Source organism: Rhinolophus hipposideros (assembly GCF_964194185.1).
Source record: "Rhinolophus hipposideros genome assembly, chromosome: 1".
Lineage (NCBI taxonomy): Eukaryota > Metazoa > Chordata > Mammalia > Chiroptera > Rhinolophidae > Rhinolophus > Rhinolophus hipposideros.
Genome location: NC_138047.1, coordinates 70188396 through 70631375, shown reverse-complemented (window position 1 = coordinate 70631375; position 442980 = coordinate 70188396). Strand labels below are relative to the sequence as shown.

At 36.0% G+C, this 442980-nt stretch overlaps 1 protein-coding gene and 1 pseudogene across 5 annotated transcripts; both read right to left on the bottom strand.

The window, feature by feature from the left end:
- Positions 1 to 447: 447 nt before the first annotated feature.
- Positions 448 to 368692, bottom strand: BMPR1B (bone morphogenetic protein receptor type 1B). 4 transcript variants are annotated; one of them, XM_081056909.1, is made up of 13 exons: positions 368507 to 368692; positions 203078 to 203179; positions 152270 to 152364; positions 49773 to 49932; positions 39274 to 39376; positions 38634 to 38736; positions 26631 to 26727; positions 25409 to 25547; positions 19460 to 19652; positions 18392 to 18689; positions 7992 to 8167; positions 3982 to 4112; positions 448 to 2478 (listed from the first exon to the last, which is right to left on the bottom strand). In XM_081056909.1, the coding sequence occupies exons 4-13, from the start codon at positions 49913 to 49915 to the stop codon at positions 2353 to 2355; spliced, it is 1509 nt and encodes a 502-aa protein (XP_080913035.1). In that variant the 5' UTR covers positions 49916 to 49932; positions 152270 to 152364; positions 203078 to 203179; positions 368507 to 368692; the 3' UTR covers positions 448 to 2352. The 4 variants fall into 4 exon arrangements, with proteins under 4 accessions (XP_080913035.1, XP_080913034.1, XP_080913036.1 ...); XM_081056908.1 differs by lacking the exon at positions 152270 to 152364 and having other exon boundaries at positions 2034 to 2478; positions 368507 to 368651; XM_081056910.1 differs by lacking the exons at positions 203078 to 203179; positions 368507 to 368692 and having other exon boundaries at positions 2034 to 2478; positions 39274 to 39371; positions 152270 to 152481.
- Positions 368693 to 409993: 41301 nt separating this feature from the next.
- LOC308499384 (pre-mRNA-splicing factor 38A-like) lies at positions 409994 to 428836 on the bottom strand (annotated as a pseudogene). The gene is made up of 3 exons: positions 428677 to 428836; positions 414547 to 414673; positions 409994 to 410804 (listed from the first exon to the last, which is right to left on the bottom strand). The product of its transcript is annotated as a pre-mRNA-splicing factor 38A-like (transcript).
- Positions 428837 to 442980: the final 14144 nt, after the last annotated feature.

Sequence of the window (442980 nt, the reverse complement as noted above, 5' to 3'; positions counted from 1 at the left end):
AATCATCACCTGGCCACAAAATATTCTGATTTGAAATTATCCATGTATAAAACTTACCAAAAAAGAACATACATTTTTATCTAAGAGATAAGTCCAATCTCTCTTAAATTTAGAGAAAGTCAAGGAACAAAAACATGTGCCCACTTAACCCGCATAAATGTTCACTTATTTGTTTGTAGATGATCTGATTAGAAACAATGAAGTTTCTCTCCACGGCTCAGATGATCATCACACTTAGTTCCAGCCACATATTCTTTCTAAGTTATCATAAAGAACACAATTTCACACAAGAGAAAAGGAACCTTTACACTGCTATTTTGGTTATTTAAATATCACCAAAAGCAGTATTCTGATTACAATCGTATTTGGAAACAACTGTTTTTAATCTTTGAGAAAAACAGAAATTGTATTCGTATTTAGGAATTAAGAAAATCTTCTTTCTTTGTTGCAAACAAAATGTGGCTATGAAGCATTGGGAAGTGAATGCTGAATATAGAACACTATTTCTTCTTATGATTTCCCCAAATGTAAGCACAGCTCACAACCACTCTCTGCTCTAGGATGTTTTCTGAATGAATAAGTCACCAGCTGCAAGCCTATTTCAGAAGTGAGGAAAACATTTTCTCATTTTTCATGCAGCTGTCAAATTTTCAAAAAACTTCCCTCCTTCAGTTACAAAGTGGTGAAAATGTGTTATAAAACACTGCCCCCTGGAGTGCCGTGGAAGGAACGCCTTCCTTAAAAAGGCCAAAGGGTAGTACTTCTGAATTCTTTATTGAACTCTACAGAATTTCTAAGAAGCAAAAGAAAACCGTAGTAAGGAAATGTAAATGAATAAAGGTGAGAGGGATGTGTACAATTTTAAATTATATGTTCCTGTTGCTAAGGCATATTGGCTCTCTGAACAATTTGACATATGTTGTTCAAAAGTTAAAACCCCATAGAAATGAGTAGGTGAAGAGATGTTTTGCACAAGTGCCTCAAAATATATAAAAATAATAAATTAAAAAGTGAATTGAACATCATGAGAATAAAATAAAATAGAGTTAGCATTCCTAAGATGTGAAATTATCACTTAAGATGTCCATACTCGATTCATATCTATTCTAGAATAATATATCACAGCAGCCATACGTAATATTTTGGGGCCTCCACTGAGTCTCCTCTGTTGTCGCATTTGGAGGTTATATTTATCTATTTTAAAATTAAAATTTAGTTAGATTAACCTCACATATGCTTCCTTCCATTAATTCAGACAAAAAAGAGACAATAACAAATGAAACCAGCTTTATCTATACAAAGTAAAGTGTGCATACTTTTCCCCTTGTGCTTCTGAGATTGGCTCTTCTGAATATATAAGAAACAAGCCACCCACCTTCATCCTCTTCTTTACAGATAGTCTTCTTACAACATGCGAGCAAATTATATCTATTTTAAAATGTCTTGTGTTCAACACAACTGATGGCAATTTTATTTAATGCTGACCCTTACATTTAAGAGATCAAAAGCATGCATGGGTCAGTTCTCTGCACATAAAAAAAGAGCTTTGTTTGTGTTTAATGAATAAAAGAAGGGATTTTACCATGAAAGATATGCCTAACAGAAACACAAAGTATTCCGAAGAATAACATGGACACTTAACTTCTAACATGGTCACATAAAATCTTCATTTGTTCCATATCATCTGAAGCTGCAAAAGGTCTCCTGCAGGAACCCCAAAATGTGGTCCCAGACAGGTGGTGTTTGTATCCAGGTGCATTCACATTGCTGTGGCAGCCAGCCCCCAGAGCAGGGCTGGCCAAAGTGGTCTGAGGAGGCAGGGGCAGGGGTTTTTCAGATTAGTTTCATTCTGTGTTCTCCAACTTCACAGACTGTCTTTTGGTTCGTAGAGTGCAACAGGATTTTACCAATGAAGACACACATATCTTAATTTATCTTCCAGCAGAATTTCTGGGAAGAATTTTCTTTGTTATTATTTAAACTATAATAGTATAAACCTTAAAAACATCTAAATTATTTTGTTTTTTTATTTTGGCAAAACTAAAGCATCTCTTGAAAAGAAAAAAAAAGGCAATCCCAAAATACAGGGCTTTCTTAGAAAGCAACATGCATCATATCTTGAACAAGTTACCCGAGCGGTTTCTCCCTCCTACAAACAGACACGATGACTGTGTTTCTGGGAACTTCTCTGTCTTTGTCCAGGCTGCTCCCTGAGAGGTGAGGTTGGACCCACTGGGAAGCAGGACTACGTTCAAGGATTGTACTGTGGATGCTTCTGGAACATCTTTAGCTCTGCCCACAAACAGGTTATCTACTGGCTTTCTCCAGTGGTGCTGATTTTTCCCCCTCAAATCACAGTTTAATATCCTGGGACTCTGACATTTTGGCAAGTGTTTTCTTAACACGCAGGGCTGTCAGTCTCGATGCAGGATTGTGAGCCCAGCATTCCGTCATGAGCTTCCCCATCTGCCTTAGACACTGCAGGAAGAGAAGGGAAAATCGAGGGTAACGTTAGAGAAACTGTATTTATTATCTGCAAGGCTGGCACTTGATATCTGGCTTTTAGTTTGCGGTTTCTGAGGTTTGAATATATTTTTTAAAGATACTTTTTAAACCATGTAGATAAAAGTTCATAAATTTTCTTTGTCACGCAAATGTTAGATGACTAAAACAGATTTTCACAGCTTCCTTCTGATGGGACCAAGCAGGTGGTTTTGCAGATTGTAGAAGAGTGTCTTTGAAGTCAGTATTAAACAAATACAAAAATACCTAGGGAGTCTGTATTCCAGTCCACACTCCCAGATTGTTTCTAACACTTGATAAGCTTATATTTTTTAAATCTAATTTAATACTATTCAGACAAACATTGTTATTCCTAAATCACAGGTATCTGCTACAATAACAGCATCACACTGCCACATTTAACAAGATTAATGACCTGTGCAGAGCCTTGCTAAACTTTCTCCTGTGTTCTCCCGTGGTACATCAATTATTGGTCTTTATGTTGAAAAGCATAATTTCACTTCACTAGAAATCCTCAGTGAAGGAACGTGGGGTAATACCAGTGCCCATAACCACCTTCAAAATAATGTAACTCCAGCATCAGATAAAGTTTTCTGCACAGCTCATTGGAAAACATGCATTATTTAGAATGAACCAAAGGTTATTTTTAAATGTATTTAACACTGAAGAATTAGTTTATAAACAGTTCTCTGTCCATTTGTTTGCAGTGGCTTTGGTACATGTTTGATGAGTCTTCCCCCTTCCCCCTGGTATGCTTCAAACTCATCGCTGAATGTTCCAGCCTGTCAGAGCACTCCTGGATTTGGGTGAGTTTACAAGCTTCTGGGATGGATGGACAGAATGTGGAGCAGACGAAGCAGGAAAGGCCTGCCCCACTCATTTCCTCCATCTGAACAGCTCCTTTGCAGACGTAGTTAGGTTTTACGATCATGTCATGAGAACCTAGCTGCATGTGGATTCGTGCTAATGGTATCTCATCATCGTATTAACAAACATGCACAGTCCAGTCAGGCATCGCGACCAGTATCACTTCTGTGCATAGACAACTGGATTTTTCAGAAACCTATTTTTTCTTTCATTGAAATGAGAGAATGTTGTATGTGCATTTGTCGTGAAGAAAATTCATGATGTTTTAGAAACGCATACACAGAAAAATAATAGCCTTTATGAAAATGTCAGGACATCACAAATAAATGCAACAATGTTATTTGTTAATGCAGGCTAAATGTTAAGCCACTTCAATATATTTCGGACGTGGCCAAATCAAATTAGAAAAAAAGGGACAAGTAATTTATCATACTACACTTTGCTCCATGTAAATCACTGGAGTGAGGCACCATGACCATCACCATCCAAACAAAGAAGAAAAAGAATTCTGTAATGAGTATTTGGAGTTTGGGCAAAAAAGAGAAAAGTCTATTTTGAGGTTGGTTATCACATAGTTACTTCAAGCCTTACCTCATCGCTACTCCACCGGTTGGGGAATGACGGACGTAACTTCTTGATACACACAATCTCTCTCATGTCCTCATAGGAGGGATCACTGGGCACGAGATCATGATAGGGGAGCTGGTATTCTTCCACTATACCTGAAAATAGGGTGTCAGTATTACCTTTTTTCCGTGAAGTAAAAAAAAAAATCTAGCATACAAACTGTTCTCAAAGAAAAGTTCCGTCAGTACTAAAGACAAATTCAGGATGAAAAATTGCAAACTAAATCTTGAAAAACTGTGCCCAACTGATAATTTAATTTTCAAAATGACTAGGAAGCCTAACGAAGCATCTTATTGTAGGTCTTCAAGCCTTTTTTCTAATTTCCAAAAGCTAAGTAAGACAAGCATCTCCACTTGATTTCCAATTGTATAAAAGCTCTTGCGTGCTAAATTAAAAACAAATCTATATTAAATCTCAACGCAAATTTGGCAGACACGGCCCCAACTCATACTGCATAATGTGTGATTGTTTCTATTACTGCAGTATGAGATTGTGAATTTCATAATAAATTTGGCAGTGTATTCTACTTGAACAAAATGTCAGATTTACATTTTTTTCTGCTTAATCATTAAGAATGTGTTTTTGCACATTTAAAATTTGGAAAATTACACACACCTAAAAATATTAACCATGATTTTTGAGGCATGAAGACTGTCTGTCTAATTTTTATTTTCTTCTTTAAATTTTGTGTACTTATCCGAACTTTCTACAAGGAGTACATGACTCTTAGAAAAAAATATATATATTTATTGTTAAACGAAGGGTTATGAAACACAAATCTATGTCATTTTTAGGGAAATGGCACTTATCACGCTAAATGTTATCTCATTTTTCCTGTACTTAATTTCTACCCTTTTCCTATTGTCCTTAAAACACAGGCTACTTGTGTCTTTGTTCTTCAGAGGATGCTGCTCCGAGCAGTCTCACTGGAGTACCCTTACTCCCTAAATCACCTTTTATAGAAATGTCACTGCTTTTTACCTGAACAAAATGACACCACCAGGTTGGCAGATTATCCAAGTATCAGTGGGGATAAATTCCTTGGGGATCTACTCTGACAAAATCTGGCATCTGTAGTACGCCCTCCAAAAAGTAAACATGTATACATGTTACATAAAACATGTATAATCAGAAAGGACCAGAAGGTTCAACAGTTTTCTTAGACCACTCCAACTCACCATGTAGTCTGTCCCCTGCTGAGATCGTACAGCATAAATTACATGTATTATCTACATTAACATTTCCTTCCACTGTGTTTCCTCTCTATATGAGATAACAGAAGCACAGGGTCTGACACACGGGAGATGCTCACTTCGTTTCAGTTCTTCCTCCCTTTCTGATTCTCAAGACAATGGTTCTGCACACATCTTGAGGGCAAGAACTATGTCTATCTTGCTCACCTCATATTTTCTCAGTGCCTAATGTGGGTGCCACTGCTGAGCTGGATTGATGAATGTACACTGGGATAGGTGTATATACACAAAAGACACAGAGCCAATTACATAAAACTATGACTTAATCAAAGTCTATGTTCAAACTATAGGCCTTATTCCTTTCTCCTTATCATGCAACTGCGATATCAGAATGTCCATATTAGCTGCCATTTAATTGTTTCCGAAACCTCAAAACTTTCTCTCTTTTCCTTCCCAAGTCTGAAAGGCCTATCTGGATGTGTCCAATTCACTCCAAAGTACCAGGACTAGAAAGACTAGCCTCAAACTTCCAACATCTTCATAAAGGAAAATATTGGAGAATAGAATTTTGTGTGCTTTGCCACTTGGGGAAAAACAAACAAAAACAAAACAAACAAAAAAACAAAACAAAACTCATTTGTTGAGAGTCTACGCTACACCAGGCATGAAGGTAGGTGTGCTATATATCCTTTTTACATTACTATTATTAAAGCATGGTTGACATACAATATTACATTAGTTTCAGGTATACATAGTGATTTTATATATATATACCTTATTAAATTCTTACAAGCACATTTATGAGACAGCATTACAGATGAGGAAATGGTTTTGAGAGATTAAGGAACTAGCCCAAGGCCACACGGTTTGTAGGGGTAGAGCTGGGAATCTCCCATCTCTGATAAATACATGACAATTTCATAGAGATAAGGTAACAGTTTAGTGCCTTTCAAGTCCCCAGAGGCAAAGATAGCCCTAGTAATACCTCAGCTTGGTTTTAAGCTGAGAATCATTTCTCCTATATTCTGGCTCACAGGCTTTCAAATATAGGCTTCTTGTGGTCCTATTTGCTTTAGATATCGAGAAAAAAATAATTAGAAAAAGAAATCTTGTACTCTCCTGCTCTATAAACCTATCTTAAATAGGTGTAAATATACTATTCAAAGAAAGGTCATCTACTGTTTATAAAACATGAAATCAAGGCATAGGCAATTAATTTATACCTTGGCTACTTCTTTTCTTTTTCATAATCATGATGGGAGATATATTCAATATCTGGCTATGAAAAATTTCCTACATTAACTTTCCTTTTGGACAAAAAGAGTTGTCTCACTTTAGAGAGAATATGTTCTATTTTAAATGAAACTTATTAGAGGCTCAAAATTCCCAGAGTGATTAGAAAGCACATTGTTATCACTGAAGATGATTTTCCTACAAAGTGTGAATGCCTATTGATTAGCTGTTTCTCCTTATGTTTAAATAAGTTAAGGCTCTACCAACCAAAATGAAAATTTAGAATAACAGCTAACATGTACTGAGTGCTACTTATGGTCAGACAGTTTTAATTCTTTTTACAGTCATTGAAACTTCACAATTGTCTTAGGTCGATATAATTTACCTCCTTCTTAAGGATGAGAAAACCGCACAAAGAAAAGTTTAATAACTTGTGAAAGGTTCATAGATAATAAACGGCAGGTCCAAAAACAAATGCCAGCCCTAGTTAAGTTTCCAGGAAAGTGAGTTTAACTGGCCATCATGAGGAGCAGCAGCAGCATCAGGGTTTCTTAACAAGCACAACCAGCAGTAGAACCATAAACAGTGTACTTGATACGAAAGAACCTAGAGTCTACTCAAAGACAGATTACATAGCAATAAGCAAATACTACAAGCAATACGACCTCTGAATACAGAGGGTGCCGAACAAAGTATAAACATTTTAAGGAAGGAAAAAACTATTAAAATTGTAATACTTAATATATACTGAAAACAAAAGATGAATACAAGTCACGCTTGACTTCTGCAATTACAAGAGGTACTCAAAGTGGTTACCATCAGCGTCCAGACACTTCTGATTATGGCAAAATACTGCTTGAGCAACGTTGACCAAAGTGTCCACTTGTATACACAAATTTTTGGCACCCTCTGGTATTTAAGGATGTCTTCTTATTTAGTTAGTCTTATTAGGGAATCCTTATGTTTGTAGAAAAATTATCATGACCAATAATAATATTCTTATGTTTTAATTTCCTTTTGATATAAACTGATGTTTCCAAACTGCTTTATGAGGAAGTTTTAAAGAAAGTCAAAGAAGTGGGTAAATTAAAAAAATGGGTGTCCCAGTCCACATGTACGTCTCTGACGTTACTTGCACAGAGAAGACACAGGAAATAGGGGATTGGAGTTGGGGATGGGGCCCAGAAGGTTGGTAATAAGAAGCTGGAAGGGGTGGGAAAGGGGGTTGACCTGATGGAGCAACTGCTAGAGAAAGAGATCAAGGGAGAAATGAAAGAATACATATAGTAGAAGGGGGAGAGCTTTGAAAAGCCAAAAGAAGTTGACAATGTGTCTAAAAGAGATTCCTCAGTAGAAGGCAGAGGGAAGGAGGCTATTCAAGATCATTCTAGGATGTGAAATATCATTTCCTGGGAGGATTGTGGCTGCATCAATAAAAAATACAGGGGAAAAGAAAAGAAAATCTGCTTGTGTGGACAACCTGATAACTTTGACTTCTGACCAGAACAAAGGATTGGTAGCAGCTTCAGCAGTATCATTGTTACTTACCTCCTGATACACATCTCCTAGCAACCTCCCAAAGGATGAGTCCAAAACTGTACATGTCAGCCATGATGTAAGACTGGAAGTGATTTCTATTCAAGCTCTCATCCAACACTTCTGGAGGCATATAGCGTTTGGTGCCAACTCGAGTGTTGGGTGGTATGTCAACTTCATTTGTATCACTAAGAAAAAAGTAAAACAGAGCACTATCAGCATTAAAGAGGACCAAGAAATGACAAATCAATGGGATTGATTCCTGAACCAAGGCTTTAGTGAAAGGCAGAGAAGGATATCTCCCTTCAGGGAATAACATTCCCTTGAAAAAGATGTCTTGCTAGAAGTTATACTAAATATTCACAAGCAAAAACCCAATGAGGATGATGTGAAATCAGAATGAAGCTGCAACATACAAGACTGCATGACCACTAGATTAAATGTAAACTCAAAATAATTGCTAAATATCTATTAAACGTGCACAGACCAATTTAGATTGTTTGAGACAATATTTTTTAAGCCAAGTGTTGTGAGGCTTTAAGATTTACAAACACATAAAAAGGGTGGGGAGGAGGACCAACAGATTTGCAAACATTTTACTTTGATAAGCAGGGGCCTATAAATAAAGCTTTCTACTATCACTATTATTTTGTAAATCAACAAATATTTTTAATAAAAGGAGGAAAGGAATGATTGAATACAATATCTTTAGCTTTATGAAAATTCCACAACAGGATCCATTTGTTATTACTTCCCATAGACTGGGAGGAAATTCATGATGGATGGACACCAGTCTGCAGATTGGCACTTGAGAACCACTGCCTTGGTGCCGTGAGCGGAAGCTGGAGTTCCAAAGCCATGTCTCAAAAAGGGTGAACTACTATCACTTGATAGGTTGACAATTAAAGATGAGATGTGTAAAATCGCTGCCAGCACAGAACTAAGCACAGTTGAAGTTGAATGAGAACTCCCACAATAGAAACTAGTGGAATTAAGAAGAGCAATAAACCTCAGTTTTGATGGATGAAGAAACTATGAAACAGAAAAGGTACAAAAACTCCATTATTAAACTGACTTTTGTGGAAAATCTTGCATAAACCTTCCTATCTCCTGATTCCTAAGAAAGTGTCTGTCTTTCTTCTCATCACACTCATTGACTCTCAAGTATTTACAAGCTTTTTCGTCCTCAACATTGAAAAGAGTCAGGCAGATAGACAATCACCTTTTATCATGCTGAGTCATAGACAAATACTGAATTTACCAAAACACTGGTGGCTTGTAGGGGAAAAAACAAACAAACAAACAAACAAAAACGCTGGGTTTGATCTTATTGCCTCAATCTCTATCTTCTAAAACATAAAATATGTAGCGTCATTTGGGAAAACTTAAAGGGCAGCAAATGTCCCTCTATATCTCAAAACTGTTTACATTTACTAAAACTTACAAATATAAAGCATCTTTCTTAGAACCTTTTAAAATTCATTTCTGGTTAAAATCCTTAATCTAACCTAAAGCTATTGTAGTAGAGGAGTCACCAGTGTACTCATTAGTCTCCTTGTGATCTTCTAGGAGCTACGACTTTGAAGGAGCCTATTTTCTTAAAATAAAAGTTAACATGTAAATTTTTTTAAATGAAAAACACTAAACAGCTGGTATTCCTTACCATCTGCAAATGTAAGTCTTAGTATTCTGGGCTCTTTTCTGACTAGGAAAAGAGGTTAAAACATGACTTCTTAATATTTATCCACATGGTATAATGAAAAATGTCATTTGTGTACCTAAATCGCAAATTGTAAGAAAGGAAAAGGAGCTATGAAGAGGCTTAATGATAAACTGGAAAATATCAGATTTAAAAAACGCTACAAAAGCTCCCCCTTCAAATATAAAGTAAGTTCTCTCCTCCTCTTCTACCAACTGAGGACACCTCTCCTGTGAACACACAGTGGCTATTTCATTAATGTGTTGCATGCATGTTAGAATTTATAATTTTGAGTCATTAGAGAAAGACAGTGGTGTCCCCAGGTAGAGGGTCTGCAGGTGGCAAGAAGCTGGTAAAGAGGCTAAATTATATTTCAGAACATGTAGTGGGGAAGGAAATCAAGAACAGTCTTAGCATGGGCCTTACAGGAGCGTATTTAGATCAAAGAGATAGCAACTGATCACAGTTGATAAAGATTTTAGGCAATTCCTTTCCATTTTTACTCTTAGCTCCTTAATGTTTTGTTTGGATGTGGGAGGTCAGAGAGAGCTAATGGAATATGTAATATCAAAATATCTTTTGGAAAACTGAAAGGTAACTGTTACCTAATGATAGAATTATGATTTGTGATGGCCAAACTATATATATATATATATATGTATATATATATACACACACACACACTATATATATACTATATATACTATATATATATATATATATATATATATATATATACACAGTTCATGTCTATACTCTCATTTTCTCAAACACTGAAAAACACACAATCAAGAATTTTTATTTTGTCCATCAAACTCCCCCAACACAGCTTCTTACACAAGCCAAGAATACTCAGCACTGCTGTCCCTGTCCATCTTGCTCTCCGCCCGCTAGGTGTTTTACCTCACAGTACCTGAATAAATATCCTCATCTTGTAGTATTTGAATAAATGTCTGTCTTCCTGCCTAAGGTTGTAATTTCTTCTCAGCCCTGAATATCTGTCATGACCATGTTGTATATCCCTGAAGAGTACAGCCCCAGTCTGTCTCCACTAATAGCGCTTTGCACATGGTAGGTAAATAATACACAAATAATACACTTTAAGTGAAAAAAAGGAAAATAATCTGTTTACAGTAAACTTCACTTTGGATAATTTAAAGAGAAATGTAAAACTCTATTAGGTATAGCTCATAAAATGAGACATTACTAATATTGAGAATAAATAGAATTTTGTTAGGCAAATTAACTTTGCAAAAGATGACTATTAACCTAATGGCAAACACTTTAGCACTACATTTAAACAGCAAACATGCTAATTATAAGTAATTTATATCTGATATTATAAAGTGTCTGATCCTCCAACACACAGAGCTCTGCCCCTTCTTCCCTTGGGAGTGTTTCTATACTTGAAAGGAATTAAACTACATTTCTCTCTCAGCTTTTCAGAAACATCATCTTACCTGTCCCAAATAAGGGCAGAGAAAAATTGAGGTCGGTAGTCTTCAAAACCACAAACAGAAATTAAAGTGAATGAATGCCGGGGCACCAAAAATAAAGGAAGAAAAAGAGAAAGGAAGTAGAGTCCGACGGCGCAGAACATGTAAGAATAGGGTATGGAGTAAGGAAGAAAACCACCAAGGAGAAATAAGGAAGCAGAAAAGGTCAGAGCGACTTCAGCTTTCTCCGGCTTTCTTTTCCATGGAGAGGCAAGGTGGAGTGAGAAATAAGGTTGGCAAAAAAAGATGGATACACACAAAGGGCAGAGTCGGGAAAAAGAACTCCAAACCCACAACATAGCCACTGCATTGGCTACTATATGTATATATATATGAATATATGTAGTCAAATTATAAAATCATATACAGGAAAGATAAATACCAACTTCAGGGTACTGGTTACTTCTGGAGGAATACAGGGGGATGAAAAAAAGGAGAAGAATGTAACAGGGCTATCTTGGACATTGTATTTATTTTAAAAAGAAAGACCAGATAAAATAAGGCAAATTGGTAACATTTGTTATAATGTTAAAGTATTAGGAGTGCCTCAATATTTTTATACTTTTCTGTATGTTTAAAATATAATTAAATACATTAAAAATAAAAAGAACTCAGCAGGATAAGTAACAAGGACAATGTACATTTCAACGACAAACGCATAAGACTATGAAAATTAGAAATCGTCTAAATAAACTAGACAAAATTACAAAGGTGAGTGTCCACCAAGGAGAACTGAAAATATTCCATCAAAACTGTGGGTGCTGTATTCACTACAGATGAAATGTGATCTCTCTTCTCCCTTCTCATGGAAAAGTACTGGAAATATTTGCACACAGGGGTCCTGATTGAAGAACTGAGTTTAGAGAATTACAGGGCTATTTGTATCCATTTGAGTTTTTATAATTAGTGCTTCCACTTGTCCCTGTTAATATGAGTACCACAGACTTAAGTAGAACTGGAAGAAAATAAACATGTAACTTGAACAAAATAAAATCAATTGAGGGATGTCAAGTAAATTCTTCCCAAGGAAAATAAAAAAAAATTATTTTGTTTTAGAATCACACTTTAATGGGTAATTTTCTTTGAGAACTTTAGCGACAGGAGAGCGGGAACAAATAAAACAAAAATGTCTAGAATTTTCTGAGTAAAAAAGAAAGAGCAACTTGGGAGGTTGAGATTTAAGGGCCAAGTCAACTAGGGAAAAGGGCGGGGGTAGGGGGGTTTCCCGTCTGGCCTAGAGTCATGACAAGATGTTAACCCTCTGCAGAGAAAACAAAAAAAAATCAGGAAACACATTCTGGTAACACAAAGTCTGTAACTAAATTTTATGCAATAGCCTGTAACACATCCTAGTAAAGATGTCTTCGACCTCGAGCTGCTGGTGCTTTGGGGCGAAAAGGGCCAGCAGCTACATCACGTGGAAAAGGTATAAGAGATATAGGAGCTATACGGCTGATAAGGCAGAGAGAAAAACAAATTCTTTCGGACGCACAGATTCGCTGTGAATAACGCTGAGCTCCCTACTGTATTAGGCAGGAGTGAGGATGACAACGTCTACATCTATTTGGGTTTTAAAATGCAAGGTGCCCTCAGCTAGGATTGCATAAAGAGGCATGAATACAAAGTTCATATTTCAGACCAAAGCCCCCTGGAAGACAGCAGTGTGATACAGGAACGCCAGGTGGTGCAGTAAGAGGTCTGTACTGGCGACCCAAAGGCCTCCAAGGTGTGTGCACACTTTGAGAGGCGCTTCTCACCAAGGACAACACACAGGTGAGAGCTCTCCAGGCAGCTGCTTCAGGCAGGGGGAAGGGAACAAAGACTTGGGCTCTATGAAACAGAGAGAGGTGCAGGGGAGGAAAAGATACAAAACCAAGATATTTCTCTTCTTTTCTGCAGGTGCCAGGGAGGGTCTGAGAGCAAAGGGGATGGAGAAGGCAATGCACCCACTGGGAGATGTATGTTCGCACTGACATTGTTTATACTTGTGTATACGGTGCTCACTGCAGTCGAGTTTCATGGCCACAGACAGTGCACCACCTAACTGCCTGCGAGGTCCCCTTCCATCCGGTACTGGGGCCTGGAGAGGTGGGTGCACCATTGGTTTCACAGTCATGGAGGGAGGGAATCAGAGAACTCCTGTTGATGCAGAGAGGCTGCAAGTGAAGCCTCCAGCTAGGATCCTGAATGTGCTGGCCTCAGGGGAGCAGGGTATGCCTTACACCCTCAGCGCCATGCACTGGATGACGGGCAGGCAAAAGACTTTTATACTGGTGGTAGAGAATGAAAGGGGGTTTCAAAAATACAGTATCCGTCTTAACCTTGTTTTATATTCAATATTTTCCATGTTAGTTAAGCTTCTTAATTATATATCCATAGCAGGAATTCTTACAAGTATTATGTAAAGAAAAAAGCCACTGCGTGGTTCAGCACAGTGGACATTCCCATCGGACCACCAACTGAAGGGAGAGGAGACTTTCTGAAAGTCACATGCAGAGCCCGCTGTGGCCATGACAGCCAGCATGGAGATGGCACTGCCGGCCCCAACAAGGTGGCTCTACCTCACTGAGCCTTTGGGCACTTGCGGGGGTCTTCTGCTGGATGCCTAAACCAGAGAGGAATGGGGAGAGAGGGAGAAGGGGGATAAAAAGGTAACAGAAAAAGAGGAGAAGCAAACATTTTTACACCCTTAATAATCGAAAAGCTTTTTAAAAAGTAGGAACTGAACTTTTAGGAACAGTGAAAGAAGGAGGGGGCATAAGGCATGTGAGGGAGGCCATTGGTTTGCTAGAGGTTTACAACTTGTATTTGAAATCAACCACACACGATATAGACTGGAGAATATTGACTCAGTTCCTAGAAAGACTACCAAAGCAAACAATTCCCATGAGTCTTTAGAAGAAGGGGCTATGCAGGTTTCTTTGTGTTTCCTGCAGCATCTTATAAGTAGCTATGGAAGTGATTTGCTGCACTGAGCTCTGCCTAGTCAGATGTTAACCAAAAAAGAGAGTTTCCTGCTGCACTTTTCAACAGGATTCACTGCTTTTATGATTAAATCCTGAAAAATCTCAGGCTTTCTTAGACACAAAACTTCAGAACTGAAAACTCTTCAACAGAAAGTGGATGTGGCTGCAGAAACCTTGACGGGGAGGGCTGACTCAGTCACTAATTAGCTTAGTTCTGTGACTTTGGCAAGTCATTTAGCCATGTCACTTTTCTCAAAAAAAAAACAAAACAAAACAAAAAACACTAAGTATACAAATCAGACATGGTGCTAAAAATAGCAACATCTGAGGAAATTTAGTGCCCTCTGGGCTAGGCCACTCTGTCTCCTTTGCACTCGGGCAATTTTGCACTTGACAATCACCAATTGGGAGATCTGGGTTATAGCCCACTCTTCATTGTAAGATTTCTATTTAAAATTTAATACCTGAGAGACCTAAGACAGGATTTATTTTCCCCCTAAGAAAACAGGGAACATTCATTATTCTGACACTGAAGTACCAGAGGGTTTGCTTGATCTTCTAGAGTAAAAAGTGAAAAGCTTTGTTAAGTTCCTTCAAGGGATTTCACATGTTATTGTTTTCTCCTCCCAAAGAGAGATTTGGGGTAATGATAATGTGTGCCACGACATCGCCCGGATTAAACCTCTGTTGGGCAGGAAATGCATCAGCAATTACACCATTTTCCAGAGAGTGTGTGAAGAAACCAATACAGGATAAAAAAAAAAAAAGAAAAAAGAAAAAAAGAAAAAAGAAAAAGTATGTGAGCAGGAAATCTCTAAAGCATAGTCTGCTATCTCCGTGCCTCTCAACTTCCCTGGGAACCTCCCACAGATGACTTAAGAGCCTGAGAGAACACTTACCATGTAGAAACCATGGCAAAGATTAAGTTCTCACAGGAAGGTCACATAAGAAGTCTGAGAACTCAAGACTGGGTTAGCTATGACCCCATTTGTAACAAAAGGCTCTAACTATTTGCATGTGTGCACATGTAGACACACCGCCCCAAAATACGAAAGTCAGGAAGAGAGTAGAAGCCAAAGAAACATAAAGCAAGGTTTTAAAGTGAGGCTCAAAAATTGAGAAGAACAAAGTTCCTTTGAAACATAGAAAATAAAAATATGAGAAAGACATCTGAAATTAACAAACACAACCTCCGTTTAACGGAAGAGAAAACTGAGGCCCAGAACAGTAAACGGTTCCAGAGTTACTCTTTAGCCATATGAAATCTGTGTATCCCACAGCCATCAGATGTACATCTGAGCCAGTGTCCTCGGATCTTTACTCGCTTGATGAACTAGTCTTTTTTGCCCAATAAATCTCCGCATTATCCCTTAAAGTACTCCCCTCCATTTCCCAGAATCAGGGTTTGCATGAAATTTAAGAGGTCCTTCAGTTCATTCCCCATATATTAAGCAGACTAAGCTTCAGAAATGTTATACTCACTTTCCTTGTTTGTTTTAAGGTCTATAAAGAAAATGAGTTCTCAATTACTTTTATATAGCCAACATTTATTGATTCAAAACCATGTTAGAATACCTATTATGGGTAAGTCACAATGGCATGTCAAATGGTAAATACATTAATTAATTTGGCATGGATCCTGCTCTGAAGCTGCCCAATGACTAGTAAAAACGATGAGGCATGTACTAAAATAAATATAATATCATCAGACAAGGGCCAGGAAATTACTACAGGAGTAGAAAACATGATGTCATTATTCCTAGCTGGGGGATGAGTAAAGTGACTGAAAGGCAACTTTGAGATTGGATTTATGTACATGGAGAAACAAGGGGCTTCCAATTAGAGCTGTGTAATCAACAGCAAGGCAATAGAAACATGTCTATGGAGGAAAAACACAAGTAGCTCAGTTTTCTTTCTTGCAGAAGAAAGCATACAAGTTGGAGAGTCTGTAGGATATAAAACTGGAAAGGTAGATTTAATCCAGAGTATGTAGGCTCTCTGGAGCTAAGAAAAGGTGCATTTTTTCCTTCACTCTGCAGTCCGTATGGAACCATTCCTTTATCCATTATACAAGATTTTACAGAAATACCTAAGTAATGGGCACCAAGGAAAGGGACTACAGATGCACATTTGAGAAAAACATGGTATCTATCTTCACAGAGCTTAGTCTTCAATGCAAATGATGGATAAGTAGTCAATGATTACTGTGCAACACTGAGAAATGTCATGAGAGCATGCATGGGTCACATGGGAGCATGCAAGACGACTAACTTAAAGTCAGACTTGTAAGGGAATAATAGGCTCCCCAAGGAAGAAACTGTGCAGATTAGTAGTAGTTATCTAAATAGAAGAGGGGATGTTGGGTATTCAGATAAAGATAAAAGTATGTTAAAAACACTTGAAGGTATGACAAAGTATAAATTACTCAGAATAGAAACTGAGTAATATAGAAAGTTATAGGAAACTATGAAATTATGATGTCTAAAAGTATGCTTTAAGAAAATAAAGTTGGCAGCATATAGAAAAAATAGAAATAGGCAAGACAAAGAGGAAGTAACTACAAAATACTTTACTCAGAATCTAGAAAAATGGTAGACAGGATCCACACTAGCCCAGTTCAAGTGAGAATATCATGGAGACAGAATTCATTCAAATGAGCTAACCAAAAATTAAAGAACAAAGGAAATGTTGGACACCTCACATTTTAGAATGGATCAACCAAAACTGGGAACTAGGAAGTGAAAGCAGATGTGGCAGAAAATCTAGCAGTGGGAAAATATTTAAAAAGTAGACAGAGAGTAGAATCTCCAGAAAGAAAGAAGGTGAACCTGGGATACAAAGGCACATCACGCAAACAGAAGGAAGAGAGGCTTAGGTGCTGTGTAAAGTGGAGTAACAATGAGAAAGCCTTATGGCCAAGATCAATGGTGTCCCTTCAGGTGAGAAAGGAACAGAAACCAAATTACAAGATATTATGAATTTCTGGATTGTGAAAGCAGATTACTTTTTAGAACTCTTGAGAAATTTAAAAGGGGAGGAAAGGAGAGAGGGTGGTAATTTGAGAAGCAAAAATGGAATTTTTTTGTGTAAAGGAGACTTGAAAACAGTTGGGGGTCAAAAAAATAAAAGGAATTCAGAAGAGAGAGAGGATTTAATCATCTTTATGGGCAGGGGGTTCACATTTCTAACTTAAGTCTACAGTCCAAACCATTTCCTTCTGCTTTGTTTTTAAAGATCAAGAACTTCAATTTGCCATCCTCGAAATGATGAAGACCTTCCTATACTTGGGGCCTATTTTTAAATCACACCTCAGTCTTCACTTCTAGGTGAAAATATGACTCCAGTAGTCTTTTCTCGTGAATTTTATTTTCCAAACTTTTAATCATCTCCATGGCTTTCCCTTGGAACCATTTTCCTACCCTTTCAAAAAAATTCCACGAGAGGGTCCAATAATTTAAAAAAGGCTAAGACTAAATTGAGTTTTGGAAAAGATAGTTATATGATGATCCCTCCCTGCCTGTGGTTTGCAAACTGACTTTGTTTTATTTTCAAAGCAGAGGAACCATTTTCCCAAATTAAATCACATGCAAGATAAAAGGTGCTGCTCTGATGAGAATGAGTGTAAGCAAAAGAGTCCCAACTATCCCACATTCCATCTCCCCATTCTGTGGAAGCTACTGATGTCACTTCAAGGAGCCCCAGGGTCTGAAAAGCACTATTTTACAGCATGTACTGATTTATGGGTCCAGGTGTTATAGTCACTTTTCACGTTACAATATAATAGTGTTGAATACTGGTTGTGTTTGGTTTATTAGTTTCTAACATTTCTCATAGAACACTTGTGCAAGTTATCTTTCTTTTATCATATAAAAACATTGCCTTTATCACCACATAATCTACAGATCCTTCCTAAAAGCTTTTCCTACTTTCAAGTGTTATTTAGAATTCTGGCCACATAATCCAAGACATTAGCTACCTCTTTCCTCAATACCGTAGCTTCATGGCAGCTATGAGCCTGATAATCTAACACTGCCTCAAAGCCAGGACACCAATGAGCACAGAAACAGTAGAACCCACAGAAACACTATGCATTGCAAATAAAATACCTTTTTCCCCTCCCAAGAAAAGTCAAAATTAATAAAATTCCTCCTCTACTAAATACCCTAGAAGCACTGAACTACAAAATGTATAATCTATAAAAAGTGATAAAAAAGAATCATTAAAAGCATACTTGTTCACCTTGATACTAACCTAATAAATTTAACAGCCAGGCCCAGGTCGGCTATACAGCAAGTTCCATTTTTCTTCACCAGGATGTTCTTACTTTTCAGATCTCGATGGGCAATTGCTGGTTTGCCTTGAGTACTAAAGATTTCAGTGTGTAAATGACATAGGCCACTGACAGAAGAATAGGCTAACTTCAGCATTGATTTGGTATCTAGGGTGGTGGACTTCAGATAATCATAGAGGGAACCATTTTCATGATAATCTGTGATTAGGTACAACTGGGTCCAGGACCCTGTCCCTTTGATATCTGCTGCAATGAACCCTAAAAGAAAAAAAGACAAAAAAAGTTTGGAGCTAAGTGTTTTCTGAATATTATCAGGCGTAATTCATATTCTCAACTATTATTCTCTGTCAGAGGTATCTTTTGTTTAGCATTTCGTTCGGTTTTCTGATTATGTCTATGACAATATGAAATTACTAAGACCAATCAGAGGCAATCAAAACAGTAGAGAAACATTAAGTTTGTAGGAGAAATGGGAAATTTCAGTTGTTGATATTCAAATTAAGTTTAAGTTAACGGTAAATAGCTCATGGCATTATAGTTACACTTAAGACACTGTTTACAAAGCATACACATCTGATTAGCTTACACTTCTTTCACCTGCATGATCTAGCTAGATAATTTCTAATTTGGGACAATAAAAAGGAAATCAATTATCCATATAAACTCTGGATATAAATAAACCCTGCAGATAAATTCGCGTAAATTTTCACAACATTTAAAGAAAAATGTGCTCCTTCAAATCCCTAAGAAACCCTAAGAAATATTGGTATTATACATTTCCTGTTCCTCAAGAAAAAAAAAAAATTGGAGAGGATTCCATTTCCAGCCCTCCATTCATTCATTGAAGTGTCGTACTCATTCCTCCTGTGATGTCTCCCATTTAGAAGTGTATGATGTTCTTGGACTCACGCCAAGAAGAAAATGTCTATATATTTCATAATGGGGCTAAACAGAGGAGTTAATATGCAGATGTTAACAGAAAACTAGAAGAAAGCTAGGAAACCCTGAACATTGCTATCCAGACTCACCCAAAATGTTTTCATGCCTCATCAACACTGTCTGATATATTTCGGTCTCTCGGAACCAGCTGGCTTCCTCTGTGGTGAAGAACACTTTCACAGCTACCTTTTCGCCACGCCACTTTCCCATCCAAACTTCCCCATAGCGACCTTTTCCAATCTGTTTCACCATCTGAATCTGCTTGGCTATGGTCCTTTGAACCTGTTAAACCCCAAAACACACTGTTAGTATCTTCACAGCACTACAGATGTGTTTAATCTTTTTTTTTCTCCAGAGATGAACTAATTACAGCATGTCAAACATAATCAGCCAGTAGTTTTCCTTTATGTAGGGAAGTTATTTGTATTTATTTATGAATTTGTGCGTCCTCTTTTAAGATTTGAGATTTGAAATTGAGTGTGGATTCTGAATGTTTGAAATATCGCTTCCAAATTATTACTGACCATTTCATTCTACCTGTTATGCTCATAGAGAAAAAAACCTAAATGGGTTCACACTGTTTGGTAGATCAAAGTACTTTTCACTTCTACCACTATGGTGAGATACTAGATACTCTGAAGGGACTCATGCCACACTTGGATAAAACAGAAGACAAAATTGTAATGCATTGTTGGGCACATAAAAGATAATAATAAAGGAAATCTTCAAGCAGGGAGGGATGAAGGAAGGAGAGAGGGAGAGAGGGAGAAAAGACAAGAGGGAGGAAAAGAGGAAGGAAAGAGTTGAGACCATAGCAGGGAACGATGACCATTAAGCACATACAAAAGCCAGGTTGCTGTCCGGGCTAAGAATACCAACACTGGGATCCAGAATGTAAATGTCAATCCCTTTAAAAGTAAAGAAACTGAACCTACTCAGTAGGTTCAGCATTAAGCTGGGACCACTGAATGGTGCTAAATTTGTCCTAGTTGGTAGCACCCCATGGCTTCCAGCAAAATCAAATACAAATCCTCTCTTGAGGAAATCATTTGCATAATACTTCACATGCCACCACTGCAGTAACTTACTAGGTACTTTGAAGGAATTCTTGCTACCATATAAGCTGATCAAGGGTAAAATATATGAAATAAAAAACTATAATGTATTGTTGGGCTCACAAGTATGTTCAAAAAAAGGGGTTCTAAGGAAATAACCTCACAGAATGATCTGATCATAAATTCCTAACAGAGCAGGTCATGGTGGGCAGCCATGCCACAGGCATACAACTTCTTTAGTAAAAGGTTTATCTTTGCCTTAAGAAAGCCCTGTCTATTGTTTCAGTGCATCTGGGTTAACACACCTTTGAAATGCCTCTTTTCAGGCCCCTCAGAATCTAAACCGCCAGCAACAGAGCACATAATCTTGTTAACTATCCTGTAATCCAATCTCACCTTGCTTTCTCCCACCTTTATGTACTTTCCCTCCTTAATTTCAAATGCATAAAAGAAGCTGCAAACTTCCAATCTGAGAAGCATTTTTCTCAGTCTGTTGAGATCTTGCTTCAGGTGTATCCTCTGTTTGGTTCCATTACATTTTTATAAAAATTCTTTACAGGTTTGGATGTTCTTATGTCAACACAAGCAAATAAAGGAAATCCCCAAGGGGAGGCAGAGAGGAGAAGAGGGAGGGAGAGAAGAAAGGGAAAAAAGAGAAGATCCCACAGAATAAATTCCTCAAAACAAAAGGAAATCGCCACTATAAATGAGTCAAGAGAAACAACCTCGATATATTTAACCCCTCCAGAGTACAGATATTGGAATTTTCAGATATAGAATGCTGAGGAATGCTACATGAAATATATAAAGAAAGAAGATGGAATGAAAAGTAAGCAAGCAATAAGAAACTAATGAAAATTATACTTTGAAATGGACAGTTAATTGTCCCAATCAAAACTGTAAAATGGATAGGTAAAACAACAGATTAGAGCTGGAGAAAGCTCTGAAATATTAGAGTGCAGTAGAGACAAAGAAAAAGAAAATAGGAGAGCTAAGTGGCATAGAGGTTAAATGTCACTTTATACATAATCTTTATCCCATCTGTGTTTACAAGATAATATTTTAAGAACACTATAACTGAAGGGGCCAAGTATAGGTGACAATTTATATAATTGGGGACTCACATAGAAAGAACTCTTATAAGATCTGATCAGAAAACTGAAATAAATTGTAGGTAGAGACATGCTTTGCATCAAATACACTTAAAACATATTTTTTTCACATTTAAGGACCATTTCACATTTGTCTACCCAGATAATCCAGAATAATCTCTTCTCAAATCTCCTTGGCCAGGTAAAATAACAGATTCTACAGATTAGGACATGGACATGTGGGGGGCCATCATTCTGTTTACCACTGATATCTACCAACTAGGATTAGTTCTGTTTTTTGCATATGGAGGATTCAAGAGATAATGCTATCCATTACCATAACTATTAACAGTAATAATATTATCAGATTAAAAGCTTTTGGGGGAAAAGTAGTCTTTTTTAAATTTTCTAAAAGCAGGATTGAAAAATAAAAGCACTGCCGACATGCCATTAAGCCCCTCAGACTGAAGGAAATAAGGAACGGAGTAGGTGCTAAGCAGCTTTCCTCCCTTAGGAACCAAACATACTATGCGAGGATGTATTTCCAGTACACTCCCATTCCCACGTGAGGGAACAGAAGCATCATGAGCACTAAGCAGCTGAGAGCCTAAAACACAAGTACATAGTTAAATTATTGACTTGAGAGGAAACTTCACACATTTATTAAAGGAATATTATACTTAATTTACAGATGTTACAAAGCATTGCTATGTAAATCTATGGAATATTTCCTAATGAACAGTTTTGCATCCTTTTTTTTCCTAATGCTAATATATCTTATAATTTCATTAAAGTACTGATGGAATTGGCAGTGCTTGAAAGAACAGGAACAACTTATTTCAAAGACAAAAAGTATCAATAAATTATATTGAAAAATTAAAAATATACTTGTACTTTGAGGTTTATTATAATATCTGAGGACCTGAAAAGGAACTTGACAAATGTAAAAACTATGTGATTTATTTTTTTTATTTAATTTAGTGAATGTTTCTGCTCTTTCTCTACCTAAACTATTAATCTATATTACATTCCTAGATATCTATTTTGAAAGTTTATTGTTCACATAAAATACCTGTAAGATACAATCACTTATAATTTGATTCCAAAAAAAATTGTTTCCTGTAAAATGGGTACAATTAGGTATATAAATATCATATATCTATATCGATATCTAGATCTATATCTAGGTCTATATATGATACACACACACAGTATCTTAATTCTTACAACCACCCTGTGATATTCCTTCCTTAAAGGAAGAGAGACAGAGACAGAGACAATTGGCAAATATAAATGTATACACTTTTTTAGCACCCCCAGTACACATAAGGCATGAATTTTCCCCTTATGTTAATGAAATAAATAACAAATTGGTATTTAAGGTCGATACTCACATTATAATATATTGTACACTTTGCATTATCTTACAATAGGATCTTAAATCTGTACTACTGAGATTTTTTTCTTCACTGAACTGGGTTTTATGGGATCCCCCTTCCCACGTGCCCCTATCAAATGCATTTCTTTGTTTTATTTAACCAGTATTTGGTTCACATCTCATAAACGTTAAGAACACAGAATCTAGAGGCACATCATCTGGATTTGAATCCTGGCTTCTCCACGTAAGTGCTAGTTGACCTATCTGGGCTCTATTTCTAGAACTATCTCACATGGATGATATGAGGATTAAATGAGATCATATTTGTAAAGGCCAGTCCATCCAGGATTGGTATCCTGGCAGTCTAGCTACTCAACCATTTTTTTGATAGAAGCCAAATTCTATTTTTTGGTATTTAGATTATAGAAATAGCAAAATATTTTCACAGATGTTAAAAATTGGAGTTGAAAGCTTTTAAAACAAATTATTTAACAACGCTTTTAACCAATCAGAGGGATACAAAAGTGAACAAAATGTAATCTCCACCCCTAAAGAATAAGAGTCCACTTAAAGATACAGAAATACTAATATCCATTATAACAGTTATTTTAAACTGCTGTATTGATACTATAAGCAAAATGTTATGATAGAAGACTATAAATACACTGGCTCAGCCTGGGGTAAGCTGTCTCAGAGATAAAACATGAGATAGACCATTAGCCATAAGTTTGAAAAACTCTCCATAAAGATATTACATTTACAAAGAGACATGGACTTTAAAAAGATATTTTGTACAGCAGGTCCTCAAAAAACGTTGTTTTGTGCAATGTCAGTTCATTATAAGCCTGACAAGATGTTATAGGAACCTAATTCCTGTTTATGTCAATTAGCTTAGGGTAAAATTGGTTTTGTTAGAAGTTGTTTCACTTAAAGTCAGAGAACCAATCAACAATGTTAAGTGAGGACTTAACCGTATTTAAGAAACCATTAGGCTTCTCAAGGCTGACAGAGCAGAGCGCAGGAAGTAGGTGGAGGTGAGCTGGGAGAAAAGGAATGCCATACAGACCGAGCTAAGAAACAAGACCCAGAAAGGCTACTGGATAGTAGAATGTTTTATACAGGGAAGTAACATAGTAAGGCCAAAGATTTTGGAGAGATACCACCACAGTAATAAGAAAGATGGATTAGAAGGAGAAAGCAAATCATTTTCAATTCCAAGAGCATGAGTATCTGATTCATAAATATCAAAGGGGATTTTAATATTTGTACTTTTTAAATAGTATAAGATTTTTAAATATAAAATTTGTATTGCTATATATTAATTAAATTCTAAGAATTAAAAAATCAAGCAATTTGATAAGAACTTTTACATAAGAAAAATGTATATCCTAAGTAGCATCAGTTTGGTCACAATGACTCCTCCTTTGCCAGTGGTTTTCTGCTGCTTTCTTACCTCCAGGGGAGGTATTAGTCAAAAGAGTACAGAGTTTCAGTTATGCAAGATGAGTAAATCCTAGATATCTATAGTGTCTACAGTTATAAACGGTGTAGTGTATTCAAAAAATTGCTACAAGAGTAAATCCTGTGTTGTAATCATAAAATAATAATGATAAAGAGGGCAGGAGAAAACTTTTGGAGGTGTTAAATATGTATAAGGCACAGATTGTGGTGATGGTTTCTCAAATATATACACATCTCCAAATTCTTCAAGTTCTATACTTTAAATATATACATTTTTTGTATGTCCAAAAAAATGTTATAAAATAAATTCTTGGCTTGAGACTTTTTTTAAAAGTTATTTTTAGTACTAAAAATAAAGGAATTTCACTAAAGGAATAAAGTAAACAAGATATCCAAGTCAGAACCAGACAATAAAGATTAGGAAAATTATTCTTAGGAGTTATAAAAGAAAATATTTCTCATTAAAATTGGTATTTCCATCCAGAGTCCCAACAATCTTTTTGAATGGTCCATAAAGGAACCAACTGTTTTTCTCATTAGAGCAAGTGCCTTGGATTCAGTATATATTTTCTTCAAGGTTGGCAGTGTTGACCATCAGAAAATTAAACCTCTCTTGAATGGAAAAGCCAGGACTTCACTCTGAAACATAAACCCTCCAGCTGAAATGCAGCCTTCTTCCTTTGTAAAAGCACTCAGATCCCAGTTGGTTGTAATACTTTTGCCTTCAAAAGCCAGGCCAAAGTGCAGTAATGCAATCCTTACTGAAAACAGAGGGAAGATGGCACCAGTTTAATGTTTTCTAATCTGCTCTTGATCAGAATGTCTGAGGGTTTGGATTGTAACCATACACTGACATTAAAAAACAATCACCTCACCCCCAATATGTCACAATGTTACCATGAAGCCCTGCATCTGAGATCTGATATCTCACTGATTGCACAGAACGTTCTCTTTGTCTTGCCATATCTGTTTCAGGAAAATGAAACCCTGTATTTATTGACATTTCCTCTCAGAAGACATTTCCTTTAAATACAAGGTATGTTCTTCTCATACCAGCAGAGGGAGGCCTGATCCACTTCCTGAGCTTTGAGACTGCTCAATTAAGTCTCTCAGGGATTCTCCAGGAGGAATGTAAGTTTCATCCTGTTCTAACCCAATGCTGTACCGAGGTCTGGTTTCTTGTCTTTTATACCTAAAGATACATAAAGGAAGAACATTTTAGACACTCGATTGCAATATAGGCAAAACTCTACAGATAAAACATTAATCCTGGCAGGTTTTATTTTAGCACATAAATATGAGATAAAATGCACAGTATTTATTACCTTCAGTTATGATTTCTAAAATACAAATCATAATTATTTTCCTAACCTATTTTTTTAAAGTAAACTACATGTTTTTACTTAGTGTCAACCATCTACAATTTTTCTTCTCTATTCCCTTCCATTGACTATTTCCCAGCAGGTTATACTCTGCTAATGTTTACATATAGCTCCAATATTCATTTCCTAAAATCTTTCCCTTTAAGTTCCTAATTAATTATAGATGAATGCAAACTTTTGGTTTCCAAAAGACATTACAGCTAACTCTCATCTAAGGTAATATATAGACCAATATTATAGATAAATGAAATAAATTTAAACTTTAAAAACTTTTTGTCAGTAAATTATATCTCCAATTAGAAATCAATTTATTTGACTGAACTCCCATTTATAGAATAGTATTATAAATAAGTGTTACAAAAGGGAAGTGACATGTATTGAAAGGTCTTTGTATTTCACAAACTACAAAATAAGTTCTTAGTGACTAAAAATAATTTGTAATCACCATACTTAACTTTAATACAGTAACTGAACTTGTTTTAATAATTAATCTCTAAATTATCTTTCAAATCTTTCAATACTAAGGGGAAATTGTTAACTCAGGAAATAGGGAATTACTAGAGTGATTCTAAGTTCAACATGCTAATTTCTCTGCTTAGAATCAAACTCAACAGTAACTAGTTCCTTAATTTCCTAACTACTCTAATTTCGCTAGGGGTGAAATTTGTCTGGTTACTTTAGATGTCTGAAGCAGAAATGAGATAGGTATCTATTAACAGCTTCATTAGAACAAATATCCATCTTATCAATAGTAACTGATATTATCAGCGAAATCTAAGATCTAGTTAGGTCAAAGAAAGCTGTGTGAAAAAAGAAAACATCAGCAGGTAATATAGTAGTATGAGAAAGATATTATAAACTCAAAATTCTACATCTATATGTTGGAAACTTACCTGAAGTAACAGAATAAAATGATAAGGACCAAGAGCAAACTACAGACAGTCACAGATATAAGTAAGGCTTTGTGGTGTATAGGTCCGTCAACAAAATCTGAAATTAAAAAGAAAGTAAAGAGAACCATAATACAGAGAACATTTTCACTTAAAAATTAAGAAGCAACTCTTTCCTAAAAGTGCTTGCTAAGCTCCATTTGCAAGATGTGACAGATACTTTTAACCTGCATTTTGATAAGAAAATAATATATATGTACACACTCCAAATTAAATAATTTTGACCAACATGAATCATTGTTCATATAGGCACTCAATTCAAGAGCATGCATTTCTTCCCATCTGTAAGGAATAGGCTTGACATTGGATAGATAAAAGCACAGAAAATGAACAAATGTAGTAAAATGGATCAGTGCCCCTAAAATACAAGCAGGTAGTTCATTTCTATTTCAGATCCAACTCATGGGTTTACAGGCTTCTCTCATGCAGTTTCTAGAGCGCTTTATGTCATGAATTTGGATTAAAAAACTAACCTATATTTATTGTACATAACACACAAAGTCATCTTATGATAGATTCAAAGGGACAGGATTCCTTGACTATTGCCAAACATGTATAGAAAATAGGGATACGCATCACTTTAAACAAAAATGCGCTTCTAAAATACATACATTTTTCATTAATTGCATTTACATTTTTTAAATGGGTATGTTCTACTCAAAGAATACATAGTGTGATCCTTTTATAGAAAAAATTGTGAAATGTTATTCATGTTATTCTAACTCCAGTTAACACATCAGATTTACGTACAACATGATTTCTCCAACTTCATATAAATAAGAATGACTTGGAGAACTTTATGCAAGTGCATATTTATTGACTTCAACTCCAGAGATTTTTATTCAAAGTACTTTATTATTATTTTTTTTTATATATAATCATCAGGGCTGATTTATATGCAGGTCGTCGCTGGAACATATTTTGAGAAAACTGACCTAAAACCAGGTGCACTTATATAGTATTAGCACAGTTCTTATTAAGGGGACCATATGTCTTTGAGAGTGGGATTACTGCTATTGAATTTTAAATAGTATTACCATCACTTATAACTATGGCTACTATGAAGGAGAGGTTTTCCAACTGTGCTGTGTCCATTTAACTGGAGAGCTACCTAAACACTTGCGCTGCAGATCTTTTCCCACCCAATGTACCTGTTTTATCAACCCCAAAGTATTATATGTTCCATGAAAAGCACCAACTAAGTTAAAATAAAGAGAATCGCCACTACTTAGGAAAATTACTACCAACATTTTATAGTATGCCTTTGCAGTATCATTTCAATGAACAAAAAAGTTCATGAGCAAAATACTTCCTAAAAAGGCATTACATACAACCATATCCACAGCAGCATCGTCCATAACAGCAAAAACATGGACGGAATCCAAGTGTCCATTGACAGATGAATGGATAAACAAAATGTGGTGTATACACACATGGAATACTATTCAGCCCTAAAAAGGAAGGAAATCGTGACATATGCTATGACATGGATGAATCTTGAGGACATTACGCTAGTGAAATAAGCCAATCCTAAAAAGACAGATACTGCATGACTCCACTCATATGAGGTACTTAGAGTAGTCAAAATCCTAAAGACAAAAAAGTAGAATGGTGGTTGACAGGGGCTGAAGAGAGGGGGAAATGGGGAAGCTATTGCTCAATGGGTACAAAATTTCAGTTTTGCGAGATGAAAAGAATTCTGGAAATGGATGGTGGTGATCGTTGTACAACATTATGAACATATTTACTACATTGAACTGTACACTTAAAATGGTTAAAATAGTAAATTTTATGTTATGTGTATTTTACCAACACAAAAAAAAATGGAAAAAGAAATCATTGTGATTGCTTTATAACTAGATTGTTTTCATTTTTAATATTCTGGATGTTTCCAAAACAATAAATTCTTTTCCTGCAGCATGAGTTCTAAAGACTACAGAGTACATATACAGACACATCCAGAAAGTCAATCTCCTGATGATATATATTTAGGAGACTACAAAGATTTTACAATAACACATCTTTGTAATACATAAAATTCTGTGATGAACACTTTATACATAAATCATTATACACGTCAATGACTATTTCCTTAATCTTGACTCTTGGAAATAGAATTATTAGTTTAAAAGTATAGAATCTAAGGCTTTTTATACATACTATCAAAATATCCTTTAAAAAAAAGATTACCCAGTTTCTATTGCACCATCAATGTGAACATATGATTTAATTATTTTGAAATAATGTAAGCCTTATGAAAACCTGTAAGGATAAAGAACTCCAATATGTCCTTTACAGCGATTTCCCATTTAAAAAATGTTGCCGTATTTGCTTCATAATTCTCTTCTCTCAGTATCTCTCCTTCTCTCTCTCTCTCACTATATATATATATATATATATATATATATATATATATATGCTCGTACACACACGTGTATATACAGTCATGCACTGCACAATGACGTTTCAGCATGTGATCACTGTCAAGTGTAATGATTCTGAAAAATTCCTATTGCCTAGTGTTGTTGTAGCCATCCTAAACGGGCACAGGCAATGCATTATAATTACATGCAGTATTCAGTACAGTGACCTGCTGTACAGGCTTGTAACCCAGGGGCAATAGGCTGTGCCCTTGAGCCTAGGTGTGCAGTAGTCTAGCTCACCTAGGTTTGTGTAAGTGCACTCTACGATGCTCACACAAGGAAATCGCCTAATGACGCATTTCTCAGAATGTATCCCGATCACTGAGTGATGCACGACTGGATATATCTGTGTTCATATTTCTGTTTATTTATTTGTACGTATGCATAATTCGTAGATCGTCTGATGTTACAGACATAATATCCCTACCCATAAACACTTCTGAGTGTGCTTCCTAAGAACTGGACATTGTCTTATCAAATGGTAATATAATTATCAAAATCAGGAAATTAACATGAACATACACATTGAAAATCCATCTTCCTTTGAAATATTTCAGAGAAAATTTATTTATAATAAACTAAAATCCACAGATCTTTATACTAATTTCTTGTCTGAATATTGTGATAGTTAATGTTAGAATTTACTCATCAGTCTAAAATATATGTTTAACAATTATTTATGATCTACACTACTAGCCAAATATGATTGGAAACAATCTGCATTTTAAAAGACTAAATGAGGGACCATTCAATATAAGCAATTTTATAGTAACAATTTCAGAAACATTGCCAATGGTTCAGAAAAAAAGGAGTTCAGGAATTTGACCCACTATAGTACGTATTCAAAAAGCCACTGAGGCTTTAACACCGACAGAAGTCATATATAACTAGCACATGCATTGTCTGAAAAGTGTTGCTTAGAAAGTCTTGAAAATAATTTGTAGGCTCTTAAAATTAAGTAGGCTAAGATTTTACTCAATGAATTGTCTCAGTCAATTTTCCCTCTATCCCTTCTTTCCTTAATTATAGGCAAAGTTAGCAATAAACCGAAAGCGAGCACAATTCACAATGTTTACATATGAGTATGCAGGGGTACAAATACCATGGGACATAGATGTGCAAATACTATCTCTGGCAACTTAGCTTAAAATGTATTTCAATATCAAAAGCAAAGAGCCTGAATTTGCTGAAAACCAAAGAGCACACTGGATATTCAACACTAGGGGAACTCACTACACAAGCAAGACGTGTCAGTATCTGAATACAGAATACTTTTCATTCAAGTGATATAATTTTACTAAGACTCTCAGGCCCACTGCGCTTTACTTTTGCAGGTAAATGCAGAATACCTTCTGAACTGTAAGCACACTATATTTATTACTCATCTTATTATATATCTGATTTATGAGAGGAATGAGACCAGCAAGGATCTAAGGGATTCTTTCCTTACCATCAAGCACTTTTTTTAAGTCTAGTATTACCTTCCCATTTTCCTTTCCTTTGTCCCCAAAACTCTATCCCCTGCAGCCTCATCTCTGCCTCCTTGTCTTCTGTCATGAATAAGTGATCTTCATCAATAAACCTTTTGTTTCTGTTGGTCGTGCTGGTCATGTTTTAATCCGCCATTACCTGTGCTCAGAGCATGAACAATGTAAACATTCAAGTCCCTGCCAGAGTCTTGGAAAGCCAACACTTCCAGATACCTATCAGGAAAAGAACGAGGCCGGGAGTTCTCGCTAGGGTAGCAGATTTCTCCCTGCCCTGTCACTCCAAAGGCTCAGGGAAGTAAAAAGGAGAACTCTTCAGGGAAATCTGGTCCACCCTCAGAGGCAAGTAAGAACCACCAGTGGTTTCCTAACAGAATAGCATTCTGTGGCTACTTGTCTCCTCTTTGATAATTAGGTGGTTTGTAAGAGCTCAAACTGATAGGACTGTTTTTATAAGGTTAGACAATGGTTTACAATTGCAATAGGAAATTTAATAAGCAATTTCCTGGAAACAAAGGAGGTTAAGACAAAATTTTTATATCCAGATTATTACATTCTAGGAGAAATAAAAAGACTATTTCTAAATTCCTTCCTTTTGTCCCAAATACAAAATTAACCAGAAATTCCAAAACAGTTGCTGAACATTTCAAGAAATGGTAGAACTACTCCCTGGCAAAGAATTTAGCTCAAATTCACGTATTGGTTTATATTGCCATGGTGTAATATAGGTATGAGAGGCAAATTATGGCATGTACCTTTGCATTCTGGACACTATCATATATTTGATCTGTGTTGTGGAGAATAAGGGAGGTGTTTCAATGTTACCTATATAGTTTCATTTGTAATCTTGTAATCGGCAATATCTAACCTAAGCAATAGCATTTTAAAACAAATCTAAACTGCTCAGAATATATTTTTAATGGAGTATGAAAAATAAGATACATTTTAACTTTGGAAATCCTGTACTACAATTTGCCTTAAATGACACTGAAATTACCATATTTCAAGGCAGAATATTATTTTTGATACATTTTCTATGAAGTATATATGTAATACATATGAGTAATTCCCATACTTAAACACAAACATGCCTATTTCAAAAAATTATATAGACTTTTATTCTGTAAAAACCAAATTAAAGGATCCCATTAAATAAAGCAAGGGCTTCTGTTCATTTCATCTTAACACCGGTCCTTCACTTCAAGGGTTCTTTTAGAAAAAAAATAATTAAATAAAAATAAGTGATTAAAATAAGTAATTTGATGGAAGGGGAAAAAGAATCTTATCAAATTCTCCAGCCTACAAGGACATTTTGCTCACAGTTTCTTGGTCAAACCATCTGATGCTGAGAGTCTGGGCATACATCATCCCTCCCAGCGTCCCGCTGTCCCTTCATCACTAATTCTGAAGGCAGAGAGAGACCAGTCACCAGGCACCACGACTTCTTCCTTTCAGCCTCTCCATCAAAATAGACATCTCTTCCTACTCTTAGCACCAGCTGCAGTGTCAGTGGGCTTCCCAGATCATATTTTATTGTTTATGATGAAGGTGCTGCATCTGATCCAATTATTTTTTCATATTTCCACCTCAAAAGAGAAAGACTATTATCCTAGGGTATTCTGTTTTGCTGATGCTGAAATGGAATAAGCAAAGCAAAAGAAAAACGAGTATTTAATAAAATAATTTAAGCTGCATTCTGGCCTCCTTTTATCTTCTTTTTTTTGGAAACAGAAGATGACAAATAAAATTTCAAGGACATTGATAAATATTCATTGAATGCAATTGTGCATCTCTAATTTCCTACTAAATCCCCTTAAGTTTTTTTTAAAAAGGAGTTTGAGGAAACTCTAGATCAGTAGAAAAGGTTTTCTGATTTATTTGTTTTTAGTAGGACAATTTATTGGTAGCGATTTACCTCTACACTTGGTACTTGTCTGATCTCTAATAATAGAATCTCACCAAAGCCTATTATTATTTAGCACCTAGTAACAAATATTTTGCCGTGATATTAATCATTTAAATTTTGGGGGACAGCAATTATTAAATAACTAGAATGACACCGAAAGTTGGTAAGCTGGACTTTTTCCCCCCCATTCTTTTAACAAAACTGTCTCTATTTTATAGTAATTTGATATATAGATTTTAATAAATCTATAATAATCTATAATAATACCTATAACAATCTATAATAATATGTAATAATCGACTAGGTGATGCCTACTACAGGTTCTCAAGGTACGATCACTGGGTTAACAGCATCAGCATTATCTGGGAACTCCTTAAAATGAAAATTACTGGGGCCCACTCAGATCTACTAAATTGGAAAATAGGTGGAAGCCAGTTATCCATGATCTAACAAGCCCTCCAGGCAATTCTGATGCACCTAAAGCTTGAAAGCCACTGGCCTAATACACAACTGGGACTTAATAAATGTTAAATTGGAAGAAGAGGAGGGAGGAAGACAGAGAGAGAGAGCACACACACTTGCAAGGAGCAGAGCAAGCAACCCTCTAACACCATATTCTAAAAATGGTAACTAATGTGTACCTGAGAATGGTCTAAGTGGGCAAGGCAAATATAATAAATAGAATACTTTGAAAATAATCTATTAATTGTTTATCAATTGTTATGTAAAATGGCTCACAACTATTAAGAGTTTTCTGACTCATATAGGTTAAAGCATTGTGTATTTTTTTGTGTGTTTTTTTTTCAGAAATGTCATTCAGAGGTTTCTATAAAAGATTTAGTGAGATGACATCAGTGGCCCGTTTCTGATCTCCACTACTTACTCTAGCTATGTACACTTTGCACAGTACTTAATCGCCAGATTCCTCAGCTTTCATGTCTATGAAATGGGGATAATATAGTGCCTTCTTCCTTGGGTTGTTACGAGGATTAAATGTTAAAGAAAAGAGCCACAGTAAGTAAGGACTCCATTCACATAAGCAAATATCACAATTAATATGATGATTTCCATTGTTCTGAGTCCAGAAAATTGGCCTAGGCTCTGAGCTTCAGAGGGTCCTGGTCTGGCTCCCTCCAACCATGACCCATCCCACTGAGCAATGGATCTGCAGGAACCAGGAAAATGTGTTCAGCCAGAAGCTGTCCCCTCCCATTCTCCATTGCCCAGAATTCTGGAGTTCCTTGCCTACACATCCCATGTCTGTGTTCAGGAACTGTGAGGCCCTCCTTCTGTACCCCTGTCCTCCTGGGGGTGGACCAAGGAGCTGGTGCAGGTACCTGAAGGCCTGAGGGGTGGCCACAGGTGGCACAGCATGTGAGTGGAGTATAAACCAGAGAGCTGGAGTATTCTAGTGTAAGTATCTGATATTAAGCTTTTTGATTATAACATAAGTGCCTTACATTAAGCTTCTGATTGCTGAGGCATCATTCAAAGACATCCGTCTCAAATAACCATAACTAGATAAGAAACCAGGCTGCCCTACACTAAAGTTTCCTTTTAGAAAGCCTTGGGTAACCTAGATAGCCGGCTACTTGAGTAACTCTTCCCTAACTGTAGCCTAATTCCTGCTTTTATGTTTTAAATCCTTCAATAAAGAGTGAACTCACAAAACACAAGGTACGCTACCCTCAACCCCAATAAATGCAGAGCCCCACACCTAAGCTCACTTTTGCTCTCTCCCTCTCTTACCCATGACCTTGCTGTGTTGCCCTTGGGCATACCCTGTACCCTCAGAACCTATGAATAAGAAATCTGGTTTTTCAAAATTCCCTGAGGGTTGTTGCTGAGGTGAGTCTTAAAATCATAATAAAAACTATAAGGGACGATCCAGCCACAAAACTGGTCCAGTCTGGGAAATGTCTATAGGGGTTTGTATAGGGGTTGCCACCAGTAGTAGGGACCCAGGTGAGTGATTCAGGCATTTCTAGCCACAGTATCACTCTCCACAGTCTGAGACCAACAGACTGTGGATATAAGAGGCCCCTCATGGTGTATGGTGTCGGACAAAAACAAGAATGAAGCTGTTCCCATCACTCACACTCCCATGTCGGAGAGAATAAGTCTCAGTAGTTCAAGCATTCTAAATGCCAAGCTGGTGTTGCCCATCATTATGAAAATGTATTTGTTAAGTTAATAGAATGTATTTTATTCTCCAGTATTCTATATTGGTTTTTGAGTGTTGAATACATAGGTAAATGGTATGTAGACCTCTATTTATATTACTGTCCCAACCCCACAAAGTTTAGGGCTAGTCTTGAGTGTGTGTGTGTGTGTGTGTGTGTGTGTGTGTGTGTGGCAATTAAAATTAAAAATATCAAAAGAAGATGGTTCCATGTCTCTTTAACATAATCCCTATTCTTTATTTTGAGTTTATACTGAAACACATGCACACATATCTCCAATAGGAATTGTAAATAACGATATAAACAGAGCCACTTCAAAATGGAGTTGGAACTGCCAAAACGGAGAGGAATGACATTGCAAGTCTCACTCCTCCTCTCAAACCTTTAGAAAGTTAAAACTGGGCAAAATAACCTTTGGATTAGGCCTAAAACAGCACTGTATTCCAAACAATTCTTTGCAAAGAAAACAAGAAATCAGATATGAAAATGAAAGGCATTTTTTAGAATTAGCATAACTATGTTAGCTTAGCTCCACCCATAGAAATTCCATCCTTCTATTCATGCAATTGTTCCTCTTCCCTTTCTAATAAATACCCCTTGCCTTCATCTCCTACTGGAAACACAAATTGGGTTTCTGCCTGAATGAGTGCTTCCTGAAGAGCTATTCTTTTGGATTTCAAATAAGGACTTGTTGCCTTTCGCACTGGCCTTTTATTTTTAGGTTAACTTTACCACAAATAGATATACATCCAATATGGCTACAACGCTCACGTTTCTGACCAAGGCATTGCTGATATACAGTAAAGATATATATAGTACACTTCCAAAGAACAAAAGTGCTGTACATGCTGGAGGCAAGAAGCAAACAAACAAAAAACCCTGCAGCTCTGTGGGATAGCTATGTACAAAACACTAGTTCTCTCAGACCACAGTGCAGTGACTTTTATTGCACCCCAAAATGAATGATCCAGAGGGTGAGGTAGGATTGTAGAGATCTTGTCTAGATACTCCCTGGGATCCTCAGAGTTCAAAGCAGTAAACCCTAATGCCACTAAACTCCACCCAAGCCTATCACCTTGTTTAATCTTCAGTATAATCCACTTGCATCCTTCTTCTTAATGCCCTGAACCAAGGACTTGTCTTCTCATTGCTGCTGCCCTTCTTTTCAAAGCATTTTCACTCAGTTCTCTAGAGACTTATTCCACTATTTTTCAGTCCCTACATGCTCAGCCTCAGAGAATACTCCCTCACCTGCCTAGTCCTACCTAGAATCTGGCTCCATCTACAGGATAATGAATGCATTGCAGACCTTTCAGCATGTGATAGAAAGTCTAGATTTTCTTAAACCCTACTGTTACTTCTAGGACACATGCCGTGTATTTGCATGTGAAAAACCTTTTCTTTTTCATGGAAGAGATTCTGAAATCTAGCCCTTGGGCATGGACTTCTGTCTTCATTTCCAGCCACCCCTCCCCCTCCCCCATCCCGCTCCTAGCACAGAAGTCCCTATACCAGTGCTATACAAAATGTTGTCCATAGATCACCTACTTTTTGAAACCGGTTCACAAGAAAATAACTACACATATTGAAAGTAAACCTTCAGAATTTTACAAGTTGACATAAGTGGTTTTTCTCTGAGAACAAAGAGTTGTCGGACTCACATGGTGAGACACAGTGGCGCTGGCTATATCCACATATGGATGGGTCTTGCCTTTGTCTATCAAAAGCTTTGCCCAAACTAACGTGCATATAAATATGTTGGGGGAATCTTGTTCAAAATTCAGGTTTAGGGATGTGGCCTGAGGTTCTGTGTTTCTAATGAGCTCCAAGTGATAATGATGCTATTGGTCCATAGGCCCACTGTGAATAGTGAGGCTTCAAACAACTTAATTAGGAGATTTTCTCCAACCAGCCACACTATTTCATATGCCTATATTTTGCAAATGTGTCTCAAATACCACAAACCAAACCTCAGCACGTACTATTGCCTGTTTGAGTCACGGCTACTGTGGATGATAAAGGGCCACGTACTAAACCTGAGAAAGTCAGGGGAGGCCCGCGTGGCAGGGACAACGCGGAGACCAAAATTAACCACATGGGATGGTCTGAACATAAAAATCCCTAACTGAAAGTAGGTCATGGCGGGTAGTCACATCCTGGGCCTATAGCTTTCTTGACAAAGGAAGTAAGTCTGCCTATTGTCTTTTGCATCTAAGATAAAATATCCTTGGGAGGTCAGAATAATCCCCTTTTTCCAGACCCCTCAGGGCACAACCCACTGCACCAGACCACAGAATCCCTCACTGTTATCTTGTTCCTCGAAAATTATTAACTATCATGTACTCACCAATGTAGAAGAAGTATGGGTCTCTCCATTTTACTTTTTATCCAATCCCAGAGATTTCCCCATTTTGCTTTCTGCTGCCCCCTTAATCTACCACCAATGTATTTCATGTAACTCTGTTTGGGTCTCCTTTGTAGATTCTAATGTATAAAATAAGCTGCAAAACTGCCATTCTCCAGAGCATTTTGTTAATCTGTTGAGATTTTGCTTCCTGGCAATTGTTATCAGCTTGGATCAAATAAACTCATTAAAATTCTCTACAGGTTTGGATGTTTCTTACGTCAACACAACTCACAACTGTGCAACCTTGACAAAGTGAATTAACCTCACTGTGCTGCAATTTAAATGGTGAATAATAATTCTAGGTACCTCAGAGGATTGTTGTGAGGCTCAAGCAGGTTAATTAATGTAATACTTGGCACAATGTTTAGTTATGTTAGCCATTTAATTTTTTTATTATTATTATTATTTTTATTCCTGCCTTCTCCACTTGGCAAACTCCTGCTCATCCTTAAAGTCTTGTTCAAGTATCATTTCTTTCAAGCTATTTTGACATTCTCCCACCCCACGTAGAGTATGCACTCAGTCTTCTGTGTCCATAACCACACTTTATAATCTAACTCTACTACAGGGATATTTCTGACAGAATATAATTATTTACATATTTCTCTTTCATATCCTACTGTGCACATCTTGAGTGCAAACATTTCCTTCATCCATTTCTGTATCCTTAACACACAGCATGTTGATTGGCAAAATTAAAAAAAAAAACTGAATTTTTTATGTGAATTATCTTACAGAGCTTTCGAGGCTATAGTAGTAGCAAATGTCGTAAAATGTTATCATGCAAACCATGAAATGTCATATTTTGTTGGAAAGATTTTCCCTTCTCAAGAAATAAAATTAATCAGTAAAAATCATTTTAAACCACTAATCTAAGACTTAGGACTTGGGACTCTATGACAATTAGAAATCATTGATTTTTGTGGTGAGAGCAAGTAGGGGAAAGGAAAAGTGGAAGCTGTTTTTAACAAGAAGTCTCTGGGGGTGATAATTTGTCATTTTAAATGTGCAACATTTAAATATATAAGTCTTCCAATTAAATTCTTTAGATATTTTCTCCATTCTATCAATATATATAATTTGACTAAAAAGTAATTACTCTAGATAAAAAGAAATGTCATCCAGCAAGTAATCTAATTAAGTCATTTGTAAGGTCCTTATTTTTAAAACGAATGCAGATAAACATTTTTGGAGTTAAGTACACCTTCTGAATAATATTTAGGGGTAAGCATAAAACACTGTTTTCCTCCTCTACCCTCCTGAAACACACTGCATGCTCTAGAAACCGTAGTTTTCTGAGGGGAAATGAAGCGAGGTTAAATAAATAAGATAAACTGGAGTGAAGCCATGTAAGACTATTTTCCCAAGAACTACTTGTACGTGTCTTTAAATGAAAGTTTCATTATATCATCTTGCCTTGTCCTCTGTCCCAGCAATGGAAATGGTACAGGTAGATTCATTTAGAAAAGAGAATTCATTCAAGTTTTTATTTTCTTTATGCCTAAAGTTTTTTATGCCTGGAACTCCTTCCTCTACTTACCTTTGTTTTTCAGTGGAGGCAGTGTAGGGTGTAAATCTTTATTACATTCATTCCGTTCTGTGCAGCATTCAATTGATCTTCTCTGATGTGGAATGGGGGTGTCCTGAAATTGAACCCAAAGAGCTTTTAGTGGGTTTCCCCTAAATTCCATAATCACGTAATCTAAAACGTAAGAAATTGACACCATTTGAAGAACTCACTGAAAATTCTTACTCAAACACGTTGAAAATACTGTTTTCTATTAGGTAATTTCTTTCAAATTACCATGTATTATCCTACTGCAAGGTCTCCATTTCAACGAAATCACTACTACACTTGTAATAACAAGTGTGCACCGTATAAACTGAGGAAGAAGGCCTGACTTAATGCAATTAACTAAACTGGAATTTGAGCAAGATCTAATGGGCCACTAAGCCAAAAGTTAACAGCAAAAGTAAAAATATTTAATTTCAAAATGGAGATAGAATTGGCCCAATGAGAATGTTCAAATTATTTTCCAAATTACAAAAAACAGGCTAGTTAGTAAAACAAACAAATAATAACAACAAAAAAACCCAATTATTTTATCTTGTTTGAAACTTGACCATTTGAAATCTAGCCAAGGAAAGGTTACAAGGTGGAATCAAGTTATCTTCCTTACCCGACACTGAAAATCTGAGCCTTCCAGTCCTAGACATCCAGAAGTGACCACAGGCATCCCAGAATCATCTTCTTCGATCATTGTGAAACAATATCCATCTGTGCTAAAGACCAAACAGGCAAAGTAAGAGTGAATGAGTGAGTGAGTGAGTGAGTGAGTGAGTGTGTGTGTGTGTGTGTGTGTGTGTGTGTGTGTGTCTAGGGGAAAAGGAAATTAAGATGTTTGTCATTTGTTTCATTAGAAACAAGGAGAAGGTCAATGATCATGACAGGTTACAATCTGTTAAGAGAATCTCAAAACTTCCTGTTATAAAAGATGATTTAATTATCATAAAACATTTGGTAGTATCTCCTCTGTCCAGAAACTTGCAAGAAAGAAGGATCCACACTTTCCTTATAGCATATACCATTAGTAACCATATATGCTAATTACTAAGCACTTACTTTGGTCCTTTGCAGGGATCTCTTTCAGAAATCCAGAAAAACAACTCTGTGAGGAAGATGGTAGTATTCTTACCTTCTTTTTTTTTTTTTTTTTTTTTTTTAGGGGAGTCAAACCAATATATTCTCATTGGCAGCTGGGCTGGAGACACAGGAAGCAGGATCTACATAATCTGCCTAACAGCAGTCTGCGCTTGCCAGCCACCATCTTCTTGCTAGCCCCCATTCCTTTCCTGCTAGCATAGCCACAGCCGTTATATGTGGAAACTGAGGCTCAGAGAACTTGAGTAATTTCCAAAGGCCATATAGCTAGTGAGAGATATAACAGGGGTTTGAATCCATGCAGGTGGACGCGGTTCTACTTGCTCTGACATAGTGAAATAAACTTATCTCTTACTGAGGCATGCAAACTAAAGAGGGGTAGGAATCAGCACACCATAAGTGAGGTAACTAAGATTCTGCCTTTTGGTACCTTTGTTTCTGGGCTGGCCTGTCATATGAAAACATCAAGCTTTGTTGCAAGTAGTCTGGACTGAAATTGAGTGTGGGGTAAAGACAGACAATGGAAAGAAGAGGTTTTAATGAGACCACAGAAGGTCAAGTAACAGTATTTTAAATGTCTGTATGGGTTTTTAGATTACAAAGAACTTTCCCTTATTCTAACACATTTAATCCTCTCAAGAATGATGGAAAGTAATATTATTTCTATTTTACATGTGAGAAATTAAAGTTATGAGAGTATAATAAACTTGTACAAGATCACAAAACAAACAGTTACAGAATCAGGCCTTGAATCAAGGACCTCTTGCTTCTTTCCCACACATTTTCCACTATCTCCTCCTGGGACTGAAAATGAAAAACAAGAACTATTATATGTAGAACTATTTGTAAACAGACTTTACTGTCTTCCCAAGTTTGTGTGATAAATGCCATCAGACTCCCAATGTAAGTCATAAACCCCTACTGTATGTGCTAAGAAAATAAAGTACTAAACTATGTCTCCATCTTTTCCATATACACTCAGCATTCAAGACAGATATCACAATGCCGTCCTAAAAAGTCAGGGAAGAAAGCTCTGAATGGTATTAGCTATGATTTGTGGTTGGTCTGTTCTGTATTAGGGGAAACAGCATTCTGCCATACATTAGTCCTTCAGTTATCATCAACACCCTTAGAATTGTTTACTTGGTTTATAAGCCTCAAGTGATCCAAAATACCTCAGTTTATAAGAACTAGCACCACAAAGTTCAAACATACTGATGAATGGCTGGCTGGGAAGGGCCAGTGATAAATCTCTTTGTTAGACTAAGGTCAAATGCATGAACATGGTTGTGGAAGAAAGAATGCTTCTGAACAGGCCATGCTCTGAATTCTTTGGGGCTTCTTAGCCAATATACTGAAATTGCTATGAAAATCTAAAGCATGTAAACAACTGAAGGCAATAAATAAAAAAGCTGTCCCTTAGAAATTTACTTCAAATAATATAAGCAAACAATACCCACGTGGGTTTTTTTTTTTTATTCCTTCCCTACACATTTAGACTATATGTGTAATTTATATTTCTCTTCAAAAATAAAATTCAGGAAATATCAGAAATAAAGTCATCTTAATTTTCTGACATTAGGAATTCGCAGAGGCTAGAAAAGTTGATACAATATATTAAATCCCAAAAGATTAATTTCTCCTTAATCATGAGCTCCTCTTGCTCAAAATATGAGCATATGAAAATATCATTTTAGGCAACTTACAAGAATCAAAAAAGGGAATAAAAAAAGCTGGTAAAGCTGTTGGCAAGTTACCGTTCCAATGTCCTAGGAAATATAAAGAGACATCAGGGAGAGTAAATACAAGTTTTAAAATATACTCCCTTGTCTGCAAAGAGGATGGAGATAAAATTATAAAGAGGGGATGGAGAGGGAGAGAGACCTGGAAGAAAAGAGTTGGTGTCCCAGAAGTCATACAATCAGATAGGAATCAAATATTTAGATGGAGGACAAGCAAGAGGGTGAGAAAATCATTTCAAGAGCACTTAATCTGCAAGAAAGCAAAAATACTTTATATGTTCCTCATTGAAACTGCTATCTAGTAAGGGACAGTAACTGGAAAGTAGCAGAACAATTACAAAGGCTTAAGAATTACTTGAGAACTTTCAACAACTCTCAAGCAAGCACAAATGTAAACAAAGCTAGTCTCCAGAGTTAGAACTGAAAACTCCACCCACCACCATGAGATGGCGGCTAAATGCCACAAAAGGCAATTAACTCTTACCATAGGCTTATCTGGGGCATTCTGCTGCCTGGTTGCCATGTTCAGCCTAATTTTGAAATGTTTTGTATAGATTATTGCCCTATCATTTCCAGAGTGTTGAAAGTGATAAGAAGAGATGAAGAATAATGAAGAAAACAAAAGTAGAAATCACTGTAGACAAAATTGAAAGTAGTGATATGTATAGGAAATGTAGGATCAATCATGTAATTCCTGTAATGATTACGAATTAAAAAAAGACAACTGTGAACATGCAATGAAATATACAGATGAAGTATTACAGAAATGTACGCTTGAAACCTATATAATTTTACTAACCAATGTCACCCCATTGAATTTAATAAAAATTAAAGAAAGACACAACAGTCACATTTCAAAAATGCTACCCTTATGTTACAGGCAAAGAAAAGTAAGTGACAAAATAGAACAACAGCTGTGTACCAAGATGATCGGCCATCAACACTGAAATGCCTCTTAACATAATGTGAATTCATGAAAAAGCAAAGCACTTGAGAATTTAAAGTCACATAAGGTCAAAGTAGTGATAATAAAACTTTTGTTACAACCCTTGGATGATGCTACAGCTTCAAGTCTTCTTGAATCTGCTCAAAATTCCACAAGCAAATGAGTGTCTGGAACATCGAAGAAAGATCATCAGGGAATCAACTGCCTCAAGAGATTTTCGGCACGCCTAAGTGAACATTTTCTAGCAAGTAAAAAAAGGGGTACACCTTAAAGCTTTGAGGGACCAAGTAATATTCTTTTAAGGTGGATGTGGGTCCACAGCCTGCGAGGTTTGACTCTTCTCACTTGTGGTCAAATGCGTTTATATACAAACTTTTGGATCCCAATCTGTGCATTAGTTCTTACAGGATGTTTGGAAACCAATTTCATAATATGTCTAAAATTGTACTGACAGCATCCTCTTTTAAGATGCTCTACTTATTTTATTTTAGTGAGTATGGTGTTTATAAGGTTGACCCAAATCTTGGTCCCTTTAACTCTATTCTTCCACTAAGATCTCATGTTTCTCTGTAGCAAACTCCAGGACTATTCAAAAACATCACCAACACAGTGGAGAAGGGATTGCAGAACTTTTTTTTTAACAAGTTTAGATCTTTATAAAGATTAATTGAATTATAAAATATAAGTTTTAAAATATGAGTTTTAAAGATTTATCTGCTCTGCTCAATCAGGGTGAGAAGAAATTTTAAAGCATTATCAAAATTAAAAATTATTAAATCACTTAAAAAGTATTACTTAATTATAAATCGTTTAAAATTTTGCTCTTGAGAAAAATTAATTATAGAAATGAATATCTTCTGAAGTTCCTGTGCCCATCAGGAGTAAAAGCTCTCTTGACTGATCAATGTATATTCCATTTTTTATTTTTTTTTAGTATGTGAGGTATTGGAAGTCTTAAACGTCTTTCAAATCTCTTTTAAGTTTCAGTCAAAATAGATTTGAAAAGTCTGCTTGATTTTAGGTCATTTGTAAATAGGTCCTTGGAAACAATCTGTATTCTTTTTTGTTGTTGTTTTTAATTAAAGTTTACTGGGGAGACAATGGTTAGTAAAGTTACATAGGTTTCAAGTGTACAATTCTGTAATAACATCGTCTACATTCTGTCTTCTAAAATATCCATTTCACTTTCAAGGGAATAAAGACAGTTTTCAAAGTTTTCTGTCCTAAGTAAACTCAAAAGATACATACCACTTTCAGAGATGCTATTTAAATCATGCAGATGTTAGTCAATTAATTGAAAGAGCTGAAAACTTCTTAGAGCTCTGTTAACAGTTCATTTTCCAAACATTTATTGCGCATACAATGATTCAGGCAGTTAGATGCTGAGAAGGCAAGGCTGAGGGAGATGCAGCCTTTGCTTTGGTGGAGCTGCTCATCTATCAACAAACACCACTGATCCTAGGAGAGACAAAATAACTCATCTTCAAGGGGCAAGGATAGAAATCCTAAGCTAGTCAAGTATTTTATATGGGGAACAAAAGCAAAGAAGAATGATGGGCAGCAGTAATTACCAAAGTAATAGAATCCTAAGGTTTATGGTGTTTTTTTGATTGTTTGTTTTCTCCTTATCATCTTAGATGGGTGGATTCCAGAGTGGTAGAGGAAAAGAGGGTGAAATGTACATGGCTACTACTACTGTCCCCCTTCTCCGGCTTTTCCTCTGAGTGGTCATAGAATTGGGGAAAGGTGAAGTTATAATATTAAAGTACCAATGTGAGAAATGCTTTTTTATTACTTTATCCTTGAGAAAGCATAACTATCATACATCCTCCTCTGGCAGTCATGCTAAGGGATTTAGCATTTTGTTCATTTTTTTCAATGAGGTACACAATTATTTAAAATTAGTCTCAATTTTTACATTCAGCAAGCTTTTGCATGTTCTCACTCTTCCCCGGCCTCCCCAGTGGAGGTACCCTCACTACCTCTTACCCAGACTGCTCTGAGAGCCTTCTAGCGGGACTTCTCTCCTCTCTCTAGATTCTACCCATACTGTACAGCACTGCCTAATACATCTTACATTTTCCTTCTCTGCTCAAAAATCTCCAATGGTTCCTTCTCTATGTACAATTTTAAAGAGCCCTATAGTACTCACTTTCTATATGAAGTCCAGCAACAAATGGCCCCATTTAACATTCTCACTTATGACTAATGAGAAGCAAAAAGGGACAGTCATTCCTTGCAAAAGACTTCATCAGTGAATTTGAAATCAAAGCCTCTTCCAACTAAATGACAAGTTCTGGGGCGGGACCTGCCATTGTCATAAGTGCTACATCTTCTGAAAAAAAAGATCTTAACGCTCAGTGTTCAGACGGCCTGGGCAACAGCAGAATAAACTGGATGCAATGGAAGATGAATAAACAAATGAGAACAACACTTTAAACTCTCTGAGACTGTGGGTCAGGAGCTCCGGTTTGAATACTCATACCACCACATTCAACAAGAGGTTTCAACACCCCAGGTTAATATAAACTGTAAAAAGGCTCACAGCCCCTAAGCTTTTCCTTCTACCCTCTGTGACTCTTCAAAGCACTGCTGAAGGCTTATCTAATTCCTCATGTAGGCAGCCTGGTGTCATTTGCAAATCCTTTGTGCAAACATCCCATGCAATTTATTATACCTGCAAACCCTAAACACTGCCCAGGCAGGAGAATTGTTGGTCAGAACCTAATAAGTTAAATGAGGACATACTTAAAATTATCTCCGAAAAAGAGTAAAAAAAAAAAAAAAAAAAATTAGAAATGGATAGATTTGTGTGAGGGAGTGGAAGAACCTGAGAGAGGTGGTGAGATAGGGACAAAAATGACTATCACAGATAAAGTCAAGTACAACACGTAGGGATAAAGCAGGACGAGATTCTATGGAGAAAAAAATAAACAAACAAGGCTGAGATTCCACTTGGTAGGTCGGGAAAATAAGACAGAACAGTGACATGATGAAACGCATACAAAAAGAGTGGTTCAAAGAAACTGCAGTATTCCAGGCATGCAGTCTGAGGTCCCAGGAATAGAAGAATCTGGAAATGGAATGGGAAGGATTAACAATGCAAAGCAACATCTGGAAAGATATTTAGAAGACGTATTATCTTCAGGGAGAAAGACAAGGGTTTCACCCCTCACGTTGAATCACGGATATTAAAAAGGCTCTTATACTGTGTTCAGCATGACATATTTACACTGCATCCTCTAACACACATGCCAGTAGGCTATGGAAACAGCATGGATTTTGGAAGCAGACACATCTATCTGCACCTGATAGGAAACAAGGCCAAGAGTGACTCTGGCCTTGGTGTTGGCGGGTAAAGTGACTGCAGATACTCAGGAAGAGTTTTAACTCTCTAAACTTTGCACATGTTCTCTGAACTATCATGTGAGTTTTCAGAATCTCTTTTAAGTATGACGCACTCTTGATTTGGGCCACTTTTTGGATTATTTTCTCCAGGAAAGTGGGAGTGGTAATGAGCGTGAGCTCTAGGTAGGACACCTCGTTTGACTAAGATCTGCCTCTACAAGGCCTCAGGCCAGACAGCTTAGACTAGCCCGTATCTAAGTCTCAAGCAAACATACTTGTCTTTAGAACTGTTTTATCCAGGAATATAAGACTAGTGCAGCACCGCTCAAAATGTGTTCCCTTGTATCAGCAAACTGCTTGTTAGTGGTCTACAGGAGGTTAATACAGAAGTTGAAATTTGTATAGCAATAAATTTAGCTCTGTTGAATCTAAATAATAGAAATGAGAAAAAGGGAGCATGTAATTTGTAAGTATTTTTAAATGTATTTTTCTATCAACCTGTAATTCATTTTTATCGTACTTCAATGCACAACTTATCAAAGAGGAAAACTATCTTTCAACAGAGATAGCTTGAAAAGTACTGATTTGGAGGTCAAAGAGTAGAGTGTGGACTCACAGGAATGAAGGCACAAAGATCTGGATTTAGGAATGAAGGCAGAAAGATCTTGGTCTTAAGGCACAGGAACAGAAGTCTCCTCTGTGACTCATCATGATGGATCTCAGTGCTCAGGAGACTCAACTGGAGTCAATACCTCATTAGCAAAATGGATGTGAATTTTATTCAAGAGTGAATATTTGTTTCTTTGAGAGCCAGTGTAAAGGGTTGGCTGCTGGTCAAGAATTCAGGACTTTGGAATCTTGGCAACAATCTTTTTCATATCGGCGTGAACAGTAACTTAGTGAAAATTACTTAACCTCTTAGAGCCTCAGATTTCTCACCTGAAAAATGTAGATAAGGTTGCATTCTTTATAGGAGTGCCATGATGATTAAAGATAGGTGAAAGTAAACATGGCAGTATTTATAAGAAGCTCGATAAATATTAGTTTTCTGTTGACTTCTACAACTTAATTGATTCATGTTGCCTGTGATGGTAGACCCATTGTTTTTGATGGGTTCCAATGTTATTGGTGTTGACTTTGTTGCATTTTTGTTTTCTTTTTCTTTGCTATCATAAATCATATAATTCACAATCCATTCCTATCTGGCTTCCATCTCTACTATCACATTAAGTATTTCTCAACTACAGTTATTAAGGTCAATACATCCGAGTGCCGTATTTCAGTTCTTACCCTATTTGACCTTGAACAACATCTAGAACAATGAGCTTATTTCTTCCCTCTGGAAATGTGGCTTCAATGACACCATACTCACTGCTTTATTGCTAATTCTGAGTATCCTGGGGGGAGCCTCTACTACCCAAGCATTAAGTGTCTCAAGGCTCAGTCCTCCTCTGGTGGACTGGATTGTTCTATTTTCATTCTCAATCCTTCATACCACACCCTAGCCACAGTTTCCCCTTGACTTTGAACTTGACTATGACACTTGATTTGGTAAATGGAATACTAGAGGGCATGACACAAATGGAAGCTTTAAGACGTTGCTCCCTCCTACTTATGTACAAGAGAATATGCCCTGGCTAGAGCTGCTGGTCAAGAAGAATGAAGACACACGTGGAGAAGAGCTAAATTCAGGAGGCAGCCTGAAGCCAAGCCCAATTCATCAAAGCCCAATTCAGCTGCAGCCCATTTGTAGATCCAGAAATGAAAACAATAAATGTCTTTAGTTGTAAGCCACAGTGATTTTGAGGTTGTCTGTTTCACAGCAAAAACTGACTCATGGTTTACTCACTCTATACTCTCTCCTCAACCTTTTACCTGAGCCCCAAATCTATATCTGATTGCGTACTCTTCGGTATCTCTGCTTGCATGTGTCCAAAGCCTTAAACTCAGCACATCCAAATTGGAACTTGATTATATTCCTCTGTCCTCCTTTATTAAAAAGCTACACTATACATCTAAATGTACATTCAGAAACTTGTGAAACCCCTCTTGGCTCCCTCTCATATCCAATTCATCAACATAAAACTTCCCTTCTAACTATTTCTCCCATACATCCAACTCTCTCCTGCACTAGCAACAGCCTAGTCCAAGCCCATTTTCTCTCATATGAATCTACTTTTCAATTTCTCTTACCTCCCTGTTGTTGTTTTTTAATTCACTTTTGACTCCCCCTCTAATATATTCAATATTCTGCAACAATTTTTCAAAACAGCAAATCAAATCACATTAATCTCTACTGCTACTCCTGCTTAAACATCCCCCTCAATGGCTTCCTAGTGCTCTTAGAAATTAAGACCAACATTGTAATATAGACAGAGGTAATCTTTCCTCTGTCTTCAGGTGCAATTCCTTCCACACCTCCTCCTACTCTCTGTACCCTAGGAAAACCAGTCTTCTTTGAAACTGCCAAGCTTCTCCTTTCTACTACAGAAAATTTGCATTGCAGTTAACCCTGCCAAAACACTTTCTTCAAAATCAATTGAGGACACTTCAATGGCCTGTAAGGAAAACAGGACAAATTATTTGAAATTGGGATAATGTTGTAAAGTCTGAACATAGGACCACCAGGACTATGGTTGAAATGACACACACAGATTTATTCTTACTTAGTATAGACTCAGAAAAAGTAGTAAAATATCCCCCTAATATGCTTCTTACTGTTAGCTTTTTTCAGAAACTTTGTAGAATGCCTGATACTTTTTTTTTCTGTTTACTACAAAGAAGCAGTGTTTCTGAGGAACTACTATCTGAGCTTTGGAATCATTTTGCTTTCAAGACTCTGTGATCTCAACCTTGTTCTATCCTACAAGAGCCAAATTCCCAGATCTCTCTGGGTCCTGAATCCCTTACGTCTGATAGTAAGAAATAAGCATTCCCTACCATGCTGAGCTGTTTTGCTGAGTAAGTGAGATATGTATTTATGAATACACACAACTTTCCTCCCCATGTCATTTAGTGAATATATATTTCTTGGGCTACATATTGCATTATAGACTGGTACACTTATATCAGATCACACTTCATAGGAAACATAATAAAATAAAATAATAAAATAAAATAAAAAGGTTTCAGAAAGAAAAAAAGCATTCAACTCAGCTTCATCCTCCTTCCTGGATAATGAGGCCCCAAATGGCTGCCAGGATATTATGCCTGGACTTCAAACCTGGCAACCCATCTCCTCATTTGGGTCCATTAGCCTTCTTGAAGCAGATTCTGCTTCTCTGATATTTTAACTTCTGAGATCTGCATTTGTTTGGTTAACTCAGCCATTTCTCCCTGGGCACACTCTGGCCTCAGGCTATGCCACTATTGTCCTCACCCTGGGAGTAAATGCAGCTTTAGACCAACAAAATGGATGTTGCTGCATGAAAATGTATAAGGAAGAAAGAGGCCAGTAGTCCAGTTTCAAATACTAGAAAGCATACAAACATGACTATCTACTAAGAAGCTTATTCTCTGGTACTCTGACGATATCTTTCCTACCATCAGACGGACTCACGCAAGCTCTGTCATTAGACTGCTTCCCACAGTCAGTTCATGATTATTCCTAGCAGCTAAGGGGCTCTTTCCAAAATAATAACACTATCAAGCATGATGAATGGTTAAAAAAAAATGCTGATACTCTCTATTGAATTTATTGTGGAGACCAGGTCTTTTCAAAGAAAATAACTGGTTTTTGCTCCAGGAGCCTGGGACCTGTGTTCTGTGTTTATGTATATGTGTGATGTTTAGAAGAAGGAAGAAAAATCTCAGAGAACCATTTCAGGGCAAAACACATATCAATACAGGTACAGGTCTGAGTGTTAGTGGCATTAGGCACTATTCCCCCAAACATGCTCTCGGAAACACTAGCCTACAGTTGTACAGTTAAAAAAGTATGAGTTTCTGTTAAAACTACTTTTAAATAATTATATGACCAACCTGCAAATATTGTTGACGGAGTCTTCTGGACAGTGATGGTGGCATTTACAACGCAAGATCTTTGGACGAGGGGTGGGGGCTGTACTCTCACCGTCCTCTTTCTTAGTGCCCACATTTAATTTTCCTGAACTTCGCAAAAGCATGTTACCAAGGAAGTTTGCTGAAAAGAACAAAGAGTAAGAGTTTATTTGCCCAAAGTCTTTTTTTCTGAAGAACAGTGTGACATCAAATAAAATATTAAATAATGATAATTAAAGATTTAAACAAAACAGGTTCTCATTTTCTTACCCATAAAACGAAGCACCTACCTCATGTCCAGAGCTTAGAATGTGTATGTTACACAGTAATATTTGATAAATGTTAGCTAATATTATTAGAACATAATATTTTTTTTACACTTTACATAGTAAGACCATGTTTCATTAGCATAGGGTGCCATAGCACTAAGATAGTTTTCATATTTTCCTTCTTTACTACTACTTTTAGAAAATATTGATGCCTGAGAGCGGGGCATGCATTGATACCTATTGTATTACTGGCATTAGGGTAAAAGCTCTCATACCTGTCACTGCACAAATTGTCACCCTGAGCACAATGTTTGATTTAAAGCCTTTCTCACAACATCCAGATTGCCTATAATTAAATAAAATTTCAACAAAAATATTACCGAAAAGATTGTGGGGCTAAAAAATTCTTGGTCACAGTGCAATAGACACAATAGATGTGTACCTTGTGCATGTGTTACTTTATGCAAATAGATGTCTCCAGGCACTGGTTACATCAGACAGTGATACTTTTAGAAAAAGAGCTGTGATGATTTTTTTGTGATTTTTCTCTATGTTAAGCTAATAAGTTGAATTCTGGTTCTCAATATTACTAACCTTATGACCTGAATTACCTCAACGTAACACAAAGTAATGAAAATAAGATATTTAAAACTTATTTCTTGCATCCTTCCATACCACATCCTTTCTCTTTGAAGTTTTAAACAATAAAAATTGATTTATTATGCATGTCTACTTAGCAAATATGTATTGGGTGCCTACCCTGTTCCAGGCACAGCCTGTAAATAGGATAAATTAAACATATACAGAATTTACCATCTGATGGGAAAAGTTATTAATTGAAATGTTTACACAGAATGGTCTACACGAGAAAGGAAACATCCTCATACTATTAGAAATAGGATGCCATTTTGTAGGAAACCTTTTAAGGGAGCCATGATTTTTTCACATTTTAAATTTATTTCAATTACAAAATATAAAATTCAGCTGTAAGAATGTTCTTTGTAATATTGCTTATAACAACCCATGTTTAAAACAATAGGAGATAAGTTAGATCTCTAAAATGAGATTCCTATGAAGCCATTAAAATGCTGATGTAGAAATATATTTATTGACAAGCAAGAATACTGAAATGTAAATTTTGTTGAAAAGGGTACATTTACATGGTATCTTAATTATGAAATCCCACTCAATAACAGGAAAAGGAGCTAAAAAATGAACTTAAAATATAAAAGAGATCAAGAGAAGACCCAGCAATAAAAACCTGGAAAGCAGAGGGCATTAAGAAACTGAAGGAACAAAGCCAAGTATGCTGATCCTAAGCCAAAGGTGGAGAGAAGCCAAGAAGCAAAATCATTTTGCCACTCAAACCCAAAAGGCTCCAGAGTGGTACCAAAAGTTACTTTTAAAAGTAAGAGTGAAGGGAGTATTGAAAACAGAAGGAGGCTCAAATCTATTTTAGAAGACATGAGAACTTCAGCTACCCTTTCACAGTCCCTACAAGCTAGTAAACCTCCCTTTCCCACCCTGCATAAGACTGGAAGGATAAATCTGATACATACATTACAGAGATATTTTCCTTGTTTACCTTTTTTACCATCATTTTGAAGGACTACAGGAAACGAAGCATAGAGGTGGGCAGGGGTACCATCTTCCTGCAAACACTCAGTGAATATTTACAGTGGATGTTGACTCCTTCCATCCCCCCCCCTTCAGGGCTTCCAGAACTCAATGTAGCCTGGCTTATGCTTTCTTTACTCAGGAATCTGACAAGGTCATGAAAACTAAAATATTTAAAGAATATTTAAAGAATACTGAGAATATTTAATTTTTTAATATTTAAAGAATACTGAGAATTTGTCAGTGAAACAGCCCTGCAATATTATCCTACCATGAGGCCCACTGGTGAAAAGTTCTACCTATGTGCACAGAGCTTCCAATCAACTTTCATAGTGCTTCATTCTCTTATACATAAGCCACTAATTCAGGGTCAATAGATATATGAAGAAAGCCTCAGATATCAAAGACCAAGAACAAAACACATACACAGACAAAAGTCTCTTGAAAGAAACATTTTATGAAAGTAAATAAACCTTAGAAACTCTCAGCTTTATAAAAATATATTACATCAATGAAACAAATGTGTTGCTATAAAGAAGGTAATGACAAATAAGGAAATCTAAAAATATGACTGCGTAAATGAAAATCTCAGCAGGTAAATTGAAAGATAAAGATTAGGTAATCTCTCATAATGTAGGGAGAAACAGACATGAAAAAGTTAAATAAATTAAAGCGTCAATCCAGGAAATTTAATATCTGAAAAACAATAGTTCTAGAAAGAGAGACTTGATGAAACAGAAGAAAAATCATCAAATAAATCATGCAAGCTTCCCATACCAAAAATTATGATTTTCTAGTTTGAAAGAACCCATAGAGTACAAGAATAGACCCATACCAAGGTATGTATGCAAAATGTTATAAGGCGATAAAGGAGACCCTAAGTTTTTATATATAGAGAGATCAAGAGCGAGAGAGAAAGCAATATCTGGGCAAATTATAAATCAAATATGAGGATAGGAAAAAAGCATTTTAAGATTTTTAAGTTATCAAAAATTTACCTCCCATGTACCTTTCTCAGAAAGTTATTGGGGGAAATGCCCCACCCAAAGGAAAGTACGAATGAAAAAATCAAATACATTCCTGCTAATGGAGACCCAACTCAAGAGAAAGGTGAAGTATGCTCTCAAGATAATGGTACAGGTGGATTAATAAGGTGAGAACTATGCATTGGACCTAAGGAACAACCAGGCCTGGTTGAAGGCAAGTCAAAAGCCTTTAGGAGAGAGATCTCCAACAAGTTGAAATGAATAGAATAACTCATATATATTTTACATTTAAACCAATTGAAAGTTCAGAAATGAATTAGTGATGGGAACATAGAAAACCAAGGAAACAAATAACATTGAAATGCCTAATATATAAAGGATGGAGGATAGAAATATTAATATATGTGTATGTAGTGGGGTGAAGGCCGTAAAAGAAAGCTAAATCTTCATCTTCAATAGTAGAAGGTCAAAAGTGATGTCTAACACTGAATTATCAAGAGGTAGCAATACAATTATTTATTTAGAGATATGGAGGAAAATACCAAAAGAAAGAATATAAGAGGCGTTGATATAGTTGCTATTGGAGAGAGACAAGTTGGGAGAACACTTTTTTATTTTATTTTAAATAAGCCTCTTTAGATATGTTAAAACAAAAAATAGCAAGTTATAAAATATTATCTCATGATGATCCCACTGTAGCTTGTGTGTGCTTGTATGCGTGTGTGTGTGTGTGTGTGTTAAATGTCTAGAAGAATTCACATCTATAAGGATATTGATGAAATATATAAAGTCCATACTTCTTGTAGAAAAATATAATTATCTCTGTCAGGGAATATTAAATTTTGCATCATGAAATGTTCACTTTGCCATAATAAGGGCCATAATAAGGGCCATAATTCCTGTTTCTACATCAGCAGGAATCTATGGAGTAACAACAGATCGTAGCTGGAGCTATTTAAAAACATCTGCAAATTGCTTCTCAGTTTAAAATAGGGAAGTAATTACTCTCATATCCTGATGTGGAATGAAGAGTATTAATGAATAAAGAACTAGGGGAAAAAAATCAACCAAGGAAAATGATCTTTCCTACCCAATCTTCATTTTGATATTCATCACTGGACCAATAAACAGGGCTTGGTATTAACACTAAATCCATATTTGGTTTACCATGTTGCATGTGTTTCACGCATGTGTACTTTAGAGTGTGGTAAATCTACACACCTCATTCTGTATTGGAAGTTGTCAACAATCCATTTTCTGGTATTTTGTAGAATTAATTACTTCAGTTATTATTAAGGAAAAATACCTGAGTCTGATAGCTACAAGAAACCTTTACAGACAAATCCTGGCTCTCAAACACTAGACAAGTCAAGTAAGAGCCATTCTTTCTATAAAGATTGTAAACATGAAATATTGCTGCATAATCTTTCTAAAATTACTTAACACTTTAGCATGTAGTCAAAACATATGTTATTTTACCAGACCCATATACAAGAACAAAAAGATAAGAAAAGCATTGCTAGCTCATAATAGAGAAAGGATTTCTATAAGCTGAGTTAGATGACATCCTGAATGAGCACGTAAAGTTGCCTTCAGACAATGTGACCTGAACAAGTAGAAGTAATAAGATGAGAAAATGATTGCTTTTAATTAGTGTTATCAAATAAGTGGATGATTAAATGCAAATAAATCTGAGATGCTGTGGAGAGTTCTTCATTTGCTTTTGTCAAAATAATCAAATCAAGGGAATAACATGTAAAATTGTGCAATTGTATTTAAGAGTCAATTAATCTATGTGTGTTTAATTCCCTGTGAAATGAAAATCATTATCACCTAGCTCACAATATTTCCAATCACCAGATAAAATTAGAGTAATTGAGTGATAATTTGGAGATTAACAGACAAAGGGGAAGAGAAGCAGCAGTAGCAGAATGAAACGAACTGATCAGACTCACCTTAAAAATTGAGAACATTGTTAAAAAGAAAGATTGTAAGATCTTATTAAGGGCTAGTCCACATTTGAAAAACGGGGACTGGACTGTCTTTATCTAATATTATAATAATGAAAAGGGATTTATAAAATGATCACTTTAATATAAAGTAATACTGCATGTGAGGCATTTTGGATAAAAAACAAGACAGAACACATCAGCGAAGGCATGAAGAAAGCCAATTTACATGCATAAAAGTATACAAAGAATAATCATTTTATAAAAACATGAACTTAGCCAGATAATAATGATGCTGAAATAAGAGCAAGAAGGAAAGACAAAGATAAATATTTATGACAAATGTGACCATCCATAGCAGCAATAATGAAGATATATCCTCAATATCAGCTGTCTGATTAAAATAATTATTAAAATGCATTTTTCACATTTTATTGTATTTTTAGTATCCTTCCATTTGAAATAGGAGAAAAGCATACTTTAAGAGATAATAAAGTCTGATTTAGTCAGCCATTTAAATAATGTAACATCTTGATTTTTATTAATTAGATCCTCATGTTATTTGATTTTGTGTTAAATTTTATATGAAAGAAACTAATTATGGAAAACAATTGGAAGATGACTAACCATTAAAGAAACATTAAGTATAATTTAGTATACTGTATTTTCTAAATCAGTAAGTTAAATCTTAAAAAAAATGTTTATACCAAGGAAAGCTAAATAGTGACTGGTTTCTACTTAATTAAGTTGAATTTCAACAAAATTGATTATTTTTCCCAATAGCATTTTAGGCAATTTTGTTTTGTTTTTTTACATATTTAATGACAGAATTATAAATAAACCTGACAGAAAATATGTAGGGGAAATCAACTGAGAAAAATCACTGTGTAGAAATTTCTTAGGAATAAATACTATACTGGATAAATCACTCTTTAGGGGCTCATTCCATATTTCAGTTTCCTTCCTCTTTCCTACTCTCCCTTCTCCCTCTGTCTCTCTGCCTTTCTCTGTCTCTCTGTTTCTCTCTATCTCATGACCAATCTTGAGCTTAATAGTATGAATCCCGACACTTCAGATGCTGCCTGGTTAGCTTAGCTGGTTACATTATAGTTAACCCGGATAGTTTACTATCCACATTACCAAGGGAAAAAAGCATATAGCATGTGGAAGCTAATCTAAAACTGGTTCTCATTTTTTCAGAGGACAACCAACCATGTATTTAGGGAACAAATGAACCACAAAATTATTTCCAGACATGTGTATGTATGTGTATGTGCCCTTAATAAATTACAACTAAATTATATTCCTTATGATTTTCAGACATTAGAGATAGATTTATAGATTTCCAGGCAAATTAATCAAATTTCATGAAATAACCTAATGATCAGCATGCAATAATGTAACTTCCATTCAACTATAAAGGTTAAATAAAAAGTTAATTTTCTTGAATATCTTGAATATTTTTTCTTGGATTTATGTCACAATTTTATACGTGTTTTCAGTTATTTTGTATATATTTATATATAGTTATATATGTTTTCTAAGGCATATCTTCTTGTATAAGTTAGGAACTAAGGCAGAGTTTCTTTAAACTGCTTATTTGGAACTAGTGGACAATTACTAGCTGCAAGCCTGGTATAAACACCATCAATTTTATACGAAAAAAATTTTATATGTGTTAAATTTTATATGAAAGAACTGGAAATAACTCATTTTGATGTATATACTTCATAAATGAGTTTATTTTTAAAACATTTCTATATTTTTATATTAATATGGACTCTCCCATATGATTTTTACAGAACAATCAGAAAACAGGGAAGAACAAAAGTGAAATGTAAAAAAAAATTACAGTACGACTACAACTCTGCAACAAATGAATTTTAACTTCCATATTCATCCTAAAGTATGTTTCAGCTACATTTAATTTTAATTACTTTTTCTCAGTAACATCCTAATCACTTCAAAATACCATAAATAAAACGTTTAAACTTTTTGGTATAAAATGTTGTTTTATATGTCATACTGAAGAGAATATCAGAATCCACTGCCACATTAAACCACATAGAGAAAATATGAATACAGGTAATTTAAGGAAAATTAAATAGCAATACACAATGTGCTTAGAAATGAACAAATGTTCAAAATTCATTGAAAAAAGACAATTATTTTGTACCACAGGATCTATTAGTTATCTATTTTCCTTTTTGCAGCTTTCTGAATATCTCAAAAGTTAACAAAATTTTGAGTATCTTCACTATTCTACCCCTCTACACCAGAGGGCAGGCAAGCAGCAAGAAGAGAAATTGAAATTTTTATCACATTAGTTTGCACTTAAGTATTTTGGGTAGAAAGATTAGTGGAAGAAAATTTGGAAGTACTGAACTGGCCAGCAATGCATTGGGAATGATCCATTCTACACTTATCCATATTGTCATGATTAATAAATAATGTGAATCAATGCCCATGTCCTTTCTCAACCAAAACTGGTTTAAATACCTTGGTTAAAAACAAGTCTATAATACACAGGAATAAAACTTGAATCAGAGCTTAAAAACAATATTAATTTTTAAAATAACTTTTAGTGACTTTAAATAGTGGGCTCAAATAATTTTTATTTTCATCACTTAAACCCTGAATCATTCAACTCAGTGTAATGATTTAATTTACTGTCTATTGAGTTTACTCAGTTTTCATTACCCAACCCTCTTTAATTTCACTTAGACATTTTGAAATAAATTTTCTATGTTTTTTCCAACAAAAACTTACACACACACACACACACACACACACACACACACACACGAACAACATAAAACCAAATGATTAATAAAAAGTTGGGATATGTGCCTAAATTCTTTTGAACAGCAAGAAAATAAAAATACAATTTTGATTCAAAAATACCAAAGCAAAAATCACATGTATTAAAAGGGAGGAATAGAGCTTACATTATTAACTCTGATGTTACCTGCACAGAAATCTATCTCCTTCGAGAATTTCAGGAGTCAGAGGAGAGAGGACAAGGGAAGGTGCTGGTGGTAAGTTTCTGGGCATGCTATGGAGGGGGATACAATATCAGGTGAGGAACCAAGATCAGGTATGGTCACCGAGCAGTGGACCCAGACTTGACCAAAACATAGGGTAAAACAGAAAAAAACAGTTCAAACCCTAGCTCAGCTACTTCCCTTCTCTGTGGTCTTAGCAAGTCACTTAAACTTCCTTACAGAGGATGTGGAGAGTGGCAGCACTCATTGGTTTGCTTTGAGAACTGATGAACTGTTCCAAGGAAAGCACTAACCACACAGTTCCTTGCACACAGTAAGAGTGAATAACAGTAAATTGTTGTTTTCTGGTCTGCTGAAGTTTACTACTCATTTTTTTTCCCATTCTTTAGGTTTTTTTCTTCCTACCACAATTTTTTTTTGTTCCTTTAGTCCCTCCTTCTTCATCTCCTATACATTTCTACTTCTTTTCCTTTTCTTCTTTCCCGATACTCTTTCTCTCTTCCTGATTCTCTCTTCCTCTTCAATTCCCTTTTCTATTGCTTCATTTTACTTTTACTTTCCCTTTTCTTTCTATTAGGTTGGTACAAAAGTAATTGCATTTTTTGCGTTTTTTTTCCACCTTTTAAACCACAACTAATTTTGCACCAACCTAATAGATTCATCACTGTGCACAAAAAGTCTATGAAAAAATAGAGCCTTTTCGTTTCAAAAAACACTGAAAGTTTGTTCAAGGCCGACTAATATACTTAGTTTTCTTTTTCCTCATAGTACATTCATTTATTTAGCCAATAATCATTAAATCCATTCCATCTACATAACACAATGGCCTAGAGCACTTGACGTACCCTCAATAAAATAACAATCTTGCTGGTGAGACAAATCATCTACATGTGGAACATGGTGAGACAAATCAACTACATATGGAAAACCAAAAATTGTACATGAAAACAATAAAATAGATGTCACAATGCCACACATAATTGTCAAATATAAGCAAGTCCTAGGTGGGAGTCCATGGAAGGAAAGATTACTATGGGTGGCAGTAATCAACCATAATTTTTTATGGAAAACATAAGCACCCAAACCAGGGAGACAGACTGTTTTTCATTTCAGTGGCTCATTGTTGACACTATTGAGTAGCTTAAGAAAAACACATTCAGTTTTAAAATGTTGGAGATGTGCTGGCTCTCTATAGAAACTAGGGCTTTTATCACAACATATTTCTACATGTTTCCATTTACAGACAATTGTTTCTCTTTTCACCATACTCACACATCTACATTACCACATCACTCAAGTTCGGCAGGATAATCATGTTTTCAACATTTTACATCATAAAAGCCCTTCCAAGAGACCCTAAAACACCTGGATAAAAAGTGGAAGCAGCAATCATTCAAGTGCTTTATTGTATGAGATAGTAGAACATGACTTGAGCAAACCACGAAAAGATTATATATTACATACATGTGAACAGACAAACTATACATTTATATTTATTTCTTTTGTAGATAGAACAGAATTATGAGCCTGAGTAAGCATAATAATTGATTATGATAGTAAATATAGTTCTTTGGACATCACATTTATACTCTTTAAAGGTATACCAAACAGCAGTGAGCCTTTCCCTCAGGTTTTAATATGCTTTTGAATTTGGAGAAACGCAACCAAAATGTTCAAATAAATTTAAAATCCTTGAAAATACTCTAAACACAACATGGATATAAGTAGTTTAATAAAAGCATCAATATAAGAGATAAGAAACTTGACAAGCAAGTAGCCACGATGTTTAAAGATAATTTAACATCAAACTGAATCTATATTCATAAAATAGCATAATCACTGCTGATAGAATGATTAACAATTAAAAATTTCTCAGTATGTTAAAATACTTAATGTGTCTGTTTAAATCCACATTGTTCGAAAAGAAACTGAACTATGGTCTCTGACAATCATGTCAGAGACTCAACTAGAACTTGGCAGCCGGCCAAGCCAGGAGCTGTGGTTTTACTCAGTGACGTTTCTATCAAGGCTTTGCTTCACAGAGTTCTGAAGCTAATCAAAGCCGATGTTCAACTTGCCCCCACACCAAAACTTACTCGAGGGTTTTGCAAAGCACTCCCAAGACAGCTTGATGTGTAAATCTACTTTGAACACTCATATATGTGAAGAAGAGAAATGACAATGAAGCCAGACAGATCAGAAACCAAATCATCACATCCATGCTATTCTTTTTCCCTAAAGAAAAAACCTGAACAGCATTTAGGATCTCTCTGTTTCTAAACCTTTCTGTATCTTCCAATTGGAGAATCGTTAAAGGCTACCTTAGTAAAAGTGTGTATTGACCTAAAAACGCAAATACTGGGGGTGCCAAAAAAACATATACACATGACTTGTATTCATCTTTTGTTATCAGTATATATTGAGCATTACAATTTTAATACAGATTTTTCCTTTCTTAAACTGTGTATATATATTTTTGGCACCCTTTGTATATTGCTATTTCAAATGTTTGAGGCATAAAATACATAGAACATACATATATTTTTAAAACAACTTAGAATGTACTATTATCAACTACTATCATCACCAATAAACTTAAAGGTCTATCTCTGATTAAACAATTTGGAATAATGATAACCAGCAACAAAATGAATTAAAACAAAACCTGATATTCGAAAGCCATTATAGAGTTTTAAGAAAAAAAAACATAAACTAAATAAACAACTGTTCAAAACCTGCAGTGTTATCTACATGGCTCTGTTTACATTTATATGTTATGCTTCATAGAAAAGTTTTCTAAGACAGATAACCAAAAATGACTTACTAAATTTTTAAATTATTTAGTGAATTTTTAAAATACATTTGCCTTCGTTTCTGAGTGTAGACTTTACCTTGCTAAAACAATTTATAACCTTCTTGATCAAAAGTGAATGACTATTTTCAAAACATTCATTTGTTCTAATATTTGAATCATTAATTTATATTTTTAAATATTTTTTGTAGTTTTCAAAACCACATTTGCAAGAAAGCAACCTTGACTTTTCTCATCTGTGAATTTAGAGTTCTATGTCAGAGATAGCAGAAGAATTCAAAAAATCACAACTACAAATGATTAAATTATACCACAAGGCCTTTACGCAGCCACAACACTCTATTTGAACCATGACAGTGCTGGGAAGTGTGCAGAGGCAAGCACACATACCTACCTACCTCAACACATGTAAACGCAAAAGATAAAACCATGTATGTAAAAATTTTAGTAGTCTAAAAGTAGCTTTAATTATACACTGCTGGGACAGCGAGGCTAAACTACATTTTCTTGCCATGTGACGGTTGTGCCTAAAATGTTTGATTCCTCTTGAATTGTTCTATTTCACCCTCTATGCCAAGAAAGACTAAGTTCTATCATTTTTGTGTGTGTGTGCCAGAATTGGCTTAACTGATCTGCTTACATTTTCTAGACAGGGGTAAAACAGCCTCTGTAAGATAGAAAGCTTCTCCCACTGCTCACTTTTGATTTCTGTCTGCTTGATAGATCTTTGCCAGGTTCCCTTGGATGAGACAGGAGGAGGAGGCACAGAATTGCTAGGGGTTTCCACTAAAAAGACCAGCACCATAGGCAGCACTAATCCTGCACCTGTGATGTGTTATTCAGCAGTTAAGAAATGCAGTCCAGACTGCGGTTGCCTAATACAGCTCAGCTGTTTTTCTCAGTACTCCCTTTGATTATAAACTGGCAAGAAAGATTATTCTGGTCAGGCATTGAGCTATGTTCAGGATACATGGCATATGACAGTGGAAAGGTAAAAGAGAAAGGAAACTTTAGAATCAAAAAAATAAATAAAAAGAAAGAACAGAAAAAAAGTCACTGACCACAGTGTATTATGTAACATTTCCAGATGGTTAAAAGCTGCTTCTGATTATATGCAAGGCAGACAAATATATGACATTTAAATATCTAGAAACCTATTTTTTTATATTACCCTTTGACATTCAGAATGGTATTTTCAACATGCAATTTTTAAGTTCATTTCAAAATAAGCACGATTTCACAAAGTGATCAGCTACATAAACATTTAAAAATATTTCTTTAAAGAGGTTTACCTATACTAAATGTCAAACTCCTTTTATAATGTGGAACCTTTCAAAATGTTGCGAAAACTGAAAACCAAATGATTACCATTCATTTTATTTTTTTATTATATCCACCATATCACTTGACTCATTAAATTTTTTATGTAAAGTTTATATTTCAAACCCAACTATCCTATTAACCATGTGTGGTTAAATCAGCATAAAATATTTATTTTAACCTAGCATAAAATTGCTAGCAAGTCCAAAATGATTTAAGAAATATTTATCATATACAAGGCTGTCTACAAAGCACTTTGGTTTCACGGAGATGAAGAAGAAATGACCATTACATTCACAAAGCTTAAGATCGAACTGGGGAGAGTGGAATAGAAGTTACCTTCTCGTTGTTCTTTTCTCATAAAAGGGCCGACCATTCCCTCACACCAAAACTTTCCCTCTCTTTAACACTCTCTATAAACACAAAACCATCTGTCTCCCAGGCTCGTACCCATGCCACTGCAAATAAATAATCTAAAACATTATCCAAAAAAAAAAGATACCCTTTCCTAACAGATGGTTAAAAAACAACAAAAATTTCATTTATATAAACAAAAAGAGCTGAAATGAAGAGAACGTATCAATTTCAAAATATAAATATAATTTAAATGTATAAAGGAAATGTTTACTATTTTAAGATTTTTTGTTTTGATTAGATACTAATTATTGGTTAAGCTGAGTACTCTATAAAAAATGTTAGAAAATATCCATATGACATATGTTAGGAACAATAGGTGCAAAAGAAATTACTATATCCATAAAAACATTCTCCCTCATCAGAATTTGACAAGTCTTATAGCTTTCCCATATATTCAGACATCCTTACGGACATTAGTATTAGAGATAATACTGTATTCAAAGTTTCAAATAACACTCTGAGGCCAAATAAAAGAGGACACAGATTTAGAAAGTATGCCACAAAATGTTACGTTAATATTCTATTTCCATGATCTCGTTTGTGCATCCAAAGTAAAACAGAATGATTGAATTAGGTCCTGGGTATGTAATTCGCAATAATAATACACTCTTGATAATTTAAGACAAAACAATTATTTTTCTGAAATTATACTTAATTGGCCATTAAAATAGTGCTGAGACTCAGAACCACCATCTACTTTGCTTTGATTTATAGGAATAAGGTTGCCAAAGGACAGTCTTACTAATTTTTGGGCAGAAACACTGAAGAAAGGTCTGAATTGAGACTGCTATTATAATGATTGTGTTATCTGAAATCTGTGTCTGACACACTTTAGAACATTCTGGCCCGATGCTGCTCAGTGTCCCTTTTTGATTAACAAATGGCTTCATTTTTAAAACGTTCTCTAAAGCAATCTTATTTTTAATTTTTAATTGTATAAAGCCTAGTAGACTCAGTGACCCAGGCTCTGAACAGCCTTATTGATTTTACCTTTAAATTTTCCTTCTTTATTTACCTTACCCAATTTATATATCCTTATTTATGCCAATAATGTACCCACCCATATTCTTAGGTCAAAATGTTTCCTTCCTCCTCTTTTTAATAAATATTGGGCCTCACAATAAACACCAAAAAAAAAACAACAAAAAAACCTGAATCAAAGATTCTACATGAAAAATAATTACCTCTCATAAACCCTTTTCTCACATGTTTCTGTGTTTTGAGCCATATCAACATAAGATATCTTATGTTATATTGTTATATTGATATATTTTTGTATGTTACATTTTTTATGTTATATTTTTTATATTTTTTCACTCCGAAATATTTTGATAAGTTGGGTATATGATCTTGAATTTCAATATCAAAGCAAGAATACATACATACTTAAATCACATTCCATTTAAATAACCAAAGTGCTCCCAAACAATAATAATACTAGTATGGGATAAAGGAGAATGCTATCTTAAGTGGCCATTTCAGTTAGAAAGTCTTCCACACTCATCAAGAACATAGGACATCAAACAAAATATTTTACCAAAATGTTAGAGTTGGTACTTGAGCTATAAAGAAACCATTCTCTACGTTTACCTTCAAAATTCCCTATTCTCTACCTAAAATACCAGAAAATAATTTGGTATGGGAGGCAAGAACTCTTATTATTTCATGAATTACAGATTGTCCGCTTTAACTATTATGGTCACCAGGCCCGTTGATCCTCATTATGAACAAAGTCTCCTAGTTGTTTTTTGTTTTGTTTTGTTTGTTTTGTTTTCCCTAAGGAAAGAGCACGATGATCTTTCAGAATGAATAAGCCCAATGTATGATAAATGATTAGTTAACAAAATTATTTTCTCTCCATCTTTCCTGGCAGGTAAAAATATATGCTTTCATCATTAAAACCATAGTTCCTGTTTGGTACTAGTATGAAAATTTCCTAGTGGCTCCCTGTCTCCATCATGACATCAAAGAGCTTGACTGGAGAAGTATTACATTTGTGCTGATTATTAATTCGACAGATAATCTGGAATCAAACAAATAACTCTAACAGCTATTTCTAAAACCTTTTCACCCAGCCCTTAGAATATAGCACTGTGTGACAGCTTTTGTGCACGCCAAAATCGTGGTAAAGGACAAACTTGTCTTCCCATTTCATACCAATAAGGGAAAAAAAGCCAATAGGCGCCATCCTGAACACCACCTCCCAACTGTGCTAGGTTCCTGCCTTTGTAGAATTCAGTGTCTCCTCACTAGAAAGCAAGTACAAGCAGAGGGATCATTAGTTATGACACGTAGACGCTAGCAGATAATGTTGACTCACTTTAGGAACTATTAAACTATAAACAGTGTGCTGAAAGCCATTTATCTACATTTTAGGATAAACAGCAGAAGCCACTCAATTAAATAGATTGCAAAGAATAAGTTTCTGATGCCAAACCAAGTGAAACTTAATTTTGAAAAGAAAAATCTGTGAACTCAGTAAAAATCGATCTAGGATCCCAAGGGCTGAACTATGAAAACATTAAACATTTTATTTTATATTAATATAACAATAACATATACATATATATTATAACCTATATTTTAAAAGGCCAAAAAGTTATCAAAGTTTTTGGCAGAGTAGTGTGAGTTCAGAGGAAATTTACCCATACTTGATATTTTCTCTTATATGACAACATTTACAGTAATACCGATGCTGAGCAAATGTGTGTTATCATGGAAAGCTTTATTATCTATCAATACGTAAAAGGAAAAGTTGAATTAGGTCAGTTTTCTTTATCAGCACTATTTCGTGTATATATATATATATATATACTTCTATCTCTAGCATGTTAAAATGTTTTAAGAAAAACGCCAATCTATCATAGAACCCTGGAGATTTTATTACACAGTTGATTGGAAGGATATAAGATGTTCTTATTTCAAGTACCATACATAGGTAAAACACTAAATTTAGAACTTATTTTTCCTACTTGTCAGAAAACAAATCAAAACCTGCTCTTTTTTCACACTTCCAGATGTCAGAAGCTTTTCAAAACAACTTTGAGGTCAGAGAAGAGAACACACAGGTGTGTGTTATGTCAACTGCTGAAAGCCACTGAAGGTTAGCCTGGAATCTGATCCCTCTACCAACACATTCTTGTGGGCATTACAAACGCTCCCTGATACACTAATGCTGACTACTTTGAAAAAACATCCCAAATCTCATTAGATCTATTTTTTTTTTTTTAGCAGTATTGTTCAAAAGCATCTCTGCTAGTAACATCAACCTCACTGCTACCTCTGAGTAAACCTTTAATGTTTCTCCAATATCACCTCTCATGTTCTGTTCCACTGATAATATATCAGGTTGAACAACAATAAAATATTCAATATCAACATACATAAGTTTTTGTCACATCATGAAAACTATGACAACCCACAAAGAAATTAAATGTCAGGCTATCAGTCACAATTGCTAAGAGTAACTGGTTCACAGTAACGTCCACTTGGTCATGGGAAAACCATTATATATTTTCACTGTTTGTGTAACAAGCCTGGAACAGAAAGATGGCAGTAGCATATCAAATCTGAAATTACCAGTGCTTACCCTAAAAAAACGGTGTACTCCTTCAAAATCTCTATTAAACACAAACAACAACTTAAAAGTGACATGTTCTTAACTTATAAAAACAATAATGACTGGAAGGAAAGTCTTGCCATTAAATAACTGGGTTTCCAAACAAGACTAGAAAAATTTTGCCTACCAGCAAAATGATCCAATATTGATAGATTTCTTATGTTTATTAATGATCCATCATAATCACATTAACAATGTGATTCAGTATTTATATAATCCTTTCTTTTTACACATATACACACCCCACAAATATGACCACAGTGAGGATCCACAAGGAACAAATTATTCCCAGAAACCCTGTCTCTTCTCACCAAACGTTCCTGGTATTTTCCAAACCTAAAAAATGTCTCACTACTGAATAACCCGCCAGCTAACAATAAAAACAACTGAATCTTTAAAAACATTTTTCTTTTCTCTTCTTCTCAGTCCATCACCCAGTGCCTGAATGCTCATGCCTAGCACAGCAAGCTACTTCTCAGAGCAGGACATACTGCGGCACTCTGAGCACAGTACTGGTAGAGGCTGATAAATTTACTTGTAGATTTTATATCTACACGTCATGTTCCTCAGCTTTACTTTTCTCGTCAGTAGGCAACAACCCAGAGACCTTCACCACCAATGTTCCACAATGCATGGTAGGCTTTTTCTCTACTGGAGTAGATGAGCATAATATGCTTTTTGGATCTGATATTCTTCTCTGCCTTCCTTCTTCATTTGTTTTCCAGCCCCCAATAACTTCTCAAAAACCTCAATATTCCTGAATAACCAGATGTTCCCTTTCTTTCTGCCCACTCCCACTGAGAAGACAGAAAACACAGGTGTGGCATGTCCTTGTTTGTCCCGCTCCACTCAACACACACTTCCTAACTGTGAGCGTTTATCCTTGCTTGTCATCTTAGTGGTGCTCCCCTGCCATTTGTCTGCTGGATCCCATCTCTTATCACACACACAGGACTACAGTCTCTCTCACAGAGAATGGTTTGCCTTCATGGGTTATGAACAGAGAGTAGTTTTCCCAGCCTAGATCAGCCCATCTGAAGAAGGTTTTAGGACAAACAGAAAAGGAGTGTACTAGGAAGAAAGGGAAAAGGAACCTTGAAAGGAAAACCTGGGATGTTTACACTTGTGCCTTTTTATCATAATGTAGTAACTTGAAAAAAATGTAGTAACACATACAAAACACATAACCAAGCACCAATTCTTATAATAGGCCAAGTCACATGTGTAACAGGATAACTCCAAACACGTGTGGGAATCATGATTTCTAGCCTTCGCTATGCTACTGACTTGGAAATCTCCAGAATGCTTTGTTTGGAAAACCAGCATACCGCTGATTTACCAAATAAGGCTTGGGCAGTAAACATAGGTTCTCAGGATATGTTTGTGGAAGGAATACCGATGAATCAATTAGCTCACTAGAAAAGACTCAGCCAAACATACCTGTCCAGATTAGAAATGGAGTGTGAAGGAAATGACCCTGAGTCAACACCATGATCTCGTAGTGCCACACAGTGATACTTTTCCCATGACCACATTCCCTGGATGGGTAACAAAGAGAGTGATAATGGTGTTTCTAAAGAAAGGATTCGTGTGCAGAAAGTAGTGGCTGCTCCGGTAACCAAAACATTTCAAAACTCTGTAACATGTGAGACCTCTAACAACTTCCAACTACTTCCCTGACCTAATAAAGAATTTGGGAAAAGAACATCTAACCTCGTATTTCCCAAGACCATACATAACCACTCATGGACAGGAGGAATAAAAATAAATGCAAGCCTGCCGGGCTACAAACACAGGAAATCATTCACAACTAAGTATGTATGTCTTTATATATTAGATGTGGATGTGTATATGGGTAGCCTGACTTTATCCACCTAATTTCAAGCAGATTTTAAGCCTGACATCTACATTTACATATTTAGGGAATATTACACACATAGAATCATTTATGCTTTTGAGTTGCATTAATGAGTTTACTGGGAAAGAGATTTGACTAGACCATGTTAAATTAGAGAAAGGAAAAAAATAGAGAAAAGAAAAAAAATTAACAGGATAAAAAGCCAAAAATGAACAGCAGCTGTGAATTTCCAAAATTAAACTAACATAATTAAGTAGTCTGTAAATAACTTTCATTTCCCTTGAGCTTAGTATTTACACAAACTATAGTAAATAAATATTGAATTTTACTCTGATACAGCATATTAACTCAATCGATTAAGTTTGTTTTTAATTCTTCTCAGTAATAGTAAAATGGGAAGAAATTATGAAGAAACACAAAAAGAATAAACATCGTAGAATGGTGGTACCAAAACCATAATTCCATCCTCCATAAGGAATCTTAGGATTGTGGGTGAAGAGAGGTAGCATCAGCATGCATAAGATAGTACTATGCCCTCCTCTCTAGAAACCACCCAAAAATAGTTATCCTGAAATCTGATTAGAGGAGATGTGTTGTCTGATCCAGATTATCCCATGAATTTTCCTGTTTCAAACACTTCCAGTTCCTTTTGCTTTTTTTCTAACAGTATTAAGTGTCCCCGACACCCCCTTTTTAAATCACTTCAACTAAATTTCAGAGTACTGAGTTCCTAAGGCCTGAAAAAAAAATCTTTTAGTAATTTCGTTACTAACAAAGTTAATGAAAATCAGCCAGTAATCATAGAAGGTTATGGCTATTTACCATAATCTTTCATTTTTCTTTCTCATTTGCTTTTTGTGTTTTTGTTTTCATTGGCATCTGTGTGGGTTAAGTATTGTTCTTGCCAAAGATACTTGAGTTCTCTTAGACTGGCCAAGCAAAGAAGAATCGAAGGAGGCCAAGAAAGGATGAGAACAATTATGTGAAGAATGCTGCCAGGTTCAAAGCAATTTAGGGGTCACAATAGTATATTTGTGTATCTTAAATTACCATATCAGTGAAAATGAGATGGTAGGAAGATATGCTCTCTAACCTCCCTTTGACTTCAAACACATGATGGTTCTACAGAACTTCTACTTTTTTTGATACATTCTTTCTTCATATCTATAGCATGAAAGGAGGGTATTGAATATTATATTTATAAACTATGAGAATCCCAGTTCCGTCATTTATTAATCACATTACCTTGGGCAAGTTCTTAAATTTCTTTGGTCTAAAACATTTCATAGTAATAGTACTCACACTTCAAGCAGTTTTTCAGAGGATTAAATAAGATGTAATCATTGATCTATCCCCTATTCTGTGTTTATAAATCTTATATAATACAATCCTCAAAACACACATTTTATAGATGAAGGGATTAGGGCTGGGAGAGGCTATTTGCCTGATGACAACAAGTGAGCAACAGGCAAAGGTGGGATGCAAACTCTTGTGTCTGTGACGTAAGAGAAATGACTCCTCTAGAAAGCAGTTCTCAAAAATATTTTGTTCACAGGACCCTTTTGCAAAAATTAAAAATTATTGAGGACACCTAATTTTTGTTTGTATTTATTACAGTTATTAATATTTACCATGTTAGAAATTAAAACTAAACTCTTTTCAAATATGTATAATTTGTTAATAAATAATAATGAACCAGAAAAGTGGCACTGTTTTACGTTTTTACAAATCTATTTAATGTCTAACTTAGTAAATTAGATATCTGCTTCTGCATTAAATCTATTGCAACATGTTGTTGTGGTTGACATGTATGAAGAATATATGGCCACATGTATGTAGCTGGAAAAGAGGAATATTTTAATAGCCTTTTCATATAATAGTGATAATTTTTGATACTACATAAGAACTAAACAAGTAGGAGTGTCTTCAAGGTTCAATACAATGTAGAATCTGAAATCCTATCAATGAAATTTTCATTTTCTGATACATTAAAATCTACTGTGTATCACGTACTTTGAATGGATTTTTTACATCGAAATGCTTATGAAACGACGGGCAACGATCATCTGGAAAAAAAATATTGGTTCACTCAGTTATACAGATCAGTTCTGTGATTATAAGCTTTCCAAAATCCTAATTTTTTTTTAAAGTTTGAGTTTTACCACTCGCAATAAATACTGTCAGCTATCTTCCTTCAAGTGACAGACCCACTTCATTCATTTTTGAGAATATGTCTGCTAATACCCACATCTGAATAAATATAGTTTGTCAGTCATTCCCTCTAGTAAAAATTGTATTTCATGAAAAAATTCTTAAGGTAACCATTAATTTTCAGTATGCTGAAGAATTTCATTACGTACGTTTCACATTTTGTCACACAGAATATTAAAAAGACGTTTACTCAGAGGTTGGTATTTAATAAAATTAATAATTTTTACCGTTTCATTCACGATGTTATTAAATAAAGCTAGCTTTTTTTTGTTTGGTGTTTTGTTGGTCATTTTTTACTCTGAGTACTTGGCAGTGAAGAATATGGACGCAGTTTGGTGTTCTGTCTTGATTTGTACTAAGGTTCCATCAGCAGTTCTATCCACTATTTCTTTTGTACCATCAGTGCAAATGGTAATAATATATCATTAGTATTAAGCTTACAAATCATAGTTTGAGAACTGTCACACTAGTTGAACGACGACTGGTCATTAGAGAATACAATTTATATATTCTTTTAAAATAAGTTAAGAAATGTTGCAATGATGGAAGAAAAGGGAAAATAAGAGGTGATATTTGAAAGAAAAAAATGAAGAAATATATGTAATTATTGAAACCTTTTGAGATTTAAAGAGAGATTTTCACTTAGAAACACTAGATTGCTTACAAAAGTAGGTGTGCCAAATACATGAGAATGCAATTAGTAATGTAAATTTATGTTTTAATACTTTTAATCAGACTTTAAATGTCACAATTAAAGTACAGAACTGTAATTAAGCTAGCACCACTTAAATGCTACCAGTTATGAAATGTTGACAAACACATGAGAAAAAAAGAAATAAGCCATTAACATGAGGGTAAAACAAACAGATAATAACAGTTCACATTCTCACAAAAGTAATTAAAAAGAGAAAAATCGTTTGTCAAATATGGCACTAATCAATCCTGGTTGACTTCCTGTTTGTTTGTTTCTCTGATTTTTGGTCATAAGCTATCATAGGCAGTATTTTTTGTTTCTTTTGTGTGTTTTCTTTCCTTTTTCATATCTGAACACTGAAATGTTGACCATAGTGACAAGCTTTTCTCTAACTCTATGCAAAAATGCAGCTCAATTTTTCTGATACCCCTTTTGCCCCCCAGCCATATAATTTTCTACCTTAAGAAAGACTTTGACATAAAACTGAAAACAACAAAGGAACAAGAGAAAGAAATGAAGAAACAAAATCTCATAGACACAGATAATAGTTTAGTGGTTACCAGAGAGGAGTGGGGGAAAAGGGTGGTGATGAGGGTAAAGGGGGTCAAATATATGGTGATGGCAGGAGAACTGACTCTGGGTGGTGAACACACAATGTGATATATAGATGATGTATTACAGAACTGTATACCTAAACTATGTAACTTGACTAACAATTGTCACCCCAATAAACTTTAAAGAAAGGAGGAGATAGAAAAGGTAAAATTATCTTGAAGAAAGAAAAGAAAGAAAGAAAGAAAGAGAGAGAGAGAGAGAGAGAGAGAGAGAGAGAGAGAGAGAGAGAAAGAAAGAAAGAAAGAAAGAAAGAAAGAAAGAAAGAAAGAAAGAAAGAAAGAAAGAAAGAAAGAAAGAAAAGAAAGAAAGCCAATTCAATTAAATTATATTTTCTGTTAATATGGAGTGGAACATTGGAACATGGAGTGAGAGGAAGGTCCTAAACATTGTCTTTAACATCAATGTAACCTGGATAGCATTTACAAAAGAGATCACAGGGCTGGAGGTCATGCCCAGCTCCACTAATTAGCTGTATGCCTTTGGGCAAATTCATTAGTTTCTCTAGATCACCATTCCTCCATTTTGAAAACAGGAATAATAATGTCTACTTCTGATATAGTTGTTGCTAAGATTAAAAGAAGTCCCAGAAAAGCACTTAGCACAGGGCCCAGTGACTAAGGTAGAATAAAGGCCCAATAAATATTAGTCCCCTTCTTTTTTCAGAACTCCATGTGTTAAAACTTGACAGTAAATATTGTGAGGTTTATAACACAGAAAAGGATACACCTTTCACTCCACCTACATAAGGTTTTATAAAGTCACTACCAGAATCCAGAATCAATTTAAAGACATACCCAGTTTAAAAACACACACACACACACACACAAAAAAAAAAAACAAAACAAAAAAAAACACACAAAAAAACTTACACACACAGGTTTATTTTCAACAGCACAATAAATGACCTACTGGTATTTATACTGGTGATACCTATTGGTAAAAATTCATATTTCCAATTTCCAGTCAATTTTAGCCTCTTTCTAATTTGTTTTATAAAATGATTTCACTATTAGGAAGAAAAGACATGTAGACATTCCGTTATCATGGCTCTTGCTAGGGCTGATAAATAAATGTGGCACTGTTCAAAGAAATAACAGTACAGAAGATTATGCATCACCAATATTATCTACTCGTATTAGAGCTGTTCAGTATGTTATATTAACTTTGCTTCATATCAACTTTGCTGTTTAGTATGTCATATCGACTTTGCTTCAAAACACTTTACCTGAGTGTATTTTAAAAATAGTATGGCTTGTATGCCATATTCAATTCACTTTACAAGTTATTACCAACTGCTAGGTAATATTAGCTACTATTTTTAACAATATTGTATATCTTCACAGCATCTTACATTTTGCAAGATACTTACATGAGCATGTACACGTTTAACAAATTCAAAAATTATAACGTTGCATTCTATCACATCCACATAAAGTGTTAACAAAGTTTCATAATTAGCCTACATTTAATCATTTACCTCAGATCTCCAATGATATATAATCATGTAAAGTTAGTTATAATATTTACCATGTTTCCCCGAAAATAAGACCAAGCCGGACAATCAGCTCTAATACATCTTTCGGAGCAAAAATTAATAAAAGACCCAGTATTATATATTATATTATATGTTATGTTATGTTATGTTAATTACATTATATTATATTATACCTGGTCTTATAGTAAAATAAGACCAGGTCTTATATTAATTTTTACTCCAAAAGACGCATTAGAGCTTATGGTCCGGCTAGGTCTTATTTTTGGGGAAACACAGTAACTTCACTGAACTCTAATGTCCTATTTTTAATAGGAAGAGCATATACAGGTAATAGAGACACTCACTTTAAAATGTAAGAAGACAACCTCCAAGTGGTATGTAGAAAGTGGCTTGTCAATTAACCTTTTACTGTATACGAAGGCTATCACAGTGTGCTATATATGCTTTAGGCAAGTAAGTAACAACTGCTGAAATGATCCACAAATAAAAGAAAGAAAACTACTATTTACTGAGTACTTACCACAGGTAAAACAGTTCTAAGAGCTTTCACAAATTTTCATAAAATTTTTACCAGAGCCCAGCAAGATGGGTACAATTTTTCCCATTTTTATAAATGACTGAGGCTCAATTAAAAGGTCATAGGCTGTGCTGAGATTTTTCACTACATAACTGCTTTAACGAAATCACCTACTGATGATGATGATGATGATGATGATGATGATGACGACGACATGATGATGTGTCACCATTAGCACGTGTGTGTAGCTTTGATTTCTTCTCCCCCAATAGCTAGAATAGGTTTTCCAAATCTGCCGTGTTCCCTCATGGCAAAATACAAGGGAATGGCTGGAGCCCCTCCTTTCTATCCTCTTTATCACTGCCCCTAACCAGTACTACTGTTCTGCTCTCTGATCCCTCCGCACTTCTATAATCCATTATTTGCCCTGCTGTCTTCTAAAAATAACAGCACACATGCAAACTTGCAAAAGCAAAATAAACAAAAGGCTCTAATGGTTTTAAAGTTCTTAGGAAGGCATTCAGGGTTCTTCATGAATTAACCCAACATCTTTCCAACTTCATCTCCTACCATGGTTCTCCTTGTCCATACCTCATTCTTACTATACACACCATGTTTTTTCTATCCCCATGCCTTTGCTCATAATATTCTTTCAGCCCCTAATAGCCTCCCTCTCCTTGATCATCTATGTTCCATTTCACACTCAGAAATATACACGTTAGTGTGTCAGTGGAACTTTACCATGTTATAGCTGCTACCCTACCTTGAACAATAGTTAGCTGCACACATGTATTCTGGCCTATCAACTATCACCTTCGTATTGCAAGTAGTATAGTTTATTTATATAGAGCCACCCAATTGAATATTTGAATAATTAGCTGTGTGACAGAGTAATTACTAACCACCATGAACCTCTATTTCCTCATCTGCAAAATGAGGATAATGGCAGTATTTACTCATTCATACATGTAACTGTTTAGAATAATACCTTAAACAGAGTTTATCCCCATATAAATGTGAACAATTTGTATATTATTATTAGCTGAAATTTATGACCAAACAATATTAACTGGCTTACATATGCATTCAACTCTGATTTTTAGGCTTTGCAAATTTTTGAAGGAAAAAGGGTTAAATTTTGAGTATAAAAATCAATGTTTTAAAAGCTAGATTATAACTTTTCTAGTAGTTTTATATGAGCAAATATATTCATTATTATAATGGACTAAAAGTTAAGCCAACTACAGTGTAAGACGTTTCTAGAATGTTCCATTAATACTAATGGAGTCAGAATGGATTCCTGCAGAGCACAAAATAAACTCATACCTAAAGCAAAGCATCAGTTCATCCTGAAATTTTAATACACGTGTGGTTAAATGAAGGCTGCAAATCAAAGAAGGACTCGAAAAGAGTCCTGAACATGTTCACTGAACATTTCCATTTCTGCACACAACTTAGGAACTCTTTTTCATGCCTTCTGAACATTCTGCCATTCACACACACAAAAATTAAGCCTGTTTTACAATTGCAGGACATCCGTAGTTTAACATCTGATCTCCTTCTCTTCCTTCTCTCTTTGCATTAGACAACAACTTTGATCCTTTAGCTCTTGGCATCTACAACTAGAAAGGAAATAGACTGCAGGTTGAGATAGTGGCTGGATGGGAGAAGGAAACTATGGACCACACTGAGCTGGGAGACAGAGCCTGACTACAGCATACACCAAGAAGCCGATCAGTACTAATGCACTGAGTGCCTACTTAAAAATGTAGAAATAATTAGTTAGATTGCCTAAACTAAAGAGTCTCCATTCCAAAATGAGGACCACATGGCTAAGAATTACAAAGGCAGATTTAACAACCATCAAAAAACTAGGAGTAAACATTCAAGTACACAACAACCATTCAGTGGTAAAAGGATCATGTTCTAACATCATGATCATTACTAATAAATACTGTATCGTGTGCATATAGCAAGTGAAAATAAAGTCTCCCTGTGATGCATCTTAAAAAACTGAAGAATAAATCACAGCAGATTCACTACCATCTTCTCAAAAAACACAGATGTAGTAATCACTTTTCCAACAGAAAACAATCATTAGATGTGAAAGTTCACTCAGTTACTGTGAAACATATCCAACACCTTGCATATAGACTGCGGAGAACAGATGTTGAAAGCAGTAAAAATTCCAGTGGAAACTATGACTAATTATTATTAAATTTATGAGGCTTGTCTTAAAGATAAGGTTTGAGTGCAGTAACAGCAACTCAGCACTTTACAAAGACAAATTTAATCTTATGACCTACAGTGTGTAAAGTAGGATGGTAAATTACTTAAGAATACATGGAATGTTCTTTAGAGAAACACATTTATCAATAGAACTACAAATTTTTTGTTTCCAGGTCAGTGCTTACTTCTGCAAACGTTAAGCCACATAGAAAGAGAAATATGTAGATTGATGTTTTGTTACTTCTCTGCTCATCCCAATATTTACTTCTCTTTCATATTTAAAATAATGTTGAGCAGGCAAATAGCTTTCTAGGCCATTATCTAATTTCATGTCCAGGTATTTCTTTATTTCCATTACCAAATAACAATGATTTACATGTAACAGCAAAAATAGCATAACTGCTCTAGCTTCAAAATACCTTGCTGAACTTTAGCAATTCCTCATTCATAAAAGACCACGCTTTAAAAAGTAAATGAATATATGTGCAGGCATTCGGTATAGTCTGTGTGTCATAGTTGGACCAAGAGAACAGCTGTGGTCCAAGGTAGCTGGAAGTGGCAGGGCACAGAGCCTTAGGATCCTGGGAAGAAGGAAAGGAGAAAAACTGAAATGAAAATTCTCACCCATCAGGAGTGAGAATTCATTAACTACTCCTTTGCATCACCTTTGCCAAGAGAAAACGAAGACTTTCCTAAGGGCCCTAACAAGCACCAAAGAAGTATAAATTGAAAAGAAAGATACTCAAAACAGAGGAAATCAGTGCTCCAGGAACCATTCTAAATGTTTTTCATGTATTTACTCAGTTGCTTCTTCCAACAAGCTTCTGAGTCATGTAGTATTATTCCCCCACATAACAATACAGAAACAGTGAGAACTTGCTCAAGATTATAGGCTAGAAAGAGTTGAAACTGAGACTTAAACATCAAAATTTTGACTCAAAAGCCTGACTTCCTACCCATTGTGATATACCATACATATAAAAGTATCATTTCCTAGTATCTACAGAAAAAGACCTTCATCAAAGACAAAAGTTAATGCAAAGTTAGGAAGTCCCACATAATAATTAAATGTGTCTATTATATTCTAACTACTACCTAGGCTCATTTTAAAAAAGAATTTTAGTTCTTTTGCAGTTTCTGAATTGACAGTTCACAACAACAACAAAAAAAGAGATGTGAATTTCTACTTGCCACCACATTTTGCTTTGGTATAAAAGTGTTTCTATCTCTTCTCTTTTGAAGTGAATTTTAATGAGCCCTTAATTGTCAAAGGACTTCATAAATATTAATTAAACATTAAGAGAAGTTGTGTTTCTTTTCCCTGAAATATAAAAACAAAAAACAAAAAATAAAACAATTAAGCCTCCAGTGTGGAGCAGGCATGGAGAGACTAAGTAGAATTGTAAACATTTGGTTTTGTATTAGATGTTTATCCGAACGGTTCATATCATTAAAACACAAGACAATTCTTATTGTGGATCTCCTTTTATTTTTTGCCTTTATAAGTTCTTCATAGCATCACCTCCGTTGGAGATATTTTCATTTTTATCACTCATTTAATTCTGAATGATACAAAACATTTCACTAACTCTTTATGTCTTCTGCACCACTGAACAGTAAAAATAGTTCTGATGTTGGGAGGAAATGATTTTGATCTAAATCAATAAAGCAGGCCCAGCTATTATGAAAATACCACAAACTTTTTTCATTAAAAAAAAAAGAAAAAAACACACAAAGGTTTTCACACTGGATTTGACTCTTCAAAGAAAACATTCACCAGTGTGGCATTTTGCATCAATCTCACACTGAAAATAGGGACTATTATCACAGAGATAGGCTTCTCCTGATAAAGCCATAGCCTTAGCGATTTCCTAGTTGCCCAAAAGAAGAAGATGCCCACAAGATATCATGGCAAAGCTGGTGTTCCCAAGGTCAGCCTAGGAAATGCAAACAGCCTGGCAAGTCAAATATTAACTCACTGGAACAAATCTCTCCAAAACGCACCACATCCGATTCACGGAATCAAGCTGAGAAAGGTGAAAGAGGGAAACATACATTTGTATTTCCAGGTGTACAGTAATGATTTTTTCCCCCTTTTCTCTTACAATTTTTGTTTCCTCAATCAAGAGAGATAAACACTTAGTTTATAAAAGGATCTTTGTAAAGTCTCTGTACCAGAAATAACAGATATATCAAATTTGGAGAAATTAAGAAATAAATATTAAGAAAATGAGTATACTTATTTAATGGAGTTCCTAGTTCTACAATGTCCACTATGAGCCAAATTCAGAATTCTTAAGTCACACAAATGTTTTTAAATGTTTTAATTAAAAATAAATAGTTTTGGTTTTGTATGTGACTCTAAAATGTCTAAATAACCCAAACACCGTTATCAAATTCTTAAAATTGTTTCCTCAATTGCCTTGTATTTTTCCTAAACCTTGGATGGGACTGGGTACAGGTGTGGTGGGGAGAGGGGGCACATCTGTAATGAATAATATGGTGTGAGTACTAGATTTATCGGGGAGAACACTTTGTAAGTTACATAAATGTCTAATCATTATACTGTACACCTGAAGCTAATATAATATTGTACACCAACTGTAATTAAAAACAATAAATAGTAAGTTACACTTTGTGGCTAAATAATTATATTATGTTTATAAGAACTCACATGCTTTTTCAAATAAAATCAAAACTTGGTTTACCCAACATGTCCAGTAAACAAAGAAACATTTTACATTGTGTGAATTCAGAAACAGTTGGCATAAAAAGTGGGCCACAAATATGAAACAAGAATAGAGTAAGGCAACTCAGGGCCAAAAATGCTGAAGAGATTTTATTTTGGTGGTGTCCTTTAGATATAGTAATGATTTTTTTAACAGACTAAGCTTTTATCAGTTCATTACTTTGTGATTATGCTGCCACCTTCCTGATTAATATATATTGTGATATAAGCAAATAAAAAAGGAATAAAAAGACAAAACAACTATGGTTTTTTTTAATGTCTGTTCAATAATTTAAAGTTCAGAATAAGAAACTCAATTTTAATCCCATTTTGATCCCAATCTTCAATACACATGAAAAAATGTCTTGGTGAAGAATGCAAACCCCAAAAAACCTGTATTGTTTTCTTGATTTTGTATTAGTCTATTTTGTTCTATCAGGTTTACCTGATGGGGTCTTCTATTCCTTTACATACTCGAAATGTCTTACCCTCTCCTACATCCACAGAACTATGCCTAAAATGCTTATTGATTAAATGAATTTGAACAGATTTAAAATAGTTATTGTGAGGGTTAATTTTATGTGCCAACTTGACTGGGTTACAGGGTGCTCAGATATTTGGTCAAACAATATTCTGGTGTTTCTGTGAGGGTGTTTCTGGATGAGTTTAACATTTACTTTGATAGATTGTGTAAAGCAGATTATACTCCCTAATTTGAATGTAACGCATCTAATCAGTTGAAGGCTTGAATAGGACAAAATGGCCGACTGTTTCCCAAATAGAGGGAATTCTTCCTGGCTGACTGTCTTAAAGTTAGGACATAGGAGTGTTTTCTTCCCTTTGAACTCAACTGAATCATCAGCTCCGGGTTTCCAAAGTGCTTGCTATAGGACCGGAACTACACCATTAGCTCTCCTGGGTCTCCAGCTTGCCAACTTCAGACTTGTCAGCCTCCAGAATCATGTTTAAGTTTTAATATATATTAAATTACAATATAATTTTTAATATGTACGTCTCCTATTGGTTCTGTTTCCATGGAGAACCCTAATACAGTTATTCTTAGTTTCTTTAAACATTCAGGCTTCCTTTACGTAAATATAAAAGGTTTTTGTAATTAAATCTGAATTACCTTGGGCCCCTGAGTTGTGGTGCTCAGAATTTCTTTCATCCAATAAAGAACTGCAATTTCACTGTCAGCAATCTAGTTTAGATCTCATGTATATATTCAGAATCTGCGCTTTATTGATAGCAATCCAGGCGGTGGCGCCCCTAATGCCTCTGTGCCCTACTGAGTATCCAATGTAAGCTATGACTATGAGATCATCAACACCTATTGGAATAATGCAGTGTGTCAACATGAGAATAAACAGCTTGGATTAAATTAAAATAACTAGTCAAAGATTTCACCTTGAGCCAAGGTACACTCACCAGCTACAAGATAATCAAAGATCAGACAGAGTGATTTTGTTTTTGTTTCTATAAATTTCCTTGGGAAGTATCTTTCCCATCTCTATCCTCTATTGGCCCAGAAATCTATATATAGTAATCTTTTCCAACAGTGTTTCCCCCTTGAGAAATCAAATTGTTTAATAAATTTCTAGGGCGAAGGCCAGTTCAAGATGTTCAACTCTCTTCTACTAAATACGGTAATAAAAATCGCCAGAGCTATGAAAGCTATTGGCAAAAATCTAAGCTTAAAAATACACGAAAAACATGTTGGTGAAGAACATAACAACTTAAAATTTATATTACTAAGCAGACACATATTTACCAGAAATCTTACTTGAAATATTTAGAAATTTTTCATTACATGCATTCTGGATGTTTTACTTAAGGACTTACTCGTTTCCGGTGACTAAAGGGGAAAAAAAAAATACTTCAACATGTTTTCAATAAAAGAAGATGGCTGTGGAAGTAAAATACAGAGTTTGAGGCTAGCCAGGACAAGCTAAAGGTAAATTCTTTGCACTCTATAGGTACACAGACACTTCATCCTAAGATAAATGCCTTTTCATTCTGTCAAAATGTACCAGCAAAAACGAATCAAGATATTTTTTTTTTCTTTTCTCTTTTTAAGGTTTTCTCTTTCTAACTTAAAAAAAAAAAATCTAGAAAAGAAAGAGTAACAACAATCCATAATTCCCATGCTCATATAGGAATACAGTAATATAGGGTTTTTCCTTGTTTGATTGTTGTAAGATCACTAGCCTACATCAAGGCCCAGTGCCCTTACCAGGCACTAGTTCATAACCAAGTACCTTTTTCTGAGCTCTAGTTCTATACATTCAACTGACTACGGGGTCTCTATCCTTTTAGGCTAAAAGGTCTTACTGATCCACCAAACTCAACATCTTTAAATCTGAAGTTCTCCTTCCTCCTCCTTGAATCTTCTCCACCTATCCCTTTCCTTTCGAAATCTGTTCCCCCTTCAGTATCTCTGAACATAACCACCATCCACCCAAATGCCAAAGCCAGAAACCTGAGAATCTTCCTAGACATTGCCCTCTCTCATATCGAAAATACCCAATCCATCAACAACCCAATTATCTTAATCTTCTCAATTTTTCTGTAATCCTTCCTCAACTCTCCAGTAATGCTCTTAAAAGATGCTAAATGTGGCCTTCCTCATTTCTTACCTGGTTGCTGGTAATAGGCTCCTGATCTCTGCTGTCTGGCTCTATCTTCCTTTAAACCATTTTTACAATACAGCCAGAATTACGTTTTCTTTTTGTTTTTAATTAATGTTTATTGGGGTGACAATTATGAGCAAAATTACAAAGATTTCAGGTATACAATTCTGTAATATATCATCTATTTATCACATTGTTTGTTCACCACCCAGAGTCAATTCTCTTTCCATCACCATATATTTGATCTTTGATCCGCTTTACCCTCATCTACCACCCCCAGAATTTCATTTTCTAAAATGCATATTCATTCATTTGCTTAACTTGACAATCATTTATTGGTCACCTTCTAGGTACCAGGCTCTGTTCTAGGCCCAAGGATGTAACAATAGGGAAAAAAAGGCATAATTTCCTGTCCTGACAACTGACAAAGCTTACAGTTACTGGAGGAAAAGAGATAGTAAGCAAACAAATATGAAAGTATATTAATTATGATAAGTGCTATAAAGAGAAACAAAGCAGGGAAGGGCAATAGAACATGTTAGAAATGGTTGTTACTTAAAAGATGACAGAATTTCTTCATAGTACAAGTCATTTTTGAGAATGGTGAAAGGTAAGCTAAGAAATAGAAGAGTGTTCTAGAAAGAAAGAGAAAGCATGAGTCCTGAGAGAGAAGTGCATCTGCTGTCCTTGAGGGGGAAAACAGGTGTCATTTGTTCAGCAAGAAGAATAGTTGTAGGTAAGAAGTGAGATTAGAGAAGAAAGAGGGGCAGATCCTAGTGGCCCTTATTGGAAATTCTACGCTAGTTGCTCTGCCAAGGATAGACTACAGAGGGTAAAAATAAAAGCTGGAAGCCAGTTAGGAAGGAGAAGATTGCAGCAGTTAAGGCAAGTATTGATTGTAATTTGGATGTGGGTGATACTGGTGGAGGTGATGAGAAGTAGTCAGATTCAAGATATATTTTGAAAGTACTGCCATAACCTTAGTTTCCCAGGAAAGTAGAACCTATGACAATTATTTGAATAAAGGTAGTTTATTTAAGAATGCCATCTCAGGAAGCAGGGGTACATGACCAGGGCAGTGAAACAGGAAAGAAAACAACAACAACAACAACAACAACAACAACAAAAAGAAACGGCAAAATGAGGATGAGTTTTCTAGTTTACCCCCACTGCGTATTATGACATGAGTCTCAGTATGTCCATCCTGGGGAAAAAAGGAGAAGTGATTATCCATCAGCTCCTATACTTATCTGCCCCTTCCTTGCAAGTTGCGTAGGAGTAGAGAATGGTTCCTGCCAGAGTCCCACGTACTACATCAAAGAAGCTCTAGGGCAGGAGGCCAAGAGGTGTGGCGGGATCCAATTCTGCTTTCACAAAGCAGGGCAAGCCTTCATGAAACTGGTTGCTGCGGCTGTGAGAGCAATGAGGGTAGTTCAACGAAAATTCTGAAGTGGTACACATGGATGCCCAGTACAGACATGTTGATATATATTTTTAATACACTGTATGTACTACGTGAGAGAGAAAGAAGAGTAACGGATAATGTCAAGAGCTTTATCCTAATCAACTACAAGGATGGAATTGCCACGAACTGAAAGGGAAGGTGGTGGAAAATACAATTATGTCACTTCCTCCTTAAAAGTCAGTCATGGATCTATGCAACTCTTTAGAAAAAGTATGTGCCTTCTTCCACCTTCATCTCCTGCCCCCTGCTTACAATCTGAAATTAACAACTGACTACCTCGCACGTCCCACTCTGCAGTTACACTAAACTCCGCAGTCCTCTGGTGGTACCACACTCTCTCAGGTATCTCTGGGATTTTGCTTATGTTGGTCCCCCTGTCTGGAACTTGTTTACCTCCTCCCTTTGTCCAGATAACTCCTTATCAACTTTTAGTTGCCAGCTCAGTTGACTGCTGAGGTATTTAGTTGATACCTCCTTTTAAATCAGATACATACCTATCTGTTCTTAAAATATTCCTTGTATTAATATTTGTCTGCCTCCCCTCCAGAATGTGATGAGGGAACATTCTCCTTGGCATATTACAACATTAGAAGATAATAGGTGTGTAATGAAAGTATAGTAAATGAAAGATAAATGAATGGCTTCTCCAAGTCACTTTATATTTATTTTAAAATACAATATCCATGCCCAAAACCAACTTTTAACATGGACTATTTCAATATTTTAATATACTTGTATCATTTCATCCTCTGAGACATTAAAGGTTATGTTCAAACTCACATAAGTATTTAGTAGCAGGGCAACAATTAAATTCAATTCTTCTGATTCCCATCAGAAAAGCTGCTGCCTTTCCCCAAAATTTAGTTAACTCTTAGATAAAATCTAAGTCTAGTAAGCTCTAAGATATTTTATAGGATTGGGTCATTAAAGATAAAAAATGTCATTTCATTTTTAATACCAGCTTTCCATTTAAATGTAAAAATAAGACCATTTGAGAGTAAAATAAAATAATTCTAGTGAAGCTTAACTCTTACACATGTGACTCTCAAGGACAGGAATAATACAATTAGATTTTGTGCAGTCAGCTGCATCTCACACTTACAGGTAAAAGAGCTTTTTCAACATGTTGTCTGTTATCTACAGAACTAAAGGACATATTTAGTTAATACGGTTCTTGTAGGGCAGAGACCAGCAAACTTTTCTCCCAGTGCCTTCTTGGCTTCATTCCATTTTAATTCTGATGGAAAATGTGAGCACGTCAGTTTTGACCCAATATAGGTTTCTGTCGGGTAAACTTCTTGGCTGACTAGATTTTCTGAACCTAGTCTTTTTCACTTGGAACAAATGTGTTATTCCAGAAGATGCCAACACATCATGTGTTACTGATACATAACAAGATTAAGAGGAAAAATAAAAGCATTTAAAATGCAAAACATACTTGGGAAAAAAATTACACAGTGAAGTGACCTGGGGAATGCCCTCAACCATTTCCTAAAAGTATTTGGACAATTATCTTGAGGATTTAAAAGTATACCTAGGTCCTATTAAATCTAGAAAGTGATTTAAGTTTGTGGACTAAAATGGTATACATAAGAATCATTCTATACTTTATAGTGAATAAAAATTATTTAAGTTTGAAATTTCCAAAGTTCTACTAAGTTATCAAAAACTCTCACATTTAAATATAAGAAACTACAAACTAATAGACTCTCACATTTAATTATAAGAAACTACAAACCAATATACTCTTCTGAAATGTATAGATTAAATCAGATCACTAGATATTGTGGCATTTTTATACTTTCCTAAACTAAAATATCTTTACTAGAAAAATAAAGCAGAAGATTCCACTATCTAATTAAAACAGTACTCCTCCCATAACTGTGCTCACAGATACCCCATGAATTTCCACTACCCATGGGATAAAGTTCAAGCTTACTCACCTGGTATTGAAAAAAGCAACATAATTTAGTCCAGTGGTTCTCAAACTTTAGTCACACAGCAGTACCATCTGGATGTCTTGTTAAAACACAGATTTCTGGAGTTAGCCCCTGAGAATTTTGATTCAGTAGATCTGGGTTGGAACCCAAGAATTTATATGTCCAACATGTTCCCAAGTAATACTGATGCAGGGACCACAATTTGAAACCCACTATCGAGTTTTTGTGCACCAATTTCTACTCCCCCACCCCCAACCCCACCCCAAACTTCTAGCTCAGCATTTTCTCATCCTTTGATTTTGTTTAAACTATTCCAGTCACTCCTATGTTTATAGACTCTTGAGTTAAAAGAGAGAACTTTTACTTAACCTGTAGTCTCCAGGGCAACTGTATTTCAACTGCATTTGAATGCTGCTACAACTATAGTCCAGCTTACCTTGACTCAGCTTTAGTAACACTTGTTATTACTACTCTGATGTACAAACCTCAAGGGTCTGAGGTCCTTTTCCTGCCCTAATGATGGCCATGGTCCTGAGTGGGAGAAGCATGAGACAATATTCTGGGGAAAGAAAATGTTTTTGTTATGACTATGAATTCCTCCTATCTAAGAAGGGCTTGTCAGCGTGGGCACTTTCCCAGCCACTCTACCCCATGACAGGAAAGGCGTTTCTGCTACATTAAAAAGTAGATAAGTAATGGGCACCTCTGGTTCAGGAATGAGCCTTCCTGGACTACAGGCATGGTCTCTACTCCCAAGACAATCTTAATCTATATAGGGAGAGTTCATGATAAAGGTTCCTAGGCAAATTAACAAATTCCCATAAAGCCCAGACTCAGAATTATGAAAAGCAGCTGTCTCCAAAACGAATATCTTTTCTTTGAGTAAGCAGGATTGCAGGTGGGCTACTCTGCTAAGTTTTTAACAAAGGAAAAATAATCTCATTTTAACCAGAACAAATGTTACCTCTTAATCACAAAGAATTTTTCTCATAAAACAACTCATAAACTAATAAAATGGCAAATAAAACTGCCTCACTAAAATTCTGATTTCAGAGATAAGTATTATTATAATTGATATCAGAAAAAGCAAACAACAGTCAATGAAGGAGCCTTAATTCAGTATTCCATTTGTAGAGGATATTGTCTAGAATCAAAGTCTTCAATTATTAGGGAAAAAGGGAAACCCATAATTTTCTTTTAATGAAAAAGAGGAAAGAGGGAGTAGGTATGTATTTAATTTTGTTTCTGGTTATGTCTTTTATTGTATAACATTCTACAAATATGTAAAAAGACATTAGAGCATACTGGGTTCTCACAACTCATTTTTTATAAAATCTTTATTTTTCGACCACTAAGAAATAAAATATTATAGAATAAAGCCAAATGAGTACCAACCTCTTCTCTTCACTTATTCCTCGCTATCCTAAATTTGCTACTTATCACTCCTATGAATATTTTAGGAGCTTTATAAAAAGATAATTCACATGCCACAAAAGCCATCAATTTAACATGTTCAATTCCGGACTTTTCACATAAATGGAACAATACAATATGTGGTCCTTGAATCTGGCTTCTTTCACTTAGCATAACATTTTCCAAGTTGATTCATGTGATAGCATGTATCAGTACTTCATTCCTTTTTATTGCTGACCAATATTCTATTACATACATATACATTACACATTCATTTGGATCTTTGGGTCATTTTTACTTTTTGGCTATTATGAATGAAGCAGCTATGAACATTTGTATGCAAGTTTTTTGTGGACTTATGGTTCTTATTTCTCTTGGGTGTATACCTAGGAATGAAATTTCTGGGTCATATGGTAACTGAATGTTTACCATTTTTGGAATTGTCAGACTGTTTTCCAAAGTGGCTGCACCATTTTATATTCCCAGAAGTAGCGTATGAGAGCTCCGTTTTCTCCACATTCTAATCAACATTTGGTATCTTTCTGATTACAGCCATCCTAATAGGTGAAGCAGTATCTCATTGCAGTTTTGATTTTCCCTCATAGTTGATCATGTTGAGCATCTTTTCATGTGATTATTGATCATTTGGATATATTCTTGGGTGAACGTCTGTTCAGATCCTTGCCCTTTTTAAAATGGGGTTACTTATTTTTTATTATCGATTTTTTTAAGAGTTCTATAATCTAGATTCACATCCATTATCAAATATATGACTTGGGAATGTATTCTCCCATTCTGTGGGGGTCTTTTTTCACTTTTTTGATAAAGTGCAAAAGTTGTTTTGTGTGTGTGTGTTTTTTTTTTTAATTGATGAAATCCATTTTATTATTTTTTTATTGCTGCTGTGCTTTTGGTGCCTTGATCCGGTTACTACCTAGATCTATAAATGATATGTCACTCTTCAATATGGTTGAAAGAATTTATATTCCACTAACACTGGTTAAGCCTTCCCAATTCTCCACATTCTTGCCAAACCTTGCTAATCTCAGACTGCCATTTATTTTGCCAATGTGTTGATTAACACTCTGTAGATCATATTATTTTAACTTGCATTCCCCTATTTAGCTTTCCCCCCATGTTTCTATCTTCTTCTTTGTGAATAGCCTGTTCATGTCTTCCGCCACCATTTTTTTTGTATTTTTCTCATTTTTGAAACATTCTCTACATACAATTAATAATAAATATTTATCAGTTACATGTCCTGCAACATGTTTCCCAAGTGTGTGGGCTATCTTTTTGCTTGTTTGTGATTTACTTTGTTGAACTATTATTCATTTTACTGTTAAGAAAATAAAACATATATATTTTGTTTTGCGTTTTGGGTTTTTTTTTGCATTTTTAAACTTTAAGTTATATAAATATTCTCCTCTAACAGATGTTGTATTATACAGTTGCTAATGGAACTGACACAAGAACTAAGCTGTCTTCATTTGCATCTAGACTCTACCATGTGTTAACTTTGTGATCTGAAACCAATTATGTAACGTCTCTGAACCTGTTTCCTCATTTAAAGAATGGGGATAATAAGAGCACCTATCTCATGTTGTGTGAAACTCAAATGAGTTAATCTTTGTGAAGTGATTAGAACAATATTTGGAACATCAGCTATTATTTTCTTCTTCACATTGTCAATTTTTGAATTTTACATTTAGCTTTCTGATACACTTGGAGCTGATTTTTATACATTAGATGATATGAGGTTTTCATATAGTCCACCTGTTCCCACTGATCTCCAATGTCCCCTGTGACACAAATTGTTTTCTTTTATATATGACTCTTTACTGTATTCCATCAGTTTATGTCTACCTTACGTCATAACCACACCATTGTAATTACTATTTATAGATATAAAACTGTAAAATAATGATTTTCTATCTAGAAGAGCAAAAAGCCCTATATTGCTCTGCACTTAACATTGATAAATGCAGACATCTGTAAATTAAAAGATAAGAATGCTGATATTTGTATCCTTGGATTTGTGAGTTATAAAATTGTAAAAGAAATATGCCAGTTATTGTCTATTAGATGATTAATGATTAGTAACTATAAGAAATATATTTAACTATAAGAATGGCACTTTCTTTTTTTACCCCTAGACCTTTTCGATTATTTTGCAGATAATATAAAGTAATGATTCACTGAAAGCCATAGGAATAATAAGCAAAGAATCTAGACTAAGAAGTAAAACATTATAGAAATCTTGGGGGGGGGCAGTAAATTTGCTCAAGTATCTTGTAGGTACACAGAGATGATATGAAATCCTCAGATCTTTAAAACCCCTTAAGTAGCAAATACAAGAACAGAAGCAAAGCCACAGAACAAAAGACCAAGTATTCTCATTGAGTTTGCAAAACCACAGTCCGGATTCACAGTTACTGAACAAATAGTCAAAGGAGAGGCAGAAAATATGAAGAGAAATAGTACAGAAAATTTACCTGGTAAACACAGTTCACCAATTATTCTAAAGCATTCTACAGCAACTGCCTGAAAGTATAAAATCCCATGTGTAAATGCAAAGGATCCCAGTACAAGTGATATTCTACAATGGAAAGGAACAATAACCTTGTAATTTTAGCATTAAGAAATAAGTCTGCAGAGATGTTAGCACTCACTCTCAAGGTATAAAGCTGTAGATCACATTTCTTGTTTGCAGTTCTAGCTACTCAGGATATTTTGCAAGTAGTCTCTTTAGCTTAACATTTTCAGGAAGTCTTAGGAAGAGGAAAAAAGGACGATGTTCCATTTTTCAATGCAGGATGCAAAATTTTCTCCTAGAAAATAACTCAAATGTGTTCCTACCTTCTGTCTTTTCCTCACTTCAGATGGTGAAGTAATGTGGCTCAGAAAAAACTGTGAAAGTTGCATTCCCATGCGCACTAAATTACTACAGACTAAATGTGGCTGAACATAGAGTACTTTTTACAAACTAGTATATATTAGAATACAGAGAAAAATCAAAGCAGAAATTCTCAGCTCTGAGCTTTATTCATACACTGCAATATTTATTTGCGGTGGTGATGGTGTGTGATTTTGTAATCTGTCTCTTAAACAAAATGTTCATGTGGCAAAGACTTGGTTTTAGCTTTCTAAACATCCAACCTAAAGAACAACCCTAAAGTCAAATTTAAATGTCATTCCTAAAAGAATAGCAACTAACACTCTGGAACACTGAGTTCTGGTTTCAGTTGTACAAGTAATAGTGAGACTTTAGGGAAGTCACCTAACAACTGCATGCCTCATTTTCCTCACTTGTAAAAAGGAGAAAACAGAAGTAGATCATTAAAGTTAACTAGGTATTTTTCAAATAGAAGTGTGGGTGCCTGTAGCATGTATTTCCACTGGGTTTACATTAGGTTGTGTAGATGTTTGTTTATATAAGGGCACTTTATTTTCTGTTAAAGGAAACCTCCAGCCCCATCATTCCCCACACAAACTACTTCTGTTCTTACTTGAAAGGAAATTCCTTTTCAAGGTTCACAGTACATTAGAGACAGCTGCATTGCTGAGCTTCCTCCAGAAACTTTAAAAAGCTACAGATGTAGCCCGTGCATGACATGGATCATGGAACAAGACAATCCCATGCATTTAGACTGCTGCTTCTTTTACCCTCTTTTAATGTTATATTTTCCGAGGTGTTGCCTGACTACACTAAGTGGTGTGTGTGTGTGTGTGTGTGTGTGTGTGTGTGTGTATTTTAAAACAAGCCTCTGAGGGAACGTAGGGGTTCTAATGTGACTATTTTCACTTCTAATTTCCAAAGAAAGATAAGGTAAAATGTACATTTCCAATTAATGACATTTTAACAACAGATGGACACTACCTATTAACTTCCAAAGAGACAGTCTTCACATTAACTACACATTCCCTGACTATACATGTTTTCATACTGCACCAGAACTCACGGTGTTTGGAAAACTCAATTCTGGACTCAGAACCAGCAACACAAGAATACTAAACGGGCACGGAAGTAAGAAGTCTGGCATAGCACTTTTCCAGCAGTAGCATAACTTGGTCTATTTCCAGAACAGTCCCCAAACCTGCATATATAGCCACAAAGACAAACTACTGTCATCAGGAATAACATGTTGGATATAACTGGACATGGGTACAGGGCTGAGGAGCATGCAAATCACAATATGGTGCTTTCCAAGGGAAGTTCATAGAGTCAACCTCGAAAAGATTTCCAGGAGCCTATCAGGTGTGTAATGACTACTTGGAGTACAGAAATTACTTAACACATCTGAGAAACAGATAGGAAAATGGGACTCCCATTTCTATTTGACTCTCCCATAAATCCTTCAAGTTTATACCTGGATTGTTCCAAGTAAATCAAGACTTACTATCTCTTCTTCATCAATAGGAGCAATATTTTAATAGTGCTATGACAACCGTTTTTTATTAAAAATAGATCACACTAATGTAACATTTTATGAAAGAACATCAAAACTGGATATGGGGGTAAGTTACTCTTGAAACAAATTCTTGACAATTCCTTTTAAACACAAGTTAATACAATAGGTTCTTCCCTTGGTCAGAAAAGGGGGGAGGCAGAGGTTCTGTCTGTAGGTAAAGAATGAACTGAAATGTACTAACTCGAATCCATTGTGCACCAAATGCCTTGGGGGTAGCTTAATCCATGTGGCTTTCTGGGCTCAGCTCCGGAGTATCTGGTTTAGCAGATTTGGGACCGGGTACAGAGAATTGCATACTGCATCTTAAAAATGACCTACAGTGATTTTGATATAGGAAATACATGAAACCATGCTGTGAGGAAAGCTGCAGATTCCTTGTTTCTCAAATGGATGGATGCAGATCCCACACTGCTCACAGGTTGCTTCCTTTTCAAGAGCCATTGCAGCAAGCCCTGGGCCAGTGCTCACTGCAACATGTGCAGAAAACCCAAGTCCCACCAGTGAAGCCAGAAAGAAGCAGAAAATTACCTGATCCTGAATTCAGGTCTCTTCTGCCACATTGCACCAAGCTGCCACAAAGAAAACACACTGGCCAACTGCTATATTATTGTTGGCAAGCACCGAAATTTGCTCAAAACCTTTACAAATGAAACCCAGCTGCTTAAGCTCAATACCAGATGTCTTCTACAATGTGTGGCTTTGATAGATTAAATTGAGCATAAGAAAGAGATGAAATATATGAAAATCTAATTTGCAAGATGTTTGTCATTAAGTCTGTTTAACAAAAAAAGACAAAAAGTTTTATTTTTCAGTATAAGAGGTTAAGTAGGATAGATTAATAATATTCATAGAAGCTACTAAAATGCATGTTATGAATAAACTGCTTAGTGTATATTCATAAAATCCAAAGGCCAAAACATAAAGACAAAAACAAATCTCCAGAAATGCCCACTGAAAAAAATGTCATATGTCTGTGAAATCACATGATTTAGCATGAGGGTCCTATTCCTTTAGACCCATTCCCCAATTTGAACAAGCTTTCAGTCAGGGCATAGGAAATTAAGTAGGAAATATTTAGTGATATTCCCTGATTTCAATAAACTGTAATAATCCTATGAAAACATACATATAAGAAACATATGTGTGTGGATATGCAGAATATATGTAAGAAAGTGTGGAAATAAAAAGGCAATTTGTTTAACAACCTCAATTCAGTGGCATCTACCCTTCTGTTACCATGACATGATGGAACTCTTTTTTGTTGTTGTTTTCCAGGTCACAGCACAGTTCTCAACAGCTTCAGCTGATTTCAGAGCCTAAGTTAAACTCAGAGAGGGACTCTGATATTCCTCCAATGAGATGCTGGCCATTCCCTCACTCAAATGAGTTCATGGATACATACAACACATTACTCTCACAACATTAACCTTAAAAAAAGGCACATAAAAAGACTTTGTAATGGAATTTGAAAACAATACTCAATTGAGCATATTCACCTTAACCAAGACAAACATTCAGTTGAGATTTAGTCCCATACAAAGGTGTATAATCATTAAAATTATACACAATTACAATTGGCAGGTCATTATTTTTTTAAGATTTGAAAAAATATCTTGTCATAGTTTTCTTTTAGAAAGAAACCCCCCAAAAACCTAAACACTTTAGCAAAGAAATAGTTTGATCACACATATTTCTACAAACATAGTAACTGAAAGACAATTTCATGCAGAGTTTGCAAAACAAAACTGGCCTCAGATTTCCTGAAACTGCATGCTATTGGTTTTGACACAGCTTCTATTTATTTGAAGGACAAAAGAAATGTCCAGAAAAAAATTTTTAAGATGCCTTGTGATATCAAATTATCTTACACTTAGCTGATACCTCATCAATGCAGTTCACACGTCACAGAAATTCCATAATTGATGAAAAAGTGATGCAAGTCACTATTTCCTTACATGTAAAACTCCATTAAAAATCGTGAGGATACCAGGATGAATCTAAGAATATTATGTACCACAGGATACTCTCAGGCAGTAAAAATACTATGAACCAAAGCCAGTTTTCTGTATGTCCTCATAAGGTTTTTAAAAAGTGAATTAGATATGTACATTCATTTTACTCAGGACTTCAGAAGGGGTCTAAAGTCTAGTTTCCGATATACTCAGTCCCCAGAATTGATCAAATGAAAGATGTACACTGTTAGCCTCAAACTTTGTAGCCTGTTTGGGATTTCGAACGGGAAATTTAGAGGATATTCTTTATGAGACATTGCAACTACTGTATTAACAAAGGAGTGAAAAGTATATGAAACAATCTGACAGAACTAAAATCTGTCAAATAATTGCACTATTTGTTTCATATATTATTTTTGCCACCACCTTGATATCTTGAATTTCTATAGCATCTTTTCTTGAAATAGCAAAAAATAATCTCATACTTCTTCACTTACTGTTACAATAGTTCTGTAGAAACTACAGAAATACATTACTATTATTTTTGGTACTGACATTTCTCTAAACATATAGCTAATAAATATGTTGCTTAGTAGCCAATAGGAATCATTATAAACAAAGGAATAGTGGAAATATTCATCATGCTATTATAAATGACAGTAGCAGCTGTATTAGCTGTTTCTGATTGTCAGCCTAATCCAGAACCTCTTCCAGAAAAACATCCCCTGCCCACCATGTCTATTGTTGCCATCTTGGTACTGAGTGACTACATATCCCAGCTGGATTACATCTGATGACTACAAGGGTCAGCAGCCAATAATATTCTATCTCCAAAATATTAAATGTAAGAGACAGTGAAACATCTATCAGTTAACTCTAAAGAGCTAAGCCCAAAACCATCTTGGAATACCAGGGAATGGAGTCACTATTTTGGGTCATGTGCAAAATAATGGGTACAGCCATGTTAAAACCCTCTATATGCCACGTATTGTGCTATGCACTGGGGATGCAGCAATAAACACAATGGGCACAGTGTTTTCTTCCAAGAAGCTGAGCTTCCAGTAGGAGAGTGACATGTACAATAATAAATCATGATATGTACTATAAAGGAAAAATAAAACTTATAACGAGGGATTCTATAAGGGGATCTCATTTAATTTAAACTGCTAGGGAAACCTTTTATCTGACATTTAAATGGATAAGCAGAGTGGATATGCAAAGAACTTTCTAGACTGTGGAAATGACATATGTAAAACACCTGAGGGAAAAAGGTTTGGATCATCTCAGGCAGTAAAAGCCTATGTGGCTGATGATCAATGAGTAGTGAGGTGAGGTGAGGTGAGCTGCAAAGGGCGTCAGGGGCCAGCTGGTATCAAACCTTGAAGGTCATATAAAGATCTGGATTTTATCCTAAATGCAAGGAGTGTCCATTAAAGTATTTTAAACAGAAATAAGGGAAGAGACACACAGGAAAGAAGAGGGGAATGTCCATGAGGCCCCACGGACACACAGATGAAGGGAAGCTCAGGTCCTCAGGCCCTGGGTTCCACAAGTCCTGTGTTTCCTTTACCTTCTCTTTATATCTCCACTCAGTTGCTTTCTCTACTTAAGTTTCTGTTCTTTATGACCAAAATATCAATATTAATAATGTGAGTTTTACAGGGATAATTAATTAATTATCAAAGGAATTTCACAGAGATGATACCAAGCAGAGAAATTACTTAACCCCAAAGACACAGATTCTCCAAGTGCTAAAAGGAAAATGGTGGGGCCTCAAAATAAGAGGTTATTTTTAGCTCACAGTCACAAAATCATCCTCAGATATTTCAATATTTAAATTTCACAAAAAATGCATAAGATGACAAACTAACTGTTATACTTATGGAAAAAAGTCTAATAACCAAGACCATAAGAGTCCATCCGGACCTAAAAGGTAGTGTAAGAAAGTTTGATAGACAATTTAGCTGATTAAGATATTTTCCTACTCATATAATTAACTGTCAGTACTTTGTCTTATTTAAATATGTGACCAATGTCCCAAATGAATTCTAAAGTAAATATGCTTTTGAAAATTGAGGGGAAAAAACATTTCATAAATTTGTTCCTGGCAGTTCTAATAAAAGATTTTAAATGTTATTTCAGATTCAATTGGCTTACAAATGCAAAAAAAAAACCCAAAAACCCAAAATCTTAATTTGAATTACTCTGATCTTTCTAATACAATTTTTCTTCCAGAAGCTTTCACATATTTGTAATTTAAAGAATAAAAATTATGTGTGCATAATTATACATGCATATGTATATATCTGTAGATATAAACTCATACACACACACATATATACATGACTTACATATATGGCTTCGGCCACTATTTAAGTAACATAACTAATTTATCATAAAAAGGTAAAACTAAATAATTTGAGTTTATACTGAATAGCTTTGTGAATGTCTATTGACAAATCTACTTTGCAGAATTTAAGTTGAGAACTATAGTCACTTTCCTCCCAGGTAACTTACCAAAGAGATCAAATTTCTTACATCTGTGATGCTCACCACAACTTGCAGTTATTGCTGATTAATAGGCTGAGATTAATTGTGGAAGTGCCACATAATAGCTGTAGTAGAAAACATTTTAAAGACAGAACCGCATTTATGCATTTAACAGCTGCGTCGGTCTAACAGTTCAGATTTTCACTACGTTTTGCCATATGGTAACAAGGATCATTTTTCACTTAAAATATTACAAAAAATTGATGCCCTATAGCAATATTAACATTCTAATTTTGAAAGTACATATTCACAGCCATGTTGGTTATCCTCCTGTTACTCCATTACCTATTTGCCTTAATTCTACTTAAAATATTTAATAGCATCAATTTTTTGAATTTTAAATTAGTCTCAACCAGATCAAACACAAATATTGCAATAGAAAACCTATGGAATATGACCTGCGATGAACAGGCAGGATGTAAAATCTGGGATGTATAAAACCGTAGGAGCCATAGAGATTAGGACCTATTTTTGTTCATTGGGTTTGGGGGTTTTCCTGTATTCAAAAAGAGCTAATTCCTACTTCCTATCTCAGCTTTCCCTCCCTGTAACTCTTTATGATGTAGAATTACACCTAAACACAAAAAGTTGACTGCCAATTGTGATTCTCATCTGATTGCTATAATAATTTATTAGCATGCTTTTAAGGGGAAAAACACCGTGGAAAACTTCACATATACATTTAACAGGAAACTAAATAAAAATCTCACCTTTTTAAATTGCCAGAACATGAGGCCCATCCATGCCAGGAAAGGCGGATTGTTGCCATCAATGTGTGAGAGCAACAGAGAGTCCTTTAGTTTTCAGTTGTGGATCTATCATCTTTATAACTTCCCTAAATCCCCTTCAGCAGAACTAAAGAAGAATACAGTGACCAAAAGGATGCTTTAATATTGTTTGCACAGGGCACTCTATTCATTAGGATTGTGTGATTCTCTACTGTGTTTTGAACAGTGAGAAGCAGGGCGGTATAAATGCCTTAAAATAATACATTTCAAGTAGAAATGAACATTACAGATTTTCAATATTACAGGTCATATTTTCACTATTAGAAAAAGGAAATCCTACGTTTCATGATCCCTACCTTTAAAAAAATGCATTTCACTATGTTCCAACACACACACAAAAAATAAACCGCGAGGTTCAAAACTTCTACCAAGATGTACCCTTGCTTTCCTTTTTCTAAGCCTGTGTCCCCTCAAGTGAAACATTTAAGATAAGATTTAAGCAATGATAAGATGTAGACTGATGAATCACCCTACACACACGCCCCTAGCTCCTCCATTCCAAGTAGGAAGAGTTCTCCTTTCCACTTATTTCGACTTTGCAGAGCTTTGTACCATTTAAGGTAGAATTGCAATATCACACATATGCCTTCCATACAGAACTTGCAGGTTCCCATATATTTAATTAACAAAATATTTTTTTTAGCCTGAAGTTCATACAGACTCTCTAAATGTCTCAAGTTGTCATTTTGGAAACACATTTCCTTTAAGTAAGGATTTAAAGTCTCTCAGATCGTTAATCATGGCTTTGTCATTCACTTAAGAGCCATGACCACTTCATTTGTCTGTTTACTTATTTTTGGGACCATCATTCTCACTGAAGCACATGCAGAATTAAGGATCTAAACATTACAAGATGTCAATGAATATTTAACTTTGATAGTTAAAGTTGTTTAGTCTTGGTTAAATGCACAGTCTCTCTCTACAGCACACTCTTTCTTCATCAAGGCAAAATCATAAAAACCATGAAGCTTACTTTTTATAGAAAGTTACAGGTAGAGAAATTCCTCAAAAAAAAAAAGTTAAGATCACTGATAATCTGGGAATATAAATTGGAATTCAGTATGTTAATCACACTACAATGAGATAGGGGATTTTTAAAATTTAATTTGTCTCAATTGCCAGCTTGGTTGTCTCCTATTCCCGCATACATTAATGTTACTAATAATCATACTAATAATAGCAAAACCTCAGATAATACCATGTACCAGACACTATTCTAAAATGTTTGATGTGTATTTACTCATTTAGCAATCAAATCAACCCTATAGTAAGTATTAGTATTATCCCTGTTTTACAGTTGACAAAATTGAGGCACTAATAAGATACCTCAGTTGCAATCACACATCTACTAAGTGGTAGAGCTAAGATTCAAACCCAGGCATCCTGGGTCCACAGTTCATACTCTTAACTACTATGCTATGGAATAAATTAGTAGAAACACACACACAGACACACACACAAAGACACACAGACATACACACACACACGTGAAAGAGCCCTGGAGAGGGATTTCAAAAGGCTATGTTACCTAGAGGAAGGCAAGGAATGTCTCTGGGCTTCAACTTCCTCATTGGAAAGATAAGACAACCATGCATTCTTTTCAGGTATATTCTAAGCCTCACATTTGTTATGCAAAGATACAGTCTATAGCACATGACCGCTTTGCTTCTTACTGACATAACTCAATCACGAATTCAGGTACTCATGTGTTTCAAGGAAAATGCTAAAAAAAATGAAAAATAACTCTCACGCAATCAAAAAACAGTAGTTGCATGAATACAATATAAGAATTTCACCTCACATATATCATGTTTTGAGCTTCCTGAATCACCGTTAAGAAAGAGTTTTCCTGTGGGCCTTCCATTCTCTTCTAAAAGGTACCAGATTATAACAATTTTTGAAAAAACCAGGTAATTGAACTACCTATTGTTACTTCATATCAATACACAAACCTCCCGTGCGTTACACTCATCTATACCAGACACTGAAAGAATTTTTCCATGTAGCCAAGCTATAAAATATAATATTTTAATAGCATCATGGAATACTTCGAGATTATGAAAACATTAATCTTGTAAGTGCTAAGCAAAGGTAGATGCCAATTGATAACCCATACTTCTCAAACAAATAATATTGCCAAATTGGTTCTATAAAATGCATTCTCAAGTATATGAGGTTGAATTAGAAATGCATTTTGGTCTCATACATATTCCCTTTGTCCCCTGACTTAATTTTATAAAGCTGCTTTCTCCTTATTTCCAACCTCATACTCTCTCACTGCAAATCACTATTACAGATAGCTATTTCAATTTCATTGTTATCTTTCTTCTAACTTGAAAATAGTTCACTTACTTTTATAATTCCTCGTTTTATTTAAATTTTTAAAATAATTTTTAATAACTGCTCTCCTTTAGTCAACCTTACTTAAACTAGAATAACTCTTCTGAACAAAATGATCACGAAGCAAGCTCCTATTCTTAAATGTGGATACCCTTTTGACATATTCGCAAATTACAATTATGGCCATTATAAAACTAGAGATTTATTCATTGCATCCATATAAAAATTCAAATGACCTACAAAGTTAATTAGCTAAATTATAAACATCTAACAGTACTAAAATGATCAAAACAAAGTTTATTAGAATTGTTATTTTCTTAAATTCTTTACAGATAAACTGTCACAGTATGTTGACAATCCACTTTATACTCAAAGTTCCAAACTGGGTTGCATTTAATTCTTAATTGCTAGAGAAAACAGAAACTTTGAGTCCTTTTAAAATTATTCTAATATACGATCTAGAAAGCTTTGCCCTAATAGAGAAAGTAGTAAAATTACAGAGCAGTTGGAGGATGGGGTTTGCAAATGGTTAGCCATTGAACTTCTGCCCTGAACTTTCCTTTCTGTGATAAAAGCCACAAAACCAGATATTCACAGAGCCCCCTGTCAGCAGCACTGTACTGTGGGGCGCTGAGCTTACCCCTCGTGTGCACAGACAGAAGAATGAGCAAGGAAATGTAAAGCTGCCGGTTGAGTTCCTCCAGCCAACCCATTGCAGCAGGAGAGCAGTAAAAGTGACCTGCCTGTGTGCGCCTCCTGTTTCTTGCCTTTCCTTCTTTAACTGAGACTCCTCTGCTGCCACTCTTGTCAGAGCTTCAGGCAAACCTGCCAGCAAGCATGAGACGGGACCGTGAAAGACAAGCCTGTTACAAACTGGTTCTGTCAGCAGAGAGACTTCAACTGATCACCTCGTGGTGAGGATAACAAAGGACGGTGCGGACCCCGAGCAGGATTGTTTTCTTAAGACGGCAGCCTGACCCGGCTGCCCACACAGGGTCCCGCACGGGCGCGGCTTCCCTCTGCACTGGCCAGCCCCAAGTCCCCCACATGTCTCAGGCAGCTATGTAGGAACTGCAAAGCGTATTGCACCTATACTTTGCTGTCATAAAATAGACTATTTATTCAGTCAAGGGTTTTTTGTTTTGTTTTGTTTCGCTCTGCTAAAATTGTAACTGCTTGGGAATTGTAGAAAGACAAGGAGAAATAAAATGTTTGATTTAATAAAATGCTGAAATATTGCAACACATCAAGTGTCACGTTATGACAGTTTTCTCATACTCTATCTACCTTTAAATAATGAAGCAAAAGCTTTTGAATCAAGTGCACAGATATGAAAAAGGGTCACACGTAAAAGACATCCTTTATGAATATTTCAAGTTAAAATATTTCAGTTAAGCTATCACTTGTTAATTTTAAATGACTATGGTTTGAGGTTTTCCTCTATAGAAAATAACTATGAACCTCAACAATCTTATGCAATTAAAACCACTGAGTTATTCATTTTTCAGATTTTAACTGTAATTGTGCCTCAGTGTAAACTATGAACATTTTGTAAAATACGCTTTTCCATGATATTCTGAGTGACCTTTTTCTACACTAAAAAACTTTTTTAAAGGCGATTGTTTTCTTTACTCTGAGAACTGACAATAATAAAAACAGCCAGAAATATAAATGACTTGTCAGTATGTGTAAAAACTGCAGTGTCACCATAGACAGATACAAACAGAAGCTGTTACTAAAGATTCATGAGTATGAGAGCATAGACATTTTTCAATGGTTATACCGAATATATCATTAGAAGTGTTTACTTGATTATTTTAAGACTTAATTTCTTAGAAAAAAATATCTGCCATCTTGTCATTTTTAAGAGATACCCCCACTCCGCCACCACACACTAGAACCTCCCAGCACTGCCCTACTAGATGCCATTCCAATCTATTCTCTAGCTTAGGGTAGCCCAACAATTGCTTTTCATAATTTTAGAAACACTACAATCAATCTAGCACACACAACTCACACTTTCATGAGATGAAATTTAGCAGAAATACGCTGTTTTTAACCATGAAGGAGAAATCCTGGAATACCCTAAACTTAAGAAACTACACAGTTTGTATTTCACAGAAGCCATACAACTTACTTGTCAGAAAAAAATGGAATTTGGGGGTGGTGAATGAGGTAATCTTTCAGTATCATTTATCCACATCCTTTTAACCTAAGAAGGGAGATTGAGGCATACTAATATGAATAAGAGTGATTAGGAGCAGAGGGATAACATGTGGGAAAATCAGAAAAAATTCAAGCAATAGAATCTCTTGTTCAAACATTCTACATTGGGCTCAGAGCCACATCACAACATGGTTCCACTGCCAATTTGGAACCCAGCCTTCAGCTTTGGGATGAGGAGTGAATGGCTGAAATATGGGACAGCTCCCACTGCTCGCACTTCCCCAGTATGGGCATCCATAAACGGTTCAAAGCATAAAGAGAGAATCGTTATTCTCTCCTTAGAATCCTAATTCCGTTAAAAATTAAGTGAAAAATGTAAGATATCTTAAGACCAAGTGTCTTCAAATGGAATAAAGATGGAACTTTAGACTAAGGGGTGGATTAGACTGGGCCACAAGACTTGAAGGGAGAGCTGGATGCTGAAATATGAATTGAACTTATATGTACAGCATTGGAGGAGATGGAAAAGGAAGAAAAAGGATTAGAGGTAGGATGAAATATTTCATTTGTGTAATAACATGAGAAGAAAAATCTTACTGGAGGAGAAGCTATTAGTAAATGATTGGAGAGAAAGTTAGACTGAGTGGAACCAGATTGCACAGGAGACTCTGAATGTGTGTTACAAAGTTTGGACTATATATTATATAATAACTAAAGGTTTTTGAGCAACTGGCTTGATGAATAAAAAAAAAACGGTTTGAGATTTCAGCACATAGGATGAGTTCAGCACATAGGAAGAGAAGCGAAAATTAAAGTGTGAGAAGAGGTTTCCAGTTAGTCACAACAGTTATCATGTTTCGGTAATACAGATTTCTTTCTTTCCTTTATAATACTAAGAAATTCAAGATGTATCCCTATTAATTCCCTCCATTTTACCTTTATTGTTTTACATATGCTAGGTGGCAACAGTGAAGGAGATGTTCTATAAAATGCGTAATTAGTTTCCAGACAACTAGGCTTGAAAGGTACAATGAAACTCTTATACTCCTAGGTTAGGTTGGAAACCTGGCTTAGCAAAACAATCACGATTTGCATATGATTTAGCCCACTCATCATAAAGTACACACCAAATGGGGCTTCAAAGAAAGCTCTGAGAGTATATTAAAAGAAAGGTCTCAATTTGAAAATATACACATGAGAGAGGGCCAGGAAAGACAAAAGGACTACAAATAGTACCACCAATATGAGTAGGATATGGCATTGCTATGTATCATTTGTAGAATTCTTACACAGACCCACTGATTAAAGATTTATGGAGTCTGTGCTGTGCAGTAGAAAGCCTATTTGTGTTATCTGTATAACCTGGGGCGAATTATTTAAACTCTCTGTTCTATAGTTTGCTCATTATCTAAATTTTAAGATTGTTACATGTATTAAACAAGTAAATTAGTATAAACTACTGAATACTGTGCCCAGAACACAGAAGGGCATAAAAAAAATGGTCAGCAATTTCCTGACAACTCTCACTAATCACTCCTCTACCTCCTGACCAAAAAAATAAACAAACAAAACAAAACCTTGTTAAAAATAATGTTCTTTAATGTAACATTTGCCAAATTGTTTCTGTCATAAATAATGTGATCACTAGAACAAGGATACAAAATATGTCTTACATTAAATCATTTTAAAAATTCGAAGGCAAAAATTCTGCAAAAGCAAATATTTATTTAATCAAGTTATTTTTACTCAATCCATGAAACAGTCACGTAATTGAAGAAGTCCACAAAAATAGTTTTAAATTATGCTACTACCTTTTTAACAATTGATTTGTGACTTCTTTTCACTTCGCACCTCCCATATCTCCTGATTTTGTGTATCTATACAGTTTTTAAACTGTATTTGAGAGACTGTGTCTATAGTGAGTGGGATATGAAAATGTTAAAAAGTACATGCCTTCTGGACAAACTTACCCTGGAATGGGTGAAGACAAACATAATCAAATAATGACAGTGCAATACAGTAACTGCCTGCCATACTGAAGAACATGGGAAGTACAATGGATAAAGATTAATTCAGAGTAAAGATGGGGACTGGACTTGTGGAGCAGAGGCAGCTGAATAGGTCTTCAAAGATAAGTAGGAATTCAGCAGGTAATGGTAGGGCAAAGGAATCCTAAGCAAAGAGAACAGACAGTACAGACATTTATGAGTAAGAAAAAGAGCAGTGTTTGCAGAGAACATGAGAGACTGAGAGAGTGGATATGCCTAGAGAGCAGTGAAATTAGGGGTGGAAAGTAGACTGGGAGAAATTGGGCAGAGCCTTATGTCTCATAATTTGGTTTGATCTGATTTTATCCTACAGTCATGGGAGTCAATGCCTTCATTTCTGGGGGGAGGTATGTGTACAGTTTATTTTCTATTGTGTGAACTGACTGTAACTACTTCTTGCAGCTGATTATATTTCCAAAGAAACTAGTAAAGTTTTTGAGACAAGATGAAAAATATTTTCCTTTTTTCTAAGAATATGCAACAATATCCTTATTATCCTTAATGAGAACAATGAGGTGAGAGTTATTGTCTTCCTTTCTTGAACATCACTGCTAATATTATTTGGAACAACATCTAGTTTTTAATTAAACTTCTGTTCAAACACACAGGCACATAAACACAACAGCTATTTCCTTCTTCTTATTAGAAGCTACAGTATTTTATGTTCCTACCATCCCACAGAGCTTTGCACTAAAATATTTTTCAAACTTTCATACTGGTTGTGACAAAAATATGAAAGTGCACTCAGAATTGCACTAATTGATTTTGTTATTCTGATTTTTAGCTATACACTTGCATAATGATATAAAAATGCAGCCTACCATAGGGGTGGGATGTACAATAGAACTCAAGTGAACAGAAACGTTTTTCCTAACTTCAGAGTTTATAAAAGTCCACAACTTCGGCCCGCATTCAGGCTGCCTCTTGCCTCCCCACCCGTTCTAATTTGCAGCATTCCACATCACTAGTCATTAACCCAAAGCTCCCTTCAGCTGCACAGTGAAAGACCATCACTTCATTACAAATAAACAATCCCTTCTTCCCTCCAACGAGTGACACATTATTCTGAGCACGTCTTCTCTCTGCTTTCATTGCTCTGCCAAGGTCCCCATGAGTGGGAAGGGGTAAAAAGAGAGAGAAAATATCCCACAACTTGTCTAAAGCATGGAGAGGATGATTTGTGTTCTTTCTGACGGGATATGACTGTCACTGTTGATCTGCTTTCAGGCCTAGATTACATGTGATAAGGGCTGACCTTCTTTAAGCATTCACACATTATGCACTCATGGAGAGCAGGCAGGACACAAAAGTCCTTCAGATGTTCTGGGCATCAATCAAGTACACAGCATGGAGCCTGCCAAACTTTTCTTCCATTTACTCAGGGAGAGGAAGAAGGGATTCCAAGACAGACTTAATCAAGTTTAAAGCTATGCCCTAGTATATTTGGGGAGACCATTGTTATTAAAAGAGTGCTGTTTGAAAAAGAAATTCTCTATTGTTAACATTAGTGACCAAAAAAAGTTCACACACAAATAGACAACCAGATTTCACTCCAGCTTTAAGTTTTCAAAACTTTTAATAGAAACTAGATCTCAATGGCTTTAGAAGATTTTTTTCTGAAATGATAGTTCATTAGGTATATATTTCAAAAACTAAAAACATAATTTCTTATACCAACCATACATCAAAGGCATCTTTTTTGAGGAATTTATAAAAGTAGTGGAGGATGTACATTTGTTATTCAATACTCTGCACATATTATAATATAAACTAAACACCAATCAACAATATAAGCCATTTTTCACCTAATACAAATATTATCATTATTAACAGTTTAGAACCCCCAAATTATGGAATAGACATGACAATGTCTTCTGATATCTCGGAGGCTTTCAATGCTGGTCTTTTATCTTTGCTATTCTCGCAACTCATTAAAGGGATTTGAGACGGCTTTTGAAAAAGAACAAATAAGCCCCAAACTATATTCTTCTAAAACACTGTAACACTGTGTACTTGGAGGGCATAATCTGATCATCAGCACAACCAAACTCCTAAGAGCAAGATGCTTCGTGGAATTTTATAATAGAATGTCTTAAACCTACGACAATGTCACTTACCTAGAGATTGCAGAGTTCTTTTTAAAAGCTCATGTAAGATCATAAATATAACAAGGATATGCACAGCCTGAATACAAGATAAGCAGACTAAACTCAAAAAGCAATTGACATTAAAGAGTAAGAAGAAAATTAAAGGCAACTTACATGATTAAACTACTAATGAAAATTAACTCAGTGAATCTGCTAAACTAAGCTCTAAAGATAAAACAAAGAGAAAGACAAAACAAAACAAAACAAATTGCCCCAGGACCCCTTAACCCTGTACAAGCATATTCTGTTTAGCAGTGTTACTCAACTAATGGCTAATAAGGTCAAACTTGTACCCTGGTAATAGGGAACCAAGTGATACATGAAATGTGAGATTATTTTTTATATTAATCAGTATACAGTAATTCATCACCTGGTCAATATGATTATCTCAGACCAAAAACTAAAACTGAAAGAGAGGTAGATCTCCTAACAGGAGTTGGGAAGCAAGGAATCCAGGGAAGGCAAATTATTTTTAGACAGAATATAGGATGATGATGACAATGATGAAGATGATGATGATACATACCACTTTGTGAGCTTTTGCTATGTGTTAGGCACTATGCTTTGTACCTAACATATATTACCTCCGTTAATCCTGCCTCCCTGTACACTAGGTAATATCCTCCCCACTTACAGATGAGAATACCAAGTGTGCCTGCACCAAACGAGGCCCGGAACTGGTTGAGATTGAGTATCTCACTAGTAGGGACCTACATTTTGCTCTGCAAGAAATAACCAGGGCAGAAACAGTCCATTCAGTAGGTGAAGGACTCAGAGACTTTGGGGGCTGGTGAAGTTCATTCAGGGAACATGACTGCCAGAAATTCTGAGGGGTGAACCAAAAAAGGGATCAGATACCCCGATTCCCAAATCTGCTGATTCAGAGCAAGGGGACACCAGACACCCTGGAAGCCCCAGCAAAGCATTTATTAGAGGTCAGTGGTTTCAGACCCAATGGAAGACGGAAGTGTCCTCCCGAGCATGTGTATTATTTGTTTATAAAAGATGATGACACAGATACATATCATTAATTTAAAGCAGTCCCTGCAGCCCTTCAATGCAGGTATTATCAACCACATTTTACAAGAGAAGCAACTAAGATGAGCGAGGTACCTTGGAATTGAGGAAAGAGGTGTTTTTTGTCTCCCCTTGAGTAGGCTTGTGCTTTAGGAAGTATAGTGAGGCGACTCTGCAGGCTTAGGAAAAAAGAATGAGTTGGTGAATGAAGTCATCAAAACTGTGTAATGCAGTCCTCCCCTCAGCAGATGAGTCTGAGTTTGTGTTAACAAAGAGGCTGTGGTCTTCACACCGTGAGAAGGTGGTTCTAGATCTACTGTGCCCCACTAACAAGGATCTATGTAGGTAAGAAGAGGCTTTTGTTGTTTGTTTATATAACAACAGACATATCCTAGTACCGTAATTTTTAACAGTTTGGCCCTGGACTCCTCAGAATTAGTTATACACTATGAAAATCAAGAAACACTGAAGCTACTAACTTGATGTACCTGAAGCTGTATTCCAGAGGTATTCAAAGGATATTTACTTTTTATTACATTTGTGCTAAAGCATCCCTGAGCAGAAAATCAAAACTTCTAGTACCTGTTCGCATCCCATGCTAGCCATTATAAAAATGGGAACATAGTTTCATTCATAAATCAATTCCATAAAGAAGATTACTACACTTTTATCCTAAAGTCAATTGTGCATTAAATTCATGCAAATCCAACTTGAATATTAAATAAGTAAACTAAAAATGAAAATTTAAATAGAAATAATATCAGTAAAATTTTATTTTATTTTGCATGTTGCCTCACATCTCCGTCTGAATATATGTTAGAAATAATGAAGGTGCACATTAGTATACATATAAATGAAATATAAAATGAGTTAAGTATAGCTCTTATTTAAACTTGAAGAGTCTATGCTTAAGTTCACACACCATATAAAGACAGCTCCTAGAAAATCTATTTTCCACTATTTGGAAAATACCTAAATGTGTACATAAAGAATTACATGATAAAAAGTTTCTTAAAGTAAAAGAAAAGACATTCATATCAAAGAAAAGTTTTGTTTTTATTTAGCATATATGAGCCTTTCCATAGAAAGTGTCAACAATAGTGCTACCAGTGTATGATGCACACATTTCTTTGTGGTTTTTTAAAAATTGATGCTAGAAGAAATACAAAGATTACAAAGTTAATTATTTTTTTTATTTATAGTGACATTTATAATCTATGTGCATGTAAAAAAAGTATTTTCAAAGAAAAGAAAAGAAATAATAATGCCATGATTTTCAGTTCAGATTCATGGCATGCTAAACCTTTTCATCTCTCTACAAGCCAGAAGTCAACTGTGTGTATTCAAATATTTTCCTAATGACAGATGGTTGATACCAACAGGATGCCTGAAACATACCGTATCCCAAATATATATAAATAAAATTCCCTTATCTTCCTTCACCTGTCCTCAGATATAAAGCACAGCTGCTTAGTGTTTTGAATTTTTTTAATGAGAACTAACAGTTTTTGATAATCTCATTAAAGCCTTTCTAGCAGGCTCCATACAATGAGAATTTTCACAAGACTGAGGGTTGGTTTGAATGTTGAACCTAGTTTGTAAAACATAAAGAAATGAAATGAACCCCCCATGTATATGGGGGTTATATATTATTCAATCAGAGAATGTCACAAACAGTGAAATCAGACTTTAGTCTTAGTGAAACCCTGTCTTTCTGTGCTCTACCAAGAGCATTATGACAAAATCAGAGAATACTAAATGTATTTCAAATGACAGAAGTAAGATGCTTAAATCATGGAAGAAAAGAAGATGAGCTTTAGAGGATGATCACAATAGATAAAATCAGCGACATAGACACAAAAATAATTCTCTACTAGTCTGATGCAAACAAATAAAAGTGTAATACTATTCTTGTTTACTACAGAAGCCTTAGTTACAGAGGCATTCCTTTATCTGACCACCTTGGTCTACATTTCTTATTTTGGTTATTCAGCAATTTCTGTGGTTGTGTCTGCTACTACCAACCACCCCACTGAAAAGTGAAAAATGCGGTCCAACAATGAGTTATCTTAAGGATTATGCCAAATGAAACACTCAAATTCAACCTTAACCAAAATGAGTGAAACTTATATTTATCCACATGATTTAAGGCCCATTAAGATGACCAATCTGATTTAAACAGTCACCACACTTGACACTCAGGTCTCCCAAAAGTTTACAGTGGAAGCACTTCAACATCCTCAAGATATCTTATTAGCACCTCCACCAAAAGATATGTAAAGAAAAAAGAGAAAAAGAAAGTTCAGAAAAAGTAGCTGCTCTTTTAGAAACACTTGTTTAAAAACGATTTTCAATATTTTACAATAGTGCTGCCAGTGTACGATACACACATTTCTTTGTAGTCTTTTAAAAATTGGTGCTAGAAGAAATACAAAGATTACAAAGTTATTTTTTATTTAAAGTGATATTTAAAATCTATGTGCATGTAAAAAAAAAGTATTTTCAAAGAAAACAAAAGAAATAATAATGCCATGATTTTCAGTTCAGATTCATGGCATGGTAAACCTTTTCATCTCTCTACAAGCCAGAAGTCAACTGTATCTGAAACAATATGTGTATAATCAGAAACTGACAACTGAATGACAAAATATTTACTTCGCTCTATGAATTCAGGCAAAAGAACTAGAAATAATTCATCATAGTTTACTTTCTGCCTCTTCTATAAAGAATCTTGCCTCACTTTGCATCGATTACGTAACATTATCTTTTTATGTTGGTTTTTACAGTATCTCTTTCCAGAAATTGTTATAAATAGAAATAGCCTATAGAAGGTAAGCTTGAAGTTTTTCTGCATTGTATAAAAAGCGATAGATTGACTTCATCTTGGGCTCCAGAAAATACCACAGCTGGCAATCCTAGAGTAGATGCTTATGATGTCCATGTGAAGTCCTTATAATGGCTTACAAAACCCTAGAAGAGCTGGCCTTCAATTATCTTGTTGGACTCTTCTACTATTCTCCCTCTTCCTTATCCTATTCCTCAAACACACCATGCATGCTCCAGCTCAGAGCTTTCGATCTGCTACTCCTCTGCCTAAAACAGTCTTTCTTCCCTTAGATACCTACTTAGATTCCTCCATCATCTCCTTCAAGTTTTGGCTCAAATTTCACCTGAGTGAAGCCTCCCATACTGCTTATTTACCACTTTACCTACCATATCCCTAAATCCCTACTTGACTCTACTGGATCTCTATTCCCACCATTCTAATAAATTTCTTCTCTCAAAGGTGAACAAATGCAATCAATTATTCTTAGTCTTCATCCCTTTATGCTTAAAGAACACTGGACACTACAAGCACTTTCCTTCTTAAGAGCCTCACTCATTTAAAACTAAGTTGAATAAATTCAATTTCCTAGGCACTTGCAAGAAGCTCTTCCTTTGTTTTTCATGATGAAGACCTATCCATTCAAGCTTCTTCCTCTTGTGTTCATATAAACATAGGTAATCATGATTCTCTCCCAATGATCTCTTTTCTCAAACGTGTTCCCTTGTAATGTCAGGGCTCCAACTAATATCACCTTGATGACCAGGCTAAATCTTTTTCTGAACTGCCATCCCACATTTTCAACTACCACCACAATTCTAAATGTTACTATTAATATGTCTCCTACAGCATTTCAAATTCTACCTCTCTCAGCTACACTTTGCAGCCACTTAGAATTAAGCCCTTGTCATTTCCTACATATTGCGCATTTTCCATGTGTCTGAAGCAGAACGCCACCAAAACAAAACCTCAAAAAGTCAGATATTCACTTTCTTTCCCTCTCCTATAGCTAAAACACAAGTACATGACTGAAACCCTGAAAAATCAAATGCACATGCCCTGACATTACAAGAAGCTAAGAAAGAACCTCAGGGCATTCATTCTGGCCAGTGGAGGCGGGAAAAGTAGTAGCTACATTCGTTTTCCAAAGGCAGAAGCAGCACTAGTTCTAGTGGCAGTATCCAGATCTAGCCTGGAGGATGTGAGCAGCAGAAGTTGGAGTGTCTTCACTAAGCTGTGCTGCAATGGTGTCCTGACCAACCACAGGAGAAATTGCGGGGTGGGAGTTTAAGTATTGTTCTAGGCTGTATCTGTTCCAAACCTGATTCGCATATTCTCTTGGAGAGTCTATGAACTAGCAAATAGCCTCTTAATTTACTTTGTTGTCTGTGTAAAAATATTTTTATACCTTTATTTATTTAAGTGTGTTTTTCCAGGACCCATCAGCTCCTAGTCAAGTAGTTGTTTCAATCTAGTTGTGGAGGGTACGGCTCACAGTGGCCCATGTGAGGATCGAACCGGCAACCTGGTTGTTAAGAGCACCGCCCTCTAATCAACTGAGCTATCTGGCTACCTCCAATGTTTTCTGTGTAAATTAATGATTACTTCTTTCTTTGCTTTGCTTTCAATGAAGGAATTTTGATGGACATATCCAGGAAGACCCAACTGGTCCTCTCAGCAGAATTCTACACTTCCCTGCACTTTATCAGTATCATGTCTATGACATTTACCTTATTATCTTACCCGATATTATAATTATTTATGCATGTTGCCTTCCCCATCACAGTTTATATTCCATTAGGGTAAGGAGCCTGCCATTCACCTCTGTCCATGCTTTTAACATAACCTCTTGTCTATTTCAGCGCTCCTTCTAAAACAGACAAAACACTGTATGTATATTCTTTCTAGCTTAGGGAGCTGCTCTAAGTCCCTCCTTCTTTATTCTTGATCTGACAAGGTTTCATCATTCCATTCTTGGAATTACAATCATGAGTAACTGATCTAGAAAATCTCTAGTGTCTCTTAGGTCATTCCCTCATTTCCATGCAGTAAAGGCCTTTGTTTTTCCTTTACTCTACTAGCATACGCGTATACAGAGCACTAACAAGGGTACCAAGACCATTCAATGGGCAAAGGACAGTCTTTTTGCCAGTGTTTCTAGAAAACTGGATGGAAAACATGCAAAAAAAAGAAAACTAGACCTTTATCTTACACCATAGGCAAAAATAACTCAACATGGGTTAAAGACCTAAATCTATAAAACTCTTAGAAGAAAACACAGATGAAAAGCTTCATGTCATTCCATTTGGTAATGATTTCTTGAATATGACATCAAAAGCACAGGCAAAAATAATAATAGTAGATAAATTGGACCACATCAAAATTTAAAACTTCTGTGTATCAAAGGATATAGTCAACAACTTGAATAGATAACCTACAAATAATAACATATGCAAATCATATCTGATAAAGGGTTATTATCCAATATATAAAGGATGTCTACAATTCAACAACAGAAACAAACAACCCAATTTTTTAAATGGGCAAAGGACTGGCCAAACATTTCTCCAAAGATATATAAATGGCCAACAAGTACATGAAAAGATACTCAATATAACTAATCATTAGGGAATTACAGATCACAACCACAACGATATATTACCTCAGACCCAATATAATGGCTACTATCAAAGTAAAAAATAAATAAAATAACGAGCATTGGCAAAAAATGTGGAGAAATTGGAATCCTTGAGCCCTGTTGGCAGGCATATAAAACGGTGAAGCTGCTATAGAAAACAGTGTATTGACTCCTTGAAAACTTAAATAGAATTACCATATGATCCAGCAATTCTACTTCTGAGTATATCCCCAAAGGAAGTAAAAGCAGGGTTTTGAAAAGATATTTATACACCCCTGTGCATAGCAACATTATTCACAATAGCCAAAAGTTGGGAAGCAACTCAAGTGTCCTTCAATAGATGAATGGATAAACAAACTGTGGTATATACATATAATCAAATATTATTTTAAGGTGGTGTGGTGGCTCGGTGTGGGGTCGGGGTGGTGGTGAGTGAGGGGAGGGGGGTTCACAATGTGAGGGATGTGAATGATGAACGTCTAAGTATTACCTTGTCTTGTACACCTGAAACTAATAAAATTTAAAAAAATAAAAATAAATTAAAAAAAAGAAATTCTATTACCATCTTAAAAAATATATATATTATTTTAAGGAAATTCTGACACATGCTAAATTGATGAACCTTAAAGACATTATGCTAAGTGAAACAGGCCACTTACAAAAAGATTACTATGGTTCTAATAATCATATGGTGAAGCCCTAAGCCCCCATGTGATGGCATTGGGAGGTGGGGCCTTTGGGATATAATTAGGTTTAGATGAGATTATGAAGATGGGGCCTCCATGATAGGATTAGTGTCCTTGGGGGAGAGGAAAAGAGACCTGAGCTAGCTCCCCTGTTAACTTGCTCTCTCTATGCCATGTAAAAACACAGCAAGAAGACAGCAGTCTACAAGGAAGAGGGCCCTCACCAGGAACCAAATCTTCTGGCAACTTGATCCAGTGTCCAAAACTGAAAAATAAACGTCCATTGTTTAAGTCACCCAATCTACTGTACTGTGTTAGAGCTGCCTGAGCAGACTAAAACAGAGTTTTAACTTTGCAAAGATAAAAAGAGTTCTAGAGATTGGCTACTCAACAATGTGCAGGGACTTAGCACTACTGAACTGTAACATGTAAAAATAATTAAGTAGTAAGTTTTATGATGTATATTTTACCATAATTTTAAAAAGAGCGTTTTGTTTTTGTTTTTCTTAAAAATAATAATAATAACAACCCTTTTTTCAACGCAGACTTCCAGGATACCATACTCCAGACTGGATGAATCAGAGAGTCGATTTCTTACTCCCACCCAATACCCATTCTCCACATTGCTGTCAGAGTAATTAGCTACTTAAAATGCTGCAGTGGCTCCATAATATTCTCTGTATATGACCCAAGCACCTGAGAACAGCAGCAATTTCCTTGCCTAATTCTCTAATTTCATCTCTCATCACCAATCTCCATGCTCTCCCTGTTCCAGGAGTAACTTTCTATTTCTAATTGCAATCCTCTCTAATATACCATATTCTCTCTCAAGTCTCTTTCATTCAGTTCAACAAAATTCCATTGAACATGCACTATGCATTGAGCTCTGTGAGCTAGGATATATAAATCATTTATAAAATGCTTCGAAATTGAACCACATATCATCTAAATGGTGGTGTGAGGTGAGCCTCTGTACATCTCCCCTGAAATTTACAACAAATTGTACAACTGTCATGCGAGGTGTCAGGCTGGTTCTCAGCTCCCGCTCCTCACATAAGAATGCAGGATGTGACTAGGCCAAAAGGGAACACCCACGGAGCCATAGGTAGGGGAGTCATACCACTATAGTCTCACTGGAGGCTGGATTCACATGACGTGCGACCAGCTGTCTGCTTTTCTGCCAACCCACCAACTCGACTCTCCTTCCCAGCGCAGCCGCGGCAGTTATATTAGTGGCCAATGGCTCAAGGGTTACAGCTGACGGCCAACTAGCCACAGCTGATGGCCATCCAATCATAGCTGACGGCCATCTACTACCCGAGCCAGCAGCCCTCCACGTGAGGCCTAGAGCCTGGAAACTGCTCTCTGGGGCGCTGTCCCCACAACAACTATAACTCCACAAAGGATTCCCTGCAACAGCAGACAGGCAAGACGAAGAGGCCCACTACTGAATTCACCTAAAGGTGGGCGAATTGCCCGAGCACTGGAGGAGGGAAGGGAGAAGAGCGGAGGCGGAGCCTTGGGGGCACAGGACGCAGACCGAGCTCAGTGCTCCGAGCTCGCTGCATCTCGGGACTACCGCAGCTGTGGAAGAGGGAAGAACTCAGACTGCTGGGGCTCCGCTTATGGCCCACAGGGCTGAGGGGGCAGCATATAACATGCCTGAACCCAACATTCACAGTAGAGACCTCGGAGCAAAGACTGAGGGAAGAAGGCTGAAAACAGTGATTTAAGCCCTCACTGCCGAGCAGAGAACAGAAGCCTTAGGCACTGAGACTAGCTGCTGCCTTCCTACCCTCCCAGAGCTCGCCCCACCCCCACCTGCCCGATGCTAGAAGCAGAACAGTAGCAGTGTCAGATCAAAAGAACAGAATATTTGCTGTTCTGAGAACTGTGGACCACAGACACAGATTCACAGCCCATCTAGTTCCGGCAAAGGGGAGGTAGCTGTGGAAGCAGGACAGGCTGTGGTGGTGGTTGCTGCCATTGCTCTGGGCCACCTCTCACAACTCACCCAGCCCTTGGCCCCACATATCAGCGTGGATTCCTGCAGGACTAAAGAGAACTTCTGAAACATACATGCTCTAAATCTGGTGCAGGAAGATCTTTGGAACTTCAAAAGCTCTCCGCATACCCACACGGACACTGTGCCCTGTGACCCAGGCGAACTGTTAACAGAGGAGAAGCCTGTCTCCCAGGGAATACCCCCATTGAGTGAGAAGCTGGAATAGTGCAGAGAAAACATAGCACTACCGTGTGAGAGAGAAAAAAAGGCTGCATTGGAGAAAAATAAAACATTCTACCAACACGTACTGGAAAACAAAAGAAAGACCTCTTCCTATCAACCTGTTGCAGAAGCCACTCCTGTAGATGTCTAAGAAGAGAAATAATAAATCAATAATTGACATGAACAACCAAGGCAACAAGACAGCTCAGAAAGAAAAGTGAAAAGTCTCCAGAAAAGGAACTTAAAGATTTGGAAATATGTGACTTAAATGACAGAGAATTCAAGATTGCAGTTCTGAAAAAACTCAACGAGATGCAAGAAAACATAGAAAGTCAGTTTAATGAACTCAGAAACAATCAAAGAACAACATGAACATTTTACGAAAGAGATTGAAATTTTAAAAAAGAACCAAATGGAATTTCTGGAGATTAAGAACTCAAAAGAAGAAATTAAGAATGAAATAACCAGCTTAGGTAATAGAGTTGATCAGATGGAGGAAAATAATCAGTGACATCGAAGATAGAAACCGGGAAATGACACAGATGGAAGAAGAAAGAGACTTGAGACTTAAAAGAAATGAAAGAACTCTACAAGAACTTTCTGACTCCATTAGAAAGAGCAATATAAGAATAATGGGCATACCAGAAGGAGAAGAAAGAGAGAAGGGAACAGAGAATATATTCAAACAAATCGTCAAAGAGAACTTCCCAAACTTGTGGAAAGAACTAGATCCTCGAATCCAAGAAGCAAATAGAACACCTAATTACCTCAATCCCAAAAGGCCTTCTCCAAGGCACATTGTATTGAAGCTGTCTAAAATCAATGACAAAGAAAAAATCCTCAAGGCAGCCAGGGAAAAGAAGACAGTAACCTATAAAGGAAAGCCCATTAGATTATCATCAGATTTTTCAGCAGAAACTTTACAAGCCAGGAGGGAGTGGAACCAAATATTCAAACTATTGAGAGAAATTATGAGCCAAGAATAGTATATCCAGCAAAGATATCCTTTAGATATGAAGGAAGAATAAAGACTTTTCCAGACATACAGAAGCTGGGGGAATTTTCTAACACACAACCTGTACTACAAGAAATACTAAAGGAGGCTATTTGACCACTATCAACAGGGACAATTTGTGGCAATCAAAACAAAAATGGGGAGAGTAAAGGCCTGAACTGGAATATGGGAATGGAGAAAGTAAGCGTGCTGAAGAAAATGGAATACTCTAAATAGCAAACTTTCTTTTACATAAACTTAAAGGTAACCACTCAAAAAAAATATCCAGAACTGAAATATATACTGTAATAAAAGAAGAAACGGATGAAAACATCATAGAATACCACCACACAGAAATAATACACAACAAAAAGGCAAAGAAACAATGGAGATACAGCCTTATCGGAAAACTAAAGATAGAATGACAGGAAATCCTCACATATCAATAATCACCCTAAATGTAAATGGACTGAACTCACCAATAAAGAGACACAGAGTAGCAGATTGGATCAAAAAACTAAACCCAACCATGTGCTGCCTACAAGAGACACATCTCAGCTACAAGGACAAGCATAGACTCAAAGTGAAAGGGTGGAAATTGACACTCCAAGCAAATGGTACCCAGAGAAAATCAGGTGTAGCCATAATGATTTCCGATGAAACAGACTTCAGGGTGAAAAAGATAATAAGAGACAAAGATGGACATTTCATAATGGTAAAGGGGACTATACAACAAGAAGACATAACAGTCATCAATATTTATGCCCCCAATCAGGGAGCACCGAAATATACCAAGCAACTACTAACAGAACTAAAGGGAGAAATTGACCAAAACACAATTATACTAGGGGACTTAAATACATCATTGACAGCTATGGATAGATCATCCAAACAGAAAATAAATAACGAAATAGCAGCCCTAAATGACACATTAGATGAAATGGACGTAATTGACATATATAGAGCACTTCATCCTAAAACATAAGACTATACATTCTTTTCTAGTGTACATGGAACATTCTCAAGGATAGACCATATATTGGGACATAAAATCAGCCTCAGCAAATCTAAGAAGATTTAAATCATACCAAGCATATTCTCTGATCACAAGGCTTTAAAGTTGTCTATCAACTGCAAAAAGAAAGCAGGAAAAAACACAAACATGTGGAGATTAAATAACATACTTTTAAAGAACGACCGGTCAAAGAAGAAATTAGAGGAGAGATCAAAAGATACATAGAAAGAAATGACAATGAAAATACATCTTACCAAAATTTTTGGGATGCCGCGAAAGCAGTTTTAAGAGGGAAATTTATATCATTACAGGCCTATCTCAAGAAACAAGAAAAATCCCAAATAAATAACTTCATGTTACACCTTAAAGAACTAGAAAAAGAAGAAGAAATGAAACCCAAGATCAGCAGAACAAAGGAAATAACAAAAATCAGAGCAGAACTAAATGAAATAGAGAACAAAAAGACAAGAGAAAAAATTAATTTGACAAACAGCTGATTCTTTGAAAAGATTAACAAAATTGACAAACCCTTGGCTAGACTCAATAAGATAAAAAGAGAAAAGACACTAATTAACAAAATCAGAAATGAAAAAGGGAAAGTTATCACGGACACCACAGAAATACAAAGGATCATCCCAGAATACTATGAAGGACTCTATGCCACCAAATTCAATAACCTAGAAGAAATGGACAAGTCTTAGAAACATATAGCCTTCCAAGGCTGAACCATGAAGAACTGGAAAATCTAAACAGACCGATCACCAGTAACGAAATTGAATCAGTCATCCAAAACCTTCCCAAAAGCAAAAGTCCTGGACCAAATGGCTTCACTAGTGAATTCTACCAAACCTTCAAAGAGGATCTAATACCAATCCTGTCAAACTCTTTCAAAAAATTGAAGAAGAGACAGTACTCCGTAACTCATTTTATGAGGCCAACATTACCCTGATACCAAAACCTGGTAAGGACAACACAAAAAAGAAAACTACAGACCAAAATCTCTGATGAATACAGATGCAAAAATCCTAAACAAAATTCTAACAAATTGAATACTACAATGCATTAAAAAGATTATTCATCACGACTAAGTGGGGTTCATCCCCGGGGCACAAGGATGGTTCAACATTCACAAATCCATCAGTGTTATACATCACATAAAGAAAATAAAGGACAAAAATGCTTCTATTCTCAAGAATTTAATAGTCTAGTGAAGGGACACTCATAAAGAGATTATTCTAATTATTGTGATATATACTTTAGCATTGACACATAATTACAAGTTAATAAATATTTACATGCATACTTCTTCAATTTTGCTTTTTAATTTTTTTCCATATTTTCAAGTTTTCAAATTGATGTGCAATGCTTGGATCATATTTTTAAATTTCACATTATGATTTCCAATTTTTTAAATTTATATTGGGTCTATAAATGGAATTCCTACATTGGACATAATGGATTTCTAATATCCTTTTATATGGAAACACAAAGTTTTGGAAGCACACCTTTACCACCATACAATGGATATTTTAAAAAAATGTAAAGTTGAGAATTATAAAGAGATTCTTTAAGAGTACAGATAACATTATAGTAGAGGGGGAAAAACTGCAGGTACATTTTTTAGTAGTCCACTTACCATTTTAAACCTAGGTGACTGTGCCTTTTTTCTGGTTTCATAATTAGAATTTCTCCTGCCATTTAGAGAAAACACAATTCCAGCCAAAGGAGACAAGAATGACCGGTTCAAGTTCAAGGGTTCACTGCACATGAATATCCACAAATGCTCCTTGACAGTCTTGGTAGTACAATGAACCTTGCAATTACTCAGCAGGCCATCACCACAATACGTGAACATAATGCTTCCAACGTCAAACAACACAACATTTTATAAATAATACCAACCAACTGTTACAGTTCACATAGGACCTTTGGAAACTAATTAAAATGCAACGGTTCCTCTTAAATATTTATAAATTTGCAGGGAGTTCTGCTTTACTGAGCTATGCTTATGGGAAATAATTAATAGAAAAAGGTGTTGGCATTATATACAATTGAGAGATGCCAATTAGCAAAACCCTCCTTCAAAATGACACCAGTTAATTCCAGCATGAGTCCTCAGAGTGAAATAGCTTTTCTCTTAAGCAAGTAAGAGTGCCTCATTGTCTTTAGGAATGTCTCCAATCATCCTATATAAAACCTCCCGGGGAAATGCTTCTGGTTCTGCTTCCCTGTTGCCTCTGCACTGGAGAAATGATCTTCATTAAGTTAATTCATTTGAATAATAGTATGCTCTAGTGGCTCTTCTACTGTGGAAAGTTTACCTCTGCAAGACAATCTTTGACATAACACAAAGTATTCTGAACTTAAAAAAAATAACACACAGACAAAAGACAATTGTTAGCATCCCTAATAAAAAAGTATAGAACATATCAGACAACGTATATATGTGCACAAAAGCAGGCATCTCATCTACCAATTTACTTATCTGGATGGTTTGGGGATTAAAGTACAAGGCTGAAGGTGAAAATATTTATATTCTATTTAAGATAATCTATTTTAACTCAGATTTTCACACTCAATAAGCCGAAGACTGCGGATATGCAAAGCACATTGGAATATAGATAATAAGTAAGTTTGCCATTTTTAACTTGGTTAAAGAGCAGCTACCTTGTGCTATTTTCATCACAAAGGGTTTACTGTTACTCTGGACATCTTCAGAACAGGCTTGACATGATGGCTCAGCATTTATTATCCAGTTCAAAAGAAAAGATGAATAATAAATCAAGCTGGGCTTCCCCTCAGAATCACCTACTGAGGAAAAAGAGTATAAGATTCGGTCGTGAGAAATGGAGAAATTTTGGTTTTCTCTCATCCACAATTTTTAATCAGATAAGTGGTTTAACATTTTAGACCCCAAGAAATTAATCTATGAATCAATTATTATTTTCACATCTAATTTTATATTTAATTTTTTTAATAAAGTAAAACATAAGAAAAAATAAGTCAATGGGAAAGAGGTTCTTCTGGGTTTAGAAACAAGTATTTCTTTACATCATGTTTTACAAAAAGCAGTAACCTAGATGATGGATAACTTTAATATTTAGTTAAGAAAATTCTGCCCTTCATTTTTAAAAAGTACAGGCTTTAAAAAAATACATATATAACTAGCACAGTTCACCACATTTTACAAAAATAAGATTCAGAATAATTCTGATAATTTTCATTTTTATCTAAAATAATAAAGACATGATGGAAAAAACTTTTAATGTCTAAAAATATGAACATTAAAGAAATATTTTCAGAGAAATGAAAACTACTAGCAACAATACTGAGAACATAAGATGTAAAGTACCTGCAGTAAGAAATGGTGAGAAATCATGCTTAAAGTGGATAGAGTCCTTATGAACACAAAGTTATTTGCAACTTTACAGAGATACAGCTTTACAATTGTGTTCTCAAGTCTATACCTTTCTGTAATATTAGTATTGTTCCCAATGTTATAATTTGCAGTTTAATTCCTAAGAGTACAGAATTGAATAGATCCTATATGTACTAGGATGAAAATTTGATAAATTAAAAGATTCAAATATTAACTCCCCTATAAATATAGCATACAGTTATGTTCTATAAAATGAGCAAAGATATACTTTACAGATTGATTATACAAGGGGCTCTGATGTATTGTCAAGTGTACTTGTGACACATAAAAATGCAATCATAAATCTATGCTAGTTACAACAAAACCTAAGCAATTATATTCACTATCTTAAGGTTAAGACTGCATCGTCTTTCAAATTCATAATACAAATTTGGACAAGGTTCACTATGGTAAACAGAAATATTAATAAAAACATTCTGGTGAACTGAGACTTTGATCACAACTATACAGCAGACATTTAGAAAACGATTTCTAAAAAAGATGATGTTTCTGAAAATCACTTTGAAATTTAAAACCTGAAGCCGAAATCCATCCCATTCACGTTCTGTCCTTTTCACTAAGTGTATTAGAACCTACTGAAGCAGCAACTTCTGGGAAACAATTCATGGGTGAAATGCTGATTCTATCAAGATACTTCACATTTCCACAAAAACGAATAAATGAATGGGGAACAGCCAGTCAAGTCATTAGCATTTTTACTCCCTACAAGAGATATATATATTCTGTTTACAAATCATTAGGTGTTTCTTAATTCCTCTCTTTCTCTCAGTTCTCATATCCAATCCATTATATCAAGACCTGGTAGTACTATATCCAAAATATATTGAACCCAAATTGAACCACTTCTCACCACTTCCACTGCAGAAACTTTAGACCAAGGTACTATTACAGATCTTGCAGAACCTTGTATTAAGAGTCTCCTTTTTAGTGTACGGATTCCACTGTGTCCTGTCACAGACTGAGTTTTCCCCTCAGCAACCAAAGTTACATGCACAAAGTGTAAATCACATCTTACTTTACTGTGTAAAACCTCCAATTACAAACGAAACCCCACTCACTACTGTGGACTATATGATTTAGCCTCTGCTTGCTTTTCTGACCTCATTTCCTGTCACTTTTCCCCTTTGCCCAAAATGTTCCATGAACGCTGATCCCTCTGCCTATCCCTCAAGCACAACACACTAATTTCCTTTCATGGTCCTTATTCTTGTTCCTCTCTCCTAGTCTAATTATTTAGATTTCCATTTCATGACCATCCTAAGAAACGTAGCCACCAACTTTTCTAATTCATTTTATTTTCTTCAGATCATTTGTCTCTCTCGCTTGATGATCTGTGTTTATGTATTTATTATCTGTCACTAAAGAGGATATTGTTTGTTCACTACCAAGACCAAGCCATCTATAACTGTACCTGGCACACTACTGACATTTATAGAATGAATGAAGTTGGGTTATCTGTGTTCATATCGTATTTACAGATACAGTGAACCCTTGTTGATTATATTCTGGAAGGGCTTGGACCACAGACTGAGTAACTAGGCTGGCAACCCACACAGCAGTAGATGCATTGGGTTACAGAGGAAGGTACCAAGACCACACACCCCTCCCTAACATGAGGCTGCTGAAAGCTTTCCCTAACACTGACGTGGGAAGGATGAACCAGTCAGTAGAATCTTAGAGAGAGGAGGAAACACTGAAAGACTAAGACACTCACCTGGCAGATAAAATTTTAATCTGAAGTTGTCAAGATCAATCAATCATCTCTCATCATGATTGATCTTTCAGAGAGAAAACAAGGGAGTTTTCTAAGAGCAAGACCAGATTAATGTTACTTCCGTATTTCCCGAAAATAAGACCTGGCCGGACCATTAGCTCTAATGTGTCTTTTGGAGCAAAAATTAATCTAAGACCCGGGTCTTATGCAATGTAATATAACAATGGGTCTTATTTTAATATAATGTAAGACCGGGTCTTATCTAATAGAATAGAGTAGAATAGAATAGAATAGAATAGAATAGAATAGAATAGAATAGAATAGAATAGAAGAACGGGTCTTAATATAAGGCCGGGTCTTATATTAATTTTTGCTCCAAAAGACGCATTAGAGCTGATGGTCTGGCTAGGTCTTATTTTCAGGGAAACACGGTTCTTCCATTAATACACAAAGAATATGCAGTGTACAGATATAGATTCTAATATATTAGCTCCTAGAATCATTATTCAAGTAGGTAAGAATGTTGTCCTCAGGGGCTAAATTACGGACAGATTCAGCAATTCTGAATTCAACAGTACTATTAATAAGCAGTGTCATCTGGCTAGATTTTAAAATAGAATTTTAAGTGTGGTCTAATGGAAAGTGTCTTGGAGTAAGGGTCACAGATCCCAGCTCTACTGCCATTAATCCCACAGCCTTAGTTCTTGGTAGAAAACAGAAATCCACTTATGCCTCACCATATTGTCACACTGAAAAAAAAAATATGTGAAAGCTTGTAACCTGTAAGATATTGCACAAAATTAAACAAAATTGAAGTCCTCACATTAGAACTTGTAATATATACTTTCTCATTCATATGTATAAACATTCATATAGTAAAACATATTTTGTGTGAGAGGTCTGTTTCATTTGTGGCCTATGCTTCAAAACGAGGGAACCCAAAAATGTATTACACAAACGCATATAAACACATTTTAAAAGAAGTGAGTGTTGAAGGTTTGCCATCATTGCTTCTAGATCTGAAGTAAGTTCAAGGGTCTCTGACATAAGAGTTGGAAAGAACATATAAATTTAAAACATTTTACCATACTAGAAGTTTTGTTGGCAGGCATGTGCGGTAAAGCAGGCAGAGGTCTCTGAGGAGAGAGAAGAAAGGTATGGAGAAACTTTTTTTTTTTGGGGGGGGGTTGTTTAAACTGGAAACATGTTAGGTTTCATTTATTCTGAGCCCTATGGGCTTTGCACTGGAAATGGGAAATACCCTCACGTGAAGGAGAATAAAGTTAGTGGCAACTTACTATAAATAAGATACACTGTGCTTATAGAGGTAAAGACAGCATTGGAAGTTTTCCTTAACTCTAACTTTAGAATATGATCCTCCTAATAGTTTTATTTACCATATCTAACCTGAGCTCCAAGGTATTATTGGCGATCCATAACACAGTCATTCCTACATAAGTCGGATTGTTCTTTTCTCCTCTGTCAAAAGGAGAAAATAGACTTTATATTACATCTTTCTAATTCATTTAAACTCTGCAGAGTAGTTTTATGGCATATATTATTTTAATACCATTTTAATAAAGTCACACTTAGAATTAAATGCCCATAGTCTTTTTATAAACTTGAATTTCAGAAACTGCATTAATGTCACAGAAATGGACTCTAGGTACATGCGCTTATAAACATCGCAGAGATAAAAACATTTTCCTGACATAGAACACAATGTTGAAACTCTGGACTAAGCAGATCCCGTGCCTTTCCAGAGATGAAACAGCAAAGGTCACCTAGACTTTCAATACAATTTCCTTCCATTTCATATTTTACTTCAAATATTGAACATCTGCCAAAATTCACAGAAAAACCTTATGCCAAACGATTATGTATGATTTCTATTATCATTCAAAAAAAAGAAGCACACCCTCACAGAAGTTGAGAAATGCTGATGAAGGCAGTTACCTAGTCAATGCAGTTAGAAAACAGATCTGTTTTGGAACGCTTACCTAGTAACTATACAAAAAGGTATTTTCTAACAGTCTCAACTGAGACTTGCTTCCAAACAGGGAGTTTTCATATTTTCTTTCCAATAAAACAAAGTGGCCCTTTAACAACCATATGGCCCTGTGCTCTAAAAGAAGTTTCATTCAGCATCTATTTTTAGACACAGATTTCCTTATAAAATATACTGCAGTTACTGAGCTGAATGAGCCTTCGTGTTCTGTGGACAAAGTGTCCTGCCATCTAACAAGTCCTCTACAGCACTGCTGGCCCCGGTGCCGTCCTCTTCCTTCTCTCCCAAGGAATAAGACATAAAAAATTACTGGATTGTTTTTCAAACAAGTTACGTTTCATTTATTTACAAAGCTATTTTTGGGGAATACATATGTTAATAGAAATCTTTCCCACTTCTCACATACTTAGTACATATTAACTTTCTGCTGAGCTCTTTAAATACAACATGCTTTGCCAATACTACCTGTGAATAGAGCTGTTCAAAAAGCAAACATCTGTATTTCAGCCAATATTCAAATAGATTAACAATGTTAAAGTTCTTAGATACAGTGATAGGTTCAGAAATATTTTTATGCTCCACCACCTACATATGCCATATATATGTGTGTGTGTGTGTGTGTGTGTGTGTGTGTGTGTATACACACACACACATAGTATGCATAAAACATTACATAAAAATTTTTATATAGTATGTCTACCTTTTATACAAAGACGTCAATAAAAACTGATTTAGTGATTTTTGGTAAACCAACAACGAATACTAGAATGCCAAAAAAGGGCATTTAATATATACTACTCAGCATATCATGAAAGAAAAATAATGAAGAGATGAAATTTAAATTGTTTAATTTGGAATCAAGCCATTGTTTTCATAGTAAATAAACATCTAGCTTAAAATTTATCTATGATCATAGGTTAACAGAAAAAAGTCACGTATAAATAAAAGAGGATAAATTTTTCAAATCTGATGACCTGAGGCTTGAATTTAGCAATATGGCATATAGCACCTGTACTGGTCACACTACATTTTTTTCTAGGTCAAGTAAGTACTGTGCTTTCTTCCATTTTGAATATACATATAGTAAAAACTGAAAGAAAAACCTATAAAGAATTTGTAACTGCTATTTCCTACGATATCTCAGACTAATTCCTGAGTCAACATTTTCCCCAGTTTCATTGAGATATAATTGATATGTAACATTTTATTAGTTTAAGGTGGACGACATTATTACATACAATATATATTGAAACGATTATCAAATTAGATAACCATCTACCATTATTTTAGTTAGCATCTATCATCTCACAGAATGAGTCACTTCTATTCCTGCAGTACGAGAATTCATCATTTGAATGGGAGAACAAAAATGAAAATTAGGACTGTGTTATTTATTAGTTATTCCCTTATAACCCAATATATGGTTATACTTGCACACCTATATATGATTGTTTCTTTAAATGTGTAGCATTTCTTCAGGTATTTTCCAGCATCTTCACAATCCATTGGTTGATTATAAGTAAGTAGTGTTTCATCAATAAAAGGCCACATTTAGGTAGGGGAGATTTCTCAATGCCAGCAATCCCATTTAGGGCCAGCAAATTCTTTTATGTGCAGGAGGACGGTCCTGTGCATTTTAGGATTTTTAATAGCCACCTTTCTACTCACTAGATGCCAGTAGCTCCCCCTTCCAGAGGTAAAAATGAAAAATGTCTCCAGACATTACCAAATGTCCCCTGTGGAGGAGGGGGAAATACCATCCTGGGTTGTTGTAGTTCTCACCATACATTTAGGTGAGAACCACAGATTTACATCTTTATTTTAATTGTATATATAAATTAGTCAAGAGTCTCTGATTGGGCACACAATTATTATAAAATTTCATTATTATGTATTAAAACTATCAGTATATAATTAACATCCAAGCTTATATAAATTTATACTGTATCCTAAATAATACATTAAATTTTATCAAGGTATCAATAGCAGAAGCAACTATTTCTGATTTTCCAAAAATACCACCCAATTAAAATGTTTCCTTTCACCATTTGAGGAAGATTTATTTTGGTTTTGGTCTGGCCCAAAATGACTAGAAGTAAGTACAGGAAGTTTTATCTGAAAAATGAACATGGACCAAGTCTTATAAATTGGCGCTAGTGCTATTTCCTATCATAGCTCCTGTTTGTTTACATTGGAGTTCTTATAAATTAGGTGTTATTTCCTTTCCACTAAGTTTCAAGGTATTAACAGCCAAGGAGGTGTTTTTTGACTTCTTCCTCCCTCCTTTTCTCCTGCTTCCCCCAAATAAATAACGCATTGCTTGGAACACAATTTTAACACTGGTTCCCAAACTTCAAAACTATTATGAATTTATTTTGCCTAAACCCACCTTTACACTTGAAAACTCTTTAAAATGGAAATGAGCAAAATATGCATCTTCTAGTAGGTACCTCCTGTCCAACCAGAATCATTTATCTAGTCATTTCACAGCTACAACTTGCAAATTCTTAAGTAAATCAGTTCCATTTATTTTGACTTCCTGCCTAGGCTCTTCCTTCCAGAAAAAACATTGCTTTAATATTTTCATCCATTAAGTACTAGAAAAGTTCAATGTCCCTATTTAAACAAAATTTCTTACCCTCACTTCAAAAAAAAAAAAAGATACAATTAAAGGAAGCATAAATTTCTTTCATTTCTCTGGATAGAATTATACTTGTCTAGTTTTAAGGAAGTACCTAATACCTCCATTAGCAATTTTCATTTGTGTGAATTCATAACTAAAGTGGTAAAACCTTTGTATGCAATGTGTAGCAGTGTCTGACAGTTGCAAAACTGTCCTTGACCACGAAATTTCAGTGAAAAAAGCTGCTGAAAGTTCATACACCCCAAATTCACATTCATTATAATTAAACAAGAAGATTACACAGACATCGCTGACAAGGATTATCAAAATAAAACGGTGTCACCTGCCCCTTTCTCTTCCATTAATTGGTACGGAGTTTGAGGTGCCAATTAACAAGAAACTGAAAAGGATCAGAAAACACAGCTCAAGTTGAACTTGAAGATTAACTCTTCCACTTCAGGTCCCATTTCTTAACCATACTATGATTTGTCTATGCAAGCTAAATCTGAATCCTAGTCTACCTTTTTTTTAAAACAAACAAACAAAAACCCAGTATCATTAGGAAGACACTTCAGTTGTTTGAAATAGTTTCCAAAATAACTCTCCAGAAATTTCAGGTAATTCCATGAACAAGTGGCCATTCAGTATTTCACAAAGATGCAAAATACTAAATAATTCAGGTAATTCCAGTGACTAAAATACTTTTACATTATAAATTACAAATCTGTGGTAGTTAATATTAACTCTAGAAAACAACTCGAGTACTGTATGGTTAGTAGTAACTAGCACCACAGCCATTCCTCCCCAGAGTCTCTGGCTACTAAAGAACATTTTATGGGCTTGCGACCACAATTTTTTAAAAAGTGAGTAGAGTAAATGGCTTCATTATTGGTTTTATGAAGCTATTATTAGTTACTTTTAAATCTGACCATTCACTCTTTTAAAAAAAAAAATTCCAAACACAATATATGTATTTCCATACAATTCCCAACTTGATCCATAACTTCTCTATAGATAGTATTATTATTTTGGAAATCTAAAATTATTTCTCAAAAAAAAAGCACTGTAAATGAAAATTATCAACAATATTATCAATAAAGTGTAAATTTTATTATATTGTTACATGTGCATAAGTGACTAATATGCATTCTTTAATAACTATATTTCATCAATAAATATTCCAGTTTAACTTACTGCTTTACTTAATGTGACTTGATTTTATTAAAAACATAGTATTTTCCTCAAAATTTAGAGGTTTTTCCCCACCGAAGCCTTCTATGTTTACCCATTTCATAACAGTATTTTTTTGATGCAGATAGTATATCTAATCACCTGAGTCACCATAACTACAGAGAACATGTTCTATTATAACAGTATTTGCAAATCCTGTTGAATAAAATGTAGAACCCTACCATCAGAGAAAGCTGTCCCAAGACTTTTTCAATACTCATATTCCTCAATGACATTACAGCATACATTCTGATACATAGGAATGATAATCTTGATGAGTCGCTAAAAGAATTAAGTTAGATTACATGTTTAAAAAGACTTTTGAAAGGCCACAGTGAAATACTGATGCTAAGTGCAAACTCACTGATCTGCTTAGGAAACACCTCAAACATCACCTTTGACAGGCAAAACTCCTGCTACCTACCTTGATTCATATTGCTCTATTCATTAAGTCTGGAATGGAGACTAAGAACTTGCATGTTTAAGAAGCACACCTAGTGATTCTAATACACATATGGCCCACACCGGTATTGCCATTAGATGTGTAAAAATGCGGTCTCTATCTTGAGGTTCGCACTTTGGAGGTACCAGCTCCAATCCTCTGTTGGCTGCATGCCCCACCAGCTATGAGGAATCCATGGTATCAATGGATGTGCCTATCTGGACCCTACCATCCCTCCTTTTGGATCACTCCCTCCCTGCATACCTGGAACCATGGAATTCTCTTCTCAAGGAACCAGAATATACAGTTGTAGGCCCAAAGGATGGCCAAGAGCAACTAGTTACTGACCATGTGACAGAATTTTGACCAGAGAGCTGAGATGTCCACATAAATGTAAGTCCCTGGTGGTGTAGTAAGAAGGTGGGGGTGGGTGGGTGGGGACAGGGAACAAGGGTGGTGGACCATGGGCCAGGGTCAGATTATCTCTCCCAAGGCAGGAGTAGTCCAGCACAGAATTCAGACAAATCTGGGAACCCTATACAGGAACAACTTGGCCTTCCAACATCCATTCCATTTGAGGAACTCAAAAGGAGAATGTTGCCATGGAGGGGAGATGTCTGCATACCTTTCTGAAGATTGAAGAGAAAGCTGGCAGACTCCTCACCTTGGACATAAGTGTAATGTCTTGGACAGTGGGTAAAGGGAATAGCCCAAGGAGGATGAGCAGCTGAATCTTGGGTGGGGAAGAACGAACCTCCTCTCACACAAAGAAAGATAAAGTGGGTATTTTCTGTGTGGATTTGTTAAATGTGTGGAAGAAGAGGCTGGAATAGCAAAAAATGGGGATAAATTTCCTTCCTTACCCTTTTCTTTTATCTGGCCAATGCTGATAGATCTGCCTAGAATAAATTATTGTCCGTGGTAGAAAGATAATCATTTTGAATATGTGCTATCCACAGTTATTTGGAATAAACGGTAGCTTTGTGGATATTTTTCTAATTATGGTTAAAATGTTATATCTGTCAGGGCAAGAAGACAAAAATACTTTATTCAACAGTGTGTTAGCTTAATTTATAACTTTTAAATATTTTAACATACGGAATATGTACTCTTGCCCATTTGTACTCCATTTGTACTCTTGCCCGAGGGCCTACAAAAATTAGGGGTAGAGCTGGAAAACACTTTACAAATACTTTGTTAAAGCCTTCACTCTCTCTCTCTCTCTCTCTCTCTCCCTCCCATACCCTTCATGTCCCTTATCCCTACAGTCCATATATGATTACATAATACAATATGCTGCAAAGATATCTACCTCTTCCATATTTTCAAACATACCACAAAGAAACAGGAGTGAAACAATAATACTCGTACTTCATCAAGTATTAGCCAATTTCTGTTATAATAAAAAATGGCAAAAAACATGAAAATACCAAGCTACATCTCCATATTCATAAAGATGAATAAAATAGGAAAACTGAAAATAAATACTCAACAACTTTACCATAGTTGGGATAAATAAAAACAATTATAACACATGGATATGTCTTTAGAGGAACTTAAAGCAGGAGACACAATCTTTACTTGAAATAACTCCCATCACCTAACAAGGTATCTGGAAGAGAAAAGGTACACAGTATTATTTGTTGAATGTATCAATAAATGAAAAAAAAAGAAATAACAATTGTTCTGAGACAAAACTAGTATATTAAGCACTGTCACTCTAGACCTAGGCACAAAGGCTCTAATCTAGAGTCTAGAGAAGTGTCACACATTTTGACCTTCGATTCCTTTTGTTTATTTTTGTCTGTTTTGTTTATGATTTATTTCCCATATTACAAATTAAAGCTGAGGCATTTAAAAAATATTCATTTTAAATAATAATAAATCTATTATATGTTATTAGGTTGGTGAAAAAGTAACTGAAGTTTTTGAAATTATTTTTAACCCTTTAAACCACAATTACTTTTGCACCAACCTAATATCATAAATATTTTCATAAAAAATAACCATGTTCCCTCAAATAAAAATAATTTGGTGAAAGTGTCTGGTTTGACAGAAGATAGATTCTCAACTCTGCTTCTGTATTCAGTATACTGTGAATAAGCTACTTTGGTTGAAATATATAAAGACAAACCCGTTTCCTGCAGAGAAAAAGAACTGGAAAAGGGGGAAATATTTTAATAGCCTTCAGATATCGGGGATATTTTTCCTTAATACTACAGCAAACCTCAACATGTAGTAGTTTCTTAAAGTTAGGTTCCAATGTCGAAATATCTGTATTCTGTTACATTAATATCCATTCTGCCACCTTGCACTTTGAATAGATCTTTTGGCCATATAATTTTATAACATCATGCACTGATGATTTAGAAAATATCAGATTATTGATGTTGCCAGGCAGCAGCCTACCCGTCTGTCTCCATGTACCTTCCTCTAAAGAAAGGAGAGTCTGTGAGACGGATCCTTTCAGGGACTTTGCTTCACCTTTGTGCTTACACCTTATGTCTCCCTGTTTGGCCCCAGAAAGATGGCTGGTCAGCCAATGACGAGTAAGATTCCTCATGCGGGGGACAACTCAAGCCAGGTGCAGTAGAGTGGGGATCACCAGGAGAACCCACGGGGTTCACAGAGGTGGTCATGGTCCCCCACCATCCCCCGGCTAAGGAGAGCCTCTGCCTCTGTGGCTGCATTCCTTCCCACAACCTGCAAGGGAAGAGATTCAGTGATGTGCTCTCCATCTGTTGATATGCATAAAGGTTTTGTCCCTTGGGGAAGTACATACATCCCAGACTTAAGGTTCAGCTGCCTGCAGGCAAGGGTGATTGGCTTGAATCAGTTTCCTATTATGATGTATGGGATTCACAGATCTTGAGATTGACAAGCTTTATCTCTTTTACTTCCCCACCTAACTAAGAAAAGCTAATGTGTAGGCCCAATTCGGGGAGTCCAGTCCTTGAGGCTGCAGGTCCTTTGGCCCCGCTTCACTCTATTCATGTGTTTTCTTAACCCTGTGCCTCCCTCCTAGCTCCCTACAACCATAGTCGCGCGGGATGCAATACATTGACTCATGCAGAACTTGGATAAGTTAACACATTTCCTTACACAATAACAACAACAAAATCATATCTGTTAATATCAGCACCAGTATCATCAAAAAAGATTATTAATATTTGTATACTCTCAAGCTCAAGGCGGCAATGAGAAGAATTCCGAAATCTGGGTTATCTGCATTTTGACTTGCAAGCTCAAATTTTATCAGTGGCACAGATATTGTCATTTTTTTCCTTGATAGGCTCAGTTCATTCATTTTTAAGAATATGTTCATGAAATATCCAAGTCTAAATGGTCATCATACTTTCAATGTAAAATTATGATCAATTAAAAAGGAACTAGTTCAGCAACAACTCCTTGAGTAAAACCATCGTTTTCCTTTCAGTATATAGTACTTTCAGTATGCAGTGGAAGGACAAGGCATACTTCCATTTCATCACACAGAATATAAAAAAGGCAAGTACTCAAGGGTTGAGATTTCATTCATAATTTTTATTACATTGTCAAGGATATTTTTAAGTTAAATGTTCATTTTTCTTTCTTTCTTCAAGAAGAACACAATGGTAAACAGTATACCTATTGCAACTACCTTGGTTGATGCTGAGGTGCTAGCCATTTTCCCTACCATTGCTTTTGAATCATTGGAGCAAATGTTGGCACAGTATAAAAAGGCAAATGTCATCTTAGTATTATTATTAAAATAATACTACTCAAATTCACAAATGCCCTGAAAGTTTCTTGGAGACTAGTTTCAGCGTTCCATGGACCATACTTTGAGGGCCACTATTCTGGCTGCCCCTTTCCATATGTATCAAAGAGCCCACTGGGACAAATGAACACCCTCCCAACACCACCCCATAACCCTTGTCGACGACACTCCGTGCAGTACAGAACCATTTTGTTCTCAGCACTGTATCTTCTTTAAATAATATGTAGGGGGACATCATTGGGAAATACTGATATTTCAAAAAGGCATCAGTATTAAAATTAGGAGATTTGAATACTAATTAATCCTTGTAGTATAAATCTACAATTCTAATCACTTTATTTCCAGGAATCCATTTTACCTGTAAAAGACTGAGATGAAAGATGTACAAAAGACCCTTTTGGAATGTTGATGCTATAACGATAAAATCAGATAAATAATCCAGTATGATCTTATACTACATAACTCAATCATCCCCAAACCTTATTCCATAGCCAGGTTAATGAATTTTCACTCTATATAAGCTACAACATAAATTGAAAAGAAATGTCACTCAATTAACGAACTGAATATTAGTGGGAAGTTAGCATAATATTAAAATTTTAATCAATTCATCAAGTTAATATAGGTGAGGTTTTTTTTCAGTTTCTTAAATCATGATAGTCGAACCCAAGAAAAGATTGTCTTTATTAACTTAATTATTCTTAATAGCCTTGAATCTAAATTTCTTGGGAGGCTTCTATCAATTTTAAGATAATCCAGCTTCTGAATTTGAATGCTGATATAACAGTTGGTGAATTAACAAATATTTATACTAAATCACTGAATTTAGAATTAGAAGGGATTTTAGAGTTACTTTAGTAATAGAATGCAAATATGTTGCCATTCTTACTTGCTATCTCAGCTACTGCAGAATCATTTATTAATTCATTTAACAAATATTTATTTAGTTCTTATAACCTCTCAGGCACCATCTAAGCTCCAGATACATAACAATATATAAAACAGAGTCTCTAGCCTAATTTATCACTACATTCTTTCTACTGGAACAGACATAGCCTCAGAATCTTCAAAACACTGCTGGAAGGAACCACTACTAATCAAATTCTCTACCCAGATCCAGTTAAGTGTCTTTATTTTAGGTTTATAAAGTGTCTGAGATGATGCTAGATGCTATAGGAGATCCCAAAGGAATAAAAGATATTAACTGTTTCCACGGAAAAACTATAATCTAATTAAGGAAGATAATACATACATCCATAAAGCAAACATACAATATAAACAGTACAATAAAAATACTAACTTTACAATATAAAATAACAAGTACAAAAGATATCTAGTTTCCATGTAGATTGATGACTTCAAACAATCTTTTTCAAATTCATCCCCTTTGCCCTTACTATTTTCTTCTATTGCCACGAATCAGTAGTACTGTTGCAGAAGTTCACATTTCCTGATTTTCTTTAATCATCCATAGAACACTGCTTGCTCCCTATATATAGAAAAACTATATATGAAATCCTGAGATGCAAGGCAGTCTCAGTACCTGTTTTCTCATGCAAGTCAGCCTTTTTCAGAGGGCAAATAGCCTGGGAGGCATCTCTGCATGGGGTGGGCTGTCTCAGATGAGAAGCTTATTCATGTGGGCCCTTTAGTACTCACCCATACCTGTAAGTCAGCCAAGGAAGCAAATGTCCATGTGTTCTCAAAGGAAAATCAGATAAAAATCATTTTATCTAAAATAAAATCAGTTGGAAGAACTACATGAAGAACTAGACTAGCAGGGCTCAAATTCAAAAATTAACTACAAGAGTAAAATACTATGACTTTTACAAAATCGAATTGGACCAAGATAGAGCCATGGTTTGATGGGAAAAATAGCTTTTGAAAGTTATATTTACTAAATCTGCTTCTCTATTTTATATGTCTTCTTATTTACCCTAAATGCCACACAATGTTATCTCGGTTGAAGAACTAATTATTTAATGAACAAAGTTGCATAATATTTTTAACACAAAACAAAGACACTTAAACACAAAAGCAAATAACAATATAAATCTCCCCTTTTAAAAAAAACTGATTCCAACATTTTCGATATTAGAAAGCATAGTCTTCCAGGAGCTCTCCTGAAAATGCTTTCTTACTAATTTTAGCTAGGTCTCTATCTGTTTTTATGGGAGACAGCATTACTAACATAAACAGTATTACGAAACGCGTCCCAGAAATTTTGTTCCTTCCTCTAAGTACTATTGTGCTACAGTGTCTTTGTGTACGTGTACATACTTATAATTTGGCATGTGTTACAAAAGTAAATGAAGTACAGATGTTGAAAACTTTGGGTCCACAATGAAATTACAAAGCCTGCTAGCAGAGTAAATCTGTGATTAAATTTAGTCTATTTATGCAATTAGGGTATTTACATTGCTGGAAATGCACCAAAAATAACTCTCCTATGCTAATATTAATTCAAAATCAGTATTAATTAGAACCAGTATAGGTGTAGTTATATTAAATATCTAAAGACCAAGTTAAGTGTTTATGCTTAAGACTTCAAATGACTCAAATGTATCAAAAATCAATTTTTCTCCAATTAATAAACACTGTAAATTAATGAAATGGTTCACAACTTATTTGCTGTGACCTTTGACAATTACTGCCTCACTTTCTTCTGCCTAAAACACCTAGATTTTCTCTGACAAACCTAACTTTCTGGACATATTTGTACATCAAGATACAGACTTCTTTAGTTGACCCTTTATTTCCTCCTCTGTCTGATATACTCATGGGAATAGTTATTCAAATCTCTTTGTGGAACCATGCATTTTAACTCAATGTGTTAAGAAAAACAAAAGAGGAGGGATTTTTCTTTTCAATTTCAAATGGTTAACGAACTTAAAATTATCCATCAGAGACATTTCAGAATGGGGTACCTGCATACAACATTTATGACTACAGAGCAATGTCCATTTTTCTACTTATCTATGAAATATGTCCATCACTTTCTTAAGTAGAACATATGAGGCGAAGAAGGCTAGTCATCATCCATTTTCCATTTTGCCCTCTTCCTTAGCTACAAAACCTGGTTTTTCAGGGCAGCAATACACCCAGCTAAAAGACTATGGTGTTGCCACTTGATTAAAAGCTGACCATGAAATGTAACCAGAGGTAGGACATCTTGAATTGCTGCTTACAAGAAGCTACCTAACTAGGAGGTTGGTCCATATGCTCTGTTCCTCACCTCCACCTCTTTCCTGCTGCCCAGAAATTGGACATGACAGCTAGAGCTGTAACAGCCACCAAGGACCATAATGTGTGTTTGAAGATGGAAGCTACGTGCTTGGTTGGTGGAGCAGAAAATAAAAAGTGACCAGATCCGTGATGTCTATGGAATTGCTACATCTTCCCTGGATTACCTACCTCTGGACTTTTGTATATGAAAGAGAAATATGAACTTCTATTTTTCTACCATTATTTCCAGTTTCTGTTATTTGCATCCAAATGCAATTCCTAAATGATAGAAAGTGTATATCTAGAATATGAGAAGTTAAATACATATACTATGCCCTGATGCCTCACGAGAATGACCCGAGCACTTCCACCACATAAGAAGTTATAAGCCTAACATATCTTTGATCTAGGTGGACACCAAAACTCACCCTGAAAAAAAATCTTCCTTGGCTCTTACTGAATGTTTAAGTGGTTTTCTTATTACAAAACATAAAGTAAAGATACACCAGTGCTCTGGATTGAAGAACTGGATTATAGAACTCCTGGTTGCATAGCAAAGATTATTTCAATTCCCTGGAGTTTAAAGAACTGTTCTAAGTGGGGAGCTAAACAAATATCCATATGGACCAAGCAATTTCTGAGAGGCAGAGACTCTCAACTCCATTCTCTTTGAAATTCAACAGTACTGGAGTGTTCTGTGTCTGTTTGTGTGTGTTTTGGGTTTTTTGTTTTGTTTTTTTAATGAACTGGGATGATTCTGAGAGCAAAGAATACCAAAATACTAAAAAACATCAGAGTCAGGTCCTACATGATGGAGTTGTTAGAGAAAACTGGTTCTAATATAGTGGATGACTTAGGATGGAGGTTTCTCCAAAATAGAAAGAGTACTTCTTCAGGAAAAGCAAGGACCTATTCTAGCAGAGTAGAAAACACACCAATTGACAACCGTCCCCTGGAATGTATATACCCAGTTTTCAGGAGTGACACAGAGGTACTGTACACAGGTACAGAATTACAGCAGTAGGGAAGATGATGAGAATTTTCTAAGCATGAGATGACTATACTTATACATGGAAATGTAAAGCGCCCATCCTTCCTTTAAAATAGGCCCTTCCTATATTTCCTATCTTGATAAACCATACTAGCATCCATCCAATAGGCCAGGTCAGACAATATGTAATTATCTTTCACCGTTCCTTCTCTCTACCCCTCAAATCTTTTTGGTTTGTGCTTTTTAAAAAGTCTTTAAAGTCTCGCCTATCTTCCAGCACTCTGCCTCAGTCGTAAGTCCGTCTTCAGTAGGTTGTAGTATACCCGTCTTTTGACTAGATTCTCACCTCCAGTCACCCATTCTCCACACCAACAGAAGGACTCTTCTCAAGTGAAAAATCCCACTTTACAAATGAGGAAGTTGAAGCTCCAGAAGGTAAACTAATTGGTTCAAGTTCACAGAGTTACTTACTTGATGGTAGAGACAGCTCAGAGCGCAGGCTAACTTCAGAGATGACCCTTTCAACCTCTTATCAAACCATTAAGCCACCCTCAGATAAATTTTAAAAGTAGAGAATGAGATGATCTTGAAAATCAACGCTTGAACCTACCACATACTCGATAAATGTTTGTTAAATATCATATTTCCTCAATTCTATGAAGTCAACTTCGATTTACTATGATCTCTCCTCTCAAAAGAAACAATACCTCATTAAACATACATACATGCATTATGAAATAAACAGCAATATGTGTAAGAGTATTGACCTAAGAATAACAGGAAATGCAGTTGCTGACAACAGTATGCAACACTGCAGATACAACAACGTATCTTCACACAAAAGCTAGACTGTTTGGGAGTATTCAAATGTATCTTTTGAATAAGGTCACAGAGGAAAAATCTTACACACAACTACATGCACACAGTATTTCCCCGAAAATAAGACCTAGCCAGACCATCAGCTCTAATGCATCTTTTGGAGTAAAAATTAATGTAAGATCTGGTCTTATTTGACTATAATATAAGACCAGCTTTTATATAAGATCTGGTCTTTATAATACAATATAATATAATGTAATGTAATGTAATGTAATATAATATAATACCCGGTCTTATATTAATTTTTGCTCCAATAGACGCATTAGAGCTAATGGTCCGATTAGGTCTTATTTTCGGGGAAACACCGGTATTTCAGTAAAACAGCAGCCTAGACAGCTTTCAGTCAAATAGTATACTAGCTGACAAACAGAAACAATTTTTAACAAACCCAACCTAATTTAATAAAGAATAGCAAAATGAGCCTGGTTTCACTGTGACAGAAAGGTTTATCACAAATTCAAGTGTTAGGGATCTGTAGCAATTGTACAGGCAAAAGTCTGGGAGAATATTATTTATTCTTTCTTAATTTATATTCATACAGATATGTACTATTAACGGAGTTCATATATTGGAATCTTGAAATGAATACATGCATACTTATAATATACATATAAAAATAGAATTTATCCTTCCCAAAAAGCTAATACTAAATTGAAGTTGGCTTCATGGAACTGAGGAAATACGATATTTAAGAAACCATTTGTGGAGTATGCAGCAATATAATGGAGTGTAATGGAAAGAAAAAAGAAAGATGTGGTCCACATTTTTCTCTTCCTCCTTATTTTACAGATAATCACTGTGCTGATTTTGCTGTTTATCGTTGTCAGGTATATTTTAATGTATACGTGTGTGTGTACATGTGTGTGTTATATATACATGTATATGTGTATACATGCATGCATATGTGTGTATATATGTATTACATATATATACATACATATTAAGTTGGTGCAAAAGTAATTGCAGTTTTTGCAATTATTTTTTACCTTTTAAACTGCAATAATTTTTGCAGCAACCTAATATGTCTCCATAAACCATATATACTATTTTGTGGAATTTTTAAACATTTTCTATAAATGATATTATAAGTTTATGTGTCCTTCAGTAGCTTACTTATTTTGTTTAATATTATGTTTTAATGATTAATCCATGTTGATAAACATAGCTCAAGTTTATTCACTTAACTACATTCATTTAATTGCATAGCTATACAGTTATTTATGCATATAGTTATTTGTCTATTCTACCATGGACGAACATTTAGGCAATTTCTTTTTTTTCTATTACATTATGACAATGAAGATCCATGTTTCTTCTCATAGGATTTTGATCACTCTCATTGTCCCCTGAACCATTCTACAAAATAACCCAAGCTCAAAAAATGAAGCTACTTATTATCCAGAGGTATATACCACATGTAATTCAGCAGGGAGAGGCTATTGAAAAATTAAACTTAATTGCAATATATCATGGAAGCTTAACCCACTGCTTAATAACAAAGTAATCAACTGTTGACTAAAGAGGCTTTCTGGTCAGGGAAATACTGTAGCATCTGAGGATTCCAGTTTGGCAGATAGGATATCCAATGTTTGCAGGATGAATTCTCAAGTATAGAGCACTATCAGATTCAAAAGAGTATCATCAAACCGAAGCCTCATAAAACTAAATTGCACCACGGAGCCATTATTTTCCCATCTGAGCTTCCAAGATCAGAGGAGTTCGGGCGCATTCAGGGTGGTATGGCCATAGACCTGAGCCATTATTTTCCAACAATTATATTATTATAGAAAAATTCATAATTCATAATAAGAAGGTACTAAGATAACTGAAATCACATTTTAAAGAATGTACTGAAATTAATATATGATAAGAAAAATTGTATCTAATTTAGTGACTTTCAAAAAGAGCACAGGCTTTCAAAATTAGGTAGCTCTTTTTTAGTAGCAGATCTCCACTTTTTAGCACCTATCCAAATTTGGTTATTTGTATAATCTGAGGTAGGATGATAAAATTTACCTCATAGATTTTAATGAAATTTAAATAAAATAATGTATAAAATGTATTTACCCTTGCTGCTGCTTTCTGCTGCTGCTATTATTACTGTTATTTAGTGGGATCCAGGATGGGTTCAGAGTTCAGATGCTGATACCTGAGGCTACACATATGTTAGGGCCACCAATTCTCTGCAGCTACATTGTGCACCATCAGATTTACCTGGGGCCTGAGGAACCACCTGAGAAATAATTCAAACTCAATCCATAATAAGAGTTCTGATCTAAGTAGGAATGTCTGAACGGAGAGGAAAAGATTGAGACTGATTAATTGATTGACCAATCCATCTCTGGGCTGAAGCTATCACAGAACTGCAAGATTTCTAAAAGCAAATTTTCAAGGTGGAACCAAGACCTCTGAAAGAGAACTTATCCATAAGGAATGAGTGAAGTAGCAAGTTCGACTTGGAGAGAAGACCAGATTCAGAGGAGGTTAAAACCTCTGGTTATAACTTGATGAATGTGAATGTAACCTTTACTGATCCATCTACGTGTTGGCATGGGCACACCACAGTAATCGAGGTAAAACTGAAACACCTGACTCCAAAAAACCTGTAGCACTTTAGGGCCTAAGCTAACATGCTGCAGGTCCTCGGAACAGGTGTAATTAACAGCAGGAAGAGAGCTCTTCCTCTTCTCAATTTGCAATAGAGTATACACTGTCAGGGTACCAGCATTAAAGAGGATTGATGGGCACTAGACAAAATCCCACACCCCAGAACAAGCAAGCAGTTCTGGAAAAACAGTGGTCAGGTATGGATCGCCATTATCAACAGTGGCAGCAAAAATATTATAGCACAGTGATAAACAGCAATAATATAAAGTAACGACCCCTCCCAAGTCCATAGGCCTGGCTCAGCTGGGAGGAGGAGGGACCAGAAGATGGCGGCAGTGCTGGAGGCAGCAGCCTGCAGTTAGGAAAGGCCACAGTGGAGAAAGCCAGAAGGCTGGCTCACAGAGGCAACCTGGTCTACGTGTGAACAAATGTGGAAAACCCTGAGGACCCCTAGAAATACTGGAGGAAGAAAGAAACCTGAAAGGGAGGTCAAAGTCCTGTCATTGAGCACAGGGGAATTAATGAACTGAAGAAATATGAATGTACAAATGACCAAAGCTAGTGAGTCACCAGCACAATTAGACAACACTATTACAAGAAGAAAACCATGACAGGATAAAAAATCAACACAAATGATAATTCCTGGACATTGGAGCCAGCAGGCAAAGGGGTCGAATTAAGCATAAACTATGAAAAAAAAAATGCACCAATATAAAAGACAAGTAGCATACCCTGATAAAATTACCTTGAAACTTACAAGGTCTTTTGAGGAAGAAAGCGGGGAGAATCTTTTTCCTCTAATTATTCTTACTGTACTATGAAATATGTCATACATGTACGTGTTACACAATTATATTTTAATAATATAATTATTAATGATACTCAGAAAATAAATCCATTGTTTATAATAATATATCAGTAATACTACACATAATTGTTAATAATTATACTTCTAAATAATATTTTTAACAATCACCTACTTATACATCACCCAAGCTCCCTGGGCTCCTCGCTGAACCCATCTCCTTTCCTCCTACTAGAGGCACTCAATATCCACAATTTTGTTTTAATCTTTTCCTTGATTTTCTCTATAGTTTGATTTCAACATAAAGATTCCACAAAAAATATATTACTAGGTTTTGCCTCTGATGGAGGTTTGTATAACTGGATTCGTGTATTTTAGGGATCCGTACAGGTTCATTCGTATAGCTGAGGTTCATTATTTTGATAATTCCACTATATACAAATATTCCCCAATTTATCCATTCTGCTCTCTGTTAGGTAGTTTCTAGATTTGTTTTTATTTGTTTGTTATTATATACAAGACTACAATAATAATAATTTAAAAAACAGAAACAACTTGTATCTATTTCCTAAGGCATACAAGCAAGAATTTCTATGAGATATACTCCTAGGTGGGAACTGCTGAGCAAAAGAGTGTACTTACAGTCAATTTCAATTTACCAATTTAGTTGCACCAATTTACATTCCCGTTAACAGTGTATGAGTTCCTGTTGCTTCACATTCACACCAATATTTTGTATACTTCAGACTTTTATATTTTTAACAACATGGTGGGTAAGAAACAGCATATCACGCTAGTTTTAATTTGGATTTCTTTAATTATTGAGGCTCAACAAGTTTTCATGTTTATTGACTATTTGGATTTTCTCATTTTAAGATTCCTATTCATTTTTTACATTTACTTTTCTTATTGATTCTTAAGATCTTTACTATATTCTATACACTAATTCAGTTTTCACCCTTTCTTACTCTTTTATAATGTCCTTTGATTAACACACGGTGGGTTCTTTTTTCATTTTAATGTTGTTGAATTTATTACTCTTTATTTATGGTTTTCTCTGTATGTCTAGTTCAAGAAATTAATATCTTCCCCTAAAATAATACATATATGTTTTTCGAAACATGTTAAAGTATTGTTTTGTATAGTTAAGTCTTTCTTTCACATGGAATCTGCTTCTGTTTATGGAATGAGGTCAGTAGGGACCAATTCCACGTGGATAACTAACCAGTGATTGTAGTGGCAGCTTGGATTTAAGCCTTACTAGGACTCAAAAGAAGAGAATACCGATGAGCTGGTGATGTCTGCCATGGATGGATGTGTGAAAAAGTTGAAGCCCACAACATCTCATTACAGATGATAAGAGAGAGAAGAAATAAAGTAGAAAGAGTTGAGGGAAAAGAAAATCAATTTGATCAATTCACTCCACTCAAATTTATGATTTTTTACATAGTTTATGTAACTCTTCATAGTCACGCTGTCATCATTTCAACCCATACAGTGTGAAACAACATTCAGTAGTTTACTTAAACTGGCCTGTATTCCTTACAAACTCTTTATCGACATACCAACACAGCTTATGAAAATCTTTAGGAAAATATTACTATTACCCTATATACTGATTAAGAATTTTTATGTGACAATTCAGTGGTTCTGAAACTAGACCCCCACATAATTCCACAAGCTCAATACAGGTGTTCTGCCACTATAATCATATTAAATTCTTTTCTCAGTTTCAGAAACAACTAAATTAAATTCATAAAATTTTCTCAATATTAACACTCTCATAATTTTTTTCTTAAATGACTTGCACCTGCTACTCATTATTTCTACTAGTGTCTGGTATGGGTTAACATATTTATTTCTTTACATTTTTGTATATTATAATTAAACAAATCAATTTTAATAACTATTCTGGTAAGGTCAAAACACTTGGCTTTTCAGTCTGGGATCCACTCCACCCTCACTTCATGTTAATTTTTCCATTCGTAAAATACATATACTTGCTTCAAAGCATTTCATGAGCAAAAAGGTCAAAAGAAACAGTGGGTGTGAAAATGCTTTTAAAATGTAAAACATTTTACAAACAGGAGTTATAATTTATAATAACCTTAAATTATATCTTACAAATATAGGGCTAGAACAGTCATGGAAAAATCAACAATTCCTAAAGTTCAGTTTTATTTACAGTTTTAATTTCTTCCGTATTGTCTTTAAAAAACAAAACAGGTTTCTTAACTAGACTAAAAATAAAATTTATTTATTTGAATGTTATTTCCTGCCCCACATCATTTCTAAAGAAGTTCCTGAAAAGCAGAGCCAGTCAAAAGGAAAAAGGTAGTCTACAAGCAGTGTAACTCATCTCCAAAAAAATCTGCAACTGTCTACTTTTATAATGGTATGATCTAAACTGCATGCCACTGTGATTTATAACTAGTGAGAAAGGCTATTGAGTCTAACTGAAATCAAAGAGTATTAGATTACAGATGAAGATTTAACCTGCCTCAAAAACATTTTAGTGTAGCATAGATTTATTTGGAAGAACATACCTTCCTAAATATTTGTTTTGTTATCTCTTTACATAAAGAAACAGTGATAGAGTTACAAAAGTGAGAAAAATATGGAATGAAATGAGAATAATATACTATTAAGATTTAGATTGATTGTTTTCTGTTTGTAAGTATCAATACAGCACTACCTTCCTTGTAGGGCATAAAGTTGCTGCTCTGGTTTGGACCTCTATCTATCACATTGGGAAGCAGCCTGCACTGCTATGAGATATGTCAAACTGTTAGAAGTCTGTAGGAGTAGGAAAGTGAAATGACTTATTTTAAAAGAAAGCCATACGAGGTGTGATCGAAAGAATCAGTGAATGTTTAAATTAAAAAAAATTAATACAGTAAAAGACACATTGCCATTAAAACCCTTAAAATACTCTCCTTCACTTCGAACACACTTATCCCATCATTCTTGCCACTTTCTGAAGCATTTCGGGAAGTCCTCTTTCATGAGTGTCTTTACTTCATCCTCCTTCGTCGACAATGCTCTGTGTCACACATGGCTTATGGTACAGCAATTTCTGTCAAATAAAAACATTATGGTGTGTCCTCATTCACTTTATTCACCAGATCTGGCACCGTGAGACTAGTGGCTCTTCCCCAAAGTCAAAAAATTGATTCAGGACATCGAGGCAGCCATGATACCACAACTAAAGACACTCATGAAAGAGGACTTCCAGAACTGCTTCAGAAAGTGGCAAGAACGATGGGATAAGTGTGTTACAAGTGAGGGGGGTTAATGGCAATGTGTCATTTACTGTAATAAATTTGTTTTATTTAAACATTCACGATATATTTTGTTCACATCTCGTACATTATACAGCAGAGTTTTTAGAGTGAGAAAGAACTGGGTTCCAATCCTAAATGTCCTACATTCCAAGCTGTGTGATCTTAGGCATGATTATTTAACCTCCCTGAATTCCCATTTTCTCATCTTTAAAATCAGGATAATAAAAACCACCTCACAGGATCACTGTAAGGGTTACATGAGATTGTTGTCATGCATACAAATACCCATGGCATGATGTTGACTAAGTTGCTATTAATTATAAAATGAGAGAATAAGTGACTTTAGGGAAGTTGTAAAAAATACTAATTGGACTTTAACATTTTGTAATACAGGTTTCTCTTACTTCCAGGCATTCATTATTTCTGTTAAAATTGGGGAAATTTTCTTTAAATTATACCAAAAAGAGAGTTTTCTGATATAATTGGGCAAGAGATGGAACATAGAAGATAAAGAAACTATTGAAGTTAAAAAGGTCAATAACAACTTGTATGATATATAACTGGCTGTGATTGAACAGACATTTTTGAACAAGATAAAAAGAAAGTAACCAGGAAACAAGGCAGGGAGATGAGAAAGAAGAGAGAGCAGGTAAAGGAAGATGGTGCAGGATTGAGGGTTGGGGAAGTAAAAGGTAAATAGAGACTTGATAGCCTGCATGGCTCCCAAACGGATAGGTGATTCTCTGCAGGCCACCAGGTGACCCCAGGTCAACCTGTTTGTTGAACTGCCCAACATGTAGAAATGAACAGCCTTACAGTAAGTGTGAGATAGAAGCATAAAGGACCATCTTTGTGTTTTACATGCTGTATGATGTTTGTAAACCAGTGTTTGATCTGAAGTATGCTTTAAGTCTCCAAAAGCATCAATTAATACCACTGACAATATACAGTTAAAAAACAGAAACATATATATGTATATGTAACAGAAAATATTTTATTAAAATCTAACCAAAATAAAAAAAAAAGATTCTCAACCTCTGAGCAAGCTACATTCAGTGTGGATTATTAAGAAATTGAAATCATGTTAGCAAAATATCACATTTCTTTTCCATTAAAGGGAACAGTCAGTATAAGAACAGCTTCAAATTGACCACAAAACCAACTCCCCTAGTTAAGAACACATGGTTTCAGTAGACGTACTTTAAGCTCACAATGTGCTTTGGAAGCTGTACTAATCTACTTTCGACTGGAAAAGTACAAGAAAAAAAATTCATTCTAAATAACTATCTATTTCTACCAACAATAATTTGACAGGGTTACAAGTGGAATATTAATGAGTAACTCAAAAGACTATACTCATTGTATGTTGGCTAATTTAAAACAAATAACCTCAAAAAAATTACACATTCAAAGAACTATGAGTTGCTTCAGTAGAACAGTGTGTGCTAGGTCACCATGCTTTCCTTCTCTATTATTGTGAAGTTCAATCTTCCAACAAGTCTCTGACAATAAACACAGAAATAAATTTCAAGGTTAGTAAGCTAAATCACAACTGTAATGATATATTCACTTGGTGATGAAGTTAAAACTGGTATAAAGAGAAATGAAAAAGAGAAGGACTCTTAAATGAAGTAAATTTTACACATAGAAAAAGAACAAACATTTGCCTGGGGAATTAATGTATGAAATATATGGAATTATGTTCCAACTATGCACTCTGCAGTTCTAATCATCTATATAGTAAAGTAGGAAACTAGAAAAATGATTGAAAAAAGGAGGAATAATATGAATAATCTATTTAGAATTCTTAAGACTGTTAATTAGTACAGATACTGACTAATGTATATTTTCCAAGTAATAATGCAAGAAAATCTGCTTATTAACTAAAATATATAGTTTGTTTTCAAATGTTCCAAGGCAGGACTATAAAACAAAACCCCAGTGAACTATAGGATAAATCTTACCACAGATATACCAACTTATCAACAAAGGGCAGAGTGACCCAAGAATACAAAAATCCTGTATTGTCTTTAAGCAAAATTGTTTGCCTTGAGTTAAAGAGAAAACACAACATATTACTTCATGGTGGCCAAATATACAATAGTCACGATTGCAAATGATGTCTTTGTATAAACTTTTATGTATATATGTGTTTCCCTCTCACACACAAACAAAAACTGTATTGATGAGACATGTCCACTCATAGCAGATTAAGCTCTCCTCTTTCACATCATTACAGGTAACCATTAATGTATAAATACTGAGTTCTAATGATATCAACATATCTAGATTTTCTTTCCTCCTTTAAATACCAAACAACTGTGAATCTCTCAACTGAGGAGCTTAAATTAGAATTGATAGCAAAGGATGCCAGTTAGGTGGACTTATTTTTCCCCTGAATGAAACTTGTAGTTACAGAAACAGGGACCCAAATGGGAACACTCACTCCCTGCTGACCTGGCAGCTCCTTGCCAATTTTCCTGCTGAAGTCATGAGCAGGTATATGAGGGGAGAGTAGTGTTGTGTGTTAAGCACATGAGGGAGAACCAAAGTGTAAGTACACTTGGAATGGAAGAAAATGATAAAACTAACAGAGGTGCTAAAAATTGAAGCAGTTAAAAGATTTTTTAAGCTGCTTCCAAACTGATTTAAAGTATAGGATTATTTCTGTCCATCTTCAGATTCTGATCTCTTCAGTGCAAACCCCAAATAATAAAACACTCCCCATATCACTGATTTGACTGACTGCCCTCTATACTTTGGAAGTTATTGTTCCTGAGCTCATTTTTTTCACAGATAGACCGAATTTGGAAGGTTCTTGCCATCTGACCTGTACGGACTTGTAACTATTATCACTTATGGCAAAAAGTTAATTTCTCTACTTGGCAATGCTTCCTTAAAAGATGGACTTTGGCCAGATATGAGTTTAATTCATGACCTTATCACTTATTAGCTATGTGAGGTTGATGAAGCTACTTTACATTTTAGGGTCTCGGTTTCCTTCTTCTGAAAAGGGAAATCAGAATAAGTCATTCAGAGGTCTGTACAAGGATTAAATGAAATCATATAAAGTCTTGGTAGAATGCCAGCTATATATCTAGAAACCCTTGATAAATGTGGCTATTATTAATGCATAATTTCTTACGCACACGAAATCATATTCTTATTAGGTCTGCTTTAATGTAAGTAATATATGCAGCCTCCTGTCTACAGTAATTTCAAGGAGCATGCCAAGTTAAATCCAACAACACTCTAACATGTTCCAAAGCTTACATTTCATTTAACAAGGAACATGAACTTTTATTTCATAGGGATAAAATTTTAAATGCAATACAACTTGAGAAGTAACAAAGATTTAAAGTTGTACCACAGGAATACAAGATAAAAGTAACTACACAATAAAAGGGGGGGATGGGGAATAATAATTCAGGAAAAGTACTGAAGTACTTGTCTAATAAATTCTTTGTGAATCATAGCATTGACAGTTAAATAAATTAAACCATAAAAATGTGGAAAAATATTTTCCATATTTCTGGATAGAAAATAGTTTTCTAAGTTTCACAGGAGATGGACAAAGTATTGATTAGATTTAATAAAGATATCTCAAAACATACTTATGTTTCAAAACATATAAAACTTAAAAAGCTATCAAGTTTATACACCTGAAACTAATAAAAAAAAAAAACAGACATCAAGGAAAGAAGAGAGAAGTCAAAACTTGGGACAGAAAAAAGTGAACAGAGCTTTCATTCTAATTACTTTCCATCTAGGATGAGTTATGCATTAAAAACATATGCAGGGTAAACTAATAAACAAACACAAGTCAAAAGAAAAAGTAATTAAGTTTGTGAAACAGTTGTAAATAATAAAACTTTAAAAAATTAAGATCCTTTGATTTAAAAAAAAACTCTTCTAAACCAATAAGAGAAATACAGCTCTGAAAAAAGAATAAGTACATAAATAGATCAATGATAAAGAATAAAATATTAATAACTAATAATCCCCTCAGATTCAAGTTCACTAGTAATTAAAAATATAAATTAAATACAGTATCTCTTTCCTCTATTATATTAGGAAAGATTTAAATATAACACTCAGCAGAGAAGAGTTTGAAAAGATATATGATATATACAAGTATGTGAAGGGCAAAATAACAATCCAATGGAAAATGTTTACTACTGGGCAATCAGACTTTTTTCATTGATTTGGGAGATGAGTAGAGATGGTCACTTTGATTCCGATATAAGGAAGGAGGAAACAGGAACGCATATAAATCATAGGCTGAGAGTAACTTTCAGCTATTTGCTCAAAAACTCTTTCATCGTTAGGTATCAAGCGATTTTTTTCCAGAGACCTTATTATTAATAAGAACAGAAGGAATCAAGAGCTCCAATTGTGGGGGGAGTAATGGGGACAGAAATAAAGGAATCAAATCTTACTAGAAGATGACATGTACAAAACAATCTTGTTTTAACTATTTACATTTTTAAAGAATCCTAGATGAAAATCAATGTAATCTGGAAAAGCACATTTGGTTCTTTGATTTTTGTTTTAATCATGTTTTCCAACCATTAATTAGAACAAGGAATCTTTTTAAAAACAAAATTATAAAATAAAATATAATCATATATTCTCTATTAGAATCCCTTAGATATAATCAAGTATAAAATGTGTTTTTGCAGTTTTTATCACTTGCTTCAGTATTATCTGCCATTATCTATTGAAAAAGAGAATAGTTATGGGACATAAATCTGACTATATTGCTACAGAGAATGGGGGAAATCAGGAAAGCCAGAAAGAATATCTGTCATTTTAAAAAAAAATGTAAATAAGTGTGTGTGTGTGTGTGTGTGTGTGTGTGTGTGTGTTAACTATAGTTATGAGAAGAAAAGTACTTCATCCCAGTTTGGGGCAATTATTATTAGCTTTAACTTTCAGGAGTCATAAAATAATGCAAAGGAATCAAATACAATACAAACACAGAGATATGACAAATCAAGCTTTACATGCAATATGCAGAATAAAAATAGAGCAATTACAAACAGATAGGAAAAGCCACAATGATAAAATATAACAATAATTCTTTCTTTTTTAACCAAAATCTTATTAAATGAAATGTGTGGTATACACAATGGTATATACAATGTGGTATATACAATGGAATACTACTTTGCCCTAAGAAATGATGAAATACTGCCCTTTGCAACAACATGGATGGATCTTGAGATGATTAGGCTAAGCGAAATAAGTCAGACAGAAAAAGTTGAAAACCATATGATTTCACTCATGTGGGATATAAAAGTGAAAACAACAAAGGAGCAAGACAAACAAATAAAGAAACAAAACTTAAAATCTTATCTAGCTACTTTAAAAGCTGGCATTTAGCGAGTTACATTACCTCTTTATACCACATTTGCCCAGACCTATAAAATGAAACAGCTGAATGAAAAGAGCTTCAAGGTTCCACTTAATCATGGAAGTGGAACCTTGCAGCTCTTTTTCCTCTAACGTTCTATGAATTCCATGCCACGCAGTTACAGAAAAATTTGGGCTGGAAATCTAAGCCGCTAACAATAGTAAAACTAAGACTTTCTTTTTCTGCCAAAAGCCTTTATAAATGCCTCATCCTAAAACCACCTAGTTCTTCGACCACTTCTTGGTGGTGGTGTTGATGGTAGTGTTTCTTTTGTTTTTTGTTTTTTTGCTTTTGTTTGTTTCTACAATAATCTTTTAATACTGAGATAACTTTGGGTTTCTCTCACCCCGGCTGATGGGAACTAGGTACATTTCTACGTCCATGACCAAAGGCAATCTACCTCTTCCAGTTTTATAATATTTACATTATTTGATATGACAGTGAGATATATAAAGTGTACGCTTATAATTCTTTGGTAAGGTACCATCTCCATACCTCTTTAACTACCAGGTAGTGACGTAGGCGATATAGATCTGAAGAGAAAGTCTAAATTAAATTATGCTTCATTCCAAGCAAATTAAAAGGCTACCACATTCTCCTATGAAAATACCAATCTTGTTTTCATTCCTAAAACAGATTATAATTCAAGGTTAAACAAACAAGTCCTAGTCAATGTCTGGAAGAGGTTTATAAGGCTTCAACAGAGTGGAAACTTCTGGTAGCATACACTAAGAAGTAAAAATAATCCAAGTAAAAGTTGTGAATTACTCTACATTGTGCATGAAGCTTTACATATCTTCCTGGTTTATAAAATATTTCATATTCAAAGTATTTTATGTATGGTGAGGAAATAAAACACAATTAAGGAAAAAATAAATTTTACTTTTATTGAATATCATAACTAAAAAAACAGCTGCTATTTCTCAACTACTTTTTTAAAAAATTAACATCCCTTTCTTTCAGCATTCTATTTTGAGGAGCAAATTCTTCTGACTGCAATGGAATATCTCCTTTCAGGACTGAAAAATTTTAAGCCATGGCTTTCTATTAATTTCTATAAAATCCCTATCTCTACAATAGTAAATAAAATTAGGTTGCTTACCTTTATCAGTAAAAGTGGGAGCCATTCCACTCTGTAATTCTGTGAGATAAATGAGGATAGACCTAATCTTTCCTGAAATTCTTTCTGGGCCTTTTGGAAGGTGTAACACTGTCTGCAGTTTGCGAGGGCATCATTTAACTCACCACAACAGTCCATGTGGGAGCAGTAACTAGCAGATTATTTGATAGATTTCATCAAATTAATTAAAAAATATTTTGGAGATGTATATTCTGAATTTGTATATGCTAACCAATATAATTATGAACGTTTGTTATTCAAACAATTTTGTGAGTTCAACAAATGTCTGTCTTGGATAAATGCACATGGATAAACACACATACACACAGATTACCATGATTGGTGGTCAAAAGAGAAACAAATTCATTTTTTTTTTTTTAAGAAAAAAGCATTGCTATTGTCTCAAAAGCATTTCTCATCTACTAGAGGGGCTTTCCTTCAATTAATGAAAGTTTTCAAACATAGTAAATAAAAAGTCTATAAAGAAAAGTGGGTTTAAGTTAAATATGATAAATGTTTTCTTTAGTCCAAGTTCTTGAGTGTCTGTTATATGATAGGTCTTGGAGGAACAAAAAAAAAAATTTAAACCTGGCTACAAGTAGCTTACAGTCTCATGTGGAAAAAAAAAGCACAAAACATATCTTCAGATTTGCAAAGTGTTGAGACAGAAGTCTATACAGAGGCCACCACAGAAGCTGACAGAGGACCAGCAGAGATCCAGGGAAGAGGTACTTTCACCGAGGCTGAGAGGCAAAGACCAGAAAGAGGGTTTTCAAGCTCAAGGGAGCAACGTGAACAATTCCAGAAAGTAGAGCAATATGGATTGTTTTGAGAAATACAAGATGTTCAGTATTGCTGGAGCATAAAACAGGGAAAAGAGGAATCTTTCATGGGTGAGCAAAAGAGATGTGGAAAACAGCCCAGAAAGCATAGCAGAAGATGAATATAGAAAAAATGTAGCAGCTAGATCAAGAAGAGACTCATTGTACCAAGAAGCCTGACCTTTATCTGAGCAATAGAGAGCCAGGGATGGAAGTGTTTTTGACAGGAAAGCAAAGTGTTCATGGGGGTGGGGGCTGATCCCTCTAAGGGTAGTACTGTATAACAGATGGATGAACTGGCAGTAGAGCAAAAGGACTAGGAGCAAGTGAGATCCATTAAGAGGTTAATGTTAATATTTCAAACCAAATTCCCTAATCTTTCTTTAATAGCTAGTTAACACATGACACAAAAGGTCCCATATTCATTTTGATGATATGTTATTTACAAATATGATAAATAGCCAATGTCAGATCTGCATTAAAGCCAAAAATAGTATTGAGAAGGCATGTCAAGTTTTAAAATGCTCAACAAGCCTGCAACCAAAATACATCCCATTTTAGACATTGTCAACCAATATCACAGTTTTCTATATCTTCTCTGGCTTAAAGGGACAACTTTCTTTAGTTTCTTTGTATTGTAATGATTTTATTCAGTCTGTTTTCTGTGCCAAATTTTCACAGGGTACAACAGAAACCAGATACCAGAAGGAACAAAAATAAAACAAATAAAAAGGCGTAAGAGAGCAATATCATGTATTTATGCAATATATAACGGGAATAAATAAAAGATATTGAATAAAGAACTGAAATTACAATCATGACCATGAGCTATTACCCAGAGGTAGTAGCAAAGAAAAGTTTAATAGAGAAATGACCACTCTAGATCAACTGGTGGCATTTTCAAAATAAACATATTGTTGTCAAAAATCTAAATCAAATCCATAAATAAACTGGTAAGCAGAGCTTGAACAAATACAAAGACAAGGCTTGATTCAGAGGCTAAAACTAGCATTAAATGAATGTAAAAATACAGTTTAAATTTAGATACCAGATTAGCCTTAAAGCATTTGTGAATAAAATAGATTTTAAGACATTTTGTATTATTTTAAAAATTATACATGATTTTAAGAAGTGATACTCTACAATTATTAGTGTAATTTTAAGATATTTACTTTACATTTAGACCTGTTGTACCTGCTGTTTTGGAAGTGGTTTATCCCATTGAGAATGAGTTGGTTCCTGCATATCAGTCCTAACACTGTGCCAGAGTATTAGCTTCTCCTTATATCTGTTGGCCTACAGTTTAAACTCTACAGCTACTTTAAGATTATTTTTGTTTTTAAGTTAAATATGTAGTACAGAAAACCTCTGGAACCATAATCCACCATGATCTGTAACCTAACCTAAAAATGTTTAGATATCATGCTAATGTTTCTCTTGCACAATTAAAAAACCAACAACAATTGGGAAACTTTCACTGTGTCAGTGGGTTAAGTCTTGAACAACGCCATACTTCCAGTGAGGCAACATATTTACTTTCCAAGCTACGTATAATACATATAAGACATATACATTTATACATTTCATGGGTTTTCTGAATCAGAAAATATGTAGAAAACAATTTTTCTGTCCCCTTCAACATCTCTTTTATTGTTAATCTGGGATATGCAAAGCAATGATGATAAATGAACACGTTACAGCACTATGAACATACGGAGAAACATGTAAAGGTGCTACACGTGACGAAAGGAAAAAAAAAAAACAACCTAAGAATGTGTAGCCAGAGATGTCAATTTAATGATTTTAGTAAAGAATCACATTTTGTAAGGAACCAATCTCACAAGTCACTTGGATAAACTGAGAAACTCCCCTAAATGCAGAGTCTCTTGCACTTTGGATTAAGAAAACTATTCCTATTTTTCATCACTCTCAGTTCTCTCCATTCCCCAAAACAGTCATTATTTCACTTCAGTACACTGCCAAATGGACACTGGCTTTCTTTTACAAAGACCCCATGTTGCTTGCACATTGTGACGAGCTCTATTACATCTTCACAGGTTCATCTGAAGTTCCCCCCATTCCATTTCTAGACCACAGACTACTGTAAACTTATACAACTTCACATTTTAGCACTGATACAAAAGCAACCAGGAATTTACCAATAGGAAGACTTCCAGTGTGACAGAATGAAGAAACAGAAATTTCCTGATAGGACACAACATGAAATTTGTGCGGAGAGCCATTCCCACTGCCCACGTTGTTTAAGTATACTATGAAAGTATACAGCATTCTTCACCACAGTACACAAAACTACACTGCCACCAAGAACATTCTTAAACAGCAGGACGCCCTCCCTTATTAGCTCTAACATGCCACACAGCCCAGTGCTTACTGATGCAGGGCAGCCAACAGGGAGATGGAGTTTACGAGTAAAAGCGAGACTGAACTGGCTAATGACTTACCTTCTCACTTATGGCAGGCTTGCTCGTCTAACTTTTTGTTTCCTCTCTTGTCATAGCTCAGCGGCAAATGGTTATGATTCAGCAGGAGTTTGAACCTGACAGTCAAAAAGAATTTTTTTTTAAGAAAAAAAATGGAAATTCAAGTTCCCCTCCACAGCAGTCTTTCTTTCCTTGCCCTCTGTGTGCGTGTTTCTCTCTCGTTTTCTCTCTCTGCAAGGCAAGCTACGTAGTGGTCTATAAATATTGACCCTGACACTTGCTCAGGGCTTTACTTGCTCATGGCACAGGTCTGTGTTACTGAACACCGTGGTAATACTCCGGCAAAGTTCTCAGCTGCTCAGACAAAGCTGTGGATTGGCTCACTACCCAGCAACCCTGTGCCTGCCTGGAAATACCATTTTGCTGCCAGCTTTACAGATGCTATGGGCCTTTCCTGAGGCCCAAATCAGGCACAGAAGGGCAATTATGAGGTTTGTCTGAAAAAATACAGTTTTCCTCAAGCAGGTGGAAAGAAGGGGGGTCTGGGTAAAGTGGAAGACAAGAAAGGAAATACTGCCTTTGTTTGGCCAAACAACATAATCTCAAACCCTTTATAAAAGTCATACCTCAATATTCAGTCAAACTTTATAAAACTGAATTACGACATACTATGAATGACCAAAAGGCGCAGGAAAGCATTTTTGTAATTGTTTTCAATACTGCTTCTCATTGAATAAGGCTGTAGTGACTGAGTAATTAATTGGCCACAAAGAAATGTTTCGACAAAAATAAGTTCATTTCCAGAACGATAGAAATACACTAGAAAGTATGTTACCAAATTACGAATTTAATGAAAAAGAGCTAATATATAATCTGAAAATTATATGAATCAATGTATTACATTAACAACTACTAGATTTTCGGTCATAACAATATGAATTATTTTATTTTCCTTTTTTTTTAGATTAAGGATAAAATCTACGCCATGATGCTAGATGGTTTGCGATGACAGGAACAAGGTCACCCTGAGATACATACACCACCTACAATGCCCGCAGTATGAATGATCAGAAGATAAATCAAGTCTTCTTGCCAAGAATAACGATATGTTCGATTTATTGAAATTTTCTCCCTTCATCAAATCAATGGTTAAGGAAACTATAAATAATCTGGTCACAAACTCATTTCACAGATGAGAAAATGAACCCCCAGGATGGTTAACTGACCCATGGTCACATGGCAAGTTTGCAGCAGAGCCAAAACTAGAGTCCTTGCCTCACTGCTCACAGAGCTGTGCTCCTTCTATTACAAGAGTGGTTCTCAAATTCTTTTTAGGTTCGAAATCCTATCTTCATGTGAAATCTTACTGAAAACCTTACCAGTAAGCCAGAAAAATAACTAGCATAAAACAAAAATAGCCTTTTGCAGCTTGACTCCCCCCAAAATCTTATGCACAAGAATTACTTTTTGAGAACCGAAATCCACCTTGCATTGTTACATTCAATAATTAATATTTGCCCAATAAATTAACATATTACTAGGAGAGGTAAATACTAGGTGCTGAGGAGACAAAGATAAAACATAGTTCTGCTCTCAGATCTTACAGTCCAATTTCAGAGGGAAAAAAAGCTATTCCAAAATAATGCGTTAGTGTGAAGATGAAGACTGTATCGGGGGTAGCGAGGGAGCTAAGGAAAAATGACATCTGAGCCAATATGAAGGGAAGGTAAGATAGGTAATTCCTCAGTCAAGACTTCTGCATCTTAAAGAATGAGTAGAAGGCAGTGAGGCAAGGAAAGACAATAAAGACAAAGAGGCAGGAAAAAGCATGATATAGGACTTCAAACAGCTCTGGCCGGAGCAAAGAATGTGAAGCAGGAAATAGTTTTAAAATTTTTTTTTTAAAAGAACGTGCTTCACGTACTCATCCTCCCCCACTCAAACCCTGGCAATCACTGACCTTTTTACTCTCTCTCTGGTTTTGCCTTGTTCAGAACGCCATACAGTTGGAATCATACATTATATAGCCTTTTCAGACTGGTTTCTTCAGTTAGCCAATTGAATGGATAGTTTTCATAGAGGAAAAGGTCCAAAATCGCTGCTACATAAACTCTTTATTAATATCGATCTGGCTAAGAGAAATGCTTTATTCACAATAACCTTTCTTTTATTTCACAAAAGAAAGGCACACTCCCATCTATCCTAAATCTTACTATGGTATGTTGCCCCGGGGTCATAGAAAATTTAACAATTTTAAAATTTCAGTTAATGTCTTAAATTTTTGTTGCACAGAGGTATGATAGGGTGAACAGTTAAAGACTTTTAACTATAAAATATACTGCATAAAAATTCTATGAGGAAGTGAGATAGAAATAAAGGTCAAGAAAATAAAATAGTAATGCAAAATTTTCAGCTTTTAATAGAAGTCTACTCTTTATTATTTAAGTGGATAACAGTTTTATCAAGTTACTGTGGATTCCAATTCCATTGAGTATTCTTAAAATAGTTGATATAAGTTTTGTTTTAAGATGTCAATATTGCCAATGATATGGAAATTAAATTCTTTGCAAACACATATTTTACCACAGGGAAAAACCTGTAGATGTTAACTTGGTAATGTGTGAGTGGTTACATAATTTTCCAAAATTCTTTTAAGGGTCTGTAAATGAAAACATCTGAAGACTGCTAGCCTACTATATAAAACCCTAGTTTTTAACCTGGTATATAAAACTTTTCATCACCTTTCTCCTTCAAAGGAGATTTTAAGGTGGTGAAACTATCCTATGTGATACTTTAATGGTAGATACATGACATTATGCATTTAGCAAAATCGTAGAACTGTACAACACAAAGCGAGGCCCTAATAAAGACTACAGACTTTAGATAAATCTCTTTCTTTGTCTTCCTGGAACCTGGGTGCTAGAGAGAGTATTGTTATTTATTGAGCAATTACCATCTAACAGTGGCTTTAGAAATATTATCTCTAACACTAAAAAACAACACTGACAGATGGGTATGCTATTGCCTTTTTTAAGAAAAAGAAAATGAGGATAAGAGTTATGAAGTGGCTTGTCCGAAATCATATAATACACAATGGATTTGAAATTGAGCCCAAATCTGACAGAACTGCAGTATCACCCTGCTGCCTTTATGTTAGTCATTTAAATAACATGTAGAGGCTGCCCAGGCCAGGCAAGGAAGTGGACGCAGCAGTGCCCTCATTAAGTTAGAAAGGAATGAAAGAGTTTTATCCTGCATTTCTTCGAGGAACTGTTGAGAATTTTAATACTGAGTATTAAAAGGTAGCAAAAAGAAAAGACTAACAAATTAATCAGTGGAAACCGGTGGACAAAATTAAAATAACTAACGTGCCCTATTCAGAAGAACTTAAAGGGTTTTATCTTCACTGTAAAGGAAAAGGAACATATGAAGAATCAAAGGTGTGAAGACTAAATATTGTCAGTGTTAGTTCTTCCCAACTTTATCTATAGATTCAGTGCAATCCCCCCAAAAAATGTCAGGAAGTTATTTTTGTGTATATGGACAAACTTGTACTAAAGTTTATCTAAAGAAGCAAAAAATCCCAGAATAGCCAACACAATGTTGAAGGAGAAGAACAAAATTGGGGGGATCACACCACCCAATATCAAGACTCAGTATAAAGCTACTGTCATCATGATAGTGGGGTACTGGAAAAACAAGAGACAGACGAACGGAAGAGACCAGAGAGCCCAGAAATAAACTTACATAAATGTAGTCAACTGACCTTTGACAAAGGAGTGAAGGCAATATGATGAAGCAAAGACAATCTTTTCAACAAATGGTGCTGGAAGAACTGGATATCTATATGCAAAATAATGAGTCAAGAAAAAGATCTGATGTCTTTCACAAAAATTAACTCAAAATGGATCGCAGACCTAAATGTAAAGTGCATTAACTATAAAACTGCTAGAAGATAACATAGGAGAAAACCTAGATGACTTTGGGCATGGCAGTGACCTGTTACATACAACACCAAAGGCACATCCATGAAAGAAATAATTAATAAGAACTTCTGCTCTGCAGAAGACAATGTCAAGATAATGAGAGGACAAGCCACAGACTAGGAGAAAATATTTGCAAAAGATACATCTGATAAGGACTGTTATCCAAAATTTGCAAAGAACTCCTAAATCTCAACAATAAGAAAACAAACTGGGGTTGCCGGTGGCTCAATGGTTAGAGTACAGTGCTTATAACACCAGAGTCACTGGTTCGATTCCCACATGGTCCAGTGAGCTGCGCCCTCCACAACTAGATTGAAAACAACAACTTGGCCTGGAGCTGAGCTGTGCCCTCCACAACTAGATTGAAAACAATGACTTGACATGGTTTTAAAAGAAAAAGAAAACAAACAAACCAATTTTTAAAATGTGCCAAGACATTAATAGACACCAGAGAAGATATTCAGATGGCAAATACGCATATGAAAAGATGTTCCACATCATATGTCATCAGGGAAATGCAAATGAAAGCAACAATGAGATACCAGTACACACCCACTGGAATGGCCAAAATCTGGAACACTGACAACACCAAATGCTGGTGAGGATGCAGTAAAATAGAAACGTTCATTCATTGCTAGTGGGAGTACAAAATGGTACAGCCACTTTGGAAGACAGCTTAGCAGTTTCTTACAAAATTAAACATATCCTTACCATGTGAGCCTACTATCACGTATCTTCCCAAAGGAGTTGAAAACTTCTGTCCAAGCAAGAGCCTACACATGGATGTTTATAGATGCTTTACTCATAATTGCCAAAACCTGGAAGCAACCAACATGCCCTTCAGTATGTGAGAAGATAAATAAACTGTGGTTCATTCAAATAATGAAACATTATTCAGTGATAAGAAGTAGTGAAAGCTCAAGCCATGAAAACATGGAGGAAACTTAAATGCATATTACCAAGTGAAAGAAGCCAATCTGAAAAGGCTATATACTACATTAATTCCACCTATTTGACATTCTGAAAAAGGCAAAACTATGGAAATGGTAAAAAGATTAGCATCTGAAGGGGGAGGAATAAATAGGCAGAGCACAGAGGGTTTTCAAGGCAGTGAAAATACTCCACATGACACTATAAGGAATAGATACATATCATTACACATGTGTCCAAATCCATAGAATGTATACTACCAGGCGTGAACCCTAAACTATGAACTTTGGGTAATAATGATGTGTAAATGTAGTTTCACCAATTGTAAGAATGTACCACTCTGGTGGGGAACAGTGATAATGAAGAAGGTTATACATGTATGACCGCAGAGAATGTATGGGAAATGTCTCTACTTTTCTCTCAATTTTGCTGTTAAACTGCTCTAAAAAAAAAAAAAATTCAGTCTTTAAGAATTCAATGGTGGTTCCTCCTTCAGGTAGCTGGGTCTTTACCAACATAGAGGTTACAGAAAGAGGGAACAGCTTTGCAACAGGAACAGGAAGAGAAAATGGATTTAGTGTTCAAACATGATGAACTTGCGGTATGTGTGTAATACCCAAGTGAGTATGTTCATTAAGCATTTAAATATACTGATCCATGATACAGCAGAGATGGAGATGGTATCAACTCAGTAGCCTTCTATTCTGGTTTTGGGGCTAGAAACCTTTTCACCATTTGGTCTATTCTCAACACAGAAACAAAAGGAGTCACTTAAAAAACATCACTCACATAATATTCACCTCCTATTCAAAACCGTGCCGGTGTCCCCATTTTGCTCAGAGTAAAAGCTCAACTTCTTATAATAATCCATAAAGCCCTACATGATCTGCCCTCTTATTATGTCTCTGACAGAATCAATTACAGGCCCCCACATTTTCTCACGTCCAGCCCACTTGTCCTGCTCTTATTCTTAAAATGTGCCTGACAGGTGTGCCCTTATGTCCTTGAATTTGCTGTTCCCACACTGGTACACTCTCTTGCAAACAGCTTTCTGGCTAACTCCTCCACTTTCTTCAAATCTGCGTTCAAAGGGCACCTTCTCCGTGAAGCCGATGGCTACAATACCATCTAAAATCACAAATTTCCTTCTTTATAATTTGATCGTTATTGCTTGTCTCTCCCAATGGAAGTTCAAGGAGAGCATAGATTTAATGTGCTTAACCTGAGCATTGCATATAATAAATATACAATAATATGTGCTATGTATAAAGAGAGATCTGTGAGCCATATACCAGCATAGGTGGTTCCTGAAGCCATGAGGTCTCTCAGCGATAGCATAATGAGAAGTAACCCACACCCAACATTTAAAAGGTGGGTCAAGGAAAAGAAGCCCACAAAGACTGTCAACCAACTATAAATGTTAGTAGAAGGATTGAGAAAAGGAATGAATGAGGATGGAGTATTCAGGAGGGAGTGGTCAGCATGCCAAATGCCACAGAAGGATCAAATCTGACTGAAAAAAGCTCATTATACAACATTGAGAAAGCACGGTCATACTAAGTATCTCTGAATTGTACATTTTAAAAAGGTGAGTCTATGGTATGTGAATTATATTTCAGCAAAGAAAGAGAGCACTGGTGGCTGAACTGTTTCCACTGGAGGTGAGTGGTAAGCAAGTAAAGTGAGATATGGAATACAATCTCTCTTTCAAAGTTTGCCCATGAAGAAAAGAAAAAGACAGAGGTAACAATTTAAAACAACAAGCAAACAAAACAACAACTCAGTAAAGTGAGTGTTCTGAAGCCAAACTGCTGTGAGTTTTCGTCTGTCTCAAATTACCTAAGTTATATAACCTTAGTTTCCTTATCAATAAAATGGGTTTAATGTTAGTACCTATATCACTGGGTAGCAGTACTCCATTTCTTTTTTATTGTATATTTTATTGTATATAGATATACCACATTATTGTATATAGATATACCACATTTTACTTATCCATTCATCAGTTCATAGACATCTGGGTCGTTTCCACTTTTGAACTATTATGAATAATGCTACTATGAACTTTCATGTACAGATTTTTGCATGAACATGTGTTCATTAACCTTAGATACATAACTAGGAGTGAAAGTGCTAAATAATATGCTAATTTTATGTTTAACATTTTATGTTTAACATTTTAAAGAACTGTCAAACTGTTTTCCAAGGTACCATTTTATACCCCCACCAGCAATGAGAGTTCCAATTTCTCCACAGGCTTCAAACACCTGCAATTATCTTTTTCATAACAACAATACCTGTGAATATAAAGTAGAATTTCAGTATGGTTTTAATTTGCATTTCCCTAATGACTAATAATGTTGAGCTTTTCATGTACTTATTGACCATTTGGCGACTTAGTCTTCACTTCTACTAAATATAATTTCAGAAAACCCTAGAACCAAATAAAGCTTAAAACATATTTTCAAGGGCCTGGCTTGTTGTACCTGGCATAGACATAGCCACTCACTTGTTAGCTGAATGAATAAACTAATAAACAAATGAAAGATTAGAAATTAGAAATACTTGATTTATTTGTATCTTATTTCAGTTTTTAAACTAACAATTTGAATTCTTACATAGTTTCAATAAAAAACAAAACTTTTCAAAGGAAAAGAAACTTTTAAAAATGCAATTACAAAGAAAGTGTGCTAATCTTATGTTCAATATTACTATAAATACCTACATTAATATTTTTAGTTTGGTAATACTGAAGTGCTCTATTGGATCAATGTTAGGAAACTGGAATTGTAATCCAGTTATACTAATGCTTTAATTTAATGTTTCCTTGATGTTAGAGGTGAAAAAAGCAAATGAAAAAAAAAAAAACAAGACTAAGTAGTGAATGATTTTAAAATATGTTGTTGACAAACTTAATCAGATATGAATACTACACATTTATCCAACAGTATAAATAATGAGACACTCCTCAGGGGCAAATGGTTACAAGGAAAATATTAGTAATTCAAGCTTGTCATCATTTTTCAAAAAGACCTGAGGGAGTATGTGACTTTCAGTGTAAATGACTGAGGAGAAAGAAAATTGACTCTACAATGTGCCTAGTTAGAAGCAAACTATGGACTGTTTCTCCTTGCTTTTCCTCTATAGGCCTACTACTAGTCATATCATATACAGTCACTTACCTTTAACTATGAGGTTCTTTGTTTTCAAGTAATAAATACTTCGGGCTCCCGGGACCCCACAGGAAAATCATACATAAGTCTACTACTAACCTTTACTGCTGCCAGTTTATTGTAAGCACTTACCCATGATTAGTTTGAGAAGTATTGACTGCACAATTAATAAATAGATCATTTGCTCTTTTCAACTAGAACAATGTTGCATATAAATTGAAAAGAAGAAAAATACTAAACAAGAAAACCATAGCAAAGAGTATGGGTCCTTTTTAACTTCCATTTGACATGACACCAACTAACCCCAAACTAAACTAAACTATTTTATCATTTATAAATAAAAATTGTTCTGAAATTCAGTGTATAGAACACATGTAAGTACAATCAATAATAAATCTAAATTATGTTTAATAAAAGAAGGCAATAATAAAGAGTGGAAAGCATCAGAAATATCAAGTTATTTTGTCCTTCTAAAGGCAGGAGGGGTCCTGAAATCACCCACACCAGAGGGACTTAACGTCAGCTGAAAGGAGAGCAGGAAAGATTGGGAGATTCCCCCAAACAAGCTACAGCCTACATTCCTTAGGATGGAAAAGGAGAAATCCCAGCCAGGAAGAATTCAGCAAAACCAACTGGATGGAGGAGTTGGTCTACTACATTTTAGTTGACCTTTCTTATTATTCACTAATCATAGCTCATCACGTAGTAGCTCATTAAAATATCACTGAATGATTAAATTTAACAGACAGTAAAAATAGGAACGTACATTAAGTCTGATCATTCATAAAGTAAAACAACCTAGTTTATTTTACTGTTCTGTGATGAATCTGTTCTCATGTGGAAGATTTAACTTGTAAAGCTGAAGAATATAGTTATTCACTTTAATGACACTCCAATCAAAACATATTTCAAAAAAAACAGAAGAAATCGGAAGGAAACAATAAAGCAAACTAATTTTAACAAGACATAAATGAGGCATCGAGTACTCTTTTTTTGGTTCACACATAAAATGTTTCTACTTGCTGTCCTGCCTGACAAGCCCTAAAATTTTCTTGAAATGTGGTATCAAGACTAGCTAAGGAGTAATGCAGAACAAGAGACATTTCTGTATTTTGATGGATCTGAATATTGTCGTGTACAATACATATACAGAAGTGAATTAAATCATACTTTGAGGTGGACAGGAACAATCTTTCTAATTTTGTAAGCTGTAATTCCATTAGATTACTTTGTAGTTGAAAAGCGCATCAGAGTGCACTTTGAGGCCTTTCCTCTCTCCTCCAATTTGTTTCATTCTGGTATCTGGTCTACACTGACCAAGAACAGAGTTGAAAGTGGGCCTGAGGATATGTGGGTGGTAAAAGTAAAAAAGGTAAGCATAAAGAATATCCTTGCACTTTTTTTTTCACGATCCCATAAAAAGATGAAATAATGTTAACAAATAGCATCCAATTTAGTAATCAACTTGCTTGGATTTTTTTTTTGTTTTATTTTGAAGACAATTTGGATTGAACCATTGAATCAAAATAAGTGTTTTGTACAAATATTTGTGTTTTTAAAAGTATATACGAATTGGTCCTCTTACTTGATGCTTAAGTCACACCAGTAGAGAATATGAAACAATACTTTAGAAGCACAGGAAACTCAACACATGGCCTCTGCGTCAAGCAATCCCTGTTGATTAGGTAAAACCATTCATTGACCAACTCTTAACGGTATGTACAAATCTAACAACTCACATCTGTATAGCACTTTACATTTTTAAGAAGTGTTCTTTCATGTGTTATCTCATTTGATCATCAGGATAAGCCAATGAGAAAGTAACCCCACTTTACATATGAGAAAACTAAAGTTCAAAACAGGTAAGGGACCAGCCCAATGTGTCAAAGTTTAAAAGAAATATAGACAGAAACTGAATTCAGGTCTTTTCACATTAAATCCTTTACCCTTACTATTATACTTTTCAATAATACCAAGGGGACTATATCTCAGTGGAAATTTTTTTCCTATAGAAAATAATAATAATTCCTAGGTGACAGACTGAAGTCTTCCAATTTGGAGCATATATATTTTTGTTGATAATGGCAACACACACACACACACACACACACACACACACAAATATTATTACTTGGGTAATGACAGTATCATTACTTAGTCATCCAAGCTAAAAATTTCAGAGTTCTACTTCTGTTCTCTCCTATTACCTATTAGTTACTAAGTACTCAAAACAGTCTATCTTTGAAATACCTCTCGAGTTAGTCGCCTCTTTTCCCTTCCCTCTGTTCCTACCAAAATTCAGGTTTAGCTTTTAGAAAACATTGAATACTGAAATAATCACAAGTTAGTCTCCTGTCACCACTCTCCTTTCTCCTCCACCAATCTTCTACATTGCTACTACACTTAAATTTTTTTTCAACACCTCCTCCTGCAGACAACAGAGGTTCAAACTTCTCAGCACAAAATACAGGCCTTTCCGCCATGCTGACATGGCACCTTCCCTTTCGGTTTCATTTTCCCTTTACCCAGAACAGAAATCCCACATTACACTCTTCCACGATACGTAACCACATGTTCACTGGAAATGCCATATGTAGTAACAACTCCACACTTCTGAGTCTCTTCTTAAAATGACCTTCTCTAAACCTTTATTTCTATGGAATAACGTTTCAACTGGTACAAAACTAGCTCCAACTATGAGGGAATGCAGGTTCAAATTAAAAAAGGGAAAATTTCTTTGGGTGCTGTGACTGGTATTAAAATTCCTTGCTATTTTTGCTTGTTGTTTCCTTTTTAAAAATGTAAAAAAATTGCTCTGTTTGTGCTGGGAGTGTTTCCGCCTAAAAACAGAAGGGGAAAGCACACCCCAGTTCCCAGGCTGCTAGCAGTAAAGTGGGGCTAACACTGTGAATTTCAGGATGATTTGGGGGCACCTGACCAGCATTCTGTCCTGAGTATCCACTCTTCTTTCTCTTTTTTATAATCTTTGTGACAGAAAATGAGGCAATAAATAATTCCACAATGTTAACAAAAATATGTTCAACTGTACGATTGTCCTTTTGAAAGATTTACTAATCTAGCTTTCAGATATAATTGTATATGATAGTACTGTGAAGATTTTGAAGCAGGATATAATCTGAAAGAGCAGTCCTAAGTAGTATTTAAGTGCTAAAATTACGACAATAGTTTAGAAGGGCTAAATAGATAGGGCTTCTACAGAGAGAATTTTAAATATTTATATGCCCAAAGATTGCTGCATTTTCTTTGGGGCAGTACAACCAAGTTCAAAGTACACTGATGAAAGTAATCATTGGATTTACTGGCAATCAATATCAATTAAAGGATACTTTTAAAATGTCTATCAGGTGTTACTGGAAAATGTATCCATCTGAATAGCAGCTAGTGAAAGGAACTTTATCAAAAAGGGTAAATAATGTACAAAAAGTCCCAAGTCAGTGATGAAAACCTCATTCAAATGACAAGCAGCATATCAGTCGGAAACTAGTGCTCAGACTTACCGGCACCAACAATGTTTTCCTAATTTCCTAAGTAAGTGTCCATAACATCACACCCCCAGTTACTTATTTATTGCCGTATTCTACTAAAAACTACTTCAACTTACTTATATTCCTGAAAAATCCATTTTATAATTTTAAGTAGCAGTTGTAATGCTTCTTGTGGAATATTTTATATCTATTCTTTCATTCAAGCAAACATTTGTTGGGTCCCTGGTATGGGTTTGGCACTATGGACACAATTCCTCTTCTTGGGGAGGCTACAGGCCGGTGCAGGAGACAGAAGACTAGTAAATAGGTGACTGTAGTACAGTATGGCTATGGCCATGATACAAACAAGCGGAGTTCATAAAACCTCACTTTTCCCGAAGACTGAGCTAAAGGAAGGCTTTTTGGAGAAGGAGGTGATATCTGACTGCTTAAAATAGAAGTGAACCAGAAAGTATATGAAGATTTCAACTGTGCGGCACTTAGGGGTGACATTAAGATCCAAAGTATGGCTGTAGAATGAAAGCCTTAGTGGGTGGTAACTAGTTCAGGCTTCATCTCACCACTCTTACAGTTTCAGTACTGGACGGTGCCACATTTCTAGGGTTACTTCTTCTTTGATGATTGATATTTTCACTCATTTCATCCTGGGTTTTATTCTAATTTTAAAATGTGATCCCATGTTTTGTTTTAGGTTGTTTTATTGTGGGGGGTGGATATAATAATGTGTATTCCCACAAAATTTGTCTATCAACATTATTATTCGTTTACTAAAAAAATATTTATCGAGCAACTGCTATATGCCAGGCTTGGTTTTAAGTGCTAGAAATATGATGGTGAACCAAATTTGCCAGACATGCCCTCATGGATTTTATATTCTAGTGGGGGGTGAGGGGTGGGGAACAACCCATGAATATTAATATGAATATGATAACCCATGAATATGATAATATCTCATGGCAAAAAGAAAATCAGTAATAAAAGTAAAACAGAATGTGATAATGCTGGGGGAAAGAAAGCTTAGACAGGGGAAGTAAGAAAAGCCTTGCCTGAAGAGAGCCCTTGAAGCTGAGGCCTGAATGATGAGAAGGACACAGCCATGTAAAGATGTGTACAAAGAGCATTCTGGGTAGAAGGAATTGCTAATGGTGAGAGCCTTGAATAAGAACAATCCTTGGTACTCAAGTAATTGAGAAAAGGGTGCTGGGGGGAGGAAGAGTTGATACACAATGAAATCAAACAATTAGACAGTGACAGAATGATTTGGGCGTTTGGGGCCGGTGGTTCTTACTGTGTGCTGTACTAGAATCACCTATGATGCTTTTAAAAATCCAGATGCCTAGGCCATATCCTAGACCAATGAAATCAGAATCACTGAAGTATGAGCCACAGACCAGTATTCTTTAAAGCATTCCAGGTAATTTTGATTTGCAGCCCAGGTTGAGAAGAACTAATGTAAGCCATGGTAAGGGATTTACATTTTAGTCTAATTACATACATAGCCATTGGAAGATTAAGATTTCTTCTCTAATTTCTGTCAGGCCCCTAATTTCTATCTTCATATCTAGTAAAAAGGAGCAATACACCTTAGGAATATGTTAGTTTCTAGAAGAAATTCTCCTTAAGAGCAACAAAAACGAAAGCAATTATTGGAACACTTCCCTCTAAAAATTCAAATAATGTATGCAAAAATTAGTTTTTCTGAAAATGCCCAATGCAATTTTATCCATTCCTGATTCATTGTTTTTATGTATTCTCCCTGTAAATTCTAGAATACATTTGCTTGTAATTTATGAATAACATTGTATCTCTTAAGAGGGAAAAAGGACACACAAAACTTCTAGATATTATCTGAAATTTGCTTGCATTATTTTTTTTATTTGTACCATTGACCATGAGATTCTTCACATGAGTACTTGATCACATCTGTAAATGGCACATCATTTTGTGGAACGTAATTCTGATAAGAGTTCACCCACTAAAACTACACTGGAAAACAATCTGTGAGGAGAAATGGGGTTGATTTACTAGGACTGCTGGCACCGGAGAATCATCACGGATTAAAATATTTGGATACATTTATCAGGTACAAATGACATGTCTATTATTCAAATAAACACAGCAGCAGACCGTTCCTTGGAATGCATTTAGTAGAGAATGAAGTCTCCTAAGGGTAGTTTACTATATTTTCCAACTCTTAGTACCAATGTAAGCTTCTTATTTTTTTTTAACAGCTAATAACCATGCATTAACTAAGGAACTTAAATTCAATTGTAAGAAAAGCAAAGGCAATCGAGGCCTGGTCACATTCCAGGAAAGCAAACCAATCAGTAAAAAATTAATTTCACTATCGTGTGGGGCTATAGTCCTAAGAGTTCTGACACAGCCTCTCCTCCAGCTTCTAACAGTATATGAAAATACACTAACTACCTGAAGAAATTTTATTTAAAATTAAACCACTCCATAAAAGATAAACTTATGGTACCCGTTTATTCACACACCCAGAACAATATTTTATCAAAACTGCACATATATTTTCCTTTAAAGGAATTTCAAGGCAGTAGACAAATTTTCTGCACAGTCCATTTGTCGTGGAATTCACAGCATGTGAGTAAAAATGAATGACAGTGTCTACTGAAACCTTTCTTCTTAAAGCTGTATCTGATAAAGCCAGCCAAGGTAATCTCTCTATCTCAAAACAGCCTCTGAATTATTTCCGTACCTGTAGAAAACCCACAGCATTCCCAACTGGCATTATACCTGGCTTCTCTAGTAGAAAACACCTTAATTGAAATCAGGAGCTATGGATTATGCATTTTTCCGTATCTACAGTAGTTTTCTTTGTGGTGTTAAAACACCTAACTAATGAATGTATCATGAAGACTTAACCTTCTAAGGTTGAAGGTAAGATACATTAAAGCAGCATATGAGCTCTGCAAATACACATTTCTACTTGCAAGCCCTCACTACCATTTTCTTCCTTCTTGATAAAATAAAGAGAATTGAGAAATACTTGAAAATATGAAATGAGAGGTACTGCTATGCTCCAAACAAGAAGGCTAGATCAAGGAGAAAGAGGTCTCAATGATTAAAGACTGAAGACTCAAATGAAAACTACACTAGGGCCGTAAATCATTCAATCACTCTGTAAGCAATTTTGAATATCTAATATACACCAAGCACCTGTAACATACACAAGTAAATAAGACATAACTCCTGCCTCCAGGCAGCACAGGCAAAAACTACAACACCTACTAATAAAGGTGATGCAAGAGCTATCCGTAAGTGATAAGATATAAGGACCTAATTCATTGAGGAGGAAAAGGACTCATCGGACCAAGTTGAACAGTGATTACTCTAGAAGAGGCAGATGGGAATCCATTCCAGAAAGAGACAGAACAAAGGCATAGCTTGAGAGAGAGGATAGTTTGTGCAAGAAATGACAAGTAAGTATCTGTGGATGTAGCGCGGCTCTACGGGGAAAGGCAGGAGATAATAAGGCAAGCAAGGGAAGAAGGGGCCTAATCATGGAGGACCTGGTCTGTCAGGAAAAAGTACTGTAACATTAGCCTCCTGGTGATGAGAAGCCACTGAGCAGTTTTAAGAAACAGAGTGGCATGATAAGATTTGTAGAGCTCTGTGAAAGACAGTTGGGATGAGGAGAGGGGACACAAGCCAAAAATATAAAGGCCTAAAAAGTTTGTTGTAAAATTATTAATAAATTTTGGTTATCTGAGCCTACATAATGCTGAACACATATACTTAACACAATTACTACTATGATAATCAATGAGTTATTGACCTCCTTAGAAACAAATGTTTTAGATTTCGGGTAGAAAACTAATAAACAGAACATTTTAACGCCTACTTAAAATGAGTAAGTTCAATTTTCCTGATATGGTAAATAAATAATACACTAAACAAACTAAATCGTTAGTAACTTTCGTAGTACAGTTAAGACACTAAATGAAGTAAATTGAATGATCTGCAAACATTTTAATCAAAATTTGATACTTCATTTCTCTACTCACCTCATGTTACTTCTATGTTATTTTATGAACCAGTTATCAGTGTTTTCAGATTTTTTGTCATCTGTTGCTTTTGTAGGTTTACTATTTACCTAATGATCTAACTTCTTTTGTTTGAAAGACAATTGAATAGTTTTAAAAATCAGATTATAATTAAATGAACAAACTTACTGCCAATTTCACTAGCCTGCTTGTTGGAGTCATATCATACCACAGAGAAACTTACTTGAGGGTGAACTGTGGAGACAAAATTATGACTATGATTTGAAATAAGCAATCCTACGTTGGGATTTACTATATTATAACCACACTTTGCATATATTTTAAAAAGATCAAACTAGAGTTAATAATTCACTAAGTAACACTGCCTTCAATTTTGTGATGACTAAAATGTCACTGTCAGTAGGTCAGGTTGATGGCTAAAAAGTGGTGTGCTTTTCTGTGTACAATAATTGAAATGAACTGTGATGATTCATTCTGGTATTTTCCATTCATGTCACATCACCTTTGACCTGGTTAAGAGGATCACATGGCAGCTGGTCCCTTGACAGTGAAGATACAGTCATGATTCACACAGGTAGCAGCTTTTTGGTCCTTTGCTTTCCCAAGCTGCTGCACTGCCTGGCTCGCCCACACAAATTAGCTGGATAGCGTTGCTGTGAGCAGAGGGGAAACTGAAGAAAGAAGATGCAGTGAACAGGGTCCAGCCTATGCAGACTAAACATCCTAAACAGTCAAAAATTTTCCAAAGCACACGTGGCTCATTTATGCAGTGATAGAAGACAAACTAAGCTGGTGTGACCAAGAAGAAAGGAGATGCTAGCAGCTGCACATCCATCATCTTTAACAGGGTTTTCACTGTGCATGTTCATGAAGTTCAACCGGATGATTCTTGATATTTTAAAAAGATTAATTTTTAGAATCAGTGGGAAAATTCATCAGTACTTAACGCAGAGCCAGGTTTTAGGAAGCGATATACTTTCTCTTCATTTTTAGGGAACATTTTTTCCTCTTTTCTTACAAAAGCACAGGTTTTGATAGTTGGCCAGTTAAAACTATTACCATTCACAAATTCTACATGTCTGAGAACTTGATATAACTTAAAACATGCACCACCCACAATCATAATTTTGGCTTAGCCAAGAGAAAAACATCACATTTAGATTCCCATTAAATGCTATAAGCAGGAATTCACTGAATGTTTAAACAGTAAAATTTGATGACGAAAGCAAGGATGATTTTTTTTTTTTTATCACAAAAGCCTCTATCTACATCTCTGTTGACATCTGTATCTTTATTCTATAACTTTGGAGTTAACTTGTGAGGATTAGATACAAAGAAGTATGGAAGATTTTATTTCCCCAAGATGGCCACAACTATATCTCCCACGCTAACTTCTCTTCTTACATCCCATTGAGAGGTGGGGTCTAAATTCTTTCTCCTTGAATCTGGATGAGCTTCTGACTATGGTGAAGTGACACTATATGCCTCAAGGCCAGGTGATAAAATGTGACTCAACTCCCACCTTATTCAACAGAATCTGTGTTCTTAGCCTTTAGTTGCCGCGTAAGCAGTCTGACTATGTAGAGGACACGATGTTGTAAGACCAAATGTGGAGAACTCAGAGGGACTTTGAGACTACATGAATAGCGATATGCCTGACTGCTTCAGCACCTGTGGTTCCAGCGCTAGACAGCATGGGACTACACAAGCACGAGAGACCCTGAGCCAGAACCACCTAGTTAAGTTCTGCCCCAAATCCTGACCCACAGAAATCAGGAGAGGTGATAACTTTGTTTGGGCTATTTTAAGCCACTATGTTTTACAGTTGTTTTTTAAAAAGCAACAGATAACTGGAACATATTTTCATACCCAAAGTGAAGTACTATAAAATAAAATAAAAAAGTAAACCAAGACATAGGCTATTGGCCTTAGGACCAGACGTTAGATGGAAGCCTGAAGGAACTGTCCGTGGAAGCCTGATGGGCCTCAAAGAGTCTGACTGTGAGGGCTCCAGAGAAACAAGGGTGATATCTTTGAGAGGTACAGAAAAGGAGGTTCTTGTTACGTAGTGGCAGAATATTTAGCAATACAACTGCCCACAGTGATGTGGAAAATAGGAAATGTACCTCATCAACTCCATGGATTAGGCTAAGTAGGCTTCCAAGCAGAACACTGAAGGGGGCACCCACCTTCCTTTAGCTGCTATGGTAAGAGATGGGAAGGGATAGAGGAATTAAAAAAGAAACCGTTTGGCTTTCAGCAAAATTTGGAGAACTTAAAAAAAGGGGCAGAACTTGCTGGGTTGGAAAATAAAATTATTTCTCATTCCCTATCACTTCCCTATCACTATTTTGAGAGCAAAAGAGTCTCAAAATAAGAACAAGCCTCGGCAAAAAGACAAAATGCCAGGTGTAGTAGTCAGAAAAACCCGGTCTGCAAACAAAGGTATGCATATTACTATAAATATGCTTTATGAACACCTCAGAAGTATTCAGGTGATGCCTCAAAGATCCTTTAAGACAGATAAAAAGACTTTCTCAGGATCTGAAGGGCACACGTCGCCTACTTTCTCTGCTAAACAACTGAACTATTGAGAACCTGAGGATGTTATCCCATTGCAGCCTAACAGTTTTTGTCTTGGTATAGCTTTTGTTAATAGAGTGGATTATAAATTGATAAAAAACCTTTAGGGTTTCTTATGTAAGAATTACACCAGCTGGAACTAAAAGGGAAAAAGGAAGTATAAATTAAAAATGGGCCTTCGGATCCCCAAACTTCCATGCATAGGAAGAAGGTTGAGAAAACTTGTCAGCTATGTGTTTTTTTTTGGAAAAAGAATGATGATTCAGAGGATGGAAATAAGAACATGGTGAGAGGAGCCCAGAGTCGCAGAGAACAACTCCGAGGGAATAGATAGAGCCCTAATTAGGCAAATGGCACCAGGGACATCTGGGTTTCAGATTTGCTAGGAAGTATAACAGCCTCTCATTTCTCCCTTCTTGAACAGGAGGGATACAGAATTTTCCTATGCTTGTCACACCACTGAATGTTGGAAATATAAAAAGGTCAGATAACTTATCTAGTCACTTAGTTCACAGCATTTTGGAAGAAGCTCTAGTTAGAGTGTTTTCATATTCAAGAAGCCTTACTCAAAGAGCGTCATCTGTCCCTGGACTTGACTGAGAAGACAAGATCCTGGATTTCAAGCTAATGCCAAAACAGAATGAGACTTAGTGGCTTTGAAGGCAAGACCAAGCATATTTTACATGTAGAAGGGCTATAAATGATTGCGGTCAGAGGATGGACAGTGGCAGACTATATTTCCTAAAGATAAAAACAATACTCTCTCCCATACCACCATGTTCTTCATATAATACAACTTCAGCATTCCCACCATCAAGCACTGGAGTTGATATTCCTTCACCTTGAATTTTGGACTACAGCATAAGTGAAGCTATGTGATTTCGAGACTAGATCACAAAAGGGCGATATCGCTCTAACCTTGTTCACTATCACACTCACGCTTGAAGCATTCAGCTACCATGTTAGTGGTGTGACTGCCTTGAGGCTGCCATGTTGTAAAGAAGCCCAAATTAGCCCCTGTGGACTGACCCCCTGAGATTACATGAAAAGAGACAGATGACTGACTGGCCCCTAATTGCTTCAGCTGCCCACTGTCACAACTCCAGTCACTGCCTGACTGCAAACGCGTAAAAGACCCTGAGCCAAAAGCAAACAGCCAAACCCTACACAAATTCCTGACCCACAAAAACTTGAGAGATAATAGTTGCTGTGGTTTTAAGTCACTAATGCATTGGAATGATTTATTATACAGCTAGAGATAACAGAAATGAAAAGCACAAATTATCACATCTCATTTTGGCTACATATGGGAAATGTCATAAAAATTACTCAACATAGGAATTGATATTCTGATCAAACTTTACAAAGTAAAACAAAAATTTTTAAAGACATTATCTATAAATCTTTAAATGAAATCATTAAACAAAACCAAAAAGTGGTCAGCTATTACAATCTCAAAGTATCAAAGAAAGGCATATCAAAAGATGCTCAGATTCAGTCCCCAAACTACTCAACTCTCCAAACAAGGTCCTGAATCTCTGAGAACGCCTAAGGATGTTTCCTGGACAGAGTTAGGTGTTCTGCCCTTCTTCCACAACCAAGCGATATTCTGAGTCCTATCTGTAATACTGGCCGAGGGCACATACCACGCCTACTCACCTGGCCAACTGCAAAGCCTACATTCTGAGGAGACCTTGGAGCCTGCAGTGACCCCAACACCTTTTATGACACTTTAAAAACAACTTGGAAGCTTCCTCCCTGGGCAGTCTGCTGGCTCTTCAGAGTCAGTGAAGTGGTCTGGCTATTGTTTGATGGTATATGGGATTGTTATGAATCAGAGAAAACAAAATGCACCGAACTCCAAAATATTTGTTCCAAACCCATTACAGATCATTTATCTTAGCTGCTCTGTCACTAGGTAAAAATCAATAATACATGGGGAAGTGGAGGTGGAGGACAGAGACAATTATCTGCATGCAGTTATATAAATTAACAAGTGCTCACTGAGGGCTCAGTATGCTCCCTGCCTGTGAGAGAAGATTTGGGGACATACAAAAGTATAAACCATGAATCCTATTCTGAAGCAAGTTTTAAGGCAGCTGGGGAGACTGATTTAATTAGCAAAAAATTATAAAATAAAATAACCAAATGCTAAACTGTGGTATGTTAGATATTAGAGCCTTGCTTGGGTTTCACAGGAGATAATGCAAAGGAATAATTAAAGAGCATAGCAAGGGTATCGAGAAAAGAACATAAATGGCATAGGTCTATCTGATTGCATCAGTGATTCAGGGACAGAACTGGGAAAGGGATGAGGGATACATGAGAAGACCAGAAAAAAAGACCTGAAAACTAAGCTAAGAAAGGCTAGAGAGAGTCAGAAAAGGCTGCTGAAAAAAGAGTAATCATGGAAAAAGAGATAATTTGAATAATTTTTCTATGGAAATGCATGTTAAAATTTTTAATCAGTAAGATGAAGGATAAATCCTAGGCTATGAATATATTTTTAGAAATATGACAATTTTTTAATAGCCTTAATAGAATAAAGGACATATACAAATTGGTAAGAAAAATACTAAATAATAGGCAAAATCATAGAGAGAGAACAGGATAACTCACAGAAGAGAACCATAATCATGAAAATAATTAACTTCATTGATGATGAAGCAATAATGAAAGATTCCAGCTAAGTAAGTCAGTAAGTTTTGATAATACTGAATACTGGCAAGGGTATGGAGAAAAAAGCACACTTAAACACTGATGATTTAACTAAGAATAAATACAAACGTTCTGGAAAGCAATTTGATGTATGACTGGAATTTTTAAAATATCAATACCTTAAATACTTTTTTATTAGTAATTCAATTTTTAGAATTTTTTCAAAAGCAAGAGTTATAAATTCAAAGATCAAATTTTGAATTCAGTAAATGAATTCTGATTTTGAATTCAGTAAATGAAATCATTACTCATCAAAGAGTAATGATTTCAATTATTATTATGACACTACTATTTAGCAGCTATTATGAACAGGTTTCTACGAAAATGCTCTTTGTATGGTATCCGTGGTTTTCTGAGGTGGTGGAACTGGGTATATACACCTATGCTTATTTCATAATAAATATATTACATAAGGAAACTTGAATTTTGTTGGATTAACCAATCTGAAATATCCTGTTACACTAAATAGTGAACGCAATATATCTATCAATAAATAAGCAATAAGAGAAAAACAGTAATTAAATCTGATCTTTCTGGTGCCAGGCTCACTATGATCAGGAAATGAAATGTATATAGAGCTCTTGCCTGCAGTTGAGGTACCTTGTGCTTAAATTAGAATTGTACACGCTTATCCATCATGTGTTAACTGTCATGTGAAACTAAACACTTCAGTTAATTGACATAGGTGACAGAGGAGAGGACTAAATTGTTTCTCCTAAAAGTGACAAGTAGAATAATAAACTACCTTAGTAAGATTTAGTTTTTAGTGTTGTGTTCAAACACCAGTGGAATCACTCTATTCCAACCAATTGATGCTCAAATATTTTTTTTTTTACTTAAATCAAACTGATCCTTTCTAAAATACATCCATTCCCAGAGGAAAAACAGTTCTTTTCATTACTCATATTCCATGGTTCAGTTTTCTCATGTCACAAGTACAGAAACTGAGGCCGAGAGTTTGGGTGACTTTCTACAAAGTCAATGAACCAGAGGTATCAAAGAGTTTCTCTGAAACCTGACAACTCTACATAGTTTCTCTGACAACTCTTAAGAGTTCCTTGCTTCCCTACCCGGGGATATATTCTAGATTCTCACAAACACTTGTTGAACATATGATTCTAATATTCTATCAAAAATTGAATAGGCCTCCAGAGGGCACCTACAGAGCAGGTCACACATTAGGAAACATCTGAATTGGTGTTCAAATCTATCTACACTCTCGGCATGAGGGCCCCTTTATCCAAACGCCCTAAAAGAACAAACATGTTCAGCAACCTGCCTTCTTTAGTTCTAAAACTCAGAATCTCTGAATTGAGTTGGTTTCATTTGTCAAATTGCCAGCTGACAGGTTTCCATTACATGCAACGTCAGAAGGAGTACCTTGAAATCACTGTTAGGTGATCAATCACTCCCTGTAGCTCAACACTTAGTAATAGCAACCTCCGTCCAAAATATCACTTTGTTAGATTAATTTCGGTATATGAAGTATATGAAAGAAGACTATCAAGTATTTTTGTGATAGTTTCTCAGTAGCTTTGTCATTCAAATAGGAACAAATTACTCTAGATATTAAATTTTAATGATTCTTAAAAACTATCCAAAACTTCAAAATATAACTGAAGTATTTCATCAAATATAAAATATCATTATTTATGTTATGCAGCAACCACCATTTTATGATGTAACACTGAGGAAAAAAATGCTATGATTGGCATATGACGATGACATTAAGATATATCCCAAAATCAGCAACTGTAAAATGTGTTAAGACTGTGTGTCTTAGGATCAATTAATAAGATATAGTTGATGTTAATAGGTTTATAAGCTACAAAAAAAAATTAAAGGTCGGTAAAAAAAAAACGATACATGACAAAAACATAATCCTGACTTGCAAGTAACTAAAAAGTTAATCTATAATTATAAATCTTAAGTAAATATTGAATATTTAAGGTATAGTGAACATTTAAAAACTTATGAAAGTATCACATTCTTTTTATATAAAAGGAACCACAAAGCAATCAGAACACAATGATCATTAACTCCTATGCAGATTTCTAAGCTTAAGGACATAATTATTTGACAAAGTTAGAATTTCAGTCTACAAATACTCGTATTTATTAAGCATATAGTGCATGCCAGGCACTGTTATCAGAACTAAAGATACAGAAGGGAACAAAGCAGACAAAACCCCTTCCCCAAATCGTGCTTACATTCTTGTGAGGAAGACTAATAAACAAGATTTAAAAGTGAAATATATGTCAGTAATAAATGCTAAGGAGAAAACTAAAGCAGAAAAGGAAGATTTCAACTCTTCTGATTCTGTTATTCCAGCTCCCAATCCTAAAATGCAAATAAGATGTTCTAAAAATAATCAGGACTTTGTCAGGCTAAACTAAAAAGAAAAAAAAGAAAGAAAGAAAGGGCTTTGTGATGGGCTATGCGTTTCCTGAGAATATCACCCATGTTAAAATAAAGGCCTTCAGCTTTTGAACAGAATGAGCAGCTTGGTCTGCTAGCCTGGTAATCACAGGCTTCTAAACGAGTGTGTCTCAGTGTCAGAGTGTAGTCACAGGGATGGGTGGAATGCAGCCATACAGGGAGACCTGGAACATACAGGAGAACTATGACTGCCCAGGAAAACTGCTGGAAAATCCACGTAGCAAGGAAAAGGTGAAGCTGAGGCAAACAGGTAGAACATGGGGGAATTCTGGCAGCAGAAACTGGGGCAGAGGGCGGAGGTAGATGACATGGAATAGAGCAAAGACCAAATTACTTGGGAACACAGAATAAGGGTACAAGAACATGATGGTACTAATGGTACAACTCACTTATCTGGAAAGATCTTACATTTTCATTGACCGAGCACAGGATGGAGCCTAGAGCTGTCTCAAAAAGCAGAGGCCCAAAGGCTGTGTGCCCATCGCCTGCCCAATGCCATGAGCTGCCTTCCAGTTTGAGCATAAGGATCAAAGCCAAACTAACCCAGGGAATGGAGAGTGACTTTGAGGTTGTGGCTTCTCACATAGCCCCCATGCTCCCATTTCACGGGCTATACGAGGCAGTGCAAATTTTTGAACGGACATTTTTCTATCCAGTAACAGTAGGATATCTGCTTTTTAAGTAAACATATTTCAATACAGCATTTTCATATTTTCACTTTAATGTGCCACCCATAAAAAAATAGCTTTCTAAAACTTGTCCTTATTTATTTTTTTAAGTGACCTACTCAGCAGGTGCCAGAGCTTAGCCTTCTAATGTTCCTCCCAGTGGAGGCTCAGTGAGATCTTGTCATGAAGAGTAAGGTGGACAGACATTGGGCAGGGTGAAGTCACTGTTACCAGCAAGCTGTAATCACTTTGCTCTCTAGCTTCCTCTTTCTTTCTGAGCAAATAAAGCATAATAACACCTACAAATATTATTAAGTAATGACATCTAGAGAGATGCCAAGAAGGTCCAAAGATGACAAAAAGGAAAAGAAATAAAATCTCCCTGAATGTAAAGTTACAAGTGCAGTTGATACTTATACAGCTAATGGGAAGATAAACTACTAAAATGTTACGATTGCTACCTTCATGGAGATATCTCTCAAGTGAGATAAAGAATACAGTCATTCTTCCATCATGTGTGATGTCTCATGTTCTCTAACAAATTTCTGGATATGATTAATTTTGAGCTCTTACAGTACTACCACCAAAATTTTGTATGTTCTTAGTATTTTATTAAATAGTTAAAGGAAAACTAATCTCTATCATATGGACAAAAACACTTGCAAATGAAAGTTTTCTGTTCTTTAATAGAAAATGGAATGAAATTTTAGAAAATTACAGTAAATGTGGTTGATGTACTAATTTATAAGAGTAAGGTTGCATTTGTGAGTCCCGACTTTCTGAATGGCTCTGGTTCTAGGCAGCCTTCTCAATTCTAATACCATTAATCATTATACCCAAGAAAAATGTTAAAGGTTGTATGTCTACCTAACAGAGTTGAAGAGTACACAAAAGGTCTAAAAAGGCTTGGTTGGTCATGATCAAAACATAAGAGAAAACTATCCCTTAATTCTATGGTTTTACTTTTCTGTAAATTTACAGAATTTGAATATAACCCAACTTTGAGATATTTTGTTATGGATTCCTAGTTCCTTGCTGCATGTCCTTATTATATAAAAATATCTCACACACTTGTTCTGCCTCCTCTTTTCACCACCTACGATAAAATAATTGTTTCGTTACAGACTGACTAATATTTCTCTAAGGGACTTCATTCTCTTTATGGAACTTCCAGAATCTTCTGCTTAACTTCTCTACACCACTTAGGATAAAGCTGGCTGGGTTCATTAAAATCTTCTAGCGTAAATCTACCATATAAAGTACATTTCAATGATTGCATATAATCTAATTTAATCATTGAACTTTTGGTTTTCAACTTTTACTGTGTTTCCCCGAAAATAAGACCTATCCGGACAATCAGCTCTAATGAGTCTTTTGGAGCAAAAATTAATATAAAACCCGGTCTTATTTTACTATAATATATGACCCGATATAATATAATATACATAACATAATATAATATATATAATTAATATAATATAATTAATATAATACAATACAATATAATATAATACAATATAAATATAATCCTGGTCTTATATAATATAATGCTATATTATATAAGACCAGGTCTTATATTAAGTTTTGCTCCAGAAGACACATTAGAGCTGATTGTCCAGCTTGGTCTAATTTTCAGGAAACAGGGTATGTGTACTTTAAAGCTAATGAAATGCAAAAATTTATTGGGCATCACAATTAAATCATAAACACTTTTGAGAACATTTATGCTATATATATGTAAGCAAAGTGAAGATTTTGAAATTACCCAGTTACTGGGAGATTTTCTATATAGAGCTCAGTATGAAGAGTTCCTGACTTAAAGAATATCCACAGTATAATATATTACTCATTAAAAAACAACATTGTAACCAATTCAGAAGTTTGCTTTTTTTTTACAGTATACTCCTTACCCTTTGAATAAACAGACATATACCTGTTTTTCTTATAGCAAAAAGTTTACACTATGTTTGTTCATGTGTACTTAAGTATTCTATTTTCTTCTAAAATTGAGCTACCATTCATTGTAATTACTCCTGATGTTATTTTTGTTTCTATGCTTATATTTTTTATTCTTTTGGTAATTTCTCTGAGAAAGGTTATTAAATCTGTAGATTTAAATACCATTTAAAATCTAAATATTTGTAAGTTTGTTATTTGAGAATTCTCACTTTTACTTACGTAGGTTTGAAGCTAATTTTAACTTCAACATGTGTTCTCATGCAATGTATTCCCAGAACAAGAAAAATTACCAGGGCTGTAAATCAGAAACAACACAGTCCTAGTTATCCAACAAGACTGCATTACTGCCACTTAACGTGTGGTAAGAAAGATATTGCAACATGGCATATATCAACTTTCATCTCATTTCAAAAGTCAATATTTAAACTAAGGGAGTCCAAAGCCAAGATTTTGTGTTGAGAGATTCAAATTTTTTTTTCTACAACTGTGTGGTCGCATGTCCATTCTAAGTGCTTTGCTGGCTAATGCTTTCCCTATGTGCCAATGAACTTGCTTTCCAGTGTTTCTTTGTCTTTTCCAATCCCACAAATCTTCCATTGTTGGAGCACGGGGCTGTTACTTTAAATACTGTTCAGAGCTGTTGAGTGCCTAAAGATGTGTTTATCATATCGATACTCCTGTGCATAGATGTAAACATGAGAACACACACACACACACAATTTACTCTTTCAGTCTAAATCAAAATATACTTTCTTTGAAACGTATTCTCCAGGAAGAATACTTCTTGTGTGTACCACCAAATTCAGAGGAAAAAAATAATCGATGCCATAAAATATGAAATACTTTAATCAAAGTTACTAATTCCCCATATTTTCTCCAATTTATTTCAGTGTTTTTAAAAATGGAGAAAATTCGCCTGAAGGGAAAAAAAAAAAAAAACCTTATAACTTTAGTTTGAAATATCTTACATAACCCAGGTCAGAAAAATAAATGGGTTTGCATGAACTTTCTCAAATACCTAGATCTTTTTCTTTGATCATAGAGAGCTCACCTCAATTTCTCCAGTGATAAGAAATAGCACTAATGAGTTAACCTGGGTGAAGTGCCTACTATGTGACAGCCTTTTGACATATGCTAGCTCAACTAATCTTCACAATAGCCCTGAGAAAGGAGGCATTACCCCATTTAAAAAGGAATCGAAAGTCAGAGAGGTTTTAATTTGACTAAAGGCATGCAGAGCTCTAATTCAAATCCAATCTGTCTGACTGCAAAGCAGGTCTCTCTTCAGCTCTTCTCTATTATCTAATTATACAAATGGCGGGAGAAAGGTTTAATGGATTGTTTCCCTTGAATAAGTAAAATACAATCTCATTTGAATTGCAGTCTCACCAAATACTGTCCAAAGCACACTTTCTTCTATTTCTCCTAATTTGAGCAATTAAACAGGTGTTTAGTTTTCAAGATCAATCATTAAGTAAACAATAAATGATAGGTGGTACCTGGAAATATGAGGGCTCTACAATTAAGCAGATAAAACTAAGGGAGGTGACTGATCAATAAAAGACATTCTACAGTTTTCTCATAAAATGTATTATACAATAAGTTCAGAAGGTAAATAAAATACACATAGAAAGAATGCACCTGATATTCTGAAATGTTATTAGGTTGTTTAAGGTGCAAAATGGGTCTCTGTGACCAATGTACTTGTTAAAACACGTTCCTGTGTGGAAACTGCGCTGGGAAAACTGCATGTCAAGTTCTAGTTTACGTGCTGTGGATAATGAATATGACTGATGCAATAAGCAAAGGAGTAGCTGGAGAAGACTTCTTACAAGAGTTCGAAGTTAGCATGTGCTTGACAGAAATTTAGTATTAGGGTAAGGCAGAGGCAAGGGTACTCCAATAAGAGATTATATCTAAGTGAGGACTAAGGGTTGGGATAAACCTGAAACTCTTAAATATACTTACATAGCTGGAAAGAAATGCCAAGAACATTAGGATGAAACTCTCAGTTCAAAGATAAGAAACCAAGTCCCAGTAGTTAAATGGTCTGCCCAGTCACATACCGTGTTTCCCCAAAAATAAGACCTAGCCAGACAATCAGCTCTAATACGTCTTTTGGAGCAAAAATTGCTATGAGACCCGACCTTATTTTACTGTACTATTTTACTATAATATAAGACCGGATGTTATAGTAATTTGTGCTCCAAAAGACACATTAGAGCTGATCGTCTGGCTAGGTCTTATTTTCGGGGAAACACGGTAGCTAGAGCAAGAGCTTGATGAAAAACACTGCTCACCTTCCTTTACAGCCAATGCAATTCCCACTCTTAACAGCAGTTTCCACCTGTGAAGTTACCTCAGGAGCCCAGTGGGGAACCAGAGGGAGGGATTTTCAAACATGGCAGTTCTGTTTTTATTTTTTATATATTGGACTTCTGATCAAATTTTTTTAAAAAAATGAGCCTCTGTGTTACAAAAAAGCATTCTTCAAGGCTTCATTAGTGATTAATTAACAAAATTGTTGAGTTCTATGCTATGTGACACACAAGTATTAAAGAAAAAAAAAGCCTTTGCCCTCAACTAATTAATTTACTCCTTCAATAATCGTGTACTGAGTGTATGTTGTGTGCCAGGTACTTAGCTATAGATTGGGAAATGTAACCGTGAGCAAAACGCTGCAGATATGGCCTGGGGTCAGGTAAACCAAAGGATATTAATCAAACAACGCCACAAAGAAATATCAAACACAGCACTTATATCTGGCATGAGGGAAAGTTGCAAGATGCAAGGAGACTGTCTGACCAAAATTTTCGGTCTAAGGAGTCATTCCTTGTCTTAGCAGGAGTGGCTGTGTGAACCAACAACTATGACAAATGCAATTGTTCAATAAGAAGTATGCACAAGGCTCCATGGGAACACAAGCTAGGCAGCGAGGAGCTCAGCTAGAGGGGAACGAAGGTGACATGCATGCTTCATCTAGGAAGGGTTCGTAAGGACACCTTCTCATAGGAAAAGGGGGGAAAGAAAGATACCTCAGACAGAGGCACTGTATGTGCAAAAGAAACAGAAATTGAGTAGAACTTCAAAACATGGCAAGCCGTCCTCAAGAATAGAGTAAAACGTGGGTGTCTCAAAAAAGAAATGGAGTTAGAAACACATGCAAGGGCCAAATCAGACAAGGCCTTGTACACGATGCTATAAATTGAGATTTAACCTGCACAGCCTGCCGTGGAGGTGATGTGGGGTTCTTGAAGGCTGTCATCAGGAATGTGACATGATCAGAACTGCATTCCAGACTACTCACCCAGAAAGCACTGTGGAAGACAGACCAGAATTGAGAGGACTAGTGGCAAAGAGACCAATCAGAAGCTGCTACTATGTTATGAGCAAAAGTTAACTAGAGCTGTGGATTTCTTAGGTTTCCCAGCACATGTTGGCATTCAGAAACTGTGTTAAGTGAATTAATTAATAAATGGATAGGAAATAAAGTTAGCATGCTAGAGTAGGGAAAGAATATAAAGAATCATAGAAGACAAGCAAAAAATGTTATAACCTGATGCTGTAGGAAATAGGAAGTGATTGAAAGCTTTGGATCAGACAAGAGACATAACGTACACTACGTTTAAAAAAAACTTACTATGTTATATATAGTATATCTGATAAAATGAACAAAGGATAAAATTACAAATGATTTAAGGAAGCTTACAAGACATCTAAAGTAGTTCAGATATGAGGTGAAAATGTTTAGCCTGACAAGGGACCCATATAAATACAGGGGGGGGTGGGGGGAAGAAAGATAAAAGAGATATTTTCAAAGAAAAAGAAATGAGGTCAATCAAAAGACTAGATCAGAGATCAGCCAATTTGTTTATAAAAGGTCAGATCATAAATGTTTTAGGCTTTGTGGCTACATAGTCTCTGAGTAGCAACTAAACTCTGCAACTGTAGCAGGAGAGCCACCATTGCCTGCTACAGACAATAGGAAGCACATGGGTGGGGCTGTATTCCAATAAAACTTTACATAACAGGCAGTGGGCTGGATTTGGCCTGCAGGCCATAGTTGACTGACTCTAGGACTGATACAACTGAGAAGGGTGTTTCAGTGATGCATGTGTTGAGTCATGAGTGATAGAAAACCAAGAGTAACAGTGGTTCAATAAGACAGGAACTTATTTCTCTCTCATAAACAAAATCCCCAGGTAACAGGTTTGCTATGGCAACTTCACAATTCTAAAAGACCCAGTCTCCTTCTATACCAATTTTTCACCATCCTGGACACTTGACTGCGAGCTCTCGGTTCAAGATATCCAAGTGCGGGTCATCAGATTAGCATTCTAGCAAGCAAAAAAGAAGGGTGAAAAAGGGCAAGGCTCTTCACTTAAAGGACAATTCTAACTAACAAAACCTTTCTACCTGACTAGCTATCTGCTGGCATATAAAAGCCAAAACATGATTGTTTCAAAGTGAATGGCTAAATATCTTTTGCCTTTATCATTCATCCTCCCTAAACCAGAAAGTATTTTTTGTTCACCTCTTGTTTGTTGGCCTGTAGAAAATTTCTTATTGGCTGACAGTTACTCAATAAACTGTTTTCCTTCTGTCTGAAGTAATAAAACTATACAACACTATAAACATTTTCCATGTTTAACTCCAAGATATTTGGTTTTTCTGGCTAGAAACAGAAGAGCTTTTGTTTTTAAAATTAAAGCAGGCCCTTATAACCTAATTTGCCTCAGAATGCCAAATAGTTTTCTCTTGTTATATTCTAACATTACTATCACCTATTCCAAAAACACATGGATATATAAGAAACTGTCCCCACTTACTCTGGTTATCCCTGAAAATAGTTCATGGACATAAAGTGTCCATTGTTGGAAAACCAACAATGTTCAAAGATAAAGATCTCTTAAAGATTCTAGCATACAGGAGATTTATGATGTGAAATTAAGTTTAAAGTAAGCACAAACCATAATACCACAGCCATAATGAAGATAAGATATTTCACTTAGAACTGGTAACACAGATACAATTTTCCTTTTATTGAGACATAATTTGAATTTCTTTAAAAGATGATTTATGACTATAATTGCAATCATAAAACAAAAAGATTCATTAAGTTTCTGGCTCTTCATATTAGCAAAAAGAGATCAAATTCTAACAAGTTAAGAGGGGGTATGGTCCTTAGGAGCATGCAATAATTTAATATATGTTGACACTTTCAATTTAAACAAGAATTCAAGAGCTATTTAGCTTTTACTTTGACAATGAAAATATGTAGACAATTAAACTAACATTTAAATCTTTGAAAACTAATTTTTAAATTATCTCTCCCATTGACCTTTTTGTTTTTCACTTATTAAAAGATTTCAAAACTAATAAATAATGCACAAAACTTTCCAACTTGTAACTAACGTCGTACTCTCTACCCTAGATTTTATTTCAGATAGATCCTAACTCACATAATATTTTTATTACCTGACATTTTAATCAAAGATCAAAAACTTCACTAGCCAAAGCATTTCCAAAGTTCTGTGAAGTAAATTAACTTTATGAAATGGAACTCAACTACATATTTTGTAATGAAATTTTATATTACATTTCAAGAAAGAATGCTGTCCTTATAAAGATAGCCAATGTGGCTCAGACAGTAATAATGGTAAAAATATTTAAAAGAAATGTGAGAAGTAAGAAATATTTTAATAATCCAAAGCAATATTCAACTTTCAAGAATCTTTATAAAATGCTTACTGACTCTATCAAAGATTACCCAGGAGGCCAACCTGACTGGTCAGGGAAGGTTTCTTAGACCTTATATTGTTCTCAAAGAGTAGGGGAAGAGGAGAGAACTTGAACATATTGTTTCAGGGTGTTCTACGTGCCTTATAAGACTGCTAACTGCCTAACCATGATCATGGATTGCTAACAAGAACATTTCAAATGCTTAGAAAACGGACTTATTTTAATGACATGAGTACTATGTGAATATATGCTTATTTTTCATAGTAAAAATATACAGAAATTTGTAAAGTAAAAAATGTTTATGACTTTCCAAAATTTTTTTCCTGTCACTCTGCAGCTCAGTACTCTTTCGTGTGAGTTTAAAAAAACCTAACCTGGCTTTGAAGTAACTCTAAAATCTGGTCTCCCATTATCTTATAGGCACTTAACCTCTCGAGACTTAAAATGTGAAGCTCTTTTTCTGCCAAATCAGCCTTTTCACATTTTTTCCAACCATATCATGCTCATTCGAAACTCAAGATTTTAGACATTATTTACAACTCCTGACCTTTTCCCTAAACTCACACTATCATTCTCACTACCCAGTTAAAAAAAAAGACCCTAATGTTCTCATGTGACCTATCCTGATATGCCAGCCTGAGCCAAGTCTCCTGATGTCATTACACTCACACTACTTATTTTGCACCAGACACCACTTGAGAATTCTTATATAAACAACAAATATTTTTGAATAACAACTAATACTTTGGACCTGCTATTATGTTCTGAATTGCACTCCCCCGAAATTTGTATGTTGAAGCCCTAAATACCCCCAAAATGTGACTGTTTTTGGACATAGGGATTTTAAAGAGATAATTAAGTTAAAACAAGGCTGTCGTAATCCAATATGACTGCTGTCTTTATGAAAGAGAGAGAGAGAGAGAGAGAGAGAGAGAGAGAGAGAGAGAGAGAGAGAGATTGACCAAGAATGCATGCCCACAGAGAATGACCATGTGAAAAGGCATCCATCAGCAAGGCCAAAAGAGAGGCCTCAGGTTACCCTGACTCTGCCAGCACCTTGATCTTGGACTTCCAGCCTCCAGCACTGTGAGAAAAATCAATTTTGGTAGTTAAGCCACACAGCCGTGGTATGTTAGTACGGCAGCCCTAGAAGCATAAAACACCTGTCACATGCCCAGACACTGGATAAAGACCCTAGTACAAAGTAACGAATAGGTCTACTCTCTTCTGAAGCTTAGGGTACTAAACACCATGTTTTAATGACTATATGTAAATGATCCAAAGATAACATTACTACTACTAGTACTACTTTTTAGGTAGAATTTAGATGGATTGGGAAGTAGAAAGCCTCTTTTTTTTTTCTCGTCATACACACACACAGAGGGTGCCAAAAAATGTATACATATTTTAAGAATGGAAAAAAACTGTATTGTGCTAATGGAACCACTTTGCCTGTTTAAATAGTTGTTTTCAGAAATGCTCATAGAATGGAAGCTGGCACACGTTTATGTTGGTTCCATGTTATGCTTGTTCATCTCAAACATTGTGGTAACCGATAGCAGCCAATATAGTTCACTGATGCGAAAACCTGCATTTTTAAAAAAATACCTTAATATCCTTGAAAAAAAAATACATCTTATATCGGTAACATTATACTATCATGATAGCCATGTTTTCACATTATTACAGCACTGAAATCGAAACATGTATCTTAAAGTTGATAGCATATTTTAATTCACTAATTGATGTTACATGTTATCTCCTAGACTAGAGTAAAAAAAATGAATGATCACAAAATCATCCATGAAGCCTTCCTGTAATGTGCTAAAGGAATACAGGAAGGTAGGCCAGCGAAGCAAAATGTTTCTCATCCAAAGTTACCATGCAGAGGATGGGAGGGGAGGGGGCATAAAAGAAACAATGAAGTACCAAGTTTAGCAGAGTATTAGAGCTTATTGCAAACATCCTGAAGTCTGGTAAGAAAAAAGACAAAAAGGAAGAGCCACAAAGAATTCTTACACACATTCTCTCCCACACACACTGCATAATGAAAAAGCCATCCAACAGAGGCAGACTCCACGGGCACAGTATGTCTATCAAGTGGAAGCCAGTCTCACACTTTATAATCACACCTCATATACCGCCATGGAAGGCAGGCCTCCTAGGTGAGGCATCGAGTTTCACAGCCATGCTCAAATACAGGATTGTTAACACTAATCCACACCAAGATCTGTGAATGAGAAGAAAGAAAGATAGGTACATACCCGCATAAAATAGGGCCCCAATTAGAGGACTCAGCAATACTTGCACTATTGATTATCTGTTGTTTTGGCAAATGAATAAACCAATAACAATCACTGGAAGCTCGATGCGTCAACAGAGTAATCGACAATTTAAAGAACTTTCTATCACAATCAAGTCTGTTCTTCTTTAGTCATCTCTTAAATAATCTCTATGTCTGTCAGAAACTAAACAATTTTCTTTGATGTCACAAGGAAAGCAGCCTAAATCTCATTAGAAAAAAGATATATTTACAAACAAATCAAATCGAAACTCAGTTTCTTTGACGAGCGAAAACAAAATAATAGGACTAATCTCAATTATTTTTTTTTCTTTAAACAATAAAAATCAAAGTAGATTTGCACCAAAAGGTTTCCAAAATAACTGATGGGATATGCCAGTGATCCATGGTTTATATTATAAAGTTTAACGAGAGAACACGAAGTTTATCAAACTTGTTAAAAAGCAAATTCTAGTCTGTTACTGGCACCCAAATAACCAGAAATTAAATCTAGAATTCTACCACCATAAATATTTTGCAAACTCAACATTCTGTTCTTTTTCTCACTGGAGATGAGCCTTTACCAGTTGTTTTAGATTAGACAAATCAGGAAGCATTATCATCTGCTGTGCTGACCTAAATTATAAATGAAGTTATAAAATTACAAAATAAGCTACCACGCATTCCAAAACATAAAAGCCTTATATCTTTCTGTGTTGTTGTTGGTAATTATATTATGTCTTTATGTGAAGGGGGCTATCATCAAAAAGAACTCTGATTTACAAAGATAGATGACAAAGGCATGGTTAAAGAAAATATGATGCAACATAATTTCAAAATGTTGGTTCTCGAGGAATTATAAAGCCTTTGACTTTATTGTGAACTTGTGAAATCCAGTAAAACTTATGATCATGATCACAACTAAATAAAAATCTACTGGCAACATCAAATTCCTGTTGTAAAAGGGGGACCCTCGTTCCTGCCTCATCTGTGTATTGTAAGAATTAAATGTGTTCCTATGTGTGAAGCACTGAAAACAATGCCTAGCATAGCATCCTGTGTTAGAATTGTCTTCTTAGGATTAATATTAGGCTTAGCTAGTAGTATCAATAGAAGCACTGACGTTCTCAGTATTGTGGGAAGGCTCAATCCATCTTTCTCTATTCACATACAACTCCATTTAAGTTTCGCCCCACAGGAGTACTCGTCTCTCTAACCCAGCTCGTACAGACATGGCTCTCTTTTACACTCCTACTTATGTCTGCCAGTGCTGCTATATGTCCTACAACTTAATTACATTTTCAACTGTTCACTGTTGTGTACGTTACTCTTATGTAATCAAAGGGATTATAAAATCCTTAAAAGGAGACACATTGAGTATACCATTCTGTTTTTTGGGTTTTTTCTGGCTCTCAAGCCTCAGGTTCCGAGGAGAGCAACTGCCTTCAGAGAAGAGGGCAGACACTGAGCCATGTTCAGCTAACACTCGTCATAGATAAGGCAGACCACTTTAAAGATCCAGATCATCGTAAAGGCACAGATCAGGGTCCTGACCGTCAGGTATCTTCTACTTTAACTACGGAGAGAAATATGCATATTGCAAAATAGCATCAGTTCCAAGCTACATCACACTCCAACTATAATCCCTGCTGTATGGAACTCTGAAAGAACAGTAACTGAAGTATAAGGGGGTTGGGACAGACCTAATGGAGAAGGACCGTGAATGTAAAGAGTAAATCCTACATAATGATAATAAGAACTATCAGTCAAAGCACAGCAACAGCACAGTAAATGACTTTCATACAATAAGAACAACAGCTAACTTATATTGGGTATTCAGTATATGCCAGGAACTATTCTATGTGCTTTCTAAATTTTAACACTTTTGGTCTTCAAAATATCCCTATGGGGTAGGCACTGTTCTTTCCATTTTAAAGATAAGGGAAGTGAGGCACACTACATGATTTGCCAAAGATCATACAACGAGTAAGTAGAAGGGCTAGTTCATCCTCTTTATCATTATGCTAAACTACTTTCTTTATGAGCTCATGTAATTCTCATAACCACCCTGCAAAGGAGGCCGTGCATTCCACATATGAAATCCACGTGAATAGAGTTCCTGGGGTTGTGCAGTGCACAATCTGAGCAGCCATAGGTGGCAGCAGTCGTGATCTGCACTACATTAGGTGGGAAGTTTAATAATTTAGCCAAAGTGGCATAGTTTATTGTGTCAAAATCTGAAATACAGTCAGTCTCTCTTTTCACTTAGTCATGGAATCAGCAAGGCCAAGATATGGTAATGAGCAATATTTGTTCTGGCATCCAAGGAGTAACCCACTTTGGTTTGATCAGAGAAAGAATAAAGGATAAAGGCACTTAGTTCATCTTACTTCATCTCCCACCTGATCTCCACGCTCTGGATGGGAGAAAAATCCACTGGATATTCCTGAAAAGCAGAGTGCATATAGCACCATTTCAAAGAGCTCACCCTACCAGTGGTATATTACAAAGACAAAATGTAGGACATTCCCTCTTTTTGAGGACAGAAAAACTAAAGCAGCAGCAAAGAGAACAACAGCTGAAAGGTCAACATCTGGGAGATGGCAGGAATGGATGGAGTCTAAACCACATGCAAAAGTGCTTAAAACAGAGTTGTCATAGGACGGAATAGAGTTGTCATAGGATGGAATTAATTGATGGCTGTAAAAATATTCTGGAAATAGGACTCTTAACAAATACAAAATGGTACAGCCTATAATAATGGGGAAGCAAGGAATATTGAATAAGGGTGGGATGAGAATGCAATCAAGTTTTCTAGATTACACGGAGTCTATTTTTTACAATGCCCTTTCATTTTTGCATTTGCATTTTGCATTTGCAATATTGTAAATTCAGAAAAATGTAAGAGCAATGATTTTAAATTAAAATATAATTGACTGTACTTATTATACTTACATTTGTACTACTTAAATCCCTCTCAAATGACTAGGAAAAAAGAATCAAATAAGAATATAAAACGTTATACAAGCAATCAAGATGTCCTTCAGAACTGAATAAATAAAACTGTGGTATATTCAGACAATGGGATATTATTCATAAATAAAAAGAAATCAGCTCTCAAGTCATAAAACGATATGAAGGAAACTTAAATGAATACTACATAAAAGAAGCCAATTTGAAAAAGCTACATAACTGTATAATTCCAATTACATGATATCCTGGAAAATGCAAAAACTATGGAAAAGAGTGGTTGCCAGGCATTTGAGGGGGTAAAGGGGAGGGGATACATAGGCAGAGCATAGGGGATTTTTAGGGCAGTGACAATACTCTGTGTGATACCACAATGATGGGTACATGTATACATTTGTCCAAACCCATAGAATGCACAACACCAAGAGTAAACAGTAATGTTAACTATGGATTCTGGGTGATAATAATGTGTCTATCAAGGTAGGTTGACCAACTATAACAAGTGCACCACTCTGGTGGGAGTGCCAATAAGGGGGAAGGCCATAGTGCTGACGTGTGGGGGCATGGGTACCTGGGAAATCTCTGTATTTTCCCTTCAATCTTGCCATGAACCTAAAACTGCTCCTAAACAATAAAATCTTAATAAAAAACAATCAAACATACCAGAACTTCTTGGCTTCACAATATACACATGTGATATACTCATTCATGCTCCTATATAGAGGCTGGAACACTTTCTTTGAGGAAAATAACATTTATTAGGACTAGTATTAAGTCTGATACTTATTTTTCAGAAGTCATTTTATCCTCAGTAACTCCATTACATAGGAATTAATACAGCCATTTTGCAGATGAGAAAACCGAGTCTTGGTTAAGAAATTTCCTTAAGGAACTTGTGAAAGTGAAGGTCTGGCAATTTGTAAGCCTCCTACAGACAAATGATTACAAATTCCGCACTGCTTTACTTTCCACAAAACCATCCTGTCTTGAACCTCTAAGAGATCAATCAATTCAGTAAAAATTTCATAAATCTGAATGAGTAGGTTTACCGTTGCGATCTCCGGCTCTTAAAAAACGAAATTAACCTAAAGACCACAACAGGTACTCTTTTCTATCTCCTGCTACCACAAGCTGAACTACGTTCAGATGGATGTGTCCAGCTTGCTATAAAAATGTTACATAAAGAGAATCCCAACCAATACTTTAACAGCAATGATGAAAGGAATTTGATGGCAAATACTAAAACCAAAGTCTAAATGATACTTGTTTGTTCCCCATAATAAGATTTCTGGAAAAGAAATTCAACTTGTTCCAAATACACCCAGCAGGAATTGGAGACTAGACCCAAATAACCTGCAAAAGTGATTTTATGCAGTCTGTGGCACATTCTTCTGCACATGATAATGAAACCAAATGTTTTTCTTTTAAAAGGTTAATATAATTGTGATTTTTAAAAATTACAGTTGACTTTAAATGTTAATATATAAGAGGAATGTATTAATGAGAGGCAGAGAAAATTAGTGCATTTCTTTCCTATCAATTAAGAGGTCCAAAGATAGCTAGACTCCTTCGCCTGATTCAAAATACCCTATTTCAATTATTCCACATGTGGGCAGGAGTTCAGTAAGATTAAATGATTTCCTGAGGAAATAACAGAATTTGTGTCAGGCATACAATCAGCATTCCTGAATGAATAAAAAGAATGAATGAATTTTTATTTGCAAACAAATTAGAAATATAAATCCATCCATGAAAAGTAAGGCGAGTCTCTTAACTGACCACCTTTTATTCTTTTCAGAAGATAATTTATTGACAAATACATTTCATATAAGTTATACATTTCAGAAAATAAAGACATGCTTAATTACCTGTTTGATAGCAAAAATTTTGTCTACCTTCATTCAGTTTTCAGAGAACATCAATAAACTGCTTAAAAATGTTCACTGCCTCCCTACAAATCAACACCCACACTCCTTAGCAAGGTATCCTTCATTACTTTCCCACTCCAGTCTCATCTCCCTACCCCTACACTAGCCCAGGCTGAGACTGTGATTGTCCTGAAAGGGAAGGGGGAGGGGCAAAGGGGGAGGAAGGAGGAGGGGGAGGGGGAGGAGGAGGAGGAGGAGAAGGAGCAGGAGAAGGAGAAGCAGCAAGCAAAAGGTAAAAGTGGGGTAAAAAACCCAGGAGATTCTGTTGTACAGCCTGGATTTTCAAAGTACAATCTCCAATTTACAAATAATGAAATTTAAGCTCAGAGAGTTATAGAAGTTGCCCTAGGTCACACGGCTGGTTAAGAAGGTCCTCCTTCTGGACGTTTGAACCTCCAGTTATATGGACCCTTTAATAAAGGACCTGAGCTCCTCAGCAATAGGAACTGCAAAGCCACAGTTTTTCTTTCCCTGTTTGTTTTTAGCTCCTATCTGATGAGAAGGATTAGATACCTCAAAAGCCCTACTGACAAACTTAGTTTTAGGGAGAAATATTGGTTTTGTGCTTAAACACAATATCTGACTTGGAAACCTGAGAACTTCCAGTCAGAGACTGAGAGCCTGTGAATGTTTACCTTGCTCTGTCTCTAGCACTACCTCTGGCCTTTCTTCCATATTCCTCCTTTTGCTTCTCAACATGCTTGTTCTTCTAGGACCTTTCAGAGTGATTCTGGTGGTATTACTGTAGAAAATACCACCTGATATGGGCAAAGGTACTTTAGAAGGGTTTGAACAGTTTAGAGAAGTTTGATGGGGGAAACAGACTATGACAAGAAGAGGCTAAGGGCAGAGGTTTGGAGTCAGAAAGTCCTGGGTGAACCCTATCTAGTGTGTGTCCCTGGACATGTTACTTCTTATTCCTGCGTGTAAAATGTTTGTCCCACTGGATTGAGAGAATTAAATGAATCTGTATACATAAAGTACTTAACTCATAATAACAGACCATAAATTGCAGCTAGTATAGTAGTCACAGTGCAGTGAGACCTCAATGTCATGGATAGGTTCTTGGAAACTGTGGTAAGTGAAATGACACAAAAATGAAAGGAATTTTACCATCGGCTAACTGGTATAAACAAGAGTTAAGTTCCTACCACATACTTCTGGTCACGAAAACATCACCAAATGTCCAGATAAAGACCACAAATGCTTCTAATAATAAACACTGAAATAAACGTGAACTATACCTACATTTAAGAAAGATTAATAAAAACAAGTAAGGTAGTTATTTTCCAATCCACTTATTCCAGTTCAAGGTCTAAGATGGCAAGAGCCTGTCGCAGCAGGGACCCACCCCGGATGAGATGACCTCTCCTGCAAGATTCATCACACCCACACCCCCCCTCGCTCACAATGGGACAATGTAGACCCACAAATTCACCTCATGTGCAGAACTCTGGGATGTGGGAGGAAACCGGGGTACCTGGAGAGAACCCACACAGACATAGGGAGAACCTGCAAACTCCACATTGACAGTGTTCCCAGCCAGGAATCCTTTTTTTTCCCCCCTAATCAACATTATATTGAAGCTACGTTGAATGAAACTGCATTGTTCAAGGACCTGCTGTAGTATAATCTGAATTTGTGAGTACTGGAACAAGAATACTGTTAGGGTAAGTGTGGATCAGGACGGAAGCCATGGATAGCCAGAGAGGGTGCAGGTTGGAGGAAGCCTCTTTTCCAGGAACAGAATGAAACTGTAAAAAGGACCGGTGCTGGAGGAGCCAAGACAGGCCAGAAAATTAAATCTCACGACTACTCCAGCCTTGGCTACTTGTCCAGCTGGTCCTATCACACAAAGGTATGTGACCTGACTCCAAATTCCTAATTGGCTAACATGCACATTACTTCAGTTAACACATCTGTATTGAATCTACTCTGCTCCCAATCACAGTTGGGATACAAGGAAAGAAATGTTCCGGCCTTCAAGAACCTTGCAGTCGAATAGGAAAAAGATTAATACACATGAAAGACAGTCACTAATGAGTTCAAAGATGCAGGTATCTTTCTTAAGATGGGCTTATTCGATACCAACACTCATAAGCAATCTTGCACTAGCGTACCTCACTTTATCCAGTTTGTTAAAGTTAACTTCACTACGAGATAAGCATGTAAGTAGTCGTTATAGCTAGAATTTTTAACTTAAAAATATCACTTGTTAAAGGAGTTCACAAAAGGGCTGTGTTTAGAATTTCTTTCCACATTTATTCAATATATATATATACCATTAAATCTCTCAACTCTGAGTGTTAATGATCAATCTAAATTTAATCATAAAGATACAAAGATTATGACCTCACATCTTTTCTGCCAAACTCAGGCCCTTCCTTTGAATTTGCCCTTTTAAATATCGTGACATAAACTATGAGTTCTCGTCTCAAAATACAGCATTTGAAACAGAACATTATATTTATTTGATGTTGGTTTTATTGCTTAACTGGATGAAGTAATTTAGTGATTGGAGCTAAAAACTATAAATTCGTAATTTATAATTCATAATTCTAGGCTACTCTAAACAATACATACTATAGGTTCAATTCTTACTACTAAAAAATTAATTTTATGTAGTTTATTTCAAATTTGTCCCGATGCCTTCTGTAAGAAACTATAAGAGCCATTTTTTCTTCTGTGTATTAGATGCCTCACCCAAAAACCCTCACTTCAAACTAAGTGATATATGAAAACAATAGCAAAATTGATAGAAGTTTAGAATTACAATTCCCTGATGAATCCAAGATTTGATATTTTTAAAAGCCCCAAACAATTGTTGTTTCATTTTCACTAGGAATCTGAAAAAGAAAAATAAACAGTTTTTGTTCTTACATTGCTAAACAGGAAGCAACTAATCCCCATTCAAAAAAAGTAGTGATGACAATAATGATCTAAAAAATTAGTTTGTTGCTAAGAGATTCATAAGAGACAAATACATTCACTAATATTCCATGGAATACTCACTACTTTTAGCAAGGATTGTACATAAATATTTGTGAGGTCACTGTTATTCTAAAAGTCTGTATTTATAATGAAATAGGGAATTATAAAAGATAGTCTTATGAAAATTTTCCCATCTCAGGAATTTTGATATCTCTTGTTTAAAATACTCTGCAGAACTTTAAACATTCCAGGAAAAGGCATTATTTCAAAGATATTAGTCTGTTGCTTTTTTTTTTAACTAGAGAAAACAAACATATGGAAAGCACATAGTTTGTCACTACGAATCACAATAATGAATCAGTATTCAAGAAGGAAATGTCTGATGAGGCACAATGTGTAAAGAACTATTCAGGTAGACCTATAACAGTTAAATAAATTTCTCTGCAAAAAAATCATTATTGTTGCTTTACTATTATGCAGATTAGAAACAAATATCTATTTTCCTATACATAAATAATCTTAATACTTGTCAGGACAATTTTTTCCCCAACATCATATTAGATTCTTACTTTTATATTAAGAGTAAGCATTTTTATTTTTGATCTTCATGGAACAAGAATTCTTGTTCTTCTATATAAAGGCTGGAAAATGGAACACTCATATGCTGGAATTTCAAAATAAAATTCAACTGAAGATATGCTCCAGTTATTGACACATATTGCAATTCTACATTGATTCGCTGAAGTTACACTGAGGAAGAGGTAAAGAGAAACATTTTAGTCAATGTGCTAAATGACAGTCGTCCCCGTTTCCCCCCGTTATGTTATGAAATGTTCCATACATGGGGCCCATGTCATTACTAGCTCTGTTAACAGTTTCACAGCTCAGAGTTTGGCTTCATTTGTTAAGCATCAAGCTGCCCTATCACTTGTATAGACCTGGAAAGGTTGTTATGATTCATAATGTAAAACTCACAAAAGTGCGCAGCTGCTGTTCATACTCTCAAAGAAGTCTGTTATAATAATGATGTCACGGAAAAAGGCTGGAATGGATTACATGTCCCAGACAGCCAAGCCATTCAATCTCTCCAGTCAATGCAGGTATACAGGTTGCAGCATAAACATTATGGTAGCATTACAATAAGGCAAAAAGTTCATTTAAAAGAAAAAAAATCACTGAGGGCATGTAATCAGGGCCTCTTTAGGAGTTCTGCCTTCAGGAAGCCTCACTTACCACTGGAACTACCCAAAAAGTACCAATATCACCATCTCACTGTCTGATACCCTATTGTGAACCACAAAGCTTTCCAAAAATTACAATATAAATCATTAGGCCCTTGAAGGAAACTATACAAGGTTATCTAAACAAATAAAACTTCTTCCCTTTAGTTATTATACATATTGACTTAGGAAGTGCAGTGAATTCGATCCTGGTCTTCAGAGAAAGGCAAAGCAATAATACGTTATTAATTCTAAGAGCTTAACTTACGTATTAAAACCTGCCATCATTTGTAATGGCAAAGAATGTTAAGTAGTTTCAGACTCTGGCAGAAACTGAAGAGATGGAGAAGAGGAGGCTGGCATCTTTGTTTTAGCATTCTTTTAGAACAAAACATACAAATCATTTTCCAATTGAGATTTTTTAAAGTGATTTTAAAAATAGATGAATATTGAAAAGTTTCCACTCGATACGTCTGCACTATTTTAACTATTTTAGTGAAATTCTATATTAGAGCAAAGAGAAATTTTGATCAAATATGTAAATTATAACTATAAAATTATTTGAACACTCTCGAGATAGAAACAGAACAGATGCAGAACATTGAAAAAGGCCAAAATTCTAGTCCCAAATCTACCACTAAGATTATTTAATCATCAACAAATCAATTAATGGCATTCAATTTCAGTTTCCTTAACTTTAAAATGAAGGCCATGAGAAATGATGATGTATGAAGTTTCACTTTCCTACAACAGTATTTCTCAACCTATAGTTAGGTATCGGAGGACCAAGCATCGGAATGATGACAGCTAAGCCATACTTGCTTGGTGCTGGGCACTGTCCAAAGCATATTAATTCATTTAACTCTCAAACAAACCTGTGTAGTAAGTATGATTATTATCCTGAAGACCCAAAGGAATGGATAAGTAGAGTATGGAAGTGCGAGAATTCACACCCAAGCTAACTCCACACCCAGCTCTTCCCACCCCCATGCTAGCTTACCTATCCTGGCATATTCTTTGGAATGGAGAGGTCTGGTTGTTTTCTAATGAATAGGAAAAGTCAAATTTTAATGGTGGAAGGTTTGATGACTGAGGATATCACAGTGCCTTAGATCATAGCAGTTCTATACTACAGTACCATATATAAGTGGAGAAAGTATTAGATATTTTCCCAGCTCCTGGTCACTTTTATTCCGTCCATAACATGTAAACACATTATCAAGGTTGCAAATAAAACCATTTAATCTGCATGGACATACTGTTTTTTATGCCTGCAATTCTAAGGCAACATTTCTTAACACCTGCTTATATTTGAAGTTGCACTCTGAGGCTAGAATTCAATCCAATAATGGTATGCCGTAAAGTGACAGCAATAGTTAAATTTGATATCAGCTATAAGATGACATTCAAACATGGTATCCGTTACATGTAACTACAGATTGAAAATGAGATGTTTCAATCATGATTATTTATAGCTGAAGGCAAAACCTACTTATTGGCAAGGGAAACGGCTTTGTTTAATTTACTGCCTATTGAGACTGGTTTATTTGGTTGATTAACAATAAGTAAACAAAGAATGGTTTTTTCAGTAGCATGAAACATAAATATTCCGAAGTTCTAAAGTCTAACATCTTGAGAAAAGTGCGATATATTCATAAAATTTCCTACATGTTCCCAACTGTATGATCGATCACTAACCAGGTAATTTTACAGATAGAAAAGACCTTACACATGTTTTACTTCTTCATCAAAGAGGCAAAATAGAAGCTCTTTTCCTCTATTTTAATAGGCCACAGAGATTGAAAATTTCTGAGAATTCAAACTCTTACATTGTATCTTTAAGCAGCTGTGAAAATAAAATTATTCTGACTCCATTTAAATTCTTTCTTGCCACAACATAAATATGCATGCCAAAATATACAAGATTAAAAGAATCCATTTATTAGCACCAGCGCTACATGCAAAACAATCCTAGTCTTCCCACGTCTCCCTTCATCGGAAGCAATAACAACACGCAGGAACACCTCCCATTAGACTCACTTTTCTGTCTCCTGGTCTTTCACTGTGCCAAAAAAGTATGTAATTAGAGAACGTCTTTTACAGTAAATAGCCACAATACAAGGTAAGTGTGGAAATAGATTCTAAATCATTCGAAACGTTTGGGGCACAGCTGGCAGAACACCTGTTGGAAATAGATGAGTGATATTTGAAACATAAAACAATAGAAGTAAAGTACTGTTCACACAACTTTCACTGCAGTTTTCAGCATCAACAATTTTAAGTTCATTGAAAGACTGATGAAAAAGCAACCAACTAGAATAAGCTTAGCATTTTATTTTTCTTCTTGAAAACACAGGACAACCCATTTAGAATAAGCTCCCCCAAAATAAATTGTTACCAATTCAACAATCTCACAGATATGTGATTAAGTCCTATAAAAATGCTCATTTTTCTTTCATTTGTTTATGTTGCCCTTACCACCTACTAACTTTCATAATCATTTTTATCCTTTCAATTGTCTAAATATCTTTTACAACTAAAAATAGAAAATATCTCTAAAGAAAATTATTTTTACCTTTGTTATTTTTAACTACTAAATGTTTACTCACTCAAAGTAAGTAACCAGCTTTTTTTTTTTAATCAACTATACGACAGCAAGTGTTCAATTTTTACAACTAAAATGTAGAAAGTATGTGAAGAAAGAACCTAGCTGAAATTTACAGGATTTATCACCACACAGGAAAAAAAAAAAAAAAAAAAGAAAGAAATATGGCTTCATCATTAAAAGTCCCAACATTAAAGTGAAGTATCTGACTTTCTACCTCTGAGAACTCATTTCTAACTAATCAGTAAGCATTTACCGCATCCTTATAATGTATCTACATCATGTGCCTCAAAATTCAGAGCAACTTTATGCAAGGGGTTGGGAAAACCAGAAACAGAGAAATCAGTTAAAAGTCTGTGTCAAACACCCGTCATTCAGGATGAAAGCCTTGAAGAGGATTGTGAAAGTGAGAATGAACTTTAGCAGTGAGTTCTGGATACCAACAGAGTATGAAGTAACAGAGCTTGGTAATATATTCAATTCAGCATAAAGGAGAACAAATTAATGCAGTTACAGTGGCCTTAGTGCATAGCTGACGATAAAAAAAATGCTGAACTGAATAATAATCTAAGTTAGCTAGCAATCTAGCAGCCTCATACTAAGTCAGACTATATATATATACACACACACACACACACACACACACACACACACACATATATAGTTGTACAGTGTAAGTGCAAGGTGGAAAGTTCGAGAACTTAGTTGTCCAACCTCGTGTGTGTATGTGTGTGTACATGTATATGTATGTATATATACACAGGTATACACATATACCTGTGTATATATACATACACACACATATATAATAGGTTGATACAAAATAAATTGCAGTTTAAAAATAACTGCAGGTTAAAAATAATTTCAAAACCTGCAATTACTAGCAACTAGGCAAACATTATTCCTTCACATGTTCAACAATTGTGATAAAAAACAAAAAGAATCTTTAAGAACTTAAAGCTCTAGTAAGACTATAAAACTTTTTATCCAGAAACAAAAACTCATAAACACAGACAACAGTTTAGTGGTTACCAGAGGCTAAGGAAATAAGGGGGGATAAAAGAGGGTAAAGAGGGTCAAATATATGGTGATGGAAGGAGAACTGACTCTGGGTGGTGAACACATAATGTGATATATAGATGATGTATTACAGAATTGTACACATGAAGCCTATGTAATTTTACTAACCATTGTCACCCCAATAAATTTTAATAAAAAGAAATTTATCCACAGAGACTATGACATGTTGAAAATTTCATAAGCAATATTGGAAAAGCTTGAATTTATAAGAAATCAGATGGAAAAATTAACCAGATCCAGTGTCTAATTGTATCTTGAACAATTCTCATTCTTTCATAAATGATTGATTTTTACATCATCATCATCATAATAACCCTCAAGTGCATTAGTATTGTTAACCCAGTTCCTAGACAAAAAAAAACGGGGGGGGGAGGGGGGAATGTCAGATTAATTTGTAACAGCATCTGACTCAAAACAAACAATTTATGCTGAAGTATTGACCACACCAACTAAAATACTGTTGAAATTCACCACGTACTTTCATGAGTGTTGGCTTCCTTCAATTGTGGCAAAGGAATCCTAAAATGATTTTTTTTTTTAATGTCTCAAACCAAAACAAGACATTTTCCTAGGTAAATCTGGAAAAATTACATCAACCTATGAAAATCCGAAAATATAACTACTAACCCTAAACACTGTACAATAACAACAGATTTATTTTGCCACATATTACAAAATTGTGTTAGTAATATGCCACCTTCACGTGATTGCTTCTATCAAGGACTTGTGAGAAAATGAGAAAGGTACGGCTAGACATCAAATGTTAGTTATCAGTTTCCTTTGGACCTGACTTTAAGTAACAAAGTTTATGAATTTTACAAACTTGACAAAATCAAGCATAAACTCATACTGCATTTGTCTAGGAAAATTTCCAAATATGCAAGTACAATGGTCACTCAAGCCCACTTTCAAAATATAATTTTTAAGTTTTCATAACAACCTAATAATATCACAGACCACCATATTGTCAAGAACTATTAATTTTATGTTGAAAAGTTTAGTTATTACCCTAGCTTTAACTCATAGTATTGGGTTACTCCTTAATTATAGAAGCTATAAAATTAATTCTAGAGCAAAGGAGAAAAATGTGGGAAAAACTTAAATTTGTAGTTATAGTTCTTTTTGGCTCCCATACAGAATTCTCTTAGGCCTCTGGTTCCATCATCAATTTCCTTAATCATTTGCTGAAAGTTGGTGACTCCCAATTTAGAATGTCAGAGTCATAAAAGTTTTTTTACTTGTCAAATGGTAGAGGGAACATAGTAATTAAGAGTTCAGAATATGGAATCAGATTGTCTGGGGTCTTGGGCAAAGCTCAAAAACCTTACTTTGCCCTAGCTTCCCTTCCAAATAGGGTTGTCATAGAAATAGGGTATTGTGGAAATTATAATGTGCTTCTAAAAAGGGTTTGGTATATGGTAAATATAGCTATTATTATAGTTATTTTCTGTAGTTCTCAGAATCCACCGCATTTTAAAATCACTATCTCCCTATGTTTTAAAAGCTATCAACTCAACATGCTTTAATCCTATATTCTAAGGACCAAAAATAGACTTTTAAAAATCTAAATGATTCTGGACTGAAATGGAGTACAAGTACTTTTTCCTATTTCTCCCACTAGTGCAGCTGAAAACTCTGGATGTCATATACAAAACACACCTAAAAATATTATAGGAAGTACAAAGGAAATTCCCAGCTAGGGACCTCGGGTCTTGAGGGAAAACAGGATTGTAGGTTCCCAAAATTTTCTGTCTGCCTCACATATCCTAGACTGAGTCAGTATTATCTTCTATACACTCAGGGAACTAATAGGCCAATGAGGAATGTATAGCTGAATATTGTGGCTATAGATTGCAGTCTTTGTAGACTTAATTACTTGCTCAGTTTGGAAATTCCTGCACACTCCAACCAGTTTTCTCTTTTTTGATTCCCCAGGAAAACGGTTTCTTTTCCATCAGGCAGTCATACCCAGCTCAATTTAAACCCTTTTTCACTCTTCACCTGCAAATTAATGAATCTGGCTTGTTTGTATTTTTTTTCATTTGGGTTTTGTTGTTGTTTTCCCGGAGAGGGTGAATAGTGTTCTAGCCATAACATCTTGCATCCCAATAAATACCATTTACAACTATTGTTTAGAACCCAGTCACTGCCACTATAAAATTCCCTAATTGTCAATCATTCCATTTAATTATTGCATTTAGGACTTAATTATTCAGTGCAGATTTCACTTCATATGAATTAATCTCTTTCCAACACATACCCACTATCCACCTCTACTTTCATTCACTGTTCTAATTTCCCCTATTTGATTTTTGGCCCTTTACAAATGAAAATGATCAACATCTGCCTTTACATTAAATCTATATAAGATTTACTAAGATTTACTCCCTCACTATCTCATTAAACACTTACCTAGTTTATGAAACCTATCTCGTACTTAAATTTGATCTTTGCCTTCCTCCACCCACCATATATAGGTATGTTTGTACCTGTATGAATGTATGTGTATGTATATCTATTAAACTTTTAACATATAAATACTTCATTTGTATGCTATGCTTTATCTTGTGTCCCCTAATTATTTCATGTGTTTAAGTCCTGTCCACCAAATAAAATTACAGCCTTATACAGAAGAGGAATTAAATCATATTCTTATAATTTTTCTTCCACTATAAATATCATGGTGCTAAACACAAAGCAGATATCATTTAGTCATTGAACACATAACAATTGAATCCCTACTAGTTAATGTACTGATGGATGGGGATAAAGAGTTAAAAAGAAGAAGGCAGTATCTACAATAAAGGGTTTACAGAGCACTGTAAGAAAGCCATGGAAATATTTCAACATACATATTAAGAATCAAATCAGAGGTGCATTCAAGGCACTGCAGGAGGACAGAAAGGAAGTACCTACCTCTGCCAGGAAAAGTATCACAGAGAAAAAAATGTTTCTTTAAATAGAATCATGAAGGATAAACACAAATTTCCCAAGTAAACAAGAGGTAGGAATGGCACTCAAGAAACGAGGAACAGCAAACGCAAAGGAACAGAACCAAGAATGAATGAGCAAGCAGATGAACTGAAGAAGTATAGAAAATGCACAGACTATGAATATAGGTATTGAAAGGGTACTGACAATTGACAAGGTTAGAAAGAAAGGAAGGCAAGAATTTGAGGAAGATGGTGGCCTTGTATGCCACAGAATGCAATCTTGGAGGCTTTGCAGGTCATTGAAAGGAGAGAGAGAGGATTAGATATCCCTTCTGCTGATGAAATGGTAGGCAGTTTCAAGAGGGGAAAAGTGGACAGGATGTTAGGAAGCTATTTTACAGTATACCAGAGAAATGATGAGCATCTGAGCTAAGGGATGCTGGGAATGGAATCATAATAATTGAAAGCGTAGATGTGGATGAACAGAATTAAATTGAATGAGTAGAGAGAAGAACCAAAGAAAGAACTCTGAGCACAATCAACATTTAACATGAATCTTTACTGAAAGCCAAATTCATTCTTAGTTCGGGAATGAAATATTTTTTCTATCTGTGAAACCGCAGTTCCCAATGCATAAACAAGAAGAAACAGGTCAATATTTTAAAGCCTCAACTGGAAACTAAGTTTATCTAGCTACTGATCTTGGACTGTCTTTCAAACACTAAGTGTTCAGAGATAACAGAATTCCATCTCCCCTGCCCACCCCCAACCTGTCAAAGTGAAGGGGCTGCAAACAGACCAGTTCATCAGGTTTTCTTTTGAAAATGGGTACAAATAACATTCACTTGAAGGCAATAAATAAAGTCTACAGTCACTCTTTCTGTTTGGCCTCTATGCCATTTGACTTCTTAGGTTCACTAGTACCTCTCCCCTTCACCCCCACCACAGGAATTCAAATTACTGCTTTAACACCTTAACTAACTTTTTATGTGACCTGGTTAGACATATGGTGAATTGCCTCAATGTAAGTTAACACACAAAATCATTTTATGGTTTTTCCCTTAATATCAATCATTTAATGTCTATGAGGTGTACTATCAATCATTTAATTTCTATCATGCCAAATCTGACTTGATTCAGAATACCAACCAGATAAATATACTGCTGGTATTTGTAGCGTACGATGCTCTTGATGATTCATACAAGGTACACCCACTTCAGATACATGCACTCTCTTGACCACGCTGAAACCTATAAAATAAAAGAAATAATACATAACTAATAGAGAAAAATTCAATGTGAGGCTCACATTACATTTTAATAAGAACAAAAAAATGCATATAAAACCTCAATCTTTCATTCACTCCACTATTGGAGGCAACATAACTTTAGAAAGATAGTAATTTCCCCTTAAATCATATGCCAATATCAACCGGGGGTGCCAAAAAAAAATGTATACACATGACTCGTATTCATCTTTTGTTATTGCTATATACTGAGTATTACAATTTTAATACAGTTTTTTCATTTCTTAAAATGCGTATATATTTTTTCGGCACCCTCTGTATTTATTTTGTTCATCCCGCTAATATCCTTTTGGTATCCATGCATTATGCCTATACTGAGAAGTATATGATATCTTGCATATTCCTTCACATGAAGTGACTGCCATTAACTGAATGAGAATAGCACCTACGCAAAGGCTACTACCTCATCATTTAGTTCGCAGCACTAATACATCCTCCCTGAAAGCTACCCCCTAAATATTGTGGCTAATACAACATCTCACTCTCTATCCTTTTCCCATTTAGTTGCGTAAAAAACAAGCAGCCTTGTCTTGAGTTATAATTACTCTTTGTTTTTATAATATCCCCCCTTACCTACGGGGGATATGTTCTAAGAGCCTCCCCCCAGTGAATGCCTGAACGCTCTCTCTATATAAGATGTGTGTGGATATGTGTACACACACACACACATACACACATATGCACATATTATGTTTTTCCTATACAAACACACTTATGATAAATTTCAATTTATAAATTAGGCACAGAGATTATCAAAAATTACTAACAATATCATACAACAATCATAAAAATACACTAGAATAAAAGTTACATGAATGTGGTCTCTCTCTCCTTGATAACTGAAATGGTTCCTAAGTGACGACAGGGTGGGTAGCGTAGACCGTGTGGATACTCCGGACAAAGGGATGACTCACATCACACTACTCAGAATGGCACACAATGTAAAACTTATGAATTATTTATTTCTGGAATTTTCCATTTAATATTTTTGGACTGTGGTTGCCTGCGAATGACGGGAACCAGGGAAAGTGGAACCTTGGAGCAGGGGGGGACGACTGCATTTTGTGTATGACTTTTGCTGCTGGACTACAAGACTCGGCAGAGCTGGAACCCCCAGTCTTGGTCACTGCTTTATCAGCAAGCACCTGCCATATGCTCAACAGACATTTGGTGGTCTAATAAACACTTCCAAATCCACAGACTACCAAAATATTAAAACTGTTCTAAATAAAATCCTAACAGGAAAGCATTTATTTGGTACCGCTGCCAGTTCACAAGATCCAGAGAAATACATAACCCTATATATTGACAAACTCATATGAATAGATGTATTCAATTCGGTTTCTATCCACTGCCATGAATTCAGTGGCAGTCAAATGTTAAATGCCCTTGAAGTACACTTAAACTGTCTCCAAAATGAAGGAGAAGTGAGGAAAAGAATATAGGAGGAAATAAAACTAATCTTCTTACTGAAAGAAACATGAATACCACAGCCAGGAATTCATAATGCAAACATTTTTTAAAATGTCATTCAAGCTTCAAGTTCCTATTTTTTCCTAAGAGTCACTGTGGTTATGAGAACACTAGAATAGCTAATACAGAAACTGTGGTATTCTACATAATTGAGCTTCTCTGAGGTCAGCAGCACATTTGGATCAAATAATGTGAGGGTTCTGTTTAGTGCTGCTATAAAATGTATAAGAAGAAAACTGAAACAAAAAAGGCACACAGAATCTTGCAGCATCGTACTTTCAAAACATGTGATGGAATAAAGTTCCATTTTCAAAATCTATTTTCTTAAAGAACCCAGTATTAATTGCATGTTGATGTCTACAGCACACAAAGTTGCATTTCTCCACTTTGAATACCAGACTCCCAGTTCCTTAAGTATAGCCCATTGTACGTAATTCCCAGGTCAGGGGTGCAGTAGACAAATTAATTAGTCTATTAAGTCTCAGTCGTATCCTGGCACTGATGTTTAGGTTAGCACCTTCAGTAACAAGTTTCTAATGCTTAACTATACTGCCATTTGTTCCTGAGAGAAATTAGGAATGAAGGGGAAAAAAGAAAACACTGCTGGGAAAAGTTCCCACTGACCTAAAGGCAGAAACATGCACGTGAGTCAGGGGTAGATTGGTGTATTCATAAAAAGGAGAAAAACTCCAGTTGATTAGTTCTTGCTATTTTAAGTGATTAGGAGAAAAATAAATGGCTTCATATCTCAGGGAAATTTAAATAGCATTTAACACTCTACAAAATCAACCTAAAAAATGATGATAATTTGCTATGACTTAGCACTAAAGAGAAACCAATGATTTCGTATGACGAATCTCTGAAGCATTTCATGGGAAGATTAAACACTTTGACCAAATATTTGTGGATGTTGCAAATGATTGAAATGAACCAAATCGCATATTTGAAAAAACAGACATGTGAGAATGTGTGCACATATGCACACACGCACGCACATGCCCACATACAGACCCACACAGAGAGAGGGGAAAAGAAAGAGGAGAGAAGGGGAAAAAACTATTGGTTATCTTTCACCTTATAGACATTAGCTACTGCAGACTGTTTCTAAAAGAATCACATACCATACATAGTTCGAAATTCAATAACAGCAAAATTTGTTGATTATCATACAGCAGAAGGGAATACGTATGCACGGTGTAGGAATTTTCTTTTTCTCTTTTTTCCTTTTCTTTTGTTCAGTGGGGTCACGGTACAGTGAAATGTTTTTACAGCATCAATGACCCAGAAGAGTGTGAGAGATTAGGCTCTAAAAGCTGTTTTATGCATAAGAATTGGGTGTTGCGATTATCTCAAGAACAGTAATGAGAAACGAATAACTCAGTGTACAATGGCACCATCTGTCATAACAAATATCTGTTACATATTAGGCAATCGCACTATATTACAAACTTGATACACCCACATTAAAGTGTTGTTAAAGTCTAGGCCATTTAAACTCCATCCATCCCAAAGGCTGGATTATTGAAAAGGCAATCACAGTAACCGTGTCTTAAAATTTCTCCTAAATATCCTATTGTTTGTACTCTATAAAAGCTTAAGTTCATCCAGTTTTCTCCAAACACAGTGCCATTAAATGGAAGATTATTAAAATATAATTACATTTACTGGACTTTTTCTTCAGGAAGTAATCAGACATATTAAAATAGGAAAGAATTAGACAGGTAAAAAAATAATGATTTAATATTACTTATAATAGCAGAAAACTGAAACAATGTAAATGTCTAACAATAAGGACATAGTTACATAAATTATGCTATAATAGAAATTGAGAAGTCATTAAAGGTCGTGCTTTCAAGGAACATTTAATGGAATAGAAAATCCCTAGGTTATGGCAGGCACACAATGAAGAATTGTTAAATGAATGAAATAAAAAGCAGTTTACAAAAACCATATGCATAGTTTGATTCCAATTTTGATACACATATTCACATAATATAAACATGTATTATATATACGTGTTTTGTATATAATATGGAACCAAAGTGTGCACAGAGATTTTTTTGGTAGTAGAACTGAACTCAATTTTAATTATGAATGCATATGGCTTTTACAATTAGAAATGAAGCTATTGTAGCTACTACAGTAGTTTGAGGTTGTCATTACTGAAGATGATGCTCCTTATATAATCAGGGAAATAAAGGATGAGTCAGAACCTTCTGAGGGACGTTCTCAACCACTTGCTAAGACCCCCAACCCTAACCACGTCCAACAAATCTGATAACCTCCAATACTATCTTTGCTTCAGGTATGATTAATCTCTATTCTTAAACTGTTTCTTACTAATACGAGTATGTGTATTAATAAAATGTCTACTTATCTGGGAGCATTTTCTACAAATGCTAAATATTCCTTTATATGTAGTCCTGGAATTTCTCTTCTGAAGCCAAAACAGGGTATGTGTGTGTGTGCGTGTGTGTACTTGCCAAACTCACCTATTTATGATAAACTGCCTGAAACCTTCTTCTCATATGGCAATGGATGTTTTACAAGATCTACTGCAAATAATCCATCCTTTAAATTCACAATAATAGTTTCCCCCCAAAACATAATTTTGAAACTGAGTTTTTAAATAGTGTTTTGAATCAACATTGCCAAGCTTTTTATGTGTTTAAAAAGACACAGTTACTCCCTGGGGTCTGTTTCTAAGATACAAATTATTTTATGGGCAAAGTCCATTCCAACCGATCTCTTATGGACAATATTTTTGTATCATCCTCTAGGTCACCTATAAGCACCTCTATGAGTAGTTTTCTTTCCATCACTATGGAATTAAAACAAATAGCACTTCTTGGTGCTCTATTTGTGTGGTTACCATGGCAATGATCTGGATTTTGCACCTAGGATAACCCTATTTGGGGCAGGGGAGAGAAGTATGGGACGAAAAGAATGAAATAAGTTAGGGCAATGGTCAGCACCTTTAAACATTTACTTTTCCCTTGGAACAGCCTTTGGCCAAAATCTATAAAACTCTGACCTGACGGTTCCGCTTCCTGGCATGAAAGTACTTAGCATTACGATGTGAACACCATGACACTGGCAAGGTCAGCAACCCATTCCCTTGTTCTTAAGAAGCATTAAAATTCTCTTTCTCACCATTCCCCAAATTTCCACCTCCCACTGCCCCCAAATATAGTCAGGCTCTGGTCCACATGTTGTAATCAGATAATAGAAATACCAGGTGGTAAAGTCTCTGATAGAATACGAACTAGACAGGATACTTTGCTTGCTTCGCACTTTTAAATGTATAGCTCTCCCCAATGCCTTTGAGGTGTCTATAGGTGACTCATGGAAAGAGCAGTTAGTGAAAGAAATGTACATTTTCCATTTTCATAAGTTTCCTCAATTGTCAGCAAAAGTGATTTCCTTAAATACATGCGTCAAGTGAACCAATGTTTTTCAAAGTACTTTAGAAAATAAGTTTTTTTCTTCCCCTCTTAAAGACTATCCAAAACAAACAAACAAACAAACAAACAAACCCTCCAGCAGATAACAGGAGTTAATCTGATGAAGAGAGGAGGATGAAGGAAGAGCAGCAGAGCTGTACCAACAGCCTGCCTACCTAGTCCTCAGTTTCCCCCACACGGTTCCTTAAATACTCCTCAGAATTCTAGGGCTCTGAGAGACAGGATTTGAAAACCAATTAAAGAGATCCTGTCCTTGGAATCAAAGAGTTAATATTCACAGTGTTGACTATTCCAAGCAAGACACACAGTCATTTATAACTTTCAACGTCAGAAGGGGTGGCTGTTTTCAACAATAATTTGCTCCATTATTAAATGAAGAAAATCGTGGCACGATGGCAGTTTTAAATCTGAGAGTTTATAAAAGTAATAGGCCAAGTTCTTAAAAATGCATTATGTCCTCAAATTATTTTAGACAGAGGGAAAAAAACGCTATTATTTCTTGTAATTAGTGAATTAATTATAAAACACAGAGTCAGAGACCAGAATCATGTGAAATCTTATTAGATAATAGAAATTGTCATAGCAGTTTCAGAAAGGAAAAGAAAAATAAGCAATGATCCTCATGCCTCCTAGCTGGCCGAATAAGTGTCCAGAAATTTAATAAATCCTGCTTCACTTTTGTTGAGGTCTCATAAAAAATGACAAAACAAAAGACAGGTAAAGTTTTAGAGTCAATAAAAATGTTTTATAAAGTACTCTGAATACTATGAATGTTACAATAAGGTCTCAATTCAAAGAAATATGGCTGAATGCCATGAAACTTTCTGTGTCATTTTATTATTATATATCCTCAAGAGACAATCCCTTGAGGTATCAGCATTTAATCACTTCCTACTTGAAAACATGAGTTTTAATAGCTTATACCACACTTTGTTGTAATTGTTTGTTGATGACTTTTGAAAATTATTTGTACTTATAAATCACTAGGCAGTGAGCTACTTGACAGCAGAATGTAGGTTTTATTGATCTTAATTTGGTTACTCATTAATTCATTCAACATCCCTATTGTATACCTAGTAGTCTTATGCTAAACACTTACAAGTAATAAGTATATATGGAAATACATCATAGTCCCTGTCCATAAACATTAAAAATTTAATAAACAAATTACTGCAATACATTGCCTCAGAGTTCAACACAGTGTGCCACAGGAGCAAAAAAAAAAAGAAGAGAACAGATCAGTGGAAACTTCAGCCAGGTTCTTTCGTTTTTATTTTATTAAATTTATTGGGGTGACATTGGTTAAAAAAATTATATAGGTTTCAAGTGTACAATTCTAAAATATATCATCTGGATATTGCGTTGTGTGTTCAACACCCAAAATCAAGTCTCCTTCTGTCATCATATATTTGACCCCTTTTACCCATTTCTACCTCCTTCCCACCCTCCTTTCCCTCTGGTTAACCACCACACTGTTGTCTGTATCTATGAGTTTTTATTTATTGTCTTGTTTGTTTGTTGCTTTCAGTTTCTTATCCCCCATATGAGTGAAATCATATGGTTCTTGATTTTTTCCACCTGACTTATTTCATTTCTCATGGAATGCGAAAGATCCATCCACGTTGTTGCAGTGGCAGTATTTCATCTCTTAGGGCTGAGTAATATTCCCTTGTATATAAGTACCACATCTTTATTTAGTCATCTATCGAAGGTTACTTTCGTTGTTCCCATGCTTTGGCCACCATGAATAATGATGCAGTCAACACAGGGGTACATCTATCTTCACAAATAAATGTTTTCAAATATATTGGGTAGATACCCAAAAGAGCGATTGCTGGGTCATAGGGCAATTCTATTCTTAATTTTTTTGAGGAACCTCCAGAATGTTTTCCCACAGTGGCTATTACCAATTTACATTCCCACCAGCAGTGTGTGAGGGTTCCCTTTTCTCCACAGCCTATCCAACACTTGTTAATTCTTGTCTTATTGACAATAGCTATTCTAGGTGATATCTCATTGTGGTTTTGATTTGCATTTCCCTAATACCCTGTTTTCCCGAAAAAAAGACCTAGCTGGACAATCAGCTGTAACGCATCTTTTGGAGCAAAAATTAACATAAGACCCAGTATTGTATTGTATTGTATTGTATTGTATTATATTATATTATATTATATTATATTATATTACATTATATTATATTTTATTATATAAAATAAGACTGGATATTATATTATATACATTATATTATTATTATATATTATATTACATTACATTATATTATATTACACCTGGTCTTATATTATAGTAAAACAAGACCAGGTCTTATATTAATTTTTGTTCCAAATGATGCATTAGAGCTGATTGTCTAGCTAGGTCTTATTTTTGGGGAAACACAGTAGCTAGAGAAGTTGAGCATCTTTTCAGATATCTGTTGGCTGTTTGTATGTCTTCTTGGGAGAAGTGTCTGTTCAGGTCCTCTGCCCATTTTTTAATTGGACTGTTTATTTTTTTGTTGTTGAGTTGTATGAATTCTTTATATATTTTGGATACTAGCCCCTTATCAGAGGTGTTTTTTGCAAATATCTTCTTCCATACACTTGGCTGCCTCTTTGTTTTGTTGATGGTTTCTTTTTAGTTTGATAGAGGCCCATTCATTTATTTTTAATTTTACTTCCCTTGCCCCTTTAAGGTCAAATACATAGAATTATCTCTAAGACCAAGGTCATTAGTTTTGTACCTATGTTTTCTTGAAAGTATTTTATTGTTTCAGGTCTTACATTTAGGTCTTTGATCCACTTTGAGTTTGTTTTTGTGTATGGTGACAAATAGCAGTCTTGTTTCATTTATTTATACATTGCTTTCCAATTTTCCCAGCACCATTTATTGAAGAGGCTTTCTTTCATTTTTGGCTGCTTTGTCAAAAATTACTTGCCCATATACATGTGAATTTATTTCTGGGACCTCAATTATTTTTATTTTTTATTTTTTATAAGTTTCAGGTGTCAAAACAACATAATGATTAGATATTCACACACCTCACCAAGTGATAACGCCAACAAGTCTACTACCCATCTGATATCATACATAGCTATTATAATACCATTGGCTATACACCTTATGCTGTACTTTACATCCCGTAACTGCGCACACACACAAACACACAAACACACACACACACAGAGTCAATTTCTGCCTTTATATGGGTCAACATTTGTTTTACATATTTAGGTGTTTCTATGTTGGATGCATAAATGTTTACTAGGGTTATGTTCTCTTGTTAGATTGATCCTTTTATTATTCTGTAATGCCCTTCTTTGTCTCTTACTATAGTCTTCATTTTAACATCTATTTTGTCCGATATAAGTATTGCTACTCCAGATTTTTTCTTGTTTCCGTTTGCATGAAATATTTTTTTCCAACCCTTTACTTTCAGTCTGTGTGTGTCTTTCAATCTGAGGTGGGTCTCCTGTAGACAGCATATGTTTGGGTCTTGTTTTGTCAATCCATTCAGCTACCCTTTGTCTTTTGATTGGAGCATTTTTCCATTTATATTTAAAGTGATTATTGATAAGTACATAGTCATCGCCATTTTATTATTCATATTTTTTTATCTTTGTTTGCTTGTTTTCTCCTTTCTTCTGCTTAAATGAGTCCTTTTAACATTTCTTGTAATACTGGCTTTGTGGTAATGAATTTCTTTAGCTCTTTATCGCTCCTTCAATTTTAAATGATAGCTCTGCTGGGTAGAGTAGTCTTGGTTGTAGGCCCTTGTTTTTCATCACTTTGAATATTTCCTGACACTCCTGTCTGGTCTGCAAAGTTTCTGTTGAAAAATCGGCTGATAGTCTTATGGGAGCTCCCTTGTAAGTAACTAATTGTGTCTTTCCCTTGCTGCTTTTAGGATTCTCTTTGTCTTTAATCTTTGCCATTTTAATTACAATGTGTCTTGGTGTGGGCCTGTTTAGGTTTGTCTCTTTTGGGACTCTGTGCTTTTCAGGTTTGTATGTCTATTTCCTTTGCCAGGTTAGGAAAGGTTTCAGTCACTATTTCTTCAAATAGGTTCCCAATCCCTTTTTCCCTCTCTTCTCCTGGTACTCCTATGATGCAAATGTTGTTACACTTGATGTTGTCCCATAGGTCCCTTAAACTATCTATTTTTTTTTTCTTTTTTCTTCTTGCTGGTCTGATTCAATGTTTTCTGCTACCCTGTCTTCTAAATCACTGATTCAGTCCTCTGCTTCATCTAATCTGCTGTTGATTACTTCATGTGTATTCTTCATTTCTGTTCTGTATTCTTTATTTCTGACTGGTTCTTTTTTATGGTTTCTATATCCTTTTTTATGCTTACTCTTTGCTGAAATTCTCACTGAGTTCCTTAAGCATTCTTATAACCAGTGCTTTAAACACTGTCTCTGGTAGGCTGTTTGCCTCCATTCATTTAGTTCTATTTCTGCAGATTTCTCCTGTTCTTTTATTTGGGATCTGTTTCTTTGTTTCCTGAATTCTGGCTGCCTCTCTCTGTTTGCTTCTAGTATTACATAGATCTCCTATGTTTCTCAGTCTTTTCTAGGTGGCCTTCTGTAGTATTTGTCCTGTGTGGTCCAAAGTCACAGTCTCCCTGATCTCCTGTTCATGCATTCCAGGAATGCCGTCTCTGTGTGTCTGTGTGTGTGTGTGTTTGTGTGTGTGTATGTGTGTGTGTTTGTGTGTGTGTGTGTGTTCTCCTGTTATAGTTGAGCCTAGATTGCTTTTGGCTTGTCAATGCATGGGACTGACTCCCAGGTTGACTGACTGTGAGGACTGGCTACGCACAGTGTATGAGCTGCTATGTGGGGGCTGGCCCCTCTGAGTGGAGCTCACCCCTGTGGGCTCTTGTGCCTGTTGAGTCCACCCTTTTGGTGTGCCACTTGTGGGCTAACCAGGTAGTGCTACGGGGTGGTCTGAAGCCAGCCTCTGTATATGTTGTCTCTGGTGTCTGTTGGGAGGGGCTCTCGTGCAGGCCTATTTTATTCAGTCTTGCCTGTGACCGGCCTGGGACTGCCCAGTTGGAGCTACACAGCTATATGTAGTTGGTTGCTGCCTGTGTTGGACCTGACGGCATGTGGGAGTGGCCTCGCTGAGAACTGAGGCCGGCTGCCAGCAGCATTTGGCCTGGGGCAGCTTAGCAAAAGGGCCCCCTGTGCCTATTGCCAGTTGCCACATGTTCATTCCCTGTTAAGGCTCAGCCACGGAAAGAGCCTCCTTAGGTGCATGGGCAAGGTTGGTTGACCTGGTGTTCAGAGTGCCCCTGGCAATGCAGCCCTAGGTGGGTGGGCCCCAGGGAGTCATGGGGTGTGGACAGTGTTTTTTATAAGATTAATGCAGTTTTAGTTCTTGCACAAGTGCTGGGCCTGTGACCACTTCACAAAAACGCCCTGAGAACACTACGGCCAGCCACTGCTCGCCTCAGGCCTGCAGGTCTCTGAGAGCCTCTGGGCTCTCAATTCTGTTCCATTCATTTGTGTGTCTGTTTTTCTGTCAGTACCATGCTGTTTTGATTATTGTCACTTTGTAGTATAATTTGAACTCAGGGAGTGTGATACCTCTGGCTTTGTTCTTATTTTCTCAGAATTGCTTTGTTCAGCAAGGTTCTTAAGACCATTGAGAGGTAATCTCAGAACATGTGGTAAAATATAAGATCCAAAGATTTAAGCAGTATCATATATTCAACAGTCTCATATACCACACTGAGGATTTTGCAATTTATTCTGAGGAACCATTTAAGAACGAGTTTTAATGAAATCACTTCGACTATAGGACAGATACTAGAATGGAGGGAGAGTGCAGAGAACAGTTCTGAGAAGGGAACAACTGTATGTCAAATGATCCTGAGATACAGCAAAAGGACTAAAAGGAGGCAATGGATTTTGCAACAAAAGAAGTAATTCATGACCTTTGCAAACACAGTTTTAGAAAACAGTATTAGCAGTGAGATATTAACAGAAGTGATACCAACATTATTGAGGAGCAAATATGATGTAAGAAAATAGTTCTAGCATAGCTCCTGGCACATATTACCCTTTGCCATGATGGTTAGATATATCTGACAGAATGTTTCCATCTGTTGACTGGGGATGGAAACTTCCAGAAAGGAAGTTTAGAAAAGCAGATGTACATTTTTCTATGTTTTTGTGTTTTTCAAGAATGAATAACAATAGGAAATTTTTATACATAAAAATAATATCATTTACATACAACGCAGCTCAAATTGTTATTATTAAATGCATAAAATAGTCAAAATATCAACTTTTTTGTTTTTGTGGATTTCTGACACTTTGGGGGGGGGGAAACTTGAAATCAATTAATGCAGTGAAAGAGTTAAATTTCTGACTATTTCTAATTTGTATTTCTCCACTTTGTGTCACCCTGCCCAAGCTTTTGAAATATGCCATAATCCCCAATACCAAATGTATGCTTAATGATAACTTTAACTACAATTGGAACCTTAATAAGAAGCATGAGAAGTGCTTTGGGACACTCATCATATTAAAGTATTTAGGATTCTTTAAAACATTATCTTATCCAAGTTTCAAGTTCCTCAGTCTAAGGAAGGTGGAATTGGTAGGAGGCATCGGCTTTGGCTGGTTTTAAGAGTATGTGTTATTCACAAATCATTTTTTAATGAATCTTAAGGGAATCAATAAAATGACTTTAGCCCTATCTAAAACATTTGAAAAATAGGTCACATGTATAACTTGTAAAATGCAAATATAACATAAAATTAAATTATTCCATAAATTTCTGTGTGACTTAGTAAAGTCAGTCCAACTCATTGCTCAATTGATTATTATTAAATATTAATTGCAGTACAGGAGGTATTTAGTATGAATTCACCTGTCTCCTTATATCACCCATTAAACATTTCAATGAAGTCTAGGAGCTTATAAGAATTGAAGAACTGCATGTTATCATTTGTGAAGAACACCGGTATATGAAAGTACTTAAAAAGACAAAATATCTTCATGTAAAATATCTGGTATAAACAAAAAACCAAATAGCAAAAGTAAGGACCCTGTTTTACAACTTCTTCCTAAACATGTTTTAATATCAATGACAAAAAGGCAGAAGTCCCAGCCAGCTGTTTATTTCCACAGCATCTGGCCAAACAATATTTTCCCCTTTTCTTTCTGTAGGACTTCTAGAAAAAAAAAATGCAAGTCTTTCCCTTCATTTGTATGAAAACACAGCAAGAGGTGGACCCATCCCGTGTTGTCTCAGAAGAATCAATCAGAACTTAGGTTGAGATCTCAACTTTGAACTTTTTCTAGTTTACGAACATTAAAATGTAATGGTCTGCCATCGTGCACAATGATTCACGCTTTTACATGTAACTCCAAACCTAAGAAATTTATGAAAGAATTTCATGTATCAATTAGAATGACTTGAAGATACTATATAAAAAAACAAAACAAAATACATTTAATCATCAGATGAGATGTTTTCCTTCTAGGACAACGGGGGAAAAAGTACATGTGAAGTCCATTTTTCCTAATTCCTATATTTTCTCTCCACAAACAGCTCCTTGTTCGGACTCCCCAATTTCTGTTGAGAAAATAACCAACATTCCAGAGACACACAGCCTCAAAACTTTGGCGTTTTCCTTAATGCCTGTCTCCCTCATCCTCTATACCTAAATAGTTGCCAAATACAATGGAGCCCACATACTCAATGTGCCAGGAATTTATCTCTTTCTTTCCATTACTTCTTCCACGATACAGTTAGGCCTTTTACTCTTTGAACAACTTCCGAATGCATTCCAGTTCTCTCTAAGCACTTTCAACTGCTATCCATAAAACCCAGCCCCAAGTCAGTGCTGTTCAGCCTTGGGTGGTTCCCTCTGCCTAGCAAAGTATGTGCAAACTCCTTGGCCTGGCGTTATAGATCCAATTACATGGCAATTTCATCATGCACAATCTACTTAAGGCTAAAAATTCTGGAACTTCATTTATCCACCATGTCCTAGCTTCTTACCTCCCTGTCTTTACTCATGTCATTTCTGCTAACTGAATGCCCTTTCCTCCCAGCTCCTCACCAAAAAAAAGGCTGCTTCATGCTTCAGTAATAATCTCAAATGTCCATTCCTTCATGATGATTTTATTTCTCCCCATCTACCTATGACACTGCCCTCCTGTGAGCCCTCACAGAATTCCTGCGTCTTGTATAGTTCTCATATATGTCTCCAGCATTGTTTATATTTGCTGTTGCCTTATGCCATTAGTAATCCATTGTCTCCATGAGGGCAGAAATTTCTCATCTCAAGGCACCTAATGATCTGATCACAGTAACACTGTCAGTACTTGCTAAATTTAGTAGAAAATGTTAATGCATTAATGCAGGTTTGGAGGTAAATAAACGCATCAGTAACCCAAAAGGAGTGAATGAACTGGTCTGTCCATTACAGCTTTAGCTGCCCCCTTCTTGTAAACCAAGCCTGTGATTTGTGCTAGCTCTGTCCAGTTCATCTGAGTTGACCAGTTATTGTCAGTGAAACTTAAGTATTATACACAAATAACTCTCAAGCAAATACCATAAATATTAAGTCAATTTTGACACAGAGAATACTTTTTTTAAAGTAACTCCTATTATTCTACCACAGGAAAAAAGTATCCTTTGAATAAATTTCAAAATAAAATGACATGCTTTAAATTAAACATGTTTTTTCAAAAGCCAATATATAATTTGAGGTAATCTGTTTTCTAAATTTTATCTACTATATTTTTACCTTATAAACACCATTGAAAGGCACTATTTTAAATATTTTTTGAAATTGCAAAAAGCAAATGTAGTTTCTCTCTCTCTCTCTCTCTCTCTCTCTCTCTCTCTCTCTCTCTCTCTCTCTCTGTCACACACACACACACACACACACAAACTATAAATCAATATAACACTGTAAGATTCAATGAAAATAATGACAGCTTTAAAAAATGCAACCCAGTGTATAGCCAAATAACTCATGAAACTCAGCATGCATTGCTGACTTTGGACATGATCACCAAATTTAACAAGGTGTTCTTGAGAGAAACAAAATAAGACAGGTCCCCGGAGCATCCATTCAAAATGGCAGATGCATCTGAACTCCAGGGCAAACTCCTCTGGGCTAATATTATGGTTGGCCTTAAATTAAAATTGTAAAGTTTAAACATTTTTAATTTAAGTAATACTTCAGAACACAGGAAAGCTCTTTGTTAAAGTCTGGCTAGGAAGCATAACAGAAAAATTAGAGCCACATAAGCTCTAAATATGATCATGAGATTTTTCTGTATTAATAAGACCATGAAGACTTTGGTACAAAATGTGAAAAATCTGTAAAACATATGTTCAGAAAAAACAACAACAGCAAAAAAAAAAAAAGGGAAAAAAGAAAACAGCAACATTAAATGTCTTGCAGTTGCAATCTGAAGGAGCACATATTTTTTTTATATAAATAGTATTTCACAAAGTCATTCATCACTGAGTCACACATATCAAAGCTGTCATTTTCAAAAAGAAAACAAAGAAAAAGAAATTTGTGCCTTGCAGGTAATCTTTGCTACATGAAATTGGATTGATGTAGATTACCACTCACTGAATTCTTATAAAGCCCTGACTGCTGCCTGTCAACATCTGGCACAATCCAATAACAGTTATTTCCCACCAACACCCTCCGTCCACTACCATCACCACCCATTCAGCTTTAAAAATCTACTTGGTTTCTTTACATTATCTTTTTTAACAGATGGTTAGTCTTTACAAATTTCCACACTTTCGTTAAAATTCCCCCAGTACGTTGTCCAACTTTCAATGCATTTCTGTTCTTTACATGTGAATTTGACATGGACTTAGAATACCTTTAAGACATCTACTCTGAGTTGTTTTTCTAACACTAGTTGAAAGATTTTGGCTAATCTGTGAAACTATTCTCAAATAATTATTTTAACTATGGACATTTAGGATATAGCTAGCTAAGGTTAGGAAGCCAGTATGTTATCTATAAGAAAATAGCAAAATTGATATGTATTGGGATAGACTGCTCAACTTCGGCATCATTAATCTTACCTTCCCTGTATTTCCAAAGTAAAAAAGGATAGAGGTGATCACAGATTGTAAAATTGACTAAAAGTGTATGACATTATTATTGTTCTATGTATGGCTGGGGGAAATCCACACTCCTAGTCTTTCTAAATAGGAAGACGAAGGTTGACAAATTTTTGACCTGACAGACATGAATTCCACTTATTGGAAGCAGAGAGAAAAGTAATCCAACATATATTTTGTACAGTGCAATACAAACTCTTCATTTAATAGGTGGGGAAACTAAGGTCTAAGCAGAGAGGAGATTTTACTTCTAGAAAAGTAAACTAAATTAGGAAGATCCCTACAAAAGTGCCAAAGGCTTTGATGTATCAGGCAAAATTCATTCAATGGCAATGACTTATTCAAACTAACTCACACATAAATGTATTTATTGGCTCTCATAAATGCACAGTTAAGAAGTAGTATGAGCTTCAGGTAAGGCTTGATTCAACAGTTCAATGACATGACCAAGGACCCAGTTCCATTTCATTTTTCCACTATACCATTTTAACTCATTACTCTAAGACAGGGGCCAGCAATTCCTAAGGCTAAATAGTCCTTTTGCTCAAGTTCACCAAGAAAGAAAGCAATGCTGTTCTACAACACTCAACCACAGTTCTGTGATTCACTTCATGGAATTGACTTAGGTCATATATCCACACTGCATACCCCACTAGAACCAGGACGAAATACACTGATTGTTTGGATCTAAATTGCAGGAGGTGAAGTCAACTTCCATGGAAATCCACAGATACTCAGGACAGAAGTTGGTAAATAAATGTTGGGGAGATAACCAAATAGTCCAGCCCGCCAATCAAGGCTGGGACACATTCTAATCCTATATTGAGATTTTTTGCCTCTGTCCTTTTTTATACTCCCTGTTTTGAGAGATTTTGTAATGTTGATAAAGCAAAACGTAAAGCAAAAATATTGTTCTCCAATTTATGAGTATAGTAAATTTTACCTAGAAATTTAAGAGCAGAAGTCACTGTACAAGGGAATAGTTAAGGTGATAGGATGATTTCAGTAATTTCTAAAACTCCAACTTTACCTTGCTTGTCCAGCAAAAGTAAAGACAACTACAGTGGCCAAATAGGATAGGAGTAATACAGATGTCAAATAAATGTTTTAAATGCCTAAGGGCAGAGAAGGAAAGGTACAGTATTCTCAAAAGCAAAAGGAGTTTCTTCCCACCACAATCCCCAAAATATGCCAGTCAAGACATAACATCCTTAAATTGAATCCCATAATAATTGGAAACAACCGAGTGCTGAAGGCACCGCCCCCCCCCCCCCTGCCGTCTTCTGGAGTAGTTTACTCATCATGTTATTTTGCTCCATCCATACTGTAGATTTTCCTAACAGCCAGTCCAAGTGTGAGCCAAACTTCTCAGAAGATCATGATCAAGGAGATCTAGAACCCAAATTATCTTTGAGCTGAAAGATCATCTAATTTAGGACATTTCAAACTGCATAGGGAAAGGGACAAACAGAGCAAAGGAGGTTTTCAAACACTCCGTCCTCCCACTATTACATCTCCAAAAAGAACATGTCTGATTTTATCTATTAGACAAAAATAGCTTCTGGAAAAGACTTCCTTTGAACAAAGAGCTTTGTATTTGAAAGAACAGTTAATCTAAACTTGTTATTTTTCTTTTTTTCACATTCTTTTCTTTTAATGTTATAATATTTTATTGTGGTAAGAACACTTAAAGTATTGACCCTCTTAACACATTCTAAGCACACAACACATTCTAAGTGTAGCTGACAACACATTCTAAGTGTAGCACAATGGTGTATAACAGATCTCTAGAGCTTAATTCATCTGGCTTCACTAAAACTTCATGCCTGTTTAGTTACTCCCACTTCATCCAAACCACCATTCCCCTCTTTGATCCTATGAATGTAACAATTTTAGATACCCCATGTAATAGTAAGATAAGTCATGCAGCATTTATCTTTCTCTAACTGGCTTATTTCACTTAGCATACTGTCATCAAGGTTGATCTATGTTGTCACACAGTGCAGAATTTCTCTCTTTTTTTAAGGCAGAATGGTATTCCATTGTATGTGTATATCACATTGTCTTTATCCATTCATCTGTCGATGAACGTTTAGGTGTTCCACATCTCAGCTACTATGAACAGTTCTGCAATAAACATGGGTATGTTAATATCTTTTCAAGATATTGATTTTGATTCTTTGGGTAAATACCCAGAAGTGGTATTTATGATAGTAGTTCTATTTTTAATTTTTCTAGCAGCATCCATATAGTTTTCCATAGCAATTGCACCATTTTCAATTTCCACTAACAGTGTACAAAACTTCCAATTTCTCCACATCCTTGATATACTTGTCTTTATATATATACATACATATATATATATATATATATATATATATATATATATATATATATAAAATAGCCATCCTGAGAGATATGAGGTGCTATTTCACTGTGGTTTTGATTTGCTTTTCCCCAATACAGTATATATATATATAGTATATATATATATATATATATATATATATATATATATATATATATAGTATGTGCATGTGTGATTATATATATGTATATAGTCACACACGCACACACACAAACCTGTTGGCCATTAGTATGTCTTCTTTGGAGAAATTATCTATTCAAATTCTTAATTCATTTTTTAATCAGGTTTTTAGTTATTTTGCTAGTGAGTTGTAGAAGTTTCTTATATATTCTGGATATTAACTGCTATCAGATATGTAGTTTGCAAATATTTTCTCCCATTCTGTAGGTTGCCTTTTTAATCTGTTTCATTTGCTGTGCAGAGGCTTTTCAGTTTGATGCAGACCCACTTGGTTATTTTTGTTTCTGCTATCTATGCTTTTTTGTCATATCTATGAAATCATTGCCAAGATTAATATCATGAAGCTTTTCCCTTACATTTTTTCTAGGAGTTATACAGTTACAGTTTAAGTTTTAATCCATTTTGAACGGATTCTCATTAATTTTTGTAAATGATATAATTTCATTTGTTTGTATGTGATATCCCATTCTCCAACAACTAAATTCATTATTTTTTGATCTGAGAAACTTAAGTCCAAGAAGTTTCAATTCTTTTTTAGTCTCCAGTCTAAATTCCAGAATTGGACCCAGGTCTCTGGAATTCACTTAACAATTATTATGCCATCTATTAGTATATAAGTAGAGCAGTCTCTCTAAACCAGATACCAATCACCAAAGAAATGAATCGGAATATCCAATCACTTCAATTTCAATATTTCCTTTCAAAAACAAAATTTCAGACTTCATAAACCTGTTGCATTCATGTACCTACTTTGCTTACTTGCTATGTGACTAAGGAATCATTCTTAATTCTCTTAAGAGTCAATTTTCTCATCTGCCAATAAAAATACCGTTTCCCCGAAAATAAGACCTAGCTGGACAATCAGCTCTAATGCGTCTTTTGGAGCAAAAATTAATATATATATATATATAATATATAAGACCAGGTCTTATATATTTTTATATATTAATATATATTATTTTAATTAATAATATATTAATATTATTATAATTAAATATAATTATATATTAATAATGTTAATATATTAATATTAATTGTATTAATATAATATTATATATTGATAATATATATTATTGTTATTATATATTAAATATTATAATATATTATATTAAGATATATTATATTAATATATATTATATGTTTTTATATATTAATATATAAAAATTAATAAAAGACCTGGTCTTATTTTACTATAAGACCCAGTCTTATATAATAATTACAAAAATTAATATAAGACCCAGTCTTATTTTAATATAATAAGACCGGGTCATATATAATATTATATATATATATATTAATTTTTGCTCCAAAAGACGCATTAGAGCTGATTATCTATCTAGGTCTTATTTTCCGGGAAACACAGTAGCATAATGCTACTTCTAAAGGATTAAAAGAGATTAAAAAATATGAAGTACATTTGAAACTGAGAAAATATTAAATATATGTTAATTTATGATATTGATTAAAAATAATACCAAACACTAATATGTATTCTATCACTGAGGTGGCACTTTTTTCTTTTCATTTTAAAACTTCATACCTACATAAAAAACGCAGAGAGGGATATTCAATAAAACAATTATAAAGCAAAGTATCTGATGAAGAAAAAGAAGCTGTATAAAAATGGATTCGTTATACGCAAGGATATCTTGAGTGAGTATAAGCATTTTAGAGACCCACATCGGAAGATGAGTCAATGCAATAGCACTTTTGATGCGAGTTCCATGGGCCTGGAAGAATCTAATGGCAGCACAGTAGTGGCGAGCATTCTATGCATTTTGGTCCTTCAGAACTCAAAATAAAGGAAAATTTCTAGTACAACCTGGAGAAGGAACGTTATCAATGCTTAAAACATTGCCATTTGGGTTGAATAATAAATAACAGGTTTAAGCTCATAGAAGAACTTGTACATGTAGATTAATGTTTATCTTCAATAAACAATTTGGATTAACGTTTATCTTTAATAAACAGTCATAAGGTTGGTTTTATGAATCGTATTATTACATCCTTATTTAAAATAAAGACATAGCAAGGAGCCATCCAGAGATAAAATCTGGCTTAAAAGAGTAATTTTTCACACAATCAGTAATAGCAGACTAACATTATTTTATATATAAAGGTAATTGTAATATATAATTGATAAAAAATATCGTGGAGTTACAATTATAAGGAAATTACCATTCAAGTTTCCTCTCTGCTTTAGATTTTGCAACCTTATGACCAACTTTGAAAGAACAAAATAATAGTTGTATTAATAAAAGGTTATTAACAGACTATTGATATTACTTTTTGTAGTGTGTAGACCCACATTAAGTTTGCACCTAATATACATAATGCTTTACTTGTGATTTGTGCTATATATTACACATTGCTATTGTATTAATAGTATAATCAAAGCATATTAAGTATCACACAAAAAGAAATATGTATGTTACACATACATATTAGAAATATGCTAAGAAAAGGAGAATTATATTTTTTTCACAAAAAATTGCTACTCCAGGATTATTTATTTGAAACACATAAATCCTTTTTCTCAAGAAGAGCACATTTCAGTTACAAAAAGCACTCTACTTAATTTTCTCATCAACTTCCAAAAAGGTATTTCAAATTTCACACAAAGCTCAGTATGTCATTTAGTGTTATCAACCTGCAAGGGGACAGGTTCTTCTTATCTTCCTACAAAATACAGTATTTCTACTCCAGGCCTATTGAAGTGTGGCTCTAGTAATTCTGTTCATTAACCCAGTCAAAAGCAGTCGCTGAGGTTACGCAACACCTCACAAAACCGTGTTTCAGTCTTTAGAGGAAAGACACGTTCAGAAGGCCAAGCAGATTCTCGAGAATGAGAAAAAAACACCACGCCTGGTGAAGGAGCAGTACTTCGAATTCTGCCATTACAATTCTTTAAAATGTAGGAGGTAACTTTTTTTAGTGCAGATACACGTGGCTTACTGGTTAATAGGGAGTAAAAACATGCTTCTTTCACTTTTTCAGAGGAAACAAAAACGATGAGGCGCACAACTTTGAACACGTTATTCCAAGACTAAATGTCACAGATAACCGTGATGAGTTATCTCCCCTTGAAAGAACACATAAAAATATCTAGTTAGTTGTATTGTTTTCATCACTTGGAAAATCATAGTTTACCAGCGCCAAACTTTGAAATGAGTGCCAAAATTCATTACGGAGTTATTTGTGATGTGATTTTTCTCCCCCAAAAATGTAATGAAGTGAGTATTCTCTGAAACAGGAGTCACTGTTTAAAATCCGTCAGCATTTGGCATGTTTTGTGTTCTGCTTATGCTCCTTGGCAACAACAGTACAGCTACCCAGGATTTTTTAGTGCTCTTTCTGGAGATGTTTGACAACTCCTCACTCCCACAGTCCTTTAACATGGGCTTCCCCAGTCAGGGATGCAGATCCCACACTGAGCCCATAAAACAATTAGTGGGAGGCCTTGGCACTGCATTCAAAGACCTTTATAAAAAGCCAGTGTAGCCGGCTGTGTGAAATTTGACGTGTGGGGAGCCTCCATAAAACTCTTTAATGGAAACTAGGGGCTTCTTCTGGAAAAGGTTGAGAAGCTGGGCCCTTGTTGTACAATTAATGTAGTTATTTAACAAGAGACAATAAGCATTTCAATAAAAATAATCAAAAAGCAATAAAAATCTTAAGAATTCTGGACAATATTTTGCATATGTAAAAGAACCTGAAATAACTGCTCTTTAGAAAGAGGAACCGGTTTCCTGGTGTACGGCAAGGTGATTTGCTTGTTGTTACATTTAGAAGAATTTATCAGAATGTGTTAATATAGAAAACACAATTAACATCCCTTTTCCTCTTTTTTTCAATGTACTCACCACATCTGGTTTTGTTTTGTTTGTCTAACACCTTTTGTAATTGAGATATAATGGACATACAACATGGTATTAGTTTTAGGTGTACAACATAATGATTTGATATGTCTATATTACAAAATGATGACCACAGTTTAGTTAACATCCATCACCACGCAGTTACAAACTTTCTTTTATCTTATAATGAGAACTTTTAAGATCTACTCTCTTATCAATGTTCAAATGCACAACACAGTATTGAAAACTATAGTCATCATGCTGTACATTACATCCCCAACTTACAAAGCTAAACTCATAGATACAGAGAACAGATTGGTGGTTGCCAGAGGAGGGGGGTGGAGGGTGGACAAAATGGGTGAAAGTGGTCAAAAGGTAAAATCTTCCAGTTATATGATAAATAAGTCTACCACATCTGTTTTTAAACCTCATATAAAATTGTGTTTGAAGAAACCCCTAGAAATCCTGAACCCATAGACAGTGAATACTTGAAAGAACATATTTTGCCACTAGGGGCATTATAAACAAATACAGAGTTTAAAGAATTATTAATATTCAGAAATAACTGAAAGATAAACACTTTTAAATAACAAAAATATGATAGCAAAATAACATCACTGTCCCCAATTTTATTCACCAGCTTTATCCAGAATATAAAAAATGAGTCAAAGTACCTCCTAATATAAATAAGCATGATCCTAATCACCATCATGGGGTGACATTTTTAGAAAATTAAAGTAATCTATTTTTATTGATAATCTCATTCCCATACCAAGGATGACTGGCTCATAGAGTTTACCCATAATACAGAAAGGGTTCAGCCTGTGATAAAAGGGAAGCCCCCAATATACAGAAGGAAGAAAGTCTGCCCCTTTTGGCCATGGGAAAGTATAGGAAGGAAAGACAGATGGAAAACCAGGAGAACAAATTTAAGTGACCTTACAAAACCAGATTGTCTGACCTCCACCTTTTATGGGGGTAGGATGAGGGTATGAGTAAAGACTTGTCTCTGCCAAAACATCCAGTTATGTATAAGGCACCCAAAGACCATCTGACTTAGGCTCACGTCTCAGGCATTAACTGGGGAAGGCTGCAAGCCTCTAAAACCATGTTTATTACATTTCTAGTGATGACTTATTACTACATCACAAATCAATATACCAGGTCACAAGCAGAATTTTCAAACATCTACTGGAATAATATAGAAAATATCAAGTTGTATCTTAAGTAGGAAAGATAAATACTGGTTTGTAAAGCCTTTGTTTCCATGCTATAGTTTTAAGTGTATTTCTTATTATAGTTCATAGCATAACAGTATGAGAGTAATTGCCATAGGAGAAGACTATCAACTTAACTCCATATCCTGAATGATATGGGAATATTAACGTGGCTTGGAAGAGGATGCTATACCTCAGGAAGCGTTGCTCGGTATCCATGGGTTGGGCATGGCTTACAAAATTCAGAATGTCCCACTGTTCTTACTGAGAAGTATACCCAGGCTGAGAGGGTTGGTGGGCTGGAAGAGGCCTAGAATAGGAGTGAGGTCTTCAAAGGTGAAGGTAAATAGCTAGGATCATGTGCTTCAGTAGTACATACCTACATGTTAACATAAAAAGCCTAAAGAAACAGTTACCCCTCAACAGACACATGTCTAGGTTCCAGGTTTCCAGTAGCAGAAAGCTCACAATGATGAAGAGAACACTGAACGGATTCACTTTCACAGGAGAAATTCCCTGTGATAGGTACAGATGCCATCTTACAGAGTAATGTGGGAAGGATTAAGAGAAAATAAAAGACAAGTATTTACACCAAACAGAATCAGTCAACCAGAAGTGGCTAAAATACTACTAACTAGAAAAGTTTTATTTTAAATCAGGTACTCAGCAAAAAGTGAGCTCATGAGCAAATTTAAAACCATTAAAGATAGAAGTTGTATTTCTTTTCGAATGAATAAAACTACCCTCTTGCTACATCTACCACTTAAAATGAGACTAAACATGAGAATAAAGAACTTAATTTCTTATTCATGTTCCATGATATATGTATATTTGTACAATTTTAAGAGAATTGCCTCAACATTTAAGTCTAAGTAAAATTAAAGAACAGTATGTTTCATTCTAGAATAATCTAATTTAAAAAACATTTGCTGCTGTTATTTGTGGAACTTGGGTAAGATCGAGTGTAATTATGCATATATACAGACAAGTGGCAACTATTAAGTAATACAAATAATCAAATAAATCACAACTGAAAATTGGTATTTTCATTTATCCTATAATTATATGATTTTATACTAATATTTTCATTATATTAATTAAATGTCTTGATTTCAAAAACATTCATTTAAAGAGAAGCAAGAAAAGATGTAATATTTGTCAAACTGGACAACTATATTTAAATTATTTTTAAAATAATTTCAGAATTATATTTTATAACTTAGCCCTAAATAGAAAAGATCAACTTACGTATGCTTTTTGCAAGCATGGGGGATAGGGAGAATCGGTTGAGAGAGAGTGATTCAAATGGTTTTGATAACTATTTCCCTGTAGGTATTAAAACTTCAATGGTTTTTTTCAAAATGAAACTCAAATAACTCATATTCTTTCCAGCTTGTGGTTTTAGTTTATTATAAAAGGAAGGGTGAAAAAACGTAAGGGCATCTAAAAACAGGCAATGCCAATGAAAAACGGATGAACAAATACTCAGTTTTAAAGATTTCAACGCATGCACAGGTAATTTAATCTACAATACCTTCAAAGCTACAAATGTAAAATTCAAGGCAGGCATTTTTTTATTGGTATCTCCCAAGGTTAAAGAGGTCACATACATTTTTTAAATAATGGGGTAAATCATCTTTAATCATTCTGAAATGACCTTCTATAACAAATCTTCAAATTTTGAATAATCAAAAAACTCCCTCAAAGATACTCTATGATCATTAGCTTTATTATAGAACATCTCAAATGAATTTCATATAATGTACGTATGTACTACTACTTAAATATATGCACATTATAAAATACATTTTAACACCTTATAATTCTAACAAGAGAGTTTTAGACTTTCAATCAAAATGGGATTAAATATGTTTTTACTTTAATTAATTTGTATGGTCTCTTTTTCCATTAATCTCCATGACTACCTTCTCTACTTAATTTTGGTCATTAATTTCCATAGGCGATCCTGAATATTATCATGAGCCCCATATATTCCACCTCAAAATTCATTTATTCAAATATCTTAAAGGAACCATCACCTTCTGTCCTCCAAACCTACTCAATCAACTCTATCCATGAAAACCATTCTTTGACTTCACTAGTACCTCAAGTTCATGGACTCTTCAATTCTCTCAGAATCCATTACCCTTTTCCTTCCTTTATATGCTCACCCACCAGCGCTAGAGTTTCTCAGTCAGTCCTGGGCCCTCTCATTGTGTCAATTAATGCTCTCTTTCTAAATGAGCACATTCTGTTTCGTATCTTTGTGTAAAAATATACGTTAAGTCATGATTTTGTTAATTTTATAACACAGGTTGAATTTTGGAGTGGGGTTTTTATAAGTAATGGAGCATAAAATGGGTGGAATAAAATGACACCCAGCATCTGAAGAAAGACAGAGGCAACGGCCTTTGGAATGCAAGCACTACCATAGGAAAGCCTGTGCTGGGCATCAATGTCAGATCCCATGGAAAAATGCTCATCTTACAGACAAGGAGGCTACACCAAACTGTAGACTGTACTATTCTGTCACATGGGTTATCCATTATCATGTGTTATAATCAAAATGTTACTAAAATAAAGAAAATAACCCGCTAAACTCTCAAAAAAAATTGAAGCTCATAGCTTCAATTATCAAATGTCTATTTCCATCTCAAACCCCTATTCTGTTTCAGATCTATATATTCCAACTCAATATTACAACACCAAGCTCATCTGCTTCACCCACAATCTGGGTCCTTTTTCAAAGTTCTATCTCTTAGTGAATAGGCCTCATCTCTTTAGTTGTACAAACAAGAAATCTAGAAGTCATTTTGAACCCACCTACTTTCACTCTATTTTTTTAAAATTAAATTTGTCAGGGTGACAATGGTTAGTAAAATTACATAGGTTTCAAATTTTAAAACCACCACTAGGTCCTGTTGATTTACGCCCCATTTATACTTCAAATTTGTCCACTTCTCTCCATCTCTATCACCCAAACTTAAGCCTTTTATGCCCTGCCTGTATAAGTCCAATAAACCTTTACATATACTCAAAGCATTATATATGTCTCCTTCACACCATTTATCAGTCTTGCAATTTTACATTTTGTGATGTGATTATTTGAATAATGTCTAATTTCCCCTAAAGTGGTACTGTCCAATAAGATAGCCATAGCCAGCACAACTAGGTATTTAAATATAAATTAATTAAAATTAAAAGTAAGAACTCAGTTCCCTGGTTACACTAGTTGTATTTCAAGTACTCAATAGCACATGTGGCTAGTGGCTACCATATTGAATAATACAGATATACAACATTTCCATCATCACAGAAAGTTCTACTGAACATTACTGCACTAAAATGTAAGCTCCATGAGAGCACTTTGTACCCACCATCCACCATGGGGCATTCACTAGTCACAGAGCCTGCAACATAGTAAGCTACACACACACACACACACACACACACACACACACACACACACACTGAACTAATTAGTGAGAATGAACAAAAGACAATGCAACAGTGATCAGAGATCATCTTCTATACACCATCTATTGTTTGGCACATGTCTTTATCATTGTTTAAAAGAAACTCTTGAAAAAGCAAAGCAAAGTTTACATGCTTAAATTGAATGACTCTAAAGGACTAGAAATTTGTGGTCCAAATTTATCACATTACAAATCTCATTGACTGCTCTAGTTCCAATCCTTACAAAGGCTAATAAAAGAAAGTGACTTTTTCAAAATTGACAAATTATCAGGAGTGGCAGCAATTCTGCATCTCATTCCAAGGGTTTGTTGTTCCTGTTGTTGTAGTTAATATGAAGACTCATTACTACCTCTTAGATAAGTAAGTTGGTAAATTAATAATCTCACAGCATCTGTTGTTGAACTGGAGATGAAAAGCAGAACGCACACTCAATCTCTGCTTATGAGCTAAACAATACTCATACATCTATGTTGCCTACCTATTTCCAAATGGAATCTTCACTAACCGTAACTAAAATTATGTTCAATTAAAAATTCCTCATGAATCCAAGGATTTTCACCTCTCACAGAAGCAATATAATTTTTGAATGTATCTAAAAGTGATTTTTCATTAATAAAATCATTAATGCATTAGTGATACATTAATAATAACAATAATAATAATAATAATAATAATAATAATAATACTATGACTGGTAGAAAAATCAAACAAAATAAGAATGATGCACATAAAATACTAAATCAAAATTCAACATTTAACTCTTTCCCAGACTTACCCTCCCTGAATTTCAGAATGTGTATCTGCGTAGGAAGACATCTGGCTAGTTTTAATACTTGAGTAAGTTAAAAAGAGAAAAATTCACTAAAAGGACATACTGGAATTGCCTGCAAGCCTTTCTCAAACTACATATTATTCCTAAACACTCTTACTCTCCCTAGAAATCCTAATGCATGCTGGTTGCAGGGGCAGCTAGTTGTCCATCAAAGATTTGTGGTCATCTTCCGTAATGTTAGTCATCGTTGACAAGCAGTAGTCCAGCGGGAGACCTCATTGCCCATCCTTCTTTGCATTTAGGTGGGAGCCTGTGGCTGATTCTCAACAAGGGAATAAGAGCAGAGGTTACATATGTCACTTCTGGGCTTAGGGGAAGATTAACAAAACTGATTGGGCTTCTCCACATTCTCTCTTCTCCCATATGGCACTTATCTGGGGACATTAAGGCAACTTTGGAAGCTATATATTGAAGAGAGTGGGACACCTATCATTCTAGATACTTAAGCAACAATATGGAGCTAAGCCCACGCCCTCGCACCAATCCTCCAACCACCTCGTACCGTTACTAGTTAAAACTGTCAACTCTTATACTTTATACGGGTGAGAAATGAACATCTAGTGTATTAATCCATTCATATTTGGAGATTTATCTGTTACTAGAATTAGACTGACCTTAGCAAATATACTACTTGGTCTAGGCATAACCCCATATCATTGCCCAAGATTGAGAGCTATTGCCCTGGTGAGCCACCGTTACTAATGGGAGTGCATTACACAGAGTACTGGAGCAGAAGAGTGATTGAAAATGGTAGGACTGTCTTATTATCTAATACTTTTCAAATCTCTAATTTTATGATATCACTGATCAGAACTTAATCTACCTTCACTTGTGAAAATATTTATTAATCTGATATAATCTCTTCAAATGATTTGGCAAGAATCATGAGGTCAATAAAATTTTCTAAATTCCTGCAAACTACACCAAAGACCACAACTACCAGACAAGTCCTAGAAACAGAATAACCATGCACTGCAAACTCTTAAATACCATGCACTGTAGTTCTTAAATACACCATGATATTTTATGACACATGGCACCTGAGAAGAACTTGCTGACTTTCTTTTCTCTGTTCCTATCGGCCAACAAGCTTCCCTTACATTTCAAAACACAGCTCAGGTGTCACCTACTCTTAGCAAACTTCTCCCCACCCTCCTTCCTAGACAGAGTTAATCATTGCCATCTCTTGCCCTTTTCACACTATATTGTTATTTAATGGTTTACACATCAATTCTCTGTTACAGTCATTGAGCAAAACGGTGGAGTATCATTCATCTACGTATCTTTAGAGTTTAACACCAAGTCAGTACAATTTACACTCTAAACATTGATGAATGAATACTCAGCTCACCCACTGTACAAAGACAAAAAAAGCAGACTAGTCTGTTTTGAATACACTAATATCTATCAATATCAAAAAAAACAAGTCAAAGAGGTAAAAGCAGGGCATAGTGATGTGGTTGACCTCAATACTGGATGAGTCAATTTCATTTAATAAGTTCTCTTTTTCAACAATTTTAAAAAAAAACACAAAACTTTTATTTTAAGTGTGTTTTTCCAGAACCCAGGAGCTCCACGTAAAGTAGTTGTTTCAATTTAGTTTTGGAGGTCGCAGTTCACACTGGCCCATGTGGGGATCGAACCAGCAACCCTGGTGCTATGAGCATCGTGCTCCAAACAACTGAGCTGACCGGCCGCCCCAACAATAACAATTTTTAAAATGAGTTATCTGAAACATTTAATACTGTAGTTTCATTTCAAAGTATGTAGCAAAAAGTATTTCATAGTAGAAATAAGCAATTATATCTAAAAAACACTATTTACAAATTATACTAAATACCCAAATTTACATATATAAATTACTTGGCTTGACTGATTCTAATTTTTTGCCATTGGTCTCTATCAGCAAAAAAGAATTCAAAAGACTTTTATTTACTTCTATGAATACATCTGGAATCCAAAAGTAAGCTCAGAGCATACTACCACCTGAAACACTTGGTGTGTTTTTTCCTTTAATTTAAAAAAAAAAAAATACTGCAGAGAATACAAAATGAGGCATGTGCCTTGAAGTGAAATAACTTCTAATGATGCCAGAAGGTTCTCAGAGGAACGATGAGAGCACCTTTCCTTATCGCAGGGTCACTTAGTTGCCATAAATCTCTCTCAGCTTTGGAAGGCACACAGTCTAAAGTAATCCCAGAATCTTTAGTGTGAATATGTCACCAAAAGCTCCAGTGCTAGACCTGGGAGCAGATTTTAAACTAGCTTTGCAAACCTAGAATACCTTTTAAAGGTCTTAAAAAGGATAAGACAGCTTCAAGTACAGTTTCCTATGAGAGTGTCAGTGAATGAGGTTGCCACTTTGGGGCTCAGCTCAGAAACTCTTTGTTCCAGCTATAGAAGTAACTTAAAGGGAAATATGAAAATTAATCAACATTCCAGGGATCCATGCAACCGCAGGCATCTGGAGGCACAATAGGCCCCACAATCTCCAGCCATTCAGCCGTGCAGAGTCTTCCGAGTGGGTCCATCCAGAACTGACCTTGAAGGTGAGTAAAGGCCATCTGTTCCACCATAGTATACCTTTTGCAACACCTCACAAGTAATTACAGTGAGAAGGAGAAACAACCAGATAATGTGTAAGATCAGGAAAAGGGAGTAGGAGGAATAAAATTGGGAAAAAGTTTTCAGAAAAACGTATTGATAGATCTGGTAAGCAAGAAAACTGTGACAGTAGTTATCACTAAAATTTGCTTACGTACTGAATATTGTTCTAGGTACCTTAGTACATTAAATATTTTAATCTTTATAACACTTTCATGAGATGGACATTATTTTTATCTCCACTTTATATACATGAAGAAGCTAAAGCACATCGCAAAGAAGTAACTTGCCCAAGGCCACGCCTCCGTAAGTAGCAGTCCGGCAGTGATTTTCTAGATTTTGTCCTCTACCTCTACATGACAGCTGCCTCTCATGTTGGATATTTAACATGTATAAACCCAGAATACAACGGATAGTGTCCTCCAAACATTCATGTCCACCCAGAACACTGGAAATACGGTCTTTTGCAGAAATAACTAAGATGAGGTCATACTGGATTAGGGTAGGCCCTAAATCCTTATTCCTGTCCTTCTAGGAGGAGGAGAGGACACACAGAGAGGGACACAGAGAAGAAGACCATCTGTAGATGGAGACAGAGGCTGGAGTTTAGTGGCTACAAACCAAAGGCAAGAAAGAATTCTTTTCCAGAACCTTCAAAGGAAGCATGGCCCTGCTGACACCATGATTTCAGACTTCTGGCATCCTAAACTATGAGAAAAGTAATTTTTGTTGTTTAAGCTACCAAGCTTGTGGTAATTTCTGAATAGCAGCCCTGGAAAATTACTATGGAGAATAAGATTATGAGGAGTAGATAAGAACAATAAACATGGAGGAATTAATAAAGCAATGAATATGGGTTTTTTCAGTTTTTCAAAGAGATAAGATATCTGACATTAATGCATTAATGAGGCACCATTGGAGTTAATGAAAGGTCCTGTCTTCAGCTGCACATATCCATCAGTCCACCCTTTACTCATGACTGAGCTTTTGAAATGAACTACTACCTATAATAAGAGGATTGAAGATGAAGACAAAATTGGGAGATCACCGACATACAGATGATAGGAAGAACCTTGAGAAAGGGTGATAACATTACAAATAATGGTGCAGAAAAATAAGGGAAGTTAATCTGAACAAAAAAGAGCTCTTAACGAGCTCTACTATTTAGAGGTTTAGGATGAGAAGCAAGCAGGAGAGACTGAGGAGCTGAGATTAGAAAGGTAACCAAGAGAGAAGAGCATCACAGAGGACAGGAGATAATAATGCTTTTAGAAGAAGATTTAAATAATGCTTGTTGAATGAATTAACAAGTACCCAAAAGGCAAATTCAAATGTAGTGTGTAAAATATTCAGATACATACACTAGGTGATAGGTTAAATTTTCCCTTACAAAATTCTGAAATCCCAACATGCTGTCAAATCTAATTCAGGCTAGAAAGTGTAATTCTTGTGAAAAATATCTTCTTGTCTCCTATTCAAGGTTAACAGGTAAAATTTCCCCTGTTTCTTTGGAATGGATCCTCCCTACAGACCTTTCACCTTTTAATTTATAAAGACTTCAGCCATGTACATTCCCATTAATTCTGCCTCTAGATAGAAAAAGTAGTAAGTCACTGAGCAACCACTAACAGGCCACCTGCTATGATTGGCACTCAGGACACAAAGGTTTCGCAGGATACTAGTTGCCGTCCCTTCCCTGAATGAATCCACAGGCTAATGGGAGACACACACAAGTAAGCCATAACAAATAATGAGAATATTTTTACACAGTATGATACAAAGATGACAGCAGTAGGAAAAGGATTCTAGAAAGTTATAGAGGTGGCCGCTAATTCTACCTAGGGGCTCTGCTAAGAGCTTCATGGAAAAAAAGGATGGTATTGCCTGATTTATGTCTTAATAAATGAGTTAGTTAGGTAAAGAAGGAATGGGGAAGAAATGAGTTTTGGAGAGAAAAAACTGAGCATTATGTTTGTGGCCTGCATAGTGAATCCTTAATGCTTTTAGCACATAATAGGCACCCAAATAAACATTACCTGAGTGAGTGGCTTAATTCCGAATGACTAATCTTGTTTCCTGTTAATACAGACAGGTTCCCTTTCACTTGTCATAGGCAATGCCATTCTGGGTTAGAAACCACAGAAGATGCCTTCATCTCATTAAAACAGGAGCATTGCCAATAACATACTTTCAGAGTTTACGGTATAGTTACGTGGTAATCAGTTTCTTCACCACTGGAATATGTCACAATATAACGAGCTTCTCCAAAACGCACATGCCAAGCTACCACCTCCAAAATTCTAAAGCAGCAGGTCTAGAAGAGGGCAAGGCATGTGCAGTGAAAACCTTCGCACGAGATTGATTGTGTATTACAAAACCTAGAGTTCCTGATCTGATCTGAGGGCTACAGAGTAAACTTACTGGGAGGTACTAAAATGTGACAGCACGTGAAATACTCTGAGGTATTTACCTGGATATGGGTGGGATAATCCTGGCAGGGAATATAATATAAAAATTGCTCTGCAAAATCCATAAACTGACTAAATTATAATACAAAAGACCGTATTTGTATGGAGGAGTCAAAATGTGAGTTCGTTCCTAAAAATTGAAAATAAAACATATGATTGCCCTCAAGTGCTTAATTCAGCATTAACAGATCAGGCCAGAGAGATGTAAAATGAAAGGATGTGCCTGTCTTGTACGAACAATTGGGAAGACTACTAATGAGTCATAAAATGTTTTTGCTTTTGGCTGTTGTCTCTCAAGTATGACTATTTTACATGCTTTTTTGTCCATATAAAACTCAAATAAATGTCTGGTCTGAAAGGCACTGGTATGTGAACTGGACTTTTTGACAAAACGAAAATAGCAAATATCAACCAAAATAACAACAACAAAAAAGGTTTTAATTTTAATTTGGTCTCCAGAGTTATTTTCAAGGCATTTACCCATTTGGGTTCCCAACTCAGCTAGACTTGACTCAAAACAGATTGATTTATCAAAATATCTACAGAAACAAAATATCAATCTGAAGGGTTATTTAACTTTAGCAGCCAGGAAAAAGTGGAGTCACTGGAGATAATGTGAATTACAGCCAAATACTTTTCAAAAGAGAAAAATCTTGGCTAAGCAGAAACTAAGAGTTTCTTTGACCAGAACAAATCTTAGCTGTGAAATGCTTCTTGAAAATCACCAAAATTACTTTGTTAATTTTATTACCCTTTAAATATTCCTTTGTAGTTTAATTCCCAAAACAAATACATTTCTGCTATCAGTGAGAAAATAGAATAAACAGTAAAAAATACATACATACATAAATTTATATATATATATACACACACTCTACAATTTAAACTGTAAAATATATTATTGCCCTCTTAGTAAATGTAAAAATTCCAAATTTTCCATCAAAAGAGAAAAGTAAATGCAAAGAAAATCAGGAAGAGAGATGTACTTCCCTGCCCTCCACATGGCTGGCTGTGATGAGTTCTACCTTTAGGTAAGCCGTGGCAGCCAGAGGTAGGCCGGCATTGTATGTAAGGAGCCCTCGGCACCAAAGCTCCCAGCAATGCAAAGGAGGCAGAACTGGCAACATGATCACACCAACTACTTTTCGGGTACATATAGAATGGAGTTTATCAAAGGGGGAAATTGAAGGAAGGCTATGGAAATGTAAGCTCTTATTAGTCAAAAAAAAGCCTGATCTTCATAAAATCCAAATCAACGGAAAATCTAGTACCATGTTTCCCTAAAAATAAGATCTAGCCAGACAATCAGATCTAATGTGTCTTTGGGAGCAAAAATTAATACAAGACCCGATATTGTATTATATTTACTATATTTATTATATATATATATCATATCATATATTGTTGTATTATATATTATAGTATGTAGACCTCGTCCTATATTATATTAAAATAAGACTGGGTCTTACATTAATTTTTGCTCCAAAAGATGCATTAGAGCCGATTGTCCGGCTAGGTCTTATTTTCGGAGAAACATGGTAGATTAACTTTCACTGATTAATCTGTATAAATAATATGTAGTTGTAAGAGTTATTTTTAGACTATAAACTGATTATAAGAGCTACCGTTTTTAAACTATTAACTACTCTGTGTTAATAATCAGTTGTCTTCGCTACAGAAGCAATAGTAAATGGTAATAAAATCTGTATGTTCTAAATATGATTCAAATTGGGAAATTTGCTATGTCAGTCTAAAGCAATCCAATGAAAATGAAACAATTTACTATTTAATGAATAAAAATAAGAAAATTCATCTAAATTAACTCATGCTGTTAGGTGTGGTGAGAAATTCACAACACCCTTATAATCACTACCACCTTAAACTAATGGAAAAATATCCCCATCTTTGGACACTGCTTATAAAGCAATTCACAAATAGTACATGAGTTAAGTGAAGAAATTTATTTTTTAAAATATTTCCAAAACAATTCTCATGATGTCTGCCAATAACAGGGATCATTTAAAGATTCCAAGACTTTTAAAGCTCAGCATTATTAAAAATAGAATACTCAAAATTGAGAGCAGACTACTTCACATAAAATACTGCTTTTATTGCATTAGTTGAAGTAAACACATAGAATTCTGAGGGAAGATGAACAAGAATAAATAATAGAGGAATGCAATAATCCAAGCTTGCGTTTTCTGATATTTGCCATGTTGTAGAATAAAACCAACCAATGCTAAAAAGTAAGTAGGTTCAAAACCAAATGTTTCATACTTAAGTTTCACAATCAGTCTTGAAACCTCAGAGAACTTACCCCCATGCTTGCTACTAGAGAAAACAGTGTTTTACATTATTACCACATCTTTCACTTTAGAAGCAAAAGAAAACGCTTCACCATTGATCACAATTTTATAATCTTTGATTTCTCTTACTAGTAATTCACAAATCATTTCGGGTGGCTGAACTGAAACCTGCACAGTAGTTACTGCAAAGCCAATGCAGTAAATAATATTTAGCTTACCTAATGTAAGGAATGAGCAATTTGAGCCAACCCGACATCCTAATTCCTTGCTTACTACCATATTAATATACATTGTTTACCACTTTTTAGAATAGTAGTACAAAATTAACATTAAATCTGAGGAGGCAAAGTGCCTGAAAGGTACTAGTACTTCAAGTCACTCTTATAACCACTAATTATTATTACAGAGCTGCAATATATAATGAAATGTTGCCATGCGCTGGAACATATCTTAATGTAAGTCACTGGTGTAGGATTTCTATCCAATGAAATGATGTATGGCATTGTATTTAAAGTCTACAAAACCATGTAAACATAAGGTATTATTGTATAGAATACATGGCTAACATCTTTTAATTTCCTTAACATATTCCATATTTCAGTAGCATATAAATGGCCAGTTTTTAAAAGTTCGTTTACAAAATAAAAGATAAATGTGGATATGGATATATTTATTCACTTTAGCAAGTGTATTAAGTTTTCTAGTTTCCTGCTCTAATCAATACTACATACTGGGTGGCTTGAACAACAGAAAGTTATTTTCCCACAATTCTAAAGGCTAGAAGCTCAAAGTATTGGCAGGGTGGGTTCTTGTGAGGCCTCTCTCCTCAGCTTCCAGATGCCCACTTTCTCCTCTGTGTATTGTCCCATGGTCTTCCTCTGTACTCTGTGTCCTAATCTCTTCTTATGGGGATATCAGTCATAATGGATTAAGGCCCATCTCAAGGACCTCATTTTAACTTCACTACCCCTTTAAAGACCCTATCTCGAAGTACAGTCATATTCTGAAGTACTCAGGGTTAGACTTGAACATATAAATTTTGGGGGACACAACTCGGCTCATAAGACTAAGCATTTGCTTTATGAAATTCACAATTGAATTCTGCTAAAAATACTGGACCCCTGGGCCAGTCTGGTGGCTCAGGCGGTTAGAGCTCCGTGCTCCTAACTCCGAAGGCTGCCAGTTTGATTCCCACATGGGCCAGTGGGCTCTTATCCACAAGGTTGCCAGTTCAATTCCTGGACTCCCACAAGGGATGGTGGGCTCCACCCCCTGCAACTAATAATGGCAACTGGACCTGGAGCTGAGCTGCGCCATCCAAAAAATAAATAAATAAATTGGACCCCAATTACAATTTAAATGATTGCATTTTCAAAAAAAGTAAGCAATATACTACTGTGCAGGAATGTACTTTTTATGGAAATAGTATGTCATCTTAATTTAAAAAAAAAAACACTTCTGAGACAGTTTACATTGTTAAGACTATATGAAACATGATGATAAAACAGCCACAAGAACAAAAGCAAACAGAAATTAGAAACCATAAGACACCATAGAGATACAAGTATACAAACTCATTCTAAGATGTCCAGTTGGACACTAACTTTAACTCTGAATTAATCAGAAACTGAGGTATAAAGGGAGGGAAAAGGTGGGAGTAACTGGGTTCTTATCTTTCAAAGAAAGGTAGCTTACAAATTTGTCCAGAGAAAGAAACTGCCCTGACGATAAATTCTAGGAGGCAAGTAAGAAATGGATTAATAGAGAAGCATTTCACAATGTTTTTTTTGCCATAACTTCACTTGGCATCTAAGATGCAGTAGTCATGCTATATGTATAAACTAACAGGTTATTAAAACACATTCACAGCTGGAGGTTCATTATTTATCCTTTTATTCACACATTCAGCAATTACAGAACCCTACAAGTACCAGGGAATAACCACTCTGGATGCCAGTGAGCCAGAGACCAAAATCACAGCCCTCACAGAGCTTCAGTTCTAGTAAATGTAAAAAACTCTAGTAAATGTAAAAACACGGAAAATGCGAAAACTGCACTGAGCAGTTTGCTTATTCCTTTACTGAAACAAAGCCGAGTAGAGCAGAGATTAGCACACAAGACTGTTTAGATTTAGTTTACCTTTTCTTCAAAAATATTAAATTACAAGTGAATGTATTCAAAGAGATATGGAAATTCGAATAAATGTATATAACTCAAAGATTAAAAATTCTACTTTTTAAAGCTAGGATAGACTATATTTTAAGTTTTTAGTATTTCAAAGAAAAAGTTCAGAAAACAATGTAACACCCATGTACTTATTAATCACATTTACCAAATATTAACATTTTGCCCTTTTTTTTTGCTTCGGGGCCTTTTTTTTTTGTCAAAAATAGAATTTTACCAATAATTGTTAAAATACCATTACCAAGTACCACTAAGTACCACCACCATCCCTTCTCACTCTCTCCCTCTACAATGATAACCATTCAGCCTTTTTATTTTAATACATGCAAACTCCTAGACATAATGGATACTATATATTGTATTTTGTGGTTGAAGTTTTACATAAATAGCATTAAACTATATGAATTCTTCATACTTTTGTTTTTCTATACTCCCATTGGTACAGGTAGATCTAACTGATTTGCTCCAAGTACTATAGATTATTTACAGAATAAATAAGCCTCATTTTGTTATTTGTTCCCCAACAAGAGGATGGTCAGTTTTTTTTCTTTACACACACACACAGTCACACGCAGTTTGCAGAGTGAATTGAGAACAAACAAGAAAAACAATCAAAGCATTTTGGGTATCTTCTTAACCATTCCAGTTTTGAAATAAAGCAGAGTATATAGCAAAGATCAGATATCTCTATCTATATCATGTGTAATCATACATGGGTCTAAATCTTGATGTATCGTGTATGAATGGTGCAATGAGCACTCTAGCACAAGTGTTCGTGTGCTCATGCAAGAGAGTTCCTTCCTCCAGGGCAGACACACAGCCATGGAAGTGCTGGGTCAGAGGATACACAGTCACGTCTTCCACGTCACCAATATTTGTGAAATTGCTTTCCAACGATGGGAAATCATTCCTCTTTTCCCACATTTAGGCCAATGTTGAGGATATCAGATATTGGGGGGGTTGTTTGTTTTGTCCAATTTGATGGATATCATTGCTGTTTTAGTTTCTATTTCCTGGAGTACAGGCAACCTTTTGAGTTAACTGTGTCCCCAATTTCAGAGGCGTGAATCAAGAATCGAGGAGGGGAAAATCTCCCAGTCATGTTAAATACACTTTATCACTGCAGATCACTCTGCATGTGCTCCCACCCCATTTACCACCAATACTAAACTGCCATATATTGTCTCTACCCTTCCCAAGATCTAACACAAAGGTCCAGGAGTGTTCAGCACTTGGGAGCACTCCCAAAATATGCTCATGGTCCTACTAATGAGAGTGATCTCAAAATAGGTTAATAGAGGATTTGTACATTTCGTTACATAATACAAACAAAAAATTTACAAAACCATGCTTATCCTTACAGGTGAAGCACTCTGATATTTTCTATTACTTTAATCTATTTAACTGTTATTTGAAACTCATTTGATTCATAACCCCATCAGTGGGTCACAACACTCAATATGAAAAACACTGGACCTTTTCTATGCCCTGTATATCCAGGAGGAAGAGAATACTCTTGTGAGTTTCAGGGGAGGCCCCCTACCCAGTCCGCACGGGTACTGACAACCAAGGATCCTAACCGGCCTCTGTCCAAGGGGTTCCAGGCTCTCAGCCCATGAATGTTACAAGAAGTCGTTCTACTTTTCATTTGGATGTGTACAGGATAGTATCATGGAGGTTTGACACTCTTCAGACAACTTTTTAAGGATTATTTCAATTATTCTGGGGTTGTGTTGTTTTATTTTGTTTTGCTTTGTTTTTTGGCAAATCGTCTTTCAGATTCCAGAGATGTGGACCAGGAGCATATTTTGAATAAATTTAGAAGCATACTCTATTTTTTAAGCTATTTGAGTTCCAACATTTGCCATAACAATATGACAAAATTATTTCCATGCCTTTAGGAAGCAATCAGATAACTTATTACGTGATATTCTTGATATTCCATTCAAATACATACAGACAGCTTCTTTACTGTCCCATCTATGGCCTCAAATAATACTATAGCCATTTGCATTCTTGAACAAAATACGTTTAGGCTATGGGCTTCTTTCATTGTTTAATTTATTTATTTTTCTTTTTCTCAGAACTCTGCCATTTTCAACATACTTCCTTTGCATTTAGCTGATCCTAAGCACTGAAAATATCTACATATTTGTGTCTACACATGAAAACTTAAATACCTTTAATATTTTGAATTATAAATACAGAACCTAACATTCTGATTAACATGTAGAATGTTCTTAAAACTTACTACTGCTATGCTAACTATATTTTGCTGGCTATTTCTCTTTCCATTTTACTGGATGCAATATAAAAATATACCATCTAGCCAATTGATGTCTGAAGTTCAAGTTATACACAAAGCCAGTACTGAAGCAGATTTGGGGACCTACTAGTGCATTACAATGTGGTGTCTTTCTGAAAGTGTACATGCACTCAGTATGGAATGTTATGATTGGATAAGTTACAGGTTTCCAAAATTAAAAAAAAAAAGCGACACTGTTTTCATTCCAATCTTGTTTATGCAAAGGTTCTGAAGATTAGAACTGGCAGGTTATTTCTAACCCTTGCCTTTTCTCCCACTTTCCCTGAGCTCCTCTGTCATATTGGGGGTGTAGAAATGACAACTTGCTATTTTTCTGGAATTGTACAGTAGCAATTTGAATAGCAACCTCTGAGCCTGGTAGAGACTGTCAGAAATATATATCTGAAACTATAACTGCATATGTGTGGACGAACAAGGAAACTTAGTTGACATCAAAGCAATTTATGCCAAATTTAATTCCAGTAGAAACATTCCCATTTCAAAAACAAATTTTAATATCTTGCTTAACTTGTCAGTGACTATTATTAATTTTCTCAGTAATTTTTCATTAACTTGAATTAGGAAATTTCACATTTCTAATGAAAAGTTTGTTGAATACCAGTTATAAAATATCAACTCTTCTTTTGTTACATCTCAATAAATATAAATAGACCACCTTTAATAGCAGGTCACACAATACTAATAACAGAATACTACTTAGTAAGAGCATCTTTATACTCATATTCACACTTCATATTCAACTGTATAATGTCCCAAAAGTATCAATTATTTTTCTCTAAATAGTACATAAGATTTAAAGAAAAATCCAAATCATTATTCAAAGTATCTTACTAAAATTAGTAATAAATTATTGTACAGAGTTGAATGGTAGCCCCCAAAGACATCAGGTCCTATTAACTGGAACCTGTGAATGTTACTTTATATGATCAGAACTTTGTACATCTGATTGAGGATCTTGTGATAGGGACATTATCCTAGGTTATCCAGGTGGACCCTAAATGCCATCACAAGTGTCTGTTTAAGACAGGGGATGAGGGAGATTTCACACACAGAGAAAAGGAGGAAGTAATGTGACCATGGAGGCAGAGATTGGAGCAATGTGGCCACAAGTCACGGGATGTCATCAGCCTTCAGAAGCTGGAAGAGACAAGGAATGGATTTTCCCCCAGAGCCTCCAGAGGGAGCATGGGCCTGCCGACACCTTGATTTAGCCTTAGTGAAACTGTTTTCAGACTTCTGGCCTCAAAAATTATGAAAGAATCAATTTCTGTTGTTTAAAGCCACTGACGTGCTCATTTATTGCAGCAGCTACAGGAACTAATACAACTGTAATTGCTATTATCTTAGGACAATATATTAAATTTTCAAATTAAATTAATAAATCTGGGGGAGAGGAGTCCATATTCACTTGGGAAAAACGAGAGGTCCTTGCTAAGTGTGTTGGGAGAAGTCCAGGAAGGTTTTTTGAAAGAACAAGACCTTGGAAAATGAGTGTTTAAAGAGTGAAAAGCCAATGCCAACCTAGCCCAGGGGTAAATTTAAACTACATTTGAAATCTTCCAGAAAATAATTTCTTAGTAATTATTAAAAGCATTGAAGTACTCTTACCCCTTAATTCAATAATTCCAAGGTTAATAACCAATATTAACAGTATGTGCCAAAATCAGAACAGATTATACAGATTAAGAGGTTCCTCATAACAGTTATCTATAATATCAAGAACTAGAACAATCGAAACAGATATCTAAGTATAGAAGAGTTAAGTAAGCCACAGTATGTTTCCTTGGCTAAACGTATTATAAATCTATCGAAAACAACGTTTAAAAAAATTGGGGAAAAAAATATACTTAGGATATTACATGTAAAAAGCAACCTGCAAAATAATTTATACATTATTGCTTTTAATTCTTATTTAAAATGTATAGAAAAAAGACTGGAAAGAAATATACAGGATTATAGATGACTTTTACCTTCTTTCAATTTTTTTTTACGTTTTACTAAAATTCAACAGACACATTAAGGGTGGAGGATGCCGAAAAAGGTAGTTGGCAGGTACAAATGCTATAGTTTTCTGGGTGATTAAAAGACATAAGAATAATGCCTTACCAGCCAAAACTCCCAAATGCCTTGAAACATATCACATCATCTACAATGCCTCTGAATCTCCATGAGTCATGCAGGAATAAACATTACTATCACTTATTTGCATCGGGTGCACATGAAGTTTTGGAATCCACTCAAGGTCCTCCTACATAAGCAGGAAGAGCTGGGGCAAAAGCCATATCATGTCATTTCAGATCGGGGGCTAAATCCCCCTCTCCATAAGCAGCTCTTATCAGAAAGCTTTAGGAAAATAAGGTTGAGGCCTCAAACCCATTCTGAGTGGCTGTTACTTAAGCATGGAAATCCTATCAGGTAAAATATCTCAGGTTTCCTTACAACCCTTTCAAATTGACGAGCAAGCCAAGGCATCAATAAATCATACTTTCATAAATATTGCGTACTATATATAACCATAAATATGTAAGGGATACCCAATCATTCAAATCAGTACCATCTCTTCATTTCACTTATTTTGATTCAGGATATAGTTTACGTTAATTTATTGGTCCAATCCTCTCCATGCAATCAGGTCTTAGTTTTGACACTTGATCATTTTATAATGTATTCTAATATTCTAAGAGCCAACCATTTTTGGCAAGCATTTGCTTATAGCTGTAATTTTACTTATTGGTACAAATGAATAAAATAAGACCTGCAAAACTCTAGAAACTTAATTAATGTAACCTAAAATATGCCCCAAAAAATGTATTATAACTACATAGTTAGCTTTTTCAAAATGTTTACATTCTCATTTAAATTGCAGAATCAGTTCATGGGTATTTTATATTTGCAAATACACCTGAGAGAGCTATATAATTTTTAGTTTTGAGCTTAAGTTCCTAAATATTACAGAAATGATATTCATAATAAATTGACAGGAAAAAAAGATCATGTTCAAATTAGAGCTAATTTAGTACTTTCATATTTAGATACAGCAAGCTCTGAGTATCAGAAGAGCAATCAAATAAAACTGACTACCAATGTCAATTTAAAAACCCTATTGCCAATCTTTTCTGTTTCTGTACTGGAACAGATGTTTTGACTATCAAGCCTAGATTTAACTGTCAAAAATATTGTACTCGTGGGCTATTCATACAAGTGCAGCCATATATATAACTAATTTAAAACTGAAAACATCAACAAACCAAGAGGATATTTTTTTCAACTCTCTAAAGATATTATCCATTTTTCTCATTTGAGTTAGTATTAGTTGAAGATATTTATTTATATATATAACTAAATCTCCAAAGAGCTTTTTACCAACATTAAATCATTAAATAAAAAATAAATGTCTACAGAGGTTCCGGTCAAGATGGCGAAGTAAACGCTGTACTTCCCTTCTCTCACAACCACATCAAAATTACAACTAAACTACAAAACAACCATCATTGAGAATCACTTGAAATCTTGCTGAACCAAAGCCTTATAACTAAAGACATACAGAAGAAGCCACCTCGAGACTGGTAGAAGGGGAAGAAATGTGGAATGGGTTGGTCTCACACCTGCGTGTGACCATTAATAATCAGAAGGTATATCTCAGCTGTAGAGGTCCCCATGAAGAAGCAAGGCGTCCCAGTGCCACACTAGGCTCCCCAGCCTAGGGTCTCAGTGACAGGAAGAGAAGTCCCCATCATTTCTGGCTATGTAAACCAGCGGAGATTGTGCCTGAGTGAGAAGGAAGACTGCTGGAGTCCCAGGAGCTCCTCTTAAAAGGCCAGCACGTGGACTTACCCACTGACAGACTCACTCCCTCTGAGCTCCAACACTGGGGCAGCAGCTGGAGAGGTGACAGGGACATATGGTGGCGGGGGCAACTGAGTTGTCTGGTTGAGGGCTGGAAGGGCAGCTTTCTCCCAGACAGAGGAGCTGGCTAAAGCCATTGTTTTTTCGTTGAGCCCTCCCCTTCCCTGCATGCAGACACAGGTAGGGGCCACCATATCTGAGTATCAAGCTGATTAACACCATTTGTTCATCATGCACTGGTGATTCTGAGACCTTGCCCCACCCAGCTTTTCGGCACACCCAAGGTGATTTTAGTGGCATTTTCACACAAACCACATGCTTTTGCTTATACTGCAGACATTACTAGGGAATGTCTCAAAGGTTCATGGAACCCAGACAAGCAGCATCTGGCTTGAGCATGTCCCATACATCTAGCTGAGTAGCCTTAAGCCCAGCACTAGCAGCAGCCAGCCTTGGTTTGTGGGTTGGCCTCATGAGGCACTACCAAGCATGGCACCAGTGGCAGCCATCTTCGGATTGCTTTGTGGCACTTCTTGGGTGGCCCCAGGTGGGGCATGGGCTATGGCTAAACTTGACCTGCAACGGGTCCCCTGTCAGGTGGCCCTGGGAGTGGCGCCCCCAGTGGCCAACTTCAAAGCAAGATAGAACATCACCCATAAGCCTCCAAGCACGACACATCCCAGGGGAGGATTGGGCAGGTACCAGAGCCCTGCTGAGGTGGTTCTTGCTCTACAGGGTCAACCCCTGTACCACAATTCCTCCACTGTAGTCACAGCCAGTCTTTACAACCAATGACCCCGAGGGTCAGTCCCTCCTATTGACATGCAAACAGCAACCAAGGCTCAACTACAACAGGAGGGCACATACAACCCACACAAGGGACATACCTGCAGTGTATGCTCAGGTGACCAGGACAACTGTACCACTGAGTCCCATAGCACACCTACTACATAAGGCCACTCTGCTAAGACCAGGAGACATAGCAGCTCTACCTAATACATAGAAACAAGCACAGGGAGGCAGCCAAAATGTAGAGACAAAGAAACATGTCCCAAATAAAAAAATATAACAAAGCTAAATAAAATGCAGACAAGCAATTCACCAGATGCAGAATTCCAAACATTGGTTATAAGGGTGCTCATTGATCTCAGGAAGAACTTCAACCAAGAAACAGGAAGCATAAAAATGGAGATAGAAAACATAAAAAAGAACCAGTCAGAAATAAATAATACAATAACTGAAATAAAGACTATATTGCAGGGAAACAACAGTAGATTAGATGAAGCAGAGAATCAAATCAGCAGTTTAGAAGATACGCATAAGATAACAGAAAACAACCAATCAGAATACCCAAGAGAAAAAAGAAATTCAAAAAAACAAGGAAAGTTTAAGGGACTTCTGGGACAATACCAAACATACCAAAATTTGCTTTATAGGAGTACCAAAAGGAGAAGCGAGTGCATAAGGAACTGAAAACCTATTTGAAGAAATAAAGATGGAGACTTCTTTAATCCAGCAAAGGAAATAGACGTACAAGCCCAGGAATGCAGAAAGTCCCAAACAAGCTAAACCGAAAGAGACCAATACCAAGACACATCATAAATAAAATGTAAATGGATTAAATGCTCCAATCAAAAGATAGGGAAGCTGAATGGATAAGAAAAGAAGACCCTTACATATATGTTTCCTAAAAGAGACTCACTTCAGATGGAAAGACACACACAGACTGAAAGTAAAGGGATGGACAAAGATATTTCATGAAAATGGAAACAAACAAAAAAATCTGGGCTAGCAATACTTATACCAGAAAAAAATAGGCTTTAAAACAAAGGCTATAACAAGAGACAATGAATGACCTAGTAATCCCACTTCTGGGTATTTATCTGAAGAAACCCAAAACGCTACTTCGAGGGGACGTGCGCATCCATATGTTCACTGCAGCACTGTTTACAACGGCCAAGATATAAAGGCAACATATATACACCTGATTGGATGAATGGATAAAAAAAGAGGTGGTGCATCAATACAATGGAATATTACTGAGCCGTAAAAAAGAATGAAATCTAGCCATCTGTGACAATCTGGGTAGACCTAGAGGATATTGTGCTGAGTGTAGTAAGTCAGACAGAGAAAAACAAATGTCATATGATTTCACTTATAAGTGGAATCTAAAGAACAAAATAAACAAACAGAAAACAAACTTATAAATACAGAGAACATTTTGATGGTTGCCAGATGGAAGGGAGGCGGGGTGTGGGTGAAAAAGAAGAAGGGATTAAGAAGTTCAAACTGGTTGTTACATAAATTGGTTAGTCATGGGGATGTAAGGTACAGCATAAGGAATATAGTCAATAATATTGTAATAACTATGTATGGTGTCAGATGGGTACTGATTTGTTGGGGTATTAGATGGGGGGGGTTGGAGGACAAGGTAAAAAAGTGAAGGGATTAAGAAGTAGACATTCATAGTTACAAAACAATCATGGGGATGTAAAGTAAAGCCTAGGGAATGTGGTAAGTGATATTGTATAAACTATGTGTAGTGCCAGGTGGATACTAGTGAGGCGGATCTCTTTGTAAATTATACGTCTAACCACTATGCTGTACCCCTGAAATTAATATAATACTGAATGCCAAAAACATGAAAATAAGTAAATAAATAAATAAACGTGTATGCGTAGAAAGTTTTTACTACTATCCTTGTTAAAAGATCGCTAGTTACACCTAGACAGAAATACTCGTGACAGTGGTCACAAAAAACATGTGAAAATATATTTATGGCATCAATAGAATTCAACTCAAATGCCAACAAGAAGGTCTCTTGAGGAACCCCACAAACAGACACAGATAGGCTAACGTTCTTTCCTTTTATGATTAATATATTTGTGTCACATTTTAGCATTAAATAAAGCATACAGTGCAATCATATTTGCCTATCTTAGAATGCTCATACGATGATTTCCAGTAACTGAACACAAAAGAAACAGCAGTTTAGGAAAAATTCTGATTGTTTTATTTAAAAATTAAGTGCCATATACAGAATATTTTTTGGTACACTTCAAAAAAGACAAATATCACACACACTTTATTAACACCAGCATGTGTTTTAATGATTCCTCTGAAGGGCAATATGCTCAAATTTTACCAATGGATTATATCATATACCTGCAAGCTGTGCAAATCAAGATAATTTTTCTTGATCCAACTGCCTGATGGAACAACTCATGAAAGGACCTGAATATATAATTTAATGTCCATGATGAAGCACTGCTGACTAAGCCTTATTCAGGAATTGCTGTCTGGAATTAACCGATTTTTTTCTCTATAATCTCCCTATTTTTGTTGAAAGAAGAAAAATAAAGACAACACATTTCAATTTTTCATAGATAATAAATCAAAGAAAAATTGAAGGCAGCTCTATAAACAGTCCACTGGCTGCATCTGTTGTATATGATACAATGATCTCTAATGTAGAGCAGTTAGCCTATTCTCCTCTTAGCTGCCACCTTTGAATAAACATGTCTTAAAGCACCATTAATCTAAGCAATGAGGGATATTTTTCTTTCAAGAACAAAAACATTTTCAACTTTGGACCAGCTATACAACTGTAAAACCAAGAGGAAAAAAAAGAATTTTGTGATACTTGTTTACATTAAAAGTTGGACATGAAACGACCAAGTCTCTCCAATGAGAAGCTACACTAAAGAACTTAAGACATTGATATTAACTATTTTATTTTCTACTATTATTCTTCTGTATCATGGTACTTGCAGAATAACAGTTCTGCCTAATCCTCAGTGAACCAAGAGGGAGACATTAGTAGTTTCATCATGGATTTAACATAATTTTTAAAATTCAATCGTGATCAAAGGACTTCATATAGCTTTTAAAGAAGTATGCTAAAATGTGAAAGAAGAAAAAAGAACCAGCAGCCTCTTTCATTATTCAGTGCCTAAGACTATCAAGTTTAAAGAAATAGAAGTTTACTTTCTTCAAATAATTCCAAAATAACCAAATGTCAATAATCAATGAATTTTCCCTATTAGAAAAATGATCAAAAGATATGTGAAGAAAAAATATGTGTCCTGTTTTATAAATATAGTTTAAACTGTTCTATTGGGGTGGGGGGAAAATACGCAATATAAACTATTCTCTAAAAGAAACCCTTAAAGAACCATTCATTCCTTTAAAATACAAAAAGGGACAAATGTGAATTAAGATCAGGTATCACAACCCTGCTCTGAGCCTGTATGGAAATTTCTTCATAGACGGTAATAAGGGCTCCTTTCTTCCTTTCTCTTTTTTTCTCTCTCTATTGTTCTTCCTCTTCTTTCTCTCTCCCACTCTCTCTATACATCTCTTATCTCTTTCTTTTCTTTCTTTTATAAAGGCTGCAATGGCTATGTTTAGTGAGGAAAAATAGGTGGGAGAAAGAGTTATAAATGCTGACTGTTTAAGAAAAGCTGATCTGTGCCAATACATTGGAGAAACTGTTCAAGAACAGTGATCCATGTGAAAATGTAACCCCTGAAATGTTGCCAAGGTCACAGAGACCCAGGGTGATCTCTGACACACAATGAGTACCATTTGGGCATTTATAAAGAGAACTTGGTAGTTTGGGTTATTTTTACATTATGAATCTCACTGCAAGTAAGGTGGGAAAAGAAAATGCAGGTCGGTTGTGCTTTTACAGTATTTCGTTTCACTATCCTTCTTGTGGGGTTACTAAAATATTAGCTGTGCCCTGCTTATGAGATATATGTGATCCCTTTCAAGGTGGGAGTTAGCACTGTTTTTAAGTGAAATATGAGAGCAACATTACAATTTCCAAATTCAATTTCAATAACTACATTAACACGACAAGGTTCTCAAGAACTGCCAAAGGCAACAACAACGGGCTGTTTACCTTGAGTAACAGATTTCACTGTGGGACTCAAATTTTGTATGTCTGCCCACTTTCTGTTGTTATCCATTTCTGACTATGCCACACAGCAGTCAGTTCTCTCCACCATTCTCTCCTTTCTTCACTTTAATACCTTCCATTTACATCTTGCCTTCAACTGGGGGCTCTCAGATGGCCATTTTATAGGAATGGAAAGGCACTAAGACATCTTGCCTGAAGTACTGTGAGGCTCCAGCTACAGAACAGGGAGTGAACCCAGTGGCTGAGCACTGAATAAAGAACATTTCTTTTCTGCCAATTAGAGAAAGCCAAATTCAATTCATCTTGTGAGAAAGGCTCATCTGCTCTTTGTTAGTTTGGTACTTAAATATGTTTTCCAAATTTGTGAAATAAAAAAAAAAAAAGAGGAGGAGGAGAAGGAGGAGAATAAGAAGAGAAAGAGAAATTGTATTTTCTCTAAGGGACAAGTGCGTGTATTTCTTCTTGGGAAGCCCACACACAACATGGTGAAGAGTCCACTTCACAGAAATTTACTATTCAAATATTTATAAGGCATTGGGGCGAAGCCTCATTAAGAAGGGCTGAAATGGCCCATTACTATAGACAGAGAGGGCCTGTCCCAGGATTGACTATAAAAACTGAAGTGCAGAATCTAGAGCCAAAGGAGAATCTTAAGTTTGCAAATTTCCTCTTTGAAAAGGTGGAAACATCTTTTCCAATTTTGGGATACTGTGATTCATTATTTCTCATTTTTAATCTTTTCATGCCTTAGATTACAAAGGAAGATTTTTCATTACTTATTATTATAGATGAATATTTTTACTTTAAACATGTGTCACATTGCTGTATTTTCCTTTTTCTAGTATAAATTAGTAACATTATGTCAAGAAAAAAACTGTTCTTATAATCATTAATAATAGTTACAATTTACTGGACTCCATAGTGCTAAATTCTTTGCACCTGTATTCTTCATTAAAACTTTGTAGAACTGATACTCCCACTTTACAGATGAAGAAACTGAGGCTCAGAATGTAAAATTACTCACACTGGACTCCAATGCTCATTATATCACATTTCCTTAAGAAGCAGTATACTTATCCCATTGAAAGACTACATCAAATATACAAAGTTTGATTTAGGAGCTTACCTAATTTTTAAGACTTTCAACAACCTATCTCTAGTAATTCACTTATTCAAAAGTTCATAGATAAATGCAATCTGAGAAAAGAATCTGGGATACATCTCCCTCTCATCCTGAACAAATCCTACGGATCTTTAAAGGTCAAGTTCAGGTATCATTTTACTAAAGTTTCCTTACCCTTCATACTGATATCATTACTTTTTTACTAGGTTATAAGATTTATAAACTACTAACCATGGCTAAAAATTATTCTCCTTTTTTTGTCCTCAGCTCCAGTACAATACTTAGTACATGTTCAATAAATCTTTGTACTCAATAATTTTTTTTAATTATTATTATTATTATTATTAGTTTCAGGTGCACAAGACAAGGTAATACTTAGACGTTCATCATTTATATCCTTCACACTGTGAACCCTCCCTCCCCCATCCCCTCTTCTACTATCCTGCCGACATCGCACTGAGCCATCACATTATATATATAAAATTACAGTTGGCCTTCATTACTGTTCAGCTTCAGGTGTACAGTGCAGTGATCAGGCATCTACATCTTCCCTGAGGTGGTCTCCCAAATGGGACCTGTGTCCATCGGATACCCTACAAAATCTTTACAATATTATTGATTACATTCCCGAAATTATTTTTCAAACACCCTGAGGCCATTTTGTGGTTACCGACTGTTTTCTAATCCCCTCACCTTTCCCCTTATCCCCACCCCCCCGCCCATCTAACAACCCTCAGTTTTTCCTCTTTGTCCCCAGAACTGTTTCTGATTAGTTCATTCACTTATTCTTTTCTTTAGATTCCGCAATAAATTCTTGTTAAAAGAATACATGTGAAGATAAAACAGCTCAGTGATGAGATCAGATACAATTTCAGGTCATGTAATTATGAATACAAGTTAAACCTTGTATTAAAGCTTCCTAAATTTCAACACCTACGTATATGAATCATGTAAAACTCTTATTAAAATGTAGACTCAGATTCATTAGATCTGCGATTCTGCATTTCCAATAAACTCTCTCAAGTGATGACATTGCTTCTGATTCTCGGACCGCCCTTTAGGTAGCAAGGACTTAAACTACTGGGATAATACATGCCAGAGTTAGTGAATGTTCTGGAAAGCCATATGTTCCTCTTGAATGTTAACCTCTATTTAGACCTGGCACCAAACCTCAAGTAATTAAACTTAATAACTAAAGGTAATTATGTGTTTATGTGTATTTCCCTTGATGAGACAAAGCTTTTTTGAAAAAGGCCATTCTTTTTCTTTTTTTTTTAATTAAAATGTATTGGGGTGACAATGAGTAGTAAAATTTCATAGGTTTCAAGTGTATAATTCTGTAATACGTCATCATTCTTAATGATGTTAGTATTTTCCATCACAAGACACAGAACAGTACTGTATACTACGCAGGAGGGACTCTACTGGATATTACTTAAGAAAATATAGAATTGTAGAATTAAGTACCTCAGGTCAATGCTATCACTGATTTGTCTATCTATCAGTCACAGTGCTTGATGTGGTGCCTCAAACACCAGAGTACCTCAGTAAATCAATGTTGAATGACTGAATGAACAAGCAAACAAACCATTCCTTCTCTGTAAATCATCAAGTTTTGAAATCACCCTGCTCAATGCCAATCCGGCACTTGATAAAAACTCAAACTGATCTGATAAGCCCTAAGATATTAATGAATTTACAATTTATAGAGATTATAGAAATGATCTCTTTGCGGTTCTGTTTTTGAGTGTTATTATTCTTTTTTTTTTAATGCCACAAAAACTTTCATTCCAACATTTCCTTTTTGTTGTGCCAGGATTGAAATCTGTGGCCACCACTGTTTTGTTTTAAGCTCAGGATTATTGCCACTTCAAAAACCACTAATACCAAAAAATTAGTGTTAACCATGTGAGAGAAGCCACTGCAACCATCCTCTTCCCATTTTCATTTTATGATTTAGGATGTCAGCTTTACATGCACACAAACATTACTAATCTGGGAAGATATAAAGAAAGCTTTACATTTAGTTCCTAAATGTACCTTGTTAACCAGCTTTTGTTACTTATTTTTGTTATGCAGAAAAACGTTTCTCATAACAGTCAAGAGAGGACGCGACCGTTCCATTAAACCAAGTGTTACTGGTTTATCTCTGTATATTTCAGTGAATTAAGGTGTATGAGGTATGTACTGTGAGAAAGTGCCAAAAGTGTTTAAGTTTTTAATGTACCAAACAAGTATTAAGCACCAATTACATGCAATGCATACATCCAGGTGTTATGTGAAATACAAAAATAAATATCCCAATAAAGTTTGGGGAAAATTCATATAGCAAAACTTCATGAAAACAATAGAAACATTTTTTAAAATATTCAATTTTTACTGTTAAATTGTTACCTTTAAACTGAATTTTTTAAATGAATAAAGTGTTAAGGACATACTCTGGGCCTAAAAAGATATGTTATTTGTCTTTCCCCTTAAATACTTCTGCTATGGACTGAATTGTGCCCTCCCCTCCCCCCCCCCACCAAGATAACATATTCATGTGTGGAGGCCCTAACCCTCAATGTGACGCTTTGGAGATGGAGACTTTGGGAGGTAATTAAGTTTAGATGAGATCACAAGGGAGGCCCCTATGATGGGATTAGTGCTGTTAGAAGACACACCAGAGAACCTTCTCACTCCCTCTCCTTCTTTCTCTCTGTCCCCTGCTGCCCTCCACACCCCCACCAGCACCATGCCCCATGCTCCTTCCCCAAGTGAGGATACAGTGAAAACTCAGCCATCTGCAAACCAGCAAGAGAATTTTTGCCAGACCCACCATGGTGGCACCCTGATCTCAGATTTCCAGCCTCCAGAATCATGAGAAAATAAATGTGTGTTGTTTAAGCCATCAACTCTATGGTATTTTGTTATGGCAGCCTGAGCTAATACAATTTCTCATGTTGCCTTTTAAACCTTTACCTAAGAATTATTCTAGGTCATAATTCTGTAATTTAAACTGCCATGCATGTATTTTTTATGACACAGTAAGAGTTTTAGAAGTGAAGTTGGAGTTAATAAATATTTGTTCTTCAATTGCCAACTGTTTGTAAATATAAGTGAGAGAAAGAGAGAGAGAGAAACACAGAGAACAAGAACTAACTCTGCATTTACTTTAACAAGTAACCCAGAAATATACTTTGGGTGAAGGGTTACCTCATTAGCAATAAGCGCAGACATGCAGACATTCCCCTACACAAAACCTCTTTCAGCAGCATCAGAAAGAGAATGCTTTTTGCATGTGTCACTTTTCAGGTCCAAGCCTCTAGCACGCTTCTTGTTATATGCAATTAGCTCCATGCCAAGATTTAGTACATTTCATAATAAATCCCTTGACCGCATTAACTGTAGGCTTGGCAAAGTTGGAAAGGCTCTATTCACGAAGGCAGAAAACAAGCCACAGGACTTACCCCACAGCAAAATTCACTTGCTGGATGCCAAAACACTACAAATTTCAACAGCCTGCCATGCCCTCCCTTCATCCCTCCCCCCTCTATTTGAGGTGGAGGAGGAGGCAGAAAAATACAACCTGCCATGTGACTGTGATTAAAGAGTATAAAAGAGTGAAAAAGCTACAGACAAATTTCGTTTGTTTACTTCTTTCTCCTCCTCCTCCTAAATCTAGTGACTAGCTTGTTCCCTTGACTAACCCTCCATACCCACCCACCCCACAAAACCCTAAAATCACTTCACAGATGAGATCCAGAGTTTACCCTCATTTAAACAGTAACCATCTGTTGCTTACAGGAAGACTGGCTCCTTCTCAGGTTTCCCATTTGGGAACGTGAAGGCTGTAGGACATTATGGTTATTCTGTATAGGAAAGCTCTCTGCAGGACAGCAGCGTCAATGACAAAAACTGGGGGAGGCTCAGGGCTAATAAGCACTTCCTCTGTTCCTATCAGAACCAAAAGCAAAACGTTCCGGGTGTTTGTTTTTGTTTTTGTTTTTGTTTTTCCAATAGCCCCTTTTTGTATTGAAAGAACCAGAATTCTAGCACTGCTGAGCAGAATATGAACGAGCTTTGTTTTGGAACTGCACAAACCTAAATTTCAATTTTAACTTGTTTCCGTTTTACTAATTTAAACCTCAGTGTCTTCATCTGGGAAATGGAGATAATACAGTTATCATGGTGCTCAGACATGCTTGGCTTGGAAAATGCCCATCACATGTAAGATATTTGATAAATCTAGTGTATTATGGCAGACTGTTACTGGAAAACAATTTAACCACAGGCAAATTAAGATAAAAAATATAGGAAGGCAAGGCATGAACTATCTTTAGTAAAATGCCACTAAGTTCCTTTTGGGATAATACATCTGGAACATCACCATTATACAATACAATAAAAACTCATTAAGAGGGAAGTCTCTCTTATATCCCACAGGAGACTTCAATTACTGACATACTCAAAGAACTTCATTATGCATTTCCTTCTCATTCTTTGAGTCTCCAGTATACACTAAAAATAAGCAAAACAAGGCTCCTAGAGCCTATATTTTGTTTTTCTAAAAGAACTCCTATTTCAATTTAGTACTGTGTACCACAAAATTTAACAGGTTGTAATACTGGTAAAATGTCAGGTTTTCAGTGTGAGAAAACTGGAGTCTGTGGTTTCCTTAGAGATCTATCATTAATAGCTTTTCTAACAAATAAAATCCAACAAAACAATTCAATCCCCGGTAAATAAACTTTTAACAAAATTTGAAATTAGGGCTAGCCTAGAAATTTGGGGTCGTTTGGACCAAGTTATTACTTAGTCCCTCTATGCTTTATTTTCCTTATCTGTAACATGATTAATAACAGCACCTACCTCATAAAATTTGGAAAAATTAATGTTTAGCATGCTGTAATACGCTTAGAACAGTGCCTGGTCCATAGGAAGCACTCAGTCTCTCCATCACTATTGTTCTTATTCGTGCCATCATGTGATGAACAATAACATCGTCACAATTACTCACATTTGCCAAACACAACCTACATTCTCCTATCCCTGTTCCTTTAGTAAGAGAACTTTCACTACCATGCTTGTCTTCCCCATTTTTGCCTGTCAAAAATCCTTCCCTGTTTTCTGAGACCCAGACCAGAAGTCACTATCTCCAAAGCCTTCCGTCATTTATCATCGTCCCTGGTACCACCATCACACTGGGTATAAAAGAACACTGGATACATATAATAGTTTTAATTACATACATATAGAGGATGCAAATGAAAGAGAAGAAAGGAAGGAGCGAAGGAGGGATGGGGAGCTGGGAGGGAGAGAAAGAACAAGAAGAATATAAACCAAAATACGAAAAGGGCTCACCTGGGTGACAGAATTCATGGAAATGTTTATTTTCTCCCTTTTGTATTTTGTACTTTCTAATTAGTCTGAGATAAACTCATGTAACTAAAAAAGTAGAGGTTACTTGTTACAAATAAAAACAAGACTTAATTGGCCATCTCACTGCTATCCCAAAATGAGTAAAAGAAAGGATCCCTAAGCAAAAAGCAAGCTAGCTCAGAAAAGATCCCATCGGATGAAGGTCCTCATTTACCAAGTGGGGTTACAATCTCTTATTTAAAGGATTGTTATAAAGTATAAATAATAAAATGACATGAAAGTACTTATAAACTGCAAAAGCATGATATATAGAAATCATTAGTTGAGTTTTAATTGTACTGAATGCCAACTACTTGCAGTCTGTGAAAGGATTTGCACTATTCAGGTCACAAGGTACAGAAGAAAAACAGCACAGGGTTTAGAGGGCTTCTGCCTGATATGAAGACCCAGCTCCTCCACAAGCAACAAAACTGTAATAACATTAAATTAGATACTGCGTATTTTCCCGAAGTACTTGGTCAATTCCGCAGATATAATAATGACTATAATATTCACCTATGTCTACTGGGAGTTTCTCCAAGGCAGAGAAGAGTTGCTTTTTCATCTCCGACCACCCAGTGTTTGGCACACAGTAGGAAAAATAAGAAGTTTGCTGAATTGAACATTACAACTGGTAAATTTTTTATTCAATTCTTATATGACAGTTTTTTTTGTGTTTTTTTTTTAACCCAACAATACTGTCATCTTGACAGCAATGAAGATTCATTCCCCCACTGCTCTACAAACTTACTGCATCTGCTCCTGGTCTCTTTAAACTTATTTCTATTTCCTCCAAAACATATATCCTACTATGTTTTGTTTTTGTTAGGAAATTCTGCTATTAATGCATAGTTATCAGAAAATGCTATTTGCCATATTTCCATTTTATGAAAGCAACTGATGTTTTCTCTGTGACTGATATGCGATCGATTTTTGTCAATGTGTAATCTCTCCTGTCAGGGTAGAATTTACATACGCACCGTAAGGTCCACCCTATGGCTTATGTCGTCCACTTGCTCTGTCCTGTGCCAAGTGTCATGTATTGAAGTCAACTATTATTCGTAGGTTTCTGTCTTCTTGCTTCTCCTATAGTTTTTATTTCATAAAGGGTGTCGCTGGGTTACATAGACCATACATACTCATAAGTATTACAGCTTCATTGTGGATTGTGTCCTGCTTTGTGATGCTTAATGTGTGAGGCTCGAATTCCACTTTGTCTGACATCAGCACCCTTGCCGTCTTTCTGTGTCCTTTTACTTGATATAAGTTTGTCCATCTCTTTATTTTTGAATCACCTTGTTTTAGATGCGTCTGTAATAAAGTAGTATATGTCTGGGTTTTGTTTTGGGTGTCAAAATGAAAATCTTTTTAATGAAGTGAGTTAACCCCATTCCTATTTATTGTTATGACTGATACATTTAATATGAACTGCATCATAATCTTGTGTAATTGTGTATATTTTATTACATTTGCTGTTTGCTATTTGAAAGATTTGGGTAACATTTAGGCAGGATTAAATGTTACTTTCTTTCTCTGAGTTTAATAATAATAGTAATAATAATAGACTGTTCCATTATTGCCTTGCTTCCTTGGTTTTGGTGTTAAAAAAACCTGATACTAGTCTACTTATTTTTCCTATTTAGATTATTTGTTCTTTTTGTCTATAAGCGTTGAGGATTTTAATCATTATCTTTGAAACAGGCAAAATTTCAGAGTTGACTTTTTGGTATTAATTGTCCCTTGTAAGTATTTTCAGTGTGGAAAGATTCAGGTTTTCCTCTATTTCTGAAAATTGTCTTGTATTTTAGTTTTAAATATTACATTATTCCATACATTATTTTGTTTGTCGCCTTCAGAGTCAAATAATGCAAATATGATTCCTTCATTACCTGTCTCCATTTTTACTACTTTCTCTCTGATCTGTTTTGCTGCTTTATGACATTTGTATTCTTTTGGTGGTTTTCCTATCTTTCTTTGATACTTTTTATTAATTTTTACTTGAGTCTACTTTCCCTTGGGTGCCTTTTAATTTATCTTTGTTTTTAAGATATTTTTGCCTTTTCTTCCATTTCCTGAGTTCAATACTTACTACTATTTTTCATTTTTCCATCCTTTATTTCTAATTTTCAGTTTTTCAAAACCTGATTAACAGTGGGTTATCATATACTTAAATGTTTGCTGAATATATTTAATTTTTTGTTACGGAGTCAGTTTTTTCTACTTCTTGGTTGTCTTTCAGGGCAGGGGAGGTTATTTTCCTCCAACCGACTGTGTTGATTTATGTGAAATTCATTTCCTGATTTTCTTCAATAGATCTGTACAGATTTTATTTTCCTTTTCTGATATTAAAATATTTGGGGGGCTCTCTTCTGTCAGTCTGACAAAGTCCAGGTACTTTTAGCTGGTTTGTTTTGTTCACTCGCCTGTTTATTTGATTTGGTAGTAGGGGAAAAATGGTTGTGAGTCCTCCAAGATTGTGGTTTTCTTTTGTTTTGTAGATTCCAAAATGTAGGCCCTTTCCTTCTTTTCTACTTCATTATCCAATTGCCAAAGAACACTTCTTCCTTCCTTTTTACCTTTGTTCCCCTCTCTGAAAAGCTATGCATTTGTAAAACTATCCCACTAAATTGTTGATCTGGCACTTTAAATAACAGGTACCTTAAAATCCTTTTGCCTGAAGTCTTACTCTGATTTGCCCAGTTTCTTTTTTAGTGTCTTTCAATTTGGGTTGAAGTTAATCTTTATGAAGTTCTGTCCAACTCTTCCCCAGGATCCCTTGCCAGCATCCCTCTTCTTCCCAGCAGTTTTCCTCAGTCTGTGTTTTTCCACAGCAAAGCTCTGCCCCACGAGGACCAGGAGCATGCAGAACTGCAGGGTCTGCGATTATTTTGCAATCTCCGTATCCTCTATCAAGTAATGTAGAGGGTGTACTTGTGCATAGAAATGTAGTAGCTGTGAGTTTATTTCATGTCATTTGGAGAGGAGATTTGGGGAGGCTACTTACTACTACACTACCCTCCAATGTCTTCAGCTACCTGGAAAGTCTATGGTCATTATGTAAAATGTTCTCCATGACTTTGAAAAGAATGTGTGTTCAACAATTTTGCAGTGCAGTAACGAACAGAGACATTACACCAAATGTAGGACTTACATATGTGGCTCCACACTCCTGTATGCTTACCTGCTCGGTCAATTAAAAACGAAGAGCATTACATTCAAATATCCTGCTGAAAAGGTCCATTTGTCAACACCTACCTGTAACTCAGGTAATTTTAGCTTTATAAAAATAAAGTTAAGCCATACTTTTAGATACACATAAGAATGTTGTATCTTTCAGGATATTTGAATCTCTTCCCAAAATGTAGTGACAACGTTAAATCTGTAGTACTGCTTTTTCATCTTAAAGTTTTATTTCTCATGTTTTGTCTAACCAAGCTTATTTTTATTATTATTTGACTAATATATGTTTTTCACTTTTTATTTTCAACCATGTTTAACATATATTTTAGGCATGGTACTTATAAATAGCATTTAGTTGGGTTTTTAGTTTGTTTTTTTTTTTCAATATCTTGAGCCAGTCTTCATCTTTAAACTAAAAGGTGCAGTACATTTATATTTATCGTGATTGATGATATATTTGGACTTATTACAATTGTCTTATTTTTCCCATTTTTAATAAGCTTCCTTTCCAAAGGAAATTTTTGATCCAAATACATCCTTTCACTAAGAATGCCACATTTCCAGGGTTGGGTGATCAGTGCTGTCAAATCCAGGGCTCTCTTATTTTGCTGGACTCATGTTTTCTTATTTTTGGCCTCTTAAGATTTCCCTTAGTATCTTGCCAGCTCAGCAATGCATTTAAAAATTATATTTAACGTTAGATTGCACTTTTTATATTCTATGTTTTTTAAGTACTGAAAGATTTTTCAAAATATTTATTCTGCCATCATGTCAGAAATGGAAGTCAAGTGTTCTTTTTCTATATAAATTTAACATTTCCTTCAAAAAGCATAGGACAGTCAGACTTTTGGCAAAATGTCTTTTGTATAAGTTTCTTCTCTGGTGGGAAATGTGTTAGCACCAATGTCTCCAGCAAAAAAAAAACCAACAAACAAAAAACAAAAAACAAAAAAAAACAAAGATACTTTGTGTTCCCTTATGATTTTTAAAACAAATCAGAATAGGAAAATGTTCATATTCCACCATTCTATGCAAATTCTTAAGAAAAGGCAGATGCATTTGTCAGATCTTTCTAAACATCAATAATAATTCCCTAAATAAAGATGTAACATTTTCAATTAGCTTTTTACTGATTCAGTTAGCTCCTTCTTTTCAGTGAATGAATGGAAAAGGAACTAATATCTGTGTATCCATTAGCTTTCACTACAAAAATAAGCTACCCTAAAGCCCGGTGGCTCCAAACGTTAACTACTGTTCATGAGTCTATGGGTCAGCTGGAAGGTTCTTCAGGTCTCAGTTGGGCACACTCAAGCATTTGTGGTGAGGTGAAAGTTGGATAGATGGCTGTGCTCATCTCACTTGGGATCTCTTACATATTTCAGGATCAGCTGGCTGGTGGCTGGCTAGTCCAGAATGGCTACCCTTGAATATAACAGTTTGGCTGTGCTCCACTTGGCTGGTCATCTTCTACCAGACTAGCTAGGCTTTCTTTGTTCTCATGGCAGTGGCAGGTTCCAAAAGAGAACAGAAGCAAGGGCTCTTAAGGCTGAGGATGGGAATTGGCACACCTTTACTTCTGCTCATCATATTGGCTAAAGCAAATCACAGGGCCAGCCAGATTCAAGAGGTGGGGAAATAAACTCCACTTCCTAAGAGAAAGCACTGTGAAGTCACATTGCAGAGGATATTGATACAAGTAGAAGGGAAGAACTGGAGCCATTTTTGCAATCAATAAGCCACAATCAGCACATAAGAAATTAAGTTTGCAATTGATATTTCATGAGATGTTATCTTATTAGTGTCTAAAAATTCTATACCTAAATAAGGTTATGTAAATATTCTGAAACCTCCCTGGAGTGCTAACTCTCATTTGAGTTGAGGATTACCTCCATTTGGCTGACTTGAGGTCAGTTTTTGATATGAGGCTAGAAGAGTAGGCAGCTAGTTAAGATTCTAGGGGCACTGGAAATTTATTAAAGGCTTTTAAATGAGGGAGTGATATCATTAGTTTTAAATCCCTGGAGGATCACTTTAGCTTCAGTGTGGAAAGCAGATCAACATGGACCAGACTAGAGTCAGAAAAAAACCTTTTAGTAGGTTATAAGTTATAGCAGTAGTTTAGGCAAACAACAGTGCCCTAGGATCGGGGTATTGAAAGTAGGCAGATTTTGGAGATAATTAGGGGGGTAAAAATGATCATACTGCTAAATGTGTTTTCAATACACCTACTATGTGCCAAATACTCTGGTAAATTCTGGGGATTCAACAGTCCATCTACTCATGGAATTTTCAGCTTAATGAAGAACAGAGACATGAATCAAAAAAGTCGCATGTTCCTCAAAATATGACGGAAAAATCATTTGCTTTATTCTGGGTAATAGTTTAATTGCAAATATTCCTACAAAGGGAGTAAAGCAGGTGTCACAGACAACTTCACTTGCCCTGTTTGTTAAGCTATCAGTAGTTTTCGTACAGTGTGAATGTAAATGTTTTAGTAGTACAATTACTTTCTATATTGTTATATTTCCTAGTACTACACCTTATTGTCTTGCCCCCAACACACTCTATTTCCATCAACCCCGAAGGCATTCAAGTTTCAACCTCTAAAACAGTCTAATTAAAATATAGAAAAATCATAACAACTAAGTAAAAATAATTAACAAAAAGCAAAAGTCAGGCAAAATAGACATCCTATACTATGTGCCTTAAAATTTATAAATTTTACACACACATTGACCAGACCGCAATAAAGAATTCTCCATCAAGAAACCATCTTTTAAGTAAGTATATCAGATGAAATACTTATGAAATAGATTAAGGAATATATCATACAATGTAATGTAATATATTATAAAATATATTCGCCTTGTGTAAAAATCAAATTGTTAACGAGGTTTTTTTTTTATGTTTTACATGAACAATCTCAAACACTTTGTGAAAATAGAAGAAGGGTATAAACAACAAATAAATGAGCATGCGTATTAGTAATGAATAAAAAAGCCTTGGGGAATGAGCTATCACAGTAATATTTGATTAGTAGCAGAGATAGAAAGTATAAGATAAGACCATCTAGAATGTCAACATGATGGAATGCAAAAACTTTCTGTTCTGTCTTGCTTTTTGAACACAGACTCCTGGGAGACTCTGATAAAGTTATGGACGAAAAAGCGTACATAGAGATAAATGTGGCATGTAGTATCAGAGTTCACTGATACTCTGTCCCAAAAAGCTACCTTGGATTCACAATCACCTTATAAAAGAAAGAGCTTTGGACTGGAATCCAGCTAACACAGTTGCCTCATCAGTGGAAGAAAAAAGGCAAACAAATACTTTATTACTTTTCCAGGTCTAGTTTTCAATGTTTCTGTGGGACACTTCTAGGAAGGACAATCAGTAGAAAGAAACTACATTGAGAACTGAGAACACATATAGCTCTGCCTTATCTTGGAAACAAGAAACTATTTTCTCCTTATCAGAGTTTAGCTTGGGGGTGGCAAACAAGAGTGGAGTTACATAAAGATTTAGCTAGAGATTTGCCATTTTGCCTTTTCCCTTTATCATTGTTGTTGCTTGCTAAAATTGCCTTCTATTTGTCAGGTACTGTGCTAATGAAAACATTTGTCTGGTGATGGAATAGTTCATTTCCTGGAATAGAAAAAAACACAAAAGACTATCACACTTCCCTCTGCATGCGATTAAGAAAATCTTCCTCTAGATAAAGGAAGACAGAAATTTAAAAAATTAAACAATCCACAGAAAGATGTCACTCTCCGCAGTCTTTCAATGGAGAAAGAGCAGTCAAAGATAGCAACATATGAGCCATTTTCACATTAGTAATTCCAAACTTGGCTATCCATTAGGTTCACAAGACAGGTTTAAAAAAAAAAAAAAAAAAAGAGATACACTGTCCTGAGTCTGGAAGCCAGAATTTGGAATCACAATCTTTTAGAGATGGAAATAAGCCTCTATTTTTCAAAGCCTCACAAATTTGGTCAGGTGTACAGCCAGGATTGCGACACTGTCTTACTCTTAAGTCTTTAATTTCACTATAAACTACTCCAGGATGTTTAAGTCTATTTTACAAAGATTATTTTTAGATCTTGAAAACATCATAACCATCCACTTCGGTGAAACCTATGGCCTTATTTTACCACTGAAGAAAAGAAGGCCTACACAGATTAAAATATTTGCCTAAGCCTAGAACTTGGACCCATCTTCCATTGCCAAGTTCTTGTGCTTCATCTTTATCACCCACAGGTCTTTGAAAGAAAAAAAGGTGTGTTTTTTTATCTTTAAAAGCTGATGAAAATATCATTTTAATTCCTTGCATTGAGGGTAAATTAAGTGTCCTGCCTTGAATTTATTGACAAATATGATTTAGAAAGTACTCCCTGAAATTCTTCCAGTTCTTGAATGAAAACCACTCAAAGATTTGCAGTGTTCAGCTGCTTTAAATATGGGTTTTCCTGCTAGGAAAATTCAGTTTTTCAGTAAATGACAAACATGTGCACACTTGAACAGTATCTTACATGTTTTTTAAAAAACAAAAACTGCTAATAAATTGAAGGGATTTTCGTATTCTTGCTTTGCCATTTTACATGATAGGGTGTCCCCTAAAAAAAATTATTCTGTTGGTGTGATGATCATTTCCCTTATACACTGGATGAAAGCCACAAATGAGAAATCTGTAATTATTAAAATTTCATCTAGGAAATCTGAATAACCCATATGGTTGTTACAACCGCAGCATTTTCAATGTACAACGTTTTTCTAAACGTATGAAACTTTGTATTCAAAACTAATTGCTCATTGTCTAGTTAAGTCTTGTCATACACAGACTGGATGACACTGACAAGCTATGGTTAGAAAAATTATGTTCCTAAGATAATGCTCTAATTCTATAATAATGGAAATTTTTTTAAAATCTTCTGGAATAATCAACAGAAAAAGAAATCAATGTTAGAAAAATGAAAATCAAATTCAAGTATTAAATAAATCAAATGTCACCCATGATGCTTTCCACTAATACTTTAATTATTTTCAGAGTACCCTTCTCCCACGAGGTATGGGGTAGTGAGGAACAGCATGGGATCTGGAGTCATATGACCAGTTCAAATGCCAGTTCTACCACTTATAGGTTATCTCAGACAAGTAACTCAATCTCTCTGTCTTAGTATTGTCATATGCAAAACAAGCTACTACCGTTTCCCCAAAAATAAGACCTAGCCAGACAATCAACTCTAATGCGTCTTTTGGAGCAAAAATTAATATAAGACCCGGTCTTATATTATATTATATAAGACCCTGTGTTGTGTTGTGTTGTGTTACATTATACTAGATCCAGTCTTATAGTAAAATAAGACCAGGTCTTATATTAATTTTTGCTCCAAAAGACGCATTAGAGCTGGTTGTCTAGCTAAGTCTTATTTTTGGGGAAACACGGTGTTAGCAATTACTTCTTAAGATTGTTATGAAGAATAGGTTGTATATGATAGAATAGGCCCTGAAACACAGTACATGCCCTATCTATTAAATATTATTAAAGTCAAAATGGCAAATTTCTTTTGGCTTTCTAAATCTGGAAACTAGAAGAAATTATAAGGAAAAACTCATTAGACCTGAATATACACTGTGAAACCTCTATAGTTCAATAAATTCATGAAAATTGAAGGTAAGCAACAAATTGTAAAAATATTTGACATGCTAGCCAAAGAATCAATAATCATAATTAAATTACATAAGGATCTCATACAAATTAGTAATAAGCTAAAACTGCAATAGATAAATTGGCAAACATATAAACAGGAAACTCACAAAAAGTGAAGTACAAACGTCTATCAGAATAAGTATATCAGAAGTTAAAAAAAAGTAGAACCTCAGAAGGGAGCAAAGAAATGTATATTAGAACAATGGAACACAAATCTGCCTCATATAATTATCAAAAATTTTAATAATGATAATACCCAGTGAATGCAGTCCCCTTATGTACTCTTGAAATATAAATCATAAAGAACCCTGGAAAGAAATTTTGAAGTATGTTTCAAGACCCTTAAAAATGTTCCCAATTCTTCATCTACTTACTGCCAGGAATATATTGTAAAGATATAATATGAAACAATACAATGAAAGATTATGCGGGCATTAAAATTGTGTTTTAGAAGACGATTCAACAATAAAGGCAGTATGATTCCAATTTAAATACAGAAAGAGATTGAGAGAGCAAGATAGAGGTGGAAGGAGACTATAATGCTAATATTGAGGTGGTAGAATTCCTTTTACCTCTGCTTTCTCTACAATAATAAACATGGATTGTTTCCACTAATAAAATATTTTTAAATGTCTGATTAAATATTGTTTCTATACAATACATATATGAAATGAAATTCAATACATTTGACAGTTGACATCTCTGGAAATATATATATGCATTTCATTTTCTACTAGCTTCCTTGCAATCACTGTTTTATAAATATAGTTAAAATTTTAACTTATAGGATGAACAACTCCCATTACTCTGGCCTATCTTCTTGCGCCAGACACTGTTAGAAACCATACATTGTGGGGGATGGTGTCAAGATTAATACTGTAGTCTAGATCAACCTTAAATCTTATTCCTAGGGAAAGGACTCTGCAGGCACCCACTCTCCGAGCAGAATTATGAGGGCCTCCTTCATAGGCTGAGGTTCTCCCTGCTTTTCTAATTTATTCTGCTTCACTGACCAGCAGGAAACCCCAACACTGAAGCCAAACCATCTGACTAGTTCTCTGACCCCATCCCAAGTCCTGGTAAAGGACCCCTTTTCTTTTTGGGGTTGGACTCTGATCCATCAATTTTGAGCATGACTCAGAAGTGGATGTGACCTTTTCCAAACTCTTCACCCTGGTACTTCAGCTCTGCCCAGGCCTCAGATGCTATCCTTTGGAAAGAGACAGCAGCCAGATCAAGACCTATTGTTTTGGGTCTGCTCTCCCACCATCTCTATCCATGAAGAAAATTCGTAATTTTGATACCCAAGTCAGTGCTGGGTTTTCCGTACAATGACATAAGCTTCGGACTTTACCAGGTTGAAAATTTAATCTCAAAACACTTAACCCTGGGGGGGAAATTAAGTTGTATTGATAGCCCAAAAAGTAGTAATAATAGTACTTCTAAATTACATTATTTCTTTATTCGGAGTAAGAATTATGTTGTCATCTTTTCAAATGGTCGTTTTTAAAGCAAGCAATGGAATCGTTTGTAAATACGGAGTAACTTTTTGAAAACTTTACCAAGTATATTCAGTAATGATTTAAAATACAAAAAATTTTGTTCAAGTTCACTGTAGCAAATTAAAGTCAAACATATTAAGAAGTATAACTTTTATTCTTCCTACTGCTCATATGTTATTAGAAAAGGTGTTAAGAAAAACAAAGCCCATCTTCTCATCACTCTTATGAACCAGCTCACCCTATGATGTTCACACACAAGTGTCAATAGACTATTCATGACCTCATCTTTCCCTATTCTTTTATTAAGGAAAATGAACTAATTCAATGTCACTGAAGCAAGTGGTGAAAAATTCTTACTCTCTTTTCAAGTTGCCTTAAGATTTCACTTATTCTCCAATTACCAAGAGCAAATTAGGCACCTCTCGGAATTTACTTATAAATTCTCTGACATTCAGAACCTCAAAAACTATTATGTAATTCATATTCATTGTTCTTTTTCTTCATCTAAAACTTTCTGTATCACATTGAAGAGGTGTTTGTTCACCTTAGGTGTAGCTGGTTGTCAATCAAGAGATTTAGGTTTAAAAGCCTTTAAAGCAGGGATGTTCAAACTGCCGCCAGCGGGCCAACTGTGGCCCACAATCGATTTTTAATTGGCCTGCAGCAAATTCCAAAAATATATTTAGTTTACTTAAATAAGCCAGGTGAGGCAATACGTACTTCACTTTGAGTGAGTGGCCCGGCTGTTTGTGTATTTCACCACATATGGCCCTTGGTAAAAAATTTTGAAAAAAGTTTGGACACCCCTGCTTTAGAGCCTTCTTATGTTCTCCCTGTACTAATTCTCTAATTCAGGTAGCTGCCACTAGGTGGATGCCACTCCCTTTAATTACAGAAAGAGCAGGGCACATGGTTTCAACAGGTTGTGCTTTTTGTTTCGTTTTGTTTAGAAAACTACTATAAAACTAGAGCAATTAATTACTGGCCTCCATGAGCCTTCAAATAGAAATATAATGTAGAACATGTTTGAAAACAACACACCCCTTATACACAGGTTTTCAGATCTCCTTGGTCTCCTACACTCTCTACTCAAGATTTTCTGACCAACATTTCCTGTGTTTATAACCAGCCATGTTGTGAAAGTGAAGTAACTTCTTCACTCCTAGTATTTACTTCATGTTCCTAAATATTTCATTTTCAGAGAAATATGCAGCGCTGTCCTCGCATAGAATTTGTCATCAATCTTGTAATACTGAGCAAATTTTCCAGGAAACATGAAATAATGAAGCAAACACTTTCCAGAACAATTTTTAAAAGAAAACTAGAAAATATGATGAACCAGTAATCAAAAGGTAAAAACCGTCTTCCTTTTTATTAAATATTATTCTCACCTTTCATTACAACAATTTAAATCTTTAAAAACATGGACAGAACTGTAGAGATTAGAGGAAAGTCATGACATCGGTATTCCCGCAGAAATGATTTTTATATATTTGTTTTTGACCAGAACCAAATGAGATGATCAAAACCTAAGAGGTATTTGTGAAATACATAATTTTACACAAAGGTAGGATTTGGCCAAAAAATGTAAGTTTGTAGTTGACATTGTCAGTGATGTGTGATAACCAAGGGCCTGCTACAGTGTAATGTACAAATAGTGTTACAGGTTTTCAGTATAACATTAAGTAGTAAAGATCATGAGGTTGTGATTTAATTCCAGCTCTACTACTTAATAGCCAGGTATTCTAAGGAACCTTGGGCAGGTTACTTAACTTTCCAAAGCTCAGTTTTATCATCTATAAAATGGCAATATTAACAGGCTAGTTCCCATAGAGATGTTGTAAAGAATAACTTGAATATATATGAAGAATTTGTAATACCACCTAAACATTATAGCACACTACAAAAAGTAGTAGATCTCCAAGAGAACAGTCACCAAGTTCCATGCCAACCTCTTCAGGGGTGGCGCCTCTGAAGTCCAATACCTGTTTCACATTTGCCCTTTCAAATGAATGCAGCCAACTAGAACTATTGGCCCAAAAGTATAATATAATGGATTAGATTTGCCTGGAAACAGCATAATTTTGTAATCTAGTTTGTATTAACCTGAAAAAATGTTATTACGATGATACCAGCAAATTTGGGAAAAGGTTATTACCAAGTGTGTAACCATTTGTTTGATGAACAGACTAAGTGTGTAAGCCAACATTTCAAATGAAAGGCACAGGTTACTTTCTCATTATATAACATATCCAGATCCACTTTGTCATGCTGATTTACACCAGTTTCCTTATCTTATGTGTTTTTACTGATAATTAATGGAACAATTGTACAGTCCATTCATTGTATAAAATACATTATCTTTCTGTTGACTTCAGCATACCACAAAGTCAAAATGTCAAAAAGTAAAAATGATACCTAACAAAGAGCCTTAACTCTTTAATAATTACTATGACCTTACTTTTATCAACAAAGTATAAAATGACCTCTCATTCCTTTTATATCTAAGAAAGAGTAAGCTGAATTCTGCCCTATTAATAAAGGGGGAAAAATTGAGTTGCTATTAGTTTTAATCTATTGGCTTGGGAAAAATATGGATGATGTTTTACCAATTCAAATGCAGATGCAATAAATATTTTTTAAAAATAGTGTATTTGTACTATAGCATCTAAAAGCTCTAACTTTTGAACTCCTAACTTGTAAACATGAAAAAAATGTAGTATATTATAACAGTATATGTAGTTTGTCTGATATCTTTCCAAAAGAAGCAAATATTAAGTCTAAGTAGGCCTATAATTTGAGGATGTCATTTAAAGCAAAGATTTTACTTAAAGGGATAGCAACAAATTTTAAGAGTAAATATATAAAATAGATTTTCATCTATAACATTTTTCTAACCAAATTTATTTAGCAAAAAAAGCAAGAAAAATGATCACATTTTGATAGTCCTTTGTGAGTATTCACATCACCAATAACTCATTCTAGTAAAATTTGTGTAAACCACAATCAGATCGTAATTAGGTATGAATTGTGTTTTTCCAGTTAAAACATATAAACAAGAAAAACAGAATAAGGAAGAAGACTAAAAGCAAAATGCCCATGTGATCAGATAAGGTCGAAAATAAAGACTATAACAACACTTTTCATTTTAACAGTATCAGATGAAATAGGGAAACAAATAAGTATCTGAATTAAATTGACAAAGCGACTTGACTTCCAGATTTACTGTAATAAAATTCCCAGAATCACAAAGCAAAATAAAATCCACTTCATATGTAGTTCAAAGTTACCTTAGAATTTTGTTAGAAATGTATTTAACCCCAAATCAAGAGACCCCTTAATTTGGATTCACAAAATAGAACATTTTCATAGTTTGCAAAACAAATTTATATGAGACTATGATGCCAAATATGAAATTAGTTGATTTACTTTTTATTAATCCTCTGTTTTAAAGTCATACCAAGTTTAAGAGCTTTCAATCAGCACACAAAAAGCAATAATAAATGGCACAATCAACACAAATCACATAACTCTACAAAGAACATAAAATTGAAATGCCTACATAGAGTAGGTGGTCTTGCCTGAAATACCTAATGAGACCAATTCCTTAGAAACATCGTCTGGGTATATAGTAGATATTTGATAACTAGGAATTAATCAATTGATAAACATGTCTCATCCTGGCCTTAAATGAGTTAACTGAACTTCCTCTGAGTTTCAATCCCCTCATTTGTAAAAAGAAACGGTGTTCTGAAAATGCCTAAACTCAATGATAAATGTTAGCTTCAGTATGATTAATGGAGTGGATTAGATAACTTTTGATAACTAGTTTACATTAAAACTGTATTTGTTCACTGAACAAATAAATATGGAGAGCCTACTATATGACAGGAATTTAGATTCTGAGTGGATAACTCAATATTCCAGTTTTCAAAAAGCAAAATATTTATTATTTCCTTTCTATTCCATCTTTCCATAATAATCTCCTTTTCTAAAGGACAGCCCACTTGTGACTATCAAAGAACACAAACAGTATATAATAATCTGTGAAAGCCTTAAATGAAGCACAAATATCTAAGTCACATGATGGGTGTTTTTTTGTGTTTTTTTTTTGTCCTTCCCCCAAAATCAGAATCCAGAAAAAAAAAAAATGAATTTTGGTTGTGGGAAACTAGCAATCTTCTCTGAAATTGAGAGGAGTAAGAGAACATGGCTTAGATCAGGGCCCCCAATCTCTTCCAGACATTTTCCTATTAATATAAACTCATGAAAACTTAGAGGTGAAAATTTGGTTTCTCTCAGTAAAATCAAAAGGATAGCAGTGCTGATAAAATGACACTGCTAGCTGAGGATTGCTTGCTTGATCCTAGGAATCTTTGTACAGTGGACAATTTGCAGGGGTAAAAGCTCTCACTGTAAGCATTGAGTCTCCAGAGAAACTCCATGCCTTGCTCCCAAATGATAATTTGCCTTGACTCTCTGGGTGCAGAATGCTCAAGGCCACTGCCAGGCACTAGGACAAAAAAGAAGTGTCTGGAGAATTTCTATAGAAATTTCTATAACCGTATCATAAGAGAATATACCTAACAGGAAGCAGTGTTGATGCCATTTCAGGAATTTTAAACCACTTCACACCACTGACAATCTCGGTTTCATATTAACCAATGATGTGGAGCACTGTTGGGACCCAATCTGAAGGAAAGTAAACATTAGCTGTTCATTCATTCCCTTACCTCTTCGTGCTGAAATATTTTTAAGTATGAAACATTTCCCTTACTTAGGGGACTGAATTCATCGGTAGCAAAAAGCAATGAAATATTCCTATTTCCTTTCATTCACCAGGGCTTTAATAAACGTCCTTTAGGGAGGAAGCTTTTTGAATGTGCTATTTTCTTACTTTTTAAGAATCTGCACTGAATGTTTACAAAAATTCAACAATGAAAAAAGTTTGTTTGAAATAGGTTAATGATCTTTACTCGTACCATACCAGAATACTTTTTATCCTCTTACTTCAAGGAGTCTTGGTTTATATTATTAGAGAAAATCTCTGAGAATTATATATTTTCTTATTATGACAAGTCAGTATATTTTGTAGTGAAAATTCATTTTTGTTACTCAGCTGCATTTCTTTCATCCAACACAAAGAGAATACAGACTGCGTATGATTCATCTATCTTGGAAGATCAGCCAGCTTAACACCTTGATACTGAGTACTTGGCTCTTCACCAAAGACTCCAACTCACACAAAGTCAACGCAAAAGGGGCTTGTGGTAGTAATTAAACAAGTATTTTCTAACTAGCTATTGTGTGCCAGGCATTGCAACAAGTCTAGGAGACACAAACATGAATAAGCTACACATGATACTAGCTTTTAAAAGGCAATACCCTGAATAGCCAAGACAATACTGAAAAAGAACAAAAAGTTAGCAGTCTCATACTTCCTGACCTCAAAACAAATTATAAAGCTACAATAATCAAAAAAAGTGTGGTATAGGCATCAAGACTAATGGAACAAGAGACCTTAGAAATAAACTCTCACATATATGGTCAAATGATCGTTGACAAAGGTTTCAAGACCACTTGATGGGGAAAGGAGAGTCTCTTCAGCAAATGGTGCTGGGAAAACGATACCCATATGTAAATGAAGTTAGATAAAGTTGGACCCTTCCTTACACAAAAATTAATGCAAAATGGATTAAAAACCTAAATGTAAGACTTAAACTAAAATTACTAGAAGAAAACATAATATTGGATTTGGCAATGAGTTCTTAGATATGATACCAAAAGCACAGGCAACAAAAGCAAACAGAGACAAATGGGACTATACCAAACTTAACTTCTGCACACTAAAGGACACAATCAACAGAGTAGAAAGGCAAACTATGGAATGGGAGAAATACCTGCAGATTATATAGCTGTTAAGGGTTTAATATCCAGAATATATAAAGAACTCCTTCATATCAACAACAACAAAACAGATGACTCAATTAAAAGATGGGCAAAGGACCTGAATAGACATTTCTCCAAAGATGATATACAAATGCCCACTAAGCACATGAAGAGATGCTCAACATCACTAATCATTAGGGAAATGTAAATCAAAACCACAAGGAGATATCACCTCATACCTATTAGAATAGCTACTATTAAAAAACGAACAAACAACAACAACAACAAAAGACAAGTGTTAAAGAGTATATGAAGAAATTGGAACCCTTGTACACTGTTGCTGGGAATATAAAATGGTACAGCCACTATAGAAAACAGTATGACAGTTCTTCAAAAATTAAAAATAGAACTGTCACATAATCAAGCAATCCCTCCTTTGGGTACATATACAAAAGAATTGAAAGCAAGATCTCAAAGAAATATTTACACACCTGTTTTTCAAAACAGCATTATGCACGATAGCCAAAAGGTGAAAACAACCCAAATGGCTACAGCCTGATGAATAGATAAACAAAATGCAGTATATACATAACAATAGAATATTATTATTCAGCCTTTAAAAAGTAGGAAATACTGTCACATGCTACAACATGTAAAACTTGAGGACATTATACAAAGTGATATAGGGCAGTCACAAAAAAAAAAAAAAATCCTGTATGATTACACTTTCTATATGAGGTGTCTAAACTGGTAAAACTCACGGAAACAGAAAGTAAAATGATGGCTGCCAGAGGCTGGGGGTAGGTAGAAATGGGGAGTTGTTTAATGAGCACCGTGTTTTAGTTTTGCAAAATGAAAAGTTGTGATAATCAGTTACACGATGTAAATATACTTAACACTACTGAACTGTATACTTAAAAATGGTTATTAAGATGGTTAAATTGTATGGTATGTGTTTTCTATCACAATTTTTTAAAAAACAACTTAACGCACAGGTAATAAGTAACATGCATGAGGTTACAAAATCAGAATTCATAGCCTTAAAGTATAGATCAGATGTAGAAAGGCAGAAGGAGGAGTGGAAAAACCAGGTAGACAATCGAACCTACACAAAGGTATTAGAAGGAGAAAAGCAAAAATTCAGGCAAACAGGCAAATACGAGAGAGTAGCCCACATAAAACTAGAAAAGTAGACAGAAGATCATTTGGTAAGGAAGTCAGTACTCAAGGGAGAGTCTCTGAGGTGACAGAACAAATAAAGCTCTGGTCAGACAGACCAGACAGGTGAGAGAATGTCATCAGGAACATCTGTTACAAGATTACTCGATGCTGACCCAGGAAAGCTGGCTTAAGGCGAGTAAAATACGGATGGAACATTTCTAGATATCGTCTAGGCATATGTGAGGTGGGCCTGGGGGAACCATGGGCAAACTAATTAGTTCGGTTTCCCATGAATGAAGACATATCCTACAACACCTTTTAAAGGCAGCAAGGATTTATATTACTTTTGGATTGTATCACATTGAAATTTCTTCACTCCAAATTTCTTAAGAGCAGAGATTATCTCTTAAATTCTTCATCCAAAATTCAGTTGTATTCTCACAGAAAGTATTTGTAAGTAATCGGACAACCAATGATCATCTTTTAGTGCTGAATGTTTACATGGGGCTATGCTAAACACTTGATATTGTCAACAAATATTCATCTTAAATATAACAAAAATCAGTAAATTCATCAATTCATACTCTTTAAGAAAGATGAGTAAGAAATTTCTATATTCCCCTTCTAAAAAGTAAGATTAATAATTTCATAGACTTCTACTTTAATCAAAACATGGAATTTCAAAATTTTTATTTCAAATAACTTGTAACCATTACTAAATATGTAATACCAATAGAGATTTTTTTTATACCAAATTGCCCCTGGGTTTAAAAACTAATTTTGAAAAAATAATTATACTTGTAGAGGGTATTTAAATTACAATTTAGAGTTGAAGGCTTTTTCTACAAATAATACCATTGAGTTTTACTTAAATTATTATTTTTGAATTCCCAAACCATATTCTAGAACTTTGCCTTCAAAACTACTAGAGGTTAAAAGATTTTTTAAAACACCGTTGTGAGGTCACAAAGGCTGCCAAGAGGCCAGTAAGAGAAAGCAGACCTCACTGCCTGAATGTCAATTATCCGGCCCCTAGGCACTAGCTCACAGAGTGTCACAGCTTAAAATCATTATAAAGATAGCATTAAGACAATTAAACAAATTACTTGGAATCAAAAGTACTTAAAATCTATTCCCAACCTGGAAAAAAAAAAAAAAGGTACCAGAGGATAACCTCAGAAATTGAGGGAAATTACAGAAAAGTGTTACAACATGAGTAAGCATTCATTTGTTTGCCTGTTGCAATTTAAAATTTTCCATGCATTCTAGAATCAAATCTTAGGGTAGCTCAACAATGCATACTAACTAAATCCGCTCTTAAAGTATTTCAATAATATATGACACTCAAAATAGCACGTGTACACAGGTAGGTAGTAAAACTCCGTTGTTCCAACTTTTTGACTATTAATTATCCTTAATGAAACAATTAATCATTGTTATATGTATTTACATTGTACTATTTTTTAAATGATGAAATGTTAAAGATCCTATTCTCTAGCATAAAATTATAAGTGAATACTATAACAAATTATTAAATTCTGAAATCCAGAAAATTCTAAAGATGAGTCTGAGGTAAAACTATTGATTTTTTTTTTCCAGAACAAAAATCCATGGAATTCGGTGAGGGGGAGGAGAGGGGGAGAGGAATCAAATTTCCTTCCCTCTTAGTAAAGGTTTTAAAAATAACATATGACTATTTCATAAATCAAGAAACATGACATTGACAAAATATTAACAATCCTGAAGGGGCAAAATCTTTACATATAAAATTACAAAGTAAATGTAAGGCCTTAAAATAGCAGAAGGGATTAACATTTCCAAGTTCCAAATATGTCCATATTTTACTATACCAAGACTAACAGCTTACTTTACAAAGGATGTACATATTAGCTCATTTAATCTTCACAATAAGCACATGGTACTTCACAAGAGGCAGAATGCAGAGCTGTAGGTAGCCAGGTCTTAGAGTCAGACAGTTCCTGGGAATTCCATCTCTATATTTACTGGCTCTGTGACTCACCTTGGGCAAGGTGCTCAACTTCCCTAAGTCTTGGTTTCATCATTTATAAAATGGGGATAAGAATGTCTAGTTCACATTTACTATAAGAATTAAACAAAATAATGCACATGCAGCATTTAACATAATACCTCTCACCCCACCATTAAAAAAAAATCATCATTTACAGATGAATTTCTGAAACTCATAGTAAACAGGAGTCTACTTGAGAACTCAGATCATTCAGCTGCTCATCTAAGGCTATTTCCACTGCTCCACCGTTGCTCTTCAAGAGTGTACCATAAGACACCTTCCGGCCCTGACATGGGAAATCTCAAACCCTAAGTCATGTTAACCTTCTTTGCATCGTAGCAGTTTTAGAGAAAAAGTTTCAAGAGTAAGGTCAGAACCCAGTGCAAGACTTTCAATAGTGTTGGAGCAATTATGAGTCATTGTGTTAACAGACAGTAATTTTTGCAGCAAGACAATCAAATCCACAGATAACACAGAAGTTTTGTTGTAACAATTTTTTTTTTAATTTACTCTCACCTACTCAAGAGAAGTTGAATTAAATGATGAAACATTATTCTTTTTTTTTTCTCCTCAACTCTCCATCCTCTAAAGTATAATGAGACAAGCACAACAACTGAGAAGAAATCAAAGCTAAGGATGCCATCAGTCTAAAACATGCACTGATGACTTAGAGTTGACAGTGCCTATTGGAGCAGTAATTCCGTAATCATCACACAGCAAATAGCATAACCAAGTAAAGATGTTCTTTATCACAGGCGGTAAAACTGCATTCTTTTTTCTTTCTTTTTGTGGCTGAAACATTTCAGAAAACCTTGACTGTAAATACAGAGAAGGGGAAGTAAATCCACTGAGAGCTCCATCAGTAAGACACTCCACAGACACAGTGATTAAGAACTCGTGTGTGACTCTGATGGCCCCTGAGAGCCAAAAACCGATGCGTCAACACTGCGTTCCAAGTTTAGTGGAAGAAAATCACAAAACAAGCCCAAATACGGCACTAAGTTCACGCTGAAGGAACCCATGTAACATGAAATTTTATCCAAAGGTTTAAAAGCAAAATTTAGTTCAGACTGTCAGAATTTATAGAAACAGAATTTGAAATGGCAGTTTAGGACAAGATAAATTTCTTTTCCTTAAAATCTAAATTTCTCTACAACTTCTTCCATAAGTAATGTAACTTTTCAAACATATAGACTACACTTATTTTCAACTCTGTTATCCACAAGTCTTGCTAAATATCACCTTGAAACTACGAATAATTTATTCAATCTCAAAGATATTTGTTATGCTTTACACAAATATTGACCAGGCCTCAATCAAAGGGGAAAGTGATACCATTGTTCTTTATAATCATTCATCTTCACCCCTCTAGAAAAAAAAAAAAAATGGGCAGGCCAAGCACATATAAAACATGAACCTATTTATAAAAACTAAATTTTTAAAAGAAATGTTTATATGATGTCAAAGAAAATAACAAGTTAATATGTTACTAATTAGGGAAAGTGTACATACTTAAAATAACAGCCACATTTTATTTTATTGAATATTTATGAGGAACAGTATTTCAAAATCAAGCAGGTGTTTTGAACCCATATAATATAGATGGAATAGATCTCTAATTTCAGTCAAATCTAAAAGAAGAAAAATAAGTACTATCGGGTTTAAGTATAGCCCATCTATAAAGCTGAATATTAAAGATATATGCTATCTGAACAGTATAAATTTAGACAAAAGTAGCTCAGATTAAAGTGCTGGCCATATATACTTAAAAGTCTACATTTGATCATTTAATGGCCTCAAAGGGAAGGGGACTTCAGCATGTGATCTGGAAGAAATTTTAGCATCACAGGAAAAGTTTGACTTTCTTCTGCTTAGTAATATAAAGGAAAGGTTTGAAGGAAAAAGTGTAAAATTGTTTTCATACAATATATGAATAGACTTTAAAAGAAAAACTTATGGAGGTTTTATCTTTTACATGATGAAAAGAGTAAAATGAAATTCACAGGTTATCTAGCAAGCAGCAATACAAATTATCATTCCTCCTTTATACACATATAGGTGTAAGATAGTAAGAAGTCAGACAAATTAGTTTTTTATTAAAAAAATAAGTTTTAGAGAAATTTAAGATACAATCTTTGATTTTTAGCCCTGTCCTCAGATTGCTCTAACATTTTTTTAAATAATGACTCCATGAAGATCCGTACTACTATGTAAATAAGCAGTGCTAACATGAAACTGGGAGTTAAGGAAGAAATTAAAGTACAACATTCAATACATCACGTCTAGTCAACCAACTTGGAAATACCTGAGATGCAATATTTGTCTAAATAAATTAAAGTGACTAATTGAACATAAACACTCATTTAGTATTTTTGATTAATAAGTCACATGTATTTGCATAAATTCAAATATTTATTTTCATGTTTCAAGAATATTTTCACCCTGCTTTTTTTCATGGCATTAAGCATTGGCGTTTGTTTTCTCTTTGCCTAAAATGTCCTTTCTTTCAGATACAACTGTTAAAGTCATGCTTAACTTTCAACTCTAGAAACAAAGGGTACTTCTTGTCCCCTCCCAAGGAAATGTAATCCCATTAGTCTCCCCATGCCCAAAGCCAATGACAGTGGGGAACCTTCTTTTCTACTAAATAAAGAAGTAACTCATCTTAATATGCAACTAAAACTAATCTTCAAAATTCCAATAGTTATACTTAAACCATAAACATTGAGCAATATGTCAATCGCTTTTTGAAGGTTTTGAAAAATTTTGTATTCCCAAGGGTTCACAAATGAGTACTTTCCATTTACTCAAGGAAAAAAAAAATTCATATATCCCCGTGACACCCTAAAAAGTTATCTTTACATTTAAAAAAAAAATTAAGTAACAAAACACAGACAACCAAAGCTAGAGAGGCAGACGGGAAGATTAAACTAAGGCCATTCCAGGTGACAACTGATATGGCATTGAACCAAGGCTCTAACACAGAGGAATAAAGAGAAGAGGAAGACTCAGAATTAAGACACTAGAGGCAGCAAGAATTAGAGGGCTGTTCCTAGATTTCTAGTTTCAGCGTTTGTGTATCTGGTGATGTTACTTACAGGGATGGCACTTATACAAATACATAACATAAAAGAACTACACTTGATGGGATTGGTCATGAGTTCAAAATTGGACATACTGAGTTTGAGGTATTTATGGCACAGACAAAAGGATACAAGCCTTTGAATGAGGATCAAGACTTGAAGAGACCTGTTATATATTTGGAGGCATGCTTATGAATGTGCTGTCTATCCAGAGAAAAAGTGAATCATACTCGAGTGAGAGAAAAAGTGGTATCTCAGAACCTAGAAAGCACAGATATGTAAGAGCCTGTACAAGAGCCTAGAAAGGGAAAGTCACACAAATAAGATGAAGAGTAGTAAGATAATCTAAGTGGAAAATGTCATTCATTTAACTACTATTCATTGTGTGCTCAATATGCAGACCACAGGATACAAGAGAGATGCCAGGACCTGAAACAAGTGTCTGGGATTTGGCAAATCAGTGGTCATTAGTGACACGATGAAAGCAATTCTAGCTATAGACAATGAAACAAATAACAAATGGGTGGTCAGGAACACAGAAAACTTCTTTTCAAAGGGTGATCCAGAAGAGCAGTTAGAGAGTGACATTGAGTCAGGAAAGGGTTTTGCTAAGGGGAAAAAGTTTGTGAGGATGACATCAGCAGAGAAGAAAAAGAGAGGGAGAGGGAGAGGAGATAGAGAGAAAATGATTGAATAAGAATACTCTGTCAGAGGGAAGAGAATCCTTATAGTTAGAAGGAAAGGCAGTATGAGTATGTAGGAAAAAAGGTGGATGCTGGTACAAGGAACAAAGCTGGTCCTCTCTCATGACCTGTGTTGTCTCGATTAGAAAAGAAATGGTCAGTCTCTGAAAAGCTACAGTGATGTACTGACGTAAAGAGCTCAAGAGGAGGGAGGGATGATGACATAATCCCTGTTACGAATGGGAGAAGGAGCAGACTGGGGACAAACAGAAGCTTTGTAAATGAAGAACTGGAAAAGACGGAGCTGCCATGACAGAGATGTTGGACTTCATCTTGAAGGCAACGGGAACTGTTGAAAGATTTTAAGTAGGAAACAGTATGAACAGATTTGCGTTTTGAACTATGTACTATATTCTTATGTTAAATTTAACAAAAAAAAATTTAATTAAATCTAATTTATTTTCTGAATTAATCTAGACTATATCCATAAACCTGAAAATTCTTAAAATTCTATAAATTATTATATTGAAGTATATCATTTGAAAAATATAAAACAAACCTCCATATGCCACTAAGCTATTAGAAATACTCGTATGTGTAATATAAACTATATCTTTAAACAAAAAACTGAAAGTTAAAGATTTCCTGAATATTGGCATTATTTATAATTTTAGATATAACTTAAACTTGATTAAAAGGCAATCAAGAAAGTTTTTTGTTGACTTTTAACATCTAGTCCTAGTATTTCCAAAACATAAAAAGTACATTGAGCTTATACACCTTTGCAATGAACTAATATAAGTAAATCTGTAATCCACAGTCAAGAAATGCTAAGACATTAACAACAAACACAATTTAAGTGTTTTAGTAAGTCTCTGATCTTATCAAATCATCCATTAATAAAAGAAATACAAAACAAAACTACATGGCTCAGCAACAAACATTTCCTTCCTGTGACATTCAGGTCACCCTAATACACAAAATGATTTCCAAATCCTCTCTACTGCTGCTTCTCCCCCCAAAATTTTATAAACATACCTTGTTTTTATTTTTCAATAACTGAATCTTATTTTAATCCTGATTTTTATCCTGACATCCTCCCTACTGCCACCATTACTTCTCACCTACCATGAGGAGATGCAAAATGGGAGAGTGGTTGAGGTCCATTGTGGGGGTGTGGGGGTGTGCCCCAGACAGAGGGTCTTCTAGAGACTGGATTGCAGTAATTACAATGATGGGCATTCGAGCCACAGACCACTATTTCTTTATAGCATTGCTGATACAACACATATTCCTTGAGTTTTGCCCAGTCAAAACGTTAGTACCTGAGAATGCAACCTGACCTACCGTTGCTTTTACTTTTCTTATTTACAAATACCAATGGGATATCACTAAAATCTACAAATATTTAAGAACCAATTTAAATATACAACTCTTCATGTATATTTGAATCTTTCTTCCATTATGTTTAACCCTTATTACCATATACTACCACCCATGTACTGAATCTCATTCTGTCTGACAGCCACACATTATTGTGTAGTCATTTAAAAACTATAATTTTCAATAGGCAAGTATAAAATATCTGCCAACGTTAGAAGATGTTGTATGATTATTTAGATATGGCTTCAGGAATGCACTACAGAGCAGCTCTGAAATGTGTAGATGAATCAAAAAGATATCTGCCTCTTTCATTTGTATAATTAACACTATTTCTGAAATAAGTTTGAGTCTGGTTCTCATCACAAATGATTCAAGTAAATAAAACACAGCCACATTGTCGCCTAGAACTTGAGAAAAATCATATCATAAAATGTTTATCCACAAGAAAAGTCCATTTTAAAATATATTATGTCAAAATGAAACAGTAAAGGAAAATACACAACCCAAATTAGAAACCAAATAGCTATTGCAAAATAAATACAGAGTGCTACTGATTTCTTCACTTTCCATTTGAATACCCTGAAGATCTTGGAGAGATTTTTAGTGGGAAAGAAAATCCTAGTACTGCTATTCACCACTTCATGTCGCTCCACGGTCCCACTTTATTTCCTGTGGTTACCACCACCAACCAATATCCCCCAGAGCCACATACAACCTGATGAGCTATCTAGAAGTTACATTTCTATTACATACAAAACTCTCTAAAGTCTTTCATTTAAAACAAATTTCTTCCAAAATTTATAATGAAATTTGGATTATCCCAAGTCATGTTGTCTTTTTTTTTTAAACCTTTTTTGTCGAGATTGAGTGTTGGTAAATGGGTACTATATGGCACATAGAAAGTACTAACATAAAGTTAGCTACACCTATTTGTACTAAAACATATTATTTCCTCACAATTAACTTTCATGAAGAAGTAAATACAAGGTATTCAATCACCTGGATGAAATTCAGCCTTTGTATAACCCTATTTACTCAAACAACAAACAGGGAATACGTGATATGAGACAACCTCTGATTATTCCCAGTCTATTAGTAAATGCATAACTGAAATTGTAAACAGCATAAGTCTGTTCTGACCTATATTATTATATGTCACTTTTGCATTTCTCTTTTGGAAAACAGATTAGCAACAAGCACATTTTACAATCAGCATGTGTTTAGATGGTAACTTTTTTGCTCAGTGCTCTAATAAAGAATGTTAGGGATGCCAAAAGCATAATTTCTGAGTCTACACTCAAAAAGTTTGCAACCTACTTTGGTAATGTGTGTCTTGTGAGTTCCTGGACCATGTCTTTGCTTTGATAGTAAGAAAAGAGTAGGATAAAAAATTGGACGTAGACCCTCCCAGATAGTTAGAATTCAGATAACTGGTGCAGTATGGAGAGTGTTCCAGGAACTCGCAGGCATGGGTGGGACACAGCAAAGAAAGAGTTCAAACTTGGTCGAAGTGAAACATGAACATCAAACAGGGTCAGAAAATACTCTGGGATGAATATCTAGTAATCTAGGTAATATCTAGTATAGGTAATATCTAGTTCTAATCATCCCTCAAAGATAGACAAAGGAATTTAGAAATGCACTACTCATTGTTCTAAACACTTTACACGTATTATCACATTTAAATTTACAATAGCCCTGAGAGGTAGGTGATACTGTTATCCCAATTTTACAGATGAGGAAACTGAGGCAGAGAGGAATTAAAATAAAAATTTACCTTAGATCATCCAGCCAATAAGTAGCAGAATCGAAATTTGAATTCAGTTTAGCCAGTGTCTTTTTCCTTAATCACACACTATAACTCTCAACAGTGAAAAATATATACGCCTACATGAAGGAATAAAAAATGGAATGAGGTGAAATAAAATGGAATGAGAATCTGTGAAAGAGACAGACACACAGACATGAAAGTGAACTTTTAGGTGGACTTACTCCAAGAACTTCTTGTAAAATGGATTAGCAGCAGAAATGCCTAGAATCAAGATGACCCAGGTCTACCAAACTCCAAGCTGGTGTGCCTATTATAAAACAGAACTAATACTGTAATCTCAATGCTTATTCATAGGAGGAAGAGAAAACTTGTACAAAAAGTAAAAAAATTAAAAATGAGTATAAATAGCACACACATCTTTAAAAAAAAAAAAGAAATATGCCTTGCTACAGAGATCAAGGACAGCAAAAAGTTTACTAAGATAGAAACAACTGAATTCACAAATTGAATCCTTATGCCTCAGTTGTTTTTTTGTGTGTGTTTTTTTATTATTACCTTGATGGATACTTACACAAACCTATTGTGTGAAACCTGCTATTCAAACCTAAGAATTAAAAAATAAATGAATAAGAATTGGCCCCTGTCTTTAAGAGCTGCCCTTTGTGAGAGCATGTATATCTCATTCTGTAACATCTGATGTCTATTTTAGAAACAATTTTTTAGAAACAGTATTTGCTCAGCAGCTTAATGACAGTTCTGGATCTCCAAATGCTCCTAAATTTTTGCTCTTCAAGCCTGTAGCATATATCACCTAATTTTCAGACCTTACTTTAGTTCCTCCCTACCCAAAGGAGATCAAATTTTCCCTTTAATGAAAAACTCTGTATATAAAATAAAGTAACGGCCTTGTTAATTCTTTCAACCCTCAATTTCTCCCTTCATAAGCAGTACTTCACCCAGTTTAGGAAGTGTTAGGGAACCACTGGTGAAGGGAGAATTGGGGCACAAAAATGTGCTTCTTTTATTCCAATTAGGGAGTTTCACCAAGGAGGTGGAATTTCAGATCAAAAAAACAAGTTCTAATTAGTTACAGAAGAAGATCCCCAACACCACGCTGATCACAATGCAAATCATTAACTGAACTCCTGGAGATCCAGGAAGAAGAAGAGCTTTCAATGGATGAAGTGGAAATGATTTACTTTTGAAATCCTAACCACGCTACCCTATCGTCATTTATATGCAATTAAGTAATTTGCTCACATTCTAGGCCAAAATAACTAAAAAATGTTTCATTTGTTATTTTCACAGATTTCTCAATTATCATCACTGCATATTAACTCTTAAAAAAAAAAAAAAAACAGCTTTGTCCCTAAACTGGTTGTTTTAAGGTTCATCATCTTTATGCCACCTGGTTTGGGATTTAGCTGCAAAACTGCCACACTACACTGATCAAAGTGTTCACCAAATCAAGAATGCAGGAGTTGACCATATGAGGATTCCAGTACTTTCTATCTTTGAATGTTCAAAAATAAATGTGCACAAGGTCTTCTGAAATTATGTCTTACCTAGTAAATTAATGTGGGAGAAGAAATGCTATTTTAACCTATATACACTACAGTACATAAAACTGGTTTATTGACACTTCAGCATTAAAGCACCACTCATGAAAAGGGTATTATTCATGTGTGTGCTATAGTCTTCAGTTTAAATCACAAAAAATTAACTAGAATAATTGAAAAGATGAAAAGCTGGGCTGTTTTTTTTTTTTAAATTATTAACTAGAACATACATTTCTTTCAACTTCACTTTACAACTTAGAATGAATACCATCCATTGTAACAAAGTGTAACATCTTGAACTTTAATTCTTTCACCTCCCAATTTAACTTGCTCTAGACAGTCTGATGGGACCACAATTCAAATTCTTCAAAAAGGCAAGGAACTAAATCACTTCCAGATTTGCCGCTTGGTCTAAAATTCTTGCATTAATAAAATAATATGACATGGCAATAGTAAACCATATTGACATGCTTATCTATTAACATAGCTGCAAAAAGAAAGGTAACCATCACTAAAAGAAAAAGAAAACAGGAATAGAACAATAACATGAACAAAAATTATTCTAGGCTTAATCTCACCTGTGAATAATTAGAAGAATTTAAGTTGATTTGGAAAGGGTGGAAAAAGACTGAACAGATAGGATTACAGTGTCTTTGATGTATTAAAAAGTGAAGAAAATGAGGAAGAAGTTAGAAAACTTAAACACACACAGGTCGTGCATGTGGGAGCTGGAACTCCCAAACACATACACCCTCCACCATTAACAGTTAATCTCCCTGACCCATTTTTCATGGTTGGGGTTAGTAACAAAAGTTGTCTTCAGTTCTTTGATTAGAACAAAATAAACATCAAACAACAATGTTCACTCTTAAGGATCATGACTAACGATAACTCTTTCAATTTTTTGGTCTATTGTAACTCATCATTCACAGTTAAGAGGAACCAATTCTTGTGTGTCATTAAAGATTTTGTCAAAATCTCTCTCTCCATATTTTTAAACAAACACCTAATCCAAAATTCTGTAATAGCAAATAATCATGATGTGAATTCTATCAGAATGATATTTTATTTTCTCTAATGACTGCTAAGTTTTATAGCTGGAGTTCCCCAAACTTTTTTTTTAGAACGTATTTGCTATATTTTGTTATTTTTTAAAAAAGGAATACATTCTTATTGAAGAAATTATTATTGAAGAAAATTTAAAAGTTACATATATGTACAAAACAATTCCACTGTTCAGAAATAATTTTAAGTTATTTGGTGTATTTACTGCCATTTCATTTTTTTTTTAATATATTTAACATTGTTTTGTAAACTAGTATTTAAAGAATTTTTTTTCTGGGAGATGATATTATATTAATATATATACCACTAAAAACAGTGTTCTTTGGTATAAAATGGTATAAAACAATTTAAACAAAGTTAGCAAATGTCTTTATTAGAGGATTTTTCAAAGCCTATAATGTGCTAACGTTTATTTATGACCTTTTAAATCATAGTAAATGTCTTAAGAAGCAAGTCATCACAAACTTTGGTAGTAAGCAGCTTCCCAAATTTATTTCCCGCTTAATATATTTTCCTCATTCATCTGTGAGCATCCAGCTTGGGAAACACTGAAACTACATTATATGGGAAGGACATTTCTATATCATGAAATATTTTCAAAACCATGATTTTATGACTACAAATTATTACTACAGTTAAGTATCAAAGTTTACTAAATTTTTCCAATTTCTGTTATCTTTATATATCGTATTACATATGCATTATTCCTTTAAACAAAGTGCAAACTTTTTTAAGAAAACGTTACCAAACCAGCTAAATGACTGTACATTTCAAACAGCACCTTTTCATTGAACTTGTCAAAAGTGTGTCACTTGATTAGTATTTGTTAATTTGACTGGCACAAAGTGAGAACTCATTTATATTTTCATTTACATCTATGTGCACAACAATAAGGCTGGATTTTTTTCATATTTTAATTTGTCTTTCTTAGATTGAATTTCAGTTCTCTCCCCATATTTGTTACCTTCTGTTTTCATTTCTAATTCTTCTCTGAAGACTAAGAAAGATTCTCAAGTTTCTTCTTCACATCATCGATTTAGTTTTTCAAAACATTAATTCTTCTTCCTTGCCTCATCTGCAAACTTACATCCCACTCTCACACTTTTAGCGTTCCTTGCAATCTTTCCTTATCTTTATTAAAACATGAGTTTGTTCTCTTTAGTTTTCTGCTGCAATTATAAATACCATATACTCTATCTTCTGTTAAGCTAAACTGTTTTCTAAATGTTCTTCTAAGTATATACAAAACTGTGCTTTTCTGTTGCACCTTCAGGATGGGAGGCCTTTATCCTGAAGTATAGTATATATTGGTAGGTTCCACATTGTTGAGCTGTTCTATTTCCTCTTCCTGAGATGGTGATGGTGTCAACCATCAAACAGAGGACTTGGCTTGGATCACTATACACTTGGATGATTCTAGAAATCCCTTTTCAGTGCTGTAACAGGAATGTAGATAAACATGTAGAGTAACAAGCCCAATTCTCAGTGACTGTCAGGTATTAATTTAAAGCTGGTCTTCTGGACTGCAGAGTGACCCTTTCCTTACATATTGCTGGCCTGAAAAGGATCACCTAAAGACAAAGTGCCTACCCTTCAGTTCTCCATTCCCACCCTCAGCCTGTGACCTCAGGTGACCTGATCCTTTCAGGATACAGCAGTCAGCAGCTCCAAATCTCCCAGTGCTTCATGTTCTTGCTGCTATATATGTTCTTACAGCTGTTGCGTGGATGTAGAAAGGCGAAAAATAATGCAGGTATAATAAGTGTGCTAATACAACAAGCATCCTGAGAAAAATAGCACCCCTGCAGGAGATGGAGGGCTGCTCCATTTTCTCACTGCTTAAAAATTGTGACTTTAGAATTGCTGGGTTATCTGTTTCCTGAGACAATCCTGTATTTTTCCCAGTCTAGTTCCTTCTAGGTAGAGGAAATGCAGCAAAATTTCTAGCGATTGCATGTCAGTCTCTCCCCCACCCACCCATTACTGTGTGCTTGCTTGTTTCTAAGTCTTCATTAGTCTTTCAGCAGAAAATTGGAAGAGGCTGTGTCAGCAACTGCAACCAAATGTTATTTTTAATGGGAAGCCTCTCTAAATGTTAAATGTAAGTTAAAATCTGATTATTTCCCTTGTCAAGCACAAGAAGAATTAATTTGACCCATTCATATAACTTCGTTTACTTTAAATCGATTTATTAATGCTGCAAAGAACAACACACAGGCGACTAGAAGGCACTGTTTATCCAGAAGTCACAAATATCACCAGTGGCGGCGATGCAAACTTCTTTGTTTACCGGTAACTGGCACCAGAAAGATGAAAAGGGAGAAGAAAAAAAAAAAAAAAAAACAGTCTTTCCCATTAGTTGAAGTTGAAGGTGGTTAACAAAAAATAAGTATTATCATCTGCCTTCGGGGTTGGGTTGTTCATATAGTTTTTGTTAAGTACATGGCTGTGTTGTCGCTTTTCTCTCCCATTCTTGACCACACAGGCGGACAGGCTCGCTTGCTTATCACGGAGCATGATGGTGGTGGTAAGTGTGAGGTACTCAGCCCCATCCACTTCTCATGACCATTCTGACACTTAAATAACAGCAAGTAGGATTTCTGTTTATAGCTCACTTGTATATCCCATACCTCTAGCTGACTCAAAAGTAAGGGGAAGTAAGAGGAATCACAGAAAAAGGTATTAGAAAAGAAATTAGGAGAGCTTCTCTGAAGAGCTGTGCTAGACACATTTTAACAGTGATGATAAACTTCTGAAAAGGTTCATCTGAACACCACTGCAACTTAACAGCAATTGCTGTAAAGTCAAAGAAGCCTGAGTTTAAATCCTGGCTATACTATTTAATAGTTGTGTGACCTTGAGCAAGGTAATTATCCTTTCTATGGCTCTGATTTCTCTTGTGTAAAATGAAGATATTAATAATGCTTACTTCATCAGATGGTTAGCAGACTTAAAAATAAGAGATAAGGCAAACAACATAATAACTGTTAGATAAGTATTCTATAAATGTTTGGTGTTATCATCATCATCCCCTGTGGATTTTAAAATAAAATGCTCAATCTTTACAGGAAGTGAAATTCCACTTAAAGAAGATGAAAGGATTTATTTCGCTTAGCATAACAATCTCAAGATCTATCCATGTTGTCGCAAATGGCATTATTTCATCTTTTCTTATGGCAGAGTAGTATTCCATTGTGTATATATACCACAACTTCTTTATCCAATCATTTATCGAAGGACATTTTGGTTGTTTCCATGTCTTGACCACCATAAATAAAGCTGCAATGAACATCGGAGCACACATATCTTTACAGATAAATATTTTCAGATTTTCTGGGTAAATACCCAGGAGAGAGATTGCTGGGTCATACGGTAATTATGTTCTTAATTTTTTGAGGAACCTCCACACTGTATTCCATAACAGCTGCACCAATCTGCATTCTCACCAACAGTGTATGAGGGTTCCTTTTTCTCCACAGCCTCTCCAACACTTGTTATTATTTATAAGTAAGACATAAAAAGCTGAGAAGCATATGATTTCACTGATATGTGGTATATAAAACTGAAAACAAAGGAACAAGACAAACAAATGAAGAAACAAAAACTCATAAACACAGACAATAGTTTAGTAGTTACCAATGAATAAGGGGAGAAGGGTGGTAGATGAGGGTAAAGGGGATCAAATATATGGCAATGGAAGGAGAACTGACTCTGGGTGGTGAACACACAATATGATATATAGATGATGTATCACAGAATTGTACACCTGAAACCTATGTAACTTATGTAACTGTACTAACAATTGTCACCCCAATAAACTTTAATTAAAAAAAAAATCTCTTAGGTAATCAGCCAGAATGGTTTGCTTGCAACAGTAATTTGTTTAAAAATGTATTTTCACTCCTAGATTATTATAGCTTGCACCAGTCAATATATATTAAGCTTATTTTGAGATAAGCAAATGTGAATATCTTATTGATCCTATTAAAAAGTGTGAGTCAGGAAAAACTGGATAGCCCACATGAAGGGGGACAAAACCCGATGCTTTAGAAAACAGACCCTAAGTTTAAAATCTTAGCCTAGAGCAACTGTTCTCAAGAGAATCAGCTATGGCTGGCCTTTCTAAAAATAAGAAATCTCATTTTTGGCTTGCAAAATGACCAGGCAATATTATTTGCCTTTCATGGGCTGAAAAGAGGATTGCTATGTTTGCTGCCATACAAAAGATAATCCAGAAGAATATTCCTGGGTCCCTCAAGATTGAATGAATGGGTAGAGACTCTTGAGTAAAAAATATCGTTTATAATTATCTGAGTCTAGAACCTTATTCTACTTTACAGAAACACACAGGATTTATGAAAGATTCTTAATACACACTAAATTTTTCAAGAACACAATTATGTTAAATCAAGGAATTTGTTTTGTTCAGAGCCTTGTCAAAATGATTCCCCCTATCAAAAACTTGCACCCACAATCTCAACACCACTTGTTGTTTTTGAGTCATTGATATAACAAAAATGTTTTAGCCTGTATTTGTAGCTGTGGTCTTTGTAGTGATGCAACACATATATACAAGAATCTAAATACTTCATTATTCCTGGTCTGGTCATGCCCAAGCATTTTCATATGGAAATTCATCTCGTTTTTGAAAATGTATTTAAAATTTTATATAAAAAATAAATTATTTTCATATAATTTATATCACAAGAGGATTACAGTGGAGTATCATGTCAACTTTTTATGATTTCAGGATATGAAGGGATTGTTATAAAATAGAGGAAACAGCATAGGGTTTGAAGGAACAGAGAGCAAGCAAGAACAGATTGCCTCATAGTAGTCCTCAAACATATGAGAGTCCAGAGAAAACGCAAATAACTCAGTCACTTTTCCTTCAATTACAAATTAAACAGGAAAGAGTAAGTTTAAGTTGGAGTAAGGAGAATTTAGGTTAGGTGTTTTAAAAACACCATTCTGAAGAAAAGGACTATAAATCACTAGAATGAGAAATTTCTTATCAGCATATTTAAGCCATTTAAGAATGTGATAAGCTAAGCTTCTTTAAAAATTAAATTGGACTATAAACTGGGGCAATTCTATAATTATTCATTTAATGTTTGTTTTAAAATTTCAAAATGTTTCAAAATGAATTCATACAAAATTCAGTCTTCTGGAAGTATAGCTTTAGCGTCTCCAAAATGATTTGGAGAAACTGGGGGTGGATTGTGATGTATGTTCAGAATTTTTGAAGCTTGATGGTGGCATGTGCTGCTAATCTAACCACGTCCTCCTCCCATCTTCTCGGGGAAAAAGAAAAAAAGAAAAGAGAAACAAAGGAAGAAAAACTAAAACTGGCCCTGAAAATAACAAAGCTTATTTTGGATAACTTTTAATTTAAGTACCTTAAAAGTTACTTTAAGAAATATGAATTCAGTATCACACATTCATTGCATTTAGTACAATACATAAAAGATGTATCAGCCTCCACATGTATTTTCATCACAGAAACATAATAAAAACCTCTTGCATTTTTCATCAAATTTTTTAATGCAGGATAAAAAGTAGTTCAAACTTTGATATGCACTACGAAGTGAAATTCAGAAATGGGTGAAGGTGGGCAAAAGGTACAAACTTCCAGTTACAAAATATGTAAGTCCTGGAGACATAACGTACAGCACGGTGACTATAGTTAATAACACTGCATTGTATACTTGAAAGTTGTGAAGAGAATAAATCTTAAAAGCTCTCATCACCAGAAAAAATAATTATAGCTATCTATGGTGACAGATATTATCTAGACTTAGTGTGATCATTTTGCAATGCATATAAATATCAAATGATTATGTTGTACACATGAAACTAATATGTTTATGTCAATTATATCTCATTTTTAAAAAAACATTCAAGTTCAGTTAAATAGTTTGTGTTCTTAGCTTTACAAATATATTAATGAATGAATGAATATATTAATTTGATCAAAAAAAATCTTTAGAGGTAACATCTCACATATGACAACTGCATAGGTCATACTTCAAATTGGCATGAGTCTTTCCCAAGGGAACTTTTTATGTTTATTCCATGAACTAACTCCATGTCATGAAAAATTTAGTAAACTAAACAAACTGCTCATTTTAACTAATAAGGATTTGTTCATTTTTAATAAATCAAGGATATACTACTTCACATTGGTACGTTCGACAAGGATAATAGGACCAGTGGTACCAATCTGTGTTTGCAGGTCCCTAGGTTTCTGAAAACTCCTGACTGAGGACATGAGTCCACAATATATTAGGTTCTAGAAACATAATATGGTTATTAAGAGTAAACCAATTTTTCACAAACGGACTTTCAATTTTAAACCACCCAATATTTCTTTGTCTAAATCCCAGAGTTTTTCCTGTAGCTGAAATTCCACACATGGTCTCCATATCCCTAAAGAAATGCCCTTTCCAGATGAGTTCCTAAGAACAGAACTATGTTTCTTCGAAGTCAGCAAGCTATTTATAAAAACTACAGTAGCCCCCAAGGGAAGATCAATTGGCAAGTATAAAATTTCTTTATATACACTGCAGTAGTTGCTCTGCCTTTTACTTTTTTAAGGGGGAAAAATAAGACAATGATGATCAAAAAATAAGGTACACAGAATGTGATCATTTTAATGTAGGTGCTTGATATTACAATTAGAAAATACTACTGATTAATCTTCATGACCCTGTAAAATATTTGAATCCCCTAATGAACTGGCAAGTACATAAATGTAATAAAACCAATAATGTAGGTTCATTACCATGACTGCCATTTGTAATTAGAAAAAGCAACATGTTCAATACTAAAACACTTTATTTTTAGTAATATTAAAATATAACTAAAAATAAATAAATAAAAAATAAAATAAAATATAACCATTTTTCATAGGTTCTTTAATATATAAATGGTTTATATTGAATATATGCTAAAATTTCTATCACTGCTTGAAATCAGACATATAGTAATGTTCATATACATGTGTGTATATACATATTTTTTCCTCTATATACAGCTTAACTGAATACATTTTCTTCCAAATATTCTCTTAAGCCCACAGATGATATTCAAAATGTTACCCAGCTGATGTGGCCTATATGTAGCCAATGAGAATGGAGACTAGCCATAAAGAACCAATACAACCATGCCGGTGGCTAAGTACTGTACCTCCCCTACACCTCATCCCCCTGCAATAACCATAGTCATTTTGTATTTGTGAGGAATACTAATTGCACTGAATACAAACAGGTAAGAGGGGGAAATGTGTTCACCTTTAGCATGAGGTACTGGAAACAATTTCTACTTTCTCCATGTCTGTTCCCATCCTGCATGGCCACTTTTCCTTAGGGGCTTCTATTCACACAATAAGTATTTATTGATAATCAACTATGGGCCAGACACTGTGCCACGTGTGTCTGGGAGAAGGAGATATACAAGACAAACAGAGAGGAGATTACGAGACAAACAAGGCCTCATGTTCAGAGAATTCACAAGAAAGTTTATAATCTAGTTGGAGAAAATAATGTTTGTGTATATGTTTGTATTTCCTTATTTTATTGTATAATACTTATTATATGCCAAGCACTGATCTAACAGCTTTAAAATTACCTCTATTGACTCATTTATATTAACATAAACATATACATATAAAAATTCAACTAACCATTCAATAATTAACAATAGAAAATAACAACAGAATATTACAAAATATAATTAATAGCTATATAAATTAGAGGTATGTATTCAAAGACTATCAGTTCCTGGATTATGAGAAATTTAATTAATTCAGAACATTGATGGAATAAAAGTGATTTCATATTAAGGACAAAAACATGTTCTAATAGTACTAATACTGAATAACTTCTCCAAAACTAAATTCTATTGCTATTGAATTCTATCCTTTTGTCTAAGATAAATCAGGTCTACATGAATCTACTGCAAAATTTAAATCAGAACTATATTTTTAAACATGTGACTTCAAGAAATTAAGGTCAACCATATTTTTTTATTCTGAAGTCCAGCAAGTTATAAATCTTTCAACATTATCTTCTTTATCTGACATAAATGGAAACCAATGAACTGGTTTGACAAAGAGTCAATCTCAACTTTCCTTATCAAAATTACTTAAATTTGGAAGTCTAGCATATACCTTTGTGAGGATACTAACTTTCGTGGGTTGATTGATTATCTTACATACTCTATTGAGTGTACCAATGGGGCTTGCATGATGCTCACTGATCCAATGAGGAAGGACTCCCCTTCACCATCAGGAAGACAGTTGTAATATTCACTAATTGACACAAAGGTTTGTGAACTTCCATTGGAAATAGAAGCATCTATTTATTTAACAAACATTTAATGAGCATCTTGCACAAGCAGTAAACATTTTAAGAGCACATGCTGGACACATCCAGGCAAGTAAGGCTATTTACTGCCCTTATGGGAAACAGAAGACTGAAGAAATGCAAGTATATTCCAAAAATGAAAAACAAAAGTGCATAGAAAAAGAGATTCAAGATATTAAAGCAATCTGGGATATGTGTTTGGAGTATGTCTCAGAGAAAACGGGGGGTAGGCGGCTAGACCACTGTGATTAATCTGAAGTCCCAGACCCCCCCCAAAAAAAGTTCATGCGCAGAATACAGGATAGAATATTGATGGGTGAAAAGACGTCCTGTCTGTTTTTATGAACCTTTAGCTGAAATTTAGCATTTCCTTTAATTATGAAAGTACAAAACAAATCACAGTACCAATACTTGTGACCTTGTCACCAGTGGAAATCAAACATTTTCGTACCATATTTCAGTTGTTACAGATATCTCAGAATACTGTTGCTTATTAACTACTTTGAAATTAAGGCAGCTGTGCGATCTGGCACTAGGGCTTGTTTAATGCACAATAAAGACTTGTGTGTGTTTTTTTTTCTTTTTGTGTTTTGAAAACTGCATCTCATTAGTTGGTTGCCTTTGCAATATTATGAATTTTTTTCATTTAAAACTTATCTTAAGAAGGGAGTCCATAGGCTTCCCTAGTCTGCCAAAGAGATCCATGGCATCAAAAAAAGAACAACAGCTCTGAAGCATGAGGGAAAGGATTTAAAAAGAAAAAGCATAAAAGCAGGAAGGACAATGTTGTACTCTAATCTCCTATTCTCCCTTTAGTCAAAGTCTGCTGCACACAGAGCCCCGGTGCCCATGGTGCAGTGGGGGACCCACGGAACAGCATCAACAAGAACTAACAGGACGGAAAAGAAGCCAGGGCACTCGGGCTGTAAGTTTTGACTGAAGGTTGGAATAAAAGGAGAGAGAATGCAATATAGCCTATAGCAGGAAACATCTGTTATAAATCCATTGACCACTTGCCTCTCACTTGGATTCTAGCACTGCTTTCTCTCCCTAGCCTTTCCTTATTTCTCAGTTCCACACCCTTCAATCCTCTCTCTAGGACAGCCCACAGAAAACTAAAAAACAAATTAAATAAATAAACTTACACACACACACACAAACCCCTCTTAGTTTATCATGGCCCACCACGCCGAATTACCAACTTCCCTCCGTACCCATACACTCTGTCTTTCCTCCTAACTGACTACACAGACTGTGCACCTATGCTCACCACCTCTCCACGCACAGTCCCTTTTCTGCACAAGCATATCCCCATGTCCTCTGACTAACTCAAGGACAACACTCCAGCAGTCATCATCCCATCAGCCCCTGTATCTCTCAACTGAATCATTCCTATGCTGAATTGACTTTCATTTGTTTAAAAACAAACACTTACCTTGCCTCATTTCCTACTCCCAATACTCAGCTCCTTTTTTCCTCAAGACAACTGTCTACATTTGCTGCCTGAAATTCCTGCCTCCACTCTTGCCCTCTCTTGAAACCAACCCCATCAGGCTTTCCCTCAGCACTCCCACCTGCTTTTGTCAAGGTCACCAGCTGACCCTCCCAATTGCAGAACTTAAAACAGGATTTAACTGAGGTTACCAATTCCATGTCCTTAAAATACTTTCCTTACATGGCTGCCTGGATACACAGGTGTCCTCATTGCCTTCTACCTCATCCCTCTTGTCCTCCTTTGCTGGATCCTCCTCATCTCCCCAACTTCCAAACCTCAGAGTGCTCTATGATCAGTCCTCAAATTTCTTTCTGTCTACACTCACTCTCTAAATGGCCTCATCCAGTCTCATGGTGTAGGCAAAACCTATATGCTAATGAAACTCAAATCTGTATCTCCTGCCAGGCTCCTCCCTGAGCTCCAGCCACACGCATCCCTTTCAGTGAACATCTCGACGTGTCCAGAAACGAACTCCTGATTTGCCCCATAAATGGGAACTTCATCCTTTAATCTGGAAAAATCTTTGCACTTGCTCCTGATGCCTTCCTAGTATCTATCTCCCAAATCCAATTCAAGTCTTTTCAGTTCTTCCCTTAAAATATATTCTGAATTTTACTTTTTCTCATCAACTCCGCCTCTGCCATGCTGGCTCACAGGGGATTGCTGCAGGAGACTCCAGCAGGTCTCTGGATTCCCATCCTTTGTCCTCACATTACTCTCCATGCAGCAGCGAGAATGATCTTTTTAAAGCCAACGACAGCGCAGGTTACTCATTTGATTAAAGCATTCCAATGCCTTTCCATATCACTAAAAATACAAGCTAAAGTCCTCAAGACTGCCTACAAGTCCGAACATGACCTAGTTGTGTGCTGCCTCTCTGAATGCCCTCTTAGTACTCGCCCTTGGATCGTTCCCTCCCGGCAGCTGGCTGGCCTCCTTGCTGGTCTCCAGGCACGTCAGTCACATTACTACCTTGGGTTATCTGCACTAGCTCTTCCCCCTGTCAGGACCACCTTCCCCCAATATAAAATGAATTGTACCTCACTCCTAAGGTATGAAAATTACTACAGTGATTAATTCTTTAAAATAATTACTCCCCCTTTTTATACTGCTCTGAATGAAAAAAAAATATCCCCATTGGGCACACTGGGGGATTTGTTATAGGGAATTGTTCTATATAGTAGTCCAGTGAATTCTAATTTCCCTCCTCAAACGGCTTGCATAGACAAAATGAAATCTTAACTGAAATATAGCTTCACCTTTCTTCAAATTCCTAACTGAATCCTAAAATTGACAGATAGTCTAGAACTTATTATTTACCAGTGCTTCAACTATATTAAGCTGGATATTTTTATGCTTACCTCCACTGCAATTTCCAAGACACCTTTTAATATATTTGATAAGTTAACATGATTAAATACAGATTCCTGGGGGAAAGTAATTATTCTAATGTTTTCCCCTAGATCCGGATCCTCCGGATCCGGAGGGTTACAAGTCAAAACAGTAACACTCGCTGACTTCGTATTTCTTCTTTGGATTACATGTAAATGCACTAGATCCCAAAATGTTTGCTTATGTCTAGACAGCATTTTAATTAAAAATTGGTTTTATAAAGTTTAAATAAAGGATATAAATACAAGGTAGAAATTTTAGATTGTGACTGAAACAAACAGGAGTCTCCCTAAGTTTTACAAAGAGTCTTTCTTAAAATAAGAATTTCCTGGTTATTGTCAGTCTCACCTTTTCTAACCTATTTATTTTGAACTGTCTTAAAATTCAAAACTTTCTGATACTGAATTAAAATCATTAAGAAACATAAATTCAGCCTTGAAAAAAATATTCTCCCTTGTAACTTTTTACCCAGTGTTTTACTCTTCAAATTATGTGGTTAAATCCCGTATGAAATATGTCATCTGTGATATATTATTTTATAAAATTCTAATTATCGACATTCTGTGATTTTCTTTTTCTCATCCTTTAGTGTTAACATTCTATTTTGCTCTCTTCTTAGTTGGTGACAGCAGAGAGGTCTCACAAGGAGCTAAATCAGAAGAACCAGTATAATTTCTAATCTAATTCTTCCTCCCCCTTCTTCTCTGGATTTACCCTGAACAAGAGCACAGGTGGAAATATGTGGTTTCTAGATTCTGGCCCACTATTATCCTTTCAGCCACATTCATTAATCTTATCAATTTGCACTCCTGATTAGTGAAAAACATGGCTCACTGAGAATTACCCATCGATCCATATGAAATTAATTTGGTATTCAGAGCCATTACTTCTTTCTTCAGCATGTCTTTCTTCCCTAGGGCAAAATCCTGCATCAAATTAGACTGCCTAGGTCTGGGAGTGTGCGTGAAATCCAGAGACAGAGACAAAGAGGGGCAGAGAGAGTGAGACCTGGCCTGCATCCCATCTCCTGCAGCAGCTCCACTACATGGCACACCCATCCCTCTGGCTCAGGGAAGGGGTTGAGTGGGGATCTGACTTGGGTCCTCCCACACTTTCTCCCAGATACTGTATTCCTGAGCAGAAAAGGTGACCAGAGATAAGTCATGCACACTTGAAGATGTCTAGACACAGGCAGCTGGCTGCAATCCTAAAGCCTCATGGTTCATCTCTTCCTTTGAGTCACCCTGAATCCTCCCAATAAATCTATTTTCCTTAAGATTGGTGTCCATTTCCTGTAACTACACTAGAGGAGGCTGGAGTGGGGAAGGGGCAAGAAAAAGCAAACCACAATGGAAAAAGAATCAAAGTAAACAATCCACAATGAAATTGTTCAAATAATGCAAGTAATATGATTATTCAAATCATACTGATGATTCAAAATAGAAAGGAAGGTGTATATTTACATATTAAATATCTCTTCAAATATTTATTAGGGTTGTAGCCATAGCTTATCCTTTACTCTTCCAACGAGACTGAAAGGCACTAAGGGACTGACAGGAGCATGAGGTGAAGGTGAGCTGCGTCTCAATGAGGCTCAGACAGAAAATAATTCTTAAAGCTCTTCACCCAGTCCTTGCTTCCCAAAACAAAAATGAAATTCATTCACCACGCTTCTTTTCAACAGAGTAGTTGGTGTTTCCAAAAATGTTCTTCTAAAGTTTCTAATTTAATTTGTCACTGAATGGACTAAACACATAAAATAACCACCAAAAAGTAAATCTTAACACTCAGTATGCTGATTAGTTAAAATAAACTTCTCTAAAAAAATCCAGCATCTTATGACCAACATAACCAGGATAAAAGAATCCAAGTTCTATTATGTTATTGGTGAAGAATGGCACCATTACCATTCATTTGAAGTTAGACACCTGAAAGGAACCTGGTCAGAAGAAACACATCAAAGACCCAGCGAAGCATGACTTCAAAAGGTACAGCACAGATGTGAGCTCCTGGGAAACAGCCTGCTCTGCTGCCAGAGCTGAAATAAGAGTTGGCCGTTCAACTTTCAGAAAACTATAGAGAAGTTTATGAACAGTATTACCACAAATTGTTTTCACAATAAACTTCCATAGATTTACTTGGCAAAGGCTCACTCTTTATTAACAGAGTAACTAAGAATAAAATAGTGTGTTGTTGAGACCTGGGACGCCAGAGTCTGACTGCCTAGATTCTCCAACTTGACTATTTACTAGCTATGTAAATAACTTTGGGCAAGGTATGCTGGAACTTGACTTTTTCCAGGTAGATATACATATTAAATGTGACTATATTTTAAACATTAAAACAGTGTTTGGCATCTTAGTAAATCCTATTGTGGCTTGAAAACAATTAAGAGTTTCCTTTACTATCCATGTTCCAACCGAGATATGGGTATCAGAGTAAATGGATAACTCTATTTCCTAAAAACAGACGGAGAGACATAAATGTGTGTTTGTGTTTATGTGTAAAATAAAAATATCATTAAACTTAAAAGGTACTGAACAGTACTTTCAGTGAGGCATTTATATTAATGAAGATAGATTTTCTTTCTCTTAGTTATTTTTCATACTGTAATTATCTCGTAGGAAACCTGGGGTTAAGAGTTCAATTCTAGTTTTTAAAATGTCCCGCAGCACAATGACAGCTACTAAATACATTCATAGACAAGTGTTATGACCTAGAGTACAAAGCATGTTCAAAAATAAAGTATCCTCAGATATTAATATTATTATGATTATTAATAATTCAAAAAGTGGTTAATTCCAAAGACTACATGTAGTTGTAAATAGAAGTGATTTGTGGATAACTTGCCCTTAAAATGGACAATCATTTATAAAAACAATGGCCTCAAAACATATCTAGGATATAACATTTAATAAACATCTTTCAGTGTTCTCTTTATTTTACACATCAATCATGTGTTTTAAAGAGTCCATCGGGTTAAGATTATGTAAGACTTGTTTACAAACACCTACTGGTACCAAGGGATGTGTGAAGTCACAGGTTAAACAACAGACTTGGATCATTTTCTTTTTACTCACAGAATTAAACAGAATTTTTTATTTCTACTGAAGTGTATTATGGCAAACAATGTAAAATTGTAATTCATATTTAATATAAAACAGGAAACATTAAAAAAAAAAGTGTGTGCCCTTCAGGCTACTTGTCCAAGGTCCCTGGGGTATGTGTTCATTCTCCCTTCCCACTGGTACTATGGCAACCCTTGGTTGTATAATCAGCGTCTGTTTTCCCACTCCCCTGTAAGCCCTAGTTTCTACTTGGGATACATATAATCCCAGGAACCCTAACTCAGGGGTGGACTTTGCAATCTAGCTGCAGTCTAATTAGAATAAGTCTCAGACTCTCTCTAAAATTTCCGGGGCGAATGCACTTGGCTCTTACTCTGCACAGCACAGATGAAGGTGTAAGGCAAGGAGGACACACAGCAGGGGACAGCACAAACATGTGGAGCAGGGCAGAGTGTAAACTGTCTCAGAAAACAGAACTAGATCCCACTGCCGTCCTAAGCCTCAGGATCAAACCTTGCCTGAAGCTTGGATTCCCTGAACTTTTTGATTTTGTGAGCTAGTACATTTCTTTCATTGTTTAAGAGTGTTGGGGATGCATTTTCTATAACACGTAACAGATATTTTTGTTTAAAAAGTTGAAAAAACACTGACTTAAAGCAAGAGAGTAAAGATTTTAGTATCCATTCATCTTTTCTATCATTCAAGTCAGTGCCTCTTTCTCTCCCCACATACTCCTCTCCTGCACTATTCCTATGTGCCAGAATTCCCCTCAGTCTACCTCTACCCCTTCCGTTATGAATTAGCCTAAAACTTCTAAGACCCCATCTGTGGCACATCAGCCCCTGAATCACCCTACCAAAATGTGAAACGAAGGCTGCGCTTGTTTCTTTCATGATCTGTCTCATCATCTATATTCTGTGGCCTCAGAACCGTAAGTCATTTCTCCAGCGTGAAGAATGAATGTCATTATAAGCAGTATCTTTTTTTTAAAATGAGTTTTGTGTTTTTTTTTACATTTAGGACAGAAAACCAACTACTGTATTCACAAAAGGTCTTGCTCAACAATCCAGGGAAGAGTAATAGAGACCTCTGGCCTTCTGCCTACCTTTCTGAACAGGGAATCCCATAAAAACTTGACGCCACATCTAAGTGTTGCTTGCCTTAGGGTTCTGTGATGACAAGAAAATTCCCAGTAGTCTAACATTTACATCTCACCTAAAATCCAATCATAGCAAGGAAGTGTTATTTTCTTCAGGCAAAAAAAAGATAAATCAAAATGTACTATTAATGAACATCATCTTTCAGATATAAGTTTCTTCCACGCCTAAAATTCCTTACATCAAATATAAAAATCTGAGTATAAAAATGCTTCTTTAACCACAAGAACAAATAACTGTCAATTTTACTTAGAAGTGAGTAGTAGTAAATCAGTCCCTGTATTTCAATTTGGAAAAACATATATAATTAAAATGTATACCTGCTTATTATCAGTTGCCAATAACAGGAAGAAAAAAAAATCCTGTGAATTAGAATGTTTTCTAAAAAAATTCAGAAACATTACCTTTCTAGTGTTTAAGAAAACCAGATTTCGACAGTACAATACAGAGTAGTTAGGAGGGTGGACCTCACAGCCTGAGTTCAGTATAGCTGTGAGATTTTGGGCAACTTACTCATACCTCATGGTTATTTTCGTTTTTTTGAGGATTAAATAAGTTTACGAGGACAACTTAAAGAAGGGTTTTAAAGAGTGTTTGGCACAAAGTAAACTAAAAAAATGTTCCTGTGCTCCTAAGTCAAAAAAAAAAAAAATCATGAATCAAGTCAAAACACAATTTGACTAAATGTTTCCAGCACAATCGGCACAAAGGACTATTTTAGTCCCTAATATATAAGAAGTGCCTAAAAGGCAAACGAGAACAAAGTCCAACAATTCATGAAAAATAATCAGTATGAAGAAAGATTTAAAAAAAAAAAAAATCTAACGTAAGTGATTTTTAAATACATGAAAAGATGCTGGACCTCTCTCATAATAATAAAAATGCAAATTAAAATATCAGATATATATATATATATATATTTTTTTGCTTATCAGCTTATCAAAATTGAAGAGTTTGGTAACATTCACTGGTAGCATACAGGGAAGCAGGCACTCTCACACTCTGTGGGTGGGCAGGGAAAGTTCTGTAGTGTACCATTCCCTGTGCTGCAGGAAATGTTCCTGCAGTTCTGTGCACACATGTATATAAAGGGCGGATGACTGGGAAACCAAATACATACTATTATATCCATACATTGAGTTTAAAAGAATCGTATGGAGTATTTATAGGAATGATGCAGCTTTATGTGTATTAATATGGAATGACTGACAACATATATTGTTCAGTGAAAGCAAGATACATAACAGTATATTTATATGTGTGTCTGTATGTGTGTGTGTAGATATGTATTCTAATTTATATTTAAAAGCAAGGCATACATATGCCTAGCATATATGTCATATACATTACCCTATATCATGTGTATATGTATAGGTGTAAAATACAGACACACACACACACACACACACACACACACACACACACAATCTCTGGAATAATAACAAGAACCTGGTCACAGCAACTGTCTCTGCGGGGGACATCTGAGTGTCTCTGGGGGAGACATCTGAGTGGATGGGAGACAGAAGCAGGAGAAAAGTTACTTTTGTAGCTTTTGAGTGTTATACCATGTGCCTAAAAAAACCTACTCACCTAGTAAACTAAATTATTCATTTTTAAAAAATCAAGTTTCTAAGCCCTCTTTACTGCGTTGTACTAAGCCTTAAAGCATGTATCCATGCTGAAGGACCACATCTAGGTGAGTTACTATTAAAACAATGTCCTTCCATTTTTCCAGCAGTCATTTAAGTGGCTCTCTAGGAAAGACGTCCCATAAAGTAAGATTAGAATGTATAATAAGAAATATTACTGAAAACCACTTAATGTAGAGTTATTTTTAATCATTACCTGATTGTTATCAATAAGAAATATGATGGCTTTTAAGTGGCTAGTAATCTCACTTTTTAATAAAAATCATCATGGTTTTAGGAGATAAAATCTTTAAGTAGTAGAATTTAACAAAACTTATATTTAATAAATATTTTCAACATAAGTTGGCATCTAAAAATATATTATTGCATCTTTCTGGTCATATTTGCATATCACCAAAGACATTATTACTGTGACAATGTACAATATTTTGCCAATTGATATAATTTATTACAATTCTGAAAACTTGTTAACGTTACTAGAGGGTCATTCCATTTTTTAAAGGTATTTCTTTTTAAAAAATATTTCAGACAGTGTTAGCATGCATAGGGAATGACTGTAGTTGAAGATCTGTGTGCACTCTGCTGCCAAAAAAGAAAGTGCCGACAAATCATGTCTTACATTTTAAAAATTGCTGTAAAGATAACCTTGGTATTCTACAATTAAAATATCTTATAGAAAAAATATTTACGACTATCTCCATAACCAAAGATGATGACTCAGACACAACCAATAAAACCTATATGTCTTCCAAAATGGGCCTCGAAACTACAAAAGTAAATGTTTGTCAAATGGATAACGCCTCACCAAGGTGAGGAGGAAAGACCATTCCTTATCTTTAAAGGATATTTTCAAAGAAAATAAACTGCACAGTATTCAGATTCCTCTGAGATTTTAATTAGTCTCATTCTTAAGAATTGTTGAGTTCAGTAAGTAGGGGAAAAAATTAGTCCCCTTTATTATCAAAATATCTAAACTAGGCACTGCTATTTCCCTTCCAGAGTAAGATAGAGGAGCTGTGTGATGGTCATGCTGAACTTTCTGTACTGAATAATCAGTGATCCAGAAAGGATAAAACACTCCCTTTCTGGTGAACCATTTTATTGGTTCTGGTTCATAAGGTTCTAAACTATAGAATTTAATTTCCTATGCCAAACTTTAATCTTGAGTGAAACAGGAGTTTAAGGTTTTTGAACACGGTTCATTTTGACCAGTTTTCACTGCCTGTATCAAAGTTGTAAAAGGCCTCAGAGATTCACACCAAAAAAATCTTAGAATTTCAAAGGGGGAAAAAAATGCATCTCTCAGCTTTTCAAAACAAAGAGGAAGTAAGGGGGTGGGGAGAGAAAAGTTTTCAAGTGTGCAAAGCTGGAGGAAGAAGGGAAAAAGAAGCATACTAAGAGTAGGGAAGATAGTAGGACAAGTTTCAAGGAAAAAGGGGGTCAGGAGACAATAAGGAAGTTAACGCATGAATACAACCTAATGGAAGTGACCTGTCCCCCAAACAAATCTATACTTGTAAGGCTCATGCAGGAGTCTTGGCATCCAGCGTGTCATTCCCAGTGACTTCCTGCAGGCAATTGCCTCAGGGTGATCAGCTGTAGAAGGCACACCTAGGGACACAACTGTGCCTCCTGCAGCCCCACAGCAGCCTGGGAAAGCAGTTCAAGCTGGCGATGCTTAAATCCCTGAGTATAATGGGAAACGACTGGCAACGTTCATACTATGATTAGCATATTTCAAGCACAATAATATTCTTTTTCTGTTTTGCACAGTTTGCAAATATCACATTGTTTTTCATTTAGTCAACAAAACCAAACATTACACTCTGTGTGAGTTGTTCTCAAACACACCTGCATACAGTGAAGCATTTACCTTCTCAAGTTTCAAGAACAAAAAATGTCTAATCTCATGTATCAGGATTATCTGGTACCTGTGTCTATAATACCCAAATATACATAATACCCAAGTGTACACAGGGCAATTCATTTATTCATAATTCACTCATTTCCTTACACACACACTCACCAAATATTTATTCTGTGCCCACTTTGTGCTAAGAACAGCTGTGAGTCCATAATATGTTATAGTGTGGAAAGTCAACAAATAACCCAACTGTACCATTATTAACTGCTAAAATTCTGTATGGAACACAGCCGATAACAGAGAAGCATCTAGTTCAGATGTGGAGAGCTGCTGGGAATACCTGAAATAGTTAGGCTAAGGATGAGCACTTTGAGTTCAAATCTGAAGTGTGAGAAAACAATCAGCTGGTTAAGGGGGGACAAGGAAGAGAGTGCATCGGGAAAGAATGACAGGCAGGTATACAATCCCCCGAAGAAGGAAAGGAATTGGAAGGGGGTGGGGGGGAGGAAGTGTGGAGAACAAATAGTGGCCAGACTACGGGGTTTGTTAAGGGTATTTTCTTTACCCTGTTAATAATGAAAGGCTATTAAAGGTTAAATAAAGCATGATAATTTCTAATACTTATTGATCACCGACTACATGCCAGGCACTACTCTAAGCACTTCACACTACTTAACCTTTTAAATACTCATAACAACTCTATAAAGCACATACAATTTATGCTTATGCTTTAAGGATGAGGAAACTGATTCACCGAAAATTTAAATGATATGCTCAATGTAAGGGCAGAGAAGAAATTTGACTTTTGTACTTCTCTTTCTACATGAGACCAACCAGCTGCTCCATGGAGCAAACACACCTTCCTCTATCAAGCCTTAAGGATTCTAGTTAACTGGAGAAATAATGGTGTCTGAAATAGATAAACATTTACCTCTAGCAGTAAACCAAAAAAATAAGTAAAAAAATATAAATAGTAATACATACTTTTACTAACATCCACCTCTTCTATTTCAGAATGGCAGTATCTAGAGATAAATTTCCTAAAAGGAAATGCCAGTAATAACAGTACCTGAGTTTTGAAAAGGGGAGGGAGAGTGTAAAATTAAAACTAAACAGAATCAAACCCTATCTGTGATGTTGATAATTAACAGGTAATTAATAAAAATTAGCGACTCAAAAACATTTTAAATATTTTAAAGTTGAGACTAGAATTATTCACACTGAACAGTTCATCCATCAAGAGAAAATTATATTCACAAATAATAAAATACACTGAAGGACATAAATGTAAACACACATATGGGTAGAATTCTATAATCACAAATCATGTTTATACATTAACATTCCTGAGAAAGGTTTTAATTCATAAATAGTTCTAATATTTTTCCTAATTTTGGAGTTCCCTTTGGAAGATGTCAAATAAATAACTTAAGTTTCTAGGGAAGTTCATAATCAAAATATAAACAAGAGTTATTTAATATAAATGTTCTTTTTGCGATAGCCTAAACACATTACTTATCAGGACATGCCTGAAAAATTCCACCATCACATACTTATTTTATTAAATTTCTGTTCCAAAATTTTTTAAATTCAGGATAATTATGGTCTTTGTTTTCTATACAACTCAGTCAGCAGACGACAGATGCACCGAATTTTATTGCACATGATGATCTGCCCACCGCTCACAGACAGGCTCCCAAACTAAGTACTGTTTTTCCTCCTAAATTTACAGATCTGTTAGAATATCCCTGCACTATTTTTCAAGGTAATCACTATGCGATATAAATAACTGCATACATCACATCACAATATTTTATTCTACATTTCTTCCGAAGAACCTTCCATCATGCCCAAAGTCTATAAACTGTGTGCCCCTCCTTTTTGCCTATCACCTTGGACTTCCTTATTGGACCACATGACTACTGAGGCAATGCTGGAGCCCTTGCCTCTACCTTCCCATACACTACAAACTCAGTGATGGTCTGCAATGTATTCACCAAGGTATGTTCAGCTTTTAGCGCAGCGCCCACCAAGCCCCCAGGGAGCAGCCAATAGTAACTGTCGAAAAGATTTCCTAAAAGCAACATCATAAGGAAGTTGTGACTTGCTGGAATAAATTGACAGAATCAGGAAGCTTTAAGGAAAGGATAAAGACAAAGCTCCTCATGAAAATCAAAATCCCAAAGAATTCTACAGTCTAATCCACGATGTGCAAGTATGCACTTCAATTTATGAAAGCATAAATCTGAAATAAGGTGTGGTGTATGTTAGATATATATTCTAAAGCTAATCCAACTCCACTTTTACTACAACCTGAATCATCAACTTTCAACACCTTTTTCATTCTACCACACCTATTCTACTTGGCAAGAATGTATTTACTTTTTTTTTTCTTTCATGATTTCACACATACACACACACACACACACACACACACACACACACACACCTACATGAAAACTTGAGACCTAAACATCACTACCCAGAATAGAATGGTGGCCTTTTTTTAAAAGCATACACATTTTAAGTCCATTACACCTTTATTGTCCAAACTCTGTTCCAGGAACACAGTGTAGTGAGTGGTTTTCCATGCACCAGAATCACCTGGAGGGCTTGTTAAAACACAGGCAACCGAGCCCCACCTTCAGAGACTTTGATTCAGTAGGTGTGGGGTGGGGCCCAGGTGATGGCAGTGCCACTGGTCCTGGGACCACACCTGGAGGACAAATGACCTTGTGCGCTATTAACAAATGTTCTGTGGGGGGAAACATCCATTCTCAAATACTGTTAAAGAATGCTACATATTCTGCATGCCCTCTCAAAACTTCCCTATAACATTAGCATATTAAAATCTTTGAAAAGTTCTGCAGTAAATGAACAATTTTAAATTGTTTATCAAACAAAACGGTTTAACCCTGGAATCCTTTCATCAAAGAGCCATTATTAATATCTTACCATGCTCTGTGGAATACACTTCGGAAAATTTTACATTTGACTCTTTAGAACTGTTTTCTTAAAATGTATTTCAGCAGAAAATAATTCTTTCCTTGGAAATAATCCAACTTCTTACCATGTATGAATCCTGTCCAAATAAAGTAACAGCATCTCAACTTCAGATCAGGCACAGTTCATCCAATAGTATACTATACCCTTTCTTGTAGTGCTAACTTTTGTAGCTCTTGGTGTGAGGTAAATATCAAGATCCCCTACCCAATGCTTCAATCATCAATCCAATTAAATAGAAGTTATGCATAATTTAATGTCATTTTGAATTTGAAATACTGACAGCCCCAAAATGATCTTATTTGTTCACATTCACTAATAAAACACTTACAGCAATGGGATAAAAGACCTTCTGTATGTTTGGGTCAAAATATTTTCTGACACATGATCTTATCTGCTATTTACAAATACCCTGTGTGAAGCTGTATGACAGGCATCTCTCTGTGTGTTACTGTGAGTTAGTTCTCTGAGACGAGGAGCAGCAAATTGAGTCATCAGTTCATGGAACTAAGTGATGATGTGTCTTTTGACTCACGCTGCAGTCATCTCTCCATTACACTGCATTGCCTCAGTAATAACTTTTATACTCATCCTGTTCATGTTATCTAGCAACTTTTCTTTTCTCCTGCCTTTTAACCACAAGACTTGCATGTGAAAATACATACATGTTTAAAATCTTTCACATTATAGTACAGACAGATACATTTGAATAGTTCTGTATTAGAAGCCAAGCACTGCTGGCTGCCATGAGAATATAGCAAGAATGAATTACTAGGGGAATAAAGAGAAAGAAAAGAGTTGATTCTTAATGAAGACATTGTGAATATTTAATAGGATTTAAAGAATGTTATCTCAGTGAGGAAAAAGATTTTTGTCTGTTCTAGGGCTTAATCCAGGGCCTGGTACATTAGGTACTCCACATGTATTTGTTGAATCTGTGAATAAAAGACTGAGAGGAAGTAATTTGAAAACAGCACAGAAGCATAACGAATGTGTTTGAGTTTAGTCCTTTATTTAACTCTATTTTCAAGGATTATTTGGATTTCCAAAGGTCATATACAAACCTTATATAACATAATCATACTAATGTCAAGAGAGGAACTACCATTTAAAACTTTTATCCTACCAAAGGAGCTGGTTTTGCTGTTCAAGTGTCAACCAACACAACCAGAGAAACACAGTGGGGAATTAGAAAAGGGGAAATACCATCAATATATTGTGATAGCATGGTACGGTGTCAGGTGGTTGCGGGACTTACCATGGTGGTCACTTCTTTAGGTACATAAATGTAAAATAACTATGGTGTGCACCTCAAACTAATATAAGTTTAGCTATATTTTAATAAAAATCTTAGAAAAAAAGACATGTAATAAAGAGAAAGCCTAATACACAGAATGTCATTTTAGGAAGAATATTCATTTAATGAGCCAAATTTAGATTTTATCAGGAACATTACCTCCTAAAAACCCATATTTTTTGTAATTCAGTATTTTTCATTTATTTTTATAATTGTATCATTTTGAAAGTAGTACTATGCTGCATTTTTAATCATGTCAATTATTTTAGTTAAAGAATTTACATCAGTTTGGCAAGTCATATCAAAGTTACTATATTTTAATTCCTATATTTTATTGGCAAAATTGTTACTCTTGGAAATGTAAAATTATTCACTGAAATCTCTAAGACTAACATAAAAGTACTGAGTTCAGTTTCAACAACTTAATATTATGAGTATATATTTACTGTTCTTTGTAGGTAGACAGAATAAAAATTTTTCCTAATTTACTAAAAACAGAATTCTTACAGGAGGCAGGGCGGCGATTATGCATCTGTTTCCATTTTTATTATTGTACAGAACTTTCCAGATGTTCCTCCTTCATTGGTATTCCCCAAAGATTACATTTACTAGGTTCCCTTTATAATCACCTTACTAATAGTAATGGTTATTGAACAGAAAAACTTTTAATAGGTATCTCAATGATTCCCTATTTTTTATTTTACAAAAAAATCTAAACTCCACAAGAACAACATCTCTTATGAAAATGGCTTAAACAATGAGAGTGACGACCCAGAAAAGCACAGTGGAAAAAAGAAAAGAGTGAACAGGAAGTAAATCTGGAAGCAGTCTGGCCCCCAGTGAGCTTTTTATGCATGCTGAAAGAAGACCCCAATGTTGCAGGTGTGCAAATGACTGCACTTGACAGAAGAATAACATCTGCAATATCCTTTCAACCTTTATTTAACCTTAACATTCTTCACAAGCTATAAGCTCTCCCACCAATAGACTGCAGTCAAAAGCCTCATATAAGATTTTAGGTATACATTTTAGTAACTGTTTCATTTATGCTTCACGAAGTATATGCTTCACGAAGTATCGTCAAAAATCTAAGTTCCACACTCAGTACCATTCTATTAATTCATTTACCTCCTGACTGGCTATTATCAAAGAAAATAAGAAATAAAATATGAGTTCATGTTCTTTGCACACAATTTTTTAAAAACCTTTTTTTACACAAACGTACTGTTTAGGTCCTGTCCTAGTAACTAATGGCATAGGGGGGAAAAGTAATGTCATTAATGCCGAAGCATGAAATAAAAAAGAAATGTTATAATGTTCCTGGCTCCAAAGTTCAGAAAAAAATATTTTGCTTTGTTGTAGCATTTTTTTTATTTCTCTACAAGTGTAATGTATAAGATTTGTTTTTTATTTTCTCATAAAACTATTTTCATTGATGTGCAATGGAAAACAAAGCACGTTTTGTTTCCATACTCGGTAAAGCACTTTGACGTTTGCACACAGGCAGTATGGATTTATCTTTCACAGTAGCCACTCTGATTCACTCCCCAACATCCATTTCAACACAAACGATAAGTGTGAGGCAATCATTGTCATCCATTTCACTTGTCATTGCTGATTAAGAATGGTCAAGGGGCCCAATTCTTGACAATGATAGGGCAGGACAAGAGTGCTCTGGGGCTTCTGGGAAAAAAACCTTCCATGCTAAGAAAGAGGCATAAAAAAAGATGGTACCTGTTCTTCCTCAGGAAATGTTCTCATATCTGAGGGTGGTGTGTGGTGCGAACAGCCACAGGATGAAGCCAACACAGAATGTCAGAGACTAGAGATGACCAATCACCAAAAATTCCAAGTCTGCAACATGATTGAGTCTTTGTATCCATCAGCTCTGACACTACCCTACCCAGACACCCACTTAAGAGAGATTATAAGCTCCTTTCTTGTTCAAATCAGTTTGAGTTTGAACTTCGTATATAAAATTATTCTGATACATCAATGAAATATAATGTCAATTTAAATTAGTGAAACTGCCTCAAGGACTCCACTGACATCTACGACATTCAATAAAATTTTGTAGAAAGCAGAAATGACAGTAATTTGAATATTACATGTAACCATGAAATTCACAGAACCGAAATAAAAATATACCTAATATAAAAATGTTTTTACTCAAAAATCGCTATCATCAAAATTCCCCCAATGAATCCCCCATTTAACATGCAAGCTTTTTGTGAATCAAACATTTGGAATAAGGGTCATATTTGTCTTCTTTCACAATTAAATGTTTTCACTGTCTCAAACAAAATTAAGTATTTAAACACCATGTAGACAGCAAAAAGAGCGGTAATTTTGTAATTTGTTGGATCTAGTGCGATTTTCAGTAAATAGCTAGGATGTTGAAAAATGGATCAGTTCATATATCACAGTTCATATATCACTACTGGTACACTTGGGGCCAAACCCGTAAATTGGTTACAGTGTGGATGCTTCACAAGTAAGAGAGCTGCTCTGTTCCCACGCTCATGACACACGAAAGAAATCAGACATAGAACAGATAATCGCCATACAATAAGTGCTACCACAGAGCTGTGTACCAGCCCAAAGAAGGGAGTATCTCCTTAGCTGGGGAGTTCGTAAGAAAAAGGTTATAATGAGGAAGGTTTCCTCAGCTGCCTGCTGAACAGATGCATGGGGAAGTGTTGGCAGTGATCAAGCTAATTAGAATTATGTGGTAAGTTAAACATCCAAACAAAAATGTTTGAAAGTGCAAATCACTTAAATTAGTAGCCCAATTATATTATACATTTGATTTTATTTCACTACAATTTTGAAAGAAATGTAAACAAATTAGACTTTAAAAACTAAAAGGACACTAAGATAAATATTCTTCAATCTGCAGGGTGCTCAGATAGGCACATCGAACCTTTTCTCTTTTTCATGTCTCAGGCAGAAACCAACCCTGGGAAATAAGCATAGGGTCAGTACTTGACCACACCAGAGAGGCTGGGCTCTGTGTGCAGTAAAGGGATCTCAGGACATAATCTCAGGTCTTTTTATTTTTCCTTTATAACTCTGACCACTATTTCCTTCTCCTCTGCCAGTTATCTCTCAGAATCACTTTCCAGCCACTGGTTCCCCCAAGTCGGGGCAGAGTTCTTCAAAGCACAGATCTAAAAAACAGCTCTGCCCCCAACGTTTTCCCACAGCTCACACACCTGTACCCACGGAACCTGGCAGTCCATCAGGAGAGCGGCACGGAAGTGAAGGGAACCAGAGTTGATTTTCCAGTAAGTCAGTTCTCCCACCAATCCCTCAACAGAGAAAGACCCCTTCTCTTTGCCCACTCCATTTTCGTTTTAACCCAAATTTTGAAAAGTAGTTTTTTCTCAACATTTAAGCCTTATGCTACTCTCCAGGAAGGCAAATTAAGGATGTGAGCTGAGAATGGGCACCACGTCAGGAACAAATAATTTCAAAATATCTGAACTAAGCATTTCAAAGAGTTTCTGGTTAACTGGAAAGCAAATCGTATAGCAGAAACAGTAGCTGCCTGTGGAAATGTTTGCCAAATGTTGATACCAAAAATTAACCTGAAAACATTTTATTTTGTTGACATGAATGATTTTTAGCTAAGGTAAAAATATAATTCTACTAACGTTCACATCTTGGGCATATCATTTCCCATTCAAATGCAATAATCATTCAGAGCTTAGCTGACAGGGAAGGCACCACAGAACTGTGGAAAGAACAGTGGACTGAAGAGTATTGCAGTAAAAAATCCTCGGTGTCTCCTTCACACTGGCTTAGCAGCTGATTAGACAGTGCTGATGTTTAGGAAACAAAGTAGAGGGCAAACAGGTGCCCCACTTCCTGTCTTGGAGTGCAGCCTGAAATGCACCCAAACTAGTCATCTAGGTATCAAATTTATGGTAGTGACTTCAATTCAATAAGACTTGGAGACTCACCTCAGCCCAAAGCCAGATGTAAAGCTGCTACCATCACGCCCACCCCACCCCCAGGGGCAAAATTTCACAGGTAGGGTAATCTGAAGAGGACAGGGAAGAGAAGTGGTAAATCATCTCCTATTCTCTTTTATATTTCTTCCTTTCGTTCTTTTCTACACTGTCCATCTTCCTCCATGCTTTTTCTTCTCTCTTTTCCAGTCTCCCCCTTTCTTTCCAACTCATTAAGTTACCCACCTATCCAACCACCATTAAATATTCTGAATGTGCCAGGAAGCTCTGGACTGTAAACATAAGAGTGGTTTCTGCTTTCCAGGCGCTCACAGCCCAGTAAAAAATCTGATAGATAAATAATCACCACACAATAAAATCAGTACTACCACAGAGCTTTGTACCAGCACATAGAAAGGAATGCATCATCAACATGGAATGGGGAAGAAGAGGAGTTGGGGAATTCACTTACCTGCCACCTGAGTAGATATGCATGGCATGAATTTACCAAAAGCAACCCAATCTTTTTAAATTAGCGACTAATATAAGGTTCCACCCAGGCCACAAGAAGAAAACATTTATGAACCTTGCCTTATAATTAAATCCAAACAATTCAGCACTTGTATCTTGTGCATTCCTATATCCATATTGCCCAGCACAATGCCTTGGAAATAACAGGTACTCAAATGTTTTATGGAATTACTTCAATAACTTCTGTGTACTGCTGCTGTTTACTAAACTCTTACTCATTTAGATTGTTTTAAGATCCTCATAGGCAGGAACCACTTCCAACATTATCTGAAGCCAAACATTAACACGTTTGTGTGACTTTTGTTTGGAATTAGAGTTTAGAGTTTTTATTTTTTTAATTGTGTGGTATATATACTCTAGCTAAAATTACTTTTTTGAGAAATTGTTGCTAATATTTTTAAACCTTAATTTTTGTTAGTATTAAACCAAAAATAATGCTAAATAAAACTTACCTCTTAAGTGCTTACTAACGCATACTAGTTACAGAATACATGTTTTCAATTAGTAGGTTGCAACACCTTTTGGCTTTATTTTCGCCACGATTTTCTGTGGCAATAAATTTAATTTCAAAAGAAAGTAGCTATAGATTATGGAACCCGGTATAGCTGTGTAACACATAAATAAGTCTCAGCCAGCTTTAAAGCATATTAAAGAGAGTTGTGAAATATATGTGTAAACATGAAATTCTGAAGTGTTAATCCAGTGACACTTAAGTATTGGTTGCAGTTTATAAACAGATTCTTTTAAAGCTTCTAGGCAAAATCTGAGGAATAGCAATGGCATGCCCTGTCACAGCTGGTAAGAGTTAAGGCACATTGAGAACTCTAATGATCTCTCTTAGAATCCATTATTCTAATTACTGTGAATACCATATTTTTGAAAACTCCAATTTTAGCAACATATGTCACTGGGTTGAAGTTAGTGCCAAAAGTAAAATGAATCAGCTTCTTTTTTCTAACCAGTTTAAATTTACCTCTTTTAATTCATGAAGTTTGTAAGTATAAATTAGATTAGGTGTCTATGTGATTTCGTTAACACCTGTAAGAACTGAAAACATATTTACATTTCTGACTTTGTTAGTGATACTTTACAACCTGAGTTAAGAATCCTGGGTACAACTGCTCTTTGAGGATCGGTTAGTATCCTTAAAAGTTCTGATCTCTTTCAAGTACTGCAGAGAAAAGTCTTCTGTTGTTGATGCAAACTGGTACTGTAACTTTATGAGAAAAATGTGTTTTAGTCACAAAGCATTAAGTAATTTAAAACACTTTTTCATGGAACACGCTGCAAAGTCCTGGGAATAAACAAAGAACAAAGCACTCTCCCTGCCCTGGAGGAGTTTACCGTCCCACTGGAAAGGCAGACCAGCAATCAGTTTACATCTATTGGTAGACTGCTCACCAATCATGAGCTCTGTTAAGCTCTCCAAGAAAGCAAAGGTTTATTGCAGATGGCATATATTCCAATGCTTTTTAAATTTATTTATAATTCATTTTTTGGTGAAGTTAAACCATAAACTTTGGAATCAGACCACATCAATAAAAGTCCTGCTCCACACCCTCAAGGTCTAGCACCCTAGGAAAATGCTTCTTGCTTCCCCTACCTCTTTGCAAAGGTATAATGAGGGTCGAGGTCCTCTCTGAACCTCGAGTCATACTCTGAACAAGATGTGATTCCCAGGCTTCAAGGATCTTATAGTTTTAGGGGAAATGCTGATAATAAATCCAGGCAATTTCAGTTTGTTTACCTACTCAGTAATCATGAGACAAAATGGATGGAATCAAGGAGAATGAGCAGGAGGAAGTAAAAGCTCAGAATGACAGTTTGTTTCACAAATTGTTCCTTTTGGCAGGAAAGTGCTCCTCTATCTACAACTGAGTAAAATGTGTTCAATCCAATCTTTTAAAATCTACAATGTCATTAGGTAAATTCTGTACCACTATTAAGGTACTGCGAACCATCTCCAAATGTACATACTGGGTGCACTCCCTGTTAAAAGATTTCTCACCATGAAGCACATACTTACATATTCCCATAAAATCTCTGTCAGCATGCACTTGAAAATCTCAAGAGCATCCAGATTATAGCACAGAAAAGGTCACCACCAATGCTGTATTTGTGAAGGACTGAATAAGGGTCTCAAATCTAGATCCTGGGGAGGAGGGAGAAGAACTTGTTTACATACACAGAATAAGTAGCTGTTTAAGTGGTGTAACTGGAGGGGGTGATGAAAGGGCCCCTAGGCTAAAAATACTTAAATTGGCTATGCCTGAAATTCCCACACCGTTCCTTCATTGGAGCTCACACAGAAACTCCTGCTAAGATGTAGCTGATATCAGAATGGGTATTATCTGCCAATATTTTAGCTCAAATTAGTTCAGTTTATTAGTCACTTATATCAGTTAACAGGGCTCGGAGAGAATGAAATGTCACAAAGAGAAGTTGCAAAGGTGAATGAGGATTAATCCAGGTCTGGATACTTGACTTTTTCCAGTCAGAGAAAAAAGGAGGGGAAAATATATAAGGGCCCTTCTCTGTGAGAGGACTGAGCAAGTTCTAACTAAAAAATAGTACCTGCCAGCCCAAGTCTAACAGACTTGAGAAAGTCTAAAGAATTAGTTTGTGAGATTTTTTCTATAAACATCCACTTATTCTTCTCCACCCCCCCTAAAAAAACATCAGTCTACACTAATAAAACATTTCTGGAAGTAAGGATACTATATATTTTCAATTATACACAATTATAAGTGATTATATGGGATGAGGGAAGAGTTTAGGCGTAGAGCATTTGCTCAGACACAAGATCTTGACTAAAAATCAGGAGCAACCTTAGAATTTCCACTAGACCAGATGTTCCACCAAGAGTAGGATTTCCATATGTTCTGTTCACTGCTTTAATCTCAGCACCCAGAACAGTCTCTGGTACATAGCTCATGCTCAATTAGCTACAGAAACAGTAGAACCTGGAAACCAAAAGCTTAGTCTCTACTATGTTTCCCCGAAAATAAAACCGGGTCCTATATTAATTTTTGCTCAAAAAGACGCAATAGAGCTTATGCTCAAGGGATGTCATCCTGAAAAATCATGCTAGGGCTTATTTTCCAGTTAGGTCTTATTGTCAGGGAAACACAATAGCAACGAGGTCCAGCTCTGCTTTTTACTAGCTGTTAACCCTGAGCAAAGCATTTAGCCTCTTTGTGCCCCACCTTCCTCATGTGCAAAACGGGGGTGATAATAGTACCTATCCTATGTATTCATCATGGAAAATAAGAGTTAAATATATAGAGTATTTAGAGCAGTGCCTAGCACAAAACTAACAATATATAAATATTGGATATTATTATTTGTTGAATAAACGAGGACACCTAGAAGGCTAAACTAAAATAGCAAAGTTACAAATCAAAGCATAACACAAAGGCACTGTAAGGAACTGACCACAGGGATATCGAGAAAGAAGTCATGATAAAGTAATAAGAAAGAATATAAAGAGCAGTATACTTTTATTACAGAAGAAAATTCCACAGTATTTGTACTCAAACCCAGGTTAACAACAGAATCAGCACAGCTTTTTAAAACAAACAATCCAATTAAAAAATGGGCAGAGGACCTGAACAGAAACTTTTCTCAAGAAGATATAAAAATGGTCAACAGATATATAAAAAAATGCTCAACTTCACTAGCTATTAGGGAAATGCACATCAAAACTACAATGAGATACCACCTCACACCTGTTAGAATGGCTATCATCAACAAGATAAGAGATAACAAGTTAGAAAAGTTGTGGAGTAAAAGGAACCCTCATTACACTGTTGGTGAGAATATAAATTGGTAGACACGATGGAAATGCCTCAAAAAATTAAAAACAGAATTATCATATAACCCAGTAATCCCTCTTCTTGGTATCTATCCAAAAAATCTGAGAACATTTATCCGTAAAGATATATGTACCCCTATGTTCACTGCACGTTATTCACAGTGGCTAAGACATGGAAACAACCAAAGTGTCCTTGGATAGATGATTGAAAAAAGAAGATGTGGTACATATATGCAATGGATTACTCGACCATAAGAAAAGATGAAACACAACCATTTTTGACAAACAAATGGATGGATCTTGAGATTATCATGCTACTCAAAATAAGTCAGACAGAAGAAGTCGAGAACCATATGACTTCCCTTATTATGTGGCATATAAACCTGAAAGCAAAGAATAAACAAGACAAACAAACAAAAATTCATAGACACAGATAACAGTTTAGTGATTACCAGAGGATAAGGGAAGAGGGGAGAGATGGAGGGGGGTAAAGAAGGTCAAATATATGGTGATGGAAGGCGAACTGCCTTTTGGGTAATGAGCACACAATGCAATATACATCTGATGTATTACAGAAATGTACACTTGAAACCTATATAATTTTACTAACCAATGTCACTCCAATAAATTTAATAAAGATTTTTTTTTAAAGCTAATGCTTGGGCCCCACTTCAGGATTTCTGACTTAATTTTTAAAGTTTCCCAGGTGATCCTACAATGAGGCAAGTTAACCACCCAGATAGAATTACGGTTTTCCAGTCTTTTCCACCTCAATGCATTTGAGACACAGACCACATTCCACCATCAGTATAAGAAACTCGCCATGAAAGTGACTAGAAGAGGAGAAGAATGGAGCCATCAGAAAAGGTTTTCTATATAATCATGATGCCTTCTCTTGAGGGGCACCTATTCTACCATCATCACCCCCCACCCCGATCCTGAGCACAGAGCACACACTATCTCTCTGCCATCCTCATAATAACCCTGGAAGCAGGAGACATTTAAAAATATGTAGTAATATGTAGTTTCCTTGAGAGTAGTACCTTCTAAGTTTCATAACTGTAACTTCTGAAAAATTAACTTTTTAGAAGACAAACCGCAGCAAACAATGCTAGATTTTTATTAAGAAGCATTTCATAGTATCTTTTTAATTTTGTATAAAAATAACGTGAGCTATTGAAAAACAATGACAGAGTGAGGAATAATGGTCAAAAAATTTAGGAATATAATTTAGATCCATTATTTCACATTGTACAGCAAATTCCAAACAGAATGAAGAATTACATCAAAATAGTTCAAACTATATAAATACTAGCATAAACCAAAACTATTTATTAGATATATGAGAAGGTGTTGTAATGACACATGTGGTTTTTACATAAAATATAAGGAAAATAAAGGAAAACCAACAGACCAAAGAAATTATAAAATGCTAAAATAACAGATAAAATGTCAACATACATAACGCATCCTGTGAAAAATGTACTAATTGTTTAGAATAAAATAGAACTGGGTCTCTGAAAAGTCAAGCCACAGGAAAACAAGAAAAACATAAACAAACATCAAAACTGTTCAACAATCACTGATCATGCTGCCAGCCAAAAGTACAGATGGGAAATTACTGGCTATTATAATAATAACTATATAAACTGTCAGACACTATACTCTTTTTATACATATCATCTAACATTTCTTATAATAATAACCACATTAGGCAGGGTATGGTAGTATTCACACGTCACAGTAAAGCAATTCTTAGAATAAGTAAGTAACTTTCCCAAAATCACACATCCATCCAATCAGGCATAATTCTGGGATTCGAACCCAGAAAGCCTAATTCCAGCACCCACATTCTTTAGTACAATCCACCTCCTCACATTACCAAAATAAAAAATATTACCAATACCAATCTGCCATTATTACTATTAACCACCAAATTAGCAAAATAAAGAATATTAGCAATATTGACGACACATCATTAATAGGAGGATATGTTGCACCGGTTTCAAAGAAATTTAGCAAAATGTTTCCAGAGCAAGAAAACATATATTCCTTTTCTTAATTAATTCCACTTTTAGGAATATAACCTCAGGAAATAAGTGAAATAAAAAGAAAATTATTTGCTGAAAAATATGCATAATTCATAATATCATATAACAGCACTAATTATAGTAGTCCATATACCCATCAACAGAGTGTATAACCAAGAAATGTTTGTTACATTAAAATGTATAATCACGACTATATTACATGGGAAAATGACAAAAAGATACATTAAATATGCAAGTAAAAAGGTCTGAGAAGGACTAAGAAAGAAATGAAAACACCTCATTAATGTGAGGTGGTAGAGGTCACATGATTTTTTTGACATTTAGTTTCTGATTAATGCTGTTATTGTGTGCAGTAAATGGAGTCTCTGAAGAAATATAGTTTAACATTATACAGTACAATACCATATGCAAAGTGCCCAGCATAAATGTTGAAAGAGAGTAACCTTTAATCAATAGCAGATAGTAAAATCTTTGATCAATAGACATTTCTGCACTTATTATATGCCCTGCACTGTTCTAAAGACTTTATATGCATTGACAACTGTAATATAATCCTCACGACAATCCTATACTTATTTTATTTCTAGTTTACTACTAAGGAAAACGAGGCAGAGGGATAGTAAGCAATTTGCCTAAGTTCAGTCAGCTAATAAACTGCAGCCCCAGGATGTGTTCCAGAGCCGACACTCTTAATAACCGACCAAGCATTTCTGCTTTTGGCACTCACTGTGTGACCCTGTCACAAACTCTTATTACTGGAAAGCAGAATAAGGATGTAGGTAAACAATTATTAAGCATAATGTTTATGTATGGCAGGAACATGCTGTGGATTTAGCAAAGCTTACTTTCTGAAACCAAGTTACAGATAAACCATCTTATCTGTTGTATCAAATTCTGGATTTATAAAAATGAGAATCTGTTAAAAAATAATTTTACAATAATATTAATAAACAGAAAAAGGTCACTCAGAAATACATTTCATGAAAACAATTTATTTTTCTTATCATTATGATATAATCTTACTTTTAAATGTTACAATCTTTTAAAATTTTTATGAATCGATGATATTTGAGTTATTTGCAACCAGTTTTAAATTAACTGTACTTTTCCCCCAAATATAATCACAACACACTCAAACTTCTACCCTGACCTTCAGACTTCCAAGGTAGTCTACTTGACAATTGCCTACTTGATATTTCCACCTGCATGTCTTATAGACATGGGAACTTAAAGATGTCCAAAAGTAAACTCCTGCTATTGTCACCCCATTTTTGCTTTCCCCATCTTGACATTGCTAACTCCATTCTTCTAGGGGGTACCAGGCCAAAAACCTTGGTGTCAACCTCGACCCCTCTCTTTCATACCACATATGCAATCTGTCAGCATATATGGTCTGGATTTGTCCACTTTAACACACCTCTATCACTATCCTTTGAGTCTAAGCCACCTTTTTCGCTCTTTCCTGGATTGTCTAGGTAGCCTCCTCACTGCCTCCCACATTGGCCCACTAGTCTGCTCTCAACACAGAGACCACTGCTATCTTTTCAAAACTTCGGTGATCTCTACTCAAAACTGTCGGTCCTGTTTAATCCAGAGAGAAGGCCAAAATTCTGAGGCTCCAGTGATCCAGCCTCCATCTCACCCTCACACCCGATCTCCTTTCCCCTGTATACCTTTCCAGCCACATGCCATTCCTGGTGTTTCTTACATGTAGGCCCAGAGGGTTCTACCTCAGTCTTGATCCTGACTGTTCGCTCTAGTTGGAAATCCTTCCCCTAGGAATCCTGATAGCTTTTTTCCTCAAGAACTTCAGGTCTCTCCTCGCATGTTGCATTCCCTGGGTGGCTCTCCTTGGTCACTCTGTAAACAGCAGACCCTTCAAATGTTGCTGTGTCCCTTCCCCTGCTTTATTTTTTTCCATAACTGTTAAGACCACCTGCCATTGAACAGATTTTCTTGTTTATGTGATATATTATGTCCTCCTTAATATCAAACACCACACAGGCAGGAGTTATATAATTTGCTGTCACAACCTAGATCATCTCTGAGTACATGCAGAGTCTCTGTATTTGTGTAATTAACAAGTCAGTAAATAAAATTAGAACAATGGTTAAAATCCCCATGTGAAATGAAGTGAGAAAACAAGGCTCACAGTAAAACATCAAATATTGTCACAATAAGAAATAAAGGTTGTCTTAATCTTCTATATTTTTAACTTTTATTTGTTTTCCTGGATTTGATACATGATGCAGTCTATAAACTGTATTTAAAATAAATGTATTAAAGTTTGGGTTAAATACGAGTACACTACTCAATTTTACTTATCATTATCTTTTCAATTTCTCATGACAAACTGAAAAAACACTTTCAGGAATTAACTGATGACAAACCTTTCTCAATTCTACCTGTGGGCTATCTCTCGGAGCCATTTTGGACTCTCCACTCCCAGCAACTGCCCTCTTATCCTCTCTCACTGCCTCTGATCTTTTCAACAATAACACAACATTTGCAGAGCAACCAGGGTTCTATTTCTAAAACACAGTTCTAATTATATCACTACCCAAATTACAAACTCACATGCCTACCCAGTGCCTGCAAGAAAAAGCAAAAAGCCTCAGTACAATCTGTAAAATCAGTCCAAACTATTGGGAAAAGTTCACATCCCACAATTCCTCCCCAAATTGCCAAAATTCCAGCCTTTCAGAAGCAATTCCAGGATCCCAATCAGGCCATGAATTTTCAAAATTTTCATCACTTTGCCATCCTGTCCTTCACCTTGAATACTCTAACCCCTTTCTATTCCAGGCAAATACCAAGTGATTATCCAAGGCCAAGATGGTATGGTATCTTCTCTATGAAAACTTCACAAACAAACCCTCAAAAACAATAGTCTCTTCCTCTTTAACTGTTTCCACTATAATAGGATGGATACTGTGTTAGAGTTCATAGATTAAGAGTTTCTCCCCCCTAAAGGACTTTACATTCTGGAGGACTGAGGACTAAGTGTGGGCCCACTGTGCAGCACACAGCTGGTGCCAAATAAATGTTTGTTTAATGAATGAGAACAGAAAACAATATCTTCTGGCCAGCAGACCATATAAACTGGAAGGAGTTAAATGTCCTCTAGATATTGTTTCTATCATTTCTACAAGATAAATCTTTGAACTATAAAAGTTAAATATTTTCAAACTGTCAAACTGCACAAGGACTTTATGAGGACCCTTTACATCTCAAAGCCTATAAATTCTATGAAAAAATAAATTTCCACATCTCTGAATATGGTAAAATTGTGTTTATATGGAAACACTGGCACCATATTTCAGTAGAAAACTTTTTTTGGCACTCATTCACAGGGAGCAATAAATCATTTCCTTCTGCAAATGAATGTTATTGTGGGTGGGCCTTTTATACAGAGAAAATATTTGGATTCAAATGTTCCCTCCCTGGCACTGGCAAAAGTTGTCAGGACCAAGGTATCGAAGCTTAGCAGTTCTTAAAATTAGGAATTTTGAACTCAAACATTCAGTATAAGCTTGATTTTGAAGAGAGCCATTAAATCTCTTAATAGTCAGCCAACTGGAGTATAATAATCATAATGGATTCATTTTGTTCACAAATGAAAAGAAACAGATTTAAGAAGACTGAGTGGCAGCTGGTTATCTGTGGTCTACCGTGTTTCCCCGAAAATAGGACCTAGCCGGACCATCAGCTCTAATGCGTCTTTTGGAGCAAAAATTAATATAAGACCCATTCTTATTTTAGTATAAGACCCGGTCTTATCTAACAGAACATAAGACCGGGTCTTACATTAATTTTTGCTCCAAAAAGATGCATTAGAGCTGATGGTTCGGCTAGGTCCTATTTTCGGGGAAACACGGTAGCACATCACTAGACTATATTCCTAGTCCCTTGCAGTGAGGTGAGGACCTTGCATGAGTTTTAGCCAATGGAATGTGAGCCAAAGTATGTGCAACACCTCCAGGTCTGGCCCATGAAAACCTCCAATATGCTTTCTCCCTTCAGCTGCTTTGATGCACAGAAGCACCATGGAAGCCATCCATGGAAAAGGACGAAGATATAAAAGGAGATTAGCCTGCGTCCTTGAATCACTAATCAGAGAACCATCCATTGGTCAGAAAACCTGTTTTGAATTTGAGTAAGAAGCAAACTTCTATCTCTTCTAATGGTTAAGCACTACACATTTTGAGATATCCTCATGGTGAAACAATATTATTACAACTAAATATACTCAATGAGTCTGCAAATTAATAGCCTGAGAATTTTAATAGGTATCAATCACTTTTATTATGTTACCTTTTTCTCATTGCATAGGGAATCATATAAACATCTAATTTTTCCTTGGAACAAGTAAATCTCCTACCCAATCTTCCTAACACTATATTAGGCACTATAAAAGAATGTTATACATACATTTTATATGTATAAATTATATATTACATATAACTAAAAGAAGATATTTGATCCCTGCTTTATATTTAAATATAAAAGCATATAAAATATATAAAGCTCCATCCATGTTGTTGCAAATGGTATGTAGATGATGTAATACAAAATTGTACACCTGAAACCTACATAACTTTACAAACAACTGTCAACCCCCAATAAACTTTAATTTAAAAAAAGAAAAAATATAGAAAGCATATAAAATACATATTACATATATAATTATATAATTTATACAATGTCAAATATATAAAGATTTTGGTCCCTGCTTTAAAGAATCATGCCTAACTAATCCAATTAGCATCAATTAACAACCTTACTATATGCCTGACACTGAGATAGCCCTCAACACACCAGGGCAAAAATGACACATGCACACCCATAGGGCTGAATACTTGGCATATTTCTTCTTTGGCTTTACTTGTAATCAACCCCTTCAAAAAACACAGTTTAGGTTTTATCTTTATAGTAGAAGAGATTTAGGATATTTTAAGAACAAACTTTTTTAATTTGGCTCTACCTGCCATACAAAATACAAAATCAAATTGCGTTTGCCTCTGTGATGATGTAGGCTTGCTTCCCAATCTCCCTGTATTCCTGACCTTGGGACAATAACACAACACAATTTACTGCTAGTTCCCGTTCGCATACCAAATTGCAACCTTCTTCCCTTGCACTGACTTTCTAATCCTAGAAAATGACTAGACACTACTCCAAGAGATAGGAACAAAATGATTTATTCAATTATTGACAGTATTTGGTTATATACCTCTTTATAATGTTGTGAGTTACACGTTTTTCAAATTTCCACATATTCCTTAGCATTCTGAGTACAATTAAGTTTATATGGTACTCATTACAGACAGTATATGCCCAAACGTGTTGAACAAATTGTAGTAGGTCTTTGACCCAAAACAGTACAAATACTTTGACTGGCTTGGAAGGAAATAAATGCCAACACGTACAATGGCAAGGGAATGTGACTCAAAAAGCTGTGTTTCTTGAGAATTGATAGATAGCAACAATTTGCATAACACTCTCTCCTTATTCCTTGAGATTTTCTGTTTAAAGCTCAGAAGATAGAAAAGAACACTGTGCCATTTGGATCTTAGTCCATGCCAACCTGTTTTAGGGTCAAAATCGCAATCAATTCACCTGCTTCTCTGTGGTTTTAGACAACTGCAAAACAACTGAGAGGTGGCACTGACACACATACTTCTTTTAAGAATTCACGGTCTAGAGTACAATAACAACTGCTACCTGAGTCCCTCCCTCTCCTCATGAGTGAACACTTGGCTGTACTTTTGCACCAAATCTTGGATACTCTCAGAGACCAGATGGATATTTAACTTTATGCAAAAATTCTTTTTTCCTACAGCAGAAAGCTGACTGGTATTTTTGAGTCCTACAGATTCTTGGCCCCTCTTTCTGAAGAGCAAAACAAATGTGTTTTAGAAAAAGGATAAAAATTATTCACGCAAATACTGTTTCTCTTTTCTGCAAGTTGGCATGGAGGGTCTGCACAGTGTACACAAAAGGGAGAGAAAATACCTGAATGGAAAAAAGTACTTAATAAGACTATTATTATTAATAGAGAAGAAAACAGTTGTATTAGCTATTTGCTGTTTGTACTCTCTGACTTAGAGTCAGCATGGTCCTCAGAGACTTGAATGTGGTTATCATCTGAAGCTTATACATTATGAAAGAACTGATAGGCTGTATACATTGCACACAGTAATAATAAGCTCATTTCAAGTGAACTTTGGGGATTTTTAAAATTATAATGGTGTAAAGGAAATAAAACTAGCAAAGTGTTCAATGAGGACAATTTTATATAATGTTCTACCTACATACAATACTCAAGCAACAAGTATCTATGAAGCTTCTCTCACATACCTATAGCACATAGCTACTCTAAACTTCTATCAGAATATCATAAAAAGTAAAATGAACAAAAAAGTCAGTGGTCAAACACACTTATAAAGGTTCAACCACAGTAATAAACACAGAAATGTAAAAAAATACTTTTATTTAAGTATCAAATTAGCAAAAACTTATGAAAATATAAGGAAGATCAACACTGAAATGGTGGAATAAAACCAGGAACTTTGACACACTGAAAGGCTATATCTAGAATCCTATACAATTCTTTGAACCTTTGTAAACTAGCCTAAAACAAAATCTTGACCATATAAATAAACCGTATGCTAAAACTGCTCATTCTCAACATTACTTCTAATAAAAAATTGCAACCATTCTAAAAGTCTAACAGTATTGAACTAGCTGAGTAAATTACTGTATACCAGCAAATGTAACATTAGGTAGCCATTAAAATTATGAAATGTTTCTATATTATGAAATAATAATACAATAATTATGTCCAATCTAAAATATGTATAGAGAAAAGGATGAAGACTAAAATACCAAAAAAATATTATTCTAGTATCTTTCTTTGGGTAATGGAGCCATGAGTTATTTTTCTGTCTAATTTTCTGTAAATTCCAGTTTTTCTTATATTGGATATATAATGCTTATATAGAAAAGAAAATGCAAAAACTTTCAACACAGCATTAAAAACAAGTGTGTTCATTTAATTTTAGAGATGCTACAAAGTAATAATTAAAAATAACTGAAAAATAGAAAATCACAAATATTACAAATACAATGTTCCAGTGCAAAAAACTTCTGAAGCTTTTCGTTTAAAAAAATTCTAAAAATTTCTATTTACCAAAAAATAGTTTCTAAAGAAAGTGATTTCTACCTGGAGTTTGGCTCAAACTATTTCACTACTTTAAATGCTTAAGCAATACAAAACAAAGTTCCAGTAAACATAATGCAAGATCCAGATAGAATTTACTTTGTATTCTCCACAGATTACAAAATATTATATGCTACTCTCCAATCACAATATCCGAGGCAGGTATGAACTGAGACATTCATCTGGTTTGCTGTTATCACATTTAACTCCTTGAAGTTAAATTAAATTGTTAATTACCTCAGTGTGATTTATTTCATTAGTTGATTGATTTATGGGCAACTGTACATTCACAATTTCTCTCTACTGGCTATCCTCTCTCTTGTTCACTCGCTCACTCTTTCTTTTCCTCAGTGATTTCTTAATTCAACAATTAAGACACAGGCATTTATAATAAAAGCCATACCAAATTTTCAATATCAAATCTGATTATTTTAATATATGTGCCTTTCATTATATAATATTGTAATGCATGAAAAGCTAGGAACATCAAATATTACCATGTTTCCCCCAAAATAAGACCTAGCCGGACAGTCAGCTCTAATGCGTCTTTTGGAGCAAAAATTAATATAAGACCGGGTATTATATTATATTATATTATATTATACCCGTTTTTATGTTATATTATATAAGACCCAGTCTTAAGTAAAATAAGTAAAAGACCCAGTAAAATAGTAAAATAAGACTGGGTCTTACATTAATTTTTGTTCCAAAAGACGCATTTTAGTTGATTGTCCGGCTAGGTCTGATTTTGCGGGAAACACGGTATATTTATTATTCATTATGAACTTATTTAATAGTAACATCTTTTTCTGGCTTAAAATGAAGGTTACTTTATTGAGTTGCAGCTTCTAAAGTATGTGACATACATAAAGAATAAGACACAGGGTATGTGAATAGCTTTTACGTTCTTGACCACCTTCCATTGTTGAAAGAACGGGTCCTTCAGCAGATTTGGCTTACGTCACATTGGTGAAGAGCTTCAGAGTCATAACCAGCCTTAAAGGCTCTTTGACTGGTGTGTATCATTCCTGCAGACCACTGAGAAAGCAGGCAGAGCTCCATCCCATTTCCTTCTTCTCCAAGGTAGTGGCGCTTGGTGGAGACACAAAATTTCAGAAATTCAAACCACCTCCACCCAAAAGACAACTATTCCATAATTTTGTTGAACCAACTTCTGGGTTCTCTACTCTTCATTCTTTCCTACATTTTTTTTTTCTTCTCTCCTTGACAGCAGACCCACAAAAAGTGAAAATGCCAAAAAGCACCACCTTGGGAGACAGAAGAAACGAAGACAGATCTGCCCACAGGACGTGTCCCGGCCTTGACCTACACAAGAGCAGTTGAGACTGCAGGGAGCAAAGGCTGTCCCGGGGCTGCTACTGCACAACATCGTGTGTAGACGGTCGAACACTTGCTAAAAGAATGGTGCTGAATCCCGTTTGTGTCGCTTGGCTGTGCAGCTCATGGTGTTGGAGGTAGCTTCAGAGACAGACAGGCCCTCTCGCTGTCAAAGCTGGCAGCTCGGCCCTCCCACTTTCCTGGCTTCTTGTAAGCATTCTTGAATTTTGTCCTAACTCCAGGTGGCAATCTCCCGGCTTATAGCATCCATGTGAATGCAATCACACCTAAGAGTTTCCCTTCACCAGGGAATGCCAGTGTGTGATATGCTTCCACAGGTATGCAAGCAGCCTGTTTCCGTGGTCTCACATGCATTGATCCCCACGTGACAGACTCCCGTGATCTCACTGCGGTCCATTGGGTCATAATCCACCACCAAGGAGAGGAGGCTGACTTGATGCATGTTCTCCAGAGGAATGTCAAAGATGATGGATGGCTTCATTGTATCCAGGACTGAGCCTGTTCTTCATGATGGTTTTCTTCTTTTTCAGGCTCCGCCCATCACAAAGCAGGGACACTTTAACGTATGGATCTGAGGAGCCTGCGATGTCCACTGCCTTGAGGTTCTTACATTTGATCACTGTGAGAGTGAGCCTGCCTGCTGTGCGTAGATAGCAGAGAAGAACACAAGCTCTCCCAAATCCTTGATTTCCTCCTTGGAGCTTCTAGGACTATGCTTGAAAATCACTTATCCACAGACTCAATTGGCATTCAGGTTTCTTCAGGATTTGGCCCTTGCCTTTCTCAGCTGTTCTGCTCCAGATGCCCTGATTAAGAAGGTGGTGAAAAGGCTAGTAATATCTTTAATGTAATAAGAAAAAAAAAAAAACAGTATCAGTTGCTAATAATGTAAAACTCAGCATGGAGTAATAAAGTTGCCAGACTTAGCAAATAAAAATACAAGATACTCAGTTAAATTCGAATTTCAGATAAACAGGAATAATTTTGTAGTATAAGTACGCCCCATGCAATATTTGGAACAAACACATACTAAAAATTTATTCCTTATTTACCTTAGATTCAAGTTTAACTGGGTGTCCTGTATTTTATCTGGCAACCCTAGAAGTAATGAAAGGAATATTAAAACACTGGAAACATAACTAACGCAGTTATTTACATTTTGACCTGCAAAACAGTAACATAATACAGAGGAGGAAAGGTGAAGAAGGAATTACTACTTACTGGTGCAATAACCTCCCCCTGAACTGTGCTAGGCAGGTGACATATCAAATGATCCATTTCATCCTCACCAAAGCCCTGTGAGATAGGTATTACTCTCATTTTACTTGAGGAAACAGTCTCTGTGAGCTTAAGTAACTAGTATAAAGTCCAGCAGCTAATAGTCTGCTACAAACAATGGAGTCAAAGAGAATGACTTAGCCAACTCATTAATTCTGTTCAAACTCCCAGTTAGGATGAAGAAAAAGGTTTACTCTGGGCCTGACATGTAGAATCCCACAGTCGACACTGACTAAATTCACTGAATATTGTTAAAAGTTCCTTGACTCAGCCCGAATTTAAGTTTTATGTACACCACCTTAAGACCAACTTGACACACTACGGAGAATGTCCCCTTTTGACAACAAAAGATTGGTTTCCTTGAATAAAGCTAAATTGAACTACACCTCCAAGTCATCTCTGAAATGTATTGCTTGGACAAGTATTTGTTGTCTTGCATTGGATTCCAATATATATGGTTTACTGCTATATACAGACAATGAAAATATCAGATAAATGTATTATAAGGGAATTGAAAATGCCTTAATTATACGGGAAATCTTCTGTTCCATTATTACTGTCTACAATTTCCTAGATCTATATGTATTCATTCATTTTCTTCACTCACTCTATATATAACTTTTCAGCTGCTACTATGTGTTAGGATGTGGAGATTTCATCATAAAGAATAAAAGTTGAGGACAAAACACAATATATTTATTCACTTCCAGAGGATTTTACGTTACAAGCCAGGCTTTTGCCAGAATCTCTATCTACGTCTACACTGCTTTCCCACTTTTCATACTATTTCCCATATTAATTATCTAACCCCCATCAGAACAATATACTTATCCTGTGACTTTTCTATTTAAAACCCACTGCAACTGTTGGGAACAAAACTATAAGTGTGGTTTATAACTGCATTATAAATTTGTTCAATTTTGTTTCATGTATATACAAAGCAGTCCAAGTGGGGGGACAAAAGCCTTCTGCAACTAAGTTGAAGCTTTCATTTATCATCAATCACCAGAATACATTTTTTCTTTTTCAAAATAAATTAAAAGTTGAAACTGTTTATTCACATATTTAATAGTTTGGCAAATATACTTCCTTTCAGTGAATAAAATATATAGATACAATGGGGAATTTAACATCCATAATGCGCATTTGGTATCAGATATTAAAAGAGAGAAGATTCCTTAAGTTTCAGTGCAATGTTTTATCTAAAAACAAAGTTACCTAAATGTTCAATCATCATTCAGCTTACCAACAACAATAAAATTATATTTTAGTGCTCACTACATAATCTTAAAATTGTTATTTAACTTCTTTGGGACTCATTTCTCTGCTTCAATATATGGTATATAGAGGCACTGAGTTTCTCCCAGGTCCCAAATTCTGTATTTAATTCTATAATTTTAAGTCTTAAGCTCTCCTTTTAACAGGCACAACATATTTATTGCTTCATTTTGTAGATCATAGAATTCTCAAAAGTACTATTAGTTGGTACATTATTTCAGACAAGTGTACGTCCTGGCTATTTCTGTCTATAATGACTTCCAGAATCACACAAACATAAAAATTATTAATATTATATTCTTCGTCTGCAGAAAGCTGACACAGAAGAGGTCCCACATGAATTTGTTTGCCTGTAGCCCAGGAAAACAACATTTCAGAGTCTCCCATTTAATCTGAAGAGAAAACTCTAATTGGATCTAACAAAGGCTCACTGCTTAGGGATATGTGTTACAAAACAGTTTCCACATCACCTGAACTACTTTACCAGAAAATAGTTCCCAAACAAAACGATTTCTACCTGGAGTTCAGTTTAAAGTAAATACTAGGTGAACAGGTTTGAACTATATAGTCACTTTGAAAAATATCTTCCCAAGAACCTCAATCATGGTATTTGGGGGGAAAAAAAAAAAAAAGCATTACAAAGCAAGTTGTATAAACAGCCATACAAATCTCTGCTTTATCTTTGGTTTAGGCTCTAGCTGGCATGGCTATGACCCTGGCCTGAATTTAGGTCAGCTACGGTTAAAAACTGTTTTTCACTAAGAATCAGTAGGTATTTAACAATTTTTTTAAAGCCTCATGGTCAAAATTTAACAGATACTTTTTTTACGCAACACTTTTCTGAACCTTTAATAAGGCTAATATTTGTTATGACTCTCCAAGAGACAGATATCCCATTTGGCCATACATCTCTTTTGGCAGGAATCATTTCAAACATACTATTAACCAACTCAACAAAACATAGTTTTGAAAGTCTAGTTCAAAGATGTTGAGTCAATTTTCTGAGTCACTTTTTACCACTTGTAACAAACATACTCTGCAATGTTAACATACTTTTTACCCTTTAATTTGTTAAGCACATAACCTTTTCCAAAATCTGCCCAACGCTTCCATCTTGGAGAGGTTAAGATTTATCATAGAATAATTGCAAATACAAAGACTATGACAGGAGAAATATTTCACATGTTTCATTCAGAAAATAAGATTTTACAGCAAAACAAGAGCTTTGGAAATCAACTTATTGTCTTGAGAGAAGATTGCACAAAGCCCCTTTATCCTTCCTTTACCATCTCTGCTGGGCTGAACTCCAGAATCCTACATACGGAAGACCTGAGAAGAGGAAGGAAGAATCCTGCCTATTTTGGACATTGGGAGCATTGTGGGGAAAAAGGGTGAGAGGCAGGAAACTGAGATGAAGAGACACATATTAACTCTCCTTTATTTTTCATAGTCCCACTCTGCTCACAAGCTCCTCTTCCACTGGAGAGTCTCCGGATACTACGGAACTAGGATGGAGCCATATCAATATAAACCACAGTTACCTGGCAAGTAGGGGAGTCACTGAGGTTTAGCTTTCCTGAACCGTGCTGGATTACTGTGTGGGGCAGACCAGACCCAGACATAGTTTAGAATCTGGCCAAGAAGCTTCTCAGGGGGAGATCACTGCCATAAATTGAGGTACTGCTGGAACAAGGTCTGCAGGGAGGACTGCTCAGGACATGACCAAGTAGGTGTCACAGCCAGAACTCCAAGGGTCCCATGGTCCAGCAAGAGCCAAGGGAAAGTCTGGAGTTAGCTAGGGAATACTCAGTGAGAGAAATATTAATAAAAAAGAATGGATCAGGAGTTCATCAGTTGTAAGCATCAGCACTGGAGGTCAACAGGGCATTTAGCAACCAGGGAAATAAGAGACACTGCCCCCAGAGGCAAGGGCACTGGACAACAAGCAGAAGGTCAATAACTTCCCCTATCCCATATCCCGTACAACTCGCCATCTTGGAGAAGTGCTAGGAAGAAGGGTGAGATATCTGAGCCACGAGCGATGTTTCCTACACAGAAGTATTATTACCCAACTCGATTATTTAAATTATAAACTCAAAATACTTTTAATCTAGATTGGCTCAATAGATTTTTTGTTTGCTTGTTTTACCTCTTAAGCAATTAGTAAATGAGCCTTACTAGAAAGTTCAGATCAATTATACACAAAATAAAGTACATATTTCTCTGTCCAACCGAGTTATAATAAAAGTGAATTTTATGGCCCCATGAAACATTTTCCTCTAATCTTATCAAAATTTCCCCTAAGATTCTTAATATGGTGTCAGTTCTAGGTCTATGCTCATGTCCTCCGTGCAACACATCTCAGTCAGTACTACCATCCCTCAAAGTTCACTTCAAAGGTCACAATTACCCCAAAGTCTCCGATTTTTACCTCACAAACCTTCTTGGACAAAGATAACTATTGGCTAGATAACTGAACTCCTGGCATGACCAAGTACCCTTAAAAAAAACACACAAAAAAAACACTGAAGAGTCTTCCAGAGTGGCACAGCTTACTTAGCTCCTGGGGCCTGCTACTAAGGGGAACAATCCTCTGTCACAGTCCTAGGACACACCAATCTCAACATAAATGCTTGGGGTATACGAGGACCAATAATGTAGAAAAAGCAGGAAATCAAACATCCAGTAAATATGGTATCTATCCACCTATCTCTCATAATTACAGTAGGCAACTACTACACCTATAACCACATACAACATATTCCTTGCCCCCAGGGAAAGTTTTCCTCCCAGCAAAAAACAAACAAAATCATTTTTAAACAAAAAGTTTGCCTTGGTATATATTCAATTCATTTGTGAACTATGGAATTAAATAGAATCTTATAATCAGAATAAAGAAGTCTTTGGATTTATATCGTATAAAGTCTCACCAGCGAAGAAAAAATACATTTTTGAAAACCAGTCAGTTCCAATTAACTCTTAATTATCTCCACATAGTCCATATTCCTTATTTATTTAATCGTAAAGTTCATTTTATCTATTGCTCAACAAAACTTTAGGAGGAAAATTTCCGGTCTATTTTTGTCTCTTTTTCCCCTTTCTCACATTTATATGCAAAACCTTCTGAAAATTGAATACTTAAAAATTATCTTTCAATTTTCTATCATTGGGAAGAACAGGCACATAGCAGGTTTGGTTCAAGTCCCAGTGTTTATTCTTAGCTGGAGGACCTTGGACAAATTTAAATTTCCAAAGTCTCAGGGATTTAGTATTATTCATAAAACAGGAGTAATAATAGTACTACCTAATTTATGAAGCTATTACAATGACGAAATGAAATGACACATTTAAACCACATAGCACCATATCTAACAATAGCTAATGCTAAGTGCCATCAGTAATGGAGTCCTCTAGAAGGTCTTTCTGTAGGAAGGCAGGTTTAATTGTGCAGCTAGGGAATCATCATCAGTCAGGAGATATATGACACTGGATTGGAAGGAGAAGAGGTGAAAAATAATTACATGCAAAGGAGTAAGCTAAGTCCCAGGTACCATGGGATCTGCTACGGAGGACCTTGGATGATATATAAAGGCAGAAAATAGTCAATTCCATGGCACGTAGGTGATATCAGGTTGATCAGCTTACCCACCTTCCTTCTTACCACCATGGTCTCTCTCTGCCCTATTCACACTTTAACCTTCAGCTCCAATCCTACCCTCTCCTGCAAGCCTCCTCTGACTAATCCACCTACATCCACTTCTCCATGTCCTGATCTCCTATGAAACATAAATATAGCTGAAAAAGAGTTGCATTTTGTTGTATCTTATTTTATCTGCTCTTCAAATATTTGATTTACATGAACCTTGCTCACACAAACAAATTTTAAGTTCCTCAAGGATAGTGACTACATCCAAAACAAAAGAGTACTAAATACCAATTAATTTTTAGATAGTCATTTTATAGTTGAAAAAGACATCGCTTCCTTTGATCCGCAAAACAACCTAATAGGAAGGCAAATAGTGTCTACAATATGATAATTCCATTTTACAGCTTGAAGACTCCAAAGTCCAAAGATGGGAAAGGACTGGTCTGAAGTCACACAGACAATAAGTGGCCAGGACAAGACCAACAATCCAGGCAGGAAGACGTCACTCTTTCACAGCTGCCCATATATAGTCTACAAGAATGCTGTACTCACATGAGGTGTTTAATCGTCCTTGTCTTGTTTACTGAAAGGCCATTTGCTGACCAAAGAAAACAGTAAAACAACTAAAAGTTCTTAAAATAGTTTTGCTTCCCACAAGTAAATGTCTAAATAATCCTTAAAGTAAACTTTTATAATTTCCCAATCCTTGATATGGCTTAAAATAAATCTCCTATACAAGTCTTCAAATACAAACTTTAAACTACTATAAAATCTGGATCCAAATGTTCTCCCTACACAAATGATATCTCTAATTACAAATGTGTAAAACTTGCTAAAAGAGAAATTCCTAACTTAACATAGCCAACGAGGTACCAACAACAGTCTGGAATTTCTGCAGACACAGCAACGACAGAATGTCTTTGGCTAAAGAGGGCATGGAGGCAAATGACGAGAGAAATCTGGGATCATCCTATAGTTCTACCCAAATAGAGAACGTTATTCTAATTGCAAATACTACACTATTCTGATTGACTTCCACTTAGAAAAAGTGACACCCACTGAACCAAATGCACTAAAAACAAGACAGGAAAAAAGTCATGAATTAAAAAACATACAGTAACTTTAAATCACACAAGAGTGAAATTCTCTCTCTTTTTTAAATTTGGCTTTCACTTTTCCTTTTTCTAAAAAATCTGAAGAAGTTTTGCAGTCATTTTAAATCACACAAGAGTGAAATTCTCTCTCTCTCTCTCTCTCTCTCTCTCTCTCTCTCTCTCTCTCTCTCTCTCTCTCTCTCTTGTTTGGCTTTCATTCCCCCTTTGTCTAAAAAGTCTGAAGGAATTTCCCAATGTCTTCTCTCCCTGGAGATGAAAGGTTGGGTCAGTGTCACCATCCAATGTAGTCACTGAATTGCATTCACCAGGCATCTCAGATGTGATCTGTTCAGCCACCAAGAGAACAACAGAGAGAAAGAAAAGAAAGAAAAAAGAGAGAAAGAAAACAAGTTTTCACCCAGTATGAATGCGGCGAAGGCTGCATTGAAAAGTTACATTCTAGAAGTATATCATGAGTGCTAGCCATTGTTTTTCTTTTGCTTCAAACTTGATGGAGAAAAAGGCTTTATGGGGATAGTATGAGAAACTACACTAAAACATGCCTGGGATGCATGATTACTGGAAGTTTTAGACGCAAACCACAGCGACTCACATAAGCCAAATGTCTTGCTGAGACTACTCCTGTCATCTGTCTTCCTCTCTGGATGCTACTTTCTGGAAGAGCAGCAATGAGAGAACAGTTCTCAACACCAAGATTAATTAAAACATGGTGGGTGGGGTAGGGTAGAAAAGAAACTTTCAGTATTTATAATCCTGAGGACTCAAAGGGTACATCACACTCTGCCACTCTGGACCTCCTCCACAGTAAACACCTCAGACTGTCAGTGCCCTGATTAAACACTCCACTCCGCAGCTCTGACAGGCAGATGTCACCATAAAAGTCATCACTCAGGACTGAGACAGCTAAATCTGCCAATGGTCTGTCAGTAAGTAAAAACACATGTGAAGGATGGGCCTGCCTGGCTTCAAGAAGGTGTGTGTGTATGTGTGGGGGGGAGGCTTGATATGATGGGATTTTTTTCGGGGGTGGGGGTGACATGGTGGTTTTATGTGCAACTCTCAGCCGATGTGTGGAAACTTCTAACTAAGCATAAGGGATACACTAGGACCATTTCAGGCTATGTCCATCTCTCTTTATACTAAAGCATTCTCTATGAGCTGTGGGATGCATTTCATTGGGAATAGCAACAGTCCCTTCACAAAACTCCCAACAGTGACTCTTACTAGAAACACTTTCTTATTTCAGGGATGCTGAGGTTGAGGGTGCTGGAATTGCAAACTCTTAGCAAAGGAAGAGGGTATCAAAGCATATAATATACCTATACTTTGGTTAAGAATGCTAACTCAGGCAACAGACTGCCTGGGTTTAAATCTTACCTCCCCAACTCACTAAATTTGATCCTAGTTAAGTCACAACTCTCAGAGTCTTTCCTCATCTCTGCAACGAGATTAAAATTAGATGAGATATATAAATAAGAATCACAAATGCTTTATTTGGTAAACACAATGTCCGGCACATCCGTAACACAAAATAAGTACTAGCTATTATGATGAAGAAACAATGCAATTATATGTGACGAGAACTATTTCCTAGCATTAGTATTATAAATGCATCCACTTACTAACATGGCAAATAGTACTCATCAAAAGCGTAAGTACTACTCTTTGTTTGGCAGCTACAATCAATAGATACTATTTGTCAGTCTAACTCTTCAACCCATTCAAATGTTTGCTAAACATGCTTAATAAGAAGAATCAGACATCTAAACTGGTAGGAGAGGCCGAGATGTGAAACGGGCTAGCCCTAAAACCTGTGTATGGTGGTTGAGAATCAGGAGGGATATCTCAGGCATGGAGGTTCCCCACGGCGGAGTGAGGGTCCCCAGCCCATCACCAGGCTTCCCAGTCGAGAGTTCTGGTGTCAGGAAGAGAAGTCTCCACATCTGGCTGTGAAACAGTGGGGATTCTGATGGAGGGCTGAGGGAAACACTGGCATCCTCTTAATCAGCCCACACACAGACTCTATCACTCTCGGGCACTTATCCTGTGCTCCGATGGAGGGACAGTGACTTAGGGGAATCAAAGGCATACAGGGGACAGATTGAGGTGTGTGACTTGGGGGAAGAGGATGGAGGCCAGTCACCATTTTCCCTGTGTGGGGTCCTTCTACTATGCAGCTGGCAGGCAGGTGCCATCTTTCCTGTGTTGAGCCCACCCCCACAGTGCCAAATCTGAACCTGATTGGCCTGGTGAGCTCCTCTGGAACCACACCCCAACCAACTCTCCCAATGCCAGAGGCACTTTCAATTGAAAAGCCAGCCGCACCGGCATTGCACTCTTTCTTGGAAACTATCAGAGTCTGTGGGCACCAAGCAGGTAGTAACTGGCCTCACTGTGCTCAGAAAATTTTGCAGAGTAGCTCCAGGCTCAGCACTGGTACCAAATGAGAGTCTGTATTAACTTGGTTACCACAACTCTTCACACTCTAGTGACTATTTGAGACCCTGCCTCACCCAACTCATGTACTGCACAAGCTTTATCATTGGCTGAACCTTAAGGGAGCAGGCAGGTGGCAGCAGGCTTCAGGGTGTCCTGACTTTTGTGGAGCCCCAGGCCCAGTACTGGTGGCAGCCATCCTCGGTTCATAGCGTGGCCTTTCCCACATGCCTCCAACTTCAGCAAAGGTAGCAAACAAATGTGGATCACTCTGTAGCATCTACCAGGCAGTCCACAGCCAGTCACAAGCAGTGGGTGACCGGGGCCTGTACCAAAGCCCCTCCCAAGAGGCCCCAGGACCAATATACTTGGAGGTTGGCTTCAGACCACAGCAGAGCACCACCCTATTAGCCCCACAAGTGGCATACACATAGGGTAATCTCAACAGGCACCAGAGGCCACTGAGGCGAATCCCACTCAGTAGGGTAAGGCCATAAGCTGTGGACGTAGCCAAACCCCACCACCAATCATCCTGAGGGCCAATACCACCACTGATGTGATAATAGCAATCAAGGCTCACCTATAATAGAAGGGTACACACAACCCACACAAGGGACACTCCTGGAGCACCTGGAGCAAGGGACCGGGGAGACTGTGGCACTGTGCCCCACAGGGCACATACTACATAAGGCCACCCAGCCAAGACTGGGAGACATAGCAGAACTACCTAATGCATAGAAACAAACACAGAGGGGCAGTCAAAATTAATAAACAAAGAAATATATTGCAAATGAAAGAACAGGAGAAAACTCCAGAAAAAACAACTAAAGAAAATGGACGCAACTAAACCTAACAGAGACAGAGTTCAAAACAATGGTTATAAGGATGCTCAAGGAACTTAGTAAAAACTTCAGGAAAGATAGCAAACATTAAAAAAAAAAAAAGACATAGAAACCATAAAAAAGAACCAGTCAGAAGTGAAGAATACAATAACTGAAATGAAGAATGCACTAGAAGGGAACACGAGCAGACTAGATGCAGAGGATTAAATAAGTGATTTGGAAGAGAAGGTAACAGAAAACACCCAATCCAAACAGCAAAAAGAAATAAGAATCTAAAAAAAAATGAGGTTGGTTTAGGAAACCGCTGGGATAACATCAAGCATAACAGCATTCACATCATCGGGGTACCAGAAGGAAGAGAGAGAGAACAAGGTATTGAGAACCTATCAGAAGAAATAATGACAGAAAATTTCCCTAACCTGGTGAAGGAAATAGATATACACGCCCTGGAAGTGCAGAGAGTCCCAAACAAGATGAACCTAAAGAGGCCAATACCAAGACACAACATAATTAAAATGCCAAAGTTTAAAGACAAAGAGAGAATCTTAAGAGCAGCAAAAGAAAAAGTTAGTTACCTTCAAGGGAACCCCCATAAGACTATCAGCTGATTTCTCAACAGAAACTTTGCAGGCCGGAAGGGAGTGGCACAAAATACTCAATATGATGAAAAGCAAGGACCTACAACCAAGATGACTCTACTTAGCAAAGCTATCATTTAGAATTGAAGGACAGATAATGAGCTTCCCAGACAAGAAAAAGCTAAAGGAGCTCACCACAACCAAACCACTGTTACAAGGAATCTTAATGGGACTTAAGGAAAAAAAAATAATAATAATAAAATGGCAATAACTATATACTTGTCAACAATTACTTTCAATGTAAATGGATTAAATACTCCCCAATCAAAAGTTGGGGAACTGAATGGATAAGAAAACAAGACCCTTACATCTGCTTCTTACAGCAGACTCATTTCAGATCAAAAGAGACACTCAGACTGAAAGTAAGGGATAGAAAAAGATATTTCACGAAAATGGAAACAAACAAATAAGAGCTGGGTTAGCAATATTTATACCAGACAAAATAGACTTTAAAACAAAGACGATAGCAAGACAAAGAAGGACCTAGTGACTCCACTTCTGGGTATTTATCCGAAGAAACCCAAAGTGCTACTTTGAGGGTACATGCTCATCCATATTTTCACTGCAGTATTATTGACATATGCCAAGATACGAAGGCAACCTGGATATCCCTGAATGGATGAATGGATAAAAAAGAGGTGGTGCATATATACAGTGGAATATTGCTCAGCCATAAGAAGAAATGAGGTCTTGCCGTCTGAGACAACCTGGATGGACCTAGAGGGTACTGTGCTGAGTGTAGCAAGTCAGACAGTGAAAGACAAATATCATATGATTTCACTTACAAATGGAATCTAAAGAACAAAATAAACAATCAAACAAAACAGAAACGAACTCATAGACAGAGAGAACATTTTGATGGTTGCCAGATGGGAGGGGGTTGGAGGTAGATGAAAAGGGGAAGGAATTAAGAAGTACAAATTGGTTACTACACACTAATCATGGGGATGTAGAGTATACCATAAGGATTTAGTCAATAATATTGTAGTAACTATGTATGGTGTCAGATGGGTACTAGATGTACCATTGTGGTAGATAGGACGGGGGTTGGAGGCAGGGTGAAAAAGGTGAAGGGATTAAGAAGTACAAATTGGTAGTTACAAAATAGTCATGGGGATGTAAAGTATAGGGAATATAATGAATAATATGATAACTATGTATAGTGGCAGGTGGGTGATAGTCAGGGGGATCACTTCCTAAATTATACAGATGTCTAACCACTCTCTTGTACACCTGAAACTAATACAAAATAATACTGAATGTCAACTCTAATTGAAAAATTTTAAAAGGGGGGAAAAGATAAAGAGAATAAGAGATTCAAAGTTCCAGATATAAAACAAATAAGTCTTGAGGATGTAACATACAACATAGGAAATATAGTCAATAATATTGTGATAGCTTATACAATGTCAGATGGTTGCTGGATTTATCATGGTGATCATTTCTTCAGCATAGAGAATATAGGGAGGTGGGCACTGATGAATAACTATGATATACACCTGGAATAATATAATATTGTATGTTAGGTATATTTGAATAAAAATCTTTTAAAAATAAAAATAAAAAGTAGTTACAGGGATACAGGGTACAGCATAAGGAATATAGTCAATAATATTGTAATAACTATGGATGGTGTCAGATGGGTAATAGATTTGTTGAGGTGATAGATGAGAGGGAGGTTGGGGGAAAGGTAAAACAGGTGAGGGTATTAAGAAGCACATATTGGTGGTTACAAAATAGTCATGGGGATGTAAAGAAAAGCATAGGGAATATAGTCAATGATATGGTAATAGCTATGTATAGTGCCAGGTGGGTACTAGTCAGGGGGATCACTTTGTAAATCATTTAAATGTCTAACCATTGTGGCACACACCTGAAATTAACATAAAATAATATCGAATGTCAACAGTAATTGAAAAATTATGTGGGAAAAGGTGAAGGAGAATAAGTGGCCCAAATTTCCAGGTATAAAACTAGTAAGTCATGGGGATGTAATATACAGCATGGAGAATATAGTCAATAATATTATGATAGCGTGGTACAGTGTCAGATGGTTGCTGGACTGATCACGGTGATCACCTCTTTAGGTATATAAATGGTGAATAACTATGGTGTACCCCTGAAACTAATAAAATAGTGTACATTAGCTATATTTTTTACATTAGCTATATTTTTAATAAAAATCTTTAAAAAGGAAATAATCATAGCGTACTTGTTGAAAATACAAACTCATGGGCTCCATCCCAATTCTCCTCTATCAGAATCTCTTCGAAACGGCCCCAAAAATGTGTCTTTACACACACACACACACACACACACACACACACACATACACACACACAGACACACACAAAACCTCCACCACCCAGGAAAGCAAATTTTGGAAATAATATATAGTCCACCCCAGGTCAATGTGAATTCAACTTCACTATTAATCACTAGGCCTAAAGTTGGCCATACTTTTTACCTCAATAATATCCAACAACTTTTGAATTAATATTTACTATTTAGCTGTATCGTTTCTTCTGTACCACATGTGCAACTGTATCACTTCAGCTTACAGAACATATCCTCCTGGAATATATATATTTCTGAAAATTTTCCCTTAGCACTTTAAAGATAAATATTCTAGAAATAGAGAAATAATGGTTCTGACTAAATTACGTTAATTTTTATATATATATATATCTCTTGAACTGTGAGTACCTCAACAGAAGTCAAACTATACTTTTTATACTTCTGTATTACATTTAATATTTATGTAAATAAACAAATAAACCTTACTGAACCTGCCCACAACCACAGATTAAAGATAAATGAGAAATATGCAAAAAGACTTTGGAGGTTATTTTTGTTGTTGTTGCCTCCTTACAGCACACAACAATTTCCAGAAACACTAGAAAATAATTATTGGAACTACATAATCGATAGAAACTTCAGGAAGCCCAACAAAGGCATATGGGCAACATATAAGAACTGAAAGCACAGAAAGAATACCCTCTTCTGGGAAAATCTGTTACCTTAAAGTCTGTCTGTAATAAGATTAAAGAGCAATCAAGTCATGTGCTTAAATTACGTCCCTTAATTCCATTCATTCAGTCCTGATCCCTAACCTAATACTTAAAAAAAACCCACCTTTTAAAACCTCTTCTCAAAAGGTTGAATCATTTCCCATTTGCATATAATCTGAGAAAGACTTACAATATGCTTTTGTTCAATATATACTGATACTAGTTGTCCAAACTATTCAGAAAAACATTGATGCCACAAACATATGTCATAAGTCTGCAATTTTACCCAACTTAGTGTTCAACAGAAGAGTCAGACCTACTATTACAAACATGACTTCACCTACATACTACCAACTACATGGCACATCTGTAGGACAAGACAGCATTTTTAAAAAGCTCATGTAAACCTGGCCTGACAATTTATTACCATGTCCAAATAAGTGAAGTAATAGCACCACTTTTACAAATGTAAAATGAACCTACCAAACATAACTTCAAACAGCAAAATCCAAGGCTAAACATTTGGTATTCTGCTGATCGTCATCTAACTCCCCAATTGTTTTAGTGTAGTCAAATGTGGTATGATTTTTTTACTCTTTTAAATATTAATCCAGATCCAAATTATTTTTAAAATGTTTCCAATCAGAGGTTTTCTGTATATCCTTCCATAGGAAATTAGTTATACCATATTTTCCCTTTTTAGTGACTATCTGAACAGTGTCACTGCTTTGAGACAGTAATTTTCTAAAAGGTAGAAGTAGCATACACATAGGTTGCTTTGGATATTTTTCAGGTAAGTTTTGTGTATGTATGGTATTTAGTGAATATTATATAAAGAAGACCATTGTATTTTCTTGGATATGCTTCTATAATTGATTATGTTTCAAAATTCATATGTAACTAAAAGTTATATTTTTACAGTAACATCTCAATTAACCTAAAGTCAAGTTTAATTAGAAAATTCAATTCTCTAGCACAGCCAAGACAAAAAAACAAATGAAACAAGGCTACTGACCAGTTAACAAACAAAGATGCCAAATGATAAATACAATGAGATTTAGATCTTTACTCATAATAGAATCTCTTGGCTTCAGATTAAAGCCTTTTTTCGTCCCATTTTGGACATAATTCTGGTTTTTCAAGCACTCAAAACACTAGAAACAGCAAAAGTGGTGTGTGTGTGTGTGTGTGTGTGTACACATAGTGTTATGGAAAAAGAGAATGATGAGAAGGGAATGGAAGGAGGAAAGGAGGGGAATTGGCATGGACCCACTAGATACATAAATACCACAGCTATCTAATAACTGACAAAAATCAGAGGCCAAAAGAGACAAAAGAATTCAGTCCTAAGAACACTTGGAGTAGGGACAAACAGTTGATTTTTATCAGCAGTCTTTATGAAAGTGGAGTTTTAAAAAGTACATCCATAATAATCACTGAGTAACCAAAACAGATTAAATTATGTTCAATATAACCTATTTTTATGTGGCAAGAAAGCATACGTTTTTAAAGTTGCCTATCCATGATAATTACAATTAAAATACTTTAATGATCAGAAATGTGAAACTTAGTTATCTGAAAAATTCTCTTAATTTGAATAACCCAGTATTCAAATATGCCAGATAAAACATTTATACCTCTTTTCAAAATATATGATAAACCAAAGAATGCTAAATAATGGAAAACTTAGGCCACTGATCAAAGAAGAATAGTTTAAAAACAACCAGTAAAGATAAAGTTAGGAAGTAAAGAAAGCACTATCCATTTCAGAAAATGGATGTGGGGAAGGGCATGGAAGGGAGAGGGAGACCTCTTCCTGGCTGATTTTGGGTAGCTTTTCCTAAAGCATTTACTTTGGGATAAACTTCATTTAGACTATAAAACTGGTGGCCAATAGGAAAAGAAGCTGCAGAACTAATCAAATCATTTATTTGATTGTGTGTATCATTCCATATTTTAATTCAAGTAAATAAAAAAACTTAGGTACCAACTATTTTTTCAAGTGATGAGAAGAGTCAAAAATTTCATGAAAACATTTTAAAATTTAACAAAAGCATAACGGAAACAATTTTTTTCCTTAGGCATTTAAATAGTTTGTACATATTTTTCAGCTTTTTCTGGACAGTTAAAACACTGTTGAAAGAACATGAAGCAATAACCATTTCTAAACTTCATGGAGACAAAAGTCTTAGCTCTACTCCAAATAATATCATCATGGTAATACTGAATAACAACAAGACTTACTTAGTAAAGGAGATTTCAAAATTATACTTGATAACCTAATAAAACAAAGTAGTTATTAACGGCAGTGAAAGAATGTAAATCCTACATAGAATTTCTACACAGCTGGTGTCACAACCTGCCGAGGAGCCATTAACTGTGATGAACCATGAGATACTATCAAGATAACAAAAGGAAAGAAACTAAAAGGCTCTTCCTTCCTTTTTAAAAGGTTCCTTCCTTTTTGTTCAAAATTTACCTTGATTAAACCTCAAACTGCTCTGAAAAATAAAGTCTTTTTTTTTAAAAGTTACCAAGAAGCAAGAGAAATTTCTTCTACCTCAACAAACTGTAGGAAGACACAGTGAGAGCTCTGGACTAAACAAAGTGTACAGCCTAAATGTGAACAATGGAAAACAATAGGACGTTACCCAGGGTGCCAGGCTCCTCCTTTATGAGCAACAGCAGAAATTTAGAAAGATCCAGGCCAGGGCTGAGAGCACAGAGGAAGAGGGAGAGTGCATCCTCAACATTTGGAAGTCATAAACCTCCTCATTGGTTTTCTGCCTCCAGAACCCCATACCTGACCCCGCGACCTATCGCCGACCCTCTAATAGAGTTATCATTCTAAGGGATAGCTGACGATGTTCGTCAACTCCATTACAACAGTAACAGCTCACACTGGTTCTCCTTAGCATCTATCAAATATTTCATGTTACGTACATACACACACATGCACATGTGATTTACCATACTAAGATATTCATACACATAAAATAGAAATTTATAAAGGATGAGACTGAAAATAACTATTAATGGAAGTTTATTATTATCTTCCTAATGAACACACTCACCATTTTGGAGATCACTATTAAACTCGAGGATAACGTTTAAACTTTTAAGATCAGGCCTTTATCTGTAACTCACATCTCGTGTGTTTTTTCCAGTTCCCTCTGATCTCAACTTACCAACCTATTTCAAGTACTCAATCACAGGAGGCCTTTTCCAATCTTAATAACGCCACAGAGGCTGTTGTTCTCTCTTTGGAACAACTCTCTCCCCTCCCACCTCAGGTTACCTGCTAAGTAAGAGCATATTAATCCTTCACAACACAGAAAGACTGATGGGGGCCACTGCACCTTAGAATGAACTGCTAAAGGAAAGAAAGATGAGCCATCGTTTATCTCCTTCCCATCTCCCATCTCTTACTAGGCAGTTGGCCAACCCAGGGTCTTATCTCCCCATACTTCCAGGTTGTGCTTCCTGGCTATCCCTGGGAAGCCACAGCCACTCCATTCAGGTGGTGTCTCAGCACCAGAGCTACTGACAGGCTGTCCCAGTGGGAGTGATGGAAGTGGGCAGCAGTCACGCCCTCATCTCCTCAGAGGAGGCTAGGACAGAAGTGATTATGATGGGGTGGTGGCAGAGACAGGCCACCACAGTTAAGACAGGAGATATCTCAGGGCTGCTCTGTAGACAAAGCACTGAGATGTGGGAAGATGGGCCCCAAAATACCCAGAAGGCACATAAACTGGACTTAGGGCAATCCTGCCCTTGTGCCACTCAGGCGACTTGCACTCTCTTAAGATACACAGATCTCCTTGTGAGAAGAAAGCTGCCTTCATCTCTTCTCCAAGAGAGACGTGCAGGGCCAATTCTTCATGGTAGTGACCCACAATTACCAAATAAAGAGAGTTAGTAAACCAAGTTAGTTTGTGCCATTTGCAGCTGATTCAGTACCTTTATATCTGTCATCCCCTCCTCCACCTCCCATTTTAGATTCCCTACCCTCGACCTGTGCTCTGGGTAGTCTGGGTTTTTGCCTTATGGGGTGACTCAGTCATTTATTCCCGAGGGGCTGGGACCTATATTTGCCTTGCCTCTGTCAGGCTGTGGTTGTTTATACTGTCCACTCCCAGTTACCACAGGCAGGGCAGTACCAGAAGGCAGCCCAGTGAATTCCCTAGGCCAGAGAGGTTGCTCCCTGTACTGTCACTGTGGTGGTAACCTTAACCCTTCCTGCTCTAGCTGATACTTCTATTATGCTTGCTGGTGCACTGTCATAAGCCCAAAGTGAACAGGTGGTAGTCACAGCTTCCAGACAGTGGGATTCTTACTGTACCCCACCCTCCGGGAATCAGGACCTCTTTCCCAGCAGAGCCCAAAACTGCAAAGACAGAAAGCACAAAGTCTGCAAGTGGGTCACTGCAACTGATGGTCAAAGGCAAACCCAGCTCCCATGCCTTCATTTTCAGATTCTTTTCATCTGTACCAACTCAGTGTTATCCATCGGCTAGTGCAACACACCATGTGTAGTCCCGAAACCCCAGATTCATCTACAAGCTGCTGCCTTCACTGAACCTTTCCTCTGTTCCACAGGCCACTCCTCCCTCTATCCAGCTGCTTCTGAGTGTTGCGAACACAATATGATGCAGGAATCCTGTGACCATGGGCTCAAGTATAAAATAGGTCCCTTAGTCTGAGGAAATATCACGTGGTGTACCATGTTGATATACTAGGCATTCAGTTAGTGGATTAACCACTCAGGTGGTGATATCGGCAGGTTTCTATAGGCAGGCGAATAAAAAACCTGTATCTGGCATATATATCAACTTTGGTACGACAATTTGCTACTTCTTCCAACGTCAAAGGTGTCCAAGGGAACCCATATGCCACCAGTGACTGGGAGCACTGTGCTCTATCAGGGCTGGTGTCTCTCTCTATAGAAGCTTGGGCATTCAGCAGACAGTTCAGCAATCATCCCTTGGTGCCTGGGTAAAGGGAATGTCCTAGAAAATATAAGTGGTGGATTCCCAAGTCTTACAAAGCAAGTCTTTCCCAATATTCCTGTCCACTAAGACGTATGACCCTTCCCTCAATAGCATGCTAAGGAAATTCTGATATTTCCACATGTCCTAGCCAGAATATTACCCCCAAGTCACAGTTAGGTATCCACATGTTAATGAACTGTCACCCAATAGCATCTTATATCCCATGTCCTACAATCTTTTAATAGTATCACAATCTACTCCCACAAATGTTCACACAATCCCTGTTCACACCATTATTTTGACATACATTGTATTTCAACTTGGAGTAGAGATCCCCCAGTTAGCTGTGCTGAGACCCTGCTCAGGCTAGTCAACCTGAAAGTAATGAGAGATAATGCGCACAGGTCTCGAGGAGCGTAAGCACAAACTTATAAAGCACTCACTTCAGGTCATAGCATACACTCCAACACAGGGAGGACTGTTTTCCCCAGCCCAGACACACTGGGAAATTTGAGTCTTCAGTACTGTCAAGCACATCTACCCAATGTCTTCCAGTCTCAAAGTCCTAACTGCTTTTTACCAAAGTCCTAAGACTGACATAGGAGACCTGTCAAAACTATACATGTCATCTAATGTGCAGGCCTGCAGCCCTTATGATGAGATCCTGGGCCTCATTTCCAGTACAGTACTCAGTGTGGATACAGAAATGAGTCCCTCTTAAATCAATTCCAGAGGCCTTCTGGTCCTCACAGGGTGCCTCAGATTGGCTTTCAGGTGCCCTAGCCTATCCTTTTCTTTTTCGAGGGCTCTAATGCTGCCAAAACATCAAAATCCTTCCCATTACCCATGCCCCTATATCAGTTAAGTACAGCGCCACGTATTTTGCCTTTCACACACAACTCACACCGAACAATCACAGTTGAAACCTACAGTCCTTATAATGCCACAGTGTGCGAGGGGTCACGGTCGGCTCCCTTACAACCAGCAGTCTTCGTGGCCTTCAAAAAGGTAAGCAATCCAACTATAAAACCCCATCCAAGTATCTACTTCTATTTCTGTTCCTTAGAAATCAAGAGTTTGAGACAAAACTTACATGCCAATGACAAGTAAAGGAAAAGTACAGGACGATGGCAAGTACTACAGGAAAGGAGAAATGAGGCAGGACAGAAGAGAAAACAATGATAAGGTAACACATCAACAACCTGACCAAATAAGAAATCACAGTGGCTGTAAGGAACATCTGCACAGAGGCCGGAGAGAAGTACTTTACCTCCCATCTTCTCCCTGTCTCTCGTCACTCACTGATCAGTCTCTGTGACACAGCATGTCACTCCCCTGTGTGTCCAGGCTATGTTATCTGGCCCGTCTAGGCAGCTGCTGGGGAAACCTGAGTCTCTGTGCATCTACATGGTTAGACTTTGCCTTGGACTTGCTACAGCTCCCACCCCAAAGGTCATATGAAGGCTGCCCCCAAAGCACAGGAGAGGAGGCTAAGATGACTTGTGGTGACAAAGATGAGATTATGATGAAAACAGCCAGGGCTTTACACCCATGAGAACAGCAGGAGGTGCTACCGTAGCCACCTGTAAAGGAAACAGGGCAAGCAGCTGAGATCGGATGGGTTGGTGGAGCCAAGTGAATATGAGGAAAGACATAAACTGGAAGCCAGTACAAACTTTAGGCCAACATATAATAAAATTCAGACCAAGAAAATGATATTTTTGAAGCTCAAAAATCTACTGCTTAGGAATACACATGCATGTGGTAACATTATTTTTAAAAACTAAGTGAATAATAAGGATAAAATTCTGGTTAATGTTTGCTCAGATGGGAAGTAAAGAAGTAAGATGAGACTGAGGAAGGAGTACATGGGCAGCTTAAAAAGTACTGGTTGTACATTGCTTCATAAGCTGACTAGTAGATGTAAGATTATTCACTCTATTATTCCTTAAAATGTACATATGTTACATACCCTCTAATATGAAAAAAAAAATGTCTCATTTAAAAGCCTATACTTTTTTATAGCAAGAAAAGAGCAGAAATCAGAAAAGTTAATTTCTGTGGCTCCACTACAATACAAGGGAATTTTCACAAAGCACAAACCATTTTAAATCGTATTTACATATCAAATAAGAATTTGGATTAGATTTTTTTTCCTAATGCCAGTTCTGCCTTTACCTTCAAGCATTTTGTGTAAATTAATAGCTTTTTCCTAAATCATTCCCACTGTTACAAATTAAAACTTAGAACCATATAACAGAAAAATGATTGGCATTAATTTGCATTTCTTTTATAAATTTTATGAAATTATATATCAAAGGTGATGATCAGTATTTAATAAGCAGTAAAAACTCCTATTTTTCTTTTTTTAATAAAAATAACGTGGAGCACATTCCCATTTACTCAAAACTACTTTGTTTGGGTCTTCCACATTTTGTTTTGTCTTTTCTGAGCCCCAGGGAGACTTCATGGATATAACCAAAATATTTACTAATACACCTAAAACTATGAGTAAAATTAAATAGATACCCTGCTGGAAGGATTATAAATTAGAATGACTTCACTGGTAAGCAATTTGTTGTTACATATATAAAACTTCATATAAATATTTAAAGATCTATTCATAAAAATATCCACTGTAGCATTATTTATGATGAAAAAGTATACAAATGAATATTTTCCAGTTGTTAATTAAAATACTTTGAAGCATATTTAATGATATAACATTCATAATTTCAAGCAAAACTCAAACAAAATGCAAAATTAAGGTGGTATTCTCCCAACTTTTTAAAATCTAAAAATAATACATGAGAAAAAGTGAGGAAAATATATCAAAATGGTTACAAATAATAAACTCCAAGTAGTGCAATTTGCTTTTTGACCTCTTCCTATGTTTTACAGTTTCCATCCAACTTGTAGTCATTTGATTAAACATAACCAGTTCTTGCAGAACCAAGACAGTAATATAGTAAATGAATGAATTCTGAACTTCGGCGTATCACAAACTTTGTTTTCTACTATTTTAATGAGCACGGTTGAATAGAAAAATTGGAATTCTGAAGTTTTTACATCAGATAGCTTTAAATATTCTGAGTGAAATATGATCTCAAGATCCCTTTCCAGAACTAAGAGGAAAACACATACACAATTAGCTAAAGAAATGTATTTGCTAAAGAATTTTCTAATGTCATTGAGGCAAAGAAACAAAATGAGAAAATTAGGGCACTTTACGCTCACTGTTAACGTGAGCAAAATGACACCAAAATTTACTTAGAATTAGCCTTCATTTCATAAAGGAAAAAACAAGAGAGGGAAGGAGAGGGAAAAAGGGGAGAGAAGGGAAAAGGGAGGAGGCACAATGGTCCCCAACCAAGAAAAGTGTCTTAACTGCTTGTGATGCATTACTATAGAAATCTGCTTTTAACATAAAACAAAGGAGTCTTGTTTTATGGTTCTTCTATAAAATATTTCCAAATACTTCCCAGCATTTATTTTGTATAGATTACAAATGTGATATTTAAAATAACCTTAACATCTCAAAAATATTTTAATACAGAGGGAATAGTGAAGATACAGAAACAAAGTTGCAAAAGGGAAACTTGCAGACTTTCAGAGAAAATAAGCTATTAATTTCTAACTGTAGTAATAATATTTGAAACAGATGTCTATCTACTTTCAAATCCAAACTGGATCATGGTTTACACAGTTTAATAAAACTTTAATTAAGGTTCTGCAATAGTGTAAACTGATCATGTCATGCAACTAAACACTTGCTTAATATTAATATCTCTTCAGGCTCCACTAATGCTAAACTTAACCAGACTTTTCATAATGCATCCAAGGAAAAAAAGTCATTCAAATTAATAAAAACATAATTTATCCTCTTATTTCATTATGTAAACTTTTTTTTTTTAGAAGCAAGCATTTGAAATAGAAATGGAAGGATCCCAAATTGAATAAAAAGGGAAGGAAATAACTTTGTTTCTAAGAGCTTCTTGTTTCTAACTAGGGACTTAACATTTTAATATGAATATCTGCGACCTAAAACTTTTGTATTTGGAAACATGTTATAAGAAAATTATTTCTCATTAAAATTGATCAATTAGCCTCTAAATTTTCTTCATTCTATTTTAGAACAATCCATATAGAGTAGGCTGAGTGCTAACACTACTAAAAGAAACCTAAAATAAAGGACAAGAGTAAGCATTTGCTGAACAATTATTGTATGAGGCAGAGTTTTAGATACTTCATTTAATTCCCACAACATCCTTACTATACGGTCCTCTTATTATCCCCATTTTACAGATGAGAACACTGAGTGGCAGAGCCAAGATACAAACCCAGACATCTGCCTCCAAATTCCAGTGTAGAACATCTACACTGGCTTTAGTCAAAATACAGAAGAGAAAATTTTTCTTATTTTATGTTCTCAGAATGTATTTTTAAAACGAATGCAACAAATGACATCCTAAGACTCCTCCCATATTCTCAAAGTGAAAATGTCCATAATAACAAGGAAATAAAGGTTCCAACCACACAAAATAGGGAAGTCAATCAACACCGACCACGTATCTCTTTAGTGTTATGTCCATACTGTGAAATATGTGGAAAAACAATGAAACAGAAGACAGTTTTTGCCATTCAATAACAGTTAAAATGGTGAGGATTCTAATTACACTAACAATTCGGGAAACTAGTAATTACAAATTGATACAGTGCAAAGTGCATAAGAATGGAAGAGCGTGCAGGCGGACAAAAGGAAGACGAGTCCAGTGAAAGGGGACTAATAGAATATTTTCTGAAAGGGAACTCTGAATCAGATCTCAAAAGAAGGCAAGAGCACGAGTAAAAGGAATAGTCTCCATGAGAAATTAATAAATAAAGTGATAACACGTTGGGTTTAAAGGTAATCAGATTATTTTTTTCATTTTCAATACAACTTCCAAAAAAAGAGTCCATATGAAGGGGCAACTTGCCTTACTGTTTCACATTCTTCCTCATTTCTGATTATTCCAGAGTTTTAGTATTATGAACACTAATCCACTCACTATCGTCAAGAACATTTTCAGTATTTCTTAAGAACTTCAATTTTGTCCTCATCTTGTTTCCCTTATCTCATAATAGCAAAGAATTCATGTAAAACAAGCAACTCTATAGTTTTCAGTGGAGGCTTCCTGCTTTATAGTAACAGCAAATGATGCAGGATGAATTTTCAGGGGAACTGATGATTTGTTTTCTCAATTCTATTTTACTTAGCTTGATAAGTACAATTTTCCTGTTAGCCTAGATTCTTTCAACACATACAGACGTACTATAGGGAAAGGTTGAACCGAAGCATGCTGGTATTAAAAATTTGTTATGGATCATCTAGAAAATACCACTGAAATCTTCACACATACAAAAATAGTAGAGTTGACTGCTGTATGAAAATACTGTTCTTAAAAGGAAATTACTAATCAACTTGAAAATAGTATTTCAAATGTCCTGGACGTTTTAAAGGGATCTGAACATTAAACCAATCCTAGAACAATATGAAAAAATAATATTTTAGCTAAACATACAACAGGCATTCATTTCTCATACTGAGAACCAGTTTAACTGTACATTTCAACTTAGTAATTCAGTTTGTGCTTTTATATTTAAAAGGGTTTTAAAAGAGAATAGTTAGAATGGGGAGTCACAGAAATAAAAGTAACCAATAAGGCACAAAAAAACTCATTCTTATTGATTAGTGAAAAGTTACAATCACAAAAACTAAGTTATATTGCTAGCATGCTCTGCAGATGTTATCTATAGTAAAATTAGCCATTATAATCCAATACAATCGAACATGAAACTATCTGACTTCTGAACAAAATCTTTTTCAGCAACTGCCTTAAAGTTCTTAGAAAATAATTCCAAACACGTACAGTTAGTAGAATTATTTCCTACTAACCAAAATTATTTGCAATCCCCAAGTAAAAGGTTTACTTATAAAAGTATATAAAAATACACAATATAATTATATGAATTTTAAGTGTCTTTCATGTAAAGAATTATAAAAATCTCAGAAGTTTCTGAATTTATGTTCTCCTTTGTCTCCGAAATTCTAAAAACAACCAGAAGGGGAAAAAAATACAAACATGAAACAGTTACGGTGCCTTGCTCTCAAGAATCTAGAGCCATACTACAATTCTTAACTATGATAAGATTTGCCAATTTGGGTTACAGAATCATAGCATTTCAGAGCCAGAAAGACCTCAGAGAGCTGGGCTAATCTTTTATTTAAGTGATCAGTCTGAGGTTCCCAAACTAATTACAGCTTTTTCTGCTTTCCAATTCTGTGCTCTCTTCAATATTCTACTTGCCTCCCTCCCCTGAAAGAGAGAACAGATGTAAAATGCTAAAATAAGAACAACAAATGTATTGAAACATATTACTGTATCCCATTCATTACTGTGATGAGAAATTGCAAAACAAGAATTATTTGACCTGAGAAATGAGAACACAAAGAAGATCTGAATTATATAAGATTATGAAAGTTAAAGTAAAAAATAATCAACTAGTCCTTCCTTATTATATGGTTTCATAATAAAATTATGAAGGGTCATCCAATGATTCAAATGGCAGGTAGAATTAGAACAAATAAAAGGAAATACCCTTGACATGCATAACAAGCCTCCAGTATAGGTTGCAGAACAGAGGTCGCATCGTTAAATCCAGTAACATGATTTTAAAATAATCTGGATCATTAGTGAAACAAATACCTGATTATTTATGTTCAACATAAATACAATTTTCCATAATGGAAAAATTGTATTTTGGAATATACAAAGTCACTAAGGAAGCTTTGCATTTGTTGCAAATTATACTATAACTTAGTATGCTTCTGTGATATTTATACTCCTTTGGAAAAATCAAATGGTGATTCCTGGACCAGAAAAAAATATATTGATTTAACATATATGTACTGTTTTAACATTAAGTGTTTTGAATTTACCATTTCACTTTTAATGCCTAAATCTCTGTTAAACTTCTTTTTTCCTAAAGCACTCTGGCTCCAGGTAAAATACATGTTTAATCTGGTTGTTTTGGAAACTAAAGATTTCTTTTTTAATTTGATAACTCTGCCTCAGCTAAACTCCATAGCCACAGCCAAGAGACCCCATTACATTTTGCTCTACAACAACAAAAAATATTATGCTTAAAACAAAAAAGACGTTTTATGGTTCTCTCTAGAAAAGACACGTGAAAAGATATGAAGCAAACTATCTGATGGGAAAATAATGTCAGTTTGAGCAGGTTGCAAACCAGCACAGAGAACCCCTGCAGTAATTTCATTTCACTCCAGCACATTCTAACAAATCAAATAGAAATTTTAGGTAATATATCTATTACAGATAATGATCTAGAATCCATTTATATATTAGAAAAAAATGATTTACAAGAATTTCAAGATCAAACTCTCCTTGAAGATTTTTACTGTGTTTTTACTACATATCTTCTAGTCCCTGCCAACAACTGAACTTTTGCCAAGCCCTACAATCCAATGTTTACTGTTAGGTACACATTATGGTGCTTCCTTCAAATTAATTGTTTACATTTAAAAATATCATTTCAGATAAATTGATCAATTTTAAAAGATCTTTTTTCATCATATGCATCTCTCGTCTTAGCAAATTACCTGATATATTTGATTTCCCAAATTCACTAAAATGTCACTACATTTAACCCATGTTAAATGCCCTGCAAATCAATCAATGGATCTCTCTCACACACAAACACATATAAACATAAACACACACACACACACACACACATAAACGTGTGGATCAAACCGAAGTCAATTTTAGTAAAGATGTGGAAACTTTGCTCTAAAAAACAGTGCAAATATTCTTTTTATAGAAATGATCCATAACTAAACGGGGGGAGAAAGGGAGATTACACTATTTAAGGTTCAAAATATACTTTTCCGAAGTTTTTAAACATTTTCTCTCTTTATCCATCTCTCCTTTCAAAATATGATCAATAGCCCAAGTCTCTATCTTGGACACTCTTGAATGATCAACCTGTCTCTATGCGCTCACAGCATCTTCCCCATGCAATTACCATCTCATACAATTGTTATCCCTGGGTCTCTTCCTTCCCTCAGGAGTCTTTCCAAGCTCTTGGACCACCAGGGCTGAGGGCTGCTCATCTTTGTATCATCAGTAACTAACACAGTGTCTGATTCTAACAGGCCTTCAACATGTACGCATGGATTTAGAATCAGGGGGTCCTATGTTAGAATCCTGGACTACTATCTGCTGAACCTCACTGTGCCTTACGTTCCTTTATATGTAAAGTGGGATGACAATCGCTACTATCTTAAACGAGATGAGTTTATTTAGCACATTGCCTGAAACATAAGACTTAAACACAGTAACCCCTTTGATTGTATGCTTATATAGTTCAACCATCCACATTAATGCCAAATTTCATCTCTTTTATTCACAGCCTCTGAAATGTCCCCAATTTAGTGTTTTACTTATTTCTTGGCAATTTGGCAGATTTGTGAGGTCTATATATGGTAAAGCATAAAGTCAATGAAGAATTTAGTAAATAGTGTGTGTTGGGGGGGGTGACTAGCTTTGATTTTTTTTTCAGGGGTAATTCTGTGTTGGCAAATTAAAAGCTGACTGGAACTTCAAGGGAGAAAACAGTGGATATAATCCACTCGTTTTTTTTTTAAAAAAAGCCCTTGACAAGGTACTACCACGAAAGTTATTAAAAAGAACTGAGTCACCATAGGAGTAGGTGAACTTCTACTGGAGAAACAAAGAAGACAGTGAGAAAAGGCATTACTTGGGCAGGAAAACTACAAATAGGGAAGGTGCTAGAAGTGGTCTTACTTAACATCTTTATAAATGATGTAGAAGAGGAAATGTAGATTAAATTTTCCAGGTCTGCAAAAAATACTAAGTTTTTCCAGCATGTGAAACGCCAAGTCAGTGGGATAACCTAAAAGATTTCCAAAATTTTATGAATTATTAGGGGGAAAACATCAAATAAGATTCAAAGCAGAAAACTATAGGGTTTTGCATGTAGGGGAGGAAATATATAGACTGCACTTCTCAGGATAATGGGCCTTAGTTATAACAGAATAGTTATAAGAGAAAGGAGCTTAAGTCACCGCATTAATGTGTTCCCCATGGCCACCAAAGCTCACAATGGCACCACATCACCTAAAAACAAAAATACATGATTCCCATCTCACTTAAACCCACAGTTCATCCTTATTTGAAATACTCCATGCAGTTCTAGTCTAACACAGCCTGGCACTGCAAAAATATCTAAAGCTGCATTAAAAAATTATAACTCTAATCCAAAAAAAAGAACGGAAAACAAGATTTATACACTGAGAAAAATCCAAGCAAATAAAAATCAATGATCAAGTGGAGCATAGGACAGCCCTATGAAGAAAGACAAGAAAAATCAGCATTCTTTAAGTCTAGAAAGGTGAAGGCAACAAGGAAACATTACAGAGGTCAAGACTCAGACGCTATACAATGATGGAAAGGATGGACAAGCAAAATAAAAAGCTAACAAAATGCTGCTATATTTCAACTAGAATACACATTTTCATTGAGGAATGAAACATAAAGCCAAGAAGTTAAACAAACTAAGAAATTCTAATCAGTTCCAAAAAAAGAGCAGTGGTTTATATTGAGGAAAACAAAGTTCTTTGGAGAATAGCATACTAAATTTTAAAAGTGAAATCATGGAACCAACTCTAGCCTTCCCTAACATATCCCCTGATGGCACTGCCTAAAGACAGAATAGGCTGAATCAACGTGGCACTTCATAAATGTTCTCATTGTCTTATTTCGTCTTTCCCATTTCAGTCTATTCATGCTCTGCATTTATTTTTTGATAGTGTGTGATCTGTGACTTTAAACATCTTTCCCCTTAGTGCAAGACATAACTATCTATTTGACACATATGGCATCAGCTTCATTCATAGTGCATAAATATTTAATAATTCAATTTGTAATAAAGACATTATTCACAAACTAAAGATGTAAAATATTATTGTTAAACTGCATTATACTTTCCAGGTTTAGGGGAGATGAGCCAAAAAAGAAATTTATAGTCTCATGGTTAAGTCAGGCCACACGCTAGTAAGTTAGAAGGAAAATGTTGACAAATGCCTAAGAACAGATTTCAAACCACAATTATAAATACATGAAATTTCAAATAAAATAAGGGCTAGAGAGTATTTGGTGAAAACCTTATATAATTATAGATTTTTGCATATCAAAGAGATTGTATAAAGGAATGAAAATTGTCTGGACCCAAGTAACAGCTACAATATATTTTATATATGTCAATGTCATTTTTAGCTTTTTATCAGCTGTGAGCATGTTAAAAAGGACATTTCATGAAAATATTTTGAGTGAAATTATAAAATTATATAAGTGATTTCATAACAAAATAGAAATACATTAATTTACTGTTATATTATCAGTCAATATGATTAAAGTATTTTAGGACCATGTCCACAGAATACCAATCATTATTCTAATTACACTAACTTAGTCAAAACTCCAATCTTTTAGAGGATGGTAAACCAGTAAGGACTCTGGAAATACTCTAGAGGTTCAGGATCATAGAAATGAAATGGTTTAACCCCCTCTGAGTCAGAAAAAGTAGTCAGAGGTAATAGTGTTTGCAAATCAAGTGAAAAGGTGAGAGAGAAAAAGACAAGAGAAGGGGGAGGAAAAAGTGGGAAGGTGGAGAGAAAAAGAGAATGCAAATGAGCATTCATGTATTCACAGGATTAAGGAGAAAAGTAGCGCAATCCTAATATTCAGATTGTGATACCACAAAGTTTTTCTAAAAAGCTAAATATGTTTTAAATATCTTTAAACTGCTAAACATGAAGCATTCAAGAAATAAAGGCATGTTATAGCCCTTTACCAAGGATATAAGATATATCCTCATGCTATTGATCACAAAGGATAAATTTTACAGCTAAAAAAACTTGAAAATTGAGTTTTTGTAATCAATTATAAATTTCTTCATGGCTTTGTAAAAAACAGATTACAGCTTCAGGGTGAATGCAGAAAATGTAGTGTGCAAAATATTTGATGTGCCTGAGATACAGATTGCTCCCAGGCAATAGATTTACAAGAAGTTTTGGATTATCTATCGTCTTTACCAACAGCAGCACCTGCTTTTATTAGTAAAAGTGTCAAAACTTAAATTCTAGAAAACATTTTTTGGAAGAAGTTAATTTACATATGATTATTTTATCTCAGCCTTAACATATTCAACATAATGCTAACTTGATAAAATTTAGATAATTTTAAGTCACAGAATTAAGAATTTCTTACACCATCTCCATACAAGAAGGAAGCATACATTATTCCATAAACATGCATAATTATGGAGTAGGAAATGCCTAATTTGCCTACAAAAATTGCAAGGGTTTGATGACTAAAGCAAGGAGTGAATCAGGCCCACTGAGAATTACTAAGAAAAACATAATCAAACATAAATGACACAGAATACAAAGATCATTTTCCAAATTGGTTCCAGAAACAGCTCCTAGGTAAATTTCCATGAAAAGCTAATTTAATTCAATTAAACAGTGTAGCATGGTTTTCCTCTTCAGAAAGAGTTTAAATATTTTCATTTGCTACAGATGTTAAAGATAAGTGTTTTAAAGAGTGATTAATTTAATCTCAAGTGAGATGGAGATTCAAAATTGCTGAAGGACGTTTGAATGAAAAGGACTTACTGAATAGATATATTTTAATCACTACGGCATCTATTATTTATGCAGTACACAGAGTAAAACTTGGAACAATTAGCATTTTTGAAGTCCTTACTTGTATATTGCCATATAAAAGCAATATTATTTCTATTCAAAATTATAGTACAAGATAAAACACTTAGAAACAAGGTTTGCCCTCCATATTGGTATATTTACTAGAATCCTACCTCCAATACCAACGGAGGGTACAGATTTATCATTTAAACATTACATAGTTATATTTATTTTGGAGTAATTCAGGTTTCCCTGGATAACTTTTCCTAGTTAATCTCAACATTATATAAATTCACAATCACTCAGGGTGAGTAAGTAATGCCTACAAACCAGCCTGGTCATGGATTCTTGTGCGTCCCATCTGGCTGCTGGCTAGAACACTGGAATGACTCATAAAAATGAAGCAACCTGAGGTCACCTACTCCAGGTCTTTTAAACAGAACTGCCAACTGCTTACCAGGTGGTTCCAATTTCCGAGAATACTTAAAATAATAGAGAAACTCATTCTAGATACACCATTTTATTTTCATATTGTCTCTGGCCACAGACTTTGGTAAGTAAGGAAGGAAGCTCTTTTGAAATGCAGATTACCAATCATCTGAAGGCCAGAAATCACTGCAGGTCTTGGATTGAGAATATTATATAAATAAAGTCAAGGGAAAAAGAAACGCAAGACACAAATCCATATTATATTATGCTCCCAATTTTGTAAAGAAAAAAAGACCCAAAATGTTAATAGTGGCTATGTTTGTGTGGTAGAAGAGTGTCTGCTTTTTATTTTATTTCTTACAATTCCCTATACTTTCCAAGATCACTTCAATAAATATATACTCTGTATTAGAAAAAAATAATAAGTAGCTTTTCAGAAAATAGTATGTACTATAAACCGTGGGCTCAGTGATCCCCAGAGGATACTCACATCTGTACTAGCAGGAATTCTTTCTCTGGATAACCATGAGAAACATTCATTTTACCTCTAAGAAGGAAAAGGAGGGAGAAATAAATAAATAAATAAATAAATAAATAAATAAAACTGGGTTCTTACTCTATGGTAGGTGTGACAGGTAGAGGAAAAGTCATGGCAATAAGAATGGTCCCTTCCTTTCAGGAGACAATAGGCTGGTGAAACGTTTAGTCAATTACTTGTATCCATCTTTTCTTCAAAGTGTGTTCTGAGGAACATTAGTCCAGTGATGCCTCAGAAAAAACTAGCAGTCCCAGGGTCAAATACTCCTTCGGAAGACTGTCACAATGCATAGTACCATAATAAAGGCTCAGAGAAGGCTTGCAGTTTTAAGACATATATGAGCAATTGCCAGATTTCTTTGATCATTTATTTACTTATCTAATGCTTCTGGTATTTTTCTACATGCTGAGAATTGTTCTAAACATTTTACAAATATTCAGCGTTCTAATCCTCACACCAACCTATAATCACTATTATGGTCATCCCCATTTAACAGATGATGAAGCTAACACACGCAGGTTCAGCAACTTGGCCCAGGCACAGAGCTAGCAAGTGATTACTAAACAAAAGAAGTTTAGTTAAATTGTTTTCCCTTCCTGTTCTCATTTAATTAATTTTACAAGACATTGCAATCCAAAGGAGTTTTGATTAAATAAAAATCTGTATGGTTTAGGCCACTTCTATACTCTGAAATTCCAAGTGTCTCATAATTTGCAAAGGTTATTTATGCAATGGACTATTGACCATTTTCTTTTTCATGTCTACCTAACTTTTAAAAAATCCTAATAAATATAACCCAGCAGGGAGATGTGGAAGCTTGTGATTTTACATTGATATACCTTAAATATTATGTTTCAAAATGAATAGATTGATATAGAATGGTGTTCTCAACGTATAATTAAGGGAAAATGCAAGTAACACAATTATATACATAATCTTATTTTTGTTTAAAAATGTAAAAATGCACAAGAAAATTCTTAAAGGGTATATACATGTGCATACCAAAATATTAATTTTAGGTAATGGTATAAGGCCATTTATTTTCTATAGGTTTACCTGCAATTTCTAATTCTCCGACCAAGAAGATTTACTAGTTACATTATTGGGAAAAGCTTTTAAAATTCACTTAAGAGCCTGTGTAACAGATGCAGGTCAACAAAAGCCACTTAAAAACGCCCCTGCCTTTCAGCTTGTGATGTCAAGCAAATAGTAGTCATTTCTATTACTCTCTACCACTGCACATTGTTTATTTCCTTCACAGCCCTAATCACAAACTGGATTTGTAAAGACTATATTTATGTTTGTTTGTTTTTATTATTTACTACCTCTCCCTCAATCCTCATCCCAAACAAGGGCAAACATCTGCCTGTTTGTGCCCACAATACCTAAGCAGTGCCTGGATGTAGTGACTCTATAACTATGCACTGCATTAATGAATTAAAAGAGTGAATGAGACAACCAAATTACATAAGTAGAAGGTATACAGGCTATCAAGCAATAAGTTTAAAGCAATAAACTGTCTGACAGAAAAGTGTTTACAGCACAACTTAGGCTTTCCACGCTATTGTTGCATGGATAGAAAGACGCATATAATTTGGCGTGGAAAGCAGATACCCAACAGAGGTAAGGGGGTCAACTGTTCTTATCAATCCAAGAAAGTTCCAAAACAAGAAAAAAAAAGGGTGGGGGGGAGTCTTTCAGAAGCTGACTCAACAGAAAAATGGGACTTTAATTGTAACCAAGTCTGATATGCAGATTTATTTACAAACAATAAGTTTAGGCAGGAGGCAGGAATGTAAAATAACCTGAACGGTAGTAGAGTAAAAGAGGGTAGTAAAAGCAGAGCAGCTATTTTAGGGACTACTGGAATCTGAAAGGACGGAGTCATGCAGAGAAGGTGTCGTTCAGGGCAAGCACACAGGTAGCCCAAGTTGATCTAGCAGGGAAAGAACCAAGAGAATAAATACCCTCTCTCCACCACCCTCTAATCACCTGCTGGGGTTCCTCCATGCCCTAAGCCATCTGGATATCAGAGCTGTCCACCCAGGTACCCTCGTGGGCACAGGGCGTAAGTGAGAAATGGATCTGGAAAGGCAAACAGAGGATATGTGACATAGAAGCCAACAGGAATAATGCATGAGGTTTTAGCAAAATCCAGTTAGACAGGAAAAGAAGATGTTTGGATACAGAAGGGACTCTTGACTAACTGAAAAGGATCTAAAGCAACAGTGAGAGATAATTGCTAGATACATGAAAATGTGATGCCAAGTTGTTTGCAACCTATTTATGCAGAGTGCTACCTTCTGCAATCAGAGGTATGATGTGTACTATTACAGCCAAATGTTTACTGGACAACAGCAGAAGAGTAGTTTGTTTTCAGAAAAAAGAACTGATGATAATGTGGTACCTTTTATAGACAGTTGTAAAGTGTATTAGTCAGATAAAACTCACTGATTTCTATCAAGAGATTAATTTAGACAAAGACACAATCATTACAGACTTCCTTGGAATCACTGCAGATTCATAAATCAACAAATTAACTAGTGACAGATGTGTCTGTACTTGTTTAAGTCTGTATCTATCTAACTGCTATAAAAATGACTAAAATGTTTATCTGAAGACAGCCAGGCAAGAAATGTTATAAAGAGATATATTGGATTGTATCTTTTTTCCTTTAGCCAGTAAGTAAATACAACATTCAGAAAAATCATTTCTAAACTTGCTACTTAATATCTTCTAAAGGTAAAGGCACATGGGGCCAATATACGAGCTGATAAGCAAGAAAACTAAAGTCAACTGAATCAAACTATGGGTCTCTAATAGACTGCATCCAGCAGCATTCCACAAGTATTTACTGAATGCCTACCATATACCAGCTCTTTGCAAAGGGTTGGGATATAACGATGGGTGAGTTCCAGATGTAAGGACGCAGACTTGATAGTGAAGTCTTTCAAGAAGCTTGCAAAGTTTTCAAACCTGAGGGTTAGAGAAAAATGACACTCAAACCTGATTAGAAAATTCTGACTTGCTTCCTTTGCCTTGTAACCAGAACACAAACTTTATGTGACATCTGGGAACTGTGAGGTGCTGAGGTCTGCAATTTAAAAGTAAAAGCAACTGTTGAACCAGTGGATTTCTGTAATGTAGATCAAGGAGAAAAAAGAAAGAAAGTGGGGGGGGGAAGCCTGATTCAACTCAGTGACTCTTCCCAGTGATAAGAACAATGTCTGATCGATCTCTCCAGTTCCATCGTTGGCCAAATAAACTAGATCCTTTTCTAAGCCTCACACACTACAGACAGACGACATGCTAAATCAGATTTGTTCACTTCTCTGTTTAAAATCCTCCAGGGTAGTTCAATAAAATGTACTTTGAATAAAATGTGTATTTCATAACACAAGCCTGGCTATCTCTCTGATCTCATTTTTATCATTTCTCCTAACTGCCGGAGTCTAACCACACTGGCCAGTGTGCACCCAGCTTGCTGCTGCTTTACAGACAGCCTTAATGTTCCCTCTGCCAGGAAGTTCTCCCCGATCTTCACTGAACTGCTCTTTCTTTTGTTCAGGGATGTCCTTGGAGAGGCCTTCCTTGAACATCACATATTAAGTAGCCCCAGTCACTCTCTGTCATATAACCTTGTCCTATTTTATTAATGACAGCTTTACTATTGGAAATGATCTTACTCATGTGCTTGTGTGTCATACATTGTGCTTCCACTCTCTAGAGTGCAAATTCAATGATAGCAAGGACCTTAGGTCTCTGATGGCTGCAGTGTCCTCCAAGTGTATAATAATGCCAGGCAGAGAGTAGGCACTCAAACATTTAAGTAAAAATGAATGTAATTACGATAAGTGGCATGTAAGTGGATGCTCTGAAAATCATGAAAGCAGATTATTGTCTGATGTAAATTATGCATTACCCTTTTTTTATCTTAATACTATAGATGAACTTTAAAAATATTCAGAGGAATCATAAAATGTCCATCTGGTCCATCCCTCAATCTTCGTTTATTTCTCTCTCCAGAGTTAATTCCTAAAGTTTTACTTTTCCTCACTTTTGTCATTAATCCCATTTGAATGACTGTTAAACCCCTATTTCTAGCGCTGGCCCCTCCCTTCCCTGAATTCTGGCCTGCCTCTCTATATATGATAACACTTCTACTTCAATTTCTGCCACCATGTCAAATTTGGCATATGGAAACCTGAAATGAGTATCTCTCAGACAAAATCTCCTTCTATCCTTAATACTTTTATCAACCATCCTCCAGATACCCAGATTTAGAAGCTAGAAATTATCTTATGTAATTCAAGAACAAGAAGATTGGAAAACATCAAATGAAGAGGTCTTCAAGCCTTTTTTAAACTATGTTAGCCCTTTTTCAAACAAAAGTTCACAGGAGAGTCTGATATGTGAAACAGATGAATTTGCAGTTGTTCTGGGAGTTAAACTGGTGGTCTCTGAAGAAAAACTTCAAAAAGAGCCCTTAATCTGGTCCAAACTTCCTTTTCTCCCCACCCCCCTCCAATGCATACACAGAAAGTTCTAGAGGAGAAAATTTAAGTCGCCAGAGCTTAAATCTTTTTTGCAGGTAGAAATAATCAGTCTGCGAAAGATGACTCCAAACAATGCTGAGCATATAAAAGCACTTAGAAGTCAATGTTCTAAAAGAGAAATATTACCTCCATGCATATGAGTAACGCATGATTATGAGTTATTGCAAAATAAGTTTCATATATGATTGCTATTAGTTGGCATGAGAAGAAATCTTCTGAGTTTAGATAATAATTGTTAGCTTCTAATAACAGATGTATCCATTCCTAGTGAAAGAAGGCAAGTATGAGTCCAGTGAAAAGAACTGTGGCCCAGTGAAAATAGCACAAGGTCTCAGTTCCATAGCCCATGTGGCTTCATTATTTCTGAGCATGGTTTTCAAACTCTTTGGGCCTGATCCACTTCATCTTTAATATTAATGTGTGTGATGAGATGCTACCTAAGACTCTTTCATCCCTCGGTCTATGATCTGTGATTATACCATGCTAACATATTTCCTTTAAGCTACTGCAACTACAAAGAATTAGTATCACAAGTTAGGGACAAATTGGAAGAGAACAAATCATCCTTCAAGGATTGTTTGACTATCTCTCCTGTGCCAGGTACACTGCTGGGAATCTGAAATTCAGAGAAGGAAAGAAAAGGAACACTATCTCAGCTCAGTGAGAAATAGCCAAGTGAGAAAAAGCCAAGCAAGTAATTATACAGCAGAGAGGGGAATATGATACCCAGAGAGGTGTGCTCAGAAGCCCCCCAAGAGGCAGCGATGAGGGAGCTTATGAAAATTAGGGAAGGCTTTGTTAGATTGGAGTAGGAGACAAGTGACTTATATTAAGATGACAAATATGAGCTGCATGCTAAGGAAGAGTGGAGGGTGCTACACGTACCACAAGATATCACATTTTAGACTGCCTTCTAAACAAATAGTAAAATCAGCATTTACTGTAATAAAAGTAATTTATCAGGCCATCTCACACGGTTTTCAAACTTTATGAGGAAAATATTAAGTCAATTTCCTTTTAATAAATATTATTTAACGACTGGAACATTTTGAGGGACATATATGAACCCACCCTGAGTAGAGGCAGCACGTCACTCAGGGACAATAATCTAACAGGGAATTTCAGACAACCTTGCCTGGGCTAAACGCTGTGTAGCACCTGGCAGAAAAGGTGGCAAAGCCCCTATAAATAGTGATGATTCACTAACATGACATAAATCAAGATTTTAACTCACCAAAAACTAACATTTTGATTTAAAATCACAAATCAGTGCCATTAAAATTCATCGGCAGACCCCAGCACATGAGTAATGAGATCATATCAACTTATATCTTGTGACCAAAAGGAAAAGGTGGTTTTCTAAATGGTAATTCAGATTGGACAAATAACGCACTGTATCAAGTTTTGTAGCCCTAGGCCATATTTGGCTAAAAACAAAGGTACATTATGCATGACTAAAGAAAACAGTGAAAATCTGAGCAATTAATTTCCCAGCTATGTTTCCCATAAAAAAACTATCACTACTATGATTTGCTTACAGCACACAACCTTTTTTTGCATCGCACAATGATCTAAGTGTGTAATAACTTGCATATTTCACTAAGATGTAATATCCTTCAAAACATCCTTATAGTGAAAGTTTTCCAAAGAAATTATTGATCTCTGGACTGTCTTATGTTTTAAAATTACTGACAAATCCTTTCCTATTTTTCTTGCATTTAGAAATAATTCTTCTTGATCACTAGAGTGTAAAGAGGTATAACAGTACAAAGACTAAATATTTCGTTAAAGACCAATGTCCCAGTTGAGACAAGACATTTGCCATAATTTTCGCAAAACAATAATTAGGAGAGTTGTCACAAGGATCCTAAAAATATATGTTAAGAAAACAAGTATTAGTTGGCATCACTTCAGCATAGCAAGAAATTTCCATAAGTGCTTTTTCAAATTATTTTCAAATACTTTCTGGCTGAGTCCTCTCATTATTGGTGGAGCCTTGTGTGTTTCTTTCCAGAATTCAAGAACGGCTCAGGTGGTTGTGCTTCACTGCAGATATGTTTGGTACATTCTCCTTCTATATTGGAGGCAATTAAGGCGCTCTCTTCTGTTTTCTTTCACTGGCACCTTTGTGGCTGCTCAGTGACTGACCTCACCTTGGTGGAAAGGTGACTAAGTAAAGAGCAATTCCTATAACTCAAGGAAACCACAGTGCCCCTAATCAATAGAAAACAAGTACGAAGGACCCTGAATCCAGCTGGAGTAGGGTGGCTCAAAAAGAATAAGACACTGCACCGGACAACTTCCGGAGGATCTTCTTTTAATGTCTGAAATCCTAACACCGCGAGGGACCGACAGAAATACGGAGCCCTGACAGAAACAGGGACGAATAGACAACGGCGCAGAGATCAAGAGAAAGTGAGTGAGAGAAAGACAGTGGGACGAGGAGCAAGCAAGTCAGCCTCTAAATGAGAGAGAAGGAAGGAGTGTGGGAGACCAGGGACAAAGATAAGGAGACGGAGCAGGAGGGACACACAGACAGAAAGACCAGAGAAGGGGGTGGGGAGAGGGAGGCATTGAGACAAACAGACCCTGGGAGGGGTAGATAGAGGGTGTGCGGAGGGGGAGAAAGAGAGAGAGAGAGAGAGAGAGAGAGAGAGAGAGAGAGAGAGAGAGAGAGAGAGTAGGGGAAGCAGACAGACAGAAACACTGAGAATGTGACACGGACAGAGCGACAGACAGAGGGAAAGCGACAGGCAGTAGCAGCAAAGAGACACAGACAGTCCGGGGCGCGGGGGCCAGCCCGGGCGCCCTTTCCCCCGCTAGGAGGCCGGGTCCGCAGAGGCGTGCGAGGCAGGTGGCTCTGCACGAGCTGGACGCCTCCTGGTGGGTCTCGGCGGGCTCCGCGCCTCCCCGCCCGCAGGCTCCCTCCCATCTCCCCGCTCCCCGGGCTGCGCTTCGCTCCCCCTCCCGCCCCATCCCCGGGCCGTCAGGTCCCGACTCCCCGACTCCCTCCCGAGCACAGCACGTGTCCCGCCCGCGGACGCCTCTGCCACCGATTCCTCGCCCGCGCCGGCACGAGGTCTCGGGGTCCCGACAGAGCCGCCCGCGCACAAAGCCCGGCGGCCGCCGCCGCCGCCGCCCCAAAGCCGCGCAGCTCGCTCTCGCCCTCAGCCCGGCATGCTCCCTCCGATCCGGAGCGGGGCGACGTCGCCGAGCCCCGCGCCCGCCGGCTGCCCGCCCCGCGCCGCCCCTCGCCCCGCTCAGCTTCCGCCCGGTCCGCAGCCTCCCGCACGCGGGACCAGCCCCGCCGCGCCCCGCGCTCCTTACCCGCCGCTGCGCTCCGGCCCCGGCGTGCTCCCCGCAGTCCCGAAACCTTCCCGGCGCCCGCGCAGGCCCCGCACCAGCTCCGCGCCCCGCGCCCACCGCACCGTCAACTTCTGGCCGCCGTGGCCGCTCTGCCGCCGCCGCCGCCGCCGCAGGACTTTTTTTTCCTCTCGCTACTCGGCCGCCTCTGGAATTTTTTTTTTTTTTTTCACTTGCCCTCTCCAGCTCCCACTAGTGATTGGAGACTGAGAGCCAAGTACTTAGCGGAGGGATTACACTTCTCGACGCGCTTGGAGCTGCCCCAGCGGTGCTGCCTGCGTGCAAACTTAGGGAGCCTCGGGGCATCGCACCCTTCCCCAGCCCTGGATGGAGGGTGGACTTGCAAAGCTCAGCCTGCTTCTCAAAGCATCCCTTCCATTTCAGTCATAGATGCTTTCTTGCCCATGTGTAAGAAGGGGTTTAAAAAAAAACCAAAAAAAACCCACCTAGGTTTGAAGAACAAAGATTCATGGAATTACTGCACATTGAGAGCTAGAATAGGGTCCCAAAGATGATTAGTGCAGTGGATTTAAACTTTTCAGGGCCATTGACACTTGAGAAGTTGATAAAACGTTGACACACCTCATAAAAGAAAATACATATACACATCAACTTATGCCTGCAATTCTAAACGGGAGTTTTGGAACCCTGAAACATAACAGTTGGGCCTCCTAGGAAAACATTTCTTCAAATATTTGAAATAGTTAAAAACAAACAAAAATTAACAAAGAAAGAAAATGTCTTCCATTTGTATTTGATGAAATTTCACAAATAAGAGTTTATTTTAGACAACTGTATAACGTCTTTACTTTGTGGTCTCCTTGCTAAATCTTTAAGTATTGAAACATTTTCTAAGAAAGTAAATATAAATTAAGCTGTCCACAGTCTTTCAGGAGACTTTGGGGAAATAGTTAACTTTTTTAAATCAGCCATTTTGCCAACTCTATCTCCCAGGGAGATATCTAATGACTTCCAAATATTTTTTTTTCTCACTCCCAATGTCTTTCAGCTGCCTAAGCTCCAGAACTAATTTCCTCATTTTGTAAATATTTTCCATCTTTCAAATGTATTGATAAATCAACATCAAACATGGGATTTAAATAATACAATTTCACTCTGACATAGCTTTTTTTCCAATTTTCTTCACACCTATTTCTCTTGTCTAATTCTTAGCCTACCATTTTCTTTGAACTCTTCCCTTTTTTTAAATTATTCCTATTAAATCTTTTTACATTAGCCATTAAATATAACCCTTTGAATATATCAAAAAGAAAAGAAATTCAATTGTATACAAATTTATTTTGTGCAGTTCCCACTTAGGAGCAGGTGGTGCTCCAGGCATGTATGAAGAGTCTGTGAAATGTGGGCACATTTTCACCATCAAAGAAATCTTAGGGTCCCCACAAAAGTCTATTTGCTCCATAACGTATCTGAATCATATTATCATCAGGACTAACCTGCATTCTAGTTCCTGGTGCCCGACTGGAAGAAGAAAGTTCTATTTAACATAACACTACAAAATTTTCAAAAGAGATAGCATTTGTCATTGGCATGGTCTCACCTCCCTTACTCAACTGCCGTTCTATTCCCTAGTACCAGAACTTATTGTTCCAAGAATCCACGGTAGAACCTACCCATGTTACCCTTACCCCAAGTCCTGTCGGCAACTAGATTACCTTCTTCCTGATCCTCAGTCAAATTTTCTATGATCTCCACCTTCTGACATTAACTAGCTTTAAAGAGGAAAGACTTGAGTGAATGGATCCCCTCCTACTGTGTGAATTACTGATAACTTTTACTTACTGATAACAAATACCGGGAGTGCCAAAAATGTACGCACGTGGACAGTTTGGTCAATATTGCTCTCAAGCAGTAGTTCACCGTAATCAGAAGTGTCTGGATGCTGATGGTAACCACTTGGAGCACCTCTTGTAATTGCAGAAGTCACACATGACTTGTATTCGTCTCTTGTTATCAGTATATATTATTACAATGCTAATACAGTTTTCCTTTCTTAAAATGTATATACATTTTTTTGGCACCCTCTGTATATTTTTCCTTTTAGAATTTCAGTCCTCACAAACTGCAGTGAAATAAATCAGACATTCTGGGGAAAGTTGTGGAGCAGAGTATTTGGGTTGCCCATATATTTTCAGAAACTATACTAAGGATTGACTTTCCCGGGCTTAAATATATTCAGCAAATATCCTTCTAAGCATCTGTTGGACATAAGACACTGATCCTAGGAATACAGGCATCTCGGGGTAGGGAAGACACAGATTCCATTTCAATTAACTTACGAGAAAAGTACGTAACTTTTTAAAATTATAAGACATGTATAAAAAAAATCCAAATCAGAGGAAAGAAGAAATTTCTACAGGTTTTCGTTTTTTTTAAATGGAAAAAAAAAAGCCCTCTGGGTGAAAAAGAATCAGAGAGGGCATCTTTAGGGAAATTGTATTTGAGTTGGGCCTTAGAAATTAGCATTTCAGTAGGTAGGGATGGGGAGTATAGGATATAAGCCATTGAACAATCAACACTTATTGAGTATGTACTGCTGTTTGAGATTTAAACCCTGTCCATTCCTTCTTAAAACTCATAGAAGAGACAAGATATTTAAAAAAAAAAAAAAAAGAACATTCTGTGAGAAGTACGGTAATCAATACATGAACACACAACTAACTATTGGAGCAAAGAAGAAAAACCACTATTCTGCCTGGGAATATCAGGAAAAACTTCACAGAGTGGTCACATTTTATCAGGGTCCTGAAGGATCTTTAGAGACCCAAGGACAGCTAGAAAGAGAACAAGTATGCGAAGCAGAGGAACAGTATGAAAAAGCATAGTGCATTTAGGAAGAGCTGGTAGCTCACTGCTGCTACCCAATTTATGAGGAGCAAGTACAGCAGATGAATCTGTAAGCAGGGTTTAGGAATGACCTTGCCAGATATGCTAATGAAATAGATTTTTCCTTGCTAGGCAATGGGGAAGCATTAGAGATTTTTAAACCAAGAAGTAAAATGGTGGATTGGGATTTTCAGAAGATCATTTAGAAGTTGAGAGGGAGAAATAGAAGCACACAACTGATTAGGAGTCTGTCATAAAGAGTTAAATCTAAACCAAGACAGTGACAAGGCTACCAAAATCACTAGCAGACTTGAAATATACTTCCGACAGAGTTGTAGAAACTTCTTCCCCGCTCTGCAGCTGGAATGGTGGTGATTTTAAAGGCAATAGGGATCACTAGGGGTGGAGCTATTGAGAACAAGAGGAGAGAGAGGCTCAGTTTGGTAGAATCACAAATTTGGGCAAACACACAATTTCTTTTTTCATCCAATTGTAAAAGTAAACCATCTCCAAGTTCCAAGTATCCCAGGAGACGACACCAGGGCAGCCAGAGAAAGGGTTCTCAAAGAATTCACAGGCTTATTTCCCATGAAGGAAGACATTTGTCCAAGTCTGCTGGATTCAAACCATTTTGGGAATTTAGACGAAGCTAAATAAGACAGACCTGAGCTGTGATCAGTGCTTTCAGCTGCCCCCTTTCTCCAACTGTTTCCTCTTTGTTGATACCCTTACTCCCACATCTTTCCCTTTTCCATCTCCCCCTCTCTCAAAACTATACAGGCTCTGACAACCATTAATATTTTATTATAAATCAAGGTATACAACCTTATGCTTTTAAATTATGTCTCTCTAAATGTGGAATAAAAGATTGTCTCTTTTATGAGATATTTTAGGAATGCAGTGAAAGAAATATTTCAGTGGAAGAAAGAAACCTTTTGCTTTCTCCATGACTCATGTTGCTGTGGTTGCCTTAAAACCCACTGCTAATGCATTGACTCTACATACAGAAATTAAGAGATTAAACCTCTCAGTAACTGGAGTATTTAAATCCTTGACATAAGGATATATAAGTATTGGTGAAATGTGTAGCTTCTCAAATAAAAGCCAAATTTATTCAGTTATTACCATGTGCTAAGCACACTACTGAGTACTTCACACATATCAACACATTGAAGTCTCGTAATAAGGTAGATAGTATTTGATTCCCATTTTACAGATGAGGAAATTGAGGCGCAGAGAAGTTAGATGACAGGGTCAACACCATGCTACCAAGTGGAAGAGGCAGGATATGAACCCAGGTAGAGTGACTATGGCACCTGAGCCTTAGTGCACTAAACTACTCTACAGCGTGAGAACATTTTTAAGTATCTAATGAACAGACACTAGACAAACGTCCATAAAGATCGTGAATCTAAGGTAATATGTAAGCTTGATCCTAGAAAGTATGAAAAATCAAAGCATTTGAGTCCTTCATATTTTGTTAAAGTTTCCTGTGCTTCTTGGAAAGCTAGCAGCTGGGGGGGGGGGGCAGTTGGTGATGCCAGAACAGGGGAAATGATATGGTTTGTGGCTTTTAAAATTTCCCTCTCTGGATCAGAATTTAATGCCTTTGGCTAGGCCCTCTGCCAAGTTGTGAACTTCCTGACGATCCCTCCCCTGTCTCACTACTCTTCCCAAACTTTTTTTTTTTTAACACAACCACTTTTGGTAGCTAGAAATGGGTGAGTTCAATTCAAAGTCAGATTTTTCCATGCTGTCTAGCACATTGCATCATAAGGTAGTGAGATTCCCACCACAAACATTCAAGAAAAGGTAGAGATGGGGATATTACGGAAGGAATTCCTAGCGGGTGGGAGGGCAGATCAAAAATCTCTAAAACCAATTTCTACTTTCCGAACTTATATTTAACATAGTTAACATGAATAATTTAAAATATTAATGTAAATATTAAAATAAATATAATTGTATATAATTCATATAAATATTAGTGTTAATATTCATATGAATATTAAATAACTACTATTACTATGAATGACTATATTGCTGATAATTCACTCTGGTACATAATAACTCAATGAACTCTCAATTGAAATACACATCAAATTACCCCCATACTTATATCCAATATTTCCACTCTACTTTCTCCAATTCCCTTTATTTGATTTTTATGTAAAACAACTGTGAATGCATATAGGAAAAAAATAACACAGAGAGTCTAGTTCTATAACAAGTTAATTTTGTCCAATACGCAAGGTCAAGAAAAAAATAAATTCCTCAATTGAAACAGAACAAACCATGAAAAAATAAAAAATCTGAAGTAGAAATGCTAACATGATTTCACTTTCTTTTTGCTCTCAGCATTGTTTTTATTTTTTTAATAAAAGCAAACATAATATCCACCTATTTATATGCTGCCAAATTATTCTGAGCCTCATATAAATTAATACCTTTGAACTTGAATTTGAATACAATGGCATTTCAATTGTCAAAATTTTTTCTAAATTTCTAAAGCCTGAGCAACATTTTTCTGAACCACCCTGATCCATACACCTACATAATTCCTAAAAATGGAAAATCAGGAAAATTTTCTGCAACAAAAGTTATAAAAAGTAATTCTTACATCTGTTTCTTTGGAATCTCATGTTCCTGATGACTTTTTCCTTCTAAAATAATTTGCCAGCCCTGGAACTTCTCGGTGTTTTCCTGACTCACAGTATATTTACAGTGTGTCCCTCAGGAAAAAATATATAGCCACTATTTCCTACTGTACTAGAAAAAAACTAAGAAGTTAGAGAACAAAATCACATGAAGAGTAAATCTCCAATTAAACTACATGAAAAGAATATTCTTTGTCTCTTATTAACTAAAAGCCTATTCTTTCCATCATATGTTCTTAAATGAGAGAATTGTTTTAAGCTAGTGGAAAAAAAATTAATCTCTGTTCCATGTGCTTTATATAAATTGTGCTTTATATAAATTCAGAGATTGTGCTTTATATAAATTCAGAAAGATTTAACACTGTGTAAAGGTCAGAAATAATATTGCAAATAACCACATTAACAAAATGAGGACATTTTATGAATTCCTTGTTGACATTTCTAATTATAAGAATATCATATGCATTGGTGGTACTAGACTTATCAGGGAGATCATCTCATAAGTTATATAAATGTCTAACCACTATGTTGTACACCTGAACTAATATAAAATAATATTGTATGTCAACTGTAATCGAAATCTGAAAAAAAGTTTAAATAAAAATAAAAGACCGATACATGTTTATTATACATAAAATTAGTATAAAGGTAGGAAAGGTATTAAGCAAAATATTGCGTTTTTGGCTGCTGTTGTTTTAATGACCTCAGCGCTCCAGGATGACTTCTCCTTGGGTGTATAGTAGAATAGTGTGCATGCATGATGTTCAGAGGGAGGTGGAAAGGTTAGAAACCAGTTTCCAGCGAACCTTGCTATCTATTCTACCCAAAAGACATCAACCTCAGAATTTCTTGCCATTCTATTTATTACTGTACTTCCCAATTAATAAATATCAGTTTGAAGGCATTATTTCAGTATACCTATCAAAAAACAGGCTTCTGATGTGAAGATTCCTAAGTTTTACTTACGAATTAAAAAGCAGCATTCATGATGATGATTTGTAACGAGACTTACAGTGGTGATTATTACGTAGTGACACAAATAACAAATTATAAAGTTGTACACCTGAAATATATTTCATCTTTTTTTAAGTTAGCAATGCTTTTATAAATTTGTGAAATATATATAATTTTATATACCAATTTTACAAGAAAAAAAGCAGCATTTATTTCTATATAACCACAGCCAGGCTGACTTCCTTATATATAATATTAGTTGTGATACAGTATAATATGGAAAACCATATACCAACATTTCCATTTCTTTAAAACTAGTCCCCAGGAAATTATTTAAGTTCTGGGTCTTATTAATTTATACAATTTAGACCTAGAATATATCAATAGATATCTAACAAATCTGGAAATGAAGAACGATTCAGAACGTTGAATTCCCCATAGCCTAGCTATGTAGTTTTGTAAGTATAGAAAATTCATTAAACAGCAATTCACAGTATTTTTTCTTAATGTCTTATCTGGTTTTGTTTTTGTTTTCTTGTAAAGCAATGTCTTATCAAATCCTTTAGACATGGTCTATTTTGTTTCAGTCATATGGGTGTTACTGTGAAGGTGAAAAACTAATGACTGCCGCAGGAAAAAGAATTGATGTGTCATGAATTATGGCCCTGTTTACACTTCTACTTTAACCATAATCGTTTGTTTAAACAAAAAGTCTGCATTTGAATTTCCACAATTGTGCGCATATTATAAACATCTCATCTTTCACCCAGGCTCCGCCAACACTTGCGTTTGTTGACATCAAGGAATAAAATTTTATACTAACAAATAATTATCCTTCATAAGAAAATATAAACAGAACTCTGATTCATAGACTTGCTAATTAACACTGCTATTAACTAACATTTTTGTTAAAATAAGTAAAACTTTATGACATGCTAATCATTTGTTTAAACCATTTCCTTTATCTTGTGAAAGCTTATCTTCTAATGTTTGGCTGAGGTGGCTGATACTATTGATTTTACCTTTAAAAAATCTTCATCTCCCTCACCTTTGGCATACCAATATAACCACGAAGTATAAGACATTACATATCTTTTCCTAGATCATATCCTAGTTCATGTAATTTCCGCACCCATGTTTTCTTCTTTTCTCATAGAGGGATTTATAAGATTTAGGATTCACTTCAATGTGCAACACATTCTTTCACTTTGGTTTTCCTATTGAAACCAGTGTATTTTCATAGAAAACACATTAGTAACTCTACCTTTCTATGTTCTACATCTGGATTGCAGCCTCCTTGCAAATGAGCACCATAATTACTTCATTCCCTGGACTTTATCAGAATTCATAAGCAAGCAGAACTGTTAAATGCAGCCCTCCCAGTAATCAAGCCTAACTAGATAATCAGCAAGAACTTTCAAAGGAAGTCAGTGAGTTTTTCTCATTCTGTAATAACCATAATTTACTCACATCCTTATTGGCTACCTCTAAATCTCCTATGAGGCAGTTTTACTGTGGTGCTACTAAAACCAGGAAGACAATAACCTAAAATTTCACGGTATAAATTTACTTAATAACTGTGCCTCAAAAGATGAACAGAGAAGAGTGATTAATGAGTCTAATGATCTAAGCTGAAGAAGATTCAATTCCAAGTCGATTCTTACAAGGTCTTTGTCTACCTTATTTACCAGGTAGAGAACATATTCAATTGATTATCCGAATTCTAAGCTTTTCCCAATTATATTTGGCCTCGTTAATTCAACATATATTAGGTTGGTGCAAAAGTAATTGCAGTTTTTGCAATTATTTTTAACCTTTTAAACCGCAATTTCTTTTACACCAACCTAATACAAATAGACATTATGCTGGATGCTGAGGATGTGTTAGGTAAGACATAAATTTTTGTTTCAGTTGAGTTTGTGATTCAGAGAGGGAGTTAAATAAATAGCAAATTGCAAAACAGTATGCTTATTTATCATGATTTATTAGTTACAGTGCTAGGTGGTAGGCATACAACAGAGAGCAAGACCGACAGGCCTCTGCCCTGGTAGAGGGTGCATGCTAAGTCCTAAGATAGTATCAAGCGTTAGATCTTATCACACAGGGGCTGCTCAGACTAGCCTTTAGAGGATAAGGAAGTCATTCTGGAGGCAGTGCTAGCTTAATGGATTCCCAAAAGGAAAATAGCACATGGCCAGACAAAGGGCAAGGAAAGGCAGAGTGTCCTGATGCATGCGCCCCAAAGACAGAGAGATCATCCCACAGTCAGGACACTAGCGGGAGTTCAGCATGGCTGAAACAGAGGATGTGCAACAGGAATCTGGGAATGCAGAGGTAAGCAACATACTCAGGAACCAGATCCCGAAGGCCATAGTAAGATGAACCATGATAGAATCCGAGGCAGACTGTTGGTGTTCAAATCCTGGTTCTAGCACTTACAAATTGTGTCTTGACTTTGAGTGTGCTGAGCCATTGTATTATCATCTTGGTTTCTTTGAGAATTATATACCACATTCTCTTTCCCTGGGTCGTTCTCTGTTATCATTGACCAGATAAGGAAGTTGTACAAGATTTAGGAGATGGAATTGAAGCAGTAGCCAATACACTCTGAAGTTCATTGTGTTGGATATAGTGATGGACACACCCAGAGGTACCTGGAGGGTTCCAGCTTTTCCTCACTCTCCTCTGTTCCACTTCAGGCTCCTCTTCCCCTCAATACCGGCTCCTCTGACCATGAATAGCCTAAAATCCATCACCAGATGCTTACTGCAGGGCACAGAGACAACAGCTCCCATACACTTATCCACCCTCACGGTCCCACTGGAGTGGCTAAATGGGCGCGGCTTTTCTTATTGACAAGCTGGTGACCCATCTGATCTCCCAGCTTCTCCTTTAAGACCTTTCTTTGTAACATCTCATAATACTATACTTACACTATAATACATCCCTTATCCCATAACTCCCAGTGGATCTGTTTCCCTGACTGATACATTGGACATGTTGCAAAACTTCTCTATGCCTCAGTTTATCTTAAAAAAGAATTATAATAGTTATAATAGTATCTGCTTTATGGAGTTGTCTTGAGGAAATAATGTATGTTCATTGAGTGATAGTTATCTTAAGGAGTTTATACTCTAGTTTAAAGTAAGTCAGATGTCAATAAAAGATTTTTAGTGAAAAGGTACGTGGCCAGACTTGTTTCAGAACAATCAGTCTGAGTGAGATGTGGAATACAAACATGAGAGAAGCTAAGACACACTTGGAAGTCTGTCACAGTAACCAGAATTTGAGATATTGGTAGTTTTCAGGAAGTGACACTATGATTAAAGATGTGGACAGATTTGATAGCCATTAAGAAACTAGAAATGTCTTTCTCTGACTTATCTCATTAGCATAACACTCTCAAGGCCCATCCATGTTGTCACAAATGGTAAGATTTCCACTGTATGATATCATGATGTGGAATAAAAAAGCTGAACTCTTAAAAACAGAGAGTGAAATGGTGGTTACCAAGGGTGGAAGGTGATGGCGGGGATAGGAAAAATGATGGTTAAGGGCACAAACTTGCAAATAGTAGATAAGTTCTGGAGATCTAATGCACAGTATAGTGATCATAGACAACAATATTGTTTCATAAACATCAAACACGCTAAGAAACTAGTTGTTAATTATCCCCACCACACACACAAAAAAGAAAGAATATTTATGTCATTTGATAGAGGGCTAGCTAATGCCACAAGGGCAATCATATTGCAGTATATAAATGTATCCAATCAACATGCTGTACACAAATATATTTCAATTAAAAAAATGAAAATACAAATTATGAACACTACCCCAAAATAAGATACTAGAAAGGACAAAACTTGGTAAATTATTAAATGTGGAAGTGGAGGAACGAGTGGTATGAAGGATTACTCTCAGGCTTGTAGTTTAAGACATTGGGAGGATCATGAGGCCATACTTCTGAAACAGTAAAAGTGGAAGAAGAACTTGTTTGGTGAGGAAGTGATAAAATTTAGCTTTGACATGATGAGCCTGAGGCGCCCGTGAGACATCTAATTGGAGGTTTTAAGGAGGAGATTCCTTATGTTGGACAGTGGAGTGTGGAGATCAGGCATGAATGGTGACCCTGTGTTCTTCCATTATACTTACAAGGTAAATATAATTTCAATAAAGGCAAGGAACAAAGAAGATGAAATACCGGATTTTTTTTTTTAGACCAATAACTAAAACTTATTGGTCTTAGAAAAACTTTATACTTTCAAGGAACGTTGAGGACTCCAAAACATTCTGTTCATATGAGAAATTTAAACTTAGAAATTAAATTTAAATATATATATAAATTTATTGCAAAATAATAAGCCATTACATGCTAATATAAATATCGTATTTTTATGAAAAATAACTATTTTTTCTAAAACAAAAATATTAGAGATAAAAGTAACAATGTTTTACTTTATGAATCTCTAACATCTTACTTACTAGGAAATAGCTGGAGTCCTATCTGTTTTTACATTCAATCTGTTGCAATCTCACATACCATGTACACTCTGGAATGCTCTACAATACGCTTGTGAGAGATTACAGAGAAAAGGGAAAATAACATCTTAGAATTATTATAAAAATTGTTTTGACTTCATGGACCCCCTGTAAAGTTCTCAGAGAACCTAGTATCCCAGAACCCCACTTTGAAAACCACTCTTCTTTGTGAACACTGAGTCAAAAGGGATGATGATCAGAGTGGGAGTAAAGAGGAAGCACCAGAAACTCAAGTCTTCGTTAAGGGCAGCGATTGGGAGACTAGCAGCAGGCAGTGACAGAGAAGTATGATGTAGCTGAATAGTACATGGCTCAAGGGGACAAGGGGTCTAAAAAGAAAAGGGAGAGTTAATGCGTGGTCTTGAAGTAGTTTTGGGAAATGAGAGCAATTCCTGTCACAACTCCACTCCCTCAGTGGGTGGTATTTTGGGAAAGAAAGCAGCATTTATATGAGAGGATTGTTGGGGAAGCAGTGTTTTCTAGAAGAGCCACGTAGCAGTTAGAAAGTAACAGAAACATAAATTTTATGTTCATGGGGCGAGGGACTTTCTGTACTAATAGTTGCAAGTACTATTGGTTACCTACAAATACCTATTCTCCCTTTTGTCCCTGAAAACAAAACTTCAGTTCCTAACTGGGTTTACTGCCACCCAAAATCAATCCTATATTGTCCACCCTCCCACACAGCTAGGTCGCATTGTTAGGTGATGTGACTAATTCCTGGTCAATGAGATATAAATAAAAGTGTTGTGTGGGCTTCTAAAAAGACTTTTTAAAAGCAGCTAAGTTTGGAGAAGCCCTCTTTTTTCTTTCCTGCTCACTGCTGCCTGGAACGAGTATGTGGCAGCTTGAAATCATGATCTAATAAATATAAATATAAATATAAACATACACACACACACACATATATGGAACTGTGGAGTCAACAAATCTAATGTATGCATCATTTTCAAGTACACAGAAAAGATTACGACTTAATGCAAATATTAATGCATTTCAAAGGATTGGTATCACACAGATCACTAATGGGTTTGAACACAGTCTCTCAAATACAGCATTTTCTTGGTGAAAAAGGGAAGGGATACGTTTTCAGGTCTTTGACTGTGCTCCTGAAGGAAATCCTTGCCTTTTGAGCAGGAAAAAAACAGGTTTCCAGGGCTTAATTTTCAGGGCTTTCAGCATGTGTTAGAGACAGCAGAGGAACATCCATGGATGCAGGAGGACATTAAGATTAAACTTTTGAAAGACTCCGGGATCAGGTAATTCAGCATCACTTTCCCATGCTGATGTGCATTCAAATCCCCTGGGTCTTATTACAATGCAGACTCAGTAGTTCTGGGGTGGGGCTTGGGATTCTGCGTTTCTATCTAACAAGCTCCTGGATGATAACACTGCTGGCCCAGGGACATCATTTTGAGTATCACTAATAAAGACAATGGCTGTGGAATAAATCTATGTATGGCCTTAATGTAGCTATGATACTAGAAGTCTAATTACCAGCCTCAAAATGACTTATTGCAGACGTTAATGTATCTATGTAATGAATACTTCTTAGAGGCTTATTACGTGCTGGATATATGCTAGTCTCTGGAGAAATCCATGATAAACAGAACAGAATCCCCACCCCTCATGCTATGTATGGTTTGTTAGGGAAGCTAACCATTAAAAAAGTACAGATTATTTACTTGAAAACACATGTGCCTAGAACAGCATCTGGCACACAGTAAGTCCTCAATAAAGATGTCAGTAAACTCTGAAGGACAGATTTCCATGGCTGCATATAATACGGAGACTAGTGGAAGTTTTTCTGATGAAGTGATGGTTAAGCAGATACCTACCTCTGTGATACATAAAAGTTCTAAAAAAAGAGTGATAGGTAGGGATACACGAAGCAAGGAAGTAAAGTAACTCTTAAAAGAAGAAAGAGCAATAGGAAAAATCCCAGAAGTAGGAAAGGACATGATAATCCGAGGAGCATATAAATGTTTACGAAATATATTAAATAAAGACATATTTTAGCCAAATGAATTTCACTAAAAGAAAGACTAAATTTTAAATTATAATGTATCTTTTCTAAATTTGGAAAAAGTTAAAGGTTATGTCTGATTGGACTTACCATGTTCTCCTTAGACAGGGACCACCAAATTAATGTAATTCTGAATCAATCAGATGGTAGTCAGTTAAGTGATCTCACATAATCATAGCCTAAAGTTTAGATATTTATGTGAAAACTAAAATTTTTTATATTAAAATTTGGTCACATTCTCATAATAGGTCTAAGCCAGTATAAGGCAAAAAAATAAAAAAAAAACAATAAGTGGATAAAAATTAGAAAGAAAGGAATATGTGATTATTCAAAGATGCGATGACTGCCTACATAGAAAATGGAAAAGAATTTCTAGATTAATTATTAGAAGTCATAGATTAGAAGGCCTGGTGGCTACAAGATAAATATATAAAATTAAATTATATTTCTATATGCCAGGAAAAAATAGAAATGTAATTTTTAAGAAATGCTATTTATAATAAATCAAAAAATATATAAAATACCTAGAAATAAATCTTTAAAAGGTCTTTACAAAGAACACTACTATTGGGTTTTCTAGTATGATATTAAAGAAGATGGAGAAAATTACCATGATCCTGGATTGCTTCAACATCATAAAGATGTTAATTTCTCCCAAGCTAACCTATCGATTAAATGCAAATCTAATAAAGATCTCAGAACACTATGAGGGTATATGGAACTTAACATGCAAATTCTAAATTTATACTGAGGAGAAAAAAGCCGAGTCACTACAAAGAACAAAGGCCAAGTGGAGGATTGGGGGGAGGGTTCAGTCTACCAGATAATTAGTATTAATATAGAGTTACAGTTATTAATATCGACTGGTGTTGGTACAAATGTAGACAAACTGACCTACAACTTGATTTTTAATAGAATGTGAATTGAAAACAGTGTGGGGGAAAGATGGACTTTACAGTAAATACTGGTAAAATCATACGTTAGCCCTATGAAAAGAAAGAAGGAAAGAGAGAAAGAGAAAATAAAGAGGAAAGGAGCGAGGTAGATGAAAGAAAGAAATAAGGAAGAAATTGGCTCAACCACAAAAATCCAGATATATCAAAATGTGCAGCAAAGACATAGGGAATATCTTCATGACCCCAGGATAGGTAATGATATCTTTGTCTAAGAAAATACAAAAAGTGGAAATGGTACAAACAATCTTGAAAATTACTATGCCTTTTTAGCACAGCAGTTAGATTTCTATTACTATTTTAATATAGTATATATTATATTATTAATTTCTAGTAATCATAAAAATTAGAAATACCCAAATACTTACATGCAACGATCACGATTTATTACATATGTACCATTATCTAGGGCACTGGTGATGAAAAGAGGAGGACCTCGGTAATGAAGGCTGGTTGAAGGTCTATTTAAGAAGCAGTCTGACTCCCAAGTTCCATCACCTATACTACTTACCTAAGCGACTATTCTTTCCTCACACCTTGCAAAAAAAATAAAACAAAAATGGAAGTTTGCTCTGTAGAAAGAGGAAAAATACAGGGTCTCTGGATTGAGGTCCCAATAGGTGGAGGCTTAAGTGAACGTTCTTCAGGTGAACGTTTGCACCCTGCAGGCTGACACCCCCAACCCTCTTCTCCGCTCAGGTTCCTAGTGCTAGCCTTCAGTACCCTCTGGGCAGGACACAGAAAGAGCTGAGTGCCCTTGGCAACTCATGCTTAGGAAGCTTCCCTCTCTCACCCTTAAAACAGGGATAATGTTAACTACTTAGTTTTGGTGAGGACTAAACGAGATAATATGAATATTAGCATAAATGCCTGCAATGTGAAGTAGCTAACTGCATAACAAAAAAGTCTGCTGTAATAATTTTGATGATAAAGCAAAATTCAGTATTTATTCCATTCATATATTCACAGCTATTCAACTCAAATTTTCACGAGACTAGGGTATCTGTACCATTGTTTAGGATATCTGTACAATGTTTAGGATAGTATGCCTGGCATATAGTAAAAGTACAATATACATTGGTTTCTTATTAAATAAGCAAATATCTGATGGTTTCAAAAATCCATAGGGCCAATACAGGTATTTGAGAAAGAAATGAACTAGAATGCAAGAGTTCTAAATTCTAGATCTGGTTCTGCTAGATAACCTTGAACAAATCACTACAAATTCCCTGGACCTCAGTTTCATTTTCTATTAACTGCACTTAGTGGACTGAGATTTCAAACGCCTCTTTGAGCAATCACCTCGCATCTCCATGGGGAAGAACTGCCTACGTGGTCTTCATGGTGCCTAGCGGCTCTCCATGAAATAACACGTGACAACCTATTTTGTTCACATTCAGTCAATGAGCAGGCATAAATTGATTGCTAGCACTATGGTAACGCTAAAAAAGCAAAAATGAAATATATGTAACTTTGTTGTTTAAAAACAAACAAATGAAAGCATGGAAGATACCAACAAACCAGAAATTCAGTACAACAGGATACACAACTTTTTGCCCTCTGTAATGTTAACAAAGTTCTATCTATAATCCCATTACTATAAACTTTTTGAAAGACCTAATATAGCATTTTATATTCGTATTAGCATAAGATCATATACGAGGGAATTAATACTCTAGAAAACTAAATTAAGTTGCTCTTACACAATAAAAACTTTCTATATTGATTCTCATAGGTGACTATTTTAACCAAATATCTTTTTGTATTTCCTAACCGTATGACATGATTTTAAGTGATATTATTCCTAGCCATAACATGCAATTAATTTTTTGGGTTTGACAACTTAAGAAAATAAACACACAAATTTACTTATTGAAACCACTCCACCCCCCACTCCTCAGATAATAAAAGATAATAGCATTTAAAGGAATCTTCTTACTCCAGACTTCATATCATTAATGTGGAATTTTTCCCATGTTAACATGGCTGATTGAGATTATTATATGTGACTATTTGGGACTGTAAAGCAATATGCTATTTCCTGTTCATTGCATGTTATGGATATAGCCAATATGACAATGCTATGAGGTTCAATTTCCTAGAAAATTTAGTAAGTTATGTTCAAAATTAAAATTAAAATTTTCTCAAAGTATTCTCAGAATAACAGAAACAGCAGAGAGTAAACAGTAAATCAATTAAAGAAACATTGAGTCCAAGTTGTTATATTATCTTGGTGGAACCAGAAACTTAATCTTCCTGCAATGGATAACCTAATTGTATTACTAGATTCCCTTTCTAGTGATAGAAAACTCTTCTCAGCATCCCATAGTGATTAAACGTATTACAGGGAGCTTCTTTTTCATTTCTCTAAGAGTTGAAACTATTTTTAATGAGCTTTATTGAGGAATAATTCACATACAATAAAATCTACCCATTTAAGTATTTAATTCAGTAAAGTTTGACAATGGATATAGTAGTGTAACTATGACCACAACCATGTTATAAAATATTTCTAAAAACTATCTTTTTAAAATACCCGTTGTCATTTATTCTTTCACTTATTTAAAAAATGATTTTGAGCATCTATTTTTCAACAACGTGCAGTATATGAATACATTGCATGAATAAAACATATAAGCTCTGGTCTCAAGTTCTCATGGTAATACGAGGCCTCAGAACAGGCCAGAAGACCAAGCTAAAAAAGACAATTCCAGAAATCCATCCAAGAGGAAACCGGAAGGAAATTAACATTTACTGAGTGCCTGCTTTGGGAAAGGCATTCTACATCCATGAGTTCTCTTAATAAAATGTTTTACCTAAAGAAAGCAGTGCAATGCAGAATTATAGTTGAAGGCCAGGGCTGTGAAGATGACTGTGTGGGTTCAAATCGCCAACTCTGTCACTTACTGGTTTTGAAAATCTTTGTGCTTCAGTTTCCACATCTGTGAAATGACTCATGTTAATCCCTCCCTGACAGGGTGAGTCCACATAAATGAACTGGTACATGTAAAGCCCCGAGACAAGCGCCTAGTATTGGGTAAGAACTCATAAATGTTAACTATTCATTAATCGCTGGGATAGCCCCACGTAAACATATTTCTAGCCTCCTTTTACAGGTGAAAAAGCTGAAGTATACCTTTCAGTACCCTGTCTAGAGTCACACAGCTAGCAAGGTTCAGACTGTAATTTGAAAACAGGTCTGTCTGACTCCGAAGCTTATGCTCTTTCCTCTACATCTTGGTTGAATTAGAAAGTGGAAATAAAAAGGAGGGGGGCAGGGAGGGATATGAATCTATTCATCTTTCTCTCCTCCTTGAAGTCCTCTTGTCACTTTCCCCTCACAGTGATTCCTAACTCTGAAATAGTGATTCCTAGTTCTAGTGATGCTGTAGTGTACCACCCAGATCACCCCACAGGATCAAGGCACCTATGCCTGACCTCCGCCCCCTAATTCTGGAATTAATAACTTAATAATTTGGCTGTTTATGGCTCATAATTGCATCCTTCTCTGGGAATTACTTTTGACCAAAACAGCCTCCCCCAAGGTCATGTCTCCTTCTCAGGGACTGCTTACATTAACCCCTGGTTAATGTGTATTTTAAAGTTCCTGGGCCCCCTTACTTAAATTTGCGGCAACTCTGAAGAAAATTGCACTTGCAGAGCTCTCTGCGGCATCAGTTGAGGCCTCTGTTACAACTGATTTCTCTCCCCAGTCATGCTTTCCTCATAGGCACTACTCCAGGAACACGCCCCAATAAACCTGCTACATGCAAACCTCCATTTCGGTCTGTTTCCAGGAAATCCAACGTAGGACATGGAACTGGAAGTGGTCCCAGGAACAATTCTATAATTAGGCTTTGGAGGGCAATCAAAGCCCCTGGCATACTGTAGCAATGCAATTATTCACCAGCAGTGAAGGAGGAGAGGATGCTGGTGGAAGAAATGTCCTGAGAGATACTAATATCTCAGTCATTTGAGAAGTATGGGGGAATAGTGGTGATAAGGACCAGGGAATCATATGGCTGTTGCCAAGAATTATTGATGCATTAGTAAGAGACAATAAAGACAATGGTGACTAATCACCAATTTAAAAGTACCAGTAGGAGACCTTCCTTGGCAAAGAGGTTCATCTCCTGCAGAAGGAGGACAGAGAAAGCTGAGGGTCAGGCTTTGAATGTAATTAAAAAGAGAGTGAAGAAGAGAGCTTGCATTCTCCAATCAAACAAGTCAACTTGGTTACAGCACTCCTATTGGGAAGGATCTGAGACTTGGGATAGAAACATCCCGTTAGTGCACTCAAGAACTTTGAAATCTCAGATTCTGCTGAAACCTTTGGTGCTGTAGAAGGGACCCACCTTCTGTATTGAGGGCCTGCATGCCTAACCTTCTTGAAAGACAATACAGAAGCTTCTGTCTTGCAAGATGCCTGCATTCCAGAAGATGGGAGATAATCTCTGTGAAGGTTGAGGAGCCTGCAGCATCACTGACAATGTTTTCTTTTTAATTTTTTTAATTAGGCAATATTGGGGAACAGTGTTTTGTTCCAGGGCCCATCAGCTCCAAATCCTTGTCCTTCAATCTAGTTGCAGAGTGCACAGCTCAGCTCCAAGTCCAGTCACTGTTTTCAATCTTTAGTTGCAGGGGGCACAGCACACCTTCCCATGTGGGAACTGAACTAGCAACCTTGTTGTTGAGAGCTCGCATTCTAACCAACTAAGCCATCTGGTCACCCCGCCACTGACATTTTTAAGGGCATACAAGGAAATGCCCTCAAAAATGAAGGACTATTGTTCCACCTCTTATCTGCCGCCACTGAGAACTTAAGAAGCACAGTATTTTGCAGGCCTTTTTGGGTTTTGAAGATAACTTATCAATGCTCTCAGAATCAATGCCTCTTCTTTATAATATACATCACGTGGTGTCCCATTTAAGATCCTGAAATTAATAGATAACGTTATCTTCACAACACATGTGTTTAAAAATATTCAGTAAAATATTCTAATATAAATGAGAAGACAGTAATTTATAATAAATTAGTACATATTTTAATATGTAAACACTTTGAATCAACTATACTAAAAGCCATGATTAAGTGTTCAGATTCTTCAATCTGTATCTTTAATTGCCAATTGTGACAATTACAATATAGACGGATATAGTCATGTAACTCCAATATCATGAGTGATGTTGTTATCATCTGTATGATTTTCTAAAATGATCAGCAACTCTTGGAAAAATTCCAAACATAGAAAAGTACAGTTACTTACGAAGCAGTTACATTTCTGGAAAATAATCAGTGTATACTGAAACCATGAAAACAATGCCCTCTGTTTATATATAAAATGGAGTCTGTTCTATTCTCAGAACAAGTTTTACCTGCATCAGTGTCCAGCAGGATATTCAAAAGTCATCTGCAGTGCAAGATAATTCTTCATTGTGTAGAACTGTCCTTTCATTGTAGGACCCTACATGCCAGTAGCGCTTTCAATCATTGTGATGACCAAAAATGTCCCCCTTCGAGGTAGTATTGAGACAGCATAAGGACTTAGGCTCAGGGCCGAAGGAATACCACCACCCCATCACTCCCTACCCCAAAATGCAGAAGAGGCTGTTTTTATCTCCTTTCTAACCATTTACTTCCTTACAGATGTGGAACCCACTATTCCACATGCACAGTTGATCAACATTTGTCGGCTATATCACCTTCCTGAGGTGACTATAACGAGCAGTCCTCCACCTTGCCCCCAAAATGCAGGTGAACATGGTTACCAGGCAACGTAACCTGTAAAGAAAGCCTGCCACTTTCAAAACACCCCGTTTTCAACAAGCCCACTGTTTTAAAAAAGCCTCCCCTTTCCACAAGCCTGCTTTGTCCCCAACTTATAGAAGCAGCCATCAGAGCCAACCCCATGCCCGTTTGGAGGACCTTCCTTTCCTCTGTGCTTATGTTCAGGCATAAACTTAATCAAATGTGTCTGGAAATTTTTCTGGGATTTCCTCTCAATTTCTATCTGGAGGAACCCAAGAACCCCACAACAGGTAACAGCATCGCCATGACTCTGTGTCTGAATTTCTCCAGTCTCCTTTGCTACCATTTACATGCTGGCCCCTCAAGAGCCAGCTGAATGCTGATAACTATAAATCCATGTCTCCAGTGCAGCACTCTCTTAAGCTCAGACTTCTATCTGCAACTTTCTGCAGGAAAGAGCCTGGATATCCTGCCTGTACCTCACACTCAACATGTCCAAAGCATTCTATTAATTTTTATCTAAATGTACTTCTATTGCTGTGGTCTTCACCTGTGGCACTATCGTATACCCAATCACACAAGCTAGCACCTGGGTGTCATCTTTGACTCTTCCCTCACTCCCACCTCAACCTAATACTTAAGGCCTTCTGATTTTATCTGCTCTTTATTCTATGACACAAAGTCAGGCCATCAGGATGTAAAAAAGTAGCCATCTTTCAACCAGAGTGAAATTGCTGGATTGTGAATGTGATCATGTTACTCTCTTGATTTAGACTTTTCAGGCTGGCCAAATATTCTGTGTTCATAAAAAATGCCCTGTGTGTGCTTCAATCATGGCCCGTACTGCATTGTATTTTAATCACTTGTTTATACTTCTGTCCCAGTAAGCTATAAGCTCCCTGGTGTTAGGGATTGTGTTTTATTCATCTCTGTATCCCCAGTGCTTAGTACAGTGCCAGACACAGCATGGACTGTCAGTAAATATTTACTGAATGAATGAAATATTCATAAGCAACCACAATACTGATGATTAACTTCATGTAAGTGAAGTAAGAAATAACTTGATTATATCAGATGTAGATTTTGGTGATCTTAAACATTATCAATGAAATGATTGACTATCATCCTTTGGAATTATTTTAGGACAAAATAGATACTTAAATTTAATACCTTCTTGACTTTAAATGAACCATAACAAAGAAAAGCTTGGCCTGATAACTGAAAGAGTTTATTTTCCCTGTTTGAACAAAGGTGCTGTTAAAAAAATGCTCTTCTAATCATAAGGGGAAAGTGAGTTTCCTGTTGTCCTTTTTTCATTTATTTATAAATAAATTTTAAAAAATAGTCATCAAATGGTTGACATGTGCCAAAAAGTATGCCGGAAAATGAGAAAAGGTAGAAGGCAGGGAAAGACAACCATGGTGATGAAGATACAGTCTTTTCCTTAGGGTGTTCAAAGTATAAACAGTCATGTCAACAAAAATCAGTGTTCACTGTGGCAACTGTGACAATGAAGTTATGTACAAAGAATTGTGAAAGCACTGGGAGTGTTGGGATCAATGTGCCTTTGTGGGAAGGGTATGGAGCAGACTTCTTGGATTAACTATCAGATATCCAACTCAAGTATTCGAATTGAGTTCAGTTATTGTATCAGTCAGAGTAGGCGAAATTCAGCCATAGTAACACAGACACAAAAGTTTATCTCTCACTCTCACTACATATTCAGTTCTGGTTAGCAGGGAACTGCTGCTCAGCAGAGACTTCATCTCAACACACGCCTTCTTGATAGCTGCAGCAGGGAGAGGGAACACAGGAAACCTCATTCCTCTCAAAATTTCTGCCAGAAAAATTTCTGCCTGATACATAGCACATCTATTCACAACATATTGGAAAAAGCAAGCCACATGACCACATCTAAATTAAAATAGGATAGGGGCAAAGTAAGCCTACCAATTGCCCGAAAGCAGGAGAAACTGATCATCTCTAAACAGCCCTAATGATTGCCAGTTATTGAGGATGAATGAGACACTGTTACGAGGAGAAGAGAAGGCAGATGATTCTAGATGGAAGGAACGGCTAGCACAATGTCACAGAAATGTGCTGTATGACATATATGGACAATAACGTTGTTTATATGTTTGTAGGCTGGAGCAAAGTCTATATAGCCAGAGATGCTAGAAAACATTGAGAAAGGTAGCTTGGGAACCACATTATTAAGGGCCTTGTTAGCAGGTTGAGAAGTTTAGACTTTTATCTATCAGTAATAGAAAGTACTTTTCAAAAGCTTTGAATCAAAACAATCACTGTATCCCTAGTAAATTGGGAGACATTAAAGAAGTAGTAGAAACTGGTTAGAACAGCTATGCTTAAATAAAAAACTACGTAAGAGAGAAGAATACCTTTGTATCCTCAATAACTCGCATCCATAGACTAACCTGCATCCAGAGAATTTCTGGACGCAGGACTTTGGGCTGGATAGGTGTGTGAATACTAGTCACTGCATTCTGGCTAGAGTCTCTGACACTTCCCGTCAGGGAGTTATAGCTCCTGGAAACAACAGGGTGCTTGGGACTGTTTATTCACCCTGGAATAGAAAACCACAATTCTCCCTGTGGTTTAAAACCTTGTAACCAAGGTTTTGCTTTAAAATTAAGAGTAAATTACTTATGTTGAAGATACCCTAGGGGCCATTAGGTATCCATCACTTAAAGCAAAGCAAGCAAAGCCCTGAAATCATTAGAATTCCTCCAGAGAATATGTTGGGCTGTCTTCTAGTATCCATTTAATGTCCTGTTTATTAAGAAGTTTTGTGAGGATTCTTTATCAAACTCAAAGCTTTTTCCATTCAGTCATACTGGGGAGGTGGGATTCTAAATAAACAGAAAACACTGGAATAATTAAAATACTGACATTGATGAGAGATCTCATGTTTCAACTCCACTATGGCGACTAATTGCACATGTAAACTATTTTTGTCCATCACAAACCAAGTTTAATACAGACATAGATATATACAGATATAGGGATAGACGTAGCCCTAGATGTCAAAATCCAGTCGCTCATTCATTTATTCATTTACTCAAAATCTAGCAAGGGTCCAAGCTTGATCCCAAACAGGAAATCCAACATGCCAAACATGCCTAATAAATAGATGTGTTAGGGTCCCTAAGAGTCGAGTGCAAGTTTCTCATGGGCATGTGGAGCCAGGACTGGGAGAAGGGGTCCGCCATCTACCCTTCTTGAATCCTGGTCTCACTGCACTTGACTTGGCCTTGTGTATAGAGAGGCTGTATCCAGAAGTTGCAGCTGCTGTTTTCAGAAGAAATGGGATGCAAGCAGTGCTACTTCAGTGCTCGGGTGTCCAGGTGTATCATAGCCCAGCGAGAAGAGCACTTTCCCCATTTCTGGATTAATACACGCTATCGTTATATCATGGACTCAAGAGAATATAATGTCACTTTTTGATACTCAGAGGATGGCCGAGCAAAGCCACCTTGTAGCACAATTCCAGAGGGTGCCATTCACATTGAAGTGCATGAAAATGGTTCTCTCTGAGGTTGTGCAAGACATAATCTTTATGGTCCTGTTCAGAAGACCAGAAGGCTGTGGCTTAGCAATGATACTAGCATGGCCATGTTGACCCCCTCAAGCAGTTTCTAATCAGCAGAAATCAAGAAGGGAGCTGGAGAAGAAAACATGACAGACCTGCTTTTCAACTCAAATAAGACATTCCTTTCAAAGTCCCAGAAATCACTGGGATAGAGATATGAAGTGGACTTGATAGTCCTGTAGCTAGCCTACAAAGAGTGAGAGTTATTGCTGGTAGTGTAACAGTTGGGGGCAGGGGCCTAGAGGGACCTGGGTTACAATTTACTAAAAAATATTTACTGAGTACCTAATGTGCCAAGTCCTGTGCTATATATTTTTCAAAGAGCATTTTCAAGAAATAAAAAATTAAAAGTCAATGCATTTCACCCTAGAAGTTTTGTCTATAATCATAGATTTCCCTCTATGCAGCATCCCATCCTATGTTTCCCTTATTCAGAATAACAGCCACTTTTGAGGGGGTGGGGGAATATACAAACATGCACGGAAATATACATACACATATCCATTCAGGTTTTTCTTGCTCTATATTTTCATTTAAACAGAAATAAATACTAAAATCCCCACAAGTGTTTTTTTTTTTTTTTTCTGACTACAACCAGCTTAAGTGATAAAACAGAAAAGATTTTCTCTTTTTCCTTCCAAATTCCAAGTGGTATTAAAAAAGAAAGTTCCAATAAACATTGGTGGTGTGGCCAGGTCTGGTGGAGGCATAATCTTTCCTTTTGTGTTCCAGTTTGTTGCCTACCTCTAATTTGGTCTACCCTCAGAATGTCACTGCCAAAAAGTGATATTGAGAATGGAGGGACTAATTTAGATACACTGTGCCCTCAAAACAACTTTACCCTAAATATTAAGAGCATTTAATCCAGGTGGCATCTCACCCTAAATTTTCTTGTTTTACCCCTGGCTTTTGATCGCTTACATAAATATAACTAAATGTGTGAAAGTGCTTCAGAGAAATGATTTACTCTCCACATATGTAAAATCTGAACACTTTACTTTGAAGTCCAGTTTCAGTGCTACAAACCAATGCAACAGAAAAACAAGAAGAAAAAAAAGTCAGAAAGCTCTGCCAGCAAAGTCAACTTTCCCCCACAAGATCCAAATATTTCAGGTTCACAGTACACATAAAACCTTTTCTCCTGTTGCATTGGAAAGGTTATTTCCAGTGATCCACCCATCTATTTTTTTAACCTTTAAATATCTTAATTGCCCAGATAATTCTTTTCACTGTAGTTCTCACCCTGGATATGAAACTGTTAAGTTTCAAGTGACAAATTTTTATTTTAAAAAAAGAAGCTCACTACTTAACAAAATAAATTCATTTCCTCATATAGATTAACATTTGAAGACTGCCCCCTTCCTCCCCAAGATTTAGTCTCTAGACTAAGCTAATGTTTAAGCAGCAGTTTACCTGATACTCTGACAAAAGTTACATCAGAACCTTTGTTAAATGTCCTTTCATAGGTGATAAATGAGAAAGCACTTTAACAGAAATTGATTTAAGCAAAACCCTTGGCCCACTTAACGCTTTATCTCACACTGTTTTCTCAATTGATGTCAAGTCCAGGTTGACAACTAAGAAAGCACAGTAACACTTGAGAGGCAAAAATATTTCTTACATTAAAGATGATATTGAAAATTGAGATTTCTATTAAAATTGCTCTAATGATCAACTGGGACTATTTCAGAATGGATTATAAGGCATTAGTAGGATTTCTGTTTTAATCATATTAGAATTTGTACACCTTCATGAATATTATTTAACTCATATATTTAGAGGTAACCATTCATATATATTTTTATGAGTGAGACTGTATGCTTTTGGGATAGTGGGAACTCATTTTTGTTTGATATAAAGAATATGTCTTGATAAGTGTTAGTGATGCTGCAACTTTTGTATAATTCGATGCTTATTTGACACCTGGAAAAGTGATCCCTCGGTTTTAAATTTTCTGATGGAAAAGCAATTACATTTCAAGTAGTGTTTCAACTATACTTCCCATGAGTCTTGTGGGAGTAAATCTGAGCTCTTGTTGCTTCTTAACATCTACTGCGAAGCATAGATTTAATGAAGAACTGAATATGATAATATCATACCCAAATATTGAAGGTGAAAAATAGCAACTGTGTTTCTGACTTTAATTATGCTAACCACATAAACAGTTTTACTATTTATGATTTAACTGGTTCAATTTAATAAAAAATTAAATTAAATTTTTAAAAAAACACCACTGTGGTCAGATCAATTAAAATAATCAAACTATTTAACAATATCGTCCACATTTATATTAGTCAAGGTCCCCAAAACTTTAGTTATAAAATCTTTTTTTACCAGTTAATAAAGAAATTTTCCAATCTTAGAAGTACATGAAATGAGTGATAATTGAAAGTAACAGTAAAAAACTACTGACAAATAATGCTTGATGTTGTACAAGAATGGAGAGGATTACATTACAATGGATGGTAAAGATAGCATGGTTTAGGCAGCATAAAAATTATAATTTAAATATTTTTTCTCATAGAAAACATGTGAATAGGCTGTTGTGTTCCTATGTCAACTGGCATAAATATGCTTGTCTATTTTATGAAAGATAATGCCAGGATCCAAATAGCAAATTGTAGCAGGTGTAGGATTCACGGCCAGTTTTGTGGTTTATCACATCCCCTTACAGGAAATGAAAGAGGAAAAAAAAGAAGAAGAAAAGCCAGAAGCTGTGAATATGGTCAAGGGCAATTGATGCTTACAAGTACATAATTAACTTTCCTGGCCAGCATTTTACAATCTTGCCTGTATCATAACAAACTGAGAAATCACTTCTACAGACAGTGTTGTCCTATGTAGTGACACAGTCCTAGCTTATTTAAGAGGGGCGCTAGACACGGGGCAAGCAGGGATAAATAATAATAGGTATAACTCTCACATATAAATAATAATAAATTTATAGTGCAAATTAGACAGGGACATTCTTTTTATTCTTTTTTTTTTTTAAGTGTGTTTTTCCAGGACCCATCAGCTCCAAGTCAAGTAGTTGTTTCAATCTAGTTGTGGAGGGTGCAGCTCACAGTGGCCCAGATGGGGATCGAACCCGCAACCTTGTTTTTAAGAGCACTGTGCTCTAACCAACTGAAGTAACCGGCAGACCCTAGACAGGGCCATTCTTAAATGATTAGGATGAGAAGAAAAATCGTCTGCTTTAATGAGTAGAAAAAGCCAAATCTGTAGTTTAGTTGAGTTCAGAAACAAATGTTTTAAAAACTTTCAACAGAGCCACTGAGTCTGACTGAGTGGGTTGTGTCTTGCACAAAGGTGCCCAGGCTAGAAGGCCGGGGGGAGCTCAAAACCAGCTGGCTGTCCTCTTGCCAAGCCATATACACTGTTGGGGGGCGTATGTCTGCTCAGAGAAGGAGTACCTTTTTCTTATTCTAACAAAGGCACTCTTTGGATAAGCAGAGGTCCTGCTTTAAAGAGAATGCTCAGTGTTTTCTATGGCTCAGGAAAATAGAAACTCACATATACTGCTATAAGGGTACAATTAGTACAAATTGTTTGAAGGGCCATACAAATGTATAACCCATAACATGTTCCACATCCTTTGATCCTTCACGTTCCATCTTTAGGAATTTATTTTAAGTTAGTTGTGATTTTAAAATGTGCCCACAAATTTTTTAACACTCCTCCCTTCAAAAGATGGAGCCTAATTCCTCTCCTTTGAATGTGGACCAGATTTAGTGAGGGCTCACTTCTAACAGATATAACATGACGGATGTGCTGTTACATGAATTCTAAAACTAAATCATAAAAAGAACAGCTTCTGTCTGGCTTTGTCGCTCTCTCTCAGATCAATTGGTCTGGAGTTGGAAGCTAGCTGTCATGTTGTAAGAACACTCAAGCAGCCTGTGGAGGGGCCCAGATGGGAGGAACTAAGGCTTCCCATCAAAACCCTGACTTGCCCGCCATGAGAGTGAGCCAGGAAAGTCAAGCACTTTATGATCTTGCCTCTTATGTTCAACTCCTTGAATGAGATGAAAAGTAGTTCCCCAAAATGATACAGCCCATCGTTGAGCAGTTTTGATTAAGAGAAAGTTATTCTTTATGTGATCTAAAATTAGTTTTTCTAAAACTTCCAAAGTTTCTGAGAGGTAATGTACCTCAGAAATATAATTTGTGGATAATTAAAGAAAATTTTCATCTCTCTTATTTTTCATAAGCTCTTATCAGTGAAGCATAAGATCTTATTAACTTTTGGTCACCTCTTTATGGCACCCATAAATTCAGATTTACTATCAAATACAAACTATATATTCTCTTTTTCCTATTTTGCCACAAGCACGACTTCCAACCTCAACTTCATAAAAATAATTGACATTTTTACACAAACAAAATTTCAAATACTTTGGACACAAGTAAAGAATTTTATTTTAGTCATTTAAAAGTATTTAACATTCAGTAAATGGGTCCTAGGAATTTATACTTTTAATAACACTCATTTCAGATGATTCTGAATCTCAAATTACACTTTGAAAAACACTGTTGTTGAGGTTTTTGTAAAAGTTACAAACCCTTGACTAAGAAAAAACACTCACAAACTTTGCAGACAATTTGAAGGGTTTTGTGGACCTTCTTAAATCCATCATTTGTTTTCTAGGCTAATGGTGACTTGGTCCTTTGGGGGACTCCTACTTTCCAGCATAACTTACCTTTTGACTGCACAGATTCATTCTTTTTAACCTATTCCATATCATGGCACACACAGAAAATGGTAATTATAGTACTAAGCAGAAAAGGTCAAAGGACTGTGAGTCCCAGCTTTCCAGACTCAGCCCATCTGCCTAGGTATAACCTGTTTGTGGGACACCTATAGGCCCCACTATTGGGGAATCATTTGCAGAGATCAGATCTTTGGAAATACAGAGCCACAATAAATCCTTTTACATATACCATGTTAACTTACATAACAATAGAAGACAATATCTAGGTGACCAATTAAGTTGGTTCTTTTCAGGATGTACAATACATTTAAAAAATGGCATGGACTCTCAAATGACTCTTAGAGAGGCATAAAAAGCCAAGTGTGAAGCAATTCTTAGATATCTTTAATCAGTAAACATTGATTGAAACCTACCATACACCAGATATTGTTAAGGAGTTAATAAACTCCTAAAAGTCATAGATTTTCTCACGGTTAACATTTGACAGAATTTTTTTGAAAACAAGGGAAGATGAAGAAGGAGGAAAATGGGCATGTTTATATGGTTTGAGTTGGTAAGTAGGAAGTTTGGACCAAAGGATACAATCTCTGAGGAAGCTCATTGTGTGATTCAGTTAGACTATGTCTCTATCATAGATTAAAAAACAGTAGGAAATGTTGACGTAAAGACTAGAATAAGAGACTTCTGGTTTAAGGTGGTAGAATGAAAATAATTCTCCACTCAATACTTAAAGTTAGCCATAATAAAAATAAAAAGATTATCTAGCACTCATTAAGTGCTTACTATATGTCAGAGACTGTTCTAAAAGCTTCACATATACTAACTGACTTAATAACAAATCTTTGAGAAATCTGTGACAGCCTGGGTAACTAACACCATGGAAACTAAATATCTGATGCCTAGTCTTAGAGTGTACAAGTGGCAGAGACCTAAAGTCAGGTAGCGTGGCTCTAGAGTTCACGCCTTTATCAACTCAACTAAAGCTGCCTTTCATAGTTTAAAAAAATGTAAAAACCAACGAAAGAAAAATTTTATCAAACTACCAAATAAGGAAAGAGGCATAACCTATTGTAATAAGAAATAGCTGATTTTGGAATGAAATGATGATGAAAGACATAGCTTGAGCAGAATCCAGCCCTCAACTTTCCAGAAACCATAATGGTGGGTTCACAAAAATCTGAGAATTCCCACAAAAACTTCCAAATATGGAGGAAAGGAAATTGAGTTTGTTTTATTATTCAATTCCTCTTCTGACTGAGGAATAGTGGTAAAGGGCTGACGGGGAAAAGGGGTGAAACAGAAAGCCATCCAATGCCCAAGAGACCACCTCAGTGTGAATGGGATTGAGTCTTCATTAGCTGGAGTGAACTCTTATACAGGAGATGTAATAAAATGTCAGGGGAAAAAAAAGTCCAGGACTCCAGGTCATCTAACATAGCCTGCACGTGACTCCTGACCCCCAACATTCCTTTAGGATACAAAAAAAGGGGTAAGAGCAAATAGAATCTCAAGCTGTAAGTGGGAAGTGAAAAAAACAAACCCTCAGATATTGTGGAACGAGTTCAGAAATCACTCACACATTATCAGAGCAAATAGACTGGAGAGAGTCACCCCAGCATGAACAATACCAAAAGAAGCAGCATAGCAACTCCACAACGTGCAAACATTAAAATGACAAGAGACAAGAACATACCAACAAAAGGAAGCAAAGGATAGGAACAAACCATCCAAAGGACAAAATAAAACCAACCAAACAAAAACTCAAGCCAGAAAAACATAAAATTCAAACCACAGAAGGAAATTCCTCCTAAGTACTTTGCGTTGTTTACTTTAATAAGAATATCAATAATAATTTAAAGAGAGCTTTAAGACGTGACTCTGTGTTATATAACTAAGCGAGATGAGAAAAATATGGCAGCTGAAATGAAGCAAAGTTAATAGCTTAACAAAGTTAATTCCCAAATAAGGATAACTGAGATCTGTGAAGCAAAGAGCCCATGAAAAAAAAGGTATATTCAAAGAAAACAGAAGAACATTTCTCTAAAATGAAGGAAAAAATTACATTTTCAGGATACAAACTGTATTTTAGAAAAATTTGATACAGAATCCTTAAACCTGGCCCGCACGCACACACACACACACACACACACACACACACACACACAATTAAGTTATCTTCAATAACTTAAAAAAAAAAAAGAAAAAAAGAAAAAAAATTCTACTCAATCTGTTTTAGAACGAAGTTCAACTCTAGAAGTCAACAAACCAATGTTTGCCACGCTCTGAGGAAAAGAAAAGCATGACCCATAATTATTATAGCCAGCCAAGATGTTCAACATAAATGCAACAGGCAGAAATCTCACATAAAGAAAAGCAAGACAGAGTACAACCCTAGGAGCTCTTCTGAAAAAAATTACTTGACCATGAAATCCAGCCTTTAAGAGTTGAATCACAAAACAATATAGAAATAAGAATGTTGTGATAAGAGATGATGATAGCACTAATTAAAACATAGAATGAATAAGAACAAACATATGTTCTACAGAATGCTAATATTGTAGACCTGGGCAACATAAAAATAATATAAATAAAAATCAGGATGTGAAGGAAGAAAAAGAGAGGGGCATTAAAAAGGTTCTCGTGTTCTAGCATTTATAACCAAGAACCAATTCCTACTGTTCAAAAATAGGTTTTTAAAAAAATCATTACAATACTAACTTTAAAAGTTATTCATAATTATTTTTTAGACTTAGCATAGTTTGAGAGAAAATAATATCTCCTAAGGTGTATGTGTATGTATACCACATGTGTGTATGTGTATGTGCATGTAGATATTAAAATATTCTGTTCCATTTCAGCTTTTCCTTTTTCTTAACAGTCAAGTAAAATTAACTTGAATACTTTTATATTAAAAGCAGCATCTATAGTATGTGTCCAGTTTTATAAAATAATTCTACATATCTACATGCATAGAAAAATATTGCAATTAATATTTACTTAATGTTAATGATGTAATGATGGTTATTTCTGAATGTGGGATTTGAGTTTTTCTTCTTTCATTTTTGTGTTTTCTGTATTGTTTCCATTGTTTATAATCAATACGTATCATCTTTTTAAAGAACAAAAGAGTAAAGTTGAAGGAAAGCAAATAGGAATGAAAGAAGGAAGTATATTAAAATTGGTTAATCCTGAGTGGTAGAAATGTGAAGCAATATGCTCTTCTTTGTGTGCATTTATCTTTCTTAAATGCCCAATGAAAAGGGGAAGAAAAGGTATAACTGTAGGTAGGACAGAGATTTCATAAACGCAAAATCACAAAATTGTGTGCAACATTTACTTGGTTAATTAACTGATGATCTTTAGTGTCAGGGACTAAACACCTAATTCAATCCCTGTATTCTATGTTTTGTGCATTGTTGCTAACCAGTCCCACATGACAGCCAGCTTGTCCTATCACCTCTCACCCTGCCCCCCACCTCGTGGCATCCACAGCCCCAGAAAGTACTGAAACTTTGACCCTGCGGAATCCTTCCCTTCAATGTACTTGGAATGGAACAAGATAATGAAACCCTCAATTCCTTTATGGTCTGCTCTGAGTTATCAGACCTGTGCAAACTAGCAAGACTATGTTTCACCTATTATATTAAAATCAAACACATAAAGAAACCCAAACAAACAAAGAAACAAAAACCCACAAGACTCATCAGCATTCTCCTTCCCCAGCTTGGCTTGGGTTGAGAGTCACAAGTGTTCTTGAGAAGACCACATTTTTTTATCCATTCTTCCTTACTGGAGATTTGTAAGAAGCACCCCACTGCCCCCTCATGTGAGCTGTTAGGAAAATGATTGTTTTTGTATCTTTCAGAAAATTCTTGAAAACACTCAGCAGGAAGAACAATCACCCTAAAACTAATGTCAATCCATAGAAGAGACTCACAGGGTCAGGACAGAGATTGAATGAAATGTTTCTGGCTTCCTAACATTTATTTCTTCGTGACTATTCATCATGTGTCTGATATTCCTGCAGTAGCTGTGGAAGTTGTCACTCGGTGCTGTGCTAATTACTCTAAGAGACTACACCAGAGACAGGATAACGAGCCACAACAGGACTTACTTAGTTAAAAAAAAAAAAAAAAAAAAAAAAACTTTCAGTAATAAAGTTATACTTTGATTTGCTTGTGAAGATAATTTATTTTCAGGTGAAAATACTTTTGCTTACTAAAACTTGATAACCCGGTGGTAAAGTATTGATACTACATAGTTGACAATTATAGACGCACAATTGACATCATCACGATCAGAGGGTTGAACTTGGACAAAAACACAATTTATTTCCTAATAAATGTATCTCCTTCTTCATATTATTGCCCTCCTCTGTTTAGTGGAAGTTACTCCGCTGCCTGAGAATAGAAATAATCCCTCAGCCTGAAATACTCTAGTCCTAGATGTTTACAACTTCTGGTTCTTAATGAGGCCTTTCCTGATCCCTATCTAACTACAACAATCCTGTCTTCAGTTGTCGTAGTTAAAGCCATCTACTGAGTTTTTGGAATTTCAGTTAGAGTTAACATAGTTTGGTTTATCGCACTGTAAAATCTGCTAAGACTTTTTTAAAAAAATGGCTTTGCATTTCTTGCAGGTATTTCTAAGTTTGTGTTTTCTTTCCTTAACTATGATTTGCTTTAAACATAAATTTATACTTATATTTACACTAAAATCTGTCTTATTGTATCAAACCAACATTTGAAATTTATTTTGGTCTTGTTAGTTGCCTATTGTTTCTGCTGGTTCTTGCCCGGTGTACCTATCTCCTTGTGTAGTTGTCCTTGACAGTGAACTACTCTATTTTCTTGAAAAATTCTATGTGTGAAATTTTTGAGGGCTCGGAGGTAGGTGGGTTTCTCCACAGGGGATTTGTGTTTCCTTCTGCCAGGTATATGGGGGTACTATCAGTCCTGAAACACATTAAGTTAAATTCAAGGCTTGAATTTTTGGGGGCCTCCCAGAAGATGTGAGTTTTGCCAATAAATTTTTTTTAGGACAGACTTATGATTGCAGCTTTTCAGGGATTGCTTTATTCTTTTTTCCCCATACTCTGCTTTGCCCCATAACTTACCTTGCAATTCTCACAAGCCCTTGAATTTGGGTGAGTGAAAAGAGCAGAGAGAGTTCATTGTTACTTCACTGTCACATCCTCATACATGTGGCATAACTCTTTGAGGTCCCAGTTATATTAGGAATTTACTTGTTAGACTAGAAGGGCTCTGTCTTCTGCCCTTCACACTCCCCAAGGCCTTGATAAATTAAGCTAGGTTCAGCATAACAGCTCTGCTTACCTTTCTGGTTACTTACTGCCCCTTACTACAGCATTTGTAGTTCTTTTCAGAGATAAGGTTAATATAAATACTTTGATAGCCATATTACCGATATGGGACTCATAGAGGCTACCATCGTTCCAAAATGTGTAAGAAATCCCTTCCATCCTCTCTATTCCTATGACTCCTGCCCTCGTTGAAGTCACTGCTTCTTACCTGAATTGTCGAAATAGTCTTTTAAACTGCTTTTTCATCCTCCAGGCATTCCCCATTAATGTCATTTTCTAACCTGCTGACAAATACATTGTAAAATTCTACCTATCACATGACTCTTCTACTTAAACGTATTCAATAGTTCCCCATTGCCTATAAAAGTCAAATTCTAGTGTTATCCCAAGTTATCCTGAGGCATGTTCAACCACTTTCTTGCCCACACACCAAAGTATAATACTCATCCCTAACCACCATGCACTTCCATATTTCTATGTCTTTGATCAAACTCTTCTACCTAAGTGTGTGCACTGTTTTCCGCTGGGTAAATTTCTTCCGATTCTTCACAGACCAGTTCTCATATCTGCACTTCTTTGAGAGCAGCCCTCACTCAAGCAAGGAGAACTACCCCCTTTTCCCACTACTCTACCATAATACATAGTAGTAGTTTGTTTGCATGGTCATCTGTCAGAATAGAATGTGAGGCTGAAATAAGTCTAGGAATGAGTGCTATTTATTTAGTTTAAAAATTTCTGGAGTTTAGCATAGTGCCTGCCATGTATCCAGTGTTTAACAAATAAACAAAGGCAGGTGGGTCAGCCTTTCTACAAGTCCAACGTGCAGTTTTTTGTTTTCAATTCCCCACCGATGGCAGTGTAGTCATAGCATTTCAGAGCTAAAAGGGCACTTCAGAAGTCATTAGTATGATTGCTTTTATGAGTTCCAAAGACTAAGGCCCAAAATTGTTAAGTGTAAAACTACATGAAAACTCAATGGATGTTGGTTGTGAAAATGAATACTATTTATTCACTGTTTATGTAATACCAGCTATTGCTAAGTATGTTTTATTTCATTTTCCCCTTGACCCTATAAATTAGGAATATTTACTTCATTTTTGCAAAATGTTTATCAGTTATACTAACTAAATTTTGTGATCTGAAATAATGCCACAGGTTCAAGTTATTGGACCTTTTCATGGCCCCTGGCACCTTCTCCTTCAGCCAGTTCCTGGCTGCCATGTAGAGGAAAAGGTTTTATTGCCTCCTTAACACCTTCTGGTTACTCTAGACTCTTAATTTTTCTCCCCCAGGGCTGTTCCTGACTTTAGAGGCTGGAGCTTGGAGCCTCTGTGCAGTTTCTGCTTTTATCAAAATGGTGGCAAATTATTTCATAAAAGTCTCCCCACACTTACTGAGAGCTGGTTCTTTTTACAACAATTCCTACAGTTGATACTCTGGTTTCTTAAAATATACATCCTTTTTACATTTATTAATTTTAAAATAATTCCTCCCACACCATGTCAACCAAATCTGAACAATTAACTGATTTAAACAAACATCATTTGATTCAGTCAGATGATAAGCCATAAGTTTTCTAATTCTGTGGTTTTCATTTCATTATGCCAAATAATCCTAACTACACGTCTTTTAATTGTCACAGAGCAGTTATCCAATATTCCCAGATTCTCTATGATTTTTTTAAATGGAATCTAATCAGGCTGAAATCGTTGGAGGCATTCAGTAAATTGGTAGATAAGGCACTAATTGGGAGCGATTAACTCTAAGAAGCCTCAGTAAATCAACCTGGATTTCAATAAGCCAAATTTCGTTGTAAAAATATTGTTTTCCTGAATATGGGTATTATTATCACACATGGATCAAATATTAAGAAATCACAGAATTCTTAATAAATGATGAAAAGAAGTAGGAAACATAGAAAATCACCATTAGGCAAACATTGTTTGAAGGCAAGAACCATAAATAGAGGTCAAATTTAGTAACAAAAGTAGAGTGAAAAAGAGCATAGTTGCGTCCTCTGAAAGTATCTCCTCACAAGGTATTTTTTAATAACAAAGAGAACGTAGTAATTTTATAGTAGACAAGCCTGGTAGACACCACAGTAATCAAATGAGCAAAGTTAAGAGCACAAGTAAGAAGACAATCTGACATCGCTGATGCGATGCTCCTAGAAAGGCACAACATCACTTCTGCATAACCTCAAGCTAATCCTTGAAAAGGTCAGACAAATGGGGAAACCTTTTATAAAATAACTGACCAGTACTCTTCAAAAGTCTCAAGGTCATGAACAACAAGGAAGGATTGAGAAAACTTCACAGACTGGAGGAAGCTAAGGAGATGACAATGCAATGTGGAATCCTGGATTGGATTTTGATCAAGTGAAACACAACCTGAGAAAACTGGTGAAACCCAAATAAGCTCCGTCATTGACTTAATAGTATTGCATCAATGTCAGCTTCCTGGTTTTGATCTTCATTCTAGGGTTATACAAGAGGTTCACATCAGGGGGAGCTGGGTGAAGGGTATACCGGAACTCAGTGCTATTTGCACAACTTTTCTTTAAGTCTAAATTACTTCAACAGAAAACGTTCAAAGAAATTATGAAATTCCAACATGAGATCTCTGTTTCTTCCAGGAGAGAGGAAATAAAAGGCAGTGCTAGGTCAGTGTTCTGCACGTCAGCTGCCACTACTGGGGCCCTGAAAAGACTCTCTAGTCATTCCTGCAATCAGATCTGATCCTTCTGTTTTTCCTTCGATCTTTGGGAACTGATCAATATCTTTCTGATAAATGATATTTTTCTTCTCTTTGTCTTACAATTGCCGGAAGTATATTTCTTTTCACTGTGTAGAGTCTAAGACTTTATTTAAATATTTAATAATCATTATTGCACCGGATTAAGTACCTGTCTGTACAAGGTGAAGAGATAAAAATGGCTCCTGTTTAAGGAGTGTATAATGTGCTTGCTGCCCCCACATCACTTATAAATTCTCTCCTCTTGCTACTGTACTGACACTCCGAGCCCCTCGCTTTTGTCTGCTTTTTTGACTCCAGTACAGTCACCCAGAGTTTGTTTTTGTTGTTTGTAACCAACCTGTCTGTAAACAGTGTTAGAGCTCAGCTCACATTTCTGACTCTTGTCCATTTTCCACTTTAATTTCCTCTTACTTTTATTTTATTTTGGTCTTACTTCTCTTATAGTTCTTCTTAACGAATACCTGTCTTGTGCTCATAATCTCTCTAGTTCTCTCTCAAACTTCTAAGCACATATTATATCAACTGGCAGTTCACAGTGCAAATTTAAATACGCACCTTCACACCTTAGGTTTCTGCTTTTAATAGTACATTTGTATCTATTTTTTATTTGACCCTGTGGAGTAGTTGGGTCTGTTATCTATCCTATGTTCAAATAAGGAAATTGAGTACCAGAGATGCTGACTGACTGGTCAATGGAGCAAAACAAGATTGGGAGGACGTGAGCACTCAGTCACTGCAGCTTTGTGACCCAGAGGGCTCCAACAGCACTGGGGGGGTGGGGGGGGACCCAGGGGGTCAGAGCACCAGAAGGGGTCAGAGTCCCCAGTGAGGTGGCCAACCTGAGGAGCACTGAGTAGGAGACATGAGACACCCCTCCCTGGGTCTTCCTAGAAACCCTCCCAGGTGTGAGGAGACTCTGCTACAGAATCAGGGACCTGTGCCTTCTTTGGCTTCCCTAATGAAAAAGTACAGCTTCAGAGCCCTCCACATAATTTCTTTCTAACAGAAAATTCTCACAACTGTCATAATACCTATTTTTCAAAATGTAAAAATAAAAGAAAAAAGTTTTGTTATTCCAGTGCGTTTGCTCTCAAAATATACAGTGATTAGAGCAAGCTATGTCATTTGGCAGTGAACGCGGGACCACCCTTTGGTTTTGTCTGTTTCGTTCTGGAAGGCCATAGGAATTCTTGGTGCTCAGCTTTCTGTTTTCACAGCTTTGCCCCAGCACCTGTTCCAAAAGCAATTGGAAGGGCTTGACTGGATCCTGCTTCTTAATTTTCTGTTCACAAGCAAGAATGTTTAGGATTTAAGGTAAAATACTCTACAGTGTAAGAACTGAAGCTTTTATGTGGAATGATACCATAAAACACTTCACAATTTAGAGAAAACACTATATTTAAAAGGGGTTTTGTCATTACTGCAAGAAGACAAATAAACATATATGATAAACATGTAAGGAAGTGTTAAAAAACAAAATTCAACCAAGTAAATCTGAAGACCTAACTGGCTGTAATTAGCGATTTATGAATTGGGCAGATCCCATCTAGCGATTAGAAGGACTCTCTGATGAGTTGTACAAAATGGAAGGTTTTTATAGGCAGAAAAAGGATGGGACTCAAAATAGTTTAAAAAGTGGATTAGGGTGGGAACAAGAAGTTAAAAGAGTGAGTTATTTCAGGCAACACCTTCCCTGGGGGAAGGCAGAGGATCTTATCAGGCAGATTACATCACTAGTGTTGATCAGGAAATTCCAGAATGATTAAGATTACGTTTCTGGGAGAGGTTGAAACTGCAGTTAGATCAGGTATCAAATCTAGGTTTGGTATCATGGGCTTGCAGCACGACTGACACCATTTTGGGCCTGTGGTTTACTCTTTAACCATTCTACCCTTTTGACCATACTCAGTCTAACTGAGAGATGAGATCAAAAATTGAGGCCTTAATGTCACTTGCTGCTCTGCTGAACTCCAGTGTGGCATCATCTTTTTGCTTAATCTTTGTGACATTCACAGGTCATGGTTCCAGGTTCCAGGTTCATAATCTGTACATCAATCATTCTCTTTGTGCTCTCTGACATTCAGTCTTAGGGAGAGCATTTGCTTGGCAATTAGCAGCTGTGACCATGCATTTAAAGCTTTTGAGTGACTGTAACATGCCAGGGAGACTTTTATGGTAACTGTGAGTAGGACAAACTTCGGAGTCATAGTCCTCAAGACTTAAACCAATCAAAGTAAGTCCCCATTGTAAGGAGACACCCTTTTAAGCTTGCTCAATGATCTTATGTAAGTGACTTCCAACTTCCCCAGAAGTGTTGATCCAAGTACAGCAGGTGTTGGCCATAGCACAGACACCGTCTTGCTCAGCAGAGAGTCTAAGGATCTTTGCTGGGCAGCTAATGCCTTAGCAAAGGAATCTGTGGTGACTCCTGCAGTTAAGGAAAAGTTTCTGATCATAATCGCATTGGTATCAATTCCTAACCAGGAAAATAGGGCTCTGCCAGAGATAGCAAACCCTGAATCATGGAAAACCTGCTGGTCTGTCCTTTCTAGAACATGTAGGGGCACAGTTAATCTCTGTGACATTGCCTGGCTGTGCGCCAGCAATTTAGGCATACATGGTCTCAAGGAGAATGATAACCATTACAGACAAGGGTGAATCCTGTCAGGGCACAATTGCCCAATCAAGGCAGGGGTCAGTTAGGCTTTCTCCTAACCTGAAATAAAAAGTTGTTCTAAATTCCAGTGGTTACCCCCACACCTATTTAGAAATGAACTGGGAGATATGGATGAGAGAGAGAGAGAGAGAGAGAGAGAGAGAGAGAGAGGGAGGGACGGAGGGAGGGAGGGAGAGGGAGAGGGAGAGAGAGGGAGAGAAAGGAAGAAAGTGTTTCATGTTTAGCTAAGGTAGAAAGTCTTGATCAGGCATTTTGGGCAGAAGTGTTCTACACTGATGTCAGCTACTTCTCTTCCTAGTCTGTTTATCTGGAGGTCTCCAGCTGGTGTGAAGAATCAGAAGGTGGAGCCAACTTTAGCTGTGAGATGCACACCCAAGTTTCAGTCCCTTCTAGTTTTGCAACAGTCAGGAGTACCTGGTCTCTTTCAATTGGGCTTGCAGGCTATGCTTCTCTGACTAAGCTTCCAGAATACCAGGCTCTAGACTATAACCAAGAGTCCTTTGAATTGGGATCTGGGATATCTTCCTTAACCTGTTAATAATAGGCTTCAGCATAAAATAGTAAAGACTAACAGTATCTGGTCATACTAACATAAGATAACAAAGGTTATATACCAATATACATTGGTCTAATGGTGACTATCTTATGCAGAGTGAAAACACATTTTCTAACAGCTTTTAAGCCACTGAGAGGGTATCAGCCTTACAGCAAAAGAAGGTTTCAACCCCTCCATAAGACCCACGTACAACAACAAAAACATAGTGGTAATCCATAAGTTGGACAGTTCAATGAAGCCCAACTTTAATGCACTATAGTAAATAAAGGAAAGCAAAAACCAAAAAACTAGAGTAGGCCACGGAGCTTGGAGGAATCAATCTGCTGTCTTGGGTTTCTCATAGCCCTAACTATTTGTTTAATTTACAGCCATTGTTTACGCATCTTTCTCGGATTCAGGAGCAGACTGTTGCCATGTTTACAAGGACATCAGGGTGGCAGAAGTCTGGCAATTAGGGGTCACTTTTGCAGGAGCAGAATGAATTTCATTCACATGTGCTACAAGCTGATAGCCAGGCCCAGTCCTTCTAGTGTGTGCCTCATTGTGATGACAGATATCTTATGTCAGGACATCTCAGACTTCCAGGAATTTCACATAATTTTTGGAACGCTTATATGCTTATACGAATACAACATAAAGAAGGCTCAGTGTTACTTCTTATTTGACAATGCTTCCCTTGTAATTTAACATATCAAACATGTCTAATTAGTTGAACATATCCCTTTTTTATAAGGAGAGACTCAAGTTCTTTGAGATTTTCTAGGGGCCCTCTGGGAATTCTCAAAGTTGTTATGGAGTTTTTAAAAAAGACCTTTTAGAATCTGATTTTGGGAGGTTTGTCAAAAATATTGAAAGGTTTGGACACTTGATTAAATAAGGATCACAGGTTATTATGAAAGAATACTTGATTATCTATTTAACCAAAATGACAATAAAGGATTTCAGAGACCAATACAAGTTAGCATTTACTATGAGAAGATTCAGTTTTCTTAAGTAAAAGACCCAATTAAAACAACATAAAAAAACAAAATTATTTTGATAAAACACAGAATCTTTGCTTTCTTGGCAGATTACTCAAAGAAAATCCTTTTATAATCTCTTATCAGGAGCAGACCTACAATTCAAGAAAACTTTCTTCTTTTAGAAGAAAGAAAATTAAAAGTTTTGGTTTTACATAAGTCCATGATTGATATTAATGCTTAATTTTTTAAACTCTTACAATAATTCAATTTTAGCTAGCTTCATTACACAAGGTAAAATTTTCTGTTCCCATTCTAAAACAACTACGACAAAACTACTTTCATTTCCTTAATGAAAATGCATCTTCATTTCTTACCGTTTCTTAGCCCAAAATATATCCTACTCTCCTTGCACAGTCATCCCTTTTATTATTTCCAGTATCCTCAATAACATAATTTTTAACCTTTAAAAATATTAATTTCTAGTAAAAACTAAGAAATAAACAATTATGAGCTGTCCTTTATATTAGCATTCTGTGGCTTGGCAAATTTATAAATTTTTTTATAATTTCTAAAAACATTTGCTTTTTTATTAAAAAAAAAAAGTCTCAGAGTGGCATGGAACATGTTCACTGACAGACCAAATTTATCTTTAGTTTTAGTTTTTGTTTTGGGGGTTTTTTAGGATATAACAAATGGGTCACTAGGTGGCCACATCTTCTCCTTGCCTGTTTTACCCTCCACCCCTCAAATTCTCTCTACCCTCATAAATTTGAGCACAGTCAAGGTTGATTGTACAAAGGGGTCAAAAGCAGCCCTTGGGAAGCAGTATCCTTCAAACTTGTGGGTTAGAATTCAAAAAGAGATACAAAACTCAGCACCTCTTTCATTAAAAAAAAATAAAGTAGAAAAACGTTTAGGTGAAAAAACAAACAAAACCAAAACCCTAAATTATTCTCACAACTGCCTTGGGAGTAGATCTTAATCCTTTCACATAGAAAGATGCCTTCATGTATGCAGGAGGCCATTAGGACTAAAACCAAACTGAATCCATAATTCTTTCCCTCTCCAGCTCTTCCTGTGGCTTTTCTTAGCTCTTTCAGGAGACTTCAAGTAGATTGTGTCTGTGCTATGGTAATGATCTGGGGGACTTGGAGCGGGACCTGTGTTCTCTATTTCAGGACCTGCTGTGGTGATATCTTGGACTCTTGCTCGGATGCTTTTCTCTGTGAGGAGAAGAGCTCCTGCTTTGGGGAGGCTGACAGCCTTCTGGGAGACCCGCTCTTACTCCTCCTGTAGCGTAGTGTGGGCGAGTGCCAGGGATTGTCCAAGTCCCAGCTTCGCCAGCAGTGATCAGGTGATCGTACCCTCTCCAACTTCTCACCCTCCCCTTCCTCCTCTTTGCTGAACTGCACATCATGTGTGTCCTGTTCTAGAGCATCAACCCAAGGCTCCCGTTGCTCAGCTTCCTCTACCACATACCGTTTCTGTAGCCGGGGCAGAATGATATCACAGACACACTGTGCCGTAGGGCCTCAAGAAACTCATCTGCTTGCCTCAGTGCAAACTCCCCACTTCAGTTCTGGCTCCTAATCTTTCAACAGTCGTTGTGCAGAGGCTCCAAGCACTTGTAGCAATCAATTGCACCGCCTGAGCCTCATGTGAAGTGCTCCCAATATGCAGACATACTTGAAATCTTCATTTCTGATGAACTCCACAATGATATCCTTCTTGGGTTCTCATTCTTCAAGATCAGACACAGAAAGGAGGTTGGCTTTACATTGTCCCCATAGACACTACTCATACACCTTAGCTCCATGGCTTTACCAACTACAGGTTCAGCCATAAGTCCAAAACACCCCTCTTTTGAGTGATTGGACTCATAGATTTGTGTCTGAATGATCTTCTCCACCAGGTACTGAGGGCTGGTACTGTGGATGCTGTGCACATCTTCCACATGTGGTTTGTCATTTTAGAATGCCTTCAGTTCTATTTCATGTCCTTTAGTGTGTCCCATCCAGGTTAAAGAAAGCAGTGAGGAAGGGAGAAAGATGGAAAAAGTCTTATTTAAATAGCTTGAAACTGAAAATGCTCCAGCGTTAGGAACTTCCTTCCATGAATAGCATCTTTGATCCAATCAACGAGGGCCTCTGCACCTTGGTGATGGTCAACATGCATCTCCCGCCTCAGAAGGGTTCGAATTGCTTCTGGAGCCACACTTCTGGTCTTGTAAAAATTGCATTTGTAAAACAAGGACAGCTGTTTTTAATACCTCAAAGAATTGGGTTTCTACCCAAATGACTTTTTAGTGATACAGGCCAAACGAAAGGGCTTCTCGCTACAGAAACTCTAAGTTTTCTTTCATTAGTGTTTTAACTCTATTAGTTTCTTAATCATAAATAATATTGTTTTTAACCTGAATCATAGAAATCTCCTACCCCGGCTTTAGATAATTACTCTAAAACTTGTGATTCATACTTGTTGATTGTAATCACTGAAGTCTAATGTTTTCTCCTATCCATTCCGGGCCTAACTCCTCAACAATTAACAACACCTGAATGACTGATTGAATGGTCAAAGGCTCTATAGAGCTAATGATTTATTAATTAAAATCTATTTTTTCTCATTCAGGGGCCTTGGGGATGCGGAGAGTGCCCCAGCAAGGTTACCAGTCGCAACCAAAGAAGCCAATGCATTCTTCCAGGCGGATCTTGAGCCCCCTTCCTCTTATCTGAGATAAGACAGGGTGAGAGTTCCATGAATCCCCCAATAGGTAGGGACAGCTCTGTGCTCCTGTCCAGTGGGAAGCAGATACAGAAGAAAAGACCTTCTATCCCTCAACTTCCCCTACAGATTTTATGGGGATGACGTCTCTCAAGGGGAAAACAAGGCAAGCAGTTAGAGATAGGCATCAGGTCTCTTTATAATCCACAGAATGCAACCACCCAAAAGATTTCCCCTATCTGCCCAAAACCTCCCCTTTTCATTGTAATTATCTACCCCTATGAGGAACAGATGGTTACAAAATACCCAACTAGATTAAACCCATCATTCACACCTGCACAGTAAAGGCCACTATGACCTTCATTTCTCCTGGGCTTCATTATACCTTCTATTATACATATGCCTGGAAGTTCATAAATATCATTATAACAGACTGAATTCTGGGAAGAAACATGTGCAGTCTGAAAAGATGAGGTAATAGCTTCTTGTCAAGCCCAGGTGTCAATCAATTCTCCCACGCCGGAAAGGAACAGCCCATTTGAGAGAAAAAGGGATAAAAAACTCCAGAGCCTAGTTAGTCAGAGTCCTTGAGCCATTCTCTGTTGCTCCAGTCCTCTCCCATTTCTTTGGAGTGTACTATCTCTTTTAATAAACTACTCTTTCACTACGTTATTTCTATGTCTCATCCAATTCTTTGTTCAAGATGCCAAGAACCTGGACACCCACTGAGAAAAGCTTTCTCTCTGGTAATAACAAGTTGATCCATGTATCTAACTACGTTACCTCTTGTGGTAAACAGAGTCCACAGAGCCCCATAAAGCAGTTTCCAGGCTCTCCACCTCACATGGAAAAGTGCTGGCTCGGGTAGTAGATGGCTGTCAGCTGTGGCTAGTTGACCCTCAGCTGTAACCAGTTAGCCAGTTAGCCACTGATATAACTGCCACGGCTGCACTGGTTGGAGAGTCAGTCCGGAGTCGAGAGGCGAGTTGGTTGGTTGGCAGGCAGAGAAGCGGACAGCAGGTTGCAGGTTATGTGACTCCAGCCTCCAATGAGACTATAGTGGTGTGACTCCCCTACCTATGGCTCCGTGGGTGTTTCTTTTCCGCCTAGCCACATCCTGCATTCTTATGTGGGGAGCGGGAGCAGAGACCCCGCAGGCCGCCCAGCACGACAAATGGCGCAGCGAGCAGGGTCTCCCGCATGACACCTCTTTCTTAAAAAAAATCGTTTTCCATAGGATCTTCTTTTTACCTCAATGCTAAAATGAAACTCTCAGTCTCAGCTTCCAATTTGGCCAAATTTCTGATCAAAAGTTATTAAATTCTTTCAACTATTTTGTCAGGTTTTAGCCAGGACAAAGAGTAAATATTTCTGGCAATATTAAACAACCCCATAAACCCTAGATGGCACAAAGATTACTACCTTCCAAAGATCCAGAGTCATTCTTAAAGATTGCCAAAAGAAAGAACTGATAGATTAAAACTAGAAGGCAATAGCTATCCTGGGAGAAAAAAGATCAATAACCAATTGGTTTGGAGTTGGATAGGAAGGGATAATGTAAAATTTTAGTTTTCTCTCATTGGCCCCAGGAGATAATCCATTTACAAAAATTTTTGAGACTCCTCCCGGGGTTTAAGAAATTCTAATTATGGCACTTAAGTCAGCCTTTGACTTTGGAGTGAAAGATAACAGCAAAAGATTGCCTGTAGCCTCAAATTGTTTTATTTTAAAAATGTAACTGTTTTTTGAAGAATGGAAAGGAAGATAGAAGTTAGAGGGAACCAGTTGGAGTTACATCAGTGATCAAGTCTGTCCTGTTGCCTTTTGTCTTAGGTACCTCTTATCTCTTTAATTTTTCATTAGCCTTTTGCAATTTTTCATTGAAGCTACTTTGAAATTTTGAAACCTTTTTGGAAGCTTCTGCATGCCAGTTCTCATTCTGTTTGCTCAATTGGGGAATCCTTTACATTTAAGTGTATTTGTTAAATTATTTTATCTAACTAGAAAGTGCCTCACAATGGCCAAGCAACTCTAGGCTGTCTCCAGCAAAATTTACCTCCTTTGCAAATACCTGGGGTGCCAAAAAAATGTACACAAGTGGACAATTTGTTAACGTTGCTTGTTAACGTTGCTCAAGCAATAGTTTGCCATAATCAGAAGTGTCTAGACGCTGATGGTAACCACTTTGAGCACCTCTTGTAATTGCAGAAGTCAAACATGGCTTGTATTCATCTTTTGTCATTGATACATATCGAGTATTACGATTTTAATGCAGTTTTTTCCTTTCTTAAAATGTATATATATTTTTTTGACACCCTCTGTTTTTGCAGCTTCTGGGACTATAGATAGTAAACATAATAAGCCATTATGCCTTCAGTACACACCTTCAGTATGCCAGAAGGTGGTACACTTAATTATTTGGACATAAATGATCCTGTTTCTTAATATTCATATGAGGCCTCCTGTTGGGCCCAGTCCAATGCTGGACCCAGTCCAACTGTGGCCAGTCATCAAAAATTCCCATGGAACCTTGGATTGGCGAAAGGATTGAACACATTGCAAGGAATGGGATGATCAACTGATTCCAATCAAAATGGAGAACTGCAGCTGCCACCCACAGTTCTCAACGTGGAATCTAGGGGGCTAATTTCACACAAATGGGAACAGCAGACTAAACTCAGCAGTTACCAACGTGGAATCCAGGGACAAAGCTAAGGGTGCAGGTCCATCTGGGGAATTGTCTGAATGCGTAGGGGCTTGGCTCTGGGTAGACATCTACCAGCTGGCTCTGTGAAGACTTCTCTATAGGGAATTGACTCCATGTCTATCCCTATACCCACCTAGTTGTCTTAGGTAGACTTCTCTAGCACCTCAAGCTGATCTGCCTTATAAAGGAAAGCCAATGAGATCAGGAGCCTGAACACAAAGAAAGAGGAGCTCAAACAGAAAGGAACTTACCAAAGGCCCTCAGAAACAGCAAGAAAGACAGTGAACTCAAAATGGGATTTGAGGGCACCACGCCTGTGTTTCTCATTGTCCCCAAATGCCATTAGAAGTTCGTGTCTGTTTCGATGTGGCCACCAATCTGTTAAAATACAAAATTTCAACCAAGTAAATGTGAAGATCTGATTGGCTTTAATTAAGCACTGCATGAATCAGGAGAGCCCTTTTAGTTGCTAGATGGGATGCTGCCCAATTCATGAATCGCTTAATTAAAGCCAGATAGAGCTTCAAACTTACTCCATTGAATTTTGTTTTTTAACAGATGTGAAAAAAATATATTTGTATAAACTTCTATTATTTTGACCTGTTCATTAGATTGTAAACTTTTCCCTTATGGAATCCTGTAGAACATAAATGCCTTATAAATGTTGTTTCATCAAACAATGAAAGAATAAATTACTAGAGAAATAAGTTACTCTAGTATTTTCCGATGTATGTCCACGTACATAAACTGAAGATTCTTTCAATCCTACAATTGTGTATGAATTATTCATTAAGGCATCAAGACTAAAAATACTAAATTAAATAACAAATAATTCCGTGTACACATAAGATAGAATGTTACCTGAGTACTGGTTAAGTTCATCCAAAGAGGACTTGTATCACATGGTCATGGAAATGCAAGCTTTCAAAAGATCTTTGCTGATTTGGAGACCAGCAGGGGAAAAAAAAAAAAAAACTTTTGTGGGTGTCCTGTCCTTTGGATTAAAAGAAGACTTCCAGCTTAAACCACTGTGACTTTAAAACATAAATTCATCTTTCATTTAGAATTCACTCAACTTAAAAAGCGACACCATAATTACAAGTGGTGGTGATTTAATGGACATTACACTTCAGGAAACACCATTTCTCGATAGGGAGGGGACAGCAGGGTGAGTCGAGGTTGCCAGGGCCAGGTCAAGAGCAATACAGGGGTTGGAAGACCTGGGTAAGGCGAGGCTGGGCTAAGGTTTGGGCTGTGGACTACCACGCAAAACAGCAGGAGCACGAATGGATCTGAAACAACCAGTGGGAAAGAGTAAGTCACTGCAAACTTCAAGTTTTGCCAGGAAATTAAGAACAGGAAAGGGAATAAAGAGGTTTCTGAGGCACAGCCCGGGTAGACTGCCCAGGTAACCTACATGGGTAGAGGGAGTTATTCCCAGAGGGAGGGCAGCTGATGAAAAGACCTCCTGCTGGGAAAGGCTGTACGGCACAGATGAAGCTTGGGGTTAGGTCACTGAAAGGCAAGTGCCAAAAAACATCAGTGGATGCTGGTCCAAACTAGACTTCAGGGCGTGTGAACAGAAAATTAAAGTGGACATTCACACTCAGCTTTTCTGTACTACAACAAAACGTCATTCTGTCTCTTAACAGTGGGTTCTGAATTATGTGTGAAATAGCCTGTCTGAAATCAACTGAGATATGCCATCATGTTGCTTCAGAGTTTTTTCCAACGGACAGAGGAAGAAATTGTAATGAATTTTCTCATATATGAAACTTGTGCTTGTTCACTTTGTATTATACAAAGTCTAAATACCAGATAAAAAGCTCTTAGAATATCATTTAGGATTATTCTCATTTAAAGTATGTACTTTTGAAAACTGCCTCTTTAATCTTTATTTTTACTAAATTGTTAATATAAATATCAATAGAAATGACAGTGGCACACAGACTGATAGGAAGTTTTTATAAATTGATCTGCAAAAATTGTTAATAAAGTTGCTTTCTAAGCTTTTAATTTCTGTGCTTCTAAGTTATATAGCCACGAAGAGCAAAAATCATAATTTCAAACAACAGAAAAATCTCTATCCAGTCTCTTGTAAGGATTTACTTGTTCCATCAAGGAAAACTATTCAGGAATTATAAAGTAACATAATAAGAATAACATATTTTACTCTTTTTCAGATGGTGTGCTCTGATTTTCATATTGTAAGATTCTGTTTTAAATTTCTTAAGTTAGCCTTAAGAAATTTTGAAATCTCTTACCTAGTCCAAACTGAGCCTCAGGATCACAGAACATCTAAATGAACAGCAGTGTTATGACTAGAATCTGAATTTCCTGAATTTCCACCACAGTCCATTTCAATTAGAACATAGGCAAATAAAACAAAATCGATCAAACTGATGTTGGATTTTTTAAAAAATGATAAGTTTTTATAATAATGATAAAGATTTTGCCAGTATTTATAATAAATGATACTCAAAATAAAAGGAAAGTACAATCTTATCAGTGTAGTAAAGAACAAGTTTTCAATTTGTAATAGTGATCCAAATATAAAACTTTATGGATCAAGGCCATATTGCACTGTTAAGTTCATATTTTAGCCCCTAGAAATCAGAGTATAATGGAAGTATATATTATAACTGTAGAGGAGGAATTGTGCCAATGTAATAAAATTCAATACCATAAGTTTTCAATTTTACACCCAAAATGTAAAAAAGTAAACAAATAAGAACACATTGAGAAATTATGCAGAAAACCTATTAAATGTTTAAGGGGCAATAAAACTGCCACCAACCCATTAAATATTCTCTTGTAACCATTAGATCAAGAGCCAATAGTACCAAAGTTTCCACAATTCAAAAAAAAAAAAAAAAGAGAGAGAATATCGTAAAGAACAGTCTTACTGAAAAATCGCAAAAATGGCTTAGTCATGGATGAGAAAATAAATGTGCTGAATATTCTCAAAATTATACCTACTTGCACTATTGTGCAACATAAGCAAAGTAATCACTGCAAGAAGATAAGGGTTGAGGATAGGTTTTACTGTAGGATAATATTAAGAACTGGAGAAGCTTCAAATTCCTTAACAGAAACTTTGGAACATATTAACCTAAGAATATGATGCACAGTTTATTTGTTTTAAACAAAATTGGAAAGGGAACATATACTATGTTTTAAATGGGGCAAAGAAAATGAAATAATTTCCAAATATAGCACACGTATCCTGTATAGGATACGAATATGCTTTGTGAATCAAAAAAACTATTGATTTAAGTGATACATTTGTGTAATGTTAAAGAGAACACATCACCATTTTGATCAAATATTTACTGACAATATGAAAGATTTCTCTAACAATATATTTGAATTATTTTAGTCAGACTTATTGAATTTCAAAGAAGAGAACTCAATCAAAGAGGCTTTTATTGTTAGGACAGATGTGGAATCTTGGTTTTCTAACAGGTGTTTTTAGAAAAGCACATGGTAGATAGAACTATAGCCAGGTTCTACCATCAAGAAGGGAGGCACTTATTTTGATCAACATTTTATTGTATCCACCTGACTTATTTAAGATCTGGAGTCAGGCTGCCTGAATTTGAATCCTGAGCTCACCACTTGCTAGTCATGTAATAACATTTTTATTAAAAAAATATTTTGTAGCTATAATTGGAAAAACATAGCACTTAAGTATATTCACTGCCTTTGTCTGCTATTCTTCTATTTTCAAATACAATTCACAATTTAAATAGCAAAGAAGAATAAAATTCACTTCAGCATCTATATAGATTTAGTAATATGGCTGATGTCTCTTTCTTTAAGAATTTCACATCTTCAAATGTATCCTAATGGCCTTGCCAGACAAATGGAACAGAAATCAGAGAGCTGAGCCCGTGTAGGGTATCATATATAGGAAATCCTCCCCACAATAAGTTGAGGTGCCAATGGGTCACACCTTCACGATAAAGTTGAGAATCATAGGTAAGCCAGCCCTTGCCTGGATTTGCAGGCCAAGTTCACACCACCTGGGTTGTATAGGGAAATTAAGGAGTTTCTATGTTAGCAGTGTCCCCAGGATGATGTAACTATATACACATTAAAGCAAAAAAAAAAAAAAAATTTCTAGAAGAGTTATTTGATAAAGACAAAATATTTAATTCACCAAGAAAATATAACAACTTAAAATTTCTATGCACCTCAGAATATAGCCTCAAAAGGCATAAAGTGAGGGAATGTACCTCAACATAATAAACGCCATATATGACAAGCCTAAGCTAACATCATATCCAGTGGTAAAAAGATGAAAATTGTTCCTGTAAGATCAAGAATAAGAAAAGAATGACCACTGTTACCACTTTTGTTCAACATAGTATTGGAAGTCTTCACCAGAGCAGTTAGGCAAGAAAAAAGATCAAAGTCATCCTAATCAGAAAAAAAAAAAGTAAAACTCAATATTTGTTGATGACATGATATCATATATAGAAAACCCAAGGACTCCACCAAAAAATCTTTTGGAATTAATAAACAAATTAAAGTTCGAGGATAAAAAATCAATATGAAAAATTTGTTGTGCTTCTATACATTAATAATGAACTATCAGAAAGAGAATTTAAGAAAAAAATCAAATTCACAACTGCATCAAAAAGAATAAAATACCTAGAAATAAATTTAACCAAGGAGGTTAAAAACTAAAAGCTATAAAATATTGATGAAAGAAATTGACGATGACACAAATAAATGCAAAAATATTCCATACTCATGGATTGGAAGAATATTGTTAAAATGTCCGTACTACCCAAAGCAATCTAGAAATCCAAAGCAATCCCTATCAATTCCAATGGCATTTTTCACAGAAATAAAATAATCCTAAAATTTGTACAGAACCACACACACAAAAAAAAATACAAATAACCAAATAAATCTTGAGAAAGAAGAACATAGCTGGACACATCATGGTCCCTAATTTCAAGCTATATTACAAAGCTATAGCAACCAAAACAGTATGGAATTGGCATAAAGACACATAGGAGGTAAGCATATATAATGGGGAAAGGACAGTCTCTTCAATAAATGATATTGAGGTAACTAGACAGCCACACGCAAAAAATAAAACTGAACCACTCTTTTACACCATACACAAAAACTAACTCAAAAAGGATTAAAGACTTGAGCATAAGACCTGAAACCATAAGACTCCTAGAAGAAAATATAGATGGTAAACTCTTGACATGAGTCTTGGCAATGAGTTTTTGGATTTGATATCAAAAGCAAAAGAAACAAAAGGAAAATAAGCGGGACATCAAACTAAAGCAAATCATTAACAAAACAAAAAAATCTACTGGATTGGAGAAAACATTTGCAAATAATGTATCTGACAAGGTGTTAATATCCAAAACATATAAAGAATTCATGTAACTCAATAGCAACAAAACAAATAATTTAATTTAAAATGGCAGAAGAATGGAATAGACAGGAAGAAATACAGATGGCCAAAAAATACATGAAAAGGTGCTCAACATCACTAATCATCAGGGAAATGCAAATCAGAACCACAATTACGTATCACCTCACCTACTAGAATGATTATTATGAAAAAGACAAGAAATAATTATTGGCAAAGATGTAGAGAAAAGGGAACCCTTGTGCAGTTGGTAGGAATGTAAATTGGTGCAGGCTCTATAGAAAACAGTATGGAGGTTTCTCAAAAAAATTAAAAATAGAACTACCACCTGATCCAGCAATTCCCCTTCTGGGTATTTATTCAGAGAATAAAACACTAACTTGAAAAGATATGTGTACTCCATGTTCATTGCAGCATTATTTACAATAATCAAGACGTGGAAAAAACCTAAGTGTAAACTGATGGATGAATGGATAAAGAAATTATGACACATGCATGAAATATTATGCACCTATAAAAAGAGGGAAATCTTGCTATTTGCAACAACAAAGATGGAACTTGAGGGCATTATGCTAAGTGAAATAAATCAGATAGAGAAAGACAAATACTGTATGATCTCACTTATAAGTGGAATCTAAAAACTAAACAACAAAAAGCTGAACACATAGATACAGAGAACAGATTGGTGGTTGCCAGAGGCAGGGACTAGGTAGAATGGGTGAATGTGATCAAAAGGTCCAAATTTTCAGTGATAAGTCCTGGAGATGAAATGTATAGCATGGCGACTATAGTTAATACTGTATTGTATATTTGAAAGTTGCTAAGTGTAAATCTTAAAAGTTTTCATCACAATGTGGTGATCATTTTGCAATACATACATATATTGAATCATTATGTTGTACAGCTTAAATTAACATAAGTCAATTATATCTCAATAAAAATGCACAAAGTAAAATGACAGAATTAAAAGAAAGAATAGGAAGTCAAAATGGGAGTTCTATGAGTAACTTGATAGTAGAAATAAACAAAAATGCAGTAAGATTAAAAGAGATCAAATTACTGATTAACAAATTTGACCTAATGGACATATATATCATCTCTAGGCCCAGAGGACTTCACTAGAGACATCTACCAAACGTTTAAATAAGGAAATCATCCTGTCTTACACAAGCCATTTCAAAAACAGAAAAAGAAGAAACTCTCCACGTCATTTTGTCATTTTTCACCAGCAAAAACAGCAAGACAATGTAATTGTGAAGACAAAAAATAGTGATAAAAATATTAAGTCCTAGCAATAAACATAACACAAACTATACAGGGACTTTATATAGAAATCTAGAAAACTTTATTGACAGACTTCTAAAGGACTTAAATAGAGAGCTATACTAGGTTCACAGATTGGGTTGTATTGACCAAACGCAGTAACATTAGTATGGGACGATAAGGGATGAGAAATATACTGCAGTCTAAGTGGTTGGCCTCTACAAATACACCACTTGAGACTCAATAAATGCACGAGAAGAGCACAAGCAGAATACTTTGCCAAGGGCCACAGGACTTTTTCTGTGACTGAAAACTAGGAATGTTAAGAGGCTCCCACATCCATCCTTCGGTGATTTGCATCTGGGAACCAGTGCAGGAGGAGGAATGGGTCCACACAATGACTACCAGAAACATATTCAGCCAGGTTTCTTGCTGATCGATCAAGTTGAGAATATCAACTATTCTTCGAGTCCAGTGCTGGTAGTCTATCTTTAAAGCCTATGCTTTTTTGAGCCGCTAAATCGGTTTAGTTCTGGCTTTTTTGACAGGGAAAAAAGTCATCTTATGTCATAAATAACAACTAAAATCCACTTATTGATATTTTAAAAATTACATTCTTCACACTTCATACCTCAAGAAATTTTGACATAATTTTTTTAAAAAGTATTCACCTTTTTCTAATAAACAATTTCTCTATGAGAAGTGTATTTGTCAGGAATCTCCAGAGAAACAAAACCAATAGAATATATTGATGAGAGAAAGAGGGAGAGAGAGATTTATTTTAAGGAATTGGTTCACATGACCGTAGGGGCTGACAAGTCTGAAATCTGCAGGGCAGGCCAGTAGGCTGGAAATCCTGGGGCAAGTTGATGTCGCAGTCTTGAGTGAGAAGGCAGAGTAGAGGCTGAATTCCTTGCTCTGCAAGGGACCTTAGTCGTTTCTCTTATGGCCTTCAACTGTATGAAGTTCATCCACATCATGGAGCATACTGATTTAAATGTCAATCACATCTAAAAAAATACCTTCACAGCAACAGCGAGACTATTACTTGGCCAAACAACAGGGTATCAGAGTATAACTAGTTGACACAAATTTAAGTATCACAGTAAGGGAACGTTTTCATTCACTTGAGACTGAGACCATCAGAGCCTTTTAGAGTCTTCACCCAGCAGTTTCACTCACAACAGAGGTTTCTTGTCATCCTAGAAAACTGCCTCTTCTTCTATTAGAGCTTATTCATTTCTGATTAATTGTGAGATATCTCACTTAAAAGAAAATAATTACACCCTGAGAGATGAGGATAGGAGATTAAGGAATTTCCCAAAGAAAATGTTCTGTGATCATCTCCCCTAACCAGGAGTATGAGAGAACTACTGTCTAGTTTGTGGTATGCACAGAGATAAACCTTTGTATACATCAGTAAATTGTGTCTTTCTGTGCAAGATAAGTCAGATCAACTAATAATAAAGATCCTGCTTCGGAGTGGGTCAGGAAGAAATAAGGCAATAAAGAGAGAGCCCCATTTAGGCTTTAGTTGAATGTAGACGAATTAGTGGGGAATGAGAAACCTTAATGACGAAGGAAGTCTTGGTGGCCCCAGGACCCTTTTTGGGACTGAAAACTGGGAATTTTAAGAGGCTCCAATATCTTTAGGTGATTTGCTTCTGGAAGCCAGTGCAGGAGAGAGGGGTGCGTCCACACAATGGCTTTGCAGAAGCAATATCTGAGGGCTGAGTTGTGCACATCTTGTTTATTCAGATTGTCATTAGTTCCTAATTCAAACCCATGGTTTCCTTTTTTGAACCAATCACCAAAGGTAGGGTATGCACCATCAGGAATGGGAGAAGCAGGGATACTAACTACCATATTTAACAACTCATGGCACCAAGTGATCAAAGTGAATGTTGATGGTAGCTCAAGATAAGGATCCAGAACGCTCTAGCTACGCCAGCACTTAACCCTTAGGTTGCTGGATAGTGGGGAGGTTTGGGTAGCCCATGGGGGCAGGGTCATGCTGTTGGGTAGCAGAGAGCACTGGAGTGGGGATGGAATGGAGGAATGGACCTCAAGGTAGTGATCATCTTCAAACCAACATAAACTGGTCAATTTAGCCAACAGGTGCTACTGTGTTTCCTCGCAAATAAGACCTAGCCGGACCATCAGCTCTAATGCGTCTTTTAGAGCAAAAATTAATATAAGGGTCTTATTTTTTGCTCTAAAAGACGCATTAGAGCTGATGGTCCGGCTAGGTCTTATTTGCGGGGAAACACGGTATCTGGGGTTTATGAGATGAACCCAGGGGAGAATACGTGGAGAATAGAGGCACATGACACTTCCTTCATTCTTCTTCATGTAGTACACGTCATTAAATCGGGCTCTTTTCTTTTTTGAAATGCCCAGTGTTAAAAGAGCTCAATTTGATTGTCTACCTGAAGAAGTCGGGGAGGAGTAGGATAAGCCATAATTATCCTTTCCCCTAATTTCTGTAGTCAACTCAGAAGTAATCTGAAACATGAACTTTTACACAAAGTCCATCTTTTAGTTATTTGAACTTAGAAAACATTATTTTTATAACTTGGCTTTACTTAATATTTTTTTAAAATCAGAAATTTCAATGTTTCTTAAGGCCCATCAGCAGTGAGGCAAAGAGAGTAAGTCACACTGAGCAAACAAATGTATTTGAGAAGGCAGCATTATTTAATTGTTGTACTTAGTTCCTTCACTTAAAGATGTCACAGAGAAGTGCAATGATGGCAGTTTTTATATTTCCTAGACAAAAAGTCATTGAAAAAATAAAAATTACTAGATGTTTAATTGTAAACAAATTACATAGTCTCTGTTTTAGTTCGCAACTGTAAAGTGGGATGTTAAAAATAGTACTTATCTCACAGGTTTGTAAAAAATAAAAGGGATAATCCATAGGAAGTTCTTAGCACAATGCCAAGCACACAGGAAGTGATTTAAAATAGTTGTTACAATTATTAATGATAAAATTGTGGTTTTGAGAACCCTAAGTCAGTTTGGTTCAACCATGTGCCCAGAAATCAACAGGAAGGAAAGGATAAGGAAGCCTTGTGTCAATAGAAATAATTTGAATTTACATGAATAAAACAAGGAGGAGGTAGTAGCAACTATTAATCTGTGATTTTCTAAGTAACAAATTTGAATTAAATCTCAGTATTATAAAAGGCTTCTCATAACCACAATTCAAAAATATTCATGTTTCATGTGCAATGGAAAATAGCAATAAAATTTAATTTTTACTTAATTCATATGTAATACATTCATAGAAAACATTTATGACCTTCTTTAAAAATATTTTTAGCCACTAAAATTATATTTTTATAGTACCACATACATGTTTCTTTTCTATTATATACCTACTATGTATAAAATAATTTGATTTGTTGATTTATGTTTTGCAAATATTTTTTCACACATTGTGTCTTTTCACTTTTTAAAAATGATAAACCTAGGTTTCTTTTTATTTTAATGAAGAATTCATTGAGATTTTCTTTGTGTATGTATGAGAGAGATATTTTAAAGACTTTATGCTACTCCAGGTAATAAAAAAAATGTTCCTACATTTTATTCAGCACTTTTGAAGGTTTATTTTTCACATTTCCATTTTTATCCACTTCACTTGAAATAAGTCTTTTTGTATAATGTCAAGAATAAATCTAATTTTCCCCATATATGGAAAACCAATAATGGCTGCACCATTTATTGAAAAGACGACTTTCTGTGGCTGATCTGCCAAGCCACCTCTAATATAGATCAAGTTTTCATGTTTTCATGGATTTGAACCTCAACTGTCTGTTTCCATTGATCTGTTTGCCTTTCCTTGTGTCAATACTACTCCAATTACTGTTACAGAACATATTGGTTATACAAAAAGATTTACTGCAAGGAGACTTAAAATGATTAAATCCTTTAGGGCATTAGTAATAACTTAATTGTAAAAAAATCTAACTCATGTATTTCAGGAACTATATAGTCTGTAAAAACAATAAGCTACATTTCCTTTGTGGCCATAGGGTTCAACATTTACTTATCATGGGTAAAAACTCTGGTCACTTAACAATATCGATCGAACTTAATGCCCATACATGCAATGAATGAATGGATGATTGACAATCATCAGATGCAGAATTTCTGCCATGTTGTTAGAAACCTACTTCATTACTCAATAATCATCCTTTAGTTTTGCAATTCTTATGACAAAGGTGTGTAAGCCAAAAATTGTTCTTGTTCAAAGCTCAGAGCTTCTAGGAGTGGCCTCAACAAAGGCATTGTTTCTTTTGTCCTGGCAAGATTTTCAAAATATATACACAGACCTAAGTGTTTGTGTTGAGACACCCAGAGCCAGTTGTCAGCAGAAAACAGAGCTTTTACTGCAGCAGGAGAAACTGCTCTCCAATAAGGAGAAAGGAAATGAAGGATATAATAGATCTTCGCCTTAAGGCAAGTCCAGGCAGCTGTTGAGGATCTTTTTAAAAATTTTATGGCAAATTGGCATCTCATTTTGAAGTTATACAAAATTGATTATCCAAAAGTCAGTTGGAAAAGCAGCAGCAGGAAATGAGTTTTATTCTATGGTAATTTCACTTTCAAGAAGAGAGTAGGGTGTTCACAGTAGAAGCACTAAATATATCAGGATGATATTTAGTAAGAGTCCAGAAACAATTTCTGGCATGTGTCAGAGAGAGAGGAAAGTAGTCTCCATGAAGACCACAAGCATCCAAAGCTAAGGGGTTTCTTGAACTCACGGAATTGGAGCAATATACTTTCAAAATATGTCTGAAGGCATACTTAGCTCCTAAATTAAATAAAACTCTTTCTGGAATTAAAAGCTGTTTTCGAAAACTCGTATTGCTCTAAGTGACTATTTCTGAACTTACTTTTATTGAGTATTTTATAACTTCCTTTTATGAAAACTATAAAATTTTAAGTTAACCAAAATCTGTTAAGAAAATAGTGAAATACCATGGAAAACCTCTGAAAATCTCTCCAATTCAAAGACAGTGATATGCTTATCAGGAATGTCTGCTCAACGAAAAGTTATTATGATCCCTAAGATTTTAAAGTGTTTTAAAGTGTTCACTAGATGCAGACAGTACTATTGCCTATAAACTTTATACCTTTATGAGGTAAGGTAATATTTTTTTCCCATTTGACAGATGAGAAAACTGAGGCTTAGACAAATTAAGTAACTTTTCTAAGGTTGCATTTCTAGGAAACAGTGGAAATGAACTGGAATTAGGTCTAATTTAAGTCTAAAACCCCCATCATTTTTTCTAAACCAATGGGGTATAAGCACCACATGACAGCTGCAGTTGGCAGATAATGGCGCCAAGGAAGTCCACATCCTCCTCCTCAGAACCTGGCAACATGGTATCTCCATGGCAGAAGGAACTTGGAAGATGTGATTACATTAAGGATCTGTAGATGGAAAGATTATTGTGAAGGTGTGCCAATGTAATCACAAGGGTCCTTACACATGAAAGAGGGAGAGTCAGAGAAGGAAATGTGATGATGGAAGGAGAAGTCACAGTGATGCAACTATTGGAAGGGGCTGAGAGTCAAGAAATACAGTCAGATGCCAGAAGGGGGAAAAGACAAGAAATAAATTTGTCCCTAGAGCCTCCAGAAGTGCAACACAGCCCTGCCAAACCCTTGTTTTTAGCCCTCCAATTTTCATTTTGAACCTCTACACACATTTGGACCTCTACACACAAAAGTACATATTGGTACCAATTCCAATGTGTATTTTTTTTCCACACCACCGAGTAATTCTCCAACGCCAGCTGGGTATCCTACAATTTAAGTCAATCCTGACACTGTCTACCTGGAGATAGTCCAGATCCCACAGGTTAAGGGTTCAGTCCCACAAGACTCCCCCTCCCCCCCTTCAGATGTCAATCGCAAGTCCAGGTTATCACCTGTGCTTCTGACCAACTGGCTGTGATTTGGAGGTTCCAACAACTCCTTGCTTAGATTCAATTAATTTGCTAGAATGGCTCACAGAACTCAGATAAACAATTTACTTAATTTGTAAATTTTTAAAAAACCCTAGATTTATTGTAAAAGGATATAAATCAGGACAGCCAGATGGAAGGGATACGTAATGTAAAGTATCGGGAAAGAGCTTGGAGGTTCCATGTCCTTTCTAGGCACTCCACTCTCCCAGAACCTCTACAAGTTCACCAATCCAGAAGCTCTCTGAACCTTATCTTTTTGGGTTTTTATGGAGGCTTCATTACATAGGCATGGTTGATTAATGCATTGGCCATTGGTGATCAAACACAATCTCCAGGCCCCCTTCCTCTCTCTGAAGGTCAGGGGGTGGGGCTAAAATTTCCAACCCTCCAATCACAAGGTTGGTTCCTTGGCAATGAGCCCCCCTCCTTAGGTGTTTTCCAAAAGTGACATAACAGAAGTCACCTTTATTGTTCTCATCATTTAGGCAATTCAAAGGTTTTAGGAGCTCTGTACCAGGAATGGGGACAAAGACCAAATATATATTTCTTACTACAAATAACAATATGTAACTTCTGACTTCTAGAATTATAAGATAGTAAAATTCTGCTGTTTTCAACCATTAAATTTTTGATAATTTGTTATAGCAGAAATAGGAAACTAATAACAGCAGCTAAATAATTAATTCAAATTATTTAATACCCCTGATTAATTCAGAACTGGATTCAATGACTAGAAATACAAGTACTTAGTAAATGTTTGTTGAATTGAATTGATAGGGTCTAACGTGTAAGTCAATTTGAAATCCAAAACATGAGACGTAAGTAGATGTTAAGATACTATGGATTTGTGAAGATTTCTCAGATCTATGGTGTTCCCAAACTTAGGGTGATGTTGGGCATCCCTCTGCTGAAACATCCAAAGCTCTGGTTTTCAGTGGCTGGCAAGTATCTCCAATCATTTCTACTTTATTCATAAATGAGGGCATGAATGGACATAGACTCCCTAAGAAAAAATACAATGACAATGTAATGTCAACATCAGGGAAGGCTGCATGAAACAGAGTTTGAACTGTGTACAACTTGAAAGCCTGTTCTAAACTCTCATTCAGAGGTAGGGAGCTTCTAACTCATGCCCCAGGTTAGACTCATGCCAGATCCCAAGGACTGTCTGTTGGGAGCTACTAGATATCACTTGCTGGAGGACATTTATTAATTTGTTTAACAAATACTTGTTGAATATTTACTATTACATGAACAAGACAGACCAAGTTCCTGTTCTACAGAGCTTATGTGCAGACTGGAGAAGCAGTAAATAAACAAAGCATTGCAGAAACAGGTATGTCAATGGAATCATGCTAAATTCTGTGATGGAGAAGGACAGTCGGGGGCCAAATGTAGTCTGGAGACCAGAGTGAGTCAACCTTCGGGGGAAGATTAGAAAATGTTTTTGAAAATGGTATGAAATTATTTTTAAAAAAAGCCGATAAGATCTTCTTATATAATGTGACTATAAAGTAAAGGCAAAGTTCTAAAGTCATGAAAAACATGACTACATGAGCATACAGGATTTTTATTTTAGAAGACATACATTTCTGAAAGGCAAACCTGATAGCCATGTTTTTGTTAAAAACTATTCAGTGGTTTCCCTCAGCCCCAGAATTATGTCCAAACTCCTGGAAGTGGCCCTTGTGATCTGTGGTTTGCTTCCCTCCATAGTCCTCCTCTTGCGCCCTCACCCTTCTCTTGATGAGCTCCGGCTCTTCCTTCTGCAGTGACCAGCTTTGCCAAAGCTGCCCCTGGAAGTCCTGTCTGATGCCTCCTCTGGGTCACGTGCCCCTCCCTGTGTGCTGTGGCTCCTTGTACGCTCCCGCCACTAGCACTCACCACCATGGGCATCAACGGCTTATGTAAGTGCTTATGTTCTAGAGACATTATAATTCCATGAGTGCTGTGAAGGCGGGGTCCATGCTCTCTCATTCATTGGGGATGGAAATGCATAAAGGCCTAGGAAACGGAATGGTGGCAGGAAGGAGAAGAAAGGAGGAAACTGTGCTGTGGTCCTCTGCGTGCGTGATAGACACCTGTATTAAAGACAAGTAAGGAGGTTACAGAGAATCATCCCTAAGCATGTACCTCCGGGTCACACTGCCTGGGTTTGGCTCCCAGGCCCTCTCCTTGCCATGTGGCAGGCCTAGGGCTGTTGATGTAATATATTAAAGCCGCAGGGAGTTAGGCAAGATTGGAGCTTAAACTCATCCTACTGCTCACCAAGGCTTATTCCCTGGTGCAAGGCTGTATCTGCTCCGAGAAAGGGGCACTTCTTCCTTGGGTATAGACGATATCGATATCTAAGACATCTTCACTGTATCTCCCTCCCTTGGGGAGCTATATGGACATAGAGGGGCAGGCACCTTTTTATAACAATTTTATCCAGTGGGGCAAATTTCTGTAATTTGTCTACGCTTAGATAGTTAGACAGTGACTTTTTAAAAGTTTGGTGCAAGAGCCAGATACAGGCTAGTCTACCAGGTTGATATCTTGGGCAAGGTACCAATCTTTCAGTCAACTTCAGCCTCATCACTACCTATATGTCATGGGGCTCTTCCAAAGTTTATGTTAGATGATCCATGTAAGACCCTTAGTACATAGTAAGTGTTCAAAATTGGCAGCAATTTTAATTGTTTAAAACATTCACGAGCCCATGCCACCATTTTGTCTTAAAAAAGAAAAAAAAAAAGCCTTAGAAACTGTGCCCTGTCCCAAATGCCTTATAGGAGGCGCCAGAAGTTTCAAAGATGCCTTCTTATCTGCCTGTTCTGCTTACATTTCTTGTTAAATCTTTCTTTGTTCATTATGCCCTTCTAGGCTCACTTGTAAAACTGCAGGATGCTGATTTCCTTACACATAATATAATTCTCACAATGGATATTTAAAATTTATGACCAAATCTCCCACATGAAGGTGGTCTGGCAGCCATAATTTTTTCCTTCTGTGCATAAATGACTATTAAACTTGTTGGCGTTTTGCAGACAGGTTTTGATGAACTATGATATTTTGCTTAAAATCATTCCAAGAATAATGTCAGACTTCGTAATTGCCTTACCCATGACCACCAGCAAGCAAAATTCACCTCCAACTGCACAGCTTATATTAAAAGGAATCAAACTACAACCGCAGACAGAACTGCGAACTCGAGGACACAGGGCAGACAGGTCTTTTTCTGCAAGGGAATGTACTCAGAAGTGGCACAGAGCTCAGATGATAAATATCTGTAAGTTGAGAGAATGGCTTTTATAATTAAAAATTGAGAAAAAAAAACTTGGCAGATGTTTAACGTGAAATTAAAAAAACTTGGCAGACGTTTAACATGAAAACAAAGCAATAATCAAAATTCAGTCACAGTGGCAATAAAAATATTTCAGTTTGTAGCTGGGTGCTGTTAAGAACAAATGTTCCCAAATACCACATTATGTTAAAACATTCACTCATGCAAATCAAGATCAGACAAATTTATATCTGTAAAAACAAATGCATATATATATATATATATATGTCAGGGCTAGATTGCCAACAATATTTACAGAGGAACAATTGTCAATTATTCTGAGATTATATCCATTCAACTTCTTTGATATTAAAATGTTCTTTCTTTATGTAACGATTTCCATAGTCAATGATAGTTGTCAATCTATGGAACATTTAAAAATTGACAGCCTCTGAGTTTTTTTTCTTTTTTCTTTTTGGAAATGCTACATAAAATCCAAAAGCCTCAGAACAAAAAACTGACTATATTTTCTATTTGCTAGGCCACTGGTTTGTTCTCGTGTGTACTAGACTCTCTTATCCTCTCTCAAAGAATGGGGAGGAGGGGTATAGGGTAGGGCACCTCCTCCTTCAACATGTTCTTAGACCCGATCTCAGGACAAACAGGTTTGCACAGAGAGCCACAGCCCACCACGTCCACACACAGTAATCTATTGAGGAGGGTTATAACATTATTTTCTATTCACAAAACATGAAGAAAGAAAAAATTAAAAATCAGGCTCTGGATAGATACAGAGGGTATTATGCTATGTGAAATAAATCAGACTGAGAAAGACGAATACCATGTGATCTCACTTACATGTGGAATCTAAAAAAACAAAATAAATGAACAAGCAAAACAGAAACAGACTCATAGCTTCAGAGAACACACTGATGGTTGCCAGAGGGGAGAGGCTTTGGTGGGCTGGGTGAAAAGGTGAGGGGATTAAGAAGTACAAATTAGTAGTTACAAAATAGTCACAGGATGTAAAGTAAAGCATAAGGAACATAGTCAATAATGTTGCAACATTATTATACAGTGCCAGGTAGGTACTGGACTAACTGGGGGGACTGATGTCTAACTACTTTGCTGTACACCTGAAACGAATATAAACTAATACCGAACATCAATTGTAACTGAAAAAATATTTTAAAAAATAAAAATAAAATCAGGCTCATCATGTAGTTAGGTAGTGCATAGTTTCTTTAGGACCTTCACTCAAAACCTGATGTTTTGCATCATTTTATAACATTAGGGTAAACTTTTTCACACACACATTCAACAGAGAACAGCTCTTATGTCAGGCAACCTTAGGCAAAGTCGCTTCTCCTAGATGAGCCTTTCTGTCCTCAACTGTAAAACAAGGGTTGGAATCAATGGCTAAATCACCTCCCAACCATAACACTGCACACTTATTGGCTCCTTCAGCTTACCAATAATACTTCCTAGAAAAAATTGTTTAGTGGGAAGATTTGACTGGAGGTTAGTGGATTGTAAGGATTGCTAGCAAGTGCATAAAAAGCCTTACGCAGCAAAGTTAAACATCTATTTTCATGGATCACTTTGTCCTCTTTCTTGCTTCTTAAAACTTTTCTTTAATCGTGTTACTCTCCTACTGAAAGCCCTCTGTAACTCTTCAATATTAAATCAAGGGCCTCACACTCAAATTTGCCAGGCCAGGCAGGTGATGGAGATGAATGAAGTACCTGTCGAGACACAGGAACACATGCATAAGTCTGTGCTCGTGAAAAGGGATAGTAGCCACTCAGCTCCAGTGCTTAAGGCCAACCAGGACCACCAAAAGCTTCCAAATCTCTCTTTTTTTTTGGCGGGGGGACAAGACAGAAATCTGATTTTGCGGGTATATAATCTTTAGAATTTTTATAGTGAGCAACTATGTTTAAACTTTTGTAAACCTGATGGCCACATAAAGGTCACAATGGCAGGTGAAAAGTTGCTTGTTTCCAATTTCTGAGACAAAGGAGAAAAATTCTGATCATAAAGACTGTCACATAGCCCTGACTTAACTTTAGGGCCCCGACACACATTCTTTTCTTTTCATTATGTTCTTGAAATCAGCAATTAAGTCCAACACTCCTGATTTATAGCCGAGGGCATGGAATATGGGCTTTAAAGAAAGACACAGCTTGATGCGAGTTCTAATTCTGCCATTTGCCACGCTGTAAAATCCTCCATAAGCGTTTGCTTCTGCCATCATCAAAAATCTTTTTTGTTTTCTGTCATTCCTTTGTCTCATTCTAGATTTCAGAGAATGCAGTGAAAATGGTCAACTTACATTGTCAAATTCTAAGCTCAGAAAGAGTGATGAAATTATTTGAAAAGAAAACACTCAGAAATTGTATAGGTTTCGGATTTTGATCCGTCCTAAACATCATCCCACACATAAAACCATACAATCCCCTTGCAATTATATAAAACTTCCATATAGGATAATTTAGAGAATAGGAAAAGGTGTCTCTTTGATGGTTCCTTTTCTAATACCAACAAGGACCAATTTCAATAGCCAGAATCTGGAACCATTCTGTCCTCCTGGTTAAATACCAACAACAGTATCAATAATAACTAGAATGTATTGTCACAGCTGCTTCCTCTTGTATCCCAAAACATGGCTGTAGTTCTGAGCTGCTAATAAGATCCTGCTCTAATTTTGCCCTGGGCTATGTCCAGACTTGATGGTGAAATGATGCTTTGGATACACCGTGGTACGTGGGAGCCCCGGGAGTGGTTTTCGTCAAAGCCTAGCTTCAGTGATAAGCCCTGCTCTGCAAGGAGATAAGCAATGCCCTCCTGCAGCAATCCATTTCAATATCTGTCCAGTGTAGGTCTCTCTGGAGATTTATTTGCACTAAGTTCCCATGATGTCACACAGAGGTGGTGATCTGGAAGTCGAATTAGAGACGTGTTTGGGGGAATTACTCTGATAAATGATTGGCCAAGGTGGGTGGTAATGGAGCACACAACACCACTGAGCCCTTCTTACTTGGGATAAATGATCAATTGTCAACTGTTCGTAACCTGTGAGGCTCATAAGAACTAGGCCTACAAATTGGCAAATGCTCAAATGCACTTGGAGTCCAGGAGAAACAAATACTGTCGTGAGTATAAAACATTCTTACGTATACTTAGAGGGAACTGTCTGTGAAACTTTGACAGCTTTGTTACATGGTCAGAAAGTAGTTTGAAGAGCAAGGTGAGTGTTGTGCAGCTGGACAGCAACTCAAGAAGGTGAGCAAAGGGCAGGAGGGAAGAGGGTGGCCAAGGAAGCCATTTTATTGATGGTGCTAAGCCGTGTCTGAGAGGTGTGACCACATCACCAGTTCATATCTACCTCCACCAAACAAGATGCCAACACTAAGACAAAATCGTTACATAGTCATATACTCTCTTAACATGCACACATTCACATGTATTGGACACTTCCTTCTACCCCTAAACTTCTCCTGATAGTTACTTTTCCTAGATAAAAATGTTTGAATGAGGATTATAATGTGATTTCCCCTAAGCTTTGCAGGTCTCTAGAACAGTGGTTAGAACCACTTTAAGACAATTAAGCCATGAAACAAACAAAATACAAGTCTCATTTTTAATTTCAAGTGAAGTTCCACAACACCCCTTTCAGGGACTCGTGGGAAGAAGGCAGAGGTTATTCCCGCCACCTGTGGATACAAGTACCTCTACTTAACCTCCTGGGCCTCCAGCAACTTACTTAACATCTGGTCATTTCACCTACTTCCCACTCATCCTGAAGCATTCTGTGGGAAGTCCCTGGCCAGGGCCTAAGAGCTGATTTGAGTAAGGGGTGCTCAAAGGCTCATCTCATAGCATGGCAGCCCTGTGAGAATGAGCTTTCTCCAGGCCCAGAAACAGCAAGAAACAAGAAAAGGAAAATTGGACACTTCTAAATTTTGTATTACGGAAATTAGAGAGTCCAGACTTGTGAAATTTCATCAAGATGAGAACTACATAATTTCTCTTACAAGCCAAAAATAGAGTGTTCAGGAAGCCCTGCCCTGTGAGCAAATCACAGTAAAAGTCAAAGGTGGTTAGTAATACTACAGACACACTCAGGCCTTCATTCATTCAGACATTGGAATGTGGTCCACCAGTTGCCAAAGACCTGCCTCACAAGTGGGGAGAGAGAGAGACAGGGAGAGAGAGAGACAGAGAGAGAGAGAGAGAGACAGAGAGAGAATAACATATACCAACCTAAAGGACTTGTTAACTATTTATCATTAAAATAAAAGCCAAAGTCCTTAAAATGGCCTCCGAGGAGCCCCGGGGCTTTCCCAATTCCCTCTCCCTCCCTCCCTAATCTCCTCTCTTTCTTTCTTTCCCACTCACTCCAGCCACATCGGCTCTTTACTGTTCCTTGAACAAACCAAGATTTTTCCTTTGCCTGGAACAACCTTCTTTCAAATCTCCACGTCGCTCCCTCCATCCCTCCCTCCCTTCCTTCCTGTCTGGTTCACCCACACTTACACTCCCTTTCCTTTACCCTTCTTTATTCTGCTTCATTTACCATCTGATCGTCTGTGTATTTAGCCCTTACCTTGTTTATTGTGTCTCTCCTGACTGGAATACAAGCTTTTGGAGGGAAAAGACTTGTGATAAATCTACCCCCGTGACTAAAATGGTGCACTCCAATACATACTAGTTCAATAAATGAATGTGAGAAAAAGTGGATGAGGCACCAACATATGTGGACCGTATTCTCTTGACTCCATATGTTTCCTGAGATGAGATGTAATATTGTACTCTTAGAAAGAACTGCTGTATAACATGATTTTATATACATGATGGTCCTTCTTACCCATTCAGGGTTTGAAAACATGGGCTACTTTGTTACCCACACAAGGTCTCTCACACAAGGATCAAAACAATAAATTCCTTCAAGAATCCAGGGCCAGGAGGTTTTCCCAGGCCGACACTTATTTGCATCCTTCAAATCTGACTGTGCAGACCACGTTTCTCTTAGCTTCCAGGAAAACAACTTAATACCACTGTCACAAACACATAAGTGTGTGTACATGGATGCGTGAGAGGCTCTTCTAGTTAAAATTATCTGCGTTGTTTTTTTTTTGTCTGTTCTATAAGTTTTCCCTTGCTGGTTATACTTCATATGAATACAAGAATGTATATGTGCTTTCTAGCTCCTTATGTTGCATGGAATTAATTAAAAGTAATGTTATTTTATTGTTTTTTAGGAGACCTCCTGGTCCTTGAAATTGCTTCTGAGTCCTCCGAGATGGAGTAAACTCAAAAATTGAGCTATCGTCGTACAAGAATAAAGCAAAAGGAGAGTGATCTCCCAGAGTGTGGGGACGATGGGGTGGGGAGAGAGAGAAAATTCACAGGACAGATGACCCTGGAACCCTGAGGGAAGAGGGAGAATCCTGGGCTCTGTTGCCTGCAAACTTACCTAAAGGTATCCTGGATTCTCCATTACCCTGTTGAATGCAGCATTCATGTTGGCCTCTGTCCAAGCAGGTTTAGTGGGAAAAGTATTAACGCCTGCAAGGTGGTCCCCCGGCAAGGTCCCGATGGACAGAGATTGCAGTATAGCTGGGGGAAAGCCGGAGAATAGACCGATTCCAGACCGTGGTGTCTGCTGCTAAGTGACAAGGCTCTATATCATATAACAAACTGCAGCTTTAGAATGTGAACAGTAGAGGAATGACTGAAAACCGGATGTCCTCCAGATGGACGTAAAATGAGTGAGCAGCGCTGTCCTCGTAGAACATAATCTACATACCAGAACAGGCATGGGTTTGTTTAAGTCTAAGCCATGGCAACAAATTGTAGCTTTGCAGCTCTCGGAACAGCTGTACTGAGGAGCCTTGGGCAAGCCCGGCTGGCCATGGCGTTCCTGGACTCCCTACCCTAAGCTCTGTTGTATTGTATCTTCAAAGGCACCTAAGTGTTAAACCTTCAGTTCATTTGCACAGCACAGCTAAGAAAACAAAGCAACTCCCAGACCTCCCTGTGTGGCTACAGACAACCTTTCTTCTTACCTCCCCCTCCAAGACTGAAGTAGTTTTCAGTAGTTTGAAAAGCAAAAACAAAAGAAAACATACCTGCTTGTTAGTTTTAGGGGGAAGAGCATCGAAACAGATTATGACTAAAAACAGAAACAGAAAAAACAAACTGTTCCCTAGGAGAAGCCAAAGTCGAGGCAGGAAAGGTGAATGCATGTGTATCAATCAGTGCAGACCCACAATCCCCACAGGCATAATATTCAACTGGAAGAAATTTAGGCAGCCGTCCAGTTCAGCGAAGTATAAACCTCGCTCCTAAGAACCTGAGAAATTCAGAGGTTCTTTCGTGTTTTTGCAAATTACAAGTATCTTCTGCTAAAAAAAATTAAGAAACGGAAGTGCCAACTGCTTACCTCTTGCCTCTTATATGTTAGGTACCTAAGATGTTTCCAAAGAGAGTTACGCAGACAATCAACCAAAGTGTAGAAACCGTTGATCCCGTTCATTTTTATAGAGAAGGAAGGTCTGGTCAGGACTGGTAGCGTGCCATTGCCAGGGTCAGAGAAAGAAGTAGTGATCCACTGGGCCAAACACCCAAATCCATTACGCTTGGCTCCTCTGTAACTTACTGCTCACTCCCCACCCCCACCCCTGGCGAGGAAGTTCATCTTTAAAGGTTAGGAAAATTAACATTCTTAATCGGGAATGATGAGAGTAACAAAGATGGGGCCTTGCACCATCTGCAAGGCCGCACATCCTCTGCTGGAATCTAAGGCTCCAGTTCAGCTCTGGCCACAGCCAGGTCTGTGTGAGACCTGTTATCCGCTCTGCTTTCCACGAGTGCCATAGAGAGTTTGGAAAGAAAGAAGTGTGGAAGGAACTTGCAAAACGTCCATACTTTTCTATGTACATGATTTTCAGAACTCGAAGGAGGCTCTAGTGTGAGACACAAGAGGAGAGAACATGTTGGTTCCTACCTGTAGTCTCTGAGGGCTCCTCACCGTGTTGTTTCTGGATGTCTCAGCAAGACACGCCCTCCTTCTCGTGTGGCCTGTGGGCCAGTCGCAGCATCACTGGGAACTCCTCAGAAACCCCAGTTACAGGCCCCCTCCCACGCCTACACCATCAGTCTCTAAGTGTGGCCCCAGCAAGGCCTCTTAATAAGATTCTCAGGTTATTTGCATATTAAGGTGAGAAGCATTGGTCTAGATGTAGAACAGCTGCTTTCCAGAGGGGTCTCCAGACCAGCAGGATCAGTCTCACCTGGGAACTTAGTAGAAATGCAGATTTTCATCCTGCTCCACATCTATGAAATCAGAAGTCCTAGGCGTGGGGCTCAACAATCTAGTTTTAACAAGTGTTCCAGAAGACTCTGATGCACAGCAAAGTCTGAGAACTACTAGTTTAAAAGGTGAAGACAGACCTAACTCAAGACATTCATCCTAAAAAAAAAAGGGTAAAACTAAGCCAGTACTTCCCAAACTGTATTTTATATATAATAAGGTATTCATAGGTGTTTCTTAAATGAAAGGATTTATGGTCGAATATATTTGGAAAATACATAGTTAAAACTGTTAATTTTTTTTTTTCATGGCAAGACCTACTCAGCTTAAATGTGCATTGCGGATCTCTGAGATAGTTGATGGCAATGCTCAAATTTATTTGAGAGCACTTAAGTTAAACTACAGCAGTTCATTCACATGTTACATGATATGTCTCATTTTACGAACATAGGATTAACAACTTGAATTTGTTTCTTGAGTAGTATCTCTTCAAAACAGGCTGGGTAAGTGGTTTGTAGCTCTAGTATGTTCACACACACCATCTCTTTTAAGAGCCACAACAGCTCTCCAAGACTTTAGAGAATTAGGCTTCAAGATGGTGAGGAGAAACACTAGTGGAAAACAAAACAAAACACGTGCTCAACCAAGTTCTGGAGATCTTTCCAGGTCAGCAGGCTCCTAAGTGAGGGAACGCCAGTTAAAGAAGTTGGTCTCCTGGTCCATTGCCCAGGAGGCCAATCCACGAGAAGCTCTAAACCATCACTGGAAACTTTATGAGATGTAGAAAATTATAATTTACTAGGGGGATTCTTGGGGCGAGAACTCCATGGGGTTGGATGGGAGACTTTGGAGCAACACCCGCTAACTCCTGGCTGAGGGCTGATTTGCTGGGTGAGGTGGACAAGCGTGGGGCAGACCTAAGTGGAGCAGAGCTTTTTAGATTGATCTCTGCTTGCAGGGACTCCCCACCTCTCCCTCTCTCTCAACAAAGTGCTCTATCTTCCCTCTACATATGTGTTGAATAAAAAACAAAAAAAGGCAACACCATTAATTTGGAGGTGATCCAAATGATTAGCCTGCCTATGGCAGTCCTATAGATAAGTTCAACCTGGATGGAATGTAATCAAGATTCACACTCAGATGGCTCTACCAAATGTCGGTGCCTGTGTTGCTCTAAACAAAGTCTTCTCTCTTTAAGCACTTGTCTTGTGTATTTACATATCATTACTATATTCAGAGTAAGCGGTAATATTCTCCTTTCCCAACAGCTTAAGTTGGTCTTGAGATAAACTGAACTGTGTTCTGGAACATATTCCAATGGCTCTCTATCATATTATCGTGAGAATGCAATTTGTGGGTGTGAGAGTAAACAACTACAATCCTTTCAGTAGATTCTTTAGTGATCCCCCCCGCCCACTCCTTTTTTATTTTCAGAACATTTCATTACAACCTGGAACTCAAGCAAGCCCTGTAACTAAGTCCTGGCTCTCAAAGAAACTGAGAATAAAGTCAAGTTGCACAGGTTTCTGATGTATAATAAACGTAATGGTTAGAAGTCTAATGCACAATATTTTTATCATTATTGTAGTTTAAACCAGTTTAAGAGCCTAAACACTTAAGACTTAAACTACAGCAGTTCACATATTTCATAATATTTCTCATTTTCTGAACAAAGGATTAATAATTTGAATGTAAGAAGCAGGTGTGAGCACTCTTGATAGGTCAGAACCTTAACACCACCCAGACAAGTCCATAATTTCTGGGCACAGAACATGGCATGCGTGAATTTTGTTTCAATCTGTTTTCCATAGTGATAGCTTAGAGTCACATAACCATATCGTATCCAGGCTGCCATTCCTAGTGACAGAAGTATTTGCTGATGATTGAAAGGTCATACAAAACAGATGTGAGGGCAGCTGGATTTTCCAGCTCTGCTTCAGCAGACTTAGCAGTGGTGCCTGCCATTACCAAATAGCAAAGAGATTTTATTTCAATTGAGTGAAAAAAGAATCTTAGGCAACATTGTCGGTATAACTGGACATATATGCAGTTTCCCCCTGAGGTCTCACCTTTCCCATCTTCAGCTCTTCAGATTCACAGCCTGGAACTAACTTTATCACCTGGCAAAGTAACAATGAACTGACTATCCTCACTAACTGACTAACAATGAATAACTATCCTGCACTGTTTTCCAGCATTTTAGAAATAAGTATCATTGACCTCTGTGCGCGGAAGTAATTTTAATTGCATTTCCTACAGCCTTCTCATTTGTTTGGTATCACATTTGTTTGGTGCCTACACTTCAAACAAACTTACTTGTATTATTCCTATGCTTTTCTTGAAATTTAGCAAAAGCACAAACAGCAGCAAATGGTGCATTGCAAAGAGGCCTACCACATCGTAAATACCCTTGAAGAACAGATGGTCCAATTGCAAACTTCCCAAATATTGACATCTGTGGGGCAAGCAACTGCATAAGTCCAATAGATACAGCTTTTAAGTTTTACATATTCTACCAAAATTAAGTAATTCCTAAACCTGTCCTTTACTAACTGAAAATATGAGAATTGTCCCTTATTAATAAGAGGGACTCCAAGAGAATGTGGATGAAATAGTAAATTTTCTTCCTGATCTATTACAAAGTTTGTCTCAGATTTGCCAGTTAATAACTGTACGGTTTTAGAGAATCATTTCTCTGGGTTTTCCTTTTCTCATCTCTAATATGTCGGTTAAAAATACTTGACTCTCAGAATTTCTTCAGTAGTAACAACCTTACTGTGTACTAGCATACCCTAGTGCAACAGATAATATACCACATGAATGACAAAGACTATACAACAAATATGTTGTTATTATGGACCCACTGGGCTTGATCCCTCATGGTTCAGTTTATTGTGAAAGGAAAATTGTTAATCTCTTTGCTTTCTATTACTGAGTATGAAAATAATCCATTTTTATATAATAACAGTTTAGGTCTATACAGAAAAACTTGTATTAACTGAAATATTAACTAACACAAGTCTTCAATTAAGTATGTTTTACTCATTGTAACTACCGTGTTTCCCCAAAAATAAGAGCTAGCCAGACCAATCGCTCTAGTGTATCTTTTGGAGCAAAAATTAATATAAGACCCGGTCTCATATTATATGACCGGTCTCATATTATATTATATGAGACCGGGTCTTACCGGTCTTATAGTGAAATAAGACCGGGTCTTATATTAATTTTTGCTCCAAAAGACTCATTAGAACTGATGGTCCAGCTCGGTCTTATTTTTGAGGAAATACGGTATAGGGAAAGCATTACAGTATTAATGTAAAAAACTAAACTCATTAAAAGCCCTTCTGGTTATATCTTAGTATTGATCCAACTAAATCTCTTAAATATTCAGAACTGTTCAATTACACTGGATATTTAGAGATAGACCTTGAAAACCACAATCAGAACAGTATTATTTTGCATATTGAAGGTATACCAATTATCAGAGGATTTTTGACAATTAAAAACATGTTAGACCTTATTGTTTGACTTTCCAGTTACCCAGGAATATGCACTGATGTTCTAGATAATGGAGGTTTCTCAATATAGTTGAAAACCTAGTTTGTATTTTGTACCCAGATGTGCCAATTATCAATTCATTGATTTTGTTTTAAGTTTACCTTTCCCTACCTGCTCTGTGATAATGAACTGGGTTCTTTAAGCATTTCTCTTTTAGAGCAAACAGAGTTAAGTTTCATCAGCCATCAGCTGAGAGAGCTAAAGGAATATTTCAGAAGGCGCTTCTCTTTCTGGTTCCAGGTGTTGTGTTGTATTTTGCTTTTGCTTTTTCCAGTTGCATGGTCCATCCATGGTGCATGTATGGGGTGACATCTGGTGGCACTCTGCCCCAGCTTTGCGTCCAGAATGCACTGTCTCTTGGTGACCTCACATACCTGGCCTGAACCCAGTGGCCACTTCACTGCTGTCTTGTTTCCTGTATTCCAGGCTTCATCCCACAGCAGCACCCCAACTCCCACCCACTGACGTTGGCTTACCTGTATTCTGGAAGGTTGCTTTTTTCGTTCCCGGCAACTGAGGACCAGCTCTCGCCTCAGCAACCAGAAAACTTTGTCATTCAGTGGACCACAACCACACTACCTCCCACAGGGTCTGACCTCCGGCCATCAGGAGGGGTGCTTCTTCTAGGAGTGACCTTCCTTGGGTTTGCTCTCTCAGCCCTACACTACCCTTTAGAGTATATTTTCATAATCTCTTAATATTTCTTTACATTAAACTTTTCCTGTTAATTCACTGTGTGATTTCTGTCTCCTGATTGGACCCAGTCTGATCCACCAGAGGTGATCAGAGCTTTTCTCCCTAAGCTCTGATTCACTCTCAACATCTACACTATGGTGATATGGTTAAAGATCACCCAGAGCATCCTGGATAGTCAGGCAGAAGCAAACTAGATTCAATCACTGATTTATATCTTTCTTGGGGCAGATGTACTGGGTTCACTATGGAGCTTGGTGAATTCACATTTTATTTGAAGCATTGATAATGGTACTAACAAAAATTAAGCAGTAGCATAATAATTTAACAGAGCAAAATGACTACGTTTCACTTGATATGCCAGAATTAATTTAACTTGTATTTCAAAATTTATACTTGAAAAGTTCCATGGCTTCTCCTGCTTTCCAATTCATTCCACTGAGGAGGCTTGAGATCATCAGGATTCTCAAGCAAAAGGGACAGAGAAAGGGTCTGGGCTCAGATGACATCAATACAGAGTCACCTAAGCAAAGACTCTTTATGCAAAAACCAATATTGATATGATAAGTGCACTGGAATTCAATTTACTTTCCTATTTACAAAGGGTACAGTTTGGCATATCAGTGACAACACTAAGGAAAAAACCATCAAGACACCTCTGAATACTTTAAACAAACAATGGTATTTTTTGAGTAAGTGCTTAGAATAGCACCAGCTGTGTGTGCTTTACAAGGAAAAGAAAAAAAAGGGGGGGGGGGAAGAAGAAACAAACCTAAGTATATTTGAACTAGAGAGCAAATGTGACAATTTAGAACATGACGATGAGAAACTAATTTGGAACCCAATTATTAAACAGAAACTTTGTCCTTTGAAACATGGATTCAGACCGGGTCAATCAATGGATGGAGCTGGCACAGGAGTCCTTTTCCTTGGGAACTATATTTGCCTGAAGAGAAATTGAAAAAGTATACTGAGTTCTAAATTGTTTTATTTTTCTCCCTGAGGTCAGTGACCAGTGGTTTTCTGACATGGAAATGTTTTCTTCTTCTACGCTAAGCAACGGCTCCAATCTTTATTGTATGTGATTACACTCAGTGCAAACACAGGGGAAAAATTGCCTTCTTGGCAAATTTTCATTTGTTGGGGCTCCCCCAGTGCTCTGCCCTTAGTGCCAACCACTAAACACACCTTGCTTTCCTCCAACTC

Excerpts from the sequence above, each read along its gene's own strand:
- BMPR1B (XM_081056907.1), bottom strand. The coding sequence starts at position 98,394 with ATGGGTTGGCTGGAGGAACTCAACCGGCAGCTTTACATTTCCTTGCTC. Across the intron at positions 18,690-19,459 it reads GAGGCATGAAAACATTTTGG|GGTTCATTGCAGCAGATATC; the intron begins GTGAGTCTGGAT and ends TTTTTCTTTTAG. Across the intron at positions 2,479-3,981 it reads ACCGGTGGAGTAGCGATGAG|TGTCTAAGGCAGATGGGGAA; the intron begins GTAAGGCTTGAA and ends CTCTTCCTGCAG.